The sequence below is a fragment of the Phoxinus phoxinus genome (assembly GCF_949152265.1).
Source record: "Phoxinus phoxinus genome assembly, chromosome: 12".
In the NCBI taxonomy this organism is placed as follows: domain Eukaryota; kingdom Metazoa; phylum Chordata; class Actinopteri; order Cypriniformes; family Leuciscidae; genus Phoxinus; species Phoxinus phoxinus.
In genome coordinates this window covers 22028077-22604792 of record NC_136887.1, presented here as the reverse complement: position 1 = coordinate 22604792, position 576716 = coordinate 22028077, and positions in this window count along the sequence as shown.

Genomic DNA, 576716 nt, shown 5'->3' with positions numbered 1-576716 from the left:
GCGCCGCACTCTACGCATCATTCGCGTCGCAGATTTTTTTTACGCGCGTAACACGTCTTTGCATTGACTTAACATTGAAATCACTCGCGCCTTACGCGCTATTCGCGTCCAGTGTGAACGCACCATAACAGTGAATTAGCAGAGTTGGCGATACCATATACCAGGGCTAATTGTCTCACTTTAAATCAATAGTTCACCCAAAAATTTAAATGTTGTCATCATTTACTCACCCTCAAGTTGTTCCAAACCTGTATGAATTTCTTTCACAAAATAAGTTATTTTGAAGAATAACTCCGTCCCCAACCCCCCTGTTTTTACTATATTTTTGAAATGCAGACTTAGTGAGAATAAGAGTCTTATGAATAAAATCAATACTAAAATCATGATTTCTTCTTGTCTGCAAGAACACGGATCTAAACGTGTATCATCTTGCTAAGTTCCATTAGTTACGTGGGAGTCATTAGCAGTCCATCAGTCTTGCATGCTATCTGCAGTCATAACAATTCCAAATAACCATTATCATTTTGAATATGATCTTTACAGGATTATTCTCTAAATGACTGCCCTCTTCCCCCCCTCCTCCTCTGAAGCTTTTGGAATGACAATTCTACAAAAAGCAACCCAAGTTTTGAGAAATGTCAGTCAATGCAAACGACACGCATAAACAAATAAATGGATCACAGTGAAAGGAAAGCCTAATTTCAGTGCCAGTAGTGGTAATACAATACTACAATACAACCGGTTAACAGGATATTTTGGTTCTGGTGGGTGGGCTTCAGGCTTAATAGCAGTATCAGGGTACTGAGGAGAAAGAAAAAAAAAAAAAGAGAGAGAGAGAGAGAGAGAGAGAGAGAGAGAGAGAGAGAGAGAGAGAGAGAGAGAGAGAGAGCTGGTTTTAATCTTGATGCTGAGGTGGTTTTGTGGTCTCATAGATACTGTAGGTATCGTGGTATCTGCGGCACTGGAAGTGTGTAGTGAGGATCTCTGGAGCTCATAATATGAACTTCTGTTCACCTTTATATCAATAAACTAGTGATGAACTCAAACTGGCAAGTCTTTTCATTTCATGTCACAGTATGGGATGAAATATGATTAAATTGTTACAGAACAACCTCCTCATGTCATCATCCCAACCCTTCAATCTCCTACCTGGACACAATTCCTCATTGCACTCCTTGTCTTTCATGGAGATGAAAGATCCTTTCAGTTCCTCATGGACACTTGTTTCCTACTTTTTAATATCTTATGTTAATTTGAATTAACAAAAAACACCTCTCTAAAGGTCATATTGTGTTTTCACTCAACCTGGCATAACATTTAGTTCAGAACCTCAATAAAAACTTTGGCACTGCAAGGGAAACACAAGAGGGGTTTTCACACTGCACTTACCCCATGTTATTGTCATTGTAAACCCCGTTTTTAACCCGGGGTAAAAAAAAAACGTGTTATGAAATAGCACCGCTTTTACAGTGTTAACCCCACATTGGCGGTGCCAAACGTGTACAGTATGAAACGATGCAGTGTTATAATGTTATGACTACACTGTAAAAAATTATATGATCAATAAGTTATGATAACAAATGTTTTTGGATTGCTTTAAATCATCAAAATAAGTTAAGCAATTTCCAACTTATTATACAAGATCCAAGTTTAATGCAATTTAAGTTAAAATTAGCCTACTTAAACACCCATGTTGATTGTACTTAAAAATTTAAAGCAGCAACTTTTTTTATGGTGCAACCGATAGCTAATCGCGTGCCTCATATTCACATGCTTTGGACAGTAACAAAAACACCATGTATAACAGTAGGCTATGTTTCATATTTGTGAAAAGTCATTTTATGAACACCCAGGATTAATCATTAACCCCAGGTTAATTATGAGCAGTGTAAACCGTGAAGCAAGATAACCCTGTATTCTGTTTACCCAGGGTTAACTTTTTCAAGTGTGAAAAGCTCAGTATCTGAACGTGAAAACAGATTTTTTTGTAGAATAATCACCATTCTGCTGAACAGAGTGAGCAAGACCTCTGCTTGGCCTGTGGAGCTAGTGAAATGGCAGAGAGCAGGAGAGAGACAAAGAAATATGCTCGCCATTTTAACTGGCTTCACTGGTTTCATAAACAGTTTGAATGGGGAGGACAACCAAACCAATATGTACCTGCCGTGCCGGGCTCTAACCAGCTAATAGCGCATTACAGCTTCTAATATTAAGAAAGCTCCTCTGCTTTATGAAATAAAAAGATAGAAAAAGTACAAGAAACTATGGCTGGCAGAGCAAGAGATGGCGTGAAAGAAAATCTTTTGTCTTCATTTGTAGTTTTTCCTTCTATCCAAAGGCAAAGACATCTTCTTTTTTTTCACTGTTGATCAAATGGGAAGATTGCCCAAGCTGGAACATCATTAATGCCCATCCGGCATTCCATTGATCATCAGGGGCCTGGGAAAAACAAAATGCAGACGATGTGTTCATTACCGAAATACTTCCTCATCGCAAGAGTGGTTAGCGGGTCTGCGTGAGGGAGGTGGGGTGGGGTTGGGGAATGGGGTGGAAGCAAAATGACTGAAGCCATTGATCTTTGATCCGTGACAATAATTAGCATACCATTAGCATGGAGTGTAAATATTAAACATGGCAGAATGTGCCATTTTCTTTTCGTCAGTGCTCTAATGATAGTAATCCTAGCTACAAAACAAGCGAAACTCAACTCGTAAAAAACACAAATCAAAGTGCAGATAAATCAGAATTTCATTAGCCGGCTGCCAGACTCTTGCTTCATTGTAGAGCATGACGGACCGCAAGATTCATAATTAAAAGAATGTGCTGTGTTGTGTTAACGACATGGACTAGTTAATCATATTGCTGGCCAAAGTCATAAGTTTTCAGCCCAAAGCAGAGTGTAAATAAAGTTTGGAAAATTTCCTCTTAGAAAAATGGTCTTCATAAAAACACAACTCGAGGCAGCCTGTCAGTTATGTTGGTTATAAATATGATTTTTTTTTAATATATTTTTTTTTTATATATTACCTGTAAAACAGAGGCTCATAAAACCAAAAGGGGATCAGGATTTGGGAAACAAAATGTGTATTGTCAAACTTTTTACTGTGTATTTAAAGGAACACTCCGACTTTTTGGGACTTTAGCCTATTCAACTTATCCCCCAGAGTTAGATAAGTCCATACATACCTTTTTCATCTCCGTGCGTGCTATAAGTCTGTTTGATGCACCCACCGCTAGCCTAGCTTAGCTTAAAGACTGGATGTAAATGGTTGCAGCTAGCATACTAATCCAAATAAGTGCCAAAATAACGCAAACATTTTCCTATTTACATGTTGTGATTTGTGCACCTGAGACGCGCTCTGAACGAACTCTCTGCTCCTCACCACGGCGTGTCTCAGGTGCTGCGGTTATCACTCCGCCCAAGTAGCAGTGCTTCGCCTTCAGAGAATATAGTTCCCAGTATTTATACGGTTTAAATATGTCTGTCTCATGTGACTTTTTTTTTTGTACACTCTGTGACTATACAAATAACAACATGTAAATAGGAAAATGTTTGCGTTATTTTGTCACTTATTTGGATTAGTATGCTAGCTGCAACCATTTACATCCAGTCTTTGTGCTAAGCTAGGCTAGCGGTGGGTGCGTCAAACAGACTTATAGCACGCACGGAGATGAAAAAGGTATGTGTGGACTTATCTAACTCTGGGGGATAAGTTGAATAGGCTAAAGTCCCAAAAAGTCGGAGTGTTCCTTTAAGCAAAATCACATGAGCATGTGAGTTGTTTTAGGCATTTATAATAAAATGTTGGCCAATACCAATACACAGATAATTATTTTGTTCTATACATGTTCTATACCATTCTGTCTAAATAAACTTAAGAGGTTACAGGTTTATAATATAATATCTATTTTTTTATTTATATACATATATACAGTAGTATATAAGAAATATAAAGAAAGCAATATCTAATCAATATATAAAAATAATTTGTGGGCATTAGACAATGAAAAACAAGGGAAATCATCTTGGACAATTGAATCCAATAAAGTTCAATGAAATATGAATAATGCATATTAAAAAAATAATTAAATAAATGATATCACGTCAGCACTTTTGGAACAACATTCAACCAATCAAACTCAAGGACTGGAACTTACTATTGTTAAATTTTATTTATTTATTTTTTGTCTTTGTTTATGCAAGCATATGCACCTGGACTTGCCAAGGTTATGATTGCCTCCTTCCTTTTGCATACGTGTTGTAAAGCAAATCAGCTGCGTCCTTCTCATCTGCATCTGTTATGGCCAGCAATCTGTTTCTACTACATGGATGGTTTGGCAACATCAACCAACAAGACAGATTAACTTACACACGGTTGCAAATTATTTCTCTCAAGCAGGGTTAACTAGGGGTTAACTGGGGTTGCACTTGATACAATTTTAGTATGCCAAAGGGCTGTGTTCAATGCAGACATGTCAATTAAACTAAATCAATACAATGTAATGTAAAAACAATGCTGCGGTTCATGTAACATTTCATCTCGGACAAAAGCGCCGCCCGGAATAAAATACCACTGTTTAATATACTATTTTTGTAAATAGTATGCAAAACGATTATCCAATAGAGAATTTTTTCAAACATTTATGCCACAAGAATACATTATATTACATATTAAATTCAGCTTATTCCAGTCCTTTAAAGAAAAAACACATTAGTCATTCTCAAAATGGAAGTGCCTTGTGGGATACTGTATGCCACACAGTGTTCTCTCCAGTATACTGTATATTTTGGAAAATGTCCTCGAGGTATACAGAACATTTGCATACGTGGCACAATATAACCATGATACATATTTCTAAAATAGTGTGAGTAGTACTGTAAAGTGCTACAGCAGCAGAAAAAGCAGTAGACTGAACCTGGGTAGCACAGCTGGCTGACAGCATTCAGGTGCATGTGTTAAAGCAGAGAATATTAATGCCTGATTACTGTATGGACACAGACAGAAAGCCCATGCTCTGTCTTATATCTGTCATGCTTAGCATCTGCCTGTCACACCTCTGTGATTGACATAAATAGTATCCGCTGCTTTGATGCCTGCTTGCTGTTGCCACGGAAACATGTCAAGCTGTTCGGTTGGTTCTCGAGAGGTTTGTGAACCGTGGCGGATTGCGAGTGCAAAACTGGTGCTCAAGCTTTATTCTTCTTCACATTTTCATCCCATGTGTCTCTCTACCTTACTGCCTGGTTTTCCATCTGTCTTTGATTCTGTATTCCTGCCCGTTTCCTGCATTTTCTTTTGTTGCACCCGATATTAAGATTGGTTTTGAGTGATCCTGACAAGTGTAGGGTATAAACATGGTCCCAAACATTCTGTGACCAGTCAACACCAGTTCACTCAACCACATTCGGTGAGATCGCAACTGTAAATCTATGCAATGTGTCATTATGAAATCAATGACCCATCACTCTGAAATCCCATCAAAAGAGACACATTTGAGATGCATGTTATGGATCAACTGTGGATTGTGTTATCTGGGGACATATGTGTACGTTCAAATGTTTTCCACATTATTTGTAAATATTAGTATTATTATTGGATTGTGCTGTATTTCATGATGTATAAGTGGTTTTAAGTGTTTTCATATTCTGCCTCACAAGCCACGTCCACACTATTTTGAGATATTCTTTGCGATGGAAACTGATGATGACACTGATGATGAAACTGAAGTGACATGTAATAAACTGTTTTATTATTCTGCTTGTCCTTTACAGTTTAGGGAAAATTGAGGCATTGTACTTTCAGCCCTTTGTATCTCCCATAAATTCAGTTCCATAATTCATGTTGAATGCAGGGTCATTATAGACTGGGTAAACCCAGCCTGATCTGCCAGCGATTATGAAGCACTTATGAAGAAAACTGCAAGTCATTCACATGCATTCAAGTTTTTTATGTGTGTTATAAGGTCATGCCTTCTCTGGGAATCAAACTTATGACCAATTGAATGTCATACTTTACCTTCTGAGCTATACAGAAACTCCACATCATGTAGATTTTACTGCATCACCCTACAGCTTTGGTCAAGTTTGAATAGTATGTAAATGCAAGTAAATGTCACAGTAAAATCACTTTCAGTTTTTTTTTTTTCTCTTTTGAAAGTAACCATTTGCCAAGTCATGACAACATACTGTAGCATGGTGGCTCAAAAATATTATTACATAATTGAATCAAACACTAAAATTTAATCTAATTTGATTCTGACTTTTATTTCCAACTAAATACCAACTAAAATAAATAATCAGAATAATGACCACAGAGTGTATTTTTAAAATAAGGAACAAAAAGAAAGGAAAAACTACGACAGCACTGTGGTGAAGATATAGGCCTACATGACTGCAGAAAGTAATCTGAAAGGGTAAAAAAATTAACTTCAAAGGAAGTAGTGAGCAAATGGAGTAGAGCTTTCACTTTGAATTAAGTCCCTCGTTGCTTTAAGTCAATTGTTTCAGAAGAATCAAACAATGAAAAAAAGAGGAAAATGCCCTTGTGACATACTGTCACGTTGAGAGAGCCAAGAAAGAAATTAAACAAAGAAAACAGAATATAGTAGTTTTCATTTGCCTTCAAAAGTCTATTTGATATTTGTACAGCTTGAAATATGGATTAAGTTCTCCTACCTCCCTACAAGAAAATATTATATTAATAATAAAAGGTAAACATTGCATCCTTCCCTCTATTGATTTGTTTAAGCCTTTCTTGTAAAAAAAAAAAAGTAAATATATAGAACTATGTTCATATACACCTATACCACTGTAGACTGAATATTCACCCTAAATTGCAACAACACCTCAGCCAATTGAAAAATGGATGCTTAGCATAAAGTTCTGCCGGGAAGACTTAATTGTTACGTCACTTTACCTTTATCTATCTATCCAATCACATTCCAATACTCGTGGTATAAAAGATTGGTCACTTACTCTTGTCTGAGTTCGCAGATGCTGACGCGCCAATTCACCACCATCCTCCCCTCCACCTCCAAGTGGAATCCTTCCCTCCATCCTCCCCACCACCACCAGGATGGTCCCTTCCATACCTCACAGGGGGTCGGCTGCGCCCCTGCCTTGATCTTCAGGCAGGATATGCGAGTCCGGACCCTCAGATTGCGAGCTACGGACGGGGCCTACGCCAAAGAACTTTATTGCTTGCTGGGTTGTTAATAAATGGATAATTGTCACTATATTTTCTCTCCCGAGTCTTTCTGGTAGAACTGTCATTATCTCACCTCACCCTTGCCGCTCTAATCCACACTAGGATATCTTAGATAGAATATTCTTAAAATAACCTTCTCTTTCATATAATGAAAGTGGTGGATGTTGAAAAAAATAAAAAAAAATAATCCATATGACTAGTGAGCAATATTCCAAGTCTTCTGAAGCAATGGTCTACACCAGCTTCGTGTGTCAGGCCGCCTGAAGTGTCAGCCGTTATTTTCTGAAACTTTCATTACCAGTCAATTTCACTTAAAAAATGGTGCCTTTTGGTCACGGCGTGCGCCACTGTAGATTTTGCTGCATTTATGCCATGTCGTAGGTACCGCAGCCTCGAGATGACAACACGTGATGTTCTACTTGGAGCTGTTCATGTCCTCGGCTTGGGAATTATGTGTTTTTATAGCACCACTATCCATGCCTAAATGAATCTGCAGCAGTCAGGTGGTACAGCGGTTGCGTGCTACAAGTAAGAGCTCTCAGAAAAGTCCCATACAAACTGTAATTATGAACTCTACGAGAACCTGAAGGCTTTTTACAAGTGGAAACCTCGAAAATTTCAACAGGGCGTGAATAGACCTTTTAACAGCAAGCGCCAAACGCAGACTGCCAGGTGACCGATCGCTGAGAATAACAGTCAATAATTAATTTGATTCAGTTTGTTCCTAACACTCCAACTGTTATTTGGCTCCAGAAGACTTGGAATATTACTCGCCAGACATATTGATGACGGTTTTCGAATTGACATTTACAAATTACAGTAACTGTCCATTGAATGGACTGACACTGCTCACTATGAAGATGAGTAAAATATGACGGGAAAAAAAAAATCAGTGTTAACAAATTTGCTTTTCCATCATAGTTCAATATGCATAAACCACCATCCATCAGTAGGTAGTTTCCCCTCAAAATCCCACATCCGTGTATATCTAGACAAAAACTGGACAAAAATCCAGTCAATCTAATTCAGTCTATTCTTTGAAGTATATTTTTTCTTTCTCCCAATGCACTAGCAGACAATATACAATATTGGCTGTCATGTGCTACCTGCAGAGAAAATTATCAAAATCCTAACAAGCACTAATAACAAAACGTTTCTGTTGAACCACATCGTGCAGATTTGCACCAATTTGTTGCTCTTCTTTAAATTACATAGACGGCAGACAGAAAACACACACCCACACAGACGTCCAGAAAAAGCGTTTGTCTGTGTCTGTTTTGCTGCAATTGAAGACAGGGCACTATCATTAGTCATTCTGTAACAGCGATGTAATGGAATTTTCCACGGATGAGCAAGAGTTGTCACAGTATTCACAGTACAGAAGCCTATGAGAGTCAATGGACAGCTAACTTAACGGAGACTGACAGTGCCGAGAGTCCTCAATCCACTCAGATTCCCAGTCTCTTTCTCCGTCTGCCTCTCACAACCCCTTACCCTAGAAGAAGAAAAAAACATAGAATGGATGTCTTCCTTCGAAGCAGCATCACTTTAATTATTATTTGACTATTTTATAACCTATTTTTTATGTCTCATTATGCTGCGGTGAACAGATGGTCTCTTGATGGTGAATCTAGTCATTTACATGGCTCTGACTAATTATTGGGAATCCATGGAAGCCATAAATTCTCAAGAGTGAAGGCCACGGTTTTGTGAGGCCCTTTACATTACCGAAGCTGTTAAAAGTGAGCGTTACTTTTTCTTGAATCCCTTTTTGTGTAGTGAGTCAGTCTTTAGGTCGCACAAAGGGTTCTGGCTTCTTTAAAGACAGCAGAGAGTGTTTTACTCGACTTCAAGCGAGCCACCTTTCCAATTAGCATGGCTTCTATGAAGCATGTGGAATATGTACAGTATGTGTGTGTGCATGGGCACAGTCTGGTGAGTTCATCTCCCACCATGTGGAGGGTTAAAATTATCCAGAGCTTGTTAGCTAAAGTCTCCCAAGAGTTGGTTAATTATCACATAATACGAAGTGGGTTGGGCTTCCACCCACAGACTGCTATTTAAGAATAAAGTTCATTTGGCCACTCCAGTCATTCTTCATCATACAAATCCAGCCTTAGCAATTAGCCACATTCATTAATTCATTAACTGCATATTTATACACATTTAGATGGATTCATATAGCTAGTCCATTATTTGAGGAATTCAGCTTAATAAGGCATTATGTATCAATCTCAATCTTAACTTTGATACCATCAGAGGGCTGCTGATAAGGTTATTGATTGTTGCTTTCGAAACATGTATACCTGGATATCTGTGACTGCGATACACTTGAAGACCTAAGATGGTACAATTTGAGTTTATTGTCATATCAGTCAGAGGGAAGGGAGGGGAGGAGGGGAGGAGGGGGGGGGGGGGCGCAGAAATTCATTTTGTGTCACGTGACATAAAAAAACATAAAAATAATGTACGTTGTTTATATTATGGAGAAAGCATTATAAACATATCTAGTGTTTGCCTCATGTGACCTCATGCCTGGAGATGGAGACAAACAACATTTGCTTTAAGTGCATATTACCTGAATATCTCTATATATACATTTTCCATTTCGCCATTAAAGACCTCCCACTGGATTTACATTACCATGTCTTTCCTCTGAATATTGCTTCTCTCTATTCATTCATTCTCACATTTCCCTGTCACTAAAGCCAAATATTTCTTGAAAAAGCTGCCATTTGATTCTCCACTGTTTAGTGATGGGTCACAATGGGTTAAATGGTAGTCTAATAACCAAGGCCGACTAGTTTACTGGATTTTTATCTTAATTCATCCTTGCTGAATATCAGTTTCTGTCATACTGATCCCAAACTGTTACGTATATAACCACACTATATACATAATACAAAACAGTGCTTTAACAGTGCTTTTTATCATGCTTTAATTGTTAGATAGTTTGCACCCTCTAAAACTTCAACTTGTGTCTTATAACTCATCCTTTAAAACTTAAACTTAAAAATATACCTTCCATCCCATTGCACCATGTCTCTATTAGAAATGTGTGTCTGATTGGAGTCATTCGATTTGCTTTATCTCTACCATTTATCATGTATTTCTATTTTTTTTATACACTACGTTTATTCCATCTTTTCCCTTTGATTGGTTTGTTCCATTCTCTCTGTGTGACTTGATTTTTTTTTTCTTCAATATGTTGACTATCCGTGCACTTGCTCTCATAAGGGAAGAGCTACTAGTTGGCTTTGTATTCATTTCAGTAGGCTTAAATACCAGATGGTATCTTTAACAGGGGCCTGCTCAATCGATAGAGCCGAATGTCAGGCATGAAAGCTAGGATTTCCATGGTTTTAACCTTTTGGCTCAGAATGTCAAAGACAGTGATCACAAAGCTTCCCAGGGGTCGTCAATCTCTTATTCATAAATCTATAACATAATGGGTAATACATTTAATTGAGCAGAACAAAGTTTTTATGGACATGCGTGGACACATTACATCATGATCACCCATAAGCCCTTATACAGACACTTGTGAAAACACATACAGTTTTACTCCAGTGACAATTTACCATACATGCTTGTGAAACATGACTGGGTCATGCCATGAAAAAGAACAGTCATTGATTTTGAGCAAGGTTCATTGATTGTGTGTGTGGGTGGGTAAGGTTAGGTTCTCCAAGGCCTATTACTTTGCACTTTCCCACTTATAAAACCTATTAGCACTTACTGTGACTTTAGAATGCCTTGGACACCAACACCCCTGCAGTCTTTCCAATAACACCCAAACAAAAAAACAGTGCGAATAAATACAATTTATAACAATAATATAACAGCTTATGTACATATTATTCAGCAGTATTTCCAGGTCTTTTTAACTACGGCCAGACAAGTGCATCAGTCACTTTGATGGACTGATGAAAAAGCCAGTCATATCCAGATCAATGCTATTGATTTGAAAATGTATTTAGTGGATATGACATTTTCCAGTAAGATGTTGGTTGTTCACTGGTAAGAGCACCTCTCCTTTGTTGGAAGACATGCAAATAATCGATCACCCATCTATTCCTGGTCTTTCCTTTTTCTATTCTATTTTTAGTTCATACGTTTCTGTACAGCCAGATCATTTTTAATATGCTAGGTTAAGAATTTGCCAAGCAACATTAAAAATATTATTGCACTATTGCAGTTATGCCTAGCTTGCCAAATGTTAGATTAATAATGTTAAGAAAAAATTGTAAAAAGTGTAATAATATTTCACAATATTACTGTTTTTGTATTTTTGATCAAACAAATGCAGCCTTGCTGAGCATAAGAGACTTCTTTCAACCAGCACCAAACTTCTGAACATGAATGTATTGTTTCCATTTCTTTAAGAGTATACTAAACATCACTGACCACAAATTGTGATTTCTATTCTTATAAACATCAACAAGTTCAAATGAAGCCCAAAGATCTTCTGTGCTATTACAGTAGTTATTAAGGGACTTATTTTTAATGGTTTTGATTCAAACGGCATCTTAGCCAGACTTACAGTATCATTTTCCCCAGGTATTCTCATTCAAACTTTTCTATGTACATGTAGGAAATTTAGCAACATCTGATGATGTTTATTAATGACCTTGGCATGCGAAAGAATGTCCGGGATCTGTTAATGTTATGCAACACTAGAACACACAGCCCTGGCCCCTACACAAACAGAGAGTAGGCCACAAAGCAGCTGGCCGACTATCCATATTTATACCAGCCTGCCCAAAGGGCCTCAGTTCCATATCAATGGTTTTCTCCCCCCACCCCCACCCCCAATATGTAATATGCAATTGTCATATTAATCAAAAATACTTCATATTAAATATCTTCAGAATTGTACATTCATTCATCCATCCATCCGTCCGTCCGTCCATCTACAATCCTTTTTTCTTCTATCCAGACAAAATGTGTGTACAGTTGCTGGAATTTTACTATGGATTTCTGCCATGAAATTTAATCTAGTCTGTCACAATAATACACAAACAATGACACTTTTTCATGACTGTTTTGAAAACTCTGTGTAAACATTCACAGTTCAGGGCGTGAAAAGTTTTTAAACTTGTTGTTTGATAACTGGTTGACCTTTTATATAACCTTCACCAAACATTTTCTGTAATTGCAGATCAGACCTGCACAATAGTCAGGAAGAATGCACCATCCCTTTTTACAAAACAACAATATTCTTGGGTCGTGTGGTGTGAATCACTCTGTTAAGGTCCTGCCAAAGCATCTCAATCAGGTTGAGGTCAGAACTCTGACAGGGCCACTCCAGAAGGTGTGTTTTCTCCTGCTGAAGTCATTGTTGATTTACTTTTTCCATCTCCCAATTTCTGTTGAGCTTCAATTTATGGACAGATGTCCTTATTCTCCTGAAAAAAAATCTTATGATAAACCTGATTCATGGTTCACTGTAAAATCAGTGAGTGTTTTTATAGAGAAGGACCAACTCTGAGCACCTCCAATGTTGTCTCTTTGATTTGACTCAAGGTTAGCTCATCCCTGATTCTAGTTAGCTTTGGAGAAGTCATTCGCCTAAGGCTTCATATACTTTTTCCACCTTAGACTGTGAATGTTTACTTGGCATGCTCAATAAATGCATTAAATACAAAACATAAGTTATGTGTTTACCCAGAGGACAAATGTATTGCTCAGTGGTATACTTTTAAGTATACTTTTTTTGCTATAGGGTTTGCTAGAGTATCTAGCTAAGGAGAATATTTTGAGGATAGCATGTGAAGTTCTTGAGATCTTGTCTGAAACTTAAGTTAAGGAGATAAACATGAGACCACCAGAATCTTTAGTTTAGGAGAAAAAACTGAGCTTAGAGTGTGATGATGTTGAGGTCTCTTCTACATTTTTAAAGGAGACACATTTTAGAGTTACAGTGTCTCAAACGAGCACAGTGTGTGATGTTGTTGAGATCTCTTCTGACTTTAGAGGAGACAAATGTAAGACCACCAGAGTCTCTAGCTAAGGAGAAAAATCTGAGCATATTATCTGATGTTGTAGAGATCTCTTCTAAAACTATAGAGTAGACAAATATGAGACTACTTGAGTCTTTGGTTCAGGAGAAAAATCTGATCACGTGATGTTGTTGAGGTCTCTTCTAAAACTTTAGAGGAGACGTGAGAGTTTTAGAGTTTTTATCTCAGGTGACAAGTGAAAGAGAAACATTTGAGATGTTAAAGATCTCATTTTTGATTTTTCTTTCCTCTGGGTAAAGGACACAATGGCTGTATCTGAAAGCTTAGGCAGCTGATTTATTGCCTTGCTGCTCTATTAGGCAATGACTTCGCAGGCAGAGTTTATGCACAAAACAAGTATCAGAAAACTGATTTCTGCCGGACTTCTAAGGCAGCGTAACGGTTTAATGATCTACAGCAAAATAGAGACACCCTGATGAAGGCTCATTATCTGATATGTGATTATCTGTTACTTGTTTTTAATTGCATAAGCCATTATTGCGTAAAGGCTTGTGGTAACACTTTATTTTACGGTGCCCGTTATACAGAGTAATTACATAATTAAGTACTTAGTAGTAGATGTTGTAATAACATGTAACTACATGTACTTAACATGTAATTAAGTTATGTAACAGCCTGTACTTACACATTGTAATTACACACATGTAATAGGCAGCTACTGTTACACATATGTAACAAGCCGGGTCAGTTACATATGTGTTACCAACTTGGTACAATGTAATTATATAAGAAAGTACTTAGTACTACACAATGTAACAAAAAGTACTTAAATATGTTACTAAGGTGTGAAAAGCCTGCAGGGGTAACATGGGCTGTTACGCCTATGTAATGGTCAAAGTCTGTTACACAGCTGTTAGTGTAACCGGGAGATCCAGATCTGTACTTTAGTTTGGATTAACTCACTAGTTCACAGCATAAATACATGTAGTAGCTTCCTAATTACATTGCAATTACACAAAATTACACAGGGATAAGCTACGTAAAATAAAGTGTATCAAGACTGTACTTAAGTGTACTTCATGTGTATCTACATACCTTATCTGTACTGTAGTTTGGATGAACTCACTAGTTCACAGCATAAATACATGTAGTAGCTTCCAAATTACATTGCAATTACACAATATTACACAGGGATAAGCTACGTAAAATAAAGTGTATCAAGACTGTACTTAAGTGTACTTCATGTGTACAGATGGATAAGGTATGTAGATACACATGAAGTACACTTAAGTATATTCTTGATACACTTTATTTTACGTAGCATATCCCTGTGTAATATTGTGTAATTGCAATGTAATTAGGAAGCTACTACATGTAGCCTATTTATGCTGTAAACTGAGTTAATCCAAACTACAGTACAGATAAGGTATGTAGATACACATGAAGTACACTTAAGTACATTCTTGATACACTTTATTTTACGTAGCTTATCCCTGTGTAATATTATGTAATTGCAATGTAATTAGGAAGCTACTACATGTATTTATGCTGTGAACTAGTGAGTTAATCCAAACTAAAGTACAGATCTGGATCTCCCGGTTACACTAACAGCTTTGTAACAGACTTTGACCATTACATAGGCGTAACAGCCCATGTTACCCCTGCAGGCTTTTCACACCTTAGTAACATATTTAAGTACTTTTTGTTACATTGTGTAGTACTAAGTACTTTCTTATATAATTACATTGTACCAAGTTGGTAACACATATGTAACTGACCCGGCTTGTTACATATGTGTAAGAGTAGCTGCCTATTACATGTGTGTAATTACAATGTACAGGCTGTTCCATAACTTAATTACATGTTAAGTACATGTAGTTACATGTTATTACAACATCTACTACTAAGTACTTAATTATGTAATTACTCTGTATCACGGGCACCGTAAAATAAAGTGTTACCAGGCTTTTTATATATTTCCTTAAAATCTTGAGTGCCTTGGCTTGATATGTTTTTATGAGCTGAACTATCCCTACACTCAAAGAGCACCGGGATACGGATTCTACACCCCGCACAGCCCTTTTTGCATTACTTGTTTTACAAAACAGAGTGATAACTTTTGTGATAACTATGCGAATATCTAATTCATATAACAGTAATTTCTTACTATTTTTTTTAGCTCAATCGTCACGGAACGGAGCACACAGGATTGTGGAAAATCAAAAGGCACCAAGGATAAATCCATGCTGCCTTCAAAAATTGATCAGATGAAGGTATCTTAAGAGACAGGAAGTGAAGCTAACATTAGATTTGAACATGACCTTCCCACCTCGGTATGCATCCTCTGAAGGCACATTTTTTTTAAGTTTTGTTAGGATTAGGATCAGAAATTTTTTTAGGACCATGTTACGCTGAAATCCATTTCACACTTTTTCTTGCAACTGTAAATGAAGGATTTTTTTTTTTTAATCTAGCGAGATAAGGTATACATACCTGTAGACTTCTCACCAGTGCCATTTCTGTACGCATGCCACAGGAGAGTCTCCTCTGTCACCGCTACAGCACTCTCACCTCATTATCAGTGACAGCAAAAATAACATTAGAAGAAAGAAAGAATACGTGTAAAACAGGATAACTATAATTGAACAAATACGTTTTTTTCCATCACATTTACCTGACATGATTACTTCAGTTATTGCTTGCTCTACACATTGCTTTGACTTTGTTCTGAAATATTCCAAGGTGTTTGATTTTTCTGGGTTTATGTTTAATCTCAGAATGCTAGTAAGGAGTCCATATGTTCTTGTGGTTGTACATCTACATGTTATTCTGGGGTCAAACTATGTTTTGCATCAAATATAGGCCTTTACATATGCATAGTATGCATTTCTTATTGTAAACATATTGACTGTTAATTCATTGATATTTGGTTTGCTTTTTTTTCCCTTATCATTCATATTCTAGGCATTGTCCTTGATGGTATTTGAAGCAGCTGTTCTTCTACTGCTTATAAGTGCACTCTTGGGTACATTTTACACTCTCTAATAGCCTACATTTTGTGGCACTGAAAAAAAAAGTTTATTTTAGATGTGCTGGAGTATAGTGTATATATATATATATATAAAAAAAAAGTAAAAAAAAAAAGACTAAAGTATTCTTAGACAAAAGCACTCATGGAATGCAGTTTAATAATTGAACAAAATGACACTAAAATAAATGATATAAAATTATATTTTTAAAAAAACCTGGAAGCTTTGGTTGCTAGAAATTCAGTGGAAAAACAGTGAAAAATAAAGTGTCAACTTTTAGAGCATTATTAGATGACATTTTAGTTATATATTTTGATATACAGATTTTTCAACTATATATCTTATTAATTGGTATAATGATTATATTTCAACCTATACTTGAAACAATCGGTTTGTACTTGTTTGTAACCAACATAATCATATACTGAGGTATTAAAATAAAAGACCACATAATGGGCCCTATTTTAACAATCTAAGCGCATTGTCTAAAGCGTATGGTGCAAAGCGTATGGTGCAAGTGCACTTAGGGCGTGTCCGAATCCACTTTTGCTATTTAATGGCGAGAAAAATGGTCGGCATGCACGCCGCATGGTCTAAAAGTGTTGTCAATTTTCTTAATGCTAATGGGTGTGTTTTGGACGTAACGTGAAATAAACCAACCATGGTCTAATCTCCCGTTCCCTTTAAAAGCCAGTTTGGAATTTGAAATTTGCAAGCAGAAAGACTGAACGCGTCTCCAGAAAGGAAACGGATCTGCTCGTGCGCAAGGTTAAAGCGCTCAAGCAGACCATCTACGGGACAAGCCGGATTCCACCATATCTTCTTTACACAATATTCTTTTTATATTGTAATCCTTTTATTTTTAATATTTGACCAGTTTGTGTGCTGCTGCGCGTCCCTGTGTGTGTAATAAGCAGAGTGTAAGCACGTGAACTATAGGCGAACATTACTAACGCGCCATTAACTAATTGTGCCATTGACTTTAGACAAAGGTTTCAGTTGGTCAATTACGCAGTATATTTCACTTTGCCTCAAAATAGCAATGTGCCAACAATGTGCCTGAACACACCTCAATAATAATATAGAATATTATTTATTATATAATATATAATAATATTAGACTAGCACGCCCATGGGTGCACATGGGCGCAAATGCATTTGCAATTTAAACAACGTGGGGCAGGACGTGAAAATGATAACTGCGTCAGGCTGAAACTAGCAAAACACACTTGCGCCGGGTTTATGATAGGGCCCTTCGACTTCATCGAAGTTCATAAAATTTTACCAGGATGTAAAAAAAAAAAAAAAAAAAAAATGATATTGTGATTGTCAAAACATTTGATAGCCTAACTAATTTTATTAAGTTTAGTGACAGCATGGTACAATAATTGGTATAGGCTACTGCTTTTATTATTGCTTGATACAAATTTTACAATATCAATTTAATTCTTATGGTTTTATTCCGACCTTGATTTAATTTGGATACATATTAGGTACAGTAGATGTTAATTTTTCTCAAGAAAGAAAATCTTACCTAATGCTGTAAACGATACAGCTGATCCCTGTCAGCTGGTATTATTAAAAGTTAAAAATAACAACTCAAATTAAATAGGCCTAATGCAGGTTTTATTACAAATACTTACTAAGCAAAAACAACTCAAAAAAACAAATGCAGTATTACCCTGCCAAATTGCAGCATTGTTCTGTTAAGTTTTTTTTTTTTTTTTTTACTGTAGAGCTGCATTACTAGTTTAGGTAAGACAAATTAAAGAAAGTAAAAATATTATGACAAGACAGCAGGTCACAAAGGGCTACATATTGTGCTGAGACTCAAATAACCATGGAGACTGAACAGAAGCTTAACATATTCTCTTTGCAAATAAGGAAAAAAAAACATGCATAAGTTATAGATTCCTTTGTTGCAGGTCATGAAAACCTGTTGCCCTTCTGTACCCCTCCTGAATATGTTTATTTCTGTTCACCGACAAACAAACACACTAACTTATGGAACATAACTTTTCTAAACTAACTTGGAAATTAAACTAAATGGAAATTAAACAGGTGGTTGAATACAAAAGTAAAACTATGTATTGAAACAAATATGCAGACATGCTTTCTCAGATCATAATGAGCTACACAGCTCCAACAGATAAACAAATGCATTCTGTTTCTATTTGTTCTTCTTTTGTTCCAGCAGATGCACCCATGGCAGAAGGTTAGGACTGATGAATGCTGGGTCCTAAAAGCAGGGCCGGGCTTCATGTACAGTACAGCACCATCCTTAACCCACACGCTACTTTTCCCATAATGAGGCCCACAGGCTGGTAAAATGTAAATACAGCAATTACAACATATGAGCTCTGGCCCAAGGGGCTGCCCTCTACACAGAGAGCTGAAAGCTGGGTGAGTGTAAGTGTGACTCTGAAACCTCTGACCTCACAGAGGGTGTCAACAAGTCACGGTTAAGGGGGGTCAGAGTTTGGATTCGAACTTTAGACATAGCTGTTTTTCAGTGCTATAGGGTATGTAACTTAATTTTATATTGTTATAGTTCCACTTCACTTTTTATATTAGACTATAATATTTGCCCATGCACTTAAGCTATGTTAGTAATAATGTTAGGCAGTTGCATTGCTAAAAATAGTGAAGCTATTTGTCACTTTAGTTTTTAACTCTTTCCCTGCTATTAGCGGAAATTTCCATAATCTGTGAGAAAACGCTTCCCCGCCATTGACAGAATTTTCCGGCTTTCCTTGTTTTCACAAGGTATACATATATAAGGGGACGCTATTACACATCTTGTGAAAAAGTATTGAATCTTCTGATCAAAATTTGAATATGATGCAGAAACAAATGATCTCATGTAATCATGCATAAAATAACATGATCACCAACATTAAACACCATATAAATCAAATCTATGTTACTGAATGAAATGTCGACCCAGAACGAGCTTAAGGACTGTGCAAGCATTTATCGTTCTGAATTAGATCTGGATGTAGTCTTTGACAAAAATGTGATTTTCTCAGCTTTTTGCTCAAAATGTGTGTTTTTTTATGAATCTTACTTTTTTTTTAACTTTTTTTTTTTAAAAGGCAGAGGCTCTATTCTTTTTATTGATATATGCATGTTCAGATATCCATACAAAGAAACATTCTGCGGGACATGAGATATTCGTGAAATTGATCAGATACTTAAAAAAATCACTGTAAAAAAAAAATGGTTTAACTTAAAAAAGCCTTGTTACCTTACATTTTTTAGTTTGTTGTAATAAAAAATGTGAGTTAATACTATGAAGAAGAATGGTTTAATAAACAGAAACTCAAAATAGTATGTTATCTTCACACATTAGTTATCAAAGTTGTTTCGACAAAAGCTTAAAAGTTGTGATAACAAATCATGAAAATATTTTTTTTACAGTTGGCTGGCAACTCTTTAAAAAAAAAAAAAAAAGGTGGGGAAAGAGTTAAAAAATGTAGCTATTTTACAATTTTTACAAAAAATTCTCCCTAATAATATTTCAGGGAGACAATTAAGTCAGTGCGGTGCAGAATCAGATCAATGCACTCTTCAAAGTGATTAATTTGCCAATGTGAACAAATCAATGAATTGGTCAAAAGGGTTAGCAGCAGTATAGTCTTTATCAGTTTGATTCATTCTGAATCATTTGGACAGTTCACTGAATCTGTTCTACATCTGTAGTTTGGTTCATTCGGCAAGGGCAAAAAATTATACTTTGTAGCATTTTTCAGGCGTTTTGGTTTCTTTTCACACCTGATTGCTCTGGTCCGAATCAGTTGATGAAACGAACCAAAATGCAGTCACGTGACAACATCCACATCACTCGTTGGCCAGATGTGTCTTGAACGTATTTCTAAAACTGCAAACTTCGATTGGTCAGAATTAACATGCGGGGAAATTCCAACAGAACTCTTGGAAGTAAACAAAGAGGAAGAAAATCCGGCATGAACGCGCGGCTTTTTAATGGCGAGATGACTGCGTGGGCTGATTGAAACCCCTGGTCATAGTTTATTATAGTTCTACACCACTTTAGGCAAACAATATGCAAGGATGCGGCTTGAAAAAATATTTTTTAATGCACGCACGCAACTCATTTAAGGAGGAGATGTGCATTAATGTTGCTAAACAGTGACATACATAATACACAGTGCAGCTGACTACGGCAGCTTTTAGTCTTGTTTTTTGGCAGTTGGGTCTGTTCGAGGTCAGATCACGTTCTCACCACAAACGAACCGCTCCAGAGTTCGTTTGAAAGCGTACCGAGACCACCTCTCCAAGGAGGTCTCGGTACGCTTGTTTGGTCCGCTTTTGGTGCGCACCCGAGTGCGATTGCTGCATTCTCACCTGCCCAAACGAACCGCACCACGGGGGACAACGAACTCTAGTGCGATTCAACCAAACTTAACGAGGCAGGTGTGAAAGCTGCCTAGTTCTTAGTTCTCTTCCCTGAAAAGATGGGTCTCAGTCCGCTGCCAAACGAACTCCGGTGCGATTCGACTGAAATTTAAACACATCATGGACCAAACATATCTAAACTAACCAAAAACAGCCTAAAAAGGAAAGAATGCCGAGGCATACCTGTTTTTTTCTCATCATAGTAGCTACGTTGCCACTGCGGACGCCGGACAGGGGGCTTAAAATCCGGACTGTCCGGTCAAAATCCGGATGTATGGCCACCCTACTCCCAACACTGATCACAGGCTACATCATCGGGAATCTGTTGCTACAATTTACAATAATAAAGCATATAAATTAGCAACAGGCTACTAAATCAAACTGCATCTCAAGTCGCTTTTGTTTAAATTGACTGACGTCTGTTTGTGACTTAAACTCACGTACGCACACAAATGTAAGGTGACAGTTCCACTGTACTCATATCTGTGCATGTTAGTGCCCTAATTGTGCCTAAACGATGCATGTTCACTGTCAGATTCTACGTGCTTTTAGACCACATAACATTCTGCCCACGGGAAACCGAGGTGGATGTGGCATCACCCCACCATAGCTGAGCCGACTGACATTTAGTGCCCAAAACTCGTACCCACGGGGCAGTGGCCCAGTCTCAAACACATGCTGATGTATTATTTAGTCCAGGCGAAGTGCTTATTTGCATGCTGACGGACGTATGAGACTACTGATATGTGGCATGTCTAGTGCTCTGGGGAAAAGTCTTCTGATATGTGAAGAGTCCATAGACCTTCCCTTTCCTCTTGCCTGTCACAGCCGGTCCCATTCCTGATCATCAGGACTAGTGTCACAGCACAGGCACAAAATAATAAGAAATGCTAGATGGAGAAATCAAGTGGATGCACTACGATTCATGAACCCTGGAGCTGCTTTATTAAAAGACTGAACATTTGTTTTTCTTTCGCCTGGGAATGCAGTGAGGGCGTCAACACCTTGTCAGTAAGTAATAATATGTGATGTTCATGTGCATTATTATATTTGCTTAAATAACACACATTACTGTTTTAAACTGACATGAATGTACTGAAACATGCATTTAATCTGTGATTTTCAAATATTTTCATATAGCCACTACCATGCAATTTGAGGCATTTTCATAACCACAGACTGTCTGTTCTCTTCAGTGACAGCTACATCGTTGAAGTTTTTGTACACACTTTATACCCATTAAAAGCAGTTTGAATTCACTGCACGCAGTCTGGAACTATACTTTCCTCTGCGCCCACTTAGCTTTGATAACACACCCCCATTCACACACAAATGCACACAAACATCAGTCCTTCTGCAGCTTGTCACTGACCCATGTCACCTAGTCCTCTGTGAGGCTGTCGATATTCTCTCTAAGCTGAGCCACTGGGCTCTGGGACTGCTGTAGTTGGGCTGCCAGCACTGCACCTCACGCCCTTTCGTACCCAGCATCCTGCCAGCCAGTCTTGCCTGCCCTAGGCCGATAGCACCAGTTCTCTTCTCCCCATATCTGCTCTCAGCTTTTGCAGCAACACCTCCCCTTCACGCTCTTCACCATCACTGCCACATTAAACTCTGGGACTGCAAACAGCTGTTGCTGTGGTTCAAACTTTTCTCAAGCATACATCCATCTATAGTTGCTTTTAGCGCTTTAATTCACAGTGAAGGATTGGAGCTGGAAGATAGATAGATTTTGAACTTGTTATTTTAAGTGAAACCAAATAAACAAACTAGAAAATGGCTCATTCACAAATCAGACTGATTTATTTAGGATTTTAACTTACTGATTCATTCAGTTGACTGATTCATTTAGTGCAACTCGATGATCACTGATGATCTTGAATTTTTTTTTGTTTTTTTTTTGTTCAACAGAAACCTCATTTAATGTTTAAGGATAAACGATGAAGGGGATGATCACTTCCTGAGCTGTTGACTTCTGAATCTCTGATCATTAAATCGGTAAACAAAATCAGTGAATGAATGGTTCTTTTGAGCCACTTAATCCATTTCACAAATCAAACTGAATGATTTCTTTACAAATCTGATTCATTGTCAATATAACTTTCTGATCCATTGAGTTGACTCAGCTTAACTCACTAATCACTGATGAGTTGATTCAATGATCTGGTGGCCACTACAAACATATTAACTGTCTACAGACCTACATTTAGCTTTTTGAAAATACCTTCTTTTTTTTTCTTTCTTTTTTTTCGAAAACAAGAAAGTCACAATGGTATGGAACAACATTTTATATAAACTATTTGCTGCTGAATCACTGAATCAGTGAGTTGACCTTGAGAAGCTGATTAGTGAATGAATCATTCTTTTCAATGAACCATGTTGATTCAGTTAATTAGAATTTAATGACTCATTCACAAGTCATTACACTGAATTTCTTCAGAATAAATAAACAAGATGTCAAAATATCCAAAGTTCTAACTGGATAAAAAAATCCAAAGTTCTGTTCCACAAAAAAAAAAAAAAAAAAAAAAAAAAAGGAAGCCATGTGCATTTGGAACAGCAATGTTTTGTGTGTGAACTATTCCTCGAAGTTAGATATGAGCGGGCGGGTGTCGTTATAACAAGCTGTCCCTCCTTCCTCTATATCTGGCATCCCCTTTCTCTTGCTCTGTTGGCAGTGGAGTAATTACCTAAGCCAATTCACTCAGAAGTGAGAGGGCGACCCAGGCAGCACACATAAATTGTAGAGGTGGCAGCAGATTGCCACTGTGCATTTGAGTGGGCATTGGCAAACTAGAGAGTAGATACAAATGGCAAGCGGCCCCAGCGCCTTCCTACAGTGAAATCGATGAATGAGATCAATAGCGGAGGTTCATTTTCAGGTGTATGGAAATACTGATGTGGTAGGACAACATGTCACCGTTTAGGGCAACAGTATACCAACATTGGTAATGTGTTTGATTTAAACAACCCTAAAAGTCAGTAATTGGCTCATTTGTTGTTTGCTCTTGTTTATTTCGCTGGTTAAACTCTCCATTCCTCCATCCTTAAAGGGCAGTTAGTCTTTCTTTTATTTGCTTCCTACTTGAGCTTTTTTCAGCCTTTGCGGTCCTCTAGCCCAGCTCGATGCATTCGTGTTCATTTTCATTTCTCCTTTCATTTTCTTCCCTCAACCTCCCTTTCTGTTTCATTCCTTGGCAAGCTCATTCTCTGCCATCCTCCATATACGTCCCGGTCTTGTTTATATCCTCTGTGTAAATGTCACATAAAAGGGCACCACCAATCCGGCACAACCTCTGGGAAACGTCTGTTTAAATGCACTCAGACTTTATCATACGCCATCATCACGGTGTGCAGGTGGCCAATGAAAAACATTCCCAGAGTTTAATGAAAGCTGAGGTTTGAAAGGTACCCCATGATACTATTTAAGCTGTAATTGCAAGCTATACGATTTCTGCACTACCTGTAATGGTCATGAAGTCTCTGACTACGAAATGCATGGCATTTTCCGTTTACACATAATAAATCACTCCATTCCTCCTTTTCAGTCTGACATATGCTAGACAGAAAACACTTTTAAAATATCAGCCCAGCAAAATGACTTTATGCAGCACGGGAAAAGATTGAGATTATTTGACACTAACATACACTGCCAATGCTGTTGAAAGTTGTTGAAGTGAAAATTGGAGGGAGAGGGAGAGAGAGAGAGAGAGGGGGAGAGAGAGAGAGAGAGAGAGAGAGAGAGGGGGAGAGAGAGAGAGAGAGAGAGAGAGAGAGAGAGAGAGAGAGAGAGAGAGAGAGAGAGAGAGAGAGAGAGAGAGAGAGAGAGAGAGAGAGATCTTTTTTTCATCTTTTTATGACTGTGCTTTTACACACATTTGTATTATTTAATGCTTAAATGTTATTGTCAATAAAAAAGACACATCAATAAAGAAACTGACAAACTGGACTGAGTGAGAAAAAGAGAGGGAGAATGAAAGAGCACTTACCGAACAGTTTTATGAGAAATCACAGCTGAGAAGGTCAAAGCTTTTCATTCCATCTTGCTGGAAAGTGACTCTCCCACACACTCAAACTGACTGTGAAACACAAAGCGCTGAAGCAACAGTGAGAGACTTTTAATCTTTCATGGTTCTCTTTGAGTCAGTAAAGCTAAATACACCTTCACAACAACAACAACAAAAAACACATTTTATATCCGTAAATATAAGTGACATAACACTTTGATATAATTGATATTGACAACAACAACAAAAATGTGAGGAAAAAAATGCACACCACCTGTAGCTAAAAAATAATATAAAACTCTTATGTTTTAACATTAACAGCTTATGTGGTTAGACCTCTTAAAATTACTTTGTAAAAAAAAAAAAAAAAAAAAAAAAGATACTCACTTCTCAAAAATTAAAATATATTATCCATAAAGATAATGTTAATGTTTAGTTGATGGACATATTGCAATGAAGATATAACTAGGGAACTAATGCAGAAACATTAACAACATCTTTATCATTAAAAACAAAAACGTACAAAGACTGTTATGCAGGTTAAGCCAATATTCAAATAAATATTAGCAGCATCTACTTGTCACTAGTCAGCCACACCGTCACAGCCCCAATCATCACCCAATCACCAGGACCTGCGCACTCGTTCAATCACCAGAGCACTGACTCGCTGCACCTGCACTTCCTCATCAACACAGCCAATTCACAGGTCACCATCCACTCACTGTCCGGTCTCGTTGCAGTTACCACTGCTTACCGGCAGACTCCTTACCGGTGATTCGTTTCGTCAAGCTTCTAGTCTTCTGTCCGTCGTCCTGATCCAGATTTCCTGTCTTCTTGTTCACTCGTCACCTGCACAGAGAATCCACTTCAGTCTTCATCTAGTCACCATCATCAGTCAACAAGTCACCATCGTCTGGTTCCCGCTGTTTCTCACCTCTCTGCTCAATAAACACTGTTATCACTAATACACCTGTCTGTCTGTGTTGTGACACTACAAGTACACAAGTACGAGTATTAAAACAGACATAAAAAAACAATCACTTTTACCTCTTGAACCAATAAGCCAAAAGGCTGTTTGAAAAATGTTACTACTGTAGAATTAACTTTTTTTTCTTCTCTTGAGCCTTCCAGCATTTCCAAGATCAACAACTCAAGAGATTGAAAGTAGCTGTCTAGCCTATTAACAATCATGGCCTGCTAAGTTCTGCCACCTCTAGTCCTCAACCAGCAACCTTTTGTTCTGATGGTAAAATACATAATAATAATAATAATAATTTGTTACATTTATATAGCGCTTTTTCTGAGACTTCAAAGTGCTTTACATAGAAGGGGGAAACTCCTCAACCACCACCAATGTGCAGCATTCACTTGGATGATGTGATGTGCCAGAACACCCACCACACACCAGCTTACTGGTTTAGAGGAGACAGTGATGAATCCAATCATTATATGGGGATCATTAGGAGGCCATGATGGACAGAGGCCAAGGGGCAAATTTGGCCAGGATGCCGGGGTTACACCCCTACTCTTTTTAGAAGGACTTTTGGATTTTTAATGACCACAGAGAGCCAGGACCTCGGTTTAACATCTCATCCGAAGGACGGTGCTCTTTTGGCAGTATAGTGTTCCCGTCACTACACTGGGGCGTTAGGACCCACACAAAGTGAAATTATTAGTGTATTAGTGAAACTGAAAAGTGAGAAGAAGAAAAAAAAGCAAAGCCTTTTCTATGTGCTTTTTTCATACACAAAAATAAATAAAATCCAGATATTGCCTTGCCTTGTCAGGCATCCTGTCAGTTCTCCATTTAAAGGAACACTCCAACTTTTTGGGACTTTAGCCTATTCAACTTATCCCCCAGAGTTAGATAAGTCCATACATACCTTTTTCATCTCCGTGCGTGCTATAAGTCTGTTTGACGCACCCACCGCTAGCCTAGCTTAGCACAAAGACTGGATGTAAATGGTTGCAGCTAGCATACTAATCCAAATAAGTGACAAAATAACGCAAACATTTTCCTATTTACATGTTGTGATTTGTATAGTCACAGAGTGTACAAAAAACAAAGTCACATGAGACACAGACATATTTTAACCGTCTTCCAAGCTCCTTTCGTCAAATTGGCAGATACCAACCCATCTGAGAACTATACCTTACCTGCACATGCCCCAGACAATGAGGACACCATATCCCTATTTATGTAGGACACTTTTATCCCCAGGACACATTTATTTCCCTTTTTGAACATTTTATGTTAATAAACACTTATCAGAGGTCTGACGCCACATTCACGGTGTCTGTCGTTTGCTCCTCCCGCCATACCAAGCAACCTATCTTTATAATGATACATGCATTTTACCGTCTCTATCATGTGATTGTTGTGACCAAGAGAGAAAATAGACACATATTGCAAACGAACCCTTTATGGACCCAAGGATTATGGCCTGGTTAATGTGCATATATGCGCTTCACACTTAAAAACAAAATAAAGTTGTTTTACTGGATAAATCCAGCTATAAAGGGGGAGTCTGACGCTTCAGGACAAAACAAACTACATGTCTCCAGGTGGACTCCTTCGTCTAAGGCCTTCAGTGTATGTTTCTGCTCCTCATGTTTCATTGATTACCTCATCTGTTTCCTCCAAATGTTTGAAGAGACCTCCTCAACTTTCCTCAGACACTTTCATTCCTAAATGTACCATGGGCTTTCCCATGATGGATGAAATCTTTGTTTTGTGCCATAGAGCTCATAACCACCTCAAAGGGGCTTTTAATATGGGGGTGGCTTGTCTGTGAGGACTATCTCTAGAGCAGATGCATGGCCTTGGGCTGGCTGCTCTGGCATACTCCCTTGTTGTCCCAGTGTGGACGGAACTAGCTTGGGATCAGGTCCAGCGCTGACTGAAAGGCCTGTATTGATCATGGAGGCCTTAGAGAGAAGGTCATATCCCTGCCCTGGAGGCAAGTCTGCACTCTGTACAGCCCAAAATCCTACTTCTTAAGGGTTATTAAAGCCCTATGGAATGTCATCTGGCTTCATTTTCTCTTTCCCTTTACATTTTTACTTCTCGAAATACACTACAGTTATATTCTTCTGGCCGTTTTCATTGTTTTACATGGAAAGGGTGCCAAGTGTACAAAAAAAAAAAATCCCCTTTGGTGCAAATGGATGTGCACTCAACGAGTTTAAGAGAACTTCCTCAGTATACACTACTGTTCAAAAGTGTGGGAATTTATGAAAAAAAAATGCTTTTATTTAGCAAGAATTAGTTAAATTGTTCAAAACTGGCAGTAGAGACATTTATAATGTTAGGAAAGATTGTAATTTAAAATAAATACCTTTTAAACTTTCCATTTATCAAAGATTCCTTACAATTGTGTACCAGTATCCACTAAAATATTAAACAGCTCAGTTGTTTTCAATTTTGATCAAGTGTTTCTCAATTAAATGTTTCTTGGAATAAATTACCGTAATACGGTACATTTTTTAAATATATTCAAATAGACAACAGTTTTAAATTGTAATATATTACTGTTATTATTGTATTTTTAATAAAAAAATAAATAAAAAAAGTCTTAATCAACCCCAAGCTTTTGAACAGTGCATGCAAATTCATGACAGACCCAGAGCTTTAGGTGTTTTTATTTAATACACACGATCTGTTGATGGCGATTCTGAGAACTGAAGTAAAAAGACTCCAGATCTATCTTGGTGTTAAATATTCTGTCAGTCTTTAATGTCTTCGCCTCATCATTCAAACTTGAACATAGCTCCTTTTTGAAAAAGTCAATAGCGATAACTATTCACACCAGACATATTCACCAAGCACTGTATTCACAAGCCAAGCAATGAATTAACACATGACTTCTCTCTCAAACATCTAGTAGTCTATCAATGCTTTTTGATGTTGAAATGTCTTCCAATTCAGTTAAGAAATCAATGCTATCCATTTTACACAAAGATCCCAGAATAAACATTTAGCAGCCTCTTGTGGCCCCCTGCCATCCCTCCCTTTGCATCAGAACTATAAGGAAAGGAAACACTCCGGCATGGCATCGTGTGCTGAAAAGATCTGTTTTGTAAAGTGAAGGGCGAGTGTGCTGCTTCTTATTCACCAAAGAAAACACTACATAATGCAGACAGATTGAATCTTGTCATGTATTATTGATGTTTTTTTGCTTCTTTCCTCAGCTATTCAGAGTAAAATCATATCAATCTCAACAGTGCTTTTTAAATATACAAAGTGCTCAAAATAGTTCAAGTTGCCTCAAGCTAGGATCAGCGTTGGGCTGAATTAGTGACTGACTCTATAGAAGAGTTTTGATTAGTCTATGGAATCAGGCCGAAGTAGTGCGGGAAAAGGAAGCGCAGAAGAACCGGTGCCGCCATCTTGTTAAAAGAGAGCTAACCGTGTCCGCAGCGTAGATATGGACAGAGAGCGCAGCTTCCGCATGGGAGAGACCTAGGCACGTGGCGCACTCCGCGTGCCCATCCGCCTCATGTAGCTGTGAACAGCACGAGGTGCAGAGAGAACGAGGCATTTGAAACAACGCTTGCACTCTCAGGAAAATTGCTCTTTTAGACAACTGTGTGTCGTGAAAGCGAGCACACAGCTATGCAGAGAAAGGATATTGCGTAGTTGCCTAATGGCGGCAGGAGCCTCGAAGAGAAGAAGGCGCTGGTCCGCTGCAGGTAAGGCTCATTCTTGATTCGACGGCGAAGCTTCGTAGAACAGACAGAGAAGTGAAAGGATATTAAATCTGATGCTATGGTGAAAATGGTTGGCTTTATGGTGTAAGTCATGCCCATTCTGGCGGGCTCTGACACGCTAGCTCCTGATTGGTTCATGGGTCTGAGCCGCGTCGCCGTAGGATGTGCAGTTGCTGCAGCACAACCAGTGGTATCTAGATGCACTGCTGGTGCTCGTTTTAAAATATAAGCTTCAATATTCTCGAGGAAAGGACATTCCCCCACTCCGTATTAGCTACGCAATCCGAAGTGACCGTTCTCCAGAGGTGGGTAGTAACGAAGTACATTTACTTTGTTACATTTACTTTTTTCTAAAAAAAATACTTTTAAGAGTATATTTAAATATGGGTACTTTTACTTTAACTCGAGTACATTTCTAATGAAAAAACTGGACTCTCGACACACTCGACTCTCGGAGTCGAAACAGGAAGATTTAAGAACATCAAAAGCATTGGATGGAAGTTTAAACATACTTGCAGAAATATACATTTGATTACATTTTGGAGAACAGACAGAAGAAGATCCATCGATGTGCATTTGATCATTGTTTGTGTTCAGATGTTCAGTAGCGGTCATGAACTCGAGCACATGTGAAGAAATGTAACTATCTCTTCTCTGTGTCAACTACATGCCTTTGAATGCAAAACTCTGCAGATTCACTTTATTTCGACATTGTCTAATAATCCAAATGTAGTTGTATAAATTACTATTATACAAACCAAAGGACAGGCAATGATTTTCGGGCTACAGATGGCAGAAATAATGTTTGTCTCTTCTGTTTTTATTGCAAAGATAGCCTATCTAATTATGATAATAATAGTAATAAATAAAAAAAAATCTAAATAATATCATTATATATATATACATATACATATACATATATATATATAGGCCTATATGATCCGAAGTAACTAGTAACTAGCTCAAGTAACTATTAAGATTATTACTTTTACTTGTACTTTGAGTAAATATTTCTATAAGTACATTTTTGGGATACTCTACCCACCTCTGCCGTTCTCGAAAGGGAACTTGCTTTTGTCATTGTGTAACAATTAATAATATAACCTGTTTAACCAAATATTCTACTGCTAGAGCAAACTCTTTGCAATTCTGGTGCACTTACACTACCATTAAAAAGTTTGGTTAGGTTTTTGAAGAATATTTTTGAGAAGTCTCACCAAGAAAACTGAAAAAAAAAAAAAAAATCCTAATAATATTTTTAAACATTGTTACAATTCAAACTGTTTTCTATTTGAATGTATCTTAAAATGTAATGTATTCATGTGATGGACAAACTGAATTGTCAGCATCATTACTCAAGTCTTCAGTGTCACGTGATACTTCAGAAATCATACTGATTTGGTGCTCAAAAAACATTTCTGATTATTATCAATGATACACAAAGATTTAAATTAAATTCAGTTCACATTTATTTGTATAGTGCTTTTCACAATATAGATCGTTTCAAAGCAGCTTTATAGAAAATTTATGTGTCTACATTACAATTTAGAGTGTTCTGTTATCAGAAGTGTTTTCCAGTGTCCAAGTAATGTGTTTCAGAAATGTACATATACAAATCATGAAGTTAGCCAACAATGTATTCATTTAAGGAAGACATTTTTTTGATAATTTAAGTATTTATTACAAGTTGTGAACATAATAGTTACAATATATAGAACATTTTGCATTGGTGCATGTTGATTCAGAGTTGGCGTCATCTGAAGTCCTCGCAGGAGTTGGTCATCCCTTCACAGGTGTTGGGTCATCTGAAGTCTTCGTAAGAGGCTGGATGTCAGAGGGGGGAGGTTCTCGCCTGGGGCCTGGCTCGCGTTTTCCGCTGCTGAAGCACCCAGGGTCCCTGGTGTGTTGCGCTGGAGTGAAGGAGACCTGGGATGATCGCGTTCTGGGTTCAGGGGCCCTGTGCAGAGGAACACACAAACTAGAGCAGGTTGGGGTGTTAACATCGTGACAACAACTTACCACAGACTTGTGAGTAGATGTTTCTAGCGCTGATCGCCATTCCTGTAGCTCGGCCTTCTTATCTAATAGGTCACAGGTCTGTTTTTCCACGGCCTACAGGTCCAACTGCACCATGTGCAGCTTGAACATTTCCTTACCTGTTCTCAAAGGTAGACACACATCCGATACATTTGCCATTAGAACATTACTCAGTAATTTCCTGAGTGAGAAGAGTATAAACAAAATAAATGGTAGCCGAGACCACGCTAGTGATGCTAATGGGCTAAGGCTTGTAGTGGATGTTCGGAAAGTCGGATAAAACTAGCGACATCAGTGCATTCCGATTGTTTTTTATATAGAATATCAGGGATATGTACACCCACTGTAAGAAGATACAATAATAGGTTATAAAATTGATTTAAAGAAGAGGCCGAGGATTAGGAATCAAGTTGATGGAGCTCTAAACTCAAACCATGGGACAGCAACAAACACGAAGCGACATACGTTTATTATTAGATAATAAGATATGTTGCTTAATACACAAATAGAATTCACCTCTGAAAACGATTCTTACTAAAAACTCCGGCCAGAGTGGAGATTTTGGAAAACTTTGTTTGCACGTTTGCATGTTTGCATGTAAACTGAGAAAAACTGAGTTTTAGGCAGCCGACGTCACAGTATGTGACTATTTTCAGGATTCTGATTGGCTAACGTGAACTTGAGCTTCTCGTTACAATGCCACCTACAGGTTTGGCATGCTCTGCATGCTTTTGAAAACGGAGAGGGTTGAAATGTCCGTTTATGAAAATAGCCGCCACTTGTAAACGTAGCCTTAGTCTTTTAAATATTAGAAGTCTTTTAATCAATTTAATTTATCCTTTCTGAATAAGGGAAGGATAATAAAAAATCTTACTGAACCCAAACTTACCAAACTCTCTCCTTTCTTTTTTTTTAACTATCTGTTTTGATTTTTGTCTTTCATATCCAAAAATCTGAGTATGCATGCTGTGATCGTTGGAGCCTCTATTGTCCTGTTTCCTACTGGGAAAAATAATATCATTCTGTCTATCGCTGACAATAAAATAATAGACATAGTCTGAACACTTACTCATTGACTCGCTCTTTCACACATACCTTGCTGGTGATTCATTTATTCAGCACTTCTCTCATTTTATCCCTCATTCCCTATGGCGAGAGTCTCAAATGTGAGTCACTGCAGCCTGCCAGCTTATTGTATCTGTCAGTGAGGACTCTGAAGTGACAATTAAGCCTCCTGAAATAGCTCCAGCTCACTCTGCGGTTATGAATTGGGTATACACTTAAGCTCACCTACTGCAGGGATCAAAGTCTCATATTGATTTGAATTTGTTGGACAATAATAGGCAATGTGTTTGAGGCTAATGTCTCTAAAGTGTATGTATCTCTTTTTCTTGCTTTTTTAAGTTTTCAAAATGATCACAGCCAACATTCTTAGATCAATACCGTGAGTTGTTGTGGACGCTAATATAGTTCTGGTTATAGTTATCTTTATAGTTATCATTATTGGTTTGATTGGGCCTTAACTCCTAAATGTATAATTTATAAAAAGAAGCAAGAACACACTAACAAATAAAATGACATGGTCAACATGTAAAATAACAACAAACAACAGAAAGAGAGATCTTTTCAGAATTCTAACATAAGCTTGATTAAACCTCAAGGTTTTGGGAAGCTTGACAAGTCTTAACACTGGGTTGCTATCGGTGGAAATATATTGAAGGTGTTGGATCCCCTCCTGTGATTGGTTGAACATTAGGGCCTCAGGTAAAATCAAAGATTTAGGTCGGCCGTGGGCTGCTTGTCTGTTTGTGTGGCATTCATGTATAGGATTTTGGTGCCGTAGGCTAACTCTTACTTCAGCTGTTTGACTCTGACTTGCCTGGTATCCACCTCCACCCCCTCGTCAAGGCAGGCCATTGTGTTGCCTATTTTCTTTCTTTTTAACCCTCCTTTCTCTCTCTCTCTTCCACTCTCTTGAGGCTTATAGCTCACGTATCCCTGGGAATCCCAAATTTCTCATTTATTCATGTGCCAGCCCACTCTCTCCTTCTCCTTCCATTGCTTTTTTCATCTTTTTTCCTCTCTGCTCCCACACATATTTCACTTTCTCCTTCTCACTCTCTTCGTGTTGCCTTGTTGCAAAATTACAGTCTGTTATTGATGACTAAAGCACAGTTTTAAAGCCAATGTTCCCCTTGGGTCACCCTCCTTTAGTTAAATCTATCAATCACTCTCACTCTCTCTCTCTCACACAGACACACACACACACCGACAGTACGACTTGCCAGAAGCAGAAGTTTTGAAGTGACCAAGCGACTGTGTTCAACTTGCAAACCAAAAACCTCAGTGGAAGAAACATCTATGAGTACGCAAAAGAACAATGTAATTATTAAAATTAGAATAAAACCAAAGACACCTCAAACCCTCACACAGCCCACGGCTCATGTACTTACAACAATCTCTAACAGCTCAAATCTCTGCCAACACTTTCCAATTGCCTGTCCTCATGAACTCATTTCACAAACAGAAAAGACAATCGCTCATGTTTTTCCTTTCCCTCTCGACTTCTCTTTGTTGGAGGGACCCTGCTGAAATGAGATTACGGCGCTTGGTGTTGGTGGATTTTGCCTACAGGGGGCCGGGGTTTGTGAGAGGAGAAGATATGAGGAAAAAGACTGAGACGCTGAGGGACGGCAAGCACAATCGCCTCTCTGTGCCGTGTAGCACCGATTGGACACGGCCCTTTGTAAGTGGGCAGAAATGACGACTCGTAGAGAATCCGGTATTATTACACTTTTACAATCAAGCAGCCCGACTCACCACAAATGGCTTCGACACAACATCAAGATGTCTTCATTTGCCTCCAGTCCCTGAAACCAATCCAGAGACACTCCATAGGACCTTCATAAATAAGCAAAAGCACAAATAATACAGATACCATGAATTATTCAATGTTCTACCAGCAATACAGAGAGGCAACCTAACAGACTTTGACAGAGGACTCAAGATACACAAGTGGGTGGGGGAAAAGTAATAAAGATTCAAATAACCTTGCTTAGGCTACAATCAGCTCAGCTAAGCCAAAAGATGTTGTGTTTTTTACTGAGTACTGACACGTACTGTATGAGACTTTAAATTAGTGTCGTGCAGCACCCTGAATTTTTAACAGGCAGCATGCGTGTAGCGCGGCAGGCCTCGCATCGATCTGCTCAGGCCGCAATAGTCTCCCTCAGCACTTTTAAATCACTTAGCATCTCTCTGTCCCATTATGACTCCAATGTGTTCAATTCATAAATGATATGTCAAAGAAGTCTGATGCAAACCCTCAGTTGGATCAGTAGCCTCCCGGAGGTGCTCACATTATGATTTACAGTCTGGTTACTAAAGGCAACCTCTTGGCTTTCAGGCTTAAAACTCCTGCATGCAATGATGTAATGAGGGTGACACAGAGATAGATGGTCAAGCTAAATGGGTCCTGTCTGAAAATCAAATGAGCTCATGTCTGAATGATGGCGTGGTCTCCTCCTCTGTGGTTATCAAGAGTGTGGCTCCACTGGAAGTAAAGTCACAGACATAGACCATCGCTCTTCCTTCAGGATTCATTGACTGTGAGCAATTACTTTTGAGTAAAGAAAGCTAAAATTTATTGATTGCCTTTTAATAGTTTGGATAACCTTCCAGCTTAAAACATACAGATACACTCAGACACAGTTATCATCTTTTTGTAGTTGATACTGAATACTGTAGCAAGATTGAAGGCATTTTTGTATGTTGGTTCCCTGTCAAAAGATACTCTCGATGCTGCATATTCTACGGGTTGTAAAGCATGTGTGGCAAACACGCCAATACTTGGATTTAAATATCCTCTGACGATGACGTCATTGGAATGTGTGTTTGTGAGAGGCTATAAATAGATGTAAAACAGGTGCGCCTTCAGGTTTATTTGTCTTCAGAGACCGCATTGTGCATGTATGTGTGCTTCCTCCCAATCTGTCCACTTTTTTATGAGTTAGAGTTCCAGTTGTCAGTGATCAGAAATTTCTGAGAGTGAAAAAAAGGGTAAAAGAACCAAATGTCCCAAACAATCAGGGGATGTGTGCCTCTCTGTTCATCGCGTGCCCATCCCTGAGTACGATACACATGAGTTCTGCTTTGAATGTTTGGGGGAAGAGCATGCTGCTCTTGCATTAAAGCATGGCGAGTGCGAGCACTGTGAGATATTCTCTATTAAAGAGAGTTTACACATTTTTCAATGATCCTTCAATCACTCGTCTTATGATTCAGTCTCTCTAAATCCCTCCTTTCCACGAGCCTAATCTGCTCTGAAACAAAACTCCCATTACCACAACTGAACTTCAGCTCCAGAGGCTTCCTAAAGCTCAGCAACAAACTGTAAAGACAGTAACAATGGCATCGATTTTACCATATCAATCAAGTCCGATGATGAAACATTGGAAGAACTAGTTATTCAACCCAAACCTCCATCACAAGGATGACTTGAGCAGGATGTTCCTCTATGTGATATGCTACTCAGTTTGACATACATTATGAGATGTTGCAACTGTAATTACTCCCCATCAGCATCAACAAGTGTATGTCCATCAACAAACCGATGTGCATATTTCTAATTTATTGCAGTGCACATTTGGGAGCTTCATCAATAATGGCCCATACGTTAGCCAAACACCAACGTGAATGACTGATGTAACATTAAAGTTTGTACTTAAAGTAGTAAGAACGACAGACAATCTGCATTAATAGACCCAATTTAGGTAATAGTGGGCCCACAGCTGATTAGCAGAAGTATTTCAATAAATTAGCCGGTTAGCCAGAGACCTACACAATATAAAACATAAAACTACATATTTTAAACACCCAGTAGAAAATATCATCAATTAAACATACTTACAGGTTGTGATTCTGAGGAGCTCATGCTCAGCAGCCTAAAAGGAGGCAGAAATACATCAAGTAGATCTTTCCCAACACTCTCACAACACCGCTGTTCCATCCCAGTCACCTTCTGTGTTTCGGGGGGCATCAGTTTACAGTGAAATGTTGAATGTCTAGTTGCTTCCTGCTTTCTCCCAGAACACAGAACATTTTACATCCCCTCAACAAGACAAAGTATCAAAATTAGTACCCTTTTCAGAGAAGTTGGCAGCATTGAAACTACTGCCAAGTATGTCTCGTTGTCTCTTAAAGACAATAGAAAGTACGACAGTAGTGGTCCCCACTACTGTGAAACCGGAGCAGGTGCATTGCTGTAACAAGAGCTGCAAACTGTTCTGGGCAAAGAGGCTATAGAACATGTTCCCTTCCCGGTGAGACAGTCAGGCTATTTCAGTTGGTACATTCTGGTTCCCAAAAAAGATGGGTGGTTGTGGTCTGAACCATTCTCTCAGAACATACAAGTTCAAGATGCTAACGATCAAGATGATTGTGTCTCAGATCCAACACAAAGATTGGTTTGTCACAATCTATCTCAGGGACGCATGTTTTCATATAGAAACTCTGCCACAACACAGGATGTTATCAATACCAATACTGGGTTCTTCCATTCGGTCTAACCTTGTTACCCAGCTGTAAACAAAATGCATAGATGCAGCTCTGGCTCTGTTGCAACTCCAGGGCATCCGCATTTTAAATTACATAGATGACTGGCTGATTTTGGCCCAGTTTCAAGAGCTTGCGCTTTGACTTTGGGATATCGTCCTCGCTCATCTTGTATCTCTGGGCTTAAGACTCAAAGCAAAAAAAAAAGCGTTCTCTCTCCTGCCCAGAGGACAACATATTTAGGGGTTGTATGGGACTCGGTCACCATGCAGGCACAGCTGTCTCGTGTCCATCTTAAACACCCTTAGCAATGTCAGGATAGAACCACAGAATGTCAAATTACTTTCCATCACTTTCAAAGAGTTCTAGGTCTTATGACAGCTGCGTCTATGATGATACATTTGGGCCTTCTACACATGAGACCCTTTCAGTTGTGGCTCAAAGCCAGAGGATTTCATCCAAGGGCCATTTCCCAGAGGCAAATAAGAGTTACTTGCCGCGGGCTTCGTATCCTTTCTATGTGACTCATACACCGGCTCCTCACCTTGGGTCCCACTCTCTGTGCGTGTTGTCATTGCAAGATGTTAACGACAGATGTTTCCCGTATGGGCTGGGGTGTGATCTTAGATTGCCGTCCAGCCAAAGGGTCCTGGAGAGGTCATCATCTCGATTGACACATCAATTGCCTCGAATTCTGGCCCTGAAATACTCTCTCCAGCAGTTACGGAGCTACCATGTCCTACTGCGGGTGGACAATACTATGGTAGTCTCCTACATAAATCACCAAGATGGCCTTCATCCGCGCTGTCTGAACAGGCTAGCACAGCGGGTTCTACCTAAATTCAATCAGTTTATTATATAAGGTGATCGTGTCTCTTCAGAAAATTATGGATTATTTATATGGATTAGTTTTACAATCTCTGGCTGTCTATGGATGGAGAGAAAGCTCTTAGATTTCTTAAAAACAATCTTCATTTGTGTTCCGAAGATGAACAAAAGTCTTACATGTTTGGAAAAACATGAGGGTGAGTAATTATTGAGAGAATTTTAATTTTTTGATGAACTCTCCCTTTAAATAGATGATCAAAACTACAAAAAGTAAAGGGGGGTTTCATTGAGGGGGTCAAAACTTTAACACAGTAACTCTAATAGAGTATTTAAGCTTTGTCAATTATGTATCTATCATTAACAAAACTAGTTTAGACATGTTAGCAATGTGTTTAATCCTGCTAGCAAAGTGCTAAATCATGCTAGCAACATTCCTATTCATGCTAACAACATGCTTAATCACGTTAAATCATGTTAGCAACATTCCTACTGTATTCATGCTAACAACATGCTTAAACACGTTAAATCATGCTAACAACATGCTAATTCATGCTAGCAACATTCCTCTTCATGCTAACAACATGCTTAAATAAGTTAAATCATGCTAGCAACATGCTATTTCATGCTAACAATGTGCTAACACATGCTAGCAACATTATAATTCAGGATAGCAATGTGTAAAAATCTGCTAATTCATTCTAGCAAAATGTTAATTCAAGCTAGCAAAGTGCTAAATCATGTTAGCAATGTGGTAAAACATGATAGAACATTTTTAATTAATGTTAGCAGTGTTAAAATATATCAGCAAAATATGTTAAATCATGTTGCCAATGTGTTCATTAGTACACGTGGCACCAGGACACCCTAGGACGTAGGTCGATGATTGACTTTATGGTCGTTTCATCTGACCTGCGGCCGTATGTCTTGGGCACTCGGTTAAAGAGAGGGGCGGAGTTGTCAACTGATCACCACCTGGTGGTGAATTGGATCCGATGGTGGAGGAGGAAGCTGGACAGACTCGGCAGACCCAAGCGTACTGTAAGGGTCTGCTGGGAACGTTTGGCCGAGTCTCCTGTCAGAGAGATCTTCAACTCCCACCTCCGGCGGAGCTTCGACCGGATCCCAAGGGAGGCTGGAGATATTGAGTCCAAGTGGACCATGTTCTCCACCTTCGCTCGGAGCTGTGGCAGTAAAGTCTCCGGTGCCTGTCGAGACAGCAATCCCCGAACCTGGTGGTGGACACCGGAAGTAAAGGATGCCGTCAAGCTGAAGAAGGAGTCCTATCGGGCCTGGTTGGCTTGTGGGACTCCTGAGGCAGCTGACGGGTACCGGCAGGCCAAGCGAACTGCAGCCCGGGTGGTTGTGGAGTGGAGGCAAAAACTCGGGCCTGGGAGGAGTTCGGTGAGGCCATGGAAAAGGACTATCGGCTGGCCTCGAAGAGATTCTGGCAAACCGTCCGGCGCCTCAGGAGAGGGAAGCAGGGCCCTACCACCGCTGTCTACAGTGGAGGAGGACAGCTGTTGACCTCAACTGGGGATGTCGTCGGACGGTGGAAGGAATACTGTAGTCAAGAAACTCCTCGGTGGCAAGGCACCGGGGGTGGATGAGATCCGCCCTGAGTACCTCAAGTCTCTGGATGTTGTGGGGCTGTCTTGGCTGACACGCCTCTGCAGCATCGCGTGGCAGTCGGGGACAGTGCCTCTGGGATGGCAGACCGGGGTGGTGGTCCCTCTTTTTAAGAAGGGGGACCGGAGGGTGTGTTCCAACTACAGGGGGATCACACTTCTCAGCCTCCCTGGGAAAGTCTATGCCAGGGTACTGGAGAGGAGAATACGGCCGACAGTAGAACCTCGGATTCAGGAGGAACAGTGCGGTTTTCATCCAGGCCGTGGAACACTGGACCAGCTCTATGCCCTCTACAGGGTGCTGGAGGGTTCATGGGAGTTTGCCAAACCAATCCACATGTGCTTTGTGGATTTGGAGAAGGCATTCGACTGTGTCCCTCGTGGAGGCCTGTGGAGGGTGCTCCGGGAGTATGGGGTTCGGGGGCCTTTGCTAATAATAATAATAATTTGTTACATTTATATAGCGCTTTATCTGAGACCTCAAAGCGCTTTACATAGAATATCCTCAACCACCACCAATATGCAGCATCCACCTGGATGATGCGGCGGTAGACATATTGCGCCAGAACGCCCACCACACACCAGCTTACCATATACATATCAGTATATGGGGATGATTAGGAGGCCATGATAGACAGAGGCCAAGGGGCAAATTTTGCCAGGATGCCGGGGTTACGCCCCTACTCTTTTTCGAAGGACATCCTGGGATTTTTAATGACCACAGAGAGTCAGGACCTCGGTTTAACGTCTCATCCGAAGGACGGCGCTCTTTGACAGTATAGTGTCCCTGTCACTGCACTGGGGTGTTAGGACCCACACAGACCACAGGGTGAGCGCCCCCTGCTGGCCTCACTAACACCTCTTCCAGCAGCAACCTGGTTTTCTCAGGAGGTCTTCTATCCAGGTACTAACCAGGCTCAGCCCCGCTTAGCTTCAGTGGGCAACCAGTCTTGGGCTACAAGGTGATATTGCTGCTGACTAAGGGCTGTCCGGTCCCTGTACGACCGAAGAAGGAGCTTGGTTCGCATTGCCGGCAGTAAGTCAGACTTCTTCCCGGTGCATGTTGGATTCCGGCAGGCCTGCCCTTTGTCGCTGGTTCTGTTCATAATTTTTATGGACAGATGTTCTAGGCGCAGCCAGGGGCCGGAGGGTGTTGGGTTTGAGAACAACACAATTTCGTCTCTGCTCTTTGCAGATGATGTTGTCGTGTTGGCCCCTTCAGACCAGAAACTTCAGCATGCACTAGGATGGTTTGCAGCTGAGTGTGAAGTGACTGGGAATAGAATCAGTACCTCCAAATCCGAGGCCATGGTCCTCAGTCGGAAAAAGGTGGCTTGCCTACTTCAGGTTGGTGGAGAGTTTCTGCCTCATGTGGAGGAGTTTAAGTATCTTGGGGTTTTGTTCACGAGTAAGGGAAGGATGGAACGGGAGATTGACAGACGGATCGGTGCAGCTTCTGCAGTAATGCGGTCGATGTACCGGTCTTTCTTGGTGAAGAATGCGGCTCAGCTCTCGATTTACCGGTCAATCTACGTTCCTACTCTCACCTATGGTCATGAGCTTTGGGTCATGACCGAAAGGACAAGACCCCGGATAGAGGCAGCTGAAATTAGCTTTCTCCGCAGGGTGGCTGGGCGATCCCTTAGAGATAGGGTGAGAAGCTCGGCCACTCGGGAGGAGCTCAGAGTAGAGCCGCTGCTCCTCCACATCGAGAGGGGTCAGCTGAGGTGGCTCGGGCATCTGTTCCGGATGCCTCCTGGACGCCTTCCCGGGAAGGTGTTCCGGACGCGTTCCACCGGGAGGAGACCCCGGGGAAGACCTAGGACACATTACTAGCATGATTTAGCATGTTGCTAGCATGATTTAGCACGTTGCTAATGTAGTAATTCATGTTAGAAACATGCTAATTTGTGTCAGCAAATGTGCTAGAACCACACTTTACTAACAAATATCTAAGATTAAGCAATGTTTAGCAATGATTTATTGTCTCTCTACTGTACTATCTTGACAAAAATCTGCAAATGTTTCTTCTAAGTGCTAACTTGCTTTATGGATGCTGTTTTTCTCAGGGTGCTGGGGTTCCCAGTATACTGGGGCATGACTAATTTTATGGTGGCATTGTTTGACCATTTGCCATTTCTATTTACATCACTGCTGATTTTGCTGTCACGTTTATAGTAAATTGTTGTCTCGCGATGTCAGTGTTTGTTCCTCACCACAAAGTAATCTGTTACCCTTGTCATCTTTCAGGCAGCAATTGATAAGGTCTGTGTGTGGCGCTAATGTGTATTTTATCTCATGAGTGTTCCTGTGATGATAGTTTAAATCACTTTGCTCTCCATGAAAATTTCTTAAAAGAAAACATTAGATGAATCACATACTATTAAAAAAGAACATAAAAAGAAAAGTGCAAACTAACTTTTAAAACTTGTCCTTTTAAGTTCAGTCAGACGCTTTTAAAATAATAAATTAATTCAATTAATTCCAGAAAGTTGTGCAAAATGTTGCCTTTATTGTTCTAAAGCTCTATGAACACAGTTTTGCACATTTCAATGCTTGCCTTAATGAAACCGATTGAAGTGACAGTTAGAGTATTTATGATCACAGTGATCCCACTGGTGTCAATTACTGACCAAAGGCAAGAGTTAACAAAACCTCAAAACATAAGAGGCCTATTACAGTTTATCACAAATATTTCAGCCAATTTGCATTAGAATGGAGATGGGTGGAATATGACCCGAGAGAGAGAGCGAGAGAGAGAGAGAGAGAAAGAGAGAGAGAAGACAATCATAAACATGGATGCAGAATAACAAGAAAGTAAACATTAATGTTGGATGCCTTGCTTAATTAGTTGCACATGAAGCATACAAAGGCATGTTTATAAGGTGCTCCTTATAAGCACATTATAAGGAGAATGTCAGTGGATGAGTTTATGTAACTCGTTCATCCCCATACAAGTCCTATTTTTGTGTGTTGCAATGGTGTTACAAGTGTTAAAATTAGATTAGAGGTTGTTGTTTTTTCCCCAGATGTATAATCTTCTAGCAAATATACTGTGAAACCTTACATAAGGTCTATTGTAATTGCTAACTTTAACAAAATACTTGAAAAGTCAATAAGTCAGCATGAAATGGAAGTTGTGTCTTTTCTCCCTTATTGTGACAGTATATCCGAGTGAAACAGCTTCTCGAATAAGAAAAAATTATTGATGATTGGATTGTTGTGGTTTGCTATTGCTGTGATCTCATGTGAGTGACAGGTTGAACATGTCAATAGAGAATAGAAGAGCTGTCGCTGCAAGGAGGGGAAGTTTTTTTTCATACCCCCCCCCCCCCCCCCCCCCCCCCAAAAAAAAAAAATGATGCACGGAAACTAGTAAATAGCCTATGCTATATTCCATTAAAAACATATGAATTTTCAATTTTTATTTCATTGTGACTTTAGGTTTGTTATCTAACTATCTATAAAATATGATTTGATTTTTCAAAAAAGCATTGGAAAAGCTTATAACAAGTTTACCTGCAGTACAACCTTAACTCATTATCAAACCTATACAAATATTATTTCATAATCAGAGCTGTCAAATGTGAAATAAGTGACTAAATTAGATCTGCTAAAATTATAATTATTACTCAAAGATCCAGTTTGTGCTTTCGGTTTTGTGCTTTTTCCATTCATTATGTCGCTTCTCCTAGAACATTGCCACAGGCGAGAATGACATGGTCCACCCTTCCTCACAGATGGGTAATTGTAAGTGGGGGAACTATGGAATGATGGGTAGAAATCAATAACACTAAAAGACTTGTTCAAGCGAGGGATGTGAGATGATACCATGATACCAAAAAAAGGTCTCTTTTCAGAGCACTCTTGAGACATTCTTCTGCTTCAGCTCCTTCAGTGATGAGAAAGCAGAATGTCACTGACCCAGAGTCCTCCGGCCTTCTCTGGAGGAACACATTGTGTTTTATGCATTCTGCTCAGCGTGACAATATTTCTACCATAATATGAGACCATTAAACCAAAATGCTTCGATTTTGAACGTGCCATCGCACAACATTGCCATTTAAATGCTGTATCTTTTATAATTCTTCCTTCAAAGGGAAATGTTACAGTCTTGTTTGACATAGCACATAGGCCGTTTACTCACCCATTGTACCTTTCTGCCAGCAAACAGCCATGTGTCTACTGCCCTCAGTAACATCCTCTTTCTTCACAGGCACATTAGAATGGATGTGTTTTCGCTAATGGCCCGCTCTACACCTCGCCCCCACAATGTGGAGAAATGCATTAAAGCTACACCAATTCAACTTACATATTGATGCCAACTGTGGGCCACATGCTTTTTCCTTTCATCCACCCCCTTCCATCAACTCTCTCTTCAGTGATGAGTGTCATCCAGTTAGACTGGCAATTAGAAAAGGAAAAGGAACATGTGCATTTGTTCTGAGAGGAATTTGATTAAACTGTGTTGGGTGCTTGGGATTATTGTACTGTTCTTAAGGTATTGTTATAATACATTGTTTTACTGCACTGTGTGTGTGTGTGTGTGTGTGTGTGTGTGTGTGTGTGTGTGTGTGTGTGTGTGTGTGTGTGTGTGTGTGTGTGTGTGTGTGTGTGGGTGAAAATAGAAACATAACAAAGGAACAAAGCTGCAGGGGAGTTTGCGTTGGGATTTTAAACTTTTACATGAGCTGCAATAAAGGTGAAATTGAAAAAAAGAGAGTAAATGATGAAGTGATGTAAACTGCATGTTTTGTTGTAAGTTTCTGTACTTTTAGAACTCTTCACCAACACTAAAGCATTGTATTTTAAAAAGCTGAACTATTGCTTTACTTGATTTGCAAGTGGTGATTTGCACATTTAACTGGATGGTGCTTTGGGTTTAATTGTAAAGCTGCCAGAGTGGCACCAGTGTGGTAATTTATAAATGTTTTGAAAGTGTACAGTGGCTCATTCAAAAGAGCATTTTTTGCAAAATTTGAAATCTCAAAGAATGCATCAAATTAAAAAAATGTCAAATTATACATACATTGCTGCAGAGAAAGAACTGAAAGTTGCACTGAATGCATGTGATGTTCTTTCAACTACATCACATTTTGCTTTATGAATTTAGCGTCTTTCATTGCCAATATATTATGTATTTATTTGAAAATGTTTGTATTTGTTTACTGGTCAATGACTTGCTCTGATGCTATTTAAAAAAAAAAAAAAGTTAAATCACATATTTAAACTATGAATAACATGTTTTAAATTTTAGAAACGTCCATAATTTAATAATTTTTTAAGATTTTTTGTTGGCTTAAAATAAAGATATTATAAAATATATGTATTGTAACTGTAATGAGGTATTTAACAATGTTGTTAGTTTGTATTTATTTAAAATATAAAATCGATATTTAAAATATTAAGTATTTTTGTTTTAAAATTTTACTAATTTCAGATAAAAAAAAAAATCAAATAAACTAAAGTTATATTTGTTAAATATTTTTTTCATTCAGTGGCTATACCACTTGACATTTATTAAAACACATTTGTGTTGAGAATTTTTCTAAAAATAAATATGACTATAATATTTATATGGAATGAAGTGACATTTAGAGTGAATTTCAGAGTTTTTTTTTCTGCAATTGTAACTTGCTCATGCATATATGATCTCATGTAAACATTATCCAAATTTTCTTTGACACATACAAAATAATTTTTTCAAACATTTACAGAATATGGGGATTATGTGTAACAGCACAGATGGTTGTGAAACCTTAAATCAACTTGTGAAAGCCACACAGCATCAGAGTGACATCCCCTTATCCTTTGCATTACTCTTGGCGAAATGAGGACTGTCATGTACTCAGGGCAATGTCATAAGTACTGAACCAAGGAATAGATGACATACCCATTATTGTTGTTGGCAATACGTATTTATATAAAGCCTTTAGTGTCTTTTTTGCACCAGGGGTGAAAATTAATGAAAGCCTCACTTTGCGAATCAGGGCAGAAACAAATTTACACTTAGCAAAGTTCAATTTGTTGCACGACAAAAGAGGTTGCTGTGGTAAACCATTATCATAGATTATTATGCAGAATGTATCTTCCAGGGGTTTATGATCCATGCAAATGGAGGCATCAGCATATCGTTGCATATTTCTGTGCCTAATGGATGCCTACACATCTATGCGATAATAATGATTATAATGCAAAATCCCCCCCCTCCCTGTCAGCTTAGCCAACCTTTGGCACCTTGCATATTAACCCAGTGTGAGTCAGACTGGGCAGGACCAAAAGCAGAGATCTCTGTCTCTCTGTGTGTGTGTGTGTGTGTTGAAATAGAGCGAGGGGTCAGGAATAGAAGGGCTGGATGGGGTGCAAATGGTGGTCCAGAATTTGGCTGTGGTGATATTTTACGAGTGAGAGGAGGATCACTCACACAACAAATGATAGTGAACCTCCAGTAAACTATCCACATCTGCTAAATCACAGAACAGTTACAGAAAGACAAGCATAAATTATTTCATGGCCTGTACTGAAACCATTCCAGCTCTTATACAAGTAGGCTATGTGTCAGTAATTAGCAAACAAATGTGTTAAAAACATAAAAACGCACTAGAAAAGTTCAAGTCATTTGGGACGACTTCAGGATTAGTTTTGTTTCTTCTTGCTGAGCAAACGTGTTTCTTTTGAGAAATAACACCAGAAAGGCTATTTACACTGTCATGAAATTCATCAAATAGAAAATGAATATGTTTCTATAAATATATACCAGTGGTCTTTTATATATCATCTATTTTAATAGATGTATAGATTTTATTGATCTTTTTTATTTATTTTATTTTTATATATAAATATTGTTTTGCCACTGCTTCATGCTATCAACAGTGACTCAGGCAGACGAGAGCAGAACGTTTAGAATATAGGCTACTTAAATCAATGCTTTCATTTAACTTCAAAATGAAAAATCAAACTGGCATAAAATGAATCGCTATTTTTCAAGCAAATAAGTAGCTATCTTACCCTTGTGTATTTCAGTAGGCCTACTTGAACATCTGTGCTGCAGGTATTCACAACTATGATAATGTTCAGACGCATGACTGTGAGCATGAATATTTATATACAAAAGTTCAATTTGTGGCCAAGTAGTATAATATATATTGTTTCTATTTTGTATTAAAAATGTGCGTGGCCTCTTTAAGAAATCTCTCTCTTCTCGCGATACTATTCACTGGTTTTGGATACCTGCGTGCGCGCCACTAAGCATTCACTGTACATAAGAGATTCATGTTGTTGTGCGTGCATCGATCTGATTCACTGCTTTATACTATCGTCTTTCTTGGTAAATATTACTCCAATATATTTAATATGCACAAATATGTTGTGAAGCGGAGTCTAAAAGAATATTTGATGTGTACATTTCTTGTAGATGTATTTGGATCACACATATGACGAGTGAACCTCGTGGTGATTGGTAAAGGAATGGGTATGTAAATGATTTATGGTGTAAAATGCTTTAGTGTGCCATGTTTATTTTATAAATCTCTGTTAATGATTTTAAGTTATTTTCTGTTATTATACAGTATAATGTATAGTTCTGGTACCGCATGGTTGTTAATATGTGAAACATAAAGTGGCTTTGTTAAAGCTACACTGTGAATTACTCCCATCTAGTGGTGAAAATTTTATTTGACTACCAACTGAATATTACTCTCTAGCCCCTCCCATTCTAAGGGCGTTTTAACTCCTACGGTGGCCGTATTATTTCAAATCTGCCGGAAGTCGCAAGTAATCTCCCCCTGGCATTCCTCACGGTGCCACTGAGTGTAAAAACGCAAAAAGCGAAGCTTGAATTTCCAGGTATTCTGATCGCTTAAGTGAGCAATTCAGTGATTCAATCACTATTTATACTAAAATGTATTTATACACTATTTATTCTTAGCCTGGGTTTCCCCATACTGCCTTTGCGCAGCGCAATTTTATTCACGCTGAAAGGCAGTCTGGATACCATGGACCAGATTTTCGCCTCATCTAGGGAACCAATCACAGAACGGGGAGGGAGCAGCAAGACGATGACGACATCTATGCGACACAACTAAGCAGTTTGTTTATATCTATGGATTCAACATTGCAGCAGACGCGAAGAGCGACCCTCATGTTTATCTTGCACAAACGGCAATAGTCGCTGAACGTCATTGTTTACACAAAAATATCTTACCCATTGTCTTCTTCCTTGTCTAATTTCTGTCGCTCTACATACGTCATCTGGTATAATGGAAACGATTGGCTATGAGCTACGTACAGGCGCATTTGATAGACATTCTTAGCACCCAATAAACGGCGCCGGGAATTCGTAAACCACGCCTCAAATACGAGAAAATGCACATGTGGTTCCCAGACCCAAGTCTCAACGAGAATTGGGTCTGGCGTTAGCCAGGCTAATTTATTCTACTATTTATACTACAAAATGGCTTAAAATAGTGCATATACACAAACTAAAACGCATGTATTTGCTTAATGAATCAGTGTTTTTTAATTAATCGATTGAGGGAATGATTAATTGATTCAAAAAGAAAGTCACTTGTATTTTTACTGAACGAATCAGTGTTTTAGAATGAATCGGTAGAGTAATTAATTGACTCACTCCAAACAGTAATTTACTGATGTAACATTGTAGAAAGAGTCTCAACAGTAATTCACAGACAAGCAGACTGATTTAACTGTTGTGTAATATAATATAATATACAAATGAACTATTGTATAATATAATATCATATTTAGTATTTGCACACTTGAAGTCAAACTTAAAGTGCCTGCATGCAAGACCATAATTTTCTATAAATGGCTAAGGGTTCAAATTAATTTGGGGCCACTGCATATAACCAACATGATGATTTGTATTGTTATTGTTGATGATACTATAACATAGCATTGATCAAATGTCGGCTCAAAGCCTTCTGATAACAGACTCAGAACTACCTGCTGTAAAAGTGTATCAGCAGAACAGAGGGTGGGGGCACAGGAAGTTTATTCTCCCCCTTCATGAGCACAGAAACATATCAGTCATTTAAATGAATGATCTCCCTCACGGTGCACAGACAGCCAGGACCCAGCGGGAGACCCTAATGTGCCTGATTGAAAATGAACAGAGCAGGAAGCTCGCTACAGTGCAGAATCATAATACAATTAGCCAGGGAAGATTGCCACATTAGTCTTCCTGCCGTCATAGAGCACAAAAAGAAGGCCCTCTTTGTTTCTCTCGCTCTTCCTCCTTTATTGTTCATATACAAGAGTCATTATTGCAGTTGGACAAGAGAAAATATTCAAACGGAAAGTGAGTGCACAGGTTTCACCTAAGGAGAGTGTTCAGAATAATGGTATGCATTTGTGTCTGCATTAAAACATGGCTGTGTGCCTTTGAGTTATTTGTCATTTCAATATTTCTTTGTGCCTGAAATGGAAGCCAATTTCATTATTAATTAGATCAAATGTGGCTTGTGAAACACACCAAAGCGGTGGTGGTAGACTTTGAGGAGTTTTGAATCTCGCTTTTTCCTCTGAGACTGAGACATAAAAGATAGACTGCTGATAATCATTATTCAACCTGCTGGCACAAGCAATAAAATTTGTTTCTCTTTTCACTTTTTTTTCATTCATCCCTTCATTTTTTTCTTTTCACTCTGAGATTTCAGTCCTTATCGGTTCAGGGGTTTTGGCTGCAAGCCAAGTATGGGAATCTTATTAACTCAGCTTTCACTGCCTGGTTATCATGGTGAAAAATCTGAATTATCTTTGTCATTGAATGACACATGTTGAATTGTCCTAAGTGAAGAAAAAGTACTTTGAGTTAGACCTTTTCTGTGTTACAGTGCATAGCATGATGGGTCTACAAATTTCAACATTAGCAACAGATGTGACTGAAAACAAATGACAGCAATTTTACCTCAAAGCTTTATTTTTTTTTTACGCTTTAAAACTTTCACAGAAGCGTTCTACCCTGCTAAGAGAGCAACTAGTAGGAGAAAGAGAGCAGCATAGTGTATCCTCCTGTTCTACTAACAACTCCTCTGCAGCTCCCTCTTTTGGTTTATATGAGAGTCTGATGCTTGCTAACTACTCATTGTCAGCATGTGATACCAGGCCTCTGCCATGACTGCAGTAGTTTGAGGGTTGAACTTGAACAGCCCTGAATATCCATTTATCACTGGGGTTCTATATAGAACCATAGGGTTCTTCAGTTTTAAACAAGCCTTTATGCCATTATGCTATATAAGTACTATATAAAACACCTACTAAAAATGGATGGGTTTTTCTCACACATACGACAACTTTGTCAAAGCGACCTCCGTTCACATTGATCTGTTAAAACGACTAAAAACACTATTATATAAAGTCCCCATTTTCACAAATTCATATTTTGTGGCTTACACAGAGACAGAGAGTGAGTCATTGTATCATTTACTCAAGTTATTGGTTCATTCATTGGTCTATTCAGGAATAAAACAAAACTACTGTGTTGCTTGGAGATGCAAAAGTTGTACTGTGGCTTCTACTAGCAACATTCTGTCTAAATGTAAGTCTTAAAAAAAAAAAAAAAAAAAAAAAGGACAATGCACATGTAAGTATAAAATACAACAGCCCTCATTGTCAAGGTGAGAAAAAGAAAACTGAGGAAATTTGTGTTAGCAAAAGAATGAACTTAAAGGGATAGTTCACTTTGAAATTAAATTTTGGTATGTTTTAGCTTACCTCAAGGGCATCCAAGATGTAGGTGTCTTTTTTTCCGCAGTAGTTTCAATTTTTATATTTTTAGGTCAAACCGTTCTTGTCTGACAGTCATATCATGCAGGTCTATGGTCACTGTCTCAAAGAGCATGCACAGAATCCAAATTAAACAATTCCCCATCGTCCAAATTAAACAATTCCCCATCGTAAGTACACATTGATGGCCTAAGACACGAAACGAGCGGTTTATGTGAGAAAACGAACGGTATTTATATAGTTTTTACCTCTTGTAACACAGCCACGTCCAAGTGATCTGAGGGCGCGAGCGCATCCTGGTGTGTGACGTGTGTGCAGACTGGTGCATGGATGTATACACTAAATGTCGTCTTGGCTACGGCAGTTCATTGGAACGAATGTCTTTAATGCGAAATCTAGTGTATATATATCTATGCACCAGTCTGCGTACACACAGAAGGAAGCGCCCGCGCCCTCAGAGTACTTGGACGTGGCTGTGTTACAAGAGGTAAAAACGATATAAATACCGTTCGTTTTCTCACACAAACCGCTCGTTTCGTGTCTTAGGCCATCAATGTGTACTTACGATTGGGGAATTGTTTAATTTGAACTCAAACTCAGTCACAAAATAAATAGTTTCAGATGAAAATACTGCTAGTAATGCCAGCTACTGATTCCCAATAATATATTATGCACTGTGCTGTAATTAGCTGGCTATATCTCACTGTGCTCTAATTAGATTAATATCTTCAGTGTTACATTATCATGTACATTTCACAGCATTAAAAACAGTGTATTTATCATATTTTGGTATTTACTTAGTTCCTAATTCTGGCATAGACATTTAAAGCATCTTATGGTTCTGTCCAGAGAAAAAAAAGCCTTTATTAATATTGTAAGAAACATTAATCTATTATTTAATTTTGTGAGACTAGAAATTCAGTTGAGGCTACAATATAAAAACTGAATTATTTGCATATGAGTTTGGTTCTTTGTTGCAGAAAATCTAAATTTACAGAATGGAAAAATAGTTTTGGCCTTTGGTCACAATTGCCTTTGGGGTTTGTGTAGCCTAATTACACAGGTTGTTCGATCCTCAACATGACTAAAAGGCATACATTATGCTAGCTACATTTGTCTGTGTTTCTCTCTCTCTGACGATATCCCAGGGCCACCACTATTTTCATCATAGATCTGCATTAATATTAATGCTCTTAATTGACAAGGACATTGACATATTGGTGTCCTACAGCAGTACATTTAATCTGCAATGTTGCAAAACAAGATCTAAAGTTCAAGGTCTTTTAGATCTGTATTAAAAGCTCAGCTGAATCAAAAAATGATGGGTGTACAGATGTTCAAGTGTTGAGTTTGTATGTTCATTGCATATACAAAGACTGTCTATAGAGAAATAATTCTTTCCATTCGTTTTTACAGAGTTGTCATTCCATCTTTCATTTTAGAGTATTTTTGCAGCCTCTGTCAGTGAAGGCGAAATAACAATGCAGCATATTTTACAGGAATCGATATAAGCATTCATCAAAAACCTTGGCAACCTCTTGAATCAAAAACCATACTGGGAGTGGGACCCTTCAAAATGGTGCAGAGACAATGATAACATAATTTTGACTCTCTTTAAGGCTTTTATTCACTTTCAGTGTTATGTATTCTCTCTTAGTTGGGATTTTGGATTTAGTTTTTTTTTTAAGGGACTTGTTGCTCGTTCAATTCTACTACAAAGGTTGGGGAGATCTGTCTTGAAATATTAATACATATGGATTTTATTGAGAGTACGCTCTTAAAATAAAAGGTCCAATGTGGGACTGGCAATCTTTTTGTCTGGTTAAACAACACTCCACAACCTTGTGTTCATCTGCCACATTGTCACTTCTGTTTCATCGCGACTTTAATAGCATTTCAAGAAATGTATTGTATTGCAGTACTGTATTATAGCTGAAGACTTTACAGACAATAAGTGTATAATGAAACATGCTGTGGCTAAACAAGGGAATAGCACAGCAAATTTAAATAATGATTTATTGTTCCACTGTGTACTGCTGTAATTACTTTTGGTTATTTGCTCACACTGTGTTTATAGGGTCTTTTAGTTTTTATAATAATTTCCAATTTGCCAATATTTTTTTTTCCTATTCTTTCCCATTTCCTTTTTTTTTTCTCTCTTTTTTTTTTTTCTTTTACTTTTACTATTTTACCATATTGTTATATGGCAGTAGTAATGTGGTTCCGATTTCAACAGAAGTGCAGCGACAACTAAAAACTATAATTTTTCTTTATTTTAAGACTAATCATAAAAGTAATGGCCGTTACACACATCCTTGAAAATTCTGCTACTAACACCCTCTGTCCTGACCACAAGACTGATGACTTAAACTTTTGGATTAATTCAAAAGAAATCTGAGAGTCTATTAAATGAGGGGATTGACCGAGACTTGGTCCAGTTCCAGCATCACTGACACATTTGTTAATTGCTATATTCATTGTATTGTTGTGTTGGATAATGGCTAGTAGTAGAAATACCACATGGGGAGACTAGCTACTCTTAATCAAGAATGTGCAATGCATTGGTGGTGAGGTATTGTCTCAGGACTATTCATCAAACTTGTATCTGATGATCAAATGCTGGCCTTTCCACCTGCCTTGGGAATTTGTCATCATTAATTTGCTTGCTATTTGCGTTGTATTGTGCCAGTGGAGGCTCTGGCTCAGTAACACCATCATCAGACTTTAAAATCTTTCACTGTGAATTTTATCATAGCGGGGTTGACAAAGAAAGGCTATTTATATAAATGTTTACCTTTTTGGTATATAGGTGGTCACACTTAAATGGTTTTGGAAACTATTGTTCTACTTTTAAAATGCCTTTTATACAAATATTTAGCTTTACCCCATTAGTTAGATATTTGGAGAAATGTAAGAAATATTGGTAAAAAAATGTTATTAATTTTTTATTGTGTGCCATTTCCAGCTGTAAATTTGTTTATTATAATACTTTTTTAACAATACCATTAACACTTTTGAAGTTGAGATATCAAAACAATTAGAAAGTGGAGCTGAAAAAAATTATTCTGTTAATTTCACTAACGCATTTCGGCACAAAGTCTTTCATCAGGGCTGAAATATTGCAGGTGCACAAAGACTTATTTAAATACAAGCAAAGACAAAATTCAAACGTATAAGTAACCAATAAGAAAGTCAGATGGTCTGACATCCACCAATCACATACTGTAACACATCTGGCAAGCGATCACACATCAGGCAGATAGCCTTGTTCTTATGTTGAACTTCTAAGTAACATCATATTCAAGGCTAAATAAAAGACTGATATATATAAAAAATGTATACAAAAGTTGATAAATGTAATTTATGTAAAATAAATGTAAGTATTTTAATGTATTTGACTTTACATATAAAAATGTAGAACTATTAATAAATGTGCTCATGGAAAAGTTTTTTATAAAAAAACGATATAAAAACATAAAAATATTTTTAAGCTAATTCTTCATTCATCCCAGTAGAAAACACACTTTTTAAAATCCCTATGGCTTCTTATCTCTTTCTAATTAAGTAAATATTACATCCTAGTTTGTCAAATTATGCATAAAATGGGAAAATATTATTGTAATGTGTATTAATATTATGATATATGAACTACTTTCCAAAGATCCACAGAAGTGCCCTTCTAATCAGTAGCACAACCGAATGTGTAGTTTGAAATAATCATTCTCCCTTATTATGCCAAAATGCTCCCACAAAACCACAGTTACAACTGAAGGCTATAGCTACAGTAAAAGTGGTATTTTAATATGGACAAAAACAAAGCGTTCATTGCTGACTTAATAGCCCTAAAGGGATTCTACATGGCAATAAGTACGGATAGAGCAACCATAGGAAAAAAGCTTCTTCGGGTTTCTCTGTCTGCAGGTTGCAGTTGTTACCTTTAGATAGTGTTTGAATTATGGCAGGGTTAGGTTGGGTTAGGTTTTATCAAATATGCCGACGACACCGTTATAGTGAGTTTGCTCCATAAAAATTATAGAGGCCATGGTCCAATAATTGAAGACGTTGTCCAATGGTGTGAGGAGTCGCACCTTCAACTGAACATATCCAAAACAAAGGATATGTACATTGATTTGGGAAAAAACCCAGGATATGAGGCAATAACTATAAATGGTCAACTAGTGGATCAAGTACAATCCTATAGATACCTGGGACAATTATTGACTCTAAATTAAATTTTCAGGAGAATTGTGAGGCTGTCTGTAAGAAAGGGCAACAGCGCCTATACTGTTTGAGAAAATTGCACCATTTTAATATAGACAAGACAATGATGACATTATTTTATCACTCTTTTATTTAAACCATCATATCATTCTCCCTGGTGGCATGTTTTGGTTGTGTCTCAGCCAAGCACAAGAATCGCCTAAACCAAATTGTTAAATGGTCAAGTAAGCTGACTGGGGAGCTCCAGTCGCACCCCACGACTCTGTATGCAAACCAACTACAGAGGCTAGCTATGGTCATCAACAAAGATAGTCTGCATCCTTTGAGTAGGTAATTCCAGTATCTCCCCTCTGGACGGAGGCTAAAAGTTCCTGGTTGCAGAACCAAAAGATTTAAAAACAGTTTTGTACCAGCAGCAATTAGTCTGTTAAATAAACTATAAAATGATTTGCACAAAACGTTTACGCACTTTGGTCAGGTACTGTTCTCTGTTCCTTGTTTTTTACTTAATTTGTATTACCTGTTTTTATATGTTTTAATGTTTTGTGCGTTGCATGTTATGTCTTAAGGCTGTTCTGCCTCTTATACTGTAAAACCAGTTTACCTACGCGTACCAATAAAGTAACCTAACCTAACCTAACTGATATCTATCAAAGTGCTTAAAATGATTAGGCCTTCACAGCCTAGTGGTCAATGCACTGACTTTAAGAGCTGACAATTTTTAGGTGACACAAGTTCAAGTCCAGGCTCACTGACTTTTTTTGATCCCATATTTTCCTATCACAATTAAAGGTAAAAACTCTAAAATATATTTATTTTACACTGGTGCCAGGTAAGCTCGATCCCCACACAAAATAAAATATGCATTTTTTAAGCCAGTACATCAACCCCTCTCATGATGGGAGTGGGGGAACGGATTCCGACAGCTCTTTTTTTACAGGGGGAACAGAATCCGACGGCAAAAAAACAGCCGGATTCTTAGGTGAAACAAGTTCAAGTCCCGGCTCGATTACCTTTTTTGATCCCATATTTTCCTATCATAATAAAAGGCAAAAACTCTAAAATATATTTATTTTACACAGGTGCCAGGTAAGCTCCATCCCACACAAAATAAAATAAGCTTTTTTTAGGTCACTACATCAATACCTCTCATGATGGGAGTGTGGGAACGGATTCCGACAGCTGTTTTTTTACAGGGGGAACAGAATCCGACGGCAAAAAAACAGCCGTCGGAATCCGTTCCCCCTGTATTTCTTACACGAGGAGGATCTTCTAATATCTATCAAAGTGCTGAAAATGATTGAGCTTCCACAGCCTAGTGGTCAATGCACTGACTTTAAGGACGTATGATTTTTAGGTGAAACAAGTTCAAGTCCCGGTTTGCTGACTTTTTTTTATCCTATATTTTCCTATCACAAAAAAAGGCAAAAACTCTCAAATATATTTATATCACACTGGTGCCAGGTAAGCTCGATCCCCACACAAAATAAAATATGCATTTTTTAGGCCAGTACATCAACCCCTCTCATGATGGGAGTGGGGGAACGGATTCCGACAGCTCTTTTTTTACAGTGGGAACAGAATCCGACGGCAAAAAAACAGCCGTCGGAATCCGTTCCCCCTGTATTTCTTACACGAGGAGGATCTTCTAATATCTATCAAAGTGCTGAAAATTATTAGGCTTCCACAGCCTAGTGGTCAATGCACTGACTTTAAGAGCGGATGATTTTTAGGTGAAACAAGTTCAAGTCCCGGCTCGCTTACTTTTTTTGATCCCATATTTTCCTATCACAATAAAAGCCAAAAACTCTAAAATATATTTATTTTACACTGGTGCCAGGTAAGCTCCATCCCACACAAAAAAAAAAGCTTTTTTAGGCCACTACATCAACACCTCTCATGATGGGAGTGGGGGAACGGATTCCGACAGCTTTTTTTTTTTACAGGGGGAACAGAATCCGACGGCAAAAAAACAGCCGTCGGAATCCGTTCCCCCTGTATTTCTTACACGAGGAGGATCTTCTAATATCTATCAAAGTGCAAAAAATGATTGAGCTTCCACAGCCTAGTGGTCAATGCACTGACTTTAAAAGCTGATGATTTTTAGGTGAAACAAGTTCAAGTCCCGGCTCGCTGACTATTTTTGATCCCATATTTTCCTATCACAATAAAAGGCAAAAACTCTAAAATATATTTATTTTACACTGGTACCAGGTAAGCTCCATCCCACACAAAATAAAATAAGCTTTTTTTAGGCCACTACATCAACACCTCTCATGATGGGAGTGGGGGAACGGATTCCGACAGCTGTTTTTTTTACAGTGGGAACAAAATCCGACGGCAAAAAAACAGCCGTCGGAATCCGTTCCCCCTATATTTCTTACACGAGGAAAATCTTCTAATATCTATCAAAGTGCTCAAAATAATTAGGCCTCCACAGCCTAGTGGCCAATGCACTGACTTTAAGAGCTTATGTTTTTTAGGTAAAACAAGTTCAAGTCCCGGTTTGCTGACTTTTTTTTATCCTATATTTTCCTATCACAAAAAAAGGCAGAAACTCTCAAATATATTTATATTACACTGGTGCCAGGTAAGCTCGATCCCCACACAAAATAAAATATGCATTTTTTAAGCCAGTACATCAACCCCTCTCATGATGGGAGTGGGGGAACGGATTCCGACAGCTGTTTTTTTACAGGGGGAACAGAATCCGACGGCAAAAAAACAGCCGTCGGAATCCGTTCCCCCTGTATTTCTTACACGAGGAGGATCTTCTAATATCTATCAAAGTGCTGAAAATTATTGGGCCTCCACAGCCTAGTGGTCAATGCACTGACTTTACGAACTGATGATTTTTAGGTAAAACAAGTTCAAGCCCCGGTTTGCTGACTTATTCTGATTCCATATTTTCCTATCACAATAAAAGGCAAAAACTCTAAAATATATTTATTTTACACTGGTGCCAGGTAAGCTCGATCCCCACACAAAATAAAATATGCTTTTTTAAGGCACTACATCAACACCTCTCATGATGGGAGTGTGGGAACGGATTCCGACAGCTGTTTTTTTGCAGGGGGAACAGAATCCGACAGCAAAAAAACAGCCGTCAGAATCCGTTCCCCCTGTATTTCTTACATGAGGAGGATCTTCTAATATCTATCATAGTGCTGAAAATTATTAGGCTTCCACAGCCTAGTGGTCAATGCACTGACTTTAAAAGTTGATGATTTTTAGGTGAAACAAGTTCAAGTCCCGGTTTGCTGACTTTTTTTTATCCTATATTTTTCTATCACAAAAAAAGGCAGAAACTCTCAAATATATTTATATTACACTGGTGCCAGGTAAGCTCCATCCCACACAAAATAAAATAAGTTTTTTTTAGGCCACTACATCAACACCTCTCATGATGGGAGTGGGGGAACGGATTCCGACAGCTGTTTTTTTTACAGGGGGAACAGAATCCGACGGCAAAAAAACAGCCGTCGTAATCCGTTCCCCCTGTTTTTCTTACACGAGGAGGATCTTCTAATATCTAACAAAGTGCTGTTAATTTATAGACCCCCACAGCCTAGTGGTCAATACACTGACTTTAAGAGCTGACGATTTTTAGGTGAAACAAGTTCAAGTCCCGGCTCACTGACTTTTTTTGATCCCATATTTTCCTATCACAATTAAAGGCAAAAACTCTAAAATATATTTATTTTACACTGGTGCCAGGTAAGCTCGATCCCCACACAAAATAAAATATGCATTTTTTAAGCCACTACATCAACGCCTCTCATGATGGGAGTGGGGGAACGGATTCCGACAGCTGTTTTTTTACAGGGGGAACAGAATCCGACGGCAAAAAAACAGCCGTCGGAATCCATTCCCCCTGTATTTCTTACACGAGGAGGATCTTCTAATATCTATCAAAGTGCGTTTAATTAATAGGCCCCCACAGCCTAGTGGTCAGTGCACTGACTTCTAGAGTGGATGATTTTTAGGTGACACAAGTTCAAGTCCCGGCTTGTGGACTTTTTTTGATCCCATATTTTCGTATCACAATTAAAGGTAAAAACTCTCAAATATATTTATCTTACACTGGTGCCAGGTAAGCTCCATCCCCACACAAAATAAAATATGCTTTTTTTAAGCCACTACATCAACACCTCTCATGATGGGAGTGTGGGAACGGATTCCGACAGCTGTTTTTTTGCAGGGGGAACAGAATCCGATGGCAAAAAAACAGCCGTCGGAATCCATTCCCCCTGTATTTCTTACACGAGGAGGATCTTCTAATATCTACCAAAGTGCTGAAAATGATTGGGCCTCCACAGCATAGTGGTCAATGCACTGACTTTAAGAGCTGATTATTTTTAGGTGAAACAAGTTCAAGTCCCGGCTCTATGACTTTTTTTTATCCCATATTTTCCTATCACAATAAAAGGCAAAACCTCTAAACTATATTTATTTTACACTGGTGCCAGGTAAGCTCCATCCCACACAAAAAATATAATCAGCATTTTTTAAGCCAATACACCAACACCTCTCATAGTTGGAGTGGGGGAACCGATTCCGACAGCTGTTTTTGCCGTCGTATTCTGTTCCCCCTCTATTTAATACACAATGAGGTTCTAATATTTATTAAACTGTTGCTGATATATTGACCCCTATAGCCTAGTGGTCAGTGCACTATTTTTAAGAAGTGTAGGGCTTTGGGTGACCCGAGTTCAAGTCCCAGTTTGTGATTTTTCTTGATCCTGTACTCTGCTATCATAATAAACAGCAAAAACTCCATAAAATGATTCCTTAAACTGATGCACTTATTGTGTCAAAACAATAATTTTGTAATCAACATATCAAAACAATTAATTATGTATTATTTAAATACTCTTTATACGAATATTCACATACACTAGTCTATATCGCGATTTTATTTAAATTTACTGATCAACTTTTCATCCAAGATATGACAATTCCGTGAATTTCCACGTTATACAGTAAATTCCGTTTTTATGCCTGGATTTCTTCTTCTTCTTCTTCTTCTTCTTCTTCTTCTTCTTCTTCTTCTTCTTCTTCTTCTTCTTCTTCTTCTTCTTCTTCTTCTTCTTCGTTAAACTTGTAGCTACCCAACACTGTTAAATACACAAGACTAATGACTAGACAAGGGACACCTGTGAACAATGAACCAATGACAGCATGACAACACATAACACATTGCAGGATCACATGACTAGAACAAGGGATCACATGACAAGAGCATGAAACAAAAACAAACAGACAATTTTGCAATTGCAAAAACAAACAACAATACCTTACAGACAATTGTGTACTTCAATGGAGACATTTATTTAAATTAACCAAATCCCAGCTTTCCAATGTGATATCAGACTTTATATAAAAATCAGTGTGAACAAATATTATTCATACATATCGCTTTCACTTTTTACACTTGAAATGGCAAAAAAAAACAAGGTCCCCATATTTGATCTATACATTTGAGGAATGTATTGCCTGTCAAAATATAAATAGTGTTGCATCAATGAAACTTCAGAAAATTGGAGGACTAGTGATACACTGAAAACAAGCATATAAGATATCAGTTCATTAACATATTTAGGAAGAAACTTACACTTAAATTCCTTTTGACATGTTTTTGTGAATGTGCTGCTGTTTACTACTTTAAACCAGAGCCTGAACAACCTTATTCGACAAACCGACTTATGATGCCAGACAGAATCTTAACAAGTGTTTTGGCTGCCAAGAACAATCTAAAAACAGACAAAGAAAAAACATGAATTTATGCAACACTGAAATACGCATGCTAAAAACGAAATAACTGATAACTCAACTTTTAACTTGAAGTACAATTCTGCTTTTAAAGATGTCGATTTTCTTTATGCAGGTCCATTTTGCTGTCAAAGGAGTGACTAAGTGAATGACACAGCAGGAAATAAGAGGGAAACAGATTGTAAGCATGATTGTATGCTCTCTTCTTCAGATTTTTGCCAAAATTAGATGAGAATTTTGGCTGCAGTTCTGCACCTAAACAGATTCTTAAAGGAAGGAATGTAATTAAAGGTGGGAAACAACACTCTGAACTCTGCTTTCATAACTTTAAACTACTCTTAAAATGGAGAAGAAACAAACATCCTACAGGAGATAATTGAAATATAGAGAGCAAAAAAAGGAGAAAGGGAAGGGAAGGGAAGGGGAATATTGCAAATTACGCATTAGTCTTTTCCCACCAAACATTGACTTTCAGAGATCCAAATATTGTTTATCATAATAAATGTCTGTTTCACAGCACTTTTTTATGCTAATAGTTTTAGCTTACAGCATTCACACTGTGTGTAGTCTTGCATTGTCAGACCTTCAAACTGACAGCAAAAGGTCTGGACTCCTTCGCAGCTTTCATTGGCCAAGGACCGCCCAAGAGGACGTATGACCAGCATTTAAAGTAACCTATCAGAGTTTGTTTTGTTCCACGTCATGTTTAAGGGTGTCCTAAACATGTCAATGTCCTGTAACAACAATCACTTCGGGGAATAATTAACTCAAATGAAATGAATATTCATGAGTCTATGAATATGATTTACTTAAGATTAATAAGATTAAATTCCCCCAAAGAGGGAATATTCAATAATTTAAAGATAACCTTTACCAGAATTAACTTTAGTTGACTGAACAATCGGTTCGTCCAGCGAACGGAGTGTTAGACTTCCTTAATAAACAGTAAAAAGTACCTTTCTTACAAACTTTAAGAACGATCAAACCTCTGATCAGGAAGATTAATCTTTCCTATGTTTGTCCAGTTTAAGTTACTGAAATAGTAACACGAAATCGAGCTTTAGTAGCTTGGATCATTGACTTTCATTGACTTCAATTTAGTGAGCAAAAAGAACAGATTCAATTCAATAAGCTTACTGGGTTTAATAAAAACAAACTAAAGAATATAAAACTACAATTCACACGGAGTAAATATGATTATATAGCAAACAAAAATACAAATCAAAGCATGGTAATCGAATAACGAATAATAAAGAGAGAGAGAAAGATAGAAAGAAAGATTGGAAGTAGAGAGTTAGAGTGTGACGAAGCGGACGCTGAGGCAGACTCCATATGCAGATATTTATTAGAATCCACAGTGAACAGATCAGAATCGGTAGGCAGATAGCATAAACTTGAAGCAGGCAGAGGTAACACACAAAGAGGCAGTCCAATCCAAACAATAGAGCAAAGGGATAATCCAAGAGGCATAAACTGTATAAAGCTGGCAAGGGTCGTACACAAGAAAAACATGACAGACAAGATAACGCTCGGTAGCACAGGTAGACTGGCAATACTTCGCAATGGCCTACTAGCCTGACCATGCTTTAAAGTCATACAAACAGGAAGCAACCAGTGAAGCAGAGGGCGTGGAACACAGTCAGAACTCGGGAGAGGGCTCCCTCTGCTGGCGGGACGACTCCTAGGAGCGACTCCTGGCGCTCGACGAGGACGACCCCGTGGTCGTGGTGCTGGACGATCGGGTCTAACTCAATGAAAGTCCCTGATTAACGATGGATCCAAGATGTCATAGGATGTTACCCAAGATCTCTCTTCAGGTCCGTACCCCTCCCAGTCCACCAAATATCGGAGTTGACCCCCTCTCCTTCTCGAGTCCAACAACTCCTTTACCACATAAGCAGGGGATCCATCAATGTCCAGCGGTGGAGGTGGCTCCGGGTTCTCAATGTTGGGGTCAGCACCCGGGTGGACCGGTTTAAGGAGGGAAACATGGAAGGAAGGAGAGATTCGATAATTTATAGGAAGCTCCAACTGATATGTGACCTCATTTATTTGTCTTATAATTTTAAATGGGCCTACATACCTTGGGCTTAGTTTCTTGCTAGGTAGCCGCAACTTGAGGTCCCGAGTGGAGAGCCAGACCCTTTGTCCAGGTTGGTAGGGGGGGTGTGGGCGACGTCGTCTATTGGCCTGGATCTCTTGGTTCCTGACAGCCCTTTGCAGACGTACATGCGAAGTATTCCACACCCTCTCACTACGACGAATCCAGTCATCGACTGCAGGTACCATGGATGGTTCTCCAGACCATGGAAACATGGGAGGTTGGTATCCAAGCACTCCAAGCAGAGAGGCTACGCCTCTCTGTTATTTATGGTGGTAATAACTTTGAGCATTTATTCTCAGAAAAGGTGGTATTTCTGAAATAATGCATCTTTTTGTGATTTGTCGCCGAGATTCGATGCCGTCAGGTTTTTGTCATTGTACAGATACCACAAACTCCAACACTGAGAGTCAGGAATACAGAGTTACAGGATTGTTCAGATTACAAGCATATAGAGTTCGAATATCACACTGCACACATTAGAGCTAATTCTACTAGGACATGTACATACATCTAACCACAAAGAGTTATACATTTAATAGATTTAAAGGTAGTTTTCAGTGAAAAAAAAGGTCCATGGAGAGCATTGCGGGCTGTTACGCTGTTGTGTGTGTGGTGTGTACGTGCGAGATTTCCCGTCACCAATCAGATCACGACTTCAAAACTCCTTAGTGTAAGTGTTTAAGTGTTTCCGATTTTGTGTGCCATATGCATCAGACGTTCAGCCAACAGTTTGTGGGCATGATGTCTGGCTGAGACTATACTGTGTGTGTAAACAGATCAGTAATAATAATATAAATAATAATTAATTACATTTATATGGCGCTTTTCTCTGCACTCAAAGCGCTTTACCTGGAAGGGTGGAATCTCCTCCACAACCATCACCAATGTGCAGCATCCACCACGGCAGCATTGCGCCAGAACGCCCACCACACACCAGCTTATCTGTGGAGAGGAGACGGTGATGAAGCCAATCAGTATATGTGCTTGGTAGCAGAAATTTAGGTGTGTTTTATAATATTATTCATTATAACATAATAACATACATATATTATTTTATATATAAATGTTTATAATCATGATTTTAGTAATAAAGTAGACAATGCATTACATTTTAATTGTATGTTGGGTAAATTCACCCTCTCAACCACAAATATACATTTTAAAAATAAAAATAAAGTATTCCTGTAAAAACCCTATACAAGCATCCTGTATTAGTGAAATGGTTAGATAACTTTCAATTGTAGTTTATTTTGTTTTTCCTGTTATATCTGTATAATTGAGCTTTATTACATCCAACTGCAATTTTTTTCATTAAAGGGGTCATGACATGGTTTATTTTATTTTATTATTATGTTCCCTTAGGTGCAATTATAGTATTACTATAGTTTTTTTTTACAAAAAACGTTTAAAATGTAGTGATTTATGACCTTTTCCCACCCTGTTTCTCATCCTCTGATTCAAACAGTCTGTTTTGGGGGTGTTTCCCCTTTAAGAGTTCAGTGTTAACGCCCACTGTTATGATTGGTTAACGTCAGTGCCTATGCATCAATTATTAACGTCTCTAGCCAGAACATTTGCGGATTCAGCGTATTTAAAAAGTAGTTTAAAGTTTTAAATACATTACTTACAGTTTGCGTCATCGTTGTTGAGCCCAGAATAGTCGGCAAGGACTTATCTTTGAGCAACAGTTTTCTGGCAAAGCCAGCATCATTTTGGGATTTGTTCTCAAAACAGTCATCCTTCAAATGTACAGAACAAACGCTTAAACTAACACTGCCGTGACTGAGACGTCCTCAAAAAATAAAGTGCATCCATTTTTCCCTGACGACTGGATCTTTCGCAGCGTATTCAAAGATGTTGTTTGTCCACAGCCAGGAACAGCACATCTGCGTGGCATCGTAATTTCCCTGTACACAGACCCACTCGCTGTCCGTCGACTGAACACTTGTGAGGCGCGCAGCGCGCGGGCGCGATGATACAAAATGAGCGTAGTTGCCTTGCGCTTAAAGCATAGTTGTCTTGTGCCTGGAGGCGGTCATATGCAAACGCTGGTACGTCACTTCGTACTGTGACGTCACTTCTTACCATGGATCCAGAACGAGCTGTATTTAGAGCTTGATTAAATAAACGATTTGTTTATAATGGGGAGGACTTCTTAAGCTATGAAACTTTGCAGGACGTTTTAATGGTACAAAGACCTCTTATATACCAAAAGATCAAGGCAAATTTGGTTTCTCATGTCATGACCCCTTTAAAAAACGTTGTTGCAATCACCAAGAGTACGAAAACTCTGTAATGCAGCCGAAACTCAGTCAAGCCTGCAGATGTATAATTATGATCTTATGCATAAACTACAATCTTTCACTCATTGTGTCCAACCATGACCTCTATCATGCATGTGAGACTTGTCAACCTTTTAATTTTTCTCTTTTCATTATATTTTTAAAAGCTGCTTTTATCATAAATCTGTTTTTACAGTAATAGCATATGTTGATTATAACACTTCTTAAAGCCACATTCTTCCTGCTTAACTCCTCTTTGCTGACCCTGAGCAGCTTGGCACTCACTAAGCCTGTATTGTAAAGGGTTATACCAGACATGTGGATCCAGATGCTGAAAGTTAGAAAACAGATTGCTTTGCTGGGAGACATACAGAAGAGTGGGGGCTGGGACGTGTCTAACAGCTCTAAATGTCTAAAGACCTCCCTCCTTTCCCTCTGTTCAATACGAATTTGAAATACAGCAGATGTATTACTTTATAAACAATATCTAAGACCTTTTCATTGGATTACATCAATCACTGAGGCAATTGCTGAATGAACATGGTGAGGAAAACAAAGCAATAGCGTTCCCTAATCCAACTACATTGATTTGTTGGACAGCTGCTACATAACAACATGTTTTTTATTCCCTTATTGGATCTGCCGATCTCAACAGTGACATATAACCAACAACTCTAGCAAAATGTCCGTGAGCTACTTGGAAACCAATGGGAAAGTACTGCAATTAATATAGGACATTAATGCAAAGAATACTAACAAATATTAATCAGTAACCATAAGATATAAGGCACATAGGAATATGATTATACTGCTTGTTTACATGATTCAGACCTTGACAGTAATATTTCAATGCTTAAAATACTCGAATTATTTCCTATATAAATTCACATTTATTTATTTTTTATTAAATTGCAGCTTTACAAATAGAAACGAGACTGGGGTAAATAAAATGTCTGTGAGATGTTACACAATTGATTTGAAATGTTTGGTTGATACATACACTTTTAATAAACCATATACAATAAGGTAAGAAAGCATTTGTCAAAGTTGTAAAAATAAATCTAAAATATACAACACACCTTTATTGCCGAATTCTTCATTTATATATTTTTTTAGATATATTTCTATTTATTTTGAGATAGATAAAAGAGATTGATGTAAAAAAAAAACTTTTCCAGAGGCAGTGTGTGAGTAAACTCTCGTTTACGCCACTTTCTGTTGGTTTAATCATGTGAGCTCCCCCTGAGTGCTGGTGTTCTTCCCCATTTACCCAGACCAACATTGATTTGCTCTTTCTTACAGAGCCAGGAGCTCATCAATGCCACACCCCCAAGAGAGAAGAGTCCAACTTCTGACTGCAAAACTCTTTTCTTCTCACAATTAAAAGACTGGTGGTGTAACCTTTAGGGAAGAGAGGGAGCATTGATCAACGAGGACACATGGGGAGCAGTGGCGTGAAAAAGCTTTGATGAAAAGAAAATGCCACTCTTGCTGGTACTGATGATGTATCTCCAAGACAATTAATATCAAAGGAGCAAATGTGAGGCAAGGTTGTGAATCGGCTGCAAGTTTGATGCAAGTTTGGCAGGGGTGCAACTCTGACCTGCCCTGGCCAGTTGGAGGACCTAAACAGTGTTAGATGATGAACACTGTTACACATTTTATATTGCTATCAATTGTCATGAGTTCAATAAATATGGAAGACTTGGATAAGTTGTCGCAAGGTATATTACTAAGTAAAATTTAGGATTGGTTAGAATCATCATGATATAAAATTTGACAATTTTTTATTATGGAATATTGCAGTAGTTATTATGATTTATCTGTGCACATCATTATTTTTTTTTAAATCTGTGTGTCCTTGTAATCTTTAATCAAAATACCTTCCCCTCCCTCTTGCAATGACATCTCATCTTTTCTCTGATAACTTTTTTACAGTGGGGTCTCGAGGAATAGGATTATGTTGAACTGAATTTTGAGCAGAAATACAACCTAGAGTTCATTAAATCTTAGCGTTTAAGTAATGTGGCTAGTCTTGCAAAACAACAGTTTTGGCAAGTTGCTAAAAAAAAGATAGAGAAAATTGCAAATTACAAGCTACTTGTTTGCTACATTTAAGCTAGGCTATTTTATTTTTCATAAATATGAAGGCAAAAGAAAGTTGTAATTAGAATAAATTAAAGTCTTAAAATAATAATATTTTTATCAAATTAAAATTGTGTTATTACCCACAATGTTTGTTGGGGATTAATTGTCCTTGAGGATAGCAAAACCTAACTTTATAATGAGAAGAGAAAGTAAGTGTTTAAACCAACGAATTAGATACAAGATGCATACTGTCAAGGTAAAACCTCAACAAACAAAAAAAGGTGGTTGAAATGAAGCCATGGTCTAACCTAGCCTACATGTAAAATAACATGGTACTGATTTTGATGCATTTACACTGTGCAAAAAATCACATTTGTTTCTTTTCCATGGCAATTTTGGGTACTATAATGCTGCTTCAAGTAGTGTTTTGATTATGCCTTTACCTGAGTCGTTCATGCTGTACATGCGGGTGTTGATCTTAATAAATAGCCCTACCTCTTTCATCGCAAACAAGGATGTGTTTCAGATTGTTTTCCCTGTAAATATTCAACTTTAGCTTGCGTCTTTTATACTTTGTGTTTCTATCGCGTTATAGTTTTAGAGCACCTAATGATTCAGTGTGTGCATGAAACTGTCTTGATTAAGTCTGAATCATGAAGCGATTTAGACCGTTTTACTAACTGAGGCTGTGTCCAAAATCACCCCCTATACCCTTAAATAGAGAACTATTTGAGGGGACTGCCATTTGTAGTGATGTCCGAAACTATAGTGGAGTACACTCCAATGTTGCTACAGCATAATATCATACAGGCATAAATTCCTTTTTAATTGATTATTAAATTGTTTAATTAAGGTTTAAACGTGCTAGTTTTAATCACTACCGGAGCTGACAGCTTGCTAAGTTGTAAATCATTATCAAACAGCAAGCACAAACTATGCAAAAGTGACAGCTCTTCTGGCACACTCAGTGTCCAAATTCACTCACTCGATTTCATTCAAGTAGACTATATTAGTTGAGTGATGTTGGGAATTATGAATGAGGGGTACAGGGGGTAATTACGAACAGAGCCTGGGTTTGACAGATTATTTGAACAGAACCGACTCGAGTGAATCATTCACCAGTCGGGCATTGCTATCATTTTGAAGGGTGTGCCCTCCGAAGTTCGCATACCTACACATCATTGAGATCTCTAAAGAAAAGTAACTGTTACAATTGATCCACTGGAGGCTAGGGATGGCTGATGCGAAACTGACGTTCCGAAGCTTTTTGAGATCCCGAAGCGCAGATGTTTCGAAACACTGATCCGAAGCGTGATTCAAAACACCCATGTCACGTGACTACGGCTAAATGAGGCTTCGGAGTGTTTCACAAGTGTTTCGACAGGTGGCATGGTCTGCCGAATCAGCGTTTGATTGACAGGGTCGGGAATAGACCACACAATCACACATCTGTATAAAAGTGAAGTCAACGCATCTTGACCTCATGGGTTTTTGTGAGAGGATTACGATTTTGAGAGAGCGGATTTTTGGTGATATAGTGACATTTATTGTGCGATTTAGTTATATTTAGGCTTACATTTAAATGTACACATTGACTGATAGGCTAGAGACAGACAGAGTAGTGACACAGACAGAGTATATAGTGACACATTAATAGATGCATAGATATAAATATATATAGACAGATAGATTAATAGATGCATACATAGATAGGATAAGATAGATAAATAAAAATAACATTATGCACAGTGAGGAGCCTACAGGTTACAAGCTTCACGTATTAGAAAAATACAATAATAAAAAAAAACACATTTTTTAATGGCTCGTTTTCAAGGTTGTTTCAGATCAACACCTGCAAGTGACCACTAGGTGTCACCGTTGAGACGGCTGTCGGATTGTTTCGAAGCCTCGACACAATATGGCACATTTGCTTCAACTGTTTCATTGTTTCACGAAGCCTCGATCTGCCCACCACTACTGGAAGCAAGCTGGTTGAGAACCCAAATGCAACTTTACTTCAAAACATAAAACAAAGGAATGAAACTCAAAAAACAAGAGCAGGAACATCAACATGAAACATTCAAGACTAGACAAATACTCATGGCAAACATGATGGCTTAAATACACAAGACTAATGACTAGACAAGGGACACCTGTGAACAATTAAACAATGAACCAATAACAACATGACACATCAGACAAGGGAACACATGGCAGGATCACATGACTAGAACACGGGATCACATGGCATACATGAAACAGAAACAAGGAACAAAACCCAAACTGTGACAGTAACGATTGTAAAACTGATATTTCCTCACGGTGTGTAAAATATTAGAATTATAATAAATTATACATTGTAAACATGTATACAGTTGGCAATGTGTAATATGAGGATGCATGATATTAGACCCTTTATGTAGGGTGCTTCTCAAATAGAAGGCTGCGTCCTAAGGCTGCACATCTCGGCTGCCACATCATCAAGTGCTGCTGAAGGCCGTCTCAATTAGAAGAATCCTTGGAAGGCAACTTTTGTTTTGCATCCTTCATTCAGCTTATTTTGAAGGATACATGAAGTTTATCATTCACGTCCTTCAATCACACACAATTGTAATGCACACATTCTAATAATAAAAATAAAAATAAAAATAAAACGCTTTTCTGTGTTTATTATGAAATTTAAGGCAAACAATTTTTTTTGGGAGATGAAGGCATACATGTCATCTTTTCTTTTGGTGTAAATTAATCACTTAACACTAAACTCCCAATAATGTAAGCCAATGGGAGACCACAGACAGTTGTCATTCACTGCACTGCACTAATTCAAAAGTCAGTTAATATAAAGATTTAGGTGTTTTTGCCTTTTATTAGGATAGGCCAGTAGCTAGACAGGAAGTGAGGTGGGACAGGATCGTGAAATGTCCATGAGCCAGGATTCGAACTCAGGTCTTCTGAAGCACAACGGCGCTACATGTTGGCACACTTACCCACGAGGCTATCGGTGCCGACCCAAAAGTAATTTTTAATAGTATTTTCGTACAGTGACCATGGGGGCAGGGACATGTGTGATGCAGCCATCCACATTTTCTAGACCAGGGGTGCCCAATCCTGCTCCTGCCGATCGACTGCCCTGCACAGTTCATATCCAACCCTAATCAAACACACCTGAAGCAAACAATTAAGGTCTTCAGGATCACTTGAAAATTAAAGGCAGGTGTGTTTGATTAGGATTGGAGATGAACTGTGCAGGGCAGGGTTTCCCGAAAGCATCGTAAGCTTAAGTTGATCGTAGAACAATTGCCACCAATGGTCTCTACGATCAACTTAGGCTTACGATGCTTTTGGGAAACCCAGCCCAGGACAGTCCATCGGCGGGAGCAGGATTGGGCAGATCTGTTCTAGACCGTCTCAGTCACTGAAAAATGCCCTCCTGACAGACAAACAGATTTTCTTTTATTTTTTAATGATTTAAGTGTAATTGATTGTTTTAGGAATCTAAAGTTCAACACAAACTATAATTTGCAGACCATTTGGTCAAATTGTTTAACATAAAAAAAGGTAATAGAAAAGTGAAAATCTTTTTTTATCCTAATAAATTATATAACAAAATTTAAAACCAGTTCATAGTGGCTTACCGTTCAAAATCATCTACTAAACAAAACAAACATATATTGTTCTTTTCCCCATCAGCTCTTTGAGTTTTGTAATCTGATGCAAGACACGCTTATCCACACTTGTCCTCATAATCTGATATCTGTGACCTGCTCCCCACACACACAACTGTGCCATAAATCCACAATGAAAGGCCTTCACAATTGGTGTGAGTAGATCTCTTGCTGTGGCTGGGTTGATAGGATAGCGTAGACCACCTTGTCGCCAACTGCGAGGTCGATGGAATTAACCTCACAAGGCATCAACAAGCCAGTCTTCTTCCCATTATTGACGTCTGTATTTGGAAAGGCAGTACTTATTGAAAAAGGGAGAAGACTGAACATGAATATCGATTGTGGGGGAGAGTGGAACCGAGGATGCGTTAAAAAGCTTCCTGCGGAGAAGAGATTGGGCAGAATTTTTGTTTAGCCGCTCTAAGACAGTCCAAGCATCACTGAGTAAAGATTCACTTTTGGATGCGGTTTCCTGGGCAAAGGGTCTACACTTTTTTTCCCTCTCTTTTTATTGAGCCTGGGGTGTTGACAAGAAGGTTTTGCCTGTTTGATCTATATTGGCTTGACACTATACAGTACATTATGTGCATTGATTTTGTACAATTATGTTTTTAAATGGCATGGAGGTCTATAAAACCTGGAGAAAGATGTTGGAGTTTCCATTTATCTTAAGACTTTTGGAATCAATCATTGGCAATCTACTTTAATAACGATTTATAGTGTTTTAAAAAAAGAAACAGAATACGGACCATTTCCGAATGACAGTCAATGGAGAAATGTTTTTCCTCCACAGATACTGTAGTTACAGCATCTGTACTGGGAGGAACTGTAAATAGTGTCTGCTGTTTGTTTTTTGCTGTCTGACTTCAACTCTGCATAGCCTTGTGGAACGTGCTGATGATGTGTGATGTCTGCGCAAGCGGGGTACACGGGGGTATGGAAATACAGGTTGAGAGGTAGGTATCCTATCATAGCATTCGGACCGAATGAAAGAGAGGATCAAAACAGGATAGAAACTAATTTTTTTTTTTTTCAATGTAAAAATGTTGATAACAATATAAGTGGACCTCAGAAAATATTATAAAAATTTAGTTCATGACTCATGTATGGACAGCAATAGTGTCAAGGAACAGGAATAATTGAGAAGAACTGAAACCGTAGACCACATGTTATTGCTGACCTACATGATTTAAAAAAAAAAAAAAAAAACTCTTTCCATTAATATTGATAATGGACTTTTCTACATCATCTGGCTTTATATACACATATTAATTATTGTCAGCAATTTCAAAAGAAATCCGTATTTATTGAGCTTAAATATGCATAATGCATAGTTTGAAACCTGTAAATGCAATATAATGAGTTTCCTGAACCTGAAATCATATCACACCTACTAATTATTGCAAGCAAAATTAAATTGCTTGGTTTTCAGAATATATTAATGCAAATTAATTAATTTGGTAGACAACTGCATGCTGTGGGAGGACTGTTGGCATCTAATAATGTGGTGCTAAATATTAAAACCAACCTCATATTTTGATGCAATTTATAATTTTTGCTCTCTTTATCTCTCGCTCTCTCGCTTCGCCTTGAAGTGGAAATACTCAATGAAATTTCAGCTTTTCATGCAATCACAAACATAACACTTATAAAAGTTTCAAGATAAGAAAGTTTAATTTGCTTTTTGATTATAATGCTGCATTGAAACTTATAACAAATGAATGTTAAACGGTGTAAATGTTATTAGTTAAACCTCTCACATAATGATCCGAGAACTGTCATTGTAAATATATCTGCAAGAATTATAAAATGTATACTATTAGAGGCTCAAAATAATGCTTCTATTTATATACGAAGATCATCAGGGAAACCTTGGAATGGAAACATACTTGACATGCCCTAACCAAGAAACACAACTCCCACTTGACTTGACCCTCCCTACAACAACCTTTTCTGCAGAAAGAAGAGCCAGCAGCTGTAAAATCTGATCTGAAGATTTTAATCATGTACACACAAGGCTTAATAATTAATTAATCCCACTCCATAACTCTGAGGGGGATTTTTTTTTAGGGACTGGCAACAAAAAACAGCTGGCACAGACCCACCTCCCTCTGTAGCTGAGCAGATTGTGTGAGATTTTTACTGTTTATTACACTCCCTGTGCTCTTCTCTGTCACAGCCAGAACAATGTGAGAAGGAGTAACATGTCCAGGAGCTATTTAGATAAAACCTGTCATAGCTTTTAGCTCCACCAAACACACTGCTACCTACTCATTTGTGGTGTGCTTATTTACAGGGTTTAAAAAATGTATTGATGTATCAGTCTGACAAATGAAAAATTTGATGCATTGGTAACACTTTATAATAACTGCACACTATTAATTATTAATAAAGAATTAGTAAATAAGACATTAATAAGCAGTTTATAAATTCAGCTATAAATGCTTTATTCTTGATTTAAAATAATAAATTTATAATGTGTTTAACAATTGTATTGTCATACTTTATTAATGATCAATTTATAATTTCTAAATGAAGTATAGCATTATTTACAAACCAGTTATTTAGGAGTTGTCAGTGATTCATAAGATCACTTAGAAATTGTAAGTAAATGTAGTTAATTCAGGTAGTTATAAAGCATTTAGTAGTGGTCAGTTAACTTTTTGTGTGAGCTCATCTAAAGTGAGGACTATTTATGCCTTGTAAAGTATTTACAAACACAGTGATACAGAACATAGAAATATTAACATCCTTTAAATCTTCTTTGTAAATACTTTACAATGCATGAATAGTCCTCACTTTAGATGAGCTCACAAAAATAGTTAACTAATACCTACTAAATGCTTTATAACTACCTTACCTGAATTAACTCTGAATTGCAGTAGAAATACATGTTAATAAAGCATTTACTAACACACTAAGTAACTATTACTATATGTCTGAATAATAAGATGTATATTTAAATAGTTTATTAATAATTTACTTACACTTTCTAAGTGATCTTATGAACCACTGACAAATAACTGGTGGGTAAATAATGCACACCAATGCACACCAAATGATAAATTGATCATTAATAAAGTATGAAAATACAAATATTAAACACATTATAGATATGCTTTTAAATAAAGTATAAAGCATTTATAGCCGTATTTATAAACTGCTTATTAATGTATATTAATGCATTATAAATGATTAAATAACTGTTTACTAATGCTTAACTAATGATTAATAGTGTGCAGTTATTATAAAGTGTTACCGCATTCTGGAATCATTAAAAAAAAACCTCTCCTTATAAATAAACTTTTTTGGCATAAATGTTCTTTAAAATAGAATCAAGAACCCCATTGAATATTTTCTAGGTTGAAAAAGACTTTTGTAGGTTACTATTAATTGTTTTGCACTCTCATCTCTCATCCAAAGTGTTCTTGACTCAGTTGTAAGAAATCTACCCGAATGTGTTCAGTGATGCTTCCAATTACATTTGTGTTTTCAGAATATTTTTGAAAATAATTATGATACCTGGATTATAATTCATTGACTTGGTATAGCAGGAGTCTTAAACTAAAACTACCTGGGTGTATATACAACTAAAATACAGCAATGCATGTTTAAAATTAAAAAAATTCAGTCGTCTATAGGCAAAATATAAAGTAGCTGTAACTGAGCAGTAATATAAATAGAAAATGTTATTTCCAGCAACTGAATTACAAGTGCATCACAAAGTGTTTACAGATCCGTTGATTATAATGGGAGCAATCTAGTTTTGTCATGTCTGGTGAGATGCGTGTAACTTTTTAGACAGATGCAATCATGCATTGTTTAAATCATTGCTATAGGGACAACATAACAAAATGCAAATTCAATTAAAAATAATAATAATAATAATAATAATATTAATTAACCACACTCTAAAAAATAAAGATTATTTATTGTCATCACTGTTTCCAGAAGAAGAAGAACCTTTAATATCCATAGAACCTGTCCATTGCACTACATTTTCTTTATAGTGGAAAAAGTACTTTAGAATTTGTTATATTTTTGTTTTTATGTTCTTTACACTAAGACCTGTTCACTGAAATATTCTTTGGAGAACCAAAAATGGTTCTTACATGGCATCACTGAAAACACCCTCTTGGAACCTTTATTGTTAAGAGTTTAAATATAGTGAAAAGGTAGACATCCCTGAAAGGAAATTTGATTAGCAAAGTCCTTTGAGAGAAAAGGGTTAATTCAAAGTAGGTTGTATCAGAATAACAGCGCTCATAGATAGCAACATGTAGATATAAACACCTGCTCAGGCGGAGGAGTGTGAGAGTTCAACACAACACCTGCTCTGTTGGAACATGAATCATCAGATGGCAGTGTGGAAAGCTTGAGATGCAAAGACTCTTCGGTGTTGATAGGGTTGAATATCACACCACTCACAGATATTAATACATATAGCACATGCAGACTATGCATCAGTCCATCATGCAAACCACCTGTCCCATGTAGCGTCGCAGGGATAATGGAGCCTAAAGGCAGAGAAACACCCTGGACAGATGATCATGTCAGACTGCATATGCACATAGTATAAAACAGTATATCATCTTCAACTGTGACCTTTTCGGACTTTTAGGAACATTAAGAAAAACTGAATTACGTCAGTTGTAATTTTCATAATTATTCATATTTTTATATTGATATAAATTATTTTTACACAATAGTAAGGGGTTTATGGTTAGTTCACTCTTTGCTTAGCTTATCATAGTACAAAATGCAATAATATTTTTTATAATGGTTGGGATTAGGGTAAAACAATAAATTCCATAAAAAATAGCAGGTGAATGATGAAGAGATGGTAAAAACGTGAATATAACAAAGATTGAAAAAATATATTATTGAAATATTAAAACATAAAAGTTGAGGAAAAAAATATGATTAATATTTAGAAATAAGGTAAAAAGCAAATGCAAGTCCAAGGGTGCATGCAGACATGTTTGTTTTCATGTTTTCAGTAAGTTTATATTGGTAATCCTTGGCAGCGGGAACTAATCCTTCCCTGCAATCTCATCCAATCTGGTGAACTCAGCAGCTTTATCTTTCCTTCTTATTGTAATGATAATAATAACCAGTCACTGTCCTTTCATCTTTCTCTCCATTACTATTGTATTATCTGCCTTTTGCAGGATCAGAAAAGCAGATGGCCTTTTTGGCTTTGCTTAATGTAATCCCACTGAAAATTCACTTTAAATATGAGCTCAAAATCTTTAAGTAGGTGGTCTTAGGTCCAGTGTCGCATGTTTTCAATAAAACAGTCTTTTTTTCTCTCCATTTACTGATAGTTGCAATGTCAAAATGCTGCATAAACAGATAAAGAAATTATATAATACCTGCAGTAAACTATCTGCTTCATTCCAGTTCATATCAGTGCCTGATTAAGTGCTCAAAAAAAGGTCATAAGTCATATTCGCAATTTATCTGCTTTAAAAAAAAAAAATGCATGTATACATAAGCACTGCATCATAATATACAGCAAGTTCTTAATGGGTGTCAACAGCAGATGATGTTTTAACAGCAGATGATGTAGTTATGAAATCCACCAGCAGAGGCTAACTAAACCAGATAACAGATCACTTTTTATACTAAACCCTGTTACAGTTTTTCTGAATTGCCAAAACAAATTTCTTGAAACCATCACTCACTTTCTCAAAACCTTAAACACAAAATCAAATTTTCAAACCACATTCAGAGAACCTGTGACTCTTCTGGCAAAAACAAAAAATCGCCTCAAAACCATTTTATCTGTGCTCAAAATCAAACAATGCTTACAGATCAATACACACAGTGAGTCACTGTGCAAATACATCTACTGATGCTACTGGACACATCTTCAGTGATGTTCCTGGAATCATTGTGTGTTTCGGGTCTTTCAACATCATACACCCTCATCCAGGCGACCCAGCTGTGGCTGATCAGAACCCAGCTTGTGTCCAGTTGGCAAATCTAGCTACCCTGCTCCCATGGATCTCCTCTCTTGAGCCATAGCCATCTTGAGGCTTTATCTGCCGCTTCAGTGGTATTGCGGGTGGCTCTTCTCCTCCTCACTCCATCGATGCCTAACAGACTGAAGGCTCTGGACAGGGATCGGGCTATAAAGCCCCTGCATCCTACCTCTATTGGGAGACACCTTGCTCTTTATCCGGCTAGTCGACACTCGCTGACTAGTCCCTCGTACTTGGCGAGCTTCCTCTCAAAGGCCTCTTCCAAGCGGTCTTCCCAAGGAAGTGTAAGCTCCAACAGAACCACTTGTTTGGAGGACTCAGACAAGAGAACAACATCTGGTCTTAAGGTGGTGGTCACAATGTTGTTGGGGAACTTGAGTGTCTGCTCCAAGTCCACCAACAGCTGCCAGTCCCTTGCAGTGGCCAGGATACCTGCAGATGTTTTTGCGGCTGGTTTTGGCTGCTCTCCAGCTCTGACGAAGGTGATGGCTTGTTTGGAGGGGCGGGAGCGCTTGGCCCACTCGACACCTGTAGCAATGGCTTCAGCAATGGCCTTCAGTACCTGGTCATGCCTCCACCTGTACCTTCCCTCTCCTAGTGCCTTTGAGCAGCAACTCAGAATGTGCTCTTGGGTTCAACGCTTGGAGCACAGTGGGCATGCTGGTGACTCCACTTTGCCCCATATGTGAAGGTTTGATGGGCTGGGAAGCAGATCGTATTCCGCCTGGATGAGAAACTTGATCCGCTGTGGCTCTGCCTTCCACAGCTCTGCCCAAGTCACATTCCTCTCGATCACGTTCTCCCATCGTGTCCAGGCACCCTGTTGCCTCATTCCTACTGTCCTGCAGGTTCTCTCCTCCTTGCCCACTGCTCTCTCCTCCTCCTGGACTAGGCAGCTCTTTTCCTTCCCTTTGGTGGTGTCAATGTGGGGAGTTAAAAAGGAACCCAATCCAGCCCTGCCTCTTGTTACCACCCCACCAGCCTTTTGTGGTGTAATCTTGCTTCTGCTTGTCGAACAGCCTCCTCAGCCTTCCACTTCTTACCAGTCCTCACTTCAATCCCAGCTGTTGCCACAAGATAAGATATATAGCAACACTTCCCTAGTTACCTTGAACTCCCCTTCCAAGGCCCTCTTCCAAGCGACAGTTGCAGTGCCCGTAGAGTGCGATGCTGCTTAGACTTTTTGGAAGCCCCAGCCATCTTCTGAGGCGGCTGCTGACCTTCCTATCTAAAGAATGATGTTCCTATGTTTCCACAGTCGAGATTGGCACTTCGTAGACGAGTAGTGGCCACAGGATCCTGGGAAGAATGCCATGCTGGTATAGCCAAGCTTTGAAATTCCCTGGCAATCCAGACCGGTCCACTGACTTCAGCCATCTGTCTAGCTCAGTGCAGGTTGACTGGATGGATGCGGAGTCCCTCAGGGTGCTGTCAAACACCTTGCCTAAGCTCTTGACAGGCTTCTCAATGATGGTCGGGATTGTTACACCTGCGACGCTAAACCAGGATTTTTCATCCACCTTTCCTCTTCTTAGCACCATTGATCTTGACTCGGCTGGTTTAAAATGCATCCGTGCCCACTCCATTAGCTTTTCAAGACCTTTTTTAATCCACCAGCAGCCTGGAACTGATTCTGTGGTGACTGTGAGGTCGTCCATAAATGCTCTGATCGGTGGCTGATGTTGAACTGACTTCGTCTTGGGCCCTCTGCACTCTGGTTCAGCAAACTTTGTGATCATATTCATGGCCAGGGAGAACAGAATTATGGAGATGGTACAGCCCGTGATGATTCCGATCTCTACCTTGTGCCAGCCTGATGTCACTGCTCCTGAAGAGGTTCTCATCCTGAAATTGTTGTAATAGTCAGCGATGAGGTCTATTGCTGGGGACGTGATGTTTTGTCAGAGTGAGCTGCACAAGCTTGTGTGGTATTGAGCCATATGCATTTGCCAGATTGAGCCACAGCACTGACAGTTTGCCCTTGTTCTCTCTGGTCTCTCTGATGAGCTGTGTTACCACTCCTGTGTGTTCCAAACATCCAGACATTACTGCTTTTCCACCCTTCTTGGCTGATGTGTCGATAAACCCCTTTCTTTGAGAGGAAGGTGCTCAGCCGGTTGGAGACAGCTCTGAAATGTTGAACTGCACACTTGGCCCAGGAGGGTCTATCAGAGTGCTGCACTCCCCCAACTCTTCTCTCACTGGGTCGCTGTATTTTTCCTTCAGTTGATGATCAATCTCCTCCTGAGAGCAGACCAGCTGGCCGCTACACTTCTGTCCTAGCAGCTCCTTAGTGAACTTAAAGGGGTTGGCAATGAATGCAGCTTGCTTTCAGGCTCTTTCGGGTGGCGCCTCCAGTGCCACTCTGCCCGACGGAGGATTCTGATCTTCTTTCATAGGGTGCTCATCAGCTATGCCAGGCCAATGCACTCCTCCTTTCCTGCCTGCCTGTACTGTCGCTTCAGGGTCTTCATCTCCTTTCTGATGTTATGGATTCTCCCCTCAGGTTGGTTATTTGAGTGAGATCCTTTGGAACCTCCTTCATTCACCTCTTCTCTGATCCGTTCGGATGCAATGCTGATGATGATCATTGTCATGGCTTGCAGTTTCCCGTCGACATCTCCCCTGATGGTGGTCTCCAGAATCTGGTCGACATCAATGTCAAACTGGTTCCACAGTGAGATCATGTTAGCTGCTGGCCACTTGATCCACCTCCTCTCAGACTTGATGATAGAGGGAGTCATTTGCAACACTTGGAGGTTCCGGGCACTGTGGGGTGACTCCGGGCCTGGCTCCTCCTGCGTCTCACCAGGTTAAACACCTGTGTGTTGTGTTGGTCCTGTCCCCACCAGACACTTCATCCTCCCTTGGTGGATCTTTAGGCCTCACTTGTTCTTACAGATTTTGACAAATGTACACTGCTGTCTCGTAGTCGTTTGTCCGTTGCCTTGTTCTAATGCCGTTGTATCTGTCCAGTTGGGGTGCTCATCCTCCCCCCCTCTCGGGCATGCCTGGGGGTATTTTTACATTAGGTTGTTATGGGAGTCCCCCTCACAGAATACACAAATTGGGTTCCCAGCCCGTTCTACCCTGGTTGCCATCTCTCCGAGCTGTCACCTACTCTCCGGTAGTCACCACGCTTTTTGTGGTTGTCAACCAGTCTTTCCTGGTCATCACTGATTGAATTAGGTTAAAGGCTGTGCAAATACTGTACATCTACTGATGCTACTGGACAATACAGTCAATATTGTAGACACTAAAGATCATTCATTAGACACTACATCAAAAAATGGAGAACACAGAACCAAAAGCATGCAGTTACAGAAAAAAAAGTATATTGTAACAAAGTAAACACATTTTTCAATTACGTAAAAAAGTATAGTAATGACATCTTACATTGGTATGGTGAATAAATTGTATACTGTATGCACCGCAAGTATAGTATTGTACTGAATATTGTGTAGCATTGAATGTATGTATACTTGCACTTGCATACTGTGAAAATACAGTGACCCAACAGCAAAAGCCAAAAAGGTTACAGTAAAAAACTCTAAATGAAAAGTATGTTACGGTAAAGTACACTCAGAAGAGTTGTGCAACTGCAGAATCAACGTCAGTGAGAGAGATTGTGTTCTGCTTCTGCATGGTCTTCATGGTACGGCCACATCACAGACAATGCCATCTCTGCAGGCAAAGGGAAAAACCCTAAAGCCAGATCCAGCCTTGACAACAATCTCTACACCTTACTCTTTCTCGTCCTCATCCTCTTCCTCCTTGTTCACCACCTCTTCCACATGTTCTTCCTCCTCTCCCTCTTCCATCCATTGTTGGTATCAACATTCAGTGCAAAATTTTGAGTCAATTTTAGGACTATGAACTGACAGTTGGTTTGACACATAGTTAGAAATAAGAGTGAACAATGTTGAGTCGTTGTGTGTAAACGATGACAACTGGGTTGTATTTGTGCCTGCCTCTGTTTAGCACAGTGCAAAATGTGTTTTAGTGAGTTAAAATGTGTTTAGAGTTTTGAAAAAAGAGTTCATGAGATTTGCAAACAGTGTTTTAACTACCTGAACCTGTTTAATGTTTTACAGAAAGAGTGATTTATTCGGCCAATTGGTTTAGGCTAGAGAATTTGATTCAGAGAATGTGGTTTAGTGTTTTAGCATTTCAGAAAAAACTGTCTAATGGCCTAAAGTTGTAATTAAGAAGAGTATTTATTTTTTCCATCTTAACTATTTGTTTTAGGGAAGCTTGTCTTGTTTTCATATTAAAAACTCTGAATATTTTGCTTCATGTGAGCATGAATTAATACATTAGATATGGCTCAGTGATTATTTTCAAGCTTCATGCTTATTCTGTTGTTAATTGACTTGTCTTCTTTTTCGAAGCTCTGGGAATGATTCCTCTTATCCAAAATCACTTCTGATTAGGTTGTAATGTCACATATCAAATTCCTTAGAACATTAAGCCCTTTTTTTCTCCAGTAAAAAGTTTCAGTTTCATCAAGGATTTATTGCATAAATATATCTTATTGCATAAAATATCTTTGGAGTTGCAGTCATGTATCCTCTCCTTATCTCTCTCTCTACCCAGAAGCCCCCTTGCTTTCCCCTATAAGCGAGCCTTCTTTGCTGGTGGAAAGGTCAGGCCTCAGCTAGGCGATGACCCGCAGGAAGCGCTTTCATTAGAAATCAATTGCTGGGACCTTTTCATGGGGAGCAGTTTAGCTTAAATGCTCAGAGAGAGAGAGAGAGAGAGAGAGAGAGAGAGAGAGAGAGAGAGAGAGAGAGAGGGAGAGGGAGAGAGAGAGAGAGAGAGAGAGAGAGAGAGAGAGAGAGAGAGAGAGAGAGAGAGAGAGAGAGAGTTGGCTTGAGGGTATCTCAAACATGAGGCTGAAATATGAGCAAATATGTGTTTAATCTGTTCATCCCACAACTTCTGAAGTGCTGAAACACACCCACACGTACACCGTCACACACTACAATTCTGTTGAAGCTAGCCACATTCAGGGGTGTATTTTGCACATTTTGGGGTGTGTTACATTTTTTATACATGTGGATGCATGTAAAACAGATTTCCAGAGAAAATAATAGTAGCATTTTAATCACACTCAACAGGATTCTTGAAATTCTATGAATCTGCCACTATGGTGAAGCCTCTGCATATATTTAAAATGGGAGATTGCCAGTATCATTTTTAACATAAAATATAACTATTAATAATGTGATCATTATTAATAGATATATTGTTATTGACCATAATATAATGATGACATTATGAACATTATAATCACCATTATGGTAATGATGATGATGTTTATTATTAAGCATTATTATTTTAATCATTATCATAATACTACATTAAAAAAAAATATATATATATATTATAATTACATCAATATAATAATAATAATAGTAATAATAACAATAATGATGATGATGATGATGATGATTAATTATCTCATAATTGACAATTAAATAGTGTGTTCCTCTTTTCGCAGTTTTCCGGGGGGTATTTTCAGAACAAAAAGTAAATAAAAAGAGCAGAAGAAAGATAGAGACTCTGTGTGTATTTATGCGTTCCTCATTATCATAAAAAATAATTAGATATCAGTATCTGTAACGGTCACCAGCTGGAGTGCCCTTGAGAGCCACCAGAGGGCACTCCACACCAGACTTTCATGTTCACTCACAGACTACATCTCCCATCATTCTCTGCCTGGACTCATCAGCACTCATTATCACATTCACCTGTATCTCATCTTCTTGTTTAGTTCACACCATATAAGCCTGGTTCACCCCATCACTCACTGCGAAGTTTTGTATGTTGTCACACTGCATTTCCGAGCGTTTCTCCTGGTTTTCATGTCTCTTGGTTTTTTGGATTTCTTGCCTGTTCCGTGGATTACTCTATTGCCTCTGACCCCTGCCTGTTTTGTTTGTTTGTTTGTTTCTTTCTTTGTTTGGACTGCCTACCTGTGTTTGACCTCTTGCCTGTTATTTGGATTACCCCTTAAATAAACTGCATTTGGATTCTCCACCTTCCTGTCTTGGAGCAGTTCATGACAGAAAACTTCGCCAAATATGGATCCAGCAGTTGAGCTAGTCTGCATGCGCCAAGGTAACCGCACCCTTGAAGAGCACATTCCTATTTTTCTGGACATTGCTAATGCTTCTGAACTGCCAGATTGTGCTCTCATAGACTTTTTCTGTTATGGGCTTAACCATCCGCTCAAGGGAAAGTTAATTCATGATGCACCTCGAAGGTCGTTCAGTGACTTTTTGGATTATGCCCTGCTTTTGTGTGGTTCCTCCTTCACTGTTGGGGAGGTTAAGAAGGACATGTTCCCTAATCGTTTTTTGGTGAGGGGCATCACACTCCAAGATCCAGTGGCCACGGAGCTTGGCCAGCGTTTTCCATCTGTGCCCACTCTAATTTTGGCAACTCCAGTGCTCACACCTCTCGCAAGCACGTTCATGCCAGAGCCTCATCCAGAGACTGTTCACGTCACTTCTGCCGATCCAGAGACTGAGCTTCACGTCACTTCTGCCGATCCAGAGACTGTTCACGTCACTTCTGCCGATCCAGAGACTGAGCGTCACGTCACGTCAGCCGAGCCAGAGCCAGAGCTTCACGTCAGTCCTGCCCAGCCAGAGCCAGAGCCAGAAGTTCACGTCACGTCTGCCCAGCCAGAGGCCGTTCAAGAGTCTCGTCCCACCAAGACTGCCCTTACGCCTGTGTCTTCGGACAAGATGGCCGACTCCACGCCTGTGTCTTCGGACAAGCGATCATCTCCGCCGTGGCCGCCCGAAGGGTCTTCTCCGCCGTGGCCGCCCGAAGGGTCTTCTCCGCCGTGGCCGCCCGAAGGGTCTTCTCCGCCGTGGCCGCCCGAAGGGTCTTCTCCGCCATGGCCGCCCGAAGGGTCTTCTCCGCCGTGGCCGCCCGAAGGGTCTTCTCCGCCGTGGCCGCCCGAAGGGTCTTCTCCGCCGTGGCCGCCCGAAGGGTCTTCTCCGCCGTGGCCGCCCGAAGGGTCTTCTCCGCCGTGGCCGCCCGAAGGGTCTTCTCCGCCGTGGCCGCCCGAAGGGTCTTCTCCGCCGTGGCCGCCCGAAGGGTCTTCTCCGCCGTGGCCACCCGAAGGGTCTTCTCCGCCCTGGTCGCCCGAAGGATCTTCTCCGCCCTGGCCGCCCGAAGGGTCTTCTCCGCCCTGGCCGCCTGCACGGTCTTCTCCGCCCTGGTCGCCTGCACAGCCTGATCCGCCCTGGTCGCCTGCACAGCCTGATCCGCCCTGGTCGCCGGCACAGCCTGATCCGCCCTGGTCGCCTGCACAGCCTGGTCCGCCCTGGTCGCCTGCACAGCCTGGTCCGCCCTGGTCGCCTGCACAGCCTGGTCCGCCCTGGTCGCCTGCACAGCCTGATCCGCCCTGGTCGCCTGCTCCGCCTGTCTTGCCGCAGTCTCCAGGCCCTATTCCGCTCCACGGGCCTGGCCCTCCATCCCGCCCCCGGGTCCGCCTCCGCTCCACCTCCCTCCTGATAAATTTTAGAGCGTCTGGAAGCCGCTCCTTAAAGGGGGGGCTATGTAACGGTCACCAGCTGGAGTGCCCTTGAGAGCCACCAGAGGGCACTCCACACCAGACTTTCATGTTCACTCACAGACTACATCTCCCATCATTCTCTGCCTGGACTCATCAGCACTCATTATCACATTCACCTGTATCTCATCTTCTTGTTTAGTTCACACCATATAAGCCTGGTTCACCCCATCACTCACTGCGAAGTTTTGTATGTTGTCACACTGCATTTCCGAGCGTTTCTCCTGGTTTTCATGTCTCTTGGTTTTTTGGATTTCTTGCCTGTTCCGTGGATTACTCTATTGCCTCTGACCCCTGCCTGTTTTGTTTGTTTGTTTGTTTCTTTCTTTGTTTGGACTGCCTACCTGTGTTTGACCTCTTGCCTGTTATTTGGATTACCCCTTAAATAAACTGCATTTGGATTCTCCACCTTCCTGTCTTGGAGCAGTTCATGACAGTATCCAGATTTGAAAATGCGTCTACAATTCCGACTCAAAAGTTTACCCGAGTATGAACTTAAGCACATCGACTCCCTCTTTCTCGTAAATGAAAGCAGTTTGCTCATTAACTACTAAACACAAACATCTTCAGTAGCCCCTGTGTTATTGTTCCCCACCATGCCATACTGCAATTACTGCAGGCAGTTTGTGATATTACAGCCCTGATTATAACTACTATTCCACTTGTGCAAGAGCTTCTCGTCATAATGGAGCGCCCAGCAAAACAGCTCAGCCAATTAGGTTTCATTTAGACCCTTATTGCAAATGTCACATGAAGAGCGATTGACCCCGGGTCTGCACCCTCACTCATACAAAACTAGTCTTGGCACAGCCTAATACTTCTGATGCTCATCCGGATACCAGCCTCGTATTCCCGCAACAGTTTCCAAGGGCAACTAGGCCAGGGCTGCCTGTCTGATCTGGTTAATGTGGCTGTAATCAAATGAGGGAAATGGCTCTTATGCAGGTCAATTATGTATCTGCCGCCCTGCTGAGGAGACGTGGCCTGAGTGGTAACAGGGGCTCGGATGGGGCCAACAGGGACGCCGTCCTCCCACTCATTCCTTCTTCCTGCTGTGCATCAATATTCAGGCTGGGCAGGAGCAATGACAGGACAGAATGTAGTTGGCTGTCATTCAATGCTGTTCTCTCTCTAGTATTCCTTTTAACTGTCATATTCCTGCTACTCATACTTTAATAGACACCTATGATGATTCCTTCTGTGGTTCATCAGGTGTGAGTTGCTGTATACGGTATATTGTCTTGCACTTGAGTTTTATGATTTGCAGGTGTCACCATAGACAGACCATAAAGCCCACCATATGGATACTGTGTATGTGTATAATCACCCAAAGACTGTTTGGTTATTATGATGACGGTCCTTATTATTATTTTTAATGTTATTCTTTTTATTATTACCATGTTGTTGTATTATAGTAATATTTTATTTTACATATTATTTGTATTTATAAAAATAAGAATACAAAATACAATTTTTTTGTAGCGTATTATTACAATAATGATGGTGATAATAATTTAATTTTGTATTATTTGTATATAATATTATAATGATAATGATGCGATAAAGAAAAAGAATGCTTGATAATAATCATAATTATCCAATAAAATAAATAAAAAGTAATATCAACATCGTCATCAATAATGATGATTATTCAGATGAATCATGTGCAAATAGTCATAAAGGTGTGTTTCTCTTTTCACAGCCTTCCACTTTTTCAAGAAAAAAAAGCTTTTATAAATTGCAGGTGTCACCAAAGACCATCATACTCACCACACCAAAGGTAGGCCCTATATAATTACCCAGAGAGTGTTGTGGGCTTTTATAAACATAAAATATGCTTATTTATGCGAAGAGGTGCAAATTGAATTAAGTGTTCATTTTTTAAGATTGTTTATGATCTTTTCCTAATTGACATCAGTGAATCACTGCTGCTGAATGCCACAATGAATTTAATCACACAAACCTTTAAGTCAATTACTGTCAAGTCATTTCTGAATACACAAGAAGTCAATTAGCAAATGATGGTGTTTAACAACAGCTACTGATGTGTGAACAAATTGTAAAACATGCCTGTTAAAAAGGGCCCCATGACACCTTTCACTACAAAAGCTGAAGCAGTTTTTGCAAACATTTTATGTCAATCCACTGATATTTTCCACTCTTTTTTTCTTGTTCTCGCCTATAAGTCCCACTGTGATACCTGCTGCTAGTACACTGGGGCATCGGCTAATGATGCCGAAAGCTGACAGAAGTCTGGATATCGTCAGATCTAGCTAAGGATTTGGCAATGAAGCGTGTTTTGGCAGATAAGGTATTTTGTGATGTAGCCAGGGGGCAAGACATCTTCCAATTGGCTTTAAAGTGCTCTGGGAGAACAGAAAGCCCCCATATGAAAACAAATTAGTGTCACCTTCATCCTCTTGACCTGTCGTTCCAAATAGACCAACGCATTTTTAGTCAGCTGAGAAGATTTCCCTGTGCTTCATGCAGCGCTCCCAACTGGCTTCTCTCACAATCATTACACAGTTAGCGATTTCCAGGCGTACATGTTAGCATGCACAGCGAGCATGTCAGAACCCAAGGGAAAGCTTTTAGGACTAATGTGACAGTGATGCACTGATGTCCTACAGGTAAAGTGACATTCATCATCCTGCCTTGAGACTGGGTGACCCCAAAGAGCTCGCTCAGGAAAAAAAAGATTGAGCTTCTGTTTTTTTATGGGAGATCATTTCATAGCCCTTAGCCCTCTGGCTCCAGGGACAGTATTAGAACTGTGTCTGGAGAAGTCATTCTATATGTTGATATAAGAGCGGAGGGTCAGAGAAAAGGAAGAGTCTGTTAGGATAGGAAGCGCCAACAGTTCTGCATCGATCCGTTTGGCCTCGAATGGAGAGACATGTTTGGTCAGCAGGAACACACTATCATTCATCCATGAGGCCACATATAAAACGTCAATGGCATCAGCGGCCTCATAAAACAAAAATGACATTTGATCTTACATTATATATATATATATATATATATATATATATATATATATATATATATATAAGTTTTAACAGAAAAAAAAAAAAAAAAAAAAAAAATATATATATATATATATATATAGCCTATATATATATGAAGACATGCAAAAGCCTCTAAGTGCCATCTGAAACTCCAAAAATTATGTCATGAATGATTGGCATGTTTCATTCCATTATCACAAATACAGCGGTTGACTCACAACTACGTAATATGCTTACAATTTTTTGTTTTATTATATTATATTTTAATAATATTTGGATAAAGGGAATAGATGCAAGTTTTCCTATGGCTGGACATCGCTTTTGGCCACTACTGTAATCAAATTTTAGTGGCCGGACTTATGCTGTTGCTAATTTGACGAGAAGGTTTGAAAAATAAATGATTTGGTTTTGTTTTGTGGGTCAAAATCCAACATGAATAAAAATTAGGTTAATGCGCTCAGGTCTTCACATCATCTTGCATCATGCCTACTAATGTGGATCACAGCCAGACATGTATTTGTCTTTGAAGAGTTTTTGCTCAGCTGGTTCAAGTGTTTCATCATTTTCATTCTGCCGCTGCTGGCTCGGACGAGACACTTTTGATTCTTAAAGGGAGTGCTGTTGTGAGTCTAAAAAGTGCTAAACAACAATTCGGTTTTGCACTGCATCATTTACGAATGCAAATTTAATAGCAAGTCACAGCTTTTAACATAATGCCGTTCGACTTCCATCAGGCTGATCCACGCAGATACAGTATACCAGCTTGTCATTAAATATGATCGCTCCCTGTGCGCTATTTCATCTGCATGTAAATAATGACATCAGACAGCTATGACCATACTCCATTGCAAATGAATGTTGATTTCATCGTGAGCCACAAGCTAATAAGATTGTATTGTATAATTGCTGCCTGATTGACACGTAATCAGCCGTTACAGAGAAATGTCTCCATTTGCTCTGAGTTTTCAAATAATACAAAGCAGATGATTTGGAAACATTACCTGAGCCATTGTTAAGCCCTCTCTCGTTACTCAGCTTTCATTAGCATAGCTACGCTGCGCAATGCTACGTGGTAAATGGGAGATTAGGGAGGCTGCTGAAGGGGATATAAGGAAACAGAACTGTAATGAGTGTTAACCATGTAGGCTGCCAGGTCTTATTGAATAAATAAGTAAGAAGATTAGGGACTGCTTAAATATCTTTGTGCACCTGTGTGCCATACTGCCTGAGCACCTCATAAGAAACATCCCTGCTAATAAATGAGCCGCTCTTATACAGGTAATGTTTCTTCTTTCACCTTGTTCACATTTAAATATCACCTTTATTCCAGCTCATATTCACAAATGACTCTCTAATGTCTTTCTTGGCAGATTTATCCTACTTTTACAAAGCCACAAAATGTTCTTGTGGCCAGAACAATTCAATTTACCCATATGAACCTGGGCTTTATTGAATCAATGGCACCCTTTGCTCTCATATGTGCAATGGTTTACGTTAATGCTGAGGTCACAGGACTTTTTATTAGGTTAATGCTACAGCATTTTGATCAATGCTGACACAGCCAGGATATAAAACAAGTGTACTGTGCAATTCAACAATGTTGTATATTTTCTTTTACATTTGTGCAGTTTGCAGGAAACTTTTTGCATTTTAAGGTAGTACATTGCATATTCAAAAACTGAACTCATGGTCTTTGCTTTACTAGTGCCATGTTTTAATGTCTGAGCTACAGAAATACCCTGTGCCTATAAAAATACCTTATAGTTATTCTATATTGTCTTATACGTATGAGTGTGCGACACCTTAATGACTTATTTTGAACAATTTTATATTTAAATAAATATCAAAAATAGAAAATAGATGCATGCAAAGCTTTAAACGCACTCCGACGTGTTACTAAAATAAAATAGAGAGCATAAAAAAAAAGGATTGACGTGCACTAAATAAATATATTGATAAATAATAAAACTGTACAACTTATTTATTAGTATCCTCTGGTGATCAAATCTCAAAGCGGTCCATGGAAATAAGCAGGCATGTTGATGTTAATTAAAAGTTGACTCATAAAAAAAAAAAAAACATTCACTTTCTTTGATTGCATCAGTGATAAATATCTGGAAACCATAATTACCTTGGTTCACTTTTGAACAAGAATATAATGAAAGTTTGGATTTGGCCTTTGGTTGTGGGACTGAGTCCAAAGTACCCAGTAAAAACATTACTGCCACCCTGAATGTATTAAAATGCAATAAACGGCAATCTAAGTGAAGCTGAAGTAAATATTAATAATAGCAAAATAGCAAGAAAGTTACGCCATCTGTGTCTCAGGAGCATAAAGCACACTGAAGTGCCAAATTATCTAAGAACATCTCTGACTATGCTATGAAACAATATTCTGAACTTTTAATAAGGCAAGCTTATATTCCCTCATAACCATGAAAATTCATTAGCATTTTTTTAAATTTGAAGTACTTTATCCTTTATTTAAGACATGCAGAGTTAGTTTGGAAAGTTTCACTTTACATATTGTAAGTATCAAAAAGACATTGGAAGTACTTGTGTGTGTCAGTATTGTCCTTACAACGGTATGATCTGATCCTTTGCTGTCTGCTGGTGAGTTGAGTGTTCCCCTCTCATTGCCTCCTGCTGTGAGGATTGTCTGTTTGACTAGAGATTCCCAGCATTTCTCTCTCCCGAGCTTACACGAGATGCTCCGCTCCATTCAAAGCCCATTTTCTGCATTCATTTCATGGTCGTGCTCCTGTCAAAGCTTGGATTTCAAGGATGAATCCATTCAGTTCTACCCGGGTTTACCAAGCTAAAATAAATTTCTACATGCTATGACTTACCTATGTGTATGAATGTGTGTCTGTTTATGTAAGTGTGACCTAAAAGTATAAAGAATTCATCAAGAGAGTGTTGGTCAGGCTTTCACTGGTAATGTACATCCCTATTCATCTCATATTTCTGCTGTGACCTTAAGGCAGATGTATTGTAAGTCTAGAACGTTAGGAAAAAGTGTTAAATATCACTGTTCAACTGAAATTATATATTTCTTTTGGGTATCCGAGACCTCAACCCAGACAGAGACCTGAGGTCACGACCAAGCCCTGATTCACTCTTTGGATAGACCTTTAATGCTTCCTTCACTTTCTTTAAACATTTCTGCTTAGCTTTGCACTGTATTTTAAAATTATGTAATGAATAGTGAATCAGAATATGTATTTTTCCCATAGAGAAAAAAATAAAAAGAGAAAAATGGTAATACGAAATGTGTGGTTTTATGTATTGTGAGGTCAAGATGAGGTGTCATCCATCATCCTCTTTCCCTTTTTCTCATTCTATCGTGCATTTGATTAAGACAGAGCTCTCGCAGCAGGATTATGGAAGGATTAGGCGGTTGAAACACTTCTTTATTCTGTAATGTAACATTTTGAATGTGTCTGTTCTCTTACTCTGTCGGTTTATGGTATGGTAAATGGGACAATTTCAGAAGGTTAATAGAGTACAAAAAGTCCTATTGTTATCAGAAATTGTGTCTATACATAATGTATCATAGATAAATATAATAAAAAACATGGAATTATCATTCATTATGTTAATTAATTATATATATATATATATATATATATATATATATATATATATATATATATATATTTCACACTTTTAAGACCCCACCAAAAATGGTCACTGGCATATTTAATATAATACAATGAAAATCAGAGTACAGAGAAATATGTTTTAATGGTTCAGAGGTGTGTAGTAATGTTATCTACCAGCAGGGGCTAACTGGGGAATGCTAGAAAATCATGCATTGTTTTATGGGAGAAAAAATGACACCAAACAAACAAACAAACAAACAAACAAACAAATAAATAAATACAAATATATTTAATTGGAACAAACAACCCTTGCTCTCTTGCTCCAGACCTCAGAATACATAAATTCTGACACACCAGCGGTATTCACTGAACGCAACACTCATAAAGATGATTGTACTATGTAAAATCTTCATACTGTGATGTGGTGTTATGCCATCTTCTACAGGCAAGGACCTGGGTGTCATGCTTGAAAGCAATTTGTGTTTTGAAAAACACATTTCCAATGTCTCTAGTGCATCATTCCTCCACCTTATAAACATTGCTAAGTTATGACACATGTTCTCTGTTCCTGATGCAGAAAAGCTAGTTCATGCATTCATGACCTCAAGACAGGATTATTGTAATGCATTACTGGCTGGATGCCCTGTAGTCTCCTTAAACAAGCTTCAGTTGATTCAAAATGCAGCAGCGAGAGTTCTTAGCAGGTCTAGAAATCTGATCATATCAGCCTTATTTTATCATCACTACATTGGCTGCTCATGCAAAAAAAAATGTAATGCTAAAATGTTTTGGTCCTCTGTGATTAAGTGATCTTCTATCACACTATAATTAGTCATAAGTTAAGATCACTAATTTCTGGTCTGTTTTAGTTTTATACACAGTATTGTGAAATGTGCGATGAGAAAATAAATACATAATCAAATAAAGATGATAAACAGATAGATATTGGTTTGTCTTGTAATCTGAGTTAACTTAAATAAATTCAATTACTTGAGGGAATCCTGTACGTATTGCACTATCAAAAATGTCTCCATTGAGAACTGTAATTATAATGGAATTAGCATGTGTTTCTTGTCATGCTTATCTTTTGAAGTATGCATAAAAATATAGGAATACCTATTGACTTTCTTACAAGTAGCAAGTTTCACAGTGATTGACATAGTCAGAATATTACACTTTCAAGGTCATGTTTTATGTATTTATTTATTTATGTGTGACATTGTAAGCACATTGGTCAACTTGTGTTGTTTTAATTGTGCTACATAAAGTTGCTATTGCTATTGCTATTGATAGTCCTATCCAAACTAAAATTGAAAGCACTGGGCTGATTTATTATTTAAGACAACTGCTCTCAAGTTCAAACAAAAGCAGTACATAGATTTTAAACTAAATCAAATAAGCTATGCTCTAGTAGATGCTGATTAAAGTTTAGTTTTGCCACAGTATCGACAATGATTTAATGAACAGGAGTACAGCATATGTTAAAGGTTGACTTCTGTTTGTTAAATTAAATTGTGCAACCATTTCGCTGGTGACATTTAGGGGAACAGAAACAAAGTGGCTTGGCGGATTACAACTAATATCCATTTGCAACCACCCCCTCCCCTCCCCGAAATCTGGAGATATACTGCATTTACAAATCTCTTTTGCCCTGACTAATGATTTGGCCTCATTATTTTGAAACAGTAGACCATACAGCTATCTTAAACGATGGCTCACTGAAGTGTGTGTTAAGCCGAACTTACAGGGTGCACTGATGTGATTTTGCATAATAAACAGACTTTTCTGTATTTTCCCTGTCTTTGCCGCTGATATAAATTCAAATGCTCGCAGGGACAGTTTGGTCCAGTGCTGTGCATTTGATCATCATTTCTGCTGAAATTAACCATGGCTTGTGTACTTCCCTACTGATGTTCTCAATTTCATAAATAGTTGAAGTTTTCAGTGAAAACCAAGCGGTCATGACCGTGCTGTATTTTCATTTTTGCATTTCACTGCTTTGCACTGCAACACATTTTATCGTTCTGTTTACTTTGGAAGAGACTGTGAAAAGAGCAAACCAGATTATCAAATCAAAGCACATGTGAATGAGACTGTCTGTCGCTTATGATCTTCCATCTAGTTTGTCATTTACCCTGTTCCTTTCGCTCTTTCTCACTCCCTTTTCTTTTCCCAACTGCTCAGTTACTGTCTGAGCTCTAAACATAGCTGATTGATCTGGCCCTGGGGGCCCGGGCACCCAGCCTCCCTACGTGTGTCTCCATCTCTCACTCAACTTAAGCCTGCTGGTAGCTCAGCACTGGGAGTCATTGCTTATGAATCTCCAGCTCTACCAAAAGATCAGCTTTCACTCTCCATACCTGCCTCTCTGCCCACAAAGAGGAGGAGGAGGTGGTAGAATAAATCAAAGCCCCCTAAGTCAGTGACACATACCATCCACAGCAACCATTCTCGACCTCCTTGATTTTAGTAGCTCTCTCTATGACGAGAGCAGTATGGGAATATTAACAGCGGCAAGAGAGTAACTGTGAAAATTGTTGGCCGTGGCTTGAGAGGAGTAAAATATGAGTAAGGTGTAAAAAAACATTTAGGTTATGCATTATGAGAGTGCAGTTTTAGATGTTTTAAATCTCACTAATGGGATGCTAGTGAGCAGCTTTATATATTGCATATTTTATCAGGAAATGCCCTATCTCAAAAGCCCTTTAAGCCAATCGGTTATACTCAGTATATTTGCGATGCATTTTTTCTTTCTACAAAAGCCATTCATCTGCTTATTCAAATTAAACCTTTCTAATATCCAGACGAGGCAGAAAAATGCACAGGTATCGATTTCCCGGGAAAGTTGACAAATGGAAGCTGTGGTGCGTGGTATCGCTTTTACTCACTGAAGGAGCGAGAGGACATTTGTCAAGCTCTGGTGAGGCTGCAAAACTGTGATAGTATGGAAGGGAACATAGCCATGGGGACAGTTCCTCTGGCTAATTAACACACACACAAACACACAAACACACACACACACACACACACACACACACACACACACACACCTTCACTGACATGTTGTTATCGTACGCCATTTCTAATCTGGACGGAAAAGAAGTTATCTCTGAAATTAATTACACCAATAACAGGAGCAGCCTGCAGGACCAATAAACAGGATAATTAGGAAAAGCAATCAAGCTCTTATTAGATTCCCAAGGAAAAGAAGACAAGACCGCTTGAGAGTTTGAAAGCTGTAAAGACGAAAGAATCAAATGAAAACAAAAGAGGAAAAAAAAGAGAAATTCAATAAAAATGCAAGGAACAAAAGAGAATTTGTCTGTTTTTTTTTTCTTCATTTCCTTCATTCAGTCAGATCTGAGATAGATCTGAGAAAAAAAGGTAGGCAATAAATTAGGAACTTCATTGCTGGAAGCGACACAAAATGACATCACAATACCTCTCTGAATAATACAGTTTTTTTCCAACTGCTTACACACGTTTTCAAAACTATGCCTCACATCTCCTTCAAGATGTAACACTGCATTAAAAATGCACTTCCTGTTAGGTTTGTGTGTTTTAGGTAGAGAATTGTGTGTAGTGTTTTGAAAAAAAGTGTTTTATGCAATTGAAAACTGAGTCAAAGGCTGAGAAATAGCTTATGGTTTTGGAAATTTGGTGTGTAGTGTGCACTTTGAGTGAGAGGTTTCACAAATTGTGTGACCTGAAAAGATTGTGTGTGTAAGCAGTTGGAAAAAACTGTAATAATAATAAACACCTGTAGAGAAAACAAACCACATGCAGGTCTCATTTTCAGGACCACAGAGAGCGAGATTGGCAGGACTGATTCAGCACCATTGACTCTATGCACATTTAAGAGCCATTTGTGGTCTGGTCTGACTTCAGGACCATGGACAAAGACAGAGCCTACAACACAAACTAAATTCAGCACAATGGACAGGGAAAGTACAATGGCTTTAGCTACTGCTAACCTGTCGGCCAGCAGTTTTCAACCTTTTTGAACAAGGCAGTGGTTCCCAAACTAGGGGGTGCGGCCCCTGGGGTGTGGGAGAGTTCTAAACACGGGGTTCTAAAATAGTTCTAAACAAGGGGTGGTGTACAGTTAGAAATTTTGTGAAATTATCCTGCTTATTATGCAGCTACTTGTCACATAAGTAAATAATTAAACACAAAATATTCATATTACATTTTATTACCTCAAGACAGACACTTGAGCTGTCTGTTATCAGCTGTAACGGTTGTTGTGGAATAACAGACCACTAGATGGTGGGATTGAAGAATAAGAACTGAGGATCGCATGGAGCCGTGTGAATGATGTGATGGTTCTGCACTAAGCATGGACAAGGTAGGACTGGCAGTGGCAGGTAAACATACGATTAATCTACTTTAAACGTTACAGAAACAATGTGTCTACACCAGACGCGAGCAGAGCAATGCGACAAAAACAAATATAACCCATTATAATCAGTGATGCTGTCTACACTGACAAATTCCTGACAGTCTTTATGTGGGCGCATGTGGGGGGGCTTGAAAATATTTATCTCTACAAAAGGGGGGCCTGGAAGAAAAGGTTTGGGAACCACTGGATCATGTTGTTCAACACAATATTTGGAGATTCCCAAACACTTTACTGGTGTGCATCTTGAGACAAAACAATAGCACTAACATATTTTAAGATGTGTCAGTGCAAGTTGTTTTCAGTTAAAATGTCCATTTTAGTCTGGGACTAGGCTTAGGCCTTGTCTTTGAAAATGGGGTTAGCCTCTTATGTGGATGCAAAAGAGACCAGAATACTGTTGCCTATGAATTAATTATTGAGATGCTCATTCTGGATGCATTATGCATTATGCATTATATTACTTATTGTAAAGATGAGGTTTGTTTCAAAGACTAATAGAGTAATGTAATGTCATCCCCCTCCTTCAATCCAGCAGTTTCTCGGTTATCTTGTATAAAACCTTTGAAACATTTGGACTAGATTTCACAGCCAGGCTGCCCAAAGGGAGGAAATCATAACAAAGAAATACACCAATTTGAGTCAAACTGTTTTCAATTACACCCAGCACACTAGCGTGCATAGATATAGCTTTATGTGCTCATTGCCAATTACCAATCCCTACCATACTAGGATGCAGAGTGAATGGGAACAGCTGGTGGTGAGGAGGACAAAACACACGCACACACTTTTATACTGCAAATGGAGTCACATTTGTATGCAGAGTATATTGATATCAGCATGATGCTATGTGGTCTCACACCAGGGTAGTGCTGGTAATATCAAACCCATGGTGGTACATAATGAGGATTAATATTACACCATACTCAGAGAGAAAGAGAAGGATTGATGGGGAGAAGGAAAGAGGATGGAGGTGTAAGTGAGTTAATAGTTGTTGTTCAGTTGTTGCTGTCTGCATTTTAGCTGTTGCTGAGAAGAGAGAAACACACAACTTCATTCACAACAATGCTTGCTTCCTATCTTTTAATTTATATTCTCTCCCTTTCTTTTACTGTTTGGACCATCAAGAGCTTAAAAGTGCTGAAAAATGCATAAAAGAAAGTTTGAAACTCTGTTTGGACTTTTCAAGCCATATGTGTATAAGCCCCTCTCTTCATCTCTTCTGAAAAAGCGTGCATGCAAAGACTGTTTCATCGTGATTTGATCACAAAAATATTAAATATCTGTCACATAAATTAACAATTAAAGGGCTGGTGACAGTTAGGCAGCTTTCAGCTACAGAATATTTTTTTTCTGAGCCATCAGATGGACAAGAGGGTTTAGTAGCCATGCTGCCTTTTATGCAAGCTTGTCTGCAGCATGAGTTTCTTGTCTAGGCTTGTTTTTTAATGATAAAGAAAGCATTTGGAGGATGATGGCTTTTTGAAAGGAAATGTGGGGGGGGAAAGCATGTCGTTATTTGAATGAAAAGAGCTTCAAAGCAGTGAAAGCTTATCAAATACATCTTTGTGTTCTTTTTGTGCCCTTTTGATCTCTCTGGTTTCAATTTGTGATGAACTGTGACAGGTTAAGAAAGATGCGTAGGGTACACATGCTCACTTGCACACACACACGCGCACACACAAACACATGCACACACGCACACAAGTTTGTTTTGTTATACTTGTGAGGACATTCCATGTCCATGTCAATGATTTTAATACTGTACAAACTGTATATTATATCCCCTTACACTGGCCTACCTAGACCTACCCATCACAGGAAACATTCTGCATTTTTAAATTTTGAATAAATCATTGTTTTTTTAAGCTATTTGAATTATGATTTTTGAATTAAAACAAAAGTCTGATTACAAAAATAAAAGTCTCACCTTTAAAAGTCATGTCCCAAATACACAATTATAATTATGTTCTCATTATAATTGCATAGTCTATAAGATGACAGACTTGCGCTGCTGCACATGTTATCTGTAGTTTCCTTTCTTTTTAAGTGATTCCAATCATATTTCCAGCAATTCAAAACCATCAAAAGTGCACATCTCAAGTGTCTCAGCTGAAAGAAATAATCCATATTTATCGGCTTTAATATACTGGCCAAATTTTGTAATCGAGCCGATAACAATAACATTATAAATGAACATATATAGTCCAATACCGATATGATGGCCGATATGTCGTACATCCCTACATTTATAACGCAACAATCATAGTAGAGTTAAACATCTCGGCTAGAGTCTGGACTCATGACTTTAATTTCCACTGCATACTTCTTTTGTAGTTTGAAAGATGTGGCTTACTGGATGAGATGTAGAGTCTGTCATATGAGCACCCAAGCTTATATTACCATATAATCATCTAAACACATTTCAACTATTACCTCATGCTTTTATGGGTCTCACATAACAACTCCTGGCTCTCTGCTCTTGTAGCAATTTTCCACATCGTCCACCATCTTCAGCCCATTTTACAGCTTCTATCTGTTTTTATCTCCTCCTCTCTCTGAAACATTGATTATGCTTTCAAGCCGCCGCAAACTAGAGGCTGCCTGCCGATGAACTCTGTTTTTCATACATGCGAATGCATTGATGAACCTAAGGCTGGCCATATGTATGAGACACAACATTGCCGATATGGAAGCATGCAGGCACACACACACACACACACACTTGGGGCCCTATTTTAATGATCTGAAACGCAAGTATCAAACGCGAAACGCAAGTAACTTTGTGGGCGGATCCCGGATGCTGTTGCTATTATACCGGCGGGATAAATGACTCTTGCGCCCGACACAAATCTAAAATGGGTTGGTCTGAAGTAGCTTCATTATTCACAGGTGTGGTTTGGGCGTAACATGAAATAAACCAATCAGAGCGTCTTCTCACAACCCCTTTAAAAGCAGGGGCGCTTGTTCCATGTCGGATTGCTATTATAACGGCGGATTTGCCAGGCGCACGCCAGGAGCGGTTCACAGCCGAGGAGACCGACGTTCTCGTCAGGACCGTAAAAGATAGAAAGAAGTGACATTGTATGGGGATGGGAGAAACCCACCCAAATTAGCTTCGGTTAAACAGGCATATAATAATTTGGGTATTATGTGTAAGCTAAATTTATGCCCATTTTTTCACATCTTCATGGACACAACAATGATTTCCCTCGTGTGTTAAAGCTGCCGTCGGCAATATTTTTTTATCATATTCACTGAAACCGAAGCTATGCTCCGACAGAACAAAATAAATCAGCCAGTTTTTAGAAAAAACCCTGCGCTTCTACCTCCACCTGCTCCCGGTTCTTCTGGTCCAGTCAGCACAGGGGGGTGTGAGATATGACTGTCAATCACAGTTCGTGCACACGCCACAGATCCCTCCCCCCTCGCGCACGTTACAATATCACATGCACACGCCTGAAGTTCGCAGGTGTGTTGGATTGTGCGAAGCGTGATGGCGGAGAGAAAATCTACTAACAAGCTTCCAATTCCTTGGTTAACAACCAGAGCTAGGAGGTCCAAAACAACCAAGGAAAAGAAAACATGGTAAGTACTCCATGTTGTTGATCGATGCTGAAGAAACGGGCGCGCGTTCACAGAAAATCTGGTGCACATGCACTGACGAGCACAAACTCGATGGGAGGGTGCTCGGTGGTAGTGGGGGAGGGGGAGGGGCATGAGAGTTGTAAACATTCAAAACTTTGGCTAACTCCACTCAATCTTCCAGACCTGCCGACTGCAGCTAATATTTTTCCTTGTAATAATGTATGATTTGCAAAAATTAAAACTGTTGCGTCTGTTTAGATTAGAGAATCAAAGTGTATGCGCCTTGTTCACATGCTACATAATGGCCAAGCACACGCCCTTAAAATAGCATATGACTAACGGGCAACGCACCACTGTCTTTAGACTAGGTTTTTCCTGGTCTGTGGCGGAATTGTTTTCTAAAACTGCAAAATAGTACCAGGGAACGTTTGCGCCGGAATACACCTCCTCTTTTCGCTGCACCGCCCCCGGGAGCACAAATTCATTCCCTAATTTTCCGACGTGCGTCTGTGGAGGGAAAAGTCCGCTGTGCGCGGGTGAGTCAATTGCGCTGAGTGCAAGATAGGGCCCTTGGAGTGAACAAGCAGGCAGCTTGTGATAATCAGACAGGGGTACAGACTCCTGGAGGGAGGTGTCTGCCACTTTTTATTCTGAGTACGTTTAGAATCTCCAGTGCATCCATACAGCAATGATTTCCACTTTTGATGACACCCCATTCAAAAATGTTTGCACCCCTTATAATCTGATTGTCTATCCATAAAAGTTAAATAATAATGATAATATTAATAAACACATTTACATGTATTATGATACTTACAAATTTGGGGGGAGGGGGGACTATATGTCATGGTAAAATAATTGATCACAGCTTGATAAATAAAATATTTTTCTTTTAGCTTTTTTTACTCTGCTGAATAACTAAACAGTTTAATTTAAAAATGCAAAACTCGTGTTTTTTCAGTGTATTGTTGAATAATGTTATACTAAATAATGTTGAGTAATCACACTATTCTCTGTAAAAAAATACTAAATAAATGTAATACATCTAAAATAATAATAATAAAAAGTGTAATGCTTATTTGCAGAAGCAATATGAAAGAAATTGGATATCCTATCAAGTATAGCAGGGCCTTTAGTAGCAAAGACGGAATATACTGTAAGCGTAATAATTGACTCCGCTTCGCATCGTGGCCACATTACCACCTCGGGTGTGCATTATTTTTCTAATAATAATTCAATGGCCCTTTGTCAATTATTCCTTACATATATCACGTAATAATCACCCTCATCTTGGTTCATTTTGCAATATTACTGGCAGCCTGTACATTATTGCTTACATGTTTGTGTGTGTTTGTATGGAAGACATCTTGAAATTAATATACGCATGGTTTCATAATAATATGCTTTTGTTGGTGGGCTGCATCTGTGTTCACTTTCATCCAAATCTCTATGAATGGATGTAGACACAATTGTTGCTCCTGATCTCTACACTTTGATTGATTCATTCATTCACATGTAGTTCTCACTGTCCATTACATATTTACCAAAACCTCTATATCAGTCTTATTTTGCATGTGGCAGTCAACAGGGTTTATGAGGCTCTTTTTTAAAAGTGAGCATTTTCCATCTTTTAGTCAGGAGCTTAATTAACACAGCCTCCATGGGGAGCGTGTGTGTCGAGCAGATGGCACAGGCTAGCTTAGGCAAGATGAAAAATGCTAATTTGTCAAATGCAGCTAAAACAACCTGATTGGAGATCTCATTAGGAGGAGGTTTGAACTCCCATCTGAAGACACATCTTGCCGGAACACACACCTTTTTTCTCTCGTCCGCTCTCTGCACTATTTTAATCCTACTTTACCTCAGTTCTTCCCACTCAGCTCTCTCTAACTCAGCACCCCCTGGGAGGAGGTGTCTGCTGTTTCCTCTGCTAAACATGTTGTATGATTATGACGGGATGATTCTATACAACATGTTTTGTTCACTTATTTGTGCAGGGTTCTAAAGCAGGCTTCATTTTGCTTGCTAATAGTTTTAGCTCTTTTAATATCTGGTTTAAATGTAGTAACATTTAAGCAGATTTTATTGTAATTCGTTTTAGCTGATGTATGAATTTTAAATCTTGTCTTCACATTCAGGTGAACGTATTCAATGCTTATTTAAACTCAGTGATTTTGCAAAAAATACTCTTCAACAGGTTTTCAAACATTTCCCTAAATCAGAGTTCAGTTGGTGCACGCATTTGTATATCTTAGTTATAACATAAAACATACACATTTCACTTTTAAAACGTCTTTGTTCAACCCTGACCTTTAATGAAAGTGGATCAGACCAAGCGCCACAAAACACTTGCAGCCAATCAGCAGTAAGGGGCGTGTCCACTCATTGGGAGAGGAGAGAGAGTGAGCAAGAGGGAGATTTAAAGAAAGACTGTAGAAAAAGAGATGACTGAGAGACATTACAAAAGAGAAAAGGTCAAAGGAATATCACTGAAAAAAGAAGGGATCAGAAAAGAAAAGCTTTCCAGTGCTGGAGAAGCTGAAAGGCTTGAAAAAGGATGCAGAGATTTAGTTGTTTCTGCTTTATACACAAGTAAAAGAATTTTTTTGAAAAGTTTCACAGTACCAAGATGTAGTAACGTTAGCTATAGTATCAGGACAGTCTTGAGTTTCATTAGCAGTATGTCCTCTACCCTTCAAATTGTGCAAATTTAAATTGAGAATGGAAAAAACTTGGAGAAAAAAAAAGAAGTTTTAGTCGCATAACATCGGTTAATGGAAACGTCGTCATTTGCAATAGTTTAATAGTTAAACGAGGCTTCTGTTTGTCTGGAGCTGGTGTGCTCCTGCCAACTAAAAACTAACTCTTGCTTATATACAGTATACTCTTGTGTACTCTTATGTTTTTTTTTGTTCTTTGTCATTCGTTCGTCATCTTTGCTTTATTTTTCGCAAAGCATTATTTTGTTTCACTTCACGCTATGATAAAGAGACATCCACTCTTGCATTGTGTGTTTTTACATTTTGGAGGTGCAGCAATGAGGAGAGGGTGTGTTGGTTTGGGTTGATTTAAAATATTGACATTGTTTCTCAGAAATCGCTTGTAATGTCTGCCCCTTTATATAATGTAAACCTGCATCTGTTAGTCAAGTAGAAGCTTAGATGTTGTTTCATTATTATATGTGACCTGCTCCATCATTTTATGTAATTTTTTGACCCAGCTTTAGATTTATCCACTGAATTTAAAAAGGAAACTCTAGTATTTTCTAATGCTATGTAACTGTTTATTACAGGTTACAGTGTAAACATTGGACGATTAAATAAGAAATCATATATTTCAGTAAGTTTATTTCATCAACCATTCTGATGTTTAAGGTCTTTGTTTGTGCTGTAACTATTAGTAAAGAGTTACAGCCCTCTGTATTTGGTTCTGACATTTGAACTTTGGCCACGACATCACTTTGTCCAACATTGAAGAGTGTCAGAATGACATCTGTTTCAATTTTGTAATAACGTTTACATTTTGCAAGCTGAGACTTTGTTTTTTATCAAAAATAACATAAAACAGCAACTAAATCTGAAAAACTTTCACACAGATACATATGACACGGTTCTAAATCAGCATCTCACGTTGAGCTTGCAGGGGTCCTGCTGTATAATTATAGCAAAGTCACATTTAGCTCACCTATTTTAACATTCGGTAGATTCAGAGGGTTCAGCTTGATCTCTGAGCGAATGTGTGACACACAGCTTGAAGCATTCATTTTAATAAATCCATAGCAATGAACTAGACCGCACAAAGACATTGCACCTTGTTGTGTCTTGAAAACAGAATAACACACTGTTTTCTTACAATCACAGTGTAAGGGACAAAAAGGTGGGAGGAAATATGAGGGCCAATAGCATTCTCTCTGTTTTTCATCTTGCTTCAAATAACAGTGCAGAGAACAACAGTTGACTGACAACAGGATACCTTTATGTTACCTCAGTCTGTGGCATCTCTTTCGTACACAAACACTGTCACAACCAATCCCTTCTCTCTCATTTATCCCCCCTATCAATTGTCATGGAAGCCAAACATTTTTTTGTTGTCATGTTTTTACAATTGCCACCTTTTTTCCGCTCTGCCTATTTCCGTAGTATTGCCGAGAAATGAAAGGAATTCAGTTCAAGATTGACTGTTTTAAGCTCTTCACACCTTAATTCTTCATCTGATTATTTTCTTTGTTATTCACTGCTGTAAATGTGTTTACTATCTGCAACTTGCGCTTTTATTTGCATGCAAATCATCATGTAGCTGCTGACTGAAATCGTACCCCTTCCTGTCCTCCTGTATTGAGGAAATTATGACAAACCTGTAGTTTTCCAGACTATTATTAATACATAGTTAAGCTTTAGTTAATTTTGAAAAAAGTAGCTATATTGCAAGTTGCTAAGAAAAGTAGCTAACTAGCCTGTTCCCTTTCGAGGGAACTCGAACTGCGTCGAACGACACTTTGGGGGAAACCCCTCAGCGTAGCGCCTTTGAAGCATGAATGAAAACTAAGCCAATCCTGATTGGTGTTGCGAAATGACGTAATGTGTGACGACACAAGCTAGCTTTCTGTTCTTCAGCAAGCGCTCTCTGTCTCTGTGTGTCTTATTTGGTGTTGTATTGTCTGTTCACAAGCAAACTATATAAAAAGTGTATGATGGCGAGTGCAAGTTACAGACGGTGTGTGCATCCCTGCCCTCGTTATATCACGGGTAGGGACACACACCGAATGTGCGTGCATTGTTTGGAAGTGCAGCACGCGCAGGCAGCTCTCGAGGGGGCTGCTTGCGAGGATTGTGAGTCTCTATCAATCCGTGTGCTGCGCTCCCGCCTGGCTATTTTTGATGAAGATGGCCAGGCTCGCGAGCCCCGTGGTGCGGGACCCGCATCCGCTGAGGCGGCGCGGCAACACTCTTCATGGGGCTCGCAGATGGATCTGACAGGGGATCCTGAGACTGCCGAGGCACGTTCTCAGGATTCCTCTGCCAGTTCTGATGTTTGCCCGCCCCGCGGCTTCTTCCGCACGAGTGGAGAACCCGTTGCTCGAGCTGTCTGCTTCCGAGGAAGTAGACGTGCTCAGCATCAAGGGGGGGGATTTCGGGGATGACTCGCCACCGCATGTCCCCGCATATGAGGAGCTGGTGGAGGTTGTTTCTCGTGCAGTGGCCCGTTTAAATCTAGATTGGCCACATGAAAGGCAGGAAACGTTGGTTAAAAGCAAGTTGGACGAGCGTTTCCTGCAGCACAGAGAACAACCTCATCACCGGGGTTTACCGTTCTTTCCCGATTTACACAATGAGTTGTGTAAATCGTGGAACAGACCACACTCTGCTCGCGTGTCCAACCCCCCTATTTTAAATTATAGTAACATCCTGGGGGCGCGAGAGAACGGTTATGGGATGATGCTTTCGGTGGAACAGCCACTGGCTACTTATTTATTATTATTACTTATTTATTTATCCCCCGAATCTGCATCATCCCTAAAAACCCCGGTGCTGCCCACTAAACCTTGTTGGGACACTTATCCTTAGTGGGCAGGGCTTATATGGCTGCGGGTCGGGCTGGCGCTAGTCTGCACACCATGGCAGTACTTCAAGCGTACCAGGCCGACCTTCTTAAAGATATTGATGAGGGCGAGGGTCCAACTCTGGATGATATTGCAGAGTTGAGGAAGGCTGCAGACTTGTCTCTCCGAGTCACCAAGGAAACGGCCCGCGCTATCGGCCGTTCCATGGCGGCAATGGTGGTCTCGGAGAGACATCTATGGTTGAATTTATCAGGCATCAAGGAAAAAGACAGGGCTTTCCTCCTTGATGCCCCGATTTCGTCTTCTGGCCTGTTCGGCGACGCTGTCAGTACGGTCGTCGACAGGTTTCAGGAGGCGAAGAAACAGTCTGCAGCCTTCAAACATTACCTCCCTCGCCGCTCCAAATCTAAGAACTCTGCCCCCAGCGGGCAGCCGCAGCCATCCACCAGCACCTCCACCTATAGACAGGCGCAAAAGCATAGTGTCTCGTCTAGAGCCCCCCCTCAAGGAGCTTGGGGGCATAGACGGCACTCTCAGGCGAAGCCTCAACAGAAGCAGGGCGACCTAAGTGCCGTCCTGCAGGCTAAAAAGGCTTCGTCAAAGAGATCCTAGCCAGCCTAGGTTCTCTGTGGGCGACCCCACCCGTGGCGGAGCGATCGAGGTCGCCTCCTCCGCGGAACCCGCAGGAAATCGATGTCGACTTCCCGCCGTTGAGAGCGCTTCGGGACGCATCGGTTTCCAGCGAACGCATGCTGCTCTGTCCGCCCCTCAGGCCTGCGGCCAGGCAGCAGTCGCGTTCACCCATCGAGAATCGTTTTCGGTCGAACCCTGCCGGAGATCCGCTTCAGGGGGTCGAGAACGAATCCCGATCAATACCCGAAGCCAGCCTCGAGAGGCTGGTTCCCTTGGTAAAATATTTCGATGCGTGGAAAAATCTCACTAATATTTCTCCTTGGGCCCTGCGCACCATTCAAAAAGGGTACAGACTGCAGTTCGGTTACCGCCCACCAAGATTCAACGGGGTGGTCTGGACTGTAGTCGACCCAGAGCAGGGTCGGGTATTGGAACAAGAAGTAAACTCCCTGTTGGTAAAGGAGGCTATAGAACGTATTCCTCCGCCAGACAGGGAGTCCGGGTTTTACAGCCGCTACTTCATAGTTCCCAAGAAGGATGGGGGGTTGCGTCCAATAATAGATCTCAGGATCTTGAACCGGTCTCTGAGGAGGTTCAGGTTCAAGATGCTCACCATTCCCATCATTGTGAACCAAATTCAATCCGAGGATTGGTTTGTCACGATAGATCTGAAGGACACATACTTCCACGTTTCCATCCTCCCATCTCACAGGAAGTTCCTGAGGTTCGCTTTCGGGGGCGAAGCATACCAATATCGGGTTCTTCCGTTCGGCCTAGCTCTCTCCCCTCGCACATTTACCAAATGCATGGATGCAGCTCTAGCACCACTGAGGCTTCAGGGCATCAGGGTGCTCAACTATATAGACGACTGGCTAATTCTGGCCCAGTCACAAGAGCTGGCAGTTCGGCATCGAGATGTCGTCCTTGCCCACATCCAGAGCCTGGGGTTGAGACTCAACACAAAAAAGAGCGTGTTGGCACCAGCCCAGAGAACCACGTTCCTGGGAGTGGTGTGGGACTCGGTCACGATGCGGGCACAATTGTCTCCTGCACGGATCGAGTCCATCCTGGCCACAGTGACCAGGATAAAGCTAGGCCAAGCCATCACTGTCAAACACTTTCAGAGAGTGTTGGGTCTCATGGCAGCAGCATCCAACATCATTCCATTTGGCCTGCTGCACATGAGGACCCTGCAGTGGTGGTTGAAAACCAAGGGGTTCTCCCCGAAGGGGAGAATGATCAGGGTTACGCGCAGATGCCTTCGTTCCCTATCTATGTGGAAAAATGCTTGGTTTCTGTCCCAAGGTCCCGTGTTGGGAGTCAATATGTCAGAGGTTCGGCCCAGTGGAAGTGGATCTATTTGCGTCTCGAGAGACGACCCACTGTCCACTGTGGTTTTCCCTCACTTATCCAGCCCCGCTGGGGTTGGATGCCATGGTGCAGACGTGGCCGAGGTTGCGTCTGTACGCATTTCCCCTGATCGCTCTGCTCCCGGGAGTTCTAGAGAGGGTCGGTCGCGACGGGATCAGTCTACTGTTGGTAGCCCCGTTGTGGCCGGCCCGAGTATGGTTCTCCGACATAATATCGCTCCTGGAAGGCCCTCCATGGGAGATTCCCATCAGGAGGGATCTGCTGACGCAGGCAGAGGGCACAATATTTCACCCTCGGCCGGAGTTATGGAAACTGTGGGTCTGGCCCCTGAGGGGGCACAGTACCGAGAGGCCGGCCTGTCAGCAGGAGTAGTGGAGACCATACTCAGCTCTAGAGCTCCCGCCACGAGGAAATTGTACGGCCTAAAGTGGAAGGTTTTCACCACTTGGTGTAGAGAGCGTGAGGTGGACCCAGTTAACTGCCAAATGGCTTCAGTACTGGAGTTCCTCCAAGATCGCTTCTCAGCTGGTCTTACCCCGTCCACACTCAAGGTGTACGTGGCTGCCATTGCGGCTTTCCATGCTCCTCTGGGTGATTGGCCTCTGGGGAGACATCAGTTGGTCGTACGTTTCCTCCGTGGGGCTTGGAGGATGAGACCTGCGGCTCGTACCAGGGTTCCCACTTGGGACCTGGCGGTGGTTCTCGAAGGGCTGGCCGAGGCCCCCTTCGAACCTCTGGAGTCGGCTGAGGCCAAGAACCTTTCCCTAAAGGTGTTTTTTTTGTTGGCCATTACTTCTCTGAGGAGGGTAGGAGATCTTCAGGCGCTCTCTATTTCCAATGGGTGCCTGGAGTTTGCTCCAGGCGACATTAAAGCTATCCTTCATCCTAGGCCGGGCTATTTGCCTAAGGTGCCATCTAATGTGGCACGGCCTACGCTTCTCTTAGGCTTTTCATCCCCCACCTCACGTGACGGCGGATGAGGAGAGACTTCATCTGCTCTGCCCTGTCAGAGCGCTTAAATTATATGTTCAGAGGTCCTCTTTGTGGCGGAAGTCAGACCAGTTGCTAGTGTGTTTCGGGTCGCCCAAGAAGGGGCTTCCCGCTTCCAAGCAAACCATTAGCAACTGGATTGTTCAAGCTATATCAATGGCCTACCAGGTGCGCAGTTTGCCTTCACCTTTGGCCGTGAGGGCTCATTCGACCAGAGCCATGGCGTCTTCTAGAGCCCTCCTTTCAGGGGCCCCGATCCAGGAAGTCTGCGATGCAGCAGGATGGGCCACCCCTCACACCTTCATTCGGTTTTATAGCCTGGACATTCCATCTACACCTGGCACCCTTGTGCTCTCGTCCTAAGTGTGTCTGTGCGCAGCTTCACACTGGGACAGGCAGGGCTCGTTGTGGCATAGTGGGTACTCGTTCCCCCAAAGTGTCGTTCGACGCAGTTCGAGTTCCCTCGAAAGGGAACGTCTCGGGTTACGACTGTAACCCTTGTTCCCTGAGAAAGGGAACGAGAACTGCGTCACGTCGCCACGCCTCCCCTGCCTGGCTTCATCACAGAAGCTAACTCTGGTTGTGTGCCGGCATCCCTTTGTAACTTCCGCTTGTGTCGTCACACATTACGTCATTTCGCAACACCAATCAGGATTGGCTTAGTTTTCATTCATGCTTCAGAGGCGCTACGCTGAGGGGCTTCCCCCAAAGTGTCGTTCGACGCAGTTCTCGTTCCCTTTCTCAGGGAACAAGGGTTACAGTCGTAACCCGAGACGTTATGCTATTCAAAAAGTCAATATATATTTTTTTTTTAAATCATATGATTTTTTTTTCTGATTTGATTTAAAATGTATAGCATTTTTAAAACTGTATTTATCTGGCAAAAAACAGTGAGGAGCAAAGTTAGGGTGAGAGGATTAAACTTAAATAGTTGCATTGGGCCTCATTCATGAAACATTCGTAAATATACGAGTAAATATGTGAGTGATTTGCGCGTAAAGAGACCTTCCCGAAAACTCTTCTCCTGATTCACAAATACTTCGTAAACGTCAGATGTGATAGTGAAACGTGTGTGTGTACGCGCGTGCACGCTCATTCTCAATTACCATAAATCCCGCCCATTAAATCCGACTGACAACTATATATGGGCATCATATTATGACACCAAACGAAGGATTTCAACATGTCTTCTCAAAAGCGAATGAAAAAGAACAATTTCTCAGATGCAGAATTTTATTATCAGAAGTTCATTAAAAACGCCACGTTTTATTTTCAAGCGTAGCCTATAGTGGCGTATCAGGTCCTAAAAAAAGGAAGCTTGGCAGCATATTACAGACGCAGTTAATGGAGTTTCATCTGTTAATCGAACAGTCCCAGAAGTGAAGAGAAAATGGTTCGACATGAAGCGACTGCAAAAAACGAATTAGTTCACTTCGAAAAAATATAGCCCAGCCCTATTGAAAACAATTAATTATTTTATTAAAGTGTATCGTTTGCAGATGCTCACTGGCTCTCATAATAAAAGTAAAAAGAAAAACCATATGTATTGCTATATATAGGCTAATAATATTTTTTCAAAATGCTGTGTGTAAATGTACCTGATTAGGTGAATTAAAATGCAGCCTTATTGATGAGCAAAACGTTCGGATGTTAAACGCACTATTTACACGTGGTTGGGAGCAGGTGTAGATTTCTTTCGTACCAACTAACATTTGGAAAATACGAACATTTTAATGAATCCGAAAATTTACGCCAGAACCACTTTACACACGATTTACACAAGAATTCGTTCTGCTCGTGTTTCATGAATGAGACCCATTGAGTGTAAATAGATCAGAGTAAAATTGATTATTGAAAAGTCTGTGGTTTTGCAAAAATATGTAAAAAAAACTAGTTCAGTGGGTCCGCAAATTTGTATTTCATACATAACACTGAAAAATGTACACATTTCACCTTTAATAAAAATACATATCATCTGATTTAATTTGTGTATATATACACATATAGGCTACACACAGCAAATCCTTCTAGTTCTCGAATCTGATTGGCTGGGAGGTCTTTCCAAAAAAAATCCTGTGTTGATACTGGTAGAATATCATATGGCTGGAATGTTGAATTTTCCCCTCTTTTCCACCTCACTTTTAAATCGCTTATGAATGCCCGTGCTGTCGAATTAGTGCTGATTCGGAGGCGGCATTTGCTTGAATGGTGGATTCATTATTATCCTTACTGAAAAACACAAAAACAAAACAGTACATTGACAAACTCGCCTTATTATACGTAACTTTTATTAACAAAACTAAGCACTGCATACACCATGCTGATAAATGAAATGTGACTCCTGCTGCTGATCTGTGCTGCGACTCTCGTTCAGGTCTCGCTGAATTGAACAGACACGTTGAGTTTTTAATTGTAGTGTCTACTCTAACTGAACAAAATGATTTTTATTAATGTAAAAAAAATCCAAACGCAGTGGGGGGCGGTGCCACGGTGGGCAAGTGATGCAACCGGTGTGCTGCTGAAGACCAGTAACACTGACTATAGTATCAAGCCTAATATATACATATACATATACATATACATATACATATACATATACATATACATACATATACATATACATATACATATACCTAAAGAATTGACTTTACTATGAAACTCACCAACAGAGTTTACAGGTAACAAAGCTAAACGAAGATGCATGGCAAAAAATAAGGGCTTAAATACACAGACTATATTTATGACTAGACAAGGGACACCTGTGCACAATTAAGACAATAAACCAATAAGACATGCAAACATGCAACTAGGGAAGCACATGGCATGATCACATGTCAAACAGGAACACATGACAAAACCAGAAACAGGACAAGGAGCATGAATACAAAGACATGAACACAGACAAAACCCCAAACCGTGAAAGCTTGTTAGAAAAAGTTGATTATTACTGGAAAAGTAATTTATAAAACACCCGAGTTACTGCCACGCTACTAAAAAGGTTTAGAATCTCTTCTTTTAGTTAGTTACTCCCCAACACACACAGTCCTCTTATATAGCTAATTTTCGTATTTAATGTGTCTTGAGGAGTTTTCCCCCCTGATCTTTCTTTTAAAAAGTTGTCCACTGTGTTGACAGACATATTAAAGTTTTAGCAGGCAAAATAACTGCAGGCAGTTATCAGGCTGAGACACCCGACAAAGCAAAGGAATACTTCTGGTACGCAGTATTCTTCATGATGTATTTCTAAAACCACTCTCTGTGTTCGATTTCTTCCTGCTGCGGATAAAACTGTCAAGTGTGTGTGTGTGTGTGTGTGTGTGTGTGTGTGTGTGTGTGTGTGTGTGTGTGTGTGTGTGTGTGTGTGTGTGTGTGTGTGTGTGTGTGTGTGTGTGTGAATAAACACTTCAGGAGTGTTGCTCTGGCATCATCTCGGTATCGTGTTAAAATTGCTCATCTGTCATGTCCTCTGTCTACTTGTCAGGTACACTAAGCTGGGGCAGGGCACAATGATTATCGCTGAAGTGTTTTGTCAGCCATTTATTTGTCTCCCTATGTATTTCCAATGCTCAGCGGTGTGTTGGATTTCCCAGCGTGACCTAGAATGATGACGGTAATGGAGAGAAGAACAGAATAAAGCCTGCATTTATCTGATAGGCAGAGTACAAAGTGAGGTTAGGACAAGTTCCAGTGTGGTAAAGGATGTCTCCACGGGTTAAGAGATATTATGTTACTTTATGGTCACCATGCTTTATTTATTTATTAATCTATTTTTGTAGGCTCCCATAAGCAGAATTGTACCTCGAGGGACATTGGCTCAATGTCCAGAGCTGTAGAGGTACATTCTTCAACACGGTCTCATAAGGAAACGTCCCTCTAGAGACTTTTATCATACACCACCTCTAGTAATCAGATGTCAATCTGATGCCATTTTCAGGTTGTTTCTGAGAATTCCCTTATACTTTACCAAATGGCTTTCCATTTAGAGTTAAAATAAAAATGTAAAAAATGACACATTAATCACACAATGATGGATTGCATCATACATGTTGGAATGTACATTTTGAGTGACATTTGAAAGCCAGGGTGGAGAGTACAGAGCCCCTAAAGGGATGTGGTGGTGGAAAAAATGTAGGATGGGAGAAATGGTTTTTTTCCAAATCTTTTGCGTTCCCTCGCAAAACTTTTGCATTCCCCCGAGAAACTTTGCGTTCCCTCACAAAACTTTTGCGTTCCCTCACAAAACTTTTGCGTTCCCTCGCAAATATATTTGCGTTCCCTCGCAAATATTTGCGTTCCTTTTTTAGTGCTTCAGAGTTCCGTACGTTAATGGAGTGTTTCATAGTGTTTGAACTTGGACTTAAATATAAAGAAATGCGGTCAGTGCTTAACTCAAGGTGGAGTTAGGCCTATATTCACAGATTCTAACTTCTCAGATCAATAACTTGTGAGCTAAACGTTGTTAAAACACAAATTATACTTATTTACAATCACCGTAATATAGAGCTACAACTATATTTCCCTCAAAATATAGCTTTATAATATGGGCTAAATGGATCTCTATGAGCAGGCGCTTGAGAGACAAGTCCGAAGGGATTGTCTGCAAAGTGCAATAACAAAAAACTTGACCACAAAAATAGTCAGTTACAAACTAGTGCCACCCAATTTAATTTACACATCAATGGTGTGCCACTGGCCATACTTCACTGCTTTTGCACATTTTAGATGATGAAAAATATTAAATAACTTCACTGTAACACACCAAATTTAGTTCACACATCACTGCTCTAATGTTGATTATACAACACTTAGTTGGGAAGTAGTCCTATTCTTTACACAAATTATATTGCTACTGTGCAGCTAGCATAATAGTTAAAACCATAGCTTTTGCATTATATTTGCTTACTGAATTTGATGGCATTACACTGTATAACAGTGTGAAGTTATTGAATATTTTTTTCTAAACAGGGTGAAGTTGTTGATTTTGTTTCATAATAAATAATCATAAACATTATGCATTTTTGATCAAAATAAGTATTGTAGTATAACCAGCAGGAGAGCAGTGATGTGTGAACTGAATTTGGTGACAGTATAGTGTGTCACCAACCCGATCTCACCAGAATATGTTTAATAATATAAAATGTGCAGAAGGGTTTTATAATTTATATTATAAAGCTCGTTTTGAGGGAAATTGGGTTGTAGCTTGACGTCTAGGTTAGGCTACTGTGATTGTAAATAGGTGTCGTTTGTGTTTTAACAATGTTTAGCTCACGAATATCCGGGAACTTCGAATAGCCTATGTTGATATATTGCCAACTTCACTGAACTCATTGAGTTAAGCACTGACCACATTTCTTTATTTTTGAGTCTAAGTTCAAACACTATGAAATGCTCCATTAACGTACGGAGCTCTGAAGCACTGTCAGCAGGACATTAAACAGGAAGTGTCTGTCCGACCGTACAACAGGTTTTGCTTGGGAACGCAAATATCTTTGCGAGGGAACGCAAAAGTTTTGCGTGGGAACGCAAATAACTTTGCGAGGGAACGCAAAAGTTTTGCATGGGAACGCAAAAGTTTTGCGTAGGAACGCAAATATCTTTTTCTCGGGGGAACGCAAAAGTCTTGCAGGGGAACGCAAAATAAAAAAAATATATATATATAATTATCCCATTCTACATTTTTTCCACCACCACGTCCCTTTAGGGGCTCCAGTACAGGAATATTTTCAGTGGGGAAAAAAAGAAAACTGTTTCACTCTGTGTTTCACACAAACCATGTAATCAGAATACTTTGAATATAGTGTTCCCACTCTGAATTTCACTAATGAATGGAAATATAAATGGCTAGATCAACCAATGATCAACAAGTTCTCTAAAATAGCTTCAGATGCATCTCATGATGCTTCATTTGTCAGCAAGACATAATAGCACTGTTACAAGTTCTGACATTGGAAGAACAACAAGGAAACAAAAAGGTTCAAAACATGAGGAAGATGTAGAATATGCAAAGGATGTAGGCAGTTTTCTGAATAAATAAGGGCCACTATTGTGGATCTTTATGTTCTCAATCATGACCTTATATGGCTGAGGCAGGTCGAAAGCAGGGTCCTCAATCATTCAAACGTTTTTAGACAGAACAGTAATCAGACAATGTTCACTACTGTAATGCTGTATACTGACTGTACTGTGAGGATATGCAGGTGCACAGTTTAACAGTCCACTTGTATTTTACATCAAAAAGTAAATACAAAATTAAAACCAGTTAAATATCCTCTTTGACTAAAATCTCATTTTAAAAACAGCTAAAAGTGTTACAGATATTTTTTTAATTAAGATGACTTGAAATGTGTGTTGTAGGAAGGGACCAGCCTGGTGACAAAGAGGTTCAAACAGCAAGTTGTGTTATGGGAATTCTAAAGGAAGAGAGAATGTACTAACTTTTATGTATTAAAGGGTATACACAGGTTTCTTGTATACAAACAATACCGGATGCGCGCGCATCCAAGAGGCAAGACCGCTATATGTTATGCCGAGTTCTGTAAAAGAACATTGTAATTAACGTAGATTTCGCATTGTTTGTAAATTCTTGTTGACTCAATAATAAACTGCAATTTCAGAGTTGAATCTGTTTGCTTGTGTTTCATTTGCATATTAATATAACATTATGTAAAACGTTAGTTAGTTGACTAGTATGAAATTGTCCAACTAAGTTTGCGAATCATAAAAACATGACATACCCTATGCATTTAGGTTAGTTTACAGCACTACAGCTCCGCGTTATCTCTGCTTCTGCTAGATATAGCCGTAAAGACTGTTGCTTTCTGCCTCTTAGATGCGCGCGCATCTATGTGATGACGTTGCACAGAAACCCGTGTATATGATGTCCTGATCAATGACTTTTGTCTAATCGATTTTTTCTTCATTAAGTCAAATTTATTCCATTTAGTTGTTCATTCCAGAGTTTGTATTGTTACCGGTTTAAAAATTTGTATGGTTTTGTCTTTTTTTATTTGTTTGTTTTTATTAGTGCTCCCTGAGTTGTCTTTGTTTTTTTCATGATACTTATTGTACCCTGGAAAGGTGGGGCTGTTTTTGGTCCTCTGTCTGTTTGAGAGGCTGAAACATGATTATGTCCCTTGTAATATACTGCAATCGGGTTCTGTAATTTGAACAGTATTTTACTGTAATATGTACAGTAAGATACTGTAAAATATGTATACAATATAATACTGTAAACAGCAAAGGATTATGGGAAAATATATGGCCACTACTTATATTACTATATAAGCTCACTTTATTCCCTGGTTGTGGCTCTTGAGTTGTAATTTTATTTTTATTTTTTCATAATGAAACACGATGGCCATCTTTGAAATCATGATTTTTTTTATTTTTTTTTTATATTTTTTTTGCCAATGGTTGAGATAAGAATGTCAAAAGTTGCAGGTTAGGCTAATAGTCATTGATGTTTCCCTTATTATACTGCTCTGCATGCTTCTTTGTACAAATCACTTTCTTCTGCTTTCAAGATGCTATATGTATGATTCACACGACCCCTCACACAGTCTATTTACGGAAATACATGTCAAATTACAGCTGAGGGTTTGAAAAAATTAACATGTGCTTGCATACATTGTTTCCGCTTTTTGTCTTCCTTTTCCTGAAACTCCAAATCAATCTTTTATGTCCAAACTGTATGTTTAATACATTTGCTCAATTTATTATGCAGGTGTAGAGAAAAATGTCACAGGTCGGGGCGGGCCAAGCCAGACTGCACCCACCCCTGGAAACCGGGAACCACCTCGAGGAACGGGTCAAGGACCAGACAGACAAGGAAATAAAAAGAATGACAGTACTTTATTGTATAAAAATTGATCAATTGGATAAGTCCTAATTAAAACTTCTTCTTGTGGCCAGGGCAGTTCGAGCGTCGCTGGACCTCCTGGGATGGAGGGAGAGGAACGATCGTGGCGGGCCGGGGGCTCGTTGAAGGGGGGGGCCCAAGGGGGATCCTCGCACCGTCCAGGTAGGTCACTCGGTAGGTACTTCTCCACGGGACTCCAGGTAGGTATGAACGTGTGGGAGGCGGGTGGGTCACTGGAACAATATGGCAAGGATTAACAGTGCGACAGTATATGAACACTCAGCTGGGATACCTTCTTCCTTCCCGTTTTCAGGCCGATGCTTCCTATGGAGGACGTGTGGAGACCACCAGATGGAGAGGACACTTGAAGCGAGACGCTCCACTTGGTTGGACACTGGGACGGTACAGTAAGGTTTGGCTGTTCAACAGTATATATATAACTTCCAACTAAAATACCTTCTCTTCTTCCGAACAGGGCAAAGGCTTCCAATAGGGGCGTGTGGAGACCACCAGGCGGGGAGGACACTTTGGACGGAAACACTCTACTTCGTTGAGCACTGAAACAGTACAGGAAGGTCTTAACGGTTTCAACAGCACATGAAACTTCAACTGATATACCTCTCTCTTCTTCTGAACAGGGCGAAGGCTTTCAATAAGGGCGTGTGGAGACCACCGGCGGGGAGGACACTTTGGACGAAAACACTCCACTTCGTTGAACACTGAAACAGTACAGGAAGGTCTTAACGGTTTCAACAGTACATGAACTTCAACTGATATACCTCTCTCTTCTTCTGAACAGGGCGAAGGCTTCCAATAGGGGTGTGTGGAGACCACCAGGCGGGGAGAACACTTTAGCGGAACGCTCTACTTGGCGGGACACGGGAACAAACACAGCACGACTTTAACAGCTCAGCGATGGGTGAAACACTCAACATTAACAGAGCCGGGCCTGCTCACGGAGGAAATTGGGCTCTTGCTTATCAGACCCTTCCTTTTGAGACAGCGGGTGGAAGACTGTATGGGAAGAGTGCACGGCAGATTTCTATTATTTCTCCACACAACAATTTCACTTCACAGCACAAACCGGGTGAATCGTCACTTCAGGCACTGTAATTCCACTCACACACCGTGCATTAGGGCCAGCACTCACCCACCGGTCTTTCTCCCACCGGATCGAATCTTGTCTTCGGCCAGGCTCGACTTCGCTCCAGGAAAAGCAGAAGGATGGTACAGCGGTGGTTACATTCGGCAAAGAGAGGACTGAAGTTGGAGACAGATCAACAATTCACTCGGTGTAATAATTCACTCGTGCCACACACTTCCAAACTCTCTCAACACCACTTCAGTGTTAGTGCATATAAACAACGGATCCGATACTCATCACTTGCGTCTTTCCCACTGCTGACGATATTCCTTAGGTCTTCGCTGACAAATACTTCCTTCCTTTCTCTTCCTTAGCTTCGATCTTCGCCCTCCACCGCCCAACCTCAATAAAAAGAACAACCCGCTGACAAATACAGCACCACACGGGAGGAGAACCACCCCACAGTCTGTTTCCTCTCTGCTTTTAAAGCCCCATCTGAATATGTGTCTCTCTCACAGCGTTCCCTGTGATTGCCCCACACCTGCTGTCACTCAGGCAATTGGCCTCGCTGCCATGGCAACCAATTCACTGTGCATTCACCAGTTCTGGGTCCCGTTCAGGTTTTTGTCACCCCGTGACAAAAATCCACAGCTGTATTACTCCAATCAAAAGTAAACCATCTGCAGTAGAAGTCTCTACACATGTTGTGATCCTCTGGATCCATAGGGAACATTAAAAACAAACAGACAGACTTGCCCTTGATTCCCCCAAATATAGAACATCAATATGATGCATTGATTTGAAATACTGATAAATGTCATCCTCAGAACTGCCTGAGGTATTACAGATTTGTAGAATGAATGAAGAGATAACACACAATGTTATCTTTGTGAAAGGGAAAAGGTGTTTTTTTTGTCCATCTGCTTTTTTTTTTTTCTTTACACATGTGTACAGTGCACTTCCTATGTTGTCCTGTTGTCTAAGGCATGTAAAGAGCTCATTCTATAATCTGTATTTGAAAAATTATTAAGCTCATAAACATTAAAGTATAAGGTATGATTTGAGCCATCAGCATAACTAGTTCCTTTCAGCTTAAGAACTAAGTAACTAAGGAGCACAAATCTTGCCTATCAATCTTGCCTATCTCACGTGAAGTCAGTTTAACTTTGAAGGTGTTTATCTTAATGGGGATGTTGATTATGATTTCACTTTTCTAACTTTAGTTAACATAACATAACGTGGCGTAGCGTAACGTAACGTAACGTAGCGTAGCGTAACGTAACGTAACGTAACGTAACGTAACGTAACGTAACGTAACGTAACATAACATAACATAACAACATAAATTCATCAACTAACCATTCAGAAACGTCCTGTTACATTCTACATGTTGTCACTAATTCTTGAGTCTCTCCATCATTGTCCAACTCCATATTAAATTTAAACGGCAGAACAGTTTCTGACATGTTAGTTCTTGTCTGTGTGAGGTAATCGGATCTACTAACACACACTTGCTGAAGAGCAAAAAGCTGACGCTGTTATGATCCGGCGTCCTTTTATAGCTTCCGCATCGCCGTCACATGCACGCAACACCAATCAAGATTGGACTAGTTCTATACGGGCTTCAGATGCGTCACGCAGATGGCATTCCCCAAAGCGTCGATTCTCGACGCAGCGCAAGTTCCCTCGAAAGGGAGCGCCTCGTTTCGTCTGTGTCCCTTTAAATGCAAATTAGCTGTTGATTAATCGATTAATCGAAAAATAATCGACAGATTAATCGATTATTAAAATAATCGTTAGTTGCAGCCCTACTTGCATGCGCTATCCGTTGCTCCCTCTTGCCTCGAGTTCGCTCCTGGTAGAGTGAGAGCCATTCACCCTAGACCCGGCTATGTGCCAAAGGTGCCTACAACTGTGGCACAGTCTATAATTCCTCAGGCTTTCCATCCTCCACCGCATGTGTCGGGTGATCAAGCTAAGTTTATGCCCGGTCCGAGCTCTGGAGGTCTATGTACACAGGTTCCCGGGCTGGAGGAAGTCGGACCAGCTGCTTGTGTGTTTTGGGTCACCTAAGAAGGGTTCCCCTGCCTCTAAACAAACCATTAGCAGATGGATAGTAGAGGCCATTTCTTCAGCATACGAGGCGCGCAATTTGCCTTCCTCTCTCCTGATAAGGGCCCACTCAACTAGAGGAGTGGCATCCTCTAAAAGAGGTCTGTGATGCCGCCGGGTGGGCCTCCCAACACACCTTCATAATACATTACAGTATGGATCTGCCCTTTACACCAGGGTCACAAGTTCTCTCGTCTTGAGTGTGCCAGATTGCTTCACACCAGGGCATATATCTCTCAGTGTGGCGCAGTGGACATTTCGTTCCCCAAAGTGTCGAATCTCGACGCAGCACAAGTTCCCTCGAAAGGGAACGTCTCAGGTTACGACTGTAACCCTCGTTTCCTGAGAAGGGAATGAGACGCTGCGTCCCTCGGCCACACTTCTTGCGCTCCTGAGAACGACTTGCTTCGACCAATCAGAAGCTGACGCTTTTATTATCCGGCGTCCTTTTATAGCTTCCGCATCGCCGTCACATGCGATGTCACCAGTGACGTCATGACGCAAGACCAATCAAGATTGAACTAGTTCCATACCGGCTTCAGACGCGTCACGCTGAAGGCGCTCCCCAAAGTGTCGATTCTCGACGCAGCATCTCGTTTTTACTGACCCTCCAAAAAGGGACAACTTTAACATGCTCTAAAAATGATCTGTGGGGTATTTTGAGCTAAAACTTCACATACACTCTGGGGACAACAGAGACGTATTTTACATTTTGTAAAAAGGGGCATTTGTCACGGAATGGTAAAAAGTGAAGCGAGGATTCAAGTGCAAAAAGGAATATTTATTAAGTAAATAAAAAGCAAAACCAAAACTACAAACAAAACCTCCCCGTGGGGGGAAAACGAGACTGGCATTAAACAGGAATTAGCAACACAAGGGAACATAGACAACGAACCAGCAACAGGACTACAAACACAGGGAGACTAAATAGGGGAACAAACAAAGGAGGGTAACGAGCAGGACAGGTGGGACAAATAAACCAATAATCAGATAACAAGGGGGAGGGACCAGACAATGACAAGAGCACATGGCCCCAAAACAACAAAACACCCATGTGTATCACAAGACAGGACAGACATGTGACAGCATTATACCACCCCTTTAAAATAATGAGCTGAATAAAAGACCCCGTGCCTGAATAATGTATTCAGTGAGGTTCAAATGTAATTTAGTTTCAGCTTGACAGCCTAATTTATCATCTTTTAAAAACTTAAATTTTAGAACTTAACTTTCATCTCAAAACCAGTCTGTCATTGTCTCAGGATAAACCACTGAGTTTGGTTACATGCCATTTGGTTACAATTAATATCCTGTTTCAAATATTGGAGATTTCTGATAATCAGCCCATACAAATGTTGTATTAAGAGTAAAATATTTACCAGTTTTGTCTTGAATACTTAATATCAGAAATGAGTAATTAACTTACTGTGAAATGATATTACATTTGGTCTATGTATGCTTGGCGACTTATTGATACAGGGTTACTCATAATGGTGCCTTTTCAGAGACATAAACAGCATATTCTGAATTACTTATTACACAAATTATATTTTTGACTGCACTTGTGATTGTAATTATTGATGACTCAACTCATCTATTATGTGTTACATGTAAAGTGCTTGAGGCATGGATCCTTAGCATTAACTGCATATTATTTATTTATTTATAGCAAAGCTATAACTTACTTCAACTGGCTTTTTCATTGGCAGTAACTTAACTAATTGTTGTTTCTAATGTAACTTGGTTTGCATGGAGCTTATATGTCTGGGTTGATGTGACAATACAATATGAACACTCTCAGATAAGATTTGAAACTTTATAAGTTCTACAGTGATCCTCATGATGCTCTTCAGGTGCACCGACTGTAAATGGACTGTTTTAAATGGTTAAACAATGGTTATAAAATGTGAGACCTTATTTTTATAGAAAACTATTTTGTTCAATGGTGCTTTCACCTCGGTCATATAAATTATATTGTATAATATAGAAATTGTGAGTTTTAGTTTTATCTGGTGCAACTACAGTATTAAGTTTTTTTTTTTTTTTTTTTTTTATACATTTAAAATAAATGCTGTTTTTTTTTATTAAGTTAAATATGTAAACTCTGTTATATCTTATATTACCCCACTAAAATAGCTTAATTGTCAGTAGCTTGTACTGTTGTACTGTAGATTTCATGAAGGTGCAATTTTCAAAGCAGCTTCCCATGACACTGACCTTTTAATCCAAAATATAAATGACATGGTGGATTTTATTTGGATTCTGAGAGGCATCATGTCACTAATTAGAATCACTTTAATACTGTAGCTAATAATTTTAATAGAGTGAAGACCAATTAAACAAAGACTGACAAAACAGTGACATGTTGGCAAACATGTCACTTTTCTTGTCTTCTTTCTTGTCACACAAATGATTTATAATTTAGGGGCATAATTTGTTTACTACAGCAAGATACCATGTTACAAATGGCTGATTCTGTGATGGTTTGGCTATTATTGTTGCGAAAACTCTTAACTGGCAGCAAAGCTGTTGACCAAAACACTGAACAAACACTTGTTTTTGTGATTTTTTAAAAAGCATGTCTTGTAAAGAGCCTGTAATTAGTTTAATGTTTTCTTTCTTTCCTTTTTTTTCTTCTTTCTCTCACACTATCTATCCATCTATATCTCTATATCTGACAGTGGTCTGTATTTTGAGCTAATTGCCTGCCCGTCTCAGGGGAGATGTAAAGGATAATTTGACGTAGAGGCACAGCCGGAGCTAATAATCCATCCGCTATTTCAAGGTCTGTGGCACCTGTCAGATATGTCTCTTATGCTCAGGAGAGGAGAAGACCGTTTTCATTGCTACAGTACCTGCCACTCGACTATTGCTCTTGCCAAAGTGAGAGAAGATTATATAAGCCAACGTCACTCTATCCCCAATGACCAATTTCCACCAAATAATGGTATTGTAATAAAAATTCAGTCATTAAAGACTGTTTAATATAATATTTTACTGATAAAAGCATACAGTTAACCAAGACAAATGTATCTTAAGCCAAATGCACTCCACAAGTCAGAAGGTCTTCGGGAGGTTGACAGTTTTTTGTTTTCCGCTGTGTCGATGTGAACTTTTCACAATTTATCGCAGACTACATGTATCAATACATCATTCTCCCACCACGTCTGTAGTTACAGAACTGAAATTCATTCTCACACACATAACATGAGAAAATGTGGCTGACACAGAGCGGGTGAAATGTGCAGCAGTTTGATGGGCTTTTTTTGGCTCCTACTTCCCACTGCCTTGGCCTCCTCTTTTGCACTTTCGTGCTTTTGCAATCTCATTGGCTCGTTGGTGTTTTCTTGGTGGTCAGGATTGTGCGCACACCTCGTGAAACGTGGTCAGCTGTATTTTAAATCAGTGTGTCAGCGTCTGTGGCTTGTCTAACAGGTGGGCCAAGTTGGTGACAGAAATGCAGTGCAGTGAAGTTGGCCACAATGTGTGTGTGTGTGTGTGTGCGTGTGTTTTTTTGTTGTTGTTGTTTTTTTGTCTCAGACTACATGTCAGAAATCAAAAGAATGATGTTGATAAGAACATATTTGTGCATTAGATTTCTCTAAAAGACTTTCATAGTCCTACAGTAGCTCCAGAAAGCTTATTTTCCCTCATATGTCTTCTCTCCAGAGGGATGGTGAGTGATGGTGTACACGTGGAGGCCATTTTAACAGTTGCCACCTTCTTTAAAGTCGACATGAAATAAAAATTGACCCTATTTACTTTGTTAGGGCATAGTACTAGTCTTGTGGTGAACAATTAATCCGTGCAAGTTAATGCAAGGAAAACAAATTGTTTGCCGTGGTAATCTTTAATCAAAGTCTGAAAAGTATACTTCTGGTCTGGAATGGCGTTCCTTTTCTGATGACGTAGGTTTGACGGCTTGGGTTGAAAACACTTAACCACTACCCTCAGAACGTTAGTCTCCTATGAGCGAGAGATGGAGAGAAGGAGCGCTGAAGTAAAACCCTGCCCTCTGTTCAATATTCCATTGCACTTGGAAATACGTCACAACACTGGAGAAAAGTCATTTGCAACTTCCGGTTCTAACGTATGCTTCAATTAAAAGCATTTAATCTCAATATTCCCTCAAATCCTTGTCAACAAATCATGTGAACTATCCATATTGGCTTCGCAAATCTCTGGTAATTGGATGAGAAAAAATAGCTTACCTTGAAAAGATGACTTAAACGGGATAGTTCAACCAAAAATGAAAATTCCGTCATAATTTACTCACCCAAACCTTTATGAATTTATTTCATCTGCTGAACACAAAGAATATATTTAGAAGAATATGGGTAACCAAACAGTTTATTGACCATTGACTTCCATAGTATTTTTTTTTTTTTTTTTTTCATTGAATGGGGTTCATCAACTGTTTGGTTACAGACAGTCTTCAAAATAGCTTATTTTGTGTTAACAACTTGAGGGTGAGTAAATGATGACATCATTTTCGGGTGAACTGTCCCTTTAGTAGGCCTATTCTAAGGCTCGAAACACTGACCATGCTGAGACCCCTCACATCCCGGACACCATTTGTTTACACGGTTGCCTTCTGGCAAACGCTTCATGTCATTCAAATCCCAAACAAATAGACTCAAAAACTTGCGGGTGTAAGAGAATGGTTGGACACCATATTGATATACATTCATTGTTTTTATTTTATTTTATATATTTTTTTATATTATATTATATGTATTGTAAAGCACTGAGAGGAATGTCATCTAATTTCGTTGTACCTTGTACAATGACAATAAAGAATTCAATCAATCAATCAATTTATTTTTAAATTATTAAAAATAATGTATTAAATTTATTTTTGAACATTAAAGCATGTTAACATTTGTGGCGGCATTTATTAAATTAAATAAACATAAAATGTCCAAAAAGGGGGAAATAAAGTGTTAAAACAAAAGGGGATCTGGTGTCCTCTTTGTGCCTGGGAATAGTGGGTAGTGGGTAGTGGGTAGTGGGTAGTGAGGAGATGGGATGGGTCCAGGTAAGGGGCGGAGTCCGGTGGTTGCACGCGCCTCTGGAGGCTCAGGGGCAGGCTCGCTGGAGGCTCGTGCGGCTCTTCACTGGATGCACGTGATGCTCGTGAGGCTCAGCGGCAGGCTTCACTGGACACTCGTGCGGTTCGGACACAATCGGCGGTTCGGCTTCCCTCCGGGGTCCCTTCCTGGACCCATGAGGACATCAGCGTGCATGCACGGTGAAAGAGACCGGTCTCTCGAGGAGAGGCGCGCTCGGCATTTAACAGCGGCGGTGATGACATTTAACATTCTCGTCAGGTGTGCCCCATCACACGGCGCCAATTCTCCTCTTCGGCGCCCCTCCTCTCCAATCACACCCACTCCAGTCGGGAACCTGGCGAAGGGCGGCGGATTAAGGGACGGGGCGGCGCTAATTACGCGGGAGAGCCAGACGATCCGTCACATTCTAATTACACCAAATACAAAAATAATGTGATCTTTGAAAAATATTTAACATTATAATTACTGTACGCTCCAACTTAATTACTGTGCTTTATTGTACCTTCTTTTGGGCAAATCCTAAAGCAAAAAAAAAAAAAAAAAATGATTGAGCAGCAAATCCACATAATGATTTCTGAAAGATCATGTGACACTGAAGACTGAAGTAATTATGCAATTTTCAGCTTTACCATCAGAGGAAAAAATGACATTTTGAAATTTATTTTGTAATTTGTAATTATTTGTTGCTGAAATTTTTTATCAAATAAGTTCAGCCTAGGTGAGCATAAGAGATTTCTTTCAAAGACATACAAATAAATCTTACTGACCCCAGACTTTTGAATGGTAGTGTGAATGCATTTCTTTCAATCCTGAAAAGTATAGCTGAACATAATTAAATAAATAAATCCCTCCATCTATTTTCCATATCGCTTATCCTCTCTAGGGTTGTGGGAGGCTGGAGCCTGTCCCAGAATTTCAGGCCGCAGGCAAGGAAACATCCTGGACAGGGGATAATTAAATTAAAAATTACATATAGGTTAAATTAAAATTAATGAATTTAGTAAGTAAGGAGCACTGTTTGTGTGGTGTAACCATGTTTTTGTGAGGTAAGGTTCAAAAATAAAAGTTATATGAGACCCTAATATTAACTTGACTTTTATTGACAGATATTTGAACGAGTTTACATTTGTAGTATTTTTCAGGATTTTTTATTTTTTTATTGCTCGGCTATCTATTGTGCATAAACAACAGTGAAGTTATTTGCAAAGTTCATATTAGGACATGTTGCTATCAAGTATGAAGTAGAACATGGCTTTCTCAGAAGTGACAGTGGTGCACATAAAGCTCTTTCTTGAAACACTGAGGTTCTTCCTGCCAAACCTGCATCTGATGGACATGATTTGAACAATAGCATAATCATTGATAAGTGGGGAACATTATTACCAGGCAATCAGAGCAGTGGACACTCATTTATCTCAATCATCTTCATTGTTTTTATTCTCTTCTGGACTTTAACCCATCATTAACCCTTTCACCATCACATTTCAATCCATTCTTAAAGCCAAGTTTGGAACATTAATCCAACTTTTCTGCTCCAATTAACCTGCCTTGTGGGTCTAGCAGGGATGAATGGTCAAAGACAATAATGCTTAAGAAAAATGTTAAGAAGTTACATTCACCATGGTGCTGGAACTCATATTGTACAAGTTTTCTGGAAGGTTCTTGTCCCTGAGGAAGAAGAGCTTATGTGACTCAGGAGAGAGTCGTGTTGTTCATTTTAAGAAATCATTCTGAAGACTATGTTCTGCATCATGGCCTCTATTCTTCCTTTGTTCCGTTCATTTTTCCCCTCTATTTGGTCATAACTGGTGGCCGATGTCTCGGCAGAGACACTTCAGTGATCCCTGGCCCCCTGGAGTTCGATCACCTTATCTGCCCAGGACACATTTCCTTGAGGAAATCTTTCACATACTACCTTGGACCTTTCTCCAACAAGAAAAATGCTGCACATGTTCTCCATCTCCAGCAACCACTCTGTTGCTAATCAAGACAGCTAAACGGATAAACACAGTTTGATGCCATGTGTTCTGCTTCCTCTCCTCTCTGATTCCCTGTCTTGTTTTACTTATTGCCCAGAACTAGAGGAGCTTCGAATTGTCATTAGTTCTTCCGCCTCCGCATTTCAGTTTGACACTGAGAACAGAAGCCTTGTGTTTAGAACCAGACAAGGTGAACTGTTTTGTCTGCTAATTAGTTAGTAAGGCCAGCAGGGGCCAACTAGGATTAAAGTCGTTGGCTCCACTTTGCCTGTCTGAAGTTCTGTTTTAAGTTAAACATTGTGTTTAATGTTAAACAGCGTGAAATTATGCTTCATTCTCCAACTGTTATACATTTTGTTTTAAAGTTTAGGCTATTCTGTATTTTTATTTAAGGAGTGATTGTTTTGATACAACATCCGTTTCAGAATTGTCGATATCTGCTAATGCTATACACAGCCACTTTGGGTTGTTTCCCAGCTGCCATTGGTGCAACTGGCATGTGCATATAATCATATCACATTGTGCAAAGCAGATGCAATGTTTTACCCTTATTTTGGGTTGGTAAGAAGCGAGAACACTGAATATGTAAAAGCTTATTGAACTTCTACTCGAGTGATTTCTCTTAATTATTTAAATAATCAGATTCAAGAGGACAGAGAGGCAGAAATTAATGGATTACAACAGCCCATTTCTCTGCGGGCACTCTCTTTCCTCTATTGTCTCACTCCATCCCCGCTGATGCTCAGAGCAGCTGGACTTGCTGTAATGTTTGTGCCATGATGGGTGGAGGGTGGGGGCTGAATAATGGCAACTAGGGAGCAAAGAGGTATTAGAAGAGATCGATAGCTGGCAACCCAGAGAGCCAGCCCATAATCTCCGTCAGCCATGTAGGAAAGTACATTATTGCGACTACAAAGCCTATTAACAAACCCACAGGTCGTGCATTATTGAAATGGTGGTGGTTTTATGAGGCTCAATTCAAAGAGGAAGGGAAGGAAAAAAGGGACAAACATAAATTATGGAGCCTCTCCATGATCTGTGCAGCAGCTTTCTCTTGAAAATATTGCTTTTGTTTTGGCTTTAATTGGATTCATAGTTTGAAAGCTTTGTCAACTGGCAATTTTGTGTGTGTGTGTGTGTGTGTGTGTGTGTGTGTGTGTGTGTGTGTGTGTGTGTGTGTGTGTGTGTGTGTGTGTGTGTGTGTGTGTGTGTGTGTGTGTGTGTGTGTGTGTGTGTCTAGTTTGCGTAGATTCTTAAGCGGTGTGGCAGTATTGCCCATTAGTCGATTTTCTTGAGAGAGAAAGAGAGAAGAAAAGGTCCCAGAGTAGGAGAAACTTATGGACATTGCTCTCTCCTACTGTGGCCTGGGGGTTAGTGGTTAGTTGATATTAAAAAGAGATTCTTTAACAATATAGATCTACCATTCATTATTGTGTCATTATATTATTTGCCGACTTGCCTTGCTTCATTTTGGAGGCTTAAAATTGTGTTTTCTTTCCAACACAGTTTGTCCAGCTCATTATCATGTTGTTCTGATTTTCTGAGATTTTAACAGAGGTATGTGTGTTGAACACCATTGAAGACAATATTAGCAGCTGTTAGATTTAATAGTAGGGGGAAAATGGTTAAATCTTAGTTTTTTTTCCGCTATTTTCGTCTTCCGGGTTTAAAATCTTCATCATGTCCACATCACAGGCTGTGACGTGGCAGAGCACTTGTAGTGTTTTGATGACTCATCGGTGTCTCATAATTATTATTGAGACTGAGTTTTCATATATGAGAAGACACTGTCTCTTAATTATTCATGACTCCACGTGGATCTTTCCAATGACAGACATGTCAAACTGTGATATCGCGTAATAGATGAGAGCAATCAAGGGTTGCAATTGTTTGTTTTCGTGGTGCAAAAGTTCCAGTGTGTTGCATATGTTTCCCCGCGATGCTGCCAGGGCTAGACTCTGGCTCCGGGCAGTTGGTAGGCCATCAACCATGGTCACTTCTAAACTATGTGTGTGTAGCAAGCATTTTTATCGAGAGAGCTTCGAGAACTGGAGAATGGTGGACTTCGGCCTTGTTCACCAATGCAGGTTGCGTCTTGCGAGTGATGTGGTACCAAGTCCCGATGACTTTTCTATCCCTCAGAGCAGAGGTGTGTGTGTGTGGTGTGGTGTGGTGTGGTGTGGTGTGTGTGTGTGTGTGTGTGTGTGTGTGTGTGTGTGTCTGAAATGTAACCCTGGCCGTTTTATTTGCCAAATTTCTATGTCACTATCCATCTTTATTATTAGGTTCAGGGGGCGCGTAGATCTAGGCTATGTACAAAACGTTTGTTTTTCTTAAAGCGGAAATTAAATGATTTATTTTCAAATAGGCTTATGCATTTATATAAACAAATATATATTTTATAATGACATTATAATTATACATGTGCATTAATATGTTTTGAATAGAATTACGATTACTGTAGGCTATATAATTCGGTTAGCCTACTTTTGTCAGTGTATTTCATTAGACTTTAACTTTGCAGCTATACAAAATCTAGCATTTCCTCATGTTTTTACCACTGATTTTTAGTGACAGTCGATATGCATGGGCCACTGGCCGCTGACAGTTACATATTCTTGAATAAAAAAAAATTTAGAGATAATATTCAAATGTATAATTTTGTCTGTGATGGGTAGGCTAGTAGTGGCCTGGTCCTACCAGACTCTCATACATTTAATTTGTACAGAGAGTCTGGCCACTCCAGATTGACAAGCGTTAACTTCCTTGAAGGAGGGTACTCTGTTGAAGTTTAAAACGATTGCCCATAACTAATCGCTAACTTTTTCCGAACCACATGGGGAGGAGGGCCACAACATCATGGCCACCAACAAAACTCAGCAAAGATTGTTCTTGCCCCGGCTTTAACTTCTGGATATTTGTCAGCATTACCACAATGGACCGAATACCTTCGCTCGCATCTTTCTCCTCCACCATTACTGGACTACAACTCAAACTAGCGCACGACCTCAATGTCATTGCTCTCAGCCACTTCCTCTGTTCGCTGATTGGACAGGTGAAAATTGGCTGGAGAAAACCTGCGAATATACCGCAAAACTAGATGACGTACTGAAGGAAAATTAAAATTGAGCGGAAGTACGTAGGTGGGCGGAGCCAGACTAAGTTAGGAGTAGGGTTAGGAATAGAATATACAGTTTGTAGGCCCTACAGTATAAAAACCATTACTTCTATGGAGAGTCCCTACAAAATAGCGAAACAGACGTGTGTGTGTTTACATGTATTTACATTTATTCATTTAGCAGACGGTTTTATCCAAAACGACTTACAAATGAAGCAGTTAACAGTAGGACAACAGAATGCAAGTGCTATAACCCTTCTCAGTTTAATCTAATGCAGTACACGTACATTTTTATTTATTTATACATTTACGTACGTGTGTGTGTGTGTGTGTGTGTATGTGTGTGTGTGTGTGTGTGTGTGTGTGTGTGTGTGTGTGTGTGTGTGTGTGTGTGTGTGTGTGTGATGTATTTATCCAGAGAAAAAATATACAATGTGGAGTCATGCATCTTGTATATTATATATCAGGAGGTCAACAGTGCAGTATATTAGAATCAACACAAAGCCCCAAAGCAGTTGTTTCCAGAACTGGAACAAGGGAGGTAACCTTTCTGGTGATCTCTAACAGTATCTTGATATCATTACCAAAGAGGAACCACAGAATTCCAAGGAACTCATCAGAAACAGAACAATCACAAGGCCCAGCATTCAACTTGTCAGTGTGCTGGTCTACGTCACAGGATAGAAGACAGATAGAGACATGTGAACACCCACATATTTCACCTCCTTGACCCAGCATTCTAGTCTGATATTGTAATACAACAGATGTGTGGTGATAAACAACAGGCTAAGTAGGTGGAAACAGCTTGAGAGGTAAAGTTTAAATAATGTAAAATTCATTCTGCAGTGGCCTTACACCAACGTATGGTAAATTTTCTTTCTATTTTTGTTGGAGATACAATAGTTATGTTAGTTATGCTCATGAACTTTGAACATAAAACTTTCATTTCAGTTCACTCTAATGCTAAAGTACTTGCCGGACAGCTGGCCTCCTGTATCCAGGACGATTTTGCAAGTGTTAATTTTGTTTTAGCTGCATTACTTGCGACCATCATAATTGATGTAATCTGCTCATCTTTCTCATTGTAGTTATATCTTTAGCCAACGGCTATTGTTTTCTTTTGCAAGAAAAACAGACACTTCAAAGTAATGCATTGTCTCATTGTGATTGATGATCTAAAGATTAATTTGAGCTAACAAATATGAACACTTGCAAGATTGAAGCTATAGGAAGGCTTTGTGTCATTTTATTCTGTATTTTCTTGTAGCTAATTGACCAGTTTGTGGAACCAGGATGTCTAAAAGTGAACGTGTTAAATGTCACCCAAACAATAAATATTCTGTCATGTTATATTAAACCCATTTGACTTTCTTTCTTCTGTAGAACACAAAAGAAGACATTTTGAAAAATGTCTTGGTTGTCAAATGTTATTTTAGACCAGAGACTTTGACTGTAAATGGTTAGTTCACCCAAAAAGGAAAATTCTGTCATTAATTACTCACCCTTGTGTCGTTCCAAACCTGTAAAGGCCTTCGTTTATCCTCAGAACACAAATTAAGATATTTTTGATGAAATTCGAGAGCTTACTGTCCCTCCATAAACTGCAAATGTTATTACCCAACACAGGCTCATTGGAAAAACATACCTGTGGCAACATTTTTGCAAAACACAAAATACGTACCAATAAGTTCATATAACTGCAGTTTCTAACAGACCTTAACACCAGAGGCAGTAAAACAGCAAGCACTATTAATCGTCTTGATACACAAGTACGATTACAGAGGCAGATTGTGGATTAATAAAGACTTATTTTCACGCGGCTCTAAGTTGCACAATTATGTTGTGACCTCAAAACAGGACCTGGCTGGTTACGATTGCGTTTTTATGTCACATTTGCTTTTGTTAACACTATCGGGTAGGTTTAGGGTTTTGTGTAGGTTTACATTATTTTAAAACTTGATGGAGCATTAAGATTTTAGCGTCGCTCATTGGACATTTAAAATTCAGAACTGCGGTGATGCGTACAAACTCCAACGTAATAAAACATTGCCATATTCACATTCATATGTTCCGGAAAATAATAAACATGCTTTTAGTGCCACTCACTGGACAGTTTCGTAGAAGTGTCAGCGCCTTGCATGGCTGACACCGCTGTCGGTGCATGAATGAGTGAGTGAATGGGTGAATGTGAGGCAAAATGTAAAGCGTTTTGGTGGCCATTGGGTCTGTGAAAGCGCTATATAAATGCAGTCCATTTACCATTTCACTTTGAAACTGTCACAAAACATATTTTGCTAAAATGTTGCCACATGGTACGTTTTCTAATGAGCCTGGGCTGCAACGAAAACTCAAATGCTGTTGACACCATGTTATGGTCGGCTTTAAAAGAAACAATTAGCAATTTATGTGTATTATGCTACTGTACCCCACAATGCAGTTTTAGCATTAGCTGCAGAAGGACAAATGTATTTTTAGTATTTAATAAGGACTTCATTTAATTTCCTTAAGAATTGATAATTAATTTATATATTTTAAAGTACTGAACGCGTTTGGCAATTTAGCACCCATTTAGCAGAATATGACTAACATGGAATTTATAGGCTTTTTGTATTATCCTATTAATCTTAATGTATTGAATTGCGTATCACAATATGAGCTGTATTAATATACACCTACATTATATGCTCAAAGTAATGATCCTGTTCTAATGGGATTGTCAGTGCTAACATTGTGCTTGATGTAAAATGCCATAGCACTGCCACTAATCTGTACATACAGGGTGGTTACTAATGCAATTTAAATTGTACCAGCACAATTATCACATTAACTTATTCAGAGGTCTGAAACGACAATGTCCCTGATGTCAGATTCAGTAAATCATGATGGATGCATTAGCATGGTCCTATGACAGCTTTCAAAGTGTGGAAATGTGTCCTTTGTTGGTTCCCAATAGCATCAGTTATGCCCGGAGTCATGTACATGTGATGCAGCTGACACTTCTCATATGCTGTATCTGTATCAAAGCTTATAAAGGGAGACAGAGAAGAGGCAGTCAGTTTCGTAAAATATCATGTTGACTAGTGTGTGGCGTGTTAGACTGCTACTCACTCGATTGCCATTGCCACGTTTCATTTTCAGATACACAATCCCCGTCAGAGACACTACAGACTGAATAAGGGGATTGGGGCATGATAACTATTCAACTTTATTTCAATATAGATAGGAGAAAGAATTTTAAAGGAATAGTTTGCCCCAACATGATTTTTGTCATTTACTCATTCTCATGTCATCTTTCATGGAACATAAAAGGAGTAAATCTGAAGACGTTTTTATATGCTCTTTTCCATCCAGTTTCAAAGGACAGCGACTGAAGCTTTTAAGCTACAAAAAGGACCAAAATAGTCAGAAGTGCTCTTCTGAAGACATGATACCATTGTGAATCCCTTATGATTGCAAAATCATATGGGATGCACATTACGGTTCAAAAGTTTGGAGTCAGTAACATTTATTTTTAAGATTTATCAATAAAAGGAATATGAAAGACATTTAATAAATCAATATGTTTCTGTCACTGAATCAGCATTTCTGAAGGATCATGTGACACTGATAACTGTAAAGTAATGGCTACTAAAAATTCAGCTTTGCCATCACAAAAATAAATTACATTTTAAAATATATTAAAATTGTTATTTTAAATTGTAATAATATTTCACAATATTGCTGTTTTTACTGTATTTATATCAATTAAATATAGCCTTGGTGAGCATAAGAGACTTCATTCAAAAACATCACAAAATCTTACAAACCCCAAACTTTTGAATGTTAGTGTGTATATTGGTACCATAAAGGTTATTGGTTAGTATTCTATTTTTTTTTTTTTTTTTTTTTTTTTGGATTCAGACAATATTGGATATTTAATTGTGCACATTACTTTCCCCTATTTTGATTTTTTTTTTTTTTACATTTTACATTATTACATATTATTTTGCCAACACTTCATGGCCTATGCAGCTTGCTTGATTTACGTTTGTTATGCGCATTTACGCGTTACGTTAAGTGTTTCCTATGAAACGTCCCCCATGACATACACTCGCGCACGAAACTAGTCATTTTCAGTGTGAACAGGGATCTTTTGACAACTTTGTTGTCTGTATGCAAAAAACGCAAAGGAAAAACGTTTCCGTTTATAATACATCGTTGATGTGTAAACTATCCTTTGATTAAAGTGCCCCATTAAGCTATTTTAATGTTTCCTAATGTTGTTTTGGAGTCTCCTACAACAGGTCTACATGCATCAAAGGTCAAAAAACTGTTTCATTTTCTCATTTGCATATCACCGCATTTTAAATGATTCTCAAAAGGCTCCTCAGATGAATTAAACTCTCTAAATCCATCCTTTACGCAAGCTACTCTGCTCTGATTGGCCAGACAGCTCAGTCTGTTGTGATTGGTTTACCGCGTACAGCGCGTGTGTCAAAAACAAAAACCCCCATTGCAATAACAATGTCAGCTGTCCTGAGGTTTCTACACCGTAAACTAAAAACAGTAATGAACAATGACGTCGATTTTACCATATCAATCCTAGCGCGAGTCCGATGATGAAACACTGGAAGAACTAGTTATTCAACCCGAACCTCCATCGCAAGGACAACTCGAGCAGGACGTTCCTCAGTGATACACTACTCAGTTTGAGCGGCACATTATGAGATGTTGCAACTGTTATTCCTCACCATCAGCATTAACAAGTGCATGTCCATCAACAAACTGATCATTTTACTTGTAAGTTACTTACTTATTTACAAGGTATGTTTCTAATGTATTGCGGTGAACATAAGAAACTGTATTAATAACAGTGCATACATTTGCAGCTCTAGCGTAAATGACTTATGTAACACTTTGGTGAAAACAAATCTTGCTCCCTGCTTAATCTTTACTCAAAGTAGTGAGAACAACAGACAATCTGTATTTATAGACACATTTTAGGTAATAGTGGCCCACAACTGATTAGCAGAAGTATTTCAGTAAGACAGTAATAATGTGTGTTAACAAGTTAGCAGGAGACCTACACAATATAAAACTCAAAACTAAGTATTTTGAACACCATCTTTCAAGAGCAAGCGGTTTGTGTGTGAAAGTAAACCAGAAAGTAGTTTACAGGGTCGTATACTTGTTGTAGGCTACATTACAAATATTATGAGCATTTAATCATTAGCTACAGAGAACAAAGGGGAAATTAAAGGAAAAGAAAGACAATGAAAATGTGAGTAGGCGATTTAAACCACAAGGAATGCACAATTTATGTAAAACAGTTTATGAGAACATGTTGCACTGTAAAGACCCTTGATGCAGTTTTGGTCCAGCAGTGAACAGGCAGGAAGTTTCATATCCAAACTCCTGAACCTTCTTGAAATACAAAAGTGAATCTTGCCTTAGGGATACTGGGCCATTTGGCGCTTTGTGAAAATAAACAATACGGTCAGATGATTTGTATGGTAATAAAAAATGCAAGTTTCTTTGATGCCTCTATCTTCCATGCGCTCTGGCCCTGTTGGAGCACAGCTGAGCATCTATCCCTCTCAGTTTATGGTAATCTTTAAGGGGCCCCCATTATGTTTTTCCTCATTAAAATTTTATCAGCTACGGCAAATTGTGAAGATTAGGATGGGGTTGGGAGATCTCTCTCGTTCAGCTGTCTGCTCACAGATTTATGTTATTCCTTACACTGATCCAGGCTTATCAGATCCCTGCAACCAGATGTTCATAAAGCAAAAAGTAGAGGTTTGGTCTGGTGCCCTGACCCGTGGAGCAAAGAAATAGAAAAGAATAAGCATTCAAACTTTGCTAAACGGGTGAGCTCAGAGATTGCTTTTCTTAATTAAGGAATTTTGTTTATTTGCTTTTTATCTGATATTAGTGTACCAAAAAAAAAACATACTTATACTCACTGTATATATTCTGCATGTAATATATGCTGTTAGAAGGTACAAACATACTTAAGTCTCAAGATCTTATAAAAAAAAAAAAAATTTCCAATGTCATTCTTTAAAATCGCACTTGAGCATCCCAAAGTGGCATTAACGACTAAGACAAGATACAAACATGACATAATATGTTAAAGCTGTTCTGATCTTTCTGTTCAGCTTAATACTACTTTGTGTACACTTTATCCACTCTACAAGACTGAATTATGTTGACATATTATGTTTCCCCAGTGAGTAAAGTGAGATTTTAAGTGGTCTGACCTAATGCTGAATAGGATGCATTGCAACCTCTGATTATTAGTGTGCAAGACACATTTCATTTCTGGATCGCAAATGAGCCAGAAAAGCATTCCCTGTCTGTTTAAAAATGTTCTGTGTCCAGATGTCCAAATTCAAATACACAAGCAGCAGCACCACAGGCAGTACAATATCATGCATAGAGATTCCTGAATGTGGCAAACAGTTGCCAGGCACATGCATCTTCCCCCCAAAAAGATTTAAATTAGTGTAACTTTGGAAGGAGGGATGACTTAGGAAAAATAGATGGAAAGAGAGAAAGATGTATAGTGCTGACACTCTGCTAACCTTGCTGCCAAGTGCATCTTGCTTAGATTTACAATGCCAAACTATATAAAAATAGCACTGAAAAAATACCATGCTCATGTAATAAAATGTCAAGATCATGTTCTATGTTAAATTGTTTCGGTCACAGCTAAAATACAACAATACAATTATCACTACAGTTTTGAATGGTGAAAAATTACTTTACGGTCATAGCAAAACATTACATTAGAAATAATAATGTTCATCGGTTTATTATAATTTGTTTGTGTAATGGGAATGTGCGTGTTGGAGACCTGCTTTTCACTATCCCTTCAGATTAAGGCCTGCAGAGATGCCATCTGTCTGAACATGAGTTTTGTTTGAAAAAATCAGTCTGGGAAAAGACATTTAGCTGATATTGTATCAAAAGTATGAAATACTCAAACATTGATTCAAGGAAGAACAGCTACAACTTGATTACTGCAGTTCTAGTTTTACAGAAACATCACAATTCCTTTATTAAAATCAAATCACATGTATATATGTAAATAAAGTGTAAAATGAACTTGGGGTTCAAAGTACTTTTCTTTCTTAACATTAATTTTACACTTCTGGTGGATAGCATACTGTAGGCCTATAGGCCTTCTCTAGTTATCAAACCCAGAAAGAAGGGAAGTGAACAGCATGTTGTTACATGACCTCATGAAGCTTAAAGTCCTTAAAATTGTATCTGATCTAGTTTGAAAACATACAAAATAAATAGTTTGTCAATAAAAGTAATTAACTTTGTCACAAAATAATGACACATTTACATTTGTCCATGCACTTATTTTTGCACTTGACAATGAATACAACAAAGTAAATACACTCACCTGCCACTTTATATACACCTGTTCAACTACTCATTAATGCAAAAATCTAATCAACTGGTCACATGGCAGCAACTCAATGTATTTCGGCATGTAGACAGTCAAGATGTAGCCTTGAAATCTAAGATGCACCCTAGCAGCAGCAAAACTAGCAACATGTGGTCTTGGCTTTCGAGCTGGAAAAACCAAACTCTAGTCAGGCCAATCACATCATGTATAGAGTCGGCGGGCGGGCTTAACATAATGACCACAGAGTTGTGATGGTTCCCTGCTACTTGAAAACAAAGAATGGCTGGTGCTGCTGGCCAACAGCTGTCTTTCGAATCGGCTTTGGCCACGACTCTGGAGGACTTGGAGTCAAGCTTTTCATTGAGAAAAGAACAAAGAACGGCACTTAAGTCATTCTTAAAAAAGCAAGATGTCTTCAGAGTTTGGCAGGACCGGATCTTTGGCGCTCTGACTACGCACCTTCTTTCTTTGCTCTGGTTGGTTGTAGCGCTATCTTATTGCGTGCAGAGGGAATTTGAAAGACAATCGTTTATCCCGCCCCTCGGCTTGAGTTCCCAGACCTAACATCTTGATGTGGATCTGGCTTGCCAGGCTAGCTAAGAACAGAAAACGGAGGCTATACGATTCACACAGGCTCACCAAATTTGGACAATAGAAGATTGGAAAAACATTTCCTGGTCTGATGAGTCTTGATCTCTGTTGAGACATTCAGATGATAGGGTAAGAATTTGGTGTAAACAACATGAAAGCATGGATCCATCCTGCCTTGGCTGGTGTTTGTAGTGTAATGGTGTGGGGAGATTTTCTTGGCACACTTTGGTCCCCTTAGTACAAATTAAGCTTTATTTAAACACCACAGCCTTCATGAGTATTGTTGCTGAACATAACTACCCCTTTATGATGGCAGTGTGCCCATTGTCTGATGGTTTCTTCCAGTAGGATAACGCACCATGCATGTCACAAAGCTCAAAACATCTCAAACTGGTTCCTTGAACATGACAATAAGTTCTCTACTCAAATGGCCTCCACAGTCACCAGACCTCAATCCAACAGAGCACCTTTGGGATGTGGTGGAGGAATGGGAGATTCTAATCATGGATGTGCAGCTGACAAATCTGCAGCAACTGCATAACATCATGACAATATGGACCAACATATCTGAGGGATGTTTCCTAACACCTTGTTGAACATGTGCCACAGAGAACTAAGGCAGTTCTGAAGACAAAAGGGGTCCAACCTGGTACTAGCAAGGTGTACCTAATAAATGTAGATGAACAGACATTCATAAAAGAGAATTGTGTGCCATGCCAGCTAGCTTATCATTTAAAGACTATGTAAATTGCTTACTAACAAACGGGAATCAAATTATACAAAGTTTGGCTCATTGTTAATAAGCACTTAAAATAAGAACTGAAATTTAACTCCATGTATGACATTTTACTAATGGTTAAATGAATGTTAGGCAATATTTATGTTTTGTCATACCAGAAACGTTTAAACCATGTGTGTTTTAACTCAGCATTAGCTTGTGCCCCACTGTCTTCTGATGTAAAGTAGAGCTGGTCAGTTATTACATTTTATTTTCAAATACGATTTTGGTTTCCAACAATTATGAAAACAAGATAAGTGAGATAAATTCATTATTGTGCCTCGTTCTGTTTCATAAAAGTACTTTCTGCATATAGCTGAGCCCCAGCAGATACTGATTTATACATTTACTCAACATTTAAGGGAGAAACAGTCTGCAATAACTGTTAAAATACAAAAGCAAAATGAGCTATCTTGACAATCCTGACAGAGCAGGAAACAGAGAGTGATTCTGTCAGGATTCATGTGACCTGTTTTTCAAAACAGACAACATTTGAAGGAAATTTAATTTCAACTTTTTAATTGAATTGTCTGATGAATGATCTTCTTGTTTATTTGGCAAATCATACTCCAGACCCATTTGTCTCTCTCATATGCACACACACACAAAACCACAAACGCACACAGCCACACACACCTTTTGGTTTGTAGGGTTGGTTGCTAGTGCATAGGGCTGTGGGGCAATGGTGGTGTAATGGTTGCTAATAAACAGGCTGTGGGCGGTGTGTCGGCTAAGGCTAATGATATCCATTAGCGAAGGAGCACGACATGCCCATGAAGCACTGTGACTAGTTCCCTCAGCTCTCATTGCAGCTACACCTAATCAGGCAGTCTGCTTGCTTCTTGCCCTTAACTACCCACAGGCAAGCCAATGCTGGCTCTCACTTTCCCATTACCAGTGCTGGTCTGTGCCCTGAAAAACACAGAGTCTTGTAATTACAGAATCTTCCATCAACATTGATAAGTTTCATCATTGGTATAAATCGAGACTGGCAACACCAACAAAAGGAAGTTAAGAGAGATGAGCTCTTGATTCCACTAAATGAACCTTCAGTGTTGTCTTTAAACTTAAAATGAGGTGAAAGCAACACTCAAATAAATTTATTATGACTCGAGACAGACCAAATATTAGCATGTCTCAAATCCGTTTATATTAGGAATGTACCGATTGAAATTGAAATTCTGACTGATTACGAGTTAATAATTACTTTCATGCTATGATATTAAAATTATATTATGCCTAAATTAAGCATAGCGTCAGTTCTGGCAGGTCACGTTAGTAAAGCTTGCATCAGCTGACTCTCATAGGTATACCTATAGGAATTTGACGTCTATCACTTTATACATATATACGCTCCTTCAGTATTATCAGCAGCCATCACGTTTCGCAGGAGCGAATTACCCTCCTAAATCCCCAGCTCCTCCTCTCATCCAGTCAGTATGCCATTTTGATTCCCCTTGAATCAGAATCAATTCTCGAATTATGTTGTACTTTAAACATTACATTAAATTAAATGGTTTTATTTTGAGATTTATTACTAATGTTTTCAAAGATTAAGAGAGTGGCAGAGGTTAAGTTTAAGTTAGTTTAGGTTAAAGGAAACGTTAGATGACAGCAAATGTAATCTAAATATAAAAATAGAAGCATGAGTATGCATAATTAAATATCCAGTAAAAAAAATCATAATTATTGACCTATATGACACTGATATACAGTATTGTGCATCCCATAAATAAATATCGAAGGTCTTTTCTTATGGTACCATTTTTTACCATACAATAAAAAAGCTGCATGTTAAGGAAATGTCACAGTTTAAGCACAATGGGTTGATTGACAGACCAATTTTGGACCCAATCAAAAATACTAAACATTTTGGATGCCAGTATTATACATTTATTTAGCATTGTCCATTTGCGATTGATTATAAGAAACAGATTTTAATACTAGATATTAATGGGGTCTGGTTTATGGAATAAACTCAAACTGTGAACTGAAACTGAAAAACTGTGAAGCCTCAGTATCTGATTGAATGCTGCATCTACACGTATCATCAAATCCCTATCTCATTCTTGTAAACAGTGAAATGCAGGAGGTCTTCTTTCAAGCAGTGACCCTCTGTGAAAGGAAGCAGTACTGCTGGGCACTTAATTGGCCTATTGAACCCTTATCTCACCTCACTTTGCCAGGAAACCCAATGCCATTATAAGGCTGACATGGTGATGACACCTGAACACCAATCACAGGACAATACCCCCCATTCAACAGCAGGCATTAAAAGAGAAAGTTGACAGATCTAGCCTTATCATCCTGACTGGAGACAAGAAACGGTCCGTGGTGCAAGTGAGTGCTGAATTTAGTGGAAAAGGAAAGTCAGAGAAAAGGAACATGATGTTATGGCAGTTGCAGGGATGAGGACCATCAGAGTGTCATTGCAAGTTTCTTATCTCTAAACCTTGACATCTTGAGACACCTTGACCTGTCAGAGTTCCCAAAGGCTGGAGGAGATTGAGGAGTTTTTTTGTGCCAATCACATGGGTTGATGCTTTAAAGGTTTGCTTGTCTCACATTTCTCCAAAAGTCCTATATTAGGTTTTATTATTTATTAATGTGAAATTCTCTGCAACATTTATGGACCTTTCCAGTCTGGTCAGTGTAAGATAATGTAAAATACATCATGAGAAAGAATATGAAGAAAGACTGAAGGAATGAATGCATTGGCAGAAAAGTTTGCACAAGTAATGTTTAGACAAGTAATGTATCTATTCTGGGTGCATTATAAAGGAGGCATCCAGAACAGTGTTCTGCAGTGAGGACCATTGCCCTCAACTGGCCCCTCTCGATGTGGAGGAGCAGCGACTTTACTATGAGCTCCTCAGATTGACCGGCTAGATTGACCGGTAAATCGAGAGCTTCGCCTTGCAGCTCAGCTCCTCCTTCACCACGACAGACCGGTACATCGACCGCAATACTGCAGAAGCTGCACCGATCCATCTGTCAATCTCCCGTTCCATCCTTCCCTCACTCGTGGACAAAACACCAAGATAATTGAAATCCTCCACTTGAGGCAGGAACTCTACACCAACCTCAAGTGGGCAAGCCACCCTTTTCCGACTTAGAACCATGGCCTCGGATTTGGAGGTGCTTATTCTCATCCCAGCCGCAGTCCTGGTCTGATGGGGCCAACACAAAAACATCATCCACAAAAAGCAGGGACGAAATCGTGTGGTCCCCAAACCTGACACCCTCCAGCCCCTGCCTACGCCTAGAAATTATAAAATTATTATAAATAAAAATTATGAACAGAACCGGTGACAAAGGGCAGCCCTGTCGGAGTCCAACATGCACCGGGAACAAGTCTGACTTAACTGCCGACAATGCGAACCAAGCTCCTGCTCCAGTCGTACAGGGACCGGACAACCCTTAGCAAAGGGCCCCGGACCCCGGACCCCATACTCCCAGAGCACCCTCCACAGGACGCCACGAGGGACAGTCGAATGCCTTCTCCAAATCCACAAAGCACATGTGTATTGGTTGGGCAAACTCCCATGAACCCTCCAGCACTGCTGGCCACACAAAACAGAAATAAATGTAAATTTGCACTCAGATTTCAGTTTTTCTTCTATAGCAGCTGATCTGAAAAACAACAAACATTAATATTTCACAAAAAAGTAATAAATACATTATTATATAACATGTTTTCTTTCTCTTTTTTAATGATCATTTATATCATAACAATGAAGCCAAATTGTTCAGGAAATTATAAATAAATACACAGCTTCATTTTGCAAATAAAAATAATGTTAATTTAATGTTGTACATGTTATAATAACTAATTGTGTTTTAGATGCATTGAACAATGTTTTATAGTTCTTTTAAGACAGACAAATGTCAGACAGACACATATTTTAAACAGATTTATCAAAGTCTTTAGACCTATCCACTTAGGACAAAACTAAACAATGAGCTGTTCTCCAGTAGCAGTATTAACATTAGGTGAAATGGTATCTGACGCACAGAAGCCAATGGCACATGTCACTATGCATGTTGGCTCATCCGGTGGCACATCCGGTCTTCATTGACATGTGCCAGTAGTAGTTTGTGTCACTGACATTATCGCGACACACTGACACTGACACGACACCTGACTGACACCGTGTCGTGGAACATGTCGCCGTGTGTTGACACCAGTAGTGACTGACTGATTAATCGAGCACCTGTACTGACGTAATTGTGACACAGAATCCTAATTAATAGCCTAATTTTGTGATATTTTAAATATCACAGGAAAACAACACTGTTCTGTTTAAGAGGTAAACATTCCCTGTGTAAAGTGAAACAGGTTTTTTTATAAAAAGGCTTTAGATGAATAGCATCCCCTTTGTAAACATAGTTTGCTTCTGTGATACAAAATCTGCAATTTGGGAAGCCAAAGTATCCAGAGAACATACTTCTTCACAACAACAACAAAAATGCTATGTTTAAATTGTGTTATGAAAATCTGGATTAGTAACTTATGTTTGGTTCCCTTTCCTAGTAGAAAATGCTTGATAATTGAGTTGTTATGGTAACCTCCTCAGGCAACAATTCTGTTCTGTTTGCGTTTATTTGGTGATTATACTACTTTTGAAAATGCTGTTAAATCTTAATGTGTTTGTATTACAGTTTTTCTTAGTCGCTTTGGTACATTTCTTGAATCATCCTCAAGATTTGCAAACCAGTGCATTTCTCAAAACAATTTGTACAAACAGCACCACACAATGGATTAATTTACCTGCAAACGTATGTAACTTGCCTAAAAGCCAATGAACATATTAGTGCCATCAGAATGTCCTTGTGTCACTTTTCACAAACAAGATAGTCAAAATGCTTAGCCATGTTGTCAGTATAACCCAGGTCATTAACTCTAGGGTCACTATAAAGGTAATATTATTTTATTTATATCGCTAGCTTTATTTATTTTGTTATAAAACTAATAGACTGAAAATAATAAAGTAACATTTATTTATATTATTATTAATAATTAATACACTGGAAAAGTTTTGAAGTGATTTCAAGCTGGATAGGTGAAAGGTTAGTCCTGCTCCTAAAAAAGAAAGTTCGAGAAGAGAGTAGCTTACAAGCAGAAAGTGAGAAAAACGTGATCACATAATGCAGCTGAGCGGATTTATAAAAAAACACACTTGATTCAGTGATTTTACAGATAAAGAGATAACTGTAACAAGATATTAACTCTTGCAAATTCACCATTTTGAGAACAGCGATCAGTAAGTGCTGAAAGTGACGTGAGCCGCAGAGTTTTAGATGGAATCAGCAAAACATATAAAACCCCAAATTATAAGCACCCACTGTCCCATAAAATCTGTGAAGTATGACGAACATCATAAAATCATCACAAATCCCAAAAGTACATAATTATGTACTTAGTTTAGGTAACATAAACAAGCTGTCAATTTATTTCACCCTCATTAATGGAATGATCTACAACTGGACAAAACTCCCATTTCATTGAATGATTGTCCATTCTTGCTTCAACAGGTCAACAAAACAGCAGAGTTCATGGTTAATTGCAATAGACAGGTAGGTCTCATGTGGTTCAGTCACCCTGAGACATCTAAAATTTGCAGTCTAACATAGCTTCATTTCGTCAATAGATTCCTGGAAAACTCATCTGAAGCACATTGACACATGGATTTTTCTTGCAGGCTACAGAAAAATAAAGCTTGTGCTCTAATGGGTGAGCCGTGATGGGTGTCTGTTCTAGCTGATATCAAGTCACAAAATAAAGTGAAAGAGGTCAAAAGAAGACCATCTCAAAACAAACCTATAATATGCACGTTGGGACTGAATCACAGTCAACCAATTAAGTGAACAATACAGTGAACTTCCTAGTGGCAATTATATCTGCTGCAATATTTAGTGACGACAACACACATCTTCAACACAATAATTGAAATTGACTGAAAACTAAATCTTGCTGTAATCTTCTAATTGCTTTCCTTAGATGTAGAAAAATGGGGAAATAATATTCAATCTTATTTCACAAATGCTTTAGTTCTCATTTTTATGATACCCAAGACCTTTGTCTAGGTGAACTGTCATCATTGTAGGGGCTTCATAATTGTTCTTGCATGTCATAGTGAATTATCTGCGAGGGGTTTATGCAAGCTTGACAATTACATTTTGAAATGTATAAACTTTAAACACGTTTCAACTCGCATGTTGATCAGCCGCTTGTAAAGCAAAAGATGTTTAGAAAAAGGGCAAAGAGGGATTTGAAAATTATAAACAAGTCAAATAATAATATAATGTCATAATTGAATACAAATTCAGTGTTCATCTTTTAAAAACTATGGGAATAATTATTATGGACATTCTTGTGGTCTTTGGCATTCAGAGGTTTAAATAATGCATTTTTTTATTTAGAACAGGAATCTGTAGCATGTCGCTCTTCTTTATCATTTATTTTTCATCTTTATTTTTTATTTTTTATTTTTTTAGAAATCATCAATACACTTTTTTATTACAAATGGTTTGTGATGTGTGATACAAAGAAAAGGACTTTGGAGATGAAATGCAACTTTGTGGGTAATGAGATTTTAAAATGCTTTGTGAATGGAATTCTATGACTTTGGGGGACAGATATATATGATATTTATGATGTATAGCTTTTGTAACTAATTACAAAAAAGAATCAAAAGAATGAAAGGTTTAAAAGAATCAAAGGCTCATGAATAATTTTAAATTTTTCTCCTCTGATTTCATCTGCTATTTTCTCTAAACCAAATCATTGTCACAAAGTTCTGTTGCAGTTAAATTACCTTTAATTAACCCTTGACCAAAAAAGCCTTTATTTTTTAGACAGTCAATGCATTCAGGGGCCAGTTGCATAAACATAGCAATTATGTTAAGACTGTGTCTTAAGAACTAGTATGACCTAGACTAGCAGTTAGTTAGGGGTAATCAGTCTTACTTTTCGGTATCAAATTAAACTAATCTACAAATGTATGTATGCTTGCTAACTGACTTAAAGTTATGAACAGTCTTAAAGAAAAAAAAAAGTGTGACTAGTTTGTAAGACTATTAGCAGTTTATGCATCTGACCCCAGGTCTCTGTCAAGATATAAGTAGTAATTAAATGAATTCATGCAACATTTTGTGATCTAAAAATATATATGGGCAAGAGTGGTCAAACAAAAACTAATTGAGCAAAGATATCATCCTGAATTAATCATTTAAACATGTTTAAGTAATAGTTGGTACAACATAGAGGCAGAGAATGCTGCAACACAGGTGAAAAACGTACCTGAGCAAGCACTTTAATCGTTTTCACACACAATTGACCATTCGCAAAGCCCGCCCCCTTTAGTTACTGTTGCTATGTCCGACAAGCTATGCCGCTCTCATGCCGTACCATTTTCTCATGCAGTGAAAAATACATTGTGGATTAGAGAGGACACTGACAACGCGCTGACAGACAGGACAGACCAGGTAACTTTTGGGTTACTTTTGATATTACACAAAGTCTCATCTTTCAAATTTGGTCATTATTTAAAAGAAATTTAAGCAATAAATACCGTTTTGTGGCTCTTTATTGTGTCTGACAGATCGCTGTAGAGCCTCCGTTAAAGCTGCTCGTGAACTGATCATAGCTTCCTTCTTTTATGGCATCAAATAAACATGAATGAACATAAGAAGTAATGTTGCTTTAACCGCAGAGAGGCTTTTTTCAAGTTCAAATCCTCACATGTTAATCTACTAACTCTCCTGACTGCTTTGTCGGACAAAATGGCGGATGGCGAAGAATGATTGGTCAGATCACCTGTCAATCAACTCCCTGCGAAGGGTCAATTACGATTACAGGGTCAGATTATGGATTAACAAAGACACTTTTTACCATAGTGCATCATTTGTAAACTAATATATTTGGGAGTTTGCATCACTTAACCAGCTCCATATCTTTGGCTTTACTGATGTACTAACCCAGCTAACACATTTACGTTGTGGCAACGTCTGTGGCACGTTGCATTTCTGTGATGGCAACGTCGCTGTACGTGCTCGCAACATTGTAACAACGTGGAATTGTAAGACGTGACAGGGCTGTAGCAACGTTGTTGCGCGACATTCAGCAACTGAGAGATGACGTCCTGACAATTTTTTTTTTTTAACGCTAGATAGGCCTATAGATATCCCCCATTTAGCCTAATTATAATCAACACGTGCAAGTGTACACTTTGAAGAGTAAAAATTACAGGAAGTTATATTAATTCAACTTTATTAAAACTGCATATGGTAATCAAATTGAACTTCCAAAAGTCATACAATTGTGAAAAAAGAAAAAGACTAAATAAACAAACACATTTATTTTAAGAATAATACATAAAACATAAAAGCAAAGATCAGAACATTTAATGAACTTCTCAACAAAACCGAGTTCTGTACATGGCAGACTGGGGGGCGTAGTCGAAAGCATGTTGATAAAGGTCGGTAACTGGAATCAGTCCAGGAAACATCAACAAATTCAGAGGAGCAAAGAAATAAATGAGACTAAATAGCAGACAAATCAAATTAAAAACTAAACAGTGCGAGCGAGGCTACATTAGTCACATTAGAAAATCAAGTTGTAGGTTGTGTTTGAATAATAACGTATCTTATTTAGCTGAGGTTGGCCAAATTAAACGGAATACTCACGTTCCTTGCTCGATGAAGAATGAGACGACACAATGAGCCCAACGGGCGGTTGAAATTTAAAAGGCTAATTTTCGCGCTTCAGGGCAGTGACGAGTACAGTATGTCGTCCAGTGGTTGTCCAGACACCATAGGCACAACCTTAAGCAATGGCCCTGAATGGTGGTTTAATGTCAATATTGTGACAACGCTGTAGCAACATTCACCACACAACGTAGTTATAGCAACCTTTTGGCCATGTTGTTAAAACGTTGTTAGAAGGTTGGGTACGTTCTGCCAAAGTTCTGTGTTTGCTGGGAAGCTTGCTCTAGCTAGGCTGATACAGAATTGTGATGCAGAGATTTCTGGTAGGCTACGAATCCCATAAAGTCACGATAAAAGAGCTCAAAGACATGGGTTCAAAAGAAAGCTAAAATGGTATGGTTATACGATCGGGTTTTTATGCCATATTTGCTTTTGTTAACACTTTCGGGTAGATTTAGTTTAGGTGTACGTTATTTTAAAATGTGATAAAACATTACAGTTAGTTCACCAAAAAAATTAAAATGATGAAATCTGAGAGCTGTCTCACTCCTCCAAAGGCTTCTATTGTAATTGAAACTTGCCGGCCCAGAGAGTTAATAAAAACATCGTTAAAATAGTCCAAGTGACTACAGTGGCTCAACCTTAAGTTTATCAAGAGACGAGAATACTTTTTGTGTGCAAAAAAACACAAAAATAACGACTTTATTCAACTATTAATTTTATTCTGTGTGGGTCTCTGAATGAGTTCACTAGTGTAACAGTGCAGCGCTTCTGGGTTGTACGTCAGAACGTAGGCTGACTATTGGCCAGCATCACACACATGACCAGTGTCGGCCTGTAGTCACATGGACGATTTTAATTTAAGCTTTTAGCGCCACTCACTGGACATTTCAATTGAGAACTGCAGTGATTCGTACAAACTCGATAGGCCTACGTAATAAAATGTTGCCTTATTCACGTTCATCTGTTCTGGAAAAAACTAAACGTGCTTTTAGCGCCACTCACTGGACTTTGAAACTGTCGCAACTGTGCACGTACCAACATATTTAGCATTTTGCAAAAAGGTTGCCACAGGTACGTTTTTTCTAATGAGCCTGGGCTGTTATTACCACTTTCAAGGCCCAGAAAGGTAGTAGACACATCGTTGAAATAGTCCATGTGTCTAAATGACTTTATTCAACAATCTCTTCTCCTCCATGTCAGTCTGCTACACTGATGACGTAGTAAACACAGTTCAGCGCTTCCAGGTTCATTATTGGCTACCGTCCTGCGTCAGCATCACACGCATGCGCTGTGGTGCTCAAGTGAACAGTGTCGCCAATAATGAGCCGATGTTCTGTTGTAGAACCTGGAAGCGCTGCACTGTATTTACTATGTGAACACCGTAGCAGACTGACATGGATGAGAAGAGATTTTTGAATAAAGTCGTTATTTTAGGGGGTTTTGCACACAAAATTGATTCTCGTCACTTCATAAATTTAAGGTTAAACCACTGTAGTCACATGGACTATTTTAATTATATCTTTAATTCTTTTCTGAGCCTTGAAAGTGGTAATAACTTTGCAGTCTATGGAGGGACAGAAAGTCTCTCGGATTTCATCAAAAATATCTTAATTTGTGTTCTGAATATGAAAAAAGGTCTTACGGGTTTGGAACGACATAAAGATGAGTAATTAATGACCGAATTTTCATTTGTGAACTAACCCTATAAAATATTGTCAGCTATCCTTTCAAGGAATAAAGCTGCAGATGGTGTAAAACCATACTGGAATATTTCAGTGACTTCCCTTATAACCAAACCCTGGTACAAACCAAAAACATTTCTGACACTCAGTAGAAGAGAATTCAATTGAAAAGCAATTGCAAATGAATAACACATAGAAAATGAGTGCTTGCTGACTTTGTACAGGAAATACATAGCAGCACGCAAATAGAAAAAAATAACGCCTTGTAAAGAAGCCCACGGCTGACGTGAAGTATAATATGTCCATCGTCCCTTTGTTTGAGAGTAGGCAATTAAATTAATTAGGTCACTGGTTATTGAAACAGTGCTTGCACAGAGCTACATTGGTAGCATTGGTTATTGCAAACAAATATTATCTATGTCTGTTTCTTGCTGTCTTTGACTCAAAAAAATCAGTAGGGCACATGAATGGAGTATTTCAATGTTTTCTATCATCTTGCACATTATTCTATTTGATGTACTAAGACATCCATCAGCTCTCATCATTGCTTCCACAGTTCAGGTTTGAATCATGTTTGATCAATGAACTAGGCAGATAAATAGACACTTTGATTTCCATGACGAATAAGAAACAAATATTCCCAGTACTTACATTTAGAATGAAATAAATGACTTTAAAATACCCAGAGAGCCCTGAGAGAGGAGCCCTCACTGTTGCATGGTTTTGGTGTCTGTTTGTTTGCGGCATTAATTAGCCATTAAAATGCATTTGAGCTCTATTGTCTATGAATGAGTTTTTTAAAAGCGCACTCCTGAGAGTCCCACAATCTGAATGAAACAGATGTCAGCCACTTTCTGCCTCCCACCACTATCAGCTCCACCAGCAAGCCCTGTCTTCATGGTTAAAGAAAAAAAAAATATATATATATATAAATATACAAAAACAAAGATACTGAGTAAACACTGAACACAACAGGACAGCCACCCACATTAAATGAATGCAAACTTTATGTTCTGAGTAGGGTACTTGAAATAGTTTGTGAAGGTTTTTTCAACCTGACACCAATAAAACCATCCTTAGACCTAAAGGGAATGTTCTGTGATGCTCTGTGGTTTAAGAAAGGCTCTGATGCAATATGAACAGTGTTGGAAGCTGCTTTGAAACTGTAACTTGTCAAGATACAGACTATTAATAATTTCAAGTAGTTAAACTACAGCCAGGCTGCCTACACACTGTATTTTACAGCTAGCACAGAATACTGTATATTACATTTATATTATTGTTTTTTGTATTATTAAAGCACAGTACCGCTCAAAAGTTTTGAAAAAGTTCGCTCAAATAAATGCTGTTCTTTTGAACTTTATATTCATCAAAGATTCTTTCTAAATCAGCATATTAGAATGAGCTCTGAAGAATCACGTGACACTGGAAATGTCTCGTTTACATCACATTCTCTCGTTTCATAGGTTGTATCCTGTTTTGGTACGTAAATCTATTTAATTGCTTCAAAAATATAGCTGTGATCTGCACTCAAAATTTTTAATCCTTTCAGTCACTTTTTTCACATTTTCCTTTGTGAAAAATGTGAAACAAAGTAACTAAAAGGATTTAAATTTCTGAATGCGGAACACAGCTAAATGCTCACATTTATCAGGAATAACATTCTAAAATATATAAAAATAGAACAATTAATTTTAAAATGTAATATTTAACAACATTTTTACTGCATCGTTGATCAAATAATGCAGCCTTGAAGAATATAAAATTTAAAAATATATTTAAAAATCTTAACAGCAATTATTTACAATATTACAGTGATGCACATTAGGAGCTGTTTAGTGTAGAAACTCTACTTCCAGAGTTTCATGAAGAGCCTCATTACTCTTGAATCCTGAAACAGCAGCCTCATCAATTTCCTCCCTCTGATCTCTAGTACTACTTCTACAGTAGGTTCAACAACGTGTGATTCTCGTACTTCCAGTGTTGGTTTAAGCATTGGTTCTTCCCTTGGCATCGGACTTCTTCCACCAACACACACTCTACATCCAGTGATGGCATCTCCATCTCCAAAACTGGGTTAGGTATATCCTTAATATGGTTTCCAAATCCTTGGTGCTGGCACCGGAACCTTAGTCTTATACTCCTTCTATAGCCTCTACCGCATACTTTGATCCTTGGACCTCTATCACTTTATACACAGTATATAACCATGCGTCTTGGATTTTGTTGGAGAATCGGAACGGTCTCCGGAAACTGGCGGAGATCTGCTTTTGTGTATCCCTGCAAGGCAGGCGTATTCTCACAATCAACATTGTCCTCGCCTGCAATGGACGCTTGCATCTGCCGAACTTTGCAACATTCAATCCCTGTGGCCACCAAATCGTGCCCTAAAGCTGTTCCGGTTACAGATGGTGACACAGCCATATCCTCACTTTCAGGCTCCACCTCATCCAATCCTTTTTCTGTCACCGCCCACTTGTGAGCCAACAGCTCCAACTTAAGGCGAGACACAGGTGACAGGTGAACAGGGTAAAAATTGTAACTAGCAGATATCACCATGAAACTTTCCCAGTCGATTACCTACATTAATATGAGAAAAACAATTTATTACAAGTTTCCTGTAATATAATGTTTAAATATGGAAATTAGGCAATATTTAATTAAATATGCGATAATTTGCATAAATGCATATAAAACTAAATCTGAGTATTGGATAAAGCCAGGTTTTTTTTTATGTGTTCACATATTAGATAGGAAAAATGTATGGATATCTACTTGTGTTATCCTGTAAATCAGAATACTGTCAATAGCCTTAACAAATATATTTTCGCCATGTTTTTTGGAATAAAATGTTAGATAAATCAGGCTAGGAATAATATATTTACAAATCCCTCTGTAAATGTCTTCAAAATATAACTAGGTTCAAGACTGGAAAGTTTGGTGTATATAGGTGCTACTGAAGTGTAGATTTCGGACTTGGAGTATGAGCGAAAAGTCATTTTGAGAAAACGGGCTTTAAAGATTTATCATCAGCCAATGAGATTGCACATTCAGCCCTTTTACTTTCATGATTGGTTGCTGATAAAAATGAAATTACCATATTTGGATCTGACAGCATTATACAGGAGAGAGAGCGCTTTCTAACGGTGTATGTGATGACAGGGTGCAGGCAGCGATCGTGGAGCAGCGGGATGATTTAGAGCGGCAACTTTTGTTGAATTTATGAGAAATCTACAGACGCAAACAGACAAAGTGTAGTAAAATAAAGACCTAAATGTGTATTTCTGACTTTTTTTCACCACAAGTCTGAAAGAAGACATGTTATTGAAGACAAATATCTCTAAATCTCAAAATTAACCAGTGGAAAAAAAAAGACGTTTTTTCCTGCCGTGTCTCGCCTTAATACTTCTATAATTACGATCATTCCACTCCACCCCACGTAGCGTCCTGCTCGCATACGCTATCACTATCTTTATTCCTTTCTGGTGCTGGTATAAGGCAGCAACTAACCCAAGGTTGCTCCAGTCTCAAAAACAAACAGGAGGGTAAAATCTGCATATCCCAACGTTGGTGCACTAGTCAACTTTTCTTTAAGCTGCACAAAGGGCGACTGACAAAGGGGAGACCAAGAGTCCTTAAACAATTAATCTGTCCTACAAGGACTAGGCTATTCCCTCAGAGACAAGCATTAACTTCATGCGGACCAGCTACCTGGAAAAAACCCTTGATAAATCTTCAATAATAACTGCAGAAACCCAGAAATGATCTGAGATATTTAAGGGTGCTAGATGTTGGCCACTGTGTTACCACATTTACTTTTTCAGGGCTTGTGCTCACTCCCTGAGCTGAGACATTATGTCCAAGAAACCTGACTTCTGACTGCGGGAAATTACTTTTCTCCACGTTGACTTTTATCCCAGTATCTCTCAGCCTTTTTAACACTGTTTCCAGTCTCACCAGATGATCCGAGAAGCCAGACGAGTACACTGACAAATCGTCTAGGTAAACAAGGGCATTTACATTTACATTTACATTTATTCATTTAGCAAATGTTGCGGGTGCATTACAAAGCCTGAAAGGCATGCAGTAATACTCATATAGCCCGAACGGTGTGATAAATGCAGTCTTGTGGCGGTCTTTCTCATGTACGGCAACTTGATGATAGCCACTGGTGAGTGGAACGCATCCAGACTCCAGACTCTCATCTATGCGTGGTAATGGGAAAGCATCACATCTGGTCTTAGCATTTAATTTACTATAGTCCACACAAAGTCTGAGACTCCCATCAGCCTTCAACACCAGCACAATTGATTGAGGCATAGGAACTGGAACTCTCGTATATGACACCTTTTCTGAGCAACTTGGAAATAGGCTCCCTGACTTCTTCAAACTGGTTTGGAGGTATGTGTCAGTATGGTTGGGCAACTGGAGTATCATCCACCAAATTAATCTCATGCTTCACTCTGTTTGTGTACCCAAGTTGTGGACTCTGACATCGACGTGGCAACAGAAGATGCAGGTACATATTTGCGTTTGCCACTTACTCTGGCTATTGACACTTTTTCAATGAGCTCAACTTCCTTTACTTGATGGAACGCTTCCCTCCACGCAGAGTCCAAATTACCAAAGTCCAAATTAAGTGTTATCAAACTCAGAAAGAACAAGTTGTCTGCATCTCTGAGCTATATTCATTCCTATCATGCCAGGTGGAGTCGAGTCTGGCTCTGCAACATCCTCATCCCTGACTATCAGGAATCCTACTGCACGCTCAAGAAACCTTTCTTTGGTCAATGGGCTACTGTTTGAGCTCACTGCAATGGAGGGACCCCGTTTCCTGGTACTGCAGACACTGAGGCAGAACTGGAAGCAGCGTTCTAGCCATGTGGTGCTGTCTAGTTTCAAGCTAAGTGTCCTACTCCCTCACATCGGTATACCTTGGCCTGAATGTAGGCTTTGTGTTCATGTCGGGAACAACATTGGCTTTCTGTATGGTAAGTTCACGTACTGCACTGATAAGCTCACCAATTATAGCTTTGACTTGTGGAGTGATAGCTTTGACCACTTCCTGAAGTGTTGCAGCTAGCTCAGTGGGCACTCTCCCACCCCTAGTTAGCCTGCTCTGAAATCTCAACCGGCCATGCACCCAGAATTTCCGGCATTGCTAGGTTTGTCTTCTACGTCAAACAACGTACAGTATGGCCGTTCTCTCACAAAACCTGCGCAATTCCCTGCGAAGGGTAGAGTGTTGCACCTCTTGAACTGGTCTCTGAGAGCTAGCTGTGGGTCAGATACAACATTAAAGGAATGTTGGAGAGCAGCATTCAAAAGCTGAGGCAAAGCATGCAAATAGTTGTGAAAATCTTCCCCATCTGATTGTCTGCATGAATAAAATACATGTAACAGCTGTGGTTTTGTGCATTTATCTTTAAAAACTCCCCTTAAATAAGAAAACAGCTCCTGAGGTTGTTTTATCTCTCATTTATCTTACTCATGTTGGCAAGAGCAGCATGTTTTTGCCCCAGCTCCAAAATATATGACTGTCACCACCTACCTCTATCACCATGGTCCACAGCCTCTGCTCCATCCACATTGTGCCTGGTTCCAGCTTGAGCATCAAGCACTCTTGGGTCCTGGTCCATGTTCCAAATGCAGTTTTTGGCTCAGACTGCACCACTGCCACACAACAGTAACAGTTTGCACACAGGTTCACTTGAAGCTCTCTGCCTTGCGTTGTCCCCTTCACCCTCTTCGACAATGTGAGCAACCTCCTTCTTCAAAACACCAATGCCTTGCTCCCTCAACATCTCTCCAGGCATGCTACACCACTCATTGTAGACCCTCTTGGCTTTTTTTTTTTTTTTTACTCTAAAGCACTTTGTGACCCTTTCCTTGTCTGTGAAAGGTACTATATACATAAAATTTACTTATTTACTTACTCTTCACAATTACCATTGTCTACATCGGTATACCACCAACCCAACTAAAACCCCAACAGCTAGCAAGGAGACCACTCCTGGTACCAAAAATAAGTGTTCTGTCAGAGGAATAAAAGGTCCAATACGCAGGCACACTTAAATGTAGGCTCTTTTATTTCACAGTGTTAAATAGCTTTGGCTTTTTGGGGTTGAAAATGTTTTAGGAAACAGAGCAGGACAAAGAAAAAAATTAAATACAGAAAAACAATGGAATTAGTTTCCATTTTTATACCTAGGAACTCACAAAAGTAAAAAAAAAAAAAAAAACTCCATCAATGTGGCTTTTTTAAGGATAACAAAAGACAACAGCAGTGGCCTTTACACCCCTGAAAAAAAAAACAATACACAATTGCATTTATAATGCCACATTTATCATTAATCATATTAATTATTTATCAATTATCATTAATTATATTAAGTATAGTATCACTGTATCAGTTTTACAACATATTATTCTTGGATTTGCAACACAAATAATTCAAAAAGCATGTCAAAGTTCCAAAAGTTACATAATACTTGCATGAAATGTATAACAAACTTCAATAGCAAAAAAGTTATCAACAGCAATTAAATATTGGGCCAATACAAGTAAATATTTTTCACCCTTTTGGTGTTTTAGAGACTAACTCTACTAACTTGGAGACTAATTCCCAGGTGAGATCTTATTCAAATCTTAAAGGGCAACAGAATTGAACAGAAATGTAAGATAATTGAAAATATATCGTTATACATCATATATGCATCACTAGCACTATGACATTGATCTCAACTACACATTTACATGTACAATATTTATTTACTTTGCATTACGTTGCATTAGTAATATGTATAATAATTGTAAAAAATATAGTATTTTGAATATCGCTTCAGAGAAAAATGCAAAGTGTACTGGGACTTTTTTTTTTTAAGCATCTGAATTGCTTATTGGAAAAAGTATCTTGTTGCAAAAGTTATTCTTTCGAAAACACCAATAAATAACTTTAGTTAGCAGCATTGCTACTTTTAGCTTATTAAAAGCCCTACATTGAATATAAACTTTCTCTGATCAAACAGCATCTGCTAAAATACTCTGGGAATTTACTGTACAATAAACAACAATAGAAAGGGCTATGTTCAATGAGGCTACACCTTTCTAGAAATTGGCCTTTAAAAATTTCATGGGTCATAGAGTGACCATGAATCTCATGGTCACTCTATGAGTACAACATCTTTGTGAAGTTTGCACAGCATTTGGATTTAAGTTTATCCAGGAAACATTGTTCCTGTCTAACGTTCCGCCATTTAACATGATTCCAGCGGTTCCAAGCTGAGTTTAAATCTCACTCTTGTAACAATCCGATAATAATTATCTTCCCAGGATGAGCCATACAGCAGCTGAAATGACTGCTGGTGGGGATCGAAGTGTAGAGTAAATTAAACGAATTGATCAGAATAACTGAGCTGCACAGGGGTTCAGCCCCCAACGCATGGAGGAGCTTTCTGGGACAACAGCCATAATGACGATATTGAATGCTTCAGAATTGCTTTTTTATACACAGAAGAAGCAAAGACATTTAACAGAACATTTAATCCATGCTTGCTGATTAGTTAACTTGAATAAAAGTCTTTAATTGCTGGGTAAAAAATGTGATTATGGTTGTGGCAGCTTGTGCTTTTTTTTTCCAGAGACATCCTGCCAATTTGAAGTAAAAAAGGGACCGATGCCGTCTAATGATATCAGAAATAAACATTTGAAAGATTTACATATGAAAATGTAATTAGCTCTATTTCTTCATTCACTGCATGTACAAGATTTTTTGTTTTATTATTATTATTATTATTTATTTATTTATTTTTTGCATGTTCTGCTTGCATCAGATTGATATTCGGAAAACAAGAGAAAAATTAGTGAGGGTGTATTGTTGTCAAACAAGACGTGATTGCAAAAAAAGGGGAAGATAATTATAGTGTGAGATGAAAGATCCTTGTGTCTCACTTCACACCGTGGTCACAAGAAAGGAGCCGGGCCAAGACTGTCTCCTCATAGCCCTTTGATGTCGTATCCTTATTTTGATTGTTTAAAATCTTTTCAAATATACGCCATATGTCGGTATATTTTGATTTTTTTTTTCTTATCGATTTTTCTTTTATGCCAAAAATCATTAGGATATTAACTAAAGATCATGTTCCATGAAGATATTGTGTAAATATGTGTGACTCTTGGACCAAGTTTTTTTTTTTTTTTTCACTAATATGTATCTTATTTTTGATTGTATTATGCATCTTTTTACCCAATTATTATTCTGTATTATAGGCCTATTTATACCCTACCATATAGCCTATGTTTTGTAAATACTGTAAATGCTTGAACGTTATGTCAATAAAGCTTTAAATCTACTTCTATAGGCAAACTTATGGGACATTTACAGGAAGTTCACTTTACAGAATTGAACTTATTAGGCCATAATATTTCATTTTATTTTGGCTAGTGATTAATAGGCTATATAAGTAATTATAATCACAAACATGAAATTAGCAGCGTTTTGTAGATGAATGAATCAGTGTTTTGTGTCTGGTTCACGTCCTATGGTTGTCTTTTGCCCATTAATCGACACATACTGGCGTAGCCTAAGCCTACTGTAATACAGTCATGAGGTCAAAACTGTATTGGCATGATTGTCAGCTCTTTACAGTATTTACAAAACATATTGGAGGATGGCTACTACTTTAAGTATTTTACATAATGTCAAATAGGGAAAGAGAAACATGAAATGAAAATAAATAAAATACAACTGAAACTAAGTAAATACATGACAATGAATATAATACTATAACTATTAATAATAAAATATTAAAAAATAAACATTTAGTGACTGGATTTAAAAGACCGTGGGATGGGATGGATGATATTATTTGATGCTATTGCATATTCTTTTAACATTTATTGATAATAACAAACTTCATTCAAATGCTGTCTGCAACATTTCAAGCAATTTAATTCAATAGTATAATATTGGATAATATATTCTTAATTCATTCTTAATAAAAAAAAAAAATATGTATAAATAATATTCATTTAGAGATGCAGGTTTGTTTAGCCATTAAACTTGTGGCTACGAGGAAAAATATGTAGTTCTACCAGAAAGACTCGGGAGGCAAAATACCGTAACAAGTATATGTATTAACAGCCCAGCAAGCAAATATTATGATATAAAGTTATTTGGCGTTCTTAAACTTCTTAAAGTTCTTTAGCTCGTAATCCGAGGGTACGGAATCTGCATTTCCTGCCTGAAGACAAAGGCAGGGGCGCAGCCTACCCGGTGGTGATGGTGGGCAGGATTGGGGGGAAGGAACCATCTTGGTGGTGGTGGGGAGGACATGTGTAAGTACCGATCTTTTATACTACAAGTATTAGAACACGATTGGATAGATGAAAAGATAATAGGTGACGTAACAATTGAGTTGTCCCGGCAGAACTTACGCTAAAGCTTTCATTTCCCTCAACATAGGATCTCAAGGCCACAACTTCACATCACGTGGCCACAACATAAGGATGTCTTTACCTATACAAAATGTTACATTCCCACAAGTGAATATGTAATGGCCATGATAAAACTAAGTGAACCAAACATGTCGCCTCTTGGTCACTGTAAAAAAAAAAAAAAATTTTTTTTTTTTTAATTATATAGCTTTTTTTTTTTTAAAAGCAAGCTTAATTGTTCTTAGTCATTTCAACCTTATAATCATAGGCTAGACAGTATTTATTTTCAAAAGGTACATGTTTTTTATAATACCATTATTAATTTTAATATATTTAAAAATGTGAATATGTATGTATCTTTAATTACTCAACAAGAAGTACATCTTGCTTGTTTGGTTCGTTTTGAATCAAACATGTCTATGCACTTCGGAATGGCTCTAAAATTTGATTCAAGAGGTTGTTTTGTTACTCTTTTTGACTGACTCGAAACCGGTACTGAGATTAATTTGTTTGTAGATCGAACGACTCACGTTGTATGGACATTGTTTTGCATCTGAATAACACAATAATTCAGCAACCGTTATAGCAAGTAATATAAGTGGTCATGGGTTAAGTGTTTGTGAAACCAAACAAAACTGGCACTTGTGATTTGAGTTTTCCTGCACAGTGATTGCATTATGTTGAGGAGCTTGGTGCAGCAAGGGTGAAGAGACACGCTACACTATTTTAAGAGGTGGATGGGTGATGAGTGCTAGAGAGCATGTGCACCGTTCATTTCTGCGCTTGACTGTCCTTCACAGAAAAAAAACAAAATGTAGCAGATGTGCGATTAATCTCATATTTGACAGGTGCATGACAAAAACACATCCTCCATGCCAGTGAATGTTTATTTCTGAGATTGATTGTTTTTTTCTGTCTTTGTCTGATAAACTTAAAAGTGAAACCAAATGAAGGTCATCCATCGCACAATGTGTGTGTGTGTGTGTGTGTGTGTGTGTGTGTGTGTGTGTGTGTGTGTGTGTGTGTGTGTGTGTGTGTGTGTGTGGGTGTGTTTATGAATGCATATATGTTGTGTTGTATCTGTGTTACTTGAACCTTATTAAAATCACAAAAAAAATGTATCTGTAAATAAATCTTTATAAAATCATCCTGTGGATTAACCTGTATGTTGCCGCCATTCCCAGATGAACAAGTGTAACAATATAACTTGTAACAAGAGAGTCAGGGTCAGAGTCAATTAATAGCATCAATAAAAGCCAAGCATTATTCAGCTCTCCATCATTTATTTATATGTTTTCAGTGATTGATTTTGACTAGCATGTGCTAAGGTGTGATTACTGCCATTTAATTAGGTTCCCTACCTTGTAGACACAGAGGATTTGCTCTACGTAAACACAACATTCAAACAATTAACAAAGAAATCGACACATAAGCCCAGCTACCTTTAGCCTCCATAATGAGAAGATTTTTTTTTTTTGCCAATGAGGTGTGAAACATCTTTTTTCATATGCTGTATTTTTCCTCATTAAATCTTAATGCTGTAAAACTGTGTTATTGCATCTATTTCTTCAAAGTTTCTGTGTTATTCCAGAGCTAGATGCAGTCATCTTTGAAAGTCTGGCCACAGATGAATCGCTTACCACTGGTCTCACAAGTTCCTTTTGTCCACCCCATTGCAACTCTCCAATTATCCTCTTTTTTTTTCTTTTCTTTTTTCTTTTGTGGAGAGAGTGTGTTCTGTGCAAGATGACTTGTTGGGATAGGGTTGCAGGAGATGCCTGGTTTCCATCTAGGGTACATTCAGTATGGATAACAAGCTCCAACTTACTGTGTATCTGTGTTAGGACATGGCTTTGGGCACTTCACACATTCTCTCATTTCACTTTACTTGTTCTGTGCAGCTTTTTAAAAAGAAGCAGCAGAGGGAAAAAACTATCCATAACATCTATATTCCATTATGGCTCGTTATTGTGACATCAGCTGGGGGCAGTCCATCTGCCATCATGCATATGGTTTCTAGTAAAAAGTACATCATCCACCTTTATCTATTCTATATTGTTTATTGATAGCACAATGCTTACCGTTATATTGCAGTATGCCTATTTATATTTGATATGTGTAGTTTTAGTCTGTCTGTTAGTTACTCATCCTCAATTATGTTTGTATGGTCTACCTTCTGCTCTGCTATTTGACTCATGTATGTTTCAACCCTGTTCAGCATCTTTGTGACTTTAAGATAGACTCATGATTCACAACAATATCATGAATGTTAAAGAACAATCTGTGAATAGTAGGCATAACTCAGAGCATCTCAGTTCCACACACATATACAGATGCTGGTCATATAATTAGAATATCATATCTTAATTTATTTCAAGAATTAAACTTAACAGGTGAAACTAATATATTATATTTACTCATTAGATGCAAAGTAAGATATTTCAAGCCTTTATTTTTTATAATTTTGATTATTATGGTTTACGGCTTATGAAACCCACGAAATCAAAATCTCAGAAAATTAGAATATTACATGAAATCACACAGTAATTACACAGTAATAACATGGTCATTGAACCAGGTTTTGGTTCTTTTGGCAGTGTGGGCAGGTGCAAATCCTGCTGGAAAATGAAGGAAGCATGAAGTGCTCTGAAAATCTCCCGGTAGACAGATGTGTTGACTCTGGATTTAATAAAGCACAGTGGACCAAAGTCCTATTTTCTGATGAGAGCAAATTTTGCATCTCATTAGGAAATCAAGGTCCCAGAGTCTGGAGGAAGAGAGGAGAGGCACAGAATCCACGTCGCTTGAAGTCCAGTGTAAAGTTTCCACAGTCAGTGATGGTTTGAGGTGCCATGTCATCTGCTGGTGTTGGTCCACTGTGTTTTCTGAGGTCCAAGGTCAACGCAGCCGTCTACCAGGAAGTTTTAGAGCACTTCATGCTTCCTGCTGCTGACCAACTTTATGGAGATGCAGATTTAATTTCCCAACAGGACTTGGCACCTGCACATAGTGCCAAAGCTACCAGTACCTGGTTTAAGGACCATGGTATCCCTGTTCTTAATTGGCCAGCAAACTCGCCTGACCTTAACCCTATAGAAAATCTATGGGGTATTGTGAAGAGGAAGATGTGATACGCCAGACCCAACAATGCAGAAGAGCTGAAGGCCACTATCAGAGCAACCTGGGCTCTCATAAGACCTGAGCAGTGCCACAGACTGATCGACTCCATGCCCCGCCGCATTGCTGCAGTAATTCAGGCAAAAGGAGCCCCAACTAAGTATTGAGTGATGTACATGCTCATACTTTTCATGTTCATACTTTTCAGTTGGCCAGAATTTTTAAAAATCCTTTTTTTGTATTGGTCTTAAGTAATATTCTAATTTTCTGAGATACTGAATTTGGGATTTTCATTAGTTGTCAGTTATAATCATCAAAATTAAAAGAAATAAACATTTGAAATATATCAGTCTGTGTGTAATGAATGAATATAATATACAAATTTCACTTTTTGAATGGAATTACTAAATTAAATCAACTTTTTCATGATATTCTATTTATACGACCAACCTGTGTATATATATATATATATATATATATATATATATATATATATATATATATATGTATATATATATATAGAGGGCTCAACTACATCAAAATAGATTTTTAAAAAATGTGGGATGGATGGGGGGATTTAAGATCTTTAAAAACACTAACAAATTTGAGTATCAGCCATTTATTGATTATCTGCCAATAATGGAGTTGACTTAAGGTTTGGGAGTTGGGCCACGCCTCAACCAGTCACCTGACTTCTCCAAACCTTCTTATACCGGGCCACCTTTTACAGTTCTGTTTGGCTCGTTCTCTCGAACCCTCCTTTCCCAACCTTCTCTCATTCATTCAACCATCCATATCATCCCCTCTTCTCTTCCCTACCAGGTTGTATCTGGAAAATAGTATTTAAACTAATGATGTTTGAATTCTATCCACAGACAGAATAGAGTCAGCATTTTTAAGCAACTATCAACATCTCTTATTAATTATTATGGGGGTGTGGGAACGGATTCAGACCACTGGATTGTTTGCCGTCGGATTCTGTTCTTACACAATGAGGTTATAATATTTATCAAACTGATGTTATTTAAATTTTGCCAATATTTTAGTGGTCAGTGCACTGATATTTAGTGCTTTTGGGATTTGATCGACCCGAGTTAAAATCCAGGCTCGTGGAGTTTTCTTGATGCAATTCTGTCCTATCATACAAAAAAGCAGAGACGCCAAAAAATAATTATTTAAACTGATGCCATTTAAGCTCCATCCACACACAGAATAGAATGAGCATTTTTAAGCTACTACATCAACTCTCATTATGGGGGTTGGGGAACGAATTCCGACAGCCCCCCCTGTTTCTTACAAAATGAGGTTCGAATATTTATCAAACTAATGCTGGTTAATCTCCATCAAGACACAAAATAGAATAAGCATATTTTAAAGGGATAGTTCACCCAAAAGTAACAATTCTGTCATCATTTACTCACCCTCAAATTGTTACAAACCTGTATGCATTTATTTCTTCTGATTAAAGGTATAGCGGAGGATTTTCTTTTTCCGGGTGGGTAGCCTATACTATTGGTCCACCTAAGTGTCAATCATTCTGGTGATATGTTTACGTAAGGCCGTTCACACGCTGGCGTGTGCTAAAAGCACATGTTGAGCTTCCCACTGATGCCGCAGTCGCGAAGATTCTACTAGACAGGTAAAGTTTGTCATGCTATTTGGAGAAATCCATTTAAAATCACTGCTAGTAGGCGTTCCCTCTCGGTCGGGAGCAAATAGAAATTGGAGAGGGTGGGTCTTTTCTAAAAGTAGGAAAGATCCTCCGCAATACCTTTAACATAAAGGAAGATATTCTTCTAGCTTCCATAGTGTATTTTTTCTACTATGGAAGCCAATGGCTACAGTCAACTGTCTGGTAACCAACATTCTTCAAACTATCTTCTTTTGCGTTCAACAGGAGAAAGAACTCATACAACTGAGGTGAGTAAATGATGACATAATTTTCATTTTTGTGTGAACTATCCCTTTAAGTGTCCAAAATAAAAAAAAATGGGCCACATGTACTGTAGCCTATATGAGTTTGTATACTTGCATACTCTTTATTTTTCAGATGACTGAAGTAACCAATAGGGTAATGAGCCTATCAGCTTTCTGTGCTTTAGGTGGGTCCATCGGGATTTAAGTTCTATCCATTGAGCTGCTGTCACTCCTGTTTGTGTCTCATTTCCATTCTCCTCCCCCAACACCAACACCACTTTAAATGTTTGTCAGACGGGACACAATAACACACTTTAAATTAAAATGGAAATACCCAGCTCACCATTAACCTTCTGACTCCTCAGTTTGACGTTATGTAACCACAGCTGAAGCCATCTCTCAGAAGAGATGGAGGCTAGGAGGTTGAAAGCAGCCCAGCCTTGAATATATAATTCTCCTGAATGTGTTTGCCTTTGGTGTTTAATTTACTTTCTCTTACACAGGTCAGTGAATCCCTCGTCAGACATGCGGTGCATGGTAATGGGGAACATGAATGTGTGTTATTGTGTGTTCACAACGTTGTTAGAATTTTGTTCAAAGTTGTTGGTGGCACTTTGCTTCTTTTGTTGGGGTTAGCGCACTGCTTTTAGTGCACACTTGAGTGTGTCAGACATTTCAAAATCGGGGTTAAAATAAAACTGACACAACGTTTCCTTTGTGCCAATAGGCTGAGATGCCATGATGCCGATCAGTAACTTGGATGTATTTACTTTTAAGCAATTTTTTTAAATAACGAATAGAAATACATTTGTGTGTGTGTGTGTGTGTGTGTGTGTGTGTGTGTGTGTGTGTGTGTGTGTGTGTGTGTGTGTGTGTGTGTGTGTGTGTGTGTGTGTGTGTGTGTGTGTGTGTGTGTTGTTCTTGTGGGGACATTTTTGCTCCCCGTGAGTAAAACAGCTTAGAAATCATACTAAATTATGTTTTTTGAAAATGTACAAATGCAGAAAGTTTTCTGTCATGGTAGGTTTAGCAAGTATAATATACAGTTTGATAGTATAAAAACCAATATAGCCTATCTATGGAAAGTCCCAAAAACCCTATTACATTCCCCAATTATATTAATTGTAATTTAATTGCAAATATTATTATTATTATTATTATTAAATAATAAATAAATAAGTAACAAATTACAATTTCATGTTAAGAAATGTTTATGGCTGATTAATTTTCTCAATCTATTCCCTTTTGGCAGGTGTGACAATTTTTTTTTAAACCCCGCTGTCTACAAATTACACAGAAGACACAATTATTAAACAATGAAAACACTTTGTGCCGCAGCAAGGAGCCCACAAATATGTCGTAGCCTTCATTATGTGTTTCAACAAGTACCTGATCATAATTGAACTGATGATAGCAATTGGCATTTGTTGTATTAATATTTTGCATTTTATAACTCTCCCATCAAAGTGCAACCATTTTGTTTTAATGAGCTTTTAGTCATATGCACACACCAAGACATCAAAGGCAGATCATTGTGTTGCTGAGGGACAAGAATAATGATCACAGAGGTTTATTGCTTACTTTACCATTTTGGGCTCATCTCCAGGGCAACAATGACAAATTATCATGAGAAAAACCCCAGACCATGCAGTTGTTGCAGGGAGCGGACATCATAGGACATGAAGGTTCAACCCTTGTAAAAAGTTTGTAGCTGATTGTTTTCTGTAATACCTTTGTGTTGTCGTATTTTGTAAGCCTACGTGTTCCCATGACAACTGTGTTCTTAAGAGTCATACTTCATTTATGCTTGTGGGTGTGTGAGAGACAGACAGTTCAAAGGATTTATCATCATTATTTTAGTTCTTCACAAACAAGTGGAGAGAGTGTGCGGTAATTATATACCCACCATATTTTCAAAATCTAAATGTGTAGTCCAGCTGACACAGAACCTATCAAGAGTACTGAACAGCATCTTTAGCGCAATATGTTTGTTTTACTGTATTGCGTAGCAGTTCTGCTCATAGAAATGTGAATGTTCCTGTTAATCAAACATTATCTCCTTCTCTTTGCACACACTAGATATTGTTCACCAGAGTCTCAGATGAGTCAAGGGTTTCATCCAGTTGTGGTACAGCATCACTGGTGCTTCTCATCCAGCCTGAGGTGTCTGTATCTTGCCTTGGCGGTTCTGAGCTCTGAGTCTGAGGACTTTAACCTTTCACCTCAGAGGTACTGACCCTCATTCCCTGTTCTCTGACCTTCAGACTCTGCCTAGAACTACTGATTGATTCTAGGTGAGCTTTTTACATTTAGATGCAGTGAACTATAGCCTGAGTTTGTTGTGAGACTCTCATTTTCACTTTCTAATACATTCTGTTATAAAACACACACATATATATATGTATGTATCTCCATTCTATTTTATGAAACCATCAATATTTACATTTATTACTAAAACCTGTGGAAATACTATGTAATTGTAACAGAGGGCAGCAAGTGAGAGCTGTGCAGGTAAACCTCACTCCCCTGATCTCAAGCAACATTAGCGACTGAGACTGCGTTTTTTTGTGTCCCTGTTAGTGCGCCCGCCTCCCATGCCGGAGCTGTAGATTCGAGTCCCACTCAGAGCTGGGCAAGTAGGACCGGAGGGGTTACGTTGGTGCCGTGACTCAGATGGGGGTCACTTTCGTGAAGTAATGCTGCTTTGATTGTTGGGTAGAAGTCTACTGTGGAGCTCGCAGGCTTGCGGGATCAGCAACAGTGCACATTGATGGGTGCATATCGGCCGCAAAGGGGGCACTCACAAGCACCCTTCTGAAGCCATAATGATAAATGGGTCTTGTTAACTTAACCATTGAAAGCAAATCCATATGAAGTGTGCTATGTGGGACAGGGCCACTTCGGTCTTTACCGCCTCCCATGCTGGAGACGCCAGTTCGAGTCCTGTTCAGAGCGGGGCGAATTCTTAACAATAAATAATTTTTTGTTGTTGTTTATTTTAGTGTCATATGTGTGTGACACTAAAATGAACAAAATGGTCTGACCAGTGTGCGATGCTGTATCACTCTTGTGGACATTATAAATGGTTTTAAATTAGAATGGTTAATTACATTTTGTGACAATCAGCGGCTGGAGTGCCCGCTTGAGCCACTGGGGGGCACTCCTCTAGTTTTCATTACTACTTATGGTTTCATTTGGACTGATTATGCTTTATGTCTTTCACCTGGTTTTGAGTATGCTTGTTAGCTGCTATGATTTAAGCCTTGGTTTTCCTTTGTGTCTTTGCTCAGTATTGTATGTGTCTGACTGCATTACCTAGCGTTTTCCCAGTTCCTTAGTGTTTCCTAGTTTCTCAGTTCCTGGACTCCCTGCCTGTATCTGGTTTTCCCGTTTGCCTTGCCCCTGTATTGTACTTCTGCTGTATTGGACTGCTTACCTGGACTCTGACCCTCTGCCTGTGTACTCGTTGTGTTATCTGGATCTTCCTCTCATTAAAGCCTGCATTTGGATCACCACTGTCTGCGTCCTCGAGCAGTTCATGACAGAATACTGAGCCACTACTGATCCAGCGGCTGAGAGAGACACGGACCTCGTCATGGATCCCACAGCGCAGATCGTAAGCCTCCGTCAAGGGGAACGTCCTCTCAAGGTTTTTGTGACCGTTTTTTTGAAGCTCTCTCGTCAGTCCTATTTAGATGATTTCTGTTTAATGATGTTCTTTCGGGGAGGACTGTCTGAACCGCTCGGCTCTGCTATACCGTTTCCAAGTTCAAGCTGGACTCTAACCCAATATATTGACCTGGCCCTTTCCATGGGCGGTTCGCTTTTTACTGTGGATTTTTTGGAACTTTTGCTTCACAGAAAGCCCGACGATTCGCCATTGTACACTGAATCCACACATCAATTGTCTCCCGGTGAAGCAGTGCTTCGTAAGGGGTCCGCCGTATCCACGCAACATGTGAATCCCGACGTTCGGACACTTCACGTGAGATCAGTTGTATTCCTGCCTCAAGGGTTTTCTGCTGCGTCTGAGCGCGTGCCAACCGAACCCACGCTTCACGTCAGCCCAGCCGAGACCGCGCTCGATGAACCAGAGCTTCACGTCAGCCGAGACGAACCAAGTGAGCCAAGTGAATCGAGTGAGCCAAGTGAATCGAGTGAGCCAAGTGAATCGAGTGAGCCGAGTGAATCGAGTGAGTCGAGTGAGTCAAGAGAATCGAGTGAGCCAAGTGAATCGAGTGAATCGAGTGAGCCAAGTGAATCGAGTGAGCCAAGTGAATCGAGTGAGCCGAGTGAGTCAAGAGAATCGAGTGAGTCAAGTGAATTAAGTGAATCCAGTGAGTCAATTGCCATGTCTAGTGAGTCAAGTGTCGTGTCCAGGAATGGATCAAGCCCAGTGAAGCGCTGTCGCAGGAGAAGGAGAAGGACTCGTTGGGCTTGCCAGGCTCTGGAGGGCGTTCCCAGACTCCTCACCCTGCCGGCCCCGCCTCTGCGCCTCGCCCTGCCAGCCCCGCCCCGCCTCTGCGCCTCGCCCTGCCGGCCCCGCCTCTGCGCCTCGCCCTGCCGGCCCCGCCTCTGCGCTTTGCCTTACCTGCGCCTCTCAAGCTTCGGGAGCCTTTTCCAGTGGTGGTTCCCAGCCTGGAGGCCTTAGCCTTAGATTTCCCCAAGTATTTTTTTTGGGGGGGGGGGGGGGGGGGGCGGGGGGGGGGGGGGGGTAGGTACTCTGTGAGGGTCATGGAGGCGGCTACTACATGGACCTTTGCACGACCATCTGAGCTTACCATGTCACTGGTCCAGCCCTGTGCTCCCTATGTCTTGGTCCCCTGTTAAGTGTACTCTGCCCTGGTCCTGTGTCAAGTGTGCTCTGCCCTGGTCCCCTGCCAAGTGTGCTCCACCCTGGCTCCCTTCTGAGTGTGCTCCGCCCTGGTCGCCCACGCTCCACGGCCCTCCATCCCATCCCCCGTTGACCTCCCCCCGGAGCTCTTAGCAGCGTCTGGAAGCCGCTCCTTAGTGGGGGGGGGTATGTGACAATCAGCGGCTGGAGTGCCCGCTTGAGCCACTGGGGGGCACTCCTCTAGTTTTCATTACTACTTATGGTTTCATTTGGACTGATTATGCTTTATGTCTTTCACCTGGTTTTGAGTATGCTTGTTAGCTGCTATGATTTAAGCCTTGGTTTTCCTTTGTGTCTTTGCTCAGTATTGTATGTGTCTGACTGCATTACCTAGCGTTTTCCCAGTTCCTTAGTGTTTCCTAGTTTCTCAGTTCCTGGACTCCCTGCCTGTATCTGGTTTTCCCGTTTGCCTTGCCCCTGTATTGTACTTCTGCTGTATTGGACTGCTTACCTGGACTCTGACCCTCTGCCTGTGTACTCGTTGTGTTATCTGGATCTTCCTCTCATTAAAGCCTGCATTTGGATCACCACTGTCTGCGTCCCCGAGCAGTTCATGACACATTTATTCATGTAGCACACACTTTTATCCAAAGCCTACTACCAGAACTGTTTCTTAGTCTCCTTTGCTCGCCAAGGCTGCATTTTTTTGAAAGCATGTTTATTTAATGCATATTATAGATCTTATTGTGAACAATTCATGCGTGCATATGTTTAATCTTTTATTTTATAAAAAAAAAAAAATCAAATGTTGAATAAAAATGTGATAACTGGACCTTCCCTAAAAATACCAGACTTTTCTTTGGTTGTGTACGCAGAACTCAAATCATTGAGAGGCTGATCACTACAGAGTCAATGGGTGGAGCTTGTTGTCCAGTTCCCCCGTTCTGGATGTAATGGGTGGAGTATAACTAGGTCAAGCTCCACCCATTAGGTCCACAGTGGTGGAGCTGAACTAGATCAAGCTCCACCCATTACACCCATGACTATGTAAATGTGTGCCAGCTTTTAGAACACAGATTATGTGCCAGGGTGAAATTCCACATCACAGTTTGAGTACTGTATTTCAGAGCACTAAAAGCTCAGCTCTAATGCAGTGCTCACTATACACTGGCTTACATGCTGAGATAATACTACCCTCTGTTGGGCTATGTATGAAATTGCTTAAAACTACTTTAGTGCTATGTATACGAACAATGAATTGGCACATGTGGCTTGCATGACAATGAATCTCTATGCTTTGTGTGGTGAATGCATGAGTATAATCACATGGGCTGTATTTCAAAAAAACATGTGTTCTTGTCATTGCGAGAAAATGACAGTACTTTTCTTATTTTTATCTACTGTTCAACACCTTAATACACATGTCTGAAGATTCTGTTTAGAGTCTGAACAGGAAATAGAAGCTTAACCGTAAATCCCAGCAGTTTTACACTCCCAAGTCTTCTCCTTTGATCACTGTGCATCTGTTGACCAGCGATGTGTTTAGGCTGACCCTGCTTCACCGCTTTCCAGAAATCACAGGAGTTCAGGTTTAGAGGCCACCGCAATGTTCTGTCTCAGTGGGGATGGAGACGGGAGGGTGAGACAGAATGGGGGGGGGGGGGGGGGGGGTTGTTTTTGGGGGAGGTTGTTTTTGGAGAATGCACATGACAATTTTTTTCATGTTACAGTTTTTGTACTCGTGTTGGTTATAAGAAACTTTTATACCATTTTCAAGGAAAGTTTGAGTTTATTGATTCTAAAATGTTGTTACCAAGTAAATGTAAAAAAAACCCGTATCTTCCTTACACCTTAAATAACTGTGTGCGTGCGTGCGTGCGTGCGTGCGTGCGTGCGTGCGTGCGTGCGTGTGTGTGTGTGTGTGTGTTCATTGTATTTCAAAAAAATGTTTTACAAACATCGTTTATTCACATAACTTGAAATTTTACATCCTGAAATAACCTTGCTATGTGATAAAACGCTCAAAGTAACTGTTGTTTTAAGAGACTTATTGACCTTGACAGAATCATAAGAGGTTTGCAGGGGTTCTCGCTGCTATATTATTTTCAAGACATGTGAATTTGATTTGGAGAACAATCATTTTTCAAATATTAATCATCAAGGAGTTTTGTTAAAAACATTTTTAAAGAGTCCATAATATGCCATTTTACAAATGTTTTATATTGTTAGGGTTAGGGTTAGGCCAAAACCTAGAATAGGTTTTCATGAATGTTCAAAATACACCTTATTTTTCACATATTTTACATTGCTGCCGGATTTCTGCCAGTCTGCAAGTTCCAACATTACCAACACAATTCAACGGAATTTGCGACAATAGTTAGCTAACGATGCTTTTAGGAAACACACTTTATTTCCTGTCTCTATGAACCCCCTTCTTCCGAAAAGCGCAATGTGCTCTGATTGGTCAACTGGATCAGTGTGTTGTGATTGTTCAACCGCTTAAGGTTTTTTGAAAATGACACGTCTCTTATCATACCTGTGAGTTTCAACACAATTCAATGGAAATTGAGACCATATTTAGCTAACAATGTTTTTAGGAATCGCACTTTATTTCCTGTCTCTATGAAGCCCCTTCTTCCGAAAAGCGCAATGTGCTCTGATTGGTCGACTGGATCAGTGTGTTGTGATTGGTCAACCACTTATTTTAAAAGTCACATCTTTTATCATAACCGCGTGTTTCAACATTTATGTATTTTTACATTTATTAATAGATATGACAAAGCGTCATTGAGTGTCACATCATTGATCCATTAGCCATTGTCAACCACCACTACAACATCACTGTTTTCAAACATATCCCCCTTGTTTCCACTTTCCAGGACCTTTGAGTTCACAGACACAATGATGGTTTTACATTTTTAATGGGCCAGACTGTTGAGGAACAAGGAGTAGGCCTACAACTGAGAAGTGGCAGAGTTAATAGGACAGAAGTGAAGTACTGCACAATGAAGCACTGGACTTCACCACCACAATCCAATCACAATGCTCTCTTTTAAGAGTTTCAGACAGAAAAATAACAATAATCTCCTCCAATCGCACTAATTCTTGTAAGGACAATGCCATTGATTTTAATGAAAGGCACAGTCCCTCTTTCTTTTGGCTTGAGATAGAACAATATTGAACGGGCTGGCTGCGAACGCACATTACACTTGATTGTGCATTACAGCATCGATTGCTATGATGGCCAGAGAGCTATCAAAGCAAATGTAACTGGGCTAGAAGCTGTGATTACTGGCCCATCCCTCATCAGGGACAGTGTTTTTGGTGCCTGCTTTTAAAACATCCACGGGTCAACCTGCAGAAAGACTGTCAGTTAATTGAGGGAGGAGGGAGGGGGTTGGGCATCAAGGGACCCCCCTTAAGGCCCAAACAAATTACCTTGGGGTGTCCCCTGGTTTTTCATTAAAACTAAAATACTAGAAACATAATATATGATGTGTATATATATATATATATATATATGTATATATTTTTTTTTTATATATTGTGCTGCTGCAAGAAGCTAGTCCAAATTAGATTTGCGTCTGAAAATACGCTCTCAAGTGCGCCATACGTTGTTTTCTGAAGAAATTTACAAACAGCGACGTTGCTGTGTGACTGGCCAACCCGATCTCATTATTGTGCGTATAGCACACATTTTATTTCTGGCAATTTTATTTCTTAAAGTCATCTCTGGCAGAGTGCATACTCATTTTCACCTTACGGTAAGATAATATTTTTTTGTTTTATGATTGTTTGGTAATTTACTGATACTGAATAAGTGTTTATATTAGAACCGAACAACCCGGTCTCACCCCAAAAACGTCAGATACTGACGGGTCTTGACCATACGTCAACATACGACGAAAAGGGTTCCCCTATAACGTCAATATGAGACGCAGACATAAGCGCACCAGCAGCGCCTCCTAGCGGTACCCTAACGCATACCTAAACCCATCCATACCCGAATCGTCACACATGGACGTTATAGGGGTACCCTTTTCGTCGTATGTTGATGTATGGTCAAGACCCGTCAGTATGTGACGTTTTGGGGTGAGACTGTGTTAAACCGAACAGTCACTATTATTATAATCTTGGTCTCCATTTTAATTCTCTTTTAAAGAAATTGGGGACCCTCCAAGAGCTTTGACACAATTCGAACACATGCGTGTCCAATACACACCCATATGCATACAAGATCCCTTTCAAAACCTCCAATCTCTCCTCTGCTTTTATACTGCTGTCTTATTTAGTCTTTTTTCCTCTTTACCTCCTCTTTTCATCTTTTCTTTATGTGACCTTGTCAAGCTTTTGTATAATTTCCTGGCCAGATTTAGTCCAGGAAAGCTGTGCTGTGTTTGTGTGTAAATGGAAAACTGTGCCCATTACGTTTCATATTAGCCATCTTAAAAGGAGAATTCACCACTAGCAAGATGGGATTTTAGTAAAACATCAACAAAAATAATGGCCAAAGTATTATTTAAAGTCAGCATGAAAGATGATGTGATTATGAGTTATGAGTCCTTTATTCCCTACTGTGACATATCCAAGCGAAGCAGCTCTTAAAGGGGTGATGAACTGAAAAAAATCATATTTTTCTTGAGCTTTTGACATATACCAAAACTCGTTATGAAATCAATAACGCTGTTACACTGCACAACAAAGCTCTTATTTACATCGTATTTGCATTGTTATTTGGTGAAAGCATTTGTGAGAGTGTAGAAATCGCGTTTCAATACTTTTCACGATTTTCAGAAACAATACTTTTCACGATTCGTTAATCTCGATAGCTGTAATAATAAAAACATAGTAAAAGTTTTCGAGAGATTTCCACATGTAATACTGGCTATTTCATATGCAAACATGTAAGCCAATCACTGCAGTGGGTGTTTACACTGAAGCCTCACAGCAGACACACCCCTTAAAACAGAGCGTTCAAATCAGAGGCTAAAATCAGGCTAGCAAAAATGCCTTTTATTTCCAAATTATGAATTTTTTTATGTAAAAATCAACAGTATAAGGGCACCCCAGGCAATATTATAAAATAATAAAACAATCCAGTTCATGACCCCTTTAAACAAGAAAAACAAAATTTTTGTCTTGATTTTGTCCAACAGGAATTGATTGGATGGTTGGATTGTTGTGGTTTGCTATTGATGTGATGTTATGTGAGTGACAGGTTTTCCCGCCCTCGCACCAGTAAACTCATCATCAGAGAATTTTTTTTTTTTTCGTTTTATGATTGTTTGGTATGCCTAATTTACTGATACTGAATAAGTGTTTATATTAGAACCGAACAGTCACTATTATTATAATATTGGTCTCTCTTATATATATTATATATATATATATATATATATATATATATATATATATATATATATATATATTTATACAGTATATATACTTATTTTAACCTTATGAAAAGGCAACGTTAGTTTTTTTTCAAGTCGGGTTATGTTCTTGATTCATAAATTCATAATATAATATTTATAATATTTATTTTAGCTTGCAAAATGTATAGAATACCTTTTATATAATGAACAATTTGTGCACACACACATATTGTTGGTGTAAGGGAAATATTGCATGTATTGTTTGCTTACACCATCACTCTACATTTTTAGAGCCACTAAATAATTATTTGTTGAAATACACTTAATATATTTTTTTATTTATTTTACTTGCTTATTTATCATTACAATAAAACTTTTTCCATTGCTGTCGTCTACCTTGCTGATTGTCTCAATGAACCTGTTTATCAAGTTAAATAAATGTTGCTAACTAACTAGAATGAGTTATGAGCCTTTACCGGGCGTGCAGTAACTGATACAATTTCTCAGCAGAGCAAACTCTAATGATTAATCAACAAAATTGTCACAGAAGGCTCAATTTATAAACCCATGTCACAGTTAGACAAATGGTGCTGTTTAAAACAACAGGGACTATAAAAGACTATGGATTAAACCACAAGGACATGGTCCCATGAACTATCGGGTAGCTGCTGGACCTTTGGAAGAACACAGTTCGGTGTGAAAAAATATTAATCATTTGAACTTAAAAAAACAATACAGGAATGCAAGATAAAATGCATTCAGTTAGAACACAACATATTAACTGCTGAAATTATTATTAATTTGCTATGAAATGCAGCGATCGAAAATCACCAAGCCATTTTGTTACGTCTATATTTCCACGAACCACGACTCAGCAGAAAAAAAACAGCATCAGTTAAACAGCTTTCTCTTTCCAGAGTATTGATCCATGGGGTTTCACACCTGCACAAAGCCATTTCATTTGAAATAATGGGGGTGTTTTCTAATGTAGGACATCCTGTCTTAGCAGCCCCTGTTAAGCTAATCCATTTTGCAAAATCGTACACATCACATCTATGACTGCAGTTTGCATGCCATAAATTGACTTGGTATATTATTGAGTGGCCTACCATTTATGGAGGCAACCGAGGGAACAGACAGAGCTCAACAGAGAGAGAGAAAGAGACAGAGACGTACTTGGAACTGAACATGAGCCGTCAGTGATGTCTGAGCACCATGGTAACCATGAGCAAAGTGCGATGTCTGTATACATGGAGTGAACAGACAGGCTAAACAAAGGACTCAAACACTTCAAAAGCGTCATGGCTTCACCTGTCAGAGTGAACAAGAATAAAGGACTGTGCAGTTATAAACACAAAAATATTATGTTGTAACCCTTCATGCAGCTTTTGTCCATTGCTCAATTCAGTTTCCTGAATCTTGCAGCTCCTAGCATGAGGATGATATTTAAAAGGCTGCCCATGAAAACCAATACATGTTGCCACTTATCATCTTAACTATTCAGCTTTGGTATGATGAGTCACTGATTAAAGTTTCCCACTTCCTGTGCACTTCTGTTTTCAGTCTTCGGTTGTTGGTTGTTGTTTGTGCATGTTATGCACACTGTTATGCCTGTCTGCCTTTTTGTTTCATTAAATCACGTTTATATTTGTATCCCGTCTTCAGCCATCTTTTGACATTAATATGCTGATTCGGCATATAAAAAACATTTCTTATCAGTGTTGAAAACAGTGTGCTAAATATCTTTGTGGAAACCATGATAGATTTTTTTCAGGATTATTTTATGAACACATTATTTTTAAAAGAACAGCATTTATTTGAAATATAAATATTTTGTAACATTATACATGTCTTAACTCTTACTTTTGATACATTTAATGTTTCCTTGCTGAACAAGTGTAAATGTTCAAAAAAATGGAAAATAAATCTTACTGACCCCAACTGAACTGTGTAGTTAGCTACCGTTTGTAGCATGCAGTGTAGCAAAATAGTTTTTTTTTTAAACACTAGCTTCCTCGACACTGGATGATATAGTTATTGGCTGCCTGGCCCGTCACAACAGCAGCTGTCATAGATGTCTTTCATGGCAGCTGCCATAGTCATATTTTTGAGTGATTTCACAATCCTCTGGAATACTTACAAAGCTCCTCTGTTCTGTGTTGGTCAGCAATACTAGACCACACAGAAGTACTGCCAGTCAGAGATGGTTTCTTTTTTTTGGCACATTAAGATAACACATTCTTTAGCATAATTTGGACTGAAGAGTCAAACAAATTCCACAATATTATTATGTGGTATGTTCAATCCTGCTATTACTTTATATAATGAAAGCCGGTGCCACTGTTCTGTCGTTTTTTTATCGTCTTAGGTCAAAGTATAATAGTTTTAAGTTTTCAGCCTCTTTAATTATGACCTTGGTGCTAATGCTAACATATTATTCATCTGAAATCTGGTAGGCCTATTTTTGCAGGAACTGTTTTTTGAATATTCATTTTATGCAAACTACACTTGGAACAATGGAATATTCTTATAGGGGGCTAAATCCAGAATTGATTACTGCAGGAGGAAAAGGCCATAAATCCTTGGTTATATTAAAGAACAATTTTGTCTCCATTGTGGAACCTATAAAAATCCTAATGTACAATTCCACCCAAGCTCTGGTAAATTATAAAGGTACTTAAGGTTGACATGTTTATGTATATTCCCATACCTCCCCTGCACCGAGTCAATTAGCTCTTATTCCTGGTCAACAGCTTGCAAAAGACCACAGCAATTCCGGTAATAGCTAGAGGATGGGCGGCCCGTGAAAGATTTACATTTCATGCGGTCAGATGGCATTTTTGCTCCAACTTCTGCTTGTTATATCTTTTCATATTAATATGAGTAATGAGTTTTTGATTTTCAAGGCTATTGAGTAAGCTCAGACTTAACAGCTGCCATTTGATTAAATTTGTCATCTAGCTTTTAGTTAAAAACCTTAGGAGTCACACGTGTCACTTCGTGCCTCCATTAGCGCACAAAGGTAATGGATGCCGATTGGGTTGTTGGCGGTATTATGAGGGCTAAACTGTGTCCATCTGAGGCTATCAGCACCCTTTATATCACTCAAAGAGGAGACTATATGTCAGTGCATATTTTATGGGGGTGGATATGAAACAGACCAATATTCCAGATCTTAAAAATTAACCAAATGATGTCATTTTTAATTATTTTATATGATTTCATAATACTAGCCAAAGCCATGCTCATCATTTCGTTCAACCTTTGCTCTTTGGAAAAACACATCTGTGGCGACACATCTGCAATAAGATGTTACTGTAAGTTGCTTCTTGCACGTTTCACAACACTTTCAAAGTGAAATGTCCAGTGAATGGCACTAAAAGCATTTCAGTTTTATCCGAAACAGATTAATGTGAATCTGGAAACGTTTTACTTTATTGGTTGTTGTACATATCGCGGCAGTTTGGAAATGAAATTTCTGGTGAGTGGCTCTAAAAGGTTAATGCTCTATCGCCTTTGAAAATAATGTACAACTTATCTCTACCTTAAACCTAACCAACAGTGTGCAGAAGTGAAAGAACCATGCCATTTTAGCTTGCTTCTACAAATCTTTGAGATCCTTAATCAAGTGGCATGACCCTTTTTTCATTGGACTCATACCCAAGTGTTTCGCATAGGAAATGCAGTGGTGTACCAGGTAAGCTACCGAACAAGTTTACTATTTTAGAAATGCCATACATATGGAGCTGTTTATGTGATTCAAACAAACGTCAAAATGTACTAGTTTAAATAATTTATTATGTTTAAAGAGTTGAGGTCATAATATAGTATTGTGAGGAGCAGTGTGATAAGTATTATTAATAAATACGTCTTTATTAATTAATAATTTGCCTCGTAATCATATTGTAAAAAATAATCAAAGTTGTTGGTATTTTACTCTACAGATCATTTCAGCTGGAAACTGGAAGTTTAGCAAAAATGTAGGTAGAGGCATGTTTTTCCAATGAGCTAGGCTTTTTATTAATTTATTTAATACTTTGGACCACTTTTTTAAACTTCCCAAAAAGGAAGGAAATGTAGAAGTGGGAGTAAAATGCCAAAAACAATAAAGTGCCTGTCACTGAACTTCCTTTAAATGGCTGTTGAAGTTCAGACTCTCACCCACTATTCATTAGGGCAAGTCTGAATAGGTCCTATTAATTACTGCTGACACCTCCTTGTTGTGAATTGCGTGCTTGACACATAAATAGGAAAACAAGCATTGCGGGGATCATGCACGAGAATATGAGCAAAAAAGGGGAGAGGTATCTGGAAATTAATCATACTCCAAATTGTAAGCGATGAAAAGAGAAAAAGATGGGCTTCTATTCATTTCTCCCATAATTTGTGGCACTTCTGAACAAAAACATTAACAAAATACACAACATTGAAGAGGCAGAAAGGGACAGTTCATCAAACTGCATTTCACGGGCAGGAAATTTATTTTTTAAAATCACACTCTCTACTTTCTTCAGTTTACCTGTGAAAAGCTACATTATGGACACATTTCCTCGCATGATGCTCGGGCCTTTCACAGGGAATAATGGCCACTCTGTGTGTGACGTGCACCATAAATCAAACAAGCTCGCGTTGTGTTTACCCTTTAGAGATGGGTTGAGGCTTGCAGAAACAGTATCTGCACCTTCCAGCTGTTTCCCCTTTTCCACTCATGCCGCTAATCACAGCATTCAAACCTCTCTCAGCCATTGTCTCCTTCTGAGTTTTGCCAAACTTTACCTCCACAATGTCACTCCTACTTCAGGTAGCTTTCCCCACTCCCACCTTCAATGCTGCACACTATTTGAAGATAGTTTAAGCAGACTTTCGCTGTGCTGTAAAGTTGCTAACAAGTTACATGTGGGTGAAGTTAAGTACCTGAATGTTGCTTCGACAAAACTTTGAAATAAATGGACGATTGGTTGAAACTTTTCAACAATAGATTTTCTAGCGATCAGGGAAACAGGCTTGTGCTCAGAATTGAAGTGATTGTAAATTTCAAATAAATGCTGTTCTTTTGAACTTTCTCTTTATCAAACAATCTTATAATAATCAAGCGTAGCGTCAGTTCTGGCAGGTCACGTTAGTTAAGCTCGCATCAGCTGACTCTCAGCTGATACACGTATAGGAATACAACGCCTATCAATGTATACATATAAGCTCTTTCAGTATTATCAGCAGCTATCGCGGTTCTCAGAAGCGAATTACCCTCCTCCATCCCCAGCTCCTCCATCCCCAGCTCCTCCTCTCGCCCAGTCAGGATTTGGCATTCTGATTAATAATAAGAATAAATTCTCGAATGATGTTGTACTTTAAAGTCTTGAATGAATTATATTTGCATACATTCATGTTGGTTCTGTTCTGTTTACCCCAAGGGGGGTAATTGCTGCTCTCCCTGCTCTTATCCCTGCTAGGCTGCATGGATGTGAAAGGAGTTCTCGCCCAGAATGGAACCATACCGACAATCCAAACTGTATGCTAATTGTCAATCGTATTTGACGATAGTGGTCCTGACAGAAATGATAATAAGACTTTTTTCTTGTGCACTATATATACACTAAAATTGTATTCATATTTCACAATATTACTGTTTTTTAATATGATTAACATCCTTGAAGCAAAAACATAAAAAAATTTACCAACCCCAAACCTTTAAATAGTCCAGGGCATGAATAAAATGAGAGCTAATTCTTATATTCTGAATTTTGTACAACTTGCAGTGAAAATGAAAAAAATAGATTAATTTTTCTTTCATCTTTCTCTTCCGCTTTCTCTATGTATTTGTGATTAAAGAGGATGTCTGTCCTTCTCTAAACTCCTCTCAGACCCCATCTAAAGTTTTTCAGGTACAAAAAGCTCCTCTTAGACTGCTATTTTTTCACAGCTCCAGCTCAGAAGGCCTAGACTAATTGGTAGATCCACCAGGGAGCTCTTGAATGAGCACTCCCATTGAGGAGCACATTTGCAAGCATGAGATCCATCCTCTAGGCTGCCACTCAGTGGCAATGGGGTAAAGAGGAGCGAGAGCAGATCGGGGAATGGGGGTGAATGTTGGCAGAAAAAGAATAGCCTTGAATAATAATAATAAAAAAGTCAAAGAAATGACAGTAGATTTTATCTAGTAAATAATTTTAAATATATCTTTAAATGGATAATTCACCCAAAAATTAAAATAGTTATTTCTTTATCCTCATGTACTTTCAAATTAATATGACTTTGTTTTGAAAAATGTAGAAGAAATTTTGACAAATGTTTAGACTGCTCTGTTTCCTTTCAGGGCAAAAAAAAGAAAAAGAAAAAAAAAGCAGGGCAAAAAAAATATTCTAAATGTTGTCTATACCCCTTGAATGCAACAATAGTCTTTCAAAGCCACAACAGCTGTGTGATTACCAGGGTGGAAGTTGTTATTCCCTGAAATTGTCACTATTTAATTTCATTGTTTGAAACAGATCAGTTTGGACATTGTGCTATGCAATACTTTTTTAAGAAAGAAAAGGATGAGTACATGATGACATATTTAAAATTTTGGGTGAACTATTCCTTTATTATTATTATTAGTATTTCTACTTTAAATGTAGTAGTTGTGTTAAGGTCCATCACTGAGACCGCAAAGAATGTGGCATATGATTTGCTTTAAAACACTTTCTTTTTTTTTTTAAGTGTAAACAGTTACAAAAGCATTATTGAACATTGCTCATGCACAGCTGGTGGGGACCTTGAAAACGAACGAGTTCGACACAGTAAGTGTGGGTAATTGACAGGCACAGAATGAGTCCAGTTTGAAGTGGTCCTGCTTTCCGGGAGGCTCATTCTGCTTGTTTGTCATGTAGCTTGCAATCGATGGTCAGGCAGACCTCAGGGAAGAGCTGGGCTGCAGGGCAGATATGCAACAGAGCCCCTTTTGTTATGTTTCCTGGGCCTCATACTACAAGCCAGGGTCCTGGAGGGTACCGAGGGGAAAAGAGATGAACTGGACAAGAAATGGAATAAATTTTTTGTTCTAACAGACAACCACCCCACCCCACCCCACCCCACCCCACCCCACCCCACCCCACCCCCAGATCCAGCACCCACTCCTACTCTTAGCCTACTCTTTGTTCTGGTTTTCTTCCGTATGTTTTTTTTGCTCTTTCTGACTTTTACCTATGACTCTTCATCACACAGATGTCTATGACACCTCTTATTGTAATGGCAGAGAGAGTCAATTATTATATACTCCAATAAATTGATGACATCATCACATTCAATTACACATGGACAAATGGTGATGGTCCTAATTTCATTGTGCACTCTGCTGGTTAACTTGCCATGAATATTCTAACCAAGGCTGCAAAAATAATAGCAGTATTACCAGTGGCATTACTATTTAAATATTAACAATATAATCACAATTTAAAATACTTTTTTATTTATTTCCATGGTGGCAAAGCTGAATTTTCTGCATCATTTCTCCAGTCTTCAGTGTCACATGATCTTTCAGAAATCATTCTACTATTCTGATTTGCTGCTCAATTAACTATTTTAAATATAAATATTTTTATTAACATTAACATTATAAATGTTTTTACTGTAACTTTTTTTTTATCAATTTAATGCAACCTTACTAAATAAAAGTATTATTTCATTCTTGAAAATCGTACTAACCCAAACTTTTGAATTATATAGTATGTACATAATTAATATTTTTTTATATATATATATATATATATATATATATATATATATATATATATATATATATATATATATATATATATATATTGTATTACTTTTGTTGCAGCCTTGTGCTAAACTGCTTTGAATTACCTTTTAAACTTAAAGCATGACTTTTTTTCTCAACAGTCTACACTTCATATTCCATTATGACAAAGCAAAAATAAAAAATAAATTAAATTACTACAGTTAAAAAAAAATGGATATTCATTTTAAGATTTGCTAAAGATTACATTTGAAGTTTTACTCAATTATTAGTGTTTTTAAACTTTGAATGAATCTTAGATGACAGCAAAGGTAATCTGTAAAATGAGGGAAATTGTACACATTAAATCTATGACGTTTACAATAAAATGAAAACAAAAATTAAGATTTCTAATATCAGCCAATAACGATACTGAAACTTAAATGTCATGTACACCTATTTATACTGACAGGCACATTTCTTAATGAACAGTTTTGGGCAGCTGCAGAGAGTAACCCTACTGTGACATCTTCAGTGGCAGCAGGAAACAAACAGCAATTAGATGAATACTATAATTGTGCAGACATGCAACTAGAGAACGCCCCCCTGTTGTATTCTTCAGGAGCTGACCTGTTTCTACAGGAGATGTTGAACAGCCTCTCCCTTCAACACTAACAGTCTTTCCCTTCAATATGGCTCAGATGAGAGACTCTGAACTCCCACTCATCTGCGATAAGGTTGCCTTGGGAGAAAGTTAATCATGAGAAATGATAATAAAGATTTAAATGAGTTGGTGTACTGGGATCACACAGGAACACCTTGTGAATAAAATAGTTTGTAATTACACCAATCCAGGTTAGTCCTAGACTGGGTAAACCCAGCCCATTCTGCCGGCGATTTGATTTCGCCCTGCAGCTCAGGCTGGAAACCTGTACATTTATCTATCCTGCTTCCATTACACTTTTGCGGGAACCAATCACAAACTGGCTTATCCACCTGGCGGGTTTAACATGATGACGATAGAGAAGCGACAAATCCAATTGCTTTTAACCTCTCGACGATGTTCAATGGCTTCTTTAGTTTACCAAACAAATCACTTGAGTGGGTGTAAATACCACTTACTTTCATGGGGTTTTTTTTTGTACAACCTGCAAAAATCGCTTGATGCCATTGCTGCTTCTGCAAACTGGTGATCAATGCTACAAACCAACAGGGTTTTTTTTGTACAAACTGGAGTTTTCGCGTCTGATTATCCAATTGCGTACAGTCATTTGAACTATCCCCGCTGATCATGCCTCTTGTGCAGTAGACAATATAGAGCAGACCCCTCAGACTAATGTTCAATCTTAAAAGATTGAGCTTGGTGTGGTGATAGCCAGACTAGGTTAGTCCAGTACTGGATGTAATTCACTCAATTAATAATAAATAATTAAATAATCAAATGCTCTAAAAAAAGTTTTAAATTATAAGTTGAAGTTACTTCAAACCATAATAATCAACACACAGTACATGCATGCGTAACTACATGCATAACTAGCATGCATGTGTAGCGCCCCCTTAGCGTGTCTTAGCTATTTTATTGAAGTGCGCTCCCCAAATTCCTTCTTCGCAAAAGATCTCTCTTTCTGTTATTAATTAATGCACCAATGTAAATTACTAACTTCTCACTATATGTCCACTTTTATTCCTACTCGTACTTTACTTGATTTATAATAACCACACAATGTTTGTATAGCTAAAATAAAGTAAAATATTAATTATATGTCTCTCTCTCACATGCTAATTAAAGGAAAACTCACATTACTATCCATTTTGTATTATTCCTACTTAAATTACTATACTACCATAGGTATAATATTACTTTGACTGGAAAGGAATTATTATGTTACTTTAACACAACTGATTACATCCACTCTAAACCAAATTATTATACGCTAAATTATATTATTTACTTTCAATATAATCACCCGTATAAATATATAAACCCCAAAATATAAAGACAACCTTCACAGGAAATAGTTATGAACTATTTAAGAAAATATAAAATGTACAAATATACAATTAGATTCAAATAAACAAATTCAAATAATCACAATTCTCAATCACATTAAATTCCCCAAATTAAACCAATTGAAATTATAAATCTAATGCCAGCAATTAACTGAGGCCACATTTACACATAGCTGGGTATTTAGAGAAACGAATATTTCCCCCCCTCCGTTTTCAATAATAACATCGTGCACACAACCCGCATAAATACGCCGTCGAGCGCCATCATAACTATGCCAAACCTATGGGCGGCAGTGTAGGGAGAAGGATAAAGGCATGCAAGCCAATCAGAATCCTCAGAATCAACAAGACAGAACCTAAAACCCCGTTTCTCCCAGTTGACACGGCAACACATAACCGGCGTTTTCAGAAATCTCCACTTTGGCCGGAGTTTTTAGAAATAATCGTTGGGATAAAAACGGCGTTTTCGTGTAAATGACAGGCCAAAACGCAGGGAAATATCTGTGTTTTCCCATCGTGTAAACGGGGCCTAAATGGCCATCAAAATGAATAAACAAAATGAATACCCCAATAGTCAAATGAATACCCGTGGCAGGCCTGTTGTGTAGCTTGAGATCGTTGAGACCTAAAACACAATGGTCGCTTCACGCCTCGTCGCAACAAACAAAATAAAACTCACCCTTCAGAACTGATGAGTCACCGTGTCGTCCTTCAACGCTCCGGAACACGATGCTTCCAATGCTCAACAGCCCGGAAGAATCCCTCTGAACCTTCACAGTCTTTTCCTTGAGGATTAGGCTTTTCAGGCGATGCACTCAACACAGCAACCGAGCAGGCTACTCGCTGGCAAAGTCTGTTTAGCTCGCGCGTGGTATCTAGCCGTCCACACTTTCTCCTCGTGGTGCGATTCGCGAACTATAACCGCAAAATCCACGACATGCACTATCACACTGTAACTTATTTAAGTGTCTGTAACTCACTCTTCGAGCAGTCCAATGTCACTTATCATAAAACTTTTAACTTGTATCTCTCACAGCACAATCTTCACATGTCTCTCCATCTCATTTTCAGTTCATTCTCCCCTCACCTCTCACCCCGCTCCTGATTGGACACTCTCACGGGTAAGTGCATTTTCAAACAAACTTGTAGAACAGTTAAATATATATTACAATGAAAATAACCAAAATAAAATATTGGCTTATGGAAATACTATTTTTTCCATAGGGCTACACATGCACCTTCCGTGGCTTATGAGTTTTGTTTCCCTTTCGAGGGAACTAGCACTGCGTCTTTAGAGACGACTCTTTAGAAACGACTCTCCCTTAGCGTGTGCCTCTGAAGTATGATTGAAACTATTCCAATCCTGATTGGTGTTGCGTCATGACGTAACATGTGACGGCATATCCGGAAGAATAAAGTGACGCCGGCACACACACGCGTTAGCTTTCGCTCTTCAGCAAGCGCTCTCTGTTGTTGTTTGTTCTATTTGGTGTTGTTTGTCACGTATTTGAAGTATTATTATGGCGATTGAACAATTCAAGGGATGTGTGCACCCCTGCCCTAGATATATAACGGGTGGGGACATACATCAGCTATGTGTGAATTGTTTGAGAGTGCAGCAGGCCCGGGCAGCTCTTGAGGGGACTGCTTGTGGTGACTGTGAAGCACTTCCTATGAGAGTGCTGCGCTCCCTCCTGGAAATCTTTGATGAGGATGGCCAGGCTCCAGCGCGGCGACTCAGATCGCGGGGTTTGCAAAAGGACCTTGCAGACGAGAATGAGACTGTTGCGGCACCTTCTCGTTCTTCGTCTGAAGGTTCTGAGACTCTCGTTCATGGTGCAGAAGCCAGCACTGCGGTTCATGTTCCCGCGGTTCACGTTCCTGCTTATGTGGAGCTCAATAAGGTTGTGACGCATGCTGTAGCCAGACTTAACATCAGCTGGCCACATGATGTGCAGGAATCTCAGAGTATAAGCAATTTGGATGAGCGTTTTCTGCAGCACCGTTCACAATCTCAGCGCCGGGGCTTACCATTTTTCCCAGATCTTCAAATATATAGTGTTTTTGTTATTGTATATGTTATAAGTTATTGTATCATAATATTAGTTTTTATTGTTCAAAGAAAATAAGAAAATATTTATAAATTAGACTGGAAAATACATTTTCACATTCATTTGAATTTGAATTAAAATTTTGTGTCCTGATCTTTATTATTACCTATCGTAACATTGTAGATCCATTTATTTTTAGATTTTGTATTGATTATTGAACTTATTTACAAACAGGGCTGTACTAAACGGTATGCAGCTTTGACGTTTCCTAACTTTTTTTGCATGTCTATTCACGTGGTGAGTGCGGTGAACAAAATCAGTTTGACTCACAGAGAGGCAGCACCTGTCGGGGCAATCTTTCTTTTGTGCTTGTTTTAAGGGCGATGACATATAACATGACGACAGGAATTAAAAGCTTCATTGGAAAACTTAAAGAGAATGTTCAAATGTAGATATGACATGACGAAAATGACGTTCAGTACGGCCATATGAACGTCAAAGTATGAACGGTCAGAATGACCACTATGGTCGTTCTAGTAGTTTTGGAATTCTGGTAGTTCTAGTGTTAAAGAACTCTCAAACGGGGGACTGAAGAATAACAAATTTATTAAATGTTTAATTTAGGAAACTGCAAAAGTGAAGAGACTAAATGTTTAGATCAGCTGCGAAACTTCCAGCAAGAGAGTCCGGTCAGTCCTGTTTTCGGTATTTGTTAGATTACTGAAAACTTGCTCTTGGAGATCTAGGGCAGGTTCCAAAACCTGTAATACTTCATTTATCATCACAATGTAAATCCCTGCCCCTAAATGGATATAAATTGAATATATACTGTTACAGTTCAGACTGTTGGACGGACCTACAGCAATGCACAAGCGAAGTTCTCATTAAAGAATAACTTCTGCTTGAAAGATATCCCAACGTCTCCTGGTCTCTGCTTTGACGAAGGAAAAGGTTTACTACACCCCCACAGCCTAGTGGTCAGTGCACTGACAACAAGAGCTTATGATTTTTAGGTGACACAAGTTCAAGTCCCGGCTTGTGGACTTTTTTGTATCCCATTTTTTCCTAACATAGAAAAAGGAAAAAACTCTCAAATATATTTCTTTAAACTGATTCCAGGTAAGCTCCATCCCCACACAAAATAAAATATGCATTTTTAAGCCACTACATCAACACCTCTCATGATGGGAGTGGGGGAACGGTTTCCGACAGCTGTTTTTTTTTACAGGGGGAACAGAATCCGACAGCAAAAAAACAGCCGTCGGAATCCGTTCCCCCTGTATTTCTTACACGAGGAGGATCTTCTAATATCTATCAAAGTGCTGTAAATGATTAGGCTTCCACAGCCTAGTGGTCAATGCACTGACTTTAAGAGCTGACGATTTTTAGGTGAAACAAGTTCAATTCCCGACTCGCTGACTTTTTTTGATCCCATATTTTCCTATCACAATAAAAGGCAAAAACTCTAAAATATATTTATTTTACACTGGTGCCAGGTAAGCTCCATCCCCACACAAAATTAAATATGCATTTTTTAAGCCAATACATCAACACCTCTCATGATGGGAGTGGGGAACGGATTCCGACAGCTGTTTTTTTTACAGGGGGAACAGAATCCGACCGGAAAAAACAGCTGTCGTAATCCGTTCCCCTGTATTTCTTACACGAGGAGGATCTTCTAATATCTATCAAAGTGCTGTAAATTATTAGGTTTCCACAGCCTAGTGGTCAATGCACTGACTTTAAGAGCTGACGATTTTTAGGTGAAACAAGTTCAAGTCCCGACTCGCTGACTTTTTTTGATCCCATATTTTCCTATCACAATAAAAGGCAAAAACTCTAAAATATATTTATTTTAAACTGGTGCCAGGTAAGCTCCATCCCCACACAAAATAAAATATGCATTTTTTAAGCCACTACATCAACACCTCTCATGATGGGAGGGGGGGAACGGATTCAGACAGCTGTTTTTTTTACATGGGAAACAGAATCCGACGGCAAAAAAAACAGCCATCGGAATCCGTTCCCCCTGTATTTCTTACACGAGGAGGATCTTCTAATATCTATCAAAGTGCTGAAAATGATTAGGCTTCCACAGCCTAGTGGTCAATGCTCTGACTTTAAGAGCTGACGGATTTTTAGGTGAAACAAGTTCAAGTCCCGGCTCGCTGACTTTTTTTGATCCCGTATTTTTCTGTCACAATAAAAGGCAAAAACTCTAAAATATATTTATTTTACACTGGTGCCAGGTAAGCTCCATCCCCACACAAAATTAAATATGCATTTTTTAAGCCAATACATCAACACCTCTCATGATGGGAGTGGGGAACGGATTCCGACAGCTGTTTTTTTTACAGGGGGAACAGAATCCGACCGGAAAAAACAGCTGTCGTAATCCGTTCCCCTGTATTTCTTACACGAGGAGGATCTTCTAATATCTATCAAAGTGCTGTAAATGATTAGGTTTCCACAGCCTAGTGGTCAATGCACTGACTTTAAGAGCTGACGATTTTTAGGTGAAACAAGTTCAAGTCCCGACTCGCTGACTTTTTTTGATCCCATATTTTCCTATCACAATAAAAGGCAAAAACTCTAAAATATATTTATTTTAAACTGGTGCCAGGTAAGCTCCATCCCCACACAAAATAAAATATGCATTTTTTAAGCCACTACATCAACACCTCTCATGATGGGAGGGGGGGAACGGATTCAGACAGCTGTTTTTTTTACATGTTAAACAGAATCCGACGGCAAAAAAAACAGCCATCGGAATCCGTTCCCCCTGTATTTCTTACACGAGGAGGATCTTCTAATATCTATCAAAGTGCTGAAAATGATTAGGCTTCTACAGCCTAGTGGTCAATGCTCTGACTTTAAGAGCTGACGGATTTTTAGGTGAAACAAGTTCAAGTCCCGGCTCGCTGACTTTTTTTGATCCCGTATTTTTCTGTCACAATAAAAGGCAAAAACTCTAAAATATATTTATTTTACACTGGTTCCAGGTGCCCATCCCCACACAAAAAATATAATCAGCATTTTTTAAGCCACTACACCAACACCTCTCATAGTTGGAGTGGGGGAACGGATTCCGACAGCTGTTTTTTTGCCGTCGGATTCTGTTCCCCCTGTATTTCATAAACAATGAGGTTCTAATATTTATTAAACTGTTGTTGATATATTGACCCCTATAGCCTAGTGGTCAGTACACTGGTGTTAAGAAGTGTAGGGCTTTGGGTGACCCGAGTTCAAGTCCCAGTTTGTGATTTTTCTTGATCCTGTACTCAGCTATCATAATAAAACTCCATAAAAATTATTCCTTAAACTGATGCACTTATATAATGACCTTTCCTGTAGCTCAAACAGTAGAGCATTGGTACTTGCAATGCCAAACTCATAGGTTCGATTCCCAGGGAAAGCACAAACTGATAAGAATACAAAATGTGTACCATGAAATTCAATCTACGTCGCTCTGGATCAAAAATCTGCCAAATGCTTAAATGTGAACGATGACAGTTAACCTCCATCCACAAACAGAATACTATCAACCTTTATTCAAGCCACTACATCAACACCTCTCATAATGGGAACAAATACCGACATGTATCTTTTTGCCGTCAGATTCTTTTCCCCATGTATTTCTTACACTATGAGGATCTTCTAATATCTATCATAGTGCTGCTAATTTATAGGTCTCCACAGCCTAGTGGTCAATGCACTGACTTCAAGAGCAGTTGATTTTTAGGTGACACAAGTTCAAGTCCCGGCTCGATTACTTTTTTTGATCCCATATTTTTCTATCACTATAAAAGACAAAAACTCTAAAATATATTTATTTTACACTGGTGCCAAGTATAGCTCCATCCCCACACAAAATAAAATATGCATTTTTAAGCCACTACATCAACAACTCTCATGATGGGAGTGGGGGAACGGATTCCGACAGCTGTTTTTTTTACAGGGGGAACAGAATCCGACGGCAAAAAAACAGCCGTCGGAATCCGTACCCCCTGTATTTCTTACACCAGGAGGATCTTCTAATATCTATCAATGAGCTGAAAATGATTAGCCTTCCACAGCCTAGTGGTCAATGCACTGACTTTAAGAGCTGACGATTTTTAGGTGAAACAAGTTCAAGTCCCGACTCGCTGACTTTTTTTGATCCCATATTTTCCTATCACAATAAAAGGCAAAAACTCTAAAATATATTTATTTTAAACTGGTGCCAGGTAAGCTCCATCCCCACACAAAATAAAATATGCATTTTTTAAGCCACTACATCAACACCTCTCATGATGGGAGGGGGGGAACGGATTCAGACAGCTGTTTTTATACATGGGGAACAGAATCCGACGGCAAAAAAACAGCCGTCAGAATCCGTTCCCCCTGTATTTCTTACACGAGAAGGATCTTCTAATATCTATCAAAGTGCTGAAAATTGTTGGGCCTCCACAGCCTAGTGGTCAATGCACTGACTTTAAGAGCTGATGATTTTTAGGTGAAACAAGTTCAAGTCCCGGCTCGCTGACTTTTTTTGATCCCATATTTTTCTGTCACAATAAAAGGCAAAAACTCTAAAATATATTTATTTTACACTGGTGCCAGGTAAGCTCGATCCTCACACAAAATAAAATATGCATATTTTAAGCCACTACATCAACACCTCTCATGATGGGAGTGGGGGAACGGATTCCGGCAGCAGTTTTTTTTACAGGGGGAACAGAATCTGACGGCAAAAAAACAGCCGTCAGAATCCGTTCCCCTGTATTTCTTACACGAGGAGGATCTTCTAATATCTATCAATGTGCTGAAAATGATTAGCCTTCCACAGCCTAGTGGTCAATGCACTGACTTTAAGAGCTGATGATTTTTAGGTGAAACAAGTTCAGGTCCCGGCGCGCTGACTTTTTTGATCCCATATTTTCCTATCACAATAAAAGGCAAAAACTCTAAAATATATTTATTTTACACTGGTGCCAGGTAAGCTCCATCCCCACACAAAATAAAATATGCATTTTTTAAGGCACTACATCAACACCTCTCATGATGGGAGTGTGGGAACGGATTCCGGCAGCTGTTTTTTTTACAGGGGGAACAGAATCTGATGGCAAAAAAACAGCCGTCGGAATCCGTTCCCCCTGTATTTCTTACACGAAGAGGATCTTTTAATATCTATCAAAGTGCTGAAAATGATTAGGCTTCCACAGCCTAGTGGTCAATGCACTGACTTTAAGAGCTGATTATTTTTAGGTGAAACAATTTCAAGTCCCGGCTCGCTGACTTTTTTGATCCCATATTTTCCTGTCACAATAAAAGGCAAAAACTTTAAAATATATTTATTTTACACTGGTGCCAGGTAAGCTCGATCCCCACACAAAATAAAAAATGCATTTTTTAAGCCACTACATCAACACCTCTCATGATGGGAGTGGGGGAACGGATTCCGACAGCTGTTTTTTTTTAGAGGGGGAACAGAATCCGACGGCAAAAAAACAGCCGTCGGAATCCGTTCCCCCTGTATTTCTTACACCAGGAGGATCTTCTAATATCTATCAAAGTGCTGAAAATGATTAGGCTTCCACAGCCTAGTGGTCAATGCACTGACTTTAAGAGCTGATGATTTTTAGGTGAAACAAGTTCAAGTCCCGGTTTGCTGACTTTTTCTGATTCCATATTTTCCTATAACAATAAAAGGCAAAAACTCTAAAATATATTTATTTTACACTGGTGCCAGGTGCCCATCCCCACACAAAATAAAATATGCATTTTTTAAGCCACTACATCAACACCTCTCATGATGGGAGTGGGGTAACAGTTTCCGACAGCTGTTTTTTTTTACAGGGGGAACAGAATCCGACAGCAAAAAAAACAGCCGTCGGAATCCGTTCCCCCTGTATTTCTTACACGAGGAGGATCTTCTAATATCTATCAAAGTGCTGAAATTGATTAGGCTTCCACAGCCTAGTGGTCAATGCACTGACTTAAAGAGCTGACGATTTTTAGGTGAAACAAGTTCAAGTCCCGGCTCGCTGACTTTTTCTGATTCCATATTTTCCTATCACAATAAAAGGCAAAAACTCTAAAATATATTTATTTTACACTGGTGCCAGGTAAGCTCGATCCCCACACAAAATAAAATATGCATTTTTTAAGCCACTACATCAACACCTATCATGATGGGAGTGGGGGAACGGATTCCGACAGCTGTTTTTTTTTACAGGGGGAACAGAATACGACGGCAAAAAAACATCCGTCGGAATCCGTTCCCCCTGTATTTCTTACACCAGGAGGATCTTCTAATATCTATCAAAGTGCTGAAAATGATTTGCCTTCCACAGCCTAGTGGTCAATGCACTGACTTTAAGAGCTGATGATTTTTAGGTTAAACAAGTTCAAGTCCCGGTTTGCTGACTTTTTCTGATTCCATATTTTCCTATAACAATAAAAGGCAAAAACTCTAAAATATATTTATTTTACACTGGTACCAGGTAAGCTCCATCCCCACACAAAATAAAATATGCATTTTTTAAGGCACTACATCAACACCTCTCATGATGGAAGTGGGGGAACGGATTCCGACAGCTGTTTTTTTTACAGTGGGAACAGAATCCGACGGCAAAAAAACAGCCGTCGGAATCCGTTCCCCCTGTATTTCTTACACGAGGAGGATCTTCTAATATCTATCAAAGTGCTAAAAATGATTAGGCTTCCACAGCCTAGTGGTCAATGCACTGACTTTAAGAGCTGACGATTTGTAGGTGAAACAAGTTCAAGTCCTGCCTTGCTGACTTTTTTTGATCCTATATTTTCCTATCACAATAAAAGGCAAAAACTCTAAAATATATTTATTTTACACTGGTGCCAGGTGCCCATCCCCACACAAGATAAAATATGCATTTTTTAAGCCACTACATCAACACCTCTCATGATGGGAGTGGGGGAACAGTTTCCGACAGCTGTTTTTTTTTTTACAGGGGGAACAGAATCCGACAGCAAAAAAACAGCCGTCGGAATCCTTTCACCCTGTATTTCTTACATGAGGAGGATCTTCTAATATCTATCATAGTGCTGCTAATTTATAGGTCTCCACAGCCTAGTTGTCAATGCACTGACTTTAAGAGCTGACGATTTTTAGGTGAAACAAGTTCAAGTCCCGGCTCGCTGATTTTTTTTGATCCCATATTTTCCTATCACAATAAAAGGCAAAAACTTTAAAATATATTTATTTTACACTGGTGCCAGGTAAGCTCGATCCCCACACAAAATAAAATATGCATTTTTTAAGCCACTACATCAACACCTCTCATGATGGGAGTGGGGGAACGGATTCCGACAGCTGTTTTTTTTAGAGGGGGAACAGAATCCGACGGCAAAAAAACAGCCGTCAGAATCCGTTCCCCCTGTATTTCTTACACGAGGAAGATCTTCTAATATCTATCAAAGTGCTGAAAATTATTAGGCTTCCACAGCCTAGTGGTCAATGCACTGACTCTAAGAGCTGATTATTTGTAGGTGAAACAATTTCAAGTCCCGGCTCGCTGACTTTTTTTGATCCCATATTTTCCTGTCACAATAAAAGGCAAAAACTCTAAAATATATTTATTTTACACTGGTGCCAGGTAAGCTCGATCCCCACACAAAATAAAATATGCATATTTTAAGCCACTACATCAACACCTCTCATGATGGGAGAGGGGGAACGGATTCCGACAGCTGTATTTTTTACAGGGGGAACAGAATCCGACGGCAAAAAAACAGCCGTCGGAATCCGTTCCCCCTGTATTTCTTACACGAGGAGGATCTTCTAATATCTATCAAAGTGCTGAAAATTATTAGGCTTCCACAGCCTAGTGGTCAATGCAATGAATTTAAAAGCTGACGATTTTTAGGTGAAACAAGTTCAAGTCCTGCCTTGCTGACTTTTTTTGATCCTATATTTTCCTATCACAATGTAACAACATTTACTATGTATAATACGTTTGTAAGGGTCAATTTAGCTCAAAGGAATTATGAATTAATTTATAGGGAATCTTCAAAAGAATCATTCATACGGCCGAGCAAATGACTCGTTCAGCGTTCATTTGAACGGGCCGTAACTGCAGCTCTGCAGCGGATATAAATATCCAAACTATAGTGAAAACACTATTTATTAGCAAGGTAACTTAGATCAGCAGTTTAAGACATTAAATTCGTAAGCACATAACACAAGAACAATTATCTTTCATATATAAGCAAGACTTTATTGATTATTCTAACACATAAACTAATATCTAACACAAACACACGCACACACACATTCATACGAGTTGCAGAAAGAGAGAGAGTGAGGAAAGAATGAGTTTTAAGAGCAAGGTGATGAAATCCCAAGTTTCTATGCACTTATAAGACATGACCTGAACGAACCATCAATCCTTAATTTAACCCTTCTATCGTTTCTTAGGCGGGTTATTCAATTTATATTAATGCACCAGTTCAGTTAAGAGTCTGGAGGTTACTTGCTTGTTTTTGCGTTCCTTTGGGGATTCCTTTTGTTGGCGTAAAAGGGGGTTTCCCGGGTTCGTTGATTGGCTGGCAGTCTTCTCGTGGCTGGATAGATGTCTTGGGCGGCCAATCACGTGGTGTGTTGGTGGATGGATGGAAAGTCTTTGAAGTTGGAAGCGGGCTTCACAGTCGAATCGTTTAAACGAAACTTTGCAGCAAAACTTAACTTAGAACCGAGACTTTCAACGGGAAAGAAAAGAAAACTAAGAGAAATAAAGAAAAGTGAGGCGAGTTTAGATGGCTTGACTGAAGCTGTTTAACCCATGTTCTTCTGATCTTGATTTGGGTTCTTTCGTCCGCTCGTCTAACGTTACATGGTTACTGGTCTGGAGGGAGTAAATCCGCTCTTCCGCTAACGGCCTTTTTCCTTCTACTCCTCCTTCCTTCTTTCTAAACTTCTTTCTCCCCCTTAAACTTCTGAATCTTTGTTCGGGTTTTAAGCTCAAATGTTTGTCCAGCCTCCTGGATGAGTTCTGACCAATTAGGCACTGTCTTTATTTGAGAGGTGGCATTTTCTTCACCTCACGTCGTAAATCATGCGTTATCTGTGATCTCTTTACTCTACAGAGTACAGAGGCCACAGTTTAGACATCATTACTATTATAAGAATACGAAACATTTTACACAGATTTCAATCAAGCCATCTTCTGAATTACGAACATATGATCGTACTGATAGGAAGCACGACACACTTTCATTCAAACATCTAATAGTTATAACCATTACATGACTTATATGATCTAAGCATAATAGACACACATATAGAGGTTGTAAACACAATATATAATTATGTAGTTGGATTATGTTTGGTAAGACGTTCATCAAGAATTGTTTTGGGATGATTTTATGTAATTTTATATGTAAAGTCTTAGTCTCTGTGGGTTTTGAGGAGGTCGTTCAAAGGTCATCAAAGAAAAGGAGGTCTGTTTTACATGTCATTAATCTTGGTGGGTGCCAGAGCCGGGCCATCTCTGAACCAATCAGTCTTTCCCAAACTATCTAACTTGACAACGTTCTTCGTTGTTGGGCTCATCTCTTAAGGCCATAAATTCCTTACTGGGGGGTTTTCGTTGGCTATGGTAGACTGGCTGGAGCCGGGGTCTGGAGTGTTGAGTTCTGGGTGGAATTATGTTTGAACGAATCACCTGGAAGATTCATTTGTGTTTGGTTCGCCCTCGAACGCTACAACAATAAAAGGCAAAAACTCTAAAATATATTTATTTTACACTGGTGCCAGGTGCCCATCCCCACACAAGATAAAATATGCATTTTTTAAGCCACTACATCAACACCTCTCATGATGGGAGTGGGGGAACAGTTTCCGACAGCTGTTTTTTTTTACAGGGGGAACAGAATCCGACAGCAAAAAAACAGCCGTCGGAATCCGTTCCCCCTGTATTTCTTACATGAGGAGGATATTCTAATATCTATCATAGTGCTGCTAATTTATAGGTCTCCACAGCCTAGTTGTCAATGCACTGACTTTAAGAGCTGACGATTTTTAGGTGAAACAAGTTCAAGTCCCGGCTCGCTGACTTTTTTTGATCCCATATTTTCCTATCACAATAAAAGGCAAAAACTTTAAAATATATTTATTTTTCACTGGTGCCAGGTAAGCTCGTTCCCCACACAAAATAAAATATGCATTTTTTAAGCCACTACATCAACACCTCTCATGATGGGAGTGGGGGAACGGATTCCGACAGCTGTTTTTTTTAGAGGGGGAACAGAATCCGACGGCAAAAAAACAGCCGTCGGAATCCGTTCCCCCTGTATTTCTTACACCAGGAGGATCTTCTAATATCTATCAAAGTGCTGAAAACGATTAGGCTTCCACAGCCTAATGGTCAATGCACTGACTTTAAGAGCTGATGATTTTTAGGTGAAACAAGTTCAAGTCCCGGTTTGCTGACTTTTTCTGATTCCATATTTTCCTATAACAATAAAAGGCAAAAACTCTAAAATATATTTATTTTACACTGGTGCCAGGTAAGCTCGATCCCCACACAAAATAAAATATGCATTTTTTAAGCCACTACATCAACACCTCTCATGATCGGAGTGGGGGAACAGTTTCCGACAGCTGTTTTTTTTTACAGGGGGAACAGAATCCGACAGCAAAAAAACAGCCGTCGGAATCCGTTCCCCCTGTATTTCTTACACGAGGAGGATCTTCTAATATCTATCAAAGTGCTGAAATTGATTAGGCTTCCACAGCCTAGTGGTCAATGCACTGACTTAAAGAGCTGACGATTTTTAGGTGAAACAAGTTCAAGTCCCGGCTCGCTGACTTTTTCTGATTCCATATTTTCCTATCACAATAAAAGGCAAAAACTCTAAAATGTATTTATTTTACACTGGTTCCAGGTGCCCATCCCCACACAAAAAATATAATCAGCATTTTTTAAGCCACTACACCAACACCTTTCATAGTTGGAGCTAGGACACTTAAGCACTTCGCCGGACGTCAGCCCATTCATTTAAGTTGCCAGATGACGAAAATGCACTACAATGGATCGTAGGCTAAATTTGGATCCATATTCGCACTTAAATGGTTGCCGATTTGGATGTTTTTTCCTAACGACGTCTAACGACGTTTATGGTACCAGATTGCGCAATAGGCACTAATATGACACCTCTGGGGGCGCTGTTGAGCTGTGCTGAGGGGCCAGTCCAACGAACAGCCTAAACATCCACCTAGGAGCCTATTTTCACCGATTCGTCCACAGAGTGCCTAAAGTGCCACCTAAGTGACTACTCTTCACCGTGGTCTTCCTCACGTCCCACGAACAGCCTAAACATCCACCTAGGAGCCGTCCCACGAACAGCCTAAACATCCACCTAGGAGCCTATTTTCACCACTTCGTCCACAGAGTGCCTAAAGTGCCACCTAAGTGACTACTCTTCACCGTGGTCTTCCTCACGTCCCGCGAACAGCCTAAACATCCACCTAAGTGCCTATTTTCACCAATTCGTCAACAGAGTGCCTAAAGTGCCACCTAAGTGACTACTCTTCACCGTGGTCTTCCTCACGTCCCGCGAACAGCCTAAACATCCACCTAAGTGTCAAATGTCCACGAACCACCTATGAAAATGCATGCAATAAGTTGCACGTGTCCTCGGCTACTGTTCGGCCCCCGGGGGTCCGAGGGGCCCCAAACTTCGCATCCTGGTAGCCTAGGGGCCCCATTGCCACATACTATGAGGACGAGTCCCTAGGGCGCAGGGAAATTTTTTGCCCCCACCTAGGCCCCTGAAACTCAAGATCCTGAACGGGGGGCCCCTGGACTACCACCGTGCCAAATTTGGAGCCCCTGCGACCTTTTGACCCCTGCTTTCCATACGTCCGTCCTGCAACCTATTTGACATAGGCTGTTCGTAGACAATTGGGCCAATTAAGCATGAAAGCGGGTCGAGGGGACACGAGGCTCCAGACACGGCCCCAGGGGCCCCTGACGAGACGTGGGCGTCGATTTGGGGCCAATCGGACCTTTTGGTATACTGTACTGGCATCCCACCTGTAACTTAATAAGCTACTCACTGGACTTCACCACATGTGATGAAATGCCCAATTCTTTACAGGGATTCACCCGCTGAAAATTTCTAAGTCAAAAACAGCATCCAACCTGTAACCTATTTGACGGGTCCCCTAAAGGCTGTCTGTGGACGGTTGAATTTTATGCAAATTATGCATAATTAATGGCTGTAATGTACATCAGTGTGTGGGGCTGTGTCCCCTGAGTGGTGTACAGTAAGTTGTGCCTCATAAAATAACTGTAATTATGAAATATGACCCATTAATGTACTGTCCGGGGGAAGCCTATAGGGGCTCTGTCAAATAAGTTACAGGAGGGCTCTAAACTTTGAACGGCTATAACTCGGGGGCCCGGCCACCTAGCGACACCAAACTCGGGTCAAAGTAAGGTCCCGAGGGGCCCTCTCCAACGGGCCAAGGCCCATGCTTCTAGCGCCCCCTAAGGCCGAGATACGGGGGCTATCAGGAAAGGGTGCAATTCAGAAGGAAGGGTACCAGAGGCTCGGTACTCTGGGGTCTGAGAGGGCCCCTGGGGGACCCTCAGCACCCCGAAGGACGACCCGCTGGGACTCGTACTTTCCGAGATATCGACCGTTTTGTCCAAAAGTCCCCTATGTATAACCGGGTGTATCTTGGGAGTCAAGCCGAGTTGGAGCTCCAAACTCCGGGCAGGAAGAGGGCCCTTAGGGCCCCTTCAGACCCCACCGTCTCCAGCTCCTGGGCCCTTCCGGTTCCGAGATACGGCCACTTCCGGTCCAGCTTTGACCGGGTGTATCTCGAAAACCAAGCCGACTTGGAGGTCCATACTCCGGGGTTAGGTAGGCACCCATGGGCCCCCCATGACCCCAGAGTATGGAGCCCAAAGTCGGCTTGGTTCCTGAGTAATGCCCGGTCAAAAACAGCATCCCACCTGTAACCTATTTGACAGGGACAGTTACATTTTATGCAAAAAATCTCGAAGACCACCCTTCCAAAAAATTTGAAACTCTGGTCGATTGCAGGTCTCGAGAGGGCCTATCCAATGAGCCCACCCCCGTCCCCGTGGGCGGTCGGGCCAGGGAGTTACGCCCGGTCAAAGGCGCACCTTTTTCGGCTCATAACTCGAGAGCCCCTTGCTCTATAATCTCCAAACTCTAATCGATCGGTGTGTTGGACGAGCCCTTTCGAAAGAGCCCAGCCAGGAGGTCCAACTCGCCGGGGCCCCCGAGTTACGGCCGTTCAAAGTCCCGGTTCCCAGCGAGCGGTGGTCCTGTAGGGGGCGTCCTCGAGGCCCGCCACTCTCGCGTTTGGGCAAGGGTCCCCGCGGGACCTCCTCACCCGATTTTGAGCTCTCTGGGTTTTCGCGTTCCCGAGATATGAGCGATTTTCTTCTGAGCTCGTGACGTCACCGGCGGCCGCCATTTTGACGCGCGCCCGGTGGTTTTCGGCTAATATCTCCGCGAAAACAGCACCAAAAATCATGAAACTGGTATCTTTATTTTCAGTTCAACTAGACGGTTCCAAAGAGTTCGGTGCTCGTCGGATCCGTTGAGTTTCCGCCGAGATATTTGCGTTTTTCGCATTCGTTTGGCTGTATATCGGGCCCCCGGGGGGCCCCTAGGTCGTGGGTGGGCTCGTTGAAAATGTCTCGTCCCGTTCTAAACTCGATAAAAATTTGGCGTTGATTGGACGTGATCTCGCCGAGTTATTGGCGTTTAAATCAGTTTTCATTGGGTTACCGTCCTTCTAACTGCATGTGCTCGTAGATGGTTAAGCCCGCGGGCGGGCCGTCCTACTTTAAACCTGGCTCGGATTCCCCGGCCCCGCAGTTGTCCCTTGGGCCTGTGGCTTGACTCTGGGGCTAAGTTCACTCCAAAGCCCAAGTCCAAAACATTGCGGTACACTTGGGGATCCAGGCAGTCGGGACTCCTCGGCCAGCCCCGTGGAAGGTGGCCCTTTGTGGGTCAAAGACAGATTTAACTGCCACCCCTGGAAGTCCACCTGGAGCTAAGACGGTCCTAAAACGGCCCTCCGGGGTTATATAGAGGTACTGTGGTAGAGGGGGCACCCTGACACAGACCATTTCGAGTCCCACTCAGAGTCACTCTGGCTGGGGATAAATCCTGGAGGGAGAGGGCCTCCAGGAGCAAACCAAGCCTAGCCTGGGGGCACTCTGGCTGGGGATAAATCCTGGAGGAAGAGGGCCTAAAACGGGCCTTCGGGTTTGTATTGGAGAAGGTGAGTGTGGTTGAGGGACACGGCACCCTCCCACAGACCATTGTGATACCCACCTCCAGGAGCAAACCAAGCCCAGCCTGGGGGCACTCTGGCTGGGGATAAATCCTGGAGGGAGAGGGCCTCCAGGAGCAAACCAAGCCCAGCCTGGGGGCACTCTGGCTGGGGATAAATCCTGGAGGGAGAGGGCCTCCAGGAGCAAACCAAGCCCAGCCTGGGGGCACTCTGGCTGGGGATAAATCCTGGAGGGAGAGGGCCTCCAGGAGCAAACCAAGCCCAGCCTGGGGGCACTCTGGCTGGGGATAAATCCTAGAGGGTGAGGGCCTCCAGGAGCAAACCAAGCCCAGCCTGGGGGCACTCTGGCTGGGGATAAATCCTTCCAAAACCCAAGTCCAGTTGTGCAGAACCCGTGGGGCTCCATACACTCGTGACTCCTCGGCCTGCCCCGGGAAGGGTGGACTTTCCTGGGTCAAAGGCAGATTTAACCGCCACCCCTGGAGCTCCACCTGGAGCTAAGACGGTCCTAAAACGGGCCTTCGGGGTTGTATTGGAGAAGGTGAGTGTGGTTGAGGGACACGGCACCCTCCCACAGACCATTGTGATACCCACTCAGAGTCAATCTGCCTGGGGATAAAATCTAAATTGGGCCATGCCATGGAGCTCTGGAAGTCCTGGAGGGAGAGGGCCTCCAGGAGCAAACCAAGCCCATCCAGAGGACACTCTTGCTGGGGAGGGAGGTTGGAGATGACCAGGTTGGATCACTGGGAGTCTTAAGCCCCAGGACCTTTGAGGTAGTGACCCTAGCCAGAGAGGTTGCACTCTGACTGGGGAATAACTGGAAAACCATGAAACCTCCAGGAAAAGACAGGCTGATTTTCAGCTCTCCTGGGCAATAATAATGCTCAAATGCCCATGGAGGAATTTTCCTCTGGAGCCAAAGTAGCTCCAAAACCTAAGTCCAATTGTGCGGTACTCGTGGGGCTCCATACACTAGTGACTCCTCAGCCTGCCCCGGGAAGGGTGGCCTTTCCTGGGTCAAAGGCAGATTTAACCGCCACCCCTGGAGCTCCACCTGGAGCTAAGACGGTCCTAAAACGGGCCTTCGGGGTTGTATGGGAGAAGGTGAGTGTGGTTGAGGGACACGGCACCCTCCCACAGACCATTGTGACACCCACTCAGAGTCAATATGGCTGGGGATACAATCTGAATCGGGCCATGCCATGGAGCCCTGGACGTCCTGGAGGGAGAGGGCCTCCAGGAGCAATCCAAGCCCAGCCAGTGGGCACTCTGAGCCGGGCAGAAGGTGAACCAAGGTGGGGGTCCCAGCCTGGAGCGCTGGTTCTCCAAGTCGGTCAGACGGTGGACTAAGGTGGGGGTCCCTGCCTGGAGACTCTGGGTCTCCAAGTCGGGCAGATGGTGGACCAAGCTGGGGCTCCCAGCCTGGAGCTCTGGTTCTCCAAGTCGGCCAGAGGGTGGACCAAGGTGGGGGGTCCCAGCCCGGAGCTCTGGTTCTCCAAGTCGGGCAGAGGGTGGACCAAGGTGGGGGTCCCAGCCCGGAGCTCTGGTTCTCAAAGTCGGTCAGAGGGTGGACCAAGGTGGGGGTCCCAGCCCGGAGCTCTGGTTCTCCAAGTCAGTCAGAGGGTGGACCAAGGTGGGGGTCCCAGCCCGGAGCTCTGATTCTCCAAGTCGGGCAGAGGGTGGACCAAGGTGGGGGTCCCAGCCCGGAGCTCTGGTTCTCCAAGTCGGGCAGAGGGTTGACCAAGGTTGGGGTCCCAGCCCGGAGCTCTGGTTCTCCAAGTCGGGCAGAGGGTGGACCAAGGTGGGGGTCCCAGCCTGGAGCTCTGGTTCTCCAAGTCGGGCAGAGGGTGGACCAAGGTGGGGGTCCCAGCCTGGAGCTCTGGTTCTCCAAGTCGGGCAGAGGGTGGACCAAGGTGGGGGTCCCTGTCCGGAGCCCTGGCTCCCCGAGTAGGGCTTAGGCTGGAGATCCCCGGCCGCAGGGAACCAGCGAACCGGGCCAACCTCCAAAACCTAAGTTAATTTTGGGTTACCAGTGGCCTGGTTCTCTGGTGGCGCGGGGTGGCTAGGACAATAATGCCCAGGCTTAAGTGTGGGACCCCCGGGTTCGGCCGGTGCGCAGGTGAGGGTGCAGTGGGGTAGCTCTGATTCTCTGAGTCGGGCAGAGGGTGGACCACGGTGGGGGTCCCTGCCCAGAGCCCTGGATCCCTGAGTCAGCCTGAGGCCGAAGAACCCGGCCGTACGGAACCAGGGAACCAGGCCGGCCGCCAAAACCTAAGTTAATTTTGGGTTACCAGTGGCCTGGTTCTCTGGTGGCGCGGGGTGGCTAGGACAATAATGCCCAGGCTTAAGTGTGGGACCCCCGGGTTCGGCCGGTGCGCAGGTGAGGGTGCAGTGGGGTAGCTCTGATTCTCTGAGTCGGGCAGAGGGTGGACCACGGTGGGGGTCCCTGCCCAGAGCCCTGGATCCCTGAGTCAGCCTGAGGCCGAAGAACCCGGCCGTACGGAACCAGGGAACCAGGCCGGCCGCCAAAACCTAAGTTAATTTTGGGTTACCAGTGGCCTGGTTCTCTGGTGGCGCGGGGTGGCTGGGACAATAATGCCCGGGCTTAAGTGTGGGACCCCCGGGTTCGGCCGGTGCACAGGTGATGGTGGAGGCCCAAGTTGTGCAGGAGCTCTGGATCTCCGAGTCGGGCAGAGGGTGGACCAAGGTGGGGGTCCCAGCCCGGAGCTCTGGTTCTCCAAGTCGGGCAGAGGGTGGCCCAAGGTGGGGGTCCCAGCCCAGAGCTCTGGTTCTCCAAATCGGGTAGAGGGGTGTCTTCGAACAGCCTAAAGTGCCACCTAAGTGCCTATTCTCCATCACTATGTCCACGAACAGCCTAAAGTGCCACCTAAGTGCCTATTCTTCATCACGGTGTCCACGAACAGCCTATAGTGCCACCTCACAGCCTATTCTTCATCAGTATGTCCACGAACAGCCTAAAGTGCCACCTAAGTGACTATTCTCCATCACAGTGTCCACGAACAGCCTAAAGTGCCACCTCACAGCCTATTCTTCATCCCAGTGTCAAAGGAGGATCTTCTAATATCTATCAAAGTGCTGAAAGTTATTAGGCTTCCACAGCCTAGTGGTCAATGCAATGACTTTAAAAGCTGACGATTTTTAGGTGAAACAAGTTCAAGTCCCGGCTCGCTGCCTTTTTTCTGATTCCATATTTTCCTATCACAATAAAAGGCAAAAACTTTAAAATATATTTATTTTACACTGGTGCCAGGTAAGCTCCATCCCCACACAAAATAAAATATGCATTTTTTAAGCCACTACATCAACACCTCTCATGATGGGAGTGGGGGAACGGATTCCGACAGCTGTTTTCTTTAGAGGGGGAACAGAATCCGACGGCAAAAAAACAGCCGTCGGAATCCGTTCCCCCTGTATTTCTTACACCAGGAGGATCTTCTAATATCTATCAAAGTGCTGAAAATTATTAGGCTTCCACAGCCTAGTGGTCAATGCACTGACTTTAAGAGCTGATGATTTTTAGGTGAAACAAGTTCAAGTCCCGGTTTGCTGACTTTTTCTGATTCCATATTTTCCTATCACAAAAAAAGGCAAAAACTCTAAAATATATTTATTTTACACTGGTGCCAGGTAAGCTCCATCCCCACACAAAATAAAATATGCATTTTTTAAGGCACTACATCAACACCTCTCATGATGGGAGTGGGGGAACGGATTCCGACAGCTGTTTTTTTTTACAGGGGGAACAGAATCCGACAGCAAAAAAACAGCCGTCGGAATCCGTTCCCCCTGTATTTCTTACATGAGGAGGATCTTCTAATATCTATCATAGTGCTGCTAATTTATAGGTCTCCACAGCCTAGTGGTCAATGCACTGACTTTAAGAGCTGACGATTTTTAGGTGAAACAAGTTCAAGTCCCGGCTCGCTGACTTTTTTTGATCCCATATTTTCCTATCACAATATAAGGCAAAAACTTTAAAATATATTTATTTTACACTGGTGCCAGGTAAGCTCGATCCCCACACAAAATAAAATATGCATTTTTTAAGCCACTACATCAACACCTCTCATGATGGGAGTGGGGGAACGGATTCCGACAGCTGTTTTTTTTAGAGGGGGAACAGAATCCGACGGCAAAAAAACAGCCGTCGGAATCCGTTCCCCCTGTATTTCTTACACCAGGGGGATCTTCTAATATCTATCAAAGTGCTGAAAATTATTAGGCTTCCACAGCCTAGTGGTCAATGCACTGACTTAAAGAGCTGATGATTTTTAGGTGAAACAAGTTCAAGTCCCGGTTTGCTGACTTTTTCTGATTCCATATTTTCCTATCACACACTGGTGCCAGGTAAGCTCCATCCCCACACAAAATAAAATATGCATTTTTAAGCCACTACATCAACACCTCTCATGATGGGAGTGGGGGAACAGTTTCCGACAGCTGTTTTTTTTTACAGGGGGAACAGAATCCGACAGCAAAAAAACAGCCGTCGGAATCCGTTCCCCCTGTATTTCTTACATGAGGAGGATCTTCTAATATCTATCATAGTGCTGCTAATTTATAGGTCTCCACAGCCTAGTGGTCAATGCACTAACTTTAAGAGCTGACGATTTTTAGGTGAAACAAGTTCAAGTCCCGGCTCGCTGACTTTTTTTGATCCCATATTTTCCTATCACAATAAAAGGCAAAAACTCTAAAATATATTTATTTTACACTGGTGTCAGGTCAGCTCGATCCCCACACAAAATAAAATATGCATCTTTAAGCCACTACATCAACACCTCTCATGATGGGAGTGGGGGAACGGATTCCGACGGCTGTTTTTTTTACAGGGGGAACAGAATCCGACGGCAAAAAAACAGCCGTCGGAATCCGTTCTCCCTGTATTTCTTACACCAGGAGGATCTTCTAATATCTATCAAAGTGCTGAAAGTTATTAGGCTTCCACAGCCTAGTGGTCAATGCAATGACTTTAAAAGCTGACGATTTTTAGGTGAAACAAGTTCAAGTCCCGGCTCGCTGCCTTTTTTCTGATTCCATATTTTCCTATCACAATAAAAGGCAAAAACTTTAAAATATATTTATTTTACACTGGTGCCAGGTAAGCTCCATCCCCACACAAAATAAAATATGCATTTTTTAAGCCACTACATCAACACCTCTCATGATGGGAGTGGGGGAACGGATTCCGACAGCTGTTTTCTTTAGAGGGGGAACAGAATCCGACGGCAAAAAAACAGCCGTCGGAATCCGTTCCCCCTGTATTTCTTACACCAGGAGGATCTTCTAATATCTATCAAAGTGCTGAAAATTATTAGGCTTCCACAGCCTAGTGGTCAATGCACTGACTTTAAGAGCTGATGATTTTTAGGTGAAACAAGTTCAAGTCCCGGTTTGCTGACTTTTTCTGATTCCATATTTTCCTATCACAATAAAAGGCAAAAACTCTAAAATATATTTATTTTACACTGGTGCCAGGTAAGCTCCATCCCCACACAAAATAAAATATGCATTTTTTAAGGCACTACATCAACACCTCTCATGATGGGAGTGGGGGAACGGATTCCGACAGCTGTTTTTTTTTACAGGGGGAACAGAATCCGACAGCAAAAAAACAGCCGTCGGAATCCGTTCCCCCTGTATTTCTTACATGAGGAGGATCTTCTAATATCTATCATAGTGCTGCTAATTTATAGGTCTCCACAGCCTAGTGGTCAATGCACTGACTTTAAGAGCTGACGATTTTTAGGTGAAACAAGTTCAAGTCCCGGCTCGCTGACTTTTTTTGATCCCATATTTTCCTATCACAATATAAGGCAAAAACTTTAAAATATATTTATTTTACACTGGTGCCAGGTAAGCTCGATCCCCACACAAAATAAAATATGCATTTTTTAAGCCACTACATCAACACCTCTCATGATGGGAGTGGGGGAACGGATTCCGACAGCTGTTTTTTTTAGAGGGGGAACAGAATCCGACGGCAAAAAAACAGCCGTCGGAATCCGTTCCCCCTGTATTTCTTACACCAGGAGGATCTTCTAATATCTATCAAAGTGCTGAAAATTATTAGGCTTCCACAGCCTAGTGGTCAATGCACTGACTTAAAGAGCTGATGATTTTTAGGTGAAACAAGTTCAAGTCCCGGTTTGCTGACTTTTTCTGATTCCATATTTTCCTATCACAATAAAAGGCAAAAACTCTAAAATATATTTATTTTACACTGGTGCCAGGTAAGCTCCATCCCCACACAAAATAAAATATGCATTTTTAAGCCACTACATCAACACCTCTCATGATGGGAGTGGGGGAACAGTTTCCGACAGCTGTTTTTTTTTACAGGGGGAACAGAATCCGACAGCAAAAAAACAGCCGTCGGAATCCGTTCCCCCTGTATTTCTTACATGAGGAGGATCTTCTAATATCTATCATAGTGCTGCTAATTTATAGGTCTCCACAGCCTAGTGGTCAATGCACTAACTTTAAGAGCTGACGATTTTTAGGTGAAACAAGTTCAAGTCCCGGCTCGCTGACTTTTTTTGATCCCATATTTTCCTATCACAATAAAAGGCAAAAACTCTAAAATATATTTATTTTACACTGGTGTCAGGTCAGCTCGATCCCCACACAAAATAAAATATGCATCTTTAAGCCACTACATCAACACCTCTCATGATGGGAGTGGGGGAACGGATTCCGACGGCTGTTTTTTTTACAGGGGGAACAGAATCCGACGGCAAAAAAACAGCCGTCGGAATCCGTTCTCCCTGTATTTCTTACACCAGGAGGATCTTCTAATATCTATCAAAGTGCTGAAAGTTATTAGGCTTCCACAGCCTAGTGGTCAATGCAATGACTTTAAAAGCTGACGATTTTTAGGTGAAACAAGTTCAAGTCCCGGCTCGCTGCCTTTTTTCTGATTCCATATTTTCCTATCACAATAAAAGGCAAAAACTTTAAAATATATTTATTTTACACTGGTGCCAGGTAAGCTCCATCCCCACACAAAATAAAATATGCATTTTTTAAGCCACTACATCAACACCTCTCATGATGGGAGTGGGGGAACGGATTCCGACAGCTGTTTTCTTTAGAGGGGGAACAGAATCCGACGGCAAAAAAACAGCCGTCGGAATCCGTTCCCCCTGTATTTCTTACACCAGGAGGATCTTCTAATATCTATCAAAGTGCTGAAAATTATTAGGCTTCCACAGCCTAGTGGTCAATGCACTGACTTTAAGAGCTGATGATTTTTAGGTGAAACAAGTTCAAGTCCCGGTTTGCTGACTTTTTCTGATTCCATATTTTCCTATCACAATAAAAGGCAAAAACTCTAAAATATATTTATTTTACACTGGTGCCAGGTAAGCTCCATCCCCACACAAAATAAAATATGCATTTTTTAAGGCACTACATCAACACCTCTCATGATGGGAGTGGGGGAACGGATTCCGACAGCTGTTTTTTTTTACAGGGGGAACAGAATCCGACAGCAAAAAAACAGCCGTCGGAATCCGTTCCCCCTGTATTTCTTACATGAGGAGGATCTTCTAATATCTATCATAGTGCTGCTAATTTATAGGTCTCCACAGCCTAGTGGTCAATGCACTGACTTTAAGAGCTGACGATTTTTAGGTGAAACAAGTTCAAGTCCCGGCTCGCTGACTTTTTTTGATCCCATATTTTCCTATCACAATATAAGGCAAAAACTTTAAAATATATTTATTTTACACTGGTGCCAGGTAAGCTCGATCCCCACACAAAATAAAATATGCATTTTTTAAGCCACTACATCAACACCTCTCATGATGGGAGTGGGGGAACGGATTCCGACAGCTGTTTTTTTTAGAGGGGGAACAGAATCCGACGGCAAAAAAACAGCCGTCGGAATCCGTTCCCCCTGTATTTCTTACACCAGGAGGATCTTCTAATATCTATCAAAGTGCTGAAAATTATTAGGCTTCCACAGCCTAGTGGTCAATGCACTGACTTAAAGAGCTGATGATTTTTAGGTGAAACAAGTTCAAGTCCCGGTTTGCTGACTTTTTCTGATTCCATATTTTCCTATCACAATAAAAGGCAAAAACTCTAAAATATATTTATTTTACACTGGTGCCAGGTAAGCTCCATCCCCACACAAAATAAAATATGCATTTTTAAGCCACTACATCAACACCTCTCATGATGGGAGTGGGGGAACAGTTTCCGACAGCTGTTTTTTTTTACAGGGGGAACAGAATCCGACAGCAAAAAAACAGCCGTCGGAATCCGTTCCCCCTGTATTTCTTACATGAGGAGGATCTTCTAATATCTATCATAGTGCTGCTAATTTATAGGTCTCCACAGCCTAGTGGTCAATGCACTAACTTTAAGAGCTGACGATTTTTAGGTGAAACAAGTTCAAGTCCCGGCTCGCTGACTTTTTTTGATCCCATATTTTCCTATCACAATAAAAGGCAAAAACTCTAAAATATATTTATTTTACACTGGTGTCAGGTCAGCTCGATCCCCACACAAAATAAAATATGCATCTTTAAGCCACTACATCAACACCTCTCATGATGGGAGTGGGGGAACGGATTCCGACGGCTGTTTTTTTTACAGGGGGAACAGAATCCGACGGCAAAAAAACAGCCGTCGGAATCCGTTCTCCCTGTATTTCTTACACCAGGAGGATCTTCTAATATCTATCAAAGTGCTGAAAGTTATTAGGCTTCCACAGCCTAGTGGTCAATGCAATGACTTTAAAAGCTGACGATTTTTAGGTGAAACAAGTTCAAGTCCCGGCTCGCTGCCTTTTTTCTGATTCCATATTTTCCTATCACAATAAAAGGCAAAAACTTTAAAATATATTTATTTTACACTGGTGCCAGGTAAGCTCCATCCCCACACAAAATAAAATATGCATTTTTTAAGCCACTACATCAACACCTCTCATGATGGGAGTGGGGGAACGGATTCCGACAGCTGTTTTCTTTAGAGGGGGAACAGAATCCGACGGCAAAAAAACAGCCGTCGGAATCCGTTCCCCCTGTATTTCTTACACCAGGAGGATCTTCTAATATCTATCAAAGTGCTGAAAATTATTAGGCTTCCACAGCCTAGTGGTCAATGCACTGACTTTAAGAGCTGATGATTTTTAGGTGAAACAAGTTCAAGTCCCGGTTTGCTGACTTTTTCTGATTCCATATTTTCCTATCACAATAAAAGGCAAAAACTCTAAAATATATTTATTTTACACTGGTGCCAGGTAAGCTCCATCCCCACACAAAATAAAATATGCATTTTTTAAGGCACTACATCAACACCTCTCATGATGGGAGTGGGGGAACGGATTCCGACAGCTGTTTTTTTTTACAGGGGGAACAGAATCCGACAGCAAAAAAACAGCCGTCGGAATCCGTTCCCCCTGTATTTCTTACATGAGGAGGATCTTCTAATATCTATCATAGTGCTGCTAATTTATAGGTCTCCACAGCCTAGTGGTCAATGCACTGACTTTAAGAGCTGACGATTTTTAGGTGAAACAAGTTCAAGTCCCGGCTCGCTGACTTTTTTTGATCCCATATTTTCCTATCACAATATAAGGCAAAAACTTTAAAATATATTTATTTTACACTGGTGCCAGGTAAGCTCGATCCCCACACAAAATAAAATATGCATTTTTTAAGCCACTACATCAACACCTCTCATGATGGGAGTGGGGGAACGGATTCCGACAGCTGTTTTTTTTAGAGGGGGAACAGAATCCGACGGCAAAAAAACAGCCGTCGGAATCCGTTCCCCCTGTATTTCTTACACCAGGAGGATCTTCTAATATCTATCAAAGTGCTGAAAATTATTAGGCTTCCACAGCCTAGTGGTCAATGCACTGACTTAAAGAGCTGATGATTTTTAGGTGAAACAAGTTCAAGTCCCGGTTTGCTGACTTTTTCTGATTCCATATTTTCCTATCACAATAAAAGGCAAAAACTCTAAAATATATTTATTTTACACTGGTGCCAGGTAAGCTCCATCCCCACACAAAATAAAATATGCATTTTTAAGCCACTACATCAACACCTCTCATGATGGGAGTGGGGGAACAGTTTCCGACAGCTGTTTTTTTTTACAGGGGGAACAGAATCCGACAGCAAAAAAACAGCCGTCGGAATCCGTTCCCCCTGTATTTCTTACATGAGGAGGATCTTCTAATATCTATCATAGTGCTGCTAATTTATAGGTCTCCACAGCCTAGTGGTCAATGCACTAACTTTAAGAGCTGACGATTTTTAGGTGAAACAAGTTCAAGTCCCGGCTCGCTGACTTTTTTTGATCCCATATTTTCCTATCACAATAAAAGGCAAAAACTCTAAAATATATTTATTTTACACTGGTGTCAGGTCAGCTCGATCCCCACACAAAATAAAATATGCATCTTTAAGCCACTACATCAACACCTCTCATGATGGGAGTGGGGGAACGGATTCCGACGGCTGTTTTTTTTACAGGGGGAACAGAATCCGACGGCAAAAAAACAGCCGTCGGAATCCGTTCTCCCTGTATTTCTTACACCAGGAGGATCTTCTAATATCTATCAAAGTGCTGAAAGTTATTAGGCTTCCACAGCCTAGTGGTCAATGCAATGACTTTAAAAGCTGACGATTTTTAGGTGAAACAAGTTCAAGTCCCGGCTCGCTGCCTTTTTTCTGATTCCATATTTTCCTATCACAATAAAAGGCAAAAACTTTAAAATATATTTATTTTACACTGGTGCCAGGTAAGCTCCATCCCCACACAAAATAAAATATGCATTTTTTAAGCCACTACATCAACACCTCTCATGATGGGAGTGGGGGAACGGATTCCGACAGCTGTTTTCTTTAGAGGGGGAACAGAATCCGACGGCAAAAAAACAGCCGTCGGAATCCGTTCCCCCTGTATTTCTTACACCAGGAGGATCTTCTAATATCTATCAAAGTGCTGAAAATTATTAGGCTTCCACAGCCTAGTGGTCAATGCACTGACTTTAAGAGCTGATGATTTTTAGGTGAAACAAGTTCAAGTCCCGGTTTGCTGACTTTTTCTGATTCCATATTTTCCTATCACAATAAAAGGCAAAAACTCTAAAATATATTTATTTTACACTGGTGCCAGGTAAGCTCCATCCCCACACAAAATAAAATATGCATTTTTTAAGGCACTACATCAACACCTCTCATGATGGGAGTGGGGGAACGGATTCCGACAGCTGTTTTTTTTTACAGGGGGAACAGAATCCGACAGCAAAAAAACAGCCGTCGGAATCCGTTCCCCCTGTATTTCTTACATGAGGAGGATCTTCTAATATCTATCATAGTGCTGCTAATTTATAGGTCTCCACAGCCTAGTGGTCAATGCACTGACTTTAAGAGCTGACGATTTTTAGGTGAAACAAGTTCAAGTCCCGGCTCGCTGACTTTTTTTGATCCCATATTTTCCTATCACAATATAAGGCAAAAACTTTAAAATATATTTATTTTACACTGGTGCCAGGTAAGCTCGATCCCCACACAAAATAAAATATGCATTTTTTAAGCCACTACATCAACACCTCTCATGATGGGAGTGGGGGAACGGATTCCGACAGCTGTTTTTTTTAGAGGGGGAACAGAATCCGACGGCAAAAAAACAGCCGTCGGAATCCGTTCCCCCTGTATTTCTTACACCAGGAGGATCTTCTAATATCTATCAAAGTGCTGAAAATTATTAGGCTTCCACAGCCTAGTGGTCAATGCACTGACTTAAAGAGCTGATGATTTTTAGGTGAAACAAGTTCAAGTCCCGGTTTGCTGACTTTTTCTGATTCCATATTTTCCTATCACAATAAAAGGCAAAAACTCTAAAATATATTTATTTTACACTGGTGCCAGGTAAGCTCCATCCCCACACAAAATAAAATATGCATTTTTAAGCCACTACATCAACACCTCTCATGATGGGAGTGGGGGAACAGTTTCCGACAGCTGTTTTTTTTTACAGGGGGAACAGAATCCGACAGCAAAAAAACAGCCGTCGGAATCCGTTCCCCCTGTATTTCTTACATGAGGAGGATCTTCTAATATCTATCATAGTGCTGCTAATTTATAGGTCTCCACAGCCTAGTGGTCAATGCACTAACTTTAAGAGCTGACGATTTTTAGGTGAAACAAGTTCAAGTCCCGGCTCGCTGACTTTTTTTGATCCCATATTTTCCTATCACAATAAAAGGCAAAAACTCTAAAATATATTTATTTTACACTGGTGTCAGGTCAGCTCGATCCCCACACAAAATAAAATATGCATCTTTAAGCCACTACATCAACACCTCTCATGATGGGAGTGGGGGAACGGATTCCGACGGCTGTTTTTTTTACAGGGGGAACAGAATCCGACGGCAAAAAAACAGCCGTCGGAATCCGTTCTCCCTGTATTTCTTACACCAGGAGGATCTTCTAATATCTATCAAAGTGCTGAAAGTTATTAGGCTTCCACAGCCTAGTGGTCAATGCAATGACTTTAAAAGCTGACGATTTTTAGGTGAAACAAGTTCAAGTCCCGGCTCGCTGCCTTTTTTCTGATTCCATATTTTCCTATCACAATAAAAGGCAAAAACTTTAAAATATATTTATTTTACACTGGTGCCAGGTAAGCTCCATCCCCACACAAAATAAAATATGCATTTTTTAAGCCACTACATCAACACCTCTCATGATGGGAGTGGGGGAACGGATTCCGACAGCTGTTTTCTTTAGAGGGGGAACAGAATCCGACGGCAAAAAAACAGCCGTCGGAATCCGTTCCCCCTGTATTTCTTACACCAGGAGGATCTTCTAATATCTATCAAAGTGCTGAAAATTATTAGGCTTCCACAGCCTAGTGGTCAATGCACTGACTTTAAGAGCTGATGATTTTTAGGTGAAACAAGTTCAAGTCCCGGTTTGCTGACTTTTTCTGATTCCATATTTTCCTATCACAATAAAAGGCAAAAACTCTAAAATATATTTATTTTACACTGGTGCCAGGTAAGCTCCATCCCCACACAAAATAAAATATGCATTTTTTAAGGCACTACATCAACACCTCTCATGATGGGAGTGGGGGAACGGATTCCGACAGCTGTTTTTTTTTACAGGGGGAACAGAATCCGACAGCAAAAAAACAGCCGTCGGAATCCGTTCCCCCTGTATTTCTTACATGAGGAGGATCTTCTAATATCTATCATAGTGCTGCTAATTTATAGGTCTCCACAGCCTAGTGGTCAATGCACTGACTTTAAGAGCTGACGATTTTTAGGTGAAACAAGTTCAAGTCCCGGCTCGCTGACTTTTTTTGATCCCATATTTTCCTATCACAATATAAGGCAAAAACTTTAAAATATATTTATTTTACACTGGTGCCAGGTAAGCTCGATCCCCACACAAAATAAAATATGCATTTTTTAAGCCACTACATCAACACCTCTCATGATGGGAGTGGGGGAACGGATTCCGACAGCTGTTTTTTTTAGAGGGGGAACAGAATCCGACGGCAAAAAAACAGCCGTCGGAATCCGTTCCCCCTGTATTTCTTACACCAGGAGGATCTTCTAATATCTATCAAAGTGCTGAAAATTATTAGGCTTCCACAGCCTAGTGGTCAATGCACTGACTTAAAGAGCTGATGATTTTTAGGTGAAACAAGTTCAAGTCCCGGTTTGCTGACTTTTTCTGATTCCATATTTTCCTATCACAATAAAAGGCAAAAACTCTAAAATATATTTATTTTACACTGGTGCCAGGTAAGCTCCATCCCCACACAAAATAAAATATGCATTTTTAAGCCACTACATCAACACCTCTCATGATGGGAGTGGGGGAACAGTTTCCGACAGCTGTTTTTTTTTACAGGGGGAACAGAATCCGACAGCAAAAAAACAGCCGTCGGAATCCGTTCCCCCTGTATTTCTTACATGAGGAGGATCTTCTAATATCTATCATAGTGCTGCTAATTTATAGGTCTCCACAGCCTAGTGGTCAATGCACTAACTTTAAGAGCTGACGATTTTTAGGTGAAACAAGTTCAAGTCCCGGCTCGCTGACTTTTTTTGATCCCATATTTTCCTATCACAATAAAAGGCAAAAACTCTAAAATATATTTATTTTACACTGGTGTCAGGTCAGCTCGATCCCCACACAAAATAAAATATGCATCTTTAAGCCACTACATCAACACCTCTCATGATGGGAGTGGGGGAACGGATTCCGACGGCTGTTTTTTTTACAGGGGGAACAGAATCCGACGGCAAAAAAACAGCCGTCGGAATCCGTTCTCCCTGTATTTCTTACACCAGGAGGATCTTCTAATATCTATCAAAGTGCTGAAAGTTATTAGGCTTCCACAGCCTAGTGGTCAATGCAATGACTTTAAAAGCTGACGATTTTTAGGTGAAACAAGTTCAAGTCCCGGCTCGCTGCCTTTTTTCTGATTCCATATTTTCCTATCACAATAAAAGGCAAAAACTTTAAAATATATTTATTTTACACTGGTGCCAGGTAAGCTCCATCCCCACACAAAATAAAATATGCATTTTTTAAGCCACTACATCAACACCTCTCATGATGGGAGTGGGGGAACGGATTCCGACAGCTGTTTTCTTTAGAGGGGGAACAGAATCCGACGGCAAAAAAACAGCCGTCGGAATCCGTTCCCCCTGTATTTCTTACACCAGGAGGATCTTCTAATATCTATCAAAGTGCTGAAAATTATTAGGCTTCCACAGCCTAGTGGTCAATGCACTGACTTTAAGAGCTGATGATTTTTAGGTGAAACAAGTTCAAGTCCCGGTTTGCTGACTTTTTCTGATTCCATATTTTCCTATCACAATAAAAGGCAAAAACTCTAAAATATATTTATTTTACACTGGTGCCAGGTAAGCTCCATCCCCACACAAAATAAATATGCATTTTTTTAAGGCACTACATCAACACCTCTCATGATGGGAGTGGGGGAACGGATTCCGACAGCTGTTTTTTTTTACAGGGGGAACAGAATCCGACAGCAAAAAAACAGCCGTCGAATCCGTTCCCCCTGTATTTCTTACATGAGGAGGATCTTCTAATATCTATCATAGTGCTGCTAATTTATAGGTCTCCACAGCCTAGTGGTCAATGCACTGACTTTAAGAGCTGACGATTTTTAGGTGAAACAAGTTCAAGTCCCGGCTCGCTGACTTTTTTTGATCCCATATTTTCCTATCACAATATAAGGCAAAAACTTTAAAATATATTTATTTTACACTGGTGCCAGTAAGCTCGATCCCCACACAAAATAAAATATGCATTTTTTAAGCCACTACATCAACACCTCTCATGATGGGAGTGGGGGAACGGATTCCGACAGCTGTTTTTTTTAGAGGGGGAACAGAATCCGACGGCAAAAAAACAGCCGTCGGAATCCGTCCCCCTGTATTTCTTACACCAGGAGGATCTTCTAATATCTATCAAAGTGCTGAAAATTATTAGGCTTCCACAGCCTAGTGGTCAATGCACTGACTTAAAGAGCTGATTGATTTTTAGGTGAAACAAGTTCAAGTCCCGGTTTGCTGACTTTTTCTGATTCCATATTTTCCTATCACAATAAAGGCAAAAACTCTAAAATATATTTATTTTACACTGGTGCCAGGTAAGCTCCATCCCCACACAAAATAAAATATGCATTTTTAAGCCACTACATCAACACCTCTCATGATGGAGTGGGGGAACAGTTTCCGACAGCTGTTTTTTTTTACAGGGGGAACAGAATCCGACAGCAAAAAAACAGCCGTCGGAATCCGTTCCCCCTGTATTTCTTACATGAGGAGATCTTCTAATATCTATCATAGTGCTGCTAATTTATAGGTCTCCACAGCCTAGTGGTCAATGCACTAACTTTAAGAGCTGACGATTTTTAGGTGAAACAAGTTCAAGTCCCGGCTCGCTGACTTTTTTTGATCCCATATTTTCCTATCCAATAAAAGGCAAAAACTCTAAAATATATTTATTTTACACTGGTGTCAGGTCAGCTCGATCCCCACACAAAATAAAATATGCATCTTTAAGCCACTACATCAACACCTCTCATGATGGGAGTGGGGGGAACGGGATTCCGACGGCTGTTTTTTTACAGGGGAACAGAATCCGACGGCAAAAAACAGCCGTCGGAATCCGTTCTCCCTGTATTTCTTACACCAGGAGGATCTTCTAATATCTATCAAAGTGCTGAAGTTATTAGGCTTCCACAGCCTAGTGGTCAATGCAATGACTTTAAAAGCTGACGATTTTTAGGTGAAACAAGTTCAAGTCCCGGCTCGCTGCCTTTTTTCTGATTCCATATTTTCCTATCACAATAAAAGGCAAAAACTTTAAAATATATTTATTTTACACTGGTGCCAGGTAAGCTCCATCCCCACACAAAATAAAATATGCATTTTTTAAGCCACTACATCAACACCTCTCATGATGGGAGTGGGGGAACGGATTCCGACAGCTGTTTTCTTTAGAGGGGGAACAGAATCCGACGGCAAAAAAACAGCCGTCGGAATCCGTTCCCCCTGTATTTCTTACACCAGGAGGATCTTCTAATATCTATCAAAGTGCTGAAAATTATTAGGCTTCCACAGCCTAGTGGTCAATGCACTGACTTTAAGAGCTGATGATTTTTAGGTGAAACAAGTTCAAGTCCCGGTTTGCTGACTTTTTCTGATTCCATATTTTCCTATCACAATAAAAGGCAAAAACTCTAAATATATTTATTTTACACTGGTGCCAGGTAAGCTCCATCCCACACAAAATAAAATATGCATTTTTTTAAGGCACTACATCAACACCTCTCATGATGGGAGTGGGGGAACGGATTCCGACAGCTGTTTTTTTTTACAGGGGGAACAGAATCCGACAGCAAAAAAACAGCCGTCGGAATCCGTTCCCCTGTATTTACTTACATGAGGAGGATCTTCTAATATCTATCATAGTGCTGCTAATTTATAGGTCTCCACAGCCTAGTGGTCAATGCACTGACTTTAAGAGCTGACGATTTTTAGGTGAAACAAGTTCAAGTCCCGGCTCGCTGACTTTTTTTGATCCCATATTTTCCTATCACAATATAAGGCAAAAACTTTAAAATATATTTATTTTACACTGGTGCCAGGTAAGCTCGATCCCCACACAAAATAAAATATGCATTTTTTAAGCCACTACATCAACACCTCTCATGATGGGAGTGGGGGAACGGATTCCGACAGCTGTTTTTTTTAGAGGGGGAACAGAATCCGACGGCAAAAAAACAGCCGTCGGAATCCGTTCCCCCTGTATTTCTTACACCAGGAGGATCTTCTAATATCTATCAAAGTGCTGAAAATTATTAGGCTTCCACAGCCTAGTGGTCAATGCACTGACTTAAAGAGCTGATGATTTTTAGGTGAAACAAGTTCAAGTCCCGGTTTGCTGACTTTTTCTGATTCCATATTTTCCTATCACAATAAAAGGCAAAAACTCTAAAAATATATTTATTTACACTGGTGCCAGGTAAGCTCCATCCCCACACAAAATAAAATATGCATTTTTAAGCCACTACATCAACACCTCTCAGGATGGGAGTGGGGGAACAGTTTCCGACAGCTGTTTTTTTTTTACAGGGGGAACAGAATCCGACAGCAAAAAAACAGCCGTCGGAATCCGTTCCCCCTGTATTTCTTACATGAGGAGGATCTTCTAATATCTATCATAGTGCTGCTAATTTATAGGTCTCCACAGCCTAGTGGTCAATGCACTAACTTTAAGAGCTGACGATTTTTAGGTGAAACCAAGTTCAAGTCCCGGCTCGCTGACTTTTTTTGATCCCATATTTTCCTATCACAATAAAAGGCAAAAACTCTAAAATATATTTATTTTACACTGGTGTCAGGTCAGCTCGATCCCCACACAAAATAAAATATGCATCTTTAAGCCACTACATCAACACCTCTCATGATGGGAGTGGGGGAACGGATTCCGACGGCTGTTTTTTTTACAGGGGGAACAGAATCCGACGGCAAAAAAACAGCCGTCGGAATCCGTTCTCCCTGTATTTCTTACACCAGGAGGATCTTCTAATATCTATCAAAGTGCTGAAAGTTATTAGGCTTCCACAGCCTAGTGGTCAATGCAATGACTTTAAAAGCTGACGATTTTTAGGTGAAAACAGTTCAAGTCCCGGCTCGCTGCCTTTTTTCTGATTCCATATTTTCCTATCACAATAAAAGGCAAAAACTTTAAAATATATTTATTTTACACTGGTGCCAGGTAAGCTCCATCCCCACACAAAATAAAATATGCATTTTTTAAGCCACTACATCAACACCTCTCATGATGGGAGTGGGGGAACGGATTCCGACAGCTGTTTTCTTTAGAGGGGGAACAGAATCCGACGGCAAAAAAACAGCCGTCGGAATCCGTTCCCCCTGTATTCTTACACCAGGAGGATCTTCTAATATCTATCAAAGTGCTGAAAATTATTAGGCTTCCACAGCCTAGTGGTCAATGCACTGACTTTAAGAGCTGATGATTTTTAGGTGAAACAAGTTCAAGTCCGGTTTGCTGACTTTTTCTGATTCATATTTTCCTATCACAATAAAAGGCAAAAAACTCTAAAATATATTTATTTTACACTGGTGCCAGGTAAGCTCCATCCCACACAAAATAAAATATGCATTTTTTAAGGCACTACATCAACACCTCTCATGATGGGAGTGGGGGAACGGATTCCGACAGCTGTTTTTTTTTTACAGGGGGAACAGAATCCGACAGCAAAAAAACAGCCGTCGGAATCCGTCCCCTGTATTTCTTACATGAGGAGGATCTTCTATATCTATCATAGTGCTGCTAATTTATAGGTCTCCACAGCCTAGTGGTCAATGCACTGACTTTAAGAGCTGACGATTTTTAGGTGAAACAAGTTCAAGTCCCGGCTCGCTGACTTTTTTGATCCCATATTTTCCTATCACAATATAAGGCAAAAACTTTAAAATATATTTATTTTACCACTGGTGCCAGGTAAGCTCGATCCCCACACAAAATTAAAATATGCATTTTTTAAGCCACTACATCAACACCTCTATGATGGGAGTGGGGGAACGGATTCCGACAGCTGTTTTTTTTAGAGGGGGAACAGAATCCGACGGCAAAAAAAACAGCCGTCGGAATCCCGTCGGAATCCGTTCCCCCTGTATTTCTTACACCAGGAGGATCTTCTAATATCTATCAAAGTGCTGAAAATTATTAGGCTTCCACAGCCTAGTGGTCAATGCACTGACTTAAAGAGCTGATGATTTTTAGGTGAAACAAGTTCAAGTCCCGGTTTGCTGACTTTTTCTGATTCCATATTTTCCTATCACAATAAAAGGCAAAAACTCTAAAATATATTTATTTTACACTGGTGCCAGGTAAGCTCCATCCCCACACAAAATAAAATATGCATTTTTAAGCCACTACATCAACACCTCTCATGATGGGAGTGGGGGAACAGTTTCCGACAGCTGTTTTTTTTTACAGGGGGAACAGAATCCGACAGCAAAAAAACAGCCGTCGGAATCCGTTCCCCCTGTATTTCTTACATGAGGAGGATCTTCTAATATCTATCATAGTGCTGCTAATTTATAGGTCTCCACAGCCTAGTGGTCAATGCACTAACTTTAAGAGCTGACGATTTTTAGGTGAAACAAGTTCAAGTCCCGGCTCGCTGACTTTTTTTGATCCCATATTTTCCTATCACAATAAAAGGCAAAAACTCTAAAATATATTTATTTTACACTGGTGTCAGGTCAGCTCGATCCCCACACAAAATAAAATATGCATCTTTAAGCCACTACATCAACACCTCTCATGATGGGAGTGGGGGAACGGATTCCGACGGCTGTTTTTTTTACAGGGGGAACAGAATCCGACGGCAAAAAAACAGCCGTCGGAATCCGTTCTCCCTGTATTTCTTACACCAGGAGGATCTTCTAATATCTATCAAAGTGCTGAAAGTTATTAGGCTTCCACAGCCTAGTGGTCAATGCAATGACTTTAAAAGCTGACGATTTTTAGGTGAAACAAGTTCAAGTCCCGGCTCGCTGCCTTTTTTCTGATTCCATATTTTCCTATCACAATAAAAGGCAAAAACTTTAAAATATATTTATTTTACACTGGTGCCAGGTAAGCTCCATCCCCACACAAAATAAAATATGCATTTTTTAAGCCACTACATCAACACCTCTCATGATGGGAGTGGGGGAACGGATTCCGACAGCTGTTTTCTTTAGAGGGGGAACAGAATCCGACGGCAAAAAAACAGCCGTCGGAATCCGTTCCCCCTGTATTTCTTACACCAGGAGGATCTTCTAATATCTATCAAAGTGCTGAAAATTATTAGGCTTCCACAGCCTAGTGGTCAATGCACTGACTTTAAGAGCTGATGATTTTTAGGTGAAACAAGTTCAAGTCCCGGTTTGCTGACTTTTTCTGATTCCATATTTTCCTATCACAATAAAAGGCAAAAACTCTAAAATATATTTATTTTACACTGGTGCCAGGTAAGCTCCATCCCCACACAAAATAAAATATGCATTTTTTAAGGCACTACATCAACACCTCTCATGATGGGAGTGGGGGAACGGATTCCGACAGCTGTTTTTTTTTACAGGGGGAACAGAATCCGACAGCAAAAAAACAGCCGTCGGAATCCGTTCCCCCTGTATTTCTTACATGAGGAGGATCTTCTAATATCTATCATAGTGCTGCTAATTTATAGGTCTCCACAGCCTAGTGGTCAATGCACTGACTTTAAGAGCTGACGATTTTTAGGTGAAACAAGTTCAAGTCCCGGCTCGCTGACTTTTTTTGATCCCATATTTTCCTATCACAATATAAGGCAAAAACTTTAAAATATATTTATTTTACACTGGTGCCAGGTAAGCTCGATCCCCACACAAAATAAAATATGCATTTTTTAAGCCACTACATCAACACCTCTCATGATGGGAGTGGGGGAACGGATTCCGACAGCTGTTTTTTTTAGAGGGGGAACAGAATCCGACGGCAAAAAAACAGCCGTCGGAATCCGTTCCCCCTGTATTTCTTACACCAGGAGGATCTTCTAATATCTATCAAAGTGCTGAAAATTATTAGGCTTCCACAGCCTAGTGGTCAATGCACTGACTTAAAGAGCTGATGATTTTTAGGTGAAACAAGTTCAAGTCCCGGTTTGCTGACTTTTTCTGATTCCATATTTTCCTATCACAATAAAAGGCAAAAACTCTAAAATATATTTATTTTACACTGGTGCCAGGTAAGCTCCATCCCCACACAAAATAAAATATGCATTTTTAAGCCACTACATCAACACCTCTCATGATGGGAGTGGGGGAACAGTTTCCGACAGCTGTTTTTTTTTACAGGGGGAACAGAATCCGACAGCAAAAAAACAGCCGTCGGAATCCGTTCCCCCTGTATTTCTTACATGAGGAGGATCTTCTAATATCTATCATAGTGCTGCTAATTTATAGGTCTCCACAGCCTAGTGGTCAATGCACTAACTTTAAGAGCTGACGATTTTTAGGTGAAACAAGTTCAAGTCCCGGCTCGCTGACTTTTTTTGATCCCATATTTTCCTATCACAATAAAAGGCAAAAACTCTAAAATATATTTATTTTACACTGGTGTCAGGTCAGCTCGATCCCCACACAAAATAAAATATGCATCTTTAAGCCACTACATCAACACCTCTCATGATGGGAGTGGGGGAACGGATTCCGACGGCTGTTTTTTTTACAGGGGGAACAGAATCCGACGGCAAAAAAACAGCCGTCGGAATCCGTTCTCCCTGTATTTCTTACACCAGGAGGATCTTCTAATATCTATCAAAGTGCTGAAAGTTATTAGGCTTCCACAGCCTAGTGGTCAATGCAATGACTTTAAAAGCTGACGATTTTTAGGTGAAACAAGTTCAAGTCCCGGCTCGCTGCCTTTTTTCTGATTCCATATTTTCCTATCACAATAAAAGGCAAAAACTTTAAAATATATTTATTTTACACTGGTGCCAGGTAAGCTCCATCCCCACACAAAATAAAATATGCATTTTTTAAGCCACTACATCAACACCTCTCATGATGGGAGTGGGGGAACGGATTCCGACAGCTGTTTTCTTTAGAGGGGGAACAGAATCCGACGGCAAAAAAACAGCCGTCGGAATCCGTTCCCCCTGTATTTCTTACACCAGGAGGATCTTCTAATATCTATCAAAGTGCTGAAAATTATTAGGCTTCCACAGCCTAGTGGTCAATGCACTGACTTTAAGAGCTGATGATTTTTAGGTGAAACAAGTTCAAGTCCCGGTTTGCTGACTTTTTCTGATTCCATATTTTCCTATCACAATAAAAGGCAAAAACTCTAAAATATATTTATTTTACACTGGTGCCAGGTAAGCTCCATCCCCACACAAAATAAAATATGCATTTTTTAAGGCACTACATCAACACCTCTCATGATGGGAGTGGGGGAACGGATTCCGAAAGCTGTTTTTTTTTACAGGGGGAACAGAATCCGACAGCAAAAAAACAGCCGTCGGAATCCGTTCCCCCTGTATTTCTTACATGAGGAGGATCTTCTAATATCTATCATAGTGCTGCTAATTTATAGGTCTCCACAGCCTAGTGGTCAATGCACTGACTTTAAGAGCTGACGATTTTTAGGTGAAACAAGTTCAAGTCCCGGCTCGCTGACTTTTTTTGATCCCATATTTTCCTATCACAATATAAGGCAAAAACTTTAAAATATATTTATTTTACACTGGTGCCAGGTAAGCTCGATCCCCACACAAAATAAAATATGCATTTTTTAAGCCACTACATCAACACCTCTCATGATGGGAGTGGGGGAACGGATTCCGACAGCTGTTTTTTTTAGAGGGGGAACAGAATCCGACGGCAAAAAAACAGCCGTCGGAATCCGTTCCCCCTGTATTTCTTACACCAGGAGGATCTTCTAATATCTATCAAAGTGCTGAAAATTATTAGGCTTCCACAGCCTAGTGGTCAATGCACTGACTTAAAGAGCTGATGATTTTTAGGTGAAACAAGTTCAAGTCCCGGTTTGCTGACTTTTTCTGATTCCATATTTTCCTATCACAATAAAAGGCAAAAACTCTAAAATATATTTATTTTACACTGGTGCCAGGTAAGCTCCATCCCCACACAAAATAAAATATGCATTTTTAAGCCACTACATCAACACCTCTCATGATGGGAGTGGGGGAACAGTTTCCGACAGCTGTTTTTTTTTACAGGGGGAACAGAATCCGACAGCAAAAAAACAGCCGTCGGAATCCGTTCCCCCTGTATTTCTTACATGAGGAGGATCTTCTAATATCTATCATAGTGCTGCTAATTTATAGGTCTCCACAGCCTAGTGGTCAATGCACTAACTTTAAGAGCTGACGATTTTTAGGTGAAACAAGTTCAAGTCCCGGCTCGCTGACTTTTTTTGATCCCATATTTTCCTATCACAATAAAAGGCAAAAACTCTAAAATATATTTATTTTACACTGGTGTCAGGTCAGCTCGATCCCCACACAAAATAAAATATGCATCTTTAAGCCACTACATCAACACCTCTCATGATGGGAGTGGGGGAACGGATTCCGACGGCTGTTTTTTTTACAGGGGGAACAGAATCCGACGGCAAAAAAACAGCCGTCGGAATCCGTTCTCCCTGTATTTCTTACACCAGGAGGATCTTCTAATATCTATCAAAGTGCTGAAAGTTATTAGGCTTCCACAGCCTAGTGGTCAATGCAATGACTTTAAAAGCTGACGATTTTTAGGTGAAACAAGTTCAAGTCCCGGCTCGCTGCCTTTTTTCTGATTCCATATTTTCCTATCACAATAAAAGGCAAAAACTTTAAAATATATTTATTTTACACTGGTGCCAGGTAAGCTCCATCCCCACACAAAATAAAATATGCATTTTTTAAGCCACTACATCAACACCTCTCATGATGGGAGTGGGGGAACGGATTCCGACAGCTGTTTTCTTTAGAGGGGGAACAGAATCCGACGGCAAAAAAACAGCCGTCGGAATCCGTTCCCCCTGTATTTCTTACACCAGGAGGATCTTCTAATATCTATCAAAGTGCTGAAAATTATTAGGCTTCCACAGCCTAGTGGTCAATGCACTGACTTTAAGAGCTGATGATTTTTAGGTGAAACAAGTTCAAGTCCCGGTTTGCTGACTTTTTCTGATTCCATATTTTCCTATCACAATAAAAGGCAAAAACTCTAAAATATATTTATTTTACACTGGTGCCAGGTAAGCTCCATCCCCACACAAAATAAAATATGCATTTTTTAAGGCACTACATCAACACCTCTCATGATGGGAGTGGGGGAACGGATTCCGACAGCTGTTTTTTTTTACAGGGGGAACAGAATCCGACAGCAAAAAAACAGCCGTCGGAATCCGTTCCCCCTGTATTTCTTACATGAGGAGGATCTTCTAATATCTATCATAGTGCTGCTAATTTATAGGTCTCCACAGCCTAGTGGTCAATGCACTGACTTTAAGAGCTGACGATTTTTAGGTGAAACAAGTTCAAGTCCCGGCTCGCTGACTTTTTTTGATCCCATATTTTCCTATCACAATATAAGGCAAAAACTTTAAAATATATTTATTTTACACTGGTGCCAGGTAAGCTCGATCCCCACACAAAATAAAATATGCATTTTTTAAGCCACTACATCAACACCTCTCATGATGGGAGTGGGGGAACGGATTCCGACAGCTGTTTTTTTTAGAGGGGGAACAGAATCCGACGGCAAAAAAACAGCCGTCGGAATCCGTTCCCCCTGTATTTCTTACACCAGGAGGATCTTCTAATATCTATCAAAGTGCTGAAAATTATTAGGCTTCCACAGCCTAGTGGTCAATGCACTGACTTAAAGAGCTGATGATTTTTAGGTGAAACAAGTTCAAGTCCCGGTTTGCTGACTTTTTCTGATTCCATATTTTCCTATCACAATAAAAGGCAAAAACTCTAAAATATATTTATTTTACACTGGTGCCAGGTAAGCTCCATCCCCACACAAAATAAAATATGCATTTTTAAGCCACTACATCAACACCTCTCATGATGGGAGTGGGGGAACAGTTTCCGACAGCTGTTTTTTTTTACAGGGGGAACAGAATCCGACAGCAAAAAAACAGCCGTCGGAATCCGTTCCCCCTGTATTTCTTACATGAGGAGGATCTTCTAATATCTATCATAGTGCTGCTAATTTATAGGTCTCCACAGCCTAGTGGTCAATGCACTAACTTTAAGAGCTGACGATTTTTAGGTGAAACAAGTTCAAGTCCCGGCTCGCTGACTTTTTTTGATCCCATATTTTCCTATCACAATAAAAGGCAAAAACTCTAAAATATATTTATTTTACACTGGTGTCAGGTCAGCTCGATCCCCACACAAAATAAAATATGCATCTTTAAGCCACTACATCAACACCTCTCATGATGGGAGTGGGGGAACGGATTCCGACGGCTGTTTTTTTTACAGGGGGAACAGAATCCGACGGCAAAAAAACAGCCGTCGGAATCCGTTCTCCCTGTATTTCTTACACCAGGAGGATCTTCTAATATCTATCAAAGTGCTGAAAGTTATTAGGCTTCCACAGCCTAGTGGTCAATGCAATGACTTTAAAAGCTGACGATTTTTAGGTGAAACAAGTTCAAGTCCCGGCTCGCTGCCTTTTTTCTGATTCCATATTTTCCTATCACAATAAAAGGCAAAAACTTTAAAATATATTTATTTTACACTGGTGCCAGGTAAGCTCCATCCCCACACAAAATAAAATATGCATTTTTTAAGCCACTACATCAACACCTCTCATGATGGGAGTGGGGGAACGGATTCCGACAGCTGTTTTCTTTAGAGGGGGAACAGAATCCGACGGCAAAAAAACAGCCGTCGGAATCCGTTCCCCCTGTATTTCTTACACCAGGAGGATCTTCTAATATCTATCAAAGTGCTGAAAATTATTAGGCTTCCACAGCCTAGTGGTCAATGCACTGACTTTAAGAGCTGATGATTTTTAGGTGAAACAAGTTCAAGTCCCGGTTTGCTGACTTTTTCTGATTCCATATTTTCCTATCACAATAAAAGGCAAAAACTCTAAAATATATTTATTTTACACTGGTGCCAGGTAAGCTCCATCCCCACACAAAATAAAATATGCATTTTTTAAGGCACTACATCAACACCTCTCATGATGGGAGTGGGGGAACGGATTCCGACAGCTGTTTTTTTTTACAGGGGGAACAGAATCCGACAGCAAAAAAACAGCCGTCGGAATCCGTTCCCCCTGTATTTCTTACATGAGGAGGATCTTCTAATATCTATCATAGTGCTGCTAATTTATAGGTCTCCACAGCCTAGTGGTCAATGCACTGACTTTAAGAGCTGACGATTTTTAGGTGAAACAAGTTCAAGTCCCGGCTCGCTGACTTTTTTTGATCCCATATTTTCCTATCACAATATAAGGCAAAAACTTTAAAATATATTTATTTTACACTGGTGCCAGGTAAGCTCGATCCCCACACAAAATAAAATATGCATTTTTTAAGCCACTACATCAACACCTCTCATGATGGGAGTGGGGGAACGGATTCCGACAGCTGTTTTTTTTAGAGGGGGAACAGAATCCGACGGCAAAAAAACAGCCGTCGGAATCCGTTCCCCCTGTATTTCTTACACCAGGAGGATCTTCTAATATCTATCAAAGTGCTAAAAATTATTAGGCTTCCACAGCCTAGTGGTCAATGCACTGACTTAAAGAGCTGATGATTTTTAGGTGAAACAAGTTCAAGTCCCGGTTTGCTGACTTTTTCTGATTCCATATTTTCCTATCACAATAAAAGGCAAAAACTCTAAAATATATTTATTTTACACTGGTGCCAGGTAAGCTCCATCCCCACACAAAATAAAATATGCATTTTTAAGCCACTACATCAACACCTCTCATGATGGGAGTGGGGGAACAGTTTCCGACAGCTGTTTTTTTTTACAGGGGGAACAGAATCCGACAGCAAAAAAACAGCCGTCGGAATCCGTTCCCCCTGTATTTCTTACATGAGGAGGATCTTCTAATATCTATCATAGTGCTGCTAATTTATAGGTCTCCACAGCCTAGTGGTCAATGCACTAACTTTAAGAGCTGACGATTTTTAGGTGAAACAAGTTCAAGTCCCGGCTCGCTGACTTTTTTTGATCCCATATTTTCCTATCACAATAAAAGGCAAAAACTCTAAAATATATTTATTTTACACTGGTGTCAGGTCAGCTCGATCCCCACACAAAATAAAATATGCATCTTTAAGCCACTACATCAACACCTCTCATGATGGGAGTGGGGGAACGGATTCCGACGGCTGTTTTTTTTACAGGGGGAACAGAATCCGACGGCAAAAAAACAGCCGTCGGAATCCGTTCTCCCTGTATTTCTTACACCAGGAGGATCTTCTAATATCTATCAAAGTGCTGAAAGTTATTAGGCTTCCACAGCCTAGTGGTCAATGCAATGACTTTAAAAGCTGACGATTTTTAGGTGAAACAAGTTCAAGTCCCGGCTCGCTGCCTTTTTTCTGATTCCATATTTTCCTATCACAATAAAAGGCAAAAACTTTAAAATATATTTATTTTACACTGGTGCCAGGTAAGCTCCATCCCCACACAAAATAAAATATGCATTTTTTAAGCCACTACATCAACACCTCTCATGATGGGAGTGGGGGAACGGATTCCGACAGCTGTTTTCTTTAGAGGGGGAACAGAATCCGACGGCAAAAAAACAGCCGTCGGAATCCGTTCCCCCTGTATTTCTTACACCAGGAGGATCTTCTAATATCTATCAAAGTGCTGAAAATTATTAGGCTTCCACAGCCTAGTGGTCAATGCACTGACTTTAAGAGCTGATGATTTTTAGGTGAAACAAGTTCAAGTCCCGGTTTGCTGACTTTTTCTGATTCCATATTTTCCTATCACAATAAAAGGCAAAAACTCTAAAATATATTTATTTTACACTGGTGCCAGGTAAGCTCCATCCCCACACAAAATAAAATATGCATTTTTTAAGGCACTACATCAACACCTCTCATGATGGGAGTGGGGGAACGGATTCCGACAGCTGTTTTTTTTTACAGGGGGAACAGAATCCGACAGCAAAAAAACAGCCGTCGGAATCCGTTCCCCCTGTATTTCTTACATGAGGAGGATCTTCTAATATCTATCATAGTGCTGCTAATTTATAGGTCTCCACAGCCTAGTGGTCAATGCACTGACTTTAAGAGCTGACGATTTTTAGGTGAAACAAGTTCAAGTCCCGGCTCGCTGACTTTTTTTGATCCCATATTTTCCTATCACAATATAAGGCAAAAACTTTAAAATATATTTATTTTACACTGGTGCCAGGTAAGCTCGATCCCCACACAAAATAAAATATGCATTTTTTAAGCCACTACATCAACACCTCTCATGATGGGAGTGGGGGAACGGATTCCGACAGCTGTTTTTTTTAGAGGGGGAACAGAATCCGACGGCAAAAAAACAGCCGTCGGAATCCGTTCCCCCTGTATTTCTTACACCAGGAGGATCTTCTAATATCTATCAAAGTGCTGAAAATTATTAGGCTTCCACAGCCTAGTGGTCAATGCACTGACTTAAAGAGCTGATGATTTTTAGGTGAAACAAGTTCAAGTCCCGGTTTGCTGACTTTTTCTGATTCCATATTTTCCTATCACAATAAAAGGCAAAAACTCTAAAATATATTTATTTTACACTGGTGCCAGGTAAGCTCCATCCCCACACAAAATAAAATATGCATTTTTAAGCCACTACATCAACACCTCTCATGATGGGAGTGGGGGAACAGTTTCCGACAGCTGTTTTTTTTTACAGGGGGAACAGAATCCGACAGCAAAAAAACAGCCGTCGGAATCCGTTCCCCCTGTATTTCTTACATGAGGAGGATCTTCTAATATCTATCATAGTGCTGCTAATTTATAGGTCTCCACAGCCTAGTGGTCAATGCACTAACTTTAAGAGCTGACGATTTTTAGGTGAAACAAGTTCAAGTCCCGGCTCGCTGACTTTTTTTGATCCCATATTTTCCTATCACAATAAAAGGCAAAAACTCTAAAATATATTTATTTTACACTGGTGTCAGGTCAGCTCGATCCCCACACAAAATAAAATATGCATCTTTAAGCCACTACATCAACACCTCTCATGATGGGAGTGGGGGAACGGATTCCGACGGCTGTTTTTTTTACAGGGGGAACAGAATCCGACGGCAAAAAAACAGCCGTCGGAATCCGTTCTCCCTGTATTTCTTACACCAGGAGGATCTTCTAATATCTATCAAAGTGCTGAAAGTTATTAGGCTTCCACAGCCTAGTGGTCAATGCAATGACTTTAAAAGCTGACGATTTTTAGGTGAAACAAGTTCAAGTCCCGGCTCGCTGCCTTTTTTCTGATTCCATATTTTCCTATCACAATAAAAGGCAAAAACTTTAAAATATATTTATTTTACACTGGTGCCAGGTAAGCTCCATCCCCACACAAAATAAAATATGCATTTTTTAAGCCACTACATCAACACCTCTCATGATGGGAGTGGGGGAACGGATTCCGACAGCTGTTTTCTTTAGAGGGGGAACAGAATCCGACGGCAAAAAAACAGCCGTCGGAATCCGTTCCCCCTGTATTTCTTACACCAGGAGGATCTTCTAATATCTATCAAAGTGCTGAAAATTATTAGGCTTCCACAGCCTAGTGGTCAATGCACTGACTTTAAGAGCTGATGATTTTTAGGTGAAACAAGTTCAAGTCCCGGTTTGCTGACTTTTTCTGATTCCATATTTTCCTATCACAATAAAAGGCAAAAACTCTAAAATATATTTATTTTACACTGGTGCCAGGTAAGCTCCATCCCCACACAAAATAAAATATGCATTTTTTAAGGCACTACATCAACACCTCTCATGATGGGAGTGGGGGAACGGATTCCGACAGCTGTTTTTTTTTACAGGGGGAACAGAATCCGACAGCAAAAAAACAGCCGTCGGAATCCGTTCCCCCTGTATTTCTTACATGAGGAGGATCTTCTAATATCTATCATAGTGCTGCTAATTTATAGGTCTCCACAGCCTAGTGGTCAATGCACTGACTTTAAGAGCTGACGATTTTTAGGTGAAACAAGTTCAAGTCCCGGCTCGCTGACTTTTTTTGATCCCATATTTTCCTATCACAATATAAGGCAAAAACTTTAAAATATATTTATTTTACACTGGTGCCAGGTAAGCTCGATCCCCACACAAAATAAAATATGCATTTTTTAAGCCACTACATCAACACCTCTCATGATGGGAGTGGGGGAACGGATTCCGACAGCTGTTTTTTTTAGAGGGGGAACAGAATCCGACGGCAAAAAAACAGCCGTCGGAATCCGTTCCCCCTGTATTTCTTACACCAGGAGGATCTTCTAATATCTATCAAAGTGCTGAAAATTATTAGGCTTCCACAGCCTAGTGGTCAATGCACTGACTTAAAGAGCTGATGATTTTTAGGTGAAACAAGTTCAAGTCCCGGTTTGCTGACTTTTTCTGATTCCATATTTTCCTATCACAATAAAAGGCAAAAACTCTAAAATATATTTATTTTACACTGGTGCCAGGTAAGCTCCATCCCCACACAAAATAAAATATGCATTTTTAAGCCACTACATCAACACCTCTCATGATGGGAGTGGGGGAACAGTTTCCGACAGCTGTTTTTTTTTACAGGGGGAACAGAATCCGACAGCAAAAAAACAGCCGTCGGAATCCGTTCCCCCTGTATTTCTTACATGAGGAGGATCTTCTAATATCTATCATAGTGCTGCTAATTTATAGGTCTCCACAGCCTAGTGGTCAATGCACTAACTTTAAGAGCTGACGATTTTTAGGTGAAACAAGTTCAAGTCCCGGCTCGCTGACTTTTTTTGATCCCATATTTTCCTATCACAATAAAAGGCAAAAACTCTAAAATATATTTATTTTACACTGGTGTCAGGTCAGCTCGATCCCCACACAAAATAAAATATGCATCTTTAAGCCACTACATCAACACCTCTCATGATGGGAGTGGGGGAACGGATTCCGACGGCTGTTTTTTTTACAGGGGGAACAGAATCCGACGGCAAAAAAACAGCCGTCGGAATCCGTTCTCCCTGTATTTCTTACACCAGGAGGATCTTCTAATATCTATCAAAGTGCTGAAAGTTATTAGGCTTCCACAGCCTAGTGGTCAATGCAATGACTTTAAAAGCTGACGATTTTTAGGTGAAACAAGTTCAAGTCCCGGCTCGCTGCCTTTTTTCTGATTCCATATTTTCCTATCACAATAAAAGGCAAAAACTTTAAAATATATTTATTTTACACTGGTGCCAGGTAAGCTCCATCCCCACACAAAATAAAATATGCATTTTTTAAGCCACTACATCAACACCTCTCATGATGGGAGTGGGGGAACGGATTCCGACAGCTGTTTTCTTTAGAGGGGGAACAGAATCCGACGGCAAAAAAACAGCCGTCGGAATCCGTTCCCCCTGTATTTCTTACACCAGGAGGATCTTCTAATATCTATCAAAGTGCTGAAAATTATTAGGCTTCCACAGCCTAGTGGTCAATGCACTGACTTTAAGAGCTGATGATTTTTAGGTGAAACAAGTTCAAGTCCCGGTTTGCTGACTTTTTCTGATTCCATATTTTCCTATCACAATAAAAGGCAAAAACTCTAAAATATATTTATTTTACACTGGTGCCAGGTAAGCTCCATCCCCACACAAAATAAAATATGCATTTTTTAAGGCACTACATCAACACCTCTCATGATGGGAGTGGGGGAACGGATTCCGACAGCTGGTTTTTTTTACAGGGGGAACAGAATCCGACAGCAAAAAAACAGCCGTCGGAATCCGTTCCCCCTGTATTTCTTACATGAGGAGGATCTTCTAATATCTATCATAGTGCTGCTAATTTATAGGTCTCCACAGCCTAGTGGTCAATGCACTGACTTTAAGAGCTGACGATTTTTAGGTGAAACAAGTTCAAGTCCCGGCTCGCTGACTTTTTTTGATCCCATATTTTCCTATCACAATATAAGGCAAAAACTTTAAAATATATTTATTTTACACTGGTGCCAGGTAAGCTCGATCCCCACACAAAATAAAATATGCATTTTTTAAGCCACTACATCAACACCTCTCATGATGGGAGTGGGGGAACGGATTCCGACAGCTGTTTTTTTTAGAGGGGGAACAGAATCCGACGGCAAAAAAACAGCCGTCGGAATCCGTTCCCCCTGTATTTCTTACACCAGGAGGATCTTCTAATATCTATCAAAGTGCTAAAAATTATTAGGCTTCCACAGCCTAGTGGTCAATGCACTGACTTAAAGAGCTGATGATTTTTAGGTGAAACAAGTTCAAGTCCCGGTTTGCTGACTTTTTCTGATTCCATATTTTCCTATCACAATAAAAGGCAAAAACTCTAAAATATATTTATTTTACACTGGTGCCAGGTAAGCTCCATCCCCACACAAAATAAAATATGCATTTTTAAGCCACTACATCAACACCTCTCATGATGGGAGTGGGGGAACAGTTTCCGACAGCTGTTTTTTTTTACAGGGGGAACAGAATCCGACAGCAAAAAAACAGCCGTCGGAATCCGTTCCCCCTGTATTTCTTACATGAGGAGGATCTTCTAATATCTATCATAGTGCTGCTAATTTATAGGTCTCCACAGCCTAGTGGTCAATGCACTAACTTTAAGAGCTGACGATTTTTAGGTGAAACAAGTTCAAGTCCCGGCTCGCTGACTTTTTTTGATCCCATATTTTCCTATCACAATAAAAGGCAAAAACTCTAAAATATATTTATTTTACACTGGTGTCAGGTCAGCTCGATCCCCACACAAAATAAAATATGCATCTTTAAGCCACTACATCAACACCTCTCATGATGGGAGTGGGGGAACGGATTCCGACGGCTGTTTTTTTTACAGGGGGAACAGAATCCGACGGCAAAAAAACAGCCGTCGGAATCCGTTCTCCCTGTATTTCTTACACCAGGAGGATCTTCTAATATCTATCAAAGTGCTGAAAGTTATTAGGCTTCCACAGCCTAGTGGTCAATGCAATGACTTTAAAAGCTGACGATTTTTAGGTGAAACAAGTTCAAGTCCCGGCTCGCTGCCTTTTTTCTGATTCCATATTTTCCTATCACAATAAAAGGCAAAAACTTTAAAATATATTTATTTTACACTGGTGCCAGGTAAGCTCCATCCCCACACAAAATAAAATATGCATTTTTTAAGCCACTACATCAACACCTCTCATGATGGGAGTGGGGGAACGGATTCCGACAGCTGTTTTCTTTAGAGGGGGAACAGAATCCGACGGCAAAAAAACAGCCGTCGGAATCCGTTCCCCCTGTATTTCTTACACCAGGAGGATCTTCTAATATCTATCAAAGTGCTGAAAATTATTAGGCTTCCACAGCCTAGTGGTCAATGCACTGACTTTAAGAGCTGATGATTTTTAGGTGAAACAAGTTCAAGTCCCGGTTTGCTGACTTTTTCTGATTCCATATTTTCCTATCACAATAAAAGGCAAAAACTCTAAAATATATTTATTTTACACTGGTGCCAGGTAAGCTCCATCCCCACACAAAATAAAATATGCATTTTTTAAGGCACTACATCAACACCTCTCATGATGGGAGTGGGGGAACGGATTCCGACAGCTGTTTTTTTTTACAGGGGGAACAGAATCCGACAGCAAAAAAACAGCCGTCGGAATCCGTTCCCCCTGTATTTCTTACATGAGGAGGATCTTCTAATATCTATCATAGTGCTGCTAATTTATAGGTCTCCACAGCCTAGTGGTCAATGCACTGACTTTAAGAGCTGACGATTTTTAGGTGAAACAAGTTCAAGTCCCGGCTCGCTGACTTTTTTTGATCCCATATTTTCCTATCACAATATAAGGCAAAAACTTTAAAATATATTTATTTTACACTGGTGCCAGGTAAGCTCGATCCCCACACAAAATAAAATATGCATTTTTTAAGCCACTACATCAACACCTCTCATGATGGGAGTGGGGGAACGGATTCCGACAGCTGTTTTTTTTAGAGGGGGAACAGAATCCGACGGCAAAAAAACAGCCGTCGGAATCCGTTCCCCCTGTATTTCTTACACCAGGAGGATCTTCTAATATCTATCAAAGTGCTGAAAATTATTAGGCTTCCACAGCCTAGTGGTCAATGCACTGACTTAAAGAGCTGATGATTTTTAGGTGAAACAAGTTCAAGTCCCGGTTTGCTGACTTTTTCTGATTCCATATTTTCCTATCACAATAAAAGGCAAAAACTCTAAAATATATTTATTTTACACTGGTGCCAGGTAAGCTCCATCCCCACACAAAATAAAATATGCATTTTTAAGCCACTACATCAACACCTCTCATGATGGGAGTGGGGGAACAGTTTCCGACAGCTGTTTTTTTTTACAGGGGGAACAGAATCCGACAGCAAAAAAACAGCCGTCGGAATCCGTTCCCCCTGTATTTCTTACATGAGGAGGATCTTCTAATATCTATCATAGTGCTGCTAATTTATAGGTCTCCACAGCCTAGTGGTCAATGCACTAACTTTAAGAGCTGACGATTTTTAGGTGAAACAAGTTCAAGTCCCGGCTCGCTGACTTTTTTTGATCCCATATTTTCCTATCACAATAAAAGGCAAAAACTCTAAAATATATTTATTTTACACTGGTGTCAGGTCAGCTCGATCCCCACACAAAATAAAATATGCATCTTTAAGCCACTACATCAACACCTCTCATGATGGGAGTGGGGGAACGGATTCCGACGGCTGTTTTTTTTACAGGGGGAACAGAATCCGACGGCAAAAAAACAGCCGTCGGAATCCGTTCTCCCTGTATTTCTTACACCAGGAGGATCTTCTAATATCTATCAAAGTGCTGAAAGTTATTAGGCTTCCACAGCCTAGTGGTCAATGCAATGACTTTAAAAGCTGACGATTTTTAGGTGAAACAAGTTCAAGTCCCGGCTCGCTGCCTTTTTTCTGATTCCATATTTTCCTATCACAATAAAAGGCAAAAACTTTAAAATATATTTATTTTACACTGGTGCCAGGTAAGCTCCATCCCCACACAAAATAAAATATGCATTTTTTAAGCCACTACATCAACACCTCTCATGATGGGAGTGGGGGAACGGATTCCGACAGCTGTTTTCTTTAGAGGGGGAACAGAATCCGACGGCAAAAAAACAGCCGTCGGAATCCGTTCCCCCTGTATTTCTTACACCAGGAGGATCTTCTAATATCTATCAAAGTGCTGAAAATTATTAGGCTTCCACAGCCTAGTGGTCAATGCACTGACTTTAAGAGCTGATGATTTTTAGGTGAAACAAGTTCAAGTCCCGGTTTGCTGACTTTTTCTGATTCCATATTTTCCTATCACAATAAAAGGCAAAAACTCTAAAATATATTTATTTTACACTGGTGCCAGGTAAGCTCCATCCCCACACAAAATAAAATATGCATTTTTTAAGGCACTACATCAACACCTCTCATGATGGGAGTGGGGGAACGGATTCCGACAGCTGTTTTTTTTTACAGGGGGAACAGAATCCGACAGCAAAAAAACAGCCGTCGGAATCCGTTCCCCCTGTATTTCTTACATGAGGAGGATCTTCTAATATCTATCATAGTGCTGCTAATTTATAGGTCTCCACAGCCTAGTGGTCAATGCACTGACTTTAAGAGCTGACGATTTTTAGGTGAAACAAGTTCAAGTCCCGGCTCGCTGACTTTTTTTGATCCCATATTTTCCTATCACAATATAAGGCAAAAACTTTAAAATATATTTATTTTACACTGGTGCCAGGTAAGCTCGATCCCCACACAAAATAAAATATGCATTTTTTAAGCCACTACATCAACACCTCTCATGATGGGAGTGGGGGAACGGATTCCGACAGCTGTTTTTTTTAGAGGGGGAACAGAATCCGACGGCAAAAAAACAGCCGTCGGAATCCGTTCCCCCTGTATTTCTTACACCAGGAGGATCTTCTAATATCTATCAAAGTGCTGAAAATTATTAGGCTTCCACAGCCTAGTGGTCAATGCACTGACTTAAAGAGCTGATGATTTTTAGGTGAAACAAGTTCAAGTCCCGGTTTGCTGACTTTTTCTGATTCCATATTTTCCTATCACAATAAAAGGCAAAAACTCTAAAATATATTTATTTTACACTGGTGCCAGGTAAGCTCCATCCCCACACAAAATAAAATATGCATTTTTAAGCCACTACATCAACACCTCTCATGATGGGAGTGGGGGAACAGTTTCCGACAGCTGTTTTTTTTTACAGGGGGAACAGAATCCGACAGCAAAAAAACAGCCGTCGGAATCCGTTCCCCCTGTATTTCTTACATGAGGAGGATCTTCTAATATCTATCATAGTGCTGCTAATTTATAGGTCTCCACAGCCTAGTGGTCAATGCACTAACTTTAACCTGTTAGCCTTCAGCGCCACTTTTGAAAAATCCCCAGAAATAGCATACCCAACCTAAAAAAGATTCAATTAATTGACTCTTTGTCCTAAAAGCTCAAGTATGGTCTCATTTGAAAGCTGACACCTGCCACTTTATTGGAAATGTAGAATGAATTATTGTCATAATGAAAAAAAAATTATGAATAGCTTCAAAGTTGTGTAAGTTATTAGAAATTTATTTTTATGAAACATCTTCATGAAAATTAAATTGAAGTTGGCCCGTCAGCACTCTAGAAATGCACTCCAGCTAAAGACACATGTCTGACCATGTTATATTTAAAATTTGAAGGTGATAAGTCTAAAACTCTGTATTTTGTTAAATGTTTTTCAAGATCATCTCAAATGACTTTATTTTGAATTGACTCTAAAATGCAAACTTGTGTTTATTGTCATCTATTAGCATCTATTCAGTCTATTGTCTCTATTGTTTTGTGGTGCAAACGAGCCCCATTCAGTGTCACTCTCTCCTGCACACATTTACACCTTTCCAGCCGGCTTATGGCCATAAATATTATTTTCCTTTGTCTCCATTATAATCGCTAACGACTGGCTAATCACGGTGTTTCACCCCCTAATTTCTTTCATAATCTTCACTTCACATTTGAAACTGTATCAAATGCCTTTCTTAAATAAAGAAATATTTCAGTAAGCATTCCGATTTAGAAAAAAAATCATAAAAAATAACAGCTAGATGGCAGGTGCAACTAGAGAGCTAGCTAGCATGTTAGCTTAGCACACCATCAATACACGACAATTTATGAGATTAAAAACCTGTTTGTGCTCCAAACTTACTTTATAGTGCAAGTCGAGTGTTTTAAATAATCTTCTATGAGCTTATTTGGCTTCAGAAAAGAAAATCAGACAGAAAATATATGATTTGATATTATTCTGCACTATTGTAAAGTCTATACCGATTGGCATTACATTATACATATAATCTATTATTATAAAAATACCTGACATGGCTCGAAGAACACAGGTAAATCAAATATCATTGCAATCATGTTTATTGTCTTCAAAACATCTTTATCTGCATGTTATAGCGATCTCTGAAAGCTAACGTTAGCTGTGTTTATGCCAGTGACGTCCTGGAAGGTCACAGGTTATTTCTTCTTCGTGAGCTTTCATATTTGGAAAAAACTGTGCAAATGGCGCCCTCAGCCTGCTGTATGGATTGAAAACACAGTACATCAGAGTATCCAGCGCTCTTTATGTATACATCGACGCATTTGGATATAAATTCAATAAATATTATTCCTGTCTATAGAAATATGATGTAAACCTATGATAATATATCAATATTTCTCCAAATCTGCACATTTTTGAGCCAAAAGCCCTGAGGAACGTTGTTTTGTCACGCGTTCTCAAGACAACAGCACCGGAGTTTTTTTCTGAATGGAGCAGCTGACGCTCATAATTCATATTAAAGGTATCGACTCATTTTTTCATTACATAAATCCTGACACAAATTAAGACATAACTGTCACTATAAGTTTCTCAGAATACAATAGTGGTCAAATACTGAAACGTGAGACTTATATATTTTTAATGATGTATAGTTTGTCAAGGTAATAACATTAAATCTGATAGTAACTTTGAACTATTTAAAAAAAAAAACGCTTCAGAGCGTCCTCGCTCTGGTGAAGGTTAACAGGTTAAGAGCTGACGATTTTTAGGTGAAACAAGTTCAAGTCCCGGCTCGCTGACTTTTTTTGATCCCATATTTTCCTATCACAATAAAAGGCAAAAACTCTAAAATATATTTATTTTACACTGGTGTCAGGTCAGCTCGATCCCCACACAAAATAAAATATGCATCTTTAAGCCACTACATCAACACCTCTCATGATGGGAGTGGGGGAACGGATTCCGACGGCTGTTTTTTTTACAGGGGGAACAGAATCCGACGGCAAAAAAACAGCCGTCGGAATCCGTTCTCCCTGTATTTCTTACACCAGGAGGATCTTCTAATATCTATCAAAGTGCTGAAAGTTATTAGGCTTCCACAGCCTAGTGGTCAATGCAATGACTTTAAAAGCTGACGATTTTTAGGTGAAACAAGTTCAAGTCCCGGCTCGCTGCCTTTTTTCTGATTCCATATTTTCCTATCACAATAAAAGGCAAAAACTTTAAAATATATTTATTTTACACTGGTGCCAGGTAAGCTCCATCCCCACACAAAATAAAATATGCATTTTTTAAGCCACTACATCAACACCTCTCATGATGGGAGTGGGGGAACGGATTCCGACAGCTGTTTTCTTTAGAGGGGGAACAGAATCCGACGGCAAAAAAACAGCCGTCGGAATCCGTTCCCCCTGTATTTCTTACACCAGGAGGATCTTCTAATATCTATCAAAGTGCTGAAAATTATTAGGCTTCCACAGCCTAGTGGTCAATGCACTGACTTTAAGAGCTGATGATTTTTAGGTGAAACAAGTTCAAGTCCCGGTTTGCTGACTTTTTCTGATTCCATATTTTCCTATCACAATAAAAGGCAAAAACTCTAAAATATATTTATTTTACACTGGTGCCAGGTAAGCTCCATCCCCACACAAAATAAAATATGCATTTTTTAAGGCACTACATCAACACCTCTCATGATGGGAGTGGGGGAACGGATTCCGACAGCTGTTTTTTTTTACAGGGGGAACAGAATCCGACAGCAAAAAAACAGCCGTCGGAATCCGTTCCCCCTGTATTTCTTACATGAGGAGGATCTTCTAATATCTATCATAGTGCTGCTAATTTATAGGTCTCCACAGCCTAGTGGTCAATGCACTGACTTTAAGAGCTGACGATTTTTAGGTGAAACAAGTTCAAGTCCCGGCTCGCTGACTTTTTTTGATCCCATATTTTCCTATCACAATATAAGGCAAAAACTTTAAAATATATTTATTTTACACTGGTGCCAGGTAAGCTCGATCCCCACACAAAATAAAATATGCATTTTTTAAGCCACTACATCAACACCTCTCATGATGGGAGTGGGGGAACGGATTCCGACAGCTGTTTTTTTTAGAGGGGGAACAGAATCCGACGGCAAAAAAACAGCCGTCGGAATCCGTTCCCCCTGTATTTCTTACACCAGGAGGATCTTCTAATATCTATCAAAGTGCTGAAAATTATTAGGCTTCCACAGCCTAGTGGTCAATGCACTGACTTAAAGAGCTGATGATTTTTAGGTGAAACAAGTTCAAGTCCCGGTTTGCTGACTTTTTCTGATTCCATATTTTCCTATCACAATAAAAGGCAAAAACTCTAAAATATATTTATTTTACACTGGTGCCAGGTAAGCTCCATCCCCACACAAAATAAAATATGCATTTTTAAGCCACTACATCAACACCTCTCATGATGGGAGTGGGGGAACAGTTTCCGACAGCTGTTTTTTTTTACAGGGGGAACAGAATCCGACAGCAAAAAAACAGCCGTCGGAATCCGTTCCCCCTGTATTTCTTACATGAGGAGGATCTTCTAATATCTATCATAGTGCTGCTAATTTATAGGTCTCCACAGCCTAGTGGTCAATGCACTAACTTTAAGAGCTGACGATTTTTAGGTGAAACAAGTTCAAGTCCCGGCTCGCTGACTTTTTTTGATCCCATATTTTCCTATCACAATAAAAGGCAAAAACTCTAAAATATATTTATTTTACACTGGTGTCAGGTCAGCTCGATCCCCACACAAAATAAAATATGCATCTTTAAGCCACTACATCAACACCTCTCATGATGGGAGTGGGGGAACGGATTCCGACGGCTGTTTTTTTTACAGGGGGAACAGAATCCGACGGCAAAAAAACAGCCGTCGGAATCCGTTCTCCCTGTATTTCTTACACCAGGAGGATCTTCTAATATCTATCAAAGTGCTGAAAGTTATTAGGCTTCCACAGCCTAGTGGTCAATGCAATGACTTTAAAAGCTGACGATTTTTAGGTGAAACAAGTTCAAGTCCCGGCTCGCTGCCTTTTTTCTGATTCCATATTTTCCTATCACAATAAAAGGCAAAAACTTTAAAATATATTTATTTTACACTGGTGCCAGGTAAGCTCCATCCCCACACAAAATAAAATATGCATTTTTTAAGCCACTACATCAACATCTCTCATGATGGGAGTGGGGGAACGGATTCCGACAGCTGTTTTCTTTAGAGGGGGAACAGAATCCGACGGCAAAAAAACAGCCGTCGGAATCCGTTCCCCCTGTATTTCTTACACCAGGAGGATCTTCTAATATCTATCAAAGTGCTGAAAATTATTAGGCTTCCACAGCCTAGTGGTCAATGCACTGACTTTAAGAGCTGATGATTTTTAGGTGAAACAAGTTCAAGTCCCGGTTTGCTGACTTTTTCTGATTCCATATTTTCCTATCACAATAAAAGGCAAAAACTCTAAAATATATTTATTTTACACTGGTGCCAGGTAAGCTCCATCCCCACACAAAATAAAATATGCATTTTTTAAGGCACTACATCAACACCTCTCATGATGGGAGTGGGGGAACGGATTCCGACAGCTGTTTTTTTTTACAGGGGGAACAGAATCCGACAGCAAAAAAACAGCCGTCGGAATCCGTTCCCCCTGTATTTCTTACATGAGGAGGATCTTCTAATATCTATCATAGTGCTGCTAATTTATAGGTCTCCACAGCCTAGTGGTCAATGCACTGACTTTAAGAGCTGACGATTTTTAGGTGAAACAAGTTCAAGTCCCGGCTCGCTGACTTTTTTTGATCCCATATTTTCCTATCACAATATAAGGCAAAAACTTTAAAATATATTTATTTTACACTGGTGCCAGGTAAGCTCGATCCCCACACAAAATAAAATATGCATTTTTTAAGCCACTACATCAACACCTCTCATGATGGGAGTGGGGGAACGGATTCCGACAGCTGTTTTTTTTAGAGGGGGAACAGAATCCGACGGCAAAAAAACAGCCGTCGGAATCCGTTCCCCCTGTATTTCTTACACCAGGAGGATCTTCTAATATCTATCAAAGTGCTGAAAATTATTAGGCTTCCACAGCCTAGTGGTCAATGCACTGACTTAAAGAGCTGATGATTTTTAGGTGAAACAAGTTCAAGTCCCGGTTTGCTGACTTTTTCTGATTCCATATTTTCCTATCACAATAAAAGGCAAAAACTCTAAAATATATTTATTTTACACTGGTGCCAGGTAAGCTCCATCCCCACACAAAATAAAATATGCATTTTTAAGCCACTACATCAACACCTCTCATGATGGGAGTGGGGGAACAGTTTCCGACAGCTGTTTTTTTTTTACAGGGGGAACAGAATCCGACAGCAAAAAAACAGCCGTCGGAATCCGTTCCCCCTGTATTTCTTACATGAGGAGGATCTTCTAATATCTATCATAGTGCTGCTAATTTATAGGTCTCCACAGCCTAGTGGTCAATGCACTAACTTTAAGAGCTGACGATTTTTAGGTGAAACAAGTTCAAGTCCCGGCTCGCTGACTTTTTTTGATCCCATATTTTCCTATCACAATAAAAGGCAAAAACTCTAAAATATATTTATTTTACACTGGTGTCAGGTCAGCTCGATCCCCACACAAAATAAAATATGCATCTTTAAGCCACTACATCAACACCTCTCATGATGGGAGTGGGGGAACGGATTCCGACGGCTGTTTTTTTTACAGGGGGAACAGAATCCGACGGCAAAAAAACAGCCGTCGGAATCCGTTCTCCCTGTATTTCTTACACCAGGAGGATCTTCTAATATCTATCAAAGTGCTGAAAGTTATTAGGCTTCCACAGCCTAGTGGTCAATGCAATGACTTTAAAAGCTGACGATTTTTAGGTGAAACAAGTTCAAGTCCCGGCTCGCTGCCTTTTTTCTGATTCCATATTTTCCTATCACAATAAAAGGCAAAAACTTTAAAATATATTTATTTTACACTGGTGCCAGGTAAGCTCCATCCCCACACAAAATAAAATATGCATTTTTTAAGCCACTACATCAACACCTCTCATGATGGGAGTGGGGGAACGGATTCCGACAGCTGTTTTCTTTAGAGGGGGAACAGAATCCGACGGCAAAAAAACAGCCGTCGGAATCCGTTCCCCCTGTATTTCTTACACCAGGAGGATCTTCTAATATCTATCAAAGTGCTGAAAATTATTAGGCTTCCACAGCCTAGTGGTCAATGCACTGACTTTAAGAGCTGATGATTTTTAGGTGAAACAAGTTCAAGTCCCGGTTTGCTGACTTTTTCTGATTCCATATTTTCCTATCACAATAAAAGGCAAAAACTCTAAAATATATTTATTTTACACTGGTGCCAGGTAAGCTCCATCCCCACACAAAATAAAATATGCATTTTTTAAGGCACTACATCAACACCTCTCATGATGGGAGTGGGGGAACGGATTCCGACAGCTGTTTTTTTTTACAGGGGGAACAGAATCCGACAGCAAAAAAACAGCCGTCGGAATCCGTTCCCCCTGTATTTCTTACATGAGGAGGATCTTCTAATATCTATCATAGTGCTGCTAATTTATAGGTCTCCACAGCCTAGTGGTCAATGCACTGACTTTAAGAGCTGACGATTTTTAGGTGAAACAAGTTCAAGTCCCGGCTCGCTGACTTTTTTTGATCCCATATTTTCCTATCACAATATAAGGCAAAAACTTTAAAATATATTTATTTTACACTGGTGCCAGGTAAGCTCGATCCCCACACAAAATAAAATATGCATTTTTTAAGCCACTACATCAACACCTCTCATGATGGGAGTGGGGGAACGGATTCCGACAGCTGTTTTTTTTAGAGGGGGAACAGAATCCGACGGCAAAAAAACAGCCGTCGGAATCCGTTCCCCCTGTATTTCTTACACCAGGAGGATCTTCTAATATCTATCAAAGTGCTGAAAATTATTAGGCTTCCACAGCCTAGTGGTCAATGCACTGACTTAAAGAGCTGATGATTTTTAGGTGAAACAAGTTCAAGTCCCGGTTTGCTGACTTTTTCTGATTCCATATTTTCCTATCACAATAAAAGGCAAAAACTCTAAAATATATTTATTTTACACTGGTGCCAGGTAAGCTCCATCCCCACACAAAATAAAATATGCATTTTTAAGCCACTACATCAACACCTCTCATGATGGGAGTGGGGGAACAGTTTCCGACAGCTGTTTTTTTTTACAGGGGGAACAGAATCCGACAGCAAAAAAACAGCCGTCGGAATCCGTTCCCCCTGTATTTCTTACATGAGGAGGATCTTCTAATATCTATCATAGTGCTGCTAATTTATAGGTCTCCACAGCCTAGTGGTCAATGCACTAACTTTAAGAGCTGACGATTTTTAGGTGAAACAAGTTCAAGTCCCGGCTCGCTGACTTTTTTTGATCCCATATTTTCCTATCACAATAAAAGGCAAAAACTCTAAAATATATTTATTTTACACTGGTGTCAGGTCAGCTCGATCCCCACACAAAATAAAATATGCATCTTTAAGCCACTACATCAACACCTCTCATGATGGGAGTGGGGGAACGGATTCCGACGGCTGTTTTTTTTACAGGGGGAACAGAATCCGACGGCAAAAAAACAGCCGTCGGAATCCGTTCTCCCTGTATTTCTTACACCAGGAGGATCTTCTAATATCTATCAAAGTGCTGAAAGTTATTAGGCTTCCACAGCCTAGTGGTCAATGCAATGACTTTAAAAGCTGACGATTTTTAGGTGAAACAAGTTCAAGTCCCGGCTCGCTGCCTTTTTTCTGATTCCATATTTTCCTATCACAATAAAAGGCAAAAACTTTAAAATATATTTATTTTACACTGGTGCCAGGTAAGCTCCATCCCCACACAAAATAAAATATGCATTTTTTAAGCCACTACATCAACACCTCTCATGATGGGAGTGGGGGAACGGATTCCGACAGCTGTTTTCTTTAGAGGGGGAACAGAATCCGACGGCAAAAAAACAGCCGTCGGAATCCGTTCCCCCTGTATTTCTTACACCAGGAGGATCTTCTAATATCTATCAAAGTGCTGAAAATTATTAGGCTTCCACAGCCTAGTGGTCAATGCACTGACTTTAAGAGCTGATGATTTTTAGGTGAAACAAGTTCAAGTCCCGGTTTGCTGACTTTTTCTGATTCCATATTTTCCTATCACAATAAAAGGCAAAAACTCTAAAATATATTTATTTTACACTGGTGCCAGGTAAGCTCCATCCCCACACAAAATAAAATATGCATTTTTTAAGGCACTACATCAACACCTCTCATGATGGGAGTGGGGGAACGGATTCCGACAGCTGTTTTTTTTTACAGGGGGAACAGAATCCGACAGCAAAAAAACAGCCGTCGGAATCCGTTCCCCCTGTATTTCTTACATGAGGAGGATCTTCTAATATCTATCATAGTGCTGCTAATTTATAGGTCTCCACAGCCTAGTGGTCAATGCACTGACTTTAAGAGCTGACGATTTTTAGGTGAAACAAGTTCAAGTCCCGGCTCGCTGACTTTTTTTGATCCCATATTTTCCTATCACAATATAAGGCAAAAACTTTAAAATATATTTATTTTACACTGGTGCCAGGTAAGCTCGATCCCCACACAAAATAAAATATGCATTTTTTAAGCCACTACATCAACACCTCTCATGATGGGAGTGGGGGAACGGATTCCGACGGCTGTTTTTTTTAGAGGGGGAACAGAATCCGACGGCAAAAAAACAGCCGTCGGAATCCGTTCCCCCTGTATTTCTTACACCAGGAGGATCTTCTAATATCTATCAAAGTGCTGAAAGTTATTAGGCTTCCACAGCCTAGTGGTCAATGCAATGACTTTAAAAGCTGACGATTTTTAGGTGAAACAAGTTCAAGTCCCGGCTCGCTGCCTTTTTTCTGATTCCATATTTTCCTATCACAATAAAAGGCAAAAACTTTAAAATATATTTATTTTACACTGGTGCCAGGTAAGCTCCATCCCCACACAAAATAAAATATGCATTTTTTAAGCCACTACATCAACACCTCTCATGATGGGAGTGGGGGAACGGATTCCGACAGCTGTTTTCTTTAGAGGGGGAACAGAATCCGACGGCAAAAAAACAGCCGTCGGAATCCGTTCCCCCTGTATTTCTTACACCAGGAGGATCTTCTAATATCTATCAAAGTGCTGAAAATTATTAGGCTTCCACAGCCTAGTGGTCAATGCACTGACTTTAAGAGCTGATGATTTTTAGGTGAAACAAGTTCAAGTCCCGGTTTGCTGACTTTTTCTGATTCCATATTTTCCTATCACAATAAAAGGCAAAAACTCTAAAATATATTTATTTTACACTGGTGCCAGGTAAGCTCCATCCCCACACAAAATAAAATATGCATTTTTTAAGGCACTACATCAACACCTCTCATGATGGGAGTGGGGGAACGGATTCCGACAGCTGTTTTTTTTTACAGGGGGAACAGAATCCGACAGCAAAAAAACAGCCGTCGGAATCCGTTCCCCCTGTATTTCTTACATGAGGAGGATCTTCTAATATCTATCATAGTGCTGCTAATTTATAGGTCTCCACAGCCTAGTGGTCAATGCACTGACTTTAAGAGCTGACGATTTTTAGGTGAAACAAGTTCAAGTCCCGGCTCGCTGACTTTTTTTGATCCCATATTTTCCTATCACAATATAAGGCAAAAACTTTAAAATATATTTATTTTACACTGGTGCCAGGTAAGCTCGATCCCCACACAAAATAAAATATGCATTTTTTAAGCCACTACATCAACACCTCTCATGATGGGAGTGGGGGAACGGATTCCGACAGCTGTTTTTTTTAGAGGGGGAACAGAATCCGACGGCAAAAAAACAGCCGTCGGAATCCGTTCCCCCTGTATTTCTTACACCAGGAGGATCTTCTAATATCTATCAAAGTGCTGAAAATTATTAGGCTTCCACAGCCTAGTGGTCAATGCACTGACTTAAAGAGCTGATGATTTTTAGGTGAAACAAGTTCAAGTCCCGGTTTGCTGACTTTTTCTGATTCCATATTTTCCTATCACAATAAAAGGCAAAAACTCTAAAATATATTTATTTTACACTGGTGCCAGGTAAGCTCCATCCCCACACAAAATAAAATATGCATTTTTAAGCCACTACATCAACACCTCTCATGATGGGAGTGGGGGAACAGTTTCCGACAGCTGTTTTTTTTTACAGGGGGAACAGAATCCGACAGCAAAAAAACAGCCGTCGGAATCCGTTCCCCCTGTATTTCTTACATGAGGAGGATCTTCTAATATCTATCATAGTGCTGCTAATTTATAGGTCTCCACAGCCTAGTGGTCAATGCACTAACTTTAAGAGCTGACGATTTTTAGGTGAAACAAGTTCAAGTCCCGGCTCGCTGACTTTTTTTGATCCCATATTTTCCTATCACAATAAAAGGCAAAAACTCTAAAATATATTTATTTTACACTGGTGTCAGGTCAGCTCGATCCCCACACAAAATAAAATATGCATCTTTAAGCCACTACATCAACACCTCTCATGATGGGAGTGGGGGAACGGATTCCGACGGCTGTTTTTTTTACAGGGGGAACAGAATCCGACGGCAAAAAAACAGCCGTCGGAATCCGTTCTCCCTGTATTTCTTACACCAGGAGGATCTTCTAATATCTATCAAAGTGCTGAAAGTTATTAGGCTTCCACAGCCTAGTGGTCAATGCAATGACTTTAAAAGCTGACGATTTTTAGGTGAAACAAGTTCAAGTCCCGGCTCGCTGCCTTTTTTCTGATTCCATATTTTCCTATCACAATAAAAGGCAAAAACTTTAAAATATATTTATTTTACACTGGTGCCAGGTAAGCTCCATCCCCACACAAAATAAAATATGCATTTTTTAAGCCACTACATCAACACCTCTCATGATGGGAGTGGGGGAACGGATTCCGACAGCTGTTTTCTTTAGAGGGGGAACAGAATCCGACGGCAAAAAAACAGCCGTCGGAATCCGTTCCCCCTGTATTTCTTACACCAGGAGGATCTTCTAATATCTATCAAAGTGCTGAAAATTATTAGGCTTCCACAGCCTAGTGGTCAATGCACTGACTTTAAGAGCTGATGATTTTTAGGTGAAACAAGTTCAAGTCCCGGTTTGCTGACTTTTTCTGATTCCATATTTTCCTATCACAATAAAAGGCAAAAACTCTAAAATATATTTATTTTACACTGGTGCCAGGTAAGCTCCATCCCCACACAAAATAAAATATGCATTTTTTAAGGCACTACATCAACACCTCTCATGATGGGAGTGGGGGAACGGATTCCGACAGCTGTTTTTTTTTACAGGGGGAACAGAATCCGACAGCAAAAAAACAGCCGTCGGAATCCGTTCCCCCTGTATTTCTTACATGAGGAGGATCTTCTAATATCTATCATAGTGCTGCTAATTTATAGGTCTCCACAGCCTAGTGGTCAATGCACTGACTTTAAGAGCTGACGATTTTTAGGTGAAACAAGTTCAAGTCCCGGCTCGCTGACTTTTTTTGATCCCATATTTTCCTATCACAATATAAGGCAAAAACTTTAAAATATATTTATTTTACACTGGTGCCAGGTAAGCTCGATCCCCACACAAAATAAAATATGCATTTTTTAAGCCACTACATCAACACCTCTCATGATGGGAGTGGGGGAACGGATTCCGACAGCTGTTTTTTTTAGAGGGGGAACAGAATCCGACGGCAAAAAAACAGCCGTCGGAATCCGTTCCCCCTGTATTTCTTACACCAGGAGGATCTTCTAATATCTATCAAAGTGCTGAAAATTATTAGGCTTCCACAGCCTAGTGGTCAATGCACTGACTTAAAGAGCTGATGATTTTTAGGTGAAACAAGTTCAAGTCCCGGTTTGCTGACTTTTTCTGATTCCATATTTTCCTATCACAATAAAAGGCAAAAACTCTAAAATATATTTATTTTACACTGGTGCCAGGTAAGCTCCATCCCCACACAAAATAAAATATGCATTTTTAAGCCACTACATCAACACCTCTCATGATGGGAGTGGGGGAACAGTTTCCGACAGCTGTTTTTTTTTACAGGGGGAACAGAATCCGACAGCAAAAAAACAGCCGTCGGAATCCGTTCCCCCTGTATTTCTTACATGAGGAGGATCTTCTAATATCTATCATAGTGCTGCTAATTTATAGGTCTCCACAGCCTAGTGGTCAATGCACTAACTTTAAGAGCTGACGATTTTTAGGTGAAACAAGTTCAAGTCCCGGCTCGCTGACTTTTTTTGATCCCATATTTTCCTATCACAATAAAAGGCAAAAACTCTAAAATATATTTATTTTACACTGGTGTCAGGTCAGCTCGATCCCCACACAAAATAAAATATGCATCTTTAAGCCACTACATCAACACCTCTCATGATGGGAGTGGGGGAACGGATTCCGACGGCTGTTTTTTTTACAGGGGGAACAGAATCCGACGGCAAAAAAACAGCCGTCGGAATCCGTTCTCCCTGTATTTCTTACACCAGGAGGATCTTCTAATATCTATCAAAGTGCTGAAAGTTATTAGGCTTCCACAGCCTAGTGGTCAATGCAATGACTTTAAAAGCTGACGATTTTTAGGTGAAACAAGTTCAAGTCCCGGCTCGCTGCCTTTTTTCTGATTCCATATTTTCCTATCACAATAAAAGGCAAAAACTTTAAAATATATTTATTTTACACTGGTGCCAGGTAAGCTCCATCCCCACACAAAATAAAATATGCATTTTTTAAGCCACTACATCAACACCTCTCATGATGGGAGTGGGGGAACGGATTCCGACAGCTGTTTTCTTTAGAGGGGGAACAGAATCCGACGGCAAAAAAACAGCCGTCGGAATCCGTTCCCCCTGTATTTCTTACACCAGGAGGATCTTCTAATATCTATCAAAGTGCTGAAAATTATTAGGCTTCCACAGCCTAGTGGTCAATGCACTGACTTTAAGAGCTGATGATTTTTAGGTGAAACAAGTTCAAGTCCCGGTTTGCTGACTTTTTCTGATTCCATATTTTCCTATCACAATAAAAGGCAAAAACTCTAAAATATATTTATTTTACACTGGTGCCAGGTAAGCTCCATCCCCACACAAAATAAAATATGCATTTTTTAAGGCACTACATCAACACCTCTCATGATGGGAGTGGGGGAACGGATTCCGACAGCTGTTTTTTTTTACAGGGGGAACAGAATCCGACAGCAAAAAAACAGCCGTCGGAATCCGTTCCCCCTGTATTTCTTACATGAGGAGGATCTTCTAATATCTATCATAGTGCTGCTAATTTATAGGTCTCCACAGCCTAGTGGTCAATGCACTGACTTTAAGAGCTGACGATTTTTAGGTGAAACAAGTTCAAGTCCCGGCTCGCTGACTTTTTTTGATCCCATATTTTCCTATCACAATATAAGGCAAAAACTTTAAAATATATTTATTTTACACTGGTGCCAGGTAAGCTCGATCCCCACACAAAATAAAATATGCATTTTTTAAGCCACTACATCAACACCTCTCATGATGGGAGTGGGGGAACGGATTCCGACAGCTGTTTTCTTTAGAGGGGGAACAGAATCCGACGGCAAAAAAACAGCCGTCGGAATCCGTTCCCCCTGTATTTCTTACACCAGGAGGATCTTCTAATATCTATCAAAGTGCTGAAAATTATTAGGCTTCCACAGCCTAGTGGTCAATGCACTGACTTTAAGAGCTGATGATTTTTAGGTGAAACAAGTTCAAGTCCCGGTTTGCTGACTTTTTCTGATTCCATATTTTCCTATCACAATAAAAGGCAAAAACTCTAAAATATATTTATTTTACACTGGTGCCAGGTAAGCTCCATCCCCACACAAAATAAAATATGCATTTTTTAAGGCACTACATCAACACCTCTCATGATGGGAGTGGGGGAACGGATTCCGACAGCTGTTTTTTTTTACAGGGGGAACAGAATCCGACAGCAAAAAAACAGCCGTCGGAATCCGTTCCCCCTGTATTTCTTACATGAGGAGGATCTTCTAATATCTATCATAGTGCTGCTAATTTATAGGTCTCCACAGCCTAGTGGTCAATGCACTGACTTTAAGAGCTGACGATTTTTAGGTGAAACAAGTTCAAGTCCCGGCTCGCTGACTTTTTTTGATCCCATATTTTCCTATCACAATATAAGGCAAAAACTTTAAAATATATTTATTTTACACTGGTGCCAGGTAAGCTCGATCCCCACACAAAATAAAATATGCATTTTTTAAGCCACTACATCAACACCTCTCATGATGGGAGTGGGGGAACGGATTCCGACAGCTGTTTTTTTTAGAGGGGGAACAGAATCCGACGGCAAAAAAACAGCCGTCGGAATCCGTTCCCCCTGTATTTCTTACACCAGGAGGATCTTCTAATATCTATCAAAGTGCTGAAAATTATTAGGCTTCCACAGCCTAGTGGTCAATGCACTGACTTAAAGAGCTGATGATTTTTAGGTGAAACAAGTTCAAGTCCCGGTTTGCTGACTTCTTCTGATTCCATATTTTCCTATCACAATAAAAGGCAAAAACTCTAAAATATATTTATTTTACACTGGTGCCAGGTAAGCTCCATCCCCACACAAAATAAAATATGCATTTTTAAGCCACTACATCAACACCTCTCATGATGGGAGTGGGGGAACAGTTTCCGACAGCTGTTTTTTTTTACAGGGGGAACAGAATCCGACAGCAAAAAAACAGCCGTCGGAATCCGTTCCCCCTGTATTTCTTACATGAGGAGGATCTTCTAATATCTATCATAGTGCTGCTAATTTATAGGTCTCCACAGCCTAGTGGTCAATGCACTAACTTTAAGAGCTGATGATTTTTAGGTGAAACAAGTTCAAGTCCCGGCTCGCTGACTTTTTTTGATCCCATATTTTCCTATCACAATAAAAGGCAAAAACTCTAAAATATATTTATTTTACACTGGTGTCAGGTCAGCTCGATCCCCACACAAAATAAAATATGCATCTTTAAGCCACTACATCAACACCTCTCATGATGGGAGTGGGGGAACGGATTCCGACGGCTGTTTTTTTTACAGGGGGAACAGAATCCGACGGCAAAAAAACAGCCGTCGGAATCCGTTCTCCCTGTATTTCTTACACCAGGAGGATCTTCTAATATCTATCAAAGTGCTGAAAGTTATTAGGCTTCCACAGCCTAGTGGTCAATGCAATGACTTTAAAAGCTGACGATTTTTAGGTGAAACAAGTTCAAGTCCCGGCTCGCTGCCTTTTTTCTGATTCCATATTTTCCTATCACAATAAAAGGCAAAAACTTTAAAATATATTTATTTTACACTGGTGCCAGGTAAGCTCCATCCCCACACAAAATAAAATATGCATTTTTTAAGCCACTACATCAACACCTCTCATGATGGGAGTGGGGGAACGGATTCCGACAGCTGTTTTCTTTAGAGGGGGAACAGAATCCGACGGCAAAAAAACAGCCGTCGGAATCCGTTCCCCCTGTATTTCTTACACCAGGAGGATCTTCTAATATCTATCAAAGTGCTGAAAATTATTAGGCTTCCACAGCCTAGTGGTCAATGCACTGACTTTAAGAGCTGATGATTTTTAGGTGAAACAAGTTCAAGTCCCGGTTTGCTGACTTTTTCTGATTCCATATTTTCCTATCACAATAAAAGGCAAAAACTCTAAAATATATTTATTTTACACTGGTGCCAGGTAAGCTCCATCCCCACACAAAATAAAATATGCATTTTTTAAGGCACTACATCAACACCTCTCATGATGGGAGTGGGGGAACGGATTCCGACAGCTGTTTTTTTTTACAGGGGGAACAGAATCCGACAGCAAAAAAACAGCCGTCGGAATCCGTTCCCCCTGTATTTCTTACATGAGGAGGATCTTCTAATATCTATCATAGTGCTGCTAATTTATAGGTCTCCACAGCCTAGTGGTCAATGCACTGACTTTAAGAGCTGACGATTTTTAGGTGAAACAAGTTCAAGTCCCGGCTCGCTGACTTTTTTTGATCCCATATTTTCCTATCACAATATAAGGCAAAAACTTTAAAATATATTTATTTTACACTGGTGCCAGGTAAGCTCGATCCCCACACAAAATAAAATATGCATTTTTTAAGCCACTACATCAACACCTCTCATGATGGGAGTGGGGGAACGGATTCCGACAGCTGTTTTTTTTAGAGGGGGAACAGAATCCGACGGCAAAAAAACAGCCGTCGGAATCCGTTCCCCCTGTATTTCTTACACCAGGAGGATCTTCTAATATCTATCAAAGTGCTGAAAATTATTAGGCTTCCACAGCCTAGTGGTCAATGCACTGACTTAAAGAGCTGATGATTTTTAGGTGAAACAAGTTCAAGTCCCGGTTTGCTGACTTTTTCTGATTCCATATTTTCCTATCACAATAAAAGGCAAAAACTCTAAAATATATTTATTTTACACTGGTGCCAGGTAAGCTCCATCCCCACACAAAATAAAATATGCATTTTTAAGCCACTACATCAACACCTCTCATGATGGGAGTGGGGGAACAGTTTCCGACAGCTGTTTTTTTTTACAGGGGGAACAGAATCCGACAGCAAAAAAACAGCCGTCGGAATCCGTTCCCCCTGTATTTCTTACATGAGGAGGATCTTCTAATATCTATCATAGTGCTGCTAATTTATAGGTCTCCACAGCCTAGTGGTCAATGCACTAACTTTAAGAGCTGACGATTTTTAGGTGAAACAAGTTCAAGTCCCGGCTCGCTGACTTTTTTTGATCCCATATTTTCCTATCACAATAAAAGGCAAAAACTCTAAAATATATTTATTTTACACTGGTGTCAGGTCAGCTCGATCCCCACACAAAATAAAATATGCATCTTTAAGCCACTACATCAACACCTCTCATGATGGGAGTGGAGGAACGGATTCCGACGGCTGTTTTTTTTACAGGGGGAACAGAATCCGACGGCAAAAAAACAGCCGTCGGAATCCGTTCTCCCTGTATTTCTTACACCAGGAGGATCTTCTAATATCTATCAAAGTGCTGAAAGTTATTAGGCTTCCACAGCCTAGTGGTCAATGCAATGACTTTAAAAGCTGACGATTTTTAGGTGAAACAAGTTCAAGTCCCGGCTCGCTGCCTTTTTTCTGATTCCATATTTTCCTATCACAATAAAAGGCAAAAACTTTAAAATATATTTATTTTACACTGGTGCCAGGTAAGCTCCATCCCCACACAAAATAAAATATGCATTTTTTAAGCCACTACATCAACACCTCTCATGATGGGAGTGGGGGAACGGATTCCGACAGCTGTTTTCTTTAGAGGGGGAACAGAATCCGACGGCAAAAAAACAGCCGTCGGAATCCGTTCCCCCTGTATTTCTTACACCAGGAGGATCTTCTAATATCTATCAAAGTGCTGAAAATTATTAGGCTTCCACAGCCTAGTGGTCAATGCACTGACTTTAAGAGCTGATGATTTTTAGGTGAAACAAGTTCAAGTCCCGGTTTGCTGACTTTTTCTGATTCCATATTTTCCTATCACAATAAAAGGCAAAAACTCTAAAATATATTTATTTTACACTGGTGCCAGGTAAGCTCCATCCCCACACAAAATAAAATATGCATTTTTTAAGGCACTACATCAACACCTCTCATGATGGGAGTGGGGGAACGGATTCCGACAGCTGTTTTTTTTTACAGGGGGAACAGAATCCGACAGCAAAAAAACAGCCGTCGGAATCCGTTCCCCCTGTATTTCTTACATGAGGAGGATCTTCTAATATCTATCATAGTGCTGCTAATTTATAGGTCTCCACAGCCTAGTGGTCAATGCACTGACTTTAAGAGCTGACGATTTTTAGGTGAAACAAGTTCAAGTCCCGGCTCGCTGACTTTTTTTGATCCCATATTTTCCTATCACAATATAAGGCAAAAACTTTAAAATATATTTATTTTACACTGGTGCCAGGTAAGCTCGATCCCCACACAAAATAAAATATGCATTTTTTAAGCCACTACATCAACACCTCTCATGATGGGAGTGGGGGAACGGATTCCGACAGCTGTTTTCTTTAGAGGGGGAACAGAATCCGACGGCAAAAAAACAGCCGTCGGAATCCGTTCCCCCTGTATTTCTTACACCAGGAGGATCTTCTAATATCTATCAAAGTGCTGACAATTATTAGGCTTCCACAGCCTAGTGGTCAATGCACTGACTTTAAGAGCTGATGATTTTTAGGTGAAACAAGTTCAAGTCCCGGTTTGCTGACTTTTTCTGATTCCATATTTTCCTATCACAATAAAAGGCAAAAACTCTAAAATATATTTATTTTACACTGGTGCCAGGTAAGCTCCATCCCCACACAAAATAAAATATGCATTTTTTAAGGCACTACATCAACACCTCTCATGATGGGAGTGGGGGAACGGATTCCGACAGCTGTTTTTTTTTACAGGGGGAACAGAATCCGACAGCAAAAAAACAGCCGTCGGAATCCGTTCCCCCTGTATTTCTTACATGAGGAGGATCTTCTAATATCTATCATAGTGCTGCTAATTTATAGGTCTCCACAGCCTAGTGGTCAATGCACTGACTTTAAGAGCTGACGATTTTTAGGTGAAACAAGTTCAAGTCCCGGCTCGCTGACTTTTTTTGATCCCATATTTTCCTATCACAATATAAGGCAAAAACTTTAAAATATATTTATTTTACACTGGTGCCAGGTAAGCTCGATCCCCACACAAAATAAAATATGCATTTTTTAAGCCACTACATCAACACCTCTCATGATGGGAGTGGGGGAACGGATTCCGACAGCTGTTTTTTTTAGAGGGGGAACAGAATCCGACGGCAAAAAAACAGCCGTCGGAATCCGTTCCCCCTGTATTTCTTACACCAGGAGGATCTTCTAATATCTATCAAAGTGCTGAAAATTATTAGGCTTCCACAGCCTAGTGGTCAATGCACTGACTTAAAGAGCTGATGATTTTTAGGTGAAACAAGTTCAAGTCCCGGTTTGCTGACTTTTTCTGATTCCATATTTTCCTATCACAATAAAAGGCAAAAACTCTAAAATATATTTATTTTACACTGGTGCCAGGTAAGCTCCATCCCCACACAAAATAAAATATGCATTTTTAAGCCACTACATCAACACCTCTCATGATGGGAGTGGGGGAACAGTTTCCGACAGCTGTTTTTTTTTACAGGGGGAACAGAATCCGACAGCAAAAAAACAGCCGTCGGAATCCGTTCCCCCTGTATTTCTTACATGAGGAGGATCTTCTAATATCTATCATAGTGCTGCTAATTTATAGGTCTCCACAGCCTAGTGGTCAATGCACTAACTTTAAGAGCTGACGATTTTTAGGTGAAACAAGTTCAAGTCCCGGCTCGCTGACTTTTTTTGATCCCATATTTTCCTATCACAATAAAAGGCAAAAACTCTAAAATATATTTATTTTACACTGGTGTCAGGTCAGCTCGATCCCCACACAAAATAAAATATGCATCTTTAAGCCACTACATCAACACCTCTCATGATGGGAGTGGGGGAACGGATTCCGACGGCTGTTTTTTTTACAGGGGGAACAGAATCCGACGGCAAAAAAACAGCCGTCGGAATCCGTTCTCCCTGTATTTCTTACACCAGGAGGATCTTCTAATATCTATCAAAGTGCTGAAAGTTATTAGGCTTCCACAGCCTAGTGGTCAATGCAATGACTTTAAAAGCTGACGATTTTTAGGTGAAACAAGTTCAAGTCCCGGCTCGCTGCCTTTTTTCTGATTCCATATTTTCCTATCACAATAAAAGGCAAAAACTTTAAAATATATTTATTTTACACTGGTGCCAGGTAAGCTCCATCCCCACACAAAATAAAATATGCATTTTTTAAGCCACTACATCAACACCTCTCATGATGGGAGTGGGGGAACGGATTCCGACAGCTGTTTTCTTTAGAGGGGGAACAGAATCCGACGGCAAAAAAACAGCCGTCGGAATCCGTTCCCCCTGTATTTCTTACACCAGGAGGATCTTCTAATATCTATCAAAGTGCTGAAAATTATTAGGCTTCCACAGCCTAGTGGTCAATGCACTGACTTTAAGAGCTGATGATTTTTAGGTGAAACAAGTTCAAGTCCCGGTTTGCTGACTTTTTCTGATTCCATATTTTCCTATCACAATAAAAGGCAAAAACTCTAAAATATATTTATTTTACACTGGTGCCAGGTAAGCTCCATCCCCACACAAAATAAAATATGCATTTTTTAAGGCACTACATCAACACCTCTCATGATGGGAGTGGGGGAACGGATTCCGACAGCTGTTTTTTTTTACAGGGGGAACAGAATCCGACAGCAAAAAAACAGCCGTCGGAATCCGTTCCCCCTGTATTTCTTACATGAGGAGGATCTTCTAATATCTATCATAGTGCTGCTAATTTATAGGTCTCCACAGCCTAGTGGTCAATGCACTGACTTTAAGAGCTGACGATTTTTAGGTGAAACAAGTTCAAGTCCCGGCTCGCTGACTTTTTTTGATCCCATATTTTCCTATCACAATATAAGGCAAAAACTTTAAAATATATTTATTTTACACTGGTGCCAGGTAAGCTCGATCCCCACACAAAATAAAATATGCATTTTTTAAGCCACTACATCAACACCTCTCATGATGGGAGTGGGGGAACGGATTCCGACGGCTGTTTTTTTTACAGGGGGAACAGAATCCGACGGCAAAAAAACAGCCGTCGGAATCCGTTCTCCCTGTATTTCTTACACCAGGAGGATCTTCTAATATCTATCAAAGTGCTGAAAGTTATTAGGCTTCCACAGCCTAGTGGTCAATGCAATGACTTTAAAAGCTGACGATTTTTAGGTGAAACAAGTTCAAGTCCCGGCTCGCTGCCTTTTTTCTGATTCCATATTTTCCTATCACAATAAAAGGCAAAAACTTTAAAATATATTTATTTTACACTGGTGCCAGGTAAGCTCCATCCCCACACAAAATAAAATATGCATTTTTTAAGCCACTACATCAACACCTCTCATGATGGGAGTGGGGGAACGGATTCCGACAGCTGTTTTCTTTAGAGGGGGAACAGAATCCGACGGCAAAAAAACAGCCGTCGGAATCCGTTCCCCCTGTATTTCTTACACCAGGAGGATCTTCTAATATCTATCAAAGTGCTGAAAATTATTAGGCTTCCACAGCCTAGTGGTCAATGCACTGACTTTAAGAGCTGATGATTTTTAGGTGAAACAAGTTCAAGTCCCGGTTTGCTGACTTTTTCTGATTCCATATTTTCCTATCACAATAAAAGGCAAAAACTCTAAAATATATTTATTTTACACTGGTGCCAGGTAAGCTCCATCCCCACACAAAATAAAATATGCATTTTTTAAGGCACTACATCAACACCTCTCATGATGGGAGTGGGGGAACGGATTCCGACAGCTGTTTTTTTTTACAGGGGGAACAGAATCCGACAGCAAAAAAACAGCCGTCGGAATCCGTTCCCCCTGTATTTCTTACATGAGGAGGATCTTCTAATATCTATCATAGTGCTGCTAATTTATAGGTCTCCACAGCCTAGTGGTCAATGCACTGACTTTAAGAGCTGACGATTTTTAGGTGAAACAAGTTCAAGTCCCGGCTCGCTGACTTTTTTTGATCCCATATTTTCCTATCACAATATAAGGCAAAAACTTTAAAATATATTTATTTTACACTGGTGCCAGGTAAGCTCGATCCCCACACAAAATAAAATATGCATTTTTTAAGCCACTACATCAACACCTCTCATGATGGGAGTGGGGGAACGGATTCCGACAGCTGTTTTTTTTAGAGGGGGAACAGAATCCGACGGCAAAAAAACAGCCGTCGGAATCCGTTCCCCCTGTATTTCTTACACCAGGAGGATCTTCTAATATCTATCAAAGTGCTGAAAATTATTAGGCTTCCACAGCCTAGTGGTCAATGCACTGACTTAAAGAGCTGATGATTTTTAGGTGAAACAAGTTCAAGTCCCGGTTTGCTGACTTTTTCTGATTCCATATTTTCCTATCACAATAAAAGGCAAAAACTCTAAAATATATTTATTTTACACTGGTGCCAGGTAAGCTCCATCCCCACACAAAATAAAATATGCATTTTTAAGCCACTACATCAACACCTCTCATGATGGGAGTGGGGGAACAGTTTCCGACAGCTGTTTTTTTTTACAGGGGGAACAGAATCCGACAGCAAAAAAACAGCCGTCGGAATCCGTTCCCCCTGTATTTCTTACATGAGGAGGATCTTCTAATATCTATCATAGTGCTGCTAATTTATAGGTCTCCACAGCCTAGTGGTCAATGCACTAACTTTAAGAGCTGACGATTTTTAGGTGAAACAAGTTCAAGTCCCGGCTCGCTGACTTTTTTTGATCCCATATTTTCCTATCACAATAAAAGGCAAAAACTCTAAAATATATTAATTTTACACTGGTGTCAGGTCAGCTCGATCCCCACACAAAATAAAATATGCATCTTTAAGCCACTACATCAACACCTCTCATGATGGGAGTGGGGGAACGGATTCCGACGGCTGTTTTTTTTACAGGGGGAACAGAATCCGACGGCAAAAAAACAGCCGTCGGAATCCGTTCTCCCTGTATTTCTTACACCAGGAGGATCTTCTAATATCTATCAAAGTGCTGAAAGTTATTAGGCTTCCACAGCCTAGTGGTCAATGCAATGACTTTAAAAGCTGACGATTTTTAGGTGAAACAAGTTCAAGTCCCGGCTCGCTGCCTTTTTTCTGATTCCATATTTTCCTATCACAATAAAAGGCAAAAACTTTAAAATATATTTATTTTACACTGGTGCCAGGTAAGCTCCATCCCCACACAAAATAAAATATGCATTTTTTAAGCCACTACATCAACACCTCTCATGATGGGAGTGGGGGAACGGATTCCGACAGCTGTTTTCTTTAGAGGGGGAACAGAATCCGACGGCAAAAAAACAGCCGTCGGAATCCGTTCCCCCTGTATTTCTTACACCAGGAGGATCTTCTAATATCTATCAAAGTGCTGAAAATTATTAGGCTTCCACAGCCTAGTGGTCAATGCACTGACTTTAAGAGCTGATGATTTTTAGGTGAAACAAGTTCAAGTCCCGGTTTGCTGACTTTTTCTGATTCCATATTTTCCTATCACAATAAAAGGCAAAAACTCTAAAATATATTTATTTTACACTGGTGCCAGGTAAGCTCCATCCCCACACAAAATAAAATATGCATTTTTTAAGGCACTACATCAACACCTCTCATGATGGGAGTGGGGGAACGGATTCCGACAGCTGTTTTTTTTTACAGGGGGAACAGAATCCGACAGCAAAAAAACAGCCGTCGGAATCCGTTCCCCCTGTATTTCTTACATGAGGAGGATCTTCTAATATCTATCATAGTGCTGCTAATTTATAGGTCTCCACAGCCTAGTGGTCAATGCACTGACTTTAAGAGCTGACGATTTTTAGGTGAAACAAGTTCAAGTCCCGGCTCGCTGACTTTTTTTGATCCCATATTTTCCTATCACAATATAAGGCAAAAACTTTAAAATATATTTATTTTACACTGGTGCCAGGTAAGCTCGATCCCCACACAAAATAAAATATGCATTTTTTAAGCCACTACATCAACACCTCTCATGATGGGAGTGGGGGAACGGATTCCGACAGCTGTTTTTTTTAGAGGGGGAACAGAATCCGACGGCAAAAAAACAGCCGTCGGAATCCGTTCCCCCTGTATTTCTTACACCAGGAGGATCTTCTAATATCTATCAAAGTGCTGAAAATTATTAGGCTTCCACAGCCTAGTGGTCAATGCACTGACTTAAAGAGCTGATGATTTTTAGGTGAAACAAGTTCAAGTCCCGGTTTGCTGACTTCTTCTGATTCCATATTTTCCTATCACAATAAAAGGCAAAAACTCTAAAATATATTTATTTTACACTGGTGCCAGGTAAGCTCCATCCCCACACAAAATAAAATATGCATTTTTAAGCCACTACATCAACACCTCTCATGATGGGAGTGGGGGAACAGTTTCCGACAGCTGTTTTTTTTTACAGGGGGAACAGAATCCGACAGCAAAAAAACAGCCGTCGGAATCCGTTCCCCCTGTATTTCTTACATGAGGAGGATCTTCTAATATCTATCATAGTGCTGCTAATTTATAGGTCTCCACAGCCTAGTGGTCAATGCACTAACTTTAAGAGCTGATGATTTTTAGGTGAAACAAGTTCAAGTCCCGGCTCGCTGACTTTTTTTGATCCCATATTTTCCTATCACAATAAAAGGCAAAAACTCTAAAATATATTTATTTTACACTGGTGTCAGGTCAGCTCGATCCCCACACAAAATAAAATATGCATCTTTAAGCCACTACATCAACACCTCTCATGATGGGAGTGGGGGAACGGATTCCGACGGCTGTTTTTTTTACAGGGGGAACAGAATCCGACGGCAAAAAAACAGCCGTCGGAATCCGTTCTCCCTGTATTTCTTACACCAGGAGGATCTTCTAATATCTATCAAAGTGCTGAAAGTTATTAGGCTTCCACAGCCTAGTGGTCAATGCAATGACTTTAAAAGCTGACGATTTTTAGGTGAAACAAGTTCAAGTCCCGGCTCGCTGCCTTTTTTCTGATTCCATATTTTCCTATCACAATAAAAGGCAAAAACTTTAAAATATATTTATTTTACACTGGTGCCAGGTAAGCTCCATCCCCACACAAAATAAAATATGCATTTTTTAAGCCACTACATCAACACCTCTCATGATGGGAGTGGGGGAACGGATTCCGACAGCTGTTTTCTTTAGAGGGGGAACAGAATCCGACGGCAAAAAAACAGCCGTCGGAATCCGTTCCCCCTGTATTTCTTACACCAGGAGGATCTTCTAATATCTATCAAAGTGCTGAAAATTATTAGGCTTCCACAGCCTAGTGGTCAATGCACTGACTTTAAGAGCTGATGATTTTTAGGTGAAACAAGTTCAAGTCCCGGTTTGCTGACTTTTTCTGATTCCATATTTTCCTATCACAATAAAAGGCAAAAACTCTAAAATATATTTATTTTACACTGGTGCCAGGTAAGCTCCATCCCCACACAAAATAAAATATGCATTTTTTAAGGCACTACATCAACACCTCTCATGATGGGAGTGGGGGAACGGATTCCGACAGCTGTTTTTTTTTACAGGGGGAACAGAATCCGACAGCAAAAAAACAGCCGTCGGAATCCGTTCCCCCTGTATTTCTTACATGAGGAGGATCTTCTAATATCTATCATAGTGCTGCTAATTTATAGGTCTCCACAGCCTAGTGGTCAATGCACTGACTTTAAGAGCTGACGATTTTTAGGTGAAACAAGTTCAAGTCCCGGCTCGCTGACTTTTTTTGATCCCATATTTTCCTATCACAATATAAGGCAAAAACTTTAAAATATATTTATTTTACACTGGTGCCAGGTAAGCTCGATCCCCACACAAAATAAAATATGCATTTTTTAAGCCACTACATCAACACCTCTCATGATGGGAGTGGGGGAACGGATTCCGACAGCTGTTTTTTTTAGAGGGGGAACAGAATCCGACGGCAAAAAAACAGCCGTCGGAATCCGTTCCCCCTGTATTTCTTACACCAGGAGGATCTTCTAATATCTATCAAAGTGCTGAAAATTATTAGGCTTCCACAGCCTAGTGGTCAATGCACTGACTTAAAGAGCTGATGATTTTTAGGTGAAACAAGTTCAAGTCCCGGTTTGCTGACTTTTTCTGATTCCATATTTTCCTATCACAATAAAAGGCAAAAACTCTAAAATATATTTATTTTACACTGGTGCCAGGTAAGCTCCATCCCCACACAAAATAAAATATGCATTTTTAAGCCACTACATCAACACCTCTCATGATGGGAGTGGGGGAACAGTTTCCGACAGCTGTTTTTTTTTACAGGGGGAACAGAATCCGACAGCAAAAAAACAGCCGTCGGAATCCGTTCCCCCTGTATTTCTTACATGAGGAGGATCTTCTAATATCTATCATAGTGCTGCTAATTTATAGGTCTCCACAGCCTAGTGGTCAATGCACTAACTTTAAGAGCTGACGATTTTTAGGTGAAACAAGTTCAAGTCCCGGCTCGCTGACTTTTTTTGATCCCATATTTTCCTATCACAATAAAAGGCAAAAACTCTAAAATATATTTATTTTACACTGGTGTCAGGTCAGCTCGATCCCCACACAAAATAAAATATGCATCTTTAAGCCACTACATCAACACCTCTCATGATGGGAGTGGGGGAACGGATTCCGACGGCTGTTTTTTTTACAGGGGGAACAGAATCCGACGGCAAAAAAACAGCCGTCGGAATCCGTTCTCCCTGTATTTCTTACACCAGGAGGATCTTCTAATATCTATCAAAGTGCTGAAAGTTATTAGGCTTCCACAGCCTAGTGGTCAATGCAATGACTTTAAAAGCTGACGATTTTTAGGTGAAACAAGTTCAAGTCCCGGCTCGCTGCCTTTTTTCTGATTCCATATTTTCCTATCACAATAAAAGGCAAAAACTTTAAAATATATTTATTTTACACTGGTGCCAGGTAAGCTCCATCCCCACACAAAATAAAATATGCATTTTTTAAGCCACTACATCAACACCTCTCATGATGGGAGTGGGGGAACGGATTCCGACAGCTGTTTTCTTTAGAGGGGGAACAGAATCCGACGGCAAAAAAACAGCCGTCGGAATCCGTTCCCCCTGTATTTCTTACACCAGGAGGATCTTCTAATATCTATCAAAGTGCTGAAAATTATTAGGCTTCCACAGCCTAGTGGTCAATGCACTGACTTTAAGAGCTGATGATTTTTAGGTGAAACAAGTTCAAGTCCCGGTTTGCTGACTTTTTCTGATTCCATATTTTCCTATCACAATAAAAGGCAAAAACTCTAAAATATATTTATTTTACACTGGTGCCAGGTAAGCTCCATCCCCACACAAAATAAAATATGCATTTTTTAAGGCACTACATCAACACCTCTCATGATGGGAGTGGGGGAACGGATTCCGACAGCTGTTTTTTTTTACAGGGGGAACAGAATCCGACAGCAAAAAAACAGCCGTCGGAATCCGTTCCCCCTGTATTTCTTACATGAGGAGGATCTTCTAATATCTATCATAGTGCTGCTAATTTATAGGTCTCCACAGCCTAGTGGTCAATGCACTGACTTTAAGAGCTGACGATTTTTAGGTGAAACAAGTTCAAGTCCCGGCTCGCTGACTTTTTTTGATCCCATATTTTCCTATCACAATATAAGGCAAAAACTTTAAAATATATTTATTTTACACTGGTGCCAGGTAAGCTCGATCCCCACACAAAATAAAATATGCATTTTTTAAGCCACTACATCAACACCTCTCATGATGGGAGTGGGGGAACGGATTCCGACGGCTGTTTTTTTTACAGGGGGAACAGAATCCGACGGCAAAAAAACAGCCGTCGGAATCCGTTCTCCCTGTATTTCTTACACCAGGAGGATCTTCTAATATCTATCAAAGTGCTGAAAGTTATTAGGCTTCCACAGCCTAGTGGTCAATGCAATGACTTTAAAAGCTGACGATTTTTAGGTGAAACAAGTTCAAGTCCCGGCTCGCTGCCTTTTTTCTGATTCCATATTTTCCTATCACAATAAAAGGCAAAAACTTTAAAATATATTTATTTTACACTGGTGCCAGGTAAGCTCCATCCCCACACAAAATAAAATATGCATTTTTTAAGCCACTACATCAACACCTCTCATGATGGGAGTGGGGGAACGGATTCCGACAGCTGTTTTCTTTAGAGGGGGAACAGAATCCGACGGCAAAAAAACAGCCGTCGGAATCCGTTCCCCCTGTATTTCTTACACCAGGAGGATCTTCTAATATCTATCAAAGTGCTGAAAATTATTAGGCTTCCACAGCCTAGTGGTCAATGCACTGACTTTAAGAGCTGATGATTTTTAGGTGAAACAAGTTCAAGTCCCGGTTTGCTGACTTTTTCTGATTCCATATTTTCCTATCACAATAAAAGGCAAAAACTCTAAAATATATTTATTTTACACTGGTGCCAGGTAAGCTCCATCCCCACACAAAATAAAATATGCATTTTTTAAGGCACTACATCAACACCTCTCATGATGGGAGTGGGGGAACGGATTCCGACAGCTGTTTTTTTTTACAGGGGGAACAGAATCCGACAGCAAAAAAACAGCCGTCGGAATCCGTTCCCCCTGTATTTCTTACATGAGGAGGATCTTCTAATATCTATCATAGTGCTGCTAATTTATAGGTCTCCACAGCCTAGTGGTCAATGCACTGACTTTAAGAGCTGACGATTTTTAGGTGAAACAAGTTCAAGTCCCGGCTCGCTGACTTTTTTTGATCCCATATTTTCCTATCACAATATAAGGCAAAAACTTTAAAATATATTTATTTTACACTGGTGCCAGGTAAGCTCGATCCCCACACAAAATAAAATATGCATTTTTTAAGCCACTACATCAACACCTCTCATGATGGGAGTGGGGGAACGGATTCCGACAGCTGTTTTTTTTAGAGGGGGAACAGAATCCGACGGCAAAAAAACAGCCGTCGGAATCCGTTCCCCCTGTATTTCTTACACCAGGAGGATCTTCTAATATCTATCAAAGTGCTGAAAATTATTAGGCTTCCACAGCCTAGTGGTCAATGCACTGACTTAAAGAGCTGATGATTTTTAGGTGAAACAAGTTCAAGTCCCGGTTTGCTGACTTTTTCTGATTCCATATTTTCCTATCACAATAAAAGGCAAAAACTCTAAAATATATTTATTTTACACTGGTGCCAGGTAAGCTCCATCCCCACACAAAATAAAATATGCATTTTTAAGCCACTACATCAACACCTCTCATGATGGGAGTGGGGGAACAGTTTCCGACAGCTGTTTTTTTTTACAGGGGGAACAGAATCCGACAGCAAAAAAACAGCCGTCGGAATCCGTTCCCCCTGTATTTCTTACATGAGGAGGATCTTCTAATATCTATCATAGTGCTGCTAATTTATAGGTCTCCACAGCCTAGTGGTCAATGCACTAACTTTAAGAGCTGACGATTTTTAGGTGAAACAAGTTCAAGTCCCGGCTCGCTGACTTTTTTTGATCCCATATTTTCCTATCACAATAAAAGGCAAAAACTCTAAAATATATTAATTTTACACTGGTGTCAGGTCAGCTCGATCCCCACACAAAATAAAATATGCATCTTTAAGCCACTACATCAACACCTCTCATGATGGGAGTGGGGGAACGGATTCCGACGGCTGTTTTTTTTACAGGGGGAACAGAATCCGACGGCAAAAAAACAGCCGTCGGAATCCGTTCTCCCTGTATTTCTTACACCAGGAGGATCTTCTAATATCTATCAAAGTGCTGAAAGTTATTAGGCTTCCACAGCCTAGTGGTCAATGCAATGACTTTAAAAGCTGACGATTTTTAGGTGAAACAAGTTCAAGTCCCGGCTCGCTGCCTTTTTTCTGATTCCATATTTTCCTATCACAATAAAAGGCAAAAACTTTAAAATATATTTATTTTACACTGGTGCCAGGTAAGCTCCATCCCCACACAAAATAAAATATGCATTTTTTAAGCCACTACATCAACACCTCTCATGATGGGAGTGGGGGAACGGATTCCGACAGCTGTTTTCTTTAGAGGGGGAACAGAATCCGACGGCAAAAAAACAGCCGTCGGAATCCGTTCCCCCTGTATTTCTTACACCAGGAGGATCTTCTAATATCTATCAAAGTGCTGAAAATTATTAGGCTTCCACAGCCTAGTGGTCAATGCACTGACTTTAAGAGCTGATGATTTTTAGGTGAAACAAGTTCAAGTCCCGGTTTGCTGACTTTTTCTGATTCCATATTTTCCTATCACAATAAAAGGCAAAAACTCTAAAATATATTTATTTTACACTGGTGCCAGGTAAGCTCCATCCCCACACAAAATAAAATATGCATTTTTTAAGGCACTACATCAACACCTCTCATGATGGGAGTGGGGGAACGGATTCCGACAGCTGTTTTTTTTTACAGGGGGAACAGAATCCGACAGCAAAAAAACAGCCGTCGGAATCCGTTCCCCCTGTATTTCTTACATGAGGAGGATCTTCTAATATCTATCATAGTGCTGCTAATTTATAGGTCTCCACAGCCTAGTGGTCAATGCACTGACTTTAAGAGCTGACGATTTTTAGGTGAAACAAGTTCAAGTCCCGGCTCGCTGACTTTTTTTGATCCCATATTTTCCTATCACAATATAAGGCAAAAACTTTAAAATATATTTATTTTACACTGGTGCCAGGTAAGCTCGATCCCCACACAAAATAAAATATGCATTTTTTAAGCCACTACATCAACACCTCTCATGATGGGAGTGGGGGAACGGATTCCGACAGCTGTTTTTTTTAGAGGGGGAACAGAATCCGACGGCAAAAAAACAGCCGTCGGAATCCGTTCCCCCTGTATTTCTTACACCAGGAGGATCTTCTAATATCTATCAAAGTGCTGAAAATTATTAGGCTTCCACAGCCTAGTGGTCAATGCACTGACTTAAAGAGCTGATGATTTTTAGGTGAAACAAGTTCAAGTCCCGGTTTGCTGACTTTTTCTGATTCCATATTTTCCTATCACAATAAAAGGCAAAAACTCTAAAATATATTTATTTTACACTGGTGCCAGGTAAGCTCCATCCCCACACAAAATAAAATATGCATTTTTAAGCCACTACATCAACACCTCTCATGATGGGAGTGGGGGAACAGTTTCCGACAGCTGTTTTTTTTTACAGGGGGAACAGAATCCGACAGCAAAAAAACAGCCGTCGGAATCCGTTCCCCCTGTATTTCTTACATGAGGAGGATCTTCTAATATCTATCATAGTGCTGCTAATTTATAGGTCTCCACAGCCTAGTGGTCAATGCACTAACTTTAAGAGCTGACGATTTTTAGGTGAAACAAGTTCAAGTCCCGGCTCGCTGACTTTTTTTGATCCCATATTTTCCTATCACAATAAAAGGCAAAAACTCTAAAATATATTTATTTTACACTGGTGTCAGGTCAGCTCGATCCCCACACAAAATAAAATATGCATCTTTAAGCCACTACATCAACACCTCTCATGATGGGAGTGGGGGAACGGATTCCGACGGCTGTTTTTTTTACAGGGGGAACAGAATCCGACGGCAAAAAAACAGCCGTCGGAATCCGTTCTCCCTGTATTTCTTACACCAGGAGGATCTTCTAATATCTATCAAAGTGCTGAAAGTTATTAGGCTTCCACAGCCTAGTGGTCAATGCAATGACTTTAAAAGCTGACGATTTTTAGGTGAAACAAGTTCAAGTCCCGGCTCGCTGCCTTTTTTCTGATTCCATATTTTCCTATCACAATAAAAGGCAAAAACTTTAAAATATATTTATTTTACACTGGTGCCAGGTAAGCTCCATCCCCACACAAAATAAAATATGCATTTTTTAAGCCACTACATCAACACCTCTCATGATGGGAGTGGGGGAACGGATTCCGACAGCTGTTTTCTTTAGAGGGGGAACAGAATCCGACGGCAAAAAAACAGCCGTCGGAATCCGTTCCCCCTGTATTTCTTACACCAGGAGGATCTTCTAATATCTATCAAAGTGCTGAAAATTATTAGGCTTCCACAGCCTAGTGGTCAATGCACTGACTTTAAGAGCTGATGATTTTTAGGTGAAACAAGTTCAAGTCCCGGTTTGCTGACTTTTTCTGATTCCATATTTTCCTATCACAATAAAAGGCAAAAACTCTAAAATATATTTATTTTACACTGGTGCCAGGTAAGCTCCATCCCCACACAAAATAAAATATGCATTTTTTAAGGCACTACATCAACACCTCTCATGATGGGAGTGGGGGAACGGATTCCGACAGCTGTTTTTTTTTACAGGGGGAACAGAATCCGACAGCAAAAAAACAGCCGTCGGAATCCGTTCCCCCTGTATTTCTTACATGAGGAGGATCTTCTAATATCTATCATAGTGCTGCTAATTTATAGGTCTCCACAGCCTAGTGGTCAATGCACTGACTTTAAGAGCTGACGATTTTTAGGTGAAACAAGTTCAAGTCCCGGCTCGCTGACTTTTTTTGATCCCATATTTTCCTATCACAATATAAGGCAAAAACTTTAAAATATATTTATTTTACACTGGTGCCAGGTAAGCTCGATCCCCACACAAAATAAAATATGCATTTTTTAAGCCACTACATCAACACCTCTCATGATGGGAGTGGGGGAACGGATTCCGACAGCTGTTTTTTTTAGAGGGGGAACAGAATCCGACGGCAAAAAAACAGCCGTCGGAATCCGTTCCCCCTGTATTTCTTACACCAGGAGGATCTTCTAATATCTATCAAAGTGCTGAAAATTATTAGGCTTCCACAGCCTAGTGGTCAATGCACTGACTTAAAGAGCTGATGATTTTTAGGTGAAACAAGTTCAAGTCCCGGTTTGCTGACTTTTTCTGATTCCATATTTTCCTATCACAATAAAAGGCAAAAACTCTAAAATATATTTATTTTACACTGGTGCCAGGTAAGCTCCATCCCCACACAAAATAAAATATGCATTTTTAAGCCACTACATCAACACCTCTCATGATGGGAGTGGGGGAACAGTTTCCGACAGCTGTTTTTTTTTACAGGGGGAACAGAATCCGACAGCAAAAAAACAGCCGTCGGAATCCGTTCCCCCTGTATTTCTTACATGAGGAGGATCTTCTAATATCTATCATAGTGCTGCTAATTTATAGGTCTCCACAGCCTAGTGGTCAATGCACTAACTTTAAGAGCTGACGATTTTTAGGTGAAACAAGTTCAAGTCCCGGCTCGCTGACTTTTTTTGATCCCATATTTTCCTATCACAATAAAAGGCAAAAACTCTAAAATATATTTATTTTACACTGGTGTCAGGTCAGCTCGATCCCCACACAAAATAAAATATGCATCTTTAAGCCACTACATCAACACCTCTCATGATGGGAGTGGGGGAACGGATTCCGACGGCTGTTTTTTTTACAGGGGGAACAGAATCCGACGGCAAAAAAACAGCCGTCGGAATCCGTTCTCCCTGTATTTCTTACACCAGGAGGATCTTCTAATATCTATCAAAGTGCTGAAAGTTATTAGGCTTCCACAGCCTAGTGGTCAATGCAATGACTTTAAAAGCTGACGATTTTTAGGTGAAACAAGTTCAAGTCCCGGCTCGCTGCCTTTTTTCTGATTCCATATTTTCCTATCACAATAAAAGGCAAAAACTTTAAAATATATTTATTTTACACTGGTGCCAGGTAAGCTCCATCCCCACACAAAATAAAATATGCATTTTTTAAGCCACTACATCAACACCTCTCATGATGGGAGTGGGGGAACGGATTCCGACAGCTGTTTTCTTTAGAGGGGGAACAGAATCCGACGGCAAAAAAACAGCCGTCGGAATCCGTTCCCCCTGTATTTCTTACACCAGGAGGATCTTCTAATATCTATCAAAGTGCTGAAAATTATTAGGCTTCCACAGCCTAGTGGTCAATGCACTGACTTTAAGAGCTGATGATTTTTAGGTGAAACAAGTTCAAGTCCCGGTTTGCTGACTTTTTCTGATTCCATATTTTCCTATCACAATAAAAGGCAAAAACTCTAAAATATATTTATTTTACACTGGTGCCAGGTAAGCTCCATCCCCACACAAAATAAAATATGCATTTTTTAAGGCACTACATCAACACCTCTCATGATGGGAGTGGGGGAACGGATTCCGACAGCTGTTTTTTTTTACAGGGGGAACAGAATCCGACAGCAAAAAAACAGCCGTCGGAATCCGTTCCCCCTGTATTTCTTACATGAGGAGGATCTTCTAATATCTATCATAGTGCTGCTAATTTATAGGTCTCCACAGCCTAGTGGTCAATGCACTGACTTTAAGAGCTGACGATTTTTAGGTGAAACAAGTTCAAGTCCCGGCTCGCTGACTTTTTTTGATCCCATATTTTCCTATCACAATATAAGGCAAAAACTTTAAAATATATTTATATTACACTGGTGCCAGGTAAGCTCGATCCCCACACAAAATAAAATATGCATTTTTTAAGCCACTACATCAACACCTCTCATGATGGGAGTGGGGGAACGGATTCCGACAGCTGTTTTTTTTAGAGGGGGAACAGAATCCGACGGCAAAAAAACAGCCGTCGGAATCCGTTCCCCCTGTATTTCTTACACCAGGAGGATCTTCTAATATCTATCAAAGTGCTGAAAATTATTAGGCTTCCACAGCCTAGTGGTCAATGCACTGACTTAAAGAGCTGATGATTTTTAGGTGAAACAAGTTCAAGTCCCGGTTTGCTGACTTTTTCTGATTCCATATTTTCCTATCACAATAAAAGGCAAAAACTCTAAAATATATTTATTTTACACTGGTGCCAGGTAAGCTCCATCCCCACACAAAATAAAATATGCATTTTTAAGCCACTACATCAACACCTCTCATGATGGGAGTGGGGGAACAGTTTCCGACAGCTGTTTTTTTTTACAGGGGGAACAGAATCCGACAGCAAAAAAACAGCCGTCGGAATCCGTTCCCCCTGTATTTCTTACATGAGGAGGATCTTCTAATATCTATCATAGTGCTGCTAATTTATAGGTCTCCACAGCCTAGTGGTCAATGCACTAACTTTAAGAGCTGACGATTTTTAGGTGAAACAAGTTCAAGTCCCGGCTCGCTGACTTTTTTTGATCCCATATTTTCCTATCACAATAAAAGGCAAAAACTCTAAAATATATTTATTTTACACTGGTGTCAGGTCAGCTCGATCCCCACACAAAATAAAATATGCATCTTTAAGCCACTACATCAACACCTCTCATGATGGGAGTGGGGGAACGGATTCCGACGGCTGTTTTTTTTACAGGGGGAACAGAATCCGACGGCAAAAAAACAGCCGTCGGAATCCGTTCTCCCTGTATTTCTTACACCAGGAGGATCTTCTAATATCTATCAAAGTGCTGAAAGTTATTAGGCTTCCACAGCCTAGTGGTCAATGCAATGACTTTAAAAGCTGACGATTTTTAGGTGAAACAAGTTCAAGTCCCGGCTCGCTGCCTTTTTTCTGATTCCATATTTTCCTATCACAATAAAAGGCAAAAACTTTAAAATATATTTATTTTACACTGGTGCCAGGTAAGCTCCATCCCCACACAAAATAAAATATGCATTTTTTAAGCCACTACATCAACACCTCTCATGATGGGAGTGGGGGAACGGATTCCGACAGCTGTTTTCTTTAGAGGGGGAACAGAATCCGACGGCAAAAAAACAGCCGTCGGAATCCGTTCCCCCTGTATTTCTTACACCAGGAGGATCTTCTAATATCTATCAAAGTGCTGAAAATTATTAGGCTTCCACAGCCTAGTGGTCAATGCACTGACTTTAAGAGCTGATGATTTTTAGGTGAAACAAGTTCAAGTCCCGGTTTGCTGACTTTTTCTGATTCCATATTTTCCTATCACAATAAAAGGCAAAAACTCTAAAATATATTTATTTTACACTGGTGCCAGGTAAGCTCCATCCCCACACAAAATAAAATATGCATTATTTAAGGCACTACATCAACACCTCTCATGATGGGAGTGGGGGAACGGATTCCGACAGCTGTTTTTTTTTACAGGGGGAACAGAATCCGACAGCAAAAAAACAGCCGTCGGAATCCGTTCCCCCTGTATTTCTTACATGAGGAGGATCTTCTAATATCTATCATAGTGCTGCTAATTTATAGGTCTCCACAGCCTAGTGGTCAATGCACTGACTTTAAGAGCTGACGATTTTTAGGTGAAACAAGTTCAAGTCCCGGCTCGCTGACTTTTTTTGATCCCATATTTTCCTATCACAATATAAGGCAAAAACTTTAAAATATATTTATTTTACACTGGTGCCAGGTAAGCTCGATCCCCACACAAAATAAAATATGCATTTTTTAAGCCACTACATCAACACCTCTCATGATGGGAGTGGGGGAACGGATTCCGACAGCTGTTTTTTTTAGAGGGGGAACAGAATCCGACGGCAAAAAAACAGCCGTCGGAATCCGTTCCCCCTGTATTTCTTACACCAGGAGGATCTTCTAATATCTATCAAAGTGCTGAAAATTATTAGGCTTCCACAGCCTAGTGGTCAATGCACTGACTTAAAGAGCTGATGATTTTTAGGTGAAACAAGTTCAAGTCCCGGTTTGCTGACTTTTTCTGATTCCATATTTTCCTATCACAATAAAAGGCAAAAACTCTAAAATATATTTATTTTACACTGGTGCCAGGTAAGCTCCATCCCCACACAAAATAAAATATGCATTTTTAAGCCACTACATCAACACCTCTCATGATGGGAGTGGGGGAACAGTTTCCGACAGCTGTTTTTTTTTACAGGGGGAACAGAATCCGACAGCAAAAAAACAGCCGTCGGAATCCGTTCCCCCTGTATTTCTTACATGAGGAGGATCTTCTAATATCTATCATAGTGCTGCTAATTTATAGGTCTCCACAGCCTAGTGGTCAATGCACTAACTTTAAGAGCTGACGATTTTTAGGTGAAACAAGTTCAAGTCCCGGCTCGCTGACTTTTTTTGATCCCATATTTTCCTATCACAATAAAAGGCAAAAACTCTAAAATATATTTATTTTACACTGGTGTCAGGTCAGCTCGATCCCCACACAAAATAAAATATGCATCTTTAAGCCACTACATCAACACCTCTCATGATGGGAGTGGGGGAACGGATTCCGACGGCTGTTTTTTTTACAGGGGGAACAGAATCCGACGGCAAAAAAACAGCCGTCGGAATCCGTTCCCCCTGTATTTCTTACATGAGGAGGATCTTCTAATATCTATCATAGTGCTGTTAATTTATAGGTCTCCACAGCCTAGTGGTCAATGCACTAACTTTAAGAGCTGACGATTTTTAGGTGAAACAAGTTCAAGTCCCGGCTCGCTGACTTTTTTTGATCCCATATTTTCCTATCACAATAAAAGGCAAAAACTCTAAAATATATTTATTTTACACTGGTGTCAGGTCAGCTCGATCCCCACACAAAATAAAATATGCATCTTTAAGCCACTACATCAACACCTCTCATGATGGGAGTGGGGGAACGGATTCCGACGGCTGTTTTTTTTACAGGGGGAACAGAATCCGACGGCAAAAAAACAGCCGTCGGAATCCGTTCTCCCTGTATTTCTTACACCAGGAGGATCTTCTAATATCTATCAAAGTGCTGAAAGTTATTAGGCTTCCACAGCCTAGTGGTCAATGCAATGACTTTAAAAGCTGACGATTTTTAGGTGAAACAAGTTCAAGTCCCGGCTCGCTGCCTTTTTTCTGATTCCATATTTTCCTATCACAATAAAAGGCAAAAACTTTAAAATATATTTATTTTACACTGGTGCCAGGTAAGCTCCATCCCCACACAAAATAAAATATGCATTTTTTAAGCCACTACATCAACACCTCTCATGATGGGAGTGGGGGAACGGATTCCGACAGCTGTTTTCTTTAGAGGGGGAACAGAATCCGACGGCAAAAAAACAGCCGTCGGAATCCGTTCCCCCTGTATTTCTTACACCAGGAGGATCTTCTAATATCTATCAAAGTGCTGAAAATTATTAGGCTTCCACAGCCTAGTGGTCAATGCACTGACTTTAAGAGCTGATGATTTTTAGGTGAAACAAGTTCAAGTCCCGGTTTGCTGACTTTTTCTGATTCCATATTTTCCTATCACAATAAAAGGCAAAAACTCTAAAATATATTTATTTTACACTGGTGCCAGGTAAGCTCCATCCCCACACAAAATAAAATATGCATTTTTTAAGGCACTACATCAACACCTCTCATGATGGGAGTGGGGGAACGGATTCCGACAGCTGTTTTTTTTTACAGGGGGAACAGAATCCGACAGCAAAAAAACAGCCGTCGGAATCCGTTCCCCCTGTATTTCTTACATGAGGAGGATCTTCTAATATCTATCATAGTGCTGCTAATTTATAGGTCTCCACAGCCTAGTGGTCAATGCACTGACTTTAAGAGCTGACGATTTTTAGGTGAAACAAGTTCAAGTCCCGGCTCGCTGACTTTTTTTGATCCCATATTTTCCTATCACAATATAAGGCAAAAACTTTAAAATATATTTATTTTACACTGGTGCCAGGTAAGCTCGATCCCCACACAAAATAAAATATGCATTTTTTAAGCCACTACATCAACACCTCTCATGATGGGAGTGGGGGAACGGATTCCGACAGCTGTTTTTTTTAGAGGGGGAACAGAATCCGACGGCAAAAAAACAGCCGTCGGAATCCGTTCCCCCTGTATTTCTTACACCAGGAGGATCTTCTAATATCTATCAAAGTGCTGAAAATTATTAGGCTTCCACAGCCTAGTGGTCAATGCACTGACTTAAAGAGCTGATGATTTTTAGGTGAAACAAGTTCAAGTCCCGGTTTGCTGACTTTTTCTGATTCCATATTTTCCTATCACAATAAAAGGCAAAAACTCTAAAATATATTTATTTTACACTGGTGCCAGGTAAGCTCCATCCCCACACAAAATAAAATATGCATTTTTAAGCCACTACATCAACACCTCTCATGATGGGAGTGGGGGAACAGTTTCCGACAGCTGTTTTTTTTTACAGGGGGAACAGAATCCGACAGCAAAAAAACAGCCGTCGGAATCCGTTCCCCCTGTATTTCTTACATGAGGAGGATCTTCTAATATCTATCATAGTGCTGCTAATTTATAGGTCTCCACAGCCTAGTGGTCAATGCACTAACTTTAAGAGCTGACGATTTTTAGGTGAAACAAGTTCAAGTCCCGGCTCGCTGACTTTTTTTGATCCCATATTTTCCTATCACAATAAAAGGCAAAAACTCTAAAATATATTTATTTTACACTGGTGTCAGGTCAGCTCGATCCCCACACAAAATAAAATATGCATCTTTAAGCCACTACATCAACACCTCTCATGATGGGAGTGGGGGAACGGATTCCGACGGCTGTTTTTTTTACAGGGGGAACAGAATCCGACGGCAAAAAAACAGCCGTCGGAATCCGTTCCCCCTGTATTTCTTACATGAGGAGGATCTTCTAATATCTATCATAGTGCTGTTAATTTATAGGTCTCCACAGCCTAGTGGTCAATGCACTAACTTTAAGAGCTGACGATTTTTAGGTGAAACAAGTTCAAGTCCCGGCTCGCTGACTTTTTTTGATCCCATATTTTCCTATCACAATAAAAGGCAAAAACTCTAAAATATATTTATTTTACACTGGTGTCAGGTCAGCTCGATCCCCACACAAAATAAAATATGCATCTTTAAGCCACTACATCAACACCTCTCATGATGGGAGTGGGGGAACGGATTCCGACGGCTGTTTTTTTTACAGGGGGAACAGAATCCGACGGCAAAAAAACAGCCGTCGGAATCCGTTCTCCCTGTATTTCTTACACCAGGAGGATCTTCTAATATCTATCAAAGTGCTGAAAGTTATTAGGCTTCCACAGCCTAGTGGTCAATGCAATGACTTTAAAAGCTGACGATTTTTAGGTGAAACAAGTTCAAGTCCCGGCTCGCTGCCTTTTTTCTGATTCCATATTTTCCTATCACAATAAAAGGCAAAAACTTTAAAATATATTTATTTTACACTGGTGCCAGGTAAGCTCCATCCCCACACAAAATAAAATATGCATTTTTTAAGCCACTACATCAACACCTCTCATGATGGGAGTGGGGGAACGGATTCCGACAGCTGTTTTCTTTAGAGGGGGAACAGAATCCGACGGCAAAAAAACAGCCGTCGGAATCCGTTCCCCCTGTATTTCTTACACCAGGAGGATCTTCTAATATCTATCAAAGTGCTGAAAATTATTAGGCTTCCACAGCCTAGTGGTCAATGCACTGACTTTAAGAGCTGATGATTTTTAGGTGAAACAAGTTCAAGTCCCGGTTTGCTGACTTTTTCTGATTCCATATTTTCCTATCACAATAAAAGGCAAAAACTCTAAAATATATTTATTTTACACTGGTGCCAGGTAAGCTCCATCCCCACACAAAATAAAATATGCATTTTTTAAGGCACTACATCAACACCTCTCATGATGGGAGTGGGGGAACGGATTCCGACAGCTGTTTTTTTTTACAGGGGGAACAGAATCCGACAGCAAAAAAACAGCCGTCGGAATCCGTTCCCCCTGTATTTCTTACATGAGGAGGATCTTCTAATATCTATCATAGTGCTGCTAATTTATAGGTCTCCACAGCCTAGTGGTCAATGCACTGACTTTAAGAGCTGACGATTTTTAGGTGAAACAAGTTCAAGTCCCGGCTCGCTGACTTTTTTTGATCCCATATTTTCCTATCACAATATAAGGCAAAAACTTTAAAATATATTTATTTTACACTGGTGCCAGGTAAGCTCGATCCCCACACAAAATAAAATATGCATTTTTTAAGCCACTACATCAACACCTCTCATGATGGGAGTGGGGGAACGGATTCCGACAGCTGTTTTTTTTAGAGGGGGAACAGAATCCGACGGCAAAAAAACAGCCGTCGGAATCCGTTCCCCCTGTATTTCTTACACCAGGAGGATCTTCTAATATCTATCAAAGTGCTGAAAATTATTAGGCTTCCACAGCCTAGTGGTCAATGCACTGACTTAAAGAGCTGATGATTTTTAGGTGAAACAAGTTCAAGTCCCGGTTTGCTGACTTTTTCTGATTCCATATTTTCCTATCACAATAAAAGGCAAAAACTCTAAAATATATTTATTTTACACTGGTGCCAGGTAAGCTCCATCCCCACACAAAATAAAATATGCAATTTTAAGCCACTACATCAACACCTCTCATGATGGGAGTGGGGGAACAGTTTCCGACAGCTGTTTTTTTTTACAGGGGGAACAGAATCCGACAGCAAAAAAACAGCCGTCGGAATCCGTTCCCCCTGTATTTCTTACATGAGGAGGATCTTCTAATATCTATCATAGTGCTGCTAATTTATAGGTCTCCACAGCCTAGTGGTCAATGCACTAACTTTAAGAGCTGACGATTTTTAGGTGAAACAAGTTCAAGTCCCGGCTCGCTGACTTTTTTTGATCCCATATTTTCCTATCACAATAAAAGGCAAAAACTCTAAAATATATTTATTTTACACTGGTGTCAGGTCAGCTCGATCCCCACACAAAATAAAATATGCATCTTTAAGCCACTACATCAACACCTCTCATGATGGGAGTGGGGGAACGGATTCCGACGGCTGTTTTTTTTACAGGGGGAACAGAATCCGACGGCAAAAAAACAGCCGTCGGAATCCGTTCTCCCTGTATTTCTTACACCAGGAGGATCTTCTAATATCTATCAAAGTGCTGAAAGTTATTAGGCTTCCACAGCCTAGTGGTCAATGCAATGACTTTAAAAGCTGACGATTTTTAGGTGAAACAAGTTCAAGTCCCGGCTCGCTGCCTTTTTTCTGATTCCATATTTTCCTATCACAATAAAAGGCAAAAACTTTAAAATATATTTATTTTACACTGGTGCCAGGTAAGCTCCATCCCCACACAAAATAAAATATGCATTTTTTAAGCCACTACATCAACACCTCTCATGATGGGAGTGGGGGAACGGATTCCGACAGCTGTTTTCTTTAGAGGGGGAACAGAATCCGACGGCAAAAAAACAGCCGTCGGAATCCGTTCCCCCTGTATTTCTTACACCAGGAGGATCTTCTAATATCTATCAAAGTGCTGAAAATTATTAGGCTTCCACAGCCTAGTGGTCAATGCACTGACTTTAAGAGCTGATGATTTTTAGGTGAAACAAGTTCAAGTCCCGGTTTGCTGACTTTTTCTGATTCCATATTTTCCTATCACAATAAAAGGCAAAAACTCTAAAATATATTTATTTTACACTGGTGCCAGGTAAGCTCCATCCCCACACAAAATAAAATATGCATTTTTTAAGGCACTACATCAACACCTCTCATGATGGGAGTGGGGGAACGGATTCCGACAGCTGTTTTTTTTTACAGGGGGAACAGAATCCGACAGCAAAAAAACAGCCGTCGGAATCCGTTCCCCCTGTATTTCTTACATGAGGAGGATCTTCTAATATCTATCATAGTGCTGCTAATTTATAGGTCTCCACAGCCTATTGGTCAATGCACTGACTTTAAGAGCTGACGATTTTTAGGTGAAACAAGTTCAAGTCCCGGCTCGCTGACTTTTTTTGATCCCATATTTTCCTATCACAATATAAGGCAAAAACTTTAAAATATATTTATTTTACACTGGTGCCAGGTAAGCTCGATCCCCACACAAAATAAAATATGCATTTTTTAAGCCACTACATCAACACCTCTCATGATGGGAGTGGGGGAACGGATTCCGACGGCTGTTTTTTTTACAGGGGGAACAGAATCCGACGGCAAAAAAACAGCCGTCGGAATCCGTTCTCCCTGTATTTCTTACACCAGGAGGATCTTCTAATATCTATCAAAGTGCTGAAAGTTATTAGGCTTCCACAGCCTAGTGGTCAATGCAATGACTTTAAAAGCTGACGATTTTTAGGTGAAACAAGTTCAAGTCCCGGCTCGCTGCCTTTTTTCTGATTCCATATTTTCCTATCACAATAAAAGGCAAAAACTTTAAAATATATTTATTTTACACTGGTGCCAGGTAAGCTCCATCCCCACACAAAATAAAATATGCATTTTTTAAGCCACTACATCAACACCTCTCATGATGGGAGTGGGGGAACGGATTCCGACAGCTGTTTTCTTTAGAGGGGGAACAGAATCCGACGGCAAAAAAACAGCCGTCGGAATCCGTTCCCCCTGTATTTCTTACACCAGGAGGATCTTCTAATATCTATCAAAGTGCTGAAAATTATTAGGCTTCCACAGCCTAGTGGTCAATGCACTGACTTTAAGAGCTGATGATTTTTAGGTGAAACAAGTTCAAGTCCCGGTTTGCTGACTTTTTCTGATTCCATATTTTCCTATCACAATAAAAGGCAAAAACTCTAAAATATATTTATTTTACACTGGTGCCAGGTAAGCTCCATCCCCACACAAAATAAAATATGCATTTTTTAAGGCACTACATCAACACCTCTCATGATGGGAGTGGGGGAACGGATTCCGACAGCTGTTTTTTTTTACAGGGGGAACAGAATCCGACAGCAAAAAAACAGCCGTCGGAATCCGTTCCCCCTGTATTTCTTACATGAGGAGGATCTTCTAATATCTATCATAGTGCTGCTAATTTATAGGTCTCCACAGCCTAGTGGTCAATGCACTGACTTTAAGAGCTGACGATTTTTAGGTGAAACAAGTTCAAGTCCCGGCTCGCTGACTTTTTTTGATCCCATATTTTCCTATCACAATATAAGGCAAAAACTTTAAAATATATTTATATTACACTGGTGCCAGGTAAGCTCGATCCCCACACAAAATAAAATATGCATTTTTTAAGCCACTACATCAACACCTCTCATGATGGGAGTGGGGGAACGGATTCCGACAGCTGTTTTTTTTAGAGGGGGAACAGAATCCGACGGCAAAAAAACAGCCGTCGGAATCCGTTCCCCCTGTATTTCTTACACCAGGAGGATCTTCTAATATCTATCAAAGTGCTGAAAATTATTAGGCTTCCACAGCCTAGTGGTCAATGCACTGACTTAAAGAGCTGATGATTTTTAGGTGAAACAAGTTCAAGTCCCGGTTTGCTGACTTTTTCTGATTCCATATTTTCCTATCACAATAAAAGGCAAAAACTCTAAAATATATTTATTTTACACTGGTGCCAGGTAAGCTCCATCCCCACACAAAATAAAATATGCATTTTTAAGCCACTACATCAACACCTCTCATGATGGGAGTGGGGGAACAGTTTCCGACAGCTGTTTTTTTTTACAGGGGGAACAGAATCCGACAGCAAAAAAACAGCCGTCGGAATCCGTTCCCCCTGTATTTCTTACATGAGGAGGATCTTCTAATATCTATCATAGTGCTGCTAATTTATAGGTCTCCACAGCCTAGTGGTCAATGCACTAACTTTAAGAGCTGACGATTTTTAGGTGAAACAAGTTCAAGTCCCGGCTCGCTGACTTTTTTTGATCCCATATTTTCCTATCACAATAAAAGGCAAAAACTCTAAAATATATTTATTTTACACTGGTGTCAGGTCAGCTCGATCCCCACACAAAATAAAATATGCATCTTTAACCCTTTAGGCGCCAGAGGTTTTTTCCTACAACGTTTGATTTTGACATCTTAATTTCAAAAGGCTATATCTTAAAAGTGATAAAAGATAGAGACTTTCTGTAAATTAGAGAAATATTAAGGATGACCCAAAGTGTATGTAGGGATTACATTTTCCCATCTAATTTGCATATTATGACGTCATATGGTGGCGGTCATCTTGGATTATAGTATTTTCATGAAAATTCACGTTTAAATGATAAAATGCAGCACTTCTTTTCCCCCAAAATGTCCCTCACCCCCTGTATGCTATATTGCACAATACTGAATGCTCAGGTAAATAGTAAGTAGTAAACAAACTGTGTAAATCATTACTAATAAATTGGTAGAAACAAACCGAATGCATGTAGTGGTTGGCCTTTTGCTGTAGAGATTTTCCATTTACTGCATACAGTAGGCACTCTGATTATATATATATATATATATATATATATATATATATATATATATATATTACATATATATATTATTCATATGACACACAAACACAAGTAGACAAGACCTGCTTAGTTGGCCCGTGTCACACCGCCTCTGCTCCCGCTACGAGCAGCGCGGGCGCGGCCAGATCTGCCTCGCGCGCGCGCCGAGTGCGCAGAGCTCGGACTACTGTCATTGTCATTGCGACTCCCCACCCTGCCTCCACGTTGCCCCATAACTGTCCTATGAATACTTTGACCTCGTCTAACATACCCAGTAGCTTTAGACAAAGTCTCCACCACAATAATGTCGCCGCGATTGCGGAGAGGCACACGGTCAGAAGACAAACTACATGGCTAGCGCGGTAAAAAAATCTCCCGCCTCGTTCCCCACAACAATAACACACCTGCTAACTTCGCGAACACTCCGACCCCGGGAAACATTGTTCCCACCACTGACATCGGGCAAAGGACCATCTACATTGGGCAAAGGATTCACTGTTTGTGCTTGGTGTAACGAATGGGCTATACTTTCACTTTCATAATCACCGTCAACTTCTGAAGGTAGATATTTCCCTTCAGAACCAGGGTCCGCGAATAGATGACCCAACACTTCATTGTGGGTAAGCTTTATTGATGCAATTAGATAATAATAATAATTATTATTATAATCTAATGCAAATACTCGCTGACGTTGACAATATTGCTTTGATAAAATGGCTCACTCGCACACTAGCTCCGCTTTTGTTCGCGCTGATTCAATGCGCTCTAGCTCAAAGATTTTGTATAAAAGCATGACGTTTTTTTGAGTCTGGGATGAAGTATAACATGTCTGCCAACTAGTGGATGGGAGGTTGAAGGAAATTTGACACCCTATTTGACAAAATCGGCCGTTTTATTCAGTGCCGCATCTTGTCGAGTAAACTCGACCGTGGCGCCTAGAGGGTTAAGCCACTACATCAACACCTCTCATGATGGGAGTGGGGGAACGGATTCCGACGGCTGTTTTTTTTACAGGGGGAACAGAATCCGACGGCAAAAAAACAGCCGTCGGAATCCGTTCTCCCTGTATTTCTTACACCAGGAGGATCTTCTAATATCTATCAAAGTGCTGAAAGTTATTAGGCTTCCACAGCCTAGTGGTCAATGCAATGACTTTAAAAGCTGACGATTTTTAGGTGAAACAAGTTCAAGTCCCGGCTCGCTGCCTTTTTTCTGATTCCATATTTTCCTATCACAATAAAAGGCAAAAACTTTAAAATATATTTATTTTACACTGGTGCCAGGTAAGCTCCATCCCCACACAAAATAAAATATGCATTTTTTAAGCCACTACATCAACACCTCTCATGATGGGAGTGGGGGAACGGATTCCGACAGCTGTTTTCTTTAGAGGGGGAACAGAATCCGACGGCAAAAAAACAGCCGTCGGAATCCGTTCCCCCTGTATTTCTTACACCAGGAGGATCTTCTAATATCTATCAAAGTGCTGAAAATTATTAGGCTTCCACAGCCTAGTGGTCAATGCACTGACTTTAAGAGCTGATGATTTTTAGGTGAAACAAGTTCAAGTCCCGGTTTGCTGACTTTTTCTGATTCCATATTTTCCTATCACAATAAAAGGCAAAAACTCTAAAATATATTTATTTTACACTGGTGCCAGGTAAGCTCCATCCCCACACAAAATAAAATATGCATTTTTTAAGGCACTACATCAACACCTCTCATGATGGGAGTGGGGGAACGGATTCCGACAGCTGTTTTTTTTTACAGGGGGAACAGAATCCGACAGCAAAAAAACAGCCGTCGGAATCCGTTCCCCCTGTATTTCTTACATGAGGAGGATCTTCTAATATCTATCATAGTGCTGCTAATTTATAGGTCTCCACAGCCTAGTGGTCAATGCACTGACTTTAAGAGCTGACGATTTTTAGGTGAAACAAGTTCAAGTCCCGGCTCGCTGACTTTTTTTGATCCCATATTTTCCTATCACAATATAAGGCAAAAACTTTAAAATATATTTATTTTACACTGGTGCCAGGTAAGCTCGATCCCCACACAAAATAAAATATGCATTTTTTAAGCCACTACATCAACACCTCTCATGATGGGAGTGGGGGAACGGATTCCGACAGCTGTTTTTTTTAGAGGGGGAACAGAATCCGACGGCAAAAAAACAGCCGTCGGAATCCGTTCCCCCTGTATTTCTTACACCAGGAGGATCTTCTAATATCTATCAAAGTGCTGAAAATTATTAGGCTTCCACAGCCTAGTGGTCAATGCACTGACTTAAAGAGCTGATGATTTTTAGGTGAAACAAGTTCAAGTCCCGGTTTGCTGACTTTTTCTGATTCCATATTTTCCTATCACAATAAAAGGCAAAAACTCTAAAATATATTTATTTTACACTGGTGCCAGGTAAGCTCCATCCCCACACAAAATAAAATATGCATTTTTAAGCCACTACATCAACACCTCTCATGATGGGAGTGGGGGAACAGTTTCCGACAGCTGTTTTTTTTTACAGGGGGAACAGAATCCGACAGCAAAAAAACAGCCGTCGGAATCCGTTCCCCCTGTATTTCTTACATGAGGAGGATCTTCTAATATCTATCATAGTGCTGCTAATTTATAGGTCTCCACAGCCTAGTGGTCAATGCACTAACTTTAAGAGCTGACGATTTTTAGGTGAAACAAGTTCAAGTCCCGGCTCGCTGACTTTTTTTGATCCCATATTTTCCTATCACAATAAAAGGCAAAAACTCTAAAATATATTTATTTTACACTGGTGTCAGGTCAGCTCGATCCCCACACAAAATAAAATATGCATCTTTAAGCCACTACATCAACACCTCTCATGATGGGAGTGGGGGAACGGATTCCGACGGCTGTTTTTTTTACAGGGGGAACAGAATCCGACGGCAAAAAAACAGCCGTCGGAATCCGTTCTCCCTGTATTTCTTACACCAGGAGGATCTTCTAATATCTATCAAAGTGCTGAAAGTTATTAGGCTTCCACAGCCTAGTGGTCAATGCAATGACTTTAAAAGCTGACGATTTTTAGGTGAAACAAGTTCAAGTCCCGGCTCGCTGCCTTTTTTCTGATTCCATATTTTCCTATCACAATAAAAGGCAAAAACTTTAAAATATATTTATTTTACACTGGTGCCAGGTAAGCTCCATCCCCACACAAAATAAAATATGCATTTTTTAAGCCACTACATCAACACCTCTCATGATGGGAGTGGGGGAACGGATTCCGACAGCTGTTTTCTTTAGAGGGGGAACAGAATCCGACGGCAAAAAAACAGCCGTCGGAATCCGTTCCCCCTGTATTTCTTACACCAGGAGGATCTTCTAATATCTATCAAAGTGCTAAAAATTATTAGGCTTCCACAGCCTAGTGGTCAATGCACTGACTTTAAGAGCTGATGATTTTTAGGTGAAACAAGTTCAAGTCCCGGTTTGCTGACTTTTTCTGATTCCATATTTTCCTATCACAATAAAAGGCAAAAACTCTAAAATATATTTATTTTACACTGGTGCCAGGTAAGCTCCATCCCCACACAAAATAAAATATGCATTTTTTAAGGCACTACATCAACACCTCTCATGATGGGAGTGGGGGAACGGATTCCGACAGCTGTTTTTTTTTACAGGGGGAACAGAATCCGACAGCAAAAAAACAGCCGTCGGAATCCGTTCCCCCTGTATTTCTTACATGAGGAGGATCTTCTAATATCTATCATAGTGCTGCTAATTTATAGGTCTCCACAGCCTAGTGGTCAATGCACTGACTTTAAGAGCTGACGATTTTTAGGTGAAACAAGTTCAAGTCCCGGCTCGCTGACTTTTTTTGATCCCATATTTTCCTATCACAATATAAGGCAAAAACTTTAAAATATATTTATTTTACACTGGTGCCAGGTAAGCTCGATCCCCACACAAAATAAAATATGCATTTTTTAAGCCACTACATCAACACCTCTCATGATGGGAGTGGGGGAACGGATTCCGACAGCTGTTTTTTTTAGAGGGGGAACAGAATCCGACGGCAAAAAAACAGCCGTCGGAATCCGTTCCCCCTGTATTTCTTACACCAGGAGGATCTTCTAATATCTATCAAAGTGCTGAAAATTATTAGGCTTCCACAGCCTAGTGGTCAATGCACTGACTTAAAGAGCTGATGATTTTTAGGTGAAACAAGTTCAAGTCCCGGTTTGCTGACTTTTTCTGATTCCATATTTTCCTATCACAATAAAAGGCAAAAACTCTAAAATATATTTATTTTACACTGGTGCCAGGTAAGCTCCATCCCCACACAAAATAAAATATGCATTTTTAAGCCACTACATCAACACCTCTCATGATGGGAGTGGGGGAACAGTTTCCGACAGCTGTTTTTTTTTACAGGGGGAACAGAATCCGACAGCAAAAAAACAGCCGTCGGAATCCGTTCCCCCTGTATTTCTTACATGAGGAGGATCTTCTAATATCTATCATAGTGCTGCTAATTTATAGGTCTCCACAGCCTAGTGGTCAATGCACTAACTTTAAGAGCTGACGATTTTTAGGTGAAACAAGTTCAAGTCCCGGCTCGCTGACTTTTTTTGATCCCATATTTTCCTATCACAATAAAAGGCAAAAACTCTAAAATATATTTATTTTACACTGGTGTCAGGTCAGCTCGATCCCCACACAAAATAAAATATGCATCTTTAAGCCACTACATCAACACCTCTCATGATGGGAGTGGGGGAACGGATTCCGACGGCTGTTTTTTTTACAGGGGGAACAGAATCCGACGGCAAAAAAACAGCCGTCGGAATCCGTTCTCCCTGTATTTCTTACACCAGGAGGATCTTCTAATATCTATCAAAGTGCTGAAAGTTATTAGGCTTCCACAGCCTAGTGGTCAATGAAATGACTTTAAAAGCTGACGATTTTTAGGTGAAACAAGTTCAAGTCCCGGCTCGCTGCCTTTTTTCTGATTCCATATTTTCCTATCACAATAAAAGGCAAAAACTTTAAAATATATTTATTTTACACTGGTGCCAGGTAAGCTCCATCCCCACACAAAATAAAATATGCATTTTTTAAGCCACTACATCAACACCTCTCATGATGGGAGTGGGGGAACGGATTCCGACAGCTGTTTTCTTTAGAGGGGGAACAGAATCCGACGGCAAAAAAACAGCCGTCGGAATCCGTTCCCCCTGTATTTCTTACACCAGGAGGATCTTCTAATATCTATCAAAGTGCTGAAAATTATTAGGCTTCCACAGCCTAGTGGTCAATGCACTGACTTTAAGAGCTGATGATTTTTAGGTGAAACAAGTTCAAGTCCCGGTTTGCTGACTTTTTCTGATTCCATATTTTCCTATCACAATAAAAGGCAAAAACTCTAAAATATATTTATTTTACACTGGTGCCAGGTAAGCTCCATCCCCACACAAAATAAAATATGCATTTTTTAAGGCACTACATCAACACCTCTCATGATGGGAGTGGGGGAACGGATTCCGACAGCTGTTTTTTTTTACAGGGGGAACAGAATCCGACAGCAAAAAAACAGCCGTCGGAATCCGTTCCCCCTGTATTTCTTACATGAGGAGGATCTTCTAATATCTATCATAGTGCTGCTAATTTATAGGTCTCCACAGCCTAGTGGTCAATGCACTGACTTTAAGAGCTGACGATTTTTAGGTGAAACAAGTTCAAGTCCCGGCTCGCTGACTTTTTTTGATCCCATATTTTCCTATCACAATATAAGGCAAAAACTTTAAAATATATTTATATTACACTGGTGCCAGGTAAGCTCGATCCCCACACAAAATAAAATATGCATTTTTTAAGCCACTACATCAACACCTCTCATGATGGGAGTGGGGGAACGGATTCCGACAGCTGTTTTTTTTAGAGGGGGAACAGAATCCGACGGCAAAAAAACAGCCGTCGGAATCCGTTCCCCCTGTATTTCTTACACCAGGAGGATCTTCTAATATCTATCAAAGTGCTGAAAATTATTAGGCTTCCACAGCCTAGTGGTCAATGCACTGACTTAAAGAGCTGATGATTTTTAGGTGAAACAAGTTCAAGTCCCGGTTTGCTGACTTTTTCTGATTCCATATTTTCCTATCACAATAAAAGGCAAAAACTCTAAAATATATTTATTTTACACTGGTGCCAGGTAAGCTCCATCCCCACACAAAATAAAATATGCATTTTTAAGCCACTACATCAACACCTCTCATGATGGGAGTGGGGGAACAGTTTCCGACAGCTGTTTTTTTTTACAGGGGGAACAGAATCCGACAGCAAAAAAACAGCCGTCGGAATCCGTTCCCCCTGTATTTCTTACATGAGGAGGATCTTCTAATATCTATCATAGTGCTGCTAATTTATAGGTCTCCACAGCCTAGTGGTCAATGCACTAACTTTAAGAGCTGACGATTTTTAGGTGAAACAAGTTCAAGTCCCGGCTCGCTGACTTTTTTTGATCCCATATTTTCCTATCACAATAAAAGGCAAAAACTCTAAAATATATTTATTTTACACTGGTGTCAGGTCAGCTCGATCCCCACACAAAATAAAATATGCATCTTTAAGCCACTACATCAACACCTCTCATGATGGGAGTGGGGGAACGGATTCCGACGGCTGTTTTTTTTACAGGGGGAACAGAATCCGACGGCAAAAAAACAGCCGTCGGAATCCGTTCTCCCTGTATTTCTTACACCAGGAGGATCTTCTAATATCTATCAAAGTGCTGAAAGTTATTAGGCTTCCACAGCCTAGTGGTCAATGCAATGACTTTAAAAGCTGACGATTTTTAGGTGAAACAAGTTCAAGTCCCGGCTCGCTGCCTTTTTTCTGATTCCATATTTTCCTATCACAATAAAAGGCAAAAACTTTAAAATATATTTATTTTACACTGGTGCCAGGTAAGCTCCATCCCCACACAAAATAAAATATGCATTTTTTAAGCCACTACATCAACACCTCTCATGATGGGAGTGGGGGAACGGATTCCGACAGCTGTTTTCTTTAGAGGGGGAACAGAATCCGACGGCAAAAAAACAGCCGTCGGAATCCGTTCCCCCTGTATTTCTTACACCAGGAGGATCTTCTAATATCTATCAAAGTGCTGAAAATTATTAGGCTTCCACAGCCTAGTGGTCAATGCACTGACTTTAAGAGCTGATGATTTTTAGGTGAAACAAGTTCAAGTCCCGGTTTGCTGACTTTTTCTGATTCCATATTTTCCTATCACAATAAAAGGCAAAAACTCTAAAATATATTTATTTTACACTGGTGCCAGGTAAGCTCCATCCCCACACAAAATAAAATATGCATTTTTTAAGGCACTACATCAACACCTCTCATGATGGGAGTGGGGGAACGGATTCCGACAGCTGTTTTTTTTTACAGGGGGAACAGAATCCGACAGCAAAAAAACAGCCGTCGGAATCCGTTCCCCCTGTATTTCTTACATGAGGAGGATCTTCTAATATCTATCATAGTGCTGCTAATTTATAGGTCTCCACAGCCTAGTGGTCAATGCACTGACTTTAAGAGCTGACGATTTTTAGGTGAAACAAGTTCAAGTCCCGGCTCGCTGACTTTTTTTGATCCCATATTTTCCTATCACAATATAAGGCAAAAACTTTAAAATATATTTATATTACACTGGTGCCAGGTAAGCTCGATCCCCACACAAAATAAAATATGCATTTTTTAAGCCACTACATCAACACCTCTCATGATGGGAGTGGGGGAACGGATTCCGACAGCTGTTTTTTTTAGAGGGGGAACAGAATCCGACGGCAAAAAAACAGCCGTCGGAATCCGTTCCCCCTGTATTTCTTACACCAGGAGGATCTTCTAATATCTATCAAAGTGCTGAAAATTATTAGGCTTCCACAGCCTAGTGGTCAATGCACTGACTTAAAGAGCTGATGATTTTTAGGTGAAACAAGTTCAAGTCCCGGTTTGCTGACTTTTTCTGATTCCATATTTTCCTATCACAATAAAAGGCAAAAACTCTAAAATATATTTATTTTACACTGGTGCCAGGTAAGCTCCATCCCCACACAAAATAAAATATGCATTTTTAAGCCACTACATCAACACCTCTCATGATGGGAGTGGGGGAACAGTTTCCGACAGCTGTTTTTTTTTACAGGGGGAACAGAATCCGACAGCAAAAAAACAGCCGTCGGAATCCGTTCCCCCTGTATTTCTTACATGAGGAGGATCTTCTAATATCTATCATAGTGCTGCTAATTTATAGGTCTCCACAGCCTAGTGGTCAATGCACTAACTTTAAGAGCTGACGATTTTTAGGTGAAACAAGTTCAAGTCCCGGCTCGCTGACTTTTTTTGATCCCATATTTTCCTATCACAATAAAAGGCAAAAACTCTAAAATATATTTATTTTACACTGGTGTCAGGTCAGCTCGATCCCCACACAAAATAAAATATGCATCTTTAAGCCACTACATCAACACCTCTCATGATGGGAGTGGGGGAACGGATTCCGACGGCTGTTTTTTTTACAGGGGGAACAGAATCCGACGGCAAAAAAACAGCCGTCGGAATCCGTTCTCCCTGTATTTCTTACACCAGGAGGATCTTCTAATATCTATCAAAGTGCTGAAAGTTATTAGGCTTCCACAGCCTAGTGGTCAATGCAATGACTTTAAAAGCTGACGATTTTTAGGTGAAACAAGTTCAAGTCCCGGCTCGCTGCCTTTTTTCTGATTCCATATTTTCCTATCACAATAAAAGGCAAAAACTTTAAAATATATTTATTTTACACTGGTGCCAGGTAAGCTCCATCCCCACACAAAATAAAATATGCATTTTTTAAGCCACTACATCAACACCTCTCATGATGGGAGTGGGGGAACGGATTCCGACAGCTGTTTTCTTTAGAGGGGGAACAGAATCCGACGGCAAAAAAACAGCCGTCGGAATCCGTTCCCCCTGTATTTCTTACACCAGGAGGATCTTCTAATATCTATCAAAGTGCTGAAAATTATTAGGCTTCCACAGCCTAGTGGTCAATGCACTGACTTTAAGAGCTGATGATTTTTAGGTGAAACAAGTTCAAGTCCCGGTTTGCTGACTTTTTCTGATTCCATATTTTCCTATCACAATAAAAGGCAAAAACTCTAAAATATATTTATTTTACACTGGTGCCAGGTAAGCTCCATCCCCACACAAAATAAAATATGCATTTTTTAAGGCACTACATCAACACCTCTCATGATGGGAGTGGGGGAACGGATTCCGACAGCTGTTTTTTTTTACAGGGGGAACAGAATCCGACAGCAAAAAAACAGCCGTCGGAATCCGTTCCCCCTGTATTTCTTACATGAGGAGGATCTTCTAATATCTATCATAGTGCTGCTAATTTATAGGTCTCCACAGCCTAGTGGTCAATGCACTGACTTTAAGAGCTGACGATTTTTAGGTGAAACAAGTTCAAGTCCCGGCTCGCTGACTTTTTTTGATCCCATATTTTCCTATCACAATATAAGGCAAAAACTTTAAAATATATTTATTTTACACTGGTGCCAGGTAAGCTCGATCCCCACACAAAATAAAATATGCATTTTTTAAGCCACTACATCAACACCTCTCATGATGGGAGTGGGGGAACGGATTCCGACAGCTGTTTTTTTTAGAGGGGGAACAGAATCCGACGGCAAAAAAACAGCCGTCGGAATCCGTTCCCCCTGTATTTCTTACACCAGGAGGATCTTCTAATATCTATCAAAGTGCTGAAAATTATTAGGCTTCCACAGCCTAGTGGTCAATGCACTGACTTAAAGAGCTGATGATTTTTAGGTGAAACAAGTTCAAGTCCCGGTTTGCTGACTTTTTCTGATTCCATATTTTCCTATCACAATAAAAGGCAAAAACTCTAAAATATATTTATTTTACACTGGTGCCAGGTAAGCTCCATCCCCACACAAAATAAAATATGCATTTTTAAGCCACTACATCAACACCTCTCATGATGGGAGTGGGGGAACAGTTTCCGACAGCTGTTTTTTTTTACAGGGGGAACAGAATCCGACAGCAAAAAAACAGCCGTCGGAATCCGTTCCCCCTGTATTTCTTACATGAGGAGGATCTTCTAATATCTATCATAGTGCTGCTAATTTATAGGTCTCCACAGCCTAGTGGTCAATGCACTAACTTTAAGAGCTGACGATTTTTAGGTGAAACAAGTTCAAGTCCCGGCTCGCTGACTTTTTTTGATCCCATATTTTCCTATCACAATAAAAGGCAAAAACTCTAAAATATATTTATTTTACACTGGTGTCAGGTCAGCTCGATCCCCACACAAAATAAAATATGCATCTTTAAGCCACTACATCAACACCTCTCATGATGGGAGTGGGGGAACGGATTCCGACGGCTGTTTTTTTTACAGGGGGAACAGAATCCGACGGCAAAAAAACAGCCGTCGGAATCCGTTCTCCCTGTATTTCTTACACCAGGAGGATCTTCTAATATCTATCAAAGTGCTGAAAGTTATTAGGCTTCCACAGCCTAGTGGTCAATGCAATGACTTTAAAAGCTGACGATTTTTAGGTGAAACAAGTTCAAGTCCCGGCTCGCTGCCTTTTTTCTGATTCCATATTTTCCTATCACAATAAAAGGCAAAAACTTTAAAATATATTTATTTTACACTGGTGCCAGGTAAGCTCCATCCCCACACAAAATAAAATATGCATTTTTTAAGCCACTACATCAACACCTCTCATGATGGGAGTGGGGGAACGGATTCCGACAGCTGTTTTCTTTAGAGGGGGAACAGAATCCGACGGCAAAAAAACAGCCTTCGGAATCCGTTCCCCCTGTATTTCTTACACCAGGAGGATCTTCTAATATCTATCAAAGTGCTGAAAATTATTAGGCTTCCACAGCCTAGTGGTCAATGCACTGACTTTAAGAGCTGATGATTTTTAGGTGAAACAAGTTCAAGTCCCGGTTTGCTGACTTTTTCTGATTCCATATTTTCCTATCACAATAAAAGGCAAAAACTCTAAAATATATTTATTTTACACTGGTGCCAGGTAAGCTCCATCCCCACACAAAATAAAATATGCATTTTTTAAGGCACTACATCAACACCTCTCATGATGGGAGTGGGGGAACGGATTCCGACAGCTGTTTTTTTTTACAGGGGGAACAGAATCCGACAGCAAAAAAACAGCCGTCGGAATCCGTTCCCCCTGTATTTCTTACATGAGGAGGATCTTCTAATATCTATCATAGTGCTGCTAATTTATAGGTCTCCACAGCCTAGTGGTCAATGCACTGACTTTAAGAGCTGACGATTTTTAGGTGAAACAAGTTCAAGTCCCGGCTCGCTGACTTTTTTTGATCCCATATTTTCCTATCACAATATAAGGCAAAAACTTTAAAATATATTTATTTTACACTGGTGCCAGGTAAGCTCGATCCCCACACAAAATAAAATATGCATTTTTTAAGCCACTACATCAACACCTCTCATGATGGGAGTGGGGGAACGGATTCCGACGGCTGTTTTTTTTACAGGGGGAACAGAATCCGACGGCAAAAAAACAGCCGTCGGAATCCGTTCTCCCTGTATTTCTTACACCAGGAGGATCTTCTAATATCTATCAAAGTGCTGAAAGTTATTAGGCTTCCACAGCCTAGTGGTCAATGCAATGACTTTAAAAGCTGACGATTTTTAGGTGAAACAAGTTCAAGTCCCGGCTCGCTGCCTTTTTTCTGATTCCATATTTTCCTATCACAATAAAAGGCAAAAACTTTAAAATATATTTATTTTACACTGGTGCCAGGTAAGCTCCATCCCCACACAAAATAAAATATGCATTTTTTAAGCCACTACATCAACACCTCTCATGATGGGAGTGGGGGAACGGATTCCGACAGCTGTTTTCTTTAGAGGGGGAACAGAATCCGACGGCAAAAAAACAGCCGTCGGAATCCGTTCCCCCTGTATTTCTTACACCAGGAGGATCTTCTAATATCTATCAAAGTGCTGAAAATTATTAGGCTTCCACAGCCTAGTGGTCAATGCACTGACTTTAAGAGCTGATGATTTTTAGGTGAAACAAGTTCAAGTCCCGGTTTGCTGACTTTTTCTGATTCCATATTTTCCTATCACAATAAAAGGCAAAAACTCTAAAATATATTTATTTTACACTGGTGCCAGGTAAGCTCCATCCCCACACAAAATAAAATATGCATTTTTTAAGGCACTACATCAACACCTCTCATGATGGGAGTGGGGGAACGGATTCCGACAGCTGTTTTTTTTTACAGGGGGAACAGAATCCGACAGCAAAAAAACAGCCGTCGGAATCCGTTCCCCCTGTATTTCTTACATGAGGAGGATCTTCTAATATCTATCATAGTGCTGCTAATTTATAGGTCTCCACAGCCTAGTGGTCAATGCACTGACTTTAAGAGCTGACGATTTTTAGGTGAAACAAGTTCAAGTCCCGGCTCGCTGACTTTTTTTGATCCCATATTTTCCTATCACAATATAAGGCAAAAACTTTAAAATATATTTATATTACACTGGTGCCAGGTAAGCTCGATCCCCACACAAAATAAAATATGCATTTTTTAAGCCACTACATCAACACCTCTCATGATGGGAGTGGGGGAACGGATTCCGACAGCTGTTTTTTTTAGAGGGGGAACAGAATCCGACGGCAAAAAAACAGCCGTCGGAATCCGTTCCCCCTGTATTTCTTACACCAGGAGGATCTTCTAATATCTATCAAAGTGCTGAAAATTATTAGGCTTCCACAGCCTAGTGGTCAATGCACTGACTTAAAGAGCTGATGATTTTTAGGTGAAACAAGTTCAAGTCCCGGTTTGCTGACTTTTTCTGATTCCATATTTTCCTATCACAATAAAAGGCAAAAACTCTAAAATATATTTATTTTACACTGGTGCCAGGTAAGCTCCATCCCCACACAAAATAAAATATGCATTTTTAAGCCACTACATCAACACCTCTCATGATGGGAGTGGGGGAACAGTTTCCGACAGCTGTTTTTTTTTACAGGGGGAACAGAATCCGACAGCAAAAAAACAGCCGTCGGAATCCGTTCCCCCTGTATTTCTTACATGAGGAGGATCTTCTAATATCTATCATAGTGCTGCTAATTTATAGGTCTCCACAGCCTAGTGGTCAATGCACTAACTTTAAGAGCTGACGATTTTTAGGTGAAACAAGTTCAAGTCCCGGCTCGCTGACTTTTTTTGATCCCATATTTTCCTATCACAATAAAAGGCAAAAACTCTAAAATATATTTATTTTACACTGGTGTCAGGTCAGCTCGATCCCCACACAAAATAAAATATGCATCTTTAAGCCACTACATCAACACCTCTCATGATGGGAGTGGGGGAACGGATTCCGACGGCTGTTTTTTTTACAGGGGGAACAGAATCCGACGGCAAAAAAACAGCCGTCGGAATCCGTTCTCCCTGTATTTCTTACACCAGGAGGATCTTCTAATATCTATCAAAGTGCTGAAAGTTATTAGGCTTCCACAGCCTAGTGGTCAATGCAATGACTTTAAAAGCTGACGATTTTTAGGTGAAACAAGTTCAAGTCCCGGCTCGCTGCCTTTTTTCTGATTCCATATTTTCCTATCACAATAAAAGGCAAAAACTTTAAAATATATTTATTTTACACTGGTGCCAGGTAAGCTCCATCCCCACACAAAATAAAATATGCATTTTTTAAGCCACTACATCAACACCTCTCATGATGGGAGTGGGGGAACGGATTCCGACAGCTGTTTTCTTTAGAGGGGGAACAGAATCCGACGGCAAAAAAACAGCCGTCGGAATCCGTTCCCCCTGTATTTCTTACACCAGGAGGATCTTCTAATATCTATCAAAGTGCTGAAAATTATTAGGCTTCCACAGCCTAGTGGTCAATGCACTGACTTTAAGAGCTGATGATTTTTAGGTGAAACAAGTTCAAGTCCCGGTTTGCTGACTTTTTCTGATTCCATATTTTCCTATCACAATAAAAGGCAAAAACTCTAAAATATATTTATTTTACACTGGTGCCAGGTAAGCTCCATCCCCACACAAAATAAAATATGCATTTTTTAAGGCACTACATCAACACCTCTCATGATGGGAGTGGGGGAACGGATTCCGACAGCTGTTTTTTTTTACAGGGGGAACAGAATCCGACAGCAAAAAAACAGCCGTCGGAATCCGTTCCCCCTGTATTTCTTACATGAGGAGGATCTTCTAATATCTATCATAGTGCTGCTAATTTATAGGTCTCCACAGCCTAGTGGTCAATGCACTGACTTTAAGAGCTGACGATTTTTAGGTGAAACAAGTTCAAGTCCCGGCTCGCTGACTTTTTTTGATCCCATATTTTCCTATCACAATATAAGGCAAAAACTTTAAAATATATTTATTTTACACTGGTGCCAGGTAAGCTCGATCCCCACACAAAATAAAATATGCATTTTTTAAGCCACTACATCAACACCTCTCATGATGGGAGTGGGGGAACGGATTCCGACAGCTGTTTTTTTTAGAGGGGGAACAGAATCCGACGGCAAAAAAACAGCCGTCGGAATCCGTTCCCCCTGTATTTCTTACACCAGGAGGATCTTCTAATATCTATCAAAGTGCTGAAAATTATTAGGCTTCCACAGCCTAGTGGTCAATGCACTGACTTAAAGAGCTGATGATTTTTAGGTGAAACAAGTTCAAGTCCCGGTTTGCTGACTTTTTCTGATTCCATATTTTCCTATCACAATAAAAGGCAAAAACTCTAAAATATATTTATTTTACACTGGTGCCAGGTAAGCTCCATCCCCACACAAAATAAAATATGCATTTTTAAGCCACTACATCAACACCTCTCATGATGGGAGTGGGGGAACAGTTTCCGACAGCTGTTTTTTTTTACAGGGGGAACAGAATCCGACAGCAAAAAAACAGCCGTCGGAATCCGTTCCCCCTGTATTTCTTACATGAGGAGGATCTTCTAATATCTATCATAGTGCTGCTAATTTATAGGTCTCCACAGCCTAGTGGTCAATGCACTAACTTTAAGAGCTGACGATTTTTAGGTGAAACAAGTTCAAGTCCCGGCTCGCTGACTTTTTTTGATCCCATATTTTCCTATCACAATAAAAGGCAAAAACTCTAAAATATATTTATTTTACACTGGTGTCAGGTCAGCTCGATCCCCACACAAAATAAAATATGCATCTTTAAGCCACTACATCAACACCTCTCATGATGGGAGTGGGGGAACGGATTCCGACGGCTGTTTTTTTTACAGGGGGAACAGAATCCGACGGCAAAAAAACAGCCGTCGGAATCCGTTCTCCCTGTATTTCTTACACCAGGAGGATCTTCTAATATCTATCAAAGTGCTGAAAGTTATTAGGCTTCCACAGCCTAGTGGTCAATGCAATGACTTTAAAAGCTGACGATTTTTAGGTGAAACAAGTTCAAGTCCCGGCTCGCTGCCTTTTTTCTGATTCCATATTTTCCTATCACAATAAAAGGCAAAAACTTTAAAATATATTTATTTTACACTGGTGCCAGGTAAGCTCCATCCCCACACAAAATAAAATATGCATTTTTTAAGCCACTACATCAACACCTCTCATGATGGGAGTGGGGGAACGGATTCCGACAGCTGTTTTCTTTAGAGGGGGAACAGAATCCGACGGCAAAAAAACAGCCGTCGGAATCCGTTCCCCCTGTATTTCTTACACCAGGAGGATCTTCTAATATCTATCAAAGTGCTGAAAATTATTAGGCTTCCACAGCCTAGTGGTCAATGCACTGACTTTAAGAGCTGATGATTTTTAGGTGAAACAAGTTCAAGTCCCGGTTTGCTGACTTTTTCTGATTCCATATTTTCCTATCACAATAAAAGGCAAAAACTCTAAAATATATTTATTTTACACTGGTGCCAGGTAAGCTCCATCCCCACACAAAATAAAATATGCATTTTTTAAGGCACTACATCAACACCTCTCATGATGGGAGTGGGGGAACGGATTCCGACAGCTGTTTTTTTTTACAGGGGGAACAGAATCCGACAGCAAAAAAACAGCCGTCGGAATCCGTTCCCCCTGTATTTCTTACATGAGGAGGATCTTCTAATATCTATCATAGTGCTGCTAATTTATAGGTCTCCACAGCCTAGTGGTCAATGCACTGACTTTAAGAGCTGACGATTTTTAGGTGAAACAAGTTCAAGTCCCGGCTCGCTGACTTTTTTTGATCCCATATTTTCCTATCACAATATAAGGCAAAAACTTTAAAATATATTTATATTACACTGGTGCCAGGTAAGCTCGATCCCCACACAAAATAAAATATGCATTTTTTAAGCCACTACATCAACACCTCTCATGATGGGAGTGGGGGAACGGATTCCGACAGCTGTTTTTTTTAGAGGGGGAACAGAATCCGACGGCAAAAAAACAGCCGTCGGAATCCGTTCCCCCTGTATTTCTTACACCAGGAGGATCTTCTAATATCTATCAAAGTGCTGAAAATTATTAGGCTTCCACAGCCTAGTGGTCAATGCACTGACTTAAAGAGCTGATGATTTTTAGGTGAAACAAGTTCAAGTCCCGGTTTGCTGACTTTTTCTGATTCCATATTTTCCTATCACAATAAAAGGCAAAAACTCTAAAATATATTTATTTTACACTGGTGCCAGGTAAGCTCCATCCCCACACAAAATAAAATATGCATTTTTAAGCCACTACATCAACACCTCTCATGATGGGAGTGGGGGAACAGTTTCCGACAGCTGTTTTTTTTTACAGGGGGAACAGAATCCGACAGCAAAAAAACAGCCGTCGGAATCCGTTCCCCCTGTATTTCTTACATGAGGAGGATCTTCTAATATCTATCATAGTGCTGCTAATTTATAGGTCTCCACAGCCTAGTGGTCAATGCACTAACTTTAAGAGCTGACGATTTTTAGGTGAAACAAGTTCAAGTCCCGGCTCGCTGACTTTTTTTGATCCCATATTTTCCTATCACAATAAAAGGCAAAAACTCTAAAATATATTTATTTTACACTGGTGTCAGGTCAGCTCGATCCCCACACAAAATAAAATATGCATCTTTAAGCCACTACATCAACACCTCTCATGATGGGAGTGGGGGAACGGATTCCGACGGCTGTTTTTTTTACAGGGGGAACAGAATCCGACGGCAAAAAAACAGCCGTCGGAATCCGTTCTCCCTGTATTTCTTACACCAGGAGGATCTTCTAATATCTATCAAAGTGCTGAAAGTTATTAGGCTTCCACAGCCTAGTGGTCAATGCAATGACTTTAAAAGCTGACGATTTTTAGGTGAAACAAGTTCAAGTCCCGGCTCGCTGCCTTTTTTCTGATTCCATATTTTCCTATCACAATAAAAGGCAAAAACTTTAAAATATATTTATTTTACACTGGTGCCAGGTAAGCTCCATCCCCACACAAAATAAAATATGCATTTTTTAAGCCACTACATCAACACCTCTCATGATGGGAGTGGGGGAACGGATTCCGACAGCTGTTTTCTTTAGAGGGGGAACAGAATCCGACGGCAAAAAAACAGCCGTCGGAATCCGTTCCCCCTGTATTTCTTACACCAGGAGGATCTTCTAATATCTATCAAAGTGCTGAAAATTATTAGGCTTCCACAGCCTAGTGGTCAATGCACTGACTTTAAGAGCTGATGATTTTTAGGTGAAACAAGTTCAAGTCCCGGTTTGCTGACTTTTTCTGATTCCATATTTTCCTATCACAATAAAAGGCAAAAACTCTAAAATATATTTATTTTACACTGGTGCCAGGTAAGCTCCATCCCCACACAAAATAAAATATGCATTTTTTAAGGCACTACATCAACACCTCTCATGATGGGAGTGGGGGAACGGATTCCGACAGCTGTTTTTTTTTACAGGGGGAACAGAATCCGACAGCAAAAAAACAGCCGTCGGAATCCGTTCCCCCTGTATTTCTTACATGAGGAGGATCTTCTAATATCTATCATAGTGCTGCTAATTTATAGGTCTCCACAGCCTAGTGGTCAATGCACTGACTTTAAGAGCTGACGATTTTTAGGTGAAACAAGTTCAAGTCCCGGCTCGCTGACTTTTTTTGATCCCATATTTTCCTATCACAATATAAGGCAAAAACTTTAAAATATATTTATTTTACACTGGTGCCAGGTAAGCTCGATCCCCACACAAAATAAAATATGCATTTTTTAAGCCACTACATCAACACCTCTCATGATGGGAGTGGGGGAACGGATTCCGACAGCTGTTTTTTTTAGAGGGGGAACAGAATCCGACGGCAAAAAAACAGCCGTCGGAATCCGTTCCCCCTGTATTTCTTACACCAGGAGGATCTTCTAATATCTATCAAAGTGCTGAAAATTATTAGGCTTCCACAGCCTAGTGGTCAATGCACTGACTTAAAGAGCTGATGATTTTTAGGTGAAACAAGTTCAAGTCCCGGTTTGCTGACTTTTTCTGATTCCATATTTTCCTATCACAATAAAAGGCAAAAACTCTAAAATATATTTATTTTACACTGGTGCCAGGTAAGCTCCATCCCCACACAAAATAAAATATGCATTTTTAAGCCACTACATCAACACCTCTCATGATGGGAGTGGGGGAACAGTTTCCGACAGCTGTTTTTTTTTACAGGGGGAACAGAATCCGACAGCAAAAAAACAGCCGTCGGAATCCGTTCCCCCTGTATTTCTTACATGAGGAGGATCTTCTAATATCTATCATAGTGCTGCTAATTTATAGGTCTCCACAGCCTAGTGGTCAATGCACTAACTTTAAGAGCTGACGATTTTTAGGTGAAACAAGTTCAAGTCCCGGCTCGCTGACTTTTTTTGATCCCATATTTTCCTATCACAATAAAAGGCAAAAACTCTAAAATATATTTATTTTACACTGGTGTCAGGTCAGCTCGATCCCCACACAAAATAAAATATGCATCTTTAAGCCACTACATCAACACCTCTCATGATGGGAGTGGGGGAACGGATTCCGACGGCTGTTTTTTTTACAGGGGGAACAGAATCCGACGGCAAAAAAACAGCCGTCGGAATCCGTTCTCCCTGTATTTCTTACACCAGGAGGATCTTCTAATATCTATCAAAGTGCTGAAAGTTATTAGGCTTCCACAGCCTAGTGGTCAATGCAATGACTTTAAAAGCTGACGATTTTTAGGTGAAACAAGTTCAAGTCCCGGCTCGCTGCCTTTTTTCTGATTCCATATTTTCCTATCACAATAAAAGGCAAAAACTTTAAAATATATTTATTTTACACTGGTGCCAGGTAAGCTCCATCCCCACACAAAATAAAATATGCATTTTTTAAGCCACTACATCAACACCTCTCATGATGGGAGTGGGGGAACGGATTCCGACAGCTGTTTTCTTTAGAGGGGGAACAGAATCCGACGGCAAAAAAACAGCCGTCGGAATCCGTTCCCCCTGTATTTCTTACACCAGGAGGATCTTCTAATATCTATCAAAGTGCTGAAAATTATTAGGCTTCCACAGCCTAGTGGTCAATGCACTGACTTTAAGAGCTGATGATTTTTAGGTGAAACAAGTTCAAGTCCCGGTTTGCTGACTTTTTCTGATTCCATATTTTCCTATCACAATAAAAGGCAAAAACTCTAAAATATATTTATTTTACACTGGTGCCAGGTAAGCTCCATCCCCACACAAAATAAAATATGCATTTTTTAAGGCACTACATCAACACCTCTCATGATGGGAGTGGGGGAACGGATTCCGACAGCTGTTTTTTTTTACAGGGGGAACAGAATCCGACAGCAAAAAAACAGCCGTCGGAATCCGTTCCCCCTGTATTTCTTACATGAGGAGGATCTTCTAATATCTATCATAGTGCTGCTAATTTATAGGTCTCCACAGCCTAGTGGTCAATGCACTGACTTTAAGAGCTGACGATTTTTAGGTGAAACAAGTTCAAGTCCCGGCTCGCTGACTTTTTTTGATCCCATATTTTCCTATCACAATATAAGGCAAAAACTTTAAAATATATTTATTTTACACTGGTGCCAGGTAAGCTCGATCCCCACACAAAATAAAATATGCATTTTTTAAGCCACTACATCAACACCTCTCATGATGGGAGTGGGGGAACGGATTCCGACAGCTGTTTTTTTTAGAGGGGGAACAGAATCCGACGGCAAAAAAACAGCCGTCGGAATCCGTTCCCCCTGTATTTCTTACACCAGGAGGATCTTCTAATATCTATCAAAGTGCTGAAAATTATTAGGCTTCCACAGCCTAGTGGTCAATGCACTGACTTAAAGAGCTGATGATTTTTAGGTGAAACAAGTTCAAGTCCCGGTTTGCTGACTTTTTCTGATTCCATATTTTCCTATCACAATAAAAGGCAAAAACTCTAAAATATATTTATTTTACACTGGTGCCAGGTAAGCTCCATCCCCACACAAAATAAAATATGCATTTTTAAGCCACTACATCAACACCTCTCATGATGGGAGTGGGGGAACAGTTTCCGACAGCTGTTTTTTTTTACAGGGGGAACAGAATCCGACAGCAAAAAAACAGCCGTCGGAATCCGTTCCCCCTGTATTTCTTACATGAGGAGGATCTTCTAATATCTATCATAGTGCTGCTAATTTATAGGTCTCCACAGCCTAGTGGTCAATGCACTAACTTTAAGAGCTGACGATTTTTAGGTGAAACAAGTTCAAGTCCCGGCTCGCTGACTTTTTTTGATCCCATATTTTCCTATCACAATAAAAGGCAAAAACTCTAAAATATATTTATTTTACACTGGTGTCAGGTCAGCTCGATCCCCACACAAAATAAAATATGCATCTTTAAGCCACTACATCAACACCTCTCATGATGGGAGTGGGGGAACGGATTCCGACGGCTGTTTTTTTTACAGGGGGAACAGAATCCGACGGCAAAAAAACAGCCGTCGGAATCCGTTCTCCCTGTATTTCTTACACCAGGAGGATCTTCTAATATCTATCAAAGTGCTGAAAGTTATTAGGCTTCCACAGCCTAGTGGTCAATGCAATGACTTTAAAAGCTGACGATTTTTAGGTGAAACAAGTTCAAGTCCCGGCTCGCTGCCTTTTTTCTGATTCCATATTTTCCTATCACAATAAAAGGCAAAAACTTTAAAATATATTTATTTTACACTGGTGCCAGGTAAGCTCCATCCCCACACAAAATAAAATATGCATTTTTTAAGCCACTACATCAACACCTCTCATGATGGGAGTGGGGGAACGGATTCCGACAGCTGTTTTCTTTAGAGGGGGAACAGAATCCGACGGCAAAAAAACAGCCGTCGGAATCCGTTCCCCCTGTATTTCTTACACCAGGAGGATCTTCTAATATCTATCAAAGTGCTGAAAATTATTAGGCTTCCACAGCCTAGTGGTCAATGCACTGACTTTAAGAGCTGATGATTTTTAGGTGAAACAAGTTCAAGTCCCGGTTTGCTGACTTTTTCTGATTCCATATTTTCCTATCACAATAAAAGGCAAAAACTCTAAAATATATTTATTTTACACTGGTGCCAGGTAAGCTCCATCCCCACACAAAATAAAATATGCATTTTTTAAGGCACTACATCAACACCTCTCATGATGGGAGTGGGGGAACGGATTCCGACAGCTGTTTTTTTTTACAGGGGGAACAGAATCCGACAGCAAAAAAACAGCCGTCGGAATCCGTTCCCCCTGTATTTCTTACATGAGGAGGATCTTCTAATATCTATCATAGTGCTGCTAATTTATAGGTCTCCACAGCCTAGTGGTCAATGCACTAACTTTAAGAGCTGACGATTTTTAGGTGAAACAAGTTCAAGTCCCGGCTCGCTGACTTTTTTTGATCCCATATTTTCCTATCACAATAAAAGGCAAAAACTCTAAAATATATTTATTTTACACTGGTGTCAGGTCAGCTCGATCCCCACACAAAATAAAATATGCATCTTTAAGCCACTACATCAACACCTCTCATGATGGGAGTGGGGGAACGGATTCCGACGGCTGTTTTTTTTACAGGGGGAACAGAATCCGACGGCAAAAAAACAGCCGTCGGAATCCGTTCTCCCTGTATTTCTTACACCAGGAGGATCTTCTAATATCTATCAAAGTGCTGAAAGTTATTAGGCTTCCACAGCCTAGTGGTCAATGCAATGACTTTAAAAGCTGACGATTTTTAGGTGAAACAAGTTCAAGTCCCGGCTCGCTGCCTTTTTTCTGATTCCATATTTTCCTATCACAATAAAAGGCAAAAACTTTAAAATATATTTATTTTACACTGGTGCCAGGTAAGCTCCATCCCCACACAAAATAAAATATGCATTTTTTAAGCCACTACATCAACACCTCTCATGATGGGAGTGGGGGAACGGATTCCGACAGCTGTTTTCTTTAGAGGGGGAACAGAATCCGACGGCAAAAAAACAGCCGTCGGAATCCGTTCCCCCTGTATTTCTTACACCAGGAGGATCTTCTAATATCTATCAAAGTGCTGAAAATTATTAGGCTTCCACAGCCTAGTGGTCAATGCACTGACTTTAAGAGCTGATGATTTTTAGGTGAAACAAGTTCAAGTCCCGGTTTGCTGACTTTTTCTGATTCCATATTTTCCTATCACAATAAAAGGCAAAAACTCTAAAATATATTTATTTTACACTGGTGCCAGGTAAGCTCCATCCCCACACAAAATAAAATATGCATTTTTTAAGGCACTACATCAACACCTCTCATGATGGGAGTGGGGGAACGGATTCCGACAGCTGTTTTTTTTTACAGGGGGAACAGAATCCGACAGCAAAAAAACAGCCGTCGGAATCCGTTCCCCCTGTATTTCTTACATGAGGAGGATCTTCTAATATCTATCATAGTGCTGCTAATTTATAGGTCTCCACAGCCTAGTGGTCAATGCACTGACTTTAAGAGCTGACGATTTTTAGGTGAAACAAGTTCAAGTCCCGGCTCGCTGACTTTTTTTGATCCCATATTTTCCTATCACAATATAAGGCAAAAACTTTAAAATATATTTATTTTACACTGGTGCCAGGTAAGCTCGATCCCCACACAAAATAAAATATGCATTTTTTAAGCCACTACATCAACACCTCTCATGATGGGAGTGGGGGAACGGATTCCGACAGCTGTTTTTTTTAGAGGGGGAACAGAATCCGACGGCAAAAAAACAGCCGTCGGAATCCGTTCCCCCTGTATTTCTTACACCAGGAGGATCTTCTAATATCTATCAAAGTGCTGAAAATTATTAGGCTTCCACAGCCTAGTGGTCAATGCACTGACTTAAAGAGCTGATGATTTTTAGGTGAAACAAGTTCAAGTCCCGGTTTGCTGACTTTTTCTGATTCCATATTTTCCTATCACAATAAAAGGCAAAAACTCTAAAATATATTTATTTTACACTGGTGCCAGGTAAGCTCCATCCCCACACAAAATAAAATATGCATTTTTAAGCCACTACATCAACACCTCTCATGATGGGAGTGGGGGAACAGTTTCCGACAGCTGTTTTTTTTTACAGGGGGAACAGAATCCGACAGCAAAAAAACAGCCGTCGGAATCCGTTCCCCCTGTATTTCTTACATGAGGAGGATCTTCTAATATCTATCATAGTGCTGCTAATTTATAGGTCTCCACAGCCTAGTGGTCAATGCACTAACTTTAAGAGCTGACGATTTTTAGGTGAAACAAGTTCAAGTCCCGGCTCGCTGACTTTTTTTGATCCCATATTTTCCTATCACAATAAAAGGCAAAAACTCTAAAATATATTTATTTTACACTGGTGTCAGGTCAGCTCGATCCCCACACAAAATAAAATATGCATCTTTAAGCCACTACATCAACACCTCTCATGATGGGAGTGGGGGAACGGATTCCGACGGCTGTTTTTTTTACAGGGGGAACAGAATCCGACGGCAAAAAAACAGCCGTCGGAATCCGTTCTCCCTGTATTTCTTACACCAGGAGGATCTTCTAATATCTATCAAAGTGCTGAAAGTTATTAGGCTTCCACAGCCTAGTGGTCAATGCAATGACTTTAAAAGCTGACGATTTTTAGGTGAAACAAGTTCAAGTCCCGGCTCGCTGCCTTTTTTCTGATTCCATATTTTCCTATCACAATAAAAGGCAAAAACTTTAAAATATATTTATTTTACACTGGTGCCAGGTAAGCTCCATCCCCACACAAAATAAAATATGCATTTTTTAAGCCACTACATCAACACCTCTCATGATGGGAGTGGGGGAACAGATTCCGACAGCTGTTTTCTTTAGAGGGGGAACAGAATCCGACGGCAAAAAAACAGCCGTCGGAATCCGTTCCCCCTGTATTTCTTACACCAGGAGGATCTTCTAATATCTATCAAAGTGCTGAAAATTATTAGGCTTCCACAGCCTAGTGGTCAATGCACTGACTTTAAGAGCTGATGATTTTTAGGTGAAACAAGTTCAAGTCCCGGTTTGCTGACTTTTTCTGATTCCATATTTTCCTATCACAATAAAAGGCAAAAACTCTAAAATATATTTATTTTACACTGGTGCCAGGTAAGCTCCATCCCCACACAAAATAAAATATGCATTTTTTAAGGCACTACATCAACACCTCTCATGATGGGAGTGGGGGAACGGATTCCGACAGCTGTTTTTTTTTACAGGGGGAACAGAATCCGACAGCAAAAAAACAGCCGTCGGAATCCGTTCCCCCTGTATTTCTTACATGAGGAGGATCTTCTAATATCTATCATAGTGCTGCTAATTTATAGGTCTCCACAGCCTAGTGGTCAATGCACTGACTTTAAGAGCTGACGATTTTTAGGTGAAACAAGTTCAAGTCCCGGCTCGCTGACTTTTTTTGATCCCATATTTTCCTATCACAATATAAGGCAAAAACTTTAAAATATATTTATTTTACACTGGTGCCAGGTAAGCTCGATCCCCACACAAAATAAAATATGCATTTTTTAAGCCACTACATCAACACCTCTCATGATGGGAGTGGGGGAACGGATTCCGACAGCTGTTTTTTTTAGAGGGGGAACAGAATCCGACGGCAAAAAAACAGCCGTCGGAATCCGTTCCCCCTGTATTTCTTACACCAGGAGGATCTTCTAATATCTATCAAAGTGCTGAAAATTATTAGGCTTCCACAGCCTAGTGGTCAATGCACTGACTTAAAGAGCTGATGATTTTTAGGTGAAACAAGTTCAAGTCCCGGTTTGCTGACTTTTTCTGATTCCATATTTTCCTATCACAATAAAAGGCAAAAACTCTAAAATATATTTATTTTACACTGGTGCCAGGTAAGCTCCATCCCCACACAAAATAAAATATGCATTTTTAAGCCACTACATCAACACCTCTCATGATGGGAGTGGGGGAACAGTTTCCGACAGCTGTTTTTTTTTACAGGGGGAACAGAATCCGACAGCAAAAAAACAGCCGTCGGAATCCGTTCCCCCTGTATTTCTTACATGAGGAGGATCTTCTAATATCTATCATAGTGCTGCTAATTTATAGGTCTCCACAGCCTAGTGGTCAATGCACTAACTTTAAGAGCTGACGATTTTTAGGTGAAACAAGTTCAAGTCCCGGCTCGCTGACTTTTTTTGATCCCATATTTTCCTATCACAATAAAAGGCAAAAACTCTAAAATATATTTATTTTACACTGGTGTCAGGTCAGCTCGATCCCCACACAAAATAAAATATGCATCTTTAAGCCACTACATCAACACCTCTCATGATGGGAGTGGGGGAACGGATTCCGACGGCTGTTTTTTTTACAGGGGGAACAGAATCCGACGGCAAAAAAACAGCCGTCGGAATCCGTTCTCCCTGTATTTCTTACACCAGGAGGATCTTCTAATATCTATCAAAGTGCTGAAAGTTATTAGGCTTCCACAGCCTAGTGGTCAATGCAATGACTTTAAAAGCTGACGATTTTTAGGTGAAACAAGTTCAAGTCCCGGCTCGCTGCCTTTTTTCTGATTCCATATTTTCCTATCACAATAAAAGGCAAAAACTTTAAAATATATTTATTTTACACTGGTGCCAGGTAAGCTCCATCCCCACACAAAATAAAATATGCATTTTTTAAGCCACTACATCAACACCTCTCATGATGGGAGTGGGGGAACGGATTCCGACAGCTGTTTTCTTTAGAGGGGGAACAGAATCCGACGGCAAAAAAACAGCCGTCGGAATCCGTTCCCCCTGTATTTCTTACACCAGGAGGATCTTCTAATATCTATCAAAGTGCTGAAAATTATTAGGCTTCCACAGCCTAGTGGTCAATGCACTGACTTTAAGAGCTGATGATTTTTAGGTGAAACAAGTTCAAGTCCCGGTTTGCTGACTTTTTCTGATTCCATATTTTCCTATCACAATAAAAGGCAAAAACTCTAAAATATATTTATTTTACACTGGTGCCAGGTAAGCTCCATCCCCACACAAAATAAAATATGCATTTTTTAAGGCACTACATCAACACCTCTCATGATGGGAGTGGGGGAACGGATTCCGACAGCTGTTTTTTTTTACAGGGGGAACAGAATCCGACAGCAAAAAAACAGCCGTCGGAATCCGTTCCCCCTGTATTTCTTACATGAGGAGGATCTTCTAATATCTATCATAGTGCTGCTAATTTATAGGTCTCCACAGCCTAGTGGTCAATGCACTGACTTTAAGAGCTGACGATTTTTAGGTGAAACAAGTTCAAGTCCCGGCTCGCTGACTTTTTTTGATCCCATATTTTCCTATCACAATATAAGGCAAAAACTTTAAAATATATTTATTTTACACTGGTGCCAGGTAAGCTCGATCCCCACACAAAATAAAATATGCATTTTTTAAGCCACTACATCAACACCTCTCATGATGGGAGTGGGGGAACGGATTCCGACGGCTGTTTTTTTTACAGGGGGAACAGAATCCGACGGCAAAAAAACAGCCGTCGGAATCCGTTCTCCCTGTATTTCTTACACCAGGAGGATCTTCTAATATCTATCAAAGTGCTGAAAGTTATTAGGCTTCCACAGCCTAGTGGTCAATGCAATGACTTTAAAAGCTGACGATTTTTAGGTGAAACAAGTTCAAGTCCCGGCTCGCTGCCTTTTTTCTGATTCCATATTTTCCTATCACAATAAAAGGCAAAAACTTTAAAATATATTTATTTTACACTGGTGCCAGGTAAGCTCCATCCCCACACAAAATAAAATATGCATTTTTTAAGCCACTACATCAACACCTCTCATGATGGGAGTGGGGGAACGGATTCCGACAGCTGTTTTCTTTAGAGGGGGAACAGAATCCGACGGCAAAAAAACAGCCGTCGGAATCCGTTCCCCCTGTATTTCTTACACCAGGAGGATCTTCTAATATCTATCAAAGTGCTGAAAATTATTAGGCTTCCACAGCCTAGTGGTCAATGCACTGACTTTAAGAGCTGATGATTTTTAGGTGAAACAAGTTCAAGTCCCGGTTTGCTGACTTTTTCTGATTCCATATTTTCCTATCACAATAAAAGGCAAAAACTCTAAAATATATTTATTTTACACTGGTGCCAGGTAAGCTCCATCCCCACACAAAATAAAATATGCATTTTTTAAGGCACTACATCAACACCTCTCATGATGGGAGTGGGGGAACGGATTCCGACAGCTGTTTTTTTTTACAGGGGGAACAGAATCCGACAGCAAAAAAACAGCCGTCGGAATCCGTTCCCCCTGTATTTCTTACATGAGGAGGATCTTCTAATATCTATCATAGTGCTGCTAATTTATAGGTCTCCACAGCCTAGTGGTCAATGCACTGACTTTAAGAGCTGACGATTTTTAGGTGAAACAAGTTCAAGTCCCGGCTCGCTGACTTTTTTTGATCCCATATTTTCCTATCACAATATAAGGCAAAAACTTTAAAATATATTTATATTACACTGGTGCCAGGTAAGCTCGATCCCCACACAAAATAAAATATGCATTTTTTAAGCCATTACATCAACACCTCTCATGATGGGAGTGGGGGAACGGATTCCGACAGCTGTTTTTTTTAGAGGGGGAACAGAATCCGACGGCAAAAAAACAGCCGTCGGAATCCGTTCCCCCTGTATTTCTTACACCAGGAGGATCTTCTAATATCTATCAAAGTGCTGAAAATTATTAGGCTTCCACAGCCTAGTGGTCAATGCACTGACTTAAAGAGCTGATGATTTTTAGGTGAAACAAGTTCAAGTCCCGGTTTGCTGACTTTTTCTGATTCCATATTTTCCTATCACAATAAAAGGCAAAAACTCTAAAATATATTTATTTTACACTGGTGCCAGGTAAGCTCCATCCCCACACAAAATAAAATATGCATTTTTAAGCCACTACATCAACACCTCTCATGATGGGAGTGGGGGAACAGTTTCCGACAGCTGTTTTTTTTTACAGGGGGAACAGAATCCGACAGCAAAAAAACAGCCGTCGGAATCCGTTCCCCCTGTATTTCTTACATGAGGAGGATCTTCTAATATCTATCATAGTGCTGCTAATTTATAGGTCTCCACAGCCTAGTGGTCAATGCACTAACTTTAAGAGCTGACGATTTTTAGGTGAAACAAGTTCAAGTCCCGGCTCGCTGACTTTTTTTGATCCCATATTTTCCTATCACAATAAAAGGCAAAAACTCTAAAATATATTTATTTTACACTGGTGTCAGGTCAGCTCGATCCCCACACAAAATAAAATATGCATCTTTAAGCCACTACATCAACACCTCTCATGATGGGAGTGGGGGAACGGATTCCGACGGCTGTTTTTTTTACAGGGGGAACAGAATCCGACGGCAAAAAAACAGCCGTCGGAATCCGTTCTCCCTGTATTTCTTACACCAGGAGGATCTTCTAATATCTATCAAAGTGCTGAAAGTTATTAGGCTTCCACAGCCTAGTGGTCAATGCAATGACTTTAAAAGCTGACGATTTTTAGGTGAAACAAGTTCAAGTCCCGGCTCGCTGCCTTTTTTCTGATTCCATATTTTCCTATCACAATAAAAGGCAAAAACTTTAAAATATATTTATTTTACACTGGTGCCAGGTAAGCTCCATCCCCACACAAAATAAAATATGCATTTTTTAAGCCACTACATCAACACCTCTCATGATGGGAGTGGGGGAACGGATTCCGACAGCTGTTTTCTTTAGAGGGGGAACAGAATCCGACGGCAAAAAAACAGCCGTCGGAATCCGTTCCCCCTGTATTTCTTACACCAGGAGGATCTTCTAATATCTATCAAAGTGCTGAAAATTATTAGGCTTCCACAGCCTAGTGGTCAATGCACTGACTTTAAGAGCTGATGATTTTTAGGTGAAACAAGTTCAAGTCCCGGTTTGCTGACTTTTTCTGATTCCATATTTTCCTATCACAATAAAAGGCAAAAACTCTAAAATATATTTATTTTACACTGGTGCCAGGTAAGCTCCATCCCCACACAAAATAAAATATGCATTTTTTAAGGCACTACATCAACACCTCTCATGATGGGAGTGGGGGAACGGATTCCGACAGCTGTTTTTTTTTACAGGGGGAACAGAATCCGACAGCAAAAAAACAGCCGTCGGAATCCGTTCCCCCTGTATTTCTTACATGAGGAGGATCTTCTAATATCTATCATAGTGCTGCTAATTTATAGGTCTCCACAGCCTAGTGGTCAATGCACTGACTTTAAGAGCTGACGATTTTTAGGTGAAACAAGTTCAAGTCCCGGCTCGCTGACTTTTTTTGATCCCATATTTTCCTATCACAATATAAGGCAAAAACTTTAAAATATATTTATTTTACACTGGTGCCAGGTAAGCTCGATCCCCACACAAAATAAAATATGCATTTTTTAAGCCACTACATCAACACCTCTCATCATGGGAGTGGGGGAACGGATTCCGACAGCTGTTTTTTTTAGAGGGGGAACAGAATCCGACGGCAAAAAAACAGCCGTCGGAATCCGTTCCCCCTGTATTTCTTACACCAGGAGGATCTTCTAATATCTATCAAAGTGCTGAAAATTATTAGGCTTCCACAGCCTAGTGGTCAATGCACTGACTTAAAGAGCTGATGATTTTTAGGTGAAACAAGTTCAAGTCCCGGTTTGCTGACTTTTTCTGATTCCATATTTTCCTATCACAATAAAAGGCAAAAACTCTAAAATATATTTATTTTACACTGGTGCCAGGTAAGCTCCATCCCCACACAAAATAAAATATGCATTTTTAAGCCACTACATCAACACCTCTCATGATGGGAGTGGGGGAACAGTTTCCGACAGCTGTTTTTTTTTACAGGGGGAACAGAATCCGACAGCAAAAAAACAGCCGTCGGAATCCGTTCCCCCTGTATTTCTTACATGAGGAGGATCTTCTAATATCTATCATAGTGCTGCTAATTTATAGGTCTCCACAGCCTAGTGGTCAATGCACTAACTTTAAGAGCTGACGATTTTTAGGTGAAACAAGTTCAAGTCCCGGCTCGCTGACTTTTTTTGATCCCATATTTTCCTATCACAATAAAAGGCAAAAACTCTAAAATATATTTATTTTACACTGGTGTCAGGTCAGCTCGATCCCCACACAAAATAAAATATGCATCTTTAAGCCACTACATCAACACCTCTCATGATGGGAGTGGGGGAACGGATTCCGACGGCTGTTTTTTTTACAGGGGGAACAGAATCCGACGGCAAAAAAACAGCCGTCGGAATCCGTTCTCCCTGTATTTCTTACACCAGGAGGATCTTCTAATATCTATCAAAGTGCTGAAAGTTATTAGGCTTCCACAGCCTAGTGGTCAATGCAATGACTTTAAAAGCTGACGATTTTTAGGTGAAACAAGTTCAAGTCCCGGCTCGCTGCCTTTTTTCTGATTCCATATTTTCCTATCACAATAAAAGGCAAAAACTTTAAAATATATTTATTTTACACTGGTGCCAGGTAAGCTCCATCCCCACACAAAATAAAATATGCATTTTTTAAGCCACTACATCAACACCTCTCATGATGGGAGTGGGGGAACGGATTCCGACAGCTGTTTTCTTTAGAGGGGGAACAGAATCCGACGGCAAAAAAACAGCCGTCGGAATCCGTTCCCCCTGTATTTCTTACACCAGGAGGATCTTCTAATATCTATCAAAGTGCTGAAAATTATTAGGCTTCCACAGCCTAGTGGTCAATGCACTGACTTTAAGAGCTGATGATTTTTAGGTGAAACAAGTTCAAGTCCCGGTTTGCTGACTTTTTCTGATTCCATATTTTCCTATCACAATAAAAGGCAAAAACTCTAAAATATATTTATTTTACACTGGTGCCAGGTAAGCTCCATCCCCACACAAAATAAAATATGCATTTTTTAAGGCACTACATCAACACCTCTCATGATGGGAGTGGGGGAACGGATTCCGACAGCTGTTTTTTTTTACAGGGGGAACAGAATCCGACAGCAAAAAAACAGCCGTCGGAATCCGTTCCCCCTGTATTTCTTACATGAGGAGGATCTTCTAATATCTATCATAGTGCTGCTAATTTATAGGTCTCCACAGCCTAGTGGTCAATGCACTGACTTTAAGAGCTGACGATTTTTAGGTGAAACAAGTTCAAGTCCCGGATCGCTGACTTTTTTTGATCCCATATTTTCCTATCACAATATAAGGCAAAAACTTTAAAATATATTTATTTTACACTGGTGCCAGGTAAGCTCGATCCCCACACAAAATAAAATATGCATTTTTTAAGCCACTACATCAACACCTCTCATGATGGGAGTGGGGGAACGGATTCCGACAGCTGTTTTTTTTAGAGGGGGAACAGAATCCGACGGCAAAAAAACAGCCGTCGGAATCCGTTCCCCCTGTATTTCTTACACCAGGAGGATCTTCTAATATCTATCAAAGTGCTGAAAATTATTAGGCTTCCACAGCCTAGTGGTCAATGCACTGACTTAAAGAGCTGATGATTTTTAGGTGAAACAAGTTCAAGTCCCGGTTTGCTGACTTTTTCTGATTCCATATTTTCCTATCACAATAAAAGGCAAAAACTCTAAAATATATTTATTTTACACTGGTGCCAGGTAAGCTCCATCCCCACACAAAATAAAATATGCATTTTTAAGCCACTACATCAACACCTCTCATGATGGGAGTGGGGGAACAGTTTCCGACAGCTGTTTTTTTTTACAGGGGGAACAGAATCCGACAGCAAAAAAACAGCCGTCGGAATCCGTTCCCCCTGTATTTCTTACATGAGGAGGATCTTCTAATATCTATCATAGTGCTGCTAATTTATAGGTCTCCACAGCCTAGTGGTCAATGCACTAACTTTAAGAGCTGACGATTTTTAGGTGAAACAAGTTCAAGTCCCGGCTCGCTGACTTTTTTTGATCCCATATTTTCCTATCACAATAAAAGGCAAAAACTCTAAAATATATTTATTTTACACTGGTGTCAGGTCAGCTCGATCCCCACACAAAATAAAATATGCATCTTTAAGCCACTACATCAACACCTCTCATGATGGGAGTGGGGGAACGGATTCCGACGGCTGTTTTTTTTACAGGGGGAACAGAATCCGACGGCAAAAACACAGCCGTCGGAATCCGTTCTCCCTGTATTTCTTACACCAGGAGGATCTTCTAATATCTATCAAAGTGCTGAAAGTTATTAGGCTTCCACAGCCTAGTGGTCAATGCAATGACTTTAAAAGCTGACGATTTTTAGGTGAAACAAGTTCAAGTCCCGGCTCGCTGCCTTTTTTCTGATTCCATATTTTCCTATCACAATAAAAGGCAAAAACTTTAAAATATATTTATTTTACACTGGTGCCAGGTAAGCTCCATCCCCACACAAAATAAAATATGCATTTTTTAAGCCACTACATCAACACCTCTCATGATGGGAGTGGGGGAACGGATTCCGACAGCTGTTTTCTTTAGAGGGGGAACAGAATCCGACGGCAAAAAAACAGCCGTCGGAATCCGTTCCCCCTGTATTTCTTACACCAGGAGGATCTTCTAATATCTATCAAAGTGCTGAAAATTATTAGGCTTCCACAGCCTAGTGGTCAATGCACTGACTTTAAGAGCTGATGATTTTTAGGTGAAACAAGTTCAAGTCCCGGTTTGCTGACTTTTTCTGATTCCATATTTTCCTATCACAATAAAAGGCAAAAACTCTAAAATATATTTATTTTACACTGGTGCCAGGTAAGCTCCATCCCCACACAAAATAAAATATGCATTTTTTAAGGCACTACATCAACACCTCTCATGATGGGAGTGGGGGAACGGATTCCGACAGCTGTTTTTTTTTACAGGGGGAACAGAATCCGACAGCAAAAAAACAGCCGTCGGAATCCGTTCCCCCTGTATTTCTTACATGAGGAGGATCTTCTAATATCTATCATAGTGCTGCTAATTTATAGGTCTCCACAGCCTAGTGGTCAATGCACTGACTTTAAGAGCTGACGATTTTTAGGTGAAACAAGTTCAAGTCCCGGCTCGCTGACTTTTTTTGATCCCATATTTTCCTATCACAATATAAGGCAAAAACTTTAAAATATATTTATTTTACACTGGTGCCAGGTAAGCTCGATCCCCACACAAAATAAAATATGCATTTTTTAAGCCACTACATCAACACCTCTCATGATGGGAGTGGGGGAACGGATTCCGACAGCTGTTTTTTTTAGAGGGGGAACAGAATCCGACGGCAAAAAAACAGCCGTCGGAATCCGTTCCCCCTGTATTTCTTACACCAGGAGGATCTTCTAATATCTATCAAAGTGCTGAAAATTATTAGGCTTCCACAGCCTAGTGGTCAATGCACTGACTTAAAGAGCTGATGATTTTTAGGTGAAACAAGTTCAAGTCCCGGTTTGCTGACTTTTTCTGATTCCATATTTTCCTATCACAATAAAAGGCAAAAACTCTAAAATATATTTATTTTACACTGGTGCCAGGTAAGCTCCATCCCCACACAAAATAAAATATGCATTTTTAAGCCACTACATCAACACCTCTCATGATGGGAGTGGGGGAACAGTTTCCGACAGCTGTTTTTTTTTACAGGGGGAACAGAATCCGACAGCAAAAAAACAGCCGTCGGAATCCGTTCCCCCTGTATTTCTTACATGAGGAGGATCTTCTAATATCTATCATAGTGCTGCTAATTTATAGGTCTCCACAGCCTAGTGGTCAATGCACTAACTTTAAGAGCTGACGATTTTTAGGTGAAACAAGTTCAAGTCCCGGCTCGCTGACTTTTTTTGATCCCATATTTTCCTATCACAATAAAAGGCAAAAACTCTAAAATATATTTATTTTACACTGGTGTCAGGTCAGCTCGATCCCCACACAAAATAAAATATGCATCTTTAAGCCACTACATCAACACCTCTCATGATGGGAGTGGGGGAACGGATTCCGACGGCTGTTTTTTTTACAGGGGGAACAGAATCCGACGGCAAAAAAACAGCCGTCGGAATCCGTTCTCCCTGTATTTCTTACACCAGGAGGATCTTCTAATATCTATCAAAGTGCTGAAAGTTATTAGGCTTCCACAGCCTAGTGGTCAATGCAATGACTTTAAAAGCTGACGATTTTTAGGTGAAACAAGTTCAAGTCCCGGCTCGCTGCCTTTTTTCTGATTCCATATTTTCCTATCACAATAAAAGGCAAAAACTTTAAAATATATTTATTTTACACTGGTGCCAGGTAAGCTCCATCCCCACACAAAATAAAATATGCATTTTTTAAGCCACTACATCAACACCTCTCATGATGGGAGTGGGGGAACGGATTCCGACAGCTGTTTTCTTTAGAGGGGGAACAGAATCCGACGGCAAAAAAACAGCCGTCGGAATCCGTTCCCCCTGTATTTCTTACACCAGGAGGATCTTCTAATATCTATCAAAGTGCTGAAAATTATTAGGCTTCCACAGCCTAGTGGTCAATGCACTGACTTTAAGAGCTGATGATTTTTAGGTGAAACAAGTTCAAGTCCCGGTTTGCTGACTTTTTCTGATTCCATATTTTCCTATCACAATAAAAGGCAAAAACTCTAAAATATATTTATTTTACACTGGTGCCAGGTAAGCTCCATCCCCACACAAAATAAAATATGCATTTTTTAAGGCACTACATCAACACCTCTCATGATGGGAGTGGGGGAACGGATTCCGACAGCTGTTTTTTTTTACAGGGGGAACAGAATCCGACAGCAAAAAAACAGCCGTCGGAATCCGTTCCCCCTGTATTTCTTACATGAGGAGGATCTTCTAATATCTATCATAGTGCTGCTAATTTATAGGTCTCCACAGCCTAGTGGTCAATGCACTGACTTTAAGAGCTGACGATTTTTAGGTGAAACAAGTTCAAGTCCCGGCTCGCTGACTTTTTTTGATCCCATATTTTCCTATCACAATATAAGGCAAAAACTTTAAAATATATTTATTTTACACTGGTGCCAGGTAAGCTCGATCCCCACACAAAATAAAATATGCATTTTTTAAGCCACTACATCAACACCTCTCATGATGGGAGTGGGGGAACGGATTCCGACAGCTGTATTTTTTAGAGGGGGAACAGAATCCGACGGCAAAAAAACAGCCGTCGGAATCCGTTCCCCCTGTATTTCTTACACCAGGAGGATCTTCTAATATCTATCAAAGTGCTGAAAATTATTAGGCTTCCACAGCCTAGTGGTCAATGCACTGACTTAAAGAGCTGATGATTTTTAGGTGAAACAAGTTCAAGTCCCGGTTTGCTGACTTTTTCTGATTCCATATTTTCCTATCACAATAAAAGGCAAAAACTCTAAAATATATTTATTTTACACTGGTGCCAGGTAAGCTCCATCCCCACACAAAATAAAATATGCATTTTTAAGCCACTACATCAACACCTCTCATGATGGGAGTGGGGGAACAGTTTCCGACAGCTGTTTTTTTTTACAGGGGGAACAGAATCCGACAGCAAAAAAACAGCCGTCGGAATCCGTTCCCCCTGTATTTCTTACATGAGGAGGATCTTCTAATATCTATCATAGTGCTGCTAATTTATAGGTCTCCACAGCCTAGTGGTCAATGCACTAACTTTAAGAGCTGACGATTTTTAGGTGAAACAAGTTCAAGTCCCGGCTCGCTGACTTTTTTTGATCCCATATTTTCCTATCACAATAAAAGGCAAAAACTCTAAAATATATTTATTTTACACTGGTGTCAGGTCAGCTCGATCCCCACACAAAATAAAATATGCATCTTTAAGCCACTACATCAACACCTCTCATGATGGGAGTGGGGGAACGGATTCCGACGGCTGTTTTTTTTACAGGGGGAACAGAATCCGACGGCAAAAAAACAGCCGTCGGAATCCGTTCTCCCTGTATTTCTTACACCAGGAGGATCTTCTAATATCTATCAAAGTGCTGAAAGTTATTAGGCTTCCACAGCCTAGTGGTCAATGCAATGACTTTAAAAGCTGACGATTTTTAGGGGAAACAAGTTCAAGTCCCGGCTCGCTGCCTTTTTTCTGATTCCATATTTTCCTATCACAATAAAAGGCAAAAACTTTAAAATATATTTATTTTACACTGGTGCCAGGTAAGCTCCATCCCCACACAAAATAAAATATGCATTTTTTAAGCCACTACATCAACACCTCTCATGATGGGAGTGGGGGAACGGATTCCGACAGCTGTTTTCTTTAGAGGGGGAACAGAATCCGACGGCAAAAAAACAGCCGTCGGAATCCGTTCCCCCTGTATTTCTTACACCAGGAGGATCTTCTAATATCTATCAAAGTGCTGAAAATTATTAGGCTTCCACAGCCTAGTGGTCAATGCACTGACTTTAAGAGCTGATGATTTTTAGGTGAAACAAGTTCAAGTCCCGGTTTGCTGACTTTTTCTGATTCCATATTTTCCTATCACAATAAAAGGCAAAAACTCTAAAATATATTTATTTTACACTGGTGCCAGGTAAGCTCCATCCCCACACAAAATAAAATATGCATTTTTTAAGGCACTACATCAACACCTCTCATGATGGGAGTGGGGGAACGGATTCCGACAGCTGTTTTTTTTTACAGGGGGAACAGAATCCGACAGCAAAAAAACAGCCGTCGGAATCCGTTCCCCCTGTATTTCTTACATGAGGAGGATCTTCTAATATCTATCATAGTGCTGCTAATTTATAGGTCTCCACAGCCTAGTGGTCAATGCACTGACTTTAAGAGCTGACGATTTTTAGGTGAAACAAGTTCAAGTCCCGGCTCGCTGACTTTTTTTGATCCCATATTTTCCTATCACAATATAAGGCAAAAACTTTAAAATATATTTATTTTACACTGGTGCCAGGTAAGCTCGATCCCCACACAAAATAAAATATGCATTTTTTAAGCCACTACATCAACACCTCTCATGATGGGAGTGGGGGAACGGATTCCGACAGCTGTTTTTTTTAGAGGGGGAACAGAATCCGACGGCAAAAAAACAGCCGTCGGAATCCGTTCCCCCTGTATTTCTTACACCAGGAGGATCTTCTAATATCTATCAAAGTGCTGAAAATTATTAGGCTTCCACAGCCTAGTGGTCAATGCACTGACTTAAAGAGCTGATGATTTTTAGGTGAAACAAGTTCAAGTCCCGGTTTGCTGACTTTTTCTGATTCCATATTTTCCTATCACAATAAAAGGCAAAAACTCTAAAATATATTTATTTTACACTGGTGCCAGGTAAGCTCCATCCCCACACAAAATAAAATATGCATTTTTAAGCCACTACATCAACACCTCTCATGATGGGAGTGGGGGAACAGTTTCCGACAGCTGTTTTTTTTTACAGGGGGAACAGAATCCGACAGCAAAAAAACAGCCGTCGGAATCCGTTCCCCCTGTATTTCTTACATGAGGAGGATCTTCTAATATCTATCATAGTGCTGCTAATTTATAGGTCTCCACAGCCTAGTGGTCAATGCACTAACTTTAAGAGCTGACGATTTTTAGGTGAAACAAGTTCAAGTCCCGGCTCGCTGACTTTTTTTGATCCCATATTTTCCTATCACAATAAAAGGCAAAAACTCTAAAATATATTTATTTTACACTGGTGTCAGGTCAGCTCGATCCCCACACAAAATAAAATATGCATCTTTAAGCCACTACATCAACACCTCTCATGATGGGAGTGGGGGAACGGATTCCGACGGCTGTTTTTTTTACAGGGGGAACAGAATCCGACGGCAAAAAAACAGCCGTCGGAATCCGTTCTCCCTGTATTTCTTACACCAGGAGGATCTTCTAATATCTATCAAAGTGCTGAAAGTTATTAGGCTTCCACAGCCTAGTGGTCAATGCAATGACTTTAAAAGCTGACGATTTTTAGGTGAAACAAGTTCAAGTCCCGGCTCGCTGCCTTTTTTCTGATTCCATATTTTCCTATCACAATAAAAGGCAAAAACTTTAAAATATATTTATTTTACACTGGTGCCAGGTAAGCTCCATCCCCACACAAAATAAAATATGCATTTTTTAAGCCACTACATCAACACCTCTCATGATGGGAGTGGGGGAACGGATTCCGACAGCTGTTTTCTTTAGAGGGGGAACAGAATCCGACGGCAAAAAAACAGCCGTCGGAATCCGTTCCCCCTGTATTTCTTACACCAGGAGGATCTTCTAATATCTATCAAAGTGCTGAAAATTATTAGGCTTCCACAGCCTAGTGGTCAATGCACTGACTTTAAGAGCTGATGATTTTTAGGTGAAACAAGTTCAAGTCCCGGTTTGCTGACTTTTTCTGATTCCATATTTTCCTATCACAATAAAAGGCAAAAACTCTAAAATATATTTATTTTACACTGGTGCCAGGTAAGCTCCATCCCCACACAAAATAAAATATGCATTTTTTAAGGCACTACATCAACACCTCTCATGATGGGAGTGGGGGAACGGATTCCGACAGCTGTTTTTTTTTACAGGGGGAACAGAATCCGACAGCAAAAAAACAGCCGTCGGAATCCGTTCCCCCTGTATTTCTTACATGAGGAGGATCTTCTAATATCTATCATAGTGCTGCTAATTTATAGGTCTCCACAGCCTAGTGGTCAATGCACTGACTTTAAGAGCTGACGATTTTTAGGTGAAACAAGTTCAAGTCCCGGCTCGCTGACTTTTTTTGATCCCATATTTTCCTATCACAATATAAGGCAAAAACTTTAAAATATATTTATTTTACACTGGTGCCAGGTAAGCTCGATCCCCACACAAAATAAAATATGCATTTTTTAAGCCACTACATCAACACCTCTCATGATGGGAGTGGGGGAACGGATTCCGACAGCTGTTTTTTTTAGAGGGGGAACAGAATCCGACGGCAAAAAAACAGCCGTCGGAATCCGTTCCCCCTGTATTTCTTACACCAGGAGGATCTTCTAATATCTATCAAAGTGCTGAAAATTATTAGGCTTCCACAGCCTAGTGGTCAATGCACTGACTTAAAGAGCTGATGATTTTTAGGTGAAACAAGTTCAAGTCCCGGTTTGCTGACTTTTTCTGATTCCATATTTTCCTATCACAATAAAAGGCAAAAACTCTAAAATATATTTATTTTACACTGGTGCCAGGTAAGCTCCATCCCCACACAAAATAAAATATGCATTTTTAAGCCACTACATCAACACCTCTCATGATGGGAGTGGGGGAACAGTTTCCGACAGCTGTTTTTTTTTTACAGGGGGAACAGAATCCGACAGCAAAAAAACAGCCGTCGGAATCCGTTCCCCCTGTATTTCTTACATGAGGAGGATCTTCTAATATCTATCATAGTGCTGCTAATTTATAGGTCTCCACAGCCTAGTGGTCAATGCACTAACTTTAAGAGCTGACGATTTTTAGGTGAAACAAGTTCAAGTCCCGGCTCGCTGACTTTTTTTGATCCCATATTTTCCTATCACAATAAAAGGCAAAAACTCTAAAATATATTTATTTTACACTGGTGTCAGGTCAGCTCGATCCCCACACAAAATAAAATATGCATCTTTAAGCCACTACATCAACACCTCTCATGATGGGAGTGGGGGAACGGATTCCGACGGCTGTTTTTTTTACAGGGGGAACAGAATCCGACGGCAAAAAAACAGCCGTCGGAATCCGTTCTCCCTGTATTTCTTACACCAGGAGGATCTTCTAATATCTATCAAAGTGCTGAAAGTTATTAGGCTTCCACAGCCTAGTGGTCAATGCAATGACTTTAAAAGCTGACGATTTTTAGGTGAAACAAGTTCAAGTCCCGGCTCGCTGCCTTTTTTCTGATTCCATATTTTCCTATCACAATAAAAGGCAAAAACTTTAAAATATATTTATTTTACACTGGTGCCAGGTAAGCTCCATCCCCACACAAAATAAAATATGCATTTTTTAAGCCACTACATCAACACCTCTCATGATGGGAGTGGGGGAACGGATTCCGACAGCTGTTTTCTTTAGAGGGGGAACAGAATCCGACGGCAAAAAAACAGCCGTCGGAATCCGTTCCCCCTGTATTTCTTACACCAGGAGGATCTTCTAATATCTATCAAAGTGCTGAAAATTATTAGGCTTCCACAGCCTAGTGGTCAATGCACTGACTTTAAGAGCTGATGATTTTTAGGTGAAACAAGTTCAAGTCCCGGTTTGCTGACTTTTTCTGATTCCATATTTTCCTATCACAATAAAAGGCAAAAACTCTAAAATATATTTATTTTACACTGGTGCCAGGTAAGCTCCATCCCCACACAAAATAAAATATGCATTTTTTAAGGCACTACATCAACACCTCTCATGATGGGAGTGGGGGAACGGATTCCGACAGCTGTTTTTTTTTACAGGGGGAACAGAATCCGACAGCAAAAAAACAGCCGTCGGAATCCGTTCCCCCTGTATTTCTTACATGAGGAGGATCTTCTAATATCTATCATAGTGCTGCTAATTTATAGGTCTCCACAGCCTAGTGGTCAATGCACTGACTTTAAGAGCTGACGATTTTTAGGTGAAACAAGTTCAAGTCCCGGCTCGCTGACTTTTTTTGATCCCATATTTTCCTATCACAATATAAGGCAAAAACTTTAAAATATATTTATTTTACACTGGTGCCAGGTAAGCTCGATCCCCACACAAAATAAAATATGCATTTTTTAAGCCACTACATCAACACCTCTCATGATGGGAGTGGGGGAACGGATTCCGACAGCTGTTTTTTTTAGAGGGGGAACAGAATCCGACGGCAAAAAAACAGCCGTCGGAATCCGTTCCCCCTGTATTTCTTACACCAGGAGGATCTTCTAATATCTATCAAAGTGCTGAAAATTATTAGGCTTCCACAGCCTAGTGGTCAATGCACTGACTTAAAGAGCTGATGATTTTTAGGTGAAACAAGTTCAAGTCCCGGTTTGCTGACTTTTTCTGATTCCATATTTTCCTATCACAATAAAAGGCAAAAACTCTAAAATATATTTATTTTACACTGGTGCCAGGTAAGCTCCATCCCCACACAAAATAAAATATGCATTTTTAAGCCACTACATCAACACCTCTCATGATGGGAGTGGGGGAACAGTTTCCGACAGCTGTTTTTTTTTACAGGGGGAACAGAATCCGACAGCAAAAAAACAGCCGTCGGAATCCGTTCCCCCTGTATTTCTTACATGAGGAGGATCTTCTAATATCTATCATAGTGCTGCTAATTTATAGGTCTCCACAGCCTAGTGGTCAATGCACTAACTTTAAGAGCTGACGATTTTTAGGTGAAACAAGTTCAAGTCCCGGCTCGCTGACTTTTTTTGATCCCATATTTTCCTATCACAATAAAAGGCAAAAACTCTAAAATATATTTATTTTACACTGGTGTCAGGTCAGCTCGATCCCCACACAAAATAAAATATGCATCTTTAAGCCACTACATCAACACCTCTCATGATGGGAGTGGGGGAACGGATTCCGACGGCTGTTTTTTTTACAGGGGGAACAGAATCCGACGGCAAAAAAACAGCCGTCGGAATCCGTTCTCCCTGTATTTCTTACACCAGGAGGATCTTCTAATATCTATCAAAGTGCTGAAAGTTATTAGGCTTCCACAGCCTAGTGGTCAATGCAATGACTTTAAAAGCTGACGATTTTTAGGTGAAACAAGTTCAAGTCCCGGCTCGCTGCCTTTTTTCTGATTCCATATTTTCCTATCACAATAAAAGGCAAAAACTTTAAAATATATTTATTTTACACTGGTGCCAGGTAAGCTCCATCCCCACACAAAATAAAATATGCATTTTTTAAGCCACTACATCAACACCTCTCATGATGGGAGTGGGGGAACGGATTCCGACAGCTGTTTTCTTTAGAGGGGGAACAGAATCCGACGGCAAAAAAACAGCCGTCGGAATCCGTTCCCCCTGTATTTCTTACACCAGGAGGATCTTCTAATATCTATCAAAGTGCTGAAAATTATTAGGCTTCCACAGCCTAGTGGTCAATGCACTGACTTTAAGAGCTGATGATTTTTAGGTGAAACAAGTTCAAGTCCCGGTTTGCTGACTTTTTCTGATTCCATATTTTCCTATCACAATAAAAGGCAAAAACTCTAAAATATATTTATTTTACACTGGTGCCAGGTAAGCTCCATCCCCACACAAAATAAAATATGCATTTTTTAAGGCACTACATCAACACCTCTCATGATGGGAGTGGGGGAACGGATTCCGACAGCTGTTTTTTTTTACAGGGGGAACAGAATCCGACAGCAAAAAAACAGCCGTCGGAATCCGTTCCCCCTGTATTTCTTACATGAGGAGGATCTTCTAATATCTATCATAGTGCTGCTAATTTATAGGTCTCCACAGCCTAGTGGTCAATGCACTGACTTTAAGAGCTGACGATTTTTAGGTGAAACAAGTTCAAGTCCCGGCTCGCTGACTTTTTTTGATCCCATATTTTCCTATCACAATATAAGGCAAAAACTTTAAAATATATTTATTTTACACTGGTGCCAGGTAAGCTCGATCCCCACACAAAATAAAATATGCATTTTTTAAGCCACTACATCAACACCTCTCATGATGGGAGTGGGGGAACGGATTCCGACAGCTGTTTTTTTTAGAGGGGGAACAGAATCCGACGGCAAAAAAACAGCCGTCGGAATCCGTTCCCCCTGTATTTCTTACACCAGGAGGATCTTCTAATATCTATCAAAGTGCTGAAAATTATTAGGCTTCCACAGCCTAGTGGTCAATGCACTGACTTAAAGAGCTGATGATTTTTAGGTGAAACAAGTTCAAGTCCCGGTTTGCTGACTTTTTCTGATTCCATATTTTCCTATCACAATAAAAGGCAAAAACTCTAAAATATATTTATTTTACACTGGTGCCAGGTAAGCTCCATCCCCACACAAAATAAAATATGCATTTTTAAGCCACTACATCAACACCTCTCATGATGGGAGTGGGGGAACAGTTTCCGACAGCTGTTTTTTTTTACAGGGGGAACAGAATCCGACAGCAAAAAAACAGCCGTCGGAATCCGTTCCCCCTGTATTTCTTACATGAGGAGGATCTTCTAATATCTATCATAGTGCTGCTAATTTATAGGTCTCCACAGCCTAGTGGTCAATGCACTAACTTTAAGAGCTGACGATTTTTAGGTGAAACAAGTTCAAGTCCCGGCTCGCTGACTTTTTTTGATCCCATATTTTCCTATCACAATAAAAGGCAAAAACTCTAAAATATATTTATTTTACACTGGTGTCAGGTCAGCTCGATCCCCACACAAAATAAAATATGCATCTTTAAGCCACTACATCAACACCTCTCATGATGGGAGTGGGGGAACGGATTCCGACGGCTGTTTTTTTTACAGGGGGAACAGAATCCGACGGCAAAAAAACAGCCGTCGGAATCCGTTCTCCCTGTATTTCTTACACCAGGAGGATCTTCTAATATCTATCAAAGTGCTGAAAGTTATTAGGCTTCCACAGCCTAGTGGTCAATGCAATGACTTTAAAAGCTGACGATTTTTAGGTGAAACAAGTTCAAGTCCCGGCTCGCTGCCTTTTTTCTGATTCCATATTTTCCTATCACAATAAAAGGCAAAAACTTTAAAATATATTTATTTTACACTGGTGCCAGGTAAGCTCCATCCCCACACAAAATAAAATATGCATTTTTTAAGCCACTACATCAACACCTCTCATGATGGGAGTGGGGGAACGGATTCCGACAGCTGTTTTCTTTAGAGGGGGAACAGAATCCGACGGCAAAAAAACAGCCGTCGGAATCCGTTCCCCCTGTATTTCTTACACCAGGAGGATCTTCTAATATCTATCAAAGTGCTGAAAATTATTAGGCTTCCACAGCCTAGTGGTCAATGCACTGACTTTAAGAGCTGATGATTTTTAGGTGAAACAAGTTCAAGTCCCGGTTTGCTGACTTTTTCTGATTCCATATTTTCCTATCACAATAAAAGGCAAAAACTCTAAAATATATTTATTTTACACTGGTGCCAGGTAAGCTCCATCCCCACACAAAATAAAATATGCATTTTTTAAGGCACTACATCAACACCTCTCATGATGGGAGTGGGGGAACGGATTCCGACAGCTGTTTTTTTTTACAGGGGGAACAGAATCCGACAGCAAAAAAACAGCCGTCGGAATCCGTTCCCCCTGTATTTCTTACATGAGGAGGATCTTCTAATATCTATCATAGTGCTGCTAATTTATAGGTCTCCACAGCCTAGTGGTCAATGCACTGACTTTAAGAGCTGACGATTTTTAGGTGAAACAAGTTCAAGTCCCGGCTCGCTGACTTTTTTTGATCCCATATTTTCCTATCACAATATAAGGCAAAAACTTTAAAATATATTTATTTTACACTGGTGCCAGGTAAGCTCGATCCCCACACAAAATAAAATATGCATTTTTTAAGCCACTACATCAACACCTCTCATGATGGGAGTGGGGGAACGGATTCCGACAGCTGTTTTTTTTAGAGGGGGAACAGAATCCGACGGCAAAAAAACAGCCGTCGGAATCCGTTCCCCCTGTATTTCTTACACCAGGAGGATCTTCTAATATCTATCAAAGTGCTGAAAATTATTAGGCTTCCACAGCCTAGTGGTCAATGCACTGACTTAAAGAGCTGATGATTTTTAGGTGAAACAAGTTCAAGTCCCGGTTTGCTGACTTTTTCTGATTCCATATTTTCCTATCACAATAAAAGGCAAAAACTCTAAAATATATTTATTTTACACTGGTGCCAGGTAAGCTCCATCCCCACACAAAATAAAATATGCATTTTTAAGCCACTACATCAACACCTCTCATGATGGGAGTGGGGGAACAGTTTCCGACAGCTGTTTTTTTTTACAGGGGGAACAGAATCCGACAGCAAAAAAACAGCCGTCGGAATCCGTTCCCCCTGTATTTCTTACATGAGGAGGATCTTCTAATATCTATCATAGTGCTGCTAATTTATAGGTCTCCACAGCCTAGTGGTCAATGCACTAACTTTAAGAGCTGACGATTTTTAGGTGAAACAAGTTCAAGTCCCGGCTCGCTGACTTTTTTTGATCCCATATTTTCCTATCACAATAAAAGGCAAAAACTCTAAAATATATTTATTTTACACTGGTGTCAGGTCAGCTCGATCCCCACACAAAATAAAATATGCATCTTTAAGCCACTACATCAACACCTCTCATGATGGGAGTGGGGGAACGGATTCCGACGGCTGTTTTTTTTACAGGGGGAACAGAATCCGACGGCAAAAAAACAGCCGTCGGAATCCGTTCTCCCTGTATTTCTTACACCAGGAGGATCTTCTAATATCTATCAAAGTGCTGAAAGTTATTAGGCTTCCACAGCCTAGTGGTCAATGCAATGACTTTAAAAGCTGACGATTTTTAGGTGAAACAAGTTCAAGTCCCGGCTCGCTGCCTTTTTTCTGATTCCATATTTTCCTATCACAATAAAAGGCAAAAACTTTAAAATATATTTATTTTACACTGGTGCCAGGTAAGCTCCATCCCCACACAAAATAAAATATGCATTTTTTAAGCCACTACATCAACACCTCTCATGATGGGAGTGGGGGAACGGATTCCGACAGCTGTTTTCTTTAGAGGGGGAACAGAATCCGACGGCAAAAAAACAGCCGTCGGAATCCGTTCCCCCTGTATTTCTTACACCAGGAGGATCTTCTAATATCTATCAAAGTGCTGAAAATTATTAGGCTTCCACAGCCTAGTGGTCAATGCACTGACTTTAAGAGCTGATGATTTTTAGGTGAAACAAGTTCAAGTCCCGGTTTGCTGACTTTTTCTGATTCCATATTTTCCTATCACAATAAAAGGCAAAAACTCTAAAATATATTTATTTTACACTGGTGCCAGGTAAGCTCCATCCCCACACAAAATAAAATATGCATTTTTTTAAGGCACTACATCAACACCTCTCATGATGGGAGTGGGGGAACGGATTCCGACAGCTGTTTTTTTTTACAGGGGGAACAGAATCCGACAGCAAAAAAACAGCCGTCGGAATCCGTTCCCCCTGTATTTCTTACATGAGGAGGATCTTCTAATATCTATCATAGTGCTGCTAATTTATAGGTCTCCACAGCCTAGTGGTCAATGCACTGACTTTAAGAGCTGACGATTTTTAGGTGAAACAAGTTCAAGTCCCGGCTCGCTGACTTTTTTTGATCCCATATTTTCCTATCACAATATAAGGCAAAAACTTTAAAATATATTTATTTTACACTGGTGCCAGGTAAGCTCGATCCCCACACAAAATAAAATATGCATTTTTTAAGCCACTACATCAACACCTCTCATGATGGGAGTGGGGGAACGGATTCCGACAGCTGTTTTTTTTAGAGGGGGAACAGAATCCGACGGCAAAAAAACAGCCGTCGGAATCCGTTCCCCCTGTATTTCTTACACCAGGAGGATCTTCTAATATCTATCAAAGTGCTGAAAATTATTAGGCTTCCACAGCCTAGTGGTCAATGCACTGACTTAAAGAGCTGATGATTTTTAGGTGAAACAAGTTCAAGTCCCGGTTTGCTGACTTTTTCTGATTCCATATTTTCCTATCACAATAAAAGGCAAAAACTCTAAAATATATTTATTTTACACTGGTGCCAGGTAAGCTCCATCCCCACACAAAATAAAATATGCATTTTTAAGCCACTACATCAACACCTCTCATGATGGGAGTGGGGGAACAGTTTCCGACAGCTGTTTTTTTTTACAGGGGGAACAGAATCCGACAGCAAAAAAACAGCCGTCGGAATCCGTTCCCCCTGTATTTCTTACATGAGGAGGATCTTCTAATATCTATCATAGTGCTGCTAATTTATAGGTCTCCACAGCCTAGTGGTCAATGCACTAACTTTAAGAGCTGACGATTTTTAGGTGAAACAAGTTCAAGTCCCGGCTCGCTGACTTTTTTTGATCCCATATTTTCCTATCACAATAAAAGGCAAAAACTCTAAAATATATTTATTTTACACTGGTGTCAGGTCAGCTCGATCCCCACACAAAATAAAATATGCATCTTTAAGCCACTACATCAACACCTCTCATGATGGGAGTGGGGGAACGGATTCCGACGGCTGTTTTTTTTACAGGGGGAACAGAATCCGACGGCAAAAAAACAGCCGTCGGAATCCGTTCTCCCTGTATTTCTTACACCAGGAGGATCTTCTAATATCTATCAAAGTGCTGAAAGTTATTAGGCTTCCACAGCCTAGTGGTCAATGCAATGACTTTAAAAGCTGACGATTTTTAGGTGAAACAAGTTCAAGTCCCGGCTCGCTGCCTTTTTTCTGATTCCATATTTTCCTATCACAATAAAAGGCAAAAACTTTAAAATATATTTATTTTACACTGGTGCCAGGTAAGCTCCATCCCCACACAAAATAAAATATGCATTTTTTAAGCCACTACATCAACACCTCTCATGATGGGAGTGGGGGAACGGATTCCGACAGCTGTTTTCTTTAGAGGGGGAACAGAATCCGACGGCAAAAAAACAGCCGTCGGAATCCGTTCCCCCTGTATTTCTTACACCAGGAGGATCTTCTAATATCTATCAAAGTGCTGAAAATTATTAGGCTTCCACAGCCTAGTGGTCAATGCACTGACTTTAAGAGCTGATGATTTTTAGGTGAAACAAGTTCAAGTCCCGGTTTGCTGACTTTTTCTGATTCCATATTTTCCTATCACAATAAAAGGCAAAAACTCTAAAATATATTTATTTTACACTGGTGCCAGGTAAGCTCCATCCCCACACAAAATAAAATATGCATTTTTTAAGGCACTACATCAACACCTCTCATGATGGGAGTGGGGGAACGGATTCCGACAGCTGTTTTTTTTTACAGGGGGAACAGAATCCGACAGCAAAAAAACAGCCGTCGGAATCCGTTCCCCCTGTATTTCTTACATGAGGAGGATCTTCTAATATCTATCATAGTGCTGCTAATTTATAGGTCTCCACAGCCTAGTGGTCAATGCACTGACTTTAAGAGCTGACGATTTTTAGGTGAAACAAGTTCAAGTCCCGGCTCGCTGACTTTTTTTGATCCCATATTTTCCTATCACAATATAAGGCAAAAACTTTAAAATATATTTATTTTACACTGGTGCCAGGTAAGCTCGATCCCCACACAAAATAAAATATGCATTTTTTAAGCCACTACATCAACACCTCTCATGATGGGAGTGGGGGAACGGATTCCGACAGCTGTTTTTTTTAGAGGGGGAACAGAATCCGACGGCAAAAAAACAGCCGTCGGAATCCGTTCCCCCTGTATTTCTTACACCAGGAGGATCTTCTAATATCTATCAAAGTGCTGAAAATTATTAGGCTTCCACAGCCTAGTGGTCAATGCACTGACTTAAAGAGCTGATGATTTTTAGGTGAAACAAGTTCAAGTCCCGGTTTGCTGACTTTTTCTGATTCCATATTTTCCTATCACAATAAAAGGCAAAAACTCTAAAATATATTTATTTTACACTGGTGCCAGGTAAGCTCCATCCCCACACAAAATAAAATATGCATTTTCAAGCCACTACATCAACACCTCTCATGATGGGAGTGGGGGAACAGTTTCCGACAGCTGTTTTTTTTTACAGGGGGAACAGAATCCGACAGCAAAAAAACAGCCGTCGGAATCCGTTCCCCCTGTATTTCTTACATGAGGAGGATCTTCTAATATCTATCATAGTGCTGCTAATTTATAGGTCTCCACAGCCTAGTGGTCAATGCACTAACTTTAAGAGCTGACGATTTTTAGGTGAAACAAGTTCAAGTCCCGGCTCGCTGACTTTTTTTGATCCCATATTTTCCTATCACAATAAAAGGCAAAAACTCTAAAATATATTTATTTTACACTGGTGTCAGGTCAGCTCGATCCCCACACAAAATAAAATATGCATCTTTAAGCCACTACATCAACACCTCTCATGATGGGAGTGGGGGAACGGATTCCGACGGCTGTTTTTTTTACAGGGGGAACAGAATCCGACGGCAAAAAAACAGCCGTCGGAATCCGTTCTCCCTGTATTTCTTACACCAGGAGGATCTTCTAATATCTATCAAAGTGCTGAAAGTTATTAGGCTTCCACAGCCTAGTGGTCAATGCAATGACTTTAAAAGCTGACGATTTTTAGGTGAAACAAGTTCAAGTCCCGGCTCGCTGCCTTTTTTCTGATTCCATATTTTCCTATCACAATAAAAGGCAAAAACTTTAAAATATATTTATTTTACACTGGTGCCAGGTAAGCTCCATCCCCACACAAAATAAAATATGCATTTTTTAAGCCACTACATCAACACCTCTCATGATGGGAGTGGGGGAACGGATTCCGACAGCTGTTTTCTTTAGAGGGGGAACAGAATCCGACGGCAAAAAAACAGCCGTCGGAATCCGTTCCCCCTGTATTTCTTACACCAGGAGGATCTTCTAATATCTATCAAAGTGCTGAAAATTATTAGGCTTCCACAGCCTAGTGGTCAATGCACTGACTTTAAGAGCTGATGATTTTTAGGTGAAACAAGTTCAAGTCCCGGTTTGCTGACTTTTTCTGATTCCATATTTTCCTATCACAATAAAAGGCAAAAACTCTAAAATATATTTATTTTACACTGGTGCCAGGTAAGCTCCATCCCCACACAAAATAAAATATGCATTTTTTAAGGCACTACATCAACACCTCTCATGATGGGAGTGGGGGAACGGATTCCGACAGCTGTTTTTTTTTACAGGGGGAACAGAATCCGACAGCAAAAAAACAGCCGTCGGAATCCGTTCCCCCTGTATTTCTTACATGAGGAGGATCTTCTAATATCTATCATAGTGCTGCTAATTTATAGGTCTCCACAGCCTAGTGGTCAATGCACTGACTTTAAGAGCTGACGATTTTTAGGTGAAACAAGTTCAAGTCCCGGCTCGCTGACTTTTTTTGATCCCATATTTTCCTATCACAATATAAGGCAAAAACTTTAAAATATATTTATTTTACACTGGTGCCAGGTAAGCTCGATCCCCACACAAAATAAAATATGCATTTTTTAAGCCACTACATCAACACCTCTCATGATGGGAGTGGGGGAACGGATTCCGACAGCTGTTTTTTTTAGAGGGGGAACAGAATCCGACGGCAAAAAAACAGCCGTCGGAATCCGTTCCCCCTGTATTTCTTACACCAGGAGGATCTTCTAATATCTATCAAAGTGCTGAAAATTATTAGGCTTCCACAGCCTAGTGGTCAATGCACTGACTTAAAGAGCTGATGATTTTTAGGTGAAACAAGTTCAAGTCCCGGTTTGCTGACTTTTTCTGATTCCATATTTTCCTATCACAATAAAAGGCAAAAACTCTAAAATATATTTATTTTACACTGGTGCCAGGTAAGCTCCATCCCCACACAAAATAAAATATGCATTTTCAAGCCACTACATCAACACCTCTCATGATGGGAGTGGGGGAACAGTTTCCGACAGCTGTTTTTTTTTACAGGGGGAACAGAATCCGACAGCAAAAAAACAGCCGTCGGAATCCGTTCCCCCTGTATTTCTTACATGAGGAGGATCTTCTAATATCTATCATAGTGCTGCTAATTTATAGGTCTCCACAGCCTAGTGGTCAATGCACTAACTTTAAGAGCTGACGATTTTTAGGTGAAACAAGTTCAAGTCCCGGCTCGCTGACTTTTTTTGATCCCATATTTTCCTATCACAATAAAAGGCAAAAACTCTAAAATATATTTATTTTACACTGGTGTCAGGTCAGCTCGATCCCCACACAAAATAAAATATGCATCTTTAAGCCACTACATCAACACCTCTCATGATGGGAGTGGGGGAACGGATTCCGACGGCTGTTTTTTTTACAGGGGGAACAGAATCCGACGGCAAAAAAACAGCCGTCGGAATCCGTTCTCCCTGTATTTCTTACACCAGGAGGATCTTCTAATATCTATCAAAGTGCTGAAAGTTATTAGGCTTCCACAGCCTAGTGGTCAATGCAATGACTTTAAAAGCTGACGATTTTTAGGTGAAACAAGTTCAAGTCCCGGCTCGCTGCCTTTTTTCTGATTCCATATTTTCCTATCACAATAAAAGGCAAAAACTTTAAAATATATTTATTTTACACTGGTGCCAGGTAAGCTCCATCCCCACACAAAATAAAATATGCATTTTTTAAGCCACTACATCAACACCTCTCATGATGGGAGTGGGGGAACGGATTCCGACAGCTGTTTTCTTTAGAGGGGGAACAGAATCCGACGGCAAAAAAACAGCCGTCGGAATCCGTTCCCCCTGTATTTCTTACACCAGGAGGATCTTCTAATATCTATCAAAGTGCTGAAAATTATTAGGCTTCCACAGCCTAGTGGTCAATGCACTGACTTTAAGAGCTGATGATTTTTAGGTGAAACAAGTTCAAGTCCCGGTTTGCTGACTTTTTCTGATTCCATATTTTCCTATCACAATAAAAGGCAAAAACTCTAAAATATATTTATTTTACACTGGTGCCAGGTAAGCTCCATCCCCACACAAAATAAAATATGCATTTTTTAAGGCACTACATCAACACCTCTCATGATGGGAGTGGGGGAACGGATTCCGACAGCTGTTTTTTTTTACAGGGGGAACAGAATCCGACAGCAAAAAAACAGCCGTCGGAATCCGTTCCCCCTGTATTTCTTACATGAGGAGGATCTTCTAATATCTATCATAGTGCTGCTAATTTATAGGTCTCCACAGCCTAGTGGTCAATGCACTGACTTTAAGAGCTGACGATTTTTAGGTGAAACAAGTTCAAGTCCCGGCTCGCTGACTTTTTTTGATCCCATATTTTCCTATCACAATATAAGGCAAAAACTTTAAAATATATTTATTTTACACTGGTGCCAGGTAAGCTCGATCCCCACACAAAATAAAATATGCATTTTTTAAGCCACTACATCAACACCTCTCATGATGGGAGTGGGGGAACGGATTCCGACAGCTGTTTTTTTTAGAGGGGGAACAGAATCCGACGGCAAAAAAACAGCCGTCGGAATCCGTTCCCCCTGTATTTCTTACACCAGGAGGATCTTCTAATATCTATCAAAGTGCTGAAAATTATTAGGCTTCCACAGCCTAGTGGTCAATGCACTGACTTAAAGAGCTGATGATTTTTAGGTGAAACAAGTTCAAGTCCCGGTTTGCTGACTTTTTCTGATTCCATATTTTCCTATCACAATAAAAGGCAAAAACTCTAAAATATATTTATTTTACACTGGTGCCAGGTAAGCTCCATCCCCACACAAAATAAAATATGCATTTTTAAGCCACTACATCAACACCTCTCATGATGGGAGTGGGGGAACAGTTTCCGACAGCTGTTTTTTTTTACAGGGGGAACAGAATCCGACAGCAAAAAAACAGCCGTCGGAATCCGTTCCCCCTGTATTTCTTACATGAGGAGGATCTTCTAATATCTATCATAGTGCTGCTAATTTATAGGTCTCCACAGCCTAGTGGTCAATGCACTAACTTTAAGAGCTGACGATTTTTAGGTGAAACAAGTTCAAGTCCCGGCTCGCTGTCTTTTTTTGATCCCATATTTTCCTATCACAATAAAAGGCAAAAACTCTAAAATATATTTATTTTACACTGGTGTCAGGTCAGCTCGATCCCCACACAAAATAAAATATGCATCTTTAAGCCACTACATCAACACCTCTCATGATGGGAGTGGGGGAACGGATTCCGACGGCTGTTTTTTTTACAGGGGGAACAGAATCCGACGGCAAAAAAACAGCCGTCGGAATCCGTTCTCCCTGTATTTCTTACACCAGGAGGATCTTCTAATATCTATCAAAGTGCTGAAAGTTATTAGGCTTCCACAGCCTAGTGGTCAATGCAATGACTTTAAAAGCTGACGATTTTTAGGTGAAACAAGTTCAAGTCCCGGCTCGCTGCCTTTTTTCTGATTCCATATTTTCCTATCACAATAAAAGGCAAAAACTTTAAAATATATTTATTTTACACTGGTGCCAGGTAAGCTCCATCCCCACACAAAATAAAATATGCATTTTTTAAGCCACTACATCAACACCTCTCATGATGGGAGTGGGGGAACGGATTCCGACAGCTGTTTTCTTTAGAGGGGGAACAGAATCCGACGGCAAAAAAACAGCCGTCGGAATCCGTTCCCCCTGTATTTCTTACACCAGGAGGATCTTCTAATATCTATCAAAGTGCTGAAAATTATTAGGCTTCCACAGCCTAGTGGTCAATGCACTGACTTTAAGAGCTGATGATTTTTAGGTGAAACAAGTTCAAGTCCCGGTTTGCTGACTTTTTCTGATTCCATATTTTCCTATCACAATAAAAGGCAAAAACTCTAAAATATATTTATTTTACACTGGTGCCAGGTAAGCTCCATCCCCACACAAAATAAAATATGCATTTTTTAAGGCACTACATCAACACCTCTCATGATGGGAGTGGGGGAACGGATTCCGACAGCTGTTTTTTTTTACAGGGGGAACAGAATCCGACAGCAAAAAAACAGCCGTCGGAATCCGTTCCCCCTGTATTTCTTACATGAGGAGGATCTTCTAATATCTATCATAGTGCTGCTAATTTATAGGTCTCCACAGCCTAGTGGTCAATGCACTGACTTTAAGAGCTGACGATTTTTAGGTGAAACAAGTTCAAGTCCCGGCTCGCTGACTTTTTTTGATCCCATATTTTCCTATCACAATATAAGGCAAAAACTTTAAAATATATTTATTTTACACTGGTGCCAGGTAAGCTCGATCCCCACACAAAATAAAATATGCATTTTTTAAGCCACTACATCAACACCTCTCATGATGGGAGTGGGGGAACGGATTCCGACAGCTGTTTTTTTTAGAGGGGGAACAGAATCCGACGGCAAAAAAACAGCCGTCGGAATCCGTTCCCCCTGTATTTCTTACACCAGGAGGATCTTCTAATATCTATCAAAGTGCTGAAAATTATTAGGCTTCCACAGCCTAGTGGTCAATGCACTGACTTAAAGAGCTGATGATTTTTAGGTGAAACAAGTTCAAGTCCCGGTTTGCTGACTTTTTCTGATTCCATATTTTCCTATCACAATAAAAGGCAAAAACTCTAAAATATATTTATTTTACACTGGTGCCAGGTAAGCTCCATCCCCACACAAAATAAAATATGCATTTTCAAGCCACTACATCAACACCTCTCATGATGGGAGTGGGGGAACAGTTTCCGACAGCTGTTTTTTTTTACAGGGGGAACAGAATCCGACAGCAAAAAAACAGCCGTCGGAATCCGTTCCCCCTGTATTTCTTACATGAGGAGGATCTTCTAATATCTATCATAGTGCTGCTAATTTATAGGTCTCCACAGCCTAGTGGTCAATGCACTAACTTTAAGAGCTGACGATTTTTAGGTGAAACAAGTTCAAGTCCCGGCTCGCTGACTTTTTTTGATCCCATATTTTCCTATCACAATAAAAGGCAAAAACTCTAAAATATATTTATTTTACACTGGTGTCAGGTCAGCTCGATCCCCACACAAAATAAAATATGCATCTTTAAGCCACTACATCAACACCTCTCATGATGGGAGTGGGGGAACGGATTCCGACGGCTGTTTTTTTTACAGGGGGAACAGAATCCGACGGCAAAAAAACAGCCGTCGGAATCCGTTCTCCCTGTATTTCTTACACCAGGAGGATCTTCTAATATCTATCAAAGTGCTGAAAGTTATTAGGCTTCCACAGCCTAGTGGTCAATGCAATGACTTTAAAAGCTGACGATTTTTAGGTGAAACAAGTTCAAGTCCCGGCTCGCTGCCTTTTTTCTGATTCCATATTTTCCTATCACAATAAAAGGCAAAAACTTTAAAATATATTTATTTTACACTGGTGCCAGGTAAGCTCCATCCCCACACAAAATAAAATATGCATTTTTTAAGCCACTACATCAACACCTCTCATGATGGGAGTGGGGGAACGGATTCCGACAGCTGTTTTCTTTAGAGGGGGAACAGAATCCGACGGCAAAAAAACAGCCGTCGGAATCCGTTCCCCCTGTATTTCTTACACCAGGAGGATCTTCTAATATCTATCAAAGTGCTGAAAATTATTAGGCTTCCACAGCCTAGTGGTCAATGCACTGACTTTAAGAGCTGATGATTTTTAGGTGAAACAAGTTCAAGTCCCGGTTTGCTGACTTTTTCTGATTCCATATTTTCCTATCACAATAAAAGGCAAAAACTCTAAAATATATTTATTTTACACTGGTGCCAGGTAAGCTCCATCCCCACACAAAATAAAATATGCATTTTTTAAGGCACTACATCAACACCTCTCATGATGGGAGTGGGGGAACGGATTCCGACAGCTGTTTTTTTTTACAGGGGGAACAGAATCCGACAGCAAAAAAACAGCCGTCGGAATCCGTTCCCCCTGTATTTCTTACATGAGGAGGATCTTCTAATATCTATCATAGTGCTGCTAATTTATAGGTCTCCACAGCCTAGTGGTCAATGCACTGACTTTAAGAGCTGACGATTTTTAGGTGAAACAAGTTCAAGTCCCGGCTCGCTGACTTTTTTTGATCCCATATTTTCCTATCACAATATAAGGCAAAAACTTTAAAATATATTTATTTTACACTGGTGCCAGGTAAGCTCGATCCCCACACAAAATAAAATATGCATTTTTTAAGCCACTACATCAACACCTCTCATGATGGGAGTGGGGGAACGGATTCCGACAGCTGTTTTTTTTAGAGGGGGAACAGAATCCGACGGCAAAAAAACAGCCGTCGGAATCCGTTCCCCCTGTATTTCTTACACCAGGAGGATCTTCTAATATCTATCAAAGTGCTGAAAATTATTAGGCTTCCACAGCCTAGTGGTCAATGCACTGACTTAAAGAGCTGATGATTTTTAGGTGAAACAAGTTCAAGTCCCGGTTTGCTGACTTTTTCTGATTCCATATTTTCCTATCACAATAAAAGGCAAAAACTCTAAAATATATTTATTTTACACTGGTGCCAGGTAAGCTCCATCCCCACACAAAATAAAATATGCATTTTCAAGCCACTACATCAACACCTCTCATGATGGGAGTGGGGGAACAGTTTCCGACAGCTGTTTTTTTTTACAGGGGGAACAGAATCCGACAGCAAAAAAACAGCCGTCGGAATCCGTTCCCCCTGTATTTCTTACATGAGGAGGATCTTCTAATATCTATCATAGTGCTGCTAATTTATAGGTCTCCACAGCCTAGTGGTCAATGCACTAACTTTAAGAGCTGACGATTTTTAGGTGAAACAAGTTCAAGTCCCGGCTCGCTGACTTTTTTTGATCCCATATTTTCCTATCACAATAAAAGGCAAAAACTCTAAAATATATTTATTTTACACTGGTGTCAGGTCAGCTCGATCCCCACACAAAATAAAATATGCATCTTTAAGCCACTACATCAACACCTCTCATGATGGGAGTGGGGGAACGGATTCCGACGGCTGTTTTTTTTACAGGGGGAACAGAATCCGACGGCAAAAAAACAGCCGTCGGAATCCGTTCTCCCTGTATTTCTTACACCAGGAGGATCTTCTAATATCTATCAAAGTGCTGAAAGTTATTAGGCTTCCACAGCCTAGTGGTCAATGCAATGACTTTAAAAGCTGACGATTTTTAGGTGAAACAAGTTCAAGTCCCGGCTCGCTGCCTTTTTTCTGATTCCATATTTTCCTATCACAATAAAAGGCAAAAACTTTAAAATATATTTATTTTACACTGGTGCCAGGTAAGCTCCATCCCCACACAAAATAAAATATGCATTTTTTAAGCCACTACATCAACACCTCTCATGATGGGAGTGGGGGAACGGATTCCGACAGCTGTTTTCTTTAGAGGGGGAACAGAATCCGACGGCAAAAAAACAGCCGTCGGAATCCGTTCCCCCTGTATTTCTTACACCAGGAGGATCTTCTAATATCTATCAAAGTGCTGAAAATTATTAGGCTTCCACAGCCTAGTGGTCAATGCACTGACTTTAAGAGCTGATGATTTTTAGGTGAAACAAGTTCAAGTCCCGGTTTGCTGACTTTTTCTGATTCCATATTTTCCTATCACAATAAAAGGCAAAAACTCTAAAATATATTTATTTTACACTGGTGCCAGGTAAGCTCCATCCCCACACAAAATAAAATATGCATTTTTTAAGGCACTACATCAACACCTCTCATGATGGGAGTGGGGGAACGGATTCCGACAGCTGTTTTTTTTTACAGGGGGAACAGAATCCGACAGCAAAAAAAACAGCCGTCGGAATCCGTTCCCCCTGTATTTCTTACATGAGGAGGATCTTCTAATATCTATCATAGTGCTGCTAATTTATAGGTCTCCACAGCCTAGTGGTCAATGCACTGACTTTAAGAGCTGACGATTTTTAGGTGAAACAAGTTCAAGTCCCGGCTCGCTGACTTTTTTTGATCCCATATTTTCCTATCACAATATAAGGCAAAAACTTTAAAATATATTTATTTTACACTGGTGCCAGGTAAGCTCGATCCCCACACAAAATAAAATATGCATTTTTTAAGCCACTACATCAACACCTCTCATGATGGGAGTGGGGGAACGGATTCCGACAGCTGTTTTTTTTAGAGGGGGAACAGAATCCGACGGCAAAAAAACAGCCGTCGGAATCCGTTCCCCCTGTATTTCTTACACCAGGAGGATCTTCTAATATCTATCAAAGTGCTGAAAATTATTAGGCTTCCACAGCCTAGTGGTCAATGCACTGACTTAAAGAGCTGATGATTTTTAGGTGAAACAAGTTCAAGTCCCGGTTTGCTGACTTTTTCTGATTCCATATTTTCCTATCACAATAAAAGGCAAAAACTCTAAAATATATTTATTTTACACTGGTGCCAGGTAAGCTCCATCCCCACACAAAATAAAATATGCATTTTTAAGCCACTACATCAACACCTCTCATGATGGGAGTGGGGGAACAGTTTCCGACAGCTGTTTATTTTTACAGGGGGAACAGAATCCGACAGCAAAAAAACAGCCGTCGGAATCCGTTCCCCCTGTATTTCTTACATGAGGAGGATCTTCTAATATCTATCATAGTGCTGCTAATTTATAGGTCTCCACAGCCTAGTGGTCAATGCACTAACTTTAAGAGCTGACGATTTTTAGGTGAAACAAGTTCAAGTCCCGGCTCGCTGACTTTTTTTGATCCCATATTTTCCTATCACAATAAAAGGCAAAAACTCTAAAATATATTTATTTTACACTGGTGTCAGGTCAGCTCGATCCCCACACAAAATAAAATATGCATCTTTAAGCCACTACATCAACACCTCTCATGATGGGAGTGGGGGAACGGATTCCGACGGCTGTTTTTTTTACAGGGGGAACAGAATCCGACGGCAAAAAAACAGCCGTCGGAATCCGTTCTCCCTGTATTTCTTACACCAGGAGGATCTTCTAATATCTATCAAAGTGCTGAAAGTTATTAGGCTTCCACAGCCTAGTGGTCAATGCAATGACTTTAAAAGCTGACGATTTTTAGGTGAAACAAGTTCAAGTCCCGGCTCGCTGCCTTTTTTCTGATTCCATATTTTCCTATCACAATAAAAGGCAAAAACTTTAAAATATATTTATTTTACACTGGTGCCAGGTAAGCTCCATCCCCACACAAAATAAAATATGCATTTTTTAAGCCACTACATCAACACCTCTCATGATGGGAGTGGGGGAACGGATTCCGACAGCTGTTTTCTTTAGAGGGGGAACAGAATCCGACGGCAAAAAAACAGCCGTCGGAATCCGTTCCCCCTGTATTTCTTACACCAGGAGGATCTTCTAATATCTATCAAAGTGCTGAAAATTATTAGGCTTCCACAGCCTAGTGGTCAATGCACTGACTTTAAGAGCTGATGATTTTTAGGTGAAACAAGTTCAAGTCCCGGTTTGCTGACTTTTTCTGATTCCATATTTTCCTATCACAATAAAAGGCAAAAACTCTAAAATATATTTATTTTACACTGGTGCCAGGTAAGCTCAATCCCCACACAAAATAAAATATGCATTTTTTAAGGCACTACATCAACACCTCTCATGATGGGAGTGGGGGAACGGATTCCGACAGCTGTTTTTTTTTACAGGGGGAACAGAATCCGACAGCAAAAAAACAGCCGTCGGAATCCGTTCCCCCTGTATTTCTTACATGAGGAGGATCTTCTAATATCTATCATAGTGCTGCTAATTTATAGGTCTCCACAGCCTAGTGGTCAATGCACTGACTTTAAGAGCTGACGATTTTTAGGTGAAACAAGTTCAAGTCCCGGCTCGCTGACTTTTTTTGATCCCATATTTTCCTATCACAATATAAGGCAAAAACTTTAAAATATATTTATTTTACACTGGTGCCAGGTAAGCTCGATCCCCACACAAAATAAAATATGCATTTTTTAAGCCACTACATCAACACCTCTCATGATGGGAGTGGGGGAACGGATTCCGACAGCTGTTTTTTTTAGAGGGGGAACAGAATCCGACGGCAAAAAAACAGCCGTCGGAATCCGTTCCCCCTGTATTTCTTACACCAGGAGGATCTTCTAATATCTATCAAAGTGCTGAAAATTATTAGGCTTCCACAGCCTAGTGGTCAATGCACTGACTTAAAGAGCTGATGATTTTTAGGTGAAACAAGTTCAAGTCCCGGTTTGCTGACTTTTTCTGATTCCATATTTTCCTATCACAATAAAAGGCAAAAACTCTAAAATATATTTATTTTACACTGGTGCCAGGTAAGCTCCATCCCCACACAAAATAAAATATGCATTTTTAAGCCACTACATCAACACCTCTCATGATGGGAGTGGGGGAACAGTTTCCGACAGCTGTTTTTTTTTACAGGGGGAACAGAATCCGACAGCAAAAAAACAGCCGTCGGAATCCGTTCCCCCTGTATTTCTTACATGAGGAGGATCTTCTAATATCTATCATAGTGCTGCTAATTTATAGGTCTCCACAGCCTAGTGGTCAATGCAATGACTTTAAAAGCTGACGATTTTTAGGTGAAACAAGTTCAAGTCCCGGCTCGCTGCCTTTTTTCTGATTCCATATTTTCCTATCACAATAAAAGGCAAAAACTTTAAAATATATTTATTTTACACTGGTGTCAGGTCAGCTCCATCCCCACACAAAATAAAATATGCATCTTTAAGCCACTACATCAACACCTCTCATGATGGGAGTGGGGGAACGGATTCCGACGGCTGTTTTTTTTACAGGGGGAACAGAATCCGACGGCAAAAAAACAGCCGTCGGAATCCGTTCTCCCTGTATTTCTTACACCAGGAGGATCTTCTAATATCTATCAAAGTGCTGAAAGTTATTAGGCTTCCACAGCCTAGTGGTCAATGCAATGACTTTAAAAGCTGACGATTTTTAGGTGAAACAAGTTCAAGTCCCGGCTCGCTGCCTTTTTTCTGATTCCATATTTTCCTATCACAATAAAAGGCAAAAACTTTAAAATATATTTATTTTACACTGGTGCCAGGTAAGCTCCATCCCCACACAAAATAAAATATGCATTTTTTAAGCCACTACATCAACACCTCTCATGATGGGAGTGGGGGAACGGATTCCGACAGCTGTTTTCTTTAGAGGGGGAACAGAATCCGACGGCAAAAAAACAGCCGTCGGAATCCGTTCCCCCTGTATTTCTTACACCAGGAGGATCTTCTAATATCTATCAAAGTGCTGAAAATTATTAGGCTTCCACAGCCTAGTGGTCAATGCACTGACTTTAAGAGCTGATGATTTTTAGGTGAAACAAGTTCAAGTCCCGGTTTGCTGACTTTTTCTGATTCCATATTTTCCTATCACAATAAAAGGCAAAAACTCTAAAATATATTTATTTTACACTGGTGCCAGGTAAGCTCCATCCCCACACAAAATAAAATATGCATTTTTTAAGGCACTACATCAACACCTCTCATGATGGGAGTGGGGGAACGGATTCCGACAGCTGTTTTTTTTTACAGGGGGAACAGAATCCGACAGCAAAAAAACAGCCGTCGGAATCCGTTCCCCCTGTATTTCTTACATGAGGAGGATCTTCTAATATCTATCATAGTGCTGCTAATTTATAGGTCTCCACAGCCTAGTGGTCAATGCACTGACTTTAAGAGCTGACGATTTTTAGGTGAAACAAGTTCAAGTCCCGGCTCGCTGACTTTTTTTGATCCCATATTTTCCTATCACAATATAAGGCAAAAACTTTAAAATATATTTATTTTACACTGGTGCCAGGTAAGCTCGATCCCCACACAAAATAAAATATGCATTTTTTAAGCCACTACATCAACACCTCTCATGATGGGAGTGGGGGAACGGATTCCGACAGCTGTTTTTTTTAGAGGGGGAACAGAATCCGACGGCAAAAAAACAGCCGTCGGAATCCGTTCCCCCTGTATTTCTTACACCAGGAGGATCTTCTAATATCTATCAAAGTGCTGAAAATTATTAGGCTTCCACAGCCTAGTGGTCAATGCACTGACTTAAAGAGCTGATGATTTTTAGGTGAAACAAGTTCAAGTCCCGGTTTGCTGACTTTTTCTGATTCCATATTTTCCTATCACAATAAAAGGCAAAAACTCTAAAATATATTTATTTTACACTGGTGCCAGGTAAGCTCCATCCCCACACAAAATAAAATATGCATTTTTAAGCCACTACATCAACACCTCTCATGATGGGAGTGGGGGAACAGTTTCCGACAGCTGTTTTTTTTTACAGGGGGAACAGAATCCGACAGCAAAAAAACAGCCGTCGGAATCCGTTCCCCCTGTATTTCTTACATGAGGAGGATCTTCTAATATCTATCATAGTGCTGCTAATTTATAGGTCTCCACAGCCTAGTGGTCAATGCACTAACTTTAAGAGCTGACGATTTTTAGGTGAAACAAGTTCAAGTCCCGGCTCGCTGACTTTTTTTGATCCCATATTTTCCTATCACAATAAAAGGCAAAAACTCTAAAATATATTTATTTTACACTGGTGTCAGGTCAGCTCGATCCCCACACAAAATAAAATATGCATCTTTAAGCCACTACATCAACACCTCTCATGATGGGAGTGGGGGAACGGATTCCGACGGCTGTTTTTTTTACAGGGGGAACAGAATCCGACGGCAAAAAAACAGCCGTCGGAATCCGTTCTCCCTGTATTTCTTACACCAGGAGGATCTTCTAATATCTATCAAAGTGCTGAAAGTTATTAGGCTTCCACAGCCTAGTGGTCAATGCAATGACTTTAAAAGCTGACGATTTTTAGGTGAAACAAGTTCAAGTCCCGGCTCGCTGCCTTTTTTCTGATTCCATATTTTCCTATCACAATAAAAGGCAAAAACTTTAAAATATATTTATTTTACACTGGTGCCAGGTAAGCTCCATCCCCACACAAAATAAAATATGCATTTTTTAAGCCACTACATCAACACCTCTCATGATGGGAGTGGGGGAACGGATTCCGACAGCTGTTTTCTTTAGAGGGGGAACAGAATCCGACGGCAAAAAAACAGCCGTCGGAATCCGTTCCCCCTGTATTTCTTACACCAGGAGGATCTTCTAATATCTATCAAAGTGCTGAAAATTATTAGGCTTCCACAGCCTAGTGGTCAATGCACTGACTTTAAGAGCTGATGATTTTTAGGTGAAACAAGTTCAAGTCCCGGTTTGCTGACTTTTTCTGATTCCATATTTTCCTATCACAATAAAAGGCAAAAACTCTAAAATATATTTATTTTACACTGGTGCCAGGTAAGCTCCATCCCCACACAAAATAAAATATGCATTTTTTAAGGCACTACATCAACACCTCTCATGATGGGAGTGGGGGAACGGATTCCGACAGCTGTTTTTTTTTACAGGGGGAACAGAATCCGACAGCAAAAAAACAGCCGTCGGAATCCGTTCCCCCTGTATTTCTTACATGAGGAGGATCTTCTAATATCTATCATAGTGCTGCTAATTTATAGGTCTCCACAGCCTAGTGGTCAATGCACTGACTTTAAGAGCTGACGATTTTTAGGTGAAACAAGTTCAAGTCCCGGCTCGCTGACTTTTTTTGATCCCATATTTTCCTATCACAATATAAGGCAAAAACTTTAAAATATATTTATTTTACACTGGTGCCAGGTAAGCTCGATCCCCACACAAAATAAAATATGCATTTTTTAAGCCACTACATCAACACCTCTCATGATGGGAGTGGGGGAACGGATTCCGACAGCTGTTTTTTTTAGAGGGGGAACAGAATCCGACGGCAAAAAAACAGCCGTCGGAATCCGTTCCCCCTGTATTTCTTACACCAGGAGGATCTTCTAATATCTATCAAAGTGCTGAAAATTATTAGGCTTCCACAGCCTAGTGGTCAATGCACTGACTTAAAGAGCTGATGATTTTTAGGTGAAACAAGTTCAAGTCCCGGTTTGCTGACTTTTTCTGATTCCATATTTTCCTATCACAATAAAAGGCAAAAACTCTAAAATATATTTATTTTACACTGGTGCCAGGTAAGCTCCATCCCCACACAAAATAAAATATGCATTTTTAAGCCACTACATCAACACCTCTCATGATGGGAGTGGGGGAACAGTTTCCGACAGCTGTTTTTTTTTACAGGGGGAACAGAATCCGACAGCAAAAAAACAGCCGTCGGAATCCGTTCCCCCTGTATTTCTTACATGAGGAGGATCTTCTAATATCTATCATAGTGCTGCTAATTTATAGGTCTCCACAGCCTAGTGGTCAATGCACTAACTTTAAGAGCTGACGATTTTTAGGTGAAACAAGTTCAAGTCCCGGCTCGCTGACTTTTTTTGATCCCATATTTTCCTATCACAATAAAAGGCAAAAACTCTAAAATATATTTATTTTACACTGGTGTCAGGTCAGCTCGATCCCCACACAAAATAAAATATGCATCTTTAAGCCACTACATCAACACCTCTCATGATGGGAGTGGGGGAACGGATTCCGACGGCTGTTTTTTTTACAGGGGGAACAGAATCCGACGGCAAAAAAACAGCCGTCGGAATCCGTTCTCCCTGTATTTCTTACACCAGGAGGATCTTCTAATATCTATCAAAGTGCTGAAAGTTATTAGGCTTCCACAGCCTAGTGGTCAATGCAATGACTTTAAAAGCTGACGATTTTTAGGTGAAACAAGTTCAAGTCCCGGCTCGCTGCCTTTTTTCTGATTCCATATTTTCCTATCACAATAAAAGGCAAAAACTTTAAAATATATTTATTTTACACTGGTGCCAGGTAAGCTCCATCCCCACACAAAATAAAATATGCATTTTTTAAGCCACTACATCAACACCTCTCATGATGGGAGTGGGGGAACGGATTCCGACAGCTGTTTTCTTTAGAGGGGGAACAGAATCCGACGGCAAAAAAACAGCCGTCGGAATCCGTTCCCCCTGTATTTCTTACACCAGGAGGATCTTCTAATATCTATCAAAGTGCTGAAAATTATTAGGCTTCCACAGCCTAGTGGTCAATGCACTGACTTTAAGAGCTGATGATTTTTAGGTGAAACAAGTTCAAGTCCCGGTTTGCTGACTTTTTCTGATTCCATATTTTCCTATCACAATAAAAGGCAAAAACTCTAAAATATATTTATTTTACACTGGTGCCAGGTAAGCTCCATCCCCACACAAAATAAAATATGCATTTTTTAAGGCACTACATCAACACCTCTCATGATGGGAGTGGGGGAACGGATTCCGACAGCTGTTTTTTTTTACAGGGGGAACAGAATCCGACAGCAAAAAAACAGCCGTCGGAATCCGTTCCCCCTGTATTTCTTACATGAGGAGGATCTTCTAATATCTATCATAGTGCTGCTAATTTATAGGTCTCCACAGCCTAGTGGTCAATGCACTGACTTTAAGAGCTGACGATTTTTAGGTGAAACAAGTTCAAGTCCCGGCTCGCTGACTTTTTTTGATCCCATATTTTCCTATCACAATATAAGGCAAAAACTTTAAAATATATTTATTTTACACTGGTGCCAGGTAAGCTCGATCCCCACACAAAATAAAATATGCATTTTTTAAGCCACTACATCAACACCTCTCATGATGGGAGTGGGGGAACGGATTCCGACAGCTGTTTTTTTTAGAGGGGGAACAGAATCCGACGGCAAAAAAACAGCCGTCGGAATCCGTTCCCCCTGTATTTCTTACACCAGGAGGATCTTCTAATATCTATCAAAGTGCTGAAAATTATTAGGCTTCCACAGCCTAGTGGTCAATGCACTGACTTAAAGAGCTGATGATTTTTAGGTGAAACAAGTTCAAGTCCCGGTTTGCTGACTTTTTCTGATTCCATATTTTCCTATCACAATAAAAGGCAAAAACTCTAAAATATATTTATTTTACACTGGTGCCAGGTAAGCTCCATCCCCACACAAAATAAAATATGCATTTTTAAGCCACTACATCAACACCTCTCATGATGGGAGTGGGGGAACAGTTTCCGACAGCTGTTTTTTTTTACAGGGGGAACAGAATCCGACAGCAAAAAAACAGCCGTCGGAATCCGTTCCCCCTGTATTTCTTACATGAGGAGGATCTTCTAATATCTATCATAGTGCTGCTAATTTATAGGTCTCCACAGCCTAGTGGTCAATGCACTAACTTTAAGAGCTGACGATTTTTAGGTGAAACAAGTTCAAGTCCCGGCTCGCTGACTTTTTTTGATCCCATATTTTCCTATCACAATAAAAGGCAAAAACTCTAAAATATATTTATTTTACACTGGTGTCAGGTCAGCTCGATCCCCACACAAAATAAAATATGCATCTTTAAGCCACTACATCAACACCTCTCATGATGGGAGTGGGGGAACGGATTCCGACGGCTGTTTTTTTTACAGGGGGAACAGAATCCGACGGCAAAAAAACAGCCGTCGGAATCCGTTCTCCCTGTATTTCTTACACCAGGAGGATCTTCTAATATCTATCAAAGTGCTGAAAGTTATTAGGCTTCCACAGCCTAGTGGTCAATGCAATGACTTTAAAAGCTGATGATTTTTAGGTGAAACAAGTTCAAGTCCCGGCTCGCTGCCTTTTTTCTGATTCCATATTTTCCTATCACAATAAAAGGCAAAAACTTTAAAATATATTTATTTTACACTGGTGCCAGGTAAGCTCCATCCCCACACAAAATAAAATATGCATTTTTTAAGCCACTACATCAACACCTCTCATGATGGGAGTGGGGGAACGGATTCCGACAGCTGTTTTCTTTAGAGGGGGAACAGAATCCGACGGCAAAAAAACAGCCGTCGGAATCCGTTCCCCCTGTATTTCTTACACCAGGAGGATCTTCTAATATCTATCAAAGTGCTGAAAATTATTAGGCTTCCACAGCCTAGTGGTCAATGCACTGACTTTAAGAGCTGATGATTTTTAGGTGAAACAAGTTCAAGTCCCGGTTTGCTGACTTTTTCTGATTCCATATTTTCCTATCACAATAAAAGGCAAAAACTCTAAAATATATTTATTTTACACTGGTGCCAGGTAAGCTCCATCCCCACACAAAATAAAATATGCATTTTTTAAGGCACTACATCAACACCTCTCATGATGGGAGTGGGGGAACGGATTCCGACAGCTGTTTTTTTTTACAGGGGGAACAGAATCCGACAGCAAAAAAACAGCCGTCGGAATCCGTTCCCCCTGTATTTCTTACATGAGGAGGATCTTCTAATATCTATCATAGTGCTGCTAATTTATAGGTCTCCACAGCCTAGTGGTCAATGCACTGACTTTAAGAGCTGACGATTTTTAGGTGAAACAAGTTCAAGTCCCGGCTCGCTGACTTTTTTTGATCCCATATTTTCCTATCACAATATAAGGCAAAAACTTTAAAATATATTTATTTTACACTGGTGCCAGGTAAGCTCGATCCCCACACAAAATAAAATATGCATTTTTTAAGCCACTACATCAACACCTCTCATGATGGGAGTGGGGGAACGGATTCCGACAGCTGTTTTTTTTAGAGGGGGAACAGAATCCGACGGCAAAAAAACAGCCGTCGGAATCCGTTCCCCCTGTATTTCTTACACCAGGAGGATCTTCTAATATCTATCAAAGTGCTGAAAATTATTAGGCTTCCACAGCCTAGTGGTCAATGCACTGACTTAAAGAGCTGATGATTTTTAGGTGAAACAAGTTCAAGTCCCGGTTTGCTGACTTTTTCTGATTCCATATTTTCCTATCACAATAAAAGGCAAAAACTCTAAAATATATTTATTTTACACTGGTGCCAGGTAAGCTCCATCCCCACACAAAATAAAATATGCATTTTTAAGCCACTACATCAACACCTCTCATGATGGGAGTGGGGGAACAGTTTCCGACAGCTGTTTTTTTTTACAGGGGGAACAGAATCCGACAGCAAAAAAACAGCCGTCGGAATCCGTTCCCCCTGTATTTCTTACATGAGGAGGATCTTCTAATATCTATCATAGTGCTGCTAATTTATAGGTCTCCACAGCCTAGTGGTCAATGCACTAACTTTAAGAGCTGACGATTTTTAGGTGAAACAAGTTCAAGTCCCGGCTCGCTGACTTTTTTTGATCCCATATTTTCCTATCACAATAAAAGGCAAAAACTCTAAAATATATTTATTTTACACTGGTGTCAGGTCAGCTCGATCCCCACACAAAATAAAATATGCATCTTTAAGCCACTACATCAACACCTCTCATGATGGGAGTGGGGGAACGGATTCCGACGGCTGTTTTTTTTACAGGGGGAACAGAATCCGACGGCAAAAAAACAGCCGTCGGAATCCGTTCTCCCTGTATTTCTTACACCAGGAGGATCTTCTAATATCTATCAAAGTGCTGAAAGTTATTAGGCTTCCACAGCCTAGTGGTCAATGCAATGACTTTAAAAGCTGACGATTTTTAGGTGAAACAAGTTCAAGTCCCGGCTCGCTGCCTTTTTTCTGATTCCATATTTTCCTATCACAATAAAAGGCAAAAACTTTAAAATATATTTATTTTACACTGGTGCCAGGTAAGCTCCATCCCCACACAAAATAAAATATGCATTTTTTAAGCCACTACATCAACACCTCTCATGATGGGAGTGGGGGAACGGATTCCGACAGCTGTTTTCTTTAGAGGGGGAACAGAATCCGACGGCAAAAAAACAGCCGTCGGAATCCGTTCCCCCTGTATTTCTTACACCAGGAGGATCTTCTAATATCTATCAAAGTGCTGAAAATTATTAGGCTTCCACAGCCTAGTGGTCAATGCACTGACTTTAAGAGCTGATGATTTTTAGGTGAAACAAGTTCAAGTCCCGGTTTGCTGACTTTTTCTGATTCCATATTTTCCTATCACAATAAAAGGCAAAAACTCTAAAATATATTTATTTTACACTGGTGCCAGGTAAGCTCCATCCCCACACAAAATAAAATATGCATTTTTTAAGGCACTACATCAACACCTCTCATGATGGGAGTGGGGGAACGGATTCCGACAGCTGTTTTTTTTTACAGGGGGAACAGAATCCGACAGCAAAAAAACAGCCGTCGGAATCCGTTCCCCCTGTATTTCTTACATGAGGAGGATCTTCTAATATCTATCATAGTGCTGCTAATTTATAGGTCTCCACAGCCTAGTGGTCAATGCACTGACTTTAAGAGCTGACGATTTTTAGGTGAAACAAGTTCAAGTCCCGGCTCGCTGACTTTTTTTGATCCCATATTTTCCTATCACAATATAAGGCAAAAACTTTAAAATATATTTATTTTACACTGGTGCCAGGTAAGCTCGATCCCCACACAAAATAAAATATGCATTTTTTAAGCCACTACATCAACACCTCTCATGATGGGAGTGGGGGAACGGATTCCGACAGCTGTTTTTTTTAGAGGGGGAACAGAATCCGACGGCAAAAAAACAGCCGTCGGAATCCGTTCCCCCTGTATTTCTTACACCAGGAGGATCTTCTAATATCTATCAAAGTGCTGAAAATTATTAGGCTTCCACAGCCTAGTGGTCAATGCACTGACTTAAAGAGCTGATGATTTTTAGGTGAAACAAGTTCAAGTCCCGGTTTGCTGACTTTTTCTGATTCCATATTTTCCTATCACAATAAAAGGCAAAAACTCTAAAATATATTTATTTTACACTGGTGCCAGGTAAGCTCCATCCCCACACAAAATAAAATATGCATTTTTAAGCCACTACATCAACACCTCTCATGATGGGAGTGGGGGAACAGTTTCCGACAGCTGTTTTTTTTTACAGGGGGAACAGAATCCGACAGCAAAAAAACAGCCGTCGGAATCCGTTCCCCCTGTATTTCTTACATGAGGAGGATCTTCTAATATCTATCATAGTGCTGCTAATTTATAGGTCTCCACAGCCTAGTGGTCAATGCACTAACTTTAAGAGCTGACGATTTTTAGGTGAAACAAGTTCAAGTCCCGGCTCGCTGACTTTTTTTGATCCCATATTTTCCTATCACAATAAAAGGCAAAAACTCTAAAATATATTTATTTTACACTGGTGTCAGGTCAGCTCGATCCCCACACAAAATAAAATATGCATCTTTAAGCCACTACATCAACACCTCTCATGATGGGAGTGGGGGAACGGATTCCGACGGCTGTTTTTTTTACAGGGGGAACAGAATCCGACGGCAAAAAAACAGCCGTCGGAATCCGTTCTCCCTGTATTTCTTACACCAGGAGGATCTTCTAATATCTATCAAAGTGCTGAAAGTTATTAGGCTTCCACAGCCTAGTGGTCAATGCAATGACTTTAAAAGCTGACGATTTTTAGGTGAAACAAGTTCAAGTCCCGGCTCGCTGCCTTTTTTCTGATTCCATATTTTCCTATCACAATAAAAGGCAAAAACTTTAAAATATATTTATTTTACACTGGTGCCAGGTAAGCTCCATCCCCACACAAAATAAAATATGCATTTTTTAAGCCACTACATCAACACCTCTCATGATGGGAGTGGGGGAACGGATTCCGACAGCTGTTTTCTTTAGAGGGGGAACAGAATCCGACGGCAAAAAAACAGCCGTCGGAATCCGTTCCCCCTGTATTTCTTACACCAGGAGGATCTTCTAATATCTATCAAAGTGCTGAAAATTATTAGGCTTCCACAGCCTAGTGGTCAATGCACTGACTTTAAGAGCTGATGATTTTTAGGTGAAACAAGTTCAAGTCCCGGTTTGCTGACTTTTTCTGATTCCATATTTTCCTATCACAATAAAAGGCAAAAACTCTAAAATATATTTATTTTACACTGGTGCCAGGTAAGCTCCATCCCCACACAAAATAAAATATGCATTTTTTAAGGCACTACATCAACACCTCTCATGATGGGAGTGGGGGAACGGATTCCGACAGCTGTTTTTTTTTACAGGGGGAACAGAATCCGACAGCAAAAAAACAGCCGTCGGAATCCGTTCCCCCTGTATTTCTTACATGAGGAGGATCTTCTAATATCTATCATAGTGCTGCTAATTTATAGGTCTCCACAGCCTAGTGGTCAATGCACTGACTTTAAGAGCTGACGATTTTTAGGTGAAACAAGTTCAAGTCCCGGCTCGCTGACTTTTTTTGATCCCATATTTTCCTATCACAATATAAGGCAAAAACTTTAAAATATATTTATTTTACACTGGTGCCAGGTAAGCTCGATCCCCACACAAAATAAAATATGCATTTTTTAAGCCACTACATCAACACCTCTCATGATGGGAGTGGGGGAACGGATTCCGACAGCTGTTTTTTTTAGAGGGGGAACAGAATCCGACGGCAAAAAAACAGCCGTCGGAATCCGTTCCCCCTGTATTTCTTACACCAGGAGGATCTTCTAATATCTATCAAAGTGCTGAAAATTATTAGGCTTCCACAGCCTAGTGGTCAATGCACTGACTTAAAGAGCTGATGATTTTTAGGTGAAACAAGTTCAAGTCCCGGTTTGCTGACTTTTTCTGATTCCATATTTTCCTATCACAATAAAAGGCAAAAACTCTAAAGTATATTTATTTTACACTGGTGCCAGGTAAGCTCCATCCCCACACAAAATAAAATATGCATTTTTAAGCCACTACATCAACACCTCTCATGATGGGAGTGGGGGAACAGTTTCCGACAGCTGTTTTTTTTTACAGGGGGAACAGAATCCGACAGCAAAAAAACAGCCGTCGGAATCCGTTCCCCCTGTATTTCTTACATGAGGAGGATCTTCTAATATCTATCATAGTGCTGCTAATTTATAGGTCTCCACAGCCTAGTGGTCAATGCACTAACTTTAAGAGCTGACGATTTTTAGGTGAAACAAGTTCAAGTCCCGGCTCGCTGACTTTTTTTGATCCCATATTTTCCTATCACAATAAAAGGCAAAAACTCTAAAATATATTTATTTTACACTGGTGCCAGGTAAGCTCCATCCCCACACAAAATAAAATATGCATTTTTAAGCCACTACATCAACACCTCTCATGATGGGAGTGGGGGAACAGTTTCCGACAGCTGTTTTTTTTTACAGGGGGAACAGAATCCGACAGCAAAAAAACAGCCGTCGGAATCCGTTCCCCCTGTATTTCTTACATGAGGAGGATCTTCTAATATCTATCATAGTGCTGCTAATTTATAGCTCTCCACAGCCTAGTGGTCAATGCACTAACTTTAAGAGCTGACGATTTTTAGGTGAAACAAGTTCAAGTCCCGGCTCGCTGACTTTTTTTGATCCCATATTTTCCTATCACAATAAAAGGCAAAAACTCTAAAATATATTTATTTTACACTGGTGTCAGGTCAGCTCGATCCCCACACAAAATAAAATATGCATCTTTAAGCCACTACATCAACACCTCTCATGATGGGAGTGGGGGAACGGATTCCGACGGCTGTTTTTTTTACAGGGGGAACAGAATCCGACGGCAAAAAAACAGCCGTCGGAATCCGTTCTCCCTGTATTTCTTACACCAGGAGGATCTTCTAATATCTATCAAAGTGCTGAAAGTTATTAGGCTTCCACAGCCTAGTGGTCAATGCAATGACTTTAAAAGCTGACGATTTTTAGGTGAAACAAGTTCAAGTCCCGGCTCGCTGCCTTTTTTCTGATTCCATATTTTCCTATCACAATAAAAGGCAAAAACTTTAAAATATATTTATTTTACACTGGTGCCAGGTAAGCTCCATCCCCACACAAAATAAAATATGCATTTTTTAAGCCACTACATCAACACCTCTCATGATGGGAGTGGGGGAACGGATTCCGACAGCTGTTTTCTTTAGAGGGGGAACAGAATCCGACGGCAAAAAAACAGCCGTCGGAATCCGTTCCCCCTGTATTTCTTACACCAGGAGGATCTTCTAATATCTATCAAAGTGCTGAAAATTATTAGGCTTCCACAGCCTAGTGGTCAATGCACTGACTTTAAGAGCTGATGATTTTTAGGTGAAACAAGTTCAAGTCCCGGTTTGCTGACTTTTTCTGATTCCATATTTTCCTATCACAATAAAAGGCAAAAACTCTAAAATATATTTATTTTACACTGGTGCCAGGTAAGCTCCATCCCCACACAAAATAAAATATGCATTTTTTAAGGCACTACATCAACACCTCTCATGATGGGAGTGGGGGAACGGATTCCGACAGCTGTTTTTTTTTACAGGGGGAACAGAATCCGACAGCAAAAAAACAGCCGTCGGAATCCGTTCCCCCTGTATTTCTTACATGAGGAGGATCTTCTAATATCTATCATAGTGCTGCTAATTTATAGGTCTCCACAGCCTAGTGGTCAATGCACTGACTTTAAGAGCTGACGATTTTTAGGTGAAACAAGTTCAAGTCCCGGCTCGCTGACTTTTTTTGATCCCATATTTTCCTATCACAATATAAGGCAAAAACTTTAAAATATATTTATTTTACACTGGTGCCAGGTAAGCTCGATCCCCACACAAAATAAAATATGCATTTTTTAAGCCACTACATCAACACCTCTCATGATGGGAGTGGGGGAACGGATTCCGACAGCTGTTTTTTTTTACAGGGGGAACAGAATCCGACAGCAAAAAAACAGCCGTCGGAATCCGTTCCCCCTGTATTTCTTACATGAGGAGGATCTTCTAATATCTATCATAGTGCTGCTAATTTATAGGTCTCCACAGCCTAGTGGTCAATGCACTGACTTTAAGAGCTGACGATTTTTAGGTGAAACAAGTTCAAGTCCCGGCTCGCTGACTTTTTTTGATCCCATATTTTCCTATCACAATATAAGGCAAAAACTTTAAAATATATTTATTTTACACTGGTGCCAGGTAAGCTCGATCCCCACACAAAATAAAATATGCATTTTTTAAGCCACTACATCAACACCTCTCATGATGGGAGTGGGGGAACGGATTCCGACAGCTGTTTTTTTTAGAGGGGGAACAGAATCCGACGGCAAAAAAACAGCCGTCGGAATCCGTTCCCCCTGTATTTCTTACACCAGGAGGATCTTCTAATATCTATCAAAGTGCTGAAAATTATTAGGCTTCCACAGCCTAGTGGTCAATGCACTGACTTAAAGAGCTGATGATTTTTAGGTGAAACAAGTTCAAGTCCCGGTTTGCTGACTTTTTCTGATTCCATATTTTCCTATCACAATAAAAGGCAAAAACTCTAAAGTATATTTATTTTACACTGGTGCCAGGTAAGCTCCATCCCCACACAAAATAAAATATGCATTTTTAAGCCACTACATCAACACCTCTCATGATGGGAGTGGGGGAACAGTTTCCGACAGCTGTTTTTTTTTACAGGGGGAACAGAATCCGACAGCAAAAAAACAGCCGTCGGAATCCGTTCCCCCTGTATTTCTTACATGAGGAGGATCTTCTAATATCTATCATAGTGCTGCTAATTTATAGGTCTCCACAGCCTAGTGGTCAATGCACTAACTTTAAGAGCTGACGATTTTTAGGTGAAACAAGTTCAAGTCCCGGCTCGCTGACTTTTTTTGATCCCATATTTTCCTATCACAATAAAAGGCAAAAACTCTAAAATATATTTATTTTACACTGGTGCCAGGTAAGCTCCATCCCCACACAAAATAAAATATGCATTTTTAAGCCACTACATCAACACCTCTCATGATGGGAGTGGGGGAACAGTTTCCGACAGCTGTTTTTTTTTACAGGGGGAACAGAATCCGACAGCAAAAAAACAGCCGTCGGAATCCGTTCCCCCTGTATTTCTTACATGAGGAGGATCTTCTAATATCTATCATAGTGCTGCTAATTTATAGCTCTCCACAGCCTAGTGGTCAATGCACTAACTTTAAGAGCTGACGATTTTTAGGTGAAACAAGTTCAAGTCCCGGCTCGCTGACTTTTTTTGATCCCATATTTTCCTATCACAATATAAGGCAAAAACTTTAAAATATATTTATTTTACACTGGTGCCAGGTAAGCTCGATCCCCACACAAAATAAAATATGCATTTTTTAAGCCACTACATCAACACCTCTCATGATGGGAGTGGGGGAACGGATTCCGACAGCTGTTTTTTTTAGAGGGGGAACAGAATCCGACGGCAAAAAAACAGCCGTCGGAATCCGTTCCCCCTGTATTTCTTACACCAGGAGGATCTTCTAATATCTATCAAAGTGCTGAAAATTATTAGGCTTCCACAGCCTAGTGGTCAATGCACTGACTTAAAGAGCTGATGATTTTTAGGTGAAACAAGTTCAAGTCCCGGTTTGCTGACTTTTTCTGATTCCATATTTTCCTATCACAATAAAAGGCAAAAACTCTAAAGTATATTTATTTTACACTGGTGCCAGGTAAGCTCCATCCCCACACAAAATAAAATATGCATTTTTAAGCCACTACATCAACACCTCTCATGATGGGAGTGGGGGAACAGTTTCCGACAGCTGTTTTTTTTTACAGGGGGAACAGAATCCGACAGCAAAAAAACAGCCGTCGGAATCCGTTCCCCCTGTATTTCTTACATGAGGAGGATCTTCTAATATCTATCATAGTGCTGCTAATTTATAGGTCTCCACAGCCTAGTGGTCAATGCACTAACTTTAAGAGCTGACGATTTTTAGGTGAAACAAGTTCAAGTCCCGGCTCGCTGACTTTTTTTGATCCCATATTTTCCTATCACAATAAAAGGCAAAAACTCTAAAATATATTTATTTTACACTGGTGCCAGGTAAGCTCCATCCCCACACAAAATAAAATATGCATTTTTAAGCCACTACATCAACACCTCTCATGATGGGAGTGGGGGAACAGTTTCCGACAGCTGTTTTTTTTTACAGGGGGAACAGAATCCGACAGCAAAAAAACAGCCGTCGGAATCCGTTCCCCCTGTATTTCTTACATGAGGAGGATCTTCTAATATCTATCATAGTGCTGCTAATTTATAGCTCTCCACAGCCTAGTGGTCAATGCACTAACTTTAAGAGCTGACGATTTTTAGGTGAAACAAGTTCAAGTCCCGGCTCGCTGACTTTTTTTGATCCCATATTTTCCTATCACAATAAAAGGCAAAAACTCTAAAATATATTTATTTTACACTGGTGTCAGGTCAGCTCGATCCCCACACAAAATAAAATATGCATCTTTAAGCCACTACATCAACACCTCTCATGATGGGAGTGGGGGAACGGATTCCGACGGCTGTTTTTTTTACAGGGGGAACAGAATCCGACGGCAAAAAAACAGCCGTCGGAATCCGTTCTCCCTGTATTTCTTACACCAGGAGGATCTTCTAATATCTATCAAAGTGCTGAAAGTTATTAGGCTTCCACAGCCTAGTGGTCAATGCAATGACTTTAAAAGCTGACGATTTTTAGGTGAAACAAGTTCAAGTCCCGGCTCGCTGCCTTTTTTCTGATTCCATATTTTCCTATCACAATAAAAGGCAAAAACTTTAAAATATATTTATTTTACACTGGTGCCAGGTAAGCTCCATCCCCACACAAAATAAAATATGCATTTTTTAAGCCACTACATCAACACCTCTCATGATGGGAGTGGGGGAACGGATTCCGACAGCTGTTTTCTTTAGAGGGGGAACAGAATCCGACGGCAAAAAAACAGCCGTCGGAATCCGTTCCCCCTGTATTTCTTACACCAGGAGGATCTTCTAATATCTATCAAAGTGCTGAAAATTATTAGGCTTCCACAGCCTAGTGGTCAATGCACTGACTTTAAGAGCTGATGATTTTTAGGTGAAACAAGTTCAAGTCCCGGTTTGCTGACTTTTTCTGATTCCATATTTTCCTATCACAATAAAAGGCAAAAACTCTAAAATATATTTATTTTACACTGGTGCCAGGTAAGCTCCATCCCCACACAAAATAAAATATGCATTTTTTAAGGCACTACATCAACACCTCTCATGATGGGAGTGGGGGAACGGATTCCGACAGCTGTTTTTTTTTACAGGGGGAACAGAATCCGACAGCAAAAAAACAGCCGTCGGAATCCGTTCCCCCTGTATTTCTTACATGAGGAGGATCTTCTAATATCTATCATAGTGCTGCTAATTTATAGGTCTCCACAGCCTAGTGGTCAATGCACTGACTTTAAGAGCTGACGATTTTTAGGTGAAACAAGTTCAAGTCCCGGCTCGCTGACTTTTTTTGATCCCATATTTTCCTATCACAATATAAGGCAAAAACTTTAAAATATATTTATTTTACACTGGTGCCAGGTAAGCTCGATCCCCACACAAAATAAAATATGCATTTTTTAAGCCACTACATCAACACCTCTCATGATGGGAGTGGGGGAACGGATTCCGACAGCTGTTTTTTTTAGAGGGGGAACAGAATCCGACGGCAAAAAAACAGCCGTCGGAATCCGTTCCCCCTGTATTTCTTACACCAGGAGGATCTTCTAATATCTATCAAAGTGCTGAAAATTATTAGGCTTCCACAGCCTAGTGGTCAATGCACTGACTTAAAGAGCTGATGATTTTTAGGTGAAACAAGTTCAAGTCCCGGTTTGCTGACTTTTTCTGATTCCATATTTTCCTATCACAATAAAAGGCAAAAACTCTAAAATATATTTATTTTACACTGGTGCCAGGTAAGCTCCATCCCCACACAAAATAAAATATGCATTTTTAAGCCACTACATCAACACCTCTCATGATGGGAGTGGGGGAACAGTTTCCGACAGCTGTTTTTTTTACAGGGGGAACAGAATCCGACAGCAAAAAAACAGCCGTCGGAATCCGTTCCCCCTGTATTTCTTACATGAGGAGGATCTTCTAATATCTATCATAGTGCTGCTAATTTATAGGTCTCCACAGCCTAGTGGTCAATGCACTAACTTTAAGAGCTGACGATTTTTAGGTGAAACAAGTTCAAGTCCCGGCTCGCTGACTTTTTTTGATCCCATATTTTCCTATCACAATAAAAGGCAAAAACTCTAAAATATATTTATTTTACACTGGTGTCAGGTCAGCTCGATCCCCACACAAAATAAAATATGCATCTGTAAGCCACTACATCAACACCTCTCATGATGGGAGTGGGGGAACGGATTCCGACGGCTGTTTTTTTTACAGGGGGAACAGAATCCGACGGCAAAAAAACAGCCGTCGGAATCCGTTCTCCCTGTATTTCTTACACCAGGAGGATCTTCTAATATCTATCAAAGTGCTGAAAGTTATTAGGCTTCCACAGCCTAGTGGTCAATGCAATGACTTTAAAAGCTGACGATTTTTAGGTGAAACAAGTTCAAGTCCCGGCTCGCTGCCTTTTTTCTGATTCCATATTTTCCTATCACAATAAAAGGCAAAAACTTTAAAATATATTTATTTTACACTGGTGCCAGGTAAGCTCCATCCCCACACAAAATAAAATATGCATTTTTTAAGCCACTACATCAACACCTCTCATGATGGGAGTGGGGGAACGGATTCCGACAGCTGTTTTCTTTAGAGGGGGAACAGAATCCGACGGCAAAAAAACAGCCGTCGGAATCCGTTCCCCCTGTATTTCTTACACCAGGAGGATCTTCTAATATCTATCAAAGTGCTGAAAATTATTAGGCTTCCACAGCCTAGTGGTCAATGCACTGACTTTAAGAGCTGATGATTTTTAGGTGAAACAAGTTCAAGTCCCGGTTTGCTGACTTTTTCTGATTCCATATTTTCCTATCACAATAAAAGGCAAAAACTCTAAAATATATTTATTTTACACTGGTGCCAGGTAAGCTCCATCCCCACACAAAATAAAATATGCATTTTTTAAGGCACTACATCAACACCTCTCATGATGGGAGTGGGGGAACGGATTCCGACAGCTGTTTTTTTTTACAGGGGGAACAGAATCCGACAGCAAAAAAACAGCCGTCGGAATCCGTTCCCCCTGTATTTCTTACATGAGGAGGATCTTCTAATATCTATCATAGTGCTGCTAATTTATAGGTCTCCACAGCCTAGTGGTCAATGCACTGACTTTAAGAGCTGACGATTTTTAGGTGAAACAAGTTCAAGTCCCGGCTCGCTGACTTTTTTTGATCCCATATTTTCCTATCACAATATAAGGCAAAAACTTTAAAATATATTTATTTTACACTGGTGCCAGGTAAGCTCGATCCCCACACAAAATAAAATATGCATTTTTTAAGCCACTACATCAACACCTCTCATGATGGGAGTGGGGGAACGGATTCCGACAGCTGTTTTTTTTAGAGGGGGAACAGAATCCGACGGCAAAAAAACAGCCGTCGGAATCCGTTCCCCCTGTATTTCTTACACCAGGAGGATCTTCTAATATCTATCAAAGTGCTGAAAATTATTAGGCTTCCACAGCCTAGTGGTCAATGCACTGACTTAAAGAGCTGATGATTTTTAGGTGAAACAAGTTCAAGTCCCGGTTTGCTGACTTTTTCTGATTCCATATTTTCCTATCACAATAAAAGGCAAAAACTCTAAAATATATTTATTTTACACTGGTGCCAGGTAAGCTCCATCCCCACACAAAATAAAATATGCATTTTTAAGCCACTACATCAACACCTCTCATGATGGGAGTGGGGGAACAGTTTCCGACAGCTGTTTTTTTTTACAGGGGGAACAGAATCCGACAGCAAAAAAACAGCCGTCGGAATCCGTTCCCCCTGTATTTCTTACATGAGGAGGATCTTCTAATATCTATCATAGTGCTGCTAATTTATAGGTCTCCACAGCCTAGTGGTCAATGCACTAACTTTAAGAGCTGACGATTTTTAGGTGAAACAAGTTCAAGTCCCGGCTCGCTGACTTTTTTTGATCCCATATTTTCCTATCACAATAAAAGGCAAAAACTCTAAAATATATTTATTTTACACTGGTGTCAGGTCAGCTCGATCCCCACACAAAATAAAATATGCATCTTTAAGCCACTACATCAACACCTCTCATGATGGGAGTGGGGGAACGGATTCCGACGGCTGTTTTTTTTACAGGGGGAACAGAATCCGACGGCAAAAAAACAGCCGTCGGAATCCGTTCTCCCTGTATTTCTTACACCAGGAGGATCTTCTAATATCTATCAAAGTGCTGAAAGTTATTAGGCTTCCACAGCCTAGTGGTCAATGCAATGACTTTAAAAGCTGACGATTTTTAGGTGAAACAAGTTCAAGTCCCGGCTCGCTGCCTTTTTTCTGATTCCATATTTTCCTATCACAATAAAAGGCAAAAACTTTAAAATATATTTATTTTACACTGGTGCCAGGTAAGCTCCATCCCCACACAAAATAAAATATGCATTTTTTAAGCCACTACATCAACACCTCTCATGATGGGAGTGGGGGAACGGATTCCGACAGCTGTTTTCTTTAGAGGGGGAACAGAATCCGACGGCAAAAAAACAGCCGTCGGAATCCGTTCCCCCTGTATTTCTTACACCAGGAGGATCTTCTAATATCTATCAAAGTGCTGAAAATTATTAGGCTTCCACAGCCTAGTGGTCAATGCACTGACTTTAAGAGCTGATGATTTTTAGGTGAAACAAGTTCAAGTCCCGGTTTGCTGACTTTTTCTGATTCCATATTTTCCTATCACAATAAAAGGCAAAAACTCTAAAATATATTTATTTTACACTGGTGCCAGGTAAGCTCCATCCCCACACAAAATAAAATATGCATTTTTTAAGGCACTACATCAACACCTCTCATGATGGGAGTGGGGGAACGGATTCCGACAGCTGTTTTTTTTTACAGGGGGAACAGAATCCGACAGCAAAAAAACAGCCGTCGGAATCCGTTCCCCCTGTATTTCTTACATGAGGAGGATCTTCTAATATCTATCATAGTGCTGCTAATTTATAGGTCTCCACAGCCTAGTGGTCAATGCACTGACTTTAAGAGCTGACGATTTTTAGGTGAAACAAGTTCAAGTCCCGGCTCGCTGACTTTTTTTGATCCCATATTTTCCTATCACAATATAAGGCAAAAACTTTAAAATATATTTATTTTACACTGGTGCCAGGTAAGCTCGATCCCCACACAAAATAAAATATGCATTTTTTAAGCCACTACATCAACACCTCTCATGATGGGAGTGGGGGAACGGATTCCGACAGCTGTTTTTTTTAGAGGGGGAACAGAATCCGACGGCAAAAAAACAGCCGTCGGAATCCGTTCCCCCTGTATTTCTTACACCAGGAGGATCTTCTAATATCTATCAAAGTGCTGAAAATTATTAGGCTTCCACAGCCTAGTGGTCAATGCACTGACTTAAAGAGCTGATGATTTTTAGGTGAAACAAGTTCAAGTCCCGGTTTGCTGACTTTTTCTGATTCCATATTTTCCTATCACAATAAAAGGCAAAAACTCTAAAATATATTTATTTTACACTGGTGCCAGGTAAGCTCCATCCCCACACAAAATAAAATATGCATTTTTAAGCCACTACATCAACACCTCTCATGATGGGAGTGGGGGAACAGTTTCCGACAGCTGTTTTTTTTTACAGGGGGAACAGAATCCGACAGCAAAAAAACAGCCGTCGGAATCCGTTCCCCCTGTATTTCTTACATGAGGAGGATCTTCTAATATCTATCATAGTGCTGCTAATTTATAGGTCTCCACAGCCTAGTGGTCAATGCACTAACTTTAAGAGCTGACGATTTTTAGGTGAAACAAGTTCAAGTCCCGGCTCGCTGACTTTTTTTGATCCCATATTTTCCTATCACAATAAAAGGCAAAAACTCTAAAATATATTTATTTTACACTGGTGTCAGGTCAGCTCGATCCCCACACAAAATAAAATATGCATCTTTAAGCCACTACATCAACACCTCTCATGATGGGAGTGGGGGAACGGATTCCGACGGCTGTTTTTTTTACAGGGGGAACAGAATCCGACGGCAAAAAAACAGCCGTCGGAATCCGTTCTCCCTGTATTTCTTACACCAGGAGGATCTTCTAATATCTATCAAAGTGCTGAAAGTTATTAGGCTTCCACAGCCTAGTGGTCAATGCAATGACTTTAAAAGCTGACGATTTTTAGGTGAAACAAGTTCAAGTCCCGGCTCGCTGCCTTTTTTCTGATTCCATATTTTCCTATCACAATAAAAGGCAAAAACTTTAAAATATATTTATTTTACACTGGTGCCAGGTAAGCTCCATCCCCACACAAAATAAAATATGCATTTTTTAAGCCACTACATCAACACCTCTCATGATGGGAGTGGGGGAACGGATTCCGACAGCTGTTTTCTTTAGAGGGGGAACAGAATCCGACGGCAAAAAAACAGCCGTCGGAATCCGTTCCCCCTGTATTTCTTACACCAGGAGGATCTTCTAATATCTATCAAAGTGCTGAAAATTATTAGGCTTCCACAGCCTAGTGGTCAATGCACTGACTTTAAGAGCTGATGATTTTTAGGTGAAACAAGTTCAAGTCCCGGTTTGCTGACTTTTTCTGATTCCATATTTTCCTATCACAATAAAAGGCAAAAACTCTAAAATATATTTATTTTACACTGGTGCCAGGTAAGCTCCATCCCCACACAAAATAAAATATGCATTTTTTAAGGCACTACATCAACACCTCTCATGATGGGAGTGGGGGAACGGATTCCGACAGCTGTTTTTTTTTACAGGGGGAACAGAATCCGACAGCAAAAAAACAGCCGTCGGAATCCGTTCCCCCTGTATTTCTTACATGAGGAGGATCTTCTAATATCTATCATAGTGCTGCTAATTTATAGGTCTCCACAGCCTAGTGGTCAATGCACTGACTTTAAGAGCTGACGATTTTTAGGTGAAACAAGTTCAAGTCCCGGCTCGCTGACTTTTTTTGATCCCATATTTTCCTATCACAATATAAGGCAAAAACTTTAAAATATATTTATTTTACACTGGTGCCAGGTAAGCTCGATCCCCACACAAAATAAAATATGCATTTTTTAAGCCACTACATCAACACCTCTCATGATGGGAGTGGGGGAACGGATTCCGACAGCTGTTTTTTTTAGAGGGGGAACAGAATCCGACGGCAAAAAAACAGCCGTCGGAATCCGTTCCCCCTGTATTTCTTACACCAGGAGGATCTTCTAATATCTATCAAAGTGCTGAAAATTATTAGGCTTCCACAGCCTAGTGGTCAATGCACTGACTTAAAGAGCTGATGATTTTTAGGTGAAACAAGTTCAAGTCCCGGTTTGCTGACTTTTTCTGATTCCATATTTTCCTATCACAATAAAAGGCAAAAACTCTAAAATATATTTATTTTACACTGGTGCCAGGTAAGCTCCATCCCCACACAAAATAAAATATGCATTTTTAAGCCACTACATCAACACCTCTCATGATGGGAGTGGGGGAACAGTTTCCGACAGCTGTTTTTTTTTACAGGGGGAACAGAATCCGACAGCAAAAAAACAGCCGTCGGAATCCGTTCCCCCTGTATTTCTTACATGAGGAGGATCTTCTAATATCTATCATAGTGCTGCTAATTTATAGGTCTCCACAGCCTAGTGGTCAATGCACTAACTTTAAGAGCTGACGATTTTTAGGTGAAACAAGTTCAAGTCCCGGCTCGCTGACTTTTTTTGATCCCATATTTTCCTATCACAATAAAAGGCAAAAACTCTAAAATATATTTATTTTACACTGGTGTCAGGTCAGCTCGATCCCCACACAAAATAAAATATGCATCTTTAAGCCACTACATCAACACCTCTCATGATGGGAGTGGGGGAACGGATTCCGACGGCTGTTTTTTTTACAGGGGGAACAGAATCCGACGGCAAAAAAACAGCCGTCGGAATCCGTTCTCCCTGTATTTCTTACACCAGGAGGATCTTCTAATATCTATCAAAGTGCTGAAAGTTATTAGGCTTCCACAGCCTAGTGGTCAATGCAATGACTTTAAAAGCTGACGATTTTTAGGTGAAACAAGTTCAAGTCCCGGCTCGCTGCCTTTTTTCTGATTCCATATTTTCCTATCACAATAAAAGGCAAAAACTTTAAAATATATTTATTTTACACTGGTGCCAGGTAAGCTCCATCCCCACACAAAATAAAATATGCATTTTTTAAGCCACTACATCAACACCTCTCATGATGGGAGTGGGGGAACGGATTCCGACAGCTGTTTTCTTTAGAGGGGGAACAGAATCCGACGGCAAAAAAACAGCCGTCGGAATCCGTTCCCCCTGTATTTCTTACACCAGGAGGATCTTCTAATATCTATCAAAGTGCTGAAAATTATTAGGCTTCCACAGCCTAGTGGTCAATGCACTGACTTTAAGAGCTGATGATTTTTAGGTGAAACAAGTTCAAGTCCCGGTTTGCTGACTTTTTCTGATTCCATATTTTCCTATCACAATAAAAGGCAAAAACTCTAAAATATATTTATTTTACACTGGTGCCAGGTAAGCTCCATCCCCACACAAAATAAAATATGCATTTTTTAAGGCACTACATCAACACCTCTCATGATGGGAGTGGGGGAACGGATTCCGACAGCTGTTTTTTTTTACAGGGGGAACAGAATCCGACAGCAAAAAAACAGCCGTCGGAATCCGTTCCCCCTGTATTTCTTACATGAGGAGGATCTTCTAATATCTATCATAGTGCTGCTAATTTATAGGTCTCCACAGCCTAGTGGTCAATGCACTGACTTTAAGAGCTGACGATTTTTAGGTGAAACAAGTTCAAGTCCCGGCTCGCTGACTTTTTTTGATCCCATATTTTCCTATCACAATATAAGGCAAAAACTTTAAAATATATTTATTTTACACTGGTGCCAGGTAAGCTCGATCCCCACACAAAATAAAATATGCATTTTTTAAGCCACTACATCAACACCTCTCATGATGGGAGTGGGGGAACGGATTCCGACAGCTGTTTTTTTTAGAGGGGGAACAGAATCCGACGGCAAAAAAACAGCCGTCGGAATCCGTTCCCCCTGTATTTCTTACACCAGGAGGATCTTCTAATATCTATCAAAGTGCTGAAAATTATTAGGCTTCCACAGCCTAGTGGTCAATGCACTGACTTAAAGAGCTGATGATTTTTAGGTGAAACAAGTTCAAGTCCCGGTTTGCTGACTTTTTCTGATTCCATATTTTCCTATCACAATAAAAGGCAAAAACTCTAAAATATATTTATTTTACACTGGTGCCAGGTAAGCTCCATCCCCACACAAAATAAAATATGCATTTTTAAGCCACTACATCAACACCTCTCATGATGGGAGTGGGGGAACAGTTTCCGACAGCTGTTTTTTTTTACAGGGGGAACAGAATCCGACAGCAAAAAAACAGCCGTCGGAATCCGTTCCCCCTGTATTTCTTACATGAGGAGGATCTTCTAATATCTATCATAGTGCTGCTAATTTATAGGTCTCCACAGCCTAGTGGTCAATGCACTAACTTTAAGAGCTGACGATTTTTAGGTGAAACAAGTTCAAGTCCCGGCTCGCTGACTTTTTTTGATCCCATATTTTCCTATCACAATAAAAGGCAAAAACTCTAAAATATATTTATTTTACACTGGTGTCAGGTCAGCTCGATCCCCACACAAAATAAAATATGCATCTTTAAGCCACTACATCAACACCTCTCATGATGGGAGTGGGGGAACGGATTCCGACGGCTGTTTTTTTTACAGGGGGAACAGAATCCGACGGCAAAAAAACAGCCGTCGGAATCCGTTCTCCCTGTATTTCTTACACCAGGAGGATCTTCTAATATCTATCAAAGTGCTGAAAGTTATTAGGCTTCCACAGCCTAGTGGTCAATGCAATGACTTTAAAAGCTGACGATTTTTAGGTGAAACAAGTTCAAGTCCCGGCTCGCTGCCTTTTTTCTGATTCCATATTTTCCTATCACAATAAAAGGCAAAAACTTTAAAATATATTTATTTTACACTGGTGCCAGGTAAGCTCCATCCCCACACAAAATAAAATATGCATTTTTTAAGCCACTACATCAACACCTCTCATGATGGGAGTGGGGGAACGGATTCCGACAGCTGTTTTCTTTAGAGGGGGAACAGAATCCGACGGCAAAAAAACAGCCGTCGGAATCCGTTCCCCCTGTATTTCTTACACCAGGAGGATCTTCTAATATCTATCAAAGTGCTGAAAATTATTAGGCTTCCACAGCCTAGTGGTCAATGCACTGACTTTAAGAGCTGATGATTTTTAGGTGAAACAAGTTCAAGTCCCGGTTTGCTGACTTTTTCTGATTCCATATTTTCCTATCACAATAAAAGGCAAAAACTCTAAAATATATTTATTTTACACTGGTGCCAGGTAAGCTCCATCCCCACACAAAATAAAATATGCATTTTTTAAGGCACTACATCAACACCTCTCATGATGGGAGTGGGGGAACGGATTCCGACAGCTGTTTTTTTTTACAGGGGGAACAGAATCCGACAGCAAAAAAACAGCCGTCGGAATCCGTTCCCCCTGTATTTCTTACATGAGGAGGATCTTCTAATATCTATCATAGTGCTGCTAATTTATAGGTCTCCACAGCCTAGTGGTCAATGCACTGACTTTAAGAGCTGACGATTTTTAGGTGAAACAAGTTCAAGTCCCGGCTCGCTGACTTTTTTTGATCCCATATTTTCCTATCACAATATAAGGCAAAAACTTTAAAATATATTTATTTTACACTGGTGCCAGGTAAGCTCGATCCCCACACAAAATAAAATATGCATTTTTTAAGCCACTACATCAACACCTCTCATGATGGGAGTGGGGGAACGGATTCCGACAGCTGTTTTTTTTAGAGGGGGAACAGAATCCGACGGCAAAAAAACAGCCGTCGGAATCCGTTCCCCCTGTATTTCTTACACCAGGAGGATCTTCTAATATCTATCAAAGTGCTGAAAATTATTAGGCTTCCACAGCCTAGTGGTCAATGCACTGACTTAAAGAGCTGATGATTTTTAGGTGAAACAAGTTCAAGTCCCGGTTTGCTGACTTTTTCTGATTCCATATTTTCCTATCACAATAAAAGGCAAAAACTCTAAAATATATTTATTTTACACTGGTGCCAGGTAAGCTCCATCCCCACACAAAATAAAATATGCATTTTTAAGCCACTACATCAACACCTCTCATGATGGGAGTGGGGGAACAGTTTCCGACAGCTGTTTTTTTTTACAGGGGGAACAGAATCCGACAGCAAAAAAACAGCCGTCGGAATCCGTTCCCCCTGTATTTCTTACATGAGGAGGATCTTCTAATATCTATCATAGTGCTGCTAATTTATAGGTCTCCACAGCCTAGTGGTCAATGCACTAACTTTAAGAGCTGACGATTTTTAGGTGAAACAAGTTCAAGTCCCGGCTCGCTGACTTTTTTTGATCCCATATTTTCCTATCACAATAAAAGGCAAAAACTCTAAAATATATTTATTTTACACTGGTGTCAGGTCAGCTCGATCCCCACACAAAATAAAATATGCATCTTTAAGCCACTACATCAACACCTCTCATGATGGGAGTGGGGGAACGGATTCCGACGGCTGTTTTTTTTACAGGGGGAACAGAATCCGACGGCAAAAAAACAGCCGTCGGAATCCGTTCTCCCTGTATTTCTTACACCAGGAGGATCTTCTAATATCTATCAAAGTGCTGAAAGTTATTAGGCTTCCACAGCCTAGTGGTCAATGCAATGACTTTAAAAGCTGACGATTTTTAGGTGAAACAAGTTCAAGTCCCGGCTCGCTGCCTTTTTTCTGATTCCATATTTTCCTATCACAATAAAAGGCAAAAACTTTAAAATATATTTATTTTACACTGGTGCCAGGTAAGCTCCATCCCCACACAAAATAAAATATGCATTTTTTAAGCCACTACATCAACACCTCTCATGATGGGAGTGGGGGAACGGATTCCGACAGCTGTTTTCTTTAGAGGGGGAACAGAATCCGACGGCAAAAAAACAGCCGTCGGAATCCGTTCCCCCTGTATTTCTTACACCAGGGGGATCTTCTAATATCTATCAAAGTGCTGAAAATTATTAGGCTTCCACAGCCTAGTGGTCAATGCACTGACTTTAAGAGCTGATGATTTTTAGGTGAAACAAGTTCAAGTCCCGGTTTGCTGACTTTTTCTGATTCCATATTTTCCTATCACAATAAAAGGCAAAAACTCTAAAATATATTTATTTTACACTGGTGCCAGGTAAGCTCCATCCCCACACAAAATAAAATATGCATTTTTTAAGGCACTACATCAACACCTCTCATGATGGGAGTGGGGGAACGGATTCCGACAGCTGTTTTTTTTTACAGGGGGAACAGAATCCGACAGCAAAAAAACAGCCGTCGGAATCCGTTCCCCCTGTATTTCTTACATGAGGAGGATCTTCTAATATCTATCATAGTGCTGCTAATTTATAGGTCTCCACAGCCTAGTGGTCAATGCACTGACTTTAAGAGCTGACGATTTTTAGGTGAAACAAGTTCAAGTCCCGGCTCGCTGACTTTTTTTGATCCCATATTTTCCTATCACAATATAAGGCAAAAACTTTAAAATATATTTATTTTACACTGGTGCCAGGTAAGCTCGATCCCCACACAAAATAAAATATGCATTTTTTAAGCCACTACATCAACACCTCTCATGATGGGAGTGGGGGAACGGATTCCGACAGCTGTTTTTTTTAGAGGGGGAACAGAATCCGACGGCAAAAAAACAGCCGTCGGAATCCGTTCCCCCTGTATTTCTTACACCAGGAGGATCTTCTAATATCTATCAAAGTGCTGAAAATTATTAGGCTTCCACAGCCTAGTGGTCAATGCACTGACTTAAAGAGCTGATGATTTTTAGGTGAAACAAGTTCAAGTCCCGGTTTGCTGACTTTTTCTGATTCCATATTTTCCTATCACAATAAAAGGCAAAAACTCTAAAATATATTTATTTTACACTGGTGCCAGGTAAGCTCCATCCCCACACAAAATAAAATATGCATTTTTAAGCCACTACATCAACACCTCTCATGATGGGAGTGGGGGAACAGTTTCCGACAGCTGTTTTTTTTTACAGGGGGAACAGAATCCGACAGCAAAAAAACAGCCGTCGGAATCCGTTCCCCCTGTATTTCTTACATGAGGAGGATCTTCTAATATCTATCATAGTGCTGCTAATTTATAGGTCTCCACAGCCTAGTGGTCAATGCACTAACTTTAAGAGCTGACGATTTTTAGGTGAAACAAGTTCAAGTCCCGGCTCGCTGACTTTTTTTGATCCCATATTTTCCTATCACAATAAAAGGCAAAAACTCTAAAATATATTTATTTTACACTGGTGTCAGGTCAGCTCGATCCCCACACAAAATAAAATATGCATCTTTAAGCCACTACATCAACACCTCTCATGATGGGAGTGGGGGAACGGATTCCGACGGCTGTTTTTTTTACAGGGGGAACAGAATCCGACGGCAAAAAAACAGCCGTCGGAATCCGTTCTCCCTGTATTTCTTACACCAGGAGGATCTTCTAATATCTATCAAAGTGCTGAAAGTTATTAGGCTTCCACAGCCTAGTGGTCAATGCAATGACTTTAAAAGCTGACGATTTTTAGGTGAAACAAGTTCAAGTCCCGGCTCGCTGCCTTTTTTCTGATTCCATATTTTCCTATCACAATAAAAGGCAAAAACTTTAAAATATATTTATTTTACACTGGTGCCAGGTAAGCTCCATCCCCACACAAAATAAAATATGCATTTTTTAAGCCACTACATCAACACCTCTCATGATGGGAGTGGGGGAACGGATTCCGACAGCTGTTTTCTTTAGAGGGGGAACAGAATCCGACGGCAAAAAAACAGCCGTCGGAATCCGTTCCCCCTGTATTTCTTACACCAGGAGGATCTTCTAATATCTATCAAAGTGCTGAAAATTATTAGGCTTCCACAGCCTAGTGGTCAATGCACTGACTTTAAGAGCTGATGATTTTTAGGTGAAACAAGTTCAAGTCCCGGTTTGCTGACTTTTTCTGATTCCATATTTTCCTATCACAATAAAAGGCAAAAACTCTAAAATATATTTATTTTACACTGGTGCCAGGTAAGCTCCATCCCCACACAAAATAAAATATGCATTTTTTAAGGCACTACATCAACACCTCTCATGATGGGAGTGGGGGAACGGATTCCGACAGCTGTTTTTTTTTACAGGGGGAACAGAATCCGACAGCAAAAAAACAGCCGTCGGAATCCGTTCCCCCTGTATTTCTTACATGAGGAGGATCTTCTAATATCTATCATAGTGCTGCTAATTTATAGGTCTCCACAGCCTAGTGGTCAATGCACTGACTTTAAGAGCTGACGATTTTTAGGTGAAACAAGTTCAAGTCCCGGCTCGCTGACTTTTTTTGATCCCATATTTTCCTATCACAATATAAGGCAAAAACTTTAAAATATATTTATTTTACACTGGTGCCAGGTAAGCTCGATCCCCACACAAAATAAAATATGCATTTTTTAAGCCACTACATCAACACCTCTCATGATGGGAGTGGGGGAACGGATTCCGACAGCTGTTTTTTTTAGAGGGGGAACAGAATCCGACGGCAAAAAAACAGCCGTCGGAATCCGTTCCCCCTGTATTTCTTACACCAGGAGGATCTTCTAATATCTATCAAAGTGCTGAAAATTATTAGGCTTCCACAGCCTAGTGGTCAATGCACTGACTTAAAGAGCTGATGATTTTTAGGTGAAACAAGTTCAAGTCCCGGTTTGCTGACTTTTTCTGATTCCATATTTTCCTATCACAATAAAAGGCAAAAACTCTAAAATATATTTATTTTACACTGGTGCCAGGTAAGCTCCATCCCCACACAAAATAAAATATGCATTTTTAAGCCACTACATCAACACCTCTCATGATGGGAGTGGGGGAACAGTTTCCGACAGCTGTTTTTTTTTACAGGGGGAACAGAATCCGACAGCAAAAAAACAGCCGTCGGAATCCGTTCCCCCTGTATTTCTTACATGAGGAGGATCTTCTAATATCTATCATAGTGCTGCTAATTTATAGGTCTCCACAGCCTAGTGGTCAATGCACTAACTTTAAGAGCTGACGATTTTTAGGTGAAACAAGTTCAAGTCCCGGCTCGCTGACTTTTTTTGATCCCATATTTTCCTATCACAATAAAAGGCAAAAACTCTAAAATATATTTATTTTACACTGGTGTCAGGTCAGCTCGATCCCCACACAAAATAAAATATGCATCTTTAAGCCACTACATCAACACCTCTCATGATGGGAGTGGGGGAACGGATTCCGACGGCTGTTTTTTTTACAGGGGGAACAGAATCCGACGGCAAAAAAACAGCCGTCGGAATCCGTTCTCCCTGTATTTCTTACACCAGGAGGATCTTCTAATATCTATCAAAGTGCAGAAAGTTATTAGGCTTCCACAGCCTAGTGGTCAATGCAATGACTTTAAAAGCTGACGATTTTTAGGTGAAACAAGTTCAAGTCCCGGCTCGCTGCCTTTTTTCTGATTCCATATTTTCCTATCACAATAAAAGGCAAAAACTTTAAAATATATTTATTTTACACTGGTGCCAGGTAAGCTCCATCCCCACACAAAATAAAATATGCATTTTTTAAGCCACTACATCAACACCTCTCATGATGGGAGTGGGGGAACGGATTCCGACAGCTGTTTTCTTTTGAGGGGGAACAGAATCCGACGGCAAAAAAACAGCCGTCGGAATCCGTTCCCCCTGTATTTCTTACACCAGGAGGATCTTCTAATATCTATCAAAGTGCTGAAAATTATTAGGCTTCCACAGCCTAGTGGTCAATGCACTGACTTTAAGAGCTGATGATTTTTAGGTGAAACAAGTTCAAGTCCCGGTTTGCTGACTTTTTCTGATTCCATATTTTCCTATCACAATAAAAGGCAAAAACTCTAAAATATATTTATTTTACACTGGTGCCAGGTAAGCTCCATCCCCACACAAAATAAAATATGCATTTTTTAAGGCACTACATCAACACCTCTCATGATGGGAGTGGGGGAACGGATTCCGACAGCTGTTTTTTTTTACAGGGGGAACAGAATCCGACAGCAAAAAAACAGCCGTCGGAATCCGTTCCCCCTGTATTTCTTACATGAGGAGGATCTTCTAATATCTATCATAGTGCTGCTAATTTATAGGTCTCCACAGCCTAGTGGTCAATGCACTGACTTTAAGAGCTGACGATTTTTAGGTGAAACAAGTTCAAGTCCCGGCTCGCTGACTTTTTTTGATCCCATATTTTCCTATCACAATATAAGGCAAAAACTTTAAAATATATTTATTTTACACTGGTGCCAGGTAAGCTCGATCCCCACACAAAATAAAATATGCATTTTTTAAGCCACTACATCAACACCTCTCATGATGGGAGTGGGGGAACGGATTCCGACAGCTGTTTTTTTTAGAGGGGGAACAGAATCCGACGGCAAAAAAACAGCCGTCGGAATCCGTTCCCCCTGTTTTTCTTACACCAGGAGGATCTTCTAATATCTATCAAAGTGCTGAAAATTATTAGGCTTCCACAGCCTAGTGGTCAATGCACTGACTTAAAGAGCTGATGATTTTTAGGTGAAACAAGTTCAAGTCCCGGTTTGCTGACTTTTTCTGATTCCATATTTTCCTATCACAATAAAAGGCAAAAACTCTAAAATATATTTATTTTACACTGGTGCCAGGTAAGCTCCATCCCCACACAAAATAAAATATGCATTTTTAAGCCACTACATCAACACCTCTCATGATGGGAGTGGGGGAACAGTTTCCGACAGCTGTTTTTTTTTACAGGGGGAACAGAATCCGACAGCAAAAAAACAGCCGTCGGAATCCGTTCCCCCTGTATTTCTTACATGAGGAGGATCTTCTAATATCTATCATAGTGCTGCTAATTTATAGGTCTCCACAGCCTAGTGGTCAATGCACTAACTTTAAGAGCTGACGATTTTTAGGTGAAACAAGTTCAAGTCCCGGCTCGCTGACTTTTTTTGATCCCATATTTTCCTATCACAATAAAAGGCAAAAACTCTAAAATATATTTATTTTACACTGGTGTCAGGTCAGCTCGATCCCCACACAAAATAAAATATGCATCTTTAAGCCACTACATCAACACCTCTCATGATGGGAGTGGGGGAACGGATTCCGACGGCTGTTTTTTTTACAGGGGGAACAGAATCCGACGGCAAAAAAACAGCCGTCGGAATCCGTTCTCCCTGTATTTCTTACACCAGGAGGATCTTCTAATATCTATCAAAGTGCAGAAAGTTATTAGGCTTCCACAGCCTAGTGGTCAATGCAATGACTTTAAAAGCTGACGATTTTTAGGTGAAACAAGTTCAAGTCCCGGCTCGCTGCCTTTTTTCTGATTCCATATTTTCCTATCACAATAAAAGGCAAAAACTTTAAAATATATTTATTTTACACTGGTGCCAGGTAAGCTCCATCCCCACACAAAATAAAATATGCATTTTTTAAGCCACTACATCAACACCTCTCATGATGGGAGTGGGGGAACGGATTCCGACAGCTGTTTTCTTTAGAGGGGGAACAGAATCCGACGGCAAAAAAACAGCCGTCGGAATCCGTTCCCCCTGTATTTCTTACACCAGGAGGATCTTCTAATATCTATCAAAGTGCTGAAAATTATTAGGCTTCCACAGCCTAGTGGTCAATGCACTGACTTTAAGAGCTGATGATTTTTAGGTGAAACAAGTTCAAGTCCCGGTTTGCTGACTTTTTCTGATTCCATATTTTCCTATCACAATAAAAGGCAAAAACTCTAAAATATATTTATTTTACACTGGTGCCAGGTAAGCTCCATCCCCACACAAAATAAAATATGCATTTTTTAAGGCACTACATCAACACCTCTCATGATGGGAGTGGGGGAACAGATTCCGACAGCTGTTTTTTTTTACAGGGGGAACAGAATCCGACAGCAAAAAAACAGCCGTCGGAATCCGTTCCCCCTGTATTTCTTACATGAGGAGGATCTTCTAATATCTATCATAGTGCTGCTAATTTATAGGTCTCCACAGCCTAGTGGTCAATGCACTGACTTTAAGAGCTGACGATTTTTAGGTGAAACAAGTTCAAGTCCCGGCTCGCTGACTTTTTTTGATCCCATATTTTCCTATCACAATATAAGGCAAAAACTTTAAAATATATTTATTTTACACTGGTGCCAGGTAAGCTCGATCCCCACACAAAATAAAATATGCATTTTTTAAGCCACTACATCAACACCTCTCATGATGGGAGTGGGGGAACGGATTCCGACAGCTGTTTTTTTTAGAGGGGGAACAGAATCCGACGGCAAAAAAACAGCCGTCGGAATCCGTTCCCCCTGTATTTCTTACACCAGGAGGATCTTCTAATATCTATCAAAGTGCTGAAAATTATTAGGCTTCCACAGCCTAGTGGTCAATGCACTGACTTAAAGAGCTGATGATTTTTAGGTGAAACAAGTTCAAGTCCCGGTTTGCTGACTTTTTCTGATTCCATATTTTCCTATCACAATAAAAGGCAAAAACTCTAAAATATATTTATTTTACACTGGTGCCAGGTAAGCTCCATCCCCACACAAAATAAAATATGCATTTTTAAGCCACTACATCAACACCTCTCATGATGGGAGTGGGGGAACAGTTTCCGACAGCTGTTTTTTTTTACAGGGGGAACAGAATCCGACAGCAAAAAAACAGCCGTCGGAATCCGTTCCCCCTGTATTTCTTACATGAGGAGGATCTTCTAATATCTATCATAGTGCTGCTAATTTATAGGTCTCCACAGCCTAGTGGTCAATGCACTAACTTTAAGAGCTGACGATTTTTAGGTGAAACAAGTTCAAGTCCCGGCTCGCTGACTTTTTTTGATCCCATATTTTCCTATCACAATAAAAGGCAAAAACTCTAAAATATATTTATTTTACACTGGTGTCAGGTCAGCTCGATCCCCACACAAAATAAAATATGCATCTTTAAGCCACTACATCAACACCTCTCATGATGGGAGTGGGGGAACGGATTCCGACGGCTGTTTTTTTTACAGGGGGAACAGAATCCGACGGCAAAAAAACAGCCGTCGGAATCCGTTCTCCCTGTATTTCTTACACCAGGAGGATCTTCTAATATCTATCAAAGTGCTGAAAGTTATTAGGCTTCCACAGCCTAGTGGTCAATGCAATGACTTTAAAAGCTGACGATTTTTAGGTGAAACAAGTTCAAGTCCCGGCTCGCTGCCTTTTTTCTGATTCCATATTTTCCTATCACAATAAAAGGCAAAAACTTTAAAATATATTTATTTTACACTGGTGCCAGGTAAGCTCCATCCCCACACAAAATAAAATATGCATTTTTTAAGCCACTACATCAACACCTCTCATGATGGGAGTGGGGGAACGGATTCCGACAGCTGTTTTCTTTAGAGGGGGAACAGAATCCGACGGCAAAAAAACAGCCGTCGGAATCCGTTCCCCCTGTATTTCTTACACCAGGAGGATCTTCTAATATCTATCAAAGTGCTGAAAATTATTAGGCTTCCACAGCCTAGTGGTCAATGCACTGACTTTAAGAGCTGATGATTTTTAGGTGAAACAAGTTCAAGTCCCGGTTTGCTGACTTTTTCTGATTCCATATTTTCCTATCACAATAAAAGGCAAAAACTCTAAAATATATTTATTTTACACTGGTGCCAGGTAAGCTCCATCCCCACACAAAATAAAATATGCATTTTTTAAGGCACTACATCAACACCTCTCATGATGGGAGTGGGGGAACGGATTCCGACAGCTGTTTTTTTTTACAGGGGGAACAGAATCCGACAGCAAAAAAACAGCCGTCGGAATCCGTTCCCCCTGTATTTCTTACATGAGGAGGATCTTCTAATATCTATCATAGTGCTGCTAATTTATAGGTCTCCACAGCCTAGTGGTCAATGCACTGACTTTAAGAGCTGACGATTTTTAGGTGAAACAAGTTCAAGTCCCGGCTCGCTGACTTTTTTTGATCCCATATTTTCCTATCACAATATAAGGCAAAAACTTTAAAATATATTTATTTTACACTGGTGCCAGGTAAGCTCGATCCCCACACAAAATAAAATATGCATTTTTTAAGCCACTACATCAACACCTCTCATGATGGGAGTGGGGGAACGGATTCCGACAGCTGTTTTTTTTAGAGGGGGAACAGAATCCGACGGCAAAAAAACAGCCGTCGGAATCCGTTCCCCCTGTATTTCTTACACCAGGAGGATCTTCTAATATCTATCAAAGTGCTGAAAATTATTAGGCTTCCACAGCCTAGTGGTCAATGCACTGACTTAAAGAGCTGATGATTTTTAGGTGAAACAAGTTCAAGTCCCGGTTTGCTGACTTTTTCTGATTCCATATTTTCCTATCACATTAAAAGGCAAAAACTCTAAAATATATTTATTTTACACTGGTGCCAGGTAAGCTCCATCCCCACACAAAATAAAATATGCATTTTTAAGCCACTACATCAACACCTCTCATGATGGGAGTGGGGGAACAGTTTCCGACAGCTGTTTTTTTTTACAGGGGGAACAGAATCCGACAGCAAAAAAACAGCCGTCGGAATCCGTTCCCCCTGTATTTCTTACATGAGGAGGATCTTCTAATATCTATCATAGTGCTGCTAATTTATAGGTCTCCACAGCCTAGTGGTCAATGCACTAACTTTAAGAGCTGACGATTTTTAGGTGAAACAAGTTCAAGTCCCGGCTCGCTGACTTTTTTTGATCCCATATTTTCCTATCACAATAAAAGGCAAAAACTCTAAAATATATTTATTTTACACTGGTGTCAGGTCAGCTCGATCCCCACACAAAATAAAATATGCATCTTTAAGCCACTACATCAACACCTCTCATGATGGGAGTGGGGGAACGGATTCCGACGGCTGTTTTTTTTACAGGGGGAACAGAATCCGACGGCAAAAAAACAGCCGTCGGAATCCGTTCTCCCTGTATTTCTTACACCAGGAGGATCTTCTAATATCTATCAAAGTGCTGAAAGTTATTAGGCTTCTACAGCCTAGTGGTCAATGCAATGACTTTAAAAGCTGATGATTTTTAGGTGAAACAAGTTCAAGTCCCGGTTTGCTGACTTTTTCTGATTCCATATTTTCCTATCACAATAAAAGGCAAAAACTCTAAAATATATTTATTTTACACTGGTGCCAGGTAAGCTCCATCCCCACACAAAATAAAATATGCATTTTTTAAGCCACTACATCAACACCTCTCATGATGGGAGTGGGGGAACGGATTCCGACAGCTGTTTTCTTTAGAGGGGGAACAGAATCCGACGGCAAAAAAACAGCCGTCGGAATCCGTTCCCCCTGTATTTCTTACACCAGGAGGATCTTCTAATATCTATCAAAGTGCTGAAAATTATTAGGCTTCCACAGCCTAGTGGTCAATGCACTGACTTTAAGAGCTGATGATTTTTAGGTGAAACAAGTTCAAGTCCCGGTTTGCTGACTTTTTCTGATTCCATATTTTCCTATCACAATAAAAGGCAAAAACTCTAAAATATATTTATTTTACACTGGTGCCAGGTAAGCTCCATCCCCACACAAAATAAAATATGCATTTTTTAAGGCACTACATCAACACCTCTCATGATGGGAGTGGGGGAACGGATTCCGACAGCTGTTTTTTTTTACAGGGGGAACAGAATCCGACAGCAAAAAAACAGCCGTCGGAATCCGTTCCCCCTGTATTTCTTACATGAGGAGGATCTTCTAATATCTATCATAGTGCTGCTAATTTATAGGTCTCCACAGCCTAGTGGTCAATGCACTAACTTTAAGAGCTGACGATTTTTAGGTGAAACAAGTTCAAGTCCCGGCTCGCTGACTTTTTTTGATCCCATATTTTCCTATCACAATAAAAGGCAAAAACTCTAAAATATATTTATTTTACACTGGTGTCAGGTCAGCTCGATCCCCACACAAAATAAAATATGCATCTTTAAGCCACTACATCAACACCTCTCATGATGGGAGTGGGGGAACGGATTCCGACGGCTGTTTTTTTTACAGGGGGAACAGAATCCGACGGCAAAAAAACAGCCGTCGGAATCCGTTCTCCCTGTATTTCTTACACCAGGAGGATCTTCTAATATCTATCAAAGTGCTGAAAGTTATTAGGCTTCCACAGCCTAGTGGTCAATGCAATGACTTTAAAAGCTGACGATTTTTAGGTGAAACAAGTTCAAGTCCCGGCTCGCTGCCTTTTTTCTGATTCCATATTTTCCTATCACAATAAAAGGCAAAAACTTTAAAATATATTTATTTTACACTGGTGCCAGGTAAGCTCCATCCCCACACAAAATAAAATATGCATTTTTTAAGCCACTACATCAACACCTCTCATGATGGGAGTGGGGGAACGGATTCCGACAGCTGTTTTCTTTAGAGGGGGAACAGAATCCGACGGCAAAAAAACAGCCGTCGGAATCCGTTCCCCCTGTATTTCTTACACCAGGGGGATCTTCTAATATCTATCAAAGTGCTGAAAATTATTAGGCTTCCACAGCCTAGTGGTCAATGCACTGACTTTAAGAGCTGATGATTTTTAGGTGAAACAAGTTCAAGTCCCGGTTTGCTGACTTTTTCTGATTCCATATTTTCCTATCACAATAAAAGGCAAAAACTCTAAAATATATTTATTTTACACTGGTGCCAGGTAAGCTCCATCCCCACACAAAATAAAATATGCATTTTTTAAGGCACTACATCAACACCTCTCATGATGGGAGTGGGGGAACGGATTCCGACAGCTGTTTTTTTTTACAGGGGGAACAGAATCCGACAGCAAAAAAACAGCCGTCGGAATCCGTTCCCCCTGTATTTCTTACATGAGGAGGATCTTCTAATATCTATCATAGTGCTGCTAATTTATAGGTCTCCACAGCCTAGTGGTCAATGCACTGACTTTAAGAGCTGACGATTTTTAGGTGAAACAAGTTCAAGTCCCGGCTCGCTGACTTTTTTTGATCCCATATTTTCCTATCACAATATAAGGCAAAAACTTTAAAATATATTTATTTTACACTGGTGCCAGGTAAGCTCGATCCCCACACAAAATAAAATATGCATTTTTTAAGCCACTACATCAACACCTCTCATGATGGGAGTGGGGGAACGGATTCCGACAGCTGTTTTTTTTAGAGGGGGAACAGAATCCGACGGCAAAAAAACAGCCGTCGGAATCCGTTCCCCCTGTATTTCTTACACCAGGAGGATCTTCTAATATCTATCAAAGTGCTGAAAATTATTAGGCTTCCACAGCCTAGTGGTCAATGCACTGACTTAAAGAGCTGATGATTTTTAGGTGAAACAAGTTCAAGTCCCGGTTTGCTGACTTTTTCTGATTCCATATTTTCCTATCACAATAAAAGGCAAAAACTCTAAAATATATTTATTTTACACTGGTGCCAGGTAAGCTCCATCCCCACACAAAATAAAATATGCATTTTTAAGCCACTACATCAACACCTCTCATGATGGGAGTGGGGGAACAGTTTCCGACAGCTGTTTTTTTTTACAGGGGGAACAGAATCCGACAGCAAAAAAACAGCCGTCGGAATCCGTTCCCCCTGTATTTCTTACATGAGGAGGATCTTCTAATATCTATCATAGTGCTGCTAATTTATAGGTCTCCACAGCCTAGTGGTCAATGCACTAACTTTAAGAGCTGACGATTTTTAGGTGAAACAAGTTCAAGTCCCGGCTCGCTGACTTTTTTTGATCCCATATTTTCCTATCACAATAAAAGGCAAAAACTCTAAAATATATTTATTTTACACTGGTGTCAGGTCAGCTCGATCCCCACACAAAATAAAATATGCATCTTTAAGCCACTACATCAACACCTCTCATGATGGGAGTGGGGGAACGGATTCCGACGGCTGTTTTTTTTACAGGGGGAACAGAATCCGACGGCAAAAAAACAGCCGTCGGAATCCGTTCTCCCTGTATTTCTTACACCAGGAGGATCTTCTAATATCTATCAAAGTGCTGAAAGTTATTAGGCTTCCACAGCCTAGTGGTCAATGCAATGACTTTAAAAGCTGACGATTTTTAGGTGAAACAAGTTCAAGTCCCGGCTCGCTGCCTTTTTTCTGATTCCATATTTTCCTATCACAATAAAAGGCAAAAACTTTAAAATATATTTATTTTACACTGGTGCCAGGTAAGCTCCATCCCCACACAAAATAAAATATGCATTTTTTAAGCCACTACATCAACACCTCTCATGATGGGAGTGGGGGAACGGATTCCGACAGCTGTTTTCTTTAGAGGGGGAACAGAATCCGACGGCAAAAAAACAGCCGTCGGAATCCGTTCCCCCTGTATTTCTTACACCAGGAGGATCTTCTAATATCTATCAAAGTGCTGAAAATTATTAGGCTTCCACAGCCTAGTGGTCAATGCACTGACTTTAAGAGCTGATGATTTTTAGGTGAAACAAGTTCAAGTCCCGGTTTGCTGACTTTTTCTGATTCCATATTTTCCTATCACAATAAAAGGCAAAAACTCTAAAATATATTTATTTTACACTGGTGCCAGGTAAGCTCCATCCCCACACAAAATAAAATATGCATTTTTTAAGGCACTACATCAACACCTCTCATGATGGGAGTGGGGGAACGGATTCCGACAGCTGTTTTTTTTTACAGGGGGAACAGAATCCGACAGCAAAAAAACAGCCGTCGGAATCCGTTCCCCCTGTATTTCTTACATGAGGAGGATCTTCTAATATCTATCATAGTGCTGCTAATTTATAGGTCTCCACAGCCTAGTGGTCAATGCACTGACTTTAAGAGCTGACGATTTTTAGGTGAAACAAGTTCAAGTCCCGGCTCGCTGACTTTTTTTGATCCCATATTTTCCTATCACAATATAAGGCAAAAACTTTAAAATATATTTATTTTACACTGGTGCCAGGTAAGCTCGATCCCCACACAAAATAAAATATGCATTTTTTAAGCCACTACATCAACACCTCTCATGATGGGAGTGGGGGAACGGATTCCGACAGCTGTTTTTTTTAGAGGGGGAACAGAATCCGACGGCAAAAAAACAGCCGTCGGAATCCGTTCCCCCTGTATTTCTTACACCAGGAGGATCTTCTAATATCTATCAAAGTGCTGAAAATTATTAGGCTTCCACAGCCTAGTGGTCAATGCACTGACTTAAAGAGCTGATGATTTTTAGGTGAAACAAGTTCAAGTCCCGGTTTGCTGACTTTTTCTGATTCCATATTTTCCTATCACAATAAAAGGCAAAAACTCTAAAATATATTTATTTTACACTGGTGCCAGGTAAGCTCCATCCCCACACAAAATAAAATATGCATTTTTAAGCCACTACATCAACACCTCTCATGATGGGAGTGGGGGAACAGTTTCCGACAGCTGTTTTTTTTTACAGGGGGAACAGAATCCGACAGCAAAAAAACAGCCGTCGGAATCCGTTCCCCCTGTATTTCTTACATGAGGAGGATCTTCTAATATCTATCATAGTGCTGCTAATTTATAGGTCTCCACAGCCTAGTGGTCAATGCACTAACTTTAAGAGCTGACGATTTTTAGGTGAAACAAGTTCAAGTCCCGGCTCGCTGACTTTTTTTGATCCCATATTTTCCTATCACAATAAAAGGCAAAAACTCTAAAATATATTTATTTTACACTGGTGTCAGGTCAGCTCGATCCCCACACAAAATAAAATATGCATCTTTAAGCCACTACATCAACACCTCTCATGATGGGAGTGGGGGAACGGATTCCGACGGCTGTTTTTTTTACAGGGGGAACAGAATCCGACGGCAAAAAAACAGCCGTCGGAATCCGTTCTCCCTGTATTTCTTACACCAGGAGGATCTTCTAATATCTATCAAAGTGCAGAAAGTTATTAGGCTTCCACAGCCTAGTGGTCAATGCAATGACTTTAAAAGCTGACGATTTTTAGGTGAAACAAGTTCAAGTCCCGGCTCGCTGCCTTTTTTCTGATTCCATATTTTCCTATCACAATAAAAGGCAAAAACTTTAAAATATATTTATTTTACACTGGTGCCAGGTAAGCTCCATCCCCACACAAAATAAAATATGCATTTTTTAAGCCACTACATCAACACCTCTCATGATGGGAGTGGGGGAACGGATTCCGACAGCTGTTTTCTTTTGAGGGGGAACAGAATCCGACGGCAAAAAAACAGCCGTCGGAATCCGTTCCCCCTGTATTTCTTACACCAGGAGGATCTTCTAATATCTATCAAAGTGCTGAAAATTATTAGGCTTCCACAGCCTAGTGGTCAATGCACTGACTTTAAGAGCTGATGATTTTTAGGTGAAACAAGTTCAAGTCCCGGTTTGCTGACTTTTTCTGATTCCATATTTTCCTATCACAATAAAAGGCAAAAACTCTAAAATATATTTATTTTACACTGGTGCCAGGTAAGCTCCATCCCCACACAAAATAAAATATGCATTTTTTAAGGCACTACATCAACACCTCTCATGATGGGAGTGGGGGAACGGATTCCGACAGCTGTTTTTTTTTACAGGGGGAACAGAATCCGACAGCAAAAAAACAGCCGTCGGAATCCGTTCCCCCTGTATTTCTTACATGAGGAGGATCTTCTAATATCTATCATAGTGCTGCTAATTTATAGGTCTCCACAGCCTAGTGGTCAATGCACTGACTTTAAGAGCTGACGATTTTTAGGTGAAACAAGTTCAAGTCCCGGCTCGCTGACTTTTTTTGATCCCATATTTTCCTATCACAATATAAGGCAAAAACTTTAAAATATATTTATTTTACACTGGTGCCAGGTAAGCTCGATCCCCACACAAAATAAAATATGCATTTTTTAAGCCACTACATCAACACCTCTCATGATGGGAGTGGGGGAACGGATTCCGACAGCTGTTTTTTTTAGAGGGGGAACAGAATCCGACGGCAAAAAAACAGCCGTCGGAATCCGTTCCCCCTGTTTTTCTTACACCAGGAGGATCTTCTAATATCTATCAAAGTGCTGAAAATTATTAGGCTTCCACAGCCTAGTGGTCAATGCACTGACTTAAAGAGCTGATGATTTTTAGGTGAAACAAGTTCAAGTCCCGGTTTGCTGACTTTTTCTGATTCCATATTTTCCTATCACAATAAAAGGCAAAAACTCTAAAATATATTTATTTTACACTGGTGCCAGGTAAGCTCCATCCCCACACAAAATAAAATATGCATTTTTAAGCCACTACATCAACACCTCTCATGATGGGAGTGGGGGAACAGTTTCCGACAGCTGTTTTTTTTTACAGGGGGAACAGAATCCGACAGCAAAAAAACAGCCGTCGGAATCCGTTCCCCCTGTATTTCTTACATGAGGAGGATCTTCTAATATCTATCATAGTGCTGCTAATTTATAGGTCTCCACAGCCTAGTGGTCAATGCACTAACTTTAAGAGCTGACGATTTTTAGGTGAAACAAGTTCAAGTCCCGGCTCGCTGACTTTTTTTGATCCCATATTTTCCTATCACAATAAAAGGCAAAAACTCTAAAATATATTTATTTTACACTGGTGTCAGGTCAGCTCGATCCCCACACAAAATAAAATATGCATCTTTAAGCCACTACATCAACACCTCTCATGATGGGAGTGGGGGAACGGATTCCGACGGCTGTTTTTTTTACAGGGGGAACAGAATCCGACGGCAAAAAAACAGCCGTCGGAATCCGTTCTCCCTGTATTTCTTACACCAGGAGGATCTTCTAATATCTATCAAAGTGCAGAAAGTTATTAGGCTTCCACAGCCTAGTGGTCAATGCAATGACTTTAAAAGCTGACGATTTTTAGGTGAAACAAGTTCAAGTCCCGGCTCGCTGCCTTTTTTCTGATTCCATATTTTCCTATCACAATAAAAGGCAAAAACTTTAAAATATATTTATTTTACACTGGTGCCAGGTAAGCTCCATCCCCACACAAAATAAAATATGCATTTTTTAAGCCACTACATCAACACCTCTCATGATGGGAGTGGGGGAACGGATTCCGACAGCTGTTTTCTTTAGAGGGGGAACAGAATCCGACGGCAAAAAAACAGCCGTCGGAATCCGTTCCCCCTGTATTTCTTACACCAGGAGGATCTTCTAATATCTATCAAAGTGCTGAAAATTATTAGGCTTCCACAGCCTAGTGGTCAATGCACTGACTTTAAGAGCTGATGATTTTTAGGTGAAACAAGTTCAAGTCCCGGTTTGCTGACTTTTTCTGATTCCATATTTTCCTATCACAATAAAAGGCAAAAACTCTAAAATATATTTATTTTACACTGGTGCCAGGTAAGCTCCATCCCCACACAAAATAAAATATGCATTTTTTAAGGCACTACATCAACACCTCTCATGATGGGAGTGGGGGAACAGATTCCGACAGCTGTTTTTTTTTACAGGGGGAACAGAATCCGACAGCAAAAAAACAGCCGTCGGAATCCGTTCCCCCTGTATTTCTTACATGAGGAGGATCTTCTAATATCTATCATAGTGCTGCTAATTTATAGGTCTCCACAGCCTAGTGGTCAATGCACTGACTTTAAGAGCTGACGATTTTTAGGTGAAACAAGTTCAAGTCCCGGCTCGCTGACTTTTTTTGATCCCATATTTTCCTATCACAATATAAGGCAAAAACTTTAAAATATATTTATTTTACACTGGTGCCAGGTAAGCTCGATCCCCACACAAAATAAAATATGCATTTTTTAAGCCACTACATCAACACCTCTCATGATGGGAGTGGGGGAACGGATTCCGACAGCTGTTTTTTTTAGAGGGGGAACAGAATCCGACGGCAAAAAAACAGCCGTCGGAATCCGTTCCCCCTGTATTTCTTACACCAGGAGGATCTTCTAATATCTATCAAAGTGCTGAAAATTATTAGGCTTCCACAGCCTAGTGGTCAATGCACTGACTTAAAGAGCTGATGATTTTTAGGTGAAACAAGTTCAAGTCCCGGTTTGCTGACTTTTTCTGATTCCATATTTTCCTATCACAATAAAAGGCAAAAACTCTAAAATATATTTATTTTACACTGGTGCCAGGTAAGCTCCATCCCCACACAAAATAAAATATGCATTTTTAAGCCACTACATCAACACCTCTCATGATGGGAGTGGGGGAACAGTTTCCGACAGCTGTTTTTTTTTACAGGGGGAACAGAATCCGACAGCAAAAAAACAGCCGTCGGAATCCGTTCCCCCTGTATTTCTTACATGAGGAGGATCTTCTAATATCTATCATAGTGCTGCTAATTTATAGGTCTCCACAGCCTAGTGGTCAATGCACTAACTTTAAGAGCTGACGATTTTTAGGTGAAACAAGTTCAAGTCCCGGCTCGCTGACTTTTTTTGATCCCATATTTTCCTATCACAATAAAAGGCAAAAACTCTAAAATATATTTATTTTACACTGGTGTCAGGTCAGCTCGATCCCCACACAAAATAAAATATGCATCTTTAAGCCACTACATCAACACCTCTCATGATGGGAGTGGGGGAACGGATTCCGACGGCTGTTTTTTTTACAGGGGGAACAGAATCCGACGGCAAAAAAACAGCCGTCGGAATCCGTTCTCCCTGTATTTCTTACACCAGGAGGATCTTCTAATATCTATCAAAGTGCTGAAAGTTATTAGGCTTCCACAGCCTAGTGGTCAATGCAATGACTTTAAAAGCTGACGATTTTTAGGTGAAACAAGTTCAAGTCCCGGCTCGCTGCCTTTTTTCTGATTCCATATTTTCCTATCACAATAAAAGGCAAAAACTTTAAAATATATTTATTTTACACTGGTGCCAGGTAAGCTCCATCCCCACACAAAATAAAATATGCATTTTTTAAGCCACTACATCAACACCTCTCATGATGGGAGTGGGGGAACGGATTCCGACAGCTGTTTTCTTTAGAGGGGGAACAGAATCCGACGGCAAAAAAACAGCCGTCGGAATCCGTTCCCCCTGTATTTCTTACACCAGGAGGATCTTCTAATATCTATCAAAGTGCTGAAAATTATTAGGCTTCCACAGCCTAGTGGTCAATGCACTGACTTTAAGAGCTGATGATTTTTAGGTGAAACAAGTTCAAGTCCCGGTTTGCTGACTTTTTCTGATTCCATATTTTCCTATCACAATAAAAGGCAAAAACTCTAAAATATATTTATTTTACACTGGTGCCAGGTAAGCTCCATCCCCACACAAAATAAAATATGCATTTTTTAAGGCACTACATCAACACCTCTCATGATGGGAGTGGGGGAACGGATTCCGACAGCTGTTTTTTTTTACAGGGGGAACAGAATCCGACAGCAAAAAAACAGCCGTCGGAATCCGTTCCCCCTGTATTTCTTACATGAGGAGGATCTTCTAATATCTATCATAGTGCTGCTAATTTATAGGTCTCCACAGCCTAGTGGTCAATGCACTGACTTTAAGAGCTGACGATTTTTAGGTGAAACAAGTTCAAGTCCCGGCTCGCTGACTTTTTTTGATCCCATATTTTCCTATCACAATATAAGGCAAAAACTTTAAAATATATTTATTTTACACTGGTGCCAGGTAAGCTCGATCCCCACACAAAATAAAATATGCATTTTTTAAGCCACTACATCAACACCTCTCATGATGGGAGTGGGGGAACGGATTCCGACAGCTGTTTTTTTTAGAGGGGGAACAGAATCCGACGGCAAAAAAACAGCCGTCGGAATCCGTTCCCCCTGTATTTCTTACACCAGGAGGATCTTCTAATATCTATCAAAGTGCTGAAAATTATTAGGCTTCCACAGCCTAGTGGTCAATGCACTGACTTAAAGAGCTGATGATTTTTAGGTGAAACAAGTTCAAGTCCCGGTTTGCTGACTTTTTCTGATTCCATATTTTCCTATCACATTAAAAGGCAAAAACTCTAAAATATATTTATTTTACACTGGTGCCAGGTAAGCTCCATCCCCACACAAAATAAAATATGCATTTTTAAGCCACTACATCAACACCTCTCATGATGGGAGTGGGGGAACAGTTTCCGACAGCTGTTTTTTTTTACAGGGGGAACAGAATCCGACAGCAAAAAAACAGCCGTCGGAATCCGTTCCCCCTGTATTTCTTACATGAGGAGGATCTTCTAATATCTATCATAGTGCTGCTAATTTATAGGTCTCCACAGCCTAGTGGTCAATGCACTAACTTTAAGAGCTGACGATTTTTAGGTGAAACAAGTTCAAGTCCCGGCTCGCTGACTTTTTTTGATCCCATATTTTCCTATCACAATAAAAGGCAAAAACTCTAAAATATATTTATTTTACACTGGTGTCAGGTCAGCTCGATCCCCACACAAAATAAAATATGCATCTTTAAGCCACTACATCAACACCTCTCATGATGGGAGTGGGGGAACGGATTCCGACGGCTGTTTTTTTTACAGGGGGAACAGAATCCGACGGCAAAAAAACAGCCGTCGGAATCCGTTCTCCCTGTATTTCTTACACCAGGAGGATCTTCTAATATCTATCAAAGTGCTGAAAGTTATTAGGCTTCTACAGCCTAGTGGTCAATGCAATGACTTTAAAAGCTGATGATTTTTAGGTGAAACAAGTTCAAGTCCCGGTTTGCTGACTTTTTCTGATTCCATATTTTCCTATCACAATAAAAGGCAAAAACTCTAAAATATATTTATTTTACACTGGTGCCAGGTAAGCTCCATCCCCACACAAAATAAAATATGCATTTTTTAAGCCACTACATCAACACCTCTCATGATGGGAGTGGGGGAACGGATTCCGACAGCTGTTTTCTTTAGAGGGGGAACAGAATCCGACGGCAAAAAAACAGCCGTCGGAATCCGTTCCCCCTGTATTTCTTACACCAGGAGGATCTTCTAATATCTATCAAAGTGCTGAAAATTATTAGGCTTCCACAGCCTAGTGGTCAATGCACTGACTTTAAGAGCTGATGATTTTTAGGTGAAACAAGTTCAAGTCCCGGTTTGCTGACTTTTTCTGATTCCATATTTTCCTATCACAATAAAAGGCAAAAACTCTAAAATATATTTATTTTACACTGGTGCCAGGTAAGCTCCATCCCCACACAAAATAAAATATGCATTTTTTAAGGCACTACATCAACACCTCTCATGATGGGAGTGGGGGAACGGATTCCGACAGCTGTTTTTTTTTACAGGGGGAACAGAATCCGACAGCAAAAAAACAGCCGTCGGAATCCGTTCCCCCTGTATTTCTTACATGAGGAGGATCTTCTAATATCTATCATAGTGCTGCTAATTTATAGGTCTCCACAGCCTAGTGGTCAAAGCACTGACTTTAAGAGCTGACGATTTTTAGGTGAAACAAGTTCAAGTCCCGGCTCGCTGACTTTTTTTGATCCCATATTTTCCTATCACAATATAAGGCAAAAACTTTAAAATATATTTATTTTACACTGGTGCCAGGTAAGCTCGATCCCCACACAAAATAAAATATGCATTTTTTAAGCCACTACATCAACACCTCTCATGATGGGAGTGGGGGAACGGATTCCGACAGCTGTTTTTTTTAGAGGGGGAACAGAATCCGACGGCAAAAAAACAGCCGTCGGAATCCGTTCCCCCTGTATTTCTTACACCAGGAGGATCTTCTAATATCTATCAAAGTGCTGAAAATTATTAGGCTTCCACAGCCTAGTGGTCAATGCACTGACTTAAAGAGCTGATGATTTTTAGGTGAAACAAGTTCAAGTCCCGGTTTGCTGACTTTTTCTGATTCCATATTTTCCTATCACAATAAAAGGCAAAAACTCTAAAATATATTTATTTTACACTGGTGCCAGGTAAGCTCCATCCCCACACAAAATAAAATATGCATTTTTAAGCCACTACATCAACACCTCTCATGATGGGAGTGGGGGAACGGATTCCGACAGCTGTTTTTTTTAGAGGGGGAACAGAATCCGACGGCAAAAAAACAGCCGTCGGAATCCGTTCCCCCTGTATTTCTTACACCAGGAGGATCTTCTAATATCTATCAAAGTGCTGAAAATTATTAGGCTTCCACAGCCTAGTGGTCAATGCACTGACTTAAAGAGCTGATGATTTTTAGGTGAAACAAGTTCAAGTCCCGGTTTGCTGACTTTTTCTGATTCCATATTTTCCTATCACAATAAAAGGCAAAAACTCTAAAATATATTTATTTTACACTGGTGTCAGGTCAGCTCGATCCCCACACAAAATAAAATATGCATCTTTAAGCCACTACATCAACACCTCTCATGATGGGAGTGGGGGAACGGATTCCGACGGCTGTTTTTTTTACAGGGGGAACAGAATCCGACGGCAAAAAAACAGCCGTCGGAATCCGTTCTCCCTGTATTTCTTACACCAGGAGGATCTTCTAATATCTATCAAAGTGCTGAAAGTTATTAGGCTTCCACAGCCTAGTGGTCAATGCAATGACTTTAAAAGCTGACGATTTTTAGGTGAAACAAGTTCAAGTCCCGGCTCGCTGCCTTTTTTCTGATTCCATATTTTCCTATCACAATAAAAGGCAAAAACTTTAAAATATATTTATTTTACACTGGTGCCAGGTAAGCTCCATCCCCACACAAAATAAAATATGCATTTTTTAAGCCACTACATCAACACCTCTCATGATGGGAGTGGGGGAACGGATTCCGACAGCTGTTTTCTTTAGAGGGGGAACAGAATCCGACGGCAAAAAAACAGCCGTCGGAATCCGTTCCCCCTGTATTTCTTACACCAGGAGGATCTTCTAATATCTATCAAAGTGCTGAAAATTATTAGGCTTCCACAGCCTAGTGGTCAATGCACTGACTTTAAGAGCTGATGATTTTTAGGTGAAACAAGTTCAAGTCCCGGTTTGCTGACTTTTTCTGATTCCATATTTTCCTATCACAATAAAAGGCAAAAACTCTAAAATATATTTATTTTACACTGGTGCCAGGTAAGCTCCATCCCCACACAAAATAAAATATGCATTTTTTAAGGCACTACATCAACACCTCTCATGATGGGAGTGGGGGAACGGATTCCGACAGCTGTTTTTTTTTACAGGGGGAACAGAATCCGACAGCAAAAAAACAGCCGTCGGAATCCGTTCCCCCTGTATTTCTTACATGAGGAGGATCTTCTAATATCTATCATAGTGCTGCTAATTTATAGGTCTCCACAGCCTAGTGGTCAATGCACTGACTTTAAGAGCTGACGATTTTTAGGTGAAACAAGTTCAAGTCCCGGCTCGCTGACTTTTTTTGATCCCATATTTTCCTATCACAATATAAGGCAAAAACTTTAAAATATATTTATTTTACACTGGTGCCAGGTAAGCTCGATCCCCACACAAAATAAAATATGCATTTTTTAAGCCACTACATCAACACCTCTCATGATGGGAGTGGGGGAACGGATTCCGACAGCTGTTTTTTTTAGAGGGGGAACAGAATCCGACGGCAAAAAAACAGCCGTCGGAATCCGTTCCCCCTGTATTTCTTACACCAGGAGGATCTTCTAATATCTATCAAAGTGCTGAAAATTATTAGGCTTCCACAGCCTAGTGGTCAATGCACTGACTTAAAGAGCTGATGATTTTTAGGTGAAACAAATTCAAGTCCCGGTTTGCTGACTTTTTCTGATTCCATATTTTCCTATCACAATAAAAGGCAAAAACTCTAAAATATATTTATTTTACACTGGTGCCAGGTAAGCTCCATCCCCACACAAAATAAAATATGCATTTTTAAGCCACTACATCAACACCTCTCATGATGGGAGTGGGGGAACAGTTTCCGACAGCTGTTTTTTTTTACAGGGGGAACAGAATCCGACAGCAAAAAAACAGCCGTCGGAATCCGTTCCCCCTGTATTTCTTACATGAGGAGGATCTTCTAATATCTATCATAGTGCTGCTAATTTATAGGTCTCCACAGCCTAGTGGTCAATGCACTAACTTTAAGAGCTGACGATTTTTAGGTGAAACAAGTTCAAGTCCCGGCTCGCTGACTTTTTTTGATCCCATATTTTCCTATCACAATAAAAGGCAAAAACTCTAAAATATATTTATTTTACACTGGTGTCAGGTCAGCTCGATCCCCACACAAAATAAAATATGCATCTTTAAGCCACTACATCAACACCTCTCATGATGGGAGTGGGGGAACGGATTCCGACGGCTGTTTTTTTTACAGGGGGAACAGAATCCGACGGCAAAAAAACAGCCGTCGGAATCCGTTCTCCCTGTATTTCTTACACCAGGAGGATCTTCTAATATCTATCAAAGTGCTGAAAGTTATTAGGCTTCCACAGCCTAGTGGTCAATGCAATGACTTTAAAAGCTGACGATTTTTAGGTGAAACAAGTTCAAGTCCCGGCTCGCTGCCTTTTTTCTGATTCCATATTTTCCTATCACAATAAAAGGCAAAAACTTTAAAATATATTTATTTTACACTGGTGCCAGGTAAGCTCCATCCCCACACAAAATAAAATATGCATTTTTTAAGCCACTACATCAACACCTCTCATGATGGGAGTGGGGGAACGGATTCCGACAGCTGTTTTCTTTAGAGGGGGAACAGAATCCGACGGCAAAAAAACAGCCGTCGGAATCCGTTCCCCCTGTATTTCTTACACCAGGAGGATCTTCTAATATCTATCAAAGTGCTGAAAATTATTAGGCTTCCACAGCCTAGTGGTCAATGCACTGACTTTAAGAGCTGATGATTTTTAGGTGAAACAAGTTCAAGTCCCGGTTTGCTGACTTTTTCTGATTCCATATTTTCCTATCACAATAAAAGGCAAAAACTCTAAAATATATTTATTTTACACTGGTGCCAGGTAAGCTCCATCCCCACACAAAATAAAATATGCATTTTTTAAGGCACTACATCAACACCTCTCATGATGGGAGTGGGGGAACGGATTCCGACAGCTGTTTTTTTTTACAGGGGGAACAGAATCCGACAGCAAAAAAACAGCCGTCGGAATCCGTTCCCCCTGTATTTCTTACATGAGGAGGATCTTCTAATATCTATCATAGTGCTGCTAATTTATAGGTCTCCACAGCCTAGTGGTCAATGCACTGACTTTAAGAGCTGACGATTTTTAGGTGAAACAAGTTCAAGTCCCGGCTCGCTGACTTTTTTTGATCCCATATTTTCCTATCACAATATAAGGCAAAAACTTTAAAATATATTTATTTTACACTGGTGCCAGGTAAGCTCGATCCCCACACAAAATAAAATATGCATTTTTTAAGCCACTACATCAACACCTCTCATGATGGGAGTGGGGGAACGGATTCCGACAGCTGTTTTTTTTAGAGGGGGAACAGAATCCGACGGCAAAAAAACAGCCGTCGGAATCCGTTCCCCCTGTATTTCTTACACCAGGAGGATCTTCTAATATCTATCAAAGTGCTGAAAATTATTAGGCTTCCACAGCCTAGTGGTCAATGCACTGACTTAAAGAGCTGATGATTTTTAGGTGAAACAAGTTCAAGTCCCGGTTTGCTGACTTTTTCTGATTCCATATTTTCCTATCACAATAAAAGGCAAAAACTCTAAAATATATTTATTTTACACTGGTGCCAGGTAAGCTCCATCCCCACACAAAATAAAATATGCATTTTTAAGCCACTACATCAACACCTCTCATGATGGGAGTGGGGGAACAGTTTCCGACAGCTGTTTTTTTTTACAGGGGGAACAGAATCCGACAGCAAAAAAACAGCCGTCGGAATCCGTTCCCCCTGTATTTCTTACATGAGGAGGATCTTCTAATATCTATCATAGTGCTGCTAATTTATAGGTCTCCACAGCCTAGTGGTCAATGCACTAACTTTAAGAGCTGACGATTTTTAGGTGAAACAAGTTCAAGTCCCGGCTCGCTGACTTTTTTTGATCCCATATTTTCCTATCACAATAAAAGGCAAAAACTCTAAAATATATTTATTTTACACTGGTGTCAGGTCAGCTCGATCCCCACACAAAATAAAATATGCATCTTTAAGCCACTACATCAACACCTCTCATGATGGGAGTGGGGGAACGGATTCCGACGGCTGTTTTTTTTACAGGGGGAACAGAATCCGACGGCAAAAAAACAGCCGTCGGAATCCGTTCTCCCTGTATTTCTTACACCAGGAGGATCTTCTAATATCTATCAAAGTGCTGAAAGTTATTAGGCTTCCACAGCCTAGTGGTCAATGCAATGACTTTAAAAGCTGACGATTTTTAGGTGAAACAAGTTCAAGTCCCGGCTCGCTGCCTTTTTTCTGATTCCATATTTTCCTATCACAATAAAAGGCAAAAACTTTAAAATATATTTATTTTACACTGGTGCCAGGTAAGCTCCATCCCCACACAAAATAAAATATGCATTTTTTAAGCCACTACATCAACACCTCTCATGATGGGAGTGGGGGAACGGATTCCGACAGCTGTTTTCTTTAGAGGGGGAACAGAATCCGACGGCAAAAAAACAGCCGTCGGAATCCGTTCCCCCTGTATTTCTTACACCAGGAGGATCTTCTAATATCTATCAAAGTGCTGAAAATTATTAGGCTTCCACAGCCTAGTGGTCAATGCACTGACTTTAAGAGCTGATGATTTTTAGGTGAAACAAGTTCAAGTCCCGGTTTGCTGACTTTTTCTGATTCCATATTTTCCTATCACAATAAAAGGCAAAAACTCTAAAATATATTTATTTTACACTGGTGCCAGGTAAGCTCCATCCCCACACAAAATAAAATATGCATTTTTTAAGGCACTACATCAACACCTCTCATGATGGGAGTGGGGGAACGGATTCCGACAGCTGTTTTTTTTTACAGGGGGAACAGAATCCGACAGCAAAAAAACAGCCGTCGGAATCCGTTCCCCCTGTATTTCTTACATGAGGAGGATCTTCTAATATCTATCATAGTGCTGCTAATTTATAGGTCTCCACAGCCTAGTGGTCAATGCACTGACTTTAAGAGCTGACGATTTTTAGGTGAAACAAGTTCAAGTCCCGGCTCGCTGACTTTTTTTGATCCCATATTTTCCTATCACAATATAAGGCAAAAACTTTAAAATATATTTATTTTACACTGGTGCCAGGTAAGCTCGATCCCCACACAAAATAAAATATGCATTTTTTAAGCCACTACATCAACACCTCTCATGATGGGAGTGGGGGAACGGATTCCGACAGCTGTTTTTTTTAGAGGGGGAACAGAATCCGACGGCAAAAAAACAGCCGTCGGAATCCGTTCCCCCTGTATTTCTTACACCAGGAGGATCTTCTAATATCTATCAAAGTGCTGAAAATTATTAGGCTTCCACAGCCTAGTGGTCAATGCACTGACTTAAAGAGCTGATGATTTTTAGGTGAAACAAGTTCAAGTCCCGGTTTGCTGACTTTTTCTGATTCCATATTTTCCTATCACAATAAAAGGCAAAAACTCTAAAATATATTTATTTTACACTGGTGCCAGGTAAGCTCCATCCCCACACAAAATAAAATATGCATTTTTAAGCCACTACATCAACACCTCTCATGATGGGAGTGGGGGAACAGTTTCCGACAGCTGTTTTTTTTTACAGGGGGAACAGAATCCGACAGCAAAAAAACAGCCGTCGGAATCCGTTCCCCCTGTATTTCTTACATGAGGAGGATCTTCTAATATCTATCATAGTGCTGCTAATTTATAGGTCTCCACAGCCTAGTGGTCAATGCACTAACTTTAAGAGCTGACGATTTTTAGGTGAAACAAGTTCAAGTCCCGGCTCGCTGACTTTTTTTGATCCCATATTTTCCTATCACAATAAAAGGCAAAAACTCTAAAATATATTTATTTTACACTGGTGTCAGGTCAGCTCGATCCCCACACAAAATAAAATATGCATCTTTAAGCCACTACATCAACACCTCTCATGATGGGAGTGGGGGAACGGATTCCGACGGCTGTTTTTTTTACAGGGGGAACAGAATCCGACGGCAAAAAAACAGCCGTCGGAATCCGTTCTCCCTGTATTTCTTACACCAGGAGGATCTTCTAATATCTAACAAAGTGCTGAAAGTTATTAGGCTTCCACAGCCTAGTGGTCAATGCAATGACTTTAAAAGCTGACGATTTTTAGGTGAAACAAGTTCAAGTCCCGGCTCGCTGCCTTTTTTCTGATTCCATATTTTCCTATCACAATAAAAGGCAAAAACTTTAAAATATATTTATTTTACACTGGTGCCAGGTAAGCTCCATCCCCACACAAAATAAAATATGCATTTTTTAAGCCACTACATCAACACCTCTCATGATGGGAGTGGGGGAACGGATTCCGACAGCTGTTTTCTTTAGAGGGGGAACAGAATCCGACGGCAAAAAAACAGCCGTCGGAATCCGTTCCCCCTGTATTTCTTACACCAGGAGGATCTTCTAATATCTATCAAAGTGCTGAAAATTATTAGGCTTCCACAGCCTAGTGGTCAATGCACTGACTTTAAGAGCTGATGATTTTTAGGTGAAACAAGTTCAAGTCCCGGTTTGCTGACTTTTTCTGATTCCATATTTTCCTATCACAATAAAAGGCAAAAACTCTAAAATATATTTATTTTACACTGGTGCCAGGTAAGCTCCATCCCCACACAAAATAAAATATGCATTTTTTAAGGCACTACATCAACACCTCTCATGATGGGAGTGGGGGAACGGATTCCGACAGCTGTTTTTTTTTACAGGGGGAACAGAATCCGACAGCAAAAAAACAGCCGTCGGAATCCGTTCCCCCTGTATTTCTTACATGAGGAGGATCTTCTAATATCTATCATAGTGCTGCTAATTTATAGGTCTCCACAGCCTAGTGGTCAATGCACTGACTTTAAGAGCTGACGATTTTTAGGTGAAACAAGTTCAAGTCCCGGCTCGCTGACTTTTTTTGATCCCATATTTTCCTATCACAATATAAGGCAAAAACTTTAAAATATATTTATTTTACACTGGTGCCAGGTAAGCTCGATCCCCACACAAAATAAAATATGCATTTTTTAAGCCACTACATCAACACCTCTCATGATGGGAGTGGGGGAACGGATTCCGACAGCTGTTTTTTTTAGAGGGGGAACAGAATCCGACGGCAAAAAAACAGCCGTCGGAATCCGTTCCCCCTGTATTTCTTACACCAGGAGGATCTTCTAATATCTATCAAAGTGCTGAAAATTATTAGGCTTCCACAGCCTAGTGGTCAATGCACTGACTTAAAGAGCTGATGATTTTTAGGTGAAACAAGTTCAAGTCCCGGTTTGCTGACTTTTTCTGATTCCATATTTTCCTATCACAATAAAAGGCAAAAACTCTAAAATATATTTATTTTACACTGGTGCCAGGTAAGCTCCATCCCCACACAAAATAAAATATGCATTTTTAAGCCACTACATCAACACCTCTCATGATGGGAGTGGGGGAACAGTTTCCGACAGCTGTTTTTTTTTACAGGGGGAACAGAATCCGACAGCAAAAAAACAGCCGTCGAAATCCGTTCCCCCTGTATTTCTTACATGAGGAGGATCTTCTAATATCTATCATAGTGCTGCTAATTTATAGGTCTCCACAGCCTAGTGGTCAATGCACTAACTTTAAGAGCTGACGATTTTTAGGTGAAACAAGTTCAAGTCCCGGCTCGCTGACTTTTTTTGATCCCATATTTTCCTATCACAATAAAAGGCAAAAACTCTAAAATATATTTATTTTACACTGGTGTCAGGTCAGCTCGATCCCCACACAAAATAAAATATGCATATTTAAGCCACTACATCAACACCTCTCATGATGGGAGTGGGGGAACGGATTCCGACGGCTGTTTTTTTTACAGGGGGAACAGAATCCGACGGCAAAAAAACAGCCGTCGGAATCCGTTCTCCCTGTATTTCTTACACCAGGAGGATCTTCTAATATCTATCAAAGTGCTGAAAGTTATTAGGCTTCCACAGCCTAGTGGTCAATGCAATGACTTTAAAAGCTGACGATTTTTAGGTGAAACAAGTTCAAGTCCCGGCTCGCTGCCTTTTTTCTGATTCCATATTTTCCTATCACAATAAAAGGCAAAAACTTTAAAATATATTTATTTTACACTGGTGCCAGGTAAGCTCCATCCCCACACAAAATAAAATATGCATTTTTTAAGCCACTACATCAACACCTCTCATGATGGGAGTGGGGGAACGGATTCCGACAGCTGTTTTCTTTAGAGGGGGAACAGAATCCGACGGCAAAAAAACAGCCGTCGGAATCCGTTCCCCCTGTATTTCTTACACCAGGAGGATCTTCTAATATCTATCAAAGTGCTGAAAATTATTAGGCTTCCACAGCCTAGTGGTCAATGCACTGACTTTAAGAGCTGATGATTTTTAGGTGAAACAAGTTCAAGTCCCGGTTTGCTGACTTTTTCTGATTCCATATTTTCCTATCACAATAAAAGGCAAAAACTCTAAAATATATTTATTTTACACTGGTGCCAGGTAAGCTCCATCCCCACACAAAATAAAATATGCATTTTTTAAGGCACTACATCAACACCTCTCATGATCGGAGTGGGGGAACGGATTCCGACAGCTGTTTTTTTTTACAGGGGGAACAGAATCCGACAGCAAAAAAACAGCCGTCGGAATCCGTTCCCCCTGTATTTCTTACATGAGGAGGATCTTCTAATATCTATCATAGTGCTGCTAATTTATAGGTCTCCACAGCCTAGTGGTCAATGCACTGACTTTAAGAGCTGACGATTTTTAGGTGAAACAAGTTCAAGTCCCGGCTCGCTGACTTTTTTTGATCCCATATTTTCCTATCACAATATAAGGCAAAAACTTTAAAATATATTTATTTTACACTGGTGCCAGGTAAGCTCGATCCCCACACAAAATAAAATATGCATTTTTTAAGCCACTACATCAACACCTCTCATGATGGGAGTGGGGGAACGGATTCCGACAGCTGTTTTTTTTAGAGGGGGAACAGAATCCGACGGCAAAAAAACAGCCGTCGGAATCCGTTCCCCCTGTATTTCTTACACCAGGAGGATCTTCTAATATCTATCAAAGTGCTGAAAATTATTAGGCTTCCACAGCCTAGTGGTCAATGCACTGACTTAAAGAGCTGATGATTTTTAGGTGAAACAAGTTCAAGTCCCGGTTTGCTGACTTTTTCTGATTCCATATTTTCCTATCACAATAAAAGGCAAAAACTCTAAAATATATTTATTTTACACTGGTGCCAGGTAAGCTCCATCCCCACACAAAATAAAATATGCATTTTTAAGCCACTACATCAACACCTCTCATGATGGGAGTGGGGGAACAGTTTCCGACAGCTGTTTTTTTTTACAGGGGGAACAGAATCCGACAGCAAAAAAACAGCCGTCGGAATCCGTTCCCCCTGTATTTCTTACATGAGGAGGATCTTCTAATATCTATCATAGTGCTGCTAATTTATAGGTCTCCACAGCCTAGTGGTCAATGCACTAACTTTAAGAGCTGACGATTTTTAGGTGAAACAAGTTCAAGTCCCGGCTCGCTGACTTTTTTTGATCCCATATTTTCCTATCACAATAAAAGGCAAAAACTCTAAAATATATTTATTTTACACTGGTGTCAGGTCAGCTCGATCCCCACACAAAATAAAATATGCATCTTTAAGCCACTACATCAACAACTCTCATGATGGGAGTGGGGGAACGGATTCCGACGGCTGTTTTTTTTACAGGGGGAACAGAATCCGACGGCAAAAAAACAGCCGTCGGAATCCGTTCTCCCTGTATTTCTTACACCAGGAGGATCTTCTAATATCTATCAAAGTGCTGAAAGTTATTAGGCTTCCACAGCCTAGTGGTCAATGCAATGAATTTAAAAGCTGACGATTTTTAGGTGAAACAAGTTCAAGTCCCGGCTCGCTGCCTTTTTTCTGATTCCATATTTTCCTATCACAATAAAAGGCAAAAACTTTAAAATATATTTATTTTACACTGGTGCCAGGTAAGCTCGATCCTCACACAAAATAAAATATGCATTTTTTAAGCCACTACATCAACACCTCTCATGATGGGAGTGGGGGAACGGATTCCGACAGCTGTTTTCTTTAGAGGGGGAACAGAATCCGACGGCAAAAAAACAGCCGCCGGAATCCGTTCCCCCTGTATTTCTTACACCAGGAGGATCTTCTAATATCTATCAAAGTGCTGAAAATTGGTTAGGCTTCCACAGCCTAGTGGTCAATGCACTGACTTAAAGAGCTGACGATTTTTAGGTGAAACAAGTTCAAGTCCCGGCTCGCTGACTTTTTCTGATTCCATATTTTACTATCACAATAAAAGGCAAAAACTCTAAAATATATTTATTTTACACTGGTGCCAGGTAAGCTCCATCCCCACACAAAATAAAATATGCATTTTTTAAGGCACTACATCAACACCTCTCATGATGGGAGTGGGGGAACGGATTCCGACAGCTGTTTTTTTTTACAGGGGGAACAGAATCTGACAGCAAAAAAACAGCCGTCGGAATCCGTTCCCCCTGTATTTCTTACATGAGGAGGATCTTCTAATATCTATCATAGTGCTGCTAATTTATAGGTCTCCACAGCCTAGTGGTCAATGCACTGACTTAAAGAGCTGACGATTTTTAGGTGAAACAAGTTCAAGTCCCGGCTCGCTGACTTTTTCTGATTCCATATTTTACTATCACAATAAAAGGCAAAAACTCTAAAATATATTTATTTTACACTGGCTCCAGGTGCCCATCCCCACACAAAAAATATAATCAGCATTTTTTTAAGGCACTACACCAACACCTCTCATAGTTGGAGTGGGGGAACGGATTCCGACAGCTGTTTTTTTTAGAGGGGGAACAGAATCCGACGGCAAAAAAACAGCCGTCGGAATCCGTTCCCCCTGTATTTCTTACACCAGGAGGATCTTCTAATATCTATCAAAGTGCTGAAAATGATTAGGCTTCCACAGCCTAGTGGTCAATGCACTGACTTAAAGAGCTGATGATTTTTAGGTGAAACAAGTTCAAGTCCCGGTTTGCTGACTTTTTCTGATTCCATATTTTCCTATCACAATAAAAGGCAAAAACTCTAAAATATATTTATTTTACACTGGTGCCAGGTAAGCTCCATCCCCACACAAAAAATATAATCAGCATTTTTTTAAGGCACTACACCAACACCTCTCATAGTTGGAGTGGGGGAACGGATTCCGACAGCTGTTTTTTTTAGAGGGGGAACAGAATCCGACGGCAAAAAAACAGCCGTCGGAATCCGTTCCCCCTGTATTTCTTACACCAGGAGGATCTTCTAATATCTATCAAAGTGCTGAAAATGATTAGGCTTCCACAGCCTAGTGGTCAATGCACTGACTTAAAGAGCTGATGATTTTTAGGTGAAACAAGTTCAAGTCCCGGTTTGCTGACTTTTTCTGATTCCATATTTTCCTATCACAATAAAAGGCAAAAACTCTAAAATATATTTATTTTACACTGGTGCCAGGTAAGCTCCATCCCCACACAAAATAAAATATGCATTTTTTAAGCCACTACATCAACACCTCTCATGATGGGAGTGGGGGAACGGTTTCCGACAGCTGTTTTTTTTTACAGGGGGAACAGAATCCGACAGCAAAAAAACAGCCGTCGGAATCCGTTCCCCCTGTATTTCTTACACCAGGAGGATCTTCTAATATCTATCATAGTGCTGCTAATTTATAGGTCTCCACAGCCTAGTGGTCAATGCACTAACTTTAAGAGCTGACGATTTTTAGGTGAAACAAGTTCAAGTCCCGGCTCGCTGACTTTTTTTGATCCCATATTTTCCTATCACAATAAAAGGCAAAAACTCTAAAATATATTTATTTTACACTGGTGTCAGGTCAGCTCGATCCCCACACAAAATAAAATATGCATCTTTAAGCCACTACATCAACACCTCTCATGATGGGAGTGGGGGAACGGATTCCGACGGCTGTTTTTTTTACAGGGGGAACAGAATCCGACGGCAAAAAAACAGCCGTCGGAATCCGTTCTCCCTGTATTTCTTACACCAGGAGGATCTTCTAATATCTATCAAAGTGCTGAAAGTTATTAGGCTTCCACAGCCTAGTGGTCAATGCAATGACTTTAAAAGCTGACGATTTTTAGGTGAAACAAGTTCAAGTCCCGGCTCGCTGCCTTTTTTCTGATTCCATATTTTCCTATCACAATAAAAGGCAAAAACTTTAAAATATATTTATTTTACACTGGTGCCAGGTAAGCTCCATCCCCACACAAAATAAAATATGCATTTTTTAAGCCACTACATCAACACCTCTCATGATGGGAGTGGGGGAACGGATTCCGACAGCTGTTTTCTTTAGAGGGGGAACAGAATCCGACGGCAAAAAAACAGCCGTCGGAATCCGTTCCCCCTGTATTTCTTACACCAGGAGGATCTTCTAATATCTATCAAAGTGCTGAAAATTATTAGGCTTCCACAGCCTAGTGGTCAATGCACTGACTTTAAGAGCTGATGATTTTTAGGTGAAACAAGTTCAAGTCCCGGTTTGCTGACTTTTTCTGATTCCATATTTTCCTATCACAATAAAAGGCAAAAACTCTAAAATATATTTATTTTACACTGGTGCCAGGTAAGCTCCATCCCCACACAAAATAAAATATGCATTTTTTAAGGCACTACATCAACACCTCTCATGATGGGAGTGGGGGAACGGATTCCGACAGCTGTTTTTTTTTACAGGGGGAACAGAATCCGACAGCAAAAAAACAGCCGTCGGAATCCGTTCCCCCTGTATTTCTTACATGAGGAGGATCTTCTAATATCTATCATAGTGCTGCTAATTTATAGGTCTCCACAGCCTAGTGGTCAATGCACTGACTTTAAGAGCTGACGATTTTTAGGTGAAACAAGTTCAAGTCCCGGCTCGCTGACTTTTTTTGATCCCATATTTTCCTATCACAATATAAGGCAAAAACTTTAAAATATATTTATTTTACACTGGTGCCAGGTAAGCTCGATCCCCACACAAAATAAAATATGCATTTTTTAAGCCACTACATCAACACCTCTCATGATGGGAGTGGGGGAACGGATTCCGACAGCTGTTTTTTTTAGAGGGGGAACAGAATCCGACGGCAAAAAAACAGCCGTCGGAATCCGTTCCCCCTGTATTTCTTACACCAGGAGGATCTTCTAATATCTATCAAAGTGCTGAAAATTATTAGGCTTCCACAGCCTAGTGGTCAATGCACTGACTTAAAGAGCTGATGATTTTTAGGTGAAACAAGTTCAAGTCCCGGTTTGCTGACTTTTTCTGATTCCATATTTTCCTATCACAATAAAAGGCAAAAACTCTAAAATATATTTATTTTACACTGGTGCCAGGTAAGCTCCATCCCCACACAAAATAAAATATGCATTTTTAAGCCACTACATCAACACCTCTCATGATGGGAGTGGGGGAACAGTTTCCGACAGCTGTTTTTTTTTACAGGGGGAACAGAATCCGACAGCAAAAAAACAGCCGTCGGAATCCGTTCCCCCTGTATTTCTTACATGAGGAGGATCTTCTAATATCTATCATAGTGCTGCTAATTTATAGGTCTCCACAGCCTAGTGGTCAATGCACTAACTTTAAGAGCTGACGATTTTTAGGTGAAACAAGTTCAAGTCCCGGCTCGCTGACTTTTTTTGATCCCATATTTTCCTATCACAATAAAAGGCAAAAACTCTAAAATATATTTATTTTACACTGGTGTCAGGTCAGCTCGATCCCCACACAAAATAAAATATGCATCTTTAAGCCACTACATCAACACCTCTCATGATGGGAGTGGGGGAACGGATTCCGACGGCTGTTTTTTTTACAGGGGGAACAGAATCCGACGGCAAAAAAACAGCCGTCGGAATCCGTTCTCCCTGTATTTCTTACACCAGGAGGATCTTCTAATATCTATCAAAGTGCTGAAAGTTATTAGGCTTCTACAGCCTAGTGGTCAATGCAATGACTTTAAAAGCTGATGATTTTTAGGTGAAACAAGTTCAAGTCCCGGTTTGCTGACTTTTTCTGATTCCATATTTTCCTATCACAATAAAAGGCAAAAACTCTAAAATATATTTATTTTACACTGGTGCCAGGTAAGCTCCATCCCCACACAAAATAAAATATGCATTTTTTAAGCCACTACATCAACACCTCTCATGATGGGAGTGGGGGAACGGATTCCGACAGCTGTTTTCTTTAGAGGGGGAACAGAATCCGACGGCAAAAAAACAGCCGTCGGAATCCGTTCCCCCTGTATTTCTTACACCAGGAGGATCTTCTAATATCTATCAAAGTGCTGAAAATTATTAGGCTTCCACAGCCTAGTGGTCAATGCACTGACTTTAAGAGCTGATGATTTTTAGGTGAAACAAGTTCAAGTCCCGGTTTGCTGACTTTTTCTGATTCCATATTTTCCTATCACAATAAAAGGCAAAAACTCTAAAATATATTTATTTTACACTGGTGCCAGGTAAGCTCCATCCCCACACAAAATAAAATATGCATTTTTTAAGGCACTACATCAACACCTCTCATGATGGGAGTGGGGGAACGGATTCCGACAGCTGTTTTTTTTTACAGGGGGAACAGAATCCGACAGCAAAAAAACAGCCGTCGGAATCCGTTCCCCCTGTATTTCTTACATGAGGAGGATCTTCTAATATCTATCATAGTGCTGCTAATTTATAGGTCTCCACAGCCTAGTGGTCAAAGCACTGACTTTAAGAGCTGACGATTTTTAGGTGAAACAAGTTCAAGTCCCGGCTCGCTGACTTTTTTTGATCCCATATTTTCCTATCACAATATAAGGCAAAAACTTTAAAATATATTTATTTTACACTGGTGCCAGGTAAGCTCGATCCCCACACAAAATAAAATATGCATTTTTTAAGCCACTACATCAACACCTCTCATGATGGGAGTGGGGGAACGGATTCCGACAGCTGTTTTTTTTAGAGGGGGAACAGAATCCGACGGCAAAAAAACAGCCGTCGGAATCCGTTCCCCCTGTATTTCTTACACCAGGAGGATCTTCTAATATCTATCAAAGTGCTGAAAATTATTAGGCTTCCACAGCCTAGTGGTCAATGCACTGACTTAAAGAGCTGATGATTTTTAGGTGAAACAAGTTCAAGTCCCGGTTTGCTGACTTTTTCTGATTCCATATTTTCCTATCACAATAAAAGGCAAAAACTCTAAAATATATTTATTTTACACTGGTGCCAGGTAAGCTCCATCCCCACACAAAATAAAATATGCATTTTTAAGCCACTACATCAACACCTCTCATGATGGGAGTGGGGGAACGGATTCCGACAGCTGTTTTTTTTAGAGGGGGAACAGAATCCGACGGCAAAAAAACAGCCGTCGGAATCCGTTCCCCCTGTATTTCTTACACCAGGAGGATCTTCTAATATCTATCAAAGTGCTGAAAATTATTAGGCTTCCACAGCCTAGTGGTCAATGCACTGACTTAAAGAGCTGATGATTTTTAGGTGAAACAAGTTCAAGTCCCGGTTTGCTGACTTTTTCTGATTCCATATTTTCCTATCACAATAAAAGGCAAAAACTCTAAAATATATTTATTTTACACTGGTGTCAGGTCAGCTCGATCCCCACACAAAATAAAATATGCATCTTTAAGCCACTACATCAACACCTCTCATGATGGGAGTGGGGGAACGGATTCCGACGGCTGTTTTTTTTACAGGGGGAACAGAATCCGACGGCAAAAAAACAGCCGTCGGAATCCGTTCTCCCTGTATTTCTTACACCAGGAGGATCTTCTAATATCTATCAAAGTGCTGAAAGTTATTAGGCTTCCACAGCCTAGTGGTCAATGCAATGACTTTAAAAGCTGACGATTTTTAGGTGAAACAAGTTCAAGTCCCGGCTCGCTGCCTTTTTTCTGATTCCATATTTTCCTATCACAATAAAAGGCAAAAACTTTAAAATATATTTATTTTACACTGGTGCCAGGTAAGCTCCATCCCCACACAAAATAAAATATGCATTTTTTAAGCCACTACATCAACACCTCTCATGATGGGAGTGGGGGAACGGATTCCGACAGCTGTTTTCTTTAGAGGGGGAACAGAATCCGACGGCAAAAAAACAGCCGTCGGAATCCGTTCCCCCTGTATTTCTTACACCAGGAGGATCTTCTAATATCTATCAAAGTGCTGAAAATTATTAGGCTTCCACAGCCTAGTGGTCAATGCACTGACTTTAAGAGCTGATGATTTTTAGGTGAAACAAGTTCAAGTCCCGGTTTGCTGACTTTTTCTGATTCCATATTTTCCTATCACAATAAAAGGCAAAAACTCTAAAATATATTTATTTTACACTGGTGCCAGGTAAGCTCCATCCCCACACAAAATAAAATATGCATTTTTTAAGGCACTACATCAACACCTCTCATGATGGGAGTGGGGGAACGGATTCCGACAGCTGTTTTTTTTTACAGGGGGAACAGAATCCGACAGCAAAAAAACAGCCGTCGGAATCCGTTCCCCCTGTATTTCTTACATGAGGAGGATCTTCTAATATCTATCATAGTGCTGCTAATTTATAGGTCTCCACAGCCTAGTGGTCAATGCACTGACTTTAAGAGCTGACGATTTTTAGGTGAAACAAGTTCAAGTCCCGGCTCGCTGACTTTTTTTGATCCCATATTTTCCTATCACAATATAAGGCAAAAACTTTAAAATATATTTATTTTACACTGGTGCCAGGTAAGCTCGATCCCCACACAAAATAAAATATGCATTTTTTAAGCCACTACATCAACACCTCTCATGATGGGAGTGGGGGAACGGATTCCGACAGCTGTTTTTTTTAGAGGGGGAACAGAATCCGACGGCAAAAAAACAGCCGTCGGAATCCGTTCCCCCTGTATTTCTTACACCAGGAGGATCTTCTAATATCTATCAAAGTGCTGAAAATTATTAGGCTTCCACAGCCTAGTGGTCAATGCACTGACTTAAAGAGCTGATGATTTTTAGGTGAAACAAGTTCAAGTCCCGGTTTGCTGACTTTTTCTGATTCCATATTTTCCTATCACAATAAAAGGCAAAAACTCTAAAATATATTTATTTTACACTGGTGCCAGGTAAGCTCCATCCCCACACAAAATAAAATATGCATTTTTAAGCCACTACATCAACACCTCTCATGATGGGAGTGGGGGAACAGTTTCCGACAGCTGTTTTTTTTTACAGGGGGAACAGAATCCGACAGCAAAAAAACAGCCGTCGGAATCCGTTCCCCCTGTATTTCTTACATGAGGAGGATCTTCTAATATCTATCATAGTGCTGCTAATTTATAGGTCTCCACAGCCTAGTGGTCAATGCACTAACTTTAAGAGCTGACGATTTTTAGGTGAAACAAGTTCAAGTCCCGGCTCGCTGACTTTTTTTGATCCCATATTTTCCTATCACAATAAAAGGCAAAAACTCTAAAATATATTTATTTTACACTGGTGTCAGGTCAGCTCGATCCCCACACAAAATAAAATATGCATCTTTAAGCCACTACATCAACACCTCTCATGATGGGAGTGGGGGAACGGATTCCGACGGCTGTTTTTTTTACAGGGGGAACAGAATCCGACGGCAAAAAAACAGCCGTCGGAATCCGTTCTCCCTGTATTTCTTACACCAGGAGGATCTTCTAATATCTATCAAAGTGCTGAAAGTTATTAGGCTTCCACAGCCTAGTGGTCAATGCAATGACTTTAAAAGCTGACGATTTTTAGGTGAAACAAGTTCAAGTCCCGGCTCGCTGCCTTTTTTCTGATTCCATATTTTCCTATCACAATAAAAGGCAAAAACTTTAAAATATATTTATTTTACACTGGTGCCAGGTAAGCTCCATCCCCACACAAAATAAAATATGCATTTTTTAAGCCACTACATCAACACCTCTCATGATGGGAGTGGGGGAACGGATTCCGACAGCTGTTTTCTTTAGAGGGGGAACAGAATCCGACGGCAAAAAAACAGCCGTCGGAATCCGTTCCCCCTGTATTTCTTACACCAGGAGGATCTTCTAATATCTATCAAAGTGCTGAAAATTATTAGGCTTCCACAGCCTAGTGGTCAATGCACTGACTTTAAGAGCTGATGATTTTTAGGTGAAACAAGTTCAAGTCCCGGTTTGCTGACTTTTTCTGATTCCATATTTTCCTATCACAATAAAAGGCAAAAACTCTAAAATATATTTATTTTACACTGGTGCCAGGTAAGCTCCATCCCCACACAAAATAAAATATGCATTTTTTAAGGCACTACATCAACACCTCTCATGATGGGAGTGGGGGAACGGATTCCGACAGCTGTTTTTTTTTACAGGGGGAACAGAATCCGACAGCAAAAAAACAGCCGTCGGAATCCGTTCCCCCTGTATTTCTTACATGAGGAGGATCTTCTAATATCTATCATAGTGCTGCTAATTTATAGGTCTCCACAGCCTAGTGGTCAATGCACTGACTTTAAGAGCTGACGATTTTTAGGTGAAACAAGTTCAAGTCCCGGCTCGCTGACTTTTTTTGATCCCATATTTTCCTATCACAATATAAGGCAAAAACTTTAAAATATATTTATTTTACACTGGTGCCAGGTAAGCTCGATCCCCACACAAAATAAAATATGCATTTTTTAAGCCACTACATCAACACCTCTCATGATGGGAGTGGGGGAACGGATTCCGACAGCTGTTTTTTTTAGAGGGGGAACAGAATCCGACGGCAAAAAAACAGCCGTCGGAATCCGTTCCCCCTGTATTTCTTACACCAGGAGGATCTTCTAATATCTATCAAAGTGCTGAAAATTATTAGGCTTCCACAGCCTAGTGGTCAATGCACTGACTTAAAGAGCTGATGATTTTTAGGTGAAACAAGTTCAAGTCCCGGTTTGCTGACTTTTTCTGATTCCATATTTTCCTATCACAATAAAAGGCAAAAACTCTAAAATATATTTATTTTACACTGGTGCCAGGTAAGCTCCATCCCCACACAAAATAAAATATGCATTTTTAAGCCACTACATCAACACCTCTCATGATGGGAGTGGGGGAACAGTTTCCGACAGCTGTTTTTTTTTACAGGGGGAACAGAATCCGACAGCAAAAAAACAGCCGTCGGAATCCGTTCCCCCTGTATTTCTTACATGAGGAGGATCTTCTAATATCTATCATAGTGCTGCTAATTTATAGGTCTCCACAGCCTAGTGGTCAATGCACTAACTTTAAGAGCTGACGATTTTTAGGTGAAACAAGTTCAAGTCCCGGCTCGCTGACTTTTTTTGATCCCATATTTTCCTATCACAATAAAAGGCAAAAACTCTAAAATATATTTATTTTACACTGGTGTCAGGTCAGCTCGATCCCCACACAAAATAAAATATGCATCTTTAAGCCACTACATCAACACCTCTCATGATGGGAGTGGGGGAACGGATTCCGACGGCTGTTTTTTTTACAGGGGGAACAGAATCCGACGGCAAAAAAACAGCCGTCGGAATCCGTTCTCCCTGTATTTCTTACACCAGGAGGATCTTCTAATATCTAACAAAGTGCTGAAAGTTATTAGGCTTCCACAGCCTAGTGGTCAATGCAATGACTTTAAAAGCTGACGATTTTTAGGTGAAACAAGTTCAAGTCCCGGCTCGCTGCCTTTTTTCTGATTCCATATTTTCCTATCACAATAAAAGGCAAAAACTTTAAAATATATTTATTTTACACTGGTGCCAGGTAAGCTCCATCCCCACACAAAATAAAATATGCATTTTTTAAGCCACTACATCAACACCTCTCATGATGGGAGTGGGGGAACGGATTCCGACAGCTGTTTTCTTTAGAGGGGGAACAGAATCCGACGGCAAAAAAACAGCCGTCGGAATCCGTTCCCCCTGTATTTCTTACACCAGGAGGATCTTCTAATATCTATCAAAGTGCTGAAAATTATTAGGCTTCCACAGCCTAGTGGTCAATGCACTGACTTTAAGAGCTGATGATTTTTAGGTGAAACAAGTTCAAGTCCCGGTTTGCTGACTTTTTCTGATTCCATATTTTCCTATCACAATAAAAGGCAAAAACTCTAAAATATATTTATTTTACACTGGTGCCAGGTAAGCTCCATCCCCACACAAAATAAAATATGCATTTTTTAAGGCACTACATCAACACCTCTCATGATGGGAGTGGGGGAACGGATTCCGACAGCTGTTTTTTTTTACAGGGGGAACAGAATCCGACAGCAAAAAAACAGCCGTCGGAATCCGTTCCCCCTGTATTTCTTACATGAGGAGGATCTTCTAATATCTATCATAGTGCTGCTAATTTATAGGTCTCCACAGCCTAGTGGTCAATGCACTGACTTTAAGAGCTGACGATTTTTAGGTGAAACAAGTTCAAGTCCCGGCTCGCTGACTTTTTTTGATCCCATATTTTCCTATCACAATATAAGGCAAAAACTTTAAAATATATTTATTTTACACTGGTGCCAGGTAAGCTCGATCCCCACACAAAATAAATTATGCATTTTTTAAGCCACTACATCAACACCTCTCATGATGGGAGTGGGGGAACGGATTCCGACAGCTGTTTTCTTTAGAGGGGGAACAGAATCCGACGGCAAAAAAACAGCCGTCGGAATCCGTTCCCCCTGTATTTCTTACACCAGGAGGATCTTCTAATATCTATCAAAGTGCTGAAAATTATTAGGCTTCCACAGCCTAGTGGTCAATGCACTGACTTTAAGAGCTGATGATTTTTAGGTGAAACAAGTTCAAGTCCCGGTTTGCTGACTTTTTCTGATTCCATATTTTCCTATCACAATAAAAGGCAAAAACTCTAAAATATATTTATTTTACACTGGTGCCAGGTAAGCTCCATCCCCACACAAAATAAAATATGCATTTTTTAAGGCACTACATCAACACCTCTCATGATGGGAGTGGGGGAACGGATTCCGACAGCTGTTTTTTTTTACAGGGGGAACAGAATCCGACAGCAAAAAAACAGCCGTCGGAATCCGTTCCCCCTGTATTTCTTACATGAGGAGGATCTTCTAATATCTATCATAGTGCTGCTAATTTATAGGTCTCCACAGCCTAGTGGTCAATGCACTGACTTTAAGAGCTGACGATTTTTAGGTGAAACAAGTTCAAGTCCCGGCTCGCTGACTTTTTTTGATCCCATATTTTCCTATCACAATATAAGGCAAAAACTTTAAAATATATTTATTTTACACTGGTGCCAGGTAAGCTCGATCCCCACACAAAATAAAATATGCATTTTTTAAGCCACTACATCAACACCTCTCATGATGGGAGTGGGGGAACGGATTCCGACAGCTGTTTTTTTTAGAGGGGGAACAGAATCCGACGGCAAAAAAACAGCCGTCGGAATCCGTTCCCCCTGTATTTCTTACACCAGGAGGATCTTCTAATATCTATCAAAGTGCTGAAAATTATTAGGCTTCCACAGCCTAGTGGTCAATGCACTGACTTAAAGAGCTGATGATTTTTAGGTGAAACAAGTTCAAGTCCCGGTTTGCTGACTTTTTCTGATTCCATATTTTCCTATCACAATAAAAGGCAAAAACTCTAAAATATATTTATTTTACACTGGTGCCAGGTAAGCTCCATCCCCACACAAAATAAAATATGCATTTTTAAGCCACTACATCAACACCTCTCATGATGGGAGTGGGGGAACAGTTTCCGACAGCTGTTTTTTTTTACAGGGGGAACAGAATCCGACAGCAAAAAAACAGCCGTCGGAATCCGTTCCCCCTGTATTTCTTACATGAGGAGGATCTTCTAATATCTATCATAGTGCTGCTAATTTATAGGTCTCCACAGCCTAGTGGTCAATGCACTAACTTTAAGAGCTGACGATTTTTAGGTGAAACAAGTTCAAGTCCCGGCTCGCTGACTTTTTTTGATCCCATATTTTCCTATCACAATAAAAGGCAAAAACTCTAAAATATATTTATTTTACACTGGTGTCAGGTCAGCTCGATCCCCACACAAAATAAAATATGCATCTTTAAGCCACTACATCAACAACTCTCATGATGGGAGTGGGGGAACGGATTCCGACGGCTGTTTTTTTTACAGGGGGAACAGAATCCGACGGCAAAAAAACAGCCGTCGGAATCCGTTCTCCCTGTATTTCTTACACCAGGAGGATCTTCTAATATCTATCAAAGTGCTGAAAGTTATTAGGCTTCCACAGCCTAGTGGTCAATGCAATGACTTTAAAAGCTGACGATTTTTAGGTGAAACAAGTTCAAGTCCCGGCTCGCTGCCTTTTTTCTGATTCCATATTTTCCTATCACAATAAAAGGCAAAAACTTTAAAATATATTTATTTTACACTGGTGCCAGGTAAGCTCGATCCTCACACAAAATAAAATATGCATTTTTTAAGCCACTACATCAACACCTCTCATGATGGGAGTGGGGGAACGGATTCCGACAGCTGTTTTCTTTAGAGGGGGAACAGAATCCGACGGCAAAAAAACAGCCGCCGGAATCCGTTCCCCCTGTATTTCTTACACCAGGAGGATCTTCTAATATCTATCAAAGTGCTGAAAATTGGTTAGGCTTCCACAGCCTAGTGGTCAATGCACTGACTTAAAGAGCTGACGATTTTTAGGTGAAACAAGTTCAAGTCCCGGCTCGCTGACTTTTTCTGATTCCATATTTTACTATCACAATAAAAGGCAAAAACTCTAAAATATATTTATTTTACACTGGTGCCAGGTAAGCTCCATCCCCACACAAAATAAAATATGCATTTTTTAAGGCACTACATCAACACCTCTCATGATGGGAGTGGGGGAACGGATTCCGACAGCTGTTTTTTTTTACAGGGGGAACAGAATCTGACAGCAAAAAAACAGCCGTCGGAATCCGTTCCCCCTGTATTTCTTACATGAGGAGGATCTTCTAATATCTATCATAGTGCTGCTAATTTATAGGTCTCCACAGCCTAGTGGTCAATGCACTGACTTAAAGAGCTGACGATTTTTAGGTGAAACAAGTTCAAGTCCCGGCTCGCTGACTTTTTCTGATTCCATATTTTACTATCACAATAAAAGGCAAAAACTCTAAAATATATTTATTTTACACTGGCTCCAGGTGCCCATCCCCACACAAAAAATATAATCAGCATTTTTTTAAGGCACTACACCAACACCTCTCATAGTTGGAGTGGGGGAACGGATTCCGACAGCTGTTTTTTTTAGAGGGGGAACAGAATCCGACGGCAAAAAAACAGCCGTCGGAATCCGTTCCCCCTGTATTTCTTACACCAGGAGGATCTTCTAATATCTATCAAAGTGCTGAAAATGATTAGGCTTCCACAGCCTAGTGGTCAATGCACTGACTTAAAGAGCTGATGATTTTTAGGTGAAACAAGTTCAAGTCCCGGTTTGCTGACTTTTTCTGATTCCATATTTTCCTATCACAATAAAAGGCAAAAACTCTAAAATATATTTATTTTACACTGGTGCCAGGTAAGCTCCATCCCCACACAAAAAATATAATCAGCATTTTTTTAAGGCACTACACCAACACCTCTCATAGTTGGAGTGGGGGAACGGATTCCGACAGCTGTTTTTTTTAGAGGGGGAACAGAATCCGACGGCAAAAAAACAGCCGTCGGAATCCGTTCCCCCTGTATTTCTTACACCAGGAGGATCTTCTAATATCTATCAAAGTGCTGAAAATGATTAGGCTTCCACAGCCTAGTGGTCAATGCACTGACTTAAAGAGCTGATGATTTTTAGGTGAAACAAGTTCAAGTCCCGGTTTGCTGACTTTTTCTGATTCCATATTTTCCTATCACAATAAAAGGCAAAAACTCTAAAATATATTTATTTTACACTGGTGCCAGGTAAGCTCCATCCCCACACAAAATAAAATATGCATTTTTTAAGCCACTACATCAACACCTCTCATGATGGGAGTGGGGGAACGGTTTCCGACAGCTGTTTTTTTTTACAGGGGGAACAGAATCCGACAGCAAAAAAACAGCCGTCGGAATCCGTTCCCCCTGTATTTCTTACACCAGGAGGATCTTCTAATATCTATCATAGTGCTGCTAATTTATAGGTCTCCACAGCCTAGTGGTCAATGCACTAACTTTAAGAGCTGACGATTTTTAGGTGAAACAAGTTCAAGTCCCGGCTCGCTGACTTTTTTTGATCCCATATTTTCCTATCACAATAAAAGGCAAAAACTCTAAAATATATTTATTTTACACTGGTGTCAGGTCAGCTCGATCCCCACACAAAATAAAATATGCATCTTTAAGCCACTACATCAACACCTCTCATGATGGGAGTGGGGGAACGGATTCCGACGGCTGTTTTTTTTACAGGGGGAACAGAATCCGACGGCAAAAAAACAGCCGTCGGAATCCGTTCTCCCTGTATTTCTTACACCAGGAGGATCTTCTAATATCTATCAAAGTGCTGAAAGTTATTAGGCTTCCACAGCCTAGTGGTCAATGCAATGACTTTAAAAGCTGACGATTTTTAGGTGAAACAAGTTCAAGTCCCGGCTCGCTGCCTTTTTTCTGATTCCATATTTTCCTATCACAATAAAAGGCAAAAACTTTAAAATATATTTATTTTACACTGGTGCCAGGTAAGCTCCATCCCCACACAAAATAAAATATGCATTTTTTAAGCCACTACATCAACACCTCTCATGATGGGAGTGGGGGAACGGATTCCGACAGCTGTTTTCTTTAGAGGGGGAACAGAATCCGACGGCAAAAAAACAGCCGTCGGAATCCGTTCCCCCTGTATTTCTTACACCAGGAGGATCTTCTAATATCTATCAAAGTGCTGAAAATTATTAGGCTTCCACAGCCTAGTGGTCAATGCACTGACTTTAAGAGCTGATGATTTTTAGGTGAAACAAGTTCAAGTCCCGGTTTGCTGACTTTTTCTGATTCCATATTTTCCTATCACAATAAAAGGCAAAAACTCTAAAATATATTTATTTTACACTGGTGCCAGGTAAGCTCCATCCCCACACAAAATAAAATATGCATTTTTTAAGGCACTACATCAACACCTCTCATGATGGGAGTGGGGGAACGGATTCCGACAGCTGTTTTTTTTTACAGGGGGAACAGAATCCGACAGCAAAAAAACAGCCGTCGGAATCCGTTCCCCCTGTATTTCTTACATGAGGAGGATCTTCTAATATCTATCATAGTGCTGCTAATTTATAGGTCTCCACAGCCTAGTGGTCAATGCACTGACTTTAAGAGCTGACGATTTTTAGGTGAAACAAGTTCAAGTCCCGGCTCGCTGACTTTTTTTGATCCCATATTTTCCTATCACAATATAAGGCAAAAACTTTAAAATATATTTATTTTACACTGGTGCCAGGTAAGCTCGATCCCCACACAAAATAAAATATGCATTTTTTAAGCCACTACATCAACACCTCTCATGATGGGAGTGGGGGAACGGATTCCGACAGCTGTTTTTTTTAGAGGGGGAACAGAATCCGACGGCAAAAAAACAGCCGTCGGAATCCGTTCCCCCTGTATTTCTTACACCAGGAGGATCTTCTAATATCTATCAAAGTGCTGAAAATTATTAGGCTTCCACAGCCTAGTGGTCAATGCACTGACTTAAAGAGCTGATGATTTTTAGGTGAAACAAGTTCAAGTCCCGGTTTGCTGACTTTTTCTGATTCCATATTTTCCTATCACAATAAAAGGCAAAAACTCTAAAATATATTTATTTTACACTGGTGCCAGGTAAGCTCCATCCCCACACAAAATAAAATATGCATTTTTAAGCCACTACATCAACACCTCTCATGATGGGAGTGGGGGAACAGTTTCCGACAGCTGTTTTTTTTTACAGGGGGAACAGAATCCGACAGCAAAAAAACAGCCGTCGGAATCCGTTCCCCCTGTATTTCTTACATGAGGAGGATCTTCTAATATCTATCATAGTGCTGCTAATTTATAGGTCTCCACAGCCTAGTGGTCAATGCACTAACTTTAAGAGCTGACGATTTTTAGGTGAAACAAGTTCAAGTCCCGGCTCGCTGACTTTTTTTGATCCCATATTTTCCTATCACAATAAAAGGCAAAAACTCTAAAATATATTTATTTTACACTGGTGTCAGGTCAGCTCGATCCCCACACAAAATAAAATATGCATCTTTAAGCCACTACATCAACACCTCTCATGATGGGAGTGGGGGAACGGATTCCGACGGCTGTTTTTTTTACAGGGGGAACAGAATCCGACGGCAAAAAAACAGCCGTCGGAATCCGTTCTCCCTGTATTTCTTACACCAGGAGGATCTTCTAATATCTATCAAAGTGCTGAAAGTTATTAGGCTTCCACAGCCTAGTGGTCAATGCAATGACTTTAAAAGCTGACGATTTTTAGGTGAAACAAGTTCAAGTCCCGGCTCGCTGCCTTTTTTCTGATTCCATATTTTCCTATCACAATAAAAGGCAAAAACTTTAAAATATATTTATTTTACACTGGTGCCAGGTAAGCTCCATCCCCACACAAAATAAAATATGCATTTTTTAAGCCACTACATCAACACCTCTCATGATGGGAGTGGGGGAACGGATTCCGACAGCTGTTTTCTTTAGAGGGGGAACAGAATCCGACGGCAAAAAAACAGCCGTCGGAATCCGTTCCCCCTGTATTTCTTACACCAGGAGGATCTTCTAATATCTATCAAAGTGCTGAAAATTATTAGGCTTCCACAGCCTAGTGGTCAATGCACTGACTTTAAGAGCTGATGATTTTTAGGTGAAACAAGTTCAAGTCCCGGTTTGCTGACTTTTTCTGATTCCATATTTTCCTATCACAATAAAAGGCAAAAACTCTAAAATATATTTATTTTACACTGGTGCCAGGTAAGCTCCATCCCCACACAAAATAAAATATGCATTTTTTAAGGCACTACATCAACACCTCTCATGATGGGAGTGGGGGAACGGATTCCGACAGCTGTTTTTTTTTACAGGGGGAACAGAATCCGACAGCAAAAAAACAGCCGTCGGAATCCGTTCCCCCTGTATTTCTTACATGAGGAGGATCTTCTAATATCTATCATAGTGCTGCTAATTTATAGGTCTCCACAGCCTAGTGGTCAATGCACTGACTTTAAGAGCTGACGATTTTTAGGTGAAACAAGTTCAAGTCCCGGCTCGCTGACTTTTTTTGATCCCATATTTTCCTATCACAATATAAGGCAAAAACTTTAAAATATATTTATTTTACACTGGTGCCAGGTAAGCTCGATCCCCACACAAAATAAAATATGCATTTTTTAAGCCACTACATCAACACCTCTCATGATGGGAGTGGGGGAACGGATTCCGACAGCTGTTTTTTTTAGAGGGGGAACAGAATCCGACGGCAAAAAAACAGCCGTCGGAATCCGTTCCCCCTGTATTTCTTACACCAGGAGGATCTTCTAATATCTATCAAAGTGCTGAAAATTATTAGGCTTCCACAGCCTAGTGGTCAATGCACTGACTTAAAGAGCTGATGATTTTTAGGTGAAACAAGTTCAAGTCCCGGTTTGCTGACTTTTTCTGATTCCATATTTTCCTATCACAATAAAAGGCAAAAACTCTAAAATATATTTATTTTACACTGGTGCCAGGTAAGCTCCATCCCCACACAAAATAAAATATGCATTTTTAAGCCACTACATCAACACCTCTCATGATGGGAGTGGGGGAACAGTTTCCGACAGCTGTTTTTTTTTACAGGGGGAACAGAATCCGACAGCAAAAAAACAGCCGTCGGAATCCGTTCCCCCTGTATTTCTTACATGAGGAGGATCTTCTAATATCTATCATAGTGCTGCTAATTTATAGGTCTCCACAGCCTAGTGGTCAATGCACTAACTTTAAGAGCTGACGATTTTTAGGTGAAACAAGTTCAAGTCCCGGCTCGCTGACTTTTTTTGATCCCATATTTTCCTATCACAATAAAAGGCAAAAACTCTAAAATATATTTATTTTACACTGGTGTCAGGTCAGCTCGATCCCCACACAAAATAAAATATGCATCTTTAAGCCACTACATCAACACCTCTCATGATGGGAGTGGGGGAACGGATTCCGACGGCTGTTTTTTTTACAGGGGGAACAGAATCCGACGGCAAAAAAACAGCCGTCGGAATCCGTTCTCCCTGTATTTCTTACACCAGGAGGATCTTCTAATATCTAACAAAGTGCTGAAAGTTATTAGGCTTCCACAGCCTAGTGGTCAATGCAATGACTTTAAAAGCTGACGATTTTTAGGTGAAACAAGTTCAAGTCCCGGCTCGCTGCCTTTTTTCTGATTCCATATTTTCCTATCACAATAAAAGGCAAAAACTTTAAAATATATTTATTTTACACTGGTGCCAGGTAAGCTCCATCCCCACACAAAATAAAATATGCATTTTTTAAGCCACTACATCAACACCTCTCATGATGGGAGTGGGGGAACGGATTCCGACAGCTGTTTTCTTTAGAGGGGGAACAGAATCCGACGGCAAAAAAACAGCCGTCGGAATCCGTTCCCCCTGTATTTCTTACACCAGGAGGATCTTCTAATATCTATCAAAGTGCTGAAAATTATTAGGCTTCCACAGCCTAGTGGTCAATGCACTGACTTTAAGAGCTGATGATTTTTAGGTGAAACAAGTTCAAGTCCCGGTTTGCTGACTTTTTCTGATTCCATATTTTCCTATCACAATAAAAGGCAAAAACTCTAAAATATATTTATTTTACACTGGTGCCAGGTAAGCTCCATCCCCACACAAAATAAAATATGCATTTTTTAAGGCACTACATCAACACCTCTCATGATGGGAGTGGGGGAACGGATTCCGACAGCTGTTTTTTTTTACAGGGGGAACAGAATCCGACAGCAAAAAAACAGCCGTCGGAATCCGTTCCCCCTGTATTTCTTACATGAGGAGGATCTTCTAATATCTATCATAGTGCTGCTAATTTATAGGTCTCCACAGCCTAGTGGTCAATGCACTGACTTTAAGAGCTGACGATTTTTAGGTGAAACAAGTTCAAGTCCCGGCTCGCTGACTTTTTTTGATCCCATATTTTCCTATCACAATATAAGGCAAAAACTTTAAAATATATTTATTTTACACTGGTGCCAGGTAAGCTCGATCCCCACACAAAATAAATTATGCATTTTTTAAGCCACTACATCAACACCTCTCATGATGGGAGTGGGGGAACGGATTCCGACAGCTGTTTTCTTTAGAGGGGGAACAGAATCCGACGGCAAAAAAACAGCCGTCGGAATCCGTTCCCCCTGTATTTCTTACACCAGGAGGATCTTCTAATATCTATCAAAGTGCTGAAAATTATTAGGCTTCCACAGCCTAGTGGTCAATGCACTGACTTTAAGAGCTGATGATTTTTAGGTGAAACAAGTTCAAGTCCCGGTTTGCTGACTTTTTCTGATTCCATATTTTCCTATCACAATAAAAGGCAAAAACTCTAAAATATATTTATTTTACACTGGTGCCAGGTAAGCTCCATCCCCACACAAAATAAAATATGCATTTTTTAAGGCACTACATCAACACCTCTCATGATGGGAGTGGGGGAACGGATTCCGACAGCTGTTTTTTTTTACAGGGGGAACAGAATCCGACAGCAAAAAAACAGCCGTCGGAATCCGTTCCCCCTGTATTTCTTACATGAGGAGGATCTTCTAATATCTATCATAGTGCTGCTAATTTATAGGTCTCCACAGCCTAGTGGTCAATGCACTGACTTTAAGAGCTGACGATTTTTAGGTGAAACAAGTTCAAGTCCCGGCTCGCTGACTTTTTTTGATCCCATATTTTCCTATCACAATATAAGGCAAAAACTTTAAAATATATTTATTTTACACTGGTGCCAGGTAAGCTCGATCCCCACACAAAATAAAATATGCATTTTTTAAGCCACTACATCAACACCTCTCATGATGGGAGTGGGGGAACGGATTCCGACAGCTGTTTTTTTTAGAGGGGGAACAGAATCCGACGGCAAAAAAACAGCCGTCGGAATCCGTTCCCCCTGTATTTCTTACACCAGGAGGATCTTCTAATATCTATCAAAGTGCTGAAAATTATTAGGCTTCCACAGCCTAGTGGTCAATGCACTGACTTAAAGAGCTGATGATTTTTAGGTGAAACAAGTTCAAGTCCCGGTTTGCTGACTTTTTCTGATTCCATATTTTCCTATCACAATAAAAGGCAAAAACTCTAAAATATATTTATTTTACACTGGTGCCAGGTAAGCTCCATCCCCACACAAAATAAAATATGCATTTTTAAGCCACTACATCAACACCTCTCATGATGGGAGTGGGGGAACAGTTTCCGACAGCTGTTTTTTTTTACAGGGGGAACAGAATCCGACAGCAAAAAAACAGCCGTCGGAATCCGTTCCCCCTGTATTTCTTACATGAGGAGGATCTTCTAATATCTATCATAGTGCTGCTAATTTATAGGTCTCCACAGCCTAGTGGTCAATGCACTAACTTTAAGAGCTGACGATTTTTAGGTGAAACAAGTTCAAGTCCCGGCTCGCTGACTTTTTTTGATCCCATATTTTCCTATCACAATAAAAGGCAAAAACTCTAAAATATATTTATTTTACACTGGTGTCAGGTCAGCTCGATCCCCACACAAAATAAAATATGCATCTTTAAGCCACTACATCAACAACTCTCATGATGGGAGTGGGGGAACGGATTCCGACGGCTGTTTTTTTTACAGGGGGAACAGAATCCGACGGCAAAAAAACAGCCGTCGGAATCCGTTCTCCCTGTATTTCTTACACCAGGAGGATCTTCTAATATCTATCAAAGTGCTGAAAGTTATTAGGCTTCCACAGCCTAGTGGTCAATGCAATGACTTTAAAAGCTGACGATTTTTAGGTGAAACAAGTTCAAGTCCCGGCTCGCTGCCTTTTTTCTGATTCCATATTTTCCTATCACAATAAAAGGCAAAAACTTTAAAATATATTTATTTTACACTGGTGCCAGGTAAGCTCGATCCTCACACAAAATAAAATATGCATTTTTTAAGCCACTACATCAACACCTCTCATGATGGGAGTGGGGGAACGGATTCCGACAGCTGTTTTCTTTAGAGGGGGAACAGAATCCGACGGCAAAAAAACAGCCGCCGGAATCCGTTCCCCCTGTATTTCTTACACCAGGAGGATCTTCTAATATCTATCAAAGTGCTGAAAATTGGTTAGGCTTCCACAGCCTAGTGGTCAATGCACTGACTTAAAGAGCTGACGATTTTTAGGTGAAACAAGTTCAAGTCCCGGCTCGCTGACTTTTTCTGATTCCATATTTTACTATCACAATAAAAGGCAAAAACTCTAAAATATATTTATTTTACACTGGTGCCAGGTAAGCTCCATCCCCACACAAAATAAAATATGCATTTTTTAAGGCACTACATCAACACCTCTCATGATGGGAGTGGGGGAACGGATTCCGACAGCTGTTTTTTTTTACAGGGGGAACAGAATCTGACAGCAAAAAAACAGCCGTCGGAATCCGTTCCCCCTGTATTTCTTACATGAGGAGGATCTTCTAATATCTATCATAGTGCTGCTAATTTATAGGTCTCCACAGCCTAGTGGTCAATGCACTGACTTAAAGAGCTGACGATTTTTAGGTGAAACAAGTTCAAGTCCCGGCTCGCTGACTTTTTCTGATTCCATATTTTACTATCACAATAAAAGGCAAAAACTCTAAAATATATTTATTTTACACTGGCTCCAGGTGCCCATCCCCACACAAAAAATATAATCAGCATTTTTTTAAGGCACTACACCAACACCTCTCATAGTTGGAGTGGGGGAACGGATTCCGACAGCTGTTTTTTTTAGAGGGGGAACAGAATCCGACGGCAAAAAAACAGCCGTCGGAATCCGTTCCCCCTGTATTTCTTACACCAGGAGGATCTTCTAATATCTATCAAAGTGCTGAAAATGATTAGGCTTCCACAGCCTAGTGGTCAATGCACTGACTTAAAGAGCTGATGATTTTTAGGTGAAACAAGTTCAAGTCCCGGTTTGCTGACTTTTTCTGATTCCATATTTTCCTATCACAATAAAAGGCAAAAACTCTAAAATATATTTATTTTACACTGGTGCCAGGTAAGCTCCATCCCCACACAAAAAATATAATCAGCATTTTTTTAAGGCACTACACCAACACCTCTCATAGTTGGAGTGGGGGAACGGATTCCGACAGCTGTTTTTTTTAGAGGGGGAACAGAATCCGACGGCAAAAAAACAGCCGTCGGAATCCGTTCCCCCTGTATTTCTTACACCAGGAGGATCTTCTAATATCTATCAAAGTGCTGAAAATGATTAGGCTTCCACAGCCTAGTGGTCAATGCACTGACTTAAAGAGCTGATGATTTTTAGGTGAAACAAGTTCAAGTCCCGGTTTGCTGACTTTTTCTGATTCCATATTTTCCTATCACAATAAAAGGCAAAAACTCTAAAATATATTTATTTTACACTGGTGCCAGGTAAGCTCCATCCCCACACAAAATAAAATATGCATTTTTTAAGCCACTACATCAACACCTCTCATGATGGGAGTGGGGGAACGGTTTCCGACAGCTGTTTTTTTTTACAGGGGGAACAGAATCCGACAGCAAAAAAACAGCCGTCGGAATCCGTTCCCCCTGTATTTCTTACACCAGGAGGATCTTCTAATATCTATCATAGTGCTGCTAATTTATAGGTCTCCACAGCCTAGTGGTCAATGCACTAACTTTAAGAGCTGACGATTTTTAGGTGAAACAAGTTCAAGTCCCGGCTCGCTGACTTTTTTTGATCCCATATTTTCCTATCACAATAAAAGGCAAAAACTCTAAAATATATTTATTTTACACTGGTGTCAGGTCAGCTCGATCCCCACACAAAATAAAATATGCATCTTTAAGCCACTACATCAACACCTCTCATGATGGGAGTGGGGGAACGGATTCCGACGGCTGTTTTTTTTACAGGGGGAACAGAATCCGACGGCAAAAAAACAGCCGTCGGAATCCGTTCTCCCTGTATTTCTTACACCAGGAGGATCTTCTAATATCTATCAAAGTGCTGAAAGTTATTAGGCTTCCACAGCCTAGTGGTCAATGCAATGACTTTAAAAGCTGACGATTTTTAGGTGAAACAAGTTCAAGTCCCGGCTCGCTGCCTTTTTTCTGATTCCATATTTTCCTATCACAATAAAAGGCAAAAACTTTAAAATATATTTATTTTACACTGGTGCCAGGTAAGCTCCATCCCCACACAAAATAAAATATGCATTTTTTAAGCCACTACATCAACACCTCTCATGATGGGAGTGGGGGAACGGATTCCGACAGCTGTTTTCTTTAGAGGGGGAACAGAATCCGACGGCAAAAAAACAGCCGTCGGAATCCGTTCCCCCTGTATTTCTTACACCAGGAGGATCTTCTAATATCTATCAAAGTGCTGAAAATTATTAGGCTTCCACAGCCTAGTGGTCAATGCACTGACTTTAAGAGCTGATGATTTTTAGGTGAAACAAGTTCAAGTCCCGGTTTGCTGACTTTTTCTGATTCCATATTTTCCTATCACAATAAAAGGCAAAAACTCTAAAATATATTTATTTTACACTGGTGCCAGGTAAGCTCCATCCCCACACAAAATAAAATATGCATTTTTTAAGGCACTACATCAACACCTCTCATGATGGGAGTGGGGGAACGGATTCCGACAGCTGTTTTTTTTTACAGGGGGAACAGAATCCGACAGCAAAAAAACAGCCGTCGGAATCCGTTCCCCCTGTATTTCTTACATGAGGAGGATCTTCTAATATCTATCATAGTGCTGCTAATTTATAGGTCTCCACAGCCTAGTGGTCAATGCACTGACTTTAAGAGCTGACGATTTTTAGGTGAAACAAGTTCAAGTCCCGGCTCGCTGACTTTTTTTGATCCCATATTTTCCTATCACAATATAAGGCAAAAACTTTAAAATATATTTATTTTACACTGGTGCCAGGTAAGCTCGATCCCCACACAAAATAAAATATGCATTTTTTAAGCCACTACATCAACACCTCTCATGATGGGAGTGGGGGAACGGATTCCGACAGCTGTTTTTTTTAGAGGGGGAACAGAATCCGACGGCAAAAAAACAGCCGTCGGAATCCGTTCCCCCTGTATTTCTTACACCAGGAGGATCTTCTAATATCTATCAAAGTGCTGAAAATTATTAGGCTTCCACAGCCTAGTGGTCAATGCACTGACTTAAAGAGCTGATGATTTTTAGGTGAAACAAGTTCAAGTCCCGGTTTGCTGACTTTTTCTGATTCCATATTTTCCTATCACAATAAAAGGCAAAAACTCTAAAATATATTTATTTTACACTGGTGCCAGGTAAGCTCCATCCCCACACAAAATAAAATATGCATTTTTAAGCCACTACATCAACACCTCTCATGATGGGAGTGGGGGAACAGTTTCCGACAGCTGTTTTTTTTTACAGGGGGAACAGAATCCGACAGCAAAAAAACAGCCGTCGGAATCCGTTCCCCCTGTATTTCTTACATGAGGAGGATCTTCTAATATCTATCATAGTGCTGCTAATTTATAGGTCTCCACAGCCTAGTGGTCAATGCACTAACTTTAAGAGCTGACGATTTTTAGGTGAAACAAGTTCAAGTCCCGGCTCGCTGACTTTTTTTGATCCCATATTTTCCTATCACAATAAAAGGCAAAAACTCTAAAATATATTTATTTTACACTGGTGTCAGGTCAGCTCGATCCCCACACAAAATAAAATATGCATCTTTAAGCCACTACATCAACACCTCTCATGATGGGAGTGGGGGAACGGATTCCGACGGCTGTTTTTTTTACAGGGGGAACAGAATCCGACGGCAAAAAAACAGCCGTCGGAATCCGTTCTCCCTGTATTTCTTACACCAGGAGGATCTTCTAATATCTATCAAAGTGCTGAAAGTTATTAGGCTTCCACAGCCTAGTGGTCAATGCAATGACTTTAAAAGCTGACGATTTTTAGGTGAAACAAGTTCAAGTCCCGGCTCGCTGCCTTTTTTCTGATTCCATATTTTCCTATCACAATAAAAGGCAAAAACTTTAAAATATATTTATTTTACACTGGTGCCAGGTAAGCTCCATCCCCACACAAAATAAAATATGCATTTTTTAAGCCACTACATCAACACCTCTCATGATGGGAGTGGGGGAACGGATTCCGACAGCTGTTTTCTTTAGAGGGGGAACAGAATCCGACGGCAAAAAAACAGCCGTCGGAATCCGTTCCCCCTGTATTTCTTACACCAGGAGGATCTTCTAATATCTATCAAAGTGCTGAAAATTATTAGGCTTCCACAGCCTAGTGGTCAATGCACTGACTTTAAGAGCTGATGATTTTTAGGTGAAACAAGTTCAAGTCCCGGTTTGCTGACTTTTTCTGATTCCATATTTTCCTATCACAATAAAAGGCAAAAACTCTAAAATATATTTATTTTACACTGGTGCCAGGTAAGCTCCATCCCCACACAAAATAAAATATGCATTTTTTAAGGCACTACATCAACACCTCTCATGATGGGAGTGGGGGAACGGATTCCGACAGCTGTTTTTTTTTACAGGGGGAACAGAATCCGACAGCAAAAAAACAGCCGTCGGAATCCGTTCCCCCTGTATTTCTTACATGAGGAGGATCTTCTAATATCTATCATAGTGCTGCTAATTTATAGGTCTCCACAGCCTAGTGGTCAATGCACTGACTTTAAGAGCTGACGATTTTTAGGTGAAACAAGTTCAAGTCCCGGCTCGCTGACTTTTTTTGATCCCATATTTTCCTATCACAATATAAGGCAAAAACTTTAAAATATATTTATTTTACACTGGTGCCAGGTAAGCTCGATCCCCACACAAAATAAAATATGCATTTTTTAAGCCACTACATCAACACCTCTCATGATGGGAGTGGGGGAACGGATTCCGACAGCTGTTTTTTTTAGAGGGGGAACAGAATCCGACGGCAAAAAAACAGCCGTCGGAATCCGTTCCCCCTGTATTTCTTACACCAGGAGGATCTTCTAATATCTATCAAAGTGCTGAAAATTATTAGGCTTCCACAGCCTAGTGGTCAATGCACTGACTTAAAGAGCTGATGATTTTTAGGTGAAACAAGTTCAAGTCCCGGTTTGCTGACTTTTTCTGATTCCATATTTTCCTATCACAATAAAAGGCAAAAACTCTAAAATATATTTATTTTACACTGGTGCCAGGTAAGCTCCATCCCCACACAAAATAAAATATGCATTTTTAAGCCACTACATCAACACCTCTCATGATGGGAGTGGGGGAACAGTTTCCGACAGCTGTTTTTTTTTACAGGGGGAACAGAATCCGACAGCAAAAAAACAGCCGTCGGAATCCGTTCCCCCTGTATTTCTTACATGAGGAGGATCTTCTAATATCTATCATAGTGCTGCTAATTTATAGGTCTCCACAGCCTAGTGGTCAATGCACTAACTTTAAGAGCTGACGATTTTTAGGTGAAACAAGTTCAAGTCCCGGCTCGCTGACTTTTTTTGATCCCATATTTTCCTATCACAATAAAAGGCAAAAACTCTAAAATATATTTATTTTACACTGGTGTCAGGTCAGCTCGATCCCCACACAAAATAAAATATGCATCTTTAAGCCACTACATCAACACCTCTCATGATGGGAGTGGGGGAACGGATTCCGACGGCTGTTTTTTTTACAGGGGGAACAGAATCCGACGGCAAAAAAACAGCCGTCGGAATCCGTTCTCCCTGTATTTCTTACACCAGGAGGATCTTCTAATATCTATCAAAGTGCTGAAAGTTATTAGGCTTCCACAGCCTAGTGGTCAATGCAATGACTTTAAAAGCTGACGATTTTTAGGTGAAACAAGTTCAAGTCCCGGCTCGCTGCCTTTTTTCTGATTCCATATTTTCCTATCACAATAAAAGGCAAAAACTTTAAAATATATTTATTTTACACTGGTGCCAGGTAAGCTCCATCCCCACACAAAATAAAATATGCATTTTTTAAGCCACTACATCAACACCTCTCATGATGGGAGTGGGGGAACGGATTCCGACAGCTGTTTTCTTTAGAGGGGGAACAGAATCCGACGGCAAAAAAACAGCCGTCGGAATCCGTTCCCCCTGTATTTCTTACACCAGGAGGATCTTCTAATATCTATCAAAGTGCTGAAAATTATTAGGCTTCCACAGCCTAGTGGTCAATGCACTGACTTTAAGAGCTGATGATTTTTAGGTGAAACAAGTTCAAGTCCCGGTTTGCTGACTTTTTCTGATTCCATATTTTCCTATCACAATAAAAGGCAAAAACTCTAAAATATATTTATTTTACACTGGTGCCAGGTAAGCTCCATCCCCACACAAAATAAAATATGCATTTTTTAAGGCACTACATCAACACCTCTCATGATGGGAGTGGGGGAACGGATTCCGACAGCTGTTTTTTTTTACAGGGGGAACAGAATCCGACAGCAAAAAAACAGCCGTCGGAATCCGTTCCCCCTGTATTTCTTACATGAGGAGGATCTTCTAATATCTATCATAGTGCTGCTAATTTATAGGTCTCCACAGCCTAGTGGTCAATGCACTGACTTTAAGAGCTGACGATTTTTAGGTGAAACAAGTTCAAGTCCCGGCTCGCTGACTTTTTTTGATCCCATATTTTCCTATCACAATATAAGGCAAAAACTTTAAAATATATTTATTTTACACTGGTGCCAGGTAAGCTCGATCCCCACACAAAATAAAATATGCATTTTTTAAGCCACTACATCAACACCTCTCATGATGGGAGTGGGGGAACGGATTCCGACAGCTGTTTTTTTTAGAGGGGGAACAGAATCCGACGGCAAAAAAACAGCCGTCGGAATCCGTTCCCCCTGTATTTCTTACACCAGGAGGATCTTCTAATATCTATCAAAGTGCTGAAAATTATTAGGCTTCCACAGCCTAGTGGTCAATGCACTGACTTAAAGAGCTGATGATTTTTAGGTGAAACAAGTTCAAGTCCCGGTTTGCTGACTTTTTCTGATTCCATATTTTCCTATCACAATAAAAGGCAAAAACTCTAAAATATATTTATTTTACACTGGTGCCAGGTAAGCTCCATCCCCACACAAAATAAAATATGCATTTTTAAGCCACTACATCAACACCTCTCATGATGGGAGTGGGGGAACAGTTTCCGACAGCTGTTTTTTTTTACAGGGGGAACAGAATCCGACAGCAAAAAAACAGCCGTCGGAATCCGTTCCCCCTGTATTTCTTACATGAGGAGGATCTTCTAATATCTATCATAGTGCTGCTAATTTATAGGTCTCCACAGCCTAGTGGTCAATGCACTAACTTTAAGAGCTGACGATTTTTAGGTGAAACAAGTTCAAGTCCCGGCTCGCTGACTTTTTTTGATCCCATATTTTCCTATCACAATAAAAGGCAAAAACTCTAAAATATATTTATTTTACACTGGTGTCAGGTCAGCTCGATCCCCACACAAAATAAAATATGCATCTTTAAGCCACTACATCAACACCTCTCATGATGGGAGTGGGGGAACGGATTCCGACGGCTGTTTTTTTTACAGGGGGAACAGAATCCGACGGCAAAAAAACAGCCGTCGGAATCCGTTCTCCCTGTATTTCTTACACCAGGAGGATCTTCTAATATCTATCAAAGTGCTGAAAGTTATTAGGCTTCCACAGCCTAGTGGTCAATGCAATGACTTTAAAAGCTGACGATTTTTAGGTGAAACAAGTTCAAGTCCCGGCTCGCTGCCTTTTTTCTGATTCCATATTTTCCTATCACAATAAAAGGCAAAAACTTTAAAATATATTTATTTTACACTGGTGCCAGGTAAGCTCCATCCCCACACAAAATAAAATATGCATTTTTTAAGCCACTACATCAACACCTCTCATGATGGGAGTGGGGGAACGGATTCCGACAGCTGTTTTCTTTAGAGGGGGAACAGAATCCGACGGCAAAAAAACAGCCGTCGGAATCCGTTCCCCCTGTATTTCTTACACCAGGAGGATCTTCTAATATCTATCAAAGTGCTGAAAATTATTAGGCTTCCACAGCCTAGTGGTCAATGCACTGACTTTAAGAGCTGATGATTTTTAGGTGAAACAAGTTCAAGTCCCGGTTTGCTGACTTTTTCTGATTCCATATTTTCCTATCACAATAAAAGGCAAAAACTCTAAAATATATTTATTTTACACTGGTGCCAGGTAAGCTCCATCCCCACACAAAATAAAATATGCATTTTTTAAGGCACTACATCAACACCTCTCATGATGGGAGTGGGGGAACGGATTCCGACAGCTGTTTTTTTTTACAGGGGGAACAGAATCCGACAGCAAAAAAACAGCCGTCGGAATCCGTTCCCCCTGTATTTCTTACATGAGGAGGATCTTCTAATATCTATCATAGTGCTGCTAATTTATAGGTCTCCACAGCCTAGTGGTCAATGCACTGACTTTAAGAGCTGACGATTTTTAGGTGAAACAAGTTCAAGTCCCGGCTCGCTGACTTTTTTTGATCCCATATTTTCCTATCACAATATAAGGCAAAAACTTTAAAATATATTTATTTTACACTGGTGCCAGGTAAGCTCGATCCCCACACAAAATAAAATATGCATTTTTTAAGCCACTACATCAACACCTCTCATGATGGGAGTGGGGGAACGGATTCCGACAGCTGTTTTTTTTAGAGGGGGAACAGAATCCGACGGCAAAAAAACAGCCGTCGGAATCCGTTCCCCCTGTATTTCTTACACCAGGAGGATCTTCTAATATCTATCAAAGTGCTGAAAATGATTAGGCTTCCACAGCCTAGTGGTCAATGCACTGACTTAAAGAGCTGATGATTTTTAGGTGAAACAAGTTCAAGTCCCGGTTTGCTGACTTTTTCTGATTCCATATTTTCCTATCACAATAAAAGGCAAAAACTCTAAAATATATTTATTTTACACTGGTGCCAGGTAAGCTCCATCCCCACACAAAATAAAATATGCATTTTTAAGCCACTACATCAACACCTCTCATGATGGGAGTGGGGGAACAGTTTCCGACAGCTGTTTTTTTTTACAGGGGGAACAGAATCCGACAGCAAAAAAACAGCCGTCGGAATCCGTTCCCCCTGTATTTCTTACATGAGGAGGATCTTCTAATATCTATCATAGTGCTGCTAATTTATAGGTCTTCACAGCCTAGTGGTCAATGCACTAACTTTAAGAGCTGACGATTTTTAGGTGAAACAAGTTCAAGTCCCGGCTCGCTGACTTTTTTTGATCCCATATTTTCCTATCACAATAAAAGGCAAAAACTCTAAAATATATTTATTTTACACTGGTGTCAGGTCAGCTCGATCCCCACACAAAATAAAATATGCATCTTTAAGCCACTACATCAACACCTCTCATGATGGGAGTGGGGGAACGGATTCCGACGGCTGTTTTTTTTACAGGGGAACAGAATCCGACGGCAAAAAAACAGCCGTCGGAATCCGTTCTCCCTGTATTTCTTACACCAGGAGGATCTTCTAATATCTATCAAAGTGCTGAAAGTTATTAGGCTTCCACAGCCTAGTGGTCAATGCAATGACTTTAAAAGCTGACGATTTTTAGGTGAAACAAGTTCAAGTCCCGGCTCGCTGCCTTTTTTCTGATTCCATATTTTCCTATCACAATATAAGGCAAAAACTTTAAAATATATTTATTTTACACTGGTGCCAGGTAAGCTCGATCCCCACACAAAATAAAATATGCATTTTTTAAGCCACTACATCAACACCTCTCATGATGGGAGTGGGGGAACGGATTCCGACAGCTGTTCTTTTTAGAGGGGGAACAGAATCCGACGGCAAAAAAACAGCCGTCGGAATCCGTTCCCCCTGTATTTCTTACACCAGGAGGATCTTCTAATATCTATCAAAGTGCTGAAAATTATTAGGCTTCCACAGCCTAGTGGTCAATGCACTGACTTAAAGAGCTGATGATTTTTAGGTGAAACAAGTTCAAGTCCCGGTTTGCTGACTTTTTCTGATTCCATATTTTCCTATCACAATAAAAGGCAAAAACTCTAAAATATATTTATTTTACACTGGTGCCAGGTAAGCTCCATCCCCACACAAAATAAAATATGCATTTTTAAGCCACTACATCAACACCTCTCATGATGGGAGTGGGGGAACAGTTTCCGACAGCTGTTTTTTTTTACAGGGGGAACAGAATCCGACAGCAAAAAAACAGCCGTCGGAATCCGTTCCCCCTGTATTTCTTACATGAGGAGGATCTTCTAATATCTATCATAGTGCTGCTAATTTATAGGTCTCCACAGCCTAGTGGTCAATGCACTAACTTTAAGAGCTGACGATTTTTAGGTGAAACAAGTTCAAGTCCCGGCTCGCTGACTTTTTTTGATCCCATATTTTCCTATCACAATAAAAGGCAAAAACTCTAAAATATATTTATTTTACACTGGTGTCAGGTCAGCTCGATCCCCACACAAAATAAAATATGCATCTTTAAGCCACTACATCAACACCTCTCATGATGGGAGTGGGGGAACGGATTCCGACGGCTGTTTTTTTTACAGGGGGAACAGAATCCGACGGCAAAAAAACAGCCGTCGGAATCCGTTCTCCCTGTATTTCTTACACCAGGAGGATCTTCTAATATCTATCAAAGTGCTGAAAGTTATTAGGCTTCCACAGCCTAGTGGTCAATGCAATGACTTTAAAAGCTGACGATTTTTAGGTGAAACAAGTTCAAGTCCCGGCTCGCTGCCTTTTTTCTGATTCCATATTTTCCTATCACAATAAAAGGCAAAAACTTTAAAATATATTTATTTTACACTGGTGCCAGGTAAGCTCCATCCCCACACAAAATAAAATATGCATTTTTTAAGCCACTACATCAACACCTCTCATGATGGGAGTGGGGGAACGGATTCCGACAGCTGTTTTCTTTAGAGGGGGAACAGAATCCGACGGCAAAAAAACCGCCGTCGGAATCCGTTCCCCCTGTATTTCTTACACCAGGAGGATCTTCTAATATCTATCAAAGTGCTGAAAATTATTAGGCTTCCACAGCCTAGTGGTCAATGCACTGACTTTAAGAGCTGATGATTTTTAGGTGAAACAAGTTCAAGTCCCGGTTTGCTGACTTTTTCTGATTCCATATTTTCCTATCACAATAAAAGGCAAAAACTCTAAAATATATTTATTTTACACTGGTGCCAGGTAAGCTCCATCCCCACACAAAATAAAATATGCATTTTTTAAGGCACTACATCAACACCTCTCATGATGGGAGTGGGGGAACGGATTCCGACAGCTGTTTTTTTTTACAGGGGGAACAGAATCCGACAGCAAAAAAACAGCCGTCGGAATCCGTTCCCCCTGTATTTCTTACATGAGGAGGATCTTCTAATATCTATCATAGTGCTGCTAATTTATAGGTCTCCACAGCCTAGTGGTCAATGCACTGACTTTAAGAGCTGACGATTTTTAGGTGAAACAAGTTCAAGTCCCGGCTCGCTGACTTTTTTTGATCCCATATTTTCCTATCACAATATAAGGCAAAAACTTTAAAATATATTTATTTTACACTGGTGCCAGGTAAGCTCGATCCCCACACAAAATAAAATATGCATTTTTTAAGCCACTACATCAACACCTCTCATGATGGGAGTGGGGGAACGGATTCCGACAGCTGTTTTTTTTAGAGGGGGAACAGAATCCGACGGCAAAAAAACAGCCGTCGGAATCCGTTCCCCCTGTATTTCTTACACCAGGAGGATCTTCTAATATCTATCAAAGTGCTGAAAATTATTAGGCTTCCACAGCCTAGTGGTCAATGCACTGACTTAAAGAGCTGATGATTTTTAGGTGAAACAAGTTCAAGTCCCGGTTTGCTGACTTTTTCTGATTCCATATTTTCCTATCACAATAAAAGGCAAAAACTCTAAAATATATTTATTTTACACTGGTGCCAGGTAAGCTCCATCCCCACACAAAATAAAATATGCATTTTTAAGCCACTACATCAACACCTCTCATGATGGGAGTGGGGGAACAGTTTCCGACAGCTGTTTTTTTTTACAGGGGGAACAGAATCCGACAGCAAAAAAACAGCCGTCGGAATCCGTTCCCCCTGTATTTCTTACATGAGGAGGATCTTCTAATATCTATCATAGTGCTGCTAATTTATAGGTCTCCACAGCCTAGTGGTCAATGCACTAACTTTAAGAGCTGACGATTTTTAGGTGAAACAAGTTCAAGTCCCGGCTCGCTGACTTTTTTTGATCCCATATTTTCCTATCACAATAAAAGGCAAAAACTCTAAAATATATTTATTTTACACTGGTGTCAGGTCAGCTCGATCCCCACACAAAATAAAATATGCATCTTTAAGCCACTACATCAACACCTCTCATGATGGGAGTGGGGGAACGGATTCCGACGGCTGTTTTTTTTACAGGGGGAACAGAATCCGACGGCAAAAAAACAGCCGTCGGAATCCGTTCTCCCTGTATTTCTTACACCAGGAGGATCTTCTAATATCTATCAAAGTGCTGAAAGTTATTAGGCTTCCACAGCCTAGTGGTCAATGCAATGACTTTAAAAGCTGACGATTTTTAGGTGAAACAAGTTCAAGTCCCGGCTCGCTGCCTTTTTTCTGATTCCATATTTTCCTATCACAATAAAAGGCAAAAACTTTAAAATATATTTATTTTACACTGGTGCCAGGTAAGCTCCATCCCCACACAAAATAAAATATGCATTTTTTAAGCCACTACATCAACACCTCTCATGATGGGAGTGGGGGAACGGATTCCGACAGCTGTTTTCTTTAGAGGGGGAACAGAATCCGACGGCAAAAAAACAGCCGTCGGAATCCGTTCCCCCTGTATTTCTTACACCAGGAGGATCTTCTAATATCTATCAAAGTGCTGAAAATTATTAGGCTTCCACAGCCTAGTGGTCAATGCACTGACTTTAAGAGCTGATGATTTTTAGGTGAAACAAGTTCAAGTCCCGGTTTGCTGACTTTTTCTGATTCCATATTTTCCTATCACAATAAAAGGCAAAAACTCTAAAATATATTTATTTTACACTGGTGCCAGGTAAGCTCCATCCCCACACAAAATAAAATATGCATTTTTTAAGGCACTACATCAACACCTCTCATGATGGGAGTGGGGGAACGGATTCCGACAGCTGTTTTTTTTTACAGGGGGAACAGAATCCGACAGCAAAAAAACAGCCGTCGGAATCCGTTCCCCCTGTATTTCTTACATGAGGAGGATCTTCTAATATCTATCATAGTGCTGCTAATTTATAGGTCTCCACAGCCTAGTGGTCAATGCACTGACTTTAAGAGCTGACGATTTTTAGGTGAAACAAGTTCAAGTCCCGGCTCGCTGACTTTTTTTGATCCCATATTTTCCTATCACAATATAAGGCAAAAACTTTAAAATATATTTATTTTACACTGGTGCCAGGTAAGCTCGATCCCCACACAAAATAAAATATGCATTTTTTAAGCCACTACATCAACACCTCTCATGATGGGAGTGGGGGAACGGATTCCGACAGCTGTTTTTTTTAGAGGGGGAACAGAATCCGACGGCAAAAAAACAGCCGTCGGAATCCGTTCCCCCTGTATTTCTTACACCAGGAGGATCTTCTAATATCTATCAAAGTGCTGAAAATTATTAGGCTTCCACAGCCTAGTGGTCAATGCACTGACTTAAAGAGCTGATGATTTTTAGGTGAAACAAGTTCAAGTCCCGGTTTGCTGACTTTTTCTGATTCCATATTTTCCTATCACAATAAAAGGCAAAAACTCTAAAATATATTTATATTACACTGGTGCCAGGTAAGCTCCATCCACCCACACAAAATAAAATATGCATTTTTAAGCCACTACATCAACACCGCTCATGATGGGAGTGGGGGAACAGTTTCCGACAGCTGTTTTTTTTTACAGGGGGAACAGAATCCGACAGCAAAAAAACAGCCGTCGGAATCCGTTCCCCCTGTATTTCTTACATGAGGAGGATCTTCTAATATCTATCATAGTGCTGCTAATTTATAGGTCTCCACAGCCTAGTGGTCAATGCACTAACTTTAAGAGCTGACGATTTTTAGGTGAAACAAGTTCAAGTCCCGGCTCGCTGACTTTTTTTGATCCCATATTTTCCTATCACAATAAAAGGCAAAAACTCTAAAATATATTTATTTTACACTGGTGTCAGGTCAGCTCGATCCCCACACAAAATAAAATATGCATCTTTAAGCCACTACATCAACACCTCTCATGATGGGAGTGGGGGAACGGATTCCGACGGCTGTTTTTTTTACAGGGGGAACAGAATCCGACGGCAAAAAAACAGCCGTCGGAATCCGTTCTCCCTGTATTTCTTACACCAGGAGGATCTTCTAATATCTATCAAAGTGCTGAAAGTTATTAGGCTTCCACAGCCTAGTGGTCAATGCAATGACTTTAAAAGCTGACGATTTTTAGGTGAAACAAGTTCAAGTCCCGGCTCGCTGCCTTTTTTCTGATTCCATATTTTCCTATCACAATAAAAGGCAAAAACTTTAAAATATATTTATTTTACACTGGTGCCAGGTAAGCTCCATCCCCACACAAAATAAAATATGCATTTTTTAAGCCACTACATCAACACCTCTCATGATGGGAGTGGGGGAACGGATTCCGACAGCTGTTTTCTTTAGAGGGGGAACAGAATCCGACGGCAAAAAAACAGCCGTCGGAATCCGTTCCCCCTGTATTTCTTACACCAGGAGGATCTTCTAATATCTATCAAAGTGCTGAAAATTATTAGGCTTCCACAGCCTAGTGGTCAATGCACTGACTTTAAGAGCTGATGATTTTTAGGTGAAACAAGTTCAAGTCCCGGTTTGCTGACTTTTTCTGATTCCATATTTTCCTATCACAATAAAAGGCAAAAACTCTAAAATATATTTATTTTACACTGGTGCCAGGTAAGCTCCATCCCCACACAAAATAAAATATGCATTTTTTAAGGCACTACATCAACACCTCTCATGATGGGAGTGGGGGAACGGATTCCGACAGCTGTTTTTTTTTACAGGGGGAACAGAATCCGACAGCAAAAAAACAGCCGTCGGAATCCGTTCCCCCTGTATTTCTTACATGAGGAGGATCTTCTAATATCTATCATAGTGCTGCTAATTTATAGGTCTCCACAGCCTAGTGGTCAATGCACTGACTTTAAGAGCTGACGATTTTTAGGTGAAACAAGTTCAAGTCCCGGCTCGCTGACTTTTTTTGATCCCATATTTTCCTATCACAATATAAGGCAAAAACTTTAAAATATATTTATTTTACACTGGTGCCAGGTAAGCTCGATCCCCACACAAAATAAAATATGCATTTTTTAAGCCACTACATCAACACCTCTCATGATGGGAGTGGGGGAACGGATTCCGACAGCTGTTTTTTTTAGAGGGGGAACAGAATCCGACGGCAAAAAAACAGCCGTCGGAATCCGTTCCCCCTGTATTTCTTACACCAGGAGGATCTTCTAATATCTATCAAAGTGCTGAAAATGATTAGGCTTCCACAGCCTAGTGGTCAATGCACTGACTTAAAGAGCTGATGATTTTTAGGTGAAACAAGTTCAAGTCCCGGTTTGCTGACTTTTTCTGATTCCATATTTTCCTATCACAATAAAAGGCAAAAACTCTAAAATATATTTATTTTACACTGGTGCCAGGTAAGCTCCATCCCCACACAAAATAAAATATGCATTTTTAAGCCACTACATCAACACCTCTCATGATGGGAGTGGGGGAACAGTTTCCGACAGCTGTTTTTTTTTACAGGGGGAACAGAATCCGACAGCAAAAAAACAGCCGTCGGAATCCGTTCCCCCTGTATTTCTTACATGAGGAGGATCTTCTAATATCTATCATAGTGCTGCTAATTTATAGGTCTCCACAGCCTAGTGGTCAATGCACTAACTTTAAGAGCTGACGATTTTTAGGTGAAACAAGTTCAAGTCCCGGCTCGCTGACTTTTTTTGATCCCATATTTTCCTATCACAATAAAAGGCAAAAACTCTAAAATATATTTATTTTACACTGGTGTCAGGTCAGCTCGATCCCCACACAAAATAAAATATGCATCTTTAAGCCACTACATCAACACCTCTCATGATGGGAGTGGGGGAACGGATTCCGACGGCTGTTTTTTTTACAGGGGGAACAGAATCCGACGGCAAAAAAACAGCCGTCGGAATCCGTTCTCCCTGTATTTCTTACACCAGGAGGATCTTCTAATATCTATCAAAGTGCAGAAAGTTATTAGGCTTCCACAGCCTAGTGGTCAATGCAATGACTTTAAAAGCTGACGATTTTTAGGTGAAACAAGTTCAAGTCCCGGCTCGCTGCCTTTTTTCTGATTCCATATTTTCCTATCACAATAAAAGGCAAAAACTTTAAAATATATTTATTTTACACTGGTGCCAGGTAAGCTCCATCCCCACACAAAATAAAATATGCATTTTTTAAGCCACTACATCAACACCTCTCATGATGGGAGTGGGGGAACGGATTCCGACAGCTGTTTTCTTTAGAGGGGGAACAGAATCCGACGGCAAAAAAACAGCCGTCGGAATCCGTTCCCCCTGTATTTCTTACACCAGGAGGATCTTCTAATATCTATCAAAGTGCTGAAAATTATTAGGCTTCCACAGCCTAGTGGTCAATGCACTGACTTTAAGAGCTGATGATTTTTAGGTGAAACAAGTTCAAGTCCCGGTTTGCTGACTTTTTCTGATTCCATATTTTCCTATCACAATAAAAGGCAAAAACTCTAAAATATATTTATTTTACACTGGTGCCAGGTAAGCTCCATCCCCACACAAAATAAAATATGCATTTTTTAAGGCACTACATCAACACCTCTCATGATGGGAGTGGGGGAACGGATTCCGACAGCTGTTTTTTTTTACAGGGGGAACAGAATCCGACAGCAAAAAAACAGCCGTCGGAATCCGTTCCCCCTGTATTTCTTACATGAGGAGGATCTTCTAATATCTATCATAGTGCTGCTAATTTATAGGTCTCCACAGCCTAGTGGTCAATGCACTGACTTTAAGAGCTGACGATTTTTAGGTGAAACAAGTTCAAGTCCCGGCTCGCTGACTTTTTTTGATCCCATATTTTCCTATCACAATATAAGGCAAAAACTTTAAAATATATTTATTTTACACTGGTGCCAGGTAAGCTCGATCCCCACACAAAATAAAATATGCATTTTTTAAGCCACTACATCAACACCTCTCATGATGGGAGTGGGGGAACGGATTCCGACAGCTGTTTTTTTTAGAGGGGGAACAGAATCCGACGGCAAAAAAACAGCCGTCGGAATCCGTTCCCCCTGTATTTCTTACACCAGGAGGATCTTCTAATATCTATCAAAGTGCTGAAAATTATTAGGCTTCCACAGCCTAGTGGTCAATGCACTGACTTAAAGAGCTGATGATTTTTAGGTGAAACAAGTTCAAGTCCCGGTTTGCTGACTTTTTCTGATTCCATATTTTCCTATCACAATAAAAGGCAAAAACTCTAAAATATATTTATTTTACACTGGTGCCAGGTAAGCTCCATCCCCACACAAAATAAAATATGCATTTTTAAGCCACTACATCAACACCTCTCATGATGGGAGTGGGGGAACAGTTTCCGACAGCTGTTTTTTTTTACAGGGGGAACAGAATCCGACAGCAAAAAAACAGCCGTCGGAATCCGTTCCCCCTGTATTTCTTACATGAGGAGGATCTTCTAATATCTATCATAGTGCTGCTAATTTATAGGTCTCCACAGCCTAGTGTGTCAATGCACTAACTTTAAGAGCTGACGATTTTTAGGTGAAACAAGTTCAAGTCCCGGCTCGCTGACTTTTTTTGATCCCATATTTTCCTATCACAATAAAAGGCAAAAACTCTAAAATATATTTATTTTACACTGGTGTCAGGTCAGCTCGATCCCCACACAAAATAAAATATGCATCTTTAAGCCACTACATCAACACCTCTCATGATGGGAGTGGGGGAACGGATTCCGACGGCTGTTTTTTTTACAGGGGGAACAGAATCCGACGGCAAAAAAACAGCCGTCGGAATCCGTTCTCCCTGTATTTCTTACACCAGGAGGATCTTCTAATATCTATCAAAGTGCTGAAAGTTATTAGGCTTCTACAGCCTAGTGGTCAATGCAATGACTTTAAAAGCTGATGATTTTTAGGTGAAACAAGTTCAAGTCCCGGTTTGCTGACTTTTTCTGATTCCATATTTTCCTATCACAATAAAAGGCAAAAACTCTAAAATATATTTATTTTACACTGGTGCCAGGTAAGCTCCATCCCCACACAAAATAAAATATGCATTTTTTAAGCCACTACATCAACACCTCTCATGATGGGAGTGGGGGAACGGATTCCGACAGCTGTTTTCTTTAGAGGGGGAACAGAATCCGACGGCAAAAAAACAGCCGTCGGAATCCGTTCCCCCTGTATTTCTTACACCAGGAGGATCTTCTAATATCTATCAAAGTGCTGAAAATTATTAGGCTTCCACAGCCTAGTGGTCAATGCACTGACTTTAAGAGCTGATGATTTTTAGGTGAAACAAGTTCAAGTCCCGGTTTGCTGACTTTTTCTGATTCCATATTTTCCTATCACAATAAAAGGCAAAAACTCTAAAATATATTTATTTTACACTGGTGCCAGGTAAGCTCCATCCCCACACAAAATAAAATATGCATTTTTTAAGGCACTACATCAACACCTCTCATGATGGGAGTGGGGGAACGGATTCCGACAGCTGTTTTTTTTTACAGGGGGAACAGAATCCGACAGCAAAAAAACAGCCGTCGGAATCCGTTCCCCCTGTATTTCTTACATGAGGAGGATCTTCTAATATCTATCATAGTGCTGCTAATTTATAGGTCTCCACAGCCTAGTGGTCAATGCACTGACTTTAAGAGCTGACGATTTTTAGGTGAAACAAGTTCAAGTCCCGGCTCGCTGACTTTTTTTGATCCCATATTTTCCTATCACAATATAAGGCAAAAACTTTAAAATATATTTATTTTACACTGGTGCCAGGTAAGCTCGATCCCCACACAAAATAAAATATGCATTTTTTAAGCCACTACATCAACACCTCTCATGATGGGAGTGGGGGAACGGATTCCGACAGCTGTTTTTTTTAGAGGGGGAACAGAATCCGACGGCAAAAAAACAGCCGTCGGAATCCGTTCCCCCTGTATTTCTTACACCAGGAGGATCTTCTAATATCTATCAAAGTGCTGAAAATTATTAGGCTTCCACAGCCTAGTGGTCAATGCACTGACTTAAAGAGCTGATGATTTTTAGGTGAAACAAGTTCAAGTCCCGGTTTGCTGACTTTTTCTGATTCCATATTTTCCTATCACAATAAAAGGCAAAAACTCTAAAATATATTTATTTTACACTGGTGCCAGGTAAGCTCCATCCCCACACAAAATAAAATATGCATTTTTAAGCCACTACATCAACACCTCTCATGATGGGAGTGGGGGAACGGATTCCGACAGCTGTTTTTTTTAGAGGGGGAACAGAATCCGACGGCAAAAAAACAGCCGTCGGAATCCGTTCCCCCTGTATTTCTTACACCAGGAGGATCTTCTAATATCTATCAAAGTGCTGAAAATTATTAGGCTTCCACAGCCTAGTGGTCAATGCACTGACTTTAAGAGCTGATGATTTTTAGGTGAAACAAGTTCAAGTCCCGGTTTGCTGACTTTTTCTGATTCCATATTTTCCTATCACAATAAAAGGCAAAAACTCTAAAATATATTTATTTTACACTGGTGTCAGGTCAGCTCGATCCCCACACAAAATAAAATATGCATCTTTAAGCCACTACATCAACACCTCTCATGATGGGAGTGGGGGAACGGATTCCGACGGCTGTTTTTTTTACAGGGGGAACAGAATCCGACGGCAAAAAAACAGCCGTCGGAATCCGTTCTCCCTGTATTTCTTACACCAGGAGGATCTTCTAATATCTATCAAAGTGCTGAAAGTTATTAGGCTTCCACAGCCTAGTGGTCAATGCAATGACTTTAAAAGCTGACGATTTTTAGGTGAAACAAGTTCAAGTCCCGGCTCGCTGCCTTTTTTCTGATTCCATATTTTCCTATCACAATAAAAGGCAAAAACTTTAAAATATATTTATTTTACACTGGTGCCAGGTAAGCTCCATCCCCACACAAAATAAAATATGCATTTTTTAAGCCACTACATCAACACCTCTCATGATGGGAGTGGGGGAACGGATTCCGACAGCTGTTTTCTTTAGAGGGGGAACAGAATCCGACGGCAAAAAAACAGCCGTCGGAATCCGTTCCCCCTGTATTTCTTACACCAGGAGGATCTTCTAATATCTATCAAAGTGCTGAAAATTATTAGGCTTCCACAGCCTAGTGGTCAATGCACTGACTTTAAGAGCTGATGATTTTTAGGTGAAACAAGTTCAAGTCCCGGTTTGCTGACTTTTTCTGATTCCATATTTTCCTATCACAATAAAAGGCAAAAACTCTAAAATATATTTATTTTACACTGGTGCCAGGTAAGCTCCATCCCCACACAAAATAAAATATGCATTTTTTAAGGCACTACATCAACACCTCTCATGATGGGAGTGGGGGAACGGATTCCGACAGCTGTTTTTTTTTACAGGGGGAACAGAATCCGACAGCAAAAAAACAGCCGTCGGAATCCGTTCCCCCTGTATTTCTTACATGAGGAGGATCTTCTAATATCTATCATAGTGCTGCTAATTTATAGGTCTCCACAGCCTAGTGGTCAATGCACTGACTTTAAGAGCTGACGATTTTTAGGTGAAACAAGTTCAAGTCCCGGCTCGCTGACTTTTTTTGATCCCATATTTTCCTATCACAATATAAGGCAAAAACTTTAAAATATATTTATTTTACACTGGTGCCAGGTAAGCTCGATCCCCACACAAAATAAAATATGCATTTTTTAAGCCACTACATCAACACCTCTCATGATGGGAGTGGGGGAACGGATTCCGACAGCTGTTTTTTTTAGAGGGGGAACAGAATCCGACGGCAAAAAAACAGCCGTCGGAATCCGTTCCCCCTGTATTTCTTACACCAGGAGGATCTTCTAATATCTATCAAAGTGCTGAAAATTATTAGGCTTCCACAGCCTAGTGGTCAATGCACTGACTTAAAGAGCTGATGATTTTTAGGTGAAACAAGTTCAAGTCCCGGTTTGCTGACTTTTTCTGATTCCATATTTTCCTATCACAATAAAAGGCAAAAACTCTAAAATATATTTATTTTACACTGGTGCCAGGTAAGCTCCATCCCCACACAAAATAAAATATGCATTTTTAAGCCACTACATCAACACCTCTCATGATGGGAGTGGGGGAACAGTTTCCGACAGCTGTTTTTTTTTACAGGGGGAACAGAATCCGACAGCAAAAAAACAGCCGTCGGAATCCGTTCCCCCTGTATTTCTTACATGAGGAGGATCTTCTAATATCTATCATAGTGCTGCTAATTTATAGGTCTCCACAGCCTAGTGGTCAATGCACTAACTTTAAGAGCTGACGATTTTTAGGTGAAACAAGTTCAAGTCCCGGCTCGCTGACTTTTTTTGATCCCATATTTTCCTATCACAATAAAAGGCAAAAACTCTAAAATATATTTATTTTACACTGGTGTCAGGTCAGCTCGATCCCCACACAAAATAAAATATGCATCTTTAAGCCACTACATCAACACCTCTCATGATGGGAGTGGGGGAACGGATTCCGACGGCTGTTTTTTTTACAGGGGGAACAGAATCCGACGGCAAAAAAACAGCCGTCGGAATCCGTTCTCCCTGTATTTCTTACACCAGGAGGATCTTCTAATATCTATCAAAGTGCTGAAAGTTATTAGGCTTCCACAGCCTAGTGGTCAATGCAATGACTTTAAAAGCTGACGATTTTTAGGTGAAACAAGTTCAAGTCCCGGCTCGCTGCCTTTTTTCTGATTCCATATTTTCCTATCACAATAAAAGGCAAAAACTTTAAAATATATTTATTTTACACTGGTGCCAGGTAAGCTCGATCCTCACACAAAATAAAATATGCATTTTTTAAGCCACTACATCAACACCTCTCATGATGGGAGTGGGGGAACGGATTCCGACAGCTGTTTTCTTTAGAGGGGGAACAGAATCCGACGGCAAAAAAACAGCCGCCGGAATACGTTCCCCCTGTATTTCTTACACCAGGAGGATCTTCTAATATCTATCAAAGTGCTGAAAATTTGTTAGGCTTCCACAGCCTAGTGGTCAATGCACTGACTTAAAGAGCTGACGATTTTTAGGTGAAACAAGTTCAAGTCCCGGCTCGCTGACTTTTTCTGATTCCATATTTTACTATCACAATAAAAGGCAAAAACTCTAAAATATATTTATTTTACACTGGTGCCAGGTAAGCTCCATCCCCACACAAAATAAAATATGCATTTTTTAAGGCACTACATCAACACCTCTCATGATGGGAGTGGGGGAACGGATTCCGACAGCTGTTTTTTTTTACAGGGGGAACAGAATCTGACAGCAAAAAAACAGCCGTCGGAATCCGTTCCCCCTGTATTTCTTACATGAGGAGGATCTTCTAATATCTATCATAGTGCTGCTAATTTATAGGTCTCCACAGCCTAGTGGTCAATGCACTGACTTAAAGAGCTGACGATTTTTAGGTGAAACAAGTTCAAGTCCCGGCTCGCTGACTTTTTCTGATTCCATATTTTACTATCACAATAAAAGGCAAAAACTCTAAAATATATTTATTTTACACTGGCTCCAGGTGCCCATCCCCACACAAAAAATATAATCAGCATTTTTTTAAGGCACTACACCAACACCTCTCATAGTTGGAGTGGGGGAACGGATTCCGACAGCTGTTTTTTTTAGAGGGGGAACAGAATCCGACGGCAAAAAAACAGCCGTCGGAATCCGTTCCCCCTGTATTTCTTACACCAGGAGGATCTTCTAATATCTATCAAAGTGCTGAAAATGATTAGGCTTCCACAGCCTAGTGGTCAATGCACTGACTTAAAGAGCTGATGATTTTTAGGTGAAACAAGTTCAAGTCCCGGTTTGCTGACTTTTTCTGATTCCATATTTTCCTATCACAATAAAAGGCAAAAACTCTAAAATATATTTATTTTACACTGGTGCCAGGTAAGCTCCATCCCCACACAAAAAATATAATCAGCATTTTTTTAAGGCACTACACCAACACCTCTCATAGTTGGAGTGGGGGAACGGATTCCGACAGCTGTTTTTTTTAGAGGGGGAACAGAATCCGACGGCAAAAAAACAGCCGTCGGAATCCGTTCCCCCTGTATTTCTTACACCAGGAGGATCTTCTAATATCTATCAAAGTGCTGAAAATGATTAGGCTTCCACAGCCTAGTGGTCAATGCACTGACTTAAAGAGCTGATGATTTTTAGGTGAAACAAGTTCAAGTCCCGGTTTGCTGACTTTTTCTGATTCCATATTTTCCTATCACAATAAAAGGCAAAAACTCTAAAATATATTTATTTTACACTGGTGCCAGGTAAGCTCCATCCCCACACAAAATAAAATATGCATTTTTTAAGCCACTACATCAACACCTCTCATGATGGGAGTGGGGGAACGGTTTCCGACAGCTGTTTTTTTTTACAGGGGGAACAGAATCCGACAGCAAAAAAACAGCCGTCGGAATCCGTTCCCCCTGTATTTCTTACACCAGGAGGATCTTCTAATATCTATCATAGTGCTGCTAATTTATAGGTCTCCACAGCCTAGTGGTCAATGCACTAACTTTAAGAGCTGACGATTTTTAGGTGAAACAAGTTCAAGTCCCGGCTCGCTGACTTTTTTTGATCCCATATTTTCCTATCACAATAAAAGGCAAAAACTCTAAAATATATTTATTTTACACTGGTGTCAGGTCAGCTCGATCCCCACACAAAATAAAATATGCATCTTTAAGCCACTACATCAACACCTCTCATGATGGGAGTGGGGGAACGGATTCCGACGGCTGTTTTTTTTACAGGGGGAACAGAATCCGACGGCAAAAAAACAGCCGTCGGAATCCGTTCTCCCTGTATTTCTTACACCAGGAGGATCTTCTAATATCTATCAAAGTGCTGAAAGTTATTAGGCTTCCACAGCCTAGTGGTCAATGCAATGACTTTAAAAGCTGACGATTTTTAGGTGAAACAAGTTCAAGTCCCGGCTCGCTGCCTTTTTTCTGATTCCATATTTTCCTATCACAATAAAAGGCAAAAACTTTAAAATATATTTATTTTACACTGGTGCCAGGTAAGCTCCATCCCCACACAAAATAAAATATGCATTTTTTAAGCCACTACATCAACACCTCTCATGATGGGAGTGGGGGAACGGATTCCGACAGCTGTTTTCTTTAGAGGGGGAACAGAATCCGACGGCAAAAAAACAGCCGTCGGAATCCGTTCCCCCTGTATTTCTTACACCAGGAGGATCTTCTAATATCTATCAAAGTGCTGAAAATTATTAGGCTTCCACAGCCTAGTGGTCAATGCACTGACTTTAAGAGCTGATGATTTTTAGGTGAAACAAGTTCAAGTCCCGGTTTGCTGACTTTTTCTGATTCCATATTTTCCTATCACAATAAAAGGCAAAAACTCTAAAATATATTTATTTTACACTGGTGCCAGGTAAGCTCCATCCCCACACAAAATAAAATATGCATTTTTTAAGGCACTACATCAACACCTCTCATGATGGGAGTGGGGGAACGGATTCCGACAGCTGTTTTTTTTTACAGGGGGAACAGAATCCGACAGCAAAAAAACAGCCGTCGGAATCCGTTCCCCCTGTATTTCTTACATGAGGAGGATCTTCTAATATCTATCATAGTGCTGCTAATTTATAGGTCTCCACAGCCTAGTGGTCAATGCACTGACTTTAAGAGCTGACGATTTTTAGGTGAAACAAGTTCAAGTCCCGGCTCGCTGACTTTTTTTGATCCCATATTTTCCTATCACAATATAAGGCAAAAACTTTAAAATATATTTATTTTACACTGGTGCCAGGTAAGCTCGATCCCCACACAAAATAAAATATGCATTTTTTAAGCCACTACATCAACACCTCTCATGATGGGAGTGGGGGAACGGATTCCGACAGCTGTTTTTTTTAGAGGGGGAACAGAATCCGACGGCAAAAAAACAGCCGTCGGAATCCGTTCCCCCTGTATTTCTTACACCAGGAGGATCTTCTAATATCTATCAAAGTGCTGAAAATTATTAGGCTTCCACAGCCTAGTGGTCAATGCACTGACTTAAAGAGCTGATGATTTTTAGGTGAAACAAGTTCAAGTCCCGGTTTGCTGACTTTTTCTGATTCCATATTTTCCTATCACAATAAAAGGCAAAAACTCTAAAATATATTTATTTTACACTGGTGCCAGGTAAGCTCCATCCCCACACAAAATAAAATATGCATTTTTAAGCCACTACATCAACACCTCTCATGATGGGAGTGGGGGAACAGTTTCCGACAGCTGTTTTTTTTTACAGGGGGAACAGAATCCGACAGCAAAAAAACAGCCGTCGGAATCCGTTCCCCCTGTATTTCTTACATGAGGAGGATCTTCTAATATCTATCATAGTGCTGCTAATTTATAGGTCTCCACAGCCTAGTGGTCAATGCACTAACTTTAAGAGCTGACGATTTTTAGGTGAAACAAGTTCAAGTCCCGGCTCGCTGACTTTTTTTGATCCCATATTTTCCTATCACAATAAAAGGCAAAAACTCTAAAATATATTTATTTTACACTGGTGTCAGGTCAGCTCGATCCCCACACAAAATAAAATATGCATATTTAAGCCACTACATCAACACCTCTCATGATGGGAGTGGGGGAACGGATTCCGACGGCTGTTTTTTTTACAGGGGGAACAGAATCCGACGGCAAAAAAACAGCCGTCGGAATCCGTTCTCCCTGTATTTCTTACACCAGGAGGATCTTCTAATATCTATCAAAGTGCTGAAAGTTATTAGGCTTCCACAGCCTAGTGGTCAATGCAATGACTTTAAAAGCTGACGATTTTTAGGTGAAACAAGTTCAAGTCCCGGCTCGCTGCCTTTTTTCTGATTCCATATTTTCCTATCACAATAAAAGGCAAAAACTTTAAAATATATTTATTTTACACTGGTGCCAGGTAAGCTCCATCCCCACACAAAATAAAATATGCATTTTTTAAGCCACTACATCAACACCTCTCATGATGGGAGTGGGGGAACGGATTCCGACAGCTGTTTTCTTTAGAGGGGGAACAGAATCCGACGGCAAAAAAACAGCCGTCGGAATCCGTTCCCCCTGTATTTCTTACACCAGGAGGATCTTCTAATATCTATCAAAGTGCTGAAAATTATTAGGCTTCCACAGCCTAGTGGTCAATGCACTGACTTTAAGAGCTGATGATTTTTAGGTGAAACAAGTTCAAGTCCCGGTTTGCTGACTTTTTCTGATTCCATATTTTCCTATCACAATAAAAGGCAAAAACTCTAAAATATATTTATTTTACACTGGTGCCAGGTAAGCTCCATCCCCACACAAAATAAAATATGCATTTTTTAAGGCACTACATCAACACCTCTCATGATGGGAGTGGGGGAACGGATTCCGACAGCTGTTTTTTTTTTACAGGGGGAACAGAATCCGACAGCAAAAAAACAGCCGTCGGAATCCGTTCCCCCTGTATTTCTTACATGAGGAGGATCTTCTAATATCTATCATAGTGCTGCTAATTTATAGGTCTCCACAGCCTAGTGGTCAATGCACTGACTTTAAGAGCTGACGATTTTTAGGTGAAACAAGTTCAAGTCCCGGCTCGCTGACTTTTTTTGATCCCATATTTTCCTATCACAATATAAGGCAAAAACTTTAAAATATATTTATTTTACACTGGTGCCAGGTAAGCTCGATCCCCACACAAAATAAAATATGCATTTTTTAAGCCACTACATCAACACCTCTCATGATGGGAGTGGGGGAACGGATTCCGACAGCTGTTTTTTTTAGAGGGGGAACAGAATCCGACGGCAAAAAAACAGCCGTCGGAATCCGTTCCCCCTGTATTTCTTACACCAGGAGGATCTTCTAATATCTATCAAAGTGCTGAAAATTATTAGGCTTCCACAGCCTAGTGGTCAATGCACTGACTTAAAGAGCTGATGATTTTTAGGTGAAACAAGTTCAAGTCCCGGTTTGCTGACTTTTTCTGATTCCATATTTTCCTATCACAATAAAAGGCAAAAACTCTAAAATATATTTATTTTACACTGGTGCCAGGTAAGCTCCATCCCCACACAAAATAAAATATGCATTTTTAAGCCACTACATCAACACCTCTCATGATGGGAGTGGGGGAACAGTTTCCGACAGCTGTTTTTTTTTACAGGGGGAACAGAATCCGACAGCAAAAAAACAGCCGTCGGAATCCGTTCCCCCTGTATTTCTTACATGAGGAGGATCTTCTAATATCTATCATAGTGCTGCTAATTTATAGGTCTCCACAGCCTAGTGGTCAATGCACTAACTTTAAGAGCTGACGATTTTTAGGTGAAACAAGTTCAAGTCCCGGCTCGCTGACTTTTTTTGATCCCATATTTTCCTATCACAATAAAAGGCAAAAACTCTAAAATATATTTATTTTACACTGGTGTCAGGTCAGCTCGATCCCCACACAAAATAAAATATGCATCTTTAAGCCACTACATCAACACCTCTCATGATGGGAGTGGGGGAACGGATTCCGACGGCTGTTTTTTTTTACAGGGGGAACAGAATCCGACGGCAAAAAAACAGCCGTCGGAATCCGTTCTCCCTGTATTTCTTACACCAGGAGGATCTTCTAATATCTATCAAAGTGCTGAAAGTTATTAGGCTTCCACAGCCTAGTGGTCAATGCAATGACTTTAAAAGCTGACGATTTTTAGGTGAAACAAGTTCAAGTCCCGGCTCGCTGCCTTTTTTCTGATTCCATATTTTCCTATCACAATAAAAGGCAAAAACTTTAAAATATATTTATTTTACACTGGTGCCAGGTAAGCTCGATCCTCACACAAAATAAAATATGCATTTTTTAAGCCACTACATCAACACCTCTCATGATGGGAGTGGGGGAACGGATTCCGACAGCTGTTTTCTTTAGAGGGGGAACAGAATCCGACGGCAAAAAAACAGCCGCCGGAATCCGTTCCCCCTGTATTTCTTACACCAGGAGGATCTTCTAATATCTATCAAAGTGCTGAAAATTGGTTAGGCTTCCACAGCCTAGTGGTCAATGCACTGACTTAAAGAGCTGACGATTTTTAGGTGAAACAAGTTCAAGTCCCGGCTCGCTGACTTTTTCTGATTCCATATTTTACTATCACAATAAAAGGCAAAAACTCTAAAATATATTTATTTTACACTGGTGCCAGGTAAGCTCCATCCCCACACAAAATAAAATATGCATTTTTTAAGGCACTACATCAACACCTCTCATGATGGGAGTGGGGGAACGGATTCCGACAGCTGTTTTTTTTTACAGGGGGAACAGAATCTGACAGCAAAAAAACAGCCGTCGGAATCCGTTCCCCCTGTATTTCTTACATGAGGAGGATCTTCTAATATCTATCATAGTGCTGCTAATTTATAGGTCTCCACAGCCTAGTGGTCAATGCACTGACTTAAAGAGCTGACGATTTTTAGGTGAAACAAGTTCAAGTCCCGGCTCGCTGACTTTTTCTGATTCCATATTTTACTATCACAATAAAAGGCAAAAACTCTAAAATATATTTATTTTACACTGGCTCCAGGTGCCCATCCCCACACAAAAAATATAATCAGCATTTTTTTAAGGCACTACACCAACACCTCTCATAGTTGGAGTGGGGGAACGGATTCCGACAGCTGTTTTTTTTAGAGGGGGAACAGAATCCGACGGCAAAAAAACAGCCGTCGGAATCCGTTCCCCCTGTATTTCTTACACCAGGAGGATCTTCTAATATCTATCAAAGTGCTGAAAATGATTAGGCTTCCACAGCCTAGTGGTCAATGCACTGACTTAAAGAGCTGATGATTTTTAGGTGAAACAAGTTCAAGTCCCGGTTTGCTGACTTTTTCTGATTCCATATTTTCCTATCACAATAAAAGGCAAAAACTCTAAAATATATTTATTTTACACTGGTGCCAGGTAAGCTCCATCCCCACACAAAAAATATAATCAGCATTTTTTTAAGGCACTACACCAACACCTCTCATAGTTGGAGTGGGGGAACGGATTCCGACAGCTGTTTTTTTTAGAGGGGGAACAGAATCCGACGGCAAAAAAACAGCCGTCGGAATCCGTTCCCCCTGTATTTCTTACACCAGGAGGATCTTCTAATATCTATCAAAGTGCTGAAAATGATTAGGCTTCCACAGCCTAGTGGTCAATGCACTGACTTAAAGAACTGATGATTTTTAGGTGAAACAAGTTCAAGTCCCGGTTTGCTGACTTTTTCTGATTCCATATTTTCCTATCACAATAAAAGGCAAAAACTCTAAAATATATTTATTTTACACTGGTGCCAGGTAAGCTCCATCCCCACACAAAATAAAATATGCATTTTTTAAGCCACTACATCAACACCTCTCATGATGGGAGTGGGGGAACGGTTTCCGACAGCTGTTTTTTTTTACAGGGGGAACAGAATCCGACAGCAAAAAAACAGCCGTCGGAATCCGTTCCCCCTGTATTTCTTACACCAGGAGGATCTTCTAATATCTATCAAAGTGCTGAAAATGATTAGGCTTCCACAGCCTAGTGGTCAATGCACTGACTTTAAGAGCTGATGATTTTTAGGTGAAACAAGTTCAAGTCCCGGTTTGCTGACTTTTTCTGATTCCATATTTTCCTATCACAATAAAAGGCAAAAACTCTAAAATATATTTATTTTACACTGGTGCCAGGTGCCCATCCCCACACAAAATAAAATATGCATTTTTTAAGCCACTACATCAACACCTCTCATGATGGGAGTGGGGGAACAGTTTCCGACAGCTGTTTTTTTTTACAGGGGGAACAGAATCCGACAGCAAAAAAACAGCCGTCGGAATCCGTTCCCCCTGTATTTCTTACATGAGGAGGATCTTCTAATATCTATCATAGTGCTGCTAATTTATAGGTCTCCACAGCCTAGTGGTAAATGCACTGACTTTAAGAGCTGACGATTTTTAGGTGAAACAAGTTCAAGTCCCGGCTCGCTGACTTTTTTTGATCCCATATTTTCCTATCACAATAAAAGGCAAAAACTCTAAAATATATTTATTTTACACTGGTGTCAGGTCAGCTCGATCCCCACACAAAATAAAATATGCATCTTTAAGCCACTACATCAACACCTCTCATGATGGGAGTGGGGGAACGGATTCCGACGGCTGTTTTTTTTACAGGGGGAACAGAATCCGACGGCAAAAAAACAGCCGTCGGAATCCGTTCCCCCTGTATTTCTTACACCAGGAGGATCTTCTAATATCTATCAAAGTGCTGAAAGTTATTAGGCTTCCACAGCCTAGTGGTCAATGCAATGACTTTAAAAGCTGACGATTTTTAGGTGAAACAAGTTCAAGTCCCGGCTCGCTGCCTTTTTTCTGATTCCATATTTTCCTATCACAATAAAAGGCAAAAACTTTAAAATATATTTATTTTACACTGGTGCCAGGTAAGCTCCATCCCCACACAAAATAAAATATGCATTTTTTAAGCCACTACATCAACACCTCTCATGATGGGAGTGGGGGAACGGATTCCGACAGCTGTTTTCTTTAGAGGGGGAACAGAATCCGACGGCAAAAAAACAGCCGTCGGAATCCGTTCCCCCTGTATTTCTTACACCAGGAGGATCTTCTAATATCTATCAAAGTGCTGAAAATTATTAGGCTTCCACAGCCTAGTGGTCAATGCACTGACTTTAAGAGCTGATGATTTTTAGGTGAAACAAGTTCAAGTCCCGGTTTGCTGACTTTTTCTGATTCCATATTTTCCTATCACAATAAAAGGCAAAAACTCTAAAATATATTTATTTTACACTGGTGCCAGGTAAGCTCCATCCCCACACAAAATAAAATATGCATTTTTTAAGGCACTACATCAACACCTCTCATGATGGGAGTGGGGGAACGGATTCCGACAGCTGTTTTTTTTTACAGGGGGAACAGAATCCGACAGCAAAAAAACAGCCGTCGGAATCCGTTCCCCCTGTATTTCTTACATGAGGAGGATCTTCTAATATCTATCATAGTGCTGCTAATTTATAGGTCTCCACAGCCTAGTGGTCAATGCACTGACTTTAAGAGCTGACGATTTTTAGGTGAAACAAGTTCAAGTCCCGGCTCGCTGACTTTTTTTGATCCCATATTTTCCTATCACAATATAAGGCAAAAACTTTAAAATATATTTATTTTACACTGGTGCCAGGTAAGCTCGATCCCCACACAAAATAAAATATGCATTTTTTAAGCCACTACATCAACACCTCTCATGATGGGAGTGGGGGAACGGATTCCGACAGCTGTTTTTTTGCCGTCGGATTCTGTTCCCCCTCTAAAAAAAACAGCTGTCGGAATCCGTTCCCCCTGTATTTCTTACACCAGGAGGATCTTCTAATATCTATCAAAGTGCTGAAAATTATTAGGCTTCCACAGCCTAGTGGTCAATGCACTGACTTAAAGAGCTGATGATTTTTAGGTGAAACAAGTTCAAGTCCCGGTTTGCTGACTTTTTCTGATTCCATATTTTCCTATCACAATAAAAGGCAAAAACTCTAAAATATATTTATTTTACACTGGTGCCAGGTAAGCTCCATCCCCACACAAAATAAAATATGCATTTTTAAGCCACTACATCAACACCTCTCATGATGGGAGTGGGGGAACAGTTTCCGACAGCTGTTTTTTTTTACAGGGGGAACAGAATCCGACAGCAAAAAAACAGCCGTCGGAATCCGTTCCCCCTGTATTTCTTACATGAGGAGGATCTTCTAATATCTATCATAGTGCTGCTAATTTATAGGTCTCCACAGCCTAGTGGTCAATGCACTAACTTTAAGAGCTGACGATTTTTAGGTGAAACAAGTTCAAGTCCCGGCTCGCTGACTTTTTTTGATCCCATATTTTCCTATCACAATAAAAGGCAAAAACTCTAAAATATATTTATTTTACACTGGTGTCAGGTCAGCTCGATCCCCACACAAAATAAAATATGCATCTTTAAGCCACTACATCAACACCTCTCATGATGGGAGTGGGGGAACGGATTCCGACGGCTGTTTTTTTTACAGGGGGAACAGAATCCGACGGCAAAAAAACAGCCGTCGGAATCCGTTCTCCCTGTATTTCTTACACCAGGAGGATCTTCTAATATCTATCAAAGTGCTGAAAGTTATTAGGCTTCCACAGCCTAGTGGTCAATGCAATGACTTTAAAAGCTGACGATTTTTAGGTGAAACAAGTTCAAGTCCCGGCTCGCTGCCTTTTTTCTGATTCCATATTTTCCTATCACAATAAAAGGCAAAAACTTTAAAATATATTTATTTTACACTGGTGCCAGGTAAGCTCCATCCCCACACAAAATAAAATATGCATTTTTTAAGCCACTACATCAACACCTCTCATGATGGGAGTGGGGGAACGGATTCCGACAGCTGTTTTCTTTAGAGGGGGAACAGAATCCGACGGCAAAAAAACAGCCGTCGGAATCCGTTCCCCCTGTATTTCTTACACCAGGAGGATCTTCTAATATCTATCAAAGTGCTGAAAATTGATTAGGCTTCCACAGCCTAGTGGTCAATGCACTGACTTAAAGAGCTGACGATTTTTAGGTGAAACAAGTTCAAGTCCCGGCTCGCTGACTTTTTCTGATTCCATATTTTACTATCACAATAAAAGGCAAAAACTCTAAAATATATTTATTTTACACTGGTGCCAGGTAAGCTCCATCCCCACACAAAATAAAATATGCATTTTTTAAGGCACTACATCAACACCTCTCATGATGGGAGTGGGGGAACGGATTCCGACAGCAGTTTTTTTTTACAGGGGGAACAGAATCTGACAGCAAAAAAACAGCCGTCGGAATCCGTTCCCCCTGTATTTCTTACATGAGGAGGATCTTCTAATATCTATCATAGTGCTGCTAATTTATAGGTCTCCACAGCCTAGTGGTCAATGCACTGACTTAAAGAGCTGACGATTTTTAGGTGAAACAAGTTCAAGTCCCGGCTCGCTGACTTTTTCTGATTCCATATTTTACTATCACAATAAAAGGCAAAAACTCTAAAATATATTTATTTTACACTGGTTCCAGGTGCCCATCCCCACACAAAAAATATAATCAGCATTTTTTTAAGGCACTACACCAACACCTCTCATAGTTGGAGTGGGGGAACGGATTCCGACAGCTGTTTTTTTTAGAGGGGGAACAGAATCCGACGGCAAAAAAACAGCCGTCGGAATCCGTTCCCCCTGTATTTCTTACACCAGGAGGATCTTCTAATATCTATCAAAGTGCTGAAAATGATTAGGCTTCCACAGCCTAGTGGTCAATGCACTGACTTAAAGAGCTGATGATTTTTAGGTGAAACAAGTTCAAGTCCCGGTTTGCTGACTTTTTCTGATTCCATATTTTCCTATCACAATAAAAGGCAAAAACTCTAAAATATATTTATTTTACACTGGTGCCAGGTAAGCTCCATCCCCACACAAAAAATATAATCAGCATTTTTTTAAGGCACTACACCAACACCTCTCATAGTTGGAGTGGGGGAACGGATTCCGACAGCTGTTTTTTTTAGAGGGGGAACAGAATCCGACGGCAAAAAAACAGCCGTCGGAATCCGTTCCCCCTGTATTTCTTACACCAGGAGGATCTTCTAATATCTATCAAAGTGCTGAAAATGATTAGGCTTCCACAGCCTAGTGGTCAATGCACTGACTTAAAGAGCTGATGATTTTTAGGTGAAACAAATTCAAGTCCCGGTTTGCTGACTTTTTCTGATTCCATATTTTCCTATCACAATAAAAGGCAAAAACTCTAAAATATATTTATTTTACACTGGTGCCAGGTAAGCTCCATCCCCACACAAAATAAAATATGCATTTTTTAAGCCACTACATCAACACCTCTCATGATGGGAGTGGGGGAACGGATTCCGACAGCTGTTTTCTTTAGAGGGGGAACAGAATCCGACGGCAAAAAAACAGCCGTCGGAATCCGTTCCCCCTGTATTTCTTACACCAGGAGGATCTTCTAATATCTATCAAAGTGCTGAAAATTATTAGGCTTCCACAGCCTAGTGGTCAATGCACTGACTTTAAGAGCTGATGATTTTTAGGTGAAACAAGTTCAAGTCCCGGTTTGCTGACTTTTTCTGATTCCATATTTTCCTATCACAATAAAAGGCAAAAACTCTAAAATATATTTATTTTACACTGGTGCCAGGTAAGCTCCATCCCCACACAAAATAAAATATGCATTTTTTAAGGCACTACATCAACACCTCTCATGATGGGAGTGGGGGAACGGATTCCGACAGCTGTTTTTTTTTACAGGGGGAACAGAATCCGACAGCAAAAAAACAGCCGTCGGAATCCGTTCCCCCTGTATTTCTTACATGAGGAGGATCTTCTAATATCTATCATAGTGCTGCTAATTTATAGGTCTCCACAGCCTAGTGGTCAATGCACTGACTTTAAGAGCTGACGATTTTTAGGTGAAACAAGTTCAAGTCCCGGCTCGCTGACTTTTTTTGATCCCATATTTTCCTATCACAATATAAGGCAAAAACTTTAAAATATATTTATTTTACACTGGTGCCAGGTAAGCTCGATCCCCACACAAAATAAAATATGCATTTTTTAAGCCACTACATCAACACCTCTCATGATGGGAGTGGGGGAACGGATTCCGACAGCTGTTTTTTTTAGAGGGGGAACAGAATCCGACGGCAAAAAAACAGCCGTCGGAATCCGTTCCCCCTGTATTTCTTACACCAGGAGGATCTTCTAATATCTATCAAAGTGCTGAAAATTATTAGGCTTCCACAGCCTAGTGGTCAATGCACTGACTTAAAGAGCTGATGATTTTTAGGTGAAACAAGTTCAAGTCCCGGTTTGCTGACTTTTTCTGATTCCATATTTTCCTATCACAATAAAAGGCAAAAACTCTAAAATATATTTATTTTACACTGGTGCCAGGTAAGCTCCATCCCCACACAAAATAAAATATGCATTTTTAAGCCACTACATCAACACCTCTCATGATGGGAGTGGGGGAACAGTTTCCGACAGCTGTTTTTTTTTACAGGGGGAACAGAATCCGACAGCAAAAAAACAGCCGTCGGAATCCGTTCCCCCTGTATTTCTTACATGAGGAGGATCTTCTAATATCTATCATAGTGCTGCTAATTTATAGGTCTCCACAGCCTAGTGGTCAATGCACTAACTTTAAGAGCTGACGATTTTTAGGTGAAACAAGTTCAAGTCCCGGCTCGCTGACTTTTTTTGATCCCATATTTTCCTATCACAATAAAAGGCAAAAACTCTAAAATATATTTATTTTACACTGGTGTCAGGTCAGCTCGATCCCCACACAAAATAAAATATGCATCTTTAAGCCACTACATCAACACCTCTCATGATGGGAGTGGGGGAACGGATTCCGACGGCTGTTTTTTTTACAGGGGGAACAGAATCCGACGGCAAAAAAACAGCCGTCGGAATCCGTTCTCCCTGTATTTCTTACACCAGGAGGATCTTCTAATATCTATCAAAGTGCTGAAAGTTATTAGGCTTCCACAGCCTAGTGGTCAATGCAATGACTTTAAAAGCTGACGATTTTTAGGTGAAACAAGTTCAAGTCCCGGCTCGCTGCCTTTTTTCTGATTCCATATTTTCCTATCACAATAAAAGGCAAAAACTTTAAAATATATTTATTTTACACTGGTGCCAGGTAAGCTCCATCCCCACACAAAATAAAATATGCATTTTTTAAGCCACTACATCAACACCTCTCATGATGGGAGTGGGGGAACGGATTCCGACAGCTGTTTTCTTTAGAGGGGGAACAGAATCCGACGGCAAAAAAACAGCCGTCGGAATCCGTTCCCCCTGTATTTCTTACACCAGGAGGATCTTCTAATATCTATCAAAGTGCTGAAAATTATTAGGCTTCCACAGCCTAGTGGTCAATGCACTGACTTTAAGAGCTGATGATTTTTAGGTGAAACAAGTTCAAGTCCCGGTTTGCTGACTTTTTCTGATTCCATATTTTCCTATCACAATAAAAGGCAAAAACTCTAAAATATATTTATTTTACACTGGTGCCAGGTAAGCTCCATCCCCACACAAAATAAAATATGCATTTTTTAAGGCACTACATCAACACCTCTCATGATGGGAGTGGGGGAACGGATTCCGACAGCTGTTTTTTTTTACAGGGGGAACAGAATCCGACAGCAAAAAAACAGCCGTCGGAATCCGTTCCCCCTGTATTTCTTACATGAGGAGGATCTTCTAATATCTATCATAGTGCTGCTAATTTATAGGTCTCCACAGCCTAGTGGTCAATGCACTGACTTTAAGAGCTGACGATTTTTAGGTGAAACAAGTTCAAGTCCCGGCTCGCTGACTTTTTTTGATCCCATATTTTCCTATCACAATATAAGGCAAAAACTTTAAAATATATTTATTTTACACTGGTGCCAGGTAAGCTCGATCCCCACACAAAATAAAATATGCATTTTTTAAGCCACTACATCAACACCTCTCATGATGGGAGTGGGGGAACGGATTCCGACAGCTGTTTTTTTTAGAGGGGGAACAGAATCCGACGGCAAAAAAACAGCCGTCGGAATCCGTTCCCCCTGTATTTCTTACACCAGGAGGATCTTCTAATATCTATCAAAGTGCTGAAAATTATTAGGCTTCCACAGCCTAGTGGTCAATGCACTGACTTAAAGAGCTGATGATTTTTAGGTGAAACAAGTTCAAGTCCCGGTTTGCTGACTTTTTCTGATTCCATATTTTCCTATCACAATAAAAGGCAAAAACTCTAAAATATATTTATTTTACACTGGTGCCAGGTAAGCTCCATCCCCACACAAAATAAAATATGCATTTTTAAGCCACTACATCAACACCTCTCATGATGGGAGTGGGGGAACAGTTTCCGACAGCTGTTTTTTTTTACAGGGGGAACAGAATCCGACAGCAAAAAAACAGCCGTCGGAATCCGTTCCCCCTGTATTTCTTACATGAGGAGGATCTTCTAATATCTATCATAGTGCTGCTAATTTATAGGTCTCCACAGCCTAGTGGTCAATGCACTAACTTTAAGAGCTGACGATTTTTAGGTGAAACAAGTTCAAGTCCCGGCTCGCTGACTTTTTTTGATCCCATATTTTCCTATCACAATAAAAGGCAAAAACTCTAAAATATATTTATTTTACACTGGTGTCAGGTCAGCTCGATCCCCACACAAAATAAAATATGCATCTTTAAGCCACTACATCAACACCTCTCATGATGGGAGTGGGGGAACGGATTCCGACGGCTGTTTTTTTTACAGGGGGAACAGAATCCGACGGCAAAAAAACAGCCGTCGGAATCCGTTCTCCCTGTATTTCTTACACCAGGAGGATCTTCTAATATCTATCAAAGTGCTGAAAGTTATTAGGCTTCCACAGCCTAGTGGTCAATGCAATGACTTTAAAAGCTGACGATTTTTAGGTGAAACAAGTTCAAGTCCCGGCTCGCTGCCTTTTTTCTGATTCCATATTTTCCTATCACAATAAAAGGCAAAAACTTTAAAATATATTTATTTTACACTGGTGCCAGGTAAGCTCCATCCCCACACAAAATAAAATATGCATTTTTTAAGCCACTACATCAACACCTCTCATGATGGGAGTGGGGGAACGGATTCCGACAGCTGTTTTCTTTAGAGGGGGAACAGAATCCGACGGCAAAAAAACAGCCGTCGGAATCCGTTCCCCCTGTATTTCTTACACCAGGAGGATCTTCTAATATCTATCAAAGTGCTGAAAATTATTAGGCTTCCACAGCCTAGTGGTCAATGCACTGACTTTAAGAGCTGATGATTTTTAGGTGAAACAAGTTCAAGTCCCGGTTTGCTGACTTTTTCTGATTCCATATTTTCCTATCACAATAAAAGGCAAAAACTCTAAAATATATTTATTTTACACTGGTGCCAGGTAAGCTCCATCCCCACACAAAATAAAATATGCATTTTTTAAGGCACTACATCAACACCTCTCATGATGGGAGTGGGGGAACGGATTCCGACAGCTGTTTTTTTTTACAGGGGGAACAGAATCCGACAGCAAAAAAACAGCCGTCGGAATCCGTTCCCCCTGTATTTCTTACATGAGGAGGATCTTCTAATATCTATCATAGTGCTGCTAATTTATAGGTCTCCACAGCCTAGTGGTCAATGCACTGACTTTAAGAGCTGACGATTTTTAGGTGAAACAAGTTCAAGTCCCGGCTCGCTGACTTTTTTTGATCCCATATTTTCCTATCACAATATAAGGCAAAAACTTTAAAATATATTTATTTTACACTGGTGCCAGGTAAGCTCGATCCCCACACAAAATAAAATATGCATTTTTTAAGCCACTACATCAACACCTCTCATGATGGGAGTGGGGGAACGGATTCCGACAGCTGTTTTTTTTAGAGGGGGAACAGAATCCGACGGCAAAAAAACAGCCGTCGGAATCCGTTCCCCCTGTATTTCTTACACCAGGAGGATCTTCTAATATCTATCAAAGTGCTGAAAATGATTAGGCTTCCACAGCCTAGTGGTCAATGCACTGACTTAAAGAGCTGATGATTTTTAGGTGAAACAAGTTCAAGTCCCGGTTTGCTGACTTTTTCTGATTCCATATTTTCCTATCACAATAAAAGGCAAAAACTCTAAAATATATTTATTTTACACTGGTGCCAGGTAAGCTCCATCCCCACACAAAATAAAATATGCATTTTTAAGCCACTACATCAACACCTCTCATGATGGGAGTGGGGGAACAGTTTCCGACAGCTGTTTTTTTTTACAGGGGGAACAGAATCCGACAGCAAAAAAACAGCCGTCGGAATCCGTTCCCCCTGTATTTCTTACATGAGGAGGATCTTCTAATATCTATCATAGTGCTGCTAATTTATAGGTCTTCACAGCCTAGTGGTCAATGCACTAACTTTAAGAGCTGACGATTTTTAGGTGAAACAAGTTCAAGTCCCGGCTCGCTGACTTTTTTTGATCCCATATTTTCCTATCACAATAAAAGGCAAAAACTCTAAAATATATTTATTTTACACTGGTGTCAGGTCAGCTCGATCCCCACACAAAATAAAATATGCATCTTTAAGCCACTACATCAACACCTCTCATGATGGGAGTGGGGGAACGGATTCCGACGGCTGTTTTTTTTACAGGGGAACAGAATCCGACGGCAAAAAAACAGCCGTCGGAATCCGTTCTCCCTGTATTTCTTACACCAGGAGGATCTTCTAATATCTATCAAAGTGCTGAAAGTTATTAGGCTTCCACAGCCTAGTGGTCAATGCAATGACTTTAAAAGCTGACGATTTTTAGGTGAAACAAGTTCAAGTCCCGGCTCGCTGCCTTTTTTCTGATTCCATATTTTCCTATCACAATATAAGGCAAAAACTTTAAAATATATTTATTTTACACTGGTGCCAGGTAAGCTCGATCCCCACACAAAATAAAATATGCATTTTTTAAGCCACTACATCAACACCTCTCATGATGGGAGTGGGGGAACGGATTCCGACAGCTGTTCTTTTTAGAGGGGGAACAGAATCCGACGGCAAAAAAACAGCCGTCGGAATCCGTTCCCCCTGTATTTCTTACACCAGGAGGATCTTCTAATATCTATCAAAGTGCTGAAAATTATTAGGCTTCCACAGCCTAGTGGTCAATGCACTGACTTAAAGAGCTGATGATTTTTAGGTGAAACAAGTTCAAGTCCCGGTTTGCTGACTTTTTCTGATTCCATATTTTCCTATCACAATAAAAGGCAAAAACTCTAAAATATATTTATTTTACACTGGTGCCAGGTAAGCTCCATCCCCACACAAAATAAAATATGCATTTTTAAGCCACTACATCAACACCTCTCATGATGGGAGTGGGGGAACAGTTTCCGACAGCTGTTTTTTTTTACAGGGGGAACAGAATCCGACAGCAAAAAAACAGCCGTCGGAATCCGTTCCCCCTGTATTTCTTACATGAGGAGGATCTTCTAATATCTATCATAGTGCTGCTAATTTATAGGTCTCCACAGCCTAGTGGTCAATGCACTAACTTTAAGAGCTGACGATTTTTAGGTGAAACAAGTTCAAGTCCCGGCTCGCTGACTTTTTTTGATCCCATATTTTCCTATCACAATAAAAGGCAAAAACTCTAAAATATATTTATTTTACACTGGTGTCAGGTCAGCTCGATCCCCACACAAAATAAAATATGCATCTTTAAGCCACTACATCAACACCTCTCATGATGGGAGTGGGGGAACGGATTCCGACGGCTGTTTTTTTTACAGGGGGAACAGAATCCGACGGCAAAAAAACAGCCGTCGGAATCCGTTCTCCCTGTATTTCTTACACCAGGAGGATCTTCTAATATCTATCAAAGTGCTGAAAGTTATTAGGCTTCCACAGCCTAGTGGTCAATGCAATGACTTTAAAAGCTGACGATTTTTAGGTGAAACAAGTTCAAGTCCCGGCTCGCTGCCTTTTTTCTGATTCCATATTTTCCTATCACAATAAAAGGCAAAAACTTTAAAATATATTTATTTTACACTGGTGCCAGGTAAGCTCCATCCCCACACAAAATAAAATATGCATTTTTTAAGCCACTACATCAACACCTCTCATGATGGGAGTGGGGGAACGGATTCCGACAGCTGTTTTCTTTAGAGGGGGAACAGAATCCGACGGCAAAAAAACCGCCGTCGGAATCCGTTCCCCCTGTATTTCTTACACCAGGAGGATCTTCTAATATCTATCAAAGTGCTGAAAATTATTAGGCTTCCACAGCCTAGTGGTCAATGCACTGACTTTAAGAGCTGATGATTTTTAGGTGAAACAAGTTCAAGTCCCGGTTTGCTGACTTTTTCTGATTCCATATTTTCCTATCACAATAAAAGGCAAAAACTCTAAAATATATTTATTTTACACTGGTGCCAGGTAAGCTCCATCCCCACACAAAATAAAATATGCATTTTTTAAGGCACTACATCAACACCTCTCATGATGGGAGTGGGGGAACGGATTCCGACAGCTGTTTTTTTTTACAGGGGGAACAGAATCCGACAGCAAAAAAACAGCCGTCGGAATCCGTTCCCCCTGTATTTCTTACATGAGGAGGATCTTCTAATATCTATCATAGTGCTGCTAATTTATAGGTCTCCACAGCCTAGTGGTCAATGCACTGACTTTAAGAGCTGACGATTTTTAGGTGAAACAAGTTCAAGTCCCGGCTCGCTGACTTTTTTTGATCCCATATTTTCCTATCACAATATAAGGCAAAAACTTTAAAATATATTTATTTTACACTGGTGCCAGGTAAGCTCGATCCCCACACAAAATAAAATATGCATTTTTTAAGCCACTACATCAACACCTCTCATGATGGGAGTGGGGGAACGGATTCCGACAGCTGTTTTTTTTAGAGGGGGAACAGAATCCGACGGCAAAAAAACAGCCGTCGGAATCCGTTCCCCCTGTATTTCTTACACCAGGAGGATCTTCTAATATCTATCAAAGTGCTGAAAATTATTAGGCTTCCACAGCCTAGTGGTCAATGCACTGACTTAAAGAGCTGATGATTTTTAGGTGAAACAAGTTCAAGTCCCGGTTTGCTGACTTTTAGACATGTTTCAATTTTAGCGTGATCCAGTAAACCACACGGCTGATGGCAGAATGTTTCAAACAGCTGATAATGTAGTGACCAGAAACGGCTACACTAATGGATTACGTTGACTAAAGCCTATACTGTCACTACATTATCAGCTGTTTGAAACATTCTGCCATCAGCCGTGTGGTTTACTGGATCACGCTAAAATTGAAACATGTCTAATGTCAAGTCTGACGTTAGGTCACAAGATGACGATGTTGCACTGGATTCTGAAAAAGAAAAAAGGGTTATTAAACACACTGCTAAAGGTTTGGAAATGTTCATTGAAAACTGTCAGAAAACAAGAAACTTGAAATGTAAACAAGCTAAGAGTTCAATGGAATTAATGAAGGAGCTCATGAAATCAAAGGAGAAGGCAAATGAAGTGCAATCTAACTTGGTTAAATTAATCAACATCTGTGATGAAGCCAAAGGAAATCATGAGTCATTGGTGAAGTTACCACTGCCTGAAAATGAACTTGAAAAGCAAAATCACTGGTTTCAACCAAAAATGGAAGCTTTTGATGGTTTTATACAGGATGTAAAGGTGTGGTTTTCAGACATTGGACATAAAACACACACCATTGCTGAAAGTGTAAACACAGATGACATTGGACCGGATGACAGTGTTTCTAATGTGTCAAAACCTAAATCAAACCACAAATCAAGTTCTTCATCAAGTGCATCTTCTACATCCTCTGCTCGCATTAAAGCTCAAGCAGAAAAGGCTGCTCTCATGGAACGGGTTGCCGCTCTGCAGAAAAAGCATGACCTTGAGGCACAGGAAGAACAACTGAAAAGGAAGAAAGAAAAACTAGAACTAGAGACTGAACTGGCAGCTACCAATGCAAAAATCAACGTACTTGAATCAATGGAATCAAGAAACAGCTCAAGAGTATCTGATGGGATGAACTCGTATTTGAGAAAAGGAACTGCTCAAAAGAAAACATCAGTCAAATTAAATCCACATGCAAGCACCTATCTACCTGGTCAAGTGCAACAAAGACAGAATGTGTGGATAGGAACTGAATCTTCTTTCCAGCAACAGGTTGTTCGACCAAAGAAAAAAGCTGATGGACCATCTGTTAAAGCTCAGGATATGACTCCTCTAACACAACAACCTGTATTTAATGATGACAAACAAGGTGATATCCATCACATAATGCAGAGGCAAAGTGACATCACAGCTCTTCTCGCTCAACAAAATCTCTCTTCTACTTTACCACCAAGAGACATTCCTGTTTATGATGGTGACCCATTGCAATATGGAGTTTTCATCCGGGCATTTGAGAGAGGAGTGGAAAGAAAGACAGATGATTACAGTGACTGCCTGCATTTCCTAGAGCAATACACCAGAGGGCATCCAAAAGATTTAGTCCACAGCTGCCAACATTTGTCTTCAGCTGAGGGCTATAAAAGAGCAAAAGATCTACTTAAAGAACATTTTGGTAATGAACATAAGATTGCCACAGCATACATGGACAAAGCATTTGCCTGGCCAGCAATCAAGCCAGAGGATGTGAAAGCATTGCAAGCGTTTTCATTATTCTTGAGAGGTTGTTGCAATGTAATGGATCAGCTCACCTATATGGAGGAGTTTAATGTTGCTTCCAGTATGAAGACCATTCTTCTGAAACTGCCTTACAAGCTCAGAGACAAGTGGAGGAATAGGGCATGTCAGCTCCAGGAACAACATGGACGGCGAGCTAGTTTCTCTGACTTGGTAGACTTCATGGAGAGACAAGTGAAGATATTGTCGGATCCACTTTTTGGAAACATCCAGGATGCTAAGACAACTCCATCTGTCAAAAGCTCCACCTTTGTCAAAGCAAGAGAAAAGCTGAGACCAAGAGGAAGTAGTTTTGCAACTACTGTAACACCTGTAGAAACACTGAAACAAGAAGAAATGACAACAAATGGAATGAAAAAGGTATCTGCCACTAATTCTCAAAATTCCTGTTTGTTCTGTGATATAGGTGGTCACACATTGGTGCGGTGTCCACAAATCAGGAAAAAGATGCACAGGGAAAAAATAGACTTCTTAAAGAGAAGGGGAGTCTGTTTTGGATGTTTGAAGGTAGGACACATGAGCAAAGACTGCAATAGTCGTTTGACTTGTGACATGTGCAACAAAAATCATCCTGAAATACTTCACATTGAACAAAAGGACATGGGAAAGAAGACAGAACTGAATGAGGAATCAATTGGGAGTAATGCTGTTCTCTCACCTCATACATGTGGGCATATTGGGGCCGGTGAAGAAGCCTGTCTCTTCTCTATTGTTCCAGTACAAGTAAAGACCCCCAAGGGAGACACAGTGTTGCAAACTTATGCATTTTTGGATCATGGAAGCTCATCTACCTTCTGCACAGAAAGCTTGATGAGAAGACTGAATGTAACAGGACAAAGGGCTAGTATTCTTCTGCGTACAATGAACCAAGTGAAACCTGTGACCAGTCATCATATCTCAGGTTTAGAGATATCAAGTCTGGACAAAAATGATTTCATACAACTGTCCAATGTATTTACACATAAGACCATGCCTGTTTCCAAGCTGAACATTCCCAGACAAGAAGACCTGACTCGATGGCCTTACTTGAAGGATGTCAAAATTCATGAAATAGACGCTGGCATTGACCTGCTCATCGGCACAAATGCTTCTAAGGTATTGGAACCTTGGGAGGTGGTCAATAGCCAAGGGGATGGACCATACGCTGTGAGGACCCTACTGGGGTGGGTCATCTATGGTCCCTTGAGAGGAGACAACTACATCAGGGATGAGAATGGCTGCCCTGTTGCTGCTGTCAATCGAATGTCTATTGTGAATCTACACGAGCTACTGGTTAAACAATACAATCATGACTTCAATGAAGTAACCAGCATGGAAACAGAGGAAATGTCCAGAGAAGAGATAAAATTCTTGGATATTGTGAATCACTCAACAAAAATTAAAGATGGTCACTACTGCCTAGACTTACCTTTCAAGCAAGAAAATCCCAGCATGCCAAATAACCGTTGCATAGCAGAACAACGCATCCAAAGCCTGAAACGCAAGTTTGGTAAAAATGAGATGTTTCACAATGAATATACAACTTTTCTCAAAGAAATGATTGACAACGGCTATGCTGAAATGATACCAGTAGATCAACTGAATCGTAATGATGGGGAACTCTGGTACATCCCACATCATGGGGTATATCACTCGAGGAAAGGAACCTTAAGAGTGGTCTTCGATTGCGGTGCTGGCTTCAAGGGAACATCGCTCAATGAACAATTGCTACAGGGTCCAGATCTTACCAACTCACTCATCGGAGTACTCCTCAGATTCAGACAAGAGCCGGTTGCCCTGATGGCTGACATCAAAGCAATGTTTCACCAGGTCAAAGTGTCAGAAAAACATATTGACTATCTGCGATTCCTATGGTGGCCTGATGGTGATGTGCAGCAGGATCTCGTCGAATACAGGATGAAAGTACACCTCTTTGGAGCAGTGTCATCACCGAGTTGTGCAAACTTTGCACTAAGAAAGACAGCTGAAGATAACAAAACTCACTTTCCAGCAGAGGTTATAGACACCGTAAAGAACAACTTTTATGTAGATGATTGTTTGAAATCCATGTCCATAGAACAGGACGCTGTTCTTATGGTGAGAGACCTGACAGCTCTCTGCCAGAAGGGAGGATTCGTACTGTCAAAGTGGATCAGCAACAGCCGTAAAGTATTGGCATCAATTCCACAAGAAAACAGAACCAAAGAGACAAAAGAGTTGGACTTGGACAGGGACAACCTGCCAATGGAAAGAGCACTAGGATTGCACTGGTGCGTTGAAACCGATGTGTTTATGTTCAGAATTACTGCACAGCCACGAGCATACACCAGACGCGGCATCTTGTCCGTGGTTGGCTCTGTATACGACCCTTTAGGATTCCTAGCTCCATTTATTCTGCCAGCCAAACTGATTATGCAGGAACTCTGTAAAAAAAACCTTGGATGGGATGAAAACATACCCCAAACTATTTCTCAACAATGGACAGGATGGATGGCAGATCTGGACAAGATGACAGAGTTTAAAGCGGACCGTTGCATGAAGCCCACAAGCTTTGGTCAAATCAGAAATGCACAGTTGCACCACTTTTCAGATGCCAGCGAGAGTGGATACGGTACGGTTTCATATCTTAGACTGGAAAACAACGACAAGGAGGTGCATGTTGCTTTCATGATAGGGAAAGCAAGAGTATCACCATTAAAGCAAGTAACGATTCCCAGGTTGGAGCTCACAGCTGCAGTTCTAGCCGTCAAAGTTGACAAAATGCTTCGGAAGGAATTACAGCTTCAGCTGAACAAATCCATCTTCTGGACTGATAGCACAACAGTGCTGAAATATATCAACAACGAAACCAAACGTTTCCGAACATTCGTAGCAAACAGGATCTCCTTTGTAAGGGATAATACTGATGTGTCACAATGGAGATATGTTAGCACAAAGGAAAATCCGGCAGATGAAGCCTCTAGGGGGCTAACAGCAAACCGCTTCTTAAGTTGCAAAAGATGGATCAAGGGACCAGAGTTTCTCTGTCAACTAGACAGAGAATGGCAGAAACCTCATTTGGAAACTGCAATCTCTGCCAATGATCCGGAAGTCAAGCAAGACATCACAAGCAACCTCATTGTTAAAGATCCATTGAACCCAACCAGCTCTCTGATAAGTTATTTCTCTTCATGGAGAAGTCTGATGACAGCTGTAGCTTGGCTACTTAAAGTAAAAACAACTATCTTGCTGCTGACTAGAAAAAGAAAGGAGATCCAGACTGCTGTGAGTAACTTTAAAGATGAGTCCAGCCAATTAAAGGAGATGCAAGTTTTTAAAGCAACACTCCAAAGACAGCGTTTGAATCCTGAGGATCTGATGCAAGCAGAACGTGCAGTTATTTCTTTCAGTCAAAGACAAAGCTTTGAAGAAGAACTATCTGTGCTAGAGGCTGGTAAAAATGGTGTTAAAAGAAGCAGCCATCTGTACAAACTGGACCCGGTGTTGGATGATGGACTTCTCAGAGTAGGTGGTCGCCTGAGTAGACTAGCGATGCCTGAAGAGGCCAAGCATCCAATTATTCTCTCGAAAGACCTGCACATATCCACACTATTACTACGACATATCCATGAACAACTTGGCCACGGAGGAAGAAATCATATGCTGTCTCGACTCCGTAAAAAATACTGGATTATCAAAGCTAACTCAGCAGCAAGAAGGATCATAACAGACTGTGTTGTATGCAAACGACAACGGGGAAGAGTTGGAGAACAGAAAATGGCAGACTTACCCCTGGAAAGGATTCTACCAGACAAGCCTCCATTTACAGATGTAGGAGTAGATTACTTCGGTCCTATAGAGATCAAGAGAGGACGAAGTCTTGTTAAAAGATATGGCGTAATCTTCACCTGCATGGCAAGCAGGGCAGTACACCTTGAAGTTGCATATACTCTTGACACAGACTCCTGCATCCATGCATTACGAAGATTTATTTGTCGACGAGGTCAAGTGTTGTCTTTAAGATCAGACAATGGCACAAATTTTATCGGAGCTGAAAGACAATTGAGAGAAGCACTCAATGCCTTGAATCAGGACAAAATCCAGACTGCTATGCTTCAGAAGGGAATAAAATGGTACTTTAACCCCCCAGCAGGATCTCATCACGGTGGTGTATGGGAACGTTTGATCCGCATGGTTCGAAATGTGCTGCACTCTGTCCTTAGCCAACAAGTTCTGGATGATGAAGGATTGCAAACTTTAATTTGTGAAGTTGAAGCAATTTTAAATGATCGACCCATTACAAAGCTTTCTGAGGATCCAATGGACCTGGAAGCACTCACCCCAAACCACCTTCTTCTGTTGAAAACCAAGCCAATACTACCACCTGGACTCTTCGTAAAAGAGGACTTATACCTAAGGCGCAGATGGAGACAAGTGCAATACATGGCAGATCTCTTCTGGAAAAGGTGGACACACGAGTACTTACCTTTAATCCAAGAACGACAGCGGTGGTCAAAGGTAAAAAGGAACTTTGCTCCAGGTGACATAGTTGTGGTGGTTGACTCCACTGCACCACGAGGCTCCTGGTTAATGGGCAGAATACTGGAGACGAAAGCAGATGCACAAGGCCTTGTGCGTATCGTTCGACTTCAGACAAAGAACAATATATTGGAAAGACCAATAACAAAGATATGTCTGATTAAAGAGACTGAGATTTAGCAAGGACTGGTGGTAAAGACCAGATCCCACCACTTGCCATGTTCTGGAACCTCTGGCCCAAAAAATGACTTTTGAAAAAAAAGAAGACTGAAGAATCACTAAAGAAAATGAATTGCCAACACATTCCTTTTCTTTTCTATATGTAATGTATATAGCTCCTTTTATTATTATTTTTTTTGGTAATTGTTATTTGTTATATAAGACAATTAGGGGCCGGTGTGTAGGAGCCATTTATGTTTATTGTTGGCATAATATGTTATTTTGTTTGGATATATGTCTATTATTATTTTTGGACACTAGGTGGCAGTGATTAGATGCACATGTTTGTATATAGGGGGCATAGGTTACAGGAAGTGGGAGGCACAGGTAGGGGGAGCACACACAGTTCTCACCAGGCCACAGACCACAGGCCACAGACTACAGATCACACGCAAACTACTGGAAACAATTTGGCAAAGCAACTGGTATGTTCATCTGTTTGTACTATTTACTGCAATAAACCACAAACCTCAACTGCAATAATCTCTGGAAAACATTTGTGTGTCTGCGTTGAAACTTCACTCCTACCTGTGTATAATGGCAAAGATAGGAACAAGAAATAGAAGGCTAGAGGTACAGCAAAACAAAGATTGCCATTAAAATCATAGTGCTGCTAATTTATAGGTCTCCACAGCCTAGTGGTCAATGCACTAACTTTAAGAGCTGACGATTTTTAGGTGAAACAAGTTCAAGTCCCGGCTCGCTGACTTTTTTTGATCCCATATTTTCCTATCACAATAAAAGGCAAAAACTCTAAAATATATTTATTTTACACTGGTGTCAGGTCAGCTCGATCCCCACACAAAATAAAATATGCATCTTTAAGCCACTACATCAACACCTCTCATGATGGGAGTGGGGGAACGGATTCCGACGGCTGTTTTTTTTACAGGGGGAACAGAATCCGACGGCAAAAAAACAGCCGTCGGAATCCGTTCTCCCTGTATTTCTTACACCAGGAGGATCTTCTAATATCTATCAAAGTGCTGAAAGTTATTAGGCTTCCACAGCCTAGTGGTCAATGCAATGACTTTAAAAGCTGACGATTTTTAGGTGAAACAAGTTCAAGTCCCGGCTCGCTGCCTTTTTTCTGATTCCATATTTTCCTATCACAATAAAAGGCAAAAACTTTAAAATATATTTATTTTACACTGGTGCCAGGTAAGCTCCATCCCCACACAAAATAAAATATGCATTTTTTAAGCCACTACATCAACACCTCTCATGATGGGAGTGGGGGAACGGATTCCGACAGCTGTTTTCTTTAGAGGGGGAACAGAATCCGACGGCAAAAAAACAGCCGTCGGAATCCGTTCCCCCTGTATTTCTTACACCAGGAGGATCTTCTAATATCTATCAAAGTGCTGAAAATTATTAGGCTTCCACAGCCTAGTGGTCAATGCACTGACTTTAAGAGCTGATGATTTTTAGGTGAAACAAGTTCAAGTCCCGGTTTGCTGACTTTTTCTGATTCCATATTTTCCTATCACAATAAAAGGCAAAAACTCTAAAATATATTTATTTTACACTGGTGCCAGGTAAGCTCCATCCCCACACAAAATAAAATATGCATTTTTTAAGGCACTACATCAACACCTCTCATGATGGGAGTGGGGGAACGGATTCCGACAGCTGTTTTTTTTTACAGGGGGAACAGAATCCGACAGCAAAAAAACAGCCGTCGGAATCCGTTCCCCCTGTATTTCTTACATGAGGAGGATCTTCTAATATCTATCATAGTGCTGCTAATTTATAGGTCTCCACAGCCTAGTGGTCAATGCACTGACTTTAAGAGCTGACGATTTTTAGGTGAAACAAGTTCAAGTCCCGGCTCGCTGACTTTTTTTGATCCCATATTTTCCTATCACAATATAAGGCAAAAACTTTAAAATATATTTATTTTACACTGGTGCCAGGTAAGCTCGATCCCCACACAAAATAAAATATGCATTTTTTAAGCCACTACATCAACACCTCTCATGATGGGAGTGGGGGAACGGATTCCGACAGCTGTTTTTTTTAGAGGGGGAACAGAATCCGACGGCAAAAAAACAGCCGTCGGAATCCGTTCCCCCTGTATTTCTTACACCAGGAGGATCTTCTAATATCTATCAAAGTGCTGAAAATTATTAGGCTTCCACAGCCTAGTGGTCAATGCACTGACTTAAAGAGCTGATGATTTTTAGGTGAAACAAGTTCAAGTCCCGGTTTGCTGACTTTTTCTGATTCCATATTTTCCTATCACAATAAAAGGCAAAAACTCTAAAATATATTTATTTTACACTGGTGCCAGGTAAGCTCCATCCCCACACAAAATAAAATATGCATTTTTAAGCCACTACATCAACACCTCTCATGATGGGAGTGGGGGAACAGTTTCCGACAGCTGTTTTTTTTTACAGGGGGAACAGAATCCGACAGCAAAAAAACAGCCGTCGGAATCCGTTCCCCCTGTATTTCTTACATGAGGAGGATCTTCTAATATCTATCATAGTGCTGCTAATTTATAGGTCTCCACAGCCTAGTGGTCAATGCACTAACTTTAAGAGCTGACGATTTTTAGGTGAAACAAGTTCAAGTCCCGGCTCGCTGACTTTTTTTGATCCCATATTTTCCTATCACAATAAAAGGCAAAAACTCTAAAATATATTTATTTTACACTGGTGTCAGGTCAGCTCGATCCCCACACAAAATAAAATATGCATCTTTAAGCCACTACATCAACACCTCTCATGATGGGAGTGGGGGAACGGATTCCGACGGCTGTTTTTTTTACAGGGGGAACAGAATCCGACGGCAAAAAAACAGCCGTCGGAATCCGTTCTCCCTGTATTTCTTACACCAGGAGGATCTTCTAATATCTATCAAAGTGCTGAAAGTTATTAGGCTTCCACAGCCTAGTGGTCAATGCAATGACTTTAAAAGCTGACGATTTTTAGGTGAAACAAGTTCAAGTCCCGGCTCGCTGCCTTTTTTCTGATTCCATATTTTCCTATCACAATAAAAGGCAAAAACTTTAAAATATATTTATTTTACACTGGTGCCAGGTAAGCTCCATCCCCACACAAAATAAAATATGCATTTTTTAAGCCACTACATCAACACCTCTCATGATGGGAGTGGGGGAACGGATTCCGACAGCTGTTTTCTTTAGAGGGGGAACAGAATCCGACGGCAAAAAAACAGCCGTCGGAATCCGTTCCCCCTGTATTTCTTACACCAGGAGGATCTTCTAATATCTATCAAAGTGCTGAAAATTATTAGGCTTCCACAGCCTAGTGGTCAATGCACTGACTTTAAGAGCTGATGATTTTTAGGTGAAACAAGTTCAAGTCCCGGTTTGCTGACTTTTTCTGATTCCATATTTTCCTATCACAATAAAAGGCAAAAACTCTAAAATATATTTATTTTACACTGGTGCCAGGTAAGCTCCATCCCCACACAAAATAAAATATGCATTTTTTAAGGCACTACATCAACACCTCTCATGATGGGAGTGGGGGAACGGATTCCGACAGCTGTTTTTTTTTACAGGGGGAACAGAATCCGACAGCAAAAAAACAGCCGTCGGAATCCGTTCCCCCTGTATTTCTTACATGAGGAGGATCTTCTAATATCTATCATAGTGCTGCTAATTTATAGGTCTCCACAGCCTAGTGGTCAATGCACTGACTTTAAGAGCTGACGATTTTTAGGTGAAACAAGTTCAAGTCCCGGCTCGCTGACTTTTTTTGATCCCATATTTTCCTATCACAATATAAGGCAAAAACTTTAAAATATATTTATTTTACACTGGTGCCAGGTAAGCTCGATCCCCACACAAAATAAAATATGCATTTTTTAAGCCACTACATCAACACCTCTCATGATGGGAGTGGGGGAACGGATTCCGACAGCTGTTTTTTTTAGAGGGGGAACAGAATCCGACGGCAAAAAAACAGCCGTCGGAATCCGTTCCCCCTGTATTTCTTACACCAGGAGGATCTTCTAATATCTATCAAAGTGCTGAAAATTATTAGGCTTCCACAGCCTAGTGGTCAATGCACTGACTTAAAGAGCTGATGATTTTTAGGTGAAACAAGTTCAAGTCCCGGTTTGCTGACTTTTTCTGATTCCATATTTTCCTATCACAATAAAAGGCAAAAACTCTAAAATATATTTATTTTACACTGGTGCCAGGTAAGCTCCATCCCCACACAAAATAAAATATGCATTTTTAAGCCACTACATCAACACCTCTCATGATGGGAGTGGGGGAACAGTTTCCGACAGCTGTTTTTTTTTACAGGGGGAACAGAATCCGACAGCAAAAAAACAGCCGTCGGAATCCGTTCCCCCTGTATTTCTTACATGAGGAGGATCTTCTAATATCTATCATAGTGCTGCTAATTTATAGGTCTCCACAGCCTAGTGGTCAATGCACTAACTTTAAGAGCTGACGATTTTTAGGTGAAACAAGTTCAAGTCCCGGCTCGCTGACTTTTTTTGATCCCATATTTTCCTATCACAATAAAAGGCAAAAACTCTAAAATATATTTATTTTACACTGGTGTCAGGTCAGCTCGATCCCCACACAAAATAAAATATGCATCTTTAAGCCACTACATCAACACCTCTCATGATGGGAGTGGGGGAACGGATTCCGACGGCTGTTTTTTTTACAGGGGGAACAGAATCCGACGGCAAAAAAACAGCCGTCGGAATCCGTTCTCCCTGTATTTCTTACACCAGGAGGATCTTCTAATATCTATCAAAGTGCTGAAAGTTATTAGGCTTCCACAGCCTAGTGGTCAATGCAATGACTTTAAAAGCTGACGATTTTTAGGTGAAACAAGTTCAAGTCCCGGCTCGCTGCCTTTTTTCTGATTCCATATTTTCCTATCACAATAAAAGGCAAAAACTTTAAAATATATTTATTTTACACTGGTGCCAGGTAAGCTCCATCCCCACACAAAATAAAATATGCATTTTTTAAGCCACTACATCAACACCTCTCATGATGGGAGTGGGGGAACGGATTCCGACAGCTGTTTTCTTTAGAGGGGGAACAGAATCCGACGGCAAAAAAACAGCCGTCGGAATCCGTTCCCCCTGTATTTCTTACACCAGGAGGATCTTCTAATATCTATCAAAGTGCTGAAAATTATTAGGCTTCCACAGCCTAGTGGTCAATGCACTGACTTTAAGAGCTGATGATTTTTAGGTGAAACAAGTTCAAGTCCCGGTTTGCTGACTTTTTCTGATTCCATATTTTCCTATCACAATAAAAGGCAAAAACTCTAAAATATATTTATTTTACACTGGTGCCAGGTAAGCTCCATCCCCACACAAAATAAAATATGCATTTTTTAAGGCACTACATCAACACCTCTCATGATGGGAGTGGGGGAACGGATTCCGACAGCTGTTTTTTTTTACAGGGGGAACAGAATCCGACAGCAAAAAAACAGCCGTCGGAATCCGTTCCCCCTGTATTTCTTACATGAGGAGGATCTTCTAATATCTATCATAGTGCTGCTAATTTATAGGTCTCCACAGCCTAGTGGTCAATGCACTGACTTTAAGAGCTGACGATTTTTAGGTGAAACAAGTTCAAGTCCCGGCTCGCTGACTTTTTTTGATCCCATATTTTCCTATCACAATATAAGGCAAAAACTTTAAAATATATTTATTTTACACTGGTGCCAGGTAAGCTCGATCCCCACACAAAATAAAATATGCATTTTTTAAGCCACTACATCAACACCTCTCATGATGGGAGTGGGGGAACGGATTCCGACAGCTGTTTTTTTTAGAGGGGGAACAGAATCCGACGGCAAAAAAACAGCCGTCGGAATCCGTTCCCCCTGTATTTCTTACACCAGGAGGATCTTCTAATATCTATCAAAGTGCTGAAAATGAGTAGGCTTCCACAGCCTAGTGGTCAATGCACTGACTTAAAGAGCTGATGATTTTTAGGTGAAACAAGTTCAAGTCCCGGTTTGCTGACTTTTTCTGATTCCATATTTTCCTATCACAATAAAAGGCAAAAACTCTAAAATATATTTATTTTACACTGGTGCCAGGTAAGCTCCATCCCCACACAAAATAAAATATGCATTTTTAAGCCACTACATCAACACCTCTCATGATGGGAGTGGGGGAACAGTTTCCGACAGCTGTTTTTTTTTACAGGGGGAACAGAATCCGACAGCAAAAAAACAGCCGTCGGAATCCGTTCCCCCTGTATTTCTTACATGAGGAGGATCTTCTAATATCTATCATAGTGCTGCTAATTTATAGGTCTTCACAGCCTAGTGGTCAATGCACTAACTTTAAGAGCTGACGATTTTTAGGTGAAACAAGTTCAAGTCCCGGCTCGCTGACTTTTTTTGATCCCATATTTTCCTATCACAATAAAAGGCAAAAACTCTAAAATATATTTATTTTACACTGGTGTCAGGTCAGCTCGATCCCCACACAAAATAAAATATGCATCTTTAAGCCACTACATCAACACCTCTCATGATGGGAGTGGGGGAACGGATTCCGACGGCTGTTTTTTTTACAGGGGAACAGAATCCGACGGCAAAAAAACAGCCGTCGGAATCCGTTCTCCCTGTATTTCTTACACCAGGAGGATCTTCTAATATCTATCAAAGTGCTGAAAGTTATTAGGCTTCCACAGCCTAGTGGTCAATGCAATGACTTTAAAAGCTGACGATTTTTAGGTGAAACAAGTTCAAGTCCCGGCTCGCTGCCTTTTTTCTGATTCCATATTTTCCTATCACAATATAAGGCAAAAACTTTAAAATATATTTATTTTACACTGGTGCCAGGTAAGCTCGATCCCCACACAAAATAAAATATGCATTTTTTAAGCCACTACATCAACACCTCTCATGATGGGAGTGGGGGAACGGATTCCGACAGCTGTTCTTTTTAGAGGGGGAACAGAATCCGACGGCAAAAAAACAGCCGTCGGAATCCGTTCCCCCTGTATTTCTTACACCAGGAGGATCTTCTAATATCTATCAAAGTGCTGAAAATTATTAGGCTTCCACAGCCTAGTGGTCAATGCACTGACTTAAAGAGCTGATGATTTTTAGGTGAAACAAGTTCAAGTCCCGGTTTGCTGACTTTTTCTGATTCCATATTTTCCTATCACAATAAAAGGCAAAAACTCTAAAATATATTTATTTTACACTGGTGCCAGGTAAGCTCCATCCCCACACAAAATAAAATATGCATTTTTAAGCCACTACATCAACACCTCTCATGATGGGAGTGGGGGAACAGTTTCCGACAGCTGTTTTTTTTTACAGGGGGAACAGAATCCGACAGCAAAAAAACAGCCGTCGGAATCCGTTCCCCCTGTATTTCTTACATGAGGAGGATCTTCTAATATCTATCATAGTGCTGCTAATTTATAGGTCTCCACAGCCTAGTGGTCAATGCACTAACTTTAAGAGCTGACGATTTTTAGGTGAAACAAGTTCAAGTCCCGGCTCGCTGACTTTTTTTGATCCCATATTTTCCTATCACAATAAAAGGCAAAAACTCTAAAATATATTTATTTTACACTGGTGTCAGGTCAGCTCGATCCCCACACAAAATAAAATATGCATCTTTAAGCCACTACATCAACACCTCTCATGATGGGAGTGGGGGAACGGATTCCGACGGCTGTTTTTTTTACAGGGGGAACAGAATCCGACGGCAAAAAAACAGCCGTCGGAATCCGTTCTCCCTGTATTTCTTACACCAGGAGGATCTTCTAATATCTATCAAAGTGCTGAAAGTTATTAGGCTTCCACAGCCTAGTGGTCAATGCAATGACTTTAAAAGCTGACGATTTTTAGGTGAAACAAGTTCAAGTCCCGGCTCGCTGCCTTTTTTCTGATTCCATATTTTCCTATCACAATAAAAGGCAAAAACTTTAAAATATATTTATTTTACACTGGTGCCAGGTAAGCTCCATCCCCACACAAAATAAAATATGCATTTTTTAAGCCACTACATCAACACCTCTCATGATGGGAGTGGGGGAACGGATTCCGACAGCTGTTTTCTTTAGAGGGGGAACAGAATCCGACGGCAAAAAAACCGCCGTCGGAATCCGTTCCCCCTGTATTTCTTACACCAGGAGGATCTTCTAATATCTATCAAAGTGCTGAAAATTATTAGGCTTCCACAGCCTAGTGGTCAATGCACTGACTTTAAGAGCTGATGATTTTTAGGTGAAACAAGTTCAAGTCCCGGTTTGCTGACTTTTTCTGATTCCATATTTTCCTATCACAATAAAAGGCAAAAACTCTAAAATATATTTATTTTACACTGGTGCCAGGTAAGCTCCATCCCCACACAAAATAAAATATGCATTTTTTAAGGCACTACATCAACACCTCTCATGATGGGAGTGGGGGAACGGATTCCGACAGCTGTTTTTTTTTACAGGGGGAACAGAATCCGACAGCAAAAAAACAGCCGTCGGAATCCGTTCCCCCTGTATTTCTTACATGAGGAGGATCTTCTAATATCTATCATAGTGCTGCTAATTTATAGGTCTCCACAGCCTAGTGGTCAATGCACTGACTTTAAGAGCTGACGATTTTTAGGTGAAACAAGTTCAAGTCCCGGCTCGCTGACTTTTTTTGATCCCATATTTTCCTATCACAATATAAGGCAAAAACTTTAAAATATATTTATTTTACACTGGTGCCAGGTAAGCTCGATCCCCACACAAAATAAAATATGCATTTTTTAAGCCACTACATCAACACCTCTCATGATGGGAGTGGGGGAACGGATTCCGACAGCTGTTTTTTTTAGAGGGGGAACAGAATCCGACGGCAAAAAAACAGCCGTCGGAATCCGTTCCCCCTGTATTTCTTACACCAGGAGGATCTTCTAATATCTATCAAAGTGCTGAAAATTATTAGGCTTCCACAGCCTAGTGGTCAATGCACTGACTTAAAGAGCTGATGATTTTTAGGTGAAACAAGTTCAAGTCCCGGTTTGCTGACTTTTTCTGATTCCATATTTTCCTATCACAATAAAAGGCAAAAACTCTAAAATATATTTATTTTACACTGGTGCCAGGTAAGCTCCATCCCCACACAAAATAAAATATGCATTTTTAAGCCACTACATCAACACCTCTCATGATGGGAGTGGGGGAACAGTTTCCGACAGCTGTTTTTTTTTACAGGGGGAACAGAATCCGACAGCAAAAAAACAGCCGTCGGAATCCGTTCCCCCTGTATTTCTTACATGAGGAGGATCTTCTAATATCTATCATAGTGCTGCTAATTTATAGGTCTCCACAGCCTAGTGGTCAATGCACTAACTTTAAGAGCTGACGATTTTTAGGTGAAACAAGTTCAAGTCCCGGCTCGCTGACTTTTTTTGATCCCATATTTTCCTATCACAATAAAAGGCAAAAACTCTAAAATATATTTATTTTACACTGGTGTCAGGTCAGCTCGATCCCCACACAAAATAAAATATGCATCTTTAAGCCACTACATCAACACCTCTCATGATGGGAGTGGGGGAACGGATTCCGACGGCTGTTTTTTTTACAGGGGGAACAGAATCCGACGGCAAAAAAACAGCCGTCGGAATCCGTTCTCCCTGTATTTCTTACACCAGGAGGATCTTCTAATATCTATCAAAGTGCTGAAAGTTATTAGGCTTCCACAGCCTAGTGGTCAATGCAATGACTTTAAAAGCTGACGATTTTTAGGTGAAACAAGTTCAAGTCCCGGCTCGCTGCCTTTTTTCTGATTCCATATTTTCCTATCACAATAAAAGGCAAAAACTTTAAAATATATTTATTTTACACTGGTGCCAGGTAAGCTCCATCCCCACACAAAATAAAATATGCATTTTTTAAGCCACTACATCAACACCTCTCATGATGGGAGTGGGGGAACGGATTCCGACAGCTGTTTTCTTTAGAGGGGGAACAGAATCCGACGGCAAAAAAACAGCCGTCGGAATCCGTTCCCCCTGTATTTCTTACACCAGGAGGATCTTCTAATATCTATCAAAGTGCTGAAAATTATTAGGCTTCCACAGCCTAGTGGTCAATGCACTGACTTTAAGAGCTGATGATTTTTAGGTGAAACAAGTTCAAGTCCCGGTTTGCTGACTTTTTCTGATTCCATATTTTCCTATCACAATAAAAGGCAAAAACTCTAAAATATATTTATTTTACACTGGTGCCAGGTAAGCTCCATCCCCACACAAAATAAAATATGCATTTTTTAAGGCACTACATCAACACCTCTCATGATGGGAGTGGGGGAACGGATTCCGACAGCTGTTTTTTTTTACAGGGGGAACAGAATCCGACAGCAAAAAAACAGCCGTCGGAATCCGTTCCCCCTGTATTTCTTACATGAGGAGGATCTTCTAATATCTATCATAGTGCTGCTAATTTATAGGTCTCCACAGCCTAGTGGTCAATGCACTGACTTTAAGAGCTGACGATTTTTAGGTGAAACAAGTTCAAGTCCCGGCTCGCTGACTTTTTTTGATCCCATATTTTCCTATCACAATATAAGGCAAAAACTTTAAAATATATTTATTTTACACTGGTGCCAGGTAAGCTCGATCCCCACACAAAATAAAATATGCATTTTTTAAGCCACTACATCAACACCTCTCATGATGGGAGTGGGGGAACGGATTCCGACAGCTGTTTTTTTTAGAGGGGGAACAGAATCCGACGGCAAAAAAACAGCCGTCGGAATCCGTTCCCCCTGTATTTCTTACACCAGGAGGATCTTCTAATATCTATCAAAGTGCTGAAAATTATTAGGCTTCCACAGCCTAGTGGTCAATGCACTGACTTAAAGAGCTGATGATTTTTAGGTGAAACAAGTTCAAGTCCCGGTTTGCTGACTTTTTCTGATTCCATATTTTCCTATCACAATAAAAGGCAAAAACTCTAAAATATATTTATATTACACTGGTGCCAGGTAAGCTCCATCCACCCACACAAAATAAAATATGCATTTTTAAGCCACTACATCAACACCGCTCATGATGGGAGTGGGGGAACAGTTTCCGACAGCTGTTTTTTTTTACAGGGGGAACAGAATCCGACAGCAAAAAAACAGCCGTCGGAATCCGTTCCCCCTGTATTTCTTACATGAGGAGGATCTTCTAATATCTATCATAGTGCTGCTAATTTATAGGTCTCCACAGCCTAGTGGTCAATGCACTAACTTTAAGAGCTGACGATTTTTAGGTGAAACAAGTTCAAGTCCCGGCTCGCTGACTTTTTTTGATCCCATATTTTCCTATCACAATAAAAGGCAAAAACTCTAAAATATATTTATTTTACACTGGTGTCAGGTCAGCTCGATCCCCACACAAAATAAAATATGCATCTTTAAGCCACTACATCAACACCTCTCATGATGGGAGTGGGGGAACGGATTCCGACGGCTGTTTTTTTTACAGGGGGAACAGAATCCGACGGCAAAAAAACAGCCGTCGGAATCCGTTCTCCCTGTATTTCTTACACCAGGAGGATCTTCTAATATCTATCAAAGTGCTGAAAGTTATTAGGCTTCCACAGCCTAGTGGTCAATGCAATGACTTTAAAAGCTGACGATTTTTAGGTGAAACAAGTTCAAGTCCCGGCTCGCTGCCTTTTTTCTGATTCCATATTTTCCTATCACAATAAAAGGCAAAAACTTTAAAATATATTTATTTTACACTGGTGCCAGGTAAGCTCCATCCCCACACAAAATAAAATATGCATTTTTTAAGCCACTACATCAACACCTCTCATGATGGGAGTGGGGGAACGGATTCCGACAGCTGTTTTCTTTAGAGGGGGAACAGAATCCGACGGCAAAAAAACAGCCGTCGGAATCCGTTCCCCCTGTATTTCTTACACCAGGAGGATCTTCTAATATCTATCAAAGTGCTGAAAATTATTAGGCTTCCACAGCCTAGTGGTCAATGCACTGACTTTAAGAGCTGATGATTTTTAGGTGAAACAAGTTCAAGTCCCGGTTTGCTGACTTTTTCTGATTCCATATTTTCCTATCACAATAAAAGGCAAAAACTCTAAAATATATTTATTTTACACTGGTGCCAGGTAAGCTCCATCCCCACACAAAATAAAATATGCATTTTTTAAGGCACTACATCAACACCTCTCATGATGGGAGTGGGGGAACGGATTCCGACAGCTGTTTTTTTTTACAGGGGGAACAGAATCCGACAGCAAAAAAACAGCCGTCGGAATCCGTTCCCCCTGTATTTCTTACATGAGGAGGATCTTCTAATATCTATCATAGTGCTGCTAATTTATAGGTCTCCACAGCCTAGTGGTCAATGCACTGACTTTAAGAGCTGACGATTTTTAGGTGAAACAAGTTCAAGTCCCGGCTCGCTGACTTTTTTTGATCCCATATTTTCCTATCACAATATAAGGCAAAAACTTTAAAATATATTTATTTTACACTGGTGCCAGGTAAGCTCGATCCCCACACAAAATAAAATATGCATTTTTTAAGCCACTACATCAACACCTCTCATGATGGGAGTGGGGGAACGGATTCCGACAGCTGTTTTTTTTAGAGGGGGAACAGAATCCGACGGCAAAAAAACAGCCGTCGGAATCCGTTCCCCCTGTATTTCTTACACCAGGAGGATCTTCTAATATCTATCAAAGTGCTGAAAATTATTAGGCTTCCACAGCCTAGTGGTCAATGCACTGACTTAAAGAGCTGATGATTTTTAGGTGAAACAAGTTCAAGTCCCGGTTTGCTGACTTTTTCTGATTCCATATTTTCCTATCACAATAAAAGGCAAAAACTCTAAAATATATTTATTTTACACTGGTGCCAGGTAAGCTCCATCCCCACACAAAATAAAATATGCATTTTTAAGCCACTACATCAACACCTCTCATGATGGGAGTGGGGGAACAGTTTCCGACAGCTGTTTTTTTTTACAGGGGGAACAGAATCCGACAGCAAAAAAACAGCCGTCGGAATCCGTTCCCCCTGTATTTCTTACATGAGGAGGATCTTCTAATATCTATCATAGTGCTGCTAATTTATAGGTCTCCACAGCCTAGTGGTCAATGCACTAACTTTAAGAGCTGACGATTTTTAGGTGAAACAAGTTCAAGTCCCGGCTCGCTGACTTTTTTTGATCCCATATTTTCCTATCACAATAAAAGGCAAAAACTCTAAAATATATTTATTTTACACTGGTGTCAGGTCAGCTCGATCCCCACACAAAATAAAATATGCATCTTTAAGCCACTACATCAACACCTCTCATGATGGGAGTGGGGGAACGGATTCCGACGGCTGTTTTTTTTACAGGGGGAACAGAATCCGACGGCAAAAAAACAGCCGTCGGAATCCGTTCTCCCTGTATTTCTTACACCAGGAGGATCTTCTAATATCTATCAAAGTGCAGAAAGTTATTAGGCTTCCACAGCCTAGTGGTCAATGCAATGACTTTAAAAGCTGACGATTTTTAGGTGAAACAAGTTCAAGTCCCGGCTCGCTGCCTTTTTTCTGATTCCATATTTTCCTATCACAATAAAAGGCAAAAACTTTAAAATATATTTATTTTACACTGGTGCCAGGTAAGCTCCATCCCCACACAAAATAAAATATGCATTTTTTAAGCCACTACATCAACACCTCTCATGATGGGAGTGGGGGAACGGATTCCGACAGCTGTTTTCTTTAGAGGGGGAACAGAATCCGACGGCAAAAAAACAGCCGTCGGAATCCGTTCCCCCTGTATTTCTTACACCAGGAGGATCTTCTAATATCTATCAAAGTGCTGAAAATTATTAGGCTTCCACAGCCTAGTGGTCAATGCACTGACTTTAAGAGCTGATGATTTTTAGGTGAAACAAGTTCAAGTCCCGGTTTGCTGACTTTTTCTGATTCCATATTTTCCTATCACAATAAAAGGCAAAAACTCTAAAATATATTTATTTTACACTGGTGCCAGGTAAGCTCCATCCCCACACAAAATAAAATATGCATTTTTTAAGGCACTACATCAACACCTCTCATGATGGGAGTGGGGGAACGGATTCCGACAGCTGTTTTTTTTTACAGGGGGAACAGAATCCGACAGCAAAAAAACAGCCGTCGGAATCCGTTCCCCCTGTATTTCTTACATGAGGAGGATCTTCTAGTATCTATCATAGTGCTGCTAATTTATAGGTCTCCACAGCCTAGTGGTCAATGCACTGACTTTAAGAGCTGACGATTTTTAGGTGAAACAAGTTCAAGTCCCGGCTCGCTGACTTTTTTTGATCCCATATTTTCCTATCACAATATAAGGCAAAAACTTTAAAATATATTTATTTTACACTGGTGCCAGGTAAGCTCGATCCCCACACAAAATAAAATATGCATTTTTTAAGCCACTACATCAACACCTCTCATGATGGGAGTGGGGGAACGGATTCCGACAGCTGTTTTTTTTAGAGGGGGAACAGAATCCGACGGCAAAAAAACAGCCGTCGGAATCCGTTCCCCCTGTATTTCTTACACCAGGAGGATCTTCTAATATCTATCAAAGTGCTGAAAATTATTAGGCTTCCACAGCCTAGTGGTCAATGCACTGACTTAAAGAGCTGATGATTTTTAGGTGAAACAAGTTCAAGTCCCGGTTTGCTGACTTTTTCTGATTCCATATTTTCCTATCACAATAAAAGGCAAAAACTCTAAAATATATTTATTTTACACTGGTGCCAGGTAAGCTCCATCCCCACACAAAATAAAATATGCATTTTTAAGCCACTACATCAACACCTCTCATGATGGGAGTGGGGGAACAGTTTCCGACAGCTGTTTTTTTTTACAGGGGGAACAGAATCCGACAGCAAAAAAACAGCCGTCGGAATCCGTTCCCCCTGTATTTCTTACATGAGGAGGATCTTCTAATATCTATCATAGTGCTGCTAATTTATAGGTCTCCACAGCCTAGTGGTCAATGCACTAACTTTAAGAGCTGACGATTTTTAGGTGAAACAAGTTCAAGTCCCGGCTCGCTGACTTTTTTTGATCCCATATTTTCCTATCACAATAAAAGGCAAAAACTCTAAAATATATTTATTTTACACTGGTGTCAGGTCAGCTCGATCCCCACACAAAATAAAATATGCATCTTTAAGCCACTACATCAACACCTCTCATGATGGGAGTGGGGGAACGGATTCCGACGGCTGTTTTTTTTACAGGGGGAACAGAATCCGACGGCAAAAAAACAGCCGTCGGAATCCGTTCTCCCTGTATTTCTTACACCAGGAGGATCTTCTAATATCTATCAAAGTGCTGAAAGTTATTAGGCTTCTACAGCCTAGTGGTCAATGCAATGACTTTAAAAGCTGATGATTTTTAGGTGAAACAAGTTCAAGTCCCGGTTTGCTGACTTTTTCTGATTCCATATTTTCCTATCACAATAAAAGGCAAAAACTCTAAAATATATTTATTTTACACTGGTGCCAGGTAAGCTCCATCCCCACACAAAATAAAATATGCATTTTTTAAGCCACTACATCAACACCTCTCATGATGGGAGTGGGGGAACGGATTCCGACAGCTGTTTTCTTTAGAGGGGGAACAGAATCCGACGGCAAAAAAACAGCCGTCGGAATCCGTTCCCCCTGTATTTCTTACACCAGGAGGATCTTCTAATATCTATCAAAGTGCTGAAAATTATTAGGCTTCCACAGCCTAGTGGTCAATGCACTGACTTTAAGAGCTGATGATTTTTAGGTGAAACAAGTTCAAGTCCCGGTTTGCTGACTTTTTCTGATTCCATATTTTCCTATCACAATAAAAGGCAAAAACTCTAAAATATATTTATTTTACACTGGTGCCAGGTAAGCTCCATCCCCACACAAAATAAAATATGCATTTTTTAAGGCACTACATCAACACCTCTCATGATGGGAGTGGGGGAACGGATTCCGACAGCTGTTTTTTTTTACAGGGGGAACAGAATCCGACAGCAAAAAAACAGCCGTCGGAATCCGTTCCCCCTGTATTTCTTACATGAGGAGGATCTTCTAATATCTATCATAGTGCTGCTAATTTATAGGTCTCCACAGCCTAGTGGTCAATGCACTGACTTTAAGAGCTGACGATTTTTAGGTGAAACAAGTTCAAGTCCCGGCTCGCTGACTTTTTTTGATCCCATATTTTCCTATCACAATATAAGGCAAAAACTTTAAAATATATTTATTTTACACTGGTGCCAGGTAAGCTCGATCCCCACACAAAATAAAATATGCATTTTTTAAGCCACTACATCAACACCTCTCATGATGGGAGTGGGGGAACGGATTCCGACAGCTGTTTTTTTTAGAGGGGGAACAGAATCCGACGGCAAAAAAACAGCCGTCGGAATCCGTTCCCCCTGTATTTCTTACACCAGGAGGATCTTCTAATATCTATCAAAGTGCTGAAAATTATTAGGCTTCCACAGCCTAGTGGTCAATGCACTGACTTAAAGAGCTGATGATTTTTAGGTGAAACAAGTTCAAGTCCCGGTTTGCTGACTTTTTCTGATTCCATATTTTCCTATCACAATAAAAGGCAAAAACTCTAAAATATATTTATTTTACACTGGTGCCAGGTAAGCTCCATCCCCACACAAAATAAAATATGCATTTTTAAGCCACTACATCAACACCTCTCATGATGGGAGTGGGGGAACGGATTCCGACAGCTGTTTTTTTTAGAGGGGGAACAGAATCCGACGGCAAAAAAACAGCCGTCGGAATCCGTTCCCCCTGTATTTCTTACACCAGGAGGATCTTCTAATATCTATCAAAGTGCTGAAAATTATTAGGCTTCCACAGCCTAGTGGTCAATGCACTGACTTTAAGAGCTGATGATTTTTAGGTGAAACAAGTTCAAGTCCCGGTTTGCTGACTTTTTCTGATTCCATATTTTCCTATCACAATAAAAGGCAAAAACTCTAAAATATATTTATTTTACACTGGTGTCAGGTCAGCTCGATCCCCACACAAAATAAAATATGCATCTTTAAGCCACTACATCAACACCTCTCATGATGGGAGTGGGGGAACGGATTCCGACGGCTGTTTTTTTTACAGGGGGAACAGAATCCGACGGCAAAAAAACAGCCGTCGGAATCCGTTCTCCCTGTATTTCTTACACCAGGAGGATCTTCTAATATCTATCAAAGTGCTGAAAGTTATTAGGCTTCCACAGCCTAGTGGTCAATGCAATGACTTTAAAAGCTGACGATTTTTAGGTGAAACAAGTTCAAGTCCCGGCTCGCTGCCTTTTTTCTGATTCCATATTTTCCTATCACAATAAAAGGCAAAAACTTTAAAATATATTTATTTTACACTGGTGCCAGGTAAGCTCCATCCCCACACAAAATAAAATATGCATTTTTTAAGCCACTACATCAACACCTCTCATGATGGGAGTGGGGGAACGGATTCCGACAGCTGTTTTCTTTAGAGGGGGAACAGAATCCGACGGCAAAAAAACAGCCGTCGGAATCCGTTCCCCCTGTATTTCTTACACCAGGAGGATCTTCTAATATCTATCAAAGTGCTGAAAATTATTAGGCTTCCACAGCCTAGTGGTCAATGCACTGACTTTAAGAGCTGATGATTTTTAGGTGAAACAAGTTCAAGTCCCGGTTTGCTGACTTTTTCTGATTCCATATTTTCCTATCACAATAAAAGGCAAAAACTCTAAAATATATTTATTTTACACTGGTGCCAGGTAAGCTCCATCCCCACACAAAATAAAATATGCATTTTTTAAGGCACTACATCAACACCTCTCATGATGGGAGTGGGGGAACGGATTCCGACAGCTGTTTTTTTTTACAGGGGGAACAGAATCCGACAGCAAAAAAACAGCCGTCGGAATCCGTTCCCCCTGTATTTCTTACATGAGGAGGATCTTCTAATATCTATCATAGTGCTGCTAATTTATAGGTCTCCACAGCCTAGTGGTCAATGCACTGACTTTAAGAGCTGACGATTTTTAGGTGAAACAAGTTCAAGTCCCGGCTCGCTGACTTTTTTTGATCCCATATTTTCCTATCACAATATAAGGCAAAAACTTTAAAATATATTTATTTTACACTGGTGCCAGGTAAGCTCGATCCCCACACAAAATAAAATATGCATTTTTTAAGCCACTACATCAACACCTCTCATGATGGGAGTGGGGGAACGGATTCCGACAGCTGTTTTTTTTAGAGGGGGAACAGAATCCGACGGCAAAAAAACAGCCGTCGGAATCCGTTCCCCCTGTATTTCTTACACCAGGAGGATCTTCTAATATCTATCAAAGTGCTGAAAATTATTAGGCTTCCACAGCCTAGTGGTCAATGCACTGACTTAAAGAGCTGATGATTTTTAGGTGAAACAAGTTCAAGTCCCGGTTTGCTGACTTTTTCTGATTCCATATTTTCCTATCACAATAAAAGGCAAAAACTCTAAAATATATTTATTTTACACTGGTGCCAGGTAAGCTCCATCCCCACACAAAATAAAATATGCATTTTTAAGCCACTACATCAACACCTCTCATGATGGGAGTGGGGGAACAGTTTCCGACAGCTGTTTTTTTTTACAGGGGGAACAGAATCCGACAGCAAAAAAACAGCCGTCGAAATCCGTTCCCCCTGTATTTCTTACATGAGGAGGATCTTCTAATATCTATCATAGTGCTGCTAATTTATAGGTCTCCACAGCCTAGTGGTCAATGCACTAACTTTAAGAGCTGACGATTTTTAGGTGAAACAAGTTCAAGTCCCGGCTCGCTGACTTTTTTTGATCCCATATTTTCCTATCACAATAAAAGGCAAAAACTCTAAAATATATTTATTTTACACTGGTGTCAGGTCAGCTCGATCCCCACACAAAATAAAATATGCATATTTAAGCCACTACATCAACACCTCTCATGATGGGAGTGGGGGAACGGATTCCGACGGCTGTTTTTTTTACAGGGGGAACAGAATCCGACGGCAAAAAAACAGCCGTCGGAATCCGTTCTCCCTGTATTTCTTACACCAGGAGGATCTTCTAATATCTATCAAAGTGCTGAAAGTTATTAGGCTTCCACAGCCTAGTGGTCAATGCAATGACTTTAAAAGCTGACGATTTTTAGGTGAAACAAGTTCAAGTCCCGGCTCGCTGCCTTTTTTCTGATTCCATATTTTCCTATCACAATAAAAGGCAAAAACTTTAAAATATATTTATTTTACACTGGTGCCAGGTAAGCTCCATCCCCACACAAAATAAAATATGCATTTTTTAAGCCACTACATCAACACCTCTCATGATGGGAGTGGGGGAACGGATTCCGACAGCTGTTTTCTTTAGAGGGGGAACAGAATCCGACGGCAAAAAAACAGCCGTCGGAATCCGTTCCCCCTGTATTTCTTACACCAGGAGGATCTTCTAATATCTATCAAAGTGCTGAAAATTATTAGGCTTCCACAGCCTAGTGGTCAATGCACTGACTTTAAGAGCTGATGATTTTTAGGTGAAACAAGTTCAAGTCCCGGTTTGCTGACTTTTTCTGATTCCATATTTTCCTATCACAATAAAAGGCAAAAACTCTAAAATATATTTATTTTACACTGGTGCCAGGTAAGCTCCATCCCCACACAAAATAAAATATGCATTTTTTAAGGCACTACATCAACACCTCTCATGATGGGAGTGGGGGAACGGATTCCGACAGCTGTTTTTTTTTACAGGGGGAACAGAATCCGACAGCAAAAAAACAGCCGTCGGAATCCGTTCCCCCTGTATTTCTTACATGAGGAGGATCTTCTAATATCTATCATAGTGCTGCTAATTTATAGGTCTCCACAGCCTAGTGGTCAATGCACTGACTTTAAGAGCTGACGATTTTTAGGTGAAACAAGTTCAAGTCCCGGCTCGCTGACTTTTTTTGATCCCATATTTTCCTATCACAATATAAGGCAAAAACTTTAAAATATATTTATTTTACACTGGTGCCAGGTAAGCTCGATCCCCACACAAAATAAAATATGCATTTTTTAAGCCACTACATCAACACCTCTCATGATGGGAGTGGGGGAACGGATTCCGACAGCTGTTTTTTTTAGAGGGGGAACAGAATCCGACGGCAAAAAAACAGCCGTCGGAATCCGTTCCCCCTGTATTTCTTACACCAGGAGGATCTTCTAATATCTATCAAAGTGCTGAAAATTATTAGGCTTCCACAGCCTAGTGGTCAATGCACTGACTTAAAGAGCTGATGATTTTTAGGTGAAACAAGTTCAAGTCCCGGTTTGCTGACTTTTTCTGATTCCATATTTTCCTATCACAATAAAAGGCAAAAACTCTAAAATATATTTATTTTACACTGGTGCCAGGTAAGCTCCATCCCCACACAAAATAAAATATGCATTTTTAAGCCACTACATCAACACCTCTCATGATGGGAGTGGGGGAACAGTTTCCGACAGCTGTTTTTTTTTACAGGGGGAACAGAATCCGACAGCAAAAAAACAGCCGTCGGAATCCGTTCCCCCTGTATTTCTTACATGAGGAGGATCTTCTAATATCTATCATAGTGCTGCTAATTTATAGGTCTCCACAGCCTAGTGGTCAATGCACTAACTTTAAGAGCTGACGATTTTTAGGTGAAACAAGTTCAAGTCCCGGCTCGCTGACTTTTTTTGATCCCATATTTTCCTATCACAATAAAAGGCAAAAACTCTAAAATATATTTATTTTACACTGGTGTCAGGTCAGCTCGATCCCCACACAAAATAAAATATGCATCTTTAAGCCACTACATCAACACCTCTCATGATGGGAGTGGGGGAACGGATTCCGACGGCTGTTTTTTTTACAGGGGGAACAGAATCCGACGGCAAAAAAACAGCCGTCGGAATCCGTTCTCCCTGTATTTCTTACACCAGGAGGATCTTCTAATATCTATCAAAGTGCTGAAAGTTATTAGGCTTCCACAGCCTAGTGGTCAATGCAATGACTTTAAAAGCTGACGATTTTTAGGTGAAACAAGTTCAAGTCCCGGCTCGCTGCCTTTTTTCTGATTCCATATTTTCCTATCACAATAAAAGGCAAAAACTTTAAAATATATTTATTTTACACTGGTGCCAGGTAAGCTCGATCCTCACACAAAATAAAATATGCATTTTTTAAGCCACTACATCAACACCTCTCATGATGGGAGTGGGGGAACGGATTCCGACAGCTGTTTTCTTTAGAGGGGGAACAGAATCCGACGGCAAAAAAACAGCCGCCGGAATACGTTCCCCCTGTATTTCTTACACCAGGAGGATCTTCTAATATCTATCAAAGTGCTGAAAATTGGTTAGGCTTCCACAGCCTAGTGGTCAATGCACTGACTTAAAGAGCTGACGATTTTTAGGTGAAACAAGTTCAAGTCCCGGCTCGCTGACTTTTTCTGATTCCATATTTTACTATCACAATAAAAGGCAAAAACTCTAAAATATATTTATTTTACACTGGTGCCAGGTAAGCTCCATCCCCACACAAAATAAAATATGCATTTTTTAAGGCACTACATCAACACCTCTCATGATGGGAGTGGGGGAACGGATTCCGACAGCTGTTTTTTTTTACAGGGGGAACAGAATCTGACAGCAAAAAAACAGCCGTCGGAATCCGTTCCCCCTGTATTTCTTACATGAGGAGGATCTTCTAATATCTATCATAGTGCTGCTAATTTATAGGTCTCCACAGCCTAGTGGTCAATGCACTGACTTAAAGAGCTGACGATTTTTAGGTGAAACAAGTTCAAGTCCCGGCTCGCTGACTTTTTCTGATTCCATATTTTACTATCACAATAAAAGGCAAAAACTCTAAAATATATTTATTTTACACTGGCTCCAGGTGCCCATCCCCACACAAAAAATATAATCAGCATTTTTTTAAGGCACTACACCAACACCTCTCATAGTTGGAGTGGGGGAACGGATTCCGACAGCTGTTTTTTTTAGAGGGGGAACAGAATCCGACGGCAAAAAAACAGCCGTCGGAATCCGTTCCCCCTGTATTTCTTACACCAGGAGGATCTTCTAATATCTATCAAAGTGCTGAAAATGATTAGGCTTCCACAGCCTAGTGGTCAATGCACTGACTTAAAGAGCTGATGATTTTTAGGTGAAACAAGTTCAAGTCCCGGTTTGCTGACTTTTTCTGATTCCATATTTTCCTATCACAATAAAAGGCAAAAACTCTAAAATATATTTATTTTACACTGGTGCCAGGTAAGCTCCATCCCCACACAAAAAATATAATCAGCATTTTTTTAAGGCACTACACCAACACCTCTCATAGTTGGAGTGGGGGAACGGATTCCGACAGCTGTTTTTTTTAGAGGGGGAACAGAATCCGACGGCAAAAAAACAGCCGTCGGAATCCGTTCCCCCTGTATTTCTTACACCAGGAGGATCTTCTAATATCTATCAAAGTGCTGAAAATGATTAGGCTTCCACAGCCTAGTGGTCAATGCACTGACTTAAAGAGCTGATGATTTTTAGGTGAAACAAGTTCAAGTCCCGGTTTGCTGACTTTTTCTGATTCCATATTTTCCTATCACAATAAAAGGCAAAAACTCTAAAATATATTTATTTTACACTGGTGCCAGGTAAGCTCCATCCCCACACAAAATAAAATATGCATTTTTTAAGCCACTACATCAACACCTCTCATGATGGGAGTGGGGGAACGGTTTCCGACAGCTGTTTTTTTTTACAGGGGGAACAGAATCCGACAGCAAAAAAACAGCCGTCGGAATCCGTTCCCCCTGTATTTCTTACACCAGGAGGATCTTCTAATATCTATCATAGTGCTGCTAATTTATAGGTCTCCACAGCCTAGTGGTCAATGCACTAACTTTAAGAGCTGACGATTTTTAGGTGAAACAAGTTCAAGTCCCGGCTCGCTGACTTTTTTTGATCCCATATTTTCCTATCACAATAAAAGGCAAAAACTCTAAAATATATTTATTTTACACTGGTGTCAGGTCAGCTCGATCCCCACACAAAATAAAATATGCATCTTTAAGCCACTACATCAACACCTCTCATGATGGGAGTGGGGGAACGGATTCCGACGGCTGTTTTTTTTACAGGGGGAACAGAATCCGACGGCAAAAAAACAGCCGTCGGAATCCGTTCTCCCTGTATTTCTTACACCAGGAGGATCTTCTAATATCTATCAAAGTGCTGAAAGTTATTAGGCTTCCACAGCCTAGTGGTCAATGCAATGACTTTAAAAGCTGACGATTTTTAGGTGAAACAAGTTCAAGTCCCGGCTCGCTGCCTTTTTTCTGATTCCATATTTTCCTATCACAATAAAAGGCAAAAACTTTAAAATATATTTATTTTACACTGGTGCCAGGTAAGCTCCATCCCCACACAAAATAAAATATGCATTTTTTAAGCCACTACATCAACACCTCTCATGATGGGAGTGGGGGAACGGATTCCGACAGCTGTTTTTTTTAGAGGGGGAACAGAATCCGACGGCAAAAAAACAGCCGTCGGAATCCGTTCCCCCTGTATTTCTTACACCAGGAGGATCTTCTAATATCTATCAAAGTGCTGAAAATTATTAGGCTTCCACAGCCTAGTGGTCAATGCACTGACTTTAAGAGCTGATGATTTTTAGGTGAAACAAGTTCAAGTCCCGGTTTGCTGACTTTTTCTGATTCCATATTTTCCTATCACAATAAAAGGCAAAAACTCTAAAATATATTTATTTTACACTGGTGCCAGGTAAGCTCCATCCCCACACAAAATAAAATATGCATTTTTTAAGGCACTACATCAACACCTCTCATGATGGGAGTGGGGGAACGGATTCCGACAGCTGTTTTTTTTTACAGGGGGAACAGAATCCGACAGCAAAAAAACAGCCGTCGGAATCCGTTCCCCCTGTATTTCTTACATGAGGAGGATCTTCTAATATCTATCATAGTGCTGCTAATTTATAGGTCTCCACAGCCTAGTGGTCAATGCACTGACTTTAAGAGCTGACGATTTTTAGGTGAAACAAGTTCAAGTCCCGGCTCGCTGACTTTTTTTGATCCCATATTTTCCTATCACAATATAAGGCAAAAACTTTAAAATATATTTATTTTACACTGGTGCCAGGTAAGCTCGATCCCCACACAAAATAAAATATGCATTTTTTAAGCCACTACATCAACACCTCTCATGATGGGAGTGGGGGAACGGATTCCGACAGCTGTTTTTTTGCCGTCGGATTCTGTTCCCCCTCTAAAAAAAACAGCTGTCGGAATCCGTTCCCCCTGTATTTCTTACACCAGGAGGATCTTCTAATATCTATCAAAGTGCTGAAAATTATTAGGCTTCCACAGCCTAGTGGTCAATGCACTGACTTAAAGAGCTGATGATTTTTAGGTGAAACAAGTTCAAGTCCCGGTTTGCTGACTTTTTCTGATTCCATATTTTCCTATCACAATAAAAGGCAAAAACTCTAAAATATATTTATTTTACACTGGTGCCAGGTAAGCTCCATCCCCACACAAAATAAAATATGCATTTTTAAGCCACTACATCAACACCTCTCATGATGGGAGTGGGGGAACAGTTTCCGACAGCTGTTTTTTTTTACAGGGGGAACAGAATCCGACAGCAAAAAAACAGCCGTCGGAATCCGTTCCCCCTGTATTTCTTACATGAGGAGGATCTTCTAATATCTATCATAGTGCTGCTAATTTATAGGTCTCCACAGCCTAGTGGTCAATGCACTAACTTTAAGAGCTGACGATTTTTAGGTGAAACAAGTTCAAGTCCCGGCTCGCTGACTTTTTTTGATCCCATATTTTCCTATCACAATAAAAGGCAAAAACTCTAAAATATATTTATTTTACACTGGTGTCAGGTCAGCTCGATCCCCACACAAAATAAAATATGCATCTTTAAGCCACTACATCAACACCTCTCATGATGGGAGTGGGGGAACGGATTCCGACGGCTGTTTTTTTTACAGGGGGAACAGAATCCGACGGCAAAAAAACAGCCGTCGGAATCCGTTCTCCCTGTATTTCTTACACCAGGAGGATCTTCTAATATCTATCAAAGTGCTGAAAGTTATTAGGCTTCCACAGCCTAGTGGTCAATGCAATGACTTTAAAAGCTGACGATTTTTAGGTGAAACAAGTTCAAGTCCCGGCTCGCTGCCTTTTTTCTGATTCCATATTTTCCTATCACAATAAAAGGCAAAAACTTTAAAATATATTTATTTTACACTGGTGCCAGGTAAGCTCCATCCCCACACAAAATAAAATATGCATTTTTTAAGCCACTACATCAACACCTCTCATGATGGGAGTGGGGGAACGGATTCCGACAGCTGTTTTCTTTAGAGGGGGAACAGAATCCGACGGCAAAAAAACAGCCGTCGGAATCCGTTCCCCCTGTATTTCTTACACCAGGAGGATCTTCTAATATCTATCAAAGTGCTGAAAATTGATTAGGCTTCCACAGCCTAGTGGTCAATGCACTGACTTAAAGAGCTGACGATTTTTAGGTGAAACAAGTTCAAGTCCCGGCTCGCTGACTTTTTCTGATTCCATATTTTACTATCACAATAAAAGGCAAAAACTCTAAAATATATTTATTTTACACTGGTGCCAGGTAAGCTCCATCCCCACACAAAATAAAATATGCATTTTTTAAGGCACTACATCAACACCTCTCATGATGGGAGTGGGGGAACGGATTCCGACAGCAGTTTTTTTTTACAGGGGGAACAGAATCTGACAGCAAAAAAACAGCCGTCGGAATCCGTTCCCCCTGTATTTCTTACATGAGGAGGATCTTCTAATATCTATCATAGTGCTGCTAATTTATAGGTCTCCACAGCCTAGTGGTCAATGCACTGACTTAAAGAGCTGACGATTTTTAGGTGAAACAAGTTCAAGTCCCGGCTCGCTGACTTTTTCTGATTCCATATTTTACTATCACAATAAAAGGCAAAAACTCTAAAATATATTTATTTTACACTGGTTCCAGGTGCCCATCCCCACACAAAAAATATAATCAGCATTTTTTTAAGGCACTACACCAACACCTCTCATAGTTGGAGTGGGGGAACGGATTCCGACAGCTGTTTTTTTTAGAGGGGGAACAGAATCCGACGGCAAAAAAACAGCCGTCGGAATCCGTTCCCCCTGTATTTCTTACACCAGGAGGATCTTCTAATATCTATCAAAGTGCTGAAAATGATTAGGCTTCCACAGCCTAGTGGTCAATGCACTGACTTAAAGAGCTGATGATTTTTAGGTGAAACAAGTTCAAGTCCCGGTTTGCTGACTTTTTCTGATTCCATATTTTCCTATCACAATAAAAGGCAAAAACTCTAAAATATATTTATTTTACACTGGTGCCAGGTAAGCTCCATCCCCACACAAAAAATATAATCAGCATTTTTTTAAGGCACTACACCAACACCTCTCATAGTTGGAGTGGGGGAACGGATTCCGACAGCTGTTTTTTTTAGAGGGGGAACAGAATCCGACGGCAAAAAAACAGCCGTCGGAATCCGTTCCCCCTGTATTTCTTACACCAGGAGGATCTTCTAATATCTATCAAAGTGCTGAAAATGATTAGGCTTCCACAGCCTAGTGGTCAATGCACTGACTTAAAGAGCTGATGATTTTTAGGTGAAACAAATTCAAGTCCCGGTTTGCTGACTTTTTCTGATTCCATATTTTCCTATCACAATAAAAGGCAAAAACTCTAAAATATATTTATTTTACACTGGTGCCAGGTAAGCTCCATCCCCACACAAAATAAAATATGCATTTTTTAAGCCACTACATCAACACCTCTCATGATGGGAGTGGGGGAACGGTTTCCGACAGCTGTTTTTTTTTACAGGGGGAACAGAATCCGACAGCAAAAAAACAGCCGTCGGAATCCGTTCCCCCTGTATTTCTTACACGAGGAGGATCTTCTAATATCTATCAAAGTGCTGATATTGATTAGGCTTCCACAGCCTAGTGGTCAATGCACTGACTTAAAGAGCTGACGATTTTTAGGTGAAACAAGTTCAAGTCCCGGCTCGCTGCCTTTTTTCTGATTCCATATTTTCCTATCACAATAAAAGGCAAAAACTTTAAAATATATTTATTTTACACTGGTGCCAGGTAAGCTCGATCCTCACACAAAATAAAATATGCATTTTTTAAGCCACTACATCAACACCTCTCATGATGGGAGTGGGGGAACGGATTCCGACAGCTGTTTTCTTTAGAGGGGGAACAGAATCCGACGGCAAAAAAACAGCCGTCGGAATTCGTTCCCCCTGTATTTCTTACACCAGGAGGATCTTCTAATATCTATCAAAGTGCTGAAAATGATTAGGCTTCCACAGCCTAGTGGTCAATGCACTGACTTAAAGAGCTGATGATTTTTAGGTGAAACAAGTTCAAGTCCCGGTTTGCTGACTTTTTCTGATTCCATATTTTCCTATCACAATAAAAGGCAAAAACTCTAAAATATATTTATTTTACACTGGTGCCAGGTAAGCTCCATCCCCACACAAAAAATATAATCAGCATTTTTTTAAGGCACTACACCAACACCTCTCATAGTTGGAGTGGGGGAACGGATTCCGACAGCTGTTTTTTTTAGAGGGGGAACAGAATCCGACGGCAAAAAAACAGCCGTCGGAATCCGTTCCCCCTGTATTTCTTACACCAGGAGGATCTTCTAATATCTATCAAAGTGCTGAAAATGATTAGGCTTCCACAGCCTAGTGGTCAATGCACTGACTTAAAGAGCTGATGATTTTTAGGTGAAACAAGTTCAAGTCCCGGTTTGCTGACTTTTTCTGATTCCATATTTTCCTATCACAATAAAAGGCAAAAACTCTAAAATATATTTATTTTACACTGGTGCCAGGTAAGCTCCATCCCCACACAAAATAAAATATGCATTTTTTAAGCCACTACATAAACACCTCTCATGATGGGAGTGGGGGAACGGTTTCCGACAGCTGTTTTTTTTTACAGGGGGAACAGAATCCGACAGCAAAAAAACAGCCGTCGGAATCCGTTCCCCCTGTATTTCTTACACCAGGAGGATCTTCTAATATCTATCAAAGTGCTGAAAATGATTAGGCTTCCACAGCCTAGTGGTCAATGCACTGACTTTAAGAGCTGATGATTTTTAGGTGAAACAAGTTCAAGTCCCGGTTTGCTGACTTTTTCTGATTCCATATTTTCCTATCACAATAAAAGGCAAAAACTCTAAAATATATTTATTTTACACTGGTGCCAGGTGCCCATCCCCACACAAAATAAAATATGCATTTTTTAAGCCACTACATCAACACCTCTCATGATCGGAGTGGGGGAACATTTTCCGACAGCTGTTTTTTTTTTACAGGGGGAACAGAATCCGACAGCAAAAAAACAGCTGTCGGAATCCGTTCCCCCTGTATTTCTTACACGAGGAGGATCTTCTAATATCTATCAAAGTGCTGATATTGATTAGGCTTCCACAGCCTAGTGGTCAATGCACTGACTTAAAGAGCTGACGATTTTTAGGTGAAACAAGTTCAAGTCCCGGCTCGCTGCCTTTTTTCTGATTCCATATTTTCCTATCACAATAAAAGGCAAAAACTTTAAAATATATTTATTTTACACTGGTGCCAGGTAAGCTCGATCCTCACACAAAATAAAATATGCATTTTTTAAGCCACTACATCAACACCTCTCATGATGGGAGTGGGGGAACGGATTCCGACAGCTGTTTTCTTTAGAGGGGGAACAGAATCCGACGGCAAAAAAACAGCCGTCGGAATCCGTTCCCCCTGTATTTCTTACATGAGGAGGATCTTCTAATATCTATCATAGTGCTGCTAATTTATAGGTCTCCACAGCCTAGTGGTCAATGCACTGACTTAAAGAGCTGACGATTTTTAGGTGAAACAAGTTCAAGTCCCGGCTCGCTGACTTTTTCTGATTCCATATTTTACTATCACAATAAAAGGCAAAAACTCTAAAATATATTTATTTTACACTGGTTCCAGGTGCCCATCCCCACACAAAAAATATAATCAGCATTTTTTTAAGGCACTACACCAACACCTCTCATAGTTGGAGTGGGGGAACGGATTCCGACAGCTGTTTTTTTTAGAGGGGGAACAGAATCCGACGGCAAAAAAACAGCCGTCGGAATCCGTTCCCCCTGTATTTCTTACACCAGGAGAATCTTCTAATATCTATCAAAGTGCTGAAAATGATTAGGCTTCCACAGCCTAGTGGTCAATGCACTGACTTAAAGAACTGATGATTTTTAGGTGAAACAAGTTCAAGTCCCGGTTTGCTGACTTTTTCTGATTCCATATTTTCCTATCACAATAAAAGGCAAAAACTCTAAAATATATTTATTTTACACTGGTGCCAGGTAAGCTCCATCCCCACACAAAATAAAATATGCATTTTTTAAGCCACTACATCAACACCTCTCATGATGGGAGTGGGGGAACGGTTTCCGACAGCTGTTTTTTTTTACAGGGGGAACAGAATCCGACAGCAAAAAAACAGCCGTCGGAATCCGTTCCCCCTGTATTTCTTATACCAGGAGGATCTTCTAATATCTATCAAAGTGCTGAAAATGATTAGGCTTCCACAGCCTAGTGGTCAATGCACTGACTTTAAGAGCTGATGATTTTTAGGTGAAACAAGTTCAAGTCCCGGTTTGCTGACTTTTTCTGATTCCATATTTTCCTATCACAATAAAAGGCAAAAACTCTAAAATATATTTATTTTACACTGGTGCCAGGTGCCCATCCCCACACAAAATAAAATATGCATTTTTTAAGACACTACATCAACACCTCTCATGATCGGAGTGGGGGAACAGTTTCCGACAGCTGTTTTTTTTTTACAGGGGGAACAGAATCCGACAGCAAAAAAACAGCCGTCGGAATCCGTTCTCCCTGTATTTCTTACACGAGGAGGATCTTCTAATATCTATCAAAGTGCTGATATTGATTAGGCTTCCACAGCCTAGTGGTCAATGCACTGACTTAAAGAGCTGACGATTTTTAGGTGAAACAAGTTCAAGTCCCGGCTCGCTGACTTTTTCTGATTCCATATTTTACTATCACAATAAAAGGCAAAAACTCTAAAATATATTTATTTTACACTGGTTCCAGGTGCCCATCCCCACACAAAAAAATATAATCAGCATTTTTTTAAGCCACTACACCAACACCTCTCATAGTTGGAGTGGGGGAACGGATTCAGACAGCTGTTTTTTTGCCGTCGGATTCTGTTCCCCCTGTATTTCATACACAATGAGGTTCTAATATTTATTAAACTGTTGCTGATATATTGACCCCTATAGCCTAGTGGTCAGTACACTGGTGTTAAGAAGTGTAGGGCTTTGGGTGACCCGAGTTCAAGTCACAGTTTGTGATTTTTCTTGATCCTTTACTCTGCTATCATAATAAAACTCCATAAAAATGATTCCTTAAACTGATGCACCTATTTAATGACCTTTCCTGTAGCTCAAACAGTAGAGCATTGGTACTTGCAATGCCAAGGTCATAGGTTCGATTCCCAGGGAAAGCACAAACTGATAAGAATACAAAAGGTGTACCATAAAATTCAATCTACGTCGCTCTGGATCAAAAATCTGCCAAATGCTTAAATGTAAACGATGACAGTTAACCTCCATCCACAAACAGAATACTATCAACCTTTATTCAAGCCACTACATCAACACCTATCATAATGGGAACAAATACCGACATATGTCTTTTTGCCGTCAGATTCTTTTCCCCATATATTTCTTAGACTATGAGGATCTTCTAATATCTATCATAGTGCTGCTAATTTATAGGTCTCCAAAGCCTAGTGGTCAATGCACTGACTTTAAGAGCTGGCGATTTTTAGGTGAAACAAGTTCAAGTCCCGGCCTGCTGACTTTTTTTGATCCCATATTTTCCTATCACAATAAAAGGCAAAAACTCTAAAATATATTTATTTTACACTGGTGCCAGGTCAGCTCGATCCCCACACAAAATAAAATATGCATTTTTAAGCCACTACATCAACACCTCTCATGATGGGAGTGGGGGAACGGATTCCGACAGCTGTTTTTTTTTACAGGGGGAACAGAATCCGACGGCAAAAAAACAGCCGTCGGAATCCGTTCCCCCTGTATTTCTTACACCAGGAGGATCTTCTAATATCTATCAAAGTGCTGAAAATGATTAGGATTTCACAGCCTAGTGGTCAATGCACTGACTTTAAGAGCTGATGATTTTTAGGTGAAACAAGTTCAAGTCCCGTTTTGCTGACTTTTTCTGATTCCATATTTTCCTATCACAATAAAAGGCAAAAACTCTAAAATATATTTATTTTACACTGGTGCCAGGTGCCCATCCCCACACAAAATAAAATATGCATTTTTTAAGCCACTACATCAACACCTCTCATGATGGGAGTGGGGGAACAGTTTCCGACAGCTGTTTTTTTTTACAGGGGGAACAGAATCCGACAGCAAAAAAACAGCCGTCGGAATCCGTTCCCCCTGTATTTCTTACATGAGGAGGATCTTCTAATATCTATCATAGTGCTGCTAATTTATAGGTCTCCACAGCCTAGTGGTAAATGCACTGACTTTAAGAGCTGACGAATTTTAGGTGAAACAAGTTCAAGTCCCGGCTCGCTGACTTTTTTTGATCCCATATTTTCCTATCACAATAAAAGGCAAAAACTCTAAAATATATTTATTTTACACTGGTGTCAGGTCAGCTCGATCCCCACACAAAATAAAATATGCATCTTTAAGCCACTACATCAACACCTCTCATGATGGGAGTGGGGGAACGGATTCCGACGGCTGTTTTTTTACAGGGGGAACAGAATCCGACGGCAAAAAAACAGCTGTCGGAATCCGTTCCCCCTGTATTTCTTACACCAGGAGGATCTTCTAATATCTATCAAAGTGCTGAAAGTTATTAGGCTTCCACAGCCTAGTGGTCAATGCAATGACTTTAAAAGCTGACGATTTTTAGGTGAAACAAGTTCAAGTCCCGGCTCGCTGCCTTTTTTCTGATTCCATATTTTCCTATCACAATAAAAGGCAAAAACTTTAAAATATATTTATTTTACACTGGTGCCAGGTAAGCTCCATCCCCACACAAAATAAAATATGCATTTTTTAAGCCACTACATCAACACCTCTCATGATGGGAGTGGGGGAACGGATTCCGACAGCTGTTTTCTTTAGAGGGGGAACAGAATCCGACGGCAAAAAAACAGCCGTCGGAATCCGTTCCCCCTGTATTTCTTACACCAGGAGGATCTTCTAATATCTATCAAAGTGCTGAAAATTATTAGGCTTCCACAGCCTAGTGGTCAATGCACTGACTTTAAGAGCTGATGATTTTTAGGTGAAACAAGTTCAAGTCCCGGTTTGCTGACTTTTTCTGATTCCATATTTTCCTATCACAATAAAAGGCAAAAACTCTAAAATATATTTATTTTACACTTGTGCCAGGTAAGCTCCATCCCCACACAAAATAAAATATGCATTTTTTAAGGCACTACATCAACACCTCTCATGATGGGAGTGGGGGAACGGATTCCGACAGCTGTTTTTTTTTACAGGGGGAACAGTATCCGACAGCAAAAAAACAGCCGTCGGAATCCGTTCCCCCTGTATTTCTTACATGAGGAGGATCTTCTAATATCTATCATAGTGCTGCTAATTTATAGGTCTCCACAGCCTAGTGGTCAATGCACTAACTTTAAGAGCTGACGATTTTTAGGTGAAACAAGTTCAAGTCCCAGCTCGCTGACTTTTTTTGATCCCATATTTTCCTATCACAGTATAAGGCAAAAACTTTAAAATATATTTATTTTACACTGGTGCCAGGTAAGCTCGATCCCCACACAAAATAAAATATGCATTTTTTAAGCCACTACATCAACACCTCTCATGATGGGAGTGGGGGAACAGTTTCCGACAGCTGGTTTTTTTTACAGGGGGAACAGAATCCGACAGCAAAAAAACAGCCGTCGGAATCCGTTCCCCCTGTATTTCTTACACCAGGAGGATCTTCTAATATCTATCAAAGTGCTGAAAATGATTAGGCTTCCACAGCCTAGTGGTCAATGCACTGACTTAAAGAGCTGATGATTTTTAGGTGAAACAAGTTCAAGTCCCGGTTTGCTGACTTTTTCTGATTCCATATTTTCCTATCACAATAAAAGACAAAAACTCTAAAATATATTTATTTTACACTGGTGCCAGGTAAGCTCCATCCCCACACAAAATAAAATATGCATTTTTTAAGCCACTACATCAACACCTCTCATGATGGGAGTGGGGGAACGGTTTCCGACAGCTGTTTTTTTTTACAGGGGGAACAGAATCCGACAGCAAAAAAACAGCCGTCGGAATCCGTTCCCCCTGTATTTCTTACACCAGGAGGATCTTCTAATATCTATCAAAGTGCTGAAAGTTATTAGGCTTCCACAGCCTAGTGGTCAATGCACTGACTTTAAGAGCTGATGATTTTTAGGTGAAACAAGTTCAAGTCCCGGTTTGCTGACTTTTTCTGATTCCATATTTTCCTATCACAATAAAAGGCAAAAACTCTAAAATATATTTATTTTACACTGGTGCCAGGTGCCCATCCCCACACAAAATAAAATATGCATTTTTTAAGCCACTACATCAACACCTCTCATGATGGGAGTGGGGGAACAGTTTCCGACATCTGGTTTTTTTTACAGGGGGAACAGAATCCGACAGCAAAAAAACAGCCGTCGGAATCCGTTCCCCCTGTATTTCTTACATGAGGAGGATCTTCTAATATCTATCATAGTGCTGCTAATTTATAGGTCTCCACAGCCTAGTGGTCAATGCACTAACTTTAAGAGCTGACGATTTTTAGGTGAAACAAGTTCAAGTCCCGGCTCGCTGACTTTTTTTGATCCCATATTTTCCTATCACAATAAAAGGCAAAAACTCTAAAATATATTTATTTTACACTGGTGTCAGGTCAGCTCGATCCCCACACAAAATAAAATATGCATCTTTAAGCCACTACATCAACACCTCTCATGATGGGAGTGGGGGAATGGATTCCGACGGCTGTTTTTTTTACAGGGGGAACAGAATCCGACGGCAAAAAAACAGCCGTCGGAATCCGTTCTCCCTGTATTTCTTACACCAGGAGGATCTTCTAATATCTATCAAAGTGCTGAAAGTTATAAGGCTTCCACAGCCTAGTGGTCAATGCAATGACTTTAAAAGTTGACGATTTTTAGGTGAAACAAGTTCAAGTCCCGTCTCGCTGCCTTTTTTCTGATTCCATATTTTCCTATCACAATAAAAGGCAAAAACTTTAAAATATATTTATTTTACACTGGTGCCAGGTAAGCTCGATCCTCACACAAAATAAAATATGCATTTTTTAAGCCACTACATCAACACCTCTCATGATGGGAGTGGGGGAACGGATTCCGACAGCTGTTTTCGTTAGAGGGGGAACAGAATCCGACGGCAAAAAAACAGCCGTCGGAATCCGTTCCCCCTGTATTTCTTACACCAGGAGGATCTTCTAATATCTATCAAAGTGCTGAAAATGATTAGGCTTCCACAGCCTAGTGGTCAATGCACTGACTTAAAGAGCTGATGATTTTTAGGTGAAACAAGTTCAAGTCCCGGTTTGCTGACTTTTTCTGATTCCATATTTTCCTATCACAATAAAAGGCAAAAACTCTAAAATATATTTATTTTACACTGGTGCCAGGTAAGCTCCATCCCCACACAAAATAAAATATGCATTTTTTAAGCCACTACATCAACACCTCTCATGATGGGAGTGGGGGAACGGTTTCCGACAGCTGTTTTTTTTTACAGGGGGAACAGAATCCGACAGCAAAAAAACAGCCGTCGGAATCCGTTCCCCCTGTATTTCTTACACCAGGAGGATCTTCTAATATCTATCAAAGTGCTGAAAATGATTAGGCTTCCACAGCCTAGTGGTCAATGCACTGACTTTAAGAGCTGATGATTTTTAGGTGAAACAAGTTCAAGTCCCGGTTTGCTGACTTTTTCTGATTCCATATTTTCCTATCACAATAAAAGGCAAAAACTCTAAAATATATTTATTTTACACTGGTGCCAGGTGCCCATCCCCACACAAAATAAAATATGCATTTTTTAAGCCACTACATCAACACCTCTCATGATCGAAGTGGGGGAACAGTTTCCGACAGCTGTTTTTTTTTTACAGGGGGAACAGAATCCGACAGCAAAAAAACAGCCGTCGGAATCCGTTCCCCCTGTATTTCTTACACGAGGAGGATCTTCTAATATCTATCAAAGTGCTGATATTGATTAGGCTTCCAAAGCCTAGTGGTCAATGCACTGACTTAAAGAGCTGACGATTTTTAGGTGAAACAAGTTCAAGTCCCGGCTCGCTGACTTTTTCTGATTCCATATTTTCCTATCACAATAAAAGGCAAAAACTCTAAAATATATTTATTTTACACTGGTTCCAGGTGCCCATCCCCACACAAAAAAATATAATCAGCATTTTTTTAAGCCACTACACCAACACCTCTCATAGTTGGAGTGGGGGAACGGATTCCGACAGCTGTTTTTTTGCCGTCGGATTCTGTTCCCCCTGTATTTCATACACAATGAGGTTCTAATATTTATTAAACTGTTGCTGATATATTGACCCCTATAGCCTAGTGGTCAGTACACTGGTGTTAAGAAGTGTAGGGCTTTGGGTGACCCGAGTTCAAGTCCCAGTTTGTGATTTTTCTTGATCCTTTACTCTGCTATCATAATAAAACTCCATAAAAATGATTCCTTAAACTGATGCACCTATTTAATGACCTTTCCTGTAGCTCAAACAGTAGAGCATTGGTACTTGCAATGCCAAGGTCATAGGTTCGATTCCCAGGGAAAGCACAAACTGATAAGAATACAAAAGGTGTACCATGAAATTCAATCTACGTCGCTCTGGATCAAAAATCTGCCAAATGCTTAAATGTAAACGATGACAGTTAACCTCCATCCACAAACAGAATACTATCAACCTTCATTCAAGCCACTACATCAACACCTATCATAATGGGACCAAATACCGACATATGTCTTTTTGCCGTCAGATTCTTTTCCCCATATATTCCTTAGACTATGAGGATCTTCTAATATCTATCATAGTGCTGCTAATTTATAGGTCTCCAAAGCCTAGTGGTCAATGCACTGACTTTAAGAGCTGGCGATTTTTAGGTGAAACAAGTTCAAGTCCCGGCCTGCTGACTTTTTTTGATCCCATATTTTCCTATCACAATAAAAGGCAAAAACTCTAAAATATATTTATTTTACACTGGTGCCAGGTCAGCTCGATCCCCACACAAAATAAAATATGCATTTTTAAGCCACTACATCAACACCTCTCATGATGGGAGTGGGGGAACGGATTCCGACAGCTGTTTTTTTTTACAGGGGGAACAGAATCCGACGGCAAAAAAACAGCCGTCGGAATCCGTTCCCCCTGTATTTCTTACACCAGGAGGATCTTCTAATATCTATCAAAGTGCTGAAAATGATTAGGATTTCACAGCCTAGTGGTCAATGCACTGACTTTAAGAGCTGATGATTTTTAGGTGAAACAAGTTCAAGTCCCGTTTTGCTGACTTTTTCTGATTCCATATTTTACTATCACAATAAAAGGCAAAAACTCTAAAATATATTTATTTTACACTGGTGCCAGGTGCCCATCCCCACACAAAATAAAATATGCATTTTTTAAGCCACTACATCAACACCTCTCATGATGGGAGTGGGGGAACAGTTTCCGACAGCTGTTTTTTTTTACAGAGGGAACAGAATCCGACAGCAAAAAAACAGCCGTCGGAATCCGTTCCCCCTGTATTTCTTACATGAGGAGGATCTTCTAATATCTATCATAGTGCTGCTAATTTATAGGTCTCCACAGCCTAGTGGTAAATGCACTGACTTTAAGAGCTGACGATTTTTAGGTGAAACAAGTTCAAGTCCCGGCTCGCTGACTTTTTTTGATCCCATATTTTCCTATCACAATAAAAGGCAAAAACTCTAAAATATATTTATTTTACACTGGTGTCAGGTCAGCTCGATCCCCACACAAAATAAAATATGCATCTTTAAGCCACTACATCAACACCTCTCATGATGGGAGTGGGGGAACGGATTCCGACGGCTGTTTTTTTTACAGGGGGAACAGAATCCGACGGCAAAAAAACAGCCGTCGGAATCCGTTCCCCCTGTATTTCTTACACCAGGAGGATCTTCTAATATCTATCAAAGTGCTGAAAGTTATTAGGCTTCCACAGCCTAGTGGTCAATGCAATGACTTTAAAAGCTGACGATTTTTAAGTGAAACAAGTTCAAGTCCCGGCTCGCTGCATTTTTTCTGATTCCATATTTTCCTATCACAATAAAAGGCAAAAACTTTAAAATATATTTATTTTACACTGGTGCCAGGTAAGCTCCATCCCCACACAAAATAAAATATGCATTTTTTAAGCCACTACATCAACACCTCTCATGATGGGAGTGGGGGAACGGATTCCGACAGCTGTTTTCTTTAGAGGGGGAACAGAATCCGACGGCAAAAAAACAGCCGTCGGAATCCGTTCCCCCTGTATTTCTTACACCAGGAGGATCTTCTAATATCTATCAAAGTGCTGAAAATTATTAGGCTTCCACAGCCTAGTGGTCAATGCACTGACTTTAAGAGCTGATGATTTTTAGGTGAAACAAGTTCAAGTCCCGGTTTGCTGACTTTTTCTGATTCCATATTTTCCTATCACAATAAAAGGCAAAAACTCTAAAATATATTTATTTTACACTGGTGCCAGGTAAGCTCCATCCATACACAAAATAAAATATGCATTTTTTAAGCCACTACATCAACACCTCTCATGATGGGAGTGGGGGAACGGATTCCGACAGCTGTTTTTTTTTACAGGGGGAACAGAATCTGACAGCAAAAAAACAGCCGTCGGAATCCGTTCCCCCTGTATTTCTTACATGAGGAGGATCTTCTAATATCTATCATAGTGCTGCTAATTTATAGGTCTCCACAGCCTAGTGGTCAATGCACTGACTTAAAGAGCTGACGATTTTTAGGTGAAACAAGTTCAAGTCCCGGCTCGCTGACTTTTTCTGATTCCATATTTTACTATCACAATAAAAGGCAAAAACTCTAAAATATATTTATTTTACACTGGTTCCAGGTGCCCATCCCCACACAAAAAATATAATCAGCATTTTTTTAAGGCACTACACCAACACCTCTCATAGTTGGAGTGGGGGAACGGATTCCGACAGCTGTTTTTTTTAGAGGGGGAACAGAATCCGACGGCAAAAAAACAGCCGTCGGAATCCGTTCCCCCTGTATTTCTTACACCAGGAGGATCTTCTAATATCTATCAAAGTGCTGAAAATGATTAGGCTTCCACAGCCTAGTGGTCAATGCACTGACTTAAAGAGCTGATGATTTTTAGGTGAAACAAGTTCAAGTCCCGGTTTGCTGACTTTTTCTGATTCCATATTTTCCTATCACAATAAAAGGCAAAAACTCTAAAATATATTTATTTTACACTGGTGCCAGGTAAGCTCCATCCCCACACAAAATAAAATATGCATTTTTTAAGCCACTACATCAACACCTCTCATGATGGGAGTGGGGGAACGGTTTCCGACAGCTGTTTTTTTTTACAGGGGGAACAGAATCCGACAGCAAAAAAACAGCCGTCGGAATCCGTTCCCCCTGTATTTCTTACACCAGGAGGATCTTCTAATATCTATCAAAGTGCTGAAAATGATTAGGCTTCCACAGCCTAGTGGTCAATGCACTGACTTTAAGAGCTGATGATTTTTAGGTGAAACAAGTTCAAGTCCCGGTTTGCTGACTTTTTCTGATTCCATATTTTCCTATCACAATAAAAGGCAAAAACTCTAAAATATATTTATTTTACACTGGTGCCAGGTAAGCTCCATCCCCACACAAAATAAAATATGCATTTTTTAAAAAAACAAAATCAACACCTCTCATGATCGGAGTGGGGGAACAGTTTCCGACAGCTGTTTTTTTTTTACAGGGGGAACAGAATCCGACAGCAAAAAAACAGCCGTCGGAATCCGTTCCCCCTGTATTTCTTACACGAGGAGGATCTTCTAATATCTATCAAAGTGCTGATATTGATTAGGCTTCCACAGCCTAGTGGTCAATGCACTGACTTAAAGAGCTGACGATTTTTAGGTGAAACAAGTTCAAGTCCCGGCTCGCTGACTTTTTCTTATTCCATATTTTACTATCACAATAAAAGGCAAAAACTCTAAAATATATTTATTTTACACTGGTTCCAGGTGCCCATCCCCACACAAAAAAATATAATCAGCATTTTTTTAAGCCACTACACCAACACCTCTCATAGTTGGAGTGGGGGAACGGATTCCGACAGCTGTTTTTTTGCCGTCGGATTCTGTTCCCCCTGTATTTCATACACAATGAGGTTCTAATATTTATTAAACTGTTGCTGATATATTGACCCCTATAGCCTAGTGGTCAGTACACTGGTGTTAAGAAGTGTAGGGCTTTGGGTGACCCGAGTTCAAGTCCCAGTTTGTGATTTTTCTTGATCCTGTACTCAGCTATCATAATAAAACTCCATAAAAATTATTCCTTAAACTGATGCACCTATTTAATGACCTTTCCTGTAGCTCAAACAGTAGAGCATTGGTACTTGCAATGCCAAGGTCATAGGTTCGATTCCCAGGGAAAGCACAAACTGATAAGAATACAAAAGGTGTACCATGAAATTCAATCTACGTCACTCTGGATCAAAAATCTGCCAAATGCTTAAATGTAAACGATGACAGTTAACCTCCATCCACAAACAGAATACTATCAACCTTCATTCAAGCCACTACATCAACACCTATCATAATGGGACCAAATACCGACATATGTCTTTTTGCCGTCAGATTCTTTTCCCCATATATTCCTTAGACTATGAGGATCTTCTAATATCTATCATAGTGCTGCTAATTTATAGGTCTCCAAAGCCTAGTGGTCAATGCACTGACTTTAAGAGCTGGCGATTTTTAGGTGAAACAAGTTCAAGTCCCGGCCTGCTGACTTTTTTTGATCCCATATTTTCCTATCACAATAAAAGGCAAAAACTCTAAAATATATTTATTTTACACTGGTGCCAGGTCAGCTCGATCCCCACACAAAATAAAATATGCATTTTTAAGCCACTACATCAACACCTCTCATGATGGGAGTGGGGGAACGGATTCCGACAGCTGTTTTTTTTTACAGGGGGAACAGAATCCGACGGCAAAAAAACAGCCGTCGGAATCCGTTCCCCCTGTATTTCTTACACCAGGAGGATCTTCTAATATCTATCAAAGTGCTGAAAATGATTAGGATTTCACAGCCTAGTGGTCAATGCACTGACTTTAAGAGCTGATGATTTTTAGGTGAAACAAGTTCAAGTCCCGTTTTGCTGACTTTTTCTGATTCCATATTTTCCTATCACAATAAAAGGCAAAAACTCTAAAATATATTTATTTTACACTGGTGCCAGGTGCCCATCCCCACACAAAATAAAATATGCATTTTTTAAGCCACTACATCAACACCTCTCATGATGGGAGTGGGGGAACAGTTTCCGACAGCTGTTTTTTTTTACAGGGGGAACAGAATCCGACAGCAAAAAAACAGCCGTCGGAATCCGTTCCTCCTGTATTTCTTACATGAGGAGGATCTTTTAATATCTATCAAAGTGCTGCTAATTTATAGGTCTCCACAGCCTAGTGGTAAATGCACTGACTTTAAGAGCTGACGATTTTTAGGTGAAACAAGTTCAAGTCCCGGCTCGCTGACTTTTTTTGATCCCATATTTTCCTATCACAATAAAAGGCAAAAACTCTAAAATATATTTATTTTACACTGGTGTCAGGTCAGCTCGATCCCCACACAAAATAAAATATGCATCTTTAAGCCACTACATCAACACCTCTCATGATGGGAGTGGGGGAACGGATTCCGACGGCTGTTTTTTTTACAGGGGGAACAGAATCCGACGGCAAAAAAACAGCCGTCGGAATCCGTTCCCCCTGTATTTCTTACACCAGGAGGATCTTCTAATATCTATCAAAGTGCTGAAAGTTATTAGGCTTCCACAGCCTAGTGGTCAATGCAATGACTTTAAAAGCTGACGATTTTTAGGTGAAACAAGTTCAAGTCCCGGCTCGCTGCCTTTTTTCTGATTCCATATTTTCCTATCACAATAAAAGGCAAAAACTTTAAAATATATTTATTTTACACTGGTGCCAGGTAAGCTCCATCCCCACACAAAATAAAATATGCATTTTTTAAGCCACTACATCAACACCTCTCATGATGGGAGTGGGGGAACGGATTCCGACAGCTGTTTTCTTTAGAGGGGGAACAGAATCCGACAGCAAAAAAACAGCCGTCGGAATCCGTTCCCCCTGTATTTCTTACATGAGGAGGATCTTCTAATATCTATCATAGTGCTACTAATTTATAGGTCTCCACAGCCTAGTGGTCAATGCACTGACTTAAAGAGCTGACGATTTTTAGGTGAAACAAGTTCAAGTCCCGGCTCGCTGACTTTTTCTGATTCCATATTTTACTATCACAATAAAAGGCAAAAACTCTAAAATATATTTATTTTACACTGGTTCCAGGTGCCCATCCCCACACAAAAAATATAATCAGCATTTTTTTAAGGCACTACACCAACACCTCTCATAGTTGGAGTGGGGGAACGGATTCCGACAGCTGTTTTTTTTAGAGGGGGAACAGAATCCGACGGCAAAAAAACAGCCGTCGGAATCCGTTCCCCCTGTATTTCTTACACCAGGAGGATCTTCTAATATCTATCAAAGTGCTGAAAATGATTAGGCTTCCACAGCCTAGTGGTCAATGCACTGACTTAAAGAGCTGATGATTTTTAGGTGAAACAAGTTCAAGTCCCGGTTTGCTGACTTTTTCTGATTCCATATTTTCCTATCACAATAAAAGGCAAAAACTCTAAAATATATTTATTTTACACTGGTGCCAGGTAAGCTCCATCCCCACACAAAAAATATAATCAGCATTTTTTTAAGGCACTACACCAACACCTCTCATAGTTGGAGTGGGGGAACGGATTCCGACAGCTGTTTTTTTTAGAGGGGGAACAGAATCCGACGGCAAAAAAACAGCCGTCGGAATCCGTTCCCCCTGTATTTCTTACACCAGGAGGATCTTCTAATATCTATCAAAGTGCTGAAAATAATTAGGCTTCCACAGCCTAGTGGTCAATGCACTGACTTAAAGAGCTGATGATTTTTAGGTGAAACAAGTTCAAGTCCCGGTTTGCTGACTTTTTCTGATTCCATATTTTCCTATCACAATAAAAGGCAAAAACTCTAAAATATATTTATTTTACACTGGTGCCAGGTAAGCTCCATCCCCACACAAAATAAAATATGCATTTTTTAAGCCACTACATCAACACCTCTCATGATGGGAGTGGGGGAACGGTTTCCGACAGCTGTTTTTTTTACAGGGGGAACAGAATCCGACAGCAAAAAAACAGCCGTCGGAATCCGTTCCCCCTGTATTTCTTACACCAGGAGGATCTTCTAATATCTATCAAAGTGCTGAAAATGATTAGGCTTCCACAGCCTAGTGGTCAATGCACTGACTTTAAGAGCTGATGATTTTTAGGTGAAACAAGTTCAAGTCCCGGTTTGCTGACTTTTTCTGATTCCATATTTTCCTATCACAATAAAAGGCAAAAACACTCTAAAATATATTTATTTTACACTGGTGCCAGGTGCCCATCCCCACACAAAATAAAATATGCATTTTTTAAGCCACTACATCAACACCTCTCATGATCGGAGTGGGGGAACAGTTTCCGACAGCTGTTTTTTTTTTACAGGGGGAACAGAATCCGACAGCAAAAAAACAGCCGTCGGAATCCGTTCCCCCTGTATTTCTTACACGAGGAGGATCTTCTAATATCTATCAAAGTGCTGATATTGATTAGGCTTCCACAGCCTAGTGGTCAATGCACTGACTTAAAGAGCTGACGATTTTTAGGTGAAACAAGTTCAAGTCCCGGCTCGCTGACTTTTTCTGATTCCATATTTTACTATCACAATAAAAGGCAAAAACTCTAAAATATATTTATTTTACACTGGTTCCAGGTGCCCATCCCCACACAAAAAAATATAATCAGCATTTTTTTAAGCCACTACACCAACACCTCTCATAGTTGGAGTGGGGGAACGGATTCCGACAGCTGTTTTTTTGCCGTCGGATTCTGTTCCCCCTTATTTCATACACAATGAGGTTCTAATATTTATTAAACTGTTGCTGATATATTGACCCCTATAGCCTAGTGGTCAGTACACTGGTGTTAAGAAGTGTAGGGCTTTGGGTGACCCGAGTTCAAGACCCAGTTTGTGATTTTTCTTGATCCTTTACTCTGCTATCATAATAAAACTCCATAAAAATGATTCCTTAAACTGATGCACCTATTTAATGACCTTTCCTGTAGCTCAAACAGTAGAGCATTGGTACTTGCAATGCCAAGGTCATAGGTTCGATTCTCAGGGAAAGCACAAACTGATAAGAATACAAAAGGTGTACCATGAAATTCAATCTACGTCGCTCTGGATCAAAAATCTGCCAAATGCTTAAATGTAAACGATGACAGTTAACCTCCATCCACAAACAGAATACTATCAACCTTCATTCAAGCCACTACATCAACACCTATCATAATGGGACCAAATACCGACATATGTCTTTTTGCCGTCAGATTCTTTTCCCCATATATTCCTTAGACTATGAGGATCTTCTAATATCTATCATAGTGCTGCTAATTTATAGGTCTCCAAAGCCTAGTGGTCAATGCACTGACTTTAAGAGCTGGCGATTTTTAGGTGAAACAAGTTCAAGTCCCGGCCTGCTGACTTTTTTTGATCCCATATTTTCCTATCACAATAAAAGGCAAAAACTCTAAAATATATTTATTTTACACTGGTGCCAGGTCAGCTCGATCCCCACACAAAATAAAATATGCATTTTTAAGCCACTACATCAACACCTCTCATGATGGGAGTGGGGGAACGGATTCCGACAGCTGTTTTTTTTTACAGGGGGAACAGAATCCGACGGCAAAAAAACAGCCGTCGGAATCCGTTCCCCCTGTATTTCTTACACCAGGAGGATCTTCTAATATCTATCAAAGTGCTGAAAATGATTAGGATTTCACAGCCTAGTGGTCAATGCACTGACTTTAAGAGCTGATGATTTTTAGGTGAAACAAGTTCAAGTCCCGTTTTGCTGACTTTTTCTGATTCCATATTTTCCTATCACAATAAAAGGCAAAAACTCTAAAATATATTTATTTTACACTGGTGCCAGGTAAGCTCCATCCCCACACAAAATAAAATATGCATTTTTTAAGGCACTACATCAACACCTCTCATGATGGGAGTGGGGGAACGGATTCCGACAGCTGTTTTTTTTTACAGGGGGAACAGAATCCGACAGCAAAAAAACAGCCGTCGGAATCCGTTCCCCCTGTATTTCTTACATGAGGAGGATCTTCTAATATCTATCATAGTGCTGCTAATTTATAGGTCTCCACAGCCTAGTGGTCAATGCACTGACTTTAAGAGCTGACGATTTTTAGGTGAAACAAGTTCAAGTCCCGGCTCGCTGACTTTTTTTGATCCCATATTTTCCTATCACAATATAAGGCAAAAACTTTAAAATATATTTATTTTACACTGGTGCCAGGTAAGCTCGATCCCCACACAAAATAAAATATGCATTTTTTAAGCCACTACATCAACACCTCTCATGATGGGAGTGGGGGAACGGATTCCGACAGCTGTTTTTTTTAGAGGGGGAACAGAATCCGACGGCAAAAAAACAGCCGTCGGAATCCGTTCCCCCTGTATTTCTTACACCAGGAGGATCTTCTAATATCTATCAAAGTGCTGAAAATGATTAGGCTTCCACAGCCTAGTGGTCAATGCACTGACTTTAAGAGCTGATGATTTTTAGGTGAAACAAGTTCAAGTCCCGGTTTGCTGACTTTTTCTGATTCCATATTTTCCTATCACAATAAAAGGCAAAAACTCTAAAATATATTTATTTTACACTGGTGTCAGGTCAGCTCGATCCTCACACAAAATAAAATATGCATTTTTTAAGCCACTACATCAACACCTCTCATGATGGGAGTGGGGGAACGGATTCCGACAGCTGTTTTCTTTAGAGGGGGAACAGAATCCGACGGCAAAAAAACAGCCGTTGGAATCCGTTCCCCCTGTATTTCTTACACCAGAAAGATCTTCTAATATCTATCAAAGTGCTGAAAATTGATTAGGCTTCCACAGCCTAGTGGTCAATGCACTGACTTAAAGAGCTGACGATTTTTAGGTGAAACAAGTTCAAGTCCCGGCTCGCTGACTTTTTCTGATTCCATATTTTACTATCACAATAAAAGGCAAAAACTCTAAAATATATTTATTTTACACTGGTTCCAGGTGCCCATCCCCACACAAAAAATATAATCAGCATTTTTTTAAGGCACTACACCAACACCTCTCATAGTTGGAGTGGGGGAACGGATTCCGACAGCTGTTTTTTTTTAGAGGGGGAACAGAATCCGACGGCAAAAAAACAGCCGTCGGAATCCGTTCCCCCTGTATTTCTTACACCAGGAGGATCTTCTAATATCTATCAAAGTGCTGAAAATGATTAGGCTTCCACAGCCTAGTGGTCAATGCACTGACTTTAAGAGCTGACGATTTTTAGGTGAAACAAGTTCAAGTCCCGGCTCGCTGACTTTTTTTGATCCCATATTTTCCTATCACAATAAAAGGCAAAAACTCTAAAATATATTTATTTTACACTGGTGTCAGGTCAGCTCGATCCCCACACAAAATAAAATATGCATATTTAAGCCACTACATCAACACCTCTCATGATGGGAGTGGGGGAACGGATTCCGACGGCTGTTTTTTTTACAGGGGGAACAGAATCCGACGGCAAAAAAACAGCCGTCGGAATCCGTTCTCCCTGTATTTCTTACACCAGGAGGAACTTCTAATATCTATCAAAGTGCTGAAAGTTATTAGGCTTCCACAGCCTAGTGGTCAATGCAATGACTTTAAAAGCTGACGATTTTTAGGTGAAACAAGTTCAAGTCCCGGCTCGCTGCCTTTTTTCTGATTCCATATTTTCCTATCACAATAAAAGGCAAAAACTTTAAAATATATTTATTTTACACTGGTGCCAGGTAAGCTCGATCCTCACACAAAATAAAATATGCATTTTTTAAGCCACTACATCAACACCTCTCATGATGGGAGTGGGGGAACGGATTCCGACAGCTGTTTTTTTTTACAGGGGGAACAGAATCCGACAGCAAAAAAACAGCCGTCGGAATCCGTTCCCCCTGTATTTCTTAAATGAGGAGGATCTTCTAATATCTATCATAGTGCTGCTAATTTATAGGTCTCCACAGCCTAGTGGTCAATGCACTGACTTTAAGAGCTGACGATTTTTAGGTGAAACAAGTTCAAGTCCCGGCTCGCTGACTTTTTTTGATCCCATATTTTCCTATCACAATAAAAGGCAAAAACTCTAAAATATATTTATTTTACACTGGTGTCAGGTCAGCTCGATCCCCACACAAAATAAAATATGCATATTTAAGCCACTACATCAACACCTCTCATGATGGGAGTGGGGGAACGGATTCCGACGGCTGTTTTTTTTACAGGGGGAACAGAATCCGACGGCAAAAAAACAGCCGTCGGAATCCGTTCTCCCTGTATTTCTTACACCAGGAGGATCTTCTAATATCTATCAAAGTGCTGAAAGTTATTAGGCTTCCACAGCCTAGTGGTCAATGCAATGACTTTAAAAGCTGACGATTTTTAGGTGAAACAAGTTCAAGTCCCGGCTCGCTGCCTTTTTTCTGATTCCATATTTTCCTATCACAATAAAAGGCAAAAACTTTAAAATATATTTATTTTACACTGGTGCCAGGTAAGCTCGATCCTCACACAAAATAAAATATGCATTTTTTAAGCCACTACATCAACACCTCTCATGATGGGAGTGGGGGAACGGATTCCGACAGCTGTTTTCTTTAGAGGGGGAACAGAATCCGACGGCAAAAAAACAGCCGTCGGAATCCGTTCCCCCTGTATTTCTTACACCAGGAGGATCTTCTAATATCTATCAAAGTGCTGAAAATTGATTAGGCTTCCACAGCCTAGTGGTCAATGCACTGACTTAAAGAGCTGACGATTTTTAGGTGAAACAAGTTCAAGTCCCGGCTCGCTGACTTTTTCTGATTCCATATTTTACTATCACAATAAAAGGCAAAAACTCTAAAATATATTTATTTTACACTGGTTCCAGGTGCCCATCCCCACACAAAAAATATAATCAGCATTTTTTTAAGGCACTACACCAACACCTCTCATAGTTGGAGTGGGGGAACGGATTCCGACAGCTGTTTTTTTTAGAGGGGGAACAGAATCCGACGGCAAAAAAACAGCCGTCGGAATCCGTTCCCCCTGTATTTCTTACACCAGGAGGATCTTCTAATATCTATCAAAGTGCTGAAAATGATTAGGCTTCCACAGCCTAGTGGTCAATGCACTGACTTAAAGAGCTGATGATTTTTAGGTGAAACAAGTTCAAGTCCCGGTTTGCTGACTTTTTCTGATTCCATATTTTCCTATCACAATAAAAGGCAAAAACTCTAAAATATATTTATTTTACACTGGTGCCAGGTAAGCTCCATCCCCACACAAAATAAAATATGCATTTTTTAAGCCACTACATCAACACCTCTCATGATGGGAGTGGGGGAACGGTTTCCGACAGCTGTTTTTTTTTACAGGGGGAACAGAATCCGACAGCAAAAAAACAGCCGTCGGAATCCGTTCCCCCTGTATTTCTTACACCAGGAGGATTTTCTAATATCTATCAAAGTGCTGAAAATGATTAGGCTTCCACAGCCTAGTGGTCAATGCACTGACTTTAAGAGCTGATGATTTTTAGGTGAAACAAGTTCAAGTCCCGGTTTGCTGACTTTTTCTGATTCCATATTTTCCTATCACAATAAAAGGCAAAAACTCTAAAATATATTTATTTTACACTGGTGCCAGGTGCCCATCCCCACACAAAATAAAATATGCATTTTTTAAGCCACTACATCAACACCTCTCATGATCGGAGTGGGGGAACAGTTTCCGACAGCTGTTTTTTTTTTACAGGGGGAACAGAATCCGACAGCAAAAAAACAGCCGTCGGAATCCGTTCCCCCTGTATTTCTTACACGAGGAGGATCTTCTAATATCTATCAAAGTGCTGATATTGATTAGGCTTCCACAGCCTAGTGGTCAATGCACTGACTTAAAGAGCTGACGATTTTTAGGTGAAACAAGTTCAAGTCCCGGCTCGCTGACTTTTTCTGATTCCATATTTTACTATCACAATAAAAGGCAAAAACTCTAAAATATATTTATTTTACACTGGTTCCAGGTGCCCATCCCCACACAAAAAAATATAATCAGCATTTTTTTAAGCCACTACACCAACACCTCTCATAGTTGGAGTGGGGGAACGGATTCCGACAGCTGTTTTTTTGCCGTCGGATTCTGTTCCCCCTGTATTTCATACACAATGAGGTTCTAATATTTATTAAACTGTTGCTGATTTATTGACCCCTATAGCCTAGTGGTCAGTACACTGGTGTTAAGAAGTGTAGGGCTTTGGGTGACCCGAGTTCAAGTCCCAGTTTGTGATTTTTCTTGATCCTTTACTCTGCTATCATAATAAAACTCCATAAAAATGATTCCTTAAACTGATGCACCTATTTAATGACCTTTCCTGTAGCTCAAACAGTAGAGCATTGGTACTTGCAATGCCAAGGTCATAGGTTCGATTCCCAGGGAAAGCACAAACTGATAAGAATACAAAAGGTGTACCATGAAATTCAATCTACGTCGCTCTGGATCAAAAATCTGCCAAATGCTTAAATGTAAACGATGACAGTTAACCTCCATCCACAAACAGAATACTATCAACCTTTATTCAAGCCACTACATCAACACCTATCATAATGGGACCAAATACCGACATATGTCTTTTTGCCGTCAGATTCTTTTCTCCATATATTTCTTAGACTATGAGGATCTTCTAATATCTATCATAGTGCTGCTAATTCATAGGTCTCCAAAGCCTAGTGGTCAATGCACTGACTTTAAGAGCTGGCGATTTTTAGGTGAAACAAGTTCAAGTCCCGGCCTGCTGACTTTTTTTGATCCCATATTTTCCTATCACAATAAAAGGCAAAAACTCTAAAATATATTTATTTTACACTGGTGCCAGGTCAGCTCGATCCCCACACAAAATAAAATATGCATTTTTAAGCCACTACATCAACACCTCTCATGATGGGAGTGGGGGAACGGATTCCGACAGCTGTTTTTTTTTACAGGGGGAACAGAATCCGACGGCAAAAAAACAGCCGTCGGAATCCGTTCCCCCTGTATTTCTTACACCAGGAGGATCTTCTAATATCTATCAAAGTGCTGAAAATGATTAGGATTTCACAGCCTAGTGGTCAATGCACTGACTTAAAGAGCTGATGATTTTTAGGTGAAACAAGTTCAAGTCCCGTTTTGCTGACTTTTTCTGATTCCATATTTTCCTATCACAATAAAAGGCAAAAACTCTAAAATATATTTATTTTACACTGGTGCCAGGTAAGCTCCATCCCCACACAAAATAAAATATGCATTTTTTTAAGCCACTACATCAACACCTCTCATGATGGGAGTGGGGGAACAGTTTCCGACAGCTGTTTTTTTTTACAGGGGGAACAGAATCCGACAGCAAAAAAACAGCCGTCGGAATCCGTTCCCCCTGTATTTCTTACATGAGGAGGATCTTCTAATATCTATCATAGTGCTGCTAATTTATAGGTCTCCACAGCCTAGTGGTTAATGCACTAACTTTAAGAGCTGACGATTTTTAGGTGAAACAAGTTCAAGTCCCGGCTCGCTGACTTTTTTTGATCCCATATTTTCCTATCACAATAAAAGGCAAAAACTCTAAAATATATTTATTTTACACTGGTGTCAGGTCAGCTCGATCCCCACACAAAATAAAATATGCATCTTTAAGCCACTACATCAACACCTCTCATGATGGGAGTGGGGGAACGGATTCCGACGGCTGTTTTTTTTACAGGGGGAACAGAATCCGACGGCAAAAAAACAGCCGTCGGAATCCGTTCTCCCTGTATTTCTTACACCAGGAGGATCTTCTAATATCTATCAAAGTGCTGAAAGTTATTAGGCTTCCACAGCCTAGTGGTCAATGCAATGACTATAAAAGCTGACGATTTTTAGGTGAAACAAGTTCAAGTCCCGGCTCGCTGCCTTTTTTCTGATTCCATATTTTCCTATCACAATAAAAGGCAAAAACTTTAAAATATATTTATTTTACACTGGTGCCAGGTAAGCTCGATCCTCACACAAAATAAAATATGCATTTTTTAAGCCACTACATCAACACCTCTCATGATGGGAGTGGGGGAACGGATTCCGACAGCTGTTTTCTTTAGAGGGGGAACAGAATCCGACGGCAAAAAAACAGCCGTCGGAATCCGTTCCCCCTGTATTTCTTACACCAGGAGGATCTTCTAATATCTATCAAAGTGCTGAAAATTGATTAGGCTTCCACAGCCTAGTGGTCAATGCACTGACTTAAAGAGCTGACGATTTTTAGGTGAAACAAGTTCAAGTCCCGGTTTGCTGACTTTTTCTGATTCCATATTTTCCTATCACAATAAAAGGCAAAAACTCTAAAATATATTTATTTTACACTGGTGCCAGGTAAGCTCCATCCCCACACAAAATAAAATATGCATTTTTTAAGCCACTACATCAACACCTCTCATGATGGGAGTGGGGGAACGGATTCCGACAGCTGTTTTTTTTTACAGGGGGAACAGAATCCGACAGCAAAAAAACAGCCGTCGGAATCCGTTCCCCCTGTATTTCTTACACCAGGAGGATCTTCTAATATCTATCAAAGTGCTGAAAATGATTAGGCTTCCACAGCCTAGTGGTCAATGCACTGACTTAAAGAGCTGACGATTTTTTGGTGAAACAAGTTCAAGTCCCGGCTCGCTGACTTTTTCTGATTCCATATTTTACTATCACAATAAAAGGCAAAAACTCTAAAATATATTTATTTTACACTGGTTCCAGGTGCCCATCCCCACACAAAAAAATATAATCAGAATTTTTTTAAGCCACTACACCAACACCTCTCATAGTTGGAGTGGGGGAACGGATTCCGACAGCTGTTTTTTTGCCGTCGGATTCTGTTCCCCCTGTATTTCATACACAATGAGGTTCTAATATTTATTAAACTGTTGCTGATATATTGACCCCTATAGCCTAGTGGTCAGTACACTGGTGTTAAGAAGTGTAGGGCTTTGGGTGACCCGAGTTCAAGTCCCAGTTTGTGATTTTTCTTGATCCTTTACTCTGCTATCATAATAAAACTCCATAAAAATGATTCCTTAAACTGATGTACCTATTTAATGACCTTTCCTGTAGCTCAAACAGTAGAGCATTGGTACTTGCAATGCCAAGGTCATAGGTTCGATTCCCAGGGAAAGCACAAACTGATAAGAATACAAAAGGTGTACCATGAAATTCAATCTACGTCGCTCTGGATCAAAAATCTGCCAAATGCTTAAATGTAAACGATGACAGTTAACCTCCATCCACAAACAGAATACTATCAACCTTTATTCAAGCCACTACATCAACACCTATCATAATGGGAACAAATACCGACATATGTCTTTTTGCCGTCAGATTCTTTTCCCCATATATTTCTTAGACTATGAGGATCTTCTAATATCTATCATAGTGCTGCTAATTTATAGGTCTCCAAAGCCTAGTGGTCAATGCACTGACTTTAAGAGCTGGCGATTTTTAGGTGAAACAAGTTCAAGTCCCGGCCTGCTGACTTTTTTTGATCCCATATTTTCCTATCACAATAAAAGGCAAAAACTCTAAAATATATTTATTTTACACTGGTGCCAGGTCAGCTCGATCCCCACACAAAATAAAATATGCATTTTTAAGCCACTACATCAACACCTCTCATGATGGGAGTGGGGGAACGGATTCCGACAGCTGTTTTTTTTTACAGGGGGAACAGAATCCGACGGCAAAAAAACAGCCGTCGGAATCCGTTCCCCCTGTATTTCTTACACCAGGAGGATCTTCTAATATCTATCAAAGTGCTGAAAATTATTAGGATTTCACAGCCTAGTGGTCAATGCACTGACTTTAAGAGCTGATGATTTTTAGGTGAAACAAGTTCAAGTCCCGTTTTGCTGACTTTTTCTGATTCCATATTTTCCTATCACAATAAAAGGCAAAAACTCTAAAATATATTTATTTTACACTGGTGCCAGGTGCCCATCCCCACACAAAATAAAATATGCATTTTTTAAGCCACTACATCAACACCTCTCATGATGGGAGTGGGGGAACAGTTTCCGACAGCTGTTTTTTTTTACAGGGGGAACAGAATCCGACAGCAAAAAAACAGCCGTCGGAATCCGTTCCCCCTGTATTTCTTACATGAGGAGGATCTTCTAATATCTATCATAGTGCTGCTAATTTATAGGTCTCCACAGCCTAGTGGTAAATGCACTGACTTTAAGAGCTGACGATTTTTAGGTGAAACAAGTTCAAGTCCCGGCTCGCTGACTTTTTTTGATCCCATATTTTCCTATCACAATAAAAGGCAAAAACTCTAAAATATATTTATTTTACACTGGTGTCAGGTCAGCTCGATCCCCACACAAAATAAAATATGCATCTTTAAGCCACTACATCAACACCTCTCATGATGGGAGTGGGGGAACGGATTCCGACGGCTGTTTTTTTTACAGGGGGAACAGAATCCGACGGCAAAAAAACAGCCGTCGGAATCCGTTCCCCCTGTATTTCTTACACCAGGAGGATCTTCTAATATCTATCAAAGTGCTGAAAGTTATTAGGCTTCCACAGCCTAGTGGTCAATGCAATGACTTTAAAAGCTGACGATTTTTAGGTGAAACAAGTTCAAGTCCCGGCTCTCTGCCTTTTTTCTGATTCCATATTTTCCTATCACAATAAAAGGCAAAAACTTTAAAATATATTTATTTTACACTGGTGCCAGGTAAGCTCCATCCCCACACAAAATAAAATATGCATTTTTTAAGCCACTACATCAACACCTCTCATGATGGGAGTGGGGGAACGGATTCCGACAGCTGTTTTCTTTAGAGGGGGAACAGAATCCGACGGCAAAAAAACAGCCGTCGGAATCCGTTCCCCCTGTATTTCTTACACCAGGAGGATCTTCTAATATCTATCAAAGTGCTGAAAGTTATTAGGCTTCCACAGCCTAGTGGTCAATACAATGACTTTAAAAGCTGATGATTTTTAGGTGAAACAAGTTCAAGTCCCGGTTTGCTGACTTTTTCTGATTCCATATTTTCCTATCACAATAAAAGGCAAAAACTCTAAAATATATTTATTTTACACTGGTGCCAGGTAAGCTCCATCCCCACACAAAATAAAATATGAATTTTTTAAGGCACTACATCAACACCTCTCATGATGGGAGTGGGGGAACGGATTCCGACAGCTGTTTTTTTTTACAGGGGGAACAGAATCCGACAGCAAAAAAACAGCCGTCGGAATCCGTTCCCCCTGTATTTCTTACATGAGGAGGATCTTCTAATATCTATCATAGTGCTGCTAATTTATAGGTCTCCACAGCCTAGTGGTCAATGCACTAACTTTAAGAGCTGATGATTTTTAGGTGAAACAAGTTCAAGTCCCAGCTCGCTGACTTTTTTTGATCCCATATTTTCCTATCACAGTATAAGGCAAAAACTTTAAAATATATTTATTTTACACTGGTGCCAGGTAAGCTCGATCCCCACACAAAATAAAATATGCATTTTTTAAGCCACTACATCAACACCTCTCATGATGGGAGTGGGGGAACAGTTTCCGACAGCTGGTTTTTTTTACAGGGGGAACAGAATCCGACAGCAAAAAAACAGCCGTCGGAATCCGTTCTCCCTGTATTTCTTACACCAGGAGGATCTTCTAATATCTATCAAAGTGCTGCTAATTTATAGGTCTCCACAGCCTAGTGGTCAATGCACTAACTTTAAGAGCTGACGATTTTTAGGTGAAACAAGTTCAAGTCCCGGCTCGCTGACTTTTTTTGATCCCATATTTTCCTATCACAATAAAAGGCAAAAACTCTAAAATATATTTATTTTACACTGGTGTCAGGTCAGCTCGATCCCCACACAAAATAAAATATGCATCTTTAAGCCACTACATCAACACCTCTCATGATGGGAGTGGGGGAATGGATTCCGACGGCTGTTTTTTTTACAGGGGGAACAGAATCCGACGGCAAAAAAACAGCCGTCGGAATCCGTTCTCCCTGTATTTCTTACACCAGGAGGATCTTCTAATATCTATCAAAGTGCTGAAAGTTATTAGGCTTCCACAGCCTAGTGGTCAATGCAATGACTTTAAAAGTTGACGATTTTTAGGTGAAACAAGTTCAAGTCCCGGCTCGCTGCCTTTTTTCTGATTCCATATTTTCCTATCACAATAAAAGGCAAAAACTCTAAAATATATTTATTTTACACTGGTGCCAGGTAAGCTCCATCCCCACACAAAATAAAATATGCATTTTTTAAGGCACTACATCAACACCTCTCATGATGGGAGTGGGGGAACGGATTCCGACAGCTGTTTTTTTTTACAGGGGGAACAGAATCCGACAGCAAAAAAACAGCCGTCGGAATCCGTTCCCCCTGTATTTCTTACATGAGGAGGATCTTCTAATATCTATCATAGTGCTGCTAATTTATAGGTCTCCACAGCCTAGTGGTCAATGCACTGACTTTAAGAGCTGACGATTTTTAGGTGAAACAAGTTCAAGTCCCGGCTCGCTGACTTTTTTTGATCCCATATTTTCCTATCACAATATAAGGCAAAAACTTTAAAATATATTTATTTTACACTGGTGCCAGGTAAGCTCGATCCCCACACAAAATAAAATATGCATTTTTTAAGCCACTACATCAACACCTCTCATGATGGGAGTGGGGGAACGGATTCCGACAGCTGTTTTTTTTAGAGGGGGAACAGAATCCGACGGCAAAAAAACAGCCGTCGGAATCCGTTCCCCCTGTATTTCTTACACCAGGAGGATCTTCTAATATCTATCAAAGTGCTGAAAATTATTAGGCTTCCACAGCCTAGTGGTCAATGCACTGACTTAAAGAGCTGATGATTTTTAGGTGAAACAAGTTCAAGTCCCGGTTTGCTGACTTTTTCTGATTCCATATTTTCCTATCACAATAAAAGGCAAAAACTCTAAAATACATTTATTTTACACTGGTGCCAGGTAAGCTCCATCCCCACACAAAAAATATAATCAGCATTTTTTTAAGGCACTACACCAACACCTCTCATGATGGGAGTGGGGGAACGGATTCCGACAGCTGTTTTGTTTTACAGGGGGAACAGAATCCGACAGCAAAAAAACAGCCGTCGGAATCCGTTCCCCCTGTATTTCTTACATGAGGAGGATCTTCTAATATCTATCATAGTGCTGCTAATTTATAGGTCTCCACAGCCTAGTGGTCAATGCACTGACTTTAAGAGCTGACGATTTTTAGGTGAAACAAGTTCAAGTCCCGGCTCGCTGACTTTTTTTGATCCCATATTTTCCTATCACAATATAAGGCAAAAACTTTAAAATATATTTATTTTACACTGGTGCCAGGTAAGCTCGATCCCCACACAAAATAAAATATGCATTTTTTAAGCCACTACATCAACACCTCTCATGATGGGAGTGGGGGAACGGATTCCGACAGCTGTTTTTTTTAGAGGGGGAACAGAATCCGACGGCAAAAAAACAGCCGTCGGAATCCGTTCCCCCTGTATTTCTTACACCAGGAGGATCTTCTAATATCTATCAAAGTGCTGAAAATTATTAGGCTTCCACAGCCTAGTGGTCAATGCACTGACTTAAAGAGCTGATGATTTTTAGGTGAAACAAGTTCAAGTCCCGGTTTGCTGACTTTTTCTGATTCCATATTTTCCTATCACAATAAAAGGCAAAAACTCTAAAATACATTTATTTTACACTGGTGCCAGGTAAGCTCCATCCCCACACAAAAAATATAATCAGCATTTTTTTAAGGCACTACACCAACACCTCTCATAGTTGGAGTGGGGGAACGGATTCCGACAGCTGTTTTTTTTAGAGGGGGAACAGAATCCGACGGCAAAAAAACAGCCGTCGGAATCCGTTCCCCCTGTATTTCTTACACCAGGAGGATCTTCTAATATCTATCAAAGTGCTGAAAATGATTAGGCTTCCACAGCCTAGTGGTCAATGCACTGACTTTAAGAGCTGATGATTTTTAGATGAAACAAGTTCAAGTCCCGGTTTGCTGACTTTTTCTGATTCCATATTTTCCTATCACAATAAAAGGCAAAAACTCTAAAATATATTTATTTTACACTGGTGCCAGGTAAGCTCCACCCCCACACAAAATAAAATATGCATTTTTAAGCCACTACATCAACACCTCTCATGATGGGAGTGGGGGAACGGTTTCCGACAGCTGTTTTTTTTTACAGGGGGAACAGAATCCGACAGCAAAAAAACAGCCGTCGGAATCCGTTCCCCCTGTATTTCTTACACCAGGAGGATCTTCTAATATCTATCAAAGTGCTGAAAATGATTAGGCTTCCACAGCCTAGTGGTCAATGCACTGACTTTAAGAGCTGATGATTTTTAGGTGAAACAAGTTCAAGTCCCGGTTTGCTGACTTTTTCTGATTCCATATTTTCCTATCACAATAAAAGGCAAAAACTCTAAAATATATTTATTTTACACTGGTGCCAGGTGCCCATCCCCACACAAAATAAAATATGCATTTTTTAAGCCACTACATCAACACCTCTCATGATCGGAGTGGGGGAACAGTTTCCGACAGCTGTTTTTTTTTTACAGGGGGAACAGAATCCGACAGCAAAAAAACAGCCGTCGGAATCCGTTCCCCCTGTATTTCTTACACGAGGAGGATCTTCTAATATCTATCAAAGTGCTGATATTGGTTAGGCTTCCACAGCCTAGTGGTCAATGCACTGACTTAAAGAGCTGACGATTTTTAGGTGAAACAAGTTCAAGTCCCGGCTCGCTGACTTTTTCTGATTCCATATTTTACTATCACAATAAAAGGCAAAAACTCTAAAATATATTTATTTTAGACTGGTTCCAGGTGCCCATCCCCACACAAAAAAATATAATCAGCATTTTTTTAAGCCACTACACCAACACCTCTCATAGTTGGAGTGGGGGAACGGATTCCGACAGCTGTTTTTTTGCCGTCGGATTCTGTTCCCCCTGTATTTCATACACAATGAGGTTCTAATATTTATTAAACTGTTGCTGATATATTGACCCCTATAGCCTAGTGGTCAGTACACTGGTGTTAAGAAGTGTAGGGCTTTGGGTGACCCGAGTTCAAGTCCCAGTTTGTGATTTTTCTTGATCCTTTACTCTGCTATCATAATAAAACTCCATAAAAATGATTCCTTAAACTGATGCACCTATTTAATGACCTTTCCTGTAGCTCAAACAGTAGAGCATTGGTACTTGCAATGCCAAGGTCATAGGTTCGATTCCCAGGGAAAGCACAAACTGATAAGAATACAAAAGGTGTACCATGAAATTCAATCTACATCGCTCTGGATCAAAAATCTGCCAAATGCTTAAATGTAAACGATGACAGTAAACCTCCATCCACAAACAGAATACTATCAACCTTTATTCAAGCCACTACATCAACACCTATCATAATGGGACCAAATACCGACATATGTCTTTTTGCCGTCAGATTCTTTTCCCCATATATTTCTTAGACTATGAGGATCTTCTAATATCTATCATAGTGCTGCTAATTTATAGGTCTCCAAAGCCTAGTGGTCAATGCACTGACTTTAAGAGCTGGCGATTTTTAGGTGAAACAAGTTCAAGTCCCGGCCTGCTGACTTTTTTTGATCCCATATTTTTCTATCACAATAAAAGGCAAAAACTCTAAAATATATTTATTTTACACTGGTGCCAGGTCAGCTCGATCCCCACACAAAATAAAATATGCATTTTTAAGCCACTACATCAACACCTCTCATGATGGGAGTGGGGGAACGGATTCCGACAGCTGTTTTTTTTTACAGGGGGAACAGAATCCGACGGCAAAAAAACAGCCGTCGGAATCCGTTCCCCCTGTATTTCTTACACCAGGAGGATCTTCTAATATCTATCAAAGTGCTGAAAATGATTAGGATTTCACAGCCTAGTGGTCAATGCACTGACTTTAAGAGCTGATGATTTTTAGGTGAAACAAGTTCAAGTCCCGTTTTGCTGACTTTTTCTGATTCCATATTTTCCTATCACAATAAAAGTCAAAAACTCTAAAATATATTTATTTTACACTGGTGCCAGGTGCCCATCCCCACACAAAATAAAATATGCATTTTTTAAGCCACTACATCAACACCTCTCATGATGGGAGTGGGGGAACAGTTTCCGACAGCTGTTTTTTTTTACAGGGGGAACAGAATCCGACAGCAAAAAAACAGCCGTCGGAATCCGTTCCCCCTGTATTTCTTACATGAGGAGGATCTTCTAATATCTATCATAGTGCTGCTAATTTATAGGTCTCCACAGCCTAGTGGTAAATGCACTGACTTTAAGAGCTGACGATTTTTAGGTGAAACAAGTTCAAGTCCCGGCTCGCTGACTTTTTTTGATCCCATATTTTCCTATCACAATAAAAGGCAAAAACTCTAAAATATATTTATTTTACACTGGTGTCAGGTCAGCTCGATCCCCACACAAAATAAAATATGCATCTTTAAGCCACTACATCAACACCTCTCATGATGGGAGTGGGGGAACGGATTACGACGGCTGTTTTTTTTACAGGGGGAACAGAATCCGACGGCAAAAAAACAGCCGTCGGAATCCGTTCCCCCTGTATTTCTTACACCAGGAGGATCTTCTAATATCTATCAAAGTGCTGAAAGTTATTAGGCTTCCACAGCCTAGTGGTCAATGCAATGACTTTAAAAGCTGACGATTTTTAGGTGAAACAAGTTCAAGTCCCGGCTCGCTGCCTTTTTTCTGATTCCATATTTTCCTATCACAATAAAAGGCAAAAACTTTAAAATATATTTATTTTACACTGGTGCCAGGTAAGCTCCATCCCCACACAAAATAAAATATGCATTTTTTAAGCCACTACATCAACACCTCTCATGATGGGAGTGGGGGAACGGATTCCGACAGCTGTTTTCTTTAGAGGGGGAACAGAATCCGACGGCAAAAAAACAGCCGTCGGAATCCGTTCCCCCTGTATTTCTTACACCAGGAGGATCTTCTAATATCTATCAAAGTGCTGAAAATTATTAGGCTTCCACAGCCTAGTGGTCAATGCACTGACTTTAAGAGCTAATGATTTTTAGGTGAAACAAGTTCAAGTCCCGGTTTGCTGACTTTTTCTGATTCCATATTTTCCTATCACAATAAAAGGCAAAAACTCTAAAATATATTTATTTTACACTGGTGCCAGGTAAGCTCCATCCCCACACAAAATAAAATATGCATTTTTTAAGGCACTACATCAACACCTCTCATGATGGGAGTGGGGGAACGGATTCCGACAGCTGTTTTTTTTTACAGGGGGAACAGAATCCGACAGCAAAAAAACAGCCGTCGGAATCCGTTCCCCCTGTATTTCTTAAATGAGGAGGATCTTCTAATATCTATCATAGTGCTGCTAATTTATAGGTCTCCACAGCCTAGTGGTCAATGCACTGACTTTAAGAGCTGACGATTTTTAGGTGAAACAAGTTCAAGTCCCGTTTTGCTGACTTTTTCTGATTCCATATTTTCCTATCACAATAAAAGGCAAAAACTCTAAAATATATTTATTTTACACTGGTGCCAGGTGCCCATCCCCACACAAAATAAAATATGCATTTTTTAAGCCACTACATCAACACCTCTCATGATGGGAGTGGGGGAACAGTTTCCGACAGCTGTTTTTTTTTACAGGGGGAACAGAATCCGACAGCAAAAAAACAGCCGTCGGAATCCGTTCCCCCTGTATTTCTTACATGAGGAGGATCTTCTAATATCTATCATAGTGCTGCTAATTTATAGGTCTCCACAGCCTAGTGGTAAATGCACTGACTTTAAGAGCTGACGATTTTTAGGTGAAACAAGTTCAAGTCCCGGCTCGCTGACTTTTTTTGATCCCATATTTTCCTATCACAATAAAAGGCAAAAACTCTAAAATATATTTATTTTACACTGGTGTCAGGTCAGCTCGATCCCCACACAAAATAAAATATGCATCTTTAAGCCACTACATCAACACCTCTCATGATGGGAGTGGGGGAACGGATTCCGACGGCTGTTTTTTTTACAGGGGGAACAGAATCCGACGGCAAAAAAACAGCCGTCGGAATCCGTTCCCCCTGTATTTCTTACACCAGGAGGATCTTCTAATATCTATCAAAGTGCTGAAAGTTATTAGGCTTCCACAGCCTAGTGGTCAATGCAATGACTTTAAAAGCTGACGATTTTTAGGTGAAACAAGTTCAAGTCCCGGCTCGCTGCCTTTTTTCTGATTCCATATTTTCCTATCACAATAAAAGGCAAAAACTTTAAAATATATTTATTTTACACTGGTGCCAGGTAAGCTCCATCCCCACACAAAATAAAATATGCATTTTTTAAGCCACTACATCAACACCTCTCATGATGGGAGTGGGGGAACGGATTCCGACAGCTGTTTTCTTTAGAGGGGGAACAGAATCCGACGGCAAAAAAACAGCCGTCGGAATCCGTTCCCCCTGTATTTCTTACACCAGGAGGATCTTCTAATATCTATCAAAGTGCTGAAAATTATTAGGCTTCCACAGCCTAGTGGTCAATGCACTGACTTTAAGAGCTGATGATTTTTAGGTGAAACAAGTTCAAGTCCCGGTTTGCTGACTTTTTCTGATTCCATATTTTCCTATCACAATAAAAGGCAAAAACTCTAAAATATATTTATTTTACACTGGTGCCAGGTAAGCTCCATCCCCACACAAAATAAAATATGCATTTTTTAAGGCACTACATCAACACCTCTCATGATGGGAGTGGGGGAACGGATTCCGACAGCTGTTTTTTTTTACAGGGGGAACAGAATCCGACAGCAAAAAAACAGCCGTCGGAATCCGTTCCCCCTGTATTTCTTAAATGAGGAGGATCTTCTAATATCTATCATAGTGCTGCTAATTTATAGGTCTCCACAGCCTAGTGGTCAATGCACTGACTTTAAGAGCTGACGATTTTTAGGTGAAACAAGTTCAAGTCCCGGCTCGCTGACTTTTTTTGATCCCATATTTTCCTATCACAATAAAAGGCAAAAACTCTAAAATATATTTATTTTACACTGGTGTCAGGTCAGCTCGATCCCCACACAAAATAAAATATGCATATTTAAGCCACTACATCAACACCTCTCATGATGGGAGTGGGGGAACGGATTCCGACGGCTGTTTTTTTTACAGGGGGAACAGAATCCGACGGCAAAAAAACAGCCGTCGGAATCCGTTCTCCCTGTATTTCTTACACCAGGAGGATCTTCTAATATCTATCAAAGTGCTGAAAGTTATTAGGCTTCCACAGCCTAGTGGTCAATGCAATGACTTTAAAAGCTGACGATTTTTAGGTGAAACAAGTTCAAGTCCCGGCTCGCTGCCTTTTTTCTGATTCCATATTTTCCTATCACAATAAAAGGCAAAAACTTTAAAATATATTTATTTTACACTGGTGCCAGGTAAGCTCGATCCTCACACAAAATAAAATATGCATTTTTTAAGCCACTACATCAACACCTCTCATGATGGGAGTGGGGGAACGGATTCCGACAGCTGTTTTTTTTTACAGGGGGAACAGAATCCGACAGCAAAAAAACAGCCGTCGGAATCCGTTCCCCCTGTATTTCTTAAATGAGGAGGATCTTCTAATATCTATCATAGTGCTGCTAATTTATAGGTCTCCACAGCCTAGTGGTCAATGCACTGACTTTAAGAGCTGACGATTTTTAGGTGAAACAAGTTCAAGTCCCGGCTCGCTGACTTTTTTTGATCCCATATTTTCCTATCACAATAAAAGGCAAAAACTCTAAAATATATTTATTTTACACTGGTGTCAGGTCAGCTCGATCCCCACACAAAATAAAATATGCATATTTAAGCCACTACATCAACACCTCTCATGATGGGAGTGGGGGAACGGATTCCGACGGCTGTTTTTTTTACAGGGGGAACAGAATCCGACGGCAAAAAAACAGCCGTCGGAATCCGTTCTCCCTGTATTTCTTACACCAGGAGGATCTTCTAATATCTATCAAAGTGCTGAAAGTTATTAGGCTTCCACAGCCTAGTGGTCAATGCAATGACTTTAAAAGCTGACGATTTTTAGGTGAAACAAGTTCAAGTCCCGGCTCGCTGCCTTTTTTCTGATTCCATATTTTCCTATCACAATAAAAGGCAAAAACTTTAAAATATATTTATTTTACACTGGTGCCAGGTAAGCTCGATCCTCACACAAAATAAAATATGCATTTTTTAAGCCACTACATCAACACCTCTCATGATGGGAGTGGGGGAACGGATTCCGACAGCTGTTTTCTTTAGAGGGGGAACAGAATCCGACGGCAAAAAAACAGCCGTCGGAATCCGTTCCCCCTGTATTTCTTACACCAGGAGGATCTTCTAATATCTATCAAAGTGCTGAAAATTGATTAGGCTTCCACAGCCTAGTGGTCAATGCACTGACTTAAAGAGCTGACGATTTTTAGGTGAAACAAGTTCAAGTCCCGGCTCGCTGACTTTTTCTGATTCCATATTTTACTATCACAATAAAAGGCAAAAACTCTAAAATATATTTATTTTACACTGGTTCCAGGTGCCCATCCCCACACAAAAAATATAATCAGCATTTTTTTAAGGCACTACACCAACACCTCTCATAGTTGGAGTGGGGGAACGGATTCCGACAGCTGTTTTTTTTAGAGGGGGAACAGAATCCGACGGCAAAAAAACAGCCGTCGGAATCCGTTCCCCCTGTATTTCTTACACCAGGAGGATCTTCTAATATCTATCAAAGTGCTGAAAATGATTAGGCTTCCACAGCCTAGTGGTCAATGCACTGACTTAAAGAGCTGATGATTTTTAGGTGAAACAAGTTCAAGTCCCGGTTTGCTGACTTTTTCTGATTCCATATTTTCCTATCACAATAAAAGGCAAAAACTCTAAAATATATTTATTTTACACTGGTGCCAGGTAAGCTCCATCCCCACACAAAATAAAATATGCATTTTTTAAGCCACTACATCAACACCTCTCATGATGGGAGTGGGGGAACGGTTTCCGACAGCTGTTTTTTTTTACAGGGGGAACAGAATCCGACAGCAAAAAAACAGCCGTCGGAATCCGTTCCCCCTGTATTTCTTACACCAGGAGGATCTTCTAATATCTATCAAAGTGCTGAAAATGATTAGGCTTCCACAGCCTAGTGGTCAATGCACTGACTTTAAGAGCTGATGATTTTTAGGTGAAACAAGTTCAAGTCCCGGTTTGCTGACTTTTTCTGATTCCATATTTTCCTATCACAATAAAAGGCAAAAACTCTAAAATATATTTATTTTACACTGGTGCCAGGTGCCCATCCCCACACAAAATAAAATATGCATTTTTTAAGCCACTACATCAACACCTCTCATGATCGGAGTGGGGGAACAGTTTCCGACAGCTGTTTTTTTTTTACAGGGGGAACAGAATCCGACAGCAAAAAAACAGCCGTCGGAATCCGTTCCCCCTGTATTTCTTACACGAGGAGGATCTTCTAATATCTATCAAAGTGCTGATATTGATTAGGCTTCCACAGCCTAGTGGTCAATGCACTGACTTAAAGAGCTGACGATTTTTAGGTGAAACAAGTTCAAGTCCCGGCTCGCTGACTTTTTCTGATTCCATATTTTACTATCACAATAAAAGGCAAAAACTCTAAAATATATTTATTTTACACTGGTTCCAGGTGCCCATCCCCACACAAAAAAATATAATCAGCATTTTTTTAAGCCACTACACCAACACCTCTCATAGTTGGAGTGGGGGAACGGATTCCGACAGCTGTTTTTTTGCCGTCGGATTCTGTTCCCCCTGTATTTCATACACAATGAGGTTCTAATATTTATTAAACTGTTGCTGATTTATTGACCCCTATAGCCTAGTGGTCAGTACACTGGTGTTAAGAAGTGTAGGGCTTTGGGTGACCCGAGTTCAAGTCCCAGTTTGTGATTTTTCTTGATCCTTTACTCTGCTATCATAATAAAACTCCATAAAAATGATTCCTTAAACTGATGCACCTATTTAATGACCTTTCCTGTAGCTCAAACAGTAGAGCATTGGTACTTGCAATGCCAAGGTCATAGGTTCGATTCCCAGGGAAAGCACAAACTGATAAGAATACAAAAGGTGTACCATGAAATTCAATCTACGTCGCTCTGGATCAAAAATCTGCCAAATGCTTAAATGTAAACGATGACAGTTAACCTCCATCCACAAACAGAATACTATCAACCTTTATTCAAGCCACTACATCAACACCTATCATAATGGGACCAAATACCGACATATGTCTTTTTGCCGTCAGATTCTTTTCTCCATATATTTCTTAGACTATGAGGATCTTCTAATATCTATCATAGTGCTGCTAATTCATAGGTCTCCAAAGCCTAGTGGTCAATGCACTGACTTTAAGAGCTGGCGATTTTTAGGTGAAACAAGTTCAAGTCCCGGCCTGCTGACTTTTTTTGATCCCATATTTTCCTATCACAATAAAAGGCAAAAACTCTAAAATATATTTATTTTACACTGGTGCCAGGTCAGCTCGATCCCCACACAAAATAAAATATGCATTTTTAAGCCACTACATCAACACCTCTCATGATGGGAGTGGGGGAACGGATTCCGACAGCTGTTTTTTTTTACAGGGGGAACAGAATCCGACGGCAAAAAAACAGCCGTCGGAATCCGTTCCCCCTGTATTTCTTACACCAGGAGGATCTTCTAATATCTATCAAAGTGCTGAAAATGATTAGGATTTCACAGCCTAGTGGTCAATGCACTGACTTTAAGAGCTGATGATTTTTAGGTGAAACAAGTTCAAGTCCCGTTTTGCTGACTTTTTCTGATTCCATATTTTCCTATCACAATAAAAGGCAAAAACTCTAAAATATATTTATTTTACACTGGTGCCAGGTAAGCTCCATCCCCACACAAAATAAAATATGCATTTTTTTAAGCCACTACATCAACACCTCTCATGATGGGAGTGGGGGAACAGTTTCCGACAGCTGTTTTTTTTTACAGGGGGAACAGAATCCGACAGCAAAAAAACAGCCGTCGGAATCCGTTCCCCCTGTATTTCTTACATGAGGAGGATCTTCTAATATCTATCATAATGCTGCTAATTTATAGGTCTCCACAGCCTAGTGGTTAATGCACTAACTTTAAGAGCTGACGATTTTTAGGTGAAACAAGTTCAAGTCCCGGCTCGCTGACTTTTTTTGATCCCATATTTTCCTATCACAATAAAAGGCAAAAACTCTAAAATATATTTATTTTACACTGGTGTCAGGTCAGCTCGATCCCCACACAAAATAAAATATGCATCTTTAAGCCACTACATCAACACCTCTCATGATGGGAGTGGGGGAACGGATTCCGACGGCTGTTTTTTTTACAGGGGGAACAGAATCCGACGGCAAAAAAACAGCCGTCGGAATCCGTTCTCCCTGTATTTCTTACACCAGGAGGATCTTCTAATATCTATCAAAGTGCTGAAAGTTATTAGGCTTCCACAGCCTAGTGGTCAATGCAATGACTATAAAAGCTGACGATTTTTAGGTGAAACAAGTTCAAGTCCCGGCTCGCTGCCTTTTTTCTGATTCCATATTTTCCTATCACAATAAAAGGCAAAAACTTTAAAATATATTTATTTTACACTGGTGCCAGGTAAGCTCGATCCTCACACAAAATAAAATATGCATTTTTTAAGCCACTACATCAACACCTCTCATGATGGGAGTGGGGGAACGGATTCCGACAGCTGTTTTCTTTAGAGGGGGAACAGAATCCGACGGCAAAAAAACAGCCGTCGGAATCCGTTCCCCCTGTATTTCTTACACCAGGAGGATCTTCTAATATCTATCAAAGTGCTGAAAATTGATTAGGCTTCCACAGCCTAGTGGTCAATGCACTGACTTAAAGAGCTGACGATTTTTAGGTGAAACAAGTTCAAGTCCCGGTTTGCTGACTTTTTCTGATTCCATATTTTCCTATCACAATAAAAGGCAAAAACTCTAAAATATATTTATTTTACACTGGTGCCAGGTAAGCTCCATCCCCACACAAAATAAAATATGCATTTTTTAAGCCACTACATCAACACCTCTCATGATGGGAGTGGGGGAACGGATTCCGACAGCTGTTTTTTTTTACAGGGGGAACAGAATCCGACAGCAAAAAAACAGCCGTCGGAATCCGTTCCCCCTGTATTTCTTACACCAGGAGGATCTTCTAATATCTATCAAAGTGCTGAAAATGATTAGGCTTCCACAGCCTAGTGGTCAATGCACTGACTTAAAGAGCTGACGATTTTTTGGTGAAACAAGTTCAAGTCCCGGCTCGCTGACTTTTTCTGATTCCATATTTTACTATCACAATAAAAGGCAAAAACTCTAAAATATATTTATTTTACACTGGTTCCAGGTGCCCATCCCCACACAAAAAAATATAATCAGAATTTTTTTAAGCCACTACACCAACACCTCTCATAGTTGGAGTGGGGGAACGGATTCCGACAGCTGTTTTTTTGCCGTCGGATTCTGTTCCCCCTGTATTTCATACACAATGAGGTTCTAATATTTATTAAACTGTTGCTGATATATTGACCCCTATAGCCTAGTGGTCAGTACACTGGTGTTAAGAAGTGTAGGGCTTTGGGTGACCCGAGTTCAAGTCCCAGTTTGTGATTTTTCTTGATCCTTTACTCTGCTATCATAATAAAACTCCATAAAAATGATTCCTTAAACTGATGTACCTATTTAATGACCTTTCCTGTAGCTCAAACAGTAGAGCATTGGTACTTGCAATGCCAAGGTCATAGGTTCGATTCCCAGGGAAAGCACAAACTGATAAGAATACAAAAGGTGTACCATGAAATTCAATCTACGTCGCTCTGGATCAAAAATCTGCCAAATGCTTAAATGTAAACGATGACAGTTAACCTCCATCCACAAACAGAATACTATCAACCTTTATTCAAGCCACTACATCAACACCTATCATAATGGGAACAAATACCGACATATGTCTTTTTGCCGTCAGATTCTTTTCCCCATATATTTCTTAGACTATGAGGATCTTCTAATATCTATCATAGTGCTGCTAATTTATAGGTCTCCAAAGCCTAGTGGTCAATGCACTGACTTTAAGAGCTGGCGATTTTTAGGTGAAACAAGTTCAAGTCCCGGCCTGCTGACTTTTTTTGATCCCATATTTTCCTATCACAATAAAAGGCAAAAACTCTAAAATATATTTATTTTACACTGGTGCCAGGTCAGCTCGATCCCCACACAAAATAAAATATGCATTTTTAAGCCACTACATCAACACCTCTCATGATGGGAGTGGGGGAACGGATTCCGACAGCTGTTTTTTTTTACAGGGGGAACAGAATCCGACGGCAAAAAAACAGCCGTCGGAATCCGTTCCCCCTGTATTTCTTACACCAGGAGGATCTTCTAATATCTATCAAAGTGCTGAAAATTATTAGGATTTCACAGCCTAGTGGTCAATGCACTGACTTTAAGAGCTGATGATTTTTAGGTGAAACAAGTTCAAGTCCCGTTTTGCTGACTTTTTCTGATTCCATATTTTCCTATCACAATAAAAGGCAAAAACTCTAAAATATATTTATTTTACACTGGTGTCAGGTCAGCTCGATCCCCACACAAAATAAAATATGCATTTTTAAGCCACTACATCAACACCTCTCATGATGGGAGTGGGGGAACGGATTCCGACAGCTGTTTTTTTTTACAGGGGGAACAGAATCCGACGGCAAAAAAACAGCCGTCGGAATCCGTTCCCCCTGTATTTCTTACACCAGGAGGATCTTCTAATATCTATCAAAGTGCTGAAAATTATTAGGATTTCACAGCCTAGTGGTCAATGCACTGACTTTAAGAGCTGATGATTTTTAGGTGAAACAAGTTCAAGTCCCGTTTTGCTGACTTTTTCTGATTCCATATTTTCCTATCACAATAAAAGGCAAAAACTCTAAAATATATTTATTTTACACTGGTGCCAGGTGCCCATCCCCACACAAAATAAAATATGCATTTTTTAAGCCACTACATCAACACCTCTCATGATGGGAGTGGGGGAACAGTTTCCGACAGCTGTTTTTTTTTACAGGGGGAACAGAATCCGACAGCAAAAAAACAGCCGTCGGAATCCGTTCCCCCTGTATTTCTTACATGAGGAGGATCTTCTAATATCTATCATAGTGCTGCTAATTTATAGGTCTCCACAGCCTAGTGGTAAATGCACTGACTTTAAGAGCTGACGATTTTTAGGTGAAACAAGTTCAAGTCCCGGCTCGCTGACTTTTTTTGATCCCATATTTTCCTATCACAATAAAAGGCAAAAACTCTAAAATATATTTATTTTACACTGGTGTCAGGTCAGCTCGATCCCCACACAAAATAAAATATGCATCTTTAAGCCACTACATCAACACCTCTCATGATGGGAGTGGGGGAACGGATTCCGACGGCTGTTTTTTTTACAGGGGGAACAGAATCCGACGGCAAAAAAACAGCCGTCGGAATCCGTTCCCCCTGTATTTCTTACACCAGGAGGATCTTCTAATATCTATCAAAGTGCTGAAAGTTATTAGGCTTCCACAGCCTAGTGGTCAATGCAATGACTTTAAAAGCTGACGATTTTTAGGTGAAACAAGTTCAAGTCCCGGCTCTCTGCCTTTTTTCTGATTCCATATTTTCCTATCACAATAAAAGGCAAAAACTTTAAAATATATTTATTTTACACTGGTGCCAGGTAAGCTCCATCCCCACACAAAATAAAATATGCATTTTTTAAGCCACTACATCAACACCTCTCATGATGGGAGTGGGGGAACGGATTCCGACAGCTGTTTTCTTTAGAGGGGGAACAGAATCCGACGGCAAAAAAACAGCCGTCGGAATCCGTTCCCCCTGTATTTCTTACACCAGGAGGATCTTCTAATATCTATCAAAGTGCTGAAAGTTATTAGGCTTCCACAGCCTAGTGGTCAATACAATGACTTTAAAAGCTGATGATTTTTAGGTGAAACAAGTTCAAGTCCCGGTTTGCTGACTTTTTCTGATTCCATATTTTCCTATCACAATAAAAGGCAAAAACTCTAAAATATATTTATTTTACACTGGTGCCAGGTAAGCTCCATCCCCACACAAAATAAAATATGAATTTTTTAAGGCACTACATCAACACCTCTCATGATGGGAGTGGGGGAACGGATTCCGACAGCTGTTTTTTTTTACAGGGGGAACAGAATCCGACAGCAAAAAAACAGCCGTCGGAATCCGTTCCCCCTGTATTTCTTACATGAGGAGGATCTTCTAATATCTATCATAGTGCTGTTAATTTATAGTTCTCCACAGCCTAGTGGTCAATGCACTAACTTTAAGAGCTGACGATTTTTAGGTGAAACAAGTTCAAGTCCCGGCTCGCTGACTTTTTTTGATCCCATATTTTCTTATCACAATAAAAGGCAAAAACTCTAAAATATATTTATTTTACACTGGTGTCAGGTCAGCTCGATCCCCACACAAAATAAAATATGCATCTTTAAGCCACTACATCAACACCTCTCATGATGGGAGTGGGGGAACGGATTCACACGGCTGTTTTTTTTAAAGGGGGAACAGAATCCGACAGGAAAAAAAACAGCCGTCGGAATCCGTTCTCCCTGTATTTCTTACACCAGGAGGATCTTCTAATATCTATCAAAGTGCTGAAAGTTATTAGGCTTCCACAGCCTAATGGTCAATGCAATGACTTTAAAAGCTGACGATTTTTAGGTGAAACAAGTTCAAGTCCCGGCTCGCTGCCTTTTTTCTGATTCCATATTTTCCTATCACAATAAAAGGCAAAAACTTTAAAATATATTTATTTTACACTGGTGCCAGGTAAGCTTGATCCTCACACAAAATAAAATATGCATTTTTTAAGCCACTACATCAACACCTCTCATGATGGGAGTGGGGGAACGGATTCCGACAGCTGTTTTCTTTAGAGGGGGAACAGAATCCGACGGCAAAAAAACAGCCGTCGGAATCCGTTCCCCCTGTATTTCTTACACCAGGAGGATCTTCTAATATCTATCAAAGTGCTGAAAATTGATTAGGCTTCCACAGCCTAGTGGTCAATGAACTGACTTAAAGAGCTGACGATTTTTAGGTGAAACAAGTTCAAGTCCCGGCTCGCTGACTTTTTCTGATTCCATATTTTACTATCACAATAAAAGGCAAAAACTCTAAAATATATTTATTTTACACTGGTTCCAGGTGCCCATCCCCACACAAAAAATATAATCAGCATTTTTTTAAGGCACTACACCAACACCTCTCATAGTTGGAGTGGGGGAACGGATTCCGACAGCTGTTTTTTTTAGAGGGGGAACAGAATCCGACGGCAAAAAAACAGCCGTCGGAATCCGTTCCCCCTGTATTTCTTACACCAGGAGGATCTTCTAATATCTATCAAAGTGCTGAAAATTGATTAGGCTTCCACAGCCTAGTGGTCAATGCACTGACTTAAAGAGCTGATGATTTTTAGGTGAAACAAGTTCAAGTCCCGGTTTGCTGACTTTTTCTGATTCCATATTTTCCTATCACAATAAAAGGCAAAAACTCTAAAATATATTTATTTTACACTGGTGCCAGGTAAGCTCCATCCCCACACAAAATAAAATATGCATTTTTTAAGCCACTACATCAACACCTCTCATGATGGGAGTGGGGGAACGGTTTCCGACAGCTGTTTTTTTTTACAGGGGGAACAGAATCCGACAGCAAAAAAACAGCCGTCGGAATCCGTTCCCCCTGTATTTCTTATACCAGGAGGATCTTCTAATATCTATCAAAGTGCTGAAAATGATTAGGATTTCACAGCCTAGTGGTCAATGCACTGACTTTAAGAGCTGGCGATTTTTAGGTGAAACAAGTTCAAGTCCCGGCCTGCTGACTTTTTTTGATCCCATATTTTCCTATCACAATAAAAGGCAAAAACTCTAAAATATATTTATTTTACACTGGTGCCAGGTCAGCTCGATCCCCACACAAAATAAAATATGCATTTTTAAGCCACTACATCAACACCTCTCATGATGGGAGTGGGGGAACGGATTCCGACAGCTGTTTTTTTTTACAGGGGGAACAGAATCCGACGGCAAAAAAACAGCCGTCGGAATCCGTTCCCCCTGTATTTCTTACACCAGGAGGATCTTCTAATATCTATCAAAGTGCTGAAAATGATTAGTATTTCACAGCCTAGTGGTCAATGCACTGACTTTAAGAGCTGATGATTTTTAGGTGAAACAAGTTCAAGTCCCGTTTTGCTGACTTTTTCTGATTCCATATTTTCCTATCACAATAAAAGGCAAAAACTCTAAAATATATTTATTTCACACTGGTGTCAGGTCAGCTCGATCCCCACACAAAATAAAATATGCATCTTTAAGCCACTACATCAACACCTCTCATGATGGGAGTGGGGGAACGGATTCCGACGGCTGTTTTTTTACAGGGGGAACAGAATCCGACGGCAAAAAAACAGCCGTCGGAATCCGTTCCCCCTGTATTTCTTACACCAGGAGGATCTTCTAATATCTATCAAAGTGCTGAAAGTTATTAGGCTTCCACAGCCTAGTGGTCAATGCAATGACTTTAAAAGCTGACGATTTTTAGGTGAAACAAGTTCAAGTCCCGGCTCGCTGCCTTTTTTCTGATTCCATATTTTCCTATCACAATAAAAGGCAAAAACTTTAAAATATATTTATTTTACACTGGTGCCAGGTAAGCTCCATCCCCACACAAAATAAAATATGCATTTTTTAAGCCACTACATCAACACCTCTCATGATGGGAGTGGGGGAACGGATTCCGACAGCTGTTTTCTTTAGAGGGGGAACAGAATCCGACGGCAAAAAAACAGCCGTCGGAATCCGTTCCCCCTGTATTTCTTACACCAGGAGGATCTTCTAATATCTATCAAAGTGCTGAAAGTTATTAGGCTTCCACAGCCTAGTGGTCAATACAATGACTTTAAAAGCTGATGATTTTTAGGTGAAACAAGTTCAAGTCCCGGTTTGCTGACTTTTTCTGATTCCATATTTTCCTATAACAATAAAAGGCAAAAACTCTAAAATATATTTATTTTACACTGGTGCCAGGTAAGCTCCATCCCCACACAAAATAAAATATGAATTTTTTAAGGCACTACATCAACACCTCTCATGATGGGAGTGGGGGAACGGATTCCGACAGCTGTTTTTTTTTACAGGGGGAACAGAATCCGACAGCAAAAAAACAGCCGTCGGAATCCGTTCCCCCTGTATTTCTTACATGAGGAGGATCTTCTAATATCTATCATAGTGCTGCTAATTTATAGTTCTCCACAGCCTAGTGGTCAATGCACTAACTTTAAGAGCTGACGATTTTTAGGTGAAACAAGTTCAAGTCCCGGCTCGCTGACTTTTTTTGATCCCATATTTTCTTATCACAATAAAAGGCAAAAACTCTAAAATATATTTATTTTACACTGGTGTCAGGTCAGCTCGATCCCCACACAAAATAAAATATGCATCTTTAAGCCACTACATCAACACCTCTCATGATGGGAGTGGGGGAACGGATTCACACGGCTGTTTTTTTTAAAGGGGGAACAGAATCCGACAGGAAAAAAAACAGCCGTCGGAATCCGTTCTCCCTGTATTTCTTACACCAGGAGGATCTTCTAATATCTATCAAAGTGCTGAAAGTTATTAGGCTTCCACAGCCTAATGGTCAATGCAATGACTTTAAAAGCTGACGATTTTTAGGTGAAACAAGTTCAAGTCCCGGCTCGCTGCCTTTTTTCTGATTCCATATTTTCCTATCACAATAAAAGGCAAAAACTTTAAAATATATTTATTTTACACTGGTGCCAGGTAAGCTTGATCCTCACACAAAATAAAATATGCATTTTTTAAGCCACTACATCAACACCTCTCATGATGGGAGTGGGGGAACGGATTCCGACAGCTGTTTTCTTTAGAGGGGGAACAGAATCCGACGGCAAAAAAACAGCCGTCGGAATCCGTTCCCCCTGTATTTCTTACACCAGGAGGATCTTCTAATATCTATCAAAGTGCTGAAAATTGATTAGGCTTCCACAGCCTAGTGGTCAATGCACTGACTTTAAGAGCTGATGATTTTTAGGTGAAACAAGTTCAAGTCCCGGCTCGCTGACTTTTTCTGATTCCATATTTTACTATCACAATAAAAGGCAAAAACTCTAAAATATATTTATTTTACACTGGTTCCAGGTGCCCATCCCCACACAAAAAATATAATCAGCATTTTTTTAAGGCACTACACCAACACCTCTCATAGTTGGAGTGGGGGAACGGATTCCGACAGCTGTTTTTTTTAGAGGGGGAACAGAATCCGACGGCAAAAAAACAGCCGTCGGAATCCGTTCCCCCTGTATTTCTTACACCAGGAGGATCTTCTAATATCTATCAAAGTGCTGAAAATTGATTAGGCTTCCACAGCCTAGTGGTCAATGCACTGACTTAAAGAGCTGATGATTTTTAGGTGAAACAAGTTCAAGTCCCGGTTTGCTGACTTTTTCTGATTCCATATTTTCCTATCACAATAAAAGGCAAAAACTCTAAAATATATTTATTTTACACTGGTGCCAGGTAAGCTCCATCCCCACACAAAATAAAATATGCATTTTTTAAGCCACTACATCAACACCTCTCATGATGGGAGTGGGGGAACGGTTTCCGACAGCTGTTTTTTTTTACAGGGGGAACAGAATCCGACAGCAAAAAAACAGCCGTCGGAATCCGTTCCCCCTGTATTTCTTATACCAGGAGGATCTTCTAATATCTATCAAAGTGCTGAAAATGATTAGGATTTCACAGCCTAGTGGTCAATGCACTGACTTTAAGAGCTGGCGATTTTTAGGTGAAACAAGTTCAAGTCCCGGCCTGCTGACTTTTTTTGATCCCATATTTTCCTATCACAATAAAAGGCAAAAACTCTAAAATATATTTATTTTACACTGGTGCCAGGTCAGCTCGATCCCCACACAAAATAAAATATGCATTTTTAAGCCACTACATCAACACCTCTCATGATGGGAGTGGGGGAACGGATTCCGACAGCTGTTTTTTTTTACAGGGGGAACAGAATCCGACGGCAAAAAAACAGCCGTCGGAATCCGTTCCCCCTGTATTTCTTACACCAGGAGGATCTTCTAATATCTATCAAAGTGCTGAAAATGATTAGTATTTCACAGCCTAGTGGTCAATGCACTGACTTTAAGAGCTGATGATTTTTAGGTGAAACAAGTTCAAGTCCCGTTTTGCTGACTTTTTCTGATTCCATATTTTCCTATCACAATAAAAGGCAAAAACTCTAAAATATATTTATTTTACACTGGTGCCAGGTGCCCATCCCCACACAAAATAAAATATGCATTTTTTAAGCCACTACATCAACACCTCTCATGATGGGAGTGGGGGAACAGTTTCCGACAGCTGTTTTTTTTTACAGGGGGAACAGAATCCGACAGCAAAAAAACAGCCGTCGGAATCCGTTCCCCCTGTATTTCTTACATGAGGAGGATCTTCTAATATCTATCATAGTGCTGCTAATTTATAGGTCTCCACAGCCTAGTGGTAAATGCACTGACTTTAAGAGCTGACGAATTTTAGGTGAAACAAGTTCAAGTCCCGGCTCGCTGACTTTTTTTGATCCCATATTTTCCTATCACAATAAAAGGCAAAAACTCTAAAATATATTTATTTTACACTGGTGTCAGGTCAGCTCGATCCCCACACAAAATAAAATATGCATCTTTAAGCCACTACATCAACACCTCTCATGATGGGAGTGGGGGAACGGATTCCGACGGCTGTTTTTTTACAGGGGGAACAGAATCCGACGGCAAAAAAACAGCCGTCGGAATCCGTTCCCCCTGTATTTCTTACACCAGGAGGATCTTCTAATATCTATCAAAGTGCTGAAAGTTATTAGGCTTCCACAGCCTAGTGGTCAATGCAATGACTTTAAAAGCTGACGATTTTTAGGTGAAACAAGTTCAAGTCCCGGCTCGCTGCCTTTTTTCTGATTCCATATTTTCCTATCACAATAAAAGGCAAAAACTTTAAAATATATTTATTTTACACTGGTGCCAGGTAAGCTCCATCCCCACACAAAATAAAATATGCATTTTTTAAGCCACTACATCAACACCTCTCATGATGGGAGTGGGGGAACGGATTCCGACAGCTGTTTTCTTTAGAGGGGGAACAGAATCCGACGGCAAAAAAACAGCCGTCGGAATCCGTTCCCCCTGTATTTCTTACACCAGGAGGATCTTCTAATATCTATCAAAGTGCTGAAAATTATTAGGCTTCCACAGCCTAGTGGTCAATGCACTGACTTTAAGAGCTGATGATTTTTAGGTGAAACAAGTTCAAGTCCCGGTTTGCTGACTTTTTCTGATTCCATATTTTCCTATCACAATAAAAGGCAAAAACTCTAAAATATATTTATTTTACACTGGTGCCAGGTAAGCTCCATCCCCACACAAAATAAAATATGCATTTTTTAAGGCACTACATCAACACCTCTCATGATGGGAGTGGGGGAACGGATTCCGACAGCTGTTTTTTTTTACAGGGGGAACAGAATCCGACAGCAAAAAAACAGCCGTCGGAATCCGTTCCCCCTGTATTTCTTACATGAGGAGGATCTTCTAATATCTATCATAGTGCTGCTAATTTATAGGTCTCCACAGCCTAGTGGTCAATGCACTAACTTTAAGAGCTGATGATTTTTAGGTGAAACAAGTTCAAGTCCCAGCTCGCTGACTTTTTTTGATCCCATATTTTCCTATCACAGTATAAGGCAAAAACTTTAAAATATATTTATTTTACACTGGTGCCAGGTAAGCTCGATCCCCACACAAAATAAAATATGCATTTTTTAAGCCACTACATCAACACCTCTCATGATGGGAGTGGGGGAACAGTTTCCGACAGCTGGTTTTTTTTACAGGGGGAACAGAATCCGACAGCAAAAAAACAGCCGTCGGAATCCGTTCCCCCTGTATTTCTTACATGAGGAGGATCTTCTAATATCTATCATAGTGCTGCTAATTTATAGGTCTCCACAGCCTAGTGGTCAATGCACTAACTTTAAGAGCTGACGATTTTTAGGTGAAACAAGTTCAAGTCCCGGCTCGCTGACTTTTTTTGATCCCATATTTTCCTATCACAATAAAAGGCAAAAACTCTAAAATATATTTATTTTACACTGGTGTCAGGTCAGCTCGATCCCCACACAAAATAAAATATGCATCTTTAAGCCACTACATCAACACCTCTCATGATGGGAGTGGGGGAATGGATTCCGACGGCTGTTTTTTTTACAGGGGGAACAGAATCCGACGGCAAAAAAACAGCCGTCGGAATCCGTTCTCCCTGTATTTCTTACACCAGGAGGATCTTCTAATATCTATCAAAGTGCTGAAAGTTATTAGGCTTCCACAGCCTAGTGGTCAATGCAATGACTTTAAAAGTTGACGATTTTTAGGTGAAACAAGTTCAAGTCCCGGCTCGCTGCCTTTTTTCTGATTCCATATTTTCCTATCACAATAAAAGGCAAAAACTTTAAAATATATTTATTTTACACTGGTTCCAGGTGCCCATCCCCACACAAAAAATATAATCAGCATTTTTTTAAGGCACTACACCAACACCTCTCATAGTTGGAGTGGGGGAACGGATTCCGACAGCTGTTTTTTTTAGAGGGGGAACAGAATCCGACGGCAAAAAAACAGCCGTCGGAATCCGTTCCCCCTGTATTTCTTACACCAGGAGGATCTTCTAATATCTATCAAAGTGCTGAAAATGATTAGGCTTCCACAGCCTAGTGGTCAATGCACTGACTTAAAGAGCTGATGATTTTTAGGTGAAACAAGTTCAAGTCCCGGTTTGCTGACTTTTTCTGATTCCATATTTTCCTATCACAATAAAAGGCAAAAACTCTAAAATATATTTATTTTACACTGGTGCCAGGTAAGCTCCATCCCCACACAAAATAAAATATGCATTTTTTAAGGCACTACATCAACACCTCTCATGATGGGAGTGGGGGAACGGATTCCGACAGCTGTTTTTTTTTACAGGGGGAACAGAATCCGACAGCAAAAAAACAGCCGTCGGAATCCGTTCCCCCTGTATTTCTTACATGAGGAGGATCTTCTAATATCTATCATAGTGCTGCTAATTTATAGGTCTCCACAGCCTAGTGGTCAATGCACTGACTTTAAGAGCTGACGATTTTTAGGTGAAACAAGTTCAAGTCCCGGCTCGCTGACTTTTTTTGATCCCATATTTTCCTATCACAATAAAAGGCAAAAACTCTAAAATATATTTATTTTACACTGGTGCCAGGTGCCCATCCCCACACAAGATAAAATATGAATTTTTTAAGCCACTACATCAACACCTCTCATGATGGGAGTGGGGGAACAGTTTCCGACAGCTGTTTTTTTTTACAGGGGGAACAGAATCCGACAGCAAAAAAACAGCCGTCGGAATCCGTTCCCCCTGTATTTCTTACATGAGGAGGATCTTCTAATATCTATCATAGTGCTGCTAATTTATAGGTCTCCACAGCCTAGTGGTCAATGCACTGACTTTAAGAGCTGGAGATTTTTAGGTGAAACAAGTTCAAGTCCCGGTTTGCTGACTTTTTCTGATTCCATATTTTCCTATCACAATAAAAGGCAAAAACTCTAAAATATATTTATTTTACACTGGTGTCAGGTCAGCTCGATCCCCACACAAAATAAAATATGCATCTTTAAGCCACTACATCAACACCTCTCATAATGGGAGTGGGGGAACGGATTCCGACGGCTGTTTTTTTTACAGGGGGAACAGAATCCGACGGCAAAAAAACAGCCGTCGGAATCCGTTCCCCCTGTATTTCTTACATGAGGAGGATCTTCTAATATCTATCAAAGTGCTGAAAATGATTAGGCTTCCACAGCCTAGTGGTCAATGCACTGACTTTAAGAGCTGATGATTTTTAGGTGAAACAAGTTCAAGTCCCGGTTTGCTGACTTTTTCTGATTCCATATTTTCCTATCACAATAAAAGGCAAAAACTCTAAAATATATTTATTTTACACTGGTGCCAGGTGCCCATCCCCACACAAAAAATATAATCAGCATTTTTTTAAGCCACTACACCAACACCTCTCATAGTTGGAGTGGGGGAACGGATTCCGACAGCTGTTTTTTTGCCGTCGGATTCTGTTTTTTTGCCGTCGGATTCTGTTCCCCCTGTATTTCATACACAATGAGGTTCTAATATTTATTAAACTGTTGCTGATATATTGACCCCTATAGCCTAGTGGTCAGTACACTGGTGTTAAGAAGTGTAGGGCTTTGGGTGACCCGAGTTCAAGTCCCAGTTTGTGATTTTTCTTGATCCTTTACTCTGCTATCATAATAAAACTCCATAAAAATGATTCCTTAAACTGATGCACCTATTTAATGACCTTTCCTGTAGCTCAAACAGTAGCAGGCACGTGCAGAGGGGGGGGCTTTGGGTGCTCGAGCCCCTGCCCTTTTTCAAAATTAATCAAAAGTGCCCTTCTCAAACAAATATCATTGATAATATTGTGGTCAATAAAACAAAATGCAATTGGTTATAATTTACATGACAATGTGTACAAGACTAAAGTAGCCTAAATTCACGTTTATTTTTACGTTTCTGTCAGTCTGAGGTGTCGTTGCTATAACGCGTTGCTATGGGTTGCGTCACTTGCGTCAAGTTGTGCGTGTGTCTGCTTCGGTCTTGACTGACGGTCTCCATTTTCGAGGGTCTAAAACTCCGGAGTAGTGTGTGGGCGGCGGGCATAACCGTAGCAAAAGTTATGCGTTTTAAAATGAAAATGTATTAGTGTACACGTAGGTATCCCACACAGTCTGCTTGGGAACCGATGCTCTCGAGCGTCTAGTGAGTATGGCTCGACGGCAGAAAAAAAAAAAAAATGATTATGATTATTTTTTAAGTGTCGATTCAATTATCCACATAACACATATTTTAAAATATTACTTAATTCGCTGAAGCCTGTTTGTCATGCAAAATACACCGACCAATCGTCATCTGGCACAAGAAGTTAAAATATCATTGGACGGTCATTTATAAATAAATTATTTGAAAATTACATGGACAGACGAATTTACATTGAAGTGATCTGAATCTCCGTCGTTGACCTAATGGATGTTAATTGACTACAAACCAGCACCAAAAGTAGCATTAAGGGTAAGTATAGTATTCAAGTCACTTGTATTTAGTCTATATTAATACACCGTTTACCATTATGAAACTATCATAGTTTGTTAAATGAAGCCCAGGCCTACTGCAGGCCTATTATGTGAAGTGTAGGCTGCCTGACAACAACACGCGAAATGGTGACTTTATTATTTTAACATTTTTGCACACACACATTACTAATTTTTTTTTTTTTAAAGAAGACCCTTATGCACTTTAAAGGTGCCATGTGTAAAAATTGAGGTAAAAATATCCAAAAAATGAGCTACACGCATCAAAAGAATGAGAAGAAATAAGGGCAATGATGTCATTAAAAAAATGTCAAGTTATAGTGCTGCAGAGATATCAACCTTAATTAGCATTAGCATTACTAGCCACGGCCCGACAGGTGTCGTAATACCAGTTTCGGCCATGGGAGGCGGTATGCGGGCAACATAACCACCAGCCAACCCTGCAATACACGAATAACTCGCACGGCTTGTGGGCGTTCTTGAACCTGATGTCAATCGTGTGGAAAGTACCATAGACAGTAGGAAAGTATAGCCCACTACTTAATTTAATTCAGGGAAGAGAGCGGAAGGATGGCTGAAGCCTTTGGCAAGAGACCCCTACAACCACCGCGCTCTGATCAAGCACAAATCAGATCAGATAAGACAAGGGCCGCTCGTCACGGTCCGGGCTCGAAAGCGCGGGGGACGGCGAGCGAACTGCAGCGCATAGCCCTGTTTTACAACGTTCAGCACCCGTTCTGACACGCCCGGGATCGCTCCCCATGCTTTCGCACGCATATCTAGGGGCAGAATGGTCTCCGTGTTCTGACCGCCGCACTGCGCGGGCTCGAGAAACTGAAACGGAGGTATCAACACGGCGCGCGCGCCCTCGTTGTCTGAAGAGTGCTGCTCGCTGACGACAGCAGCCGCTGTTTCACATTCAATGACTCGGTCGCTAAGGACGGAGAACAATTTGTGGCGCGAACAGGTCATTTGTAGCCTACTGTATCTTTCAACAGTGTTCGTGTTTTTTCTACTATAGTAGAGATGATCGGTTCACGTGCGCTGTCTATAACCTATATAAATATAGGTTATTTGTGTTTGTGCACGTGATATCAGGAAGCAATGTAATAACGTTACCTGTGTAATACACACATGATAGCGATGCGCAAATCGAGTGTGTGTGTGTCACAAATCATTATTGTTTCTTCAACTTATTAAAATATCTTACTTTACTGCAACTATCTGTTTCTGCTTCTTTATCATATTTATAGTGTGTGATTTACAAAATACCATGTATCCTACATCACATATTTTGATATGTGAGGTATACTGCCCCCATCTGGTATGGAATGTGGAGTATGACTTGATTTTTTTTGCCAGACAATTACACATGGCACCTTTAAGCCTGCATTTATTTGATCAAAAATACAGAAAAAAACTACAATTTAAAATAATGGTTTTCTATTTTAATATACTTCAAAAACATACTTTATATATATATATATATATATATATATATATATATATATATATATATATATATATATATATATATATATATATATATATATATATATATATATATATATATATATATATATATATATATATATATATATATATATATATATATATATATATATGCCCCTTTTTATATTTGAGCCCCTGCCCCTGAGGAACTCTCTGCACGTCCCTGAACAGTAGAGCATTGGTACTTGCAATGCCAAGGTCATAGGTTCGATTCCCAGGAAAAGCACAAACTGATAAGAATACAAAAGGTGTACCATGAAATTCAATCTACGTCGCTCTGGATCAAAAATCTGCCAAATGCTTAAATGTAAACGATGACAGTTAACCTCCATCCACAAACAGAATACTATCAACCTTTATTCAAGCCACTATATCAACACCTATCATAATGGAAACAAATACCGACATATGTCTTTTTGCCGTCAGATTCTTTTCCCCATATATTTCTTAGACTATGAGGATCTTCTAATATCTATCATAGTGCTGCTAATTTACAGGTCTCCACAGCCTAGTGGTCAATGCACTGACTTTAAGAGCTGGCGATTTTTAGGTGAAACAAGTTCAAGTCCCGGCTTGCTGACTTTTTTTGATCCCATATTTTCCTATCACAATAAAAGGCAAAAACTCTAAAATATATTTATTTTACACTGGTGCCAGGTCAGCTCGATCCCCACACAAAATAAAATATGCATTTTTAAGCCACTACATCAACACCTCTCATGATGGGAGTGGGGGAACGGATTCCGACAGCTGTTTTTTTTACAGGGGGAACAGAATCCGACGGCAAAAAAACAGCCGTCGGAATCCGTTCCCCCTGTATTTCTTACACCAGGAGGATCTTCTAATATCTATCAAAGTGCTGAAAATGATTAGGATTTCACAGCCTAGTGGTCAATGCACTGACTTTAAGAGCTGATGATTTTTAGGTGAAACAAGTTCAAGTCCCGGTTTGCTGACTTTTTCTGATTCCATATTTTCCTATCACAATAAAAGGCAAAAACTCTAAAATTTATTTATTTTACACTGGTGCCAGGTAAGCTCGATCCCCACACAAAATAAAATATGCATTTTTTAAGCCACTACATCAACACCTCTCATGATGGGAGTGGGGGAACAGTTTCCGACAGCTGTTTTTTTTTACAGGGGGAACAGAATCCGACAGCAAAAAAACAGCCGTCGGAATCCGTTCCCCCTGTATTTCTTACACCAGGAGGATCTTCTAATATCTATCATAGTGCTGCTAATTTATAGGTCTCCACAGCCTAGTGGTCAATGCACTGACTTTAAGAGCTGACGATTTTTAGGTGAAACAAGTTCAAGTCCCGGCTCGCTGACTTTTTTTGATCCCATATTTTCCTATCACAATAAAAGGCAAAAACTCTAAAATATATTTATTTTACACTGGTGTCAGGTCAGCTCGATCCCCACACAAAATAAAATATGCATCTTTAAGCCACTACATCAACACCTCTCATGATGGGAGTGGGGGAACGGATTCCGACGGCTGTTTTTTTTACAGGGGGAACAGAATCCGACGGCAAAAAAACAGCCGTCGGAATCCGTTCCCCCTGTATTTCTTACATGAGGAGGATCTTCTAATATCTATCAAAGTGCTGACAGTTATTAGGCTTCCACAGCCTAGTGGTCAATGCACTGACTTTAAGAGCTGACGATTTGTAGGTGAAACAAGTTCAAGTACTGCCTTGCTGACTTTTTTTGATCCTATATTTTCCTATCACAATAAAAGGCAAAAACTCTAAAATATATGTATTTTACACTGGTGCCAGGTGCCCATCCCCACACAAAATAAAATATGCATTTTTTAAGCCACTACATCAACACCTCTCATGATCGGAGTGGGGGAACAGTTTCCGACAGCTGTTTTTTTTTTTACAGGGGGAACAGAATCCGACAGCAAAAAAACAGCCGTCGGAATCCGTTCCCCCTGTATTTCTTACACGAGGAGGATCTTCTAATATCTATCAAAGTGCTGAAATTGAATAGGCTTCCACAGCCTAGTGGTCAATGCACTGACTTAAAAAGCTGATGATTTTTAGGTGAAACAAGGTCAAGTCCCGGCTCGCTGACTTTTTCTGATTCCATATTTTACTATCACAATAAAAGGCAAAAACTCTAAAATATATTTATTTTACACTGGTTCCAGGTGCCCATCCCCACACAAAAAATATAATCAGCATTTTTTTAAGCCACTACACCAACACCTCTCATAGTTGGAGTGGGGGAACGGATTCCGACAGCTGTTATTTGCCGTCGGATTCTGTTCCCCCTGTATTTCATACACAATGAGGTTCTAATATTTATTAAACTGTTGCTGATATATTGACCCCTATAGCCTAGTGGTCAGTACACTGGTGTTAAGAAGTGTAGGGCTTTGGGTGACCCGAGTTCCAGTCCCAGTTTGTGAATTTTCTTGATCCTTTACTCTGCTATCATAATAAAACTCCATAAAAATTATTCCTTAAATTGATGCACTTATATAATGACCTTTCCTGTAGCTCAAACAGTAGAGCATTGGTACTTGCAATGCCAAGGTCATAGGTTCGATTCCCAGGGAAAGCACAAACTGATAAGAATACAAAATGTGTACTATGAAATTCAATCTACGTTGCTCTGGATCAAAAATCTGCCAAATGCTTAAATGTGAACGATGACAGTTAACCTCCATCCACAAACAGAATACTATCAACCTTTATTCAAGCCACTACATCAACACCTCTCATAATGGGAACAAATACCGACATGTATCTTTCTGCCGTCAGATTATTTTCCCCATGTATTTCTTACACTATGAGGATCTTCTAATATCTATCAAAGTCCTGCTAATTTATAGGCCTCCACAGTCTAGTGGTCAATGCACTGACTTCAAGAGCGGTTGACTTTTAGGTGACACAAGTTCAAGTCCCGGCTCGATGACTTTTTTTGATCCCATATTTTCCTATCACAATTAAAAGACAAAAACTCTAAAATATATTTATTTTACACTGGTGCCAAGTAAGCTCCATCCCCACACAAAATAAAATATGCATTTTTAAGCCACTACATCAACACCTCTCATGATGGGTGTGGGGGAACGGATTCCGACAGCTGTTTTTTTGCCGTTGGATTATGTTCCCCCTGTATTTCTTACACAATGAGGTTCTAATATGTATTAAACTTTTGCTGATATACTGACTCCTATAGCCTAGTTGTCAGTGCACTGGTGTTAAGCACTGTAGGGCTTTGGGTGACCAGAGTTTATGTCCCAGTTTGTGATTTTTCTTGATCCTGTACTCTGCTATCATAATAAACAGCAAAAACTCCATTCAATTATTTATTAAACTGATGCACTTATTTAATGACCTTTCCTGTAGCTCAAACAGGAGAGCATTGTTGCTTGCAATTCCAAGGTCATAGGTTCGTTTCCCAGGGAAAGCAGAAATTCATAAGAATACAAAATGTGTACCATGAAATTCAATCTACGTCGCTCTGGATCAAAAATCTGCCAAATGCTTAAATCTAAACGATGACAGTTAACCTCCATCCACAAACAAAATAAAATCTGCTTTTTTTTAATCCACTACATCAACACCTCTCATAATGGGATTTGGGGAACGGATTCCGACATCAGTTTGTTTGCCGTCGGATTCTTTTCCCCCTGTATTTCTTACACAAGGAGTACCTTCTAATATCTATCAAAGTACTGTTAATTATTAGGCCCCCACAGCCTAGTGGTCAGTGTACTGACTTCAAGAGTGGATGATTTTAAGTCCCGGCTCATGGACTTTTTTTTACCCCATATTTTCCTATCATAAAAAAAGGCAAAAACTCCAAAATATATTTCTTTAAAGGGGTGGTTTACTGCTTTTTTTCTTTGCATGATTGTGTTTATGGGGTGCAATATAACATGTCTTCATCTTTTTTTTTTTAAGCCTTATTTTTTCATAAATTTCACCTTTATTCTAAGACGCTTTCTCCTCTGTCATTTGAACGACCGGTTGACTTCCTGATTCTATTTCCCTCAGAAACAGGCAATGGGCTCAGATTGGTTAGTAGGGCCGGTGTGTTGTAATTGGCTAAACTGCGTAGTGCACGTTGTCCGGAAACTTCACGCCCATCACCTTTACTGGCGAAAGTTGCATGTGCTCCGGTCAAATGTAAATAATGGTGTCAATACTGCCGCATCAGTTTGAGCCAGAATCAGACCCAGAAAGCGGCAATGAAGAGAGTCAAGCAGAACCTCCCCAAACACGGCTCTTACAAAACGTTTCTGAATGGTACATTTTTGTTATTATTATTATTCTATTTTATTATTATTTTATTATAATTATATATATATATATATATATATATATATATATATATATATATATATATATATATATATAATTATTATAATTATAATATTATTTTAGTATTATTATTCTATTCTACTATTATTATATAATAATTTTGATACACTGTTACTATTCTACTATTATTATATAATAATTTCGATACGCTGTTACTTGAAAATGCCACTGCTGCTTGTAGCTTTTGAGATACGGTTTTCTCCTGATTAAACATTTAATATAACAGAATAAATGACTGAGTAATACCGCAGCTGAAGTTTGCTGTTGCGATAACATATAATTTTTTTAACTTTATACACGTTGTCTTATAGCTACACACAAAATAGCATCGAACTAACTACTATAAATAAACTGCGTTGGCATTGGTTTACGTTCTTGATGAAATCGAAAAATTACGTCATAAAGTATACTTGGAAAATACATTTACAAAATTAGTACATAATTACAAATTCAGGTTCAAAATGTTTGTACGCGTTTGTCATAGATACACGAAATAGCATAACTAAGTGTCTATAACGCCAGCGCTGGATTTGTTTACGTCCTTGATAAAACTAAAACATTACGTCTGAAATTATACATGCAAATACATTATAAAATATAGCTGCAAGCAGCAATCACCGGGGCCAAGCGCAAGCAAGACGACAAGACATGCCAAAGTGGCTGGGAGTGTGAGACCAACTGCAGCTAGGAGCAATTGAAGACATTTAAAGATGAATTTTGGCAAAATGGTTGAAAAATCACATACATTAACTAAAAATATGATTATCACTTTCGACCAATAGGTGGCGCAATTACGAAACTGATGTGATGTGGTCAGAGTGAAGTGACAATGACACATACAAAGTTTGGCATTTTGGCATCATGCCTCAACTTTGCATCTGCGGTATACAAAAACGGTTTTTTCTATCGACACGAAATCCATAACTTGTACTCTGCACGGTCTGGAGATGACACGATCCGATTTTGGTGAAAATCGAACCTTCGGTCTAGGAGGAGTTCGAAAAAGTAGGTTTTAAAAGAAAATAAAGATGGTGGACAGGAAGTTTGACTGACTATGGCAAAATTGGTATCTATGTTTTCAGCATAACCCAAGGAATCTATTGAGATCAGTGTCATTACTATAGGCAAATTTATTCAAAAGTTATTAGCATTTTTGGAAATTTCATTATAACTTTTGACCAAAAGGTGGCGCTGTCTCATAATCTTTTGAGTACTTTTAGGGCCTTGTACTGATGACCCATACTGAGTTTCGTAATGATACGTTCATGCGTTCATAAAATACAGCATTTTAGCACATCATTCAAAATGGCCGACAGCCAAAATGGCCGATATGGAAAATTGGATATCAGTCAACTCAGTATGACGCCCTGAATCTATCGAGACCACTTTTATGATTTTTGGACAAACCGTTCAGAAGTTATAAGTAAAATAAGCAAATTTTCATATCCCTGGACCAGTAGGTGGCACTGTGCCGAAACGCAGCATGTCGCCTCAAGTCATGATTGTGACGACATTTACCAAATTTGGTCTGAATCCGACAAAGCGTTGTGGAGATACAGCCTTGAATCTGTTTTCGCAAGCTCTATGTAAAATTTATTTTCGCGGTATTCGAGAACGGTTATTCGAATCAACTTGATTTCCATAACTTTTTGTCGTCACTGTCTGGAGATGATCTGGTTCAATTTTCGTGAACTTCGGAGCAACGGCCTAGGAGGAGTTCGAAAAAGTAGGTTTTTCGGAAAATTCAAAATGGCGGGAAAACTATTATGACGGAAAATGACGTCATATGGTGCAGTCGAATCGTCGTGAGCTCAGGAATCAGAGGAAAAAAGAATTTTGTTTCTAGCCCTTGTGGTTCAAAAGTTATTAGCATAAACATGAGTGAAACTTTGGACAGCTGGTGGCGCTAGAGGGAATGAGTTGGAGACTCGAAATTTGCTATGGTGATAGTTCAGGCTGTCCTCTATCACTGTGCCAATTTTCATAAGTTTCCCGCAAACGGTTCTATAGGCTGCCATAGACGCCCAGTCGGAAGAAAAAAAAAAAGAAGAAGAAGAAGAAGAAGAACCGGAACAGATACAATAGGTGCCCGCACCTTCAGTGCTTGGCCCCTAATTATTAAGTCTTACTTACAGGCTGTGGCCCAACAACTGCTGCCTCTGGTTTTAAAGTTGGAACTGCTTCATGTTTTAGTAACAGTTTCTTGTTTAATCCGGCATTGAATTCGTGGATATTTTTGAAGCTGTCTTCCGTAAAATGCGCAGCACAGAGAGCTAAATTACGAGTGTAATTTTCAGGAACATAATCAAACAGAAATTATAGCCATTGTTGACGAACTACAGCGTCCGTATGAAGCCCGAACACAGAAGACCTGACAGCTGGGTGAAAATAACACACTTTAGACGGCATGGCTACAGCTCTCCACTATTAACTCTTCCTCTTCGACAAAGCCGCAGAAATATGGCCATGCCCCTTTTTTTGCATATTCCGGAGGGAGGGTTGATGTAAATGTATGGGTTAGTTACGTATAAAACCCGGGAAGTATCTCGTTGTTGTCCCATTCGAGTTGTTTTTGTAGGCATATAACTTCCTGGTATTTAAAAGACGATATCTCTGCTTATGTTGAACTTTCAGCGCAGCAACTTTGCAGATACTGTTCATACACCAACAGCAACATCTATCCATCCATCTTCTTCCGCTTATCCAGGGCCGGGTCTCGCGGGGGCAGCAGTCTAAGCAGAGATGCCCAGACTTCCCTCTCCCTAGACACTTCCTCCAGCTCTTCCGGGGGGACACCGAGGCGTTCCCAGGCCAGCCCGGAGACATAGTCTCTCCAGCGTGTCCTAGGTCTTCCCCGTGGTCTCCTCCCGGTGGGACGTGCCCAGAACACCTTCCCAGGAAGGCGTTCAGGAGGCATCCGGAACAGATGCCCGAGCCACCTCAGCTGACCCCTCTCGATGTGGAGGAGCAGCGACTCTACTCTGAGCTCCTCCCGAGTGACCGAGCTCCTCACCCTATCTCTAAGGGATCGCCCAGCCACTCTGCGGAGAAAGCTCATTTCGGCCGCCTGTATCCGGGATCTTGTTCTTTCGGTCATGACCCAAAGCTCATGACCATAGGTGAGAGTAGGAACGTAGATTGACCGGTAAATCGAGAGCTGAGCCGCACCACGACAGACCGGTACAATGACCGCATTACTGCAGCAGCTGCACCGATCCGTCTGTCAATCTCCCGTTCCATCCTTCCCTCACTCGTGAACAAGACCCCAAGATACTTGAACTCCTCCACTTGAGGCAGGGACTCTCCACCAACCTGAAGTGAGCAAGCCACCCTTTTCCGACTGAGGACCATGGCCTCGGATTTGGAGGTGCTGATTCTCATCCCAGCCGCTTCACACTCGGCTGCAAACCGTCCCATTGCATGCTGAACGTCCTGGTCTGAAGGGGCCAACACGACAACATCATCCGCAAAGAGCAGAGACGAAATCGTGTGCGCTCCGCGTCCGGCATGTCTGAGAGCGTGAGCCAGAGGTGCCTCTCAGACACGGTGAGCGCCGCCATGCTCCGTCCGATGGCCTGTGCTGCAGACTTTGAAGCGCGGAGAGCGAGGTCCGTAGCGCTCCTTATGTCCGCCACACAGATCGTGTCAGTCCCTTTCTCGTCCAGCTTGCAGAGGAGATCGGCCTGGAAGATCTGTAGCGTGGCCATCGTGTGCAGCGCTGACGCAGCCTGTCCGTTGGCGGCGAAAGCGCGGTGGAGCAGGGATGACGTCGTGCGGCAAGCCTTAGAGGGCAGCGCCATCTTAGCACGCCGTCCAGCGGAGGGCGGGCATAAGTGTGCTGCTATAGGCTCTTCGACCGGTGATAGAGAAAGGTATCCTCTGTTTTTAGCGCCGCCGACAGCGGAGAACACCAGGGAAACAGAGGACCGTGTCCTGGTCGAGAACGGGGAGTTCCAAGCTCTAGCGACTTCTTCATGAAGCTCAGGAAGAAAAGGCGCCGGCTTGGAAGCAGGAGATGTGCGCTCCCCGGGCAGGAAGTAGCCATCCAGTCGCTAATGGCAACAACTCGCAGTGAGGGCAGCCGCCGTCCGCGAGAGCAAGAGAAGCGTGTTGTTCACCCAGGCAGGAAACGCAGAGAAAATGGCGGTCCCCGTAGCTGAGTGTGGCTCTGCACGAGCCGCAGGATTCCATCTTTAAAAAGACGTTTGCTCTTTTAGATGAAATAGTGTGAGTCGCGCCGGCGAGCACACATGGTGGTTTTTTCAAAAGGATTTGAGCGCCGGATAGCGCAGCTGGGAAGGCGGTGAAGGCGGCGTGGCCAGCAGCTTCTCGACTCGTCCCGCTGAGTTGCTTTGTCGACGGCCCTTTATCTTTATACCGGCGACGGCTTTATCTTGCACCCAGCGCAATTGACTTTGTACACCGACTCATGTATCATTCCTATTTTGCACCCGCGCACAGCGGACTTTTCCCTCCACAGACGCACGTCGGTAAATTAGGGAATGAACTTGCGCTCGCGGGGGCGGTTCAGCGCAAAGAGGAGGCGTGTTCCGGCGCAAAACTTCCCTGGTGCTATTTTCCAGTTTTAGAAAGCAATTGCGCCACTGACCAGGAAAAAAACAGTCTAAAGACAGTGGCGCATTGCACGTTAGTGCGCGTGCTTGCCCATAATGTAGCGTGTTAACGCGCATCCACTTTGATTCTCTAATAATTATAAACAGACGCAGCAGTTTTCATTTTTGCAAATCATACATTATTAAAAAAGAAAAATATTAACACATGAGGGAAATCATTGTTGTGTCCGTGAAGATGTGAAAAAGATCTATCTAGATAAAAAAAAAATAATCTAGATTAGGCTACACATTTACCCAAATTATACGCCTGTTTAACCGAAGCTAGTTTGGGTGGGTTTCTCCCATCATCCCCAATGTCACTTCTCTGTGTTTTACGGCCCTGACAAGAACGTCGTTCTCTTTGGCTGTGAACTGCTCCTGGCGTGCGCCTGGCAAATCCGCCGTTATAATAACGATCCGCCGTGGAACAAGCGCGCCTACTCTTAAAGGGAATGTGAGAGGACGCTCTGATTGGATTATTTCACGTTACGCCCAAACCACACCTATGAATAATGAAGCTACTTCAGACCAACCCCTTTTAGATTTGCGTCGGGCGCAAGAGTCATTTATCCCACCGGGAAAATAGCAACAGCGCCGGGATCCGCCCACAAAGTTACTTGCGCTTTGCGCTTTGACACTTGCGTTTCAGATCGTTAAAATAGGGCCCATGGCCTTTTCTAATCATGACATGGCTAGGTGGTTTGTTAATATGGCGACTGTCCAAGAGAAAGTAAACGAAAAAGTGTAGTCTGTATTTTGCCCTTGTAATGATTCGATTGTGAGGTAAAATCTGTAATCTTACACAGGAATTTGTTGTTTGCTGGTCACAAGTCTGATCAAAATATCCTGGAATGGTATTAAGACTCTGGGAAATTCCGAGGAGAGACTGCACTTCCTTTGACATTCTTCACTAGGGGATTACATCTGAGTGTCACTGCGAGAGGAAAAGAAAACATAAAATGATAGTAAGTCTAAATGCTTTAATCTGACGAAAGGGAACAATTGCCAAAGACCAAATAAAAATATTATTTTCTTCTCACCATGGTGTGTACACATAACGTCAGTACGCACATGAAAATAATAGGGCCAACACTCTGAATTGCATTTGAAGCATCTCCAATAATGCTTCAGGGTATAGCAATCATAGAGAGGAGGAGAAAAAAAGATTATTTGACATACTGGAAAAGTAAAAGAAGCAAGAAAAGAAGAAAAGAAAGAAAGAGGAGGAAGACTTGAGTTAGCAAGAAAATATAAAGGCAAAATAAAATGCGCTGGTATAGCATTTGACACCTTCAGCAGACACCTACCATGCACATTTTAATAATTTACCAAATGTCATCACAGGCTTTAAAACGCAGAGGGCTCCTGTAATATGAACTCCCCCCTCTGGTGACAGGTGCCTCTGTGAACAAGACACACATATCTTTCTGTGTATATCCAAGCAGGCATCTTTAATGAATAATATATTGCCACATCACAGACTGTGAGAGAGACTGAAGAGTTTAAAGTATTATTCCACACCTCATGACACTTTATTCTGATTGGTCAATCCAGACATTCAGCGGCCAGATGTTTTGGAATGAAGACTATCAAGTTAAATCTCTGTAGCACTTTTAATAATTCACATTGTTTTAAAACAGCTTTACTGAAAATCATTAATTTAATGTTTATATCTGAATTTCTTCATGCCTTATAGTATCACTTAGCAATTAGGAAAATAATATAGTTTACATTTTGAGATGATAACAGCTATCACGCCAGGCGTGACTAAGTGATTTTTGCTAGTTTCAGTCCGACACAGTTATTATCTTCACGTCCTCTCCCATGTTGTTTAAATAGCAAATGCATTTGCGTCCATTTGTGCGCCCATAGGCGTGCTGGTCTGAAACCAATGTGTGTTTAGGCGCATTGTTGGCACGTAGCTATTTTGAGGCAACTGAAATAGACTGCGCCGTTGACCAACTGAAACCTGGTCTAAAGTCAATGGCGTAGTATTTTTTTGTTATATAAAGGGCGCGTTAGTAATGTGCGCCTATAGACGGGTTTACAACGCACGTTGTGGCCACTTTGTCCTGTAGATGGTCTGCTCGCGTGCTTTAACGGCGCAGATCCATTTCCTCACTAGAGAAGCGTTCCGTTTTTCGCCATTTCTTCCTCAGTTGTACCCGAACTCACGCACTGCATCAACACATCTCGCATCTCTGACAGACTTTTCTGGCTGGATGAAGGACCACCACCTTCAACTAAACCTGAAGACAGAGTTGCTTGTGGTCCCGGACAACCCAACAATACACCACAATTTCTCCATTCAGCTAGGCTATTGTAATGCTCTCCTGGCTGGTCTTCCAGCTTTCACTATAAAACCTCTGCAACTGATCCAAAAGGCTGCAGCTAGAGTGGTCTTGGTCTTTAACAAACCGTAGAGAGCACACGTCACTCCTCTCCTCACAAAACTGCACTGGTTGCAGGTTGCTGCTCACATCAAATTTATGTCACTGACTTTTGCCTACAGAACAACCTCTGGCTCTGCTCCCTTTTACCACAAAATCAAAATCTCTTTCTCTGACCTTTTCCTGGTCTGTTCCATGTTAGTTGAATGATCTGCCTAACTCAACCAGAGCTGTGTCTGTGGCCATTTTCAAGAAACGGCTGAAGACGCATCAATTTCGGCAACACCTGATCCATTAATACTAACACTTTATATTCTATTCTATATATATTATCTTTAAAAAAAGAAAAAAAAAAGTACATGTCCTGCATTAGATTAAACTGTGAAGGGTCATAGCACTTACATATTGTTGTCCTATTGTTAGTTTAACTGCTTATATTGTCCTCACTTGTAAGTCGCTTTGGATAAAAGTGTCTGCTAAATGAATAAATGTAATGTAATGTAGTTTATGGGGAAAAAATACGAGAAATAGAGATGCAAGGTTTTCACCCGACAGCGACGATTTACAAATTTAGCATGCATTCGATTGTTGGCATGAGGCTGCCGAAACCATAACTCTTAACTGTTATCAATATATAGACCCCAGAATCCCCAAAACAAGTGTTTTGGAGAATGGATAGATTCCAATCAACATTCAGTTTTGAGGTAGAGACCTGTGCAGGACGGATTTTTCAGTCCCGCTCCCACAGGATTCTGCCCCGCTCCCACAAAAATATATGTTGACCTTCTCGCGCTCCCACCCACAACATGTTTTGTCCCGTGTCATTTTTAGGGGCGTGCTGTGTGAAAATATAATGTCGATGTCCCTACAATAACAGACTGGCGTGCTCTAATAAATGATTAATTCAAGAACATTGTACAAGTTTATTGCAATAATGGAGCTGCAAACTTCAAATACTTTTGAAAATCCAGCGTTTAGTTGATCCTGGTAAGCATGCATTGTCACAGTTGGAAACACACCGGCTTTCTTCTTCCACTAGGGGTTTTGGCATCACAGCAATTTGTTTCCAGACAGACCTAAAAATAACGCGACACATGATGTTTCATTAAACAAAGTTCAGGAGGAGCACGTTCAAATAATCAATCCAATTAACTTGTCATCAACAATCCATCATGTCTATTCCATCAGCATGAGAGGAAGCATATATTTATATATGCACTCAGTCGACTCACCTACATTCCTTGACAGTTTTTCAGCATCCCTCCACCACCCCGACACCTCACTCTTGGCTTATTCCTTCCACAGCCAGGTGTAGTCTGGGTTTGGGCCAAATAACGAGCCGGATCCCTCTCCTAGGACAGCACGCCAAATATGCATACCATTTAATCTATCTGACTTATTTGTATGTGTGAACTTGTGAAACATGTCTCCCGGACATCCTGTAGAATTCAACCAATCAGATCGCAACTTCGAAACTCCTGAAGTATTTCCAGAAAAGTTTGCCATATGCATCAGACGTTCAGCCAACTGTCTGTGGGCGTGACGTTTGAGGCTGAGACTAGATTAAATATGTCTGTGCAGTTATTCAAAAGTAACACACCAACTCTATGGGTTAGCTATATTTTAATGAAGTGACTGTAACACTCCATAATAACTTTGGTTTATTTTTACTTTCTGTACACAAATAGCCAGTATATCTCATCTTTGCCTAGGTGAGTATTGTCTCGAATTTAATGCAAAACATTGTTTGTCACTGGCAGCGGTCCATACCCACAAAAAGTGTATTAATCTTCACACTTGCAATAAATGCTCTACCCAATGCCTTTAGCCTAACATGCATCAAGTTTTAGCTTCCTATATATGTAATTGCCATTCACATATGGGGTTATTATTGTTGCAATATTCCAAATAAATAGATTCATATTCACAAATAAATGTAAAGAGATTCACAAAAATGTATCGAATTCACAAATAAATAGATTAAGATCCACAAATAAATAAAATATTTACAAATGTTTTATAATTTTACAAACACAACTCTGCCTGGCATTTATTTGTGAACCGATTTCTGTGCATTTGTAAATCGCGGCACACATTTGTGAATCGGTTCCTGTGCATTTGTGAATCCCCTCACGCATTTGTGGATTTTGAAACACTTCTAGCGTTGATGTGCAGATAAATCCACAAATAGGTAGACTCCACCCACCGCCTACTCAAGCCAATCAGATAACGGCCACATCGAGCTGGCCAATCGTAGCACGTTATTGCTTCAACCAATCACGTTTGGCTTTACACTCGGGGCGGGAACTGATTCTTCTTGCGGAGCACTGGAGCAGTAATGTTAGTAGCGCTGAACTGTTTTTGTGGTAAAAACACTGTTTTCAAAAGATTGTTGGAGTTTAAGGCCTCTTTATATTTCCATCAGGATACACTCAGGGAATTATGATAATCAGAGATCCCGAGCATCATGAACAGTCTCTACACCGGCGAGAGGCGCGACACAGTGCGTCAAAAGCAAATAGGCACTGTCTGTTCACTGCTGCCGCTGCAGTTTCAAATAATGTAAAACTAGCATGTTTGAAATGTTAACTCATATTCCCTATCAGCTTAGCTGCAGACATGTCTGCATAATCGTACTCTTAACGGCTCTGATCGTCTACTTATTGACTAGTGCTGGTTATTTGAAAAATCATACTTCGTGATAGTGTAACGTTACTGGACGCGGGGTAAACGCGGGGTATTCATTGATAGTAAACGGATGCCCGCACTTCAGATGTAGCGGCTACTTAATGCAATTATTAGGACATCGTGTAATTTAAGGACACAATCATTAAATTACAGAACATTTTGCCTTTTAAAGCACAATCGCGGTGACAAATAGCAATAGGACATAAATAAATGTCATGTAGAACACCAAATATGAGCCCAAATGACCACCCAATATGTAACAGTACGAGCCTCAGCATCAGCGTGTAATACTAGTACTGGGGTCGATGCTGCAAATAAAATCTTGCAAAGCAAATTAAAAACTCTGTGTAGCAGTCAGAGTCTAAATAGTGTAGCTATTCATGGGTTGAACCCAGTTATTAATTAGTCAGCTACTTGATGCTTTTCTGTTCTATCTTGAACAACGTGACGCGTCCATAACGCGTTGTTCCCAACAGAGATGTGCTGTTTCTCTGGCTTTTTTCAAGGCTCGGCTTGGCTTGACAAGCAGTCTAATGGTGTAATTCTAACAAAATTCAAACTTTAAACATATTTTGCTGTAGCAATTTTATGGACCTTTATGCGTACACTTCCTATTTGAGCGAATGCATGCAGATGAATGATGATGAATGAGCAGTTATTTCAGAGCAAGAACGCCCCGAGTGTAAAGCCAAACGTGATTGGTTGAAGCAATAACGTGCTACGATTGGCCAGCTCGATGTGGCCGTTATCTGATTGGCTTGAGTAGGTGGTGGGTGGAGTCCACTTATTTGTGGATTTATCTGCACATCAACGCTAGAAGTGTTTCAAAATCCACAAATGCGTGAGGGGATTCACAAATGCACAGGAACCGATTCACAAATGTGTGCCGCGATTTACAAATGCACAGAAATCGGTTCACAAATAAATGCCAGGCAGAGTTGTGTTTGTAAAATTATAAAACATTTGTAAATATTTTATTTATTTGCAAATCTCATTTTATTTATTTGTGAATTTTATAATTTTTTGTGAAACTCTTTACATTTATTTGTGGATCTTAATCTATTTATTTGTGAATTCGATACATTTTTGTGAATCTCTTTACATTTATTTGTGAATATAAATCTATTTATTTGGAATATTGCAACAATAATAACCCCATATTCACATGATTTGAGTATTGCTTTGGTAAGAAAATGTCTGCTAACAGCATATAAATGTAAATGTAACCAAATGTAATTTCCCCAAATTCCTATGATAACACATAATAAACAATTTAGAAGTGAGTTGCTATGATGGACACATCCTTTGGTTTTGAATCATGATCATGTAAACACAAATCATCCTTCTATCTTTCAGACAGATGTTTACAGTACACTGAATGCTCTGGAGATATGCATGCCGCAGACGAGATCACTATCTGCCCAAGGATGTCGTCTAAACTAAAGCATATTTTTGCATGCATATTTGTGCACTATATGCAGCTCTCAGTTCCTACAGTTAAAGAAGTGTGAAACATTTTGAGTTCTGCTGGAGGCACAGCAGTTTGGACCTTGATCTATTCATTTCAGTTGTTCTTCACTGAAAGTGTAGCCATTATGGAATTTAGAGGAAAATCACTAGCTTCTAACCTCTTGCTGTGCTCTTTTCATTCTGCCCCGGTGCTGCAGTTTAAGCAGCAGGGAAAAGGAGAAGCACAGCATGCTGGCACAGGGATTACTCAGCTCATTTGTAAACAGACTTTCATAATAGTGCTAATTAAGCATCCCAGTCAACGTATGGCACATACCATTCAAAACAAACAAAATTAGCCGTCCATGAAACTAAATGCATTGGCCTTGTTAAATTTACGGAGACAGGAGCAGTAGGTGAGCTCCCAACAGACTGCATGCTGATTAACTTCAGGAGGGGCGTTAGCTTTTTTTCAGGCCCAGTCAATAAGCGGCGGCTGTTTTCAAAGTCAGCGAAGCAGCAGCAATCTGTAGGCAGTTATTGTCAGTTGAGCGTGTGCACATCTCTTCCTTGTGATTTGCTCAATGCACTGTTTGCGATAAGCACTATGTGTTCAATTTAGGGAGGAACGCTCCCCATCCTACCCTCCAATTTGTTTTGTTAAACCTGTTTGGTTAAGAAAAAAAAGAAGGCGTGAGGTAAGGTGAAATTTTGTGAGTAAACATTTTGCATTTATTCCCTCCAGTCCATCCCCTTTTCAATAAAGAGAAAATGAGTTTGCAAGCCTTTACGCATCATAGAAAATACTTTTATAAGTGAAATTTGGGTAACGCTTTAGATTACAGCCCGGAAAGTACTGCGTAATTACAATGAAATTACAGTGTAACTTTCGGTAATTACAGTGTACCTATAAAGTACTTATGTGTAAGTATAGGGGAACAATATGTAAAGTCTTGGGAATAAAGGGGTAACAACCAGGAAAATACTGCGTAATTAAAACTAAATTACAGTGTAACTTTCGGTAATTACAGTGTACCTATAAAGTACGTACGTGTAAGTATATAGGGGAACAATGTAAAGTTTTGGAATAAAGGGGTAACAACCAGGGAAAAAAAAAATATTTAGGCAAATTATTTATACTGTAAGTATTTTAGAACTACGGGGTACTTATACTATAATACAATCTTACTTTTGGGAGCAATTTAGCGAGTAGGCTACATACACTGCACCTTTTTGTAATAATAGTGTATACAGATACATAAAGGCTTTTTTCAAATTACGGGGTAGCCTATATATCAGTGCATTTATAAAGTAGGCTAATTTGTTTTTATTGCAAAGGTGCACTGATTAAGTTGTTTCAAGGCAAGTAAAACTATTGCAACTTTTTTATTTTTTTTTATGCTGGGGAAATATACTCTTTTCATGTAGTTACAGGGTAAGTATGACATTGCGGGCCGTAAATTAAAGTGGTGCTTCTTACCCTCTTGTTTCATGTAGTTACAGGGTAAGTATGACATTGCGGGCCGTAAATTAAAGTGGTGCTTCTTACCCTCTTGTTTCATGTAGTTACAGGGTAAGTATGACATTGCGGGCCGTAAATTAAAGTGGTGCTTCTTACCCTCTTGTTTCATGTAGTTACAGGGTAAGTACAATAAAAACACATGTAAACACACAATCTGATATCACTTGGAAAACTTTATTTGAAAAACAACTTATTTTAAAACGGATTTACAACACTTTCTCTTGCTTGGTTTCCTCCTCCTCTTGTTCATCTTCTTCTTTTTCTTTCTTTCCACTGATAAATCTTAAGAAGGAATCCCATGTCTCTTGCTATTCTGTCTATGTGTTAAAAGAAAATACAGTACAGAAATGTCCTCACCATTTAACTTACTCATCTTTTACCCTCATGTCATCCGAGATGTATGAATTTCCTTCTTCAGATTAACACAACATTTTTTTTTAGAAAAATATATAACTTAATCTCTGTGAATGCATAATGCAAGCCCATGTGTTCCTAAAAGTTGACATCAAACAGCACATACAGCAATAACTAAAGTAATCCATACGACCCCAATGGATGAATCAATGTCTTCTGAAGTGAGACGATAAGTGTTTGTAAGAAAAATACCAAATATTTAAACATTTTAAAGACTATCGCTTCCGTTCCGACCAACTGTCACTTGCGCGTGCATGAGAGGGTTGAGTTCACGCTTGACACGCGTGACGTAAGCGCGCCGAGAAACCGAATGTCGATTTTTTTTTTTTTTTTTGTATTAATGCTCACAACAAAATACAAACAATAACACATAATAATAATGAAAAACAAACAATACAGAAGAACATAGATGGCAGTTCTCGCGCGAGTTTCACATCTAACTCCCGTGAGAACGTAATGAACGCGTGAAGCTTCACCAAACACGAAGCCAAGCCGACTCTCATGCACTCGCTGGACGCTGGTGACAGTTGGTCGGTAGCGAAAAGATGAGTAAATTACGAGAACATTTCTGGGTGTACTGTATTTTCTTTTAATACATAATACAGAATAGCAAAAGACTCCTTCTTAAGATTAGGCTAATCAGTGGAATGATAGAAAAAGAAGAAGAGGAACAAGAGGAGGAGGAGGAGGAAGTAGGAAGCCATGCAAAAATGTATAGCTACTTTCTGTCAGGACTTTAGTATTTGAAATGAAAAGTTGATTTTAAAAAAGGAATAAAGAATAATAAGTGTAATATGTTGTAAATCTTTTTTGAAATAAGTTGTTTTTCAAATAAAGTTTTCCAAGTGATATCAGATTGTGTGTTTACATGTGTTTTTATTGTACTTACCCTGTAACTACATGAAACAAGAGGGTAAGAAGCACCACTTTAATTTACGGCCCGCAATGTCATACTTACCCTGTAACTACATGAAACAAGAGGGTAAGAAGCACCACTTTAATTTACGGCCCGCAATGTCATACTTACCCTGTAACTACATGAAAAGAGTATATTTCCCCAGCATAAAAAAAAAAAAAAGTTGCAATAGTTTTACTTGCCTTGAAACAACTTAATCAGTGCACCTTTGCAATAAAAACAAATTAGCCTACTTTATAAATGCACTGATATAGGCTACCCCGTAATTTGAAAAAAGCCTTTATGTATTTGTATACACTATTATTACAAAAAGGTGCAGTGTATGTAGCCTACTCGCTAAATTGCTCCCAAAAGTAAGATTGTATTATAGTATAAGTACCCCGTAGTTCTAAAATACTTACAGTATAAATAATTTGCCTAAATAATTTTTTTTTTTCCCTGGTTGTTACCCCTTTATTCCAAAACTTTACATTGTTCCCCTATATACTTACACGTACGTACTTTATAGGTACACTGTAATTACCGAAAGTTACACTGTAATTTAGTTTTAATTACGCAGTATTTTCCTGGTTGTTACCCCTTTATTCCCAAGACTTTACATATTGTTCCCCTATACTTACACATGAGTACTTTATAGGTACACTGTAATTACCGAAAGTAACACTGTAATTTATTTGTAATTACGCAGTACTTTCCGGGCTGTAATCTAAAGCGTTACCGAAATTTGCTATTGGTTGGAGTATTGAGTATTGTAGTATGGAGAGAGGTTAAGTGTACTTGAGGAACTGGACAACACTCGACTCTCCAACTCCAGACACTAGCGGTATCTACATTTAACCTAATTTTTAAAACGTCCTTAAAGAAGGTTTAGCACATACCTTTTAATCTCTGCACACACATATACAACACCCAAACACTGCTGGTGACATTTTTGACAATTTTAACATAATTATTCTTTTAACAGTGCTTGAATCTTGGTGATGCAACCAGGTGAAATGTATTCAAATGAAAAGAATCAAAGCAGTTGAAAATGTCAGTCAGACTGAGGTAAAAAGAGTGGCTTTGTTATTACGGAGATGTGCCTGAAACTTTTCACCTTTGAGGAATCAATCAATGACTGAAGTAACTGACATGGTGCAATGAAAATGTTGATACTTTGACAGGATTTTTTAAGCTAAAAGAAAGGTCTCATCAACATCAACAGTTAATTTACTTTAACAGTCTCTCACCTTACTGTTATTGACCAGAAAAAGGTTCAGAGACATCTTGCATGTCTTTTTTTTCCATTCTTAAAAAAAGTCTATCCTCTTATCATAGAAAGGGTAAAATGTCCTTCAAGAAAAAGAAAGAAAAAACAGGAAAGGACAAACTTCAACCATGTGTGGTTATAATTTCAGTATTCACTCTGTTGGATTAATTTTGCCGGTGAATATTTGTTGATATTGATGGTATATATATGTAAATACCTGCCTCTGTGTCGCTTCCTTTGCGGGGTAAGACACATACCATATACCACATACCTGGGAAGGTTAAACAAATGGCAGCCACTAAATCTACATCTCTCATCATGGGTGTGGGGGAACAGCTTGTGTTCCCCCCGTGTTGCTTATACAAGGAGGTTCTTCTAATATTTATCAAAATTATGTTGATTCATAGGCCCCCACAGCCTAGTGGTCAGTGCAATGACATCAAGACCTAATGAATTTTAGGTGACACAAGTTCATGTCTCGGCTCTTGGACTTTTTTTTGATCCCATGATTTAAAAAAACCCGACACCACCGTCTCCGGCACGGACACCACCATCTCCAGCACGGACACAGCCATCTCCAGCAGAGACACCAGTCTCTCCAGCAGGGACACCACCGTCTCCGGCACGGACACCACCGTCTCCAGCACGGACACAGCCATCTCCGGCAAGGACACCAGCCTCTCCGGCACGGACACCAACTTCTCTGGCATGGACACCAACCTCTCCGGCATGGCACAGACACCAACATCTCTGGCACTCTCTGGCACCGACACCACCGTCTCCGGCACGGAAATGGACACGACCCTCTCCGGCACGGACGGACACCGACACCACCGTGGCCGGCACGGACACCAACTTCTCTGGCAGGGACACTACCCTCTCTGGCACGGCATGGAAACCACCATCTCCGGCACGGCACAGACACCACCATCTCTGTTACTCTCCAGTAGGGACACCACCCTCTCCGCCACGGACACCAACCTCTCCGGGAGGGACACCACCCTCTACTGCACAGACACCACCGTCTCCGGCACAGACACCAACCTCTCCGGCACGGACACCACCCTCTCCGGCACGGACACCGGCACCACCGTCGGCACGGACACCATCCTCTCCGACAGGGACACCACCATCTGTGGAACTTAATAGGTAACCAGTGTAGAGATGATAAAATTGGTGTTATATGATCATATTTTCTTGACCTAGTAAGAACTCTAGCGGCTGCATTTTGGACTAACTGTAGCTTGTTTACTGAGGATGCAGGACAACCAGCTAATAAAGCATTACAGTAATCTAGTCTCGAGGTCATGAATGCATGAACTAACTTTTCTGCATCAGAAACAGATATTATGTTACGTAGCTTAGCAATGTTTCTAAGGTGGAAAAAGGCTGTTCTTGTGACATTTGAAATATGATTTTCAAAAGACAAGTTGCGGTCTAGTATAACACCCAGGTCTTTTACTGTAGAGGATAAAGTAACAGGACGTCCTTCTAGATTAAGGTTGTATTGTAAGAGGTTTTTGTGGGCAGTTTTTTGGACCAATCAGTAATACCTCCGTTTTATCTGAATTTAATAGAAGAAAATTACCTGTCATCCAATATTTTATATCTTTAACACACTCTGTCATTTTAGATAATTTAATGTTATCATTTGGTCGTGATGAAATATATAGTTGAGTGTCATCAGCATAGCAGTGGAAACTTATTCCATGTTTTCTTATAATATTACCAAGTGGCAGCATATAAATTGAGAATAGCAGAGGGCCTAATACAGATCCTTGCGGCAGTCCATAATTTACTGACGTTATCTTTGATTTTTCCCCATTTAAGTGGACAAAATGGTAACGGTCTAATAGATACGATCTAAACCAGCTAAATGCCTGTCCCTGAACACCAGTGTAATTTTGAAGTGGATCTAAGAGTATTTTATGATCTATAGTGTCGAACCAACGTCTCCGGCACGGCACGGACACCACCGTCTCTGGACATTGACATCACAGACTCCGGCACAGACACCAGCCTCTCTGACATGAACACCAACCTCTCCGGCACGGAAAACACTGTCACTGGCACGACATAAACGCCGAGGTCTCCAGCATGGCACGGACACCACCGTCTCCGGCATGGCACAGACACCACCGTCTCCGGCACAGACGCCAGCCTCTCCGACACGAACACCACCCTCTCTAGCACGGCATGGACACTGACGTCTCTGGCATGGCACGGACACCACCGTCTCCGGCTAGGCACAGACACCACCATCTCCGGTACTCTCAGGCAGGGTCACCACTTTTTCCAGCACGGAAACCAAACTCTCCGGCAGGGACACCACCCTCTCCAGCACGAAAACCACCCTCTCTGGCAGGGACACCACCGTCTCCGACACGGGCACGGACACCACCGGCACGGACACCGGCACCACTGTCTCCGGCACGGCACAGACACCACCGTCTCCGGTACTCTCCGGCAGGGACACCACCGTCTCCGGCACGGACATCAACCTCTCCAACAGGGACACCACCCTCTCCGGCACGGACACCAACCTCTATGGCAGGGACACCACCGTCTCCGGCACTCTCCGGCAGGGCACAGACACCGATGTCTCCGCCACGGTTCTGACACCACCGTCTCCAGCACGGACACCAATCTCTCCGGCAGGGACACCACCGTCTCCGGCACGGACATCAACCTCTCCGACAGGGACACCACCCTCTCCGGCATGGACACAAACCTCTCCTGAAAGTTGCAGCTGGTCGTCAGTTTGTGTGTGTGAATGTACATTTGTGATCAATGTTTTCCACTTATGATATCATTTCTAGCGAGAAATTACTAGTGTAGTCATTAAATATTTACTTTTCTCTATTTTGCTGTAGATCATTAAACTGTAACACTGCCTCAGAAGTCTATCCAAAATCGGTTTTGTGAGGTACCTTCGTGCCCAACCGCTGCCTGCAAAGTCATTGCCTGATTGGGAAGCGAGGCAACAAGTCAGCTGCCTAAGTTTTTCGGATGCAGCCAGTGACAGTGTGGAGAGTGATGGTTTAAGAATGGTAAGATAATGAACTGGTGCAGGTACGTTGCATTATAATTCGGGTGATTGGGATCGGATGGGTGGAGCTGGGTGATAATCAGGTGTTGAGTGTGTGGACTGGTGTAGAGGATCCTGTGACAATAGTATACTGTATGCTCAATATCTTTGGCTTATTCCAAATATTAAAAATGACACACTTTGTATTCAATAACAATGTACTTTGTTATTACTATACTTTGTATGATATACCTTGAACATTGTAATCCCACAAAAAAACTATATTTTAAATGTGCTACCATTTAATTACATTACTTATTAATTACATTAATTAATCACTTATGAGACATTTTCCCAATGTTGAATGCATTTGTTTGCAAGGCCATTAAAATAAGGTAAATGTAACAACATCACTTATGAAGAGACATATTTCATTAACTAGTCCAACGGTGTTTATTTAAACTTCCCATGGTTTCAGAAAAACTGAACAAAATTAACTTATCATGTTTTTAAAAGAACACTGAAAAACACTGAAAGATAAAACATAAAAAATAAACATTATTGGACCAACGGCCATACTGACACAAATGACACATTAGCTCCACATCCACACTACTGCGTTTTCGTTTAGAAACGGAGACCTTTTGCTACGTTTGCAGCTCCCGTCCAGACTACAACAGCAAAAAAGAAGACCTAAAACGGCTAAGTTTAGAAACGACCCCATTTTGCGTTTTGAATCTCCGGAGGGCGTTTTAGTGAAGACGGTCAAAAACGGAGGACTTTAAAAACGATGATGCAGAGGCTCACGCTCGGCTCTATGATTGGATGTCATCAGATATGGCGTATCCTTCCCTGATTCGTCAGCCACCCATCACATGACCTGTCCCCGGGAAGAAAACATACAAAAACAGCCTGGACTACATAACGTTAGTGACTGCAACATGGATAACGAATTACAAGCGTTACTGACTTTGATGTCTTTGCTAGCACCTGTTTACACCGGCAGTTTTCCGCTTGTGAGATTGAAAAGAATCATTTAATGATTTGAAATAACTGGTAGACTACAATTTACCTCCAAATAGTAGGATTATTTTTGGGGTCGCGTAGGCCATTTTATTCCAAATCAAGTTATCTACTTTCCGCTTTCAATGTTTTAGTAAATAAATAATGAATGGCGACATTTTACTTCACTTGCAAACCTACCGTGAGTGAATGAGCGAGGGAGTACCATCAGCATCTCTGATTGGCTGCAGGCAGTAAAGAAACAACAACTGATTGGTCACAGACAAAGTTAAAGAGACATTTGAATTACGATAAGACTGAACCACTCACTCAACTCATATTTTTCGTGTACCTGTATTTTAAGGGTGTATTCACACCTGCCTTGTTTGGTTCGATTGAATCGAACTCTAGTTCGTTTCCCCCCTTGGTGCGGACCTTTTGGGCAGGTGTGAATACAGCAATCGAACTCGGGTGCGGACCAAACAATCGAACCGAGACCCAGCTGAAGAGGTGGTCTCGGTACGGTTCCAAACGAACTCTGGTACGGTTCGTTTACGATGTGAACATGAACCGACCCAATTGCAAGAAAGCACTGCGCCTTTGAGTTAACAGGCCGGAGTTGCGTTATGGGAAAGTGATCTGTTGTTGATTTACTACATTTTGGCATAATGGTTTGTGTTTAATTGTTTGTTCAAGTGCGAAAGAGAATTTCATTCCGGTGCGCTGTCTGGCCACACGATACTGTTGCGCGTCTTTCTGCGCGTTGTGCAGCCCGTTCTCACCCCAAAACGTCATATACTGACGGGTCTTGACCATATGTCAACATACGATGAAAAGGGTACCCCTATAACGTCAATATGAGACGCAGACATAAGCGCACCAGCAGCGACTCCTAGCGGTACCCTAACGCATACCTAAACCCAACCATACCTGAATCGTCACACATGGACGTTAAAGGGTACCCTTTTCGTCGTATGTTGCCGTATGGTCAAGACCCGTCAGTATGTGACGTTTTGGGGTGAGACTGTGTTACGTTGTGAGTGCATCATTGGAATGAATGAATGAATGAATGAATGAGTGTGTGCGCATCAGGACATTCACATACAGAGCGTTCTCTTTAATCTAGAGTCTAATCGCGCATAAATGCTTTAAAAGCATTTGCATGAATACGAGCGAGTTCATATAATGTAACGATAGTTACAATACAAGGATGGTGTGTGTGTGTTGGTGCTGCTGCGTTAATTTACGTTAAACTGGTCTAACTTAATCGCAAGTGTTAACGTTGACAGCACTTGTTAGCAGTATATACAATAGCTTTTTTTTTTGCACTTCCTAATTTCCCTACTTGAGAATCCTTGTCCAATGAATGGACGACCTTAGCACACGTGTGGTTTTGTTTACAAATTTTGGTTCACTTGCAAAAAGAGCAGTGTGAAAGCGAAATGTACCAAACAACAACAACAAAAAAAATATTTGGTCCGGACCAAAGCAAGTGAACTATCGGACTTTCCTGGTGTGAATACACCCTAAGTGTGCTGTTGGTGTGTTGTTTTGTGTGTACGATTGTAACATAAATATTCACTGCCAGTGTAAACGTATATTTATGCTTAAATCACAATTGCAGTAGCCTACACTGCATATGTTTAAAATGGGCTTTTAACACATTAGTCATACTTTAACACTTTCTGAAATAAACATGCCTATGTAATGAAGTGAATTCCAATATAAATTATTTAACTTATAGGCTATTCTGCTTAATTATAGGCCGACTCAAATTAAACTTTAAATATAGGGGAGACCGGTTATACTGTATTTGTAACACGGGGAGAGTTGTAACACTACCAATTCCACGAATCAGGGATAAGATAGGAGTCGTGTGACAATTTCAGTTTCCCCAGGCTTCCTTTACGATCCCACTCATGGAGGTTTTCTAGTCTGTGTTGCTATCTTTCCTGAAGCTGAAAATGTAATTCTGAGGTAAGAAAGTAAAAAGATAATATTTTGTTTAGTACTTCTACAGTTAGATAATGTTGTTAGAGTTATATCAGGTCAAACTGTAGTTTCTCTAGTAAAGAATGGTGTATCAATCTCCTGCTAATTTCAAAGCACCATGCTAATACAACTAGCTAAACAATGGGTGACAGTGGCGGGGTAGGTTGTAACACGTGTTTTGAAAGTGTTACAACCATCCCCTTACATACAAATAAGAACATTTTTGTGATTTTAATAATTCTACAGAATGCCTAGAACTTGGGTGAGACAAACCAACCCGATCTCACGGCAATTCGTACAAATTTTACGAGGTGGCTAATTCGTACCAATTCATACGACTTCACTTGTACGAATTTGTACGTTTTTTGCTAAATCGTACATATTTTACGATTTGACAAAATCGTATGAATTCATACGAATGACCTACCCCTGACCCCGCCCCTAAACCTACCCATCACGTGGGTTTAGACAAATCGTACAAATTCGTACGAGTGAGGTCGTACAAATTCGTACGAATTAGCCTCCTTTTGATCACTCGAACAAATTCGTACGAATTGGTTGTGAGATAGCGTTGGAAAAACAGATCGTGGAGTCAATGCCAGTCTTTAAAAAGAGCAGCAGAGGAAGTTAGGAAAGGCAAGTCTGTCAGGGCAGTGGCAAAATCCCACGGAATCCGCCATGTCACCTTGAACAGATATTGGCGGAAATATAAAGA